Source organism: Moschus berezovskii, chromosome 6, assembly GCF_049115385.1.
Source record: "Moschus berezovskii isolate FMDL1 chromosome 6, NW_MosBer_1.0, whole genome shotgun sequence".
Taxonomy (NCBI): domain Eukaryota; kingdom Metazoa; phylum Chordata; class Mammalia; order Artiodactyla; family Moschidae; genus Moschus; species Moschus berezovskii.
In genome coordinates this window covers 75919849-76496564 of record NC_142465.1, presented here as the reverse complement: position 1 = coordinate 76496564, position 576716 = coordinate 75919849, and the positions used below count along the sequence as shown (strand labels likewise).

Sequence of the window (576716 nt, the reverse complement as noted above, 5' to 3'; positions counted from 1 at the left end):
TTGCTGACCAGGAATCGACCCCAGGCCCCCCGCATTGGGAGCGTGGAGTCTTAGCCATTGGGCCACCAAGGAAGTTCCACAAGCTTGGTTTCAGGTAAAGATTTGGTAGGAAGGTGAGAATGAGAAAGGGAGTTGCGAGGAATAAGGAAAAAAGATTTTGAGAAGCTCTGCTTTGAGCTGTAAATTGCATCCTCTGGAACACTCTTCAAGGGAAGCCAGTACAAACATAAATTTGCTTTTACTAATGTTAGTTATTGGACTGTCTTTCCTTGGATACGACTCTGTGCAGACTCGGTGACATAGCTTTCTGTTGCACATGAAAGGACCTTATATCTAGTTAAGTAGTAAGCAGGGTTGCCCTAAAATGTCAGCAGAAATATTGAGCAGCAAGGTAAAGAAGAAGCATATGTTTTCATATAAATGTACCATCTAACATCATGAGACATATTTTTTTAATCAAACTAAATAACACCTCAAACCCAAAGACCTGTACCAATGCCAGACATCTCCAGTGCTACCTAGGAGCCCTTCAAAGTCAGGGACTGTCTTGATCATATCATATTTTCTGGTGCCTAGTACACAGTAGTATATGAGAAAATAGACTTGGCAATTAAACCTATTTGATTAATAAATATATTAGCTAACATTTCGGGGCTTCCCAGGTGACTCAGTGGTAAAGAATCTGCCTGCCAAATACAGGGAACGCAAGAGACACAGGTTCTGTTCTTGGGTTGGAAGATCCCTTGGAGTAGGAAGTGGCAACCACTCCAGTATTCTTGCCTGGAAAATTCCACGGACAGAGGAGCCTGGTGGATTACAGTCCATGAGGCTGCAAAGAGTCAGACACGACTGAGGGACCAAGCATACACATAGCTAACATTTATAAAACACAAAATTTCAAAGGTAAGATATTGTTTTCTTTCCTGTTTTGATGATAGAAACTGAGGCACAGAGAGGTTAAGTGACTTGTTCAAGTTTACACAGCTATTATAGTAACTTCTGAAGTCAGGAATTTAACATAGGCATTCTGAGTCTCTAGCCCATGGACTTGTCCATAAACTATGAACCTTCAGTAAAGGACATGGGATTGATACATGTCTTCTTCCTTGAAGAAAGAAGTAAGACTCAGGATGGGTGTGGAAGGAGTTATATAGAAAGCTCCCTGGGCACCATCTATTTTCTACAAGCACTGGAGAACATGCCCTGAGCTCTGAGTCCTTGTTATTGAACACTGGTTCATGAACCAACAGCCTTGACACCACCAGGGAGCTTGTTAGGAATACAGAATCTGAGTCACCACTTCCAGACCTAATGAATCAGAATCTGCTTGCAACAAGATCCCCAAGTGATTCATATGCACAATTGGAATTTGGGTGCCCTGAGTCATATTATCTAGGCCAGCATAGTCCAATGAAGCTTTCTGCGATGATAGAAATGTTTTATATCTGCACTGTTCAATAGAGTAGCCACTTGAGGCTATTAAGCACATGTGGTTAGTATGACTGAAGAAGAGAATTTTTTATTTTACTTAATTTTGATCTATTTAGACTTAAATAGCTACATTTGGCTAGTGGTTATTTTATTGAACAGCACAGATTCTAACTTACTGTTCCCCTGTGTTTATTTCCCCATGATCCAAGACAAGAGAGTCTTGTCTTGAAACAGCCATATCAGGGAACTCAGGGGAGGGCTTTGTGTCTCTTCTCTGCTTTGGTTAGAACATTAGAGAAGACAAGGAATCGTAGCACCAAAGGCATCCTGTGGTCTGGCTGATCTTGCTGCCTGCCTGATGTGCCTATGCACTTCTTCAACAGCCTGTGAATTCTTGAACTGTCATAGGTGTAGTAGTATCTTCTGTTTACTCAACTGTTCAGTTCAGTTCAGTTCAGTTCAGTCGCTCAGTCGTGTCCGACTCTCCGCGACCCCATGAATCACAGCACGCCAGGCCTCCCTGTCCATCACCAACTCCCGGAGTACACTCAAACTCATATCCACAGAGTCGGTGATGCCATCCAGCCATCTCATTCTCTGTCGTCCCCTTCTCCTCCCGCCCCCAACCTTTCCCAATGCAAGCTCTCTAAAGACAACAACCAAGCCTAAACATTGGGCAATTTCTATAGCCATCAGCATGCCTTCAGTAATCAGTAACAAAAAAATAGTTATCAGTTACTATTCACTGAAACACCCATTGCCAACCTTATTTTAAATCACCTCTCTCCTGCTCCATGCCTCTTATTTTTCTCCACACTATTTATTCTCATTCAACACACATAGGGAAGGGAAAAAAACCTTTTTCTGTACACACCTAGGTTCTCTAAGAGGCCAGTGCTGAGACCTTGCAGATGAAACTGACAAGAGACAGATTAACAAGAGAAAAAGAAACATTTTATTAACACATGCAGCATGCATGCATGTGGGAGAAATCCACTGATGAGTAACTCAAAGGAGTGGCTAGAACTTGGGCTTAAATAGCATCTTAGCAAAGAACAGTAAATGTGCAGAGAAGTGATAAAGCAAAGAAAAAGGTTGAGGTTTCCAAGGGCAGCACAACTTGTGAAGAGAAGTACTGGGGGGAACTAATGGAGGAGGTTTTCTTTGTGCAGATGTATCTCATTGCTGGCTTCCTGTCTTCCTCATGACTATGAACCTTTCCTGGGAGAGGGGATTTATGGTGGTCCTCATTTCTCAGACATCTGCTTTTAGTCAGATAAGGCGAGCTCCTGGAAGGAGTCTTTTTGCAGCTGTTGATTCTTATTTGCCTCCAGCACAAAATAATATGTATGTCAAAGTGACATTTTTTTGAGCGGGATACTTTGATCTTCTATACATGCTATATATTTAACTTACTTGTGTATGGTCTGTCTTCAATCAAAGCTTTAGGAAGGCAAATGTTAAGTACGAGGAATAGAAGAATGAAAAATACATTCCAAGTGTTTCATAAATCCAGCTATCTAATAATAGCTACCATATATACCATATAATTAAGTTTGTCACTATGCCAGGACTATTTGAAGCACTTGACAGACATCATGTCATTTAATTTTTACAGTAACCCCAAGAGAGCATAGTATCATACTTGCTATTTTAAAATGATGAAGAAAATGACCGTCAGAATAACTGCACTCACCTTCCTCTTACTTGACCTAAACTCTTAATTCTTGAGTTAGCTAGAGTCATATTAGAAATAATTGGGATAACAAAAGATGTCCTTGTAGGAGGCACTGCAGTGCCTAGTGCTAAGATCCAGAGAAAATGAGCTAATTCTCTTGGATAGAGGTGCCCCAAGAGGCTATTTAGCTAGAGCACTCCTTACTGACTTATGCTTTTCTTGGGAAAAAAAAAATCACATTAAGCTTGATTATCTCTTCTGCTGCTCCTTCCTCCATATTAATAGTTTAATCTGCATGATAGGTGTTGGATGTGCACCTTGGGGCTGTTTACAGCAACTTGTGAAGTACTTAACATTCTGAAGAAATTAGTTGTCTGGTGTAGAGGACTCCAGAGAACAGAAAAGCAAGAGATAGGATGTCTGACAATTCTGGTGTTCTTCCAGAGGGGGATAAATGAGGTTGCTTTCTCCTGGTTCTCCTCCAAACTTGCTGACCTCTTTCATTTTCTTACTCTTATTTATTTCTTTGCTGACCCCTTAAAGGTAGATGTTCCCCAGGTTTATCTTTAGCTGTTCCTTCCTCTGATGTTATATTCCCTCAGTGGACCATCCCATCCGTCCAGTGTCCCAGAAGGCAAAGTAAGGGGGCCCATGTGAGGGGTCTAAAGAACCCAGGACACTCAGGACTAGTATTAAAAAATATACTCACAATTTGTTCTATTTTTGTTGGCAATCCTGGAATTCTAGTACCATTAGCTTCAGGAGAGTTTTGAGGATCCTATAACCTTGTTTGGGCTTTCCAGATGGCACAGTGGTAAAGAATCTGCTTGCCAGTGCAGGAGACTCAAGACACAGGTTCAATTCTTGGGTCAGGAAGATCCCTGGAGAAGGAAATATCCACCCCACTCCAGTATTCTTGCTTGGAGAATCCCATGGACCGAGGAGCCTGGTGGGCTACAGTCCATAGGGTCACAGAGTCAGACACAACTGAAGTGACTTCGCATGCATGCACGCAGTATCATAGACCCTGTGCTCGCTTCAGCAGCACATATACTAAAATATCATAGACCAGATGCTTTCAAAACTCAGCACAGGTCCTGAAATGATGTCCTCTGAGCCTGAGTGGACTGATAAACTATCACAAGTAAGTGACTGATTGAGAACAAGCTGCTACCATCTGGGGGGAGGGGGTGGTGGGGAAACTTGCCTTGAACACAGAGGGAAGTAGAGCAAAGATAAAAATGAGCTAAAGACTTGATCACATCACTGGGACCCTTGAATCTAGCCATGCTTGAAGCGAGACTTTATTCTAGGACTTCCCAATGATATTGTTAATAGAATTTTTTAAAACCCCGCTTTTACTATTGTGTTTTAAGTTAGCTTGAATTAGACTTTCCATCAATTACCATCAGATGAATTCTACCAATTCGCCACCTAAACGTAGATGCCTTGCAGCTTGACATCTACCCAGATGTCTTTCCTGAGCTTCTGAGCTATTTCTCTGGAGATCCTCACAGGTCCTTCAACTGAATACGGCACCAGTTAAGAACTAAAGAGCCTCTTGATGAAAGTGAAAGAGGAGAGTGAAAAAGTTGACTTAAAGCTCAACATTCAGAAAATGAAGATTGTGGCATCTGGTCCCATCACTTCATGGCAAATAGACGGGGAAACAGTGAAAACAGTGGCTGACTTTATTTTGGGGGCTCCAAAATCACTGTAGATGGTGACTTGCAGCCATAAAATTAAAAGATGCTTACTCCTTGGAAGGAAAGTTATGACCAACCTAGACAGCATATTAAAAAGCAGAGACACACTTTGCCAACCAAGGTCCGTCTAGTCAAGGCTATGGTTTTTCCAGTGGTCATGTATGGATGTGAGAGTTGGACTATAAAGAAAGCTGAGTGCTGAAGAATTGATGCTTTTGAACTGTGGTATTGGAGAAGACTCTTCAGGGTCCCTTGGACTGTAAGGAGATCCAACAAGTCCATCCTAAAGGAGATCAGTTCTAAGTGTTCATTGGAAGGACTGATGTTGAAGCTGAAACTCCAATACTTTGGCCACCTGATGCGAAGAGCTGACTCATTTGAAAAGACCCTGATGCTGGGAAAGATTGAAGGTGGGAGGAGAAGGGGACGACAGAGGATGAGATGGTTGGATGGCATCACTGACTCAATGGACATGAGTTTGGGTAGACTCTGGGAGTTGGTGATAGACAGGGAGGCCTGGCATGCCATGGTCCATGGGGTCGCAAAGAGTTGGACACAACTGAGTGACTGAACTGAACTGAATCTGCCTTCCATCCTCCCCTATCATTTACCCTGTTCTATCATTACTCCCCATGAACAACTTGTCAATCTTCATTGTCCCAACTTGTGCAGACTTAGTTGTCCTAACCAGGAAACATGGGGTCTCTGTCCCTCTTTATCATCTGTCAGACCCAATGATTGATTAAACCCTCCTCCCAAATAATTTCAGAATTCATTCTCTCCTCTCCAAGGAGAGGATTTGTAATTCTTTGACTCAGTCCACTATCACCTTTTACTTGGTGATAGCCTTCTAATTTTGGAGAAGGCAATGGCAACCCACTCCAGTATTCTTGCCTGGAAAATCCCATGGACGGAAGATCCTGGTAGGCTGCAGTCCATGGGGTCGTGAAGAGTCGGACACAACTGAGCGACTTCACTTTCACTTTTCACTTTCATGCATTGGAGAAGGAAATGGCAACCCACTCCAGTGTTCTTGCCTGGAGAATCCCAGGGATGGGGGAGCCTGGTGGGCTGCTGTCTATGGGGTCACACAGAGTCGGACACGACTGAAGAGACAGCAGCAGCAGCAGCCTTCTAATTTAGTCTCCCACTCTAATTTTTCCTTACCAAATGTAATCTGCAATCATCCTGCATTACAGTTATAAAGTTGTATCTCTCTATCCCACTCTGCCACTTTAAAAGTTTCTGTGTCACCCCATGACTCTCAAGATGCATTTCAAATCTTTTATTGTGGCACTCAAAACCATATAACTTTTCTAGTCCCCATCTTTGGCCACTGCTCCCCACCCCAACCCTCTGTGCTACTATATACATACATACATACATATATAGATAGATAGATAGATATAGGCTTTCCCAATGGGTCAGGGGGTAAAGAATTTGCCTATAATGCACCAGACACAGGAGACATGGGTTCAATCCCTAGGTCAGGAAGATCCCCTGGAGGAGGAAATGGCAATCCACTCCAGTATTCTTGCTTGGAAGACTCCATGGAGCCTGGTGGGCCAGAGTCCAAAGGGTCACAAAGAACTGGACCCAACTGAGCTCAACAGGAGTGTGTGTATATATATATATACACAAACACATATAGCTGTAGTAGACTGTAAACACAGACAAGAATCTTGCTATCCCTATATTCTTGCCCCTTTCAGGGTGACCTTGCAGCTCCTCTCATCAAAAGGGGGTGACAATTCCCATCCTTGAATCTAACCTTGATCATGTGATTTGCATAGACAAAGAAGAGCAGTAAAAACAGTGCAGAAGGTGCAGATTGAAAAGTACTTGAACATTAGTATTTGACTCTGTGGCTCTTGGAAAGTCTGTGACAACTTTCATATGAATAAGCCTAGGTCAGTCTACTGGCAAATACACGGGGAAAATGTGGAAACAGTGTTAGATTTCATTTTCTTGGGCTCCAAAATCAATGCGGACTGTGACTGCAGCCATGAAATTAAAAGACGTTTGCTCCTTAGAAGAAAAGCTGTATCAAACCTAGACAATGTTTTAAAAAGCAAAGACATCACTTTGCTGACAAAGGTCTGTATAGTCAAACCTATGGTTTTTCCAGTAGTCACGTACAGATGTGAGAGCTGAACCATGAAGTAGGCTGAGTGCCCAAGAATTGAAGCTTTTAAACTGTGGTGCTGGAGAAGACTCTTGAGAGTCCCTTGGACAGCAAGGAGATCAAACCAGTCAATCCTAAAGGACATCAACCCTGAATATTCATTGGAAGTACTGATGTTGATGCTGAAGCTTTAATACTTTGGCCACCTGATGCAACCCTGATGCTAGGAAACACTGAAGGCAAGAGGGGAAAGGGGCAACAGAGGATGAGATGGTTGGATGGCATCACTGACTCAATGGACATGAGTTTGAGGAAACTCAGGAAGATAGTGATGGATGGACAGAGAAGCCTGGCATGCTGCAGTTCATAGGGCTGCAAAGAGTCAGACATGACTCAGTGACTGAACAACAATAACAACAGTCTACTGGAGACATATGGCCCCCAAACTCCATCACCCCAGCTAACAGCTAGCATCAACTATGGGGCATGTGAGTAATGATGAGCTGACGGGTCAGCTGATTGCAGCTGCATGAATAAGCCCAAGCAAGACCAGGAGAAGAACTGCCCAAGGGATCTCAAGTCACACTGCCAAACCACATGAGCCAATAAATGATTTTTTTTTAATCACTAAATACTGAATGGTTGTTATGCAGCAAACATTAACCGATCAGTTGTGTGACCTTGAGGAAGTCATGTTACCTCTCTAGGCATCAGATTCCTTGTAACTAGAAGTGGATAGCATCTCTATCCTGGATTAAAGGACTGCCACAAAGGTCGTTGAAATATGGTTTTAAAATCCCTTTCTAAATTGGCAAGAATAATATAAACATGACACTTATTCTGATATATGTATAATTAATGTACATATTGTAAGGTCGAAACGGCCCAAATGATGTTAAATAAAAGAACCCAAACGCCAAATAGATAATGTAACAGGCTTTAATGGCTGCACACCCCCGGGCGGAACTCCAAGACCTAACAGAGCGAGGTCAGGAAGTCCGCGCGGAACAAAGGCAAGAGGCAACTTATATAACTTTAGGCAAGATTTGAAGTGGTGGTCTCTCATAGGTCAGTTAGCCAGGGGCCAAGACTGGGTTGGTTGCCCGATCTGCTCAAGGTTGTGCTGACACAGCGGAATAGTTCTTGCTGTTTCTGGGCAGAATGTTGTTTCTGGACAGGAGGTTAGGAGGGGGAGGTTAGGAGAGGGTTGATCTCTACCAGGAACCGACACCTCAAGGACACTCCAGCAGTGGGGGAGGGAATGAGGGAACAGAGCACAATAGTCAGCCTTTTTCTGCCAGCGGGAAGAAGAGAAGGGGGGAAGGGAAGAGGCCAAAATGGCCACTGAGGTCCGACCTTACACATATTCAGCACTGTTTCAGGCTGTCTTTGGACACTACCTAGGTCGTGTCCCTGGTCTAAGACTGCATGTTCCCAGAAGCTGTGGTCAGGTTTTTATTTATCACACAGTCTGAAAAATTAAGACTAAGACCCATTATTAAATGAATATGACACTAATGATGAGGTTCAGAGTATCTGAGGTTACAGGACTCCAAGAGCATGTCTCAACTCTGGAGATTATGTGGAAAGGAAGTGGGTTTCAGCACTTTTCAGAGGCCCAAAGAATTTTTTAAAAAGACTACCAAGAGCCAGAGAGCAAGTGCCAACATCCAGATGCTTTTCAACCTGCAGCTGCATTGTATTTACAACTCTCTCATTGGTCAGTGTGAATCACATGGTCAAGGTTATAGCCAAGGAGTAAGAGAACTGCCTCCACATTTTGGTGGGGGAGCTGCAAGGTTGTGTTGCAAAGGGGTGAAAATATAGGGATAGGAAGAATGTGTGTTTAACTACATTTTGAATACTTTATAACTAATTAATAGTGTCCTAACTTACTTCAACTTGGGCAAACTCCAGGCGATGGTGACGGACAGGAAAGCCCGGCATGCTGCAATCCATGGGGTCATAAGCAGTCGGACATAACTCAGTGACTGAACAACAACAAACTTACTTCTATGTCCATTGTGTCAATAACCTTGAGAAATTGGGTACTATCCCCATTTTACAAGGGAGGAAATAAGACTCAGAGCAGAATGGGAGTGGAGAAGTGGGGACTCAATCCTAAAGAGGCTACAGATTTATTTTGTATCTCCTTGCAGAGAGTAAAACTCCCACAGCTGCTGAGAGGCAACAGGCCCCAGTGATCTTCAGGGGTGGGGGGGTCCCAGCTGGACTCCCACGCCCCTGAACTCCCTGCCAGATAGGTCCTGAATTAGTCATGAACACTCTGGCATCAGACACATCGGTAGGTCTATTTAAAGATAAAGAATGCAGGGTGAGCTGAGGACTGCAAAAGAACACGGCTGGGAAGTCAGGCACTTCGTGGGAGAGCCAATGATGGTTGAAGCCACATTTTGCTTTCCTCTGTAATCTCGACACCTCACGAAGGGCAGAGCATAAATGGAGGCACACGGTGAATGAGTGTGAACTGGGATAAGAGATTCTTCCTTCAACTCACTGTTAATGCTTTCATCACTGAACGAGCATTTTTATGTATCACTTAGATGCTGGGCAGCAAAATGGCTGTCTGAGGAGGCCTTACAAATAGCTGTGAAAAGAAGAGAAGCAAAAAGCAAAGGAGAAAAGGAAAGATATAAGCATCTGAATGCAGAGTTCCAAAGAATAGCAAGCAGAGATAAGAAAGCCTTCCTCAGGGATCAATGCAAAGAAATAGAGGAAAACAACAGAATAGGAAAAACAAGAGATCACTTCAAGAAAATTAGAGATTCCAAGGGAACTTTTCATGCAAAGATGGGCTCGATAAAGGACAGAAATGGTATGGACCTAACAGAAGCAGAAGATGTTAAGAAGAGGTGGCAAGAATACACAGAAGAACTGTACAAAAAAGATCTTCACGACCAAGATAGTCACGATAACGTGATCACTGACCTAGAGCCAGACATCTTGGAATGTGAAGTCAAGTGGGCCTTAGAGAGCATCACTACGAAGAAAGCTAGTGGAAGTGATGGAATTCTAGTTGAGCTATTTCAAATCTTGAAAGATGATGCTGTGAAAGTGCTTCACTCAATATGCCAGCAAATTTGGAAAACTCAGCAGTGGCCACAGGACTGGAAAAGGTCAGTCTTCATTCCAATCCCAAAGAAAGGCAATGCCAAAGAATGCTCAAACTACCGCACAATTGCACTCATCTCACATGCTAGTAAAGTCATGCTCAAAATTCTCCAAGCCAGGCTCAGCAATATGTGAACCGTGAACTCCCAGATGTTCAAGCAGGTTTTAGGAAAGGCAGAGGCACCAGAGATCAAATTGCCAACATCCGCTGGATCATGGAGAAAGCAAGAGAGTTCCAGAAAAACATCTATTTCTGCTTCATTGACTATGCCAAAGCCTTTGACTGTGTGGATCACAATAAACTGTGGAACATTCTGAAAGAGATGGGAATCCCAGACCACCTGACCTGCCTCTTGAGAAACCTGTATGCAGGTCAGGAAGCAACAGTCAGAACTGGACATGGAACAACAGACTGGTTCCAAATAGGAAAAGGAGTACGTCAAGGTTGTATATTGTCACCCTGCTTATTTAACTTCTATGCAGAGTACCTCATGAGGAACACTGGGCTGGAAGGAGCACAAGCTGGAATCAAGTTTGCCGGGAGAAATATCAATAACCTCAGATATGCAGATGACACCACCCTTATGGCAGAAAGTGAAGAGGAACTCAAAAGCTTCTTGATGAAAGTGAAAGAGGAGAGTGAAAAGGCTGACTCGAAGCTCAACATTCAGAAAACAAAGATCATGGCATCTGGTCCCATCTCTTCATGGGAAATAAATGGGAAAACAGTGGAAACAGTATCAGACTTTATTTTTGGGGGCTCCAAAATCACTGCAGATGCTGACTGCAGCCATGAAATTAAAAGACACTTACTCCTTGGGAGGAAAGTTATGACCAACCTAGATAGCATATTAAAAAGCAGAGACATTACTTTGCCAACCAAGGGCCGTCTAGTCAAGGCTATGGTTTTTCCCGTGGTCATGTATGGATGCGAGAGTTGGACTGTGAAGAAAGCTGATCGCCGAAGAATTGATGCTTTTGAACTGTGGTGCTGGAGAAGACTCTTGAGAGTCCCTTGGACTGCAAAGAGATCCAACCAGTCCATTCTAAAGGAGATCAATCCTCGGTGTTCGTTGGAAGGACTGATGCTGAAGCTGAAACTCCAATACTTTGGCCACCTCATGCGACGAGTTGACTCACTGGAAAAGAGTCTGATGCTGGGAAGGATTGGGGGTAGGAGGAGACGGGGATGACAGAGAATGAGATGGCTGGATGGCATCACCGACTCGATGGACACGAGTTTGAATGTACTCCGGGAGTTGGTGATGGACAGGGAAGCCTGGTGTGCTGTGATTCATGGGGTCGTGAAGAGTCGGACACGACTGAGAGACTGAACTGAACTAGATGCCTGACTGGAGAAGAAAATGGCAACTCACTCCAGTATTCTTGCCTGGAGAATTCCATGACTAGAGGAGGCTGGCAGGCTATAGTCCACGGGGTCACAGAGTCCGACACGGATGAGCCACTATCATTAGATGCCAGGCAATGACACTATACAAATATATAAAACCTAGTGTTGTAGGTTGTATTGTGTCCCCCAATATGACATGTTGAAGTCTTAACCCTCCCTCTGGCTTCCCTGGTGGCTCAGATGGAAATGTTGCAGAAACCAGTACACGAGAAACCAAGCACCACACTCAGAGAGTTGGAGAACTCAGGTTTATTACACCAGTGGGCCAAGAGGAGTTAACACTCCAACTCTGAGCCCTGAACAGAGGGATTACAGAGTTTTTATAGACAGACTGTAGTGGGCAACACCAGCTGCTAATAGGCTGGCTTAAACTAAAGTGAGATCCAACCAGTCCATTCTAAGGGAGATCGATCCTGGGTGTTCATTGGAAGGACTGATGCTAAAGCTGAAACTGCAATACTTTGGCCACCTCATGCAAAGAGTTGACTCACTGGAAAAGACTCTGATGCTGGGAAAGGTTGGGGGTGGGAGGAGAAAGGGACGACCAAGAATGAGATGGCTGGATGGCATCACCGACTCTGTGGACATGAGTTTGAGTGAACTCTGGGAGTTGGTGATGGACAGGGTGGCCTGGCGTGCTGTGTGATTCATGGGGTCGCGGAGAGTCGGACACGACTGAGCGACTGAACTGAACTGAACTGAACTGAAACTAAAGTGTTTTGCATGCGCGGTAACAGTGTTCAAGATGGGGAGGGGGATGCCTGACCTGGACAGGCATGATTAAGTAGGTTTGCAGGGGCTGGGTGACTGCAAAGAGTAGGACAAGGGTGAGTGAGATAAACTCCAGTTCCTAGTATTGAAAGTCCCCACTTCCTGAGACTATGTGACCTACGTGATCCAGACTTTACAAGGGACAAGGTGAGTTACAGAGGCAGAAGGAGGTAAAATTTTTACTTTTCCTCTTCAGTAAGAAATCTGTCTGTAATGAGGGAAACCAGGGTTCAATCCCTTGGTCGGGAAGATCCCCTGGTGAAGAGAATGGCCACCCACTCCAGTATTCTTGCTTGGAGAATCCCATGTACAGAGGAGCCTGGCAGGCTACATACAACCCATGGGATTGCAAAGAGTCAGACAAGACGGAGCAGCTAACACTTTCTTTAACCGTTTCCCAACATGTGACCTAATGTGACCTAATTTGGAAATAAGGTCTTTGTGGATGTAATCAAGCTTAAATGAGGTCATACCATAGTTAGGTGGGCCCTAATCTCGGGACTGGTGTCTTTATGAGAAAAGAGAGGTTGGGACACAGAGATACAGAGGAGAAGGCCATGTGATGACAGAGAAAGAGATCACAGCGATGCACTTGCCAGCAGTCACCAGGAGCTGGGAAGAGCCAGGAAGTATTCTTCTCCAGAACCCTCAGAGGGAGCATGGCCCTGCAGATACCTTAATTGCAGACTTTTAGCCTCCAGGAGTGTTAGAGAATAAAGTCTGTTGTTTTAAGCCAGCTTGTGGTACTTTGTTATGGCAGCCCTAGTAATTCACTGAGTCTTTCTACTCAGTTGAAGGAGACAGACGCATTAAAAGATCATTGTAATACAAAACACCTCCATTACAATACAATGGAGGTATGTGCAAAGTGCTGCCCAGCACAGGGGAAGGAGTGATAAACTCTCTGAAAAAAACAGGGATGTCCTCATAAATAAAGTGATATCTGAGTGGAATGGATGAGAGTTCATTAATCAAAAATTGTGGACAAAAGCATTTCAGGCAGAGTCGACAGCACATGCAAAGGACTGGAGGCTAGGACCCAAATGGTGTTTGGCTGTTGTTGTTCAGTCGCTCATTCATGTCTGACTCTTTTGGGATCCCAAGGACTGTAGCCCGCTAGGCTTCTCTGTCAGGCAAGATACTGGAGTGGGTTGCCATTTCCTTCTCCAAGGGATCTTCCTGACCCAGGATTGAACCTGCATCTCCTGCATTGCAGGCAGATTCTTTACCACTGAGCCACCAGGGAAGCCTCATGGATGTTTGGAGGAAATGGCAAATAATTTGGAAAGACTCAAGCTAAGTGTGGGATAGATGTGAGGTGGGGAATTTCACTGAGATTGGAGTGTGAAGCCTGTTGGAGCCCAGCTCCCCACCAGGAGAGTCTCTGAGAGGAATAGCATCATCAGACAGAACTGGAGTGGAGACTGGAGGCAGGACCCTGGTTAGGAGAAACTGCTGAGTGCCAGGGTCCAAACAATACAGGAGAAGCCTCTCCACTGATAGAGACAGAATAAAGGCACAAAATAGGTCATTAGCTAGTTAATCCCATTAGGAGATTGTAAGTAGAGAAGTATGGGAGGTCCCTGTTAGTTAATGATTACTTGGGAAAGCAAGTTTCAGTTCAGTTCAGTTCAGTTCAGTCGCTCAGTCGTGTCCGACTCTCCGCGACCCCATGAATCACAGCACGCCAGGTCTCCCTGTCCATCAACAACTCCCGGAGTTCACTCAAACTCATGTCCACAGAGTCGGTGATGCCATCCAGCCATCTCATTCTCTGTTGTCCCCTTCTCCTCCCGCCCCCAACCTAACCACAAAACCAAGCAGGCTTGCTTAGCAATAAAGCCGTGCAACAGAAGCAGGCTCCAAAACAATAAAACAACTGTGGCATGAGACTCACATCCTGCCCAATTAGCTCAATAAGTTAATAATCCCTAGGAATTTGTGGACCTAACTTGACCACACAGGGACAAGAAAATTGTCCTGCTCAACCTGGAGGAGGGGCTGATGATGAAAACAGGACACTTACTCAAGAAAGACAAAGAAGGTCTTCTCCCCCTCTCCGCTTTTCCTTTGATTATAAAACTGTAGCCCACTGAGTTCTCAGGGGATGGCATTTCTAGGCCACCCACTGGTAAATCTCACAAGCATCCTATTCTAATAAGTCACTTCTTATCTACCACTTTGCGCTCACTGAATTCTCTGCGCTGACATAAAGGACTACAGTATTGGAGCTCTTCAGAGCCCCCTTGAAATGACACCAATCAGTTTCATCACCAGGATGGTGGAGAGAAAGGCTCAATTTGACCAAAGAGCCAGTCCGATAATGATTTTGACAATCCACAGCCTTCTCCCTAGTTCTCCATCTCCCACGTCATAATAGCTACAGCTATTCAGGGACAGCATCTTTTCTGATCCCTCAGCTTCAGATGAGCTATGAGAGTCACTTTTATTGAAGAGCTATATTGAAGATGCTCTGAGATGGAAAGTTCAGTTAGGACTTCTCTAGTGATCCAGTGATTAAGAATCTGCCTGCCAACGTCAGGGACACGGGTTTGATCCCTGGTCCAGGAAGATCCCACAGGCCACACGGAGAAACTAAGCCCAGGCACCACAACTACTGAAGCCAGCACACTCTAGAGCCCATGCTCTGCAACATAGGAAGCCACCACAATGAGAAGCCCACACGCCACAATGAACAGTAGCTCCTGCTTGCTGCAACTAGAGAAAGCCTGCACACAGCAACGAAGACCCAGCACAGCCAAAAACAAATAAATAGTGTATGCTGCTGCTAAGTCACTTCAGTCGTGTCCGACTCTGTGTGACCCCATAGCCGGAAGCCCACCAGGCTCCCCCGTCCCTGGGATTCTCCAGGCAAGAACACTGGAGTGGGTTGCCATTTCCTTCTCCAAAATAGTGTATAATTCGCTTTAAAAAAAAGTTCTACTTATCTCTTTATGCCATATTACAATGCAAGAGCCAAATCTCCTGGATTTAGAATAAACACTCACTTTATTTTTTACAGAGATAGGCAGCCAGAATGTCTGTAGATCCCTCCATCCACTCTTCCCCACAGTTCTTGCTCAGGACACACTGGAATGATTCCCAAAACTACTTCGACAGCCCCGGAGGAGCTGGATCTTGGGCCAGTGAAACTTCTCTGTTGTATTTACTTATTTATTGAAGAAAAGAGAAAAGATAAAACTCTGCTTACTCTAAAACTCTCTTCTTAAAGAATTAGAAGGAGAGCATAAAAAGTATTTCTGCTGGGGATTCAGGAGACTGGATTTTCTGAGATCTGGCTCTCGGAATAAAATGCTGAAATGGATAGTAAAGGGATGGCAGGGGGGAAAACATCAAAGGAATATCAGAGATTAAAACATCAACCCTGGGGGTAATATCCTGATGGTCTAATGGCTAAGACTCTGTGCTCCCAGTGTAGGGGGCCCAGGTTTGATCCCTGCTCGAGGAACTAGATACCACATGTTGCAACTAAGAGTTCACATGCTGCAACTAAAATTTCCTACATGCTGAAACCAAGGTAGACTCTCCTTTGTGCCACAACTGAGACCCAGTTCAGCCAAATAAATAACTATTTTTTCAAAAAATCAACTTTGAACCTTTAGGTGGTCCCAGGCAACTAAAAACTCATCAAACCACTAAACTCTTAAAACATATCTCCAAGGTTAATACTACTATCTTCACTTCAGGGACACAGAAACAAAGGTTCAGAGATATTAAACCACTCTCCAGAGTCACACAGCACCTGAAGGGGCAGAGTTGGAATTTGAATCCAGGCCAATCAGTTGCAAAGTCTTTCTTTTCCCCCATTCTAGCTTAGCACCAAGTCCAGGCCAAGGATGGGATGGCTCTGGCCTGGTCTACTAAATCCAGGCACATCTGGGCTCCCTTCTGGGTGTCTAAGAAGAAGACCTGGAGCAGAGTCAGAGAAGAGGAAGTAGATGCTGGAGGTATTTGTCATATGAGGAATGATAGCAGGAATGGGGAAGAGAGCACTCTGGGGATGTGGCAGCCGTCTTCAAATATTTGAAGGGCTGTCACGAGGAAGAAAGATTAGACTTGTTCTGAAAGGCCTCCAGGGTGTAGAAATAAAGATGATAAATGGTGATGACAGGCAGTCAGATGTCAGCTCAATGAATGAGACTTCCACCAGGCAGAGCTAGGAAGATGGGAGATGAGAGCTCCCTGTCACCAGGGTGTCCAAGAATAGGCAGGAAGAAACCCAAGGACCGATGAGTAAAAGGACTCAATTCTCTTAGAGGCCTCTGATGGCTCTGAGAATCCAATGTTGTGGTCTGTTTATACTCTTGGTGATCAAACACGACTAGAAATAACTATTCTAGTTATTAACTCAAGCAGTTAGTAACTCAAGCCCCATGGTTATATTCAGTGCACCTTAATAACTTCAGTTGTTCAGTTCAGTTCAGTTGCTCAGTCGTGTCTGACTCTTTGTGACCCCATGGACTGCAGCATACCAGGCCTACCTGTCTATCACTAACTCCTGGAGTTTACTCAAACTCAAGTCCATTGAGTCAGTGATACCATCCAACCATCTCATCCTCTGTCATCCCCTTCTCCTCCTGCCTTCAATCTTTCCCAGCATCAGGGTCTTTTCCAATGAGTCAGTTCTTAGCATCAGGTGGCCAAAGTATTGGAGTTTCAGCTTCAGCATCAGACCTTCCAATGAATATTCAGGTCTGACTTACTTTAGGATGGACTGGTTAGATCTCCTTGCAGTCCATGGGACTCTCAAGAGTCTGCTCCAACACCACAGATCAAAAGCATCAATTCTTCAGTGCTCAGCTTTCTTTAGAGTCCAACTCTCTCATCTATACATGACTACTGGAAAAACCATAGTGTTGACTACACAGACCTTTGTTGGCAAAGTAATGTCTCTGCTTTTAAATGTGCTGCCTAGGTTGGTCATAACTTTCCTTCCAAGGAGTAAGCGTCTTTTAATTTCATGGCTGCAATCACCATCTGCAGTGATTTTGGAGCCTCCAAAAATAATCTGTCACTCTTTCCACTGTTTTCCCATTTATTTCCCATGAAGTGATGGGACCAGATGCCATGATCTCAATTTTCTGGATGTTGAGGTTTAAGCCAACTTTTCACTCTCCTCTTTCACTTTCATCAAGAGGCTCTTTAGTTCCTCTTCGTTTTCTGCCATAAGGGTGGTGTCATCTGCATATCTGAGGTTATTAATATTTCTCCCAGCAATCTTGATTCCAGCTTGTGCTTCTCCAGCCCAAGGTTTCTCATGATGTACTTTGCATATAAGTTAAATAAGCAGTGTGACAATATATAGCCTTGATGGACTCCTTCACCTATTTGGAACCAGTCTGTTGTTCCATGTTCTGTTCTAGCTGTTGCTTCCTGACCTGCATACAGATTTCTGAAGAGTTATTAACTTCACTGGAAGTAAAGCTATAGTCTTTACAGGGTCCCAGTTCAGTTCAGTTCAGTGCAGTCGCTCAGTCGTGTCCAACTCCTTGCAACCCAGCACCCCAGGCCTCCCTGTCCATCACCGACTCCCGGAGTTCACTCAAACTCATGTCCATAGAGCTGGTGATGCCATCCAGCCATCTCATTCTCTGTCGTCCCCGTCTCCTCCCACCCCCAATCCCTCCCAGCATCAGAGTCTTTTCCAGTGAGTCAACTCGTCACATGAGGTGGCCAAAGTATTGGAGTTTCAGTTTTAACATCAGTCCTTCCAATGAACACCCCGGACTGATCTCGTCTAGAATGGACTGGTTGAATCTTCTTGCAGTCCAAGGGACTCTCAAGAGTCTTCTCCAACACCACAGTTCAAAAGAATCAATTCTTCAGCGATCAGCTTTCTTCACAGTCCAACACTCATCCATACATGACCAAGGGAAAAACCATAGCCTTGACTAGACAGACCTTGGTTGGCAAAGTAATGTCTCTGCTTTTTAATATGCTATCTAGGTTGGTCATGACTTACCTTCCAAGGAGTAAGCGTCTTTTAATTTCATGGCTGCAATCAGCATCCGTAGTGATTTTGGAGCCCAAAAAATAGTCTGACACTGTTTCCACTGTTTTGGCATCTATTTCCCATGAAGTGATGGGACCAGATGCCATGATCTTTGTTTTCTGAATGTTGAGCTTCAAGCCAACCTTTTCACTCTCCTCTTTCACTTTCATCAAGAAGCTTTTGAGTTCCTCTTCACTTTCTGCCATAAGGGTGGCGTCATCTGCATATCTGAGGTTATTAATATTTCTCCCGACAATCTTGATTCCAGCTTGTGCTTCTTCCAGCCCAGCGTTCCTCATGAGGTACTCTGCATAGAAGTTAAATAAGCAGGGTGACAATATACAGCCTTGACACAGTCCTTTTCCTATTTGGAACCAGTCTGTTGTTCCATGTCCAGTTCTGACTGTTGCTTCCTGACCTGCATACAGGTTTCTCAAGAGGCAGGTCAGGTGGTCTGGGATTCCCATCTCTTTCAGAATGTTCCACAGTTTATTGTGATCCACACAGTCAAAGGCTTTGGCATAGTCAATGAAGCAGAAATAGATGTTTTTCTGGAACTCTCTTGCTTTCTCCATGATCCAGCGGATGTTGGCAATTTGATCTCTGGTGCCTCTGCCTTTTCTAAAACCTGCTTGAACATCTGGGAGTTCACGGTTCACATATTGCTGAAGCCTGGCTTGGAGAACTTTGAGCATGACTTTACTAGCATGTGAGATGAGTGCAATTGTGCGGTAGTTTTGAGCATTCTTTGGCATTGCCTTTCTTTGGGATTGGAATGAAGACTGACCTTTTCCAGTCCTGTGGCCACTGCTGAGTTTTCCAAATTTGCTGGCATACTGAGTGCAGCACTTTCACAGCATCATCTTTTAGGATTTGAAATAGCTCAGTTGGAATTCCATCACCTCCACTAGCTTTCTTCGTAGTGATGCTCTCTAAGGCCCACTGGACTTCACATTCCAAGATGTCTGGCTCTAGGTCAGTGATCACGCCATCGTGATTATCTTGGTCATGAAGATCTTTTTTGTACAGTTCTTCTGTGTATTTTTTGCCACCTCTTCTTAATATCTTTTGCTTCTGTTAGGTTCATACCATTTCTGTCCTTTATCGAGCCTATCTTTGCATGAAATATTCCCTTGATATCCCTAAGTTTCTTGAAGAGATCTCTTGTTTTTCCTATTCTGTTGTTTTCCTCTATTTCTTGCATTGATCGCTGAGGAAGGCTTTCTTGTCTCTCCTTGCTATTCTTTGGAACTCTGCATTCAGATGCTTATATCTTTCCTTTCCTCCTTTGCTTTTCGCTTCTCTTCTTTTCACAGCTATTTGTAAGGCCTCCTCAGACAGCCATTTTGTTATTTTGCATTTCTTTTCCATGGGGATGGTCTTGGTCCCTGTCTCCTGTACAATGTCACGAACCTCCGTCCAGAGTTCATCAGGCACTCTATCTATCAGATCTAGTCCCTTAAATCTATTTCTCACTTCCACTGTATAATCATAAGGGATTTAATTTAGGTCATATCTGAATGGTCTAGTGGTTTTCCCTACTTTCTTCCATTTAAGTCTGAATTTGGCAATAAGGAGTTCATGATCTGAGCCACAGTCAGCTCCTGGTCTTGTTTTTGCTAACTGTATAGAGCTTCTCCATCTTTGGCTGCAAAGAATATAATCAATCTGATTTTGGTGTTGACCATCTGGTTATGTCCATGTGTAGAGTCTTCTCTTGTGTTGTTGGAAGAGGGTGTTTGCTATGACCAATGCTTTCTCTTGGCAAAAGTCTACTAGCCTTTGCCCTGCTTCATTTCGTGCTCCAAGGCCAAACTTGCCTGTTACTCCAGGTGTTTCTTGACTTCCTACTTTTGCATTCCAGTCCCTTATAATGAAAAGGACATCTTTTTTGGGTGTTAGTTCTAAAAGGTCTTGTAGGTCTTCATAGAACCGTTCAACTTCGGCTTCTTCAGCATTACTGGTTGGGGCATAGACTTGGATTACTGTAATATTGAATGGTTTGCTTTGGAAAATCTACTCCAGACACAGCAGTCTCTCCTTGCTGTGCTCTGAACAGGCCAGATGCATGCCTCCTATAGGACTTTTTGAGTGGCTGCTCCCTCTAAGCACACTCTTCACCCAAATAACCCTGTGATTATTTCCCTGGCTCTTCTTTTACAGTTTCCCAAATGCTGTATTCCTAAGCCTTCCTAAGAATTGTTTAAATATTTCCCACCCCTACATCCCATCCTTCCAATTCCCCTTCAGTGTGCTCAGATTTCTTCATAGTGTTTATTATTTTCTAGCACATTGAATAACTTGCTCATTTAATATGCTATTATTTAACACCCATGTCTGCCCTGCTTCTCCTTTAAGATGCAAGGTCCACCAGGGCATGATTTTGTTTTGGTTTTTTTTTGACCATTTTATTCACAGTTAACTCCCAAGCACACAAACAGTGTCTGAAACAAGGTGTGTGAGCTTAATCACTCAGTTGTGTCTGACTCTTCACGATCCCATGGACTGTAGCCTGCCAGGCACCTCTGTCCATGGGGATTCTCCCGGCAAGAATACTGGAGTGGGTTGCCATGCCCTCCTCCAGGGGCTCTTCCCAACCCAGGGATAGAACCCAGGTCTCCAGCATTGCAGGAAGATTCTTTACTCTCTGACCCACCAGGGAAGCCCAAGAATACTGGAGTGGGTAGCCTATCCCTTCTCCAGGGGATCTTCCCGACCCAGGAATCAAACCGGGGTCTCCTGCTTTGCAGGTGGGTTCTTTACCAACTGAGCTACCAGGGAAGCAAGATAAGTACTCAATAAATAGTTCTGGAAATAGTGAATAAATGAATGAGATTTCATTTTCATTCTTCTGCCTCGGGGGAGTACCTTTGGTAAACCTGAGTGAAGAGGCAGAAACTGCTCAGCACGATAGCACATCTACATTCAACTGTGAAACAGGGTCAAAGTCAGTGGGAAGAGTTGTTTTAACAGATACTCCATTCTGCAGAAAATGGAAGACTTATTGTCTTTTCCAAGGATGACCTGAGTCTTAAGGACTTGTGATTTCTTAAATTGGAACTAGGGTACTATATGGAGGACTGAGGGTTAGTGAGGAAGTAGATGGAAACAAATAAGAAAAGGAGGAAATTCCTAGATGCTCATCCATGATGCACTCAGCATGGATGATAAAAGACATTGCCCATTTACTGAGAACTTCAAATACGGCAGGCACCCCTTGAAACACTTTACTGTATAATGGCTATCTCTCTCTTAATGAACCCTATGAGATAGGCTCTATTATTATCCCCATTTTTAGATGAGAAAATGAGGCATGGTAAATTAATTGCTATGCCCATATTCAAACAGTTGCTAAATCCCAAATCTTAAATCCCCTAGCAGCTGAGGATTCAGAGCCTGGCAGTCTGGTTCAGGAACCTATACCCCTTAACTATACTAAGATTCACTCCCTGGAAAAATAAACAATTAAGCTCCGATCTCTGAATTTGTGTGTTACTGTGATTGGCTGAGAGTAAGATATCTTTCTGCTGTCGACTCTACATATACACAGACTACCAGCAACATGGGCTTCCCCGGCTACTTAACAAAATCGTCCTGCTTTCTATGACACGGGTACTTTCTGAATGGAGTCACGTTCAGCCTGAGACAGATTTCTCACTGGCACAGATGAGACAAAAACACGAACATTTGGACAGTGTTTTAAAACTTATAAATAGAAATATTTTAATTTGATCCACACAGCAAATATGTGAAGTGTTATAAGCAATCTCTTTTAAAGAAGAGACATTTAACACACACAGCTAATGAGCAACGGAGTAGAGACACCAAACCCAGTCATTTGGTTTAATGTCCCATGCTTTTCCCATTATAACCATGCTGCCTTCACCACACATGGTTGTCTACACCATTCCAACCTCTAGAATCCCCACTAGACTATGAAACATTAGATACTGTCTGTGTATCACCAATCTTAGGTTAGAGAGGAGCTAAGTATGATGCCAACAAAGGTCCATCTAGTCAAGGCCATGGTTTTTCCAGTGGTCATGTATGGATGTGAGAGTTGGACTGTGAAGAAAGCTGATTGCCGAAGAATTGATGCTTTTGAACTGTGGTGTTGGAAAAGACTCTTGAGAGTCCCTTGGACTGCAAGGAGATCCAACCAGTCCATTCAAAAGGAGATCAGTCCTGGGTGTTCATTGGAAGGACTGATGCTAAAGCTGAAATTCCAATACTTTGGCCACCTCATGCGATGAGTTGACTCACTGGAAAAGACTCTGATGCTGGGAGGGATTGGGGGCGGGAGGAGAAGGGGACGACAGAGGATGAGATGGCTGGATGGCATCACCGACTCGATGGACATGCGTTTGAATGAACTCCGGGAGTTGGTGATGGACAGGGAGGCCTGGCGTGCTGTGATTCACGGGGTCGCAAAGAGTCGGACACGACTGAGCGACTGAACTGAACTGAACTGAAAGTATGATGCAACTAAGCTTAGGTCTTAACTCCCAGGGCTCAAGTGTAAAGTTGGTGAAAGACTTTTATCTGGGTCTATTTATTCAAAGAATATTTGATGACAGCATACAGCGTGTTACACCTGTGCTGTCCAATGCAGTAGCCACTAGTCACATGTGGGTTTTTCTTTCAAGGTTAATTTATTTAAGTTGAAGGATAATTGCTTTACAATACTGTGTTGGTTTCTGCCACGCATCAACATGAATCAGCCATAGGTATACATAGGTCCCCTCCTCCCTTGAACCTCTTTTCCATCTCCCATCCCATCCAACCCCCACATGTGGTTTTTGAGCAGTGGATTTCAAACTAGTGTCACTGAGGGACTGAATTTTTTATATTACTTTTTATTGTTTTATATTTAAAGTTAAAAATGGAAACCATGTAAAATATTTTTTAATATTTTTAATTTTATATTTTAATTTAATATTTTTAATTAATTAATTTTAATTGGAGGCTAGTTACTTTACAATATTGTGATGGTTTTTGCCATACACTGACATGAATCAGCCATGGGTGTACATGTGTCCCCCATCCTGAACCCCCTCCCACCTCCCTCCCCATCCCATCCCTCAGGGTTGTCCCAGTGCTCTGGCTTTGAGTGCCCTGTTTCATGCATCGAACTTGGACTGGTGATTTGTTTCACATATGGTAACATGTTTCAAGGCTATTCTCTCAAACCATCCCACCCTCTCCTTCTCCCACAGAGTCCAAAAGTCTGTTCTTTATATCTGTGTCTCTTTTGCTGTCTCGCATATAGGGTCATTTCGGAGAAGGCAATGGCAACCCACTCTGGTCCTCTTGCCTGGAAAATCCCATGGACGGAGGAGCCTGGTAGACTTCAGTCCATGGGGTTGCTAAGAGTTGGATATGACTGAGCAACTTCACTTTCACTTTTCACTTTCATGCATCAGAGAAGGAAATGGCAACCCACTCCAGTGTTCTTGCCTGGAGAATCCCAGGGATGGGGGAGCCTGGCGGGCTCCCATCTACGGGGTTGCACAGAGTCGGACACAACTGAAGCGACTTAGCAGCAGTAGCAGCAGCATATAGGGTCATTTAACAGAGCTTTTACTGTTTTGGTAGAAGTACGTTTCACCTGAGCTTTTGTGTTGTATAAGACAGTACGACTGTACAGTAATGCACGTATGTGCATGCTGTTGTTTCCACTAATACACATAAACCCATCACTGATCTAGTTGGAGTTGATGGATTGATTCAGTTTGAACGATTTTTTTCTACACATGACACATTGTAGTGGGTTTTCTTGGAATACTTTATTCTGACAGCTCCAATTACTGCGACAACTATGTAAATCTTCATTGATAATTAAATTGAAATACTTGCTAATATTTTAATTATAATACAGTGAAAAATTTTAGTATAAAAATAAGTATGAACAAATTTTTTAAAATGTAAAACAAAAGCATACTACTGATGCAGAATTGAGTGGTGAAGGCAAAGCTACTACTGTGATCAGAATAGAAAAGAAAAGAAGAGACTGGAAGAAAAATATTTTAAACTTTAAAATGAATGGCAATTGCAGTTTACTGCAGAATAAGACAAAGAAGATTTCTGTCTCACAGAAAAAGATAATAGACAAATATTAGAGACATTTATAGCAAATATGATGAATTTGATAAACAGTTCCTTCTCAACGGTCAAAAAATAATTTACTAAATTGGTTAATAAATTTTAAAGATTTTTAAGAGACTCTGAGCTTGTAATTTTGGCCAGCTATGAAATGAACCAGATTCTTATACATATATACATACACAGAATCATTTTTTGATACATAATAAAATGAATTACTATTTCACTTATGAAAATTATTTTTGAATTATTAAGAAAATTATGAGGAAAGTAATAAAAGTGATATTTTACAAAAGTAGAAGATTTTCAACTAAGGCAGTAAGCAGTTGCTCATAGATTATAAGACCTTTTTAACATCAAAGATAAATTAACACAAAATTTAAAAAACTGTGAGGATTGTTTTCAGCTTCTAATGAGTTAGGGAATCTAAGAGATGCTCCTCAATTAATATTTGAGTACATGTTTCTCAAATTTCAAAAATATTGTCAACCCCTGGCCTAAAGTATACTACTTGTGGCATAGATCATTTTTAATCTTTTGCACTTATAAAAGAGGAATTTCCTTATATGTAGAAAAAAACAAGTTTCAGTAATAACACATGATGCTCTAGCCATGTTAAAATTTTTTAACTGATTTTTAAAAAATTTTAAACAACAGGCATTTACTGTTTCATTTCACTGTATGATATATATTGAAAATATTTGGATTAAGTATCCAAAGCAATCTTTATGAAAAGTGTCATGTATGCAGTTGTTAAAATTCTTTAGTAGGTACACATAAACCTTGTGAATCATTGTCAGTTTACAGATCTATTAAACAAAACCAAAGGCAATGAAGTCAATGATCTTTGGGTTTGTTTTTTTCACCAGGACTTATCAATTGAGCTGTTTTGTAAAAATTTACTGTATTGCTAACTCCAAGATTTTCTTGAAACAAAATTCCCTAAGTCAAAGATGAAACATGTCACTGTAATTTACTTTTCTAGCCGTGTGAATGAGCCACTATATATGAATGAGCCACTACATATGAACGAGCCAAACTTGAGGGTTAATGGAAAGGAAACTTACTTGTGACCCAACAAAACTGGTATGAGAATTTGCTGAAATTAAGAAGTTCCATTACATATGTTGATAATAATGCTTACTTTTCTAGTGGGAATCAATATGCAGAACATTGTTACTGAAATTGAAAGAAGTAGGTACTCAGGCTGCAAAACTGACAAGAAAAATTTGAAAAACTTTTTTTGGAGTAAATTTAGAGCTGCTTTTCAATTTATCCAACACCGTTTTGCACCCAGTGCTAATACTGAGTTCATGCATGCATGCTAAGTTGTGTCCAACTCTTTGGGACTCTTTGGGACCCCACCAGGCTCCTCTGTTCATGGGATTCTCCAGGCAAGAATACTGGAGTGGGTAGCCATTCCTCCTCCAGGGGTTCTTGCCGACCCAGGGATCAAACCTATGTCTCCTGAGTCTCCTGAATTGGCAGGTGAGTTCTTTACCACTGGGCCACCTGGGAAGCCCAATACTGAGTTCACACAAGAGTCAATGAATCTATACAGATAAACTTAGTTTTGCAATGGATATGCTTTAGTTTCAAAGCCAAATTAATTGTTCTAAACATGATGGACCAGTTTTGTCTATATGAATTTAAATAGTAAAGGAAAATGATATTTTTGGTATTGAATTCCAATTTCAGAAACCTTTTAGGTATGTTTAGAACAGTATGAGCATCAACTATACTTTTTTTGAGAAGAAATTTCGTAAACTCTAAATGTAGATCAAGCATTTCTGATGAAGCTTTGGTTTCTGAGTTGAGATGTGCTGTAAGTATAAAATACCTATCAAATTTTGAAAACTTGGTGTGATAAAAATAATGTAAACTCACTTCACTGATTATTTTCCACACCAATTAAGTGCTGAAATGACAATGTTATATATTCAGTTCAGTCGCTCAGTCGTGTCCAACTCTTTGCGACCCCATGAATTGCAGCACGCCAGGCCTCCCTGTCCATCACCAACTCCCAGAGTTCACCCAAACTCATGTGCATCGAGTCGGTGACGCCATCCAGCCATCTCATCCTCTGTCGTCCCCTTCTCCTCCTGCCCCCAATCTCTCCCAGCATCAGGGTCTTTTCCATTGAGTCAACTCTTCGTATCAGGTGGCCAAAGTATTAGAGTTTCAGCTTTAGCATCGGTCCTTCCAGTGAACACCCAGGACTGACCTCCTTTAGGATGGACTGGTTGGATCTCCTTGCAGTCCAAGGGACTCTCAAGAGTCTTCTCCAGCACCACAGTTCAAAAGCATCAATTCTTCAGTGATCAGCTTTCTTCACAGTCCAACTCTTACATCCATACAAGACCGTTGGAAAAACCATAACCTTGACTAGACGGACCTTGGTTGGCAAAGTAATGTCTCTGATTTTTAATATGCTATCTAGGTTGGTCATAACTTTCCTTTGAAGGAGTAAGCGTCTTTTAACAGAAGCAGAAGATATTAAGAAGAGGTGGCAAGAATACACAGAAGAACTATACAAAAAAGATCTTCACTACCTAGATAATCATGATGGTGTGATCACTCACCTAGAGCCAGACATCCTGGAATGGGAAGTCAAGTGGGCCTTAGGAAGCTAGTGGAGGTTATGGAATTCCAGTTGAGCTAATTCAAATCCTGAAAGATGATGCTGTGAAAGTGCTGCACTCAATATGTCAGCAAATTTGGAAAACTCAGCAGTGGCCACAGAACTGGAAAAGGTCAGTCTTCATTCCAATCCCAAAGAAAGGCAATGCCCCAAAATGCTCAAACTACCACACAATTGCACTCATCTCACAGGCTAGTAAAGTAATACTCAAAATTCTCCAAGCCAGGCTTTAGCAATACGTGAACTGTGAACTTCCAGATGTTCAAGCTGGTTTTAGAAAAGGCAGAGGAACTAGAGATCAAATTGCCAACATCCGCTAGATCATGGAAAAGCAAGAGAGTTCTAGAAAAACATCTATTTCTGCTTTATTGACTATGCCAAAGCCTTTGACTGTGTGGATCACAATAAACTGTGGAACATTCTGAAAGACATGGGAATACCAGACCACCTGACCTGCCTCTTGAGAAACCTGTATGCAGGTCAGGAAGCAAGAGTTAGAACTGGACATGGAACAACAGACTGGTTCCAAATAAGAAAAGGAGTACGTCAAGGCTGTATATTGTCACCCTGCTTATTTAACTTGTATGCAGAGAACATCATGAGAAACGCTGGGCTGGAAGAAGCACAAGCTGGAATCAAGATTGCCGGGAGAAATATCAATAACCTCAGATATGCAGATGACACCACCCTTATGGCAGAAAGTGAAGAGGAACTAAAGAACCTCTTGATGAAAGTGAAAGAGGAGAGTGAAAAGGTTGGCTTAAAGCTCAACATTCAGAAAACTAAGATCATGGCATCTGGTTCCATCCCTTCAAGGGAAATAGGTGGGGAAACAGTGGAAGCAGTGTCAGACTTTATTTTTTGGGGCTCCAAAATCACTGCAGATACTGATTGCAGCCATGAAATTAAAAGACACTTACTCCTTGGAAGGAAAGTTATGACCAACCTAGACAGCATATTAAAAAGCAGAGACATTAGTTTTAAGTAAAACACATAAAGAAAATGAATTTTCTTTTTTCATATTCTTTAAATAGGCTACTAGAAATTTAAAAATTATACATTTGTTTGCATTATATTTATACTATACAATGCTGAGTTAGGCAAAGAGGATAGAGAGGTGAATAAATCCTAATTCCTCCCTCAGGAGGAAAACTAAGCATAGACATCCGACTGTAACACGGTGTGGAAGTCAAGTGGTAGAATACAAAAGATGTGGCAAAGAGAGCACCTAACTCAGACTAGAGAAAACAAGGAAGACTTCTTGGAGGAGGTGACAATAGAATATGGCCTTAAAAGAGGAGTAGGGATTAATAAATGAGAAAAAATAAAAATGGCTTTCCAATGCAGTATTATTATCAGCAAAGGTCTGAAGAGGTAAAATTGAATCCTCATGTAGGGAATGAAAGCAGATCTGGTTTACCAGGGTATAAAGTGTGAGAAGAGTGTGGTCAGAGATCAGCTGGAGAGATAGTTGGATCACATAGGCCTAGTAGACTATGCTAGCACTGGGACTTATTTTGAAGCTGATGGTAAATAGATTAAGTTGGACACTCAGGCAGTAAACTCTAGTTCCAAGAAGTTTTTCTTTCCTAATCTGTTTCAATGGGGGAATGGGATCACTGATTATTTTCACTGTTTAATATTTATTCTGTTGTATAAACAGAATTAGTTACAGGTACCTTTCTTGAGAGATGAAGAGATGTTGTATGGCAGCTGGATTCATGTCACTAGTTTCAAGTCTTCCCCACACAGTATGTTTCAAACACAGATGATTTGTAAGCCTGAAGTCTTAAATTTCAGTATTTATTGATTGCACTGATTATTGTCTTATATAATGTTATATATTCATTTGTGGCTCAGATTTTTCCCACTGGAATATAATTTTCATGAAGCAGGATTCTGCCTTGTTCACGACTGTATCCCTAGCATTTATAATAAAGCCCTAACATAAAAGTACATGCTCAGTAAATACTTTTTAATAACACATTAGATAAGATGGTGACACCTACTGGTAACATGCAGTATTGCTACCTAGCTCTACTGCAGTCTGTAGATACCTGGCTAAGTCACCTATGGAAGACAAATTCCACCAACATGGCATCATTCTCTCTGAATCACGCTGAGTTAGCTGGTTCAAAAAAGTTAAAGCAAGTGTAAAGTCAAGGGAGGAAAATGCATATATATTAAAATTAGGCAGCCTAATGTAGTGGAAGAATAAAGAATTCATAATCTCTCAAGCTAGGCTTGATTGTGAGCCGAGAACTTTCAGACTTACCAGCTAGATTTAGAAAAGGCAGAGGAATCAGAGATCAAATTGCCAACATCCATTAGATTATAGAAAAAGCAAGAGAATTTCAGAAAAACATCTTCTGCTTCATTGACTACACTAAAGCCTTTGATTGTGTGGATCACTACAAAGTATGGAAAAATTCTTCTAAAGATGGGAATACAAGACCATCTTACCTGCCTCCTAAGAAACCTGTATGCAGGTCAAAAAAGCAACAGTTACAACTGGACATGGAACAACAATTTCAAAATTGCGAAAGGATTGCATCAAGGATGTATATTGTCACCCTGCCTATTTAACTTACATGCAGAGTGTATCATGCGAAATGCCGGGTTGGATGAAGCACAAGCTGCAATCAAGATTGCCAGGAGAAATATCAACAACCTCAAGTATGCAGATGACAGCACCCTTATGGCAGAAAGTGAAGAGGAACTAAAGAGCCTCTTGATGAAGGTGAAAGAGGACAGTGGAAAAAGTTGACTTAAAACTCAACATCCAAAAAACTAAGATCATGGCATCACTTCATCACAAATAGATGGGGAAACAATGGAAACAGTGAGAGACTTTATTTTCTTGGGCTCTAAAATCACTGTGGATGGTGACTGCAGTCATGAGATTAAAAGATACTTGAAAGTAGAAGAAGGGGATGACAGAGGACGAGATGGTTGGATGGCATTACTGACTCAAAGGACATGAGCTTGAGCAAACACCAGGAAATGGTGAAGAATGGGGAATCCTATTGTGCTGCAGTCCATGGGGTCGCAGAGTCGGACATGGCTGAGCCACTCAACAACAGCAACTTAGACCAAAATAGAATTCAATTCTCCACTCAGGTTTTTACTTGCTCTGTGACTCTGTGCAAAGTAACTCACATCTCTGAACCTCAATTTCTTCATCCTTGAAATGGGGCAATAAAACCTTTGGAAATAACAGAATTAGAATTTGTGCTATGTAGGATTCGTTTCTGCATAAGGTTAGAAGTTAGGAAATGGGGTTTGCTAGTCTGTTTCCAACTTTTCCTCCTCATTTTGATCTAGGAGGAGCCTTACAATTATTCTCAAGCATGTGTTTTTTCGGAGAAGGTAGTTTCTTTGCTCATTGCATTATAATCCATTTTCTGGCCTTGTATGGTGAGCAAATAAGGTAACACATGGATTGCCCAGACTGCTGAGATCAGAAACCTCTCTCCAGAGGTTTTCCAGGCATGAGGAAATCAATATCCATTGTCAAGCAGCTTCAAAGCTGATTACCTTGAAATGAATGGTCACGCCTCCTTTTTAGGTCTCCATCCTCCCCTTGTTCAAAGGACTGACTGCAATACATTAGGTCCCTAATTAAGAAGGATGATGCTCAGCAAATGACTCCTTTGAGCAGAATACTAAACCACTGGAAAAGTCTTGGAGCAGGTCTTCTGGCATTCACAAAGCAGGAGCAAATGTGAATAGAGTTGATGCTGCCTTAATTGGCATTGGTGTAGGGATTATATTTCACCATTCTGCTGGGAGTAATAAAGGCTGACATTATAATCACTGTGGCAGTAAAGAAATGGAAACTTAAAATCTGAGCTGCTCTGCTATTCAGCTAGAGCCAGTGAAAAGGAAATGGATACTGCTTCAGCTGTTTGAAAATACAGACCCTTCACCTAATAATAAAAATACCATTGGCAGGATGAAATCAGACTCTACATCAAATAAAAATAATATTTCTGGAGAGATGCCAACTTTTATTCAAATTCTTTATCATTTATTACCCACTGAACCTAAAGTATATTGCTCAGCCTTTCTGATATCCAGTTTCAACATTTATCAAATGGGATTATAAAAAACATGTTAAATAAATAATTTATTGTAACTGGCAAAGCCTCTGGCACAGAGAAAGCTTGCAAACAATGTCATTTTCTCTCTTCTCTTTCCCTACTATTCGAAATGTCTTTACATTTTTCAGAGGTTACCAACCTGAGATCTGTATGGACATGAGGGTCTTTACTGATAAGCACGTCTATGGTTTTCTGCAGATTCCCAAAGGGGTTTTTAAATCTCAAAACAAGGCTACTGCTGCAAAATCTTGTAAAAACCACTGATCTGTATCTTTCTTTTATGGTCTGGTTCCTGCCTCCCTCTATACTTTCATTAACTGCCAGTTTCCTTCTCATTCATTGCACTACAGCTAATCTAATCCTCTCTGTTCCCAAACACGCCACAGCTTCTTCCTGCCTCTGAGGCTTTTTGCTTGTCATTCTGCTCTCTAGCTCTTCACATGATAAACTTAGATCAAATGTCACTTCTTGATATGGTCATTCACTGATCTCCCAGGCTAAAGAGCCTTCCCTAGTCACTTTCTATCATATGTGCAATTAGTCTACTCAGATTGAATTACAGATTTCTGCATAGATGGGGTGGCTAAAACAATAGACATGGAGTTCTCAGTTTTGGAGGTTGGGTAGTCCAAGATCATGGTGCCAGCCAATTCAGTTTCTGGTGAGAAATCTTGGTTTGCTAATGACTGCCTTTTTAACTGTGTCCTTACTTGGTAGAGGAATAGTGATCTCTTGCTCTTCCTCCTCTTATAAAACCACTAATCCCATCATGAAGCCCCCACCCTCATGACCTCATCTAACCCTATTGTCTCTAAAAGGGCCAATCTCCAAATACCATCACATTGTGGGTTAGGCTTTCAATAGATGAATTAAAGGGGGACACAATCCAGACCATAGTAGTACCACACATTTTACTGACCTCAGAGCATTTATCCTTATCTGGCTTATTGATTTATTCCTTTATTTATTTTATTAATATCCAGGGTCTCATCAGTTCAGTTCAGTCGCTCACTTCCATTGAACTCTTTGTGACCCCATGGACTGAAGCACGCCAGGCCTCCCTGTCCATCACCAACTCCCAGAGTCTACCCAAACTCATGTCCATCGAGTCGGTGATGCCATCCAACCATCTCATCCTCTGTCATCCCCTTCTCCCTCTACCTTCGATCTTTCCCAGCATCAGGGTCTTTTCAAATGAGTCAGTTCTTTGAATCAGGTGGCCAAAGTATTGGAGTTTCTGCTTCAGCATCAGTCCCTTCAATGAATATTCAGGATTGATCTCCTTTAGGATTGACTGGTTGAATCTCCTTGCAGTTCAAGGAACTCTCAAGAGTCTTCTCCAACACCACAGTTCAAAAGCATCAATTCTTTGGCACTCAGCTTTTTTAATAGTCCAGCTCTCACATCCATACATGACAAGTGAAAACACCATAGTTTTGACTAGACGGACTCTTGTTGGCAAAGTAATGTCTCTGCTTTTTAATATGCTGTCTAGGTTGGTCATAGTTTTTCTTACAAGGAGCACGTGTCTTTTAATTTCATGGCTGCAGTCACCATCTGCAGTGATTTTGGAGCTCCCCAGAATAAAGTCTCTCACTGTTTCCATTGTTTCCCATCTATTTGCCATGAAGTGATGGGACCAGATGCCACAATCTTAGTTTTTGGAATGTTGAGTTTAAAGCCAACTTTTTCACTCTCCTCTTTCACTTTCATCAAGAGGCTCTTTAGTTCTTCTTTGCTTTCTGTCATAAGGATGGTGTCATCTGCATATCTGAGGTTACTAGACCAGGGTCTCCTAGGACATGGAAGAATATACCCCTCACAAGAACAGAGATTTAGGCTTCAGTTCAGTTTAGTTCAGTCGCTCAGTCGTGTCCGACTCTCCGCGATCCCATGAATCACAGCATGCCAGGCCTCCCTGTCCATCACCAAATCCCGGAGTTCACTCAAACTCATGTCCATTGAGTCGGTGATGCCATCCAGCCATCTCATTCTCTGTCGTCCCCTTCTCCTCCCGCTCCCAACCTGCTTATTCACTACTAATTCAAAACAATTAGAACAATAATTGTACACAATAGGTATGCCAGTTACTACCTAATCATCCGCTACCAAGAGTGGATGAATGGTTGGATGGATGGATGGATGGATGGATAATGTCTATGTTTACCTTCGTGAGGGACAGAAGAAAGAGATTTTCCCCTAATTTTGCACATGGGGAAACTGAAACTTGGACAAGTTCAGTGCCTTGAAAAAGGTTTATGCACAGTAATTAAGAGGAGTCTCTGCCGCTGACCATTTGAGTTTAAATCCTAGCTTTTCCACTTTCCGAACTATGTAACTTTGAACAACTTACTTAACCTCTCTGTTTTCAGCTTCCTCCTCTATAAAATGCTGATAATAACAGTATATTATGGTAGCTGTTCACCAATATTCTGGTTCTCCTACTTCAGGTAGATAATAAGATATCTTTTCCATGCCCACTAGAAGCTAAGTAAGCCATTAAATGGGAGCCCTGTGACTCCGTCACTTCCATGTGGAAGCACTGAAGAGACCATGTGTGATTTGCTTCCTCCTTTTCCCTGACACGGAATCTAAAACATTTCAGATGGAGGCTTCTTGAACAGCCTGGATCCTGGGGTAAAGACAGTGTGGAATGGGGTACCCAGAGACTTACCATGAGCACAGAGCATGAGTGAGAAACAAACCACTGAGATTTGGTAGCGATTTGCTATTACAGTATGACCTAGCTTTAGCCTGACTAATATATCAAATCCTTGTTGGAAGAGGGTGTTTGCTATGACCAGTGCGTTCTCTTGGCAAAACTCTATTAGCCTTTGCCCTGCTTCATTTCGTGCTCCAAGGCCAAATTTGCCTGTTACTCCAGGTGTTTCTTGACTTCCTACTTTTGCATTCCAGTCCCCTACAATGAAAAGGACATCTTATTCGGGTGTTAGTTCTAAAAGGTCTTGTAGGTCTTCATAGAAATGTTCAACTTCAGCTTCTTCAGCATTACTGGTTGGGTCATAGACTTGGATTAGAAGACTCTACACATGGACATCACCAGATGGTCAACACCGAAATCAGATTGATTATATTCTTTGCAACCAAAGATGGAGAAGCTCTATACAGTTAGCAAAAACAAGACCAGGAGCTGACTGTGGCTCAGATCATGAACTCCTCATTGCCAAATTCAGACTTAAATTGAAGAAAGTAGGGAAAACCACTAGACCATTCAGATATGACCTAAATTAAATCCCTTATTATTATACAGTGGGAGTAAGAAATAGATTTAAGGGTCTAGATCCGATAGATAGAGTGCCTGATGAACTCTGGACGGAGGTTCGTGACATTGTACAGGAGACAGGGACCAAGACCATCCCCATGGAAAAGAAATGCAAAAAAGCAAAATGGCTGTCTGAGGAGGCCTTACAAATAGCTGTGAAAAGAAGAGAAGCGAAAAGCAAAGGAGGAAAGGAAAGATATAAGCATCTGAATGCAGAGTTCCAAAGAATAGCAAGGAGAGATAAGAAAGCCTTCCCCAGCAATCAATGCAAAGAAATAGAGGAAAACAACAGAAAAGGAAAAACAAGAGATCTTTTCAAGAAAATTAGAGATATCAGGGAACATTTCATGCAAAGATGGGCTCGATAAAGGACAGAAATGGTATGGACCTAACAGAAGCAGAAGATATTAAGAAGAGGTGGCAAGAATACACAGAAGAACTGTACAAAAAAGGTCTTCAGGATGAAGATAATCACGATGGCGTGATCACTCACCTGGAACCAGACATCTTGGAATGTGAAGTCAAGTGGGCCTTAGAGAGCATCATGACGAACAAAGCTAGTGGAGGTGATGGAATTCCAACTGAGCTATTTCAAATCCTGAAAGATGATGCTGTGAAAGTGCTGCACTCAGTATGCCAGCAAATTTGGAAAACTCAGCAGTGGCCACAGGACTGGAAAAGGTCAGTCTTCATTCCAATCCCAAAGAAAGGCAATGCCAAAGAATGCTCAAACTACCGCACAATTGCACTCATCTCACACGCTAGTAAAATCATGCTCAAAATTTTCCAAGCTAGGCTTCAGTAATATGTGAATTGTGAACTCCCAGATGTTCAAGCAGGTTTTAGAAAAGGCAGAGGCACCAGAGATCAAATTGCCAACATCCGCTGGATTATGGAGAAAGCAAGAGAGTTCCAGAAAAACATCTATTTCTGCTTCATTGAGTATGCCAAGGCCTTTGACTGTGTGGATCACAATAAACTGTGGAACATTCTGAAAGAGATGGGAATCCCAGACCACCTGACCTGCCTCTTGAGAAACCTGTATGCAGATCAGGAAGCAACAGTTAGAACTGGACATGGAACTACAGACTGGTTCCAAATAGGAAAAGGAGCATGTCAAGGTTGTATATTGTCACCCTGCTTATTTAACTTATATGCAGAGTACATCATGAGGAACGCTGGGCTGGAAGAAGCACAAGCTGGAATCAAGATTGCCGGGAGAAATATCAATAACCTCAGATATGCAGATGACACCATCCTTATGGCAGAAAGTGAAGAGGAACTCAAAGGCCTCTTGATGAAAGTGAAAGAGGAGAGTGAAAAGGTTGGCTTGAAGCTCAACATTCAGAAAACGAAGATCATGGCATCTGGTCCCATCACTTCTTGGGAAATAGATGGAAAAACAGTGGAAACAGTGTCAGACTTTATTTTTTTGGGCTCCAAAATCACTGCAGATGCTGACTTCAGCCATGAAATTAAAAGACGCTTACTCCTTGGAAGGAAAGTTATGACCAGCCTAGATAGCATATTAAAAAGCAGAGACATTACTTTGCCAACCAAGGTCCGTCTAGTCAAGGCTATGGTTTTTCCCGTGGTCATGTATGGATGTGAGAGTTGGACTGTGGAGAAAGCTGATCGCGAAGAATTGATGCTTTTGAACTGTGGTGTTGGAGAAGACTCTCGAGAGTCCCTTGGACTGCAAGGAGATCCAACCAGTCCATTCTAAAGGAGATCAATCCTGGGTGTTCATTGGAAGGACTGAGGCTAAAGCTGAAACTGCAATACTTTGGCCACCTCATGCAACGAGTTGACTCACTGGAAAAGAGTCTGATGCTGGGAAGGATTGGGGGTAGGAGGAGACGGGGACGACAGAGAATGAGATGGCTGGATGGCATCACCGACTCGATGGACATGAGTTTGAGTGAACACCGGGAGTTGGTGATGGACAGGGAGGCCTGGCGTGCTGTGGTTCATGGGGTCGCTAAGAGTCGGACACGACTGAGCGACTGAACTGAACTGAACTGAATATACCAAATCCTTGAACATTTGTGATGACTAAATCAGTTAATGTATCACATAAACAACAGGGTCTGGCACACAGCAGGCATTATATAAATGGCAGCAATTATCATTACCCAGTTAATGTCAAAGCTGGGACAAGAACCCAGGTTTTCTGGCTATCATTATGATGTAATTTCCACCGTGTATTTTTATTTCAAAATCTGCAAAAGAACACCTGAAAGAGGGGAGAGGATAAACAGAAGCCTCACCCTCACAAGCCTGCTGCCTCTAGCTCTAAGAAGCCCAGCACTGGGAGGGATGACAGCTCCTGAAACAAGTTCCTGAACACAGGCAAGAACAGTGTCACTTTGGCCAATGATTTCATTTTCTGGGGAGAAAGACTGTGATCCACTTTCATGGGTTTCTTCTTCAGCAGAGCATCCTTGCTTTGCTTTTCTTCCTTCTTTCCTTGGGGTCTGGAGTAAAACTGTGCTTTGAGGGGAAATTTCCAAGCAGCCCTAAATTGCTGGGCTCTTCTCAACAGAATGGACCGACTGTTCAAGTTTTAAAGGGAAGAGAAGGCCATATTTTTGCTAGTTCATTCCGTGACGAAGCTGGGTTTGTTAACTCTGCTGATGTCTCTGGAAAGCATGGTAAAGCTTGAAAGAAAATTACAGTGTATGATCCAGTCTAGTCCGTATTATCTCTAATAGAACAATGAGATAGTAATAAACATAAAAATAATAAAGATAGTGGGTAATAAGAGCAATAGCTGGCTGCTATGGAGTGCTTTTAATAAATATGCCCTGCTCTGAGTGATTTGCATATCTTAGCTCTCACATTTAATCCTTACTGAACAGTCAAGGAGTTAACAGTATTACCATCCTTACTGTACAGCTGTTGTTGTTGTCCATTGTTCAGTTGCTCAGTCATGTCCAACTCTTTGTGACCCCATGGACTGCAACATGCCAGGCTTCCCTGTCCTTAACTATCTCCCACAGTTTGCTCAAACTCATATCCATTGAGTCTATGATGCCATCCAACCATCTCATCTTCTGTCACCGGCTTTTCCTCCTGCCCTCAGTCCTTCCCAGCATCAGGGTCTTTTCCAATGAGTCAGCTCTTCAAATCAGGTGGTGAAAGTACTGGAGCTTCAGCATCAGCAATGAACATTCAGGATTGGTTTCCTTTAGGATTGACTGGTTTGATCTCCTTGTTGTTCAAGGGACTCTCTCGAGTCTTCTCCAGCACCACAGTTCAAAAGCATCATTGTCGAGATGAGAAACTACAGCACAAAGAAGGCAAGGAACTTGCCACTGGCCACTAGGTAGAACTAGGATTCAAATCCAAGAAGCCAGACTTCAAATCTCTGTGCTGGAGTGTCTCCCATCTGTTTTGTGCCATTCAGTTTCACATTTCCAAGCCTTGGCACATGCTGTTTCCTCTGAATTTTCACTTTTTTTTTTTATTACTTATGTATGTATTTGGCTGCACCAGTTCTGTTGTAACCATGTGGGATCTAGTTCCCTGACCAGGGATTGAACTCAGACCCCCCTGCATTGGGAGCATGGAGTCTTAACTACTGGATCACCAGGGAAGTCCCCTGAATTTGAAAAACTTAGATCCAGTGTCATATCTTGTGGAGAGCCCCCTGACCACTCCTCTTTTACTCCTCTTTGTCATCTTCTTTCTCTTCTGTAACCCTCTCCGCCTTTATTACAATGAATTTCATACTAAGCCACGAGGACCTCAGGGGAAGAAACTACATCTGAATAATCTTAGCATCCTTTGTGTCTCACACAGTCCCAGGCACAAATAAAAGCTAATTTAATGTTACTGAGTTGATATCTAAGGATTTGAAAACCTTGAGTAGATAGAAAGCAGCAGAACATAGAAACAGAGAGCCTGGGCTCTGAAGTCAGACTGTTTGGCTTAAAATACCAGCCACCAATTTTTATAACTAACAGGTATGACCATGGTATGTTGATTTATTTTTCTGTGCCTCAGTTTGTTAATCTATACAATGGGGAGACAGCACATATCTCAGTGAGTCATTGCAAGGATTAAATGAAATGATGTAGCAAAGAACTTAGCCAGGGTCCTGACACATAGTAAATAATAAATGTTAGCTCCTCCTGCCTGACCATCCTGGTACATTTCACAATGAAGATGCATTATAGCTATGCCTATCACTGACTAATGAGAAAAGAGCTTATAAGACCTTGGCCAAATAATGACAACATGGCAGACTGAGAGGTATAAACCAATTTACCTGTAAAGCTGCTGTACTTAAGTAATTTAGTCCATGCCCAACAGCAATCAACACATGCTTAACATTTTTTTCCATTCAGATGGATGGAGGTTGAGCAGTCAATAGGGGAAAAAGAAATAGCCCTGAGAAAATTGATTACACCATTACCGGTTATTTTCTGGGAACATAATAATGCAGCTTTCATTATTTCTTTTATATGCCAGTCTCCTACTGCAAATTGAAAATAGTACATACACTTCAGATATCTCTGAAAAGAAGCCTAGTTTTGAAAAGAACTGAAAACAAAACAGTGGTGTATAAGCACATCCATCCAGATTGGACATGAATTACAGTTTATTATACTCAGGCTGCCAGTGGGATTTCAAGTGAAGGATATTCACTATTCAAGTTTAGACTATTGACACAATAAACAAAATGGATTATTGAAATTATTTTAATCATTGGATCAGAGGTGAAGGCAGTAAACCAAAAAGCACAACATATTCTAATCTCTGCATTAATATTAATGATAAAATATACATAGCACATGTTTAGGATCTACATGCTAACTGTGCTAATTGGAAAAGGAAAGGGAAAAATCCCTTATCTTCCCATCTCCTCAAGGAAAAAGATTAAAATTTTGTAAATTTATCTTGCTCTATGTGAGGCTGTTACATTACAATACTGAATTTTTTTTTTTTTAGTTCTACCAGTTTATTGCTACCAACCCATTTCCCTCCACCTTCATGCACACATGCTCAGTCATGTAACCCCATGGACTGCAGCCCACCAGGCTCCTCTGTCCATGGACTTTTCCAAGCAAGAATACTGGAGTGGGTTGCCATTTCCTTCTCCGTTAAAGAAAATTTTTAACCAAAAATTCTCTTTGAGCCACCACTGTCTCACCTACAGAAAATACTACTTCCATATCCAGCCTGCCTTCTGCATTACCAATTGTGGAAAACCAAAAGTATTGAGAAGCAGCAGTGTTGTGCTTAAGGGTCCAGATTTTGGATATAGATGACCTAGTTTCAAATCTTAGTTATAAAACTGCTATGTGGCCCTGGGAAAGTTATTTAAGCTCTCTGTCTATAAAGTTCCTCACTTACAATAGAAATACTGCAAAGGACATAGTGAACTAGTACATCTCATACAGATAAGCTCTCAATACATTTTAATTATTATTCCGTGTCTTGAATATGTTATTCATAAATATCCTTAGCAAAATGGAAAGAGTAACAATAACTTCTTATTAGTACATCAGTTCAGTTCAGTTCAGTTCAGTCGCTCAGTCGTGTCCGACTCTCCGCGACCCCATGAATCACAGCACGCCAGGCCTCCCTGTCCATCACCAACTCCCGGAGTTCACTCAAACTCATGTCCACAGAGTCCGTGATGCCATCCAGCCATCTCATTCTCCGCCGTCCCCTTCTCCTCCCGCCCCCAACCTTTCCCAGCATCAGAGTCTTTTCCAGTGAGTCAACTCGTCGCATGAGGTGGCCAAAGTATTGCAGTTTCAGCTTTAGCATCAGTCCCTCCAATGAACACCCAGGATTGATCTCCTCCAGAATGGACTGGTTGGATCTCCTTGCAGTATAAGGGACTCTCAAGAGTCTTCTCCAACACCACAGTTCAAAAGCATCGATTCTTCGGCGGTCAGCCTTCTTCACAGTCCAACTCTCACATCCATACATGACCACGGGAAAAACCATTGCCTTGACTAGACGGACCTTGGTTGGCAAAGTAATGTCTCTGCTTTTTAATATACTATCAAGGTTGGTCATAACTTTCCTTCCAAGGAGCAAGCGTCTTTTAATTTCATGGCTGCAATCAGCATCTGCAGTGATTTTGGAGCCCAAAAAAATAAAGTCTGACACTGTTTCCACTGTTTTTCCATCTATTTCCCATGAAGTGATGGGACCAGATGCCATGATCTTTGTTTTCTGAATGTTGAGCTTCAAGCCAACCTTTTCACTCTCCTCTTTCACTTTCATCAAGAGGCTTTTGAGTTCCTCTTCACTTTCTGCCATAAGGGTAGTGTCATCTGCATATCTGAGGTTATTGATATTTCTCCCGGCAATCTTGATTCCAGCTTGTGCTTCTTCCAGCCCAGCGTTCCTCATGATGTACTCTGCATATAAGTTAAATAAGCAAGGTGACAATATACAACCTTGACGTACACCTTTTCCTATTTGGAACCAGTCTGTTGTTCCATGTCCAGTTCTAACAGTTGCTTCCTGACCTGCATACAGGTTTCTCAAGAGGCAGGTCAGGTGGTCTGGGATTCCCATCTCTTTCAGAATGTTCCACAGTTTATTGTGATCCACACAGTCAAAGGCTTTGGCATAGTCAATAAAGCAGAAATAGATGTTTTTCTGGAACTCTCTTGCTTTCTCCATGATCCAGCGGATGTTGGCAATTTGATCTCTGGTGCCTCTGCCTTTTCTAAAACCTGCTTGAACATCTGGGAGTTCACGGTTTATATACTGCTGAAGCCTGGCTTGGAGAATTTTGAGCATGACTTTACTAGCGTGTGAGATGAGTGCAATTGTGCGGTAGTTTGAGCATTCTTTGGCATTGCCTTTCTTTGGGATTGGAATGAAGACTGACCTCTTCCAGTCCTGTGGCCACTGCTGAGTTTTCCAAATCTGCTGGCATATTGAGTGCAGCACTTTCACAGCATCATCTTTCAAGACTTGAAATAGCTCAACTGGAATTCCATCACCTCCACTAGCTTTGTTCCTAGTGATGCTTTCTAAGGCCCACTTGACTTCACATTCCAAGATGTCTGGCTCTAGGTCAGTGATCACGTTATCGTGACTATCTTGGTCGTGAAGATCTTTTTTGTACAGTTCTTCTGTGTATTCCTGCCACCTCTTTTTAATATCTTCTGCTTCTGTTAGGTCCATACCATTTCTGTCCTTTATCGAGCCCATCTTTGCATGAAATGTTCCCTTGGAATCTCTAATTTTCTTGAAGAGCTCTCTTGTTTTTCCTATTCTGTTGTTTTCCTCTATTTCTTTGCATTGATCACTGAGGAAGGCTTTCTTATCTCTCCTTGCTATTCTTTGGAACTCTGCATTCAGATGCTTATATCTTTCCTTTTCTCCTTTGCTTTTCGCCTCTCTTCTTTTCACAGCTATTTGTAAGGCCTCCTCAGACAGCCATTTCGCTCTTTTGCATTTCTTTTCCATGGGGATGGTCTTGGTCCCTGTCTCCTGTACAATGTCACGAACCTCCATCCAGAGTTCATCAGGCACTCTATCAATCAGATCTAGTCCCTTAAATCTATTTCTCACTTCCACTGTATAATCATAAGGAATTTGATTGAGGTCATATCTGAATGGTCTAGTGGTTTTCCCTACTTTCTTCAATTTAAGTCTGAACTTCGCAATAAGGAGTTCATGATCTGAGCCACAGTCAGCTCCTGGTCTTGTTTTCGCTAACTGTATACAGCTTCTCCATCTTTGGTTGCAAAGAATATAATCAATCTGATTTCGGTGTTGACCATCTGGTGATGTCCATGTGTAGAGTCTTCTCTTGTGTTGTTGGAAGAGGGTGTTTGCTATGACCAGTGCATTCTCTTGACAAAACTCTATTAGCCTTTGCCCTGCTTCATTCCGTGCTCCAAGGCCAAATTTGCCAGTTACTCCAGGTGTTTCTTGACTTCCTACTTTTGCATTCCAGTCCCCTATAATGAAAAGGACATCTTTTTTGGGTGTTAGTTCTCCACTTTCAATATTAAAGATTCAGCTTTTAGCATTTTTTGTACACTAACTCCTTTGATTCTTATAAAAACCCTTTGTGATAGTTCTACAGGGTAGAGGAGAAATAATTTGTCCAGGGTCACACAGCTAATGAGTAGTGAGTAGCACATTAGAGTCCTTTTAAGTTTGTCCACGTTTATTTCTGCTGAGCCAACTCATTGGAAAAGAACTTGATGCTAGGAAAGATTGAAGGCAAAAGGAGAGGGGGCAGCAGAAGGTGAGATGATTAGATAGCATCACTGACTCAGTGGACATGAATTTGAGGAAATTCTGGGAGATAGTGAAGAGGATCCTGGTGTGCTGCGGTCCATGGGGTTGCAAAGGGTTGGACACGACTTAGCGACTGAACAACAACAAATATTCATTTCACTCAATATTGATGAACACTATTTTCCATGTATATAGGTTTTTATGAGGTCTAAACATTTGGTTTTGTTTCTTTTACCTTTTCCTTGCCATCTAAAAGTAACCACATTTGGAACCCTAATGACTTGTACAATTCAGCACCAGGGACAGAAGACAAACTTGATTGGCACTGGGACTATATCTGAAGCTTTTCTTTCAAATTCCTGAAGTTCTGGTACTTTAGCATACATACACGCATACACACACAGGTATTTAAAAAGATGAAGAATCCTAAAAATTACTAAACACAAGTCTCTCAGAGAGGGAAATTTGCATGCACAAGGCCATAGCTGAAGCCAAGAACTAATTAAATTCCTGGAACTAGTCTATTTATAATTTATCCCATCTCAAGTACATTGTCACCATCAAGAAGGGTTGCGTATATGTCCAGTGGGATGGTGTGGTATAAGGTGACAATTGCCTAAATAAGAATCAAGGAAGAAGTCAGGTACTCTGATTTAAGTTCCACAGGTATCTTTATTTAGTCAGTTAGGAAGGTTTTTTCCAAATATTAGTATTTATTATTTCCTATCCCCATATATTTCCTTATATATTTGAAAGCATGGGTGAAAACAAGTTGCAGGGTTGACCAGAGGAGAAACAGATACTGAATTTCTTTGACCTCATGGAGTACATTAGAATTCTTTCTGGCCTATCAATGTTTATTAGATTTGACGCTGCCTAATTCTGACAACCCAGAGGAAGGTGACTCACTCACAGGAAGTGTGTTATCAGTCTCTAAAGACATGTCTAATCTGAATGACATCACCTTGTCTGGAAGATACATTTTAGGTGGATGGTGCCCAGAGCTCATGAAAGGAAAACTTTCCATTTACTGTGCTTCTCTAATCTCATCCAATTAAAGCAGCTACAAGATGCTGAAAGGGAAAAAGAATGTGATTCTGTGAAGGAACAGAATTACAGATTTAATCACTAGACTATATAATGCAAACTTCTTCAAGGAAGTCTCCATAGATATAAATAAAGATCATCATAAATCTTTTTCCTCTAAGACCTTTTCAACAATTATTCAACTTTTACTACCTCTGAGCTATGTAATCATGGAAAGTTACTAAAGTTCTCTAAGCCTCAGTCACCTCTTCTGAATAATGAGGACTGTTTTACTTATTGGGGCATTATGAGGAATAATGAGAAAATCTGCCACCACTGGTGTATAAGAGTTGCAAGCAAAACAGCAGAAATGAGGCCCAGTTGACAAACGCACCTAAGGGAACTGAAATACTTTTTTTTTTCCCCCAGAAAAATAATGAACAAAATCTCCTAAAGATTGGTGTAAGGATTTTCCTTGTCACTGTCAATGAAATTCTTCAACTACCAAAATGTTAAAAACCCACGAGATTTGGAGTAACAACTGACCTCAAATGCCATCCTTATCACATATTAGCTGTCCTACCTACTACCTTCCCAAACTTTTACTTCTCCAGGCTAAAAAAATACAATTTTTTTACTGGAATATGATTATTGCTATATTTTTAGTAAAGAATCTAACCAGCTACTTGGATTAAAAGGTAGAGAAGCAGAGTTGCACAGTGGTTAACAGTGAAGGCTCTAGCAAGGATTTGAGTTTAAATTCTGATTCTACCACTCACAAGTGGAGTGTGTTTGGACCAGTTTCTTAATCTCTCTGAACCTTAACCGTTAAAATGGGAACAATATCAATAACCATATTATGAGGATGTTATGCTGATTAGAAATGTTAATAGCTGTCAAGCACTTAGAGCAGTATCTGGCACCTAATTAAAGAAACTCAGTGAATGTCAGATATATGGAAAACATGCCAGACCAGATATAAAGCAGTTCAGGCCTTTGGAACAGGTATCCCCTGTCCTTTGTATACTTTCTGGACAGAGGACTAAAGACAGAGAATTCTGTCTCCTCTGTATATCTGCTTATTATGAGACCATACCTTGTTTTTCATTTATTTATTTTTCTTAGGCCATTTCTTGCTCAGATGATGACTCATACTGTAATCATGATCATAGGAGGAAACACACGTCAAAGATAATTTACTCCACATTACAATGATGCATAAGGGAATTCTATGGAAGGAAAGGAGAGATGAAAGGGTGTCCTGGCAAACAAGCAAGAGACCAGGCTTTAAGAGTGAGGAAGAAGACATGAAACAAGGCTATGCTCTTTACTCCTAACACTTACAAATGCTGGCTCTCTGCTGATTCAGACAGTTCACCCCCTTTCCTGTTGACATCAGAGCACAGAAAGACAATATGAATCACCAGAATGAGCAGATAATGGACCTGAAGGAATTTAAGATGAGAAAGAGAGTGAGACCCAGGAAGGAAGCTCCTAGTTGGAAGAGACAGGAGATCTGAATGCCCTCCTGTGCAGTAGGAGGGTTACAGGAATACTGTCATGGTGGCTGTTCACAGGACTGTGATCTGCAGGACAGGTGATAACCCCACCTTTGTTATTAGTGTGCCTGTGTTCCCAGCCTCCAAACTCTCTACTCACCTTTGAAAAATGTTTTTCAAAAGTTGTCTGATTCCACCACTCACAAACTGAGTGTCTTTGGACCAGTTTCTTAATCTCTCTGAGACTGGATTTAGTCATCATTAAAATGGGAATAATATCAATAACCATCTTATGAGGATGTTATGGTGATTAAAAATGTTAGTAAGTGCTAATAAATGTTCATAATAAACAGCAATTAGTAGAGTTTTGGCATGTTAGTCCAGTTATCAGGGTTCTGTGATAAAATTCAGAATATGAAGAATATGAATGAAGAGACAGGCCTGGAGATCCAAAAAAAAAAAAAGGAGAGAGAGAGAAAGGAAGTTAAAACAAAGGCTGCAAGGGTTGGGTGTTGAGAGTCTGAAGGATTTCATGAGGATGAGTTGAGGAGCACAAAAGGGATGAGAAAGAGGAGAAAGAAGGACTAAAAGGGATTTTTAAAAGTTGTTCTAGGGGATTCCCCTGGTGGTCCAGTGAATAAGAATATGCCTTGCAATGCAGGGGATGGGGGTTCGATCCCTATAAGATCCCACAAGTCACAGGGCTATTGAGCCCATGTGCCACAACTAAAGGAGCTGTGTGCTGCAGCTAAGATCTGATGTAGACAAAAATAAACTCTCTTTTTAAAAGTAAAATTTAATTTTTTAAAAAGTTGTTCTAGGTTACAAGATAGGCTCCTTTTATTCGTCTTCGAGAGAGTCAGGCATAGTTTAAAATTCCTTTTGATCGTTAGTTTGCACTTTTTAAAATATGACTTTATTTAGAGACTGATTTAAGGTTCAGCAATCAAGGTTATGTATGTATACTCTGAACTCTGAACTTCAGCCCCACTCACTAAAGACATGGGTTGGCACATGCAAGCCTCTTGACTCAATTAAAGGCAAATTCCTTTGCTATCCTAAGGAACTGTTGTGAAGTCCAATAAGAAAATGTCAGCAAAGTTTATTTAAACTTTGGGAATAAAGTTTAAAGGGAATAAAACTAACCCCTCAGTCTTCTCTTGAGCAGAAATAGGAGGCACTTCCATCCTCCCACTATTCCCTATGGGGAAGACGATCCAGTCAGCAGACGACCTGTTTAAATTGGATGAGTGCTGACATGATGTTCCCATCATCAGGGAAATTACCAACTCTAATGATAGGAAACATATATCCCTTGAGACAGCTACAGGAAAAACTGATTTTCTCCCTTGCCCAGAAATGTCTCTGCTGACGACTCACCGGGGGCAGGGTGCAGCTGCAATGGGGGCCAGCCCTGGGGGTTCATAGACCAGCATCTGACAGCCAGGACTGAACAACCTTAGCTGGTAGGAGCTTGGTCCAAGAATTGATGAGAAAGGATCTTGGGGCTATGCACTGTGGCCTGAGGAGGGTGATGCTAGGTTGTGACTTAGAGTTAGGACAGAAAGAGTCAGAGCTGGCTTAATGAGAGGATGAGACTGTGCCAGGCTGAGAAATGGTCCATCACCCACTATACCTACCAATCTGAACTGTGAGATTGAGAATGAGATTGAGATACGAGAATCTCCAGGGAATATTTTTGGAAATAAGTGTTCCTGTACCTTACCTGTGGAGACCCTGATTCACAAGATCTCATGTGAGGCCTGGGCATAACTCTTTCATAAGATTCTTAGATGATTCTGGTGAAACTTAGCCACAGCTGGAATTTGAGAACGACCTGTTAAGGCAGTCACTACTGTTCTCTTTCCAACCAACCAATTAAGAAAATGATTCCAATTGCCACAAACTCCCGCTTCCAAGGTAGTTCAGTGGGTAAAGAATCCACCTGCAATGCAGGAGATGAGGGTTCTATCCCTGGGTTGGGAAGATCCCCTGGAAGAGGGCATGGCAACCCACTTGAATATTCTTGCCTGAAGGATCCCATGGACAGAGGAGCCTGGTGGCCTACAGTCCATGAGGTTGCATAGAGTTGGACATGACAAGTAACTGAGCATGCAGACATGCCACAAACAAGTCAATCAGAGACTTTTTCCCTTTCATTTCCACAGGAAACTCTCTCCAGGACGAAATGAAGGAAAGTCTCACAGCCTCTCCTAAAAGACCACATAATCCTCTTTCTCTCTTTTTTTAAATTTAACATCAAACACCAAACAACTTTAGTATATACACAGCTTACATGAAAACATAAATGTACTTTATCTCATAGGTGTCTTCAAGCAGATCATGCAGACTCAGGAATGCAGTGCTACAGCCAGGAGGGAGCCAAGAGTGTTGGGGGGAGTGTAGAGAGGTGGATATCAGAAACAAACTCTCCCTCAATGTCAAGTAGAGATGCTCCCCTTAGGGTTTATTGGCTATGAAGGACCTGTATTGCCCCAGGGTCGATCAGAGGATCCAAGCAGGATCAAGAATCGGGTCACTCACTGCTCAGGGGCAGTGAGTTCAGGGACTTAGAGACCCCAAGGGATAGGGATCAAGAATAGCCAGTGTAAGAAGGTTGAGACCTTGATCTCAGTAAGATAATCAAACTGGGGGTCATCTCTGATTGGCAAGCAAGGTTTTCCAAATGCCGGCCCCTGGACATCAGAAGTAGTCAAGGAACTAGTTTAAAATACAGATTCCCAGGCCCCACACCATTTTTGATCCTTGCTACCTTCCATCTTATTTATGTGAACCAGCCTATCAGTCCATAATGTCTAAAATGTGCCTGCCAGTCTGTTCACTGCAGGAGAATAGGGTTTGCCTCTCTCTTCTTCAGCCTCAGGATCTAATGTAACAATGGAAATAACATCCTTTCATTCAAAAATGGTGTGAGTGCTGACTGCACACCAGGCTGAAGTAGGGACAAAATGGTTAATAAACACACTCCCTATCCCAGAGGTCAAGTGTTTGAACAATATGTATAAACATTTCTTACCTTCTGAATACACTGCACACCAAACCCAGCCATTGTATTTCTTCAAGACAGTCAATACTTTCCTCTGGTTCCTCTTTCCAGAGGTCTGCAGACTCCATGCAGACAGGTGTCTGGGAAAGAAGTTTTCATGCTCAAGTAACTTTGGAAAACTCTGATAAATTCAATAAAATAATTCAAGTTTCTTTAATGGAGGAATTCTCAGATAACATATGATACAAATGAGCCTGGCAAACCTCCAAAAGGGGAGGGAGTGATATTAAGCACTTTCTCATTCTTCTTTCCCTGCAGCGCTTTCTGGGTACATCTTAAAGGATTACTTCTCAGGGAACCGATTTTGGGAAATTCTGGCTGACTGCATCATGCCCAAGCCCCATAGTATGCCTCCCCTGGGGCCCCCAGGATCGCCTGCCACAACCTCTGCTCCCCACTTTCATTCTTGCACTTTAACAAAAACTGTACCCCTTCCCACTTTCAAGCCTTTGCTCGTGCTGTTGGCCCTCCGCTCGCATTCCCCAAGCTCTACAGATTCTCCCAGGACACACAGGATTTGCCCGAAGACCGTATGTGTCTTTGAAGAACCAGCTCAGCCATTAGCCGCACCAGGAGCCTCTTCTGTCCAGGACTTAGTGGCTTTGTCCTTACAGTGCTCTCCCTGTCTCACACACAGCATTCCACGTGCCTTGGTAGCATGGCCCCCCTGGACCAAGAGCTTTTGCGGGGAAGGAGTCTTTATAAGCCTTTGTTCCTCTCTGAGCTCTGACACCAGAATTTCTCAACCTCAGCACTATTAACATTTGGGACTCGGTAAGTTTTGCTGTGGGAAACTGTCCCAAGTGCTGTAAGATGTTTAGCAGCATTCTTCGCCTCTATCCACTATAGCATCACCTCTCCAGCTCCTCCAAGGCGTGAAAGCCAAAGATGTCTCCTCTCATTGTTTGACAGTCCTTGGGGAACAAATTCATCCCCCATTGAGAAACAGTGTCCTGTATCTTGCATAATGCCAGGTATTTATCAAACAAATATTTACTGAACATGTACTACTTCAGACTCTGTGCCAGGCATAAGGAATACAACTATGAGCAATCACATGACCCTGCCTTCAAGATGTTTATCTAGTTGCAGGGACTGAGAAGTAAAGAGATATTAAGAACGTAACAATAGTCATAATTCCATGAAAACTGAGACAGACTTGCCTATTTTGCTTATTTTTATATCCCCAGCTCACAGGACAGTGCCTGTTACATATTAAGTGCTCAATAATTTGTTGATATATTATGTTAATGAAAATGTATAGAGTACTTACCATGCATCAGAAACTGTTCTACACACTTTACATTAAATAACTTTAGCTCCTTGGAAGCTCTATTATCATGCTCATTCTACAGGTAAGCAAACTAAGTCACAGAAATTGTAGGGAACTTCACAGTGATCATGCAGTGAATACAAGGTGGAGCCAAGAACTGAACCCAAGCCCACCAGTCCAAGCTCTGGTGCCCCATGTGTGACCATCTCGCTTTGTGCTAGGCATGGCTTCCCTAGTGGCTCAGATGGTAAAGAATCTGTCTGCAATGGAGGAGACCCAGGTTTGATCCTTGGGTCAGGAAGATCCCCTGGAGAAGGGAATGGCAACCCACTCCAGTATTCTTGCCTGGAAAATCCCATGGACAGAGGAACCTGGCGGGCTACAGTCGATAGGGTCACAAAGAGTCAGACACGACTGAGCAACTGACGTTTTCACTTTATTGTGCTTATTTTACTCTCATCCTTATCAGTATTTTACATATGGGAAATGTATAAATTTGTAAACTGAAGCACAGAAAGGTTAAGTAATCTGCATTCTCCCATAAGAGGTAAATGTTTGAGCTGATATTGTGCCCTTAACTACCATGCTATACTGCCTCGAATACGGAGGAGTAATAAAGGGACTCTAAGATGATTGAGGAACAGTGTCTAAATGCTTTCTGCACCTCTCACCACGCAGAGGGCCTGATACAAGGACTGTGCCCCACTCATGAGTTTGGAAATGATGGCAATGAAGTATAAGGATGGAACATTCGCCTGGTTTTCACATCTGACTTGTTCTTCTGACTCTGCCTCAGAGTTATTGTGTGACCTTTAAGACTTCACTCCCACCCAGCCAGGCCTCTCCAAATGAGAGATTTCAAATTTCCCTAGTTCCCTCCAGCTCTGATGCTGATTCCAGCAGCCACAGTCCTGAGTCAACCCAGAGAGTCCTCTTTCTATCTTGGAGGCCAACCAGGTAAAGCTCCTCCTCTGACTGCCCTGATTGGTTTGTTCATCTTCTGATGCAGGTGCTGTTTTGGTTGCCTGGCAACACAGTGATGGAGACTGCCAGTTCCCAGAGGAGCAATAAATGAATGAGCAGAGATATTCATGCTGGGAGCAGTGGCCATAGCCAGAGCAGAGCACTGTAGAATTTGTAATTCCACCTGTCCTGAATGTGCTTTTCCCATCATGCTTTGAGAGAAGTCTAATGGGGAATATTTGGTTGGGAAGGAGAGAGAAAAAGAATTTTCGTTCCGGAAGTGACAAACTTCCCTATGCACAGTCTCTTACTCACAATCTTACCTACCTACAAGGAGGTGACCCTATCACAAAAGTCACAAGTACAAGTGTGCATTTTAGTATCACTAATAAAAGATCTCCTACTCTCTTTCATATACAAAACTATACTGTTTCCTGCTTTTAAACATACATCCCAGGTTATGAATAAAAGGACAGGTCGTATAAACTGGCTCAATCAATCCCCATGCTGTGCTGTGCTGTGATTTTGTCACTATGATCACCCTGAAAAATAGGCAGAAGTGAAGTCAGCAGACAGGGAAAACTTTAGAAAGGTTAAGAACAATGATTCTCAAATAATGTAGATGTGGGTTCAATTCCTGACTCTGCTACTTATAAAGTGTGCAACTTTGAATAACTTTCTTAGCTTCTTTGAGTCTCAGTTTCTCCATCTGTAAAATGGGGATATTAACACTAATCTCATGGTGTCACTGAAAAAAGTAAGATAAGGGAGGTTAAAGAAAGCAGAGGCTGGTGCATAAATGCACAATTATTATTATTATTGCTTTGGGTCATGCACATCATGTTAGTATACAGATGAGATTTGAACCCAGACCTTATTAATATCAAGGCAAATTTTTGCCATTACTTCATACTTCCTCTGAAAGGAAAAGCTATTAAGAAGGTATTCCTTGAACAAATATTTATGTGCCACTATGGGATGGTGATGAAAATTAAACCTAACTTCCATACAGCATTTCATAGACCAAGTAGTGCTCTCACATGCTCTCTCTCTCTCTTAATATGATGGTGGCTTCTCTGATGTCTGAATGGTGGTAGTTTTGGGAAAAGCAATTGTCTGCCTCTGAAAGTTAAACTCTGTTGTTCTCCCAGGGACTAGAAAGCCAGGAGAGGGAGCCCAATGCCCCAGAGTACTGAGATAACCAGAGGGGCTGGAACTCTGCACCCAGGTCGCTCAGCTCACCCTTCTCTCTTCTGTTTGCTCTGACCAACATAAAGGACTCCAAGTCCAGCATGAAGGGACCGCTGTATGGCCAGTTGTCTGGAGTCTGGGCTGAATCTGTTCTTCCTGATGACAAGGTAGAAATATCCAGCTGGGAGCCTCTTTCCTGCCTCCCCCAACACACACACTAAGATTTAAATCCAGTCATCTAACTTCTGCTGTTGCTTGCTTCTGCTTAGAACAGCTGAGCTGATGGAGTCACAGAAACCCTCCCTCCCTCGCTCTCTCGCCCTCTGTCTCCCCCTGCCCCGCTGTCTCCAGGTCTCTTTCTCCAAGCCCTGTCACACCCTCCTCCTCACATACTCAGTATGCAGTGGCCCCTGAGCCACCTCTGGAAATACTAGGGCACTGAGAAGCACAGTTAGGAAACCACGAATCAGATCCAAACTTCTCCTCAAGCAACAAAGGAAAAACAGAGACTCAGGGAAAGTAACTCTCCCAAAGTCACAAAGATGGACAACCTGACTCCCAGTATAGGGCTCTTTCTTCTGTGCATGCTAAGCTGCTTCAGTCATGTCAGACTCAGCGACACTACGGACTGCACCCCACAGGCTCCTCTGCCCATGGGATTCTCCAGGCAAGAATACTGGAGTGGGTTTCCATGCCCTCCTCCAGGCGATCTTCTTGACCCAGGAATCAAACCTGCATCTCTTACATCTCCTGCTCTGGCAGGCAGATTCTTTACCACTAGCCGTACCTGGGAAGTCCGTGGTTCCTTCTGCATAGCACTAAATATGAACACTTTTCCCAGGTCTCTGTTCCAAAACCTCCCATTTAAAAATATCTTACTGCATTGATCGAATTTAAAAAAAAAATGAAGGATTTGGGTCTTTAAATTATGTTTTGATTACATCAATAATAATGCAAACATATTGTTGTGCTGTTTAGTTGCTAAGCCGTGTCTAATGCTTTGCAACACTATGGACTGTAGCCCTCCAGGCTCCTCTGTTCATTGGATTTCCCAAGCAAGAATATTGGAGTCGGTTGTCATTTCCTTCTCCAGGGCATATTTCCAACCCAGGGATCAAACCTGTATCTCCCGCTTGGCAGGTGGATTCTTTACCATGGAGCCACCTGCCCTTGTGTAATGCAAATATCGTATTATACAAATTTGAATATTATGGACAAGGCTAAAGACTCCTTTGAAACCTACCCACACAATATATAATGAGGTGGTCTTCTTGCGAGTCTTATTAAGACAACCATTGGTAGCAACTTTTTCGCGCTCTTATAGTACGCGAAAAAGTGTGTGTGTGTGTACACATAAATGTTTGTATGTAGTGTGTGTAGATACACAGCTTGTGTGTATATTTACAAATAAAACATGTAATTATAGATATATTATCTATATATATAGACACTCACATACTGTAACATTTTATTTATTTACTAAGCACTTTCCCTTGATAATGATTAGCACATATTAGCTAATACAGATCTACCTCATTTTTCTTAGTACTCTATAACATTACAGATATATGGACAAGCTATTTTATGCTTAACATTACCCTGCTGATAGTTAGGGGGTTCATCACGCCTTGATGGACAACTTTGCACTGTACACCACTCCTGCGCATGAGTGAGCCTGTCATTAGAAAAGTGTCCTAGAGGTGAAATAGCTAGATTGTGGAATATATGCATTTTTAATTTTGATGTGGCCCCAAATCCTTCCTATTGATGCACATGGGTCCCCTGAGGGGTATTCCTGCCAAATTACTCCTTCCACACCAAACAGGAAGTGAGACGAAATATTCTGACTAAATAATACCACATGCACAGAACAGATGGGTCTGGAAAATAGAGAATGCACAGAAGGGATAAGCTGATGTGTAAGGAAAAGGTGCCCTAATGGAAAGGTGCCCAAAGTCCCAGACTGAAGCATAGCCTGCCACAGAGTTCCCTCAAGAATGGACTTCCTTTGGGCAAAAGCATTAAGTCTTCAGAAAGCTCTTGTGACAATTTAAGTGTCTTAAATTAGAAGGCTGACTGCTGCTGCTGCTGCTGCTAAGTCACTTCAGTCGTGTCCGACTCTGTGTGACCCCATGAAGCCATTAACAGGGGTTAACTGACCAGTTTGGGGGCTTCCCAGGTGGTGCTAGTAGTAAAGAACCTGCATGCCAATGAAGGAGACATAAGAGATGTGGGTTCAACCCCTGGGTCGGGAAGATCCCTGGAGAAGGAAATGGCAACCCACTCCAGTATTCTTGCCTGGAAAATCCCACGGACAGAGGAGCCCAGCAGGCTACAGTCCATGGGGTCACAAAGTCAGACATGACTGAAGCAACTTAGAACAGCATTAGCAACTGATCAGTTTACCCAACAAAGAGATGTAACAACTTGAGCAAACAAGTTCACTTCTCTGAACAATAATAACTTCACCTTCAGAGGGTTTTGTAAAGTCAAACAGAATAAAATATGTAAATACCTTTGAAAGGACAAATATTTTTCTATAGTTATGCAACTTAAAATGTATCTATTCTGTTCCTTTTCTCTCTGAGCCAATATTTAAACCACGTTATATCAAAAATGCACATTTGTTTCTGGGTTTCCCAATTACAGACTTGTTCTAACTCAAATGAAGCTTTCATATTTAAATTTTATTTATTGATTTTTCTTTTTTTTTTTTTTTTTGGCTGTGCTGCACAGCTTGTAGTATCTTAGTTCCCATGTGAGATCTTAGTTCCCTGACCAGGGGCTGAACACTCCCCAACCCCTGCACTGGAAGCACAGAGTCTTAACCCCTGGACTGCCAGAAAAACCCCAGCACTTTCGTGTTTAAGCTTCACAACAGCTCTGTAAAGCTATTTATATTACCCTATTTTATAGGTGAAGAAATCCGCAAACTGGAGAAGTGAAGAGGCTGAGCCAAGACCACACAGCCATACGGGAAGATGTGGATCTGGGATTCAGACTCCAGTTCAGTGGTTCTCAACCTTGATGACACAATGATGTCACTCAAAAGACTGGCAAAAATGCCAGCTGATACCCAGGCCCCATTCCTTGTCACCTGACATATTTGGGGAATCAGAGGCCCAAACACTAGAATATCCAGAGGTGATTCTAACATGCAACCAGTGGTGAGAACCATGGCTTATTCATTTTCATTGCCTATCTCATTGGACTGAGGCTGGTCTTTCTGCCTTGCTGCAGCTGCTCCTTAGTAAGTTGTGGAGGCAGATGTATTAGAACATTACCTTGAAAGTGACTTGATCAGCTAAAACCTTCAAGCGCCCTTAATTACAAAGGAACGCCCACTGACATCTGCCTCCCCTGAAGGGGGATTCCAAAGACTTGGAAACTTAGCTTCCTGGTTGCCATGACAATCTTCTGCACTGTCAGCAAAAAATGCTTTGCACTACAAACAAGCAAGCATGAAATCCTTATCTCAAAATCTGCTCAAAGGCTTTAGCTCACAATCTGCTTCAGCTTCAGACCAGGCTATGTTACTTTTGAGCCTTTGCTTTGGGGTTGAAAACAAGAATTATAGACGTTAGGACATTTTAAACACTCCCCTCATTTTACTAAGGCTCATGGCTTCCCTGATGGCTCAGCGGGCAAAGAATCCACCTACCAAGCAGGAGAAGCAGGAGATGTGGGTTAGGTTGCTGAGTAGAGAAGATCCCCTGCAGGAGGGAATGGCGACCCACTCTCAGTATTCTTGCCTGGAAAGTCCCATGGACAGAGGAGCCTGGTGGGCTACAGCCCAAAGGGTCACCAAGAGTCGGACACAACTGAGCAACTAAGCACAAGTGCAGCACAGAGATGAATTGCTTCGTGTGGAGGAGAAAATTAATATTTTCAGATTTTCTTTTATTCTATGCCCCACCTCCCTGTCTTTCTAAAACAATTTTTAAATAGAAAGAGGAGGGAATTCTGTGGTGGTTCAGTTTAAGACTCCATGCTCCCCACACAGGGGGCCTGGGTTCAATGCCTCATCAGGAAACTAGAGCCTGCATACTGCAACTAGGAGATTCCACATGCCCACAAGTAAAAGATCCTGTGTGCTGCAACTTAGACCTGGGCGGCCAGATAAATAAAATAAATAAATATCTTTTAAAGAATCTAAAGAGGAAACAAATAAAATAACTATTGTTTTTTAAAAATCCAAAGTGGAAACAGGTGAAATTGAAGTTTTTCCACTTTTACTTCTTTTTCTGAAGTCAAATTTTTTGTGTGCTTTTTAGTTGTTTTTAACACCTGAAGAATACTTAATAAACACCAGGCATGCTCTAAGAACTTTCTCTGTTTTAATAGCTTTTGTCCTTACCAGAACTCCAGAAGGTACTATTATTGTTTATGTTGTTGTTACTGTCCCCATTTCATATATTTTATAGATAAGAACCTGAGGCTGTTACCACATGAGTATTTGATAAGCAAATATACTGTGAAATGATGACTACTTTAACCCTTTCTGGATAGGCTCCAGAGCCGTTTTACTCCCACCCCCCACCCCACCCCCAGCTGATAAAACAGCATCTTACTCCTTACAGGCACATGTGCATTTGTGTCCCTTGATCAGTCTTCAAACAGAGCAATTCATCCTTGACTGTAAGGATTTTAGGCATCATGACAGGTAGAGAGTGGGATGGGCTACTGAATCAACTCGGCCCTTGTTGACAAGTTTGAACAAGCCATAGCCAAATAGAATGGAAACGTTCCTGATTCAGGACCTGGATTCCAGTGATAGCAATCTCTCACTGGCTGTATTACATGACACCAAACTATGTGTATGTTACAAGCACATGGCCTTTGCCATCAAGACAGAACTCTTGAGTTTGGAACAGAACTCTCAGTTCAGGACCTCCCTGGTGGTTCAGTGGTTATCAGTCTGTACACTCCCAATACAGGGGGGCATGGGTTCGATCCCTGGTCAAAGAACCATATGCCCTAAGGCACAACCAGAGACATTAAAAAAGACAGAACAGGGTTTGAGTTCTCATATCATCTATATGACCTTGCACAAGCCTCAATTTCATCACCTGTGATATGGGGGTAATATCTCCTTATCAGGGTTGATTTATGGATATGTAAAGCCTTTAGCACTGTGCCTGGCACACAAAAAATGTTCAATAAATGATAGCTATTATTAATTTAATCTACGAGCCATGAATACTATCTAATCTGCCTACCATATGGGAGCACATATAAAATGAGGGAATTTATGTGAAAGGACTTTGCAAACCAACATTTATATATGGGAAGATATATTTCTGCAGTTGTTTTTGTTATTATAAGGGCTTGGTCATTTTTAAAGATCTATTAAGGACAGCAGATCTGTGTTCTTAACAAATATCCTTTTTAACAACCAAAGCAGAGACATTACTTTGCCAACCAAGGTCCGTCTAGTCAAGGCTATGGTTTTTCCCGTGGTCATGTATGGATGTGAGAGTTGGACTGTGAAGAAAGCTGATTGCCGAAGAATTGATTCTTTTGAACTGTGGTGTTGGAGAAGACTCCTGAGAGTCCCTTGTACCGCAAGGAGATCCAACCAGTCCATTCTAAGGGAGATCGATTCTGGGTGTTCATTGGAAGGACTGATGCTAAAGCTGAAACTGCAATACTTTGGCCACCTCATGCGACGAGTTGACTCACTGGAAAAGACTCTGATGCTGGGAAAGGTTGGGGGCGGGAGGAGAAGGGGACGACCGAGAATGAGATGGCTGGATGGCATCACTGACTCTGTGGACATGAGTTTGAGTGAACTCCGGGAGTTGGTGATGGACAGGGAGGCCTGGCGTGCTGTGATTCATGGGGTCACAAAGAGTCGGACACGACTGAGCGACTGAACTGAACTGAACTGAATCAGTGTGTGAGCGTTCAGTTCAGTTCAGTTCAGTTCAGTCGCTCAGTCGTGTCCGACTCTCCACGACCCCATGAATCACAGCACGCCAGGCCTCCCTGTCCATCACCAACTCCCGGAGTACACTCAAACTCATGCCCACAGAGTCGGTGATGCCATCCAGCCATCTCATTCTCGGTCTTCCCCTCTCCTCCCGCCCCCAACCTTTCCCAGCATCAGAGTCTTTTCCAGTGAGTCAACTTGTCGCATGAGGTGGCCAAAGTATTGCAGTTTCAGCTTTAGCATCAGTCCCTCCAATGAACATCCAGGACTGATCACATGTCCAAATCGTGTCTTATGATACAGTGTTTCTTTCCTCCCTGGTTCCATCAGGATTCTTGGTTAATAACAAGAGAAACAATTTGAACTGCTAACACAAGAAGCTGATGCTAAAACTGAAACTCCAATACTTTGGCCACCTCATGTGAAGAGCTGACTCACTGGAAAAGACTCTGATGCTGGGAAGGATTGGAGGCGGGAGGAGAAGGGGATGACAGAGAATGAGATGGCTGGATGGCATCACCGACTCGATGGACATGGGTTTGAGTGAACTCCGAGAGTTGGTGATGGACAGGGAGGCCTGGTGTGCTGTGATTCATGGGGTTGCAAAGAGTCGGTCACGACTGAGTGACTGAACTGAACTGAACTGAACACAAGAAGGGAATTTAGCAGATAGGAGATTGACAAAATAAATCTGGATGGAGGACAGGGCTGGCATGAAGGAACAGGCTTGAAACACTGGCAGAAACCAAGGGAATTCTGGAGATTGGCCAACAAGGTTCATCACCGAGGAGCAAGCACTAGTCCAGCCTCTTCAGGGTGTGGCTGCTGCCTCTACCATCACTCTATTCAGTCTCATGGTCAATCTCTAGCTCTCCATCTTTGTCACTTTCTGCAGAGACAAAGTCCCAGGAGTGAGCACCTATTTGGTCCAGTTGAGATGACACCTCTGCCTGAAGAGTTTTGGGAGACTGAGAAGTGGAGAATTGTGGAAAGATCTGGCCCTGGGAATTACCAGGTCCCCACACAATGAAAAAGTCCCTCCAAAGAAATGTGGAGACCTGAATACAAATATCTTCTAGGAAAGCCACCTTTGTGCAGCAGTCATTTTACTGATGGAGAAGGTTCAGGGAGGTTATTCAATGACTGTGTGTCAGGTCTCCCAGCTCTCAACCCCATGTTCACTCTGCTGCACACGATCCAGTGATTTATAAAATCATAAGCTGTTTCCTCAGCTTTAAACCATATTTCAGGTGGGGACAGAAGGGACTAATGCTATGGAGAGCAATTATCTGCTTTCAGGCTCTTTTCATTACATAAGCTCAGCACATAAGAATAAATAATGCTGCAGTGTAGCTGACCTCCAATACATGACAGGGGAATCTCATTACTGCAAAACCCTTGGTGATATAGAGAGAATTGGCTACAATACATTGAATTTTTAGTAGAAACCATTAAGCACTCCTGATCTAATTGCCTTTTTTTCTTATTCATAGCTCAATAAAAAATAATTTTCTATGCCACAATTTGCCTGGCTTCTCATCTAATCCTGTATCTCACTCCCAGTTTCCTCTTTTCTTTTTTGTTTAAAACTGATACTTAGTGAGACTTTTTGAATTTACAGACCCAGACAAGAACACCTTTTCTATTATTGCTATGATATAACTCTAAATGTTAGAGTTGGGAGGGGTCTTGGAGGAGCACTGTTCTGAGCTCCTCATTTTACAGGTGGGGAAACTGAGGCTTAGAAATGATATGTCAGGTGGGTCAAGGCAGAGATTGGCCAAATGTCATCAAAGACTATGCTGTGCTTCCGAGTTGAGATTTCCTTGGTCCTCTGATGTCCAACTATTATCAACATCTGTGTCTGGTGTCTAGACAGAAACTATTCAGGAAGTTTCTTGAAAGGACCTGAGATATTATCTAATCCAGAAGTGGAAGGTAGTAGCCAAAGAAGCAAATCTTATCCATACATAAGTTTGATTTTGCCCGACAGTAGCGACTAAGTTAATTGCCAAATTAATACATCTGGAGATTTAACATAATCTGAATTCCTAGTCCTTTAATAAAAATCAGATCATTTGACAACTCAGGGTCCATGTTCCATATGGCAACAATCAGCTGGTGTGGAATAATGATTGCTCCCTTAGACAGGTGGGCACACCTGAGTGTGACACACCAACAACCCTTCTCTGTTCCATCCCCCCTGCCAACTTCACTTGCTACGTTACTGCCTGTCCATGTTCATATTACAGTGTGCAATCCCGGAGCAAATCTTATTTCCTCTTAGTTACTAAAGTTGGGTCACTCCTTCCTATTGACTAAGGTCACTTAGCAGAGGTCACGCAATGAGTGGAAGATGTTGGAAGAGAACCCTGCAAGGGCTCAGCCCCTGGCTCTCCTCTCTTCTCATACTGCACGCTCTCTCTTGGCGGTCCCATACAGCCCATGTCAGGGCACCCTCCAATGCACATTTCCAGTCTCAGACCCTTACCTGTGCTCTAGACTTATGTATCCAGTCACCCACCTTGGGCAGTGCCTTCATTTCCTCATCTGGAATATGGGGACAGTGAGAGTACTTTTCTACCGTATGGTTATCATGGGAATTATACAGACAATTGTTAACACATATGGAATCATTTGAAGAGAGCCTGGCACTGTTGTAGGCTTCTAACAGGTTGCTCAAATGCCAACAATGGAGCCTTCCTTCATTTCCTTCTGCTTCCAACCTGTTCCTCCGTACTCTTCCTCACGTTGGCAATGGCACCATTACCCCGTGGGTAGTTCAAGATAAACACCCAGAAGTCATTCTTCATTCATTCGTTTTCCTCATGGATCCAATCCATCATTAAGCCTTTCCATGATATTCTCAAAATATACTTCAGTCAGTTCACTCTCCCCATTTCTGTTGTAACCACCGAGGTCTAAGCCCCCATCATCTCTTGCCTTGATTTCTGTAACAACCTTCTGCTATTATGTATTGAATTATGTACCCCCACCCCCATCCCGTCAGTCATATGTGGTGTCCCTGACCCACAGTGTGATGGTATTGGCAATGGGGTGTTTGGGAGTTTCAGATTTTAGGTTTAGATGAGATGACGGGAGATTAGTGCCCTCAGAAGCAGAGACATCAGCATGCTTGGTCTTTCCATGCTTCCATGTGAGGACACAGGTAGAAGGCAACAGTCTACAAGCCAGGAAGAGAACTCTCACCAGAAACCCATCCTGGGAGCACCTTGATCTTGGACCTCTAGCTTTCAGAACTGAGAAAATAAATTTCTTTGTTTAAGCCACCCAGTCTACAGTATTCTGTTACAGCAGCACAAGCAGAGTAAGACCAAGACATCTCCTTCGTCTCCTGCTTCCATTCTTTCTCTTCAAAAATCCATTCTCCACACAAAAAAGCCAGAGTGGTCTTTTTAAAAGGGTCACTGCTGCTGCTGCTGCTAAGCTGCTTCAGTCGTGTCTGACTCTGTGCGACCCCATGGACTGCAGCCTACCAGGCTCCTCCGTCCATGGGATTCTCCAGGCAAGAGTACTGGAGTGGGTTGCCAAATGCATAGTCCCACTGAAAACCCTTCTCTGGTTTATTTCCATGCTTACAGCAAAGCTAGAGCCCCTAACCCTGCCTCACACTTCTGTGAGCTCTGGGTGACTTAACCCTCTCTCCCCTTGCTCACTGCACTGGGCCACCCTAGACTACAGCTCCAGCCTCAGAACCAAGACACATCTGCTGCTCCCTGTCAGCAATGCTCCCCCTCCAGCCCTGAAACCGCTTTTATTCTCCATCTCCTCGTTCAAAGTGGCCTTCAAGACCATCACATTTATAGCGTGCTCGGCCCCCTTACTTATTTAAGTCACCCCACCAATAATGCTCACAACAATCTGGCATTACCTTTTTATTTGTTTATCTGCATGCAGCCTGCCCGGCCCGACCCCCACCTCGTGCAAAATCCGTGAGGGCGACAAACTTTGTGTGGTTCCCCCGATGCACGCCTGGCTCTAAGTGCCTAGCACAGGGCCTGAAACATCTGCTGTGGGATTTCTGGAGTCTCCCGAAGGCCAGGGAGGGTCAGGTGAGTTTCTCAAAGCTAGTTTCCAGGGACTCTGCACTCTTCACACTCCCCGAGGGGCGTCTAGACGCTCTAGGGATGGAGAATTATTACCTTTCTCGGTTGCCTGAGCTTGGTGAGAGCTGAGTCTAGAAGCACTTTACCAGCTTGAATGGGCCGAGAGCTGGGTAGCGGGGAGGACAGAGGGGCGTGAGGGGCGTGCGGGGCGGGGCCTTCCGTGGGCGGGGCCTGGCTGCCCGAGCCAATGGGGGCCCGCGGCGCAGGGAGGCTGGGCGGCCGAGGGGAGACGCTCGCGCGCCACGGGGTGCGGAGGCTGAGCTCGGGGAACCGCGCGGATCCGCAGGCGGGCGCCGCGGCCAAGGCACACCCCCGGCTCCGGGTTCCTGGCGGCTCGCAAGGTAAGCAGAGCTCGCGGCGAAGTAAGACTTTGTGAGGTTTCTGGTAAAGGGGGAGTCCCCGCCACCTCCCTCCGAGGGTGCTGGTGGCGTCCCGGCGCCAGGCTGCGTTCCCGGGCGCTCCGACTCTGCCTGCGGGATGCGGGCGCGCGGAGGGGCCCGACAGGGGGCCGAGGAGCCGACGCGCCGAGCTGCCTCCCCGAGTGCTGCTGCCAGCTCTCCGGGCCGACCCTGGGACGGACAGGTGCGCGTGCGGGGGACGCCTGAGGGGCCGGGGAGCCACAGGGGCTTCGGATAGTGGCTTCCAAAAGAATCTCCACCCAGCGCCTGGTGCCTGGGAAGAGCTTGCGGAGAGCTGGCGACCGCAGAGGCCGGACGTCTGCTCTACCTAGATCTGCAGACAGCTCCTGACCTGTTGCCCCCGGAGCCAGGGGTCAGATTCGTCAAGCCATTTCTTATTTCTAGGTCTCTTGGAGCTCAGGGGAAAAAAAACAACAACTCAGAGTGGTTCCCTGGCCAAGCTACGACACAGAAATTAGTGCTTTATGGAGCACCTCGTGTTTCTGCGTTTATTGTGTTCCTATTGTGTGCCAGACAATGTGCTAAGCCCTAGAGTCAGGAAGAAGGGTGTTGGAGGAGTCCCTGGGACTAAGAAGAACAGGAGAAACAGTTATAATGCAGCGTTGTTCAGGGGATGCTACGTGGAGAGGAGGACCATGAGCAAGCTAGAAAGGCTTCCAAGAGGAGGTGACTATTGAATGGGGACTAGAGGAGTAGGAGGGTTTGCCAGGCTGAAAGCTATGTGGGGTGTGTGTGTGTGTGATGGGATACCAAGACTGGGGTAGGGGGTGTGTATGCATGTGTGTGTGTGTGAGATAGGATAGCAGGAATTCCAGAGATTTTCCTGTGCAAAGATGAAAAAGTCCAGGATCCTGACTTAAGCTATCAGTTAATTCTATGTCAGCTAATCAAACAGGACTAGGGCTTTTGTGGGGAGGAAATGAGCTGTCAGCATGGCAGGAGCTAAAGCATGCACAGATCTTAAAATGAAACCTTAGACTCTGTAGATTTTTGTCCTGTGATCAAGGAGGGCAGTGTAAGAATTCTGGCAGCTCTGTGGAAATGGATGAAGATTGGAGCAATAGACAGCTGGTAAGTTGCAGTTAATATTTTGGATGTGGTTGTAAATATTCTGGCCCCTAAAGGCAGCAGTGTCTGCCCAGGAGCCCTGCTCCCTGGCTTCCGGGCATGGATCATTCAGGTATAGAGAACGTTCCTCATGTGATGCTTGCCTCTGCAACCTACAGGTCGTTTTCATATTGTTTCTGGAGGTTTTGACCTGGACCTTGTTGTCAGGGGTGGCCCCTGGAGGATGGTGAAGGGAACCTCTGCCTGTCGTTTCTGATCTTCTGGTTTTCCCGCTATGGGCTCCTCTTTCTGTCTCATGGAGACACAGCCTCAGCTGTTAGAGGCTGTGGTGAAGAGAAAAGTCTTGACAGGGAGTCACACCAGAAAGCCACCTTAGCCGTGTGCCTTGGGGACATTATTAACCTTTCTGAATCTCAGTTTTCTGATTTAAAGGAAGTCATCATCCCCACCTGTCATAGGTTGGATTCTAAGGGAAAAGACTCAGAGGCTCTGAGAATTGGGTGTAAGTGGATTCTTGGGGAATGGTCTCACTCTCCAGGGGATGGATGATGAGGGAAGCAGGATGGGGGCAGAGGGAGAAGTTGGTCAATGATGGAAAGCAAGAGAGGCCTCAGGTGATCTGAGGCTGGGGGCCAGGCCTTTGAAACCCCATGTTGATCAGTTAGTGGGGGCAGACTGCCTCCGGGGAAGGGGGCATAACTTTGCGTGTCCCTTCAGCAGGATGTTTCCTGAAGAGAAACTCAACTGTGAGCTGTGTGTAGCCAGCACTCCCAGAAACCAGCATGGGGGGTGAGAGGTGCCCTATTCTTGGAGGGGGTTGCTGAGAGCTGTGCCTAGGCAGCTGCCTCCCAGGGTGGGCTTGGGAAGTGGCCGAGATAGCAGAGAGAAGGTGCTTTGCACTGTGCCCGGTGAAGAACAGAAGCATTCTTTTCTCTCACCTTTAAACTTCTTGACTGCACGTGAAAATGGATTTTGGAGTTTGAATTGAGTCGATCAGCTTCCGCAAGGAAAGAATCTTTCATGATAATGACTGCAGTGCCTACTATCCAGTGTCTCTTATGCATGTGCATTCTCATTTTACAGTCACCCCATTGTTTTCTTAAAACCCAGCAGAGTAGGTGTCCTTCTGCTGTAAAGTAATGACCACAGCAAAAAACACTACAACTTATTTCAGTCTGTGGAATGATTTCATTGGTGAATTGATTAACTAATTGATCAGTAATTAATTCATCAATGTGCGTTGAATGCCTCCTAAGTGGTCGGCACTGTCCTTGGTGCTGGGAATGCAGTTTAGTCTATTAGGGGAGGCAGAGACTGACATTAAATGCTTTGCTTCCTTCGAAGCAAATACTGAATAATGGACTGTTGCATTACATAGCCAGGGTGTGATGGAGAGTAATAGGCTGTCTTCCCACTGGACTCTTTCTCACCATTCAGTTTCAATATAACCTCCTCTGAGAGGCCTTTTGGATCATCCAGTATAAAGCAGATATCCTCCCTTTTATGCCCCCTTCACCACACGTGCTGATTCATTTTATTTACTTCCCTGTAATTGGTCCTCCTTGCTAGACTGAGGTCTCCAGGAGGTCATACCTCACTTTATCCCAGTACAGTGTTCAGCACATATTTCTTGAATGAGTGAAGTTAATGAAGTGTAGATCCACTTAGAGGAGTGGTATCACCAAGAAGTGATATTTACACTGAGATCTGAGGGATGGGGAAGGTCCAGCAATGCCAAGGTCAAGAGGCAGAGAGAACAACTTGTTCAAGGACCATGAGGTGGAGGAATGGAACCCAGCATGACTGGAGAGCAGCCTGAGATGAGTTTGGAGAAATAGATGGGGCCATGGAAGGCCAGCTTGGATTTTACTTAAGGTGCAATGAAAACTCAGTGAAGGATCTTAATGACCTAGTAACAACCTGATGTTATATAATTGTTGTCTGTCATGCCTCTTGGAGGCAAGCTCCATGAAGAAAAGTGCCCAGTAAATATTGCTGAAGTGAATGGATGATGTGGTTTATGCAGCTCCCAGGTTAAAAAAAAAAAGGACTAGAAAGAAGAATGGGATCTTGCCACAAATGAGGAGTTTGGTGAGAGAGGTGTTAGTGTCCTGGCTGCAGGGAACAATGGTACTGGAAAAGTAGAAGGAGCTGTATTGGGGGTGTTAAATGGGACAAGACTTGCTGATACATTCGATGTCAGGATTATGGGAAAGGGAAGGATCAAAGGTGAACCCCCCCCCGGGTTTATGGCTCAAGATTGGATGCCAGCTGTCCATAAACAAGGGAATGGATAAACAAAAATGTGGTAAGTACTTACAATGGAATCTTACTCAGCCACTGAAAGGTTGTTGCTGGAAGAGAAGACGCCGGCCTTCTTGGCCTCCGGAGGAGAAGTATTCAATCTGGAGCCAGAGACGAGATTTGATCACTCAGAGCTTTTGTGTAATAAAGTTTTATTAAAGTATAAAGGAGATAGAGAAAGCTTCTGACATAGACATCAGAAGGGGGCAGAAAGAGTACCCCCCTGCTAGTCTTCAGCTGGATGTATCACTCAGTTCAGTTCAGTTCAGTCGCTCAGTTGTGTCTGACTCTTTGCGACCCCATGAATCACAGCACGCCAGGCCTCCCTGTCTATCACCAACTCCCGGAGTTCACTCAAACCCATGTCCATCGAGTCGGTGATGCCATCCAGCCATCTCATTCTCTGTCATCCCCTTCTCCTCCTGTCCCCGATCCCTCCCAACATCAGAGTCTTTTCCAGTGAGTCAACTCGTCGCATGAGGTGGCCAAAGTATTGCAGTTTCAGCTTTAGCATCAGTCCTTCCAATGAACACCCAGGACTGATCTCCTTTAGAATGGACTGGTTGGATCTCCTTGCAGTCCAAGGGACTCTCAAGAGTCTTCTCCAGCACCACAGTTCAAAAGCATCTATTCTTCAGCGATCAGCCTTCTTCACAGTCCAACTCTCACATCCATACATGACCACGGGAAAAACCATAGCCTTGACTAGACGGACCTTTGTTGGCAAAGTAATGTCTCTGCTTTTTAATATACTATCAAGGTTGGTCATAACTTTCCTTCCAAAGAGTAAGCGTCTTTTAATTTCATGGCTGCAATCAGCATCTGCAGTGATTTTGGAGCCCCAAAATACAAAGTCTGACATTGTTTCCACTGTTTCCCCATCTATTTCCCATGAAGTGATGGGACCAGATGCCATGATCTTTGTTTTCTAAATGTTGAGCTTCAAGTCAACCTTTTCACTCTCCTGTTTCACTTTCATCAAGAGGCTTTTGAGTTCCTCTTCACTTTCTGCCATTAGGGTGATGTCATCTGCATATCTGAGGTTATTGATATTTCTCCCGGCAATCTTGATTCCAGCTTGTGCTTCTTCCAGCCCAGCGTTCCTCATGATGTACTCTGCATATAAGTTAAATAAGCAGGGTGACAATATACAACCTTGACGTACTCCTTTTCCTATTTGGAACCAGTCTGTTGTTCCATGTCCAGTTCTAACTGTTGCTTCCTTACCTGCATACAGGTTTCACAAGAGGCAGGTCAAGTGGTCTGGTATTCCCATCTCTTTCAGAATGTTCCACAGTTTATTGTGATCCACACAGTCAGAGGCTTTGGCATAGTCAATGAAGCACATAAACATAGCTTAAGACCATAAGAAAAATGCATTGGTTAACTCAAGGTTTGAGAATAATTAACTTCAGGTGAAACCAGGTGTCATTATGGCAACACAGTATTTTAAGAGAAACTTCCTTTTAAATTTTATAGAGAAGGAAAAAGTATCGCTAGTTTGTTTCCTCCTGCTGTAGGCTGCAGTCTGTGGGGTCGCTAAGGGTGGGACACACTGAGCGACTTCACTTTCACTTTTCACTTTCACACATTGGAGAAGGAAATGGCAACCCACTCCAGTGTTCTTGCCTGGAGAATCCCAGCGACGGGGGAGCCTGGTGGGCTGCCGTGTATGGGGTCACACAGAGTCGGACACGACTGAAGTGACTTAGCAGCAGCAGCAGCAGCCGCTTAAGAGAGATAAAAGTGTATGACCCTTGCAGGCTATTTCCTCCCTTTGGAGACCCGTGGCCTTCTTGCCTATTACCCTCTCACCATAAAAAGGAAGGATGTACTGATACATACTGGGCTTCCCAGATGGCACAGTGGTAAAGAATCCGCTGGACAATGCGGGAGATCCAAGAGATTCTGGTTCCATCCCTGAGTCAGGAAGATCCCCTGGAGGAGGAAATGGCAACCCACTCTAGTATTCTTGCCTGAAGAAGTCCATGGACAGAGGAGCCTGGCGGGCTACAGTCCATGGGGTTGTGAAGAGTCAGACACGACTTAGTGATTGAGTATGCATTGATACTTGCTACCATGTGAATGAACCTTGGAAACATGTTAAGTGAGAGAAACCAAACACAAAAAGTCATGTATGAAGTAGTCCAAATAGACTAACCCATAGAGGCAGAAGGCAGATTGGTGTTTGCCGGAGTTTTGTGTGGAGAGTGAAAGAAAGGTAGACAGGGCATGACTGCTAAGTGGTTTCCTTTTTGGGTGGTGAAAATATTTTGGAACTGGAGGGAAGTTGTGTTTGAACTATATTATGACTATACTAAATGCTACTGAATTGTATACTTTAAAATGGTTAGTTTTATGATATATAAATTTCATCTCAATTACCAAAAAAAAATAAAAGGTCAATAGATAGGAGCACCAGTCAAAGAGTGGTGGAGAAGAGCAGGGGGAGAAAATGTAAATGCTCTCTTGGTGGTGTCCAGGACACCCACACAGAGACGGGGGGACCTCCGGCTATTAAGAGGGCCGTCAGCACTTTGATGTCAGCCAATAATATGGATGAGATCTAGGGAGACAGTGCAGAGGAACACATCCGAGCTTGTGTCATTCTTTGATTTGATCCTCATAACTACCTACAAGGAAGGTGCTTCTGTTCTTATTTTCAGATGAGGAAACCAAGGCCCCCTGAGAATGGGCTTTCCTAAGGTCAGACGGTTTTGTGCATGTGTTTCCCCTGGCTTCCAGTCCTTTGCCTATCCAACGTCAGGGTGATGCTGTTTAGAATTTGAGTAAAGACCTCCCCTCCCTCCCTTCTTCCCTCTCTCTTTCCTTCTCTACCCCTCCCTCCCTGCCCTCTTTCCACAGTCAAGACTGAGCACTCACATGTGGCAGGTACTGTGCTGGGCCTATGTTGGTGAAGGTACAAATGGCTGTAATTAATCTTGTGGAATGTACCTGGTAAGCAAGCAGTGAGGCCGCTGATACAGAGGACATAGGAGCCTGGACCAGGGGCATCTCTCCCAGATTTGGGGGTAGGAGGAGGCTTCCCAAAGAAAGTGACAGCTAGGCTGAGATTTGTAGCAGAAGCAGAAGAACTGAGCCTAAGAAAGAGAAGGGTTCTCTGGAAGGTTCATGATCCCTGAACACCTAGTGTGGGAATTCCCTTTCTCTTCACTCCCTAGTTCTTCATGCGTTACTGGCATTTTTCAGCTCATCCAGGAAGTCTATTGTTTTTATAACCCTGGAGGCAATAAGTAGGCAAATAACTTGATTTGATTTTGGAAGCTTCAAAAGAGGAGCACGATAGGGTACAAACAGTCTGACTTTCAAAGCCGGGCTGTCTCTGAACAAATGACTTAGTCTCTCTTTTTATACCTATGAAATGGAGCCAGTCACATCACTGCTCAGTGCAGGAAATAAGCGAGATGATGTAGTAATGCATTGGGCACGTAATAAATGATCAGAAAAATCTCATCTCGTTCCTTCAGAGAGGAAGCCTTTCTGAATAGGCCAGTGGTTTCCATACTCTGAACACTTTAAGATACAGAAATCCATGCGGGCTTCCCTGGTAGCTCAGATGGTAAAGAATCTGCCTGCAATGTAGGAGGCCAGAGTTTGGTCCCTGGGTCAGGAAGATCCCCTGGAGAAGGAAATGGCAACCCACTCCAGTATTTTTGTCTGAGAAATCCCATGGACTATAACCCTCTAGAGAGAGGAGACAGGTGGGCTTCAGTCCATGAGGTCACAAGAGTCAGACCCAAATTAGCGACTAAACCATCATATACTTACTCTCAAGAATCTGATTTGGAACATAGCAATCTGTATGTTTAGAAAGCACCCCAGATCATCTTGGTAAAAACATGGTCCAGGACCCATAGGCTTAGACCAAATGCTTGAGTCTTTTCTGTGATGTTCACGAAAGGGTTAAGCACCTAGAAGCAGATAATGCCTTCTAGGAATTATTAGCCAATGGCGGTGCTGACCGGTGATGTAATGTCTTTGGCTGGCACTCCATTGGTTAAGTGTATTGTTTCTCTTGCTTCAGCTGTGTGAGGAGCAAAGCTGGAGCCCAAGGGTTAATAATTCTGTGGCAGCACACAGAGCTATTTTTCTCCCAGTCTGCTTCTGCTGGTTGTGAGTGTGGAGCATGGCTCAGCTGGCTGTTGCCCTTCTTCCAGTAAATAGCTGCACCTTCCTCCCTACCTCCTCCCAAGCAGAGCACATGTCTCCATAGTACTACGGAGGGGGAGGAGGGTGATCAGAAGTGTTTAGGGAAGAGAGAGCCCTTTCAAAGTTACAGGCGGCAGTCTCTCCTTGCCACTGGGGACGGGCACAGCTCCAACTGCTCTGGCCTGCAGAGGTCCCACTGGATGAATTGCTAAATGGTCACCTGCTTCTGAGCATTGTTCAACCTGGCAGGATCCTCAGAACCAGGAGGTGAGCCCCCGGTTTTGTAAGGAAGAATGGGCCTGGAGGAGAAGAGCCTTGGGGGCAGCGGGAGGGAACAGCTCTAGAGGGCAGGTCAGCACAGGCTCCATGCAGAGCTGCCCCCACGTGCGGTGTGAGCTGGGCCAGGACGGTCTCCCTCTCTGTGTCTATTTGCTCAAGAACATTATGTGAAGCTTGGATTAGGGGGCCGCTTGGTGGGGAGTGTGCTGACAAGACACTGTTCACAAGCTTGCTCTTGGTGTAGCTTTCTGCCCATTGCTTCTGGAAGAGAAATGCTTCTCTCTGTTAATCTGAGGCAGGAGGGGGCGCATCAGGTTAGCTGTGTCTCCCCAGAGCCAGCTGTCACCCACGCCCCTCCTTGTCGTACTGGGGCTCCCTCTTCAGTGCTCGTCTGAGTGCCCTTGGTGGACTCTGGGCTGAGGTTTCCAGGAGTAACTAATGGTCTCAGGGATTTTTGATCGTGTCTTTCAGGGGGACCTTTGGATCGCTGGCCCTTGAGTTACGGGTGTGCCTTTGTGGATTGGGTCATGTTCTTAATGTCCCATGCTGGAGCTCTCCGGGGGCAGGGGGATTCTCTTTGTATTATAACAGCACAGTCAGGGGATTGTGCCGTCTTTGTTTCAGAGGGTGTGGGTTATTGCCTGGCCTTGAGACTTCTCACCTTGCTCAGAGGGGAGCCTAATGCAGCATGTCTGCCTCAAGGTGTACAAACTGAAAAAAGTCATAACGGGGAGGGGAAAGGGGACTGGAGTAACTGGGAAGGGCTGCTAGCAAGAAACTCTGCCCTTCATCTCACAGGGAATTCAGGGAAACTTTGCATTTCATAGACAAATTGTGACTCTACATCTCTTCTGCAGCCCTCGCCAAAGTTTGTAAATAAAAAATACCATTGCTTTTATTCTTCAGAATTTGGTTTTATGTGGAGTGTCCCCATTTTCTTTAAGGAGAGCAGAGCCTGCAGACGTTTCTATATGTGTCTTGTGTGACCCTTAACATCTACCACCCCGTGTTCTGGGCCAGGCTTTACTGCTGAAGAACACGTAGGTCCTTGGGCAAGTCCTTTCTCCTCTCTGAGTCACAGTTTCTTCATGTGTCAGTCACAGAGGTGGGAGGGAGTTGAACTAATTGACTGTTAGAGCCCTTCCTCTCTGGCTGTCTGTGCTCTGGATCATGAAAAGCCTCAGGATCCGAGTCTGTTGATTAAGTGGATGACTGGTGGGGTGAAGGATGTTTGCACAAAGGGAGACGTAGCATGTGTCCTCTGGGTGCAGGGGGCTTTACACACATTTTAACACATCACCCTCCCAGCAGGCCTGGGAGGAGATAGAATAGCAGTCTGAAGATGTGAAAATCAAGGCTGAAGGAGTTCAGTGACTTACCCAGGATCATCACTCAGTAAATGTTGGCACTGGTATTTGAACCTCTACCGGGGTGGTGGTTCATGGTAGAGTAACAAAAGGACTGGAGCTGTAATCCTTGCCTACCTTTGGCTCTTTGCATGCTCTCCATTCTTCTGGAAATTACACAGTGCTTTTCAGATCGACTAGTTCAGTGAGATTATTGTGGATTATCCACTTTACTGTCTGGGACAGCAGATGGTCCCTGGATCTGGAAAGGACCCTACAGTCCATTGGATCAGGCCCCTCAGTTTATATCTAGGAAAATGAAGATCGAGAGAAGTTAGGTTACCTGTTTTATATCACTCAGTGAGTTGATAGATGATAGAGATGGAGACCAAGACTCCTTACCTTAGGTGTGTGAAGTGACATTATTATTAAAGAGTTTTTTTAAACCTTCAGTGAGAACTTTGGGATCATTTCAGTTGAATTATCCTTACCTCCAGGCCCCTTTGAAGTGCCAGAGAGTAGAGCAAGGCTCAGTGAGAACCTATTCTCTGCGTGTGGCCGGCACCTAATTTATACACTGTAAGAACACTGGCCACATGACATGTGATCTCTATTCTTTGTCTTCCCAACTAAGCTGCATGTTTCCAGGGCACAGCTCCCAAAATGTAGAACCTGATCAGTGGAGCCGCCTCGTGGGGAAGTGGGTGTCGATATCTTGGATGTGCAGAGATGAACACCCAGAAGTAAAAACCATCACTTAGTTATTTAAAAGAGCGATGCAGATACGTGACTCTTTTGTTGATCACTATAACATTAAGAAAGAATCATCCTAATACTAGGCTTCGAATATGCTAGTGATTATCATAGGAAAGAGGGGTTATAAATATTCTGCAGGGGTGGATGTGGAAGGGAGTGGGTAGCAGGTAAATGGAGGAAGAGTGGGCTGAGGATGGCAGTGGTCCAGTGGGTAGGAGACTCCTCCCCTTGCCAGTGTCATCAGAAATGGCTGGTAACCATCAGGCATTGCTGCCCCGGCAAAGAGTAGCACTTAGTAGTCTCTCACTTCCTTTCTCGAGCTATGATTTCTTGATTATTTACCAAGCAGGAATAAATGAGAGGAGGCCAGGAGGTAGAGCAGAGTTTCGTCTTACTGCTATTTAGATTCCAGAGTCATAGTATGGGGGTAGAAATCATTCATAGCCAAAATACCCTTGAAGATATTTCCATTGCCCCCCAAATTGCATTTTGCCTGGTTTCTGTGGATGCACCCCTGAACAATAGTTCTTTTGCTAACTAGTGTGTAAAACCCTGACCGAGACTAAAAGAACTAGCATATAAAAAAAATTTATATGCAGTTGTTTGAGTTTCATACTGCTGTTTTTAAGGTAAGTTCAACATTTCTAACTGGCATGAAGTGGGGGTTAGAGAATTCTCAGGTGTTCTTGTTTGCTTGTGCGGTTGGTACCATCGTTTTAGGATAAACAGTCCTTAATACTTTATACATGTAACCCACTTTAAATGATGATGAAAATTAAGTGTGAGGCCAGTGACAGAGCAGATGCTCAGTACACTTTTATTGGAAGTGCTCAGCATCTTGCTTTAGCAGATTTGCTGATGCCGACCTTTGAGAAGTTTTAGTCTGGGCTGGCATTTCCTATTTGAGGTTGGCATGTCTGCTTGGTTCCTCTGGACAGTGCCCACCCTCATGACTCTGAATATTGCTTCTGAAATTCGAAGTGGGAAAAGAATCAGGTTGGATGTTCCACAGGCCTGAGTTCAAAGCACCAGTCATTGCCTATAGATGTGTGACTCTGGGCATGTTACTTAACCTCTCTGTGCCTGGTTCTTTTCACGTATGAAAATGGGGTCCATAGAGTCCACCTTGAAGGGTGGATGGAGGATTAAATAGAACGTTTAGAGAGTGCCTGGAACATATAGAGTAGGCGTCCTTTAAGTGCTAATTTATTCCTTCTCCTTGGAATGGTGTTGAGGAGAGGTGGTATATTTTTTCTTTCTTCAATCTCACCTCCAACTTCTTTGCACGTATTAGTAGCACTTCTAGATAGCTTTTTACAAGCCCTGAGGAAACCCCATGTGGCATTACTCTAAGAATGAGGGTGGCTGCAGCCTTGCCCCATCCTAGCTCATCCCAAGCCAGTTACCTGACCAAGTACTGGAAGGCTGCACTTAGTAGGGAGTTGTTGAGTTAATTCATTTTTAAAACACTGATAGTTTAACTAAATAGTCTGGACTGAGGCTGCTTTACTTAGGGGCCAAGTAGACAGGTAATTTGAAGGATACTGCAAAGAAGTCAAAGTATGCATCCAAGTTCAATGCATTAGGAATCTCATCACTAAATGTTCATCTCTTGGGTTTAATCACTGATCATTTAACAATTATTTGTGGAGCTCTCATCTTGTGGTAGGCAGGGCCCTAGGTGCTGAGGATGTATTGATGTATTGAGGTACAGACAAGATCCCTAGCCTCGTGGATCTTATATTCTGATGGGGAATGTAAAGTGCATACAGATGTAAGTTGGTGATGCGTGCTATGAATTAAAATGAAAACAGTATAAGGGCAGGGGAAAATGCCATTATAGCAAATTCGGTTTAAGAAGGTCTCTCTGAGAAGTTGACAGTCTGAGCAGAGGCATGGAGGAAGTTTGGAAGTGGGTTTTGGAAATATCTATGGGAAGGAATTTCAGGCAGAGGGAACAGCAGGGGAGCCTCAAGGTAGACAGAGAGTCACAAAAGGACACGTTTGAGAAGATATGGCCTGACAGGTATCTGAAACCAGCACTGGTGGAACTCATGGGTTGTGGAGAGAAGTTTGGATTCTGTTCTAAGTTGGAGAGTTTTTTTCTTTTAATTTTTACTGTTTATTTGTATTTTCAGCTGTGCTGGGTCTTGTTGCTGCGTGCGGGCTTTCTCCAGTTGCGGCAAGTGGGGGTTACTCTCTAGTTTGCGGTGCACAGACTTCTCATTGCTTGACTTCTCCTGTTGTGGAGCATGGGCTCTAGAGCACAGGCTCAGTAGCTCTGGCTCACGGGCTTAGTTGCTCCACAGCATGTGGGATCTTCCTGGAGCAGGGAGTGAACCCATGTCCCCTGCATTGGCAGGCAGATTCTTAACCACTGGATCACCAGGGAAGTCCCTAGATTTTGGACCAGGAGGTTACATGATTTGACTTCTGTCATTTTATTCTTTTATTTTTTTTAATTGCCATACGGTAAAGTAGGCTTTGTGCTGGTGTAGTTCTATGACTTTTAACAGAAGTATAGCTTCATGGAACTACCAGCGCCTCAGTGAAGATACAGAACTGTTTTTTTATCAGAAACATCCTTCCTGTTCTCCTTTTATAACCACGAATACCCCACTTCTGACATTTGCCAACTACAGCTGTACTTTCCATCACTGCCATTTTGTCCTTTTGAGAATGTCATACAGTATGTAACCTTCTGAGGCTGGCTTCTTTCCCTCAGCGTAAGGTCTTCATGGTTCATTCCTGTTGTTGGGTATATCCAGAGTTTGTTCGTTCTCATTGCCGACTAGTGTTCCATTGAATAGACATGTCACAGTTTGTCCATCCGTTCACCCCTTGAAGGACACTTGTTTCTTTTCCAGCTTTTGGCAATTAGGAATAGAGCTAGCTATCAACATTTGTATTCATGTTTTTGTGTGAACATACATTTTTGCTTCTCTGGGATAAATAAATACCCGGGAGTTGGATTGCTGGGGCAGATGGTAAATTTACATTCAGTTTTATAAGAAACCGCCAAACTATTTTCCAGCGTGGTTGTAGCATTTCAGCATTTCCGTAAGCAGTGTATGAACGTTCCAGTTGCTCTGTGTTCTTGTCCGCACTTGGCATTTTCAGTATTTATTTTAGCCATTCTGATCATTCAGTGGTATCTCACCATGGAGAAGGCAATGGCAACCCACTCCAGTACTCTTGCTTGGAAAATCCCATGACGGTGGAGCCTGGTAAGCTGTAGTCTATGGGGTCGCTAAGAATCAGACATGACTGAGCAACTTCACTTTCACTTTTCACTTTCACACATTGGAGAAGGAAATGGCAACCCACTCCAGTGTTCTTGCCTGGAGAATCCTGGGGACAGGAGAGCCTGGTGGGCTGCCGTCTATGGGGTTGCACAGAGTCGGACACGACTGATGCGACTTAGCAGCAGCAGCAGCAGCAGCAATGGCAAATGATGTTGAGCATCTTTTCATTCCTGTATGTTTTTTCCCTCTTTGTGTCCTTTTCAGTCAAGTATCTACTCAAGTCTCTTACCCATTTTTAAGTTGCTTTTGTGTTTTTTACTCTAAAGTTTTGAGTTTAATTCTTTGTATCTTCTTGAGTCAGTGCTTTCTTTATTTGGCTGGGTCAGGTCTTAGTGGGGTCTTTGTTATGTCATGCAGGATCTTTCCTTGTGATCTACAGACTCTAGCTGTGGTACATGGGCTTCGGTAGTTGCAGTGTGTGGAACCCGCGTCCCTTGCATTGCAAGGTGGATTGTTAACCCCTGGACCACCAGGGAAGTCCTTCAGGGCTTTCTTGAATATGTGCTTTGTAAATGCTTGATTTGTTTTTAAGGAATTATTCTGAATGCTGTGTGGAAAGGAAGTTTTAGGTGACAAGGGTCAAAATGGAAGGATCAGAGAGTGGACCGCTGCAGTAGTCCATGGGCGGAGATGATGGTAGTTTGGACTGGGGTTATTGGTGTAGAAGAGGTGAAAAGTGGCAAAAAAAAATATTTTAAAAGTAGAACTATCTGAACCCAGTGATGCATGGAATGTGAGGTAAAAGAGGAGTCCAGCATGGTAAGGTTTCTGGAGGCGCTGAGAGTTTAAATATAATTCAGGCACCTTCCCTGCCCTCAAGAAGCTCACAGTCTGGTGACAGGAGATGTACTGTAAGCAGTTCGACTGGAATATGAGCAGGTATGCTCCTAGAGTCACCTGAAAAGGACTGGGGGAGCCCACATGACAGGGAAGTTGCTAAGAGACAGTGGTGCAAGGCTAGCTCTCTGGGCTGTAAACTTTAGTGTGTGTTGGGAGTCAGCTGGGGAGGTTGGTAACAATGCAGCTGGCTGGACTCCTACCCCCAAAGTGGAGGCTTGTGGTCAGCAAGCACCACAAATCATTCTGTGTTGGTGATTGGCCAACTACACTGTAAGAAACCGTTGGGGGAGCTCACTGGGGTGACTTCACAGAAGTGAGTGTGTTTGAGGTGGGGTGTCAGTGTTGAGTAGGAATTCTGACTTGGAGAAAGGGGGAGAAGGGGCAGACAGGCAGAAGGAAAAGCAGAAGCTTGGAGGTGGTAGAAGTTAACTGGAGCCAAGAGGAAGTGTAGATTGGGTGATGATGATGCTGGTTGGCCAAGAATACATGTCAGTATAGTGGTGGGTGGGAGTCATGTGACTTCCTGTGCTCAGTGAATCTGAGGGGATTGCAGCAACTCATCAGCTCCCCATGTACTAACAAGGGGCCCACCACAGTGAAAGGTACCAAGCAATCCAAGAGTTAGGTGCACAGAGGGGCAGCTGTGCTTTCCAAGGCTCCTGTGACGCAGTCTTTGAGGAAAACTATGGCTCCAGTGGGGCTTCCCAGGTGGCGCTAGTGGTAAAGAACCTGCCTGCCAGTGCAGGAGACATTGGAGATGAGGGTCAGGAAGATCCTCTGGAGGAGGAAATGGCAACTCACTCCAGTATTCTTGCCTGAAGAATCCCGTAGACAGAGGAACCTGGTGGGCTACAGTCCATAGGGTCACAAAGAGTTGGACACAATTGAAGCGACTTAGCATGCATGCACATGGCTCCAGTGAATGAGTTGGTGGACCGTTCAGAGGTTTGCTACAGGATGCCCTGTACCCAGTCCTACCATGGGCCTTCCTCAAAGCTCACAGACTCTGCATCTCCTTCTTGCACATCACCTTGCCTGCTTTCCAAGGAAGCCAGAGCCACGTCTTCCTGCAGCCTAACTACCAATTTATTGCACATTCGCTGTGTGCCAAGCTGCGTTCAAAGCACTTTACGTAAATTAACCCATTTCATCCTCACAGCAGACCTCTAGATGAGACAGAATTATTATCTCTGTTTTCGGATGAGCAGAGTGAGACATAGGAAAATGAATGACAGGCCCAAGGTCACAGTGCTGGGAAAGAGAAGAGCTGGCTGGGGTATTAACCCAGGTCGTTTTGACTTCAGAACCCATGCTTTTAACTATTATGCTGCATAAACCCTCCAGGGCGTTTGCAGAGTGTGAGGAGAAGCAGCAGTAGCAGTAATACCATGCATATCAATAGAATAGCTACGGTGTCATGGTGTTAAGGCTGTCGTCTTAGGGTTATTCCACATAGGGACTGTTTCAGTGATAAAGCTTCATGTTATGAAGGTTTTTCTTTTCTGATTTTGGCCTCTGGCTTAAAGCTTACTATTTTTATTCTTTCTTATCTAGTTAATAAGCAGCAGTATGGGATATCTTTTCTGAGGTTTGAAGAGCACCACCTGAAGCATTGTAATACATGGTACCCCTAGAAGTTGTTTTGTGTGGGAATGTTATCCTAGATGACCCTCGATTATTATGTCTTTAGAGTTCTTCTAAATCTGTCTTTCTGCTCAACTTTTCCTGCTTCCAGTAGATACTGTATTTTCCTCCCACAAAATTCTGATTTACCATGTGTTTTTGACTGAAATCAGGGAAGGCAAATGACACTGACATTATACATGCGTTGTTTCCTAAGGAAGGTTCAATGGAATCTGACTACCCCTCCCCCCCAACTTGAATGTAGCCCCTATGAGGTCAGAGATTCGGAGTTGTTTCCACTGTTACATCTCCAGCACCAACTGGAAAGGGTTGGCCCATGGTAGGCATTCAAAAGATATTTGTGAGTCAAAGAAACTGAGTGAATCCATCCCGTATTGTTTCTTCCGTGTCCCTAATGTTATAAACTGTTTGAAGACGGGGATTGTATCAGATTCACCTCCACACAACCCCATAACAGAGCGAAGGGGTTTGTTTTGGGTGTGGGAGTGAATGAAAGGGATTCTTTGCTACTCTCTTCATCTGTCTCCTTTATAGACAGACATGCACAGTCTCCCTCATAGACCACTGCGAAACCCTCCTTCCTGGTCTCCCTGTGTCCATTAGGTTTCCTCCTAATCCGTTTCCATAGCATATAGTGTCAGAGTTGTTTTTTTTAAAGACAAATGTGGCCACGTCACTGCCCTGCTTTAACACAGCAGCTGCTCCTTGCTGTTTGTCCAAGCTCTTCCACACGGTTCTGAGACCCTTCACGCCCAGGAGACTGAAGCTCCAGCTTCCTCTCCCACCATGGTGCCCTTTCACATTATCTTCACTAACTCCTATCTGCTTGCCTCCCACACGGTCTCATGCCTTTGCCTCCAGCAGCTCAGGGGTCCTTCTCCATCTCAGCCACTTGAGGTAGTATCCAGAGAGGGAGAAAGGCTGAGTTCTAGCCTGACTCCTAGCCAAGATTCCTCACTTGACTCTTCTGTAAAATGGGATGTCTCCTGCCTGGGTCTGGGGGGCTGTGGGATCACCTGATTCCTTCCTCCACCCCTAACCCCCTTCTGCAAGGAAGAAGATGCTGAAGCACTGGGGGTCAGGGGAGCCGTGGGAGCTATTGCCATGCCACGTTCTGAGGCCCATGAAGGTCTTCTTTCCTGAGAGGGACTGTCTCCAGTTTCAAACCCCCCAGGAAAGGGTTTGAGAAAACCTTTCTGTGATTAAAAAAAAAAGTAAGTGGAGGGGGGAGAGAGCACTGGTGGGTATGAAGGCGAGTCCAGCTTTCCTTCAGCAGTTGGACCAGTGAGTGCAGCAGAAATGACTGTTCTATGTGGGGGCTGGAGGCCGCCACCGAGAACATCTCCATCCATGCTGTGCAGAAACCTCCCCTGGCCTGCCGGTGACAGCAGGAGAGAACCAGAGGACTGAGCTCTGGAAGGAGTCACGGTGTCTGCCCGGGCATGTCTCGGTGGAAATCTGATGCCAGGATAGGAAGGCCGTGCTTCCCGTGGGCGCTTCCCCCTGCCTGTCACATGTCATCAGTCCTGGGGTATCATAGCACCTGGCCTGCGGGGGCATTACTGCTGCTTGGCTAAGGCCAGCCACTTCGCCAGCTCAGTTGCTCCTGAAGAGGGAGGAGTAGGGAGGAGAAACAAACAGACACAGCTCGTGGTTAAAGGCCTAGACTCTGGGATCAGACCAACCTTGTTGGACTTCTGCAGCTTCTCTTCTGTGTGACCTCAGACAAGTGACTGAAACTTTCTGAGTCTTGAGTGCTTCAGCTCTAAAATAAGGATACTAGAACCTTCCTTGTAGGATTACTAGGAGTATGGGACACAGTGAAGGTGCAGGTAAAGTGCTTAGTGGAGTGTCTAACGTGTAGCAAGAATTCGCCCCATATTACTAATATCAGTGGAGGCTGACAAGCATCGTTGGAAATCAGGATAAGGGAAGGCAGAGAAAGAAATCACTTTCTGTGTCTGGCTCTTTATCTTGAAAGTGAGAATCAGAAAACGTGCATCTGAGTTCTGCAGCTCTGAGCTCCTCCTCTCAGAAATGAGAGAAACTCCTGGGTGGAGGAGTGACGGAATGACGTGTGGGGCTGCATCCTGATCCCACACTGAATCACGCTGACTACTGGGCAATTTCTTGTGCCCTTCTGGCCCTCAATTTCTTCTGTGTGAAAAATGGATAATAACAAGATTCACGTTAGGACTAATATATAAATAGGGCTTAAAACAGTACCCGACACACAGAAAGCATTGTATAAATACTATATATTTATAATATTGTTGTCGTTATATTTTATTTTTACTGTGATTCCTGTGAATTGCTATTATTCTTGTTATTACCGTCACCATCGTCGTCATTATTATTGTTCAGGTCACACAGGGAGCCCGTCGTGGTAGCTCCCACCTCTTTTAGTGAAAATCTGTGTGCTAGCGTTGCCCTCACCTGCTCCTTTATGCGAGCTTGAGGCTGCCGGGTTCTCTAGCCTGCAAGAGCAGGGACGGTGTCACCATAATTGCAGCTGAGCCCGCTGTTCCTGGAACTTTCTGAGCCAGTGCCAGAACTCAGGCTCCCCAAGGTGAAGGACACTGCAGAGGCTGCCAGAACGCTGCCTGGTCGGTGCCAGGCTCTCAAGGAGCACTCCAGTGATACTGATGTCAGGATTATTGGGAGGAGGGGGGCCGGCAAACCAGGGTATCACGGGTTGAAGGGCTGCATCTGGAGATAGATTCGACTGATCTAGTACATGATATCCTGCCAAGTCCTGAAATCCCTGAGCCTCAGTTTCCTCATCTGTAAAATGGGGCTAAGAGTTGTATTTGCTTCACAGGGTTATGTGAGGATTAATGAAGTAAAGCTTGTAATTAAATTAGCTCAGGGCTTGAGTAAGCGATCAGCCCCATACTGGTTATTAGTATTTTTAATTTAGGAGAAAAGTACTCCCTAGAGAGGGTGAAATGAGTGGTTGGCAAGTAGGCACTGAAAGCCTGAGAATCTTGTATTTTAATGGTGATGATGGTCGAGTCGGGAAAAAAGCAGAAAACACCAGCTGAAGACTTGGTGACCTGGACTTGCCTGGCCGCTACCTTGGTGCATGAACACAGGTAAGTCACTTCCTTGTCCATACCTGCTTTCCACGTCAGGCAGCAGAGTCGTGAGAGCAGGGGCCCCGGGGTGCACGGTTCTGTGTGATTTCACAGGCACCCCCGCCTTCCCAGGTCCAGCCCCTCCAGGTAGTTGTTTCTGTCAAGATATCGCCCACACCCTCCCTGGGGGCCGGGGATCCTGGAGTCCTTCGACAGAGGATTACCGAGTTCTCAGGGTGCCAGGCTTGCATCTGGGTCCTATGTGAGGTGCCAGGATAGAGGGCTGAGGGGGTCATGTCTGACAGGAAGTAAAACCATTCCCAAGATAAAGAAGATGCCGGAGGATGGAAGGAGATTGGGGGTCCAGGGTGAACGTGAAATGATCAGAGAAGAGCTCTGGGACAGTGGCATTGGACTTGAGAGCTGGATGACATGGCTGAGCTGGGAAGAACATTCTGGGCAGAGGGAACGGGCAAAGGGAACAGCATGGGCAAAGGGAACAGCATGTGCAAAGGCCCAAGGGCAGGGCCTGGTGCTGGGAAGGAGGCCGGCTTGTTTGGGAGACGGGAAGGTGGGCGGTTTGATGCAGGGACCGAGTGTGAGGGAAGGTCCCAGACGACGTTGGCCCGCAGGCTTTGAAAGAAGCTGGAATGCCATCCACAAGGAGCGCAGGAGTCAGAGCTGGGGAGCAGGTGGGGAGACAGGGAGGCCGGAGCAGAGCTTCTGGTTTGGCAGGTGAGGGATGAGGGCAGCTCACACACTGATGGTGGTGGTGATGGTGGAGTTGAAAGAAGTAGATGGATTCAGAGGCTTCCTTGGGGATAAGAGCTGGTGGTGGCCTGGATGTGGGAGGCTCCGCACGGAGGAATCCTAGCATCTCCCCACATTTCTAGCTTAAACCACTGGATGGGGGTATCTGCTGAGATGAGGAAGATGGAAAAGGACAGTTTGAGTAGGGGTGAAGAGTGAAAGTGTTTGTCGCCCAATCGTGTCTGACTTTGTGATCCCACGGACTGTAGCCTGCTAGGCTCCTCTGTCCCTGGGATTCTCCAGGCAAAAATATGGGAGTGCGTTGCCATTTTCTTCTCCAGGGGCTCTTCCCAGGGATTGAACCCAGGTCTACCTGCATGGCAGGCAGATTCTTTATTGGGTGGGGTAGATGGCAGGAAATCAGGAGTTTGGGTTTGGACCTTGTAAGTTGAAGATGCCTCATAGCACGCCTTTGCTCTGCAGAGTGAACTTGCTAAATTCCTCATTAGAGCCGCACCCGGCCACCAGAAGCCCCGCCAGGCTGGCCGTCTGCCCTGAGGAAGCTCAGGCGAGGCCGCGGGAACTGAACGAAGGTGCTGAGTGCCGCAGTGGCTGCGGGCTGTGCCCTCTCCGTCTGACTGCTTCTGTCTTAATCTGTCTTTCCCTGTCTCTGCCACTCTCTGTATCTCTGTCTATTTCTGTGTGTGTGTGTCTCCATTTTTAATATCTGTTATTGCAGTGATTGCCTTGCAGTGTTGTGCTGGTCTCTGCTGTACGACAGTGTGAACCAGCTGTAGGTGCGCGTGTATCCCTGTCTTCCTGCCTCTGTTTCTGTCTCCCCCTCACCTGTGAATGCCTTCATCCACGTGTTCCAAGTGATTGGCGTTTCCCTTCGTGTCAGTCTTTCTTTTGTATCCTCAGGTGTGTTGTAGACCTGAGCAAGCCTCCAAAGGTTTCCTTTGTCTCTCAGAAGGTTACTTTCTTAGCTCCATGTGTTTTCTGACCCAGTGGACTGGAATGCAGCGGCTGGTTCCCGGACCTTGGCCATGCTGGCATCTCTCCTTGACTCTGGGTACCCGGCTCTGCCTGCCACCATCTCTAACTCAGTGAGTCTGCAGCCAGGCTTGGTCCCTACCCCACACCCACAGTGACGGGCGTATGCCAGCCTCTGCAGGGTCACGGAGCCTTAGTCCTCATCAGTTGGTGAGAATAGTCAGGAAAGCCTCCTCAGAGAAGAGGATAAGCTGAGTCAGAAGTAACCAACTGGAGGATATAGGAAAGCAAAGGGAAGGTCGTGCCAAACAGAGGAAACGGGTGTAACACCTCTGTGTGGGAGGCAGGGCAGAGAGGAGGGGAGCCCCAAGGGCATCTGTGTAACTGAGCTAAGTTGAAGGTGGCCAGGGAGACAGATTCCAGGCTCACAGAACCCCAAGGAGCCACGGTGTGATGAAAAATCAGTAGATCCCAGACAGACCTGCGTTTGGATCCTGATACCGTGAAGGGGCAGTGCGGCCTAGTGGTTACCGCGGCGCCCACCAGAACTGCATAGCCTGGGTTTGAGTCACAGCCTGGCCCCTTGTCAGCAGTGTAACTCTGAGCTTCAGTGTCCACATCTGCACAGTACAGATGAGAATAGCACACCTACCTCCTAAGGCTGAAGGAAGGATGGCGTGAGTTCATAGGGACAGGAGCTTAGAGCAGTGCCTGACAGTCTGTAATGATCATTTACAAACTGAATAAATTTCTTGTCGTCACTGGACCTCAGTTTCTTCTTCTGTGAAATGGGGATGATTGCACTCCTGGGCAGGGTGCTTGTGAGGCTTAAGCGCCATCTGCAGGCCATCTGCCTGCAGTCCCTGGCTCCCCACAGGGACTCAAGTCAGTGGTAGCCACCACCGCCAGCACTGCCCTTATCATGGTTGTTATGTTTCCCTGGTGGCTCAGACATAAAGCATCTGTCTCCTATGCTGGAGACCCGGGTTCAATCCCTGGGTCGGGAAGATCCTCTGGAGAGGGAAATGGCAACCCACTCCAGTACTCTTGCCTGGAAAATCCCATAGACAGGGGAGCCTGGTAGGCTACAGCCCATGGGGTTGCAAAGAATCGGACAGGACTGAACGACTTCACTTTCACTTTCATGCTTCCACGTCGGCTGTTTTGGCACAGAGTTCTGGCTCACTTACTCCCTTGCTCTGCCCTGCAAACATCATGGATCACCCAGCCTGAAGGCTGGAAATGAAGTGCTGTCTGTCAGGGCCACAGCAGTCCTGGAAGACTGCCTGCCTTTTGCTGGGCAGCAGTGATTCAAATGCTCTTCTGGCCATGCTGGCAGCTGTGTTGTCTGCTTTTTCCCAAGTGATGCAAGAGGCCAACACAGGGTACTCCCTGAAGCTGGTGCAAATTAGCATCACACAGCTGACTCTGGGCCCGACACTGACAGGGATACAGCTGTGATCAGCACAAGGAGACTCCGATACCATTCCACTCTCCGTTTTCTCCATTCGCTTGGAGTTGAGACTGGAGAGGACAGGGCAGGTTCCTGGGTGTCACGGTTGGGTTCCCTGTGTGCCTGTCTGTTTGTTATCTAGTCTTCATCTTAGGAAGGCAGCATGGGGTATTTAAAACTGGACCCAGTTAAAATGCAAAAGACTAGAAATGATATTGTGCAATATGTCTTCCAAACCACTTGTGGCTTTTACTTTATTTTACGATAAGTTAACATCACTAGAAATTTCCTTAATTTACTTTGAAGGGCACACCATGGGCAGCAATTAGAGGGGCCAAATTTAGCTCCAGATTTCAGGTTGTTTGTATTTTTGACAATGACCTTCAGAGGAAGGTCTTGATAAATCAGAGACAAGCCCATGTGACTGTCGGATAACACCAAGCCTGTGTCCCAGTCTCGTTTGCTAAATGTCAATATTTATGTACATGAACATTTTTTGTGACTCTCCTTCAGCATTTCTCTGTTTGGATGTATGTCAAGGTGGGGTGGGTGATTTCTTTTTTTATTATTAAATGATTTTTATTGGAGTATAGTTGTTTTACAATGTTAGTTTTTTCCATACAGTGAAGTGAATCAGCTGTACATATACATATATCCCCTCCTTGTTTGAGTTCCTTCTCATTCAGGTCAATGCAGTGCTACAAGCAGAGTTAAGTAGAGTTCTCTGTGCTGTACAGTATGTTCCCGATAGTCATCTGTTTTATACATAGTATCAGAAGTGTTTATGTGTCAATCTCAGTCTCTCAATTCCTCCCATTCCCCGAGGGCTTGTGCTCAGTCACTTCAGTGCTCAGCCCCTTAAGTCTCTATCTGACTTGAAGCAGTGTCTGACTCTTTGCGACCTTATGGGCTGTAGCCTACCAGGCTCCTCTGCCATGGGATTCTCCAGGCAGAACAGTGGAGTGGGTTGCCACGCCCTCCTCCAGGGGATCTTCCTGACCCAGGGATCGAACCCACATTGCAGGCGGATTCTTTATCTCTGAGCCCCAGGGGGAAGCCCGCCGCCCAGGTGGTTTCTAATAACCTACAAATCCTGTCTCCAAAGCCCCAATTCTTGGCTGGGGATCCACAGTGTCACACCTGTGGGAACCAGAGTGTTGCCGCTCACAGGAGATCTGGGCCCCTGTGAGTGGATGTGAACTCATCAAAGACAGTGCACACTTTCATGTAGCTGTGGCTGGAACAGAGCTCGGAGGATGAAAGGCCCGGCGGATCTGTTATGTGGAAATGGAGCTGTTCCCTCGGCAGATGCGTGTTTGACCTTTTTTTCAGGAAGTTAAGCATCTCTTAGCTCTGCAACTTGAGTGGCACACTCTTTGAGTTCGAAGGCTCACCCACACTGCCTGTGCTCATCAATATATGGATGAAGCTCAGCCCATGTTGTCTCCATGAATTTTTAAACTTTCTGCTCAGGCAGAACGAGTTTTAAACAGTTGTTAATTACCCAAACGCTGGTTCCAAGTGGGGGAGGAAAAAAAATTTTCAGCACTCATTGAGCCAAAGATGGTGAGAGAGAATTTATGAGTCTTGGTAATTCTTTATAGAGAAGGAGTTAACTAAAAAAATGAAATTGGTTATGCCCTCCCGTTATTCCAACTGTGGTCCAACTTAGGCTTATATGCATCCACTGGGATGGGGGCTTCCTCTTACACCATTACACATTTAGTCTTCACAAACAAAAGATAAGGAGGTTTAATTTTGTTCCTGTTAATTTAAGCAGGTTTACTCAACAAATATGTACCAAGCCCCTATTATGTGCTAGGCAATTTTCTTAGTGCTGGAGATACATCAGTGAACAAATCAGAAAAGAGTCTCTGTTCTTTGGGATCTTACATTCTATCAGGGAGCAGAGAACCAACAATAAGGAAAGCAAATAAGTAGAGGATGTAGTTTATAGAAGGTGATGCATGCTTGGGAGAAAGGAACAAGTGGAGTAGAGTAATAGAGATCCAAAGAAACAGATGGTTTAGCCTCAGGTGGTCGGGGGAGGCCTCACTGAGAAGGTGACATTTGACCAAAGATCTGAAGGAGATGAGGGAGGAGCCATGCAGGTATCTGTAGAAAGGATGCTGCAGGTGAAAGAACAACCAGTGCAAAGGCAACTGATGATCAGGAGGTTCAACTACTGGAATTTGTCCTTTTCTCCTAACGTTCTAAGAGATGTACCAGGCCTTGAGTATTCCTTATCTGATACCCCATTGTCGGAGAGCCAGGTATTAGCCCATGAAACATCACGCCAATAACATTTGCAGAGCACTTTAAAGGTTAAAAAGCAGTTTCCTGTGGATCTATGGAACTGTTCTCCACCCTGTTTGTGGTGGGTGGCTTCATGACTGTGTTGAAATTCACAGAGCTGCACTCCCCAAAGTCAGTTTTACCCAATGTTAACTTAAAAACATGAACATGTTGCAAACCAGTTTAGTGCGTTTTATTTCAGTCATTCAGTTGAGTCCGACTCTTTGCGACCCCATGGACTGTATAGTCCATGGAATTCTCCAGGCCAGAATACTGGACTGGGTAGCCTTTCCCTTCTCCAGGGGATCTTCCCAACCCAGGGATTGAACCCAGGTCTCCTGCATTGCAGGCGGATTCTTTATCAGCTGAGCCACAAGGGAAGCCCAGGAATACTGGAGTGGGTAGCCTATCCCCTCTCTAGTGGATCTTCCCAACCCAGGAATCAAACTGGGGTCTCCTGCATTGCAGGCAGATTCTTTACCAACTGAGCTATCAAACACAGCCCCAAAAGCAGTTAGTATGGTAACAACAGCTAATGCAGGCTGCTCATCATGTGCCAGGGCTGTTCTAGATTCTTTTCATATATTAAACCACTTCATTTTCACAAAATCCTTTTGAGATACGTACTATCTCCATTTTAGAGATGAGGAAACTGAGGTACAGTGAAGCTGTGTAGGTAGTACATAGCAGAGCTGGGATTAGAGACAGGCAATGGAGTTCCAGAGTCCACAAGTTTAAGCTTCAGGCTCATTGTCTCTGTCCAGCTGTGTCCAGCACCAGAGTGCTAAGGCTAGAGTCATCCCTATCTTGGGTTTGGTGGGGGTCTTACACTTGAAGAATCCTTTTTTTGTTTTCAGTAAGGCATTATTTCTTTAAGGGTAAGGTTCACAACAGCTTGCCAGCAAGGTAGAAAGATTTCCTTATACTCCCTGCCCCATTGCATGCACAGCCTCCCCCATTATCAACATCCCCACCAGAGTGGTACATCTGTTACAATTGATGAATCAAAATTGACACATCGTAATCACCCAAGGTCCATAGTTTAGAGTTCACTCTTGGGCATTCTATGGGCTTGGACAAATTCATAAGGACATGTATCGATCATTATGGCATCATGGAGTATTTTCACTGCTGTATTATACTGTGAGTATTTTCACAGATCTTCTGTGCTCTGTCTCTTCATCCTCTCACCAGTGTCAGATCTCACCCCCACACCTTCCCAGCCCCTGCCATAATCCCTGCAGCCACTGACCATTTTGCTAACTCCATAATTTTGTTATTTCTAGAATGTCATATAGTTGGAATCACACACAGTACATAGCCTTTGCAGACTGATTTCTTTTGCTTAGTGCATGGTGCTCAGTGGTGTCTGATTTTTTGCAACCCCATGGACTGTAGCCCGCCAGACTCCTCTGCCCATGGAATTTTCCAGACAAGAATATTGGAGTGGGTTGCCATTTCCTGCTGCAGGGGATCATTCCAACCCAGGGATCCAACCTGCATCTCTTGTGTCTCCAGCATTGGCAGGTGGATTCTTTACCACTGTGCCACCTGGGAAGCCCCTTCTTTTGCTTAGTCACATGCATTTAAGGTGCCTCCATGTCTTTTCATGGTTTTTATAGGTCATTTTGTTCTGACTTTCTGGAGCTGGTTCTCAACAAGGGTCCTGCTCAGTATTGTTCGAGCAGCCAGAATGAGATCAAGTTTGGTTTGGAGGCAAAGGAAAGGTTAATTCTTAAATCAAAGGCTGGAGAGGTGCAAGCTTGTCCACTAGAATACATGCCTCTCAAACACGCCATGGGCAGGGCAGCTTTGTAGGGTTTTTGTCCACACGGAGGGTGGCGGAGTTCTTGCCCAGTGGCTGTAGCTGTGCTGCTCCCCACTGTTCAGATCAAAATATGGAGCTCAGTGCTTCTGCACCTGGCCCAGTGTCACCATCTAGAAGTGAGGTGCAGAGTGCAGTGCTTCTGCACATGGCCCTCTGCTACTATCTTGAAATGAGGTGCCGTGTGCATTATCTCTGCACACAGCCCGCCAAGCTCTGAAGTATAGGGTGTCGCCATTTTGCACTGGGAACCCTGGTCTGAAGTGCCGGTTAGGGGCTTCTGCAGGCAGTTTCCTGTGAGCAAGTGAAACTCAACTAAACATGAAGAAGAAAAAAAGGTTAGACTTTCCTTCATTAGGCAGATTCTGTTTTGATTTTTCAGAAATTGTTAATGGACTTTGCCAGTGAGTTTCTTCTTAGTACTAAATAATATTCACTTGCCTGGATGTACCACATTCTATTTATCTTGATTTCTTGACATCTTGATTTCTTCTGAAGTTTTTGCAATTATGAATAAGCATCCTGCTGTAAACATCCTTATGCAGGTTATTTTTGTGTGTGGACATACATTTGTTAGCTCCTTTGGCTAAATACCGAGGAGCATGATTGCTGGATAGTGTGGTAGGAGTTTAAGTTCTATAAGAAATCATCAGACTTGATTCTAAAGTCAGTGTTACCACACCTTCTCACCGGCCGCAAGTGAAGGTTTTTGATGCTTCACATTGTCGTCAGCCTGAGGTGTTGCTGGAGTTCCAGATTTGGGCTCTTCTCATAGGTGTGTAGTGGTATCTCATTGTTATTTTAGTTTGCATTTCCCTGCCAACAGTTGATTTGGGGCATCCTTTTGTGAGCTGATTTGCCACCTGTGTATCTTTGGTGAGGTCTCTGTTAAGGTCATTGGTCCATTTTTCACCTTAGTAGTCTGTGAAACAGACAGTGATAGGATTGATGGAGGGGAGGAGATGGTATTAAAGATGTTTCGGGGGACATAATTGACAGGACCCAGTGACTGAGTGGCTGAAACTGCTGAGGTGTAAGGAGGAGCAAAAGGTGAGAGTCAAGTTTCTGGCCAAAGTGAGTGGATGGATAGTGGTGCTTCTGGGAGGAAGGGGAGGCCGGGTACAAAAAGTCATCTGAGGATGAGCACAGAAATGAGTGTGGGTGTCTGTGTCATTGAGACACCTGTGCAGGTGTCCACTCTCCTGTCCAGTTCATGATCAGTTGCTTATCTTCGTGATCAGTAGCTGATGCTGCTATGGGGCAGTGCTATGGAGTTGTTTATGCTTTGATGCAAAACCTGCAGCTGTATGATTTATACCTTATTTCTGTCATGTGGCTCCATTAACAAGTGAGAAGTCTCCAAGCTTTTAAAACCTTCACAGAAAAGTCTCCCCACCTGCTACAGTCTCCAAGAAGTAAGCCTACAAAATTGCTTGATGTTGTTGTTGTTCAGTCACTCAGTCATGTCTGACTCTTTGTGACTCCATAAGCTGCAGCACTGGAGAAGGCAATGGCAGCCCACTCCAGTACTCTTGCCTGGAAACTCCCCTGGGTGGAGAAGCCTGGTGGGCTGCAGTCCATGGGGTCGTGAAGAGTCGGACACGACTGAGCGACTTCACTTTCACTTTTCACTTTCATGCATTGGAGAAGGAAATGGCAACCCACTCCAGTGTTATTGCCTGGAGAATCCCAGGGACGGGGGAGCCTGGTGGGCTGCTGTCTGTGGGGGTCGCACAGAGTCGGACACTACTGAAGCGACTCAGCAGCAGCAGCAGCAGCAGCAAGCCACAGCATGCCAGGCTTCCCTGTCCATCACCAACTCCTGAAGCTTGTTGAAACTCATGTCCACTGAATTGGTAATGCCAATCAACCATCTCATCCTCTGTCCTTCCCTTCTCCTCCCGCCTTCATCTTTCCCAGCATCAGGATCTTTTCTAATGAGTCAGCTCTTCGCATCAGGTGCCACAGTATTGGAGTTTCAGCTTCAACATCAGTCCTTCCATTGAACACCCAGGACTGATCTCCTCTAGGATGGACTGGTTGGATCTCCTTGCAGTCCAAGGGACTCTCAAGAGTCTTCTCCAACACCACAGTTCAAAAGCATCAGTTCTTTGGTGCTCAACCTTCTTTATGGTCCGACTCTCATATCCATACATGACTACTGGTAAAGCCATAGCTTTGACTCTACAGACCTTTGCCAGCAAAGTGATGTCTCTGCTTTTTAATATGCTATCTAGGTTGGTCATAGCTTTTTTCCCAAGGAGCAAGCCTCTTTTAATTTCATGACTGCAGTCACTGTCCACAGTGATTTTGGAGCCCAAGAAAATAAAAGTCTGTCACTGTTTCCATTTTTCCCTCCATCTATTTGCCAAGAAGTGATGGGACCAGATGCCATGATCTTCATTCTTTGAATGTTGAGTTTTAAGCCAGCTTTTTCACTCTCCTCTTTCACCTTCATCAAGAGGCTTTTTAGTTCCTCTTCACTTTCTGCCATAAGAATGGTGTCATCTGCATATCTGAGGTCATTGATGTTTCTCCCGTCAGTCTTGATTCCAGCTTGAGTTTCATCCAGCCCAGTGTTTTCACATGATATACTCTGCAGATAAGTTAAATAAGCAGGGTGACAATATAAAGCCTTGACGTACTCCTTTCCCAGTTTTGAATATGTTGCTTTATGACATGTTTTATTTTTCTGTCTGGTGTGCTTCCCTAGTGGTTCAGACAGTACAGAATCCACCTGCAATGTGGGAGACCTGGGTTCGATCCCTAGGTTGGGAAGATCCCCTGGAGGATGGCATGGCAACCCAGTCTAGTATTCTTGCCTGAAGAATCCCCATGGACAGAAGCCTGGAGGACTACAGTCCATGGGGTCACAAAGAGCCGGACAGGGCTGAACAGCTAAGCACATGTGGTCACTCTTGCCCTCTAGTGGCCAGTGTTGGTATAGCGTGGGGCTGAGCTCTCTCTTGGCCTCTCCTGAATTCTATCCCAGAAAGATTTTATCCCAGGGTCTTCTGACCTTCTGTTACAATTTCTTTCCTTCCAGAATCTCCCTCACTCCCACCTGGTCCCACCATCAAATTAAGTTTGTCACTGAACTTTGTCTACTGGCACAGGAAATCAGTGACTCACAAAACAGGAAGACACCTTGCAAATCGCATAATCCAACTCCCTTCTTTTATACCTAAGGACCTAAGTGTTTTTAGCAGCCTCCTAACTTGACTGGCTGCATCCATGTACGTGCTCTGCAGTCTATTTTCCACACAGTGGCCAGGCAGATGAGATTATGTCTGTCTCTTGCTTATAATCATCCAATGGTTTACTTTTCACCCTTGGAATAAAATCAGAATTATTTTTAAGATGGCCCTTCATGATCTGGCTCCTTTCTACTTCTCTAAACATTTTCTTATAAAAATCTTCTCCTTATTTTCTGATTGAGCTGGCCTGCCTTCTCTTCATCAGATGTGCCTAATACTTTCCTACCTCAGGGCCTTTGCATATGTACTTTCCTTTCCCCTCATCCTTACCTCTCAGCTTAAAGGTCACCTCTCAGAGAGGCCTTCTCTGTTAATCTCTATAACAGCACTCTGTGTATTGCCCCAGTCCGTGAATTTTTGTCCATTATCTGCCTCCCTTTACCAGACTATAAGCTCCCCCAGGGCTTGCAGTGGAAGAAATTACAGAAGGAGTCTTTGATGAACATTCAGTTCAGTTCAGTTCAGTTGCTCAGTCGAGTCCGACTCTTTGCGACCCCATGAATCACAGCACGCCAGGCCTCCCTGTCCATCACCAACTCCCGGAGTTCACTCCATCAAGTCGGTGACGCCATCCAGCCATCTCATTCTCTGTCGTCCCCTTCTCCTCCTGCCCCCAATCCCTCCCAGCATCAGTCTTTTCCAGTGAGTCAACTCTTCGCATGAGGTGGCCAAAGTATTGGAGTTTCAGCTTTAGCATCAGTCCTTCCAGTGAACATTGGAGTTGGGAAAAAAACATAATGTTTCTAAAGGTGGTGAATTCCCACCAGTGTAAGGTTGACCAGAGTTCCTAAAGAAGAGATTGTTAAGTAATCTCTAAGGTCGCTTCATCTCTGTTTGTAAACTTTTCTATCCAGCATTTGAAAGATGGAAGATGTTCAGATCCAATAATTGCTCAGTAGCTTGTGTTGGACTAACCCTGTCACAGATGACAATTATAAATTTTGGATAAAGTATTTGAAAGAATCTAATTGAGATTTTTGGAGAGAAATAAAAAGTAGGTGGGATCTGGAGGAGATTTAACCCTTGAAAAAAGGCACTTGTCCCCACTAGATGAGATTCACATTGATGTTGCTCTTCTCTGTAAAGCACTCCCCAGTATAAATGGCAGGGAAAAGCTAGAACAGGAGCAGGAAGCTGCAGTTTTATTGATTTGACAGGAAGCAGGCAGAGTCTGGGGCTTCCCAGGTGGTGCTAGTGGTAAAGAACCTGCTTGTCAATGCAGGAGATGTAGGAGATATCCGTCGATCCCTGGGTCAGAAAGATCCCCTGGACTCAGGCCTGGTAACCCCTCCAGTATTCTTGCGTGGGAAAACCCATGGACGGAGGAGCCTGGCGGGCTATAGTCCACAGGGTCTCAAAGATTTGGACGGGCCTGAGGCAGCTTAGCAAGCACATATGCAGAATACAGGCTATCAGAGTGGCTAGAAATTGAGGAAATCTAAGGAGATGTCCCCCAATCCGTGCTCCCAATAAGATCAGCTGAGGCCTCTGTGAAATTTGTATTCCAGTTCAACCCCTCCTTCTGCCCATTTGTGCTTTTCATGCTTGCAGTTGTTAATCATGGAAACACTCTCCAATAAAGTTCCTGCTTCCAAATCATCCTGGCAGAGTCCGTTTCCTGGGGAACTTGACTTAACAACAGTCTAATTGATGTTTATAGAATGTTGTACCCAGTGGCTGCATGTTCTTTTCAAGTGAAAATGAAGCATTCATCAAGACAGAGCATGGTGAGCCATAAAATTAATCTGAGTGGATGTCAAAGATGTTGAAGGATTAAACCCCTATAGACCATGTTCATTAATCATAAAGGAATCATATTAAAAGCAATAACATTACAATATCTGAAAAAGCACTGGAGTTTGAAAATTAAAGATATCTTTAAATAACACATAGGTCAAAGAGAATTAGAAATAAGAATTTTAATTGAATAATAATGTAAATATAACACGTCAGATTTCTGGATTCAGCTAAAGTGGTGCATGGAGGGAAATACATTGCTTTAACTGCTTGTATTAAAAAGAAGAAAGGTTTAAAATTAATGGTATATTTCCATCTTAAGAATGTAGAAAAAAGAGGAAATTAAAACCTTAAACCCAAAGTAAGAAGAGAGGAAGTAATAAAAAGCAGATATAGGTGAAATAGAAAACAATAGAGAAAATATAAAAAGCTGCAAGTTGTTTCTTTAAAAGATTAATGAAATTTATAAGTTCTTAACACAGATTAATCAAAAACAGAAAAAGCAAATGACTAGTATCAGGAATATCAGGGGAAATTACTACAGATCTTGCAGAAAATGAAATGTTAATAAATACTATGAACAACTTTCTGCCAATAAATTATACAATTAAAATGAAATGGACAAATTGTTTGAAATCATATATTGCCAATATTGAAATAATAAGAAACAGAGAATATGAATAGATTTATAAAAGCATTTGAGGTAATTGTTAAAAACTTTCCAACAAAGAAAAAAATCAGCCCCAGATGGCTTCACTGTTGAATTCTGTCAATAAATTAAGGGGGAAAAGAACCCCAATATTACACAAACTTTCAGAAAATTGAAAAGGTAGGGACACTTCAGAATATATTTTGTAAGGTCAACATTATACTGGTACCAAAACCTGGCAAAGAAAGTCACAAAAAAGAAAATCACAGACCAGATTTCTCATGAATACGTACGTAAAAAATCTTCAACAAAATATTCTTGGCTTGAATCCAGCATTATATAAAAAGGGTAATTCACTATGACTAAGGGGGATTTATCCTAGGAATGCAAGATTGGTTTAACACTTGAAAATCAATTAATGTTACTCATCGCATTAAGCAAATACATGATTTTTAAAAACCTTGTTGTTCAGTTGCTAAGTCGTGTCTGACTTTTTGTGACCCCATGGACAGCAGCACGCCAGGCTCCCTTGTTCTTCACTATCTCCCAGAGTTTGCTCAAATTCACGTCCATTGAGTCAGTAATGCTATCTAACTGTTATCTATCAAACTGACGCTTTCTTCTCCTTTCGCCTTCAGTCTTTCCCAGCATCAAGGCTTTTTCTAATGAGTCAGCTCTTCCCATCAGGTGGCCAAAGTATTGGAGCTTCAGCTTCAGCATCAGTCCTTTCTGTGAATATTCAGGATTGATTTTTCTTTAGGGTTGAATGGTTCGATCTCCTTGCTGTCCAAGGGACTCTCAAGAGTCTTCTTCAGCACCATGGTTTGAAAGTATCAATTCTTCGGCATTCAGCCTTCTTTATGGTCCAACTCTCACATCCATACATGACTACTGGAAAAAACCACAGCTTTGACTATCCAGACTTTTGTTGGCAAAGTGAAGTCTCTGCTTTTTAATATTCTAACTTTCTTTCCAAGGAGCAAGTGTCTTTTAATTTCATGGCTGCAGTCACCATCAGCAGTGATTTTGGAGTCAGGAAAATAAAATCCACTTTTTCTCCTTCTATTTGCCATGAAGTGATGGGATCGGATGCCATGATCTTTGTTTTGTGAATGTTGAGTTTTAAGCCAACTTTTTCACTCTCCTCTTTCACCTTCATCCAGAGGCTCTTTAGTTCCTCTTCACTTTCTGCCATAAGAGTGGTATCATCTGCATGTTCGAGGTTGTTGATGTTCTCCCAGCAGTCTTGATTCCAGCTTGTGATTCATTCAGCCCAGCATTCCGCATGATGTACTCTGCATATAAGTTAAACAGGGTGACAATTTACAGTCTTGTATTACTCCTTTCCTAATTTTGAACCAATCCATTGTTCCATGTTCTGTTATAACTGTTGCTTCTTAACCTGCATACAGGTTTCTCAGGAGAAAGGTAAAGTGGTCTGGTTTAATAATTTTCCACAGTTTGTTGTGATCCACACAGTCAAAGGCTTTAGCATAGTCAGTGAATTTTTTTCTGGAATTTCCTTGCTTTCTCTATGATCCAACAAATGTTGGCTATTTGATCTCTGGTTTCTCTGCCTTTTCTAAATCCAGCTTGTATATCTGGAAGTCCTGAGTTTACATACTGTTGAAGCCTAGCTTGAAGGACTTTGAGCATAACTTTACTAGCATGAGAAATGAGCACAATTTTACAGTATTTGAACATTTTTTGGCACTGCCCTTCTTTGGTATTGGAACTTTTCCAGTTCTGTGGCCACTGCTGAGTTCTCCAAATTTGCTCGCATATTGAGTAGAGCATTTTAACATCATTTTTTAGGGTTTGAAATAACTCAGCTGGAATTCCATCACTTCCTCTAGCTTTATTTGTAGTGATGCTTCCTAAGGCCCACTTGACCTTACACTCCAGGATATCTAGCTCTAGATATGACCACACCATCATGGTTATCCAGGTCATTAAGACTTTTTTGTACAGTTCTTCTGTGTATTCTTGCCAACTCTCCTTAATCTCTTCTGCTTCTGTTAGGTCCCTACCATTTCTGTCCTTTATTGAGCCCATCTTTGCATAAAATGTTCCCTTGGTTTCTCCAATTTTCTTGAAGAGATCTCTAGGCTTTCCCATTCTATTGTCTTCCTCTACTTCTTTGTGTTGTTCATTGAAGAATGCCTTCTTATCTCTTCTTGCTATTCGCTGAAACTCTGCATTAGTTGTGTATATCTTTCCTTTTCTTCCTTGCTTTTGGCTTCTCTTCTTTCCTCAGCTATTTGTAAGGACTCCTCAGACAACTTTGCCTTTTTGCATTTCTTTCTCTTTGGGATGGTTTTGGTCACTGCCTCCTGTACAGTGTTAGGAACCTCCATCCATAGTTCTTCAGGCACCCTGTCTACCAGATCTGATCCTTGAATCTATTTGTCACCTCCACTGTGCAATCATAAGGGATTTGATTTTAGGTCATACCTGAATGGCCTAGTGGTTTTCCCTACTTTCTTCAATTTAAAACTGAATTTGCCATAAGGAGCCACAGTCAATCATCTTAATTAATTTAGAGAATCACTTCGCAACTTCAACATCCATGCGTGATAAAAACTCTAAGCCAACTAAGACTACAAGGGAACTGTCCCAACCACTATGGGAAGGTTTTGGACAGTTTCTTAAAAAGTGAAACATATGCCTCCCCATGACCTAACAAATTAACTTCTAGATATTTTCCCAAAGAAAAAGTCAATCTCTCAATCAGTCTTTCTCTGTCTCTTCACCCCACCCTTTCCCCTTTCTTTGTTTCTCTCTCCACAAAATTACTTAAATAAAACATCCTTCAGTTCCATTCAGTTCAGTCGCTCAGTCGTGACCGACTCTTTGCGACCCCATGAATCACATCTCGCCAGGCCTCCCTGTCCATCACCAACTCCCGGAGTTCACTCAAACTCATGTCCATCGAGTCGGTGATGCCATCCAGCCATCTCATTCTCTGTCATCCCCTTCTCCTCCTGCCCCCAATCCCTCCCAGCATCAGAGTCTTTTCCAGTGAGTCAACTCATCGCATGAGGTGGCCAAAGTATTGGAGTTTCAGTTTTAGCATCAGTCCTTCATATAGAATACCCACCCCAAACTGAAAACATTTCAAACATCTCTCAAAAGGAGAATGTAGTAACAATTTGTAGTTACTCTAGCAGAACACTACTCAGTGGTAAAAAAAAGAGTGACTTGTTACATACAATATAGCTGAGTCTTGAAACCATTATGGTGAGGAAAAGAAGCCAGCATAAAGGAATAATACACAATCACATTTATATAAAGTTCAGGAATAGGTAAAATTAACATACGATGATGGATATCATCAGAGCCTTTGTTCATGAGGACACGTGGATTGCTAGAAAGGGACACAGGAGAACTTCCTGAGGTGACTGGAGTGTAATAAAGCTTATGCCAGCATATACATATATCACAACTCCAAGAACTGTTCACTTTTGGTCTGTGCATCTTTATCTTTAAGTAAATTTTACCTCAGCAAAAACATACAGTAATTTCTGCTTCATTGACTATGCCAAAGCCTTTGACTGTGTGGATCACAATAAACTGTGGAACATTCTGAAAGAGATGGGAATCCCAGACCACCTGACCTGCCTCTTGAGAAACCTGTATGCAGGTCAGGAAGCAACAGTCAGAACTGGACATGGAACAACAGACTGGTTCCAAATAGGAAAAGGAGTACGTCAAGGCTGTATATTGTCACCTTGCTTATTTAACTTATATGCAGAGTACATCATGAGGAATGCTGGGCTGGAAGAAGCACAAGCTGGAATCAAGATTGCCGGGAGAAATATCAATAACTCAGATATGCAGATGACGCTACCCTTATGGCAGAAAGTGAAGAGGAACTCAAAAACCTCTTGATGAAAGTGAAAGAGGAGAGTGAAAAGGTTGGCTTGAAGCTCAACATTCAGAAAACGAAGATCATGGCATCTGGTCCCATCACTTCATGGGAAATAGATGGAAAAACAGTGGAAACCGTGTCAGACTTTATTTTTTTGGGCTCCAAAATCACTGCAGATGCTGATTGCAGCCATGAAATTAAAAGGCGCTTACTCCTTGGAAGGAAAGTTATGACCAACCTTGATAGTATATTAAAAAGCAGAGACATTACTTTGCCAACAAAGGTCCATCTAGTCAAGGCTATGGTTTTTCCCGTGGTCATGTATGGATGTGAGAGTTGGACTGTGAAGAAAGCTGATCGCCAAAGAATTGATGCTTTTGAACTGTGGTGCTGGAGAAGACTCTTGAGAGTCCCTTGGAATGCAAGGAAATCCAACCAGTCCATTCTAAAGGAGATCAATCCTGGGTGTTCATTGGAGGAACTGATGCTGAAGCTGAAACTCCAATACTTTGGTCACCTCATGCGAGGAGCTGACTCACTGGAAAAGAGTCTGATGCTGGGAGGGATTGAGGGTGGGAGGAGACGGGGACGACAGAGAATGGGATGGCTGGATGGCATCACCGACTCTGTGGACATGAGTTTGAGTGAACTCCGGGAGTTGGTGATGGACAGGGAGGCCTGGGGTGCTGTGATTCATGCGGTCGCGGAGAGTCGGACACGACTGAGCGACTGAACTGAACTGAACTGAACTGACTGAATCTTAACAAAATAAAATATAGGTGGGGTCGAATTGCATGATTGAAACCATCATTTTTCTCAGTGAGAAATTTTGATCTTGGTTTATTAAAACTTATTTCGCTCTGTTTGGAAAAGGACTTCATTTGTTTATTAACCTGCTGGGCTGTCCTGACAAAATTTCACAGACTGGCTCAAACAACAGAAATTTGTTTTCTCACAGTTCCAGAGGCTGGCAGTCTGAGGTCAGGGTGCCAGAATGGATGGTTTCTGGTGAGAGCTGTCTCCCTGGCTTGCAGATGGCTGCCTCCCCGTGTGTCCTCACATGGCCGAGGAACAGCAAACTCCCTCTTGTCTTTTTTTATGAGAACGTTAATGCTCTCACGAGAGCACCACCCTCATGGCCTCATCTAACCCCATTACCTCCAAAAGAACCCATCTCCAGATACCAGCATGTTACTGTTGAGGGCTTCAACATACTAATTTGAAGGACACAATTCAGTTCACAGTTGTATATGTTCTAGAAAATCTGGAAAATACAGGTAACTGGAAAAAACAAAAACCCATGTAGTCCGGTTATGCAAATATAGTCACTGTTAACATCTTGATGTCTTTTTCTTTCCAAAGTTTTGTTATTTCAACTTTTATGTGGTTGTAGTCATTCTGTACCTATAATCTTATATCACGATCTTTTAAATTAAAACATGAAATTTTTTCTGCGTGACTAAAATCCCTTTTTAAGTACCTCTTTTTAATAGCCACAAAAGGTTCCGCTGAATGTGCTGTAGTTTACATATTCATTATCCCGTGGTCGAACGTTGAAAGACTTTGCAGTATTCTGCTAGTGTAAATAATGCTGTGATAAATACATTTGTCCAAAAGACTTTTTCTGTAACTCGGATTGCTTTCTTGGGGTCGAATTCCAGAAAATGGAAATTGTAGGTTAAAAGGGTGTGCTCTAATTAGATATTGCCAAATTCCTTGCCAGAAAGATGTCCTACTTTGCACTGCCCCCAGGAGCAGGGCGAGAAGGGTCTTTATCGGTTTGCTCTTAAGGGGCTGAGGTCATTTGCACTAATGTGTTTCTTGGCCTGTTTCCACAGGTGAAAAAAAAGACAGCTGTAGCTGACTTGTGTGGGACTCCTTTGGCTCTTCTGGCCCAAGACCCTACCACTTCCTCTCCCTGGCAGCCTGTGTTCTGGGCCTCACCTAGACAGCCCGAGTAGGAACAAGCCATCTCATCCATCACAGCCATGAATTTCCTCCGGCGGCGCCTCTCTGACAGCAGCTTTGTGGCCAACCTGCCTAACGGCTACATGACGGACCTGCAGCGCCCAGACAGCTCCACCAGCTCCCCTGCATCCCCTGCCATGGAGAGGAGGCACCCTCAGCCCCTGGCAGCCTCCTTCTCCTCTCCAGGATCCAGCCTTTTTAGCTCCTTCTCCAGTGCCATGAAGCAGACCTCACAGGCCCCCTCGGGGCTGATGGAGCCTCCGGGTCCCTCCACACCTGTTGTTCAGAGGCCCAGGATCCTGCTGGTGATCGATGATGCCCACACAGACTGGTAAGCAGCAATCTGCAGGTGTCCCCACCTAGAGGCAGGAGAGGAGACAGGGCTTATCTCACTCTTGGGGAAGAGAGAGGGGAAGAGCTGTGAGAGACTCTGTTGTATCAGAGTCTGGCAGGAGGGAAGGACATTAATGCCAGGCACCACAGCAGCCACTTTGTGCCACACTTTGTCCAAAGGGCTTTATATTTAAGGTCTGCAGTCTCTCACCTGCAAATCCAAAACCCAAAAAGATCACTAGATAATATTTTATAGCCCATTTGCTAGCAAAGCCTGAAAGGAAGGAAAGTTAGACTGTAATAGTCTTCACTGTACCACTCACTGTGCTTGTTCATGTGATTTGCTGTAAACTTCTTAATACATTTGATATAGGGTACTGCCCAGGGCCCATAGGAAGTATTATGTAATATATGGTATATATCCTAGATTACTTTCCTAATAATAGAAAGCTTTAAAAAATCTGAAATAACTGTGGTAAGTTGCTTAACCTCTTTGAGCTTCAGCCATGCTCCCTCATTGAGTGAGGTTGCTATGAGGGTAAAAGAAACCGGCAAAAGTCCACAGTCCTTAATCTCAAGGGACCAGAGTGCCTGAGTTTGCATTCCTACTCTTCCATTGACTGGCAGTCTGGTTCCAGAACCTGTCTTAACAGGACAGCAAAGGTGGGCAGAAATGATATCCCTTCCAGTCTCTTCCCGGGTATGCCCCATCCTGATGGATGGTAAGCGTCCTGGCTGGGGGAAAGAGACTGGACACATGTGTCAAGGTCATTGTAGCAGTAGCTCCACAGGTAGTTACTGAGCACTGATTGAGTGCAAATAACAGCCTTCGCTCAGTCGTGCAAACCCATGGACTGCAGCCCGCCAGGCCTCCCTGTCCATCACCAATTCCCGGACTCTACCCAAACCCATGTCCATTGAGTCGGTGATGCCATCCAACCATCTTATCCTCTGTCATCCCCATCTCCTCCCGCCCTCAATCCCTCGCAGCATCAGGGTCTTTTCCAATGAGTTAGCTCTCATAACGGCCTTAGGTACTCAGATAAGTAATGAACAGGCCCTGCACACAGGAAGCTGCATGCAGGTCTCTATTTGAAATTTTTGGTAGAGAAGATACGTATTATCAGTCCAGTTGGAGACATAGAATTTGCAGTCCAGGAAGTAAAGCTAAATATGGAGACACGGAGGCACCCCATTTAGGGTAGTTCTGGCAGTGGACCCATGGATGGCCATGGAGTCTGGAGGGCAAGGTTTCCTGTGTGTGTCTCCAAAAGCTACCACAGAGTGGGCACAGAGTCAGCATCCAGTAAGCATGTATTACATGAACCAATTGATATATTCAGTTCACTGAGCATGCCAGTGCTCTCTTATTCTAACATGGATGTGTGTGCTCACATTCATTCCTTGAAAAGTGAACTCAGGTTGGGAATGATTGAGCCTGTACTTTGGAGTGGGAGGTAATTATAGTTTATAACATATTCAATGCAGTCAACATTAAAGCATGTTCAGTAGGTTCAGACTTTAGCCTTTATTTTCCTGCTATGGAATCACTTCGTCTTAACCAGAGTGGTTGGGTACCTGGCCTCTGTTCTGATCCATTCTGAGTTGTTTTCAGTGATGCTTGAGGGTCTTACATGAAGCGTTGTTCATCTCTGCCTGTGAGGTTATGCAGAGCATCATATTTAGGTTCTGAGCCAAGGGGTTAATTTCTGCAGAGGTGTTGATTTCATGCACCCTTGCCTGTGCAGTCATGCTGCCTATCTGCCTGGTAGTCAGAATACCTACATGGCCTTTGCAGTCCTCTGTTTCTCTTTAACCCAACTTGACCTTGATTTTGAGTGTTCTCTGTTGATTGCACCATCTCTGGTTCAGTCAGGGTTTGCCATAATATGGTCTTGGGAAGGGGTATTCGTCAAAAACGTTACTTTTTATATGGATCCTGAGCTAATAAATGGCAGCAAGTGAAGTGGTTAAGGATTCAGACTTCAGAGCTATCTGGATTCAAATCTCTACCCCATAATAGCTATATGACCTTTGAACGTTACTGCACCTAAATGGTAAAATAGTACCTACCTGTAGAGTTAATATAGGTAAGTATGGTTGAAATCTGAATTACTATAAAAGTGATTAGTATGTGTCTAGTAAACAGTAAGTGCTATTTAAGTGCATATTATTATTGCAGACTATTGTGACCTTTTGTGCAGTATTAATCATCTTGACTTGCACCCCCTGTAGGCATACTCATTTAATTTCCTTATGCCAAATATTAGGCAGAATAGATTAGGATTTATCCCCTACTGTGCTATGGTTTTCTAGTGGTCAATCTTCCCTACTAGCTCTCAGGTGATAAAGTTGAGTCTTACTAATTAATCTCTGTCTGCCCCCCAACCCAGTGCCCATATGGTGTCTAGTTTAGTCTAGGCGCACAACTAATGAGACTGAAATGTCTTAAATTACCTTAGCCAAGTAACATTTGAATTTTGACTTTGGTCTTCAATCTCTCTAATCCACAGGAGTGACCAGTGTGTGAATTTTAGTCTGTGCACCCTGGTGGGGACACAGTTTTTGGCTAGAGGAATTTCTCCCCGTCTGTTTCAATCATGCTTCATGTGCCCACAGGTTAATTAGGGATTGAGAACAGCCGTTCCCTTTTCTTGCCTCTCAGAGGGTTAAGAGTGGAAAGGTGAGAAACTGAGACTCATTATAATGTCACCTAAAAGTTAGCTGTGCATTCGTTGGATGTTTGTGACAGAGACTTTCAACCCACACATCGCAGCTTCTCATACAGAACTCATCCTAGATTCTTTAGAACTTGAGAACCTTTGCGGGCTGCCTTAGAACCCCGATTTCTTCCCTGCCAAGTTCCGGAAGGATACCTGTCGTTCTCCCATACCAGGAGCGGCCAGCAGGTGGCGGGCTAGCCCCACCGTCCCTGGGTAGTTTTGGCAGAGTCTGGCTTCCTCTGGGGTCAGCCCCCTGCCCAGAGCCTCCTTCATTGTGCAGACTGTCTCCTGAGAGGAAGAAGCTGTTGAAGAGGGAGAAGCCTGCTCACACAGCCCCTTTCTTTCTCCTTTGAGATGGTAATGAGAGGGGGAGATGATCCACGTCTGGACTGAGCGTGAACCCACCAGGAACAATGTGGCTCCCTTTTCTCCCTTGTCAGCCTTAGTTCCTTCTCTCTGTCGCCCCTTTCCTGGTCCAGGACTCTGCTGCAGAATCAGGTTTCCTAGAGGGTGAGAGAGTTACGGGAACCTCCCCCTCTTGCTTCCTGACAGAGGCCAGCTTGCAGACTCTCGGAACCAGCCTGGGCCTCCCAAGGATGAATGATACCTGGCCAGTGGCCAGGGGGAAACGAGAGAGAGAGGACTGCCCATCTTCTGAGGAGACACAGAGGATCCCAAAGCCGCCTTTACTGGAAAGAGGGATTAATGGCAGAGCATTTTGAGATCCCACGACCTTTTGGGGTTGCCCCAGAGGTCAGCCTGGCTACATCAGGGAGGTTGGGGAGCTTTGGACCAGACTCACTCCCCAATGAGATCTGGGTCAGGAGTCCCTCTGAACTAAAGCTGGTACTGTCCTCTGGGACGATGGGCGGTCAGTCAGGTTTGAGAACCACAAGGGAACGGAGAGATACAACAAACGGATTTCAAGCTCATTTTTCTTCAGCCCTCTCCACTCATTCTCTTGCCTGTTTTCCAGCGCTTTCACTGGTGTCAGTCCTCTAGTCTTGACCTTGCCTCCTGTATACCTGTCATGTTACCATCAAAGTGCCCTCTTTCCAAAATCAAATCTTGTGAGTTTACTCTCATGCCTCACCATGTACCACCTTTTATAACCATTAGGCGGCACATCATTGCCCTCAAGTCCAACGTCAGAGTTGTAAGAGTGTCTGCCCTCCCTCTGGTTCTGCCTCCAGCTCAACTTCCTGCTTTGCTGCTTATTCCACAGGAATAGCAAAGGTTTGTAGTATTCAAACACACCTCTGCCTTAGCCCATACTGTTCCCTACTACCTGGAATGCCTTTCCCTATGTTGTTGTTCACTAGGCCAATCTCCATTCATCCTCAAAAGCCTGCTCAAGTTTCACTTAGTCTCTGAAGTCTTCCCTGACACACCTACCCTGCCAACAGTGCTAATAACTTCCTCCTTTGATAACTTAAAATACACTTCATCATGCCACCACAGCACACATCACGCTGTGTTGTAATTGGCTTCAGGCAACTGTCTCTTCTGCAGGAACAAGGCCTGTGTCTTTCTCTTTTTGTATCCCTGGAGCAAACCATATAATCTACTTTCAGTTAGCATATGTCATTGTCGCAAACCATTCCAACCAGAACAGCCTGTATTGGGCATCATGGGGCCTGAAATTCACCTTACTTCAAGAGTCAGCAATATAGTGCATACAGTTGAGGGCTTTCCAGTTTAACTCGCCTGTGTATAAAGTCTTTGCTGTTTATTTTTCAGTATGTATGCCCCCTTGACCCGAACATCCTCCTCCCCAAGCCCATCCAGACTCCAGAGACCTTGAAGGTAAAACTGAGATTAAGGAAGTACAGCCAACCTTGTTATGAAGAATCTTTCTGGGGGTCATTATCAATGTTCTTATTTTAAAGAAATCAAAGCAAGGGTTCCAGTACTTTCTGTAGCAATAATTTTAAAAATTCATCTACTTATTTGTTTTAACAGTCTCATACAGCTGCCTTACACTGTAAGGCAGTAATCTACAGTGAAAATTATTGCCACAGAATGTACTGGAACCCTAGGTTTGATTTTTTTCAAAATGAGAACATTGATCATGACCCCCAGAAAGATTCTTCATAACAAGGTTGGGTGTACTTCCTTGATCTCAGTTTTACCTTCAAGGTCTCTGGAGACTGGATGGGCTTGGGGAGGGGGATGTGGGGGTGAAGGGGGCATAAAGCAGCTGAGGCTTGGCCCCAACCCCTCCCTCCAGGGGTCTCTGAAACCCTCCCTCCTCTTGCCTCCCATGGTCCTTGTTCCCAGAATGTCTGCTCTTCTCTTTCAGCAGTGATCTACTGTTGTTTAGTCGTTCAGCGGTGTCTGACTCTTTGTGACTCCATGGACTGCAGTACACCAGGCTTCCCTGTCCACTGAGTCGGTGGTGCCATCCAAGCATCTCATCCTCTGCCACCCCTTTCTTCTTTTGCCTTCAATCTTTTCTCGCATCAGGATCTTTTCCAGTGAGTCAGTTCTTTGCGTCAGGTGGCCAAGTATTGGAGCTTCAGCTTCAGCATCAGTCCTTCCAGTGAATGTCCAGGGCTGATCCCCTCCCTCTTACTGTTACCCTCCCTCTTATTCTCCACCCTTCCCTGGGATTTCCTTTTTCTTTTACTCATTGAGGAGGAAATGAAAAGGGGATTCTTAGTTTTAAACACCCCTTAGCTACTATCCTTTCAGCCTGGAGTTTGTGAGGCTGCCCCATCCTACTGTATGATGGTTAATGATACTCATTAAAGCACCTTGTGCATGTCTAGATTCACCGAGAGTTGCTACGTTGTGTGATAATTTGTGTCCCCACCGCCACCACCCACCCGTGCCTACTTGCTGTCTTTGTGTCCAAGAGCCTAGAACCGGGCAGGTAGATAATGGGTGCTGGGAAACATCTGTCGATTGAACGAGTGATTTGGAGGTGACATTACAGGTAATGGCAAGGGTGAAGGTGTGACGGTGATACTGAGTGTGACCTTGGTGGCATTCTTTCATCCCCTTTTCCCCCCTCACACCTATCAGTCTAACCAGAAGTCACACTGGCCACCATGAGAGCATTTCAGTTCAGTTCAGTTGCTCAGTCATGTCCGACTCTCCGCGACCCCATGAATCACAGCACGCCAGGCCTCCGTGTCACCACGGAAATGGGCAAATGCTGCAAACCAGGATTTTTAGGTCTCCCTAGAGAGCCAGCCAGTATACCACTGCCAGTCACACTTTCTGATTTTCCTAGGAAGGATTTTACAGACAAGAAAGCAAGGCACAGACATACCATGCACTGCTTGAGAAACCAAAACAGGAGAGTGGTAGGCTGGGACTTTAACAGGACTGACTTTTTTGAAGGCATATCTGATGGTGACCCACCTCCTGCTGGCTGTTTCCCAGGGCTTCAGTGTTTGGCATGATGTAGGTGCTAAGAAGTCTTGGCTGAAAATGAGTGAACACACAAATGAAGAAACCATGAGCTCTTTGGGAATGCAGTCGGGTCCTCATCATTGTCATATGGCAAGCACCTGTGCACTTTGCATGCCCAGACATTGTGCTAAATGGTTTTCATAGATTCTCTGATTTAATCCTCTCAACAACTGTATGGAGTACCATTACTGCTCTCCTTGTGTGAAGAAGGGAACTGAGGCTCCGAGCCAAGGATGAGAGCAGGCACAGTGGCGTGTGCAGTCAGCTCAGGCCATCCAGCTGACAAGTCTGGCATCCCTGTTCTCCTGTCATCCTTCCTTCTCCCACCTGAGCACAGGCCTCGTGTGCTGTGCCCGAGGGCTCTGGAGCCTCGTGTGAGCTCACACACCCACACACACTCGTGTCCAAGGGCAGGACTCCCTGTTACAGCATGGTGGCCAAGCACAGTGACCTCCTCCTCAGAGGAAAGTGCCCACCTTGAGCACCCTCTCCACTAGTGCCTTTGGGCAGCCAGAGTGCTGAGGTGCCAGGGGAAGTGGGGTTTCCTGTAGCCATCCAGACACTCGTGAGCTCAGGGTGTCTTGGTAGGCCCTTGAAGCCTCACTGTGGCCTGATTGGCCCCAGGGCAACCAGGTCTCTCTGCTTCCCACTGTGCCACCTTGTCGAGGGAGGGTTACAGTGGGTGGGAAGAGGGTATTAGATTGAGAGCTGGCATCACCAGCAGAGGCTTTTGGGTAGAGTTGCTTGTTACTTTAGCCAGTAAAAATAAAGGATGTCCAATTAATAACTAGCCAAACAATGAGTCAGTATAAGCATATCCCATGCAATATATAGATTTGTACCACAAAATTATTTGTTGTTTATCTGGAATTCATATTTAAGTAGAGGTCTGCTAGTTTATCTTTCCACTCTACTTACGGAGGGTGGCAACAAGAGGCAGTGCCCAGCCCTGCTAACATGGGCCCAGTGAGAAGCTGGCCTTTGTGCGTCCTTGCCTTCTGGTTGGGGAGCCAAACAAGCCCTCCCGCCCCTTCCATTGACCTCATTCTCAGGAAGCTGCTTTCCCTGCCTGTGATGAGGACCGAACAGTCTCAGTCACCAGCAGGGCATGAACAAAATCAAGTGGACAGTCTCGAGGCGGACTGCCTGGACCCCCGTCCTCTCTCTCACTCCTGTGACCTTGGGGGAGTCTGACCTTCGGGCCTCACATTCCTCCGTTGTAAGGCAGGGTCGTGGCACCTCTCACGAAGGGTCAGTAAAGAGGTGGAGACGATGGCATCAGAGGGGCTGGTGCTGGGCTAGCTGTCCTAACAGGCACGGAAATGGTGAGGTGTTAACAGCTGATGGCAGGGCTTCCCTGGTCCAGTGGCTAAGACTTCGTACTCCCAGTGCAACGGGCCCAGGTTCAATCCCTGGTCAGGGAACTAGACCCCACACGCCACAGCTGAAGATCCCATATGCCTCAACGAGAGCCCTGCATGCCACAGTGAAGGCAAGACCCTGTGTGCTGCAGCTAAGACCCTGCACAGCCAAATAAATAAATATTAAAATAAAACACCCAGCTAATTATGATACTGACTACTAGTGAATATAGTGGCACTGGCAGTCGTGGAGAGGACTCCACTTGGCACGTTCCTCAGTTCAGCTGGACGTGCTTGAGGGCTGCGTTCTGGAAGCCCTGGAGGAGGGGTGCCTGGGTGCTGGTGGGCTGGCAGTCTCTACTCAAGACGGGAAGACAGGGACCGCGCTGGTTCCCCTCCTCCTAGAGTTGGTTAGGGGGCTCAAGGCAGGATACACACTTGTCTGTTGGAGACACTAGGCTCTGGGAAACAAAATCCTTATGTCTCCCCTCACCCACCTCTTCCCCCACCCCTGAGACTCCTTGAAATAAGGGCAAGCCCTGCCTGTGCCCTGTGGGGAAACCCAGAGGTGGGGGCAGGGAGCTAGGAAAGGCCTGGCGAGAGGGGTCTTGCCATCCTCTTACTCCCTCCATGCACGGATTCACACAAGCCACCCCCTGCAGCCTGGGGTGATGCTGGACTTCTGGGCTCGTCCTCCCACTACCCCTCCCTCCTCCCTGGTGCCCGGGGCGGGAGGGGCCTTGGGCATTCCCCAGCCGCCTGGCCTGTCGCCTGGACACCAGCGCCGCTTTCCCAGGCCCGGCCCCTTTTATCAGGGGGACAATGTCCGCACACAGTGAGGGCCTTGTGTGGCACCCAGGCCCCTAGCCCTTTGACTTGAGGAATTTTTCAAGTGCTGACCTCTCTCCGTGAGGTCTCCCCGCCATCCAATCCAAAGGCTCTGTGCCCCGGCTGCTTCCTCCCCTGCTCTTGCATGGTGAGAGGGAGGGAGGGGAAAACAGTGAAGAGTTGTCTCCTGCCCTGGTAGAGTCTTCACCCTGTGAGAGTGTGGCTAGGAAATCTGAGGGAAGTGTCTTAGAGCAGAAGGTAGCGTGGGGAGGAGTCTGATGGATGCTGTGTCTTCCCCAGCTCTCCCTTCCCTGCTGATGCGTGAGATCTCAGGGGAGCCACTGTCCTCTCCAGGCTTCAATGCCTTCATAGATCAAACAGTGACAGTAACCTGAGATCACGGTCTCCAAAGCACTGTTTCTGTCAGAATGACATTCAGATTATCAGGTACCACTCTTCACCTCCTGTATAGATAGAGTTCTTTGTTTTGCAAGAAAAAGAAATGACTTTGGCTGACTTAGGCAAAATGGAGGGTTTATGGAAAATATGCCGGAGGCTCACTGAATGAAAAGAAAACAAGAAGACCCGAGTTTGAGAGAGGTCAGGACCCAGGGCTCTGTCTGGACCTAAGAGGCAGGAGCTTATGAACACTCTCTGGAGAAGTCAGCTCCTAGTGTCTTCCAAGCTTTGTGCCTCTCTGCTTAAAAATAAAATTCCTGGGCAAGAACAAACCTGGCTGGTTCCATAACATGTCCCGGGCACACTTGGGTACAGCCCCATCAAGACTGTAAAGAGAGAGGTTTGGTTCATGAATACAAGTGCAGATGGAGGTGCTGATAATAGAAGTCAGAATGGGTCTGGGACAGGCCACACGGAGAGGTTCTTCCAGAACTACTGAGTCAGAATATCCAGAGGAGAGCTCAGGAGAAATTTTTTAAATGATGAAGAGCCGAGTTAAGAAACCGTCGTGGCTAGAGGACTGGTTTCATGTGGCTCCCACCTGGTAGAACTGAGGCCGATAAAGCAGACAAAGAGGGAGGTGTGTCAGCTCAGTGTATATAACGGGAACATCATCCGAAGACCACGTGGGCTGCCCAGTGAGGGAGTGAGCGCCCATCACTTGCAGGTTCCAGTACAACTAGGCTGGCAACTTGGGAGGAATAATGCAGAAGAGGCTCAGACGCTGAAGGGGCCAGCCTGCAAGCCCTTAAAAGCGTCTCAGACCTGAAACTTTTCATTTCCCTCTGCTTTTATGTCTCAGTCATTTTTCCTGCCATTGCCCTGCCTTTTTCTGGATAATTCCACTGTCCAACTTCTGAGTTTTCCCTCCTTCTTCAAAATGTGATTTTCTTGCCTACGTCCTCCTCTTTCAGAGAAGTCCCTCAGATGCCATGGGCTCTCCTAGAGATAGCTGTTCCTGTTCCTCCAGACTTCACCGGCCTGGCTACCGCCTTGCCCTGGGGAGGAAGGTCACTGGGCAGACATCAGTCTCATTGCAGAATGTCTTTCCTCCTGGGGCCTGTGGAAGCCTGCGTGGGATGTGTTCCCTCAGCAGGAGGGAGGCTGTCTGTGATGGCAAGAGAGGGGACGGTGCTTTGTATCCATTTTTCTGACCTCCAAACCTGAGTTTGGAGAAAGGGCAGTGGTGTGGGCTTCCTGAAGATTTTCACTGAGCTAATTGCCATCTTCATAACGGAATTAGTTAAATTAGGGGTTGCTTGTGCAGCTGCTCACAGGAGGCAAGGTGGTCGGTGAGTGAAGGGGCAGGTGCTAGGAAAAGGCAAAGGCACAGAGAAATATTTCCCTGCTGTAAGGAAGACAACCGCCCAAGCTCTATGACAAATGCATCTGCCACTTGACACTGGCTGCAGAGAGACAACAGGGAGCCATGGGGACTGTTGAGCGTGAGAACTGATGCCCCAGCTGCAGGCAGCAGCTGCTGTCCTCTCAGCCAGCTTTTGCCATATGGAAATACAGGTCTCGTGATGCTCAGTTATTGATTTTCAGGGGAAGCCAAAAGTCCGAATTCTTGATAAATGAATTATCTGTTTTAAAATCAAAAGTATATAATGTAAGTCCAACAAAATAAGACTGTGGACTCCATGAGGTTTGCCAGTTAGTTAGTAATTTCTGATGAAGAGAGGAGTCAGAGTCATTTGGGCCTGTCTCCTGGCTAGACCAGGAGCACCAGGATGGCAGGGGGCTGTTTTGTTCAGTATGATTCCTAGGGACTAGCACAGTGCTAAGCACATAGTAGAGCCTGGATAGAGAGATGGAATACTTCCCTGGTGGCTCAGACAATGAAGCGTCTGCCTGCAATGCAGAAGACCCAGGTTCAATCCCTCGGTCGGGAAGATCCCCTGGAGAAGGAAATGGCAACCCACTCCAATACTCTTGCCTGGAAAATCCCATGGACAGAGGAGTCTGGTACATTACAGTCCATGGGGTCGCAAAGAGTCAGACAGGACTAGGCGACTTCGCTTAGAGAGATGGAGGGATGGGTGGGTAAGCAGATGGGTGGGTAAGTGGTTGAATACATGGAAGGAGGGAGGTGGAGGGAAAGTAACTTCTCTTAGGCGTCTCCTTCTGTGCCTTGCCCTTCTCACCCTGACAGGCCTCACACAAACATCACTTAATATTCTCATGGGTCCCTTCTTCTCATCCTCCTCATACCATCTAAACCCCTTTTACGGTTAATCAGGTATAAGTCACTTACACCTTGGTGTGAATTACCTTTCAGTGTATCATCTTTTTCATGGGCATTTTGCCAGGTTGAGCTCTTCATGTTGTTGTTTAGTCACTAAGTTGTTTCTGACTCTTTGTGACCCTGTGGACTGCAAAACACCAGGCTCCTCTGTCCTTCCCTGTTTCCCATGAGTTTGCTCAAATTCATGTCCATTGATTCAGTGATGCTATCTAACCATCTCATCCTCTGCCAACCCCTTCTCCTTTTGCCTTCAATCTTTCCCGGCATCAGGGTCTTTTCCAATGAGTCAGCTCTCCCCATCAGGAGGCCAAAATATTGGAGCTTCAGCTCTAGCATCAGTCCTTCTAATGAATATTCAGAGTTGATTTCCTTTAGAATTGACTGCTTTGATTTCCTTCCAGTCCAAGGGACTCTCAAGAGTCTTCTTGAGCACCACAATTCGAAAGCATCTTAATAGATAAGCATCTGTTAATGAGTTCTTGATAGATGCTCTTTAAATGTTTGCTGAGGGAACAGCTTAGCCTTCTAAATGTGAACTGTTCTTGTGAAATGAAGGCTGTGGACTTTCAGAATTCTGTGGGAGTGAGGATGACACAGTGTTGTGTCTCTGGAGAGAAGAGGGCTAGGGATTGGGAGATAACATTCTAGCATAATCTCTGCCGTCAGAGTGAGTGGGTGGCTGACAATTTTATTTGCCTTAAAGGCTGGTGCTGGGGAGAAAGAGGAGCTCCCGGAGGGTAGCCAAGGCAGGTTTCCATCATGCTTGACATGAAGCTGGAGATCCTTTTAGAATAATGAAGATACTGCCACCTTCCCCTGAATGATTTGTCACTTCCCCAGGTACATGCCCACCTGTTGAACGACAGGAGGGAAAGAGATGAACATAAACATCTGCCATGTGTCAGGGATAGCATTCATGAGGCCTTATGGCAGACATAGCAAATGAGACTGGTGCTTGAAAAGGTTGATGTTTTTCTGAAGCAGCACTAGGAAGTAAATAGCAGAGCTGGAGAGGACCAGCTAGTTCTAATGCTAGCAGTGCCCACCTACCTCTTTACCTGGAGGGTGAAATCCACACCAGCAGCTCACCAGAGAGCAACCACTTGCTGGCACATTTTTGGCAGGTTCCCAGAGGCCTTCAAATCTGCATCGTCATTTTATCCTCATGACCCTGTGGGTAGATCTTCCCATCCTCACCCTTCAGATAAGGGAGCAGAGGCTTATTCAAAATCATGTAGCAGGTGCCAGAGCTGCCATTTCAAATCTAGGTCTTCTGCTCCGTGCCTGTCGCTCATTTTTCCTGCACATTGAGGGCCAAGCCCCAGGAGGATTCATTGGCCCCCCGAGCGCCACAGTACCTGCCTAACTCTGTCCTTGAATGCCTTTCACACATATACACACTCATCAGACCTTCTCAGAGTCATCTTTGCAGCCCTTGATACTGGCAAAGGATAGGTACCAAACATTGGACGGATGGATAAATGGGTAGGTGGACAGATGAATGGATGAATGGGGATAGATGGATAGATTGATGAACTGGGTCACTTTACCAGGGAAGCAGTCTTAGGCTCTTAAACTGGGCTGGGTCTCTTTCAGTGGGCTGACCTGGTCTTAGAGCTAATGTCCTGTGTGGTCATTGTACTTTATGAGTCATTCCCTCCCATTAGATAGTAAACCCCCTGAGGCCAAGCACTGAGTTATCTTCACTGCTGTTTCTTTAGAGCCTGCAGGCTCTGGCACACAGTAGATGGTTAGTACAGCTGTGTTGAGTATCTTCCAAAGAAGCCTTCCCTGACTTTCCTGGATCAGATCTCCCTGCTCTCCACATCCTACCCTGTACCTCCTTGTTCATCATATTCATCACTTCCTCTTCAGCTGGTTAGTTTCCTGACTTTTCCAAGAGAATGTTAGCTCCACAAGCTCAGGGGCTCCATCAGCCTTTCACCCCATGCCTGTAAGGTGCCCAGTCCTTACGAGGCTCAGTGAATAGTGAATAAATGATGTGAATTGTGAGCAGACCTCCACAGAGATCTCCTTCCCTATTTGTTGTCAGAAGGCATCGAGGGAACATTCATCACATCCTTGAGGCCCCAGCGGGTCTCCTTTCCTTACCTTCACAGATCCTTGTACAGATACAGGAAGTGAAGTGAAGTGAAGTCGCTCAGTCGTGTCCGACTCTTTGCGACCCCATGGACTGTAGCCTACCAGGCTTCTCTGTCCATGGGATTCTCCAGGCAAGAATACTGGAGTGGGTTACCATTTCCTTCTCCAGGGGATCTTCCCGACCCAGGGATCGAAGCCGGGTCTCCCGCATTGGAGGCAGACGCTTTAACCTCTGAGCCACCAGGGGCCCTTGTCAATCTCAGAGAGCCCCGCCCCTTTCCAGTTCCCTGGAGCCCTTCCACTTGCAAAGAGGTACAGTGAGGTTGCCCCATCACTGGAGGGTCTCCTCTGACAGTGCGAGGGGAGCAGGAGGGTTAGCTGTTCCTGGGAGTAAATAATGGAACTAGAATTGGCCACCTGATGCAAAGAGCCAACTCATTGGAAAAGACCCTGATGCTGGGAAAGATTGAAGGCAGGAGGAGAGGAGGGCGACAGAGGATGAGATGGTTGGATGGCATCACCAACTCAATGGACATGAGTTTGAGCAAGCTCCAGGAGATAGTGAAGAACAGGGAAACGTGGCGTGCTGTTGTCCATGGGGTCACAAAGAATCAGACATGACTGAGCAACTGAGCAACAACAACGGAATTGGATCTCTGAGTTAGAACTCCGCGTTGAAAGGCCCTGCTTTTACCACACCTCCATCCATCCAACCTATCATGTTAGCCTCTTTATCTTGCTAACTGGAAAACCCTGAGTGTGTCCACCTTCAGGGTTCTCCTATGTGATCCATCATCCATCTCCTCCAGTTTCTGTCCAGGCCACAAATCAGCAACTGACATATTTCATCAGAAATGTGAAAATCAGTTTCTAGGGCCAGATCCCTGCCTTCGTTCTCCCCCCACTACTCCCCCATAGGCTCCACTGTGCCTGAGAACTTTCCTGACCCCTCCTCCCTGGGAAGGGCACCGCCAGGGCCGAGCCACACTGACTTTACATCCCAGACGGTTTTATTAGAAGGGTGCTGCTTGTGCACAGGTGGATCCTGTTTGTGCTAATTCTCCTCTTCCTTCTGCTCCTGCTGCAGCCATGAAAGAACTCAGTATCGCTCCTCATAAATCTCTCTCACACACACCACATCCCGCCTCCCCAAACTAGGGATTTCCCACCCCAGGCGGCACTGGTTTTATAATATTCTCCTTCCTGGTGCCTCTGATGTGGCAGTAAAATATGAGACCACCCACAGAGGTGGAAGCTTTGTAGAATCAAGAGCTTCCCCCACCTCCTTCCCAAGGCCAAGGCCTTGACTGATTGGCCTGTGGACTCAGAAAACTCATTATGAGAATAAACATATTAGGGCCTTAGGAAGAGGTCTGCGTTAAGGGAGAAAGAGCCCTCAGGCACAGTGGGGTCATCCAGTCTACCTGAGGTCAGACAGCCAGGCAATTACACAGGCAACAACCCCAGCCCCCAAGGCATCTAGAATTCCAGACCAGCCCTACCCTTTCCTCTGCCAGACGGAACTGTTCAGAGGCAGCTCAAGCCTGAATGAGCCCCAGGCAAGGAGGCAGCAGTCTGTGTGGCCTGTCAGGAGACAGACTTCTGACTCCCGGCCAGGCAGGGGGATGGACCGCCTGACCCTCAGCTTCAGCCTGAGTCTGTCTGGCAGGCCCTGCGGTAAACATTCCAGAGATGGGCAAAACAAGTGTTTCTCCTGAGAAGGTGAGGCCGGTGGAGGCCAGAGCTGTTTGGGTGGTAGTGGTGTAGTGCTGCGTGCTCTGGGTTCCGAGTTTAGAGTTAGAATCCTGTGCGTGTGGGACACTGAAAGGGGACTCCACGTGGTAATGGGTGGGGATTTGTAAGTGTTGTGTGACACCATTGTACCAGTAGATGGCAGCAGAGTATCTGGAGCGCGAGCTGCCCCTTGGGCTATCCCAGGAAACATTATTCATTTACCCAGTCAGCAAACATTCCTTAAACATGTGCCTGTGCCCTGGCACGTTGTGCTGGATACGAGAGATGCAGCGAGCTTTGAGACACGGTTTCGGGTTTCCAGGAGCTCCTGGACTAGGTGTGTGGGGACAGGGGATGTGTAATTCCAGCCAGAATGATATGTGTCGTATGGTGGTTAAGTACAGCACCCCTGGGGACCCAGAGGAGACCTAACCCAGTCTCGTTAGAGGGGTGCTTTCAAGGAAACAGTGTTCAGGGGTCTTGGAACATGAGAAAGAGGTAACCAAGCAGAGAAGGAGAGAACCGCACAGGCTCAGACTCATAAAAGCACAGGAATTGCAGAAAGTTGAGTGTGTCCAGGAGGCGGGCAGAAAACCAGAGAAGAAATGGGTCATAGGTCAACAGGGTCTATCTAGATAATGAAAGAGCTAGAGGGTCTAGACGGAATCCTGAAACTCTTAAAGCACAAGATCTAACTCACCACTGCTGCTTGCTTAGAGGCTCTCCCACTTGATCCCTCGGGTCAGGACAACAGGAGGAGGGACGTGAAGGGCCTGCAGGCCTTCTGTATCAACATTTATTATCATCACCAGTTGATCATTCTGTATCAACTATTTATTATCATCACCAGTCTCTTATCTCACTAAGGGGGCAGGTCAAAGTGAGGCGGACTGTAATTCTGTTCTGTAACCCCCAAGAGGGTGAGATTCTGTTTGTGGGTCCCCGCACACAGCACCCACAGCTGCAGTGTAAACACTTGGCAGTTCTTTGTTGTCATTGTTGATTCTGCCTTAGGCCCTGGGCTGTATACTCTGGAGCCTACTCTGTGCCAGGAACCGTTCTAAGTGCTTTGTACGTCATCTCACATTTAATCCTCACAGCACCCCCGTGGGGTAGTTACTGTGATTATCCCCATTTCCCAGATGTGGAAACTGAGGCACACGGAGGTTGAGTGAGTTTTGCGGGGTTTCAGAAAAAAAAAGAGTGAGGGGTGGCGCTGGGATTGCAGCCAGGTGGTCTGGCCCTGAGTCCACAACACACTCTCTACTTACTGTCCTTTGAGTACAGGATCAAGTGAATTTCTCACGCTGGCAGATGTTATCACTCCACCCCTTAACAAGTGACCTGGAGGAAACTATGACCTGGAGGGATTAAGTACCTTGTCTTAGAACATGCAGTGAGTGAGTCGTAGAACTAAGATTTTGCCCAAGCCTCTGTGATTTGAGATCCATGCTTTTTCTAGTATACCAGTAATTTCATTCATTACCATTCAGTTTACCATTCTAGTATACCAGTGATTTCATTCATTACCCTTCAGTTACCATCCTGAGGTCCCAGGATCATCCAGTACTTCTTGTAAACCCAAGCAGCAGGGACCCTTGCCCTCAGTCCTACTTAGTCCTTTACTAGCTATACTCCTTACAACAAAAGAGGACCCTGAAAATTATACCCTTTGATCATGCAGTGGTTATCCAACCTATATAATTCCCTGCCCATGAGGACCCAGGCCTAATTCCAGGGCCTGTGTAGGTCAGTTCCCTGATCTATCCTCCCTAGACATGGTGGGGGTCTGTTGATGGGTGTATGGGCGAGGAGATAAAGTTTGGCCACATGAGCTGAGTCATCCACAAGTATGCATAGGAAGCCCCAGTGATGCAGGACAGAGAGAAGGGTGGGAGGAGAATTAGGAAGGACGATGGGAACCAGGAGCTGTCAACCTCCGTGCCACTGTGTTCTGGGTGGATCTCTAAGAGTCCTGAGAAGTTCAAATTCTGACCCTTCCAGATCATTATGAAATTGTATTGCTCAAGGAAGGAAGAGATGGGCATGTTTTATTTAAATGTTTGCCAGCTTTATCAATTTTAAATGTTAGGCATATGATACATTGACTTCCATTTGTTCTTTGGCCCCATGCTCTACAAATATTAGAGGTGGGCTTATCCCAGTGTCTGGAGTTTGCCAACATTACCTTTATTCATGAGAAAATTCACAAATTATGTGAAAAAGTTCCCTTTGCATGAGGCTGGTCGAACACACATTTTTTGGAAGACCATCCTGGGAGAAAAAAACAAAATCTTGCTTTTTAAAGTCACACTGACAACTCCTGTTCCCATAAAGTTCTATCCACTTGACATCTAAGCCTGTCAACGCTGTAAGAAAAAGTGGCATTAATATTAGAGCTGTCAATCTGTGATTCAGGCAGTCTTGAAGAGAGGTGAATTCCACTGGAGTTGGCTAAGTGTAGATAGAGAGATCTCAGGAGCAGACAGACTGAAGCTTGGTCAGAGAATTTGTAGAAGGATTCTTTAATAAGTGGAAGGTTGAAAAAAGAGATGGGAACATCAATGTTCCAGGGGAAACAATAGAAAAGAAACTGAGAAAAAGATTCTTGGATATAACACTACTGATTAGAGCTCAAGCATGTGGTCATACCATAAAGAAGGCTGAGCACCAAAGAATTGATGCTTACGAGGTGTGGTGTTGGAGAAGACTCTTGAGAGTCCCTTGGACTGCAAGGAGAGCAAATCTGTCAATCCTAAAGGAAATCAACCCTGAATATTCATTGGAAGGACTGATGCTGAAGCTGAAGCTCCAATACTTTGGCCTCCTGACACGAATACTTACTCATTTAAAAAGACCCTGATGCTGGGAAAGATTGAAGGTGAGAAGAGAAGGGGATGGCAGAGGATGAGATGGTTGGATGGCATCACTGACTCAATGAACATGAGTCTGAGCAAGTTCTGGGGGATGGTGAAGGACAGGGAAGCCAGTCTGCTGCAGTCCATGGGGTCACAAGGAGTCAGACACGACTGAGCGACTGAACAACTTGTGGTCGTACCTAGCTGAATGGAAAGCTGGGATATGTTGATATGTTTCTTGGTGCCAGTCTATAAAAGTTGTCTCTGTGGGCAAAGAGGAGGATTGGGATTGGGATCAATTAGCTGTCTGTGCCCCAGAGAAGGTCTATGGAAATGTTCAACATGGTGCTCAGGTTATAGCAAGTCACTAAGAGCTCTTGGTTTCATCAGACCAACAACCAAAAAGAGCCAATGGAAACTTGTATTACTTTTGCTTTGTGGGAGGTCATCTAAACCCAGGAGCACCCCAACATTTGCTGCTGTTTTTCAGGGCTGAGAAAAAGCACTGGTCTGGCAGTGAAAGTCCAGGATTCAGCCGCTTCAGTTCAGTTCAGTCGCTCAGTCGTGTCCGACTCTTTGCGACCCCATGAATCACAGCACGCCAGGCCTCCCTGTCCATCACCAACTCGCGGAGTTCACTCAAACTCATGTCCATCGAGTCGGTGATGCCATCCTGCCATCTCATTCTCTGTCGTCCCCTTCTCCTCCCGCCCCCAATCCTTCCCAGCATCAGAGTCTTTTCCAGTGAGTCAACTCGTCGCATGAGGTGGCCAAAGTATTGCAGGTTCAGCTTTAGCATCAGTCCTTCCAATGAACACCCAGGATTGATATCCTTTAGAATGGACTGGTTGGATCTCCTTGCAGTCCAAGGGACTCTCAAGAGTCTTCTCCAGCACCACAGTTCCAAAGCATCAATTCTTCGACGATCAGCTTTCTTCACAGTCCAACTCTCACATCCATACATGACCACTGGAAAAACCATAGCCTTGACTAGATGGACCTTTGTTGGCAAAGTAACATCTCTGCTTTTTAATATACTATCTAGGTTGGTCATAACTTTCCTTCCAAGGAGTAAGCGTCTTTTAATTTCATGGCTGCATCAGCATATATTAATTGAGCTTGTACTGTGTATCAAGTACTCTGGTACATGTTGGAAATAGAATGATGAGTAAGACCGATTGTCCCTAGCCTGGAGGAATCGTGTTATAGTTCAATGGGAAGCAGGCGTGAACCCAGTTACTAACTATAAGGGATTATAGTAAGCACTGTGGTACAAAAGTAGATCATGAAGAGAGAATTTATGTGAGAAAAGAGATGACTGAGGTCAAGATTAGGGCGCTTATAGAGAAAATGGGCAAGTGGATGGATTTGAGAAATAATTAATATGTAGAACCCATGGCGATAGGGAGAGAGAAGGAGGTAGTAAGAATGAAGTCTGTGTTTTTCCTTTGCGTGATGGGCAGATGGGATGCCATTTACTGCTGATGGGAAGACAGAAGCAGGGGTGTATAGGAAAGATGATGGAAGGGTGGTTGGATGGACGAAGGGGCAGATGAGGTCAGCTTCATTGGAGAGATGGACAAATAAAGGACTGGATGGATAGAGCAATGTAGTAAGTCATTTACAGGTCATATAGGGTCTACCTAATAAAATAACTGCATTATTTATTTGTGTAGGATTCTTTATTTCTTTTGAGCCTTAAAATGATGTTTAGAAATATATTATGCTGACGTTAATATTTCCCATTTACAGAGGATAAAGCGGAGACACAGAGATGTAAAGTGACTTGGCAGAACCGAAACCTGAGTCTCCAATCCTCCCATCCTGTACTCTTTCCCTTTCCCATGTGATACACAGAATTAGTGAGAAAATCATCCATCTAGGTGGGAGAGAGCAGGAAGCTGGGGAATGTGTCTGGACATGCATCTGGGGGTAAGTCCTTCAGAAGAAGGGAGGAAAGAGTGAAGCAATTGGTATCCTTACTCACTAGATTTCTTCCTCTCCTTCACAGGGCCAAGTATTTCCATGGAAAGAAGGTGAATGGAGAGATTGAGATCCGAGTGGAACAGGTAGGTTGGAGCTAGTCTTCAGTGCTGTCACCATGATCTTTTCTATGGGCAGAGCCATTCCCAGGAGCGTACTTGACCCCCATCTTCTGAAACTATAATGAGTAAGGATTACCAGAAAAATCCTGGCTGATACCTGGAAGATGTCTTAAATTCCAGAATTACTTAGTCCAGTAGTTTTCAACCTTTCTGCTTTAGCAGCAGAACCTTTATTCAAGAGGAATCGCAAGTAGGGCCCATTCTAACAAATAGAGACACACAGAGCTTCTCTGATGGAAATGGGCATAGGGAGCCCAAAAGTCTGCTCCGTTCTGTTCCACCTCCCTCTATTCCCCACCATGGTCCCTGAGGTGTCTCTCTGGAAGCGCAGTGGAGGCGCACAATGGGTTCGAATCCTGACTCCCTCATTTTCTAAGTATTGGGCAAGTGAGTGTTTCTGTGTCTCATTTTCCTTGGGATTAAATTATTTAAAGCCTCAAAAGAGATTAGAATCTCGGCTACTGGCTCTTGTTATTACTACTAGTGTCAACATCCACACACTTCATTTTATAGAGAAAAAAAGCACAGACTTGCCCAGGGTTATAGTGGAAGTCAGTGGTAGAATTAGGACCAGAACTTGTGGCCTCCAAATCTAGGACTCCTCCCCTTCATTCACTGAACACTTGCTGGGGACCAACTCGATGCCAAGCACTGTGCTTGGCCTTAGGAGAGCACATCAGAGTGTGGACTCTGGAGCTCAACTCTTGGTTCCAGTCCCAACTAACTTTGTGACATTAGTTCAACAATACTTAAGCTCCCTGAAATTCAGTTTCTTCATCTGTACTCATCAACTTGATAGGGTAGCCAAGAGGATCAAATGAGTTAGTCCGAGAAAAGTACTTAGAACAGCACATGGCATATAATAACACTTAGTAGATGTTACCCATTTATCATCATCCTCATCATCAAAGGCAAACAATAAGAGAGAAAAGGTTCTCCCTGTGAGATGAACTCAGAAAAGCACCATAGAAAAATCGAAGGATGTGACTTTTCCAGCACTCTTTGAGTTTGATGTGTTGGAGGAACAGAAAGCTTTTTGAGCATCAAATGAGTTGGCTTAATATTAAAACACCTACAGCTTGAATTTCAATTTGATCCTGTGGCTTTTAAGTCAGTCCAGTGTCTACTGGTTTTCCTTCCATGGCAAAGAGCGGGTTATTTTTGTTCATTTGACAAATATTTGTCAAACATCTACTATGCTAGCTAGCTCACATGTGCAGAACAAGGATAGAGAAGCAGAGGCACTGTCCCAAATAACTTGTGGTCTAGGAAGGGAGGCGGGATAAGTCTTCACAGAACCCAACACAGGTGGAATCCAGAAAAGCGAGATCCAAACTTAGTGCTGTGGGCACCAGAGGCCACAGCTATTTGGAGGAGTCAGAGTGACTTCAAGGAGGGGGTGGTATTTGAAATGGATTGTAAAGAATGGCTAGGATTTCAACAAGTGGAGATGGCAACAGGAAGAGTGGTGAGACTGAATCAGCATGAGCAGAGGGAAGGAGAGAGGAAGCTCAGGGTGTGGAGCGATTGAGGACACTGTCTTCCCCTGGCCCTAAGTTATTCATCCTCCCAAGTTCTCTCTCTGCCTGGCTTCTTAGCGAGAAACCTGCACAGTCTCCTGGCTGCCTCCTTTGCCCTCCACCATTACACCTGTTCACCACATGCTGCAGACTCCACGCCCCGCATCCCTCTGGTCCATCCATTCTTCTCCGTTCCCATTGCCAATTCCTTGGCTGAACCATCATCAGCTCTCATCCTATCTTCATAATCAACAGCCTCCTAACTTCATATTTTCATCCACTTCCAATTTATTTTTTCTACTAGAACCAGGCTGATCTTTCTGAAAAAACAAAGTTTTAAAAGTGTTAGCTTTAAAATTCCTTTCTCGGACATTCTTTATTTGAGCCCTCCCACCGCAGTCTAAATCAGGAAACCTGGTTATTCCTTAACCTAGCACCCAGTTTTTCCTTTCTAGCCCTTATCTGAGTTTTTAACCACATATTTAGATGTGGTATTATTTGCATGAGGGTAGGGACCATGACTATTTGGATCTCACCCTGTTAAATAACACAGGGCCTGGCACATACTAGAGCAGAAGCAAATATTTGCAGAATGACTAACTGATGGATGCCACAGATTCCAGTCTGCTTGTCAGTTTCCAACAGAGATAAATTGTTGTTTTTTAGTCTTCCCTCAAAAATCTGAGTTTTCCATAAATCATCTGGTAATTGCTCAGTTGCTAGCTAGCAACTGAGCATGTTTTAAGTTTGCCCTTTATCTCAGTGCTGCTTCTGGCCCAACTTATGGGTGTAAATCTGTAAGCAGGAGCATCAGAGAGAGTTGTCCTAAGAATAGCTCACCCAGGACCCTGGGGACACTCAGCCAACCTCTGAAGGCTACAGCCACACTGCAAAAGTTTCTAATTTAGAGTCATCTTGATTTCTCCTCATCTCCCTCTGTGGCAATCAGAAGGAAAATTAGCCAAGAGGCCAATTAGCAGTCATTTGGGCATTTTTCCCTGGAAGATATGCCTTTCTTAACTCATTCTAGAGTCTGAATTGTTTGTCTTTTCCCATCTGGATCAATGGGTGGGTCACATAAGCAACCCCCTAGGAATCTCACATGCATCCTTTAGCACTTAGGAGAAGTCTTAGGATGGAAGCCACTGTTTAGTCTGAGCTGGCCTCACATTTTGGAATCCTGTCTCCCAACTAAGGGCCAAATTAACCAGATAATTGCACTGTCTGGGTTTTGCTGGACAGAGCAAATGAGTTAGTTGTGGTTGGCCTAGAGGAAGCCTCCGCCCCTTCTCTCCACACTCTTCCCCCCTGTTCAAAAACTGTTTGCCTCAGCTTTTGCAGAGCCAGGAATCAAGAAACCCTGGGGAGGCCAGTGGGGGAAACTGCCTCATGTTGCATCCCATTACCCAGAATGCCCTGCTGGCTCTGCAGGGCCTCTCAGCAGTGTCCTCGCAGGGCCTGAGAGGTTCCGGCCAGGGTGGCTGGCATGTCAAGCTCTCTTCTGTTTATATTTGAGGCAAAGGATCTGTTTCTCCACAGGTACAAGTCACCCCTCTGTGGGACTCAGCAGTGAGGTTGATGAATGGATTAATATCAAGTAGACTCAAAGTTCTGAGACTAGCGGGCTAGTACTTGGTGGGGCAGAGCCTTGGACTTCATTCTTCTTTAATAAAAAGACCAAAATTATAATAGTCTTTCCTCGGTGTTAACAGAGGTACCAAAGCCTAAGTGGCAGTGCATTGCTCCAGCAGATGGAAATAAAGGCAGGAGAAGGTGAAGATCCTTCTTCTCTGATTTATGTAGGAATGCCCATGGCTCCTTTGGAGTCCTGTCCTTGTATGATATTGGAGTTGAGATGGGCTTTGGTAGATGCATATGGATCCTAGGGAAGGCTGTTGGTTGAAGTCCTGTTCATCTTCTCTTTATATATTTCCTCAACTTTGTCTGCTGGGAGCAAAGATGGAATTTCTCCCTTAAGGAATTTAAGCACTCAAGGCCATCATGTATTTATTTTTCATACCTGCTTCAGTCTACCATCCACAATTCTTTGGGGGGTAGTCCTTCCTAGGGTGGACCCTAACTGTAGATATTGTCATAAAGGCTGTGTTATATTTCAAGACATAATTGTCAGTGAGATAAAGAAGTGGAGGTTGGATGTTAGTTAATTCAGTTTGGTGGATTGGTAACAGGTTGGACATGACCCCCATTAGGAAATGACTACTTGATAGTAATTCACCTTGAGGGAAATACTTCTAACACTTTACCAAAGAACTCTGCCCTTGGCCGTGTTCTACATCTCCTTCTCAACTGTGATTTATCGAATTACATTTGCTGATGACTTGAAGTTAATGGGAGAAAGAGTATGCTGGATTAAATTTGATATGATCCAACTGCGTAAGGATACAAGATAAGATCCTATTCAAAAGCTCAACAGAAGAGGAGCAGGACTAGGGAGACTTAACTTATTAACATCTAATGAGGAGAAAACAAGACCTAAAATTTGAGTTAAAGACATTCTTAATATTTGTGAGAAGTATGGTGTAGAAGTTAGGACTGTGACTCTAGTGTAAGATATACTGGGGATGGAGTCTCAGCTCCATCATATTTTAGCTGGGTTGACCTTCCACTTATAGCATCACTAATTATTAGCTTTTTCATATGAAAAATGAGGATAATAATTTCTACCTGCTAGAGTTAATGTGTGGAGTGAATTAGTCAGTGTAAGTCATATGCTTGGCATAGTTTCTGACATGTATATTAAGAGCTCAGTAACTGGTGGCTCAGAGGTTAAAGCGTCTGCCTCCAATGCGGGAGACCCAGGTTTGATCCCTGGGTCGGGAAGATCCCTTGGAGAAGGAAACAGTAACCCTCTCCAGTATTCTTGCCTGGAGAATCCCATGGATGGAGAAGCCTGGTAGGCTACAGTCCACGGGGTCGCATAGAGTCGGACACGACTGAGCGATGGAACGGAACTATAGTTATGGGCTTCCCTGGTGGCTCAGTGGTAAAGCATCTGCCAGCGAATGCAAAAGATGTGGGTTTTATCCCTGGGTTGGGAAGATCCTCTGGAGAAGGAAATGACAACCACTCCAATATGCCTGCCTGGGAAATCCCCTGGACAGAGGAACCTGGTGGGCTACATATAGTCCATGGGGTGGCAAAAGAGTTGGACAAAACTTAGTGACTGAAACAACAACCTTGGTTATGGTTGTTACTCTCTCAAAACCTGATGCATTATCAGGCTGCATTATCAAAGTACAGCATCTAGGATTCGGGAGAGTGATGGCGCACAGACACTGCACACACACTCTCATTGTTTTAGCCAGACTCCAGTGAGAGATCCAGTTGTACCATCGCACCCGGAGGGGATAGTAGCAGCCTGGAATGCCTCACGAAGAGAGGGGCTGCAGTGAGAGAAGCAAAGGAGATCAGTGTAAGGAACTGGAGATGCTTAGTCCAGAGAAGAGAACTCATTGGTAGAACTCATTGTAGTCCCTGCAAATATTCACCACCTGAATGAGTGGTTGAATAGTTGGAGCTACCATATGTTTGTACCAGTACTTGTAAGGATAAATGCTTTTTGCTGTTGAGGTGGGCACTATCATTGTCTCTATCTTACAGAAACGGGCTCAGGCGGAAGAAGAGGGCTTTCTCAAGGTTGCCTGATTTGTAATTGGCAGGAACTTTTCTTGAACCTAGACAGTCTAAATTCAGAGTCCTCTTATCCACCGCATTTTTCTGCCATTTGTTGCAGATACCAAGAACAATACACAGATGTATTGGTTAAATTATTTTGTATGCATAACCTTATTTCCAGCCTTACCACAACACTTTGAGATGAGTATCAGTGCTCTCCCTATTTGGCAGATGAAGAAACTAAGGCTCAGGAAGGTTAAACATCCTGCTTAAAATGAGTGATGGAGGAATTCGAACCCAGGTTTCACCTGCACGTGTGCTGAACCACCAGCCTGTATTGTTTCACTGGGATTAGAATTCAGGCTAATGGTACAATCATACAAAAAGATGGACTTCAACTTGGTATAAACAGACATTGTTCAGCAATGCCGAGTAATGATGAATGGACCACATCCCTTTGGTGGGTAGGGAGTCCCTGTGTTGGACATGCTCCGGCAGAAACTAGATGGTTAATTTGGGAAATATTTCACAGGAAATGTATGTACCTAATCAGATACAACTTTCATTATTTTTTCTTTTTTTTTTTGCATAAAAGTAATATGTTTAAATAGTCAAAAATTAAAAAGGTAAAAAATGGTATCTGGTGAAAGGTCTACCTCGAACCCTACTGCCCTTACCAATCTATTTCTCTTTTGACTAATCATTTAACTGCTTATTGGCCAGTTCATTTAACCATTATAACTTGTTCACTGGCAACTTTCCAGAGAAATTTTAAATGCAGTAATAAAACACACATTTGTGTTTGTTTTCCTTTGCTTTTCATAGATGGTTCAGTTCAGTTCAGTTGTTCAGTAATGTCCAGCTCTTCGTGACCCCAGAACTGCAGCACACCAGGCTTCCCTGTCCATCACCAACTCCCGGAGCTTGCTCAAACTCATGTCCATCAAGTCAGTGATGCCATCCAACCATCTCATCTTCTGTCGTCCCCTTCCCTTCCTGCCTTCAATCTTTCCCAGCATCAGAGTCTTTTCCAGTGAGTCAGTTCTTTGTATCAGGTGGCCGAAGCACTGGAGTTTCAGCTTCAGCATCAGTCCCTCCAATGAATATTCAGGACTGATTTCCTTGAGGATTGACTGGTTTGATCTCCTTGCAGTCCAAGGGACTCTCAAGAGTCTTCTCCAACACCACAGTTCAAAAGCATCAGTTCTTCAGTGCTCAGCTTTCTTTATAGTCCAACTCTCACATCCATACATGACTACTGAAAACACCATAGCTTTGACTAGATGAACTTTTGTTGGCAAAGTAAAGTCTCTTCTTTTTAATATGCTGTCTAGGTTGCCATAGATGTCATAGTTTGTCATAGATGTAGTTGATCAGAAAAAAACATAAAGAACTGTATTCAGAGGAGTATTGAATATGGAAGTTTGATTCCAAATGGGTCAAAGGGGGAACTCTTATTGCCCAGAGTTGCAGCAGTCCTACATTCACTGTTGTCACTGCCACTGCTAGGACTGCCACTATTGCCAGGGGTAACATGAGCCTGCATCCCCCCGATGCTGGAGGAATTGCCACCAGCCTGCTTTAACCGCTACTACTGTTGGAGAAGCTTTGTTGCCACCATCTTCCTAACCTCAACTCTTAACTGAATGGTAAGAAATTGGTAGAAATTGGCTGGAATTATGTGTCAAAAGGGCTTCCCTGGTGGCTCAGATGGTGAAGAATCTGCCTGCAATGTGGGAGACCTGGGTTCGATCCCTGGATTGGGAAGATACCCTGGAGAAGGGCATGGCAACCTACTCCAGTGTTCTTGCCTGGAGAATCCCCATGGGCAGAGGAGCCTGGCAGGCTACAGTCCATGGGGTTTCGAAGAGTCGGACACAACTGAGTGACTAAGCACAGCACAGTGTGTCAAAAGAACCTGGGAAGTGCAGAGATAGGCTTTCAGCCCCCGTCGTGCGGGAGAGGATAGGATGGGTGTGGGGCTGAGTGGCAGTTGACAAGTGAGCAGTGCAGTCCATCCACACGTCCCCTGTGGTTCAGTGTATCTTAGAGTTTATTCCTTGAAAGTATGTGCAGAGCTGGCTCATTCTCATTGATGGTTGCCGAGGGGCTGTTCTTTGAATATACCATCATTTATTTTCCGTAACTTGACTATTATAAACAATGCTAAACCTCTGTCATTTGAAGCATCTGTTTGTATCCCCACAGGATTCCTATCTCGAATAGAAAAAGTGATTATGGATGTATTGCATGTAATGCTTGCTATAGTGCACCTTGAAGAAAGAAGGACTTTCCCCCGGCTGCTGGAATTGATCCCAGAAGACAGCCCTCAGGTGTCAGCCGTCATTCTGTGCCTCGCGCAGATGAAAAGTGCTGCCTTGCCCAAGGGCACATCTCCTGTGACCTAGCTCCTTTATCCCTCCTTTATCCCAATTTGAGACAACTCTGAAGGGCCAGCCCAGCTTCAGAGTTCCCTGTGGAGCTGGTGGAAGTGTCTGCTGGGACAGCAGTGCAGCCCAGCTTCTCTCTCCGCCCAGTCCTGCTTCCTTCCCTTGTCTTCCCTTCCAGCGGTGGTCATCCCCGAAGTTCTCCCTAATGAACTTCTTGTGGGCTAATGTTCGTCTCAGAGCCTGCCTCCCAGGACTTTTATAATTCTGATAGATATTGACAAATTGCCCTCCACGGTGATTATACGAATGATCCATAAGGCCCTTTGGATCTAAATTTCTAGGACTTTACATGCCTCGTGGGTTCTGGAGACCACCATGCACAGGATGCTCTCCTGGTTCCAGCCCAAGCATCAGTGCTGAACTCTGAAGTGCTTCATCATTTGATCGTCATATTTGACCTCCTTGTGTTTGAAATTCACCAGAGCTTGGTGTTTCTCTGCAGGGCTGAATCCGGCAGAATTCTACCCGCTCTGATCCACTAAGCCTTGTTTTGTTAACACAATCCTGCAAGATTTATTTGTTTGGCTTGGCTTACCCTGACCTCAGACGTTCTGTTTTGTATTATTTTTAAAAGCGTGCAGGTCTCCATGGAGGTTTTTTGTTTTTTTTTTCCTTTTCAAATTTAAGAAACAGCTGGAGGAATAAAGAAAAAAAGCAGGTGGGACACTAGGGCTATTAACTGAAACATAACTCATTAGAGGAGCAAGTGTTTCTCTACTTAACCATAACATGGATTGATGTGGATTTATTACCACCCTTGGTCTACCTTTAGGCTCACCGACTTAGGAAGACAATAGAGAAATGGAGAAACAATAATCGTGGTGATGGCAGCAAACGTATTGAGCAGGGACTGTATGCTAGAGGCCACGTTGCGTCCTTCCTCTGTGTTAATTCATGTAACCTGCACAGCATGCCTGTCGCTGAAGAAACTGAGACAGGATTTAAATCAAGTGCCCAAGCAGAGTCACACAGCTAGTAAGAATGGGGGGTCCAGGGATTCGAAACCAGTTTCAGCCAAGTCCAGGGTCCTCATTCTTAACCGAAGGAGAGTGTGTTTGTCGCTCAGTCATGTCCAACTCTTTGTGACCCCATGGACTGTAGCCCACCAGGCTCCTCTGTCCGTGGAATTCACCAGGCAAGAATACTGGAATAGGTAGCCATTCCCTTCTCCAGGAGACCTTCCCGAACCAGGAATCAAACCCAGGTCTTCTGCATTGCAAGCAGATTCTTTATCAAAGTATATCTATCAGCTTAAATATGTTGGATCTTGAATTTGCCTTCTTCAGGTTCTTTGCCTTTCCTCTCTTTGCTCAGGTTCTTTGAGCACATAACTCCACCATCGCTTCTTATCTCACCCTACTCGTTGGATCTACTGAATAAATTACAAGCTCTTATGAGATGTTCTTCCAGCAAAAGACTCCTCCTTTCCCAACCCTGATGGCTCTGACTCATCATTTGATGTTTCTGGCTTATTGCTGCATTGTTCCCCTGTTAACAATTCTGTTTGTTCTTTGTTTTCCCCCAAGGGTTACTGTTCGTCTTTAAGTGTAGCTGTATATTTTTAGATTACGTTAATAATATTAACAGCTCAGACTCTGGAACCAGACCACCTGGGTTGGAATCTCAGCCTAAGTGACCTTAAGCAAGTAATTTGACTTCTGTGTGCCTCATTTTCCTCATGTGTAACATGAAAATAATAATAACAATAACAACAGCAATATGTACCTATAGAGTTGTTATGAGAATGAAATAAATTATCACATGTGAAAAACGCAAAGCATATCCTGGCATCCAGAAAGTGCTGCTTAAGTGTTAGTAGTTGTTTTTACAGCCACCTTCACATCATTGATCACATGTTGCCTGAGTAGTTTCTAGGTGTCAGTATGTGGGATTATTCAGAAATAGAAAGAATATAATCCATTCTGTAGAGAACTTAGCTGTGTAGATGAGGAATGAGATGTACATGTATGTCACGTTTATATCTGTGTTTTTATTATCTACACACACGCACACGCACGCACACGCTTCCCAGGTGATGCTAGGCGTAAAAGAACCCTCCTGCCAATGCAGGAGATGTAAGAGACGCAGGCGCAGGTTCAGTCCCTGGTTCAGGAAGATCCTCTGGAGGAGAGCATGGCAACCCACTCCAGAATCCCATGGACAGAGGAGCCTGGTGGGCTACAGTCCATTGGGTTTTCCCAGTGTTGGACGTAAATTAAGTGACTTAGCATGCTTGCACATGTGCATATATATATATATATATCCAATATTATTTCCCATGGATACATGGCATTCAGTTGACACCTAGCTTTTTCTTGATAGCAGGTAGCACAGGTTCTGGTCAGGGGGTTCAGTGAATGTTGAGTGTATGGGTGAGCGAACGGATGACACGATACAGTCATAGAAGGGTGGAGTCAAAAAGGGACTTCAAGGTCATCTAATCCAGAGGCTCACAGAGGGCAAGTGACTATTCCCAGCAGGCACATGGGATTATTGTTGGAGTTCAAAATAGGGAGACCTGGGCTTCCGTGTCCCGTGTCATTGTTTTCCTTCTGCATTTTCTCCAGTGTTATCTTTTGTCTTACCCTTTGAAGAAACTCTCTGTCGCTTCTGATGGATGTGAGAGTTGGACGACAAAGAAAGCTGAGCGCCAAAGAATGGATGCTTCTGGACTGTGGTGTTGGAGAAGACTCTTGAGAGTCCCCTGGACTGCAAGGTGATCAGCCAGTCAATCCTAAAGGAAATTAGTCCTGAATGTTCATTGGAAGGAGTGATGCTGAAGCTGAAACTCCAATACTTTGGCCACCTGATATAAAGAACTGACTTATTAGAAAAGACCCTGATGCTGGGAAAGATTGAAGGCAGGAGGAGAGGGGGACGACAGAAGACGAGATGGATGGATGGCATCACTGACTCAATGGACATGAGTTTGAGCAAGCTCCGGGAGTTGGTGATGGACAGAGAAGCCTGGTGTGCTGCAGTCCATGAGGTTGCAAAGAGTCGGACACAACTGAGCAACTGAACTGAACTGATGGTTTTAATAGCAGACAAATTATTCTAATTTTCTATCTCTGAAGTTCATATTTTTTCACATTTACCTGTAAGAGGCTTTCTTCTTCAAGAATGGGGGGTGGAGTGAGCAACAGCTGATAACAGCTGATGGTCAATGAAGGAGCTGCAGTAGGGGGAGTGTTGAGACCATGGTTGGAGAGCCCTGCTGATTCTAAGTGCAGCCAGGACTGCTTTGCCAGTTGGATGATTCTTCTGGTGTGACTATACCCTAACCAGTGATGAGAAGAAAGGAGCCATGGGCATGAAAGCAGGTCCATCTTTTGCACTGGGAATTGCTGCTCATAACTCCTTAGCCTCTGCCTGCCAAGTTCTGTAATTTACCCTTCCTAACTGCCACCCACTCCATCAACATCTGTCCTGTCCCCTCTAAATATCATATGGAAAGTGAAAGTGTTAGTCACTCAGTCATGTCTGACTCTCCGTGACCCTATGGACTGTAGCCCTCCAGGCTCCACTGTCCATGAAATTTTCCAGGTAAGAATACTGGAGTGGGTTGCTATGCTTTCTTCCAGGGGATCTTTCCAACCCAGGGATAGAACCTGTGTCTCCTGCACCTCAGGCAGATTCTTTACCATCTGAGCCACCAGGGAAGCCCAATATTATATTAATAGATAGATGAGACTCCAGTGGAGATCAAGTTGAGGTTCTGAAAAAGTACAAAGTATAAAGTGAAGTCACTCAGTTGAGTCCGACTCTGCAATCCCATGGACTGTAGCCTACCAAGCTCCTCTGTCCATGGAATTTTCCAGGCAAGAGTACTGGAGTGGGTTGTCTTTCCTTTTCCAGGGGATCTTCCCAACCCAGGGATTGAATGGGGTCTCCCGCATTGCAAGAAGACATTTTACTGTCTGAGAAGGAGAAAGCAATAATCCCTTTAATTTCTTGAGGAATATGTAATAAGAAAGTAAATAAAACACCGTATCTTAACCTGCCCCTTCGTTCAAGAAACACCGAGCACATGCTTTGTATGTGGCCTTAATGATAGAGCTCTCCACTCTCAAAGGGTTCTCCTTCTGGTGGAAAATAAACAATGGGGGCGGTGGTTATTGTACACTGGGATGCATGCTGACAAAGAGATCATACAAAGCATAGTGGAGCACAGAAGAGGGAGGGATCGTCAACCTTGCCTGGGAACACTCTTAGGAGAGGCTTCCCAGAGGCTTGGGGGCAAGAATTAGCCAAGTGTCAGGACAGGAAGGGTACAGTTGTGCACATAGGGTGGTGAGGTAGTCAGGTATTCAAGCCTTCCCACTAAAGAGTATGTTTGAAATTTCAATTTGTTACAAGTCAGGGAAATGACCAGAGTAGAGGTTGCACTCAAAAGCGTGGTGGGAGATGAAGCTGAAAAAGAAAACAATCTCTATTCAGGGTGGGCTTTGTATGGCAATGCATGCGGTTAGAAATTGAATTGTGTCACGGGGAGTGGGGACATATTTATTGGACTTTTTCAGCCATGGAGTAATATGATCATGTTTTCATTTTAGGATGCACATGCTGATAGTGGTTTTAGAAGATAGACTGGGTGGCATGAGACTGGAGGCAGGGAAATTCTGCTCTGGACTGGGTGAAAAAAACATTGTGGAATATTATGCTTGGGGAGGAGGTTCATGGAAAGAACTTCATAAAATGCGTGTGTATCCCTGACTTGGTGTTCTTTAGCCCATTGAGCTTCATTCTCATACCTGTAACTTGTATTTGAGAATAGAAGGAATAATCTATTTTCCTCAAAACCGAGAGGATGGAACCAAACCCACAGGATGTGTTTGAGCCAGCATCGCATGAAAGCGACCACCATCAACCTCATCTTATTCACCAGCTTAGTCCTAGCCACTTTCACACCCACATTCCAGCTTAGTCCCAACCTGCTGAATCTCTGGCCTCCTGATTTCTTCAACTGCTTCTGCTCTCCCTCCCCACACCACTTCTCCAGCTTTGACCTGCAGCTTTTGCTCAGCCACTCTTTACGTTTGCTGCCAGCTCTGCTGTCATCTCTACTGTTAGGGGTCTGGCTCACTCCCTGATGAGAGGAGCCCTGCTGGGTTCACCCCAGCCCTGCCAGCAGCCCCTGCCCGGATGTGCTTGCACACAGGATTTCAGTCTTTGCATTTCAGTAGGAATCAAGGGTTATTAATTAACCCAGGGTGGAACCTATTATGAAACATCCCAGAAAGCTGGAACAAACCAAAGGGACTTCTGAACTCACAGCAGGGAAAAATGCCTTTTAATTGACTTGGATGACTTCACTGCAAAAATCTGTCTAGCTGTTATGCTAAACTGGAAACTAATCTATTAGAATGTCTGAGGAATCTCCCAGCCCACCCTGACCAGAATATCCTGAGGTGGGGAGTGTGGCTGACACATAAACAGGACACCTGCTTTGAAATGGCTTCTTTTGGATCATATCCAGTGTGGCCCTGGGAAAGAGAGGAGAGGCTGGTATCTGAGAATGAGCTTATATGTCATACAATATATATATTTAACATCACACAGGGAGCTTTCATAAGGCACTGCTTCCTTTAGAGTAGAAGTCAACCTAAGCTGAACCTAAGAGAAGTCTTGGATCACTTCTCTCAGGGAGTTTAGAGGGTAACATGAGATAATTTCCACAGATGGTGTTGTCATGTACATGACAGCTGTGTAGTCTGGACTCAGAAGGGATTAGTGAAAATAACCAGTGTCTAATCACATGCTCACTAAGTGCTGGGCACACGCTGAGTACATCATACAGATTCGTTTATTTATCTTCATCACTACTCCATGAAGAGCAGATGCTGTAAGTTCCCCCATTCTCCAGATGAGGAAACTAGGGCTAAGAGAGGTTGGGTGGCCTACTGAAGGCCACAGAGCTTACACACGGCAGAGCTGGGATTCCCTGTTTGACTCCAGACACTGTTTTACCTGCGAAGCTGTATCTGGAGAAGTAAAAATCTGAAAAAGACTTGGTGAGTTTCTTCTGTGTAAGGACTGACTTGTGCGTGAGACTTGTTCTGTGGGCTGCAAACTTGCTTACAGGATCCTCTGCAAGTGAGCCCTGCCTCCCTTTCCTCAAGGTTTAGCTCAGGCATTATTTCTATTCTGCTTCCCCTGAGCTGCTTCTGTCCAAGGAGGGTCAGGTGCCTCTTGACTGTGCTGTCACATACCTCATGCATATTTCTGTCATTCCATTTACCAGATTACTTTGAAATTAGTTGTTCACCTGCCTGTCACTCCCTCTAGTCTCTGGGCTTATAGAGAAAATGGACAGTATCTTTATTCAACCTGTAAATATTAACTGAGTGCCTACTGTGTGGTGAGTGCTAAGACTGAAAAGGTGATTTAAAATAGATGTAGTGTCTACCTGATGGAGCTTAAAGTCTAATGGGAGAGACAGATGTTAATCACATCATTGATCCCTAGCTCTCTCTCACACGCACACTGACACTTGCACACACTCGCATACCTACATGCATATACAATTGCAAACTGATTCAGTTCAGTCAGTTCAGTCGCTCAGTCGTGTCCGACTCTCCGCGACCCCATGAATCACAGCACGCCAGGCCTCCCTGTCCATCACCAACTCCCGGAGTACACTCAAACTCATGTCCACAGAGTCGGTGATGCCATCCAGCCATCTCATTCTCCGTCGTCCCCTTCTCCTCCCGCCCCCAACCTTTCCCAGCATCAGAGTCTTTTCCAGTGAGTCAACTCGTCTCATGAGGTGGACTGATTAGGAGCCATGAAAAGAAGATACACAGTGTTACAGTAGCATGACACCACTGGCTACTTATTCAGGTATTTAGTAGGTGTTTCCAGTAACCAGATACCTAATCTGTGCTCAATAAATATTTGTCTAATAATCTGAAGTAGGGAAAAATGCAAAAGCTACAGAGAAAATATCGGATCTACTGTAAGAACTTCCCAGGAAGCAGATTCACCCAAATATTCTTTTGCATGGTGAATGACATGGGTACAGCACTAATCTGACACCAGTGAACCACGTGAACATTAGATGAACACAACAGACCAGCTACTGTCTGAGTTTATCTGTATATGTTTAACCTTCACCATGACCTCACCAAGGAAGTGCTGATGGAACTGAGACTCGAGAGGTTGTGTCTTACGCAAGGCCACCCAGCGGTCGGTCAGTGAAAGAGCTGAGATGTGAATACTCCAGAAGCCCTGGTGCCCACACCACTGACCCTGCATCTTACTGCCTGTTTTAATCTCTTCTCTAGAGCCAAGGCTAGTCACCAGGTATTCCTTGCCCAAGGTCATAGTGCTGGTTACAGTAGAGCCAGGCTTGTCTCCTCCTTGCCAGGTCAGGCTGTGGGAGTTCTCAAGGGAGAAACCTGGCTATGATAAGAGGGCAGTGCCAGACAGGAAGTAGAAATGAGTCTGCTTAACGGGCATGGAGTTGCATCTAGGGGGTTCTGTGTGCATGTTAAAACCAAGAAGAAAAATTATTATTGAAGGTCAGTTATGTGCCCTTCATGGCTCTAACGCTTCTCTCACAATGCTATATTTAGTCCTGTTATTGTTCAGATGACAAAACCAAGGCTGGGAGAGGTGAAGTAGGTTCTTGTGGGATTAGCGACAGAATTGTGATTGGAACTTGTGCCTGCCTGCTTTCTTTGGCTCACCTGTTGCCCTGCTGGACCTGGAAAAACCACTTGCTTCCTCCTGCCTACAGCACTTTTTCAGATTGATTTTCTCAGAGACCTGTTAACCTGTGTTTCTGAAACTTTCTTTCCTCCCCGAAGTTCCCTTCATGAGCTTCTGGGTGGGTTCTCAGACTGTTTGAGGTGGAACTGAACCAAGTGACCTCTTCACCCACCCCATCTCGGGGCCTACATTCTGTCCAGACAGAGAGGAGACAGTCAGCCCTCCCCTCTGGCTGCCAGGAAAAGCAGGGGAAACGAAGGGGCTGAACCTCCTGTGGCTGAGCCAGCCAAGTGCCAGGAGCCCCAAATTTGCATTCATTGGACAGAACCAGGTTTTGATCATGCGTCTCACTTTGCTTACTCTCATACAACCACTTTGGTCTCTCTCACTCCCTTTGCTCTCCATGGCCCAGACTCCTTAATGTCTGTGGGAGGGAGGCCAAAGTCTCTCGGCAGCACCAAGGCCCCCCTAACCAGGCACCACTGTGGCTTTCTCACTGCCTGTCTTCCTCATTCTACTCACTGGTGCCTCTGAGGGTCTTTGGAGAGCTAATACTTAATTCAGATGGTCTCTCATTTATAGTGACTTTCCCTTAGGTTCTGCATATTGTTTCCCCCAAATGTTGTTTCTATAAACATCTATCTGTCCATTCTTCCATCTATCTATATACCTGTTTGTTCAGTTACCTATCTGTCTAAAACCTAACTCTTTCCTCACTGCTTTTTTTGGGGAGGGGTTTTAAAATCAGTTTAGAACTAGGTTCCTTTCTCCTCAAATACCTTCATGAAATTTAGTATTTCATAATACCAATAATAGTGATAAAATAATAAAGTCCTAAATATTAAGCACATGCTATACATACACACACACCCCTGATGCTGAGAGTAGGACCATAAAGAAAGCTGAACACAAAATAATTGATGCTTTTGAACTGTGGTGTTGGAGAAGACTCTTGAGAGTCCCTTGAACTGCACGGAGATCAAACCAGTCAATCCTAAAGGAAATCAATCATGAATATTCATTGGAAGGAGTGATGCTGAAGCTGAAGCTCAGTGCTTTGGCCACCTGATGAGAAGAGCTGACTCTGGAAAAGACCCTGATGCTGGGAAAGATTGAAGGCAGGAGAAGGACAGGACAGAGGATGAGATGATTGGATGGCATCACTGATTCAATTGACATGAGTTTGAGCAAGCTATGGGAGATGGTGAAGGATGGGGAAGCCTGGTGTGCTTCAGTTCATGGGGTCTCAAAGAGTCAGACATGACTGAGCAGCTGAACAACAATCTCGCTTTATCCTCACAGTGGCCTTTGGAGTTACCTGTTACTATTACAGAAGAAACTCGAGTTCAGAGAGGTCCAGCGATGCAGGTTACAGGATTTGAACTCCTGGCTCCCAAGCAGTCCATACTTTATAAAACAGATTCTCCTGACTTTCATGGCTAATTCACCCCTCATTTCTGAGATACACAGCTGCTACCCCCACCACCCTTCTGTGTGGCTTCTGGTTTCTTCTAATCCTTACTTTAACTGTTCCTCACTTATATTTATTGGGAAATGACATTAAGAATCTGAAAGTAAACAGGCTCATTTCACTAATTCTTACTGCTGCTCCGTAGTATTTTATTTGTTTGGAAGAAACTTTTTGTTGCCTCGGAAAATGAGACATCTCAAGAAGGTTTGGTATGATGGACAGAGCTGTGTCTTGGATCAGAAGAGATCAGGGTCAAATCCTGGCACCACCTCTTATTACCTATGGAACTCTGAGCATATGACTCAGTGTCCTTAGCTACAGTTTGTTTATTTGCAAAATGGAGGCAGTAACAACAATACTACTATGTTCATCACATTGTAAGATTTGGTTCATTTAGTTAAATCCAGGAGGACCTTGGATCTGGGTTGACTGATTTGTAAAGGAGGAACTGGCAGATGCATGGAGTGTTTTCTACCTGCCAGCTCTCCCCCAGCCACAACAGACACCACCGCTCGATGAAGGCAGGCTTTCCTGTTGAGCTTAGGGCAGCTTCATCATTCTCCATGCAGCAACCAGAGCTGGCAGCAAGGTGAAACTCACTGGGTAACCCCAAAGGAACTTTCAGTTCTCACATTCTGTGGGTTTGATACGAGCCTACTTAAAGAGGATGGTAAATTATGGATGAGGTGGTTGGATCGCGCCAGATGAGCTGAGTTGGTAAATATATGATGGGAATGGAACCAAGCCCCACCACCAAGAGAGTGCTGAATTCTATTCTGGCAGTCTCTGGAGTTGTTCACTGGAGCACCTGTTTTCCAGTTGTCCCCTAGAGCCCTGCTGTTCCACAGGGGTACCTGGGGTTGCAAACGTCGAGCGTTTTGGAAGAAGAGAGATGGGGAGAGAAAGGAGGAAGAGAAAGAAGAGGAAGAGGGAGAGGTGGAGAGGAGAAATGAGAAGGGAGGGAGCTTAACTCATTCCTTCTCTGTACCAGTAGTTCTCAACCAGGGGTGATTTTGCCCCTGGGGGCCATTTAGCAATGCCTGGAAATGCTTCTGGTTGTCACAACAGGGGGATGCTGCTGACCTCTATGAGTAGAGGACAGGGATGCGTCTAAACATCTTATAGTACACAGGACAGCCTTCCATAACAATGAATGAATTATCCAACTCAAAAAAGTCAATGTGCCAAGTTTGGGGAACCCGGTGCTAGATTGAAGCAACTCCAAGATGATTCCTTTTGTGCAAGGAGCCTTGTGGGCCCCTAGAGACAGGAGGTGGTACTTCAGTTTATGATGATGTGGGTGTCCCAGATGGCTCTGAAGAAACTTCACCTTCCCTCTTCCTTTTGCTCATCACTAAAGGCTTCAGGGTAGAGATGGGGCAGGGACCTTCTCCTTCATTCTTACAAAAATGCCACGGCAGAGGTTTCTGTGATTTCCCCAAGATCCCACAGTGAGGAAGTTCCAGAATGGAATAGACACCTCATGCTCTTGGATCTTTGTAACACAGTGCCCCTCAGTCAGCGTGACCCCTGGTTGTGCACCCAGCAGCCCACAACAGAGTCCCGAAGCCAGGTGAAACCCCGAAGGGCTGGACCAATTCTGGTGTTGTGTAGGGGCCTGGGATTTGTTATAGTCAAGTATGGTAAGACACGGAAATGACTGTCATGAAGGAAGAAGTGTCTCGTACTCATAGTCCCCTAAAGCAGGAGGCACAGAATACCACGATGTGGGGATCCCATGGGGAAGCATCATGGCCAGTCTAGAGGCAGAGGGAGCAAGGGGAAAATGTGGGCAAGAGCCTTCATTATTGCGGTTCCACTGAAAGGAAAAGGCACAGCATGGTGAGCACATTCTGGATTGACTAATCTGAATAATATCAGCAGGCTCTGGGGTGTAGGGGCTCTCCCTGGTTGTCTGGCACCTGGCCCTGGGTTGTTGGGGGTCAGGGGGAGATAGTGGCCCAGAGTGAGAGCCTACTTGTTGATGTTCAGTCTCTAAGTCATGTCGGACTCTTTTACACCCTGTGAACTGCAGCACACCAGGCTTCCCTGCCCTTCACCATCTCCTGGAGTTTGCTCAAACGCCTGTCCATTGAATCAGTGATGTTATCTAACCATCTCATCCTCTGCTGCCCATTTCTCTTCTTGCCCTCAATGTTCTCTAGCATCATGGTCTTTTCCAATGGGTCATCTCTTCGCATCAGAGCCTGATAGAGAAGGTCATTGCGGTGTGGGCTCTGGAACATGGTTGTCTCACATTTGACAGGTGCTCTCTATGGCAGGTCTTTACTATCTCCAGGTTCTGGCTAACTCTGTGAGAGGCGGTCCATCCAGGTTCACTGAGCCTGAAAGGTATGAGAGCATCAGAATACAGAAAATAAGACCTGGTTAGGACACCCATCTAATCCCAAAGTCTCACCACACTGCTGCTTTTTAACAATCTTTTGAAATAGAACTCAAGGCAAATTGGAAGTGGTCAAACAGGAGATGGCAAGAGTGAACATAGACATTCTAGGAATCAGTGAATTAAAATGGACTGGAATGGGTGAATTTAACTCAGATGACCATTATATCTACTACTGTGGGCAGGAATCCCTTAGAAGAAATGGAGTAGCCATCATGGTCAACAAAAGAGTCCGAAATGCAGTACTTGGATGCAATCTTAAAAATGACAGAATGATTTCTGTTCATTTCCAAGGCAAACCATTCAATATTACAGTAATCCAGGCCTATGCCCCAACCAGTAACATTGAAGAAGCTGAAATTGAACGGTTCTATGAAGACCTGCAAGACCTTTTAGAACTAACACCCCAAAAAAGATGTCCTTTTCATTATAGGGGACTGGAATGCAGAAGTAGGAAGTCAAGAAACACTGGAGTAACAGGCAAATTTGGCCTTGGAGCATGGAATGAAGCAGGGCAAGCAAAGGCTAATAGAGTTTTGCCAAGAGAATGCACTGGTCATAGCAAACACCCTCTTCCAACAACACAAGAGAAGACTCTACACATGGACATCACCAGATGGTCAACACCGAAATCAGATTGACTATATTCTTTGCAGCCAAAGATGGAGAAGCTGTATACAGTTAGCAAAAACAAGACCAGGAGCTGACTGTGGCTCAGATCATGAACTCCTTATTGCCAAATTCAGACTTAAATTGAAGAAAGTAGGGAAAACCACTAGACCATTCAGATATGACCTAAATCAAATCCCTTATGATTATACAGTAGAAGTGAGAAATAGATTTAAGGGACTAGATCTGGTAGATAGAGTGCCTGATGAACTCTGGACGGAGGTTCGTGACATTGTACAGGAGACAGGGACCAAGACCATCCCTATGGAAAAGAAATGCAAAAAAGCAAAATGGCTGTCTGAGGAAGTCTTACAAATAGCTGTGAAAAGAAGAGAAGCGAAAAGCAAAGGAGAAAAGGAAAGATATAAGCATCTGAATGCAGAGTTCCAAAGAATAGCAAGGAGAGATAAGAAAGCCTTCCTCAGTGATCAATGCAAAGAAATAGAGGAAAACAACAGAATAGGAAAAACAAGAGATCTCTTCAAGAAAATTAGAGATTCCAAGGGAACATTTCATGCAAAGATGGGCTCGATAAAGGACAGAAATGGTATGGACCTAACAGAAGCAGAAGATATTAAGAAGAGGTGGCAAGAATACACAGAAGAGCTGTACAAAAAAGATCTTCACAACCAAGATAGTCACGATAATGTGATCACTGACCTAGAGCCAGACATCTTGGAATGTGAAGTCAAGTGGGCCTTAGAAAGCATCACTACGAACAAAGCTAGTGGAGGTGATGGAAGTCCAACTGAGCTATTTCAAATCTTGAAAGACGATGCTGTGAAAGTGCTGCACTCAATATGCCAGCAAATTTGGAAAACTCAGCAGTGGCCACAGGACTGGAAAAGGTCAGTCTTCATTCCAATCCCAAAGAAAGGCAATGCCAAAGAATGCTCAAACTACCGCACAATTGCACTCATCTCCCACGCTAGTAAAGTCATGCTCAAAATTCTCCAAGCCAGGCTTCAGCAATATGTGACCCGTGAACTCCCAGATGTTCAAGCAGGTTTTAGAAAAGGCAGAGGCACCAGAGATCAAATTGCCAACATCCGCTGGATCATGGAGAAAGCAAGAGAGTTCCAGAAAGACATCTATTTCTGCTTCATTGACTATGCCAAACCCTTTGACTGTGTGGATCATAATAAACTGTGGAACATTCTGAAAGAGATGGGAATCCCAGACCACCTGACCTGCCTCTTGAGAAACCTGTATGTAGGTCAGGAAGCAACAGTTAGAACTGGACATGGAACAACAGACTGGTTCCAAATAGGAAAAGGAGTACGTCAAGGCTGTATATTGTCACCTTGCTTATTTAACTTATATGCAGAGTACATCATGAGGAACGCTGGGCTGGAAGAAGCACAAGCTGGAATCAAGATTGCTGGGAGAAATATCAATAACTTCAGATATGCAGATGACACCACCCTTATGGCAGAAAGTGAAGAGGAACTGAAAAGCCTATTGATGAAAGTGAAAGAGAAGAGTGAAAAGGTTGGCTTGAAGCTCAACATTCAGAAAACAAAGATCATGGCATCTGGTCCCATCACTTCATGGGAAATAGATGGAAAAACAGTGTCAGACTTTATTTTTTTGGGCTCCAAAATTACTGCAGATGCTGATTGCAGCCATGAAATTAAAAAACGCTTACTCCTTGGAAGGAAAGTTATGACCAAACTTGATAGTATATTAAAAAGCAGAGACATTACTTTGCCAACCAAGGTCCGTCTAGTCAAGGCTATGGTTTTTCCCGTGGTCATGTATGGATGTGAGAGTTGGACTGTGAAGAAAGCTGAGCGCCAAAGAATTGATGCTTTTGAACTGTGGTGTTGGAGAAGACTCTTGAGAGTCCCTTGGACTGCAAGGAGATCCAACTAGTTTATTCTAAAGGAGATCAATCCTGGGTGTTCATTGGAAGGACTGATGCTAAAGCTGAAACTGCAATACTTTGGCCACCTCATGCGACGAGTTGAATCACTGGAAAAGAGTCTGATGCTAGGAAAGGTTGGGAGCGGGAGGAGACGGGGACGACAGAGAATGAGATGGCTGGATGGCATCACCGACTCTGTGGACATGAGTTTGAGTGAACTCCAGGAGTTGGCGATGGTCAGGGAGGCCTGGCGTGCTGTGATTCATGGGGTCGCGGAGAGTCAGACATGACTGAGCGATTGAACTGAACTGAACTGAAGTCTTATATAAAACTCAGTATTTAAGCAAATTAAAAAGTAAAAATTACTCTTCTGTTTGATGCAGAGCTTGGATGACTCTGAACCTTGAACCTCCAGGAAGTATCCCACTCCATAGACATTCTCGTTAGAAGTGATTCTCTCCCTCCCTCCATCCTGCTGCTCTCCTAGCCTTGGGTTCTGCCATGGGTTGGAAGAAGCCTACGGGAGTATTTGAGAGCAGGTGTCCTGTAGCCAGATCACTTGTGTTTGTATTCTTGATCTATCACCTCCCAGCTGTGTGACCTTGGGGAATTACATTTACACTCATGCCTTAGTGCTGCCAACTATAAAGTAGACATAATGATAATATCCAGGAGATGGTGAAGGACAGGGAAGCCAGGAGTGCTCCAGTTCTTGGGGTTGCAAAGAGTAAGACACAACTTAGTGACTGAACAACAACAACACAACGATAAAAGGACCTACTGTCAGAATTAACACACGCAGAGCCACTAGAACAGCGCCTGGCACATAGTAAGTGCTTAACCATTATACACTGTAATCCTAATGTAAATATAATTAGTGATATTAGATTACAAATATGCTATAATTATTATGTTATTGCCAGAACTACCAAGGTTACACATAAAATTTTCAGTCCTGTTGCTACTAGCCATGCTTAGTACTATCACTCCTTTTGTCTCTTCCTCTCCAAAGACTAACACCACTGCTTCTCCTGCTTTTCTTCTATTGCTGCTACTTCTACCATTGTTCCCACTGGGATAACCATTCCCCCTCTGCTACTGGGCATTGCTGCCATCAAGTGAAAACAATGTCAACTAGATTCTGAGAGTCAAAGAAGGTGTGAAGGAGAAGAAAATGATAGGAGCCACTGATGGGCCACCATGAACATGTTCACCCTGGTGCTCTTGTACCCTCTTTGAACTCTTGCCCAGGTTTAGGGGAGGTTAGTAATAAAGTCCCAGGCCTGTGGGGCCATTATTGATGAAGTTGTACAGTGGTTCTACATTTGTGTTGTGTTTTTCCTGAGCCTGCAGGGTCAGAAATGGCCCCTTACAGCTCTTGGTGGCCCTGGATGTGTAGATATCCTCATGACTCAGGAATGTCATTGTTTCAGCAGCTCATAGGGGCTGCCTGCCCCCGGAATGTGGACAGAGAAGCCCCCTCGCCTTTGCTTCCCTGCATGGGAGTGCATAGACTGCAGGGGGTTCCTCTCCCCTGACTCTGACCCTGGCAATCCCCATTTGGGGATTAGATTCACGCTGACTCTGGGCTCTATCTGGGTCACACTGTCTTGGAACTGCTATGGCCCCTTGGGAAGAAAAGGAATATCTGAGAAAGGAGAACTAGGCCTTTAAAAATGTAAGTCTCGGCGGGAGGAGCGGCAGCGGTCAGGCTACTCAGCTTCGCGAAGGCTCTCCCCGGCCCCGCCGCCGCGATGCCCAAGAGGAAGGTCAGCTCCGCCGAGGGGGCGGTGAAGGAGGAGCCCAAGAGGAGATCGGCGAGGTTGTCAGCTAAACCGGCTCCTGCAAAAGTGGAAACGAAGCCAAAAACGGCGGCGGGAAAGGATAAATCTTCAGACAGAAAAGTGCAAACTAAAGGGAAAAGAGGAGCAAAGGGAGAACAGGCGGAAGTGGCCAACCGAGAGACTAAAGAAGACTTACCTGCAGAAAATGGAGAGACTGAAAACGAGGAGAGCCCAGCCTCTGATGAAGCAGAAGAGAAAGAAGTCAAGTCTGATTATAACCACACACCCAGCCCTGTCAGTGGTCCCTGTTTCCCTTCTTGTACAATCCAGAGGAATATTTTTATCAACTATTTTGTAAATGCAAGTTTTTTAGTAGCTCTAGAAACATTTTTAAAAAGGAGGGAATCCCACCTCATCCCAGTTTTTAATTGTAAATGTATTTTTTTTAAGAGGTGAAATCATTTGCTGGTTGTTTATTTTTTGGTACAACCAGAAAATAGTGGGATATTGGATACGGGAGGCTTTGATTGTCTTGGGTGTCAGCTTAACATTCCATAGATGGGGGGTAGCTTTTATATCCTATAATACAAAAGCATACTAAATGGCAGTTTGGAGTCAGTTGTGCATTTAATGTCTTGAACACTTTAAATTACTTCTCTTCCCTTATTGTTTTGGTAGAATTATTTCCTACAGCAAACCACTTTTTGATCTTGGCTCTCCTGGTCAGAATTTTGTGCACTATACTATAACATCTTTGGTCGTGGTAGTCCAGTTTTCCTAGTAACTTGGTTAATGTGCTGTGAACGATTGACAGTTTGGGTATGTAGTGTATATGATATTGTGAATCAGTGGGACTTATGATGTAACAACATATAAATATTTGAAGATATTGGTACTTGATATCCTGTTAAGGAAAGTTTGCTCCAAATTTTAAGCTGGAAAGTCACTGGAATAAGTGTTAAGAATCAAAACTACATAATATTTTAGATTTCTGGTACGTATATGAAGAATTGCGTACAAATTGAAATGTCTGTGTAGTGATCCTCAAAACAACCAATAAAATCTCAGTTATAAAAGAAAAAAAAATTTAAGTCTCTATTGAGGAAAGGAATTGGGAAAACAGCCCTTTTGCAAGGAGGAAAATGGCTTTGGGTTCCCCTTTCCCAAGCCCAGCCTTAATATGGAGATATTTCACAGTGGCCTTTTGAAGGGGTGACCAGTTCATACCAAGCTGCCTTAAATGCTTGGAGCAAAAGCCTGTGGGGACTTGCAAATCAACTCTGGGAAGAGAAATTAGCTGTGTCTTGTCTCAGAACTCCCAAAACCAGCTCCAAAGTAAACACATAAGCTGTGCCGGCAGGGAAAGCATGGCCCCTTTCTCTTCTTCATTTTAGAAACTCCATGTGTGCATTATTTTAAATAGGCTCCAGCACACGAGGCTGTTTTAACAAGATTGAAAACAGATGGGGCCTTAGGCTGTTCAGTAGCTCTCAGAAACTGACATGGGAAGTGCTAAGCCATCTTGTGTCCAGGCTACGTTCATTTTCTTCTTGAAGCACAAATCTGGCCAGGCCTCTCATTCCCAGGGAGCAGGAGTCTGCTTCCTGCATCAGGTGTGTCAGCAGGGGAAGGAAATATCTCCTTTCACTGCATTTACCCGTGTTTGCGTTTACTTAACCCTCTGGCAGCCTAGGAGAAGAGAGGCTTGTGCTAGCCTTGAGACCCCATGCTTCTGGAGCTGGAAGCATTGGGTTTTAACCTATTATACATGGGATTATTACTCTGCACAACCCCTGGCTCTCCAGAGGCTCCCAATCTCACTATTAAGTGATGGCCAGAGTCCTTCGCATGGCTCTACACCCTTCATGGTTACACTTCCCTGGCCTTCTTCCTGCTCTTGTCTTTCTTGCTTATCTGATCCAGTCACACTGGCCTTCTCACACTGTTCCTTAAAATCAAACAGCAGGAAACAAGTGTTGATGAGGATGTGGAGAGATTGGAACCCTTGTACGTTGCTGGTAGGAATGTAAAATGGTATAGCTGCTATAGAATACAGTATGGTGGTTCCTGAAGAAGTCAGACAGAATCACCACATGACCCAGCAATTCCACTCAGACAGAATCACCACATGACCCAGCAATTCCACTCCTGGCTATATAGCCAAAAGAATTGAAAGCAGGGACTCAAACATGTCTGTTAACCCATGTTTATAGCAGCATTATTCACAGTAGCCAAAAGGTAGACGTAAAACCTAAGTGTTCATTGACAAATGGGTAAACAAATGTGGTATATCCATACAACAGAATATGATTCAACCTTTAAAAGGAGGGAAATTCTGACATATGCTACAACATGGACAAACTTTAAGTCAAATAAGTCAGACGTAAAAGGACAAATGTTGTATGATCCCACTTATATCAGGTACCTAGAGTAGTCAAATTCATAGAGACAGAAAGTACAGTAGTTATGGAGAATGAGGAGTTACTGTTTCTTGGACACGAGGGTTTTGTTGGGGATGATGAAAAAGTTCTGTGGTTGGATGGTGGTGATGGTTGCACAACAGTGTGAATGTATTTCATGCCACTGATTTATACACTTAAAAAACAGTTAAAATGGTAAATTTTACATTGCAGTTATTTTACCACAAAGAAACAAACTTTGAAAAACTCAGGCAAGCACACCCTGCCTTGAGCTTTTGCCTTTCTGTTCTCTTTGCCTTGTTCCCGAGGTATCCACATGGCTTGTTCAGATTCTTTGCACCAGTGTCACCTTCTCAGAGGTACTTGACTGCCCTCTCTGAAATGGCACTCTCCACGCACACTTCTCAGTCACTGTGTGTCATGTCACTTGCTGCATTTTTCTTTGCAGCATTTAGCACCCAGAGTGCTCACAGTGGTCTTTCTGAAGTGTCCAGCACAAGCTCAGGCTGTAGGCGGGCAGCAGGGACTCCATGTCTGGGGTTTAAACCTGGCCATGTTTTCTGAGGCCCAAGCAGAGGGAGCAGCAGGCCCTCATCTTGGTGCAGGGCTTTACCCTGGCCCGTGGATGTGTGGACTGGATCAAGGGAAGGAAGGTGAGAGGAAAGACACCTGGGAAGCAGCTCCAGGGAGAGAAGGTGAGGCTCAAGCTGTGGGTAGCAGCGGGTAGAAAAGGAAGGTTGAATGCTTTTTTCATTTCTACCACCCTGAAATAGTGTTGGACGTGTAAAATGAAAACCAAATAAAGGAAAGCATGTTACGTTAGGATAGAACATTTTAATTTCTCAGAGCTTTGATGGATGAGATGTTCTTGTCATCACATTACAAGTTTCCGTTTGGGAAAAAAATCTACAGAAATAAATTACATCAGCCCTACTTAAGCTCCTTCAGTATCTCTGCTCACCATACTCGACAGGGTCATGCCTGCTTCATCTCTAGGCTCATCATCCCACCCCAGGCAGCTCTCCCAGAGCTCCAGCCTCACCACCTCACCGTCAGTGTCACACCCACCTGTGATACAACTGCCAAACCTGGACTCTGCTTCTGCACCTCGATCTCCAAGCCCCTGAACCCATCCTTCAACCATCTGGAAAGATATGGGGAGACGTTCACACGTGCTTTGTTTAATCCTATAAACACACGTTTCTGAGAATTCAGCCGGATGGTTCTTACACCTGTGGAACCCAGTGCAACAAAGAAGAGAAGCAGATGTCAAGGGCACATGATTCATCGTTCTTTTCTATGTAGCTAAGCTGTGGGCTTAAACTCTCTGCACATTTGCCCGATCTGTCACAGGCAGCAAAAGTTTGTTGCAGATGGCAAAATTCATTCCTAGGTCTCTCAACCTTATGAAATCTCTGGCAATGGGGAGAGATGAGGCTCCGGCGGTCCCACCATTCTGGTCCCATTCCCACCCCTTAAAGCTGCTTTCTCCCCCTCCCTGCCTCCTCCCCGCTTCTTTCCCCCTTTCTCCCGCACCTCCTCAGTCCTCCACCCCATCCTTCCTCTCCCCTCCTCCCCCATCTCCACCCTCTTCTTCCTCCCCCTCCTCCCTCTCTCCTTCAGGGAACACTTTCTATCCTTCAGACATTATCAAAAGCTCTCCCTACCCTTCAAGTTTTCCCTGGCAGAGGGAAAATGACAGTGGATATTTTACTTTGATTCTCAGATGCTGTTGTTTCAGTCTCTATTCTTGGAACGATAGTTGCTCAAAAAAAGAAATAGTTGTTAAGTTAATGAATTAATGGATGACTCGAGTTCAGGTGGCTTTGTGATCTTGGCCAAGTCATTTTCTCTCTCTGTTTCTCATCCACTAATGAGAATGCTAACACCTACTCTGGAATCAAGAGGTCATTGTAATGATCAAATTAAAGAACATAAATGTGATATCTAACATTGATTATTCATTTTTCACTTAGGCACCTTGATAAGGACTCTTAAGTGGATATTAATTCCATTTAATGGAATCAATGGATTCCATTAAATTAATCCATCTAATGCTCACACATGCCCTAGGAAGGTACCATTCTTAACCTCACTTACAGATGAGGGACTGAGGCCTAGAAAGGCTAACTTGTCTAACAGTGCACAACAAGTAAGGGGCAAAACTCTGATTCATACTCATGGGGTTCAATTCTAAAAACCTTCACATGCCAACACTTTATAAACTGCAAGTCACTGCTACTGATTTTTTAAAAAATAGTATGGTGAACTCCAGCTAACTTTGGATATTTTATTATTTGAACATTTAGGAATGTCATTTTATTTGTCTCTATTTTATGTGTCAGTTCAGTTCAGTTCAGTCACTCAGTCGTATCCGACTCTTTGCGACCCCATGAATCACAGCACGCCAGGCCTCCCTGTCCATCACCAACTCCCGACATTCAATCAAACTCGTGTCCATTGAGTCGGTGATGCCATCCAGCTATCTCATTCTCTGTCGTCCCCTTCTCCTCCCGCCCCCAATCCCTCCCAGCATCAGTCTTTTCCAGTGAGTCAACTCGTCGCATGAGGTGGCCAAAGTATTGCAGTTTCAGTTTTAGCATCAGTCCTTCCAATGAACACCCAGGATTGATCTCCTTTAGAATGGACTGGTTGGATCTCCTTGCAGTCCAAGGGACTCTCAAGAGTCTTCTCCAGCACCACAGTTCAATTCGTCAGCGCTCAGCTTTCTTCACAGTCCAACTCTCACATCCATACATGACCATGGGAAAAACCATAGCCTTCACTAGACGGACCTTGGTTGGCAAAATGTCTCTGCTTTTTAATGTGCTATCTAGGTTGGTCATAACTTTCCTACCAAGGAGTTCAGTTCAGTTCAGTTCAGTTCAGTCGCTCAGTCGTGTCCGACTCTCCGCGACCCCATGAATCACAGCACGCCAGGCCTCCCTGTCCATCACCAACTCCCGGAGTACACTCAAACTCATGTCCACAGAGTCGGTGATGCCATCCAGCCATCTCATTCTCCGTCGTCCCCTTCTCCTCCCGCCCCCAACCTTTCCCAGCATCAGAGTCTTTTCCAGTGAGTCAACTCGTCTCATGAGGTGGCCAAAGTATTGGAGTTTCAGCTTTAGCATCAGTCCCTCCAATGAACATCCAGGATTGATCTCCTTTAGAATGGACTGGTTGGATCTCCTTGCAGTATAAGGGATTCTCAAGAGTCTTCTCCAACACCACAGTTCAAAAGCATCGATTCTTCGGCGATCAGCTTTCTTCACAGTCCAACTCTCACATCCATACATGACCACGGGAAAAACCATTGCCTTGACTAGACGGACCTTGGTCGGCAAAGTAATGTCTCTGCTTTTTAATATACTATCAAGGTTGGTCATAACTTTCCTTCCAAGGAGCAAGCGTCTTTTAATTTCATGGCTGCAATCAGCATCTGCAGTGATTTTGGAGCCCAAAAAAACAAAGTCTGACACTGTTTCCACTGTTTTTCCATCTATTTCCCATGAAGTGATGGGACTAGATGCCATGATCTTTGTTTTCTGAATGTTGAGCTTCAAGCCAACCTTTTCACTCTCCTCTTTCACTTTCATCAAGAGGCTTTTGAGTTCCTCTTCACTTTCTGCCATAAGGGTAGTGTCATCTGCATATCTGAGGTTATTGATATTTCTCCCAGCAATCTTGATTCCAGCTTGTGCTTCTTCCAGCCCAGCGTTCCTCATGATGTACTCTGCATATAAGTTAAATAAGCAAGGTGACAATATACAACCTTGACGCACTCCTTTTCCTATTTGGAACCAGTCTGTTGTTCCATGACCGGTTCTAACTGTTGCTTCCTGACCTGCATACAGGTTTCTCAAGAGGCAGGTCAGGTGGTCTGGGATTCCCATCTCTTTCAGAATGTTCCACAGTTTATTGTGATCCACACAGTCAAAGGCTTTGGCATAGTCAATGAAGCAGAAATAGATGTTTTTCTGAAACTCTCTTGCTTTCTCCATGATCCAGCAGATGTTGGCAAGCGTCTTTTAATTTCCTGGCTGCAATCAGCATCTGCAGTGATTCTGGAGCTCAAAAAAATAAAGTCTGACACTGTTTCCACTGTTTCCCCATCTATTTCCCAAGAAGTGATGGGACCAGATGCCATGATCTTTGTTTTCTGAATGTTGAGCTTCAAGCCACCCTTTTCACTCTCCTCTTTCACCTTCATCAAGAGGCTTTTCAGTTCCTCTTCACTTTCTGCCATAAGGGTGGTGTCATCTGCATATCTGAGGTTATTGATATTTCTCCCGGCAATCTTGATTCCAGCTTGTGCTTCTTCCAGCCCAGCGTTCCTCATGATGTGCTCTGCATAGAAGTTAAATAAGCAGGGTGACAATATACAGCCTTGACGTACTCCTTTTCCTATTTGGAACCAGTCTGTTGTTCCATGTCCAGTTCTGACTGTTGCTTCCTGACCTGCATACAGGTTTCTCAAGAGGCAGGTCAGGTGGTCTGGTATGCCCATCTCTTTCAGAATGTTCCACAGTTTATTGTGATCCACACAGTCAAAGGCTTTGGCATAGTCAATGAAGCAGAAATGGATGTCTTTCTGGAACTCTCTTGCTTTCTCCATGATCCAGCGGATGTTGGCAATTTGATCTCTGGTTCCTCTGCCTTTTCTAAAACCTGCTTGAACATCTGGAAGTTCACGGTTCACATCTTGCTGAAGCCTGGCTTGGAGAATTTTGAGCATGACTTTACTAGCGTGGGAGAAGAGTGCAATTGTGCGGTAGTTTGAGCATTCTTTGGCATTGCCTTTCTTTGGGATTGGAATGAAAATTGACCTTTTCCAGTCCTGTGGCCACTGCTGAGTTTTCCAAATTTGCTGGCATATTGAGTGCAGCACTTTCACAGCATCATCTTTCAGGATTTGAAATAGCTCAGTTGGAATTCCATCACCTCCACTAGCTTTGTTCGTAGTGATGCTTTCTAAGGCCCTCTTGACTTCACATTCCAAGATGTCTGGCTCCAGGTGAGTGATCACGCCATCGTGATTATCTTGGTCATGAAGATCTTTTTTGTACAGTTCTTCTGTGTATTCTTGCCACCTCTTCTTAATATCTTCTGCTTCTGTTAGGTCTGTACCATTTCTGTCCTTTATTGAGCCCATCTTTATGTGTATTTTGACATATTTTTATCTCTCCCTTACCTCCCTTCTACATGCACACACACACGCACACACAGAGGAATAAAGATTTTTGATGAGCAGAAGTGCCTTTGCACCTGCCTGCAATGCTGGGTGTTTGGCATGGGAGCTGGGCAGTACTGCCAGGCAGCTCTGACTGACCCAGTGGCCCAGACCTTTCCTGAGATGCCTGATACTGCTTCTGCACAATATTTCCTCCTATGGAAAGGTCCACTGAATGAGTCTTCAGACATCCAGAGCCTCTTTTGTCTGCGAGGTGAGTCTGTACTGGTGGAAAAGAGCTCAGCCCCGAGATGCCAGCCAAGGAAGTCACTGAGCCCACTAGGCCTCAGAGCCGAAAACATGGCCTATGTGGGAAACTGACAGGAAGCAGTTCTTGCTGAGAGCAGGCTTTGGGCCGCCTGCCAAGTACTTGCTATCAGCAGGGCAGTTAGAAGGAGCAGAGCGGTGAAAGAGGGACCTGTGGGCTTCCCCAGTAGACGCTGCACACTGACGTGGGAAAGACACAGGAAGGTGTAAGAATTAGAGCTCTGCGAGTTAAGACTTGAGTCACCCCAGATAAGCCACTTGGTCCAGTGTGAAGGGTGTCAGCCTGGCTTTGGACCCCAGGATGTAACTTCGGACAGTCACCCTGCTTCCCTGGGCCTCACCTTTGACATCTGCAAAATGGGCATGTGTTCATTCAGTGATATTCACAGAGCACCTGTGTTGTTTCCCCAGACACTGGTTTAGGTTCTGGGCTAGAGCTCTGAGCAAAACAGACAAAATCCCTGCCCCCTGGAGCTTCCATTATAGTGAAAGAAATGGATGATTAAACACTCACTTGGGATGGATGTAAATATTTACGTCAGAGGGCAGTGAGTGCTGTGAGGGAAGATTAAGCAAGGAAATAGCCTGGAGCACAGCAGGTGCTTTGTAGGAAGGTGCCACTAGGGGCGGCAGGGAGCAGAGGTGTGCTTCCATCTCTCAGAAACTAGGTTTAGAGGCTGAGGGATTGGAGGTTGGAGTCTGCTTCCTGTGCTTGATAATGGAAGAGAGGCCAGCATGGCATGGCGATGACAGAGGGAGTTGAAGCAGGGGCAGACGAGATGGTGGAAGGAGGTGTCAAAGAACCTAAATCCTGTAGGAGCTCACAGCCTGCGTAGAGCTTGGGTTTTCTGTGTTTAATATTTTATTATTGTTGCTGCTGTTGTTTATGCTTTTAACGAGTCTCTATAAGACCCTGTGAAAGAACTTAAGTGAAGAAGAGACTCCCCTTGGTGATCCAGTGGTTAAAATTCCATGCTCCCAATGCAGGGGGCCCGAGTTCAATCCCTGGTCAGGGAACTAGATCCCTCATGCCACAATTAAGAGATCCTCCATACTGCAGTGAAGATCCCAAGTGCTGCAACTGAGACCCAGTACAGCCAAGTAAATTAAAAAAAAAAAGAAGTGAAGAAGATCACAGTGCATGCAGAATGCTGATTTATTTTGAAAGGAATTTGTTAATAACACAGTTTCCTTCCCAAGAGTAAACATAACAATCTGTTAGGGATTAGGGTGGAATTTTGATGAAAACTTGCTAGAGGACTCAAGAATGCCCTAATCCTACCTTGACGATTACTACCACCACCCCTTTTGCAGGTTCCTAAAGTAGATAAAAACACAAGGAGGAAGAGCAAATAAGTTTTAGAGGGCCTAGGCCCACCACCCCTGTGCAGGGTTGCCTGAATCAGCTCCAGACCAAAGCAGTGCCACATCTTACCTGTCTTTAAAACCAAATGTCCCATTTATTAGTGTTACTTACTAAATGTGCTAGGGCTTCCCTGGTGGCTCAGAGGTTAAAGCGTCTGCCTCCAATGCGGGAGACCCGGCTTCGATCCCTGGGTTGGGAAGATCCCCTGGAGAAGGAAATGGTAACCCACTCCAGTATTCTTGCCTGGAGAATCCCATGGACGGAGAAGCCTGGTAGGCTACAGTCCACGGGGTCGCAGAGAGTCGGACACGACTGAGCGACGGAACGGAATGACTAAATGTGCTAAGTTTCTTTGGTCGTGTCGGACTCTCTGTGACCCTATGGACTGTAGCCTGCCAGGGTCTTCTGTCCATAGGATTCTCCAGACAAGAATACTGGACTGGGCTGTCATGCCCTCTTCCAGAGGATCTTCCCAACCCAAGGATCGAACCTGTACTCTTATGTGTCTCCTGCATTGACAGGTGGGTTCTTGACCACTAGTGCCACCTGGGAAGCCCTCCTTACTAAATACTTATTGCTAAACAATTTTGAGTTACCACAAACACAGCTATGAAAAGAGAGAGCAGGACGTCCAGGTCTCTCTGGAATCAGAGTTCAGTGCTGCAAACTCATGGGAGAGAGAGTGGCTGAGAGCAAAATGGCTGCTGAGGGTGGCTTCTCTGAGGAGCTACAAGGCAGGAGAGAGGAAGTTAACATGAGGACTACCCAGTTCAGCAGGCACTCAGCTGGAGAGAAGCAGAATGTGGACTCCAGAATCACACATGGTTGCCTGGCTTTTCAACCCAGCAGTGACCTTGCCCTCTGTTTAAGGCAGCATTATGATGTCCTGAGCACTAAATTAACAGTTCCTCCTTATGAGGTGGGAAAGGGTGGAGAAAAAGGCGGAGGATGAGAAGTTGTTCTAGCATTAGGAAAGGTCCTGGAGGCTGCCCACCTCAGCTCAGTATCTATGTGTCTCTCATCTCTCTCTTTTACCCTCCCGCAAATTACAAAGGGTGTCTAAGGCCTTGGAGAGGGGCAGACTGTAAGGGTTTCAGGGTACAGTCTGGACCAGATAGGTCTTCACTAACTAACAGGAATTTCCAGTATTTTATCAGCCTCCCTTGGATTCCAGAACAATCTGTCTGCCAGCATCTTGTCTTTCTCAGGAACTCTGGACAACAGCTCTTTGTGTCGAAATCCTCCCTCCTTCAGTCAGGCTTCACGGTCAAGGCTGATAGCTGCTACCTCCACATTCCCACACATTTTTGGTTTCTTGTGTACATTCCAGTCACTCATCCAATTCCAAGTCCCAATTTCAGTTTCTTTCCCATTGATCTGTTGGCCTAAAAGCATCCTTCAACTTATTATAATAATGATGATTGCAATCACCATTTTGTACTCTGTCATCAACATCATTATCATTGCAAATGCAGTTATCGGTAACTAAACATGAATACCCCATGCTTTCAGTGATATTATCTGCTTGGCATCACATACTTTCTAGGTTCCAGTGAGAACCCATGAAAGACTCTTCAGGAAACTGAATGCATTCCATCTTGTTTGTGTGTGTTGTGCGCACTCATGAGTGTCATGAGTTTTCATGGAGCTGGACATGTGTTTAATTATAAACAGGTGCTTGTATTTCCTTGTGATCGAGGGTGCTATAGAAGAGATCTTGTTAATGGATATGATTCCAACCATAACTAGCATTGATAATAGAGCCTGGAACTTAGAAAGTGCTATGTAAATACTTGTGGTTCAGTATTTATCACTCACTTATAACACAGCCCTTCGTGTTTCCCAGTGGTCTCCCAAAGATCCCTGGAATCTGTGAAAATGATACTTAGAAGGGAGATGATGATGTGATTACAATTATGGACTTTAAGATAAGAAGAGTATCTCTGATTACCCAAGTGGGCCAGTCTGACCACAGGAGCCCTTAAAAACAGAACTTTCTCTGGCTAGAGAGGAAGATGCGACAAAAGGGAAGTCAGAAAACTTTGGAGAATAAGAAGGACTTGACATGCCATGACAAGTTTGAAGATGGGGAGTACAATGTGACAAGGAGCTGGGACAGTCTCCCAGCTGAGAAGCAAGGAAGTAGAACCTCAGTCCTATAGCTGCAGAGAGCTCAATTCAGCAAACTCGGAAGCAGATTCTTCCCAAAACCTCCCAGAAAGAGTCCAGATGGCTGATACCTTGATTTTGGCTTTGTGAAACCTAGAACAGAAACCAGCTGAGCTAACATGGACTTCTGATGTATATAGAGCAGTGAGTCAGTACATTTGTGTTTTCTGCAATTGTTACATTTGTGGTAATTTGTTGTGGCAGCAATAGAATACTACCCTATAGAGTGCAGTTCCTTCACAGGAAATTCAAAATCCTCAGAATTGGCCTCCCAGCCACTTTTCTAGCTCTGTCCAATTGTGTTCCTCCACATACTCCATGCTCCAACAACAGAAGACATCTCACTGCTTCATTGACCTGAAAGCCCTGTGTTCTCAACTGTGCTTTTGTTCTTGAAAACTTAGATTGGGCCTTTCTCCTCCTTTCTCCCTGGAACCACCCTCCTCCTTGCTATGGTCTTGTGGATCTGGCAGTGGGGCAGTTTCAGAAGGTGAATTATTTAGCATGTGTAGGTATTGTAGTTGTCCATTCATCTCCAAAGTGTAAAAATAACACTTCATTCCACAAGTATGTTTTCAATACCTCCTGTGTACCAGGAGCTGGATATAAAGTGGTAAACAGCTTTCTAATGAAAGTATGATTGCTTGGCATTTCTTTTTCATAAGGTATACAGTTTTTCCCGTGGTCATGTGTGGATGTGAGAGTTGGACTGTGAAGAAAGCTGATCGCCGAAGAATTGATGCTTTTGAATTGGACTGCAAGGAGATCCAACCAGTCCATTCTAGAGGAGATCAAAAGCTTAAACTCCAATACTTTGGCCACCTCATGTGACGAGTTGACTCACTGGAAAAGATTCTGATGCTGGGAGGGATTGGGGGCGGGAGGAGAAGGGGACAACAGAGAATGAGATGGCTGGATGACATCACCGACTCGATGGACATGGGTTTGAATGAACTCAGGGAGTTGGTGATGGACAGGGAGGCCTGGTGTGCTGGGATTCATGGGGTCGCGGAGAGTCGGACACGACTGAGCAACTGAACTGAACGGAACTGAACTGATGCTGTGGTAACAGTATTTTCCTTCCGTGATCATTGGGAGACACTGATTAAGAAAGAAAGAGAGGTAAAAATGAAACAGACCATGGACATAATTGATTCAGTTGATGATAACTCATTTTGAAGATGAAGAGGATTAAAGTGGAGAGAGAAAGAGGGGTTTGCCTAAGGCCATACACTTGGTCAGTGTAAATCTGAAATTTAGATCCCTTGACCCCAGACTTCAAACCAGTTTCTTTTCCACTATTCTTTGATTCCTCCGTGTAGATGCTTAATAAAAGTCATAAACAGAAAAACTCAGATAGTCTAGCATTTTCAGGTATCATTGAGGTCAGTATTGAAAACCTCCCACACCTGGTTTTAACAAGTGTAACAACATACAAAGACCTTACATACGCTGCTGTGAAAACCTACCTGTCTTTAATGGTGTCCATGACCCAACAATTTCACTCCTAGGAATATACCCAAAAGAAATGAGAGTATATGTTCACCAAAAGACATGTACAAGAATGTGCATAACAGCTTTTTTCTTAATAGCCAATGACTAGAAATACTCCAGGTGTCCATTATCAGCAGAACAGATAAATGTATTATTGTACAGGAGGGCAAGGCAACCCTCTCCAGTATTCTTGCCTGGAGAATTCCATGGACAGAGGAGCCTGGCAGGGTACAGCCCATAGGGTCACAAAGAGTCATACACGACTGAAGAGACTTAGCACACACACCTGTGCAGGCATTGAAGCACTACACAGAAATAAAATGATTTGTTCTAAGCCCAACAGCATGAATGAATCACACAGATATAATGATGAGTGAAAAAAGGCAAATACCAAAGAATATATACTCTGAGATTCATATGAAGTTCAAGAACATACAGAACTAAGCTACAGAAATAGAAGATATCAAAGTGGTAGCATCAGGGTGTGAAAGTTGATGTCAGTTATATCGAAGTTGACAGTATTCAGAGAGGCTGGAATTGTTACCAGTTTTCATCTTGATATTGATTGCTCATGCTAAGTTGCTTCAGTTGTGTCCAGCTCTTTGCAACTATGTGGACTGTCGACCACCAGGCTCCTCTGCCCATGGGCTTCTCCAGGCAAGAATAATGGAGTGGGTTGGCTTTTCCTTCTCCAGGGGATCTTCCCAATTAAGGGATCAAACCCACATCTCTTATGTCTCCTGCATTGACAGGTGGGTTTTTTACGGCTAGCACCATCTGGGAAGTTGGTATTGATTATGCAACCACAGATCAATTAAGATCCATCAATCCATAAAATTAAAATTTGTGAAATTTAATTTAGCTATCCCTGTTTTTTTGAGGCATTCGTCTAAGGTTTACCATAGCTTTAATTTATCAAGATCTATGAGTTTGAGTAAACTCTGGGAGCTGGCGATGGACAGGAAAGCCTGACGTGCTGCAGTCCATGGAGTCACAAAGAGTTGGACATGACTAGCATCTGAACTGAACTGATCTTTAAATAATGTTGTACCACTTTATATACAGTGTAAGAACCTTTTAACAGTACATTTCCGTTTCCATCTTTGTGTTCTTGTTACACATTCTACTTTTGCATGTGTGATGAGCTCCCATAATTCATACTGTTGTCTTGCAGTCAATGATTCACCTTGAGAAGCAGAGAAGTACACTGACACAAAAGAAACAGACTTCCTTCCAAGTCCGAGAATATTTACAAATGCACTTTTTATGGAAAAATGTGAAGTGAAAGTGAGTTGCCTACAGGCATGGCAGACTATAACAACTTCACCCTAATTCAAATTAAGAAGTCTTTGAAGAAAAAAAGTCATCAGAGCACAGGCTCAGTATTTGTGACACATGGGCTTTGTTGCTTCGTATCATGTGGGATCTCTCCAGATCAGGGATTGAACCTGTGTCTTCTGCATTGACAGGTGGATTCTTCACCATTGAGTCACCAGGGAAGCCCTACTGTCATTCTTTGCCTCTCTTTATGTAAAGTATATTTTTCCCCTCTGATCGCTTTGAGGGTTTTGTGTTCATTGCTGGTTTGTTAGTAAGCTGATTACTATGTATTTAGGTATGATTTTCTTTATGTTTCTTCTGCTTGAGAGTCATTGAATTTCTTAGTCCTGTAGGTTTATAGTTTTCATCAAATTTGAAAACCTGAGACTGAGGGGAGCTTCTGCAAAGTTGAGAAAGCTCTAGGTAACTAGGACAAATTGGTCATCCTAGATCCAGAGCACACTGATCCAGGGCTCATTTAGTCCCACTACTAAATTTTTGAGAACTCTACTCTTATTACAAAGTCTTTACACTTTACCTGCTGAGAACACGAACTATCCCCAGCCCTGTGTGTGTTCTGGAGTATTGAGTCTACTGTTTTCTGATAGTCTGTCACTGGCCCTGAGAAGTTTCCTTTCATGCATTTCATATCAGTACACAGCCAAAGACTTACAGATCAGCCTGGAGGCCTTTTTCTGTGCAGTTGTATCTTTCCTTTATTCTGCCCTGCAAATTCTAGCCACCTCTGCTGCTGCTGCTGCTAAGTCGCATCAGTCATGTCCAACTCTGTGTGACCCCATAGACTGCTGCCCACCAGGCTCCTCTGTCCCTGGGATTCTCCAGGCAAGAACACTGGAGTGGGTTGCCATTTCCTTCTCCAATGCGTGAAAGTGAAAAGTGAAAATGAAGTTGCTCAGTCGCTCCGACTCTTTGCGACCCCATGGACTGTAGCTTACCAGGTTCCTCCGTCCATGGGATATTGCAGGCAAGAGTACTGGAGTGGGTTGTCATTGCCTTCTCCAGCCTCCCTGATTTCTAACGTTTGACTCTTCAGCTTAGTGAGACTGCTAGGCACTGATTGCATTCTCCCACGCCTGAAAACTGCCTCCAGGCAGTCAGCTAGGGCAGTCACAGAGGTAATTTCATGTGTTTCCTTTCTGCAAGGTCATAGTCCTGCAATGCCTGTTGTTCAGTGTCTGAAAACTATTCATGTATTTTGTCTGGCTTTCGAAGTTTAAGATGAGAGTGTCAATATAGTCCCTATTACTCCACTGTGGACTTAATTAAGCAGAAATCTTTACTCTTTATATTGTATGCCTTAATATTTTAAAAATTGTTTATGTTATAAATATTTAAAAGGGTTGCTCTTTTTCTGGTTATACCATTTTTTATGCATTTCAATTTACTCTAGCTAAGACAGTTAACTATTTGAATATAATAATGATAGCTGTTTACAGAGATCTTCCTCCTATGTATGTCTCAGCTCTGTGCTAGGCGTCTCATACACACCATCTTGAATCTTTACTAACAGTTTTAAAGCTAGATACCACTGAGATTATTGCTTCCATTTTAGAGATGTCAAAACTGAGATTCTAAGCAGTCAGTAACTTGACCAAAATCATCAGATATTGAGAAAATGTAGTTTCTTTGAATATTTATATATCTATACCACCCTGCCTAGTATAAAGAGACATCACATTAAAAATAATTGGGACCAAAATGTTTTTGAGGTCAAAAGGTTAACTTATGCAGAAAATGCAGAAACATGACTCTCATAGTGGTGCTTTATTTTGTGCATGTATGCGTATATGTATTTGAGGATGTGTTTGCTGAAGTGGATAAAGGAGCCTTACCTAAACCAATTGACATTCTTTGAACCCTGATGCCTTTGCATGCAATACTAAAATGGATCAAATTTCCAAAATTATTTTATTACTTTTCTAGGATTGTTGTAACAAATTACTACAACTTGGTGGCTTAAAATAAAAGAAATTATCCCCTCAGAGGCCAGAAATTGGAATCAAGGTGTCAACAGATCTGTACTCCCTCTGAAGACTGTCCTTCCTTGCTTCTTCCACCTTCTAATAACTCCTGTTGTTCCTTGGTTTTGGGGCAGTGTAACTCCAGTCTCTGCCTCCATCTTCATGCAGCCTTCTTTCCTGGGTCCCTCTGTCTCCCCTTCTCTTCTTTTATAAATACATCTGATTATATTTAGGGTCCACTCTCATCCAGGATCTGAGAGCCTTAATTATATTTGCAAAGACTCTGTTTCCATACACCGTCACATTCACAGGTATCAAGGGTTGGGACTTGGACATATCTTTTAGGGGAATCAATTTAACCCACTACAGTCTATGAGAGCTCTCCAGGCCCTGATATTTAGGATTCTACCAGCAGGGTCATCCTGCTGTCTTGAAGGAGAGATGGTTGGATACTTCTATGTTCATTTCCATGGTTGTTGAAATTTTTAGAGAGATAAATATAGGAAAGTTCCCTTTCTTTGCTACTCCAGCTCTCTGTGCTTGATCTAGCAGAGGCTTGCTGCCCTATAACCCAGGAATCTACCTCCTATAATTACTCATAAACTATGACTAGGAGACAACTGCAGACACTCAGATCTAACCAGATGAACTTCTGACTTGTGTATCCAAGCCCGAGGGTGCTTCTGTCCAGGTATTTCTCTTTCCATTTGATCAACAAGATAGCCCCTGGGTCTTTGCCATCTAGTTAGAGATTTTACCATCCAAGATTCTGACTCACTCCTTTTCTTCATATATCTTGTGCCCAGCAATTCTGTGTTGCAACTTTCTTTTAACTTCTTTTTCTCCACACAAGCAGCAACTTTTCTTGCTAATTCTTCTTTGTAATCTTACCAATGAAATATCTTGAACATGATGGGCTGAATTTTTAAGGCATTAGATTTAATAACTGGGTCATTACCACTGTTTACCAACCTGGCCTCATTACAGAGCTCTTTGCTTTTCACCTTTCCATAGCATAATGAGGTTATTAATTAAAACAAGAGACACAAGCACTCTGGGTTTGCTTTAATGCCATCCAGGAAGATAGCTAGGTCTTTGGTCATAATTTCTGGTAAATGATTCCAAGGGGATACATTTAAGTCACCATGAAATGATATCGCCCTTTACTGTAAACTTGTTTTTATCTTTGAGTGGTTTATTTTTAGGTCCCTAAAATTCCCAGTTGCAATCCACCTAATGCCTTATTTAGCTAAACAGTGGGGACAGTGGGGTGCTGCAGTTAAAAGACAGGCTGGAGCCAGACTGCCTGGGGTTAAATCCTGGCTCTGCTACCTACTGTGTGACAGTGTGCAAGTTATTTGATCTCTCTCTGCCTTGGTTTTTCATGTAGACAAGTATGAGGATTAAATCAATTCATACGTGTAAAATGCTTAGGACAGTACCTGGCACATAGTGAGTGTTGCATGTATGTGAGCAGTTATTTTTATTCATTAAATCCAAAGAAATAGCTTTTGGTTTCTGTATAAGTCAGTCTAGTATTATGCATTTTCTAGAGTGGGGTTACAGGTTGAATTACGTCTCCTAAAATTCATGTGTTAAAGTCCTAAGGCCCAGTGCCTCAGAATGTGACCTTATTTGGACACAGGTATGTGGAGATAGGATCTTTACAGAGATAATCAAGTTAAAGTGAAGTCAGTAGGGTGGGTCCTAATCCAGTATGACTGGTAGAATGGCTACAGAGACTTGCATAGAGGGAAAACATACTGATAAGCGACAGAGAGAAGGTGGCCACGTACAAGCCAATGAGAAAAACTTTCAACAGAGCTTCCTTGCATGGCCCTCAGAAAGAACCAGTGCCACCCACACCTTGATTTTGAACTTCTAGCCTCCACAGCTGTGAGAAAGCACAGTTTTCTGTGTTTAAGCCACCTAGTGGGGTACTTTGTTATGGCAAACCTAGGAAATGGTTATAACATCAAGTCACTATCCCCAGGAAGCATCTAATCTGGTAAGAGGGATGTATTCCATAGGAAAGGTAGCGCTAGTGGTAAAGAACCCACCTGCCAATGCAGGGGACATAAGAAATGCAGGTTCGATCCCTGGGTTGGGAAGATCCCTTGGAGGAGTGCATGGCAACCCCCTCCAGTATTCTTGCTTGAAGAATCCTGTGGACAGAGGAGCCTGGCAGGCTACAGTCCGTAGAGTTGCACAGAGTCAACTGAAGCTACTTAGTACACACACATTCCATAGGAATAGCAACAGAAATTTTTAAAGCTTGCTCAACCAAATAAGCCAACAAAAAGATGAATTTAGAAGGATACAGAAATATCTAGTAAAACACAAATGCGGCACTGTAGTTGGCACATAAACATGAAGAATAATCCTTAGTGGGAACCAAAAAAATGAATACTGCTTATATCTCTTGTCTCTGTCCCTCTCTTGGTAGCTATGGAGTTTCTCTATACCACTACCACCTATCTCTCTCTCCCCCTGCCTGTCCACTCCCCTAGAGTTAGAGAACCTTCTTCCACCTTCCAGGAGGTAGAAATTAGTAGTGATGTAACCTTGGACATGTCACCATGCCTCTCTGCATTTCAGTGTCTTCAACTTCAAAAAAGGAGATAAATAATATTACTAATTTCACATGAGATTTAAATGTATATTTGGCACATATAAATGTTATAAGTCATTGGCATCCCTAGTATTTTGTGAATCCTTATTGTTTTGCTTTCTCTTTTAGGCCGAATTCTCAGAGTTGAATCTAGCTGCCTATGTTACTGGGGGCTGTATGGTGGACATGCAAGTCATGAGAAATGGAACCAAGGTTGTGAGGTAAGGAAGACCAAGGTGCAGAAAGCCTTCATCCCAGAGGTGTGTAGGACGTATCTGCCAGAGCCAGCCCTCTGTTTGTGGCCTGCAACCTAACTCCTGTACTGCACAAGCGTTCGTGTATAGATTGTATGCTTCCAGAGAGTTTAGATATTATTGCACATTAATGACTAATGGCACAAATAATATGGGGAAGCAGCTGAGTCCCCTGGAATGATCCCTGGGCTTAGAGAAAGAAGACTTGGGTTTCATTTCTGACTTTGTGATTCTGTTCAGTTATATTATTTAGTCTCTCTTGCCCTCTGATTCTCATCTGCCGCACGATGATAGTGAATATGAAAGTAGACGGCAAGTATGTGAGAACACCCTATTGTTAATATTATAACAATTATAAATTAAATAATTAATTTAATTAATAAAAATATTATAACAAAAATATAATAATAATAACCATATTAATATAATATTGTTAATAATTATAAAGTGCTGTAAAAGTGTAAGAGATTTTTTAAAATAGGCTGCATTCTGCTTCCAGCAGTAGGGAAGAATAAATGTTCAGAGACTCCCTTCTCAGGACACCACACCTAAAAGTACTGGATATAGTATTCCCACCCACCCACCCAAATCTGTTTGTAATATATGCTGAACTAGACTGGACATGAGGGAATTCTTCAGAAGCCCAGGAATGTCAAGAAAGTATAAATCTGGAGGAGCGATAAAGAGCATATTAAAACATTTCTATCTAGTTAAGTACCCAGAGAATGATACAGACCAGATCTTGTGAGGATTCAGATGAAGAATAAATAGGATTCATGTTTGGGAAAGTAGAGACCACAGGAATAACTTTGAGGAAAAGGTGATATTTGTTCTAATGAGCATCCTATGTGTTTTAAGAATAGGAAACAGTTCTTGTACAAACATAAAAAAGGGAGTATGTTTAGGAAATTATGGTAATTCAACTAATTCAGCCATCATTTACTGAGTACCTGCCGTGTGCCAAGGAAGATATCACATGGCTTCCTATTTCCAATAATGGTAGACCAATTCTAGATTATCTGGAAACAGCTTCAAAGCTAGTTGTAAATAATGATAGCTTCAAAGCCATCAAAGAGCTGACATGGTAGTAAGGACTTGCCAGGAAGTGAATGATGGGAAAGTGGAAATCCAGAGAGAGAAATGAGTACAGAAGCTTCATTTTTCCTGTGAGTATTGCTAAGTTCAACAAACGTGAAAATTGGTTTTGATAGTCTAGCAGGGGCAAGGGAGAAAGAAATCAATAACCAGGGTTACTTAGGATGTAATTGTAAGGCCTCCCCAAAATAAGCTGAGACTTCAAAGGACTACATCTCAAGGTAAATGTGAACCATACGTATGTGAGTCCTCACAAGTAACTGAAGCTTGAATTGCACTTTGATTGACCTTCCAGGGAACCTCGAACATGAATCTTAATTTATGGTAATCCCAGACATGCAAGAAGTAAAAGCAAATCCTGTGTAGTGGAAGGCAGTTTCAGCCTAGGCTTCAAATAATTATTCAGATAATTTTTTGTATAATGGCTAGCACATAGGAAAGAATAATAAGGCACAGACACCATGAATGAGAAGAAACAGGAAATATAGACAGCAGAAAGGTACCCTCAAAGACACCATATATTGGAATGATCAGACACACATTCTTAAAAGAAAAAAATCCTACATATTAAGTTGAAAAAAATCAGATTGGAAGATGTTTGCAAGGAACAGGAAACTATAAAAAAAATGACAGAACAAGTTTTATTAAAATCAAAAAGAACTTCTAGAAAGGAAAACTACAGTAACCAACATTATTAGAAGTGTTGTGTTTAATGACATATTAAACAGCATTGAAAAGGTGTTAATGAAGTGAAAGTATTTTATGAAATAAGGGAAAACAAAAATATTCACAAAGACCTCACTGAGGGAAATTGTAAAGTATGTACTTCAAGTAAAAAGAAAATGACCTCATTATAACATAAAACAGCAAGAAGACGTGAAGAGCAAAGAAGGTGGAAATGCTAATAAGTGTTATCTTCAAAAAACAGCAGTAATAATAATATCTTATGGATTTGAAAAATATATGAAGGATTAAAATATACCACAGTAAGTAGATTCTGGGGTTAAATAGAATTAAGATATATTGAGGCCCTTGTATTATCAGAGAGGAAAGTCAATATATTGATTATTAATAGGCTTCAAGAAGTTAAAAATGAAAATTAAAGAATGAAAGAATAACTAAAGCTTATCTCTGTGGTAATTACTGAAAATAAAAATGGAATATAGTACTTAAAGATGATAAGAGAAAAATAGAAATAATAAGAGAAGACAAAAGGAGAAAAGCCAATGCAGAACAGGTATTATAGATAACACAACTAATGTGATAAGTATTGGAGTTTCAGCTTTAGCATCAGTCCTTCCAATGAACACGGGGACGACAGAGAATGAGATGGCTGGATGGCATCACCGACTCAATGGACATGAGTTTGAGTGAACTCCGGGAGGTGGTGATGGACAGGGAGGCCTGGCGTGCTGTGATTCATGGGGTCGCAAAGAGTCGGACACGACTGAGCGACTGAACTGAACTGAACTGAATGTGATAAATTTAAATAAATATATATCAACAGGCTGATAATCTGAATGGTGTGTATGGCAGTACTGAAATTTTTCTATAGAAATTGGTAAATAGTCCCTCACCTGAGCCCACTGAATGTCTTCAGCCACCCTTACCCATAGACGGGCAGGAACATTGGACTACTCTTTGTCCCTCAGTTCACAACACCCCTGTCCCCCATCTCATATCCTTGTTTCTCCCATGGTCAGAGGACACCCAGACATTGTAGGGGAGATTCACCCTTGGAAGCAGTAGTGGATTCAAGTTGTTGTTGTTCAGTTGCTAAGTCATGTCTGACTCTTTGTGACCCCATGGACTGCAGCACACGAGGCTTCCTTGTACTTGACTGTGTCCCAGAGTTTGCTCAGATTCATGCCTGTTGAGTTGGTGATGCTGTCTACCTGCTGTCCCCTTCTTTTGCCTTCAATCTTTCCCAGTGTCAAGGTCTTTTCCAATAAGTCAGTTCTTCATATCAGGTAGCCAGAGTGGAGCTTCAGCTTCAGCATCAGTGCTTCTAGTGAATGTTCAGGGTTGATTTCCTTTAGGATTGACTGGTTTGAGCTCCTTGCTGTCCAAGGACTCTCAAGGGTCTTCTGCTGCTGCTGCTAAGTCGCTTCAGTCGTGTCTGACTCTGTGCAACCCCATAGACGGCAACCCACCAGGCTCCGCCGTCCCTGGGATTCTCCAGGCAAGAACACTGGAGTGGGTTGCCATTTCCTTCTCCAATGTGTGAAAGTGAAAAGTGAAAGTGAGGTCGCTCAGTCGTGTTGGACTCTTTGTGATCCCATGGACTGTAACCTACCAGGCTCCTCTGTCCATGGGATTTTCCAGGCAAGAGTACTACAGCACCACAATTTAAAAACATCAATTCTTGGGTTCTCAGCCTTACTTATGGTTCAACTCTCACATCTGTATATGACTACTGGAAAAGCCATAGCTTTGACTATATGGACCTTTGTCTGCGAAGTGATGTCTTTGCTTTTTAATATGCTGTCTGGGTTTGTCATAGCTTTCCTTCCAAGGAGCAAACAACTTTTAATTTTGTGGCTTTAGACCATCTGCAGTGATTTTGGAGCCCCAGAAAATAAAATCTGTCACTGTTTCCACTTTTTCCCCATCTATTTGCTGTGAAGTGATGGGACTGGATGCCAAGATCTTAGATTTTTGAATGTTGAGTTTTAAGCCAACTTTTTCACTCCTCTTTCACCCTCATCATGGGCCTCACCAGGGCTTCCCTGGTGGCTCAGTTGGTAAAGCGTCTGCCTGCAACTCAGAAGACCTGGGTTCGATCCCTGGGTCGGGAAGATCGCCTGGAGAAGTAAATGGCAACCCACTCCAGTACTCTTGGCTGGAAAATCCTATGGACGGAGGAGCGTGGAAGGCTCCAGTCCATGAGGTCACAGAGTCGGACACGACTGAGCAACTTCACTTATTCACTTCACTGTCATCAAGAACCTCTTTAGTTCCTCTTAACTTTCTGCTATTAGAGTGCTATCATCTGCATATCTGAGATTGTTGCTATTTCTCCTGGAAACCTTAATTCCAGCTTGTGATTCATCCAGCCTGGAGTTTCACATGATATACTCTGTGTATAAGTTAAATAAGCAGGGTGACGATATACAGCCTTATTTTACTCCTTTCCCAATTTTGAACTAGTCCATTGTTCCATGTCCAGTTCTAATTGTTGCTTCTTGACCTGTATACAGGTTTCTCAGGAGACAGGTAAGGTGGTCTGGTATTCCCAGCTCTTTAAGAATTTTCCACAGCATGTTGTGATCCACACAGTCAGAGGCTTTAATGTAGTCAATGAAGCAGAAGTAGATGTTTCTCTGGAATTCCCTTGCTTTCTCCCTTGCCTAGAATCAGAATATCACACTGTTTAGGAGGGAGAGCCTGGGATCCAAGCCAGTCAATGAGAATTCATGTGAGACCTTTGTTGGAATTCTTGGGTAAGAGACATATTTGTTCTGCTGGGGCTGCTGAGCCAGTGGAATGGTCTCCTGGAGCTGCTGGTGGCCATGGCTGTTTGTCCTGGAGGGAAGGATCTGCTAAGAATGAAACAAAAGCAAAGGAAAACACAGCAAAGATAGAAAATAAGAGTCAGTGACCTGATGATGTTATTCAAGGCCCTGACTCCAGGCTCATCTCCAAACTAGAGCCAAAAAAAAAAAAAAATCCTTTTTGATGAAGCCAGCTTGACTTGCACATACAGAATTCATGAATTTTTATCTGCGTAACCCAACACTTTATAGCATTTCTTATGTGCTAGGCACTGTCCCAAGCACTTAACATGTATTGACTCATTTCATCCTTTCAACAGCCCTGTAAAGTGTGTACTATTACCATCCACATTTTCCAGGTGAGAAGACTGAAGTTGGGCAATGGAATCAAGGTCTCCAGCCAGTAAGGGGCAAAACTAGGATTCAGGCCTAGGTACTTGGTCCCATAGTGTTTGCGTCAGCACTTACTGGACTGCCTCTTTAACAAGGGAAGACTATTTCACAGTTAGAGCTGCTTAGAGAGGCAGTAAGAGCTTCCCAGGTAGTGCTAGTGGTAAAGAACCTGCCTGGAGGAGACATAAGAAAGGATTTGATCCCTGGGTTGGGAAAATCCCATGGAGGAGGGCCTGGCAACCCACTCCGGTATTCTTGCCCAGGGAATCTTATGGACAGAGGAGCCTGGCAGGCTGTAGTCCATAGGGTTGCAAAAGTTGGACACAACTGAAACAGCATCCCTGCACATGGAGAGGCATTAAAGTAGTATGCCTTATGAGCAGTACACAAAAATACCATCAGACAAACACTGAGATCCAAGAATCTGAATTTTAGACAGTGGGAACTTAGAAAAACAAGAAGATACTCATTAGTAAAACGAAAACAAAACTGATGAAAGAAGTGAAAGTGTTAGTCACTCAATCATGTCTGATTCTTTGTGATCCCATGTACTGTAGCCCTCCATGCTCTTCTGTCCATGGAATTCTCCAGGCAAGAATACTGGAGTGGGCAACTGTTCCCTTCTGTAGGGGATCTTCCCTACCCAGGGATTGAACCAGGGTCTCCTGCAATGCAGGCATATTTTTTCTACCATCTGAGCCATCATAGAAGCCCCTATAAAACTGATAAAGGTAAGTATTTGGTCAGATTAAGAATGCTTTCCTGGTGGCTCAGATGGTAAGAAATCTGTCTGAAAGATGGGAGACCTGGGTTCAATCCCTGGGTTGGGAAAATCCCCTAGAGAAGGGAACGGCTACCCACTCCAGTATTCTTGCCTGGAGAATTCCATGGACTGTATAATCCAGGGGGTTGCAAAGAGTCAGACATGACTGAGCAACTTTCACTTTCACTTTTCAAGAATACTCTAAGGATACTCTAATACTATAATGGTGGTGTGTAAATAACTTTTAAGTCTAGTAAAAAAGTTAAAAAGCAAAAGTGTTAAAAATAACAATAGCCACAATGATTCATTAATGAATATGCAAAATAAAAAGATATAAATTGTGGCATCAAAAACATAGACTGTAGGGAGGGGCAAGTAAAAGAGTAGTTTTTATATGGAAATAAAGTTAGGTTGTTATCAACTTAAGATAAGACTGTTGTAACTATAAAATGCTTTATGTAAGCCTCATGGTACCCATAAAGCAAAACCCTATAGGAGATACACAAAACAGTAAAACAAAGAATTCAAAGCAAGCTACTACTGAAAAGTGGACTTCCCAGGTGTTGCTAGTAGTAAAGAACCTGCTTACCAGTGCAGGTAGATATAAGAGATCCAGGGTTCAATCCCTGGGTTGGAGAGATCCCCTGGAGGAAGGCACGGCAACCCACTCCAGTATTCTTACCTGGAGAATCCCATGGACAGAGGAGCCTGGAGAGCTACAGTCCATAGGGTCACAAAGAGTTGGACATGACTGAAGCAACTTAGCATGCCTGCACAGAAAAGTATCAAATCATAAAGGAAACCAGCAAGGGAGGAGTAAAGGAACAAAGAAACAGCAGACCAGCCAAGAAGCAATTAGGAAAATGGCAGGGATTTCCCTGGCAGTCTGTGCTTAAGACTTCATGCTCCCAATGCAAGGTGTGAAGGTTTAATCCCTGCTCAGATTACTAAAATCCCATGTGCCATAGAGGATGGCCTAAGAAAATAAAACAATAAATAAACAAAATGGCAATGATACTTTAAATAATTACCTTAAATGTAAATAGATTAAAATTTTCAATGAAAAGACATAGGATGACTGAATGAATTAAAAGAAAAAGGATGCTGCTTAAAAGAGACTCACTTTAGCTATAAAGACATACTTAGACTGAAAGTGAAGGGATGGAAAAAGATATCCCATGCAAATAAGAGCCAAAACAGAGCAGGGGTAGCTATGCTGATTTCAGACAAAATAGCCTTTAAGTTAAAAACTGTAATAAGAGACAAAAGTGACATTATATGATGAAAAAGCAATCTATTCAAGAGGATCCAACAATTGTAAATATATATGTGCCCAACATTAGAGCACATAAAATTGTAAAGCAAATATTGACAAATATGAAGGGAAAAGTAGATAGCAATACCATAATAATAGAGAACTTCAAGACTCCACTTTCATCACTGGATCATTCAGACAAGAAATCAGTAAGAACATTAGTCTTGAACTATATGTTAGACCAAATGGACCCAACAGACATACACAGAACATTCTGTCCAAGAACAGCAGAATATACATTCTCAAGTGCATATGGAACATTCTCCAGGATAAATTATATGTTAGGCACAAAACAAGTCTTAACAAAATTAAGAAGATTGAAGTTATATCAGATATCTGTTCAGACCACAGTTATATGAAACCAGAAATAAATCACAGGAAGAAAACTAATCTAAAACTAAAAATAAGTCTACACAACAAAGGAAACATCAACAAAATGAAAAGGCGAGCCATTTTTCTAAGGGGTTAATATCTAAAATATATAAAGAACTCATAACAACTTAATAGCAAAACCAAATAACCTAATTTAAAAAATTGGTAAAGGGTCTGAACAGACATTTTTTTCAAAATGAGATATATAAATGGACACTGGTCTTTGAAAAGCTGCTAATCATCAGGGAAATGCATATCAAAACCACAATGAGATACTGCCTCACACCTGTTAGGATGACTGATATCAAAAATGAAAAGATAAGTGTGGGTGAGGATGTGGAAAAAAGAGAATCCTTGTGGATTGTTGGTGGGAGTGTAAATTAGTATAGCCATTACGGAAAACAATATGAAATTTCCTTGAAAAATTAAAAATAAAGCTTTTGTATGACCCAGAAATCTCACTTCTGGGTCATATCCAAAGGAAACAAAATCACTATGTTGAAAATATATCTCTACTCCTATGTTTATTGCAACATTATTCATAGTATCCAAGGTGTGGAGACAATCCACATGTACATCAGTGGATTAATGGATTAAAAAAATTATATATATGTGTGTTTGTGTGTGTGTATAAATGTTATCCAGCCTTAAAAAGAATGAAGTCTTGCCATTTGCAATAACATGGATAGACCTATAGGACATTATGCTAAGTGAATTAAGTCAGAGACAGATAAATATTGCATGATCTCATTTATATGTGAAATCTAAAAAATTTGCAATTGTAGTAACAAAGAATAGAATGGTGGTGACTGGTGAGTGGGAGGAATGGGGAGATGTTTGTCAAGGGGTTTACACTTTCAGTTATAAAATGAATAAGTTCTGGAGACCTAATGTACAGTATACTGACTGTAGTATATGTTTCAGTTCAGTTCAGTCGCTCAGTCGTGTCCGTTTCTTTGCGACCCCATGAATCACAGCACGCCAGGCCTCCCTGTCCATCACCAACTCCCGGAGTTCACTCAAACTCATGTCCACAGAGTCGGTGATGCCATCCAGCCATCTCATTCTCTGTCGTCCCCTTCTCTTCCCACCCTCAATCTCTCCCAGCATCAGAGTCTTTTCTAGTGAGTCAACTCGTCGCATGAGGTGGCCAAAGTATTGCAGTTTCAGCTTTAGCATCAGTCCTTCCAATGAACACCCAGGACTGATCTCCTTTAGAATGGACTGGTTGGATCTCCTTGCAGTCCAAGGGACTCTCAAGAGTCTTCTCCAACACCACAGTTCAAAAGCATCAATTCTTTGGCGATCAGCTTTCTTCACAGTCCAACTCTCACATCCATACATGACCACGGGAAAAACCATAGCCTTGACTAGACGGACCTTTGTTGGCAAAGTAATGTCTCTGCTAGTATATGTATAGTATACTTGAAATCTGCTGATTATATCTCAAGTGTTTTTTTAGCATACAAAAAAGGGTTCAGTATGTGAGGTGATAGATATGTTAATTAACTTGATCATGGTTTTCATTTCATAATGTATGCATATATCAAACCATGTTGTACATCTTAAACACATGACAAAATACGCTGTACACCTTAAATATATACACGTTTTAGAAGAAAGGGGTAGCCCTTGGATATGAATCCAGGTCTCTGATTTTATGCCAGGTGAGTTCCCAAATGTCTTTAAATCCACAAATTTTGTCCACTCTACAGCACCGGTCCTGTGAGCCCACCCCAGGCTGACTTGACTGGACTCTGGGTCTGTGCAGGAAACAGCAGGAAGTAGGGATTTCTCTTGGGTGCTGAGTATGGCTTAGGCTCATCTAGGGTACAGGATGTGTGTTGCTCTCCTTCAGAAATCTGTTGCTCAGATATGAAGTTCTACCTCTCTCTGCCTTTTCATCTATTAAAATTGATTGTATTATTTTACATAGTTTCAAAAGAATTAAATGAGATATTATATGTGAAAGTTTGTTCATTCATTTATCCCACAGCTGTTTATTAAGGGCCTATTCTATATTCCAGGCTCCATTTCAGATATTAAGAATTGTATCAGACAGGCGCTAGGCAGAAAACAATACACCCCCAAATAATTTAAATAGCGATTTTAATGAAGCAATCACTTATAGTAGACTATTGGGACTCAGGGAACATGGGGCATCCAATAACAACAGCAAGAAATCATTATCGTCATTAGGGATGAAGGGACAAGGAGAGGAAGTAGAATTAATAGACTCAGTCAGGAAGGTTTCATCTACACTTGGGCAGGAGAGCCATGTAATTGAAGCAGTAGTTGTCAAGGAACTTAACTACCTGCAAGGTCTTGGCACTGAAGCAGGGTGGGCACTAGAAAGAAGCACCACTGCCCTCCAGTCTCCTGGGGCTCAGAGCAGAGCAGTAAAGAATGGGGTGGGGACAGGCAGGTGCCAGAAGAGAATAACTCTCTTAGGAATCTCTGGTAAAGAAAACAGCCCACATTTCTTCTCAAGGCCAGGTTCTACTAGTGCTTTGTAAATGGCAAAGTATTACACATGAATTGGCTAAATCACGGGTAATTGTAGTAATTAAATTGATAGCACCCCTTACTCTGGTTTCTGTCAAACACCCAAACTAAGAGTGGACTGCCAGCCAGCTCGAGGTGCTCAAGAGCAACTCAGACAGCCCAGGTTCTCAGTAAAGTTGCGTAATTGTATTTAGAGAGCAGAGCAGGGGCCACTCCAGGGCATGTTAAGATTCATGCTTTGTGGATGGTTGTGGCCATTCTGGGCCCAGATTCAATCCTAGCTTCCCAATGGAGCAATAAAAAAAAGGGCAGCCGTGTCCATACAGCCAGATGGGATTCAAAATACAGGATAGGAGAAACCAAGAATGAAAAACACCCAAGGAGGCAGACGTTAATGAGGCCCCAGCCTAATTATGCAAGCCCAGCTCTCAGTGTCCAGCATTAGGCAACACTAAATTACAGGCACCCGTTCAAACCTCAGCGGCTGATAATGTGTCTCTGCTCATTAGAAGGTCAGACCTCAGAGAGGGTTGAAGAGAGGGAGCCAGCAAGCATAAGTAACACAAGAACTTGCGGAGAGGCACTGAAGACTCTCAGAAACTACCCCCAGTACCCGCTCTAGGTTTAGTGTTTCCAGGGAGAATGTTTGGGGCAAGATGGAGAAGTTACTTTACAGAATCTTAGAGGTCCCGAGTTAGAAGAGTCCCTTAGAGTTTTCTGTGTGTCCTCATTTTACAGTCGGGCAAGTTATGCCCCAGGGTTCAGGGAGGAGGATGTCTTGTTCAAATCATTCTTTTGTGTCAGGATCAGCTCTCCATCCTGAACCTCTGTCCTGAGAATTCTCAGACATCTCATCAAAGAATTTTATAAAATCGTGTTTATTTCACACATAATTGCTCAAAGTCTTCTGAGCTTCCTGAACTTGGAGTTTCAAATTCCGGATATTCATTCATGCAACAAATATTTACTGAGCAAATTTAGAGTGTCAGGTACCCTCCAGCAAATTACAAAGAGCTCAGTTTCTGCTCTCCCTTCTTGGTGCCTGTGTCTGTTTGGAAAAGTGTTTCCTTTAATTCTCTTACGTGGCTACACACTCACTGAGCTTTCCTACTTTCCTTTCTTTCCCTCATTGAAGATGTGCCAGGCACAGAGGATACAATAGTGGACAAAACAGACAGTAGTTTTTGTGGAGCTGAGATTTAAGCTATGGAAACTGACAACAAATTAGAAAACAAATATGCAGTCTAATGGCAGGTTGTGAGAAAAGGCTGAAGCCAAAGAAGAGTTCAAAGGTGACTGGTATTTGAAGTGAGTGATCAGGAGAGGCTTCTTGCAGGAGATCTGCGTGGAAACCTAAATAATGTGAGCAGAGTGAGCCATGTGGACTTGGGAGAGGCACTGCCCTCTCTCTCTCTCAACTCTGAATGGGTGTGCACACAGGTGAGGGGCAGCTTTGGGGCCAGAAGAGGCCAAGGAGGAAGGCAGAAACCCCCCTCAACCTGGTTTACTCATGTGCCTTTCACTGCCTTCTTCTGCAAAGTTGAATTTGGCACCCCTCCTCTTTGCAAAAAAGCATCTGGGACTTGCCCAGGTAGGTGGCTTCACAGCTGAAGGTGCCCTTACATGGGCAAAGCAGACCACCTGGGGTGGGTCTCAGCTCTCCCTACTGTAAGCTGGGAGGCCGTGAATTAGTGTCTCTACCTCCCCAGCTCTTGGTTTCCCCATCTGTAAAGTGAGAAGTACCCTTAGTTCCGAGAGGGAAACACATGACGTGGGTAGGACCGTGTCTGTGCCTTTCAGGGACAGTCTTTGTACCTGCTTTTCCTTTCTCCTAAAGCACTCCACAGATGTCACCATGTCGCACACTGTTACTTCCATTGAAATATCTGATCAGATGCCACCTCTTCAGAGAGACCTTGCCAGACCATACCATTCCCACAGTTGAAGCTCAGCTATGTAGTTTTTCCCTTCAAGCAGTTGTCACTGCCTGAAACTGTGGATAGGTAAATAGATGGATGATACATGGATGATTGATAGCTAATAGATTAGATACATTACTACAACATATTAATGTAATATTATTATATAATATAAACTATCATATACCAATTGTATGCTTTATGTGATTAGTTTGTGCGTGTATGTGTGTGTGCTAAATCGCTTCAGTTGTATGCAAGTTTTTGCAACCCCATGGACCGTAGACCTCCAGGCTCCTCTGTCCATGGGATTCCCCAGGCAAGAATACTGGAGTGAGTTGCCATGCCTTCTTCCAGGGGATCTTCCTGACCCAGGGATCAAACCCACATGTCTTATGTCTCCTGCATTGGCAGGCGGGTACTTTACCACTAGTGCCACCTGGGAAGCACATTAATAATGTTAATGTTATAATTATTATAATGTATATTATATAAATACCGTCTATCAATATTATATATATTGATTATATAATGTATCGATTATATTACAGAGGTATATAAGGTATGCTATTATGTAATTTATTTTATTGTATTGTTTTCTGGAAGAGAAGATCCCGTAGGCGGGGACTTTGTTTTGCTTCCGCTGTATTCCCAGCCCCTAGAACGGTGCCTGTCGCATATCAGCTTCTCAGTAACTATTTGTTCAGTGAATGAAGGATGAAACAGCCCTTAACTGACGGCTGTGTTCTTGTCTTTACTGCTCATCCCTTACTGTGATGGCTTTAGGAGATTAGTAATTGCTATTTATTTCTCATGCCTCCCACTGACTAGACCTTCCTTGAGGATCAGGTTAAGGACTGTTTTTTTAAGTGGTACCCCCAGCGCCTGGCACAGCGCCGAAATCTTTGCTGAAGGCATTCAAGACTGACCGACTCTTCGAATGAATAAGAATCCCACAACTTTGCAAAATAAAAAGCTCACAAGTGAGAGGACTCCAGCCAGCTTGCACCAGGCATGGACTTGCTGACCGGCACACCGCCCACCGCGTTCTCTCCCCGGGAGGGGATGGGGTCTGTGAGGCCAGATACAATGAGGCATTGAGGGTCCCGGCAGAGCAGCCTTGGAGGGGGAAGGCCTGGTCTATCTCATCGTCCAGGGCCTTTGCCCTCAGCACTGCAGGAGAAAGCAGAATCCCTGGGGACTTGCAGAGGTGGGGCGTGGGAACGGGAAGAAAGCAGCACAAGAGCGAGACAGTGAGGGCCTGTAAAGAAATGCCAGGCTCCGCTGCCCACGCGTCCCCAGCCAACAGGCCAGCTGCGGATCTGCCAGCTCCCCCAGGAGGGGGAGCGGCGCACTGATGGGGAAAAACAGTGTGGCTCCTGCTTCCCAGGATCATAGAACTGGGGACGAGAGACCTGGGAGGCCCTCGGAGAGCCCCTGCCCTCCCCACACGCACCTTCCGTCCCACTTGCTGCTGCCACTCCCAGGAATGGCTCCAGTGCTGAGTCCCGCTCTGCCCTGCCGGGCACCTGCCCCCAGCCTGACACTGTCTACGGGGGAGAAATTACCCAATGTTCACGTCACCCTTTTGATTTTGGCATTCTGTTTCTCATTCGGAAGCAATCACCTTTTACTAACAAGCTGCTGGGTACCTAGGAACTTCTTGGTGGCAGGTAATTTGACCCCCTTTCTGAATGAAATGAAGGAATACTTTCTGAGAAGGGTATCTAAGGTCACCCAGCGAATGAGCAGACATCACACTACCCTTCCATCTGCGTGGCAGAACTTGATACCAGAAGCAACACTAGCATTGGTGCCAGGTGGTCCTGGGTTTGAATCTGGACTCCCCACTCACTGTTCGTATGACTGCCCAAGTAACCTCACTTCCTGACTCCCACATTCTGCAATTGTAAAATGGAAATATTGCCTACTTTGAGGGCCAAATGGGAAAGTCTGCTAATGCCTGAAACAGCGGGTGCTCTGCTGCTATTCAGCCTGCCCCTTCCTCGCCCTCCCACCCAACGACTCATCCTGCACACTCTTTCTTTCCTGACTCCCAGGGTGAGTCTGGTGGAGGGGAAGGAGGAGACTGTCTAGGATCCCTTCCTCACCCACATAGCATGCAGGAGCAATCCATTTACAGTTTGCTAAATGTCAGACTCTGTCTCTTCATTTAAGCATGTCTGTCTGCTTCCTGAGGGATGATTGACCCAGCCGTTCAGTAACTTTCAGCCTTTCCCATGAAGGCAAATAATTTAAGACTCCTCTCCCCACTCCGGCTTATTTATTAAAACACAGATGTTTGTGCTCCGTTACCAGAAAGTCTGTTTCTTCAGTGTGGCCGAGAATCTGTATGTTGTCAAGCTCTACCTACAAGGTTTCAAGACCAGGAGTCCAAGGATTCTGCTTTAAAATCCATTGTACAGCTAGCCTGTGAAGAAGAGCTGCAAGCAGACAACTAACACGGAAATATCCTTTGATTTTAATATGTATGGTTTTAAAATAAATGTGGAAATTTTAGCAACAGTCATATAAAACAATTGAACTTGCATAAAGAAGTTACAGGTTCACAGTCTAGCTCTGCTGGTTACTGACTGTGGGGCTATAGAATAGTAATTGCTTCCTTTCTGAGTGTGTTTCCTCATTTGTGTTTGAGGGTGGCATTTCTGACTTCATAGGGCAGTTCAGTTCAGTTCAGTCGCTCAGTCGTGTCCGACTCTTTGTGACCCCATGAATCACAGCATGCCAGGCCTCCCTGTCCATCACCAACTCCCGGAGTTCACTCAAACTCATGTCCATGAGTCGGTGATGCCATCCAGCATCTCATTCTCTGTCGTCCCCTTCTCCTCCCGCCCCCAACCTTTCCCAGCATCAAAGTCTTTTCCAGTGAGTCAACTCATCGCATGAGGTGGCCAAAGTATTGCAGTTTCAGCTTTAGCATCAGTCCTTCCAATGAACACCCAGGATTGATCTCCTTTAGAATGGACTGGTTGGATCTCCTTGCAGTCCAAGGGACTCTCAAGAGTCTTCTCCAGCACCACAGTTCAAAAGCATCAATTCGTCGGCGCTCAGCTTTCTTCACAGTCCAACTCTCACATCCATACATGACCATGGGAAAAACCATAGCCTTGACTAGACGGACCTTTGTTGGCAAAGTAATGTTTCTGCTTTTTAATATATTATCTAGGTTGGTCATAACTTTCCTTCCAAGGAGTAAGCGTCTTTTAATTTCATAGGACAGTAGATAGAATCAAAAGAGGAAATGGGTATGAGCATGCTTGCTAAATTATGAAGTAGAGCGTACACATTAGATGTTATGCTAAGATGAACAGTTTTTCTGGGACATGTCTTCATCTTGCTAATAAAGAGCTTTTCTGTGCTGTTAAGCCTGTTTGGGGGCATTCTGGACTATATCTCTTTACTTTCTGTAGTGTTTGTCTTGATAGCAGTGACGTTTCTAACAAGGAAGTCAGTCCTTGGACAATCAACCCTTCATTAAACGAGGGAGCGGCAGAGAGAAAGCGGGCAGCACCATGCCCGGTGGGTATGGGGTCTCCAGACCCCTGAGTTGCTCCTGATGGTGATGATGGGTGTGTAACTTTTTCTCATGTCAGCACTTTTTATTCCCCACCACCATTCCTGCTTCCCTGGTGGCTCAGACAGTAAAGAATCTGTCTGCAATGCAGGAGACCAGGTTCCATCCCTAGGTCAGGAAAATCCCCTGGAGAAGGGATAGGCTACCCACTCCAGGATTCTTGCCTGGAGAATTCCGTAGACAGAGGAGTCTGGTGGGCTAGAGTCCACGTGGTCACAAAGAGTTGGACACCACACACACACACCATTCTTACCTTAGACCAAATTGCCTCGCTCCCTCACCTGGATTTCTGCAGTACCCTTCTCACTAGCCTCCTTGCCTCTGTCTCAATTATCAGTGGCCGTGTAACAAACTGCCCCAAAACCTGATGGCTTAAAACCTCAGTCGTTTTATTTGCTTGCGGCCTGTGGGTCAGGAATCTGGGTGGGGCAGGGACAGTTTTGTGCCTGCCCTGTGGCTTGGCTGGGTTGGACAGTCCCCTCACCTTCATAGGTCTCTGGTGCCTCGATGCTCCTCCACATGCTCTCTCTTTCTCCCCGTGGCTATTGCACTTCCTCAAAGCAGTGTGGTCTCAGATGTCAGACGTCTCATATAGCAGCTGCTTTACAAAAGGACAAGTTACAAGAGGGATAGAAATTGTAAATATTAATATCTGAAAAGGTCAGAGTTAGAAGTTCCATAGCCTCACTTCTGCCACATGCTAGTGGTCAGAGACAGGGCCAGGGGAAATTAATGAGACCCCACCAGTTGATGAAAGGAGCAGCAAAGAATTTGAGGTAATTCACCATGGCCCCATTCAATCCATTCTCCACACAGCAGCCAGAGTGATTCTTCTGAAATTAAATCAAATGCCAAGCCCATGAGTTCTTCTCATCTCTCTTAGAGTGGAGTTCAGTCGTGATTATGCTCTGTAGGCCCCTGCACTCTAGACTTCCTCTGTCTCCCCCTTCCTTCCCATCAACCACATCAGTCCTCCTCTTTTGTGCCATTCTCTAAACAGGGCCTTTGCACTTGCTATTCTCAGCCTGGGAAGGGCTTCTCAGGTGGCGCTAGTGGTAAAGAACCCACCTGCCAATGCAGGAGATATAAGAGATGCAGGTTCAATCCCTGGGTCAGGAAAATCACCTGGAGGAGAACACGGCAACCCACTCCAGTATTCTTGGCCTGGAGAATCCCATGGACAGAGGACCCTGGTGGCCCTGAAGAATCCTATGGACAGAGGAGCCTGATATGCTGCAGTCTATGGGGTCGCAAAGAGTCAGACACAACTGAAGTAGCTTTTCTCCCAGATATAAACATGGCTCACTCCTCGTGACTTTTGGCTTTGCTCAGATGCCACCACTTCCTTCTCTGACCATCCTATCTGAAATAACCTCCCCTGTGGATCTCTGAGCTGGTCCCTGCTTTATATTTTAATGAACAGCAGTCAGCACTGCTGCTGTGTCTGTTTGTGGTCCCTGCCTATAAGCTCTTTGAGGGGAGGTATCTTGTCTGTTTTGCCAGTCACTGCATCCCTACTGGCTAGCGTGGTGACTAGCACCATTTTGTTTGAATAACTGATTCTTACATCTTCCCATTTGTTTTATTTTCTGCATTTGTACCTATCCTCCCACGCAGACTGGGAGGTCCTTGAGGGCAGAGGTCATATTTTCGTTGTTGCCACAAACTGTTCTCTAGCATGGTCTTTGATAACTGTGGGTTGGCTGCTAGGTTTGAGCCCCACCCCCATTTGAAACCCCAGCCTTGCTCTTTTAGAAGTTTCTATTGTCCTTTGTTCTGAAACATACATTGATTAAAAACTGTATGGCCTGTTACTATTCCTATATTACAGATAAAGAAATTGAGTCACAGAGTGACTAAACAATTTGCCTGAGGTCACATGGAAAGTGGAGGGCCAGGATTTAAATCCAGGAAGGCTAATTCAAAACTCATGACTGTAAGGGCTCTACCATACTGCTTCCCCGTGATTGGGTCCTTGATCACAGCTAATCTGTTTTATGCCATTTCATAATGGTTCTATGCTTACACAACCTACTTCCGCAGTTAACTTGGGTTTGTATCTTTTGATTTTAATTTTTTTAAGCTGATTACTTTTTTTTGTTTGTGACACGCAGCATGCAGGATCTTAGTTCCTCAACCAAGGATTGAACTTGTGCCCCCTGAAATGGAAGCACAGAGGCCTATCCACTGGACCGCCAGGGAATTCCCCTTCATTTTATTTTAAACCAGCTCTGTCACTTACATTGGGCAAGTTGATGGGTCTTTCTGGCCTCAGTTTGCCCAGATACAACAGAGATAATAGTAAGTCCTAGTGAAAGGCACTCGGAGAAGGCAATGGCAAGCCACTCCAGTACTATTGCCTAGAAAATCCCATGGATGGAGGAGCCTGGTTGGCTGTAGTCTGTGGGGTCGTTAAGGGTCGGACACGACTGAGCGACTTCACTTTCACTTTTCACTTTCACAAATTGGAGAAGGAAATGGCAACCCACTCCAGTGTTCTTGCCTGGAGAATCCCAGGGATGGGGGAGCCTGGTGGGCTTCCGTCTATGGGGTCACACAGAGTTGGACACGACTGAAGTGACTTAGCAGCAGTGAAAGGCACTAATTCATAAAAGGCCTTATAATACGACCTGCAATGTAGTTAGTTTGGTAAACTATGAGTTTGGGTAAACTCCAGGAGTTGGTGATGGGCCGGGAGGCCTGGCGTGCTGCGGCCCATGGGGTCTTGAAGAATTGGACACGACTGAGCAACTGAACTGAACTCAACTCAACTGATGGAGTTAGTAGTCAATAAATCTTAGCTGTTACTATGATTTATTTCCCCCAAAGCATGAAACACAGCTTTAGCCCTGGGACGTACATTCTTATAAACACATTTGCCCTGGCAGTAGACACTGAGACTTTTTACCTGCTACGGAACACCATCAGAGGATACCCACTGTCCCCCAGCAAAGAGCTTTGGATCCTGACACTGTCTTCCCAGCATTGAGCTCATTGTTTAACGTTTTGCCAGAGTGAACCCAACACATGCCTTGTGCCAGGCTTTCTTGGAGGCATGTCCTATACCTTGTGTCACTTTATGTTCTTGTCCCTGTACCACAGACGGAGAAACTGGAGCTCTCAGAGCTTATATAACTTGTCCCCAGGGACCCCAGCATACAACAGAAAAACCTAATTCTGCGGTCTCCCCTGCTGGCTTCCAATCTATGCTCTATACCACAGCCAGACTGAGTTTCTCTCTCTTTTTTTTTTAATTAATAGACTTTATATTTTTAGAGAGATTTTAGCTTCACAGCAGAATTAAGAGGAAAGTACACGGAGTTCCCATATGCCCCCTGTCTTCCCCACCACAAGTCTCCCCCATTATCCACGTCTGCCTCCAGAGTGGGACGTTTATTATAACTGACAAAGCTACATTGAAATATCATAATCACCCAAAGTCCATAGTTTACGCTAGTGTTAATTCTTGGTGTCATATATTCTGTGGGTTTTGATGAATATATAACATATCCACCATTATAGCATCATACCGGACAGTTTCACTGCCCTAATAATCCCCAGTGCTCTGCTTATTTATCCTCCCTCCTCCCTAACCCCTGGCAACTACTAATCTTTTTTTTCTGTCTCTATGGTTTTGCCTTTTCTAGAGTGTCATAAAGTTGGAATCATAGAGCGTATACTCTTTTTAGAGTGAGCTTCTTAAAACACTGATTTGACTGTGTCACTTCATCAGTTAAAACCCTTCAATATGTTCCTTGTACTCTTAGACCAAAATCTTTACTGTAGCTTGTGTGCTCTGTCCCTGCCCACCCTGCCAGCCTCCTCCTACTCTCTCTTCATCAGCCTTGTCAATTCTTGCTCAATTCTTCAACCCTCACCTATTCTTTCCCATCACAGGTTTTCACATATTCTGTTCCCTCTGCTTGGAAAGTTCTTTCCTCCCCATTTCACCTAGAAAACTCCTGCTCGCCCTTCAGATCTCAGTTTAAGTGGCACTCAGGGAAACAACTTCACCCTCCCCCATCATATTTACTGTGGCTGGTTCTTAGCAGGCTTGGAGTTAGTCTTCATTGAATAAGTGAAGGCACTATGCATATAGCTATTTAAAGCACTTACTGTGTCTCAGGTACCATACTGGGCACTTTGCATTTATTACGGATAATTCTTACATCCTCCTTGCATGGTCACTACATAAGTTATATTTTATGGATGGGAAATTGGGGCTCAGAGAGGTTCAGTATCTTACCCAAAGTCTCACTGAGGGGTGGAGTTGCCATTTGTACCAGCTCTGAATTTAGAAACCAGATTCTTACAACCATGCCACACCCTCTGATTTCTTTTAATGCTGTAGCCCGTTTTTGGGCCTCTGCTGGTGCCAGCATACTGGGGCTTTCTGGGTGGGTGGGTGGCTATTCATTTCCAGGGATCCGGGGTCAGGGGAGAGGTTGGTGCCATTTAATAATGTACAGCGGCAGCTCTGCAGTTGGGCGATCAGAGCATTTGTTCACCATATGATGCTTTGGCTCCCATTCAGCTACCCGGAGAGAGCCATACAGCCATCTTTTATTGCCACCCTCTGTGCTGAGGAGGAAGGAAGCACAAAGAGATAAAGTGAGTGTGTGGCTTGCATTTGCTTTGGGTGATCAGACAGAGCTTCCTGACTGCGCGGCCCCCTTGCTTCTTCCACTCACCCAGAGCTGTATCAGGGCAGGGCTGAGAGTAGTCTTTGTCTTTCTCATCCAGCCAAATTCAGTCTCTCCCTAAGCTTCTCTCCACCAAATGCTGAGGCAAGGGAAGAGTAAGGGTCATTGTGTAAGGCTGTTCAGCTTGTGCATTGCTCAAAGGCCTATCTGGTGCCCTCCATGTGGGGGCTAAAAGTCAGCCAGTTCTCGGCTCTTCTGTGCTCTAGCTTGGGGCCTATGTCCCTTCTCTAATAAAGACTATCAGTTAGCCCTGGGCTCTGGCAACCAAACGCCTTTTTTCTGCTTGGAATTTGCATTCAGCAGGGTGTTCAGACTCTAACCCTACTGACACCAGAACTCCTGCAAGCATAAATTACTGTAGCCATCTTTAAATATCCTTCCTTCTAGGCTCGGAAGTCCTTAAGCAAATTACTATGACCAGGACCCCGACTTGTAGGATGAAGAACCCTAGAGTTTTGGCTGAGTGTAAAGATCACAGGCTGCACAGCTGAGCAGACCTGGATTCAGGTCTTCCTTCCATCACCTATTAATTGTGTGACCTAGGGGCACTCTCTTCACCTCTCTGAGCCTCAATTCCTTTCATCTGTGAAACACAGTGGTGCTTATAAAAATTAGATATAACAATTTATGTAGTTGTGAAAAAAGTGGCTAACATAGTTTGCTTACTGTGTACCTGGCACTGTTCTAAGCATTTTGTGGAGATTAATTGCTTTAATACTCAGAACAATCTATTTCCCATATGAAGAATCTGAGGCACAGAAAGATTAATGGACTTGCCCAAGGTCACACAGCTGCTAAATTGGTGAAGCTGGGATTTGAATCAGGGCTCTGAATCAGGAGTCTCTGCTGCTGCTTCTGCTGCATCACTTCAGTCGTGTCTGACTCTGTGTGACCCCATAGACGGAAGCCCACCAGGCTCCCCTGTCCCTGGGATTCTCCAGGCAAGAACACTGGAGTGGGTTGCCATTTCCTTCTCCAATGTGTGAAAGTGAAAGTGAAGTCGCTCAGTCGTGTCCGACCCTTAGCGACCCCGTGGACTGCAGCCTACCAGGCTCCTCCATCCATGGGATTTTCTAGGCAAGAGTACTGGAGTGGCTTGCCATACTGACTCTCAAAGTAAATAAGATAGAAGTCAAGTCCAGCCCTGGCACAAAGGAAGTGCTCAATAAATAAAAGCCATTACCATTAAGACCCTGACCCCAGGGAAGATTGAGAGCAGGAGGAGACGGGGACTACAGAGAATGAGGTGATTGGATGGCATCACCGACTTGATGGACATGAGTCTGAGCAAGCTCCAAGGGATGGTGACGGACAGGGAAGCCTAGCGTGCTTCAGTCCATGGAGTTGTAAAGAGTTGGACACGATTTAGCGACTTAACAACAATAACAATTACCGTTATTAGCAGTAGCAGCTGAAGCTGCCAGAATCAGAAGCTGCCAGTGCTTGAAGTTTTTATAGATCATCTATCATAGCATATGGTTCTCAAACCCTTTCCACAGAGGTACCTCCTGGTCTTTTTCAGATTATTAGCAAGGCTTATTAGCAGGCAGGATTCCAGCTCCCCCTTTTTCCACTCCTGCCATCTTTATACAGAGAATCAATCCCACTTTCATCTATTTCTATATTAAAATTCCAAGTAAAATTTTGTTTGAAAAAGAATTCTGCTGCCAAGCAAGAGTTTTAAAATGTGGCCGAGTATAATCCATTTATCTTTAAATAAAAGTGCCACAGAAAGGGCAAGTACCTTGCTCAAAGACACACAGCGAGTGAGCTGGAGAGCATGCCAGGGCAGAGCTCTTTCCTGCTTGCCAGAGTAGTGGCTTTTTGCTAAGCCTCGTTCAAGGTCTTGTTTTTTCCCCTCAAGTGCCAACTGGGAGAATATATTTTGTTCACATTTCCCAGACCCCCCTCATTCCACTGCGCTTTCTCCCGGTCTCCGAGCACAGTGCTTGTGTCTACATCTGACCTGCGTGCACCCCCTCATGCAAAATGCTGACAGGTGCCCCCAGTCCCAGGCAGACCAACCCCAGCACCACCCTGCTTCACAGAGGCGAGCCGGGCAGACTGGCTTTGGACTGCTGGCTCCACCTCTCACTGTGCCGGTCAGACCTGAGCTCAGAGAGGAGGGAGAGCTGACCGGTTCCTAGTGTTAATGGGGTACATTTGAGAAATGCTAAACCAACAGTGTTTGGAAATTCAGGCCAGCAGCCAGGCATAGAGCCGGCCAAGTTTCAGCTGGAATGGGAGGGGATGGTTACTCTGAGGCGGAATTAGTGTCTTTTAAAAGCTAGATGAAGACATTGTTTATTCAAGACCCTGGGAGCACAAAGATAAAACATGCATAATGGATTTGGGGTCTTTCGGCAGACAGCTCTTCTAAACTGTCTCTATCATCATAATAAAAGAATCAGGCCCATCCTCTGAGGCCTATTATGTGGTGGGGAAGCTCTGCGGGAGTCCTCTCCCTGAAGTAAACTGTATGGCACTGATTAGGAAGCTTGCGGTTGGTTCAGAGAGGTGAAGAAACTTGCTCAGGGTCACACAGCTGGTGGAGAAGCAGCCAGAATTTAACCAGCGTTCTCCAACTTACAAATCATCATTCTTTTGATTAAGACTAGGTTGTAAGGCTTTAGGACCCTGATCTCTCAGGTCAAGGGCAAAGCAGTTTAGCCTGGATTTAAGAGTAACCCTTAGATGGAGGGTTTAGATGGAGACCATTGAGATACTCTAAGTTTGGATGAACAGCATACAGACAATTAAGACATCCTCAAAATACTCTAAACCTTCAAATTCATTTAGGCTGTTAGGACAGGTTATCATGGCAAGGAGACCCCTAAATTCTTGTAATAAGTGCAACAGAAAGACTGGACATGCCCAGGTAGGGTCGACCTAATTGTTTCTCTAGACTTGACTGGCCTTGTCACAGTATGATACGCTCATACTATTCACTCAGTAAATATTAATGGAGCACCTTCCCTGGGCCAGGCGGGAGGCATTGGCACCTGTGGCAATACAGGGTGTATACAGCCATGCAGAGCTGGAAAGTTTTGGTTTATCAGAGACACATAGGAACAGAACTTCAGGTAGCTAGGTGTTTTCAGGAACTGATTTTGTGATCCCAGTCCTTGCATCTCTATCTAGAAAAGCACTAAATCCCTCTAGAGTGCCTCACTCCCCAGCCTGAATTCCCCTCAGGGGGTGTTGAAGGTCGGCAGCTGCAGCAGCACAGGGTTCAGTCTGTGCAGAGGCAGATGGCAAATGCCCTTGCTGTTGTTGTTCAGGCGCCGGCAGATCCTCTTGGCAAGTGCCAATTTGTGGTTGACAGTTCCCTTCTAACTGTGGGCATACCTTCACACTGCATGCTCATGCTGATGTCGGGGTATTCCACCGTGGTTAAGGGCAGGGAACAGCACGCTTTTTCTGTAAAGGGCCAGGTATCAAATTTTTTCAGCTTTGCAGTCCATTTGGTCTCAATCCCCACTAATCAGCTCTGGTTGTGGCATGAAAGCGGACATTTGCGATACATAAATGAATGAGTGTAAGTGTGTACTGATAAAATCTTAGGTGGTAGGCCGGATTTAGCCAGATTTGGCCTGTGGGTTGTAGTTTGCTAACCTGATTTTAGCAAAAAAGAAAAAAAAAAAAAACCCACCTCCAATCACAGAGGATGAGATGGTCGGAGGGCATCACCAACTTGATGGACATGAGTTTGAGCAAGCTCCGGGAGTTTGTGATGGATAGGGAAGCCTGGCATGCTGCAGTCCATGGGGTCGCAAAGAATCAGACACGACTGAGCGACTGAACTGACTGAAGTGAACCTCTTTTTAAGGGTGTGGCCTCTGGAATGTGGCTGCCTGGGTTCAAACCCTGGCTCTGCCCTTTGCTGGCTATGTTGACCTTGGACAAATTGTGAAACTTCCCTGCGCTTTAGGTTCGCCATTACAAAATTGGGATGATAATGATCCTTCCCTTATAAGGAGATTATGAGGAATAGAATAATATTTGTAAGGCACTTAGAGAACAGTGTCTGGCATGTTGACAGCATGCATCATCAGCTACCCATGGGGAGTGCAGCAGCAGGTGTGGAAGAGCAATGATATCAGTGCCTGCCCTGTGGGACCTTAGGGGCCTCCCTGGTGGCTCAGACGGTTGGCAGGATCCCTGAAGAAGGGAATGGCAACCCACTCCAGTATTCTTGCCTGGAGAATTCCATGGACAGAGGAGCCTGGAGGGCTTCAGTCCATGGGATTGCAAAGAGTCGGACACGACTGAGCAGCTAACATTTATTTACTTATGGGCCCTTAAGGGCTTCCCTGGTAGCTCAGCTGGTAAAGAATCCACCTGCAATACAGTAGACTCCAGTTTTATTCCTGAGTTGAGAAGATCCCCTGGAGAAGGGATAGGCTACCTACTCCAGGATTCATGGACTTCCCTGGTGGCTCAGCTGGTCAAGAATCTGCCTTCAAGGCGGGAAACCTGGGTTTGATCCCTGGATTGGGATGATCCCCTGGAGGAGGGCATGGCAACCCACTCCAGTATTCTTGCCTGGAGAATTCTTTGGACCGAGGAGCCTGGCAGGCTCTAGTCCATGGGGTCACAAAGAGTCGAATACAACTGAGGGACTAACAAACATTGGACCTTGGATGGTAAGGGTCAGATGATGTCATTTATGTGAATTCCATTAGGGCTTAGGTTTTTTAGTGTTTCGTTCTTTCTTTATCCCTCCTGATAGAACTTATTTACAAAAACAAATGTCCTGCTTTGGGCTTCCCCTTGCCAATTTGATTTTTTTTTTAAATATTGCCTTAAGATATTATTTATCTTGATTACTGAATTTTAGGGCACCTCTCCTTCAAATTTTCTGCCCAAGGTGAGGGCTTCACTCACCTCATCCTAATCCCTGGCTGGCCAGAGCTTAGAGCACTACTGGCACATAGTAGACATTCAGTTCACGTTTGCTGAATGCATGAAGTGCCTGGACACAGGGTCTGGCACAAGTGGATCTTCAAACGAACAGAAACTCCCATAGTGTTTGAGTGTCACATGGGTTCAGAGCTCAAGTTTGGGAGTCAGACCACTGGGGTTCATATCTGAGCCCAGTCACTTACTGTGTGACTTTTCAGAGTTTCTTAGCCTCTCAGGAATCCTAAGTTCTCTTATATGTAGTGTGAAACTAATGATAGTACCTTCCTTATAAGGATGCTGTGAAAATTTTAAATGAACTGATCCAGCTAAAGTTTTTAGATACCTACAGTGCGAGGACTTGGGTTCAATCCCTGGGTCCAGAAGATCCCCTGGAGAAGGGAATGGCAACCCACTCCAGTATTCTTGCCTGGAGAATCCCATGGACAGAAGAGTCTGGTGGGCTGCAATCCATGGGGCTGCAGAGTCCGATACAACTGAGTGACTAACACACACATGCAAAGTGTTTCGAAGAGTATGATATACTTCTTGAACACTCAATAGTTAGTAACCTCTTTATTATTTTTCACCTGGGATTATGAGTCACTGATGGGCAAAATGGCAGAAATGAGTAGGGCATCTAAGGAAGAACTAGTTAGAACTGTTTCAGTAAAGTAGCATTTTCTCTTCTTAAATCTAACTGAGCCTCAGAACTCTCTGGTGAGCTTGTCTAACATGTGGATTCCTGTTTCCCAGGATTTGGATTCATTACATTTGTGGCTCCCAAATCCTCTTTTCCAGCTTGCCAGGTGAGTGTGATGCAGGGGTCCCAGGAGCACGTGATGAGAAACAGCAGATCTTTGGTTTCCAGGGAACAGCGTCTCTCAGGCCTTGCGGCTTCCTGAGAACAAGCAGATCAGCCACTTCCTGTTTCCTTTCCTCCCTCCGTGTCCCTTGAGGAGGCTCTGCTTCCAGATGGGGTCAGTTAGTTTCAGCTGCCGCCAGACCTTTCCCGGAGGCCTCCAGCTGTGCAAACCTTCAGCCCTCTTGTCTCAGGGACTTCCTCACTTGTGTATCGAGGGCTCTGCTACACCCTTCAGCTGAATGTGGGACTCTTCTGCAGAGGAGGCCTTGAAAACCGAGGTGTTCCCAGAAGATCTGTGGTTCTTGATTGTCGAAGGCCAGGATGCACTTAGAGGGATAACCAGCACCACTCCTTCAAGGGCAGCTGGAAGCTGGGGAGAGAGATGTGCCTGAAAGGAGGGCAGAGGCAAAAGGGAAGGATTGCAGGTTCTGTAGTATACAGATCACAGGGCCTTAGAGATTCAATGTCCATGGACCGCTTGGAACCCGGCAGAGCTCTTGTGAGAACTAAACGGAGTAAGGAGGCAGAGCACCCAGCCGGTATTGGCACGCTGTCAGAGTGTAACTGTGTTTACAGACAAGCAAGGATGTGAGGGGGGTTGGGGGAGACCAGGCGATCTCCCCTGCCTGCTCACCCCTCTTCTACCACTTGGACTATATATGCCCCACTTTCTAGGATGTTTCTTGGTTTTGTAGGTGTGATTCTCATCCTTCCAGCTAGATTGTAGGCTCAATGAAGTCTCAAGCTAGAATAATACTGTGTATGGGTGCCACTCACCTAAAGTTTATTGACTACCACCTTTGTGGAAACAACTCATCTGAAAGCTTCCTACAAAACATGAGAGGCAACGCCCAGTGGTTAGCGACGTGGAACAAAGAAACTACCCATTGTTCATCCAAGTGCTTGGTAAAATCCAAAGACCCTACAGCCATAAGGAGGTTTGTTTGCTTGTTTGGAACGGGGTAGAAAAAACTACCAGCTGTAGAGGAGACTGCCTTTAAAACCCAAGTTCTGGCTTTTCTTCGTGTATGTAAGGTAGACTGACAGAGAATGAGATGGCTGGATGGCATCACCGACTGTGGACATGAGTTTGAGTGAACTCCGGGAGTTGGTGATGGACAGGGAGGCCTGGCGTGCTGTGATTCATGGGGTCACGGAGAGTCGGACACGACTGAGCGACTGAACTGAACTGAACTGACTGTGGTGGGGAAACAAACTAGATGGCCTAATGCAAAAGAAGCCCATTTCTCACTTTTAGCGAGTTACTTAGGAGGCCATCCAGGCCCCTTCTATCTTGTGGTTCCATCATCCCTGTGTCCTCAGGGTCCTCTGCAGGCAGTTTGCATCTGCTAACTGACAAGAAGGAAAAAAAAAGTGGAGGACTGCTGAGAGGATTTTTGTGGGCCAGGCCTAGCAAAGCCATACATCATTACCAGTGTTTCGTTTATTCCATTGGCCAGAACGCAGTCACATGGCTGCGCCCAGACACAAGGCCTGCAGGGAAATCTAGCCCAGCTGGGTACCCAAATGAGCAAGCTTGGGAACAAGTTTGGCCAAGTATCTTGCCTCTGCTACACTTTGTAATTTTGAACAGGTCTCTTCTGTTACCCATCTTCAAATGCAGGAAATGAAGCCTGCTTGTGTCATAGGATTGTGCTAAAGATCAAGAGATCTTAGCTGTTAGAGGACTCAGAAGGAGGGGATACAGGTAAGCTGCTACTGTTACTAACTTCGCCACCTCCTGAACGCCTGGTCCAAGGCCAAGTCCTTAGTAGGTGCAGAACAAACCATTGTACAGGTGATGGTCTTCCGCCAGCCTCCTGAATGCACTCTGCCTGATCTAGCTGGCGTTTGGTTCACACACACATCTTTTCAACAGCTCATCCTTTGCAATCAGTCATTGCCGATGGCCCTGCCAGCTGTGAACTGGAACACAGGAAGGGTTTTATCTGAAGCCAGGGACATCCTGAAAGGATGAGGCCTCCCTTCTTGGGTCCCTGGAAGGCTGCCCATTGCACCTCACATTCTTTTCCGCCTAGAGGCCAATGGTAACCATGCTCACTGATGGGTTGCTGTGGCCAGCCCTGGAGGCTGCTGCTAATGCATGGAGCTTGTGGCATGTGTCCTGAAGATCTTGTTTATTCCTAACCCTTCCAGGAGCCCCTGTGTTGCTCAGAAGGAGGAGGAAATGGCCTCAGATACTGTCAGAAATTGATCCCTAGTGATGTGCCCAGCTTACCATACCATATGTAAATGGACATTGTGAATGTTTAAGATAAGAGTCACTCCTCAGACAGTAACAATACTAACAGCTTATACTTAGGTAATGTTTGCTGTGTGCTAGGCACATTAACTCATTTAGTCTTCACATTAACCCTAAGAGACAGGAAGAATTATTATCCCAGTTTTATAGAGAAGAACACTAAGATACAAACATTCACTGGCCTTCCCCACAATCCATCGCAGAAGCATTCCTTAGTTAAAGCACAGACCCTGTAGTTCACGATAGTCCCTGCCACTCCTTAATGCCTCCCAGATGTAGAGGCTGAGTGTCAGTTGCCACTTCTCTGCACTTGAAGAACGGTAGAGACTTGTGTTGCTTAAGACTGGATGCTGGATCCAGATTGCCAAAGTCCTAGCTCTGTCACGTTTTAGCTGTGCAAGCTTGGGCAAGTTCTTAACCACTCTAAACCTCATCTGTAACATTCATCTAAAATCATTGGCTCTTTTTGCCTCCAAAGGCTATATTTAGTCCAGGCTACTGGTTTGCAGCCTCTGATTGGAGCATATTCAGATGGGTTGTATTTGCCAGTAGAAGTGAACATGATCCTACAGCAGATGCCAATAGATGTGGCAATTGGAGCTCAGAGAGAGCAAGTAACTTCTCCATAGTGGATGAAGGTACCAGATCTTCCATTCAAAGCTGGGCCTGTAAATCTGCCGACCAGCTGTGTCATCCTCTTATTTGCATGTCTTGTAAAAGCTTCTATTCCCAGAACCTGGTGTGAATGCTTTGGAATGAACAGCTCTAATGCTTATTAGCAGAGTGAGCTATATCAGGTACTTCCTGAGCCTTAATCTTTTCATCCAAAAAATGGGCTAATAACTACTTTCCATAAGGTTGCGATTTGCAGATATTGACCAATCTTGCACGAAAAACCTGTTTTACCACCTCAACCCCAGAAAATATCACTGGCATGGCCAACTCCCAATGTTAATACAACACTCATTTCGGTTTAGAAGCCCTCACTGGCTACGTTCCCCCCTCAACTTGGCCCAGCCTGGGATTTGGGGACTGCAGGGAGTACACTCATCATATTGTTTTTCAAATGCCCTCTTTCCTTGCTTATCTCCCAGAACCGCCCTGTCCTCAAGGGTTGCCTATGTCTTGCTCAAGAGCTTATCTCAAGCACTAAGCCCTATGCCCCATGCAAACTAAATGTGTGTTGGGAATAGCAACAACCAGGGCAGGGCGGGGTGGGCCAATGGAATGTGCTGTCATTCCCTTAGCGTTGGCGGGGAATTTAGAGCAGAGTTGGAGAGCTCCCAGCTCCTTTGTCATCTGTCCCAACTAAGCTGTGCAGATTCCCAGTTCTTACAGGGATCTCTAGATACCTCTTGAGAGGCAGGCTATACTATTCTCTGGTTCTGGCCATTGCTCTAGTAGAGCTTACTGTCTAATAGGGAGGTCAACATGTAATTTAAAATGTAACGGTATGATTATTCAAAGAGCTGACTCATTAGAAAAGACCCTGATGCTAGGAAAGATAGAAGGCAGGAGGAGAAGGGGATGACAGAGGACAAGATGGTTGGATGGCATCACCAACTCAATGGACGTGAGTTTGAGCAAGCACCGGGAGATGGTGAAGGACAGGGAAGCCTGGCGTTCTGTAGTCCATGGGGTCGCAAAGAGTCGGACACAGCTGAGCAACTGAACAGCCACAACATGGAAAGGACTGGTTGCTTAACAAATGCCGTACCCATTCAAATGTGTAAGGCAGGCATTTTGTTTAGTTCACTGTATATGCCTTAAAAGAGTGCCTGGCACATAATAGGTATTCAATAACTAGTCGTTGAATGAACAAATGACCATGACGTTGACCCTGGTTTTTAAAGAATGAATGGAATGTTATGAGGAAATATGCCTAGAGATTTGGCAGTGACCAGGATGAAAGAGAGTCCATCAGGGCTGACTGAAAGATGAAAGAAGATTTGCTCAGAACAAGGCTGAATGGCAGCTTAAGATTCTTTTTATTCCATTTCCACCCTCTCTTGACTCAAGTTCATCTTTATGTGTTGGTCTCTCAGTTTTCATTGGAAAGTTCTATTGGAGAAAGTGTCAAAAGGGCACACTCTCAGAATGTTTTAGCTGGAAAAGGCCTCAGAAGTTGTTCTATTCTCCCCTCCTCATTTTACCCATAAAGGGACCAAAGCTTAATAGGGGAATTAACTTGTCCAAGGTCTCAGACTGGTTAGTGTCAGGGCCAGGACAGGAAGCCAGGTTTTTCAACTCCAGGCCTGTGTTCTTTCCATTATATGAGGACTTTCCGAGCCATTTCAGTTTACTTATTTTTGTTTTAAGCAGCAGAATCCTGTTTTTTCCAAATAAAAGCTTATGTGGATAAACTCAGAGCTGCCCTGGATAAAGCCACATGAAGGGCCAGTGGTGGGTCCATAATCTCCATCATGGACTAGCTTCTCCCTTCTTATATATACGCTCTTTCTTTGATGGAGACGGTTAACATTTTCTCAATCTTGTGAAAGTGCATATAAATGCCTCAATTCCCTAACTCCACACTTGCTTACAAAAAGATTTTTTCTCCTAAGTCTGGTTTCAAAACCATTGCACTGTGTATGATGCTCTTAGCACAATGCCTGGCACACAGTAAGTGCTCAATAAATGTTCATTTATATCATTTTATCATGTATTTGGCTCAGTCAATAGAAAGCAGAGAAGTAGGGAAGGAAGCTGCTGCTTGTGGGCCACCTATTGTGTGCTGCACACAGAACTAAATGCTTAACCATAATTTACCTCATTGATCTTCCTAACTAGGTCAATATCGCTGCCTCTATTTTGTAGTTGAGGACACTCAGAGAGGTCAGCTACTTGCCTGTGGGCACACAGATAGTAAGGACTAAGCTGGGATACCAGTCCAGGTTGCTTGACAGCCCACATCCCTCCCTCTCAGAAACACACATACAGAAAGCAAATTCAGTACTCTTTCATTTCATCCAGTCCTGACAACAGTACCATTCCTCCATTCGATGACTCTTTTGAGCACCTACTATGTGCTAGGTACTGTACTAAACCCTGCTGCAAGCATATGCTGTGTAGACAGGTGGACAAACGCTGGGTGCATAGTTACAAGAGGGGTGAGTATTACCAAAGGGAGAGAAGAGAGCGACTCTGCACAGGCAATTATCCCCACCCTATGAGTGAGGATTTGATTTAGGTCATGTCTGAATGGTCTAGTGGTTTTCCCTACTTTCTTCAATTTAAGTCTGAATTTGGCAATAAGGTGTATATTGTCACCTTGCTTATTTAACTTATATGCAGAGTACATCATGAGGAACGCTGGGCTGGAAGAAGCACAAGCTGGAGTCAAGATTGCTGGGAGAAATATCAATAGCCTCAGATATGCAGATGACACCACCCTTATGGCAGAAAGTGAAGAGGAACTCAAAGGCTTCTTGATGAAAGTGAAAGAGGAGAGTGAAAAGGTTGGCTTGAAGCTCAACATTCAGAAAACAAAGATCGTGGCATCTGGTCCCATCACTTCATGGGAAATAGATGGAAAAACAGTGGAAACAGTGTCAGACTTTGTTTTTTTGGGCTCCAAAATCACTGCAGATGCTGATTGCAGCCACGAAATTAAAAGACGCTTACTCTTTGGAAGGAAAGTTATGACCAACCTAGATAGTATATTGAAAAACAGAGACATTACTTTGCCAACAAAGGTCCGTCTAGTCAAGGCAATGGTTTTTCCCGTGGTCATGTATGGATGTGAGAGTTGGACTGTGAAGAAGGCTGATCGCTGAAGAATCGATGCTTTTGAACTGTGGTGTTGGAGAAGACTCTTGAGAGTCCCTTGGACTGCAAGGAGATCCAACCAGTCCATTCTAAAGGAGATCAATCCTGGGTGTTCATTGGAAGGACTGATGCTAAAGCTGAAACTGCAATACTTTGGCCACCTCATGCGACGAGTTGACTCACTGGAAAAGACTCTGATGCTGGGAAAGGTTGAGGGCGGGAGGAGACGGGGACGACAGAGAATGAGATGGCTGGATGGCATCACGGACTCTGTGGACATGAGTTTGAGTGAACTCCGGGAGTTGGTAAAGGACAGAGAGGCCTGGCATGCTGATTCATGGGGTCGCGGAGAGTCGGACACGACTGAGCGACTGAACTGAACTGATGAATGAGGAAATAGGCCCTCACAGCTTCCCGACTTACTCAAAAATCACAGGGTAAATAATAAAAATAGCTGAAATTCATTGTGCGCTCACTACACACCAGGAATTTTTTCATGAACTCAAATTCTCTTAATTCTATGAAGTAAGTACTGTAATTCTCTTGATTTCCCAAAAGGAACCAGAGTCATAGAGCATGAAAGTAACTTGCTTGAGTTTGCAGGGCTAGAAAGTGGCTGGTTTGGGATTTGAGCCCAGAGAGGCTGGCTCCAGACCCTGTGTTCTCAACCCATTTGAATCTGCATGTGACTGGCTTCCCTGCTGCTGTTTCTGCAGGAGGGGAGAGGTGGAAGCATGTTCCCCATCCCTGCCCTTCAAGGCATCTTGCGAACCCCCTCGATGTGTAAACTGGATTTGTCATGACTGAGAGCTCTGTTTAGGAAGGCCAGGATCCCTGACCTGGGCAGAAATGACCCTAAAGCAGCATCCTGCAGCTCAGCCTGGCTCAGGAAGAAGCTCCGCCCTGAATCAGTGGTGCTTCCCAAGCCTCAGATCTTAGACAATTAGAGGGAGTGTCATGCTTCAGCAATCTAGGGCCTCTGAGGAGAGGAAGGCAAGGTTCTGACTTCGGTCTCACAGAGGCTGGAGCCGGGTCCCAGGGCTCACATTCCTGAAGGACCCGGGTGTTCTGTGGGTGGGCAGGTGGCTTGTCGGGGTAGGGTCAGGAGTAGGTCCTTCACAACCTCCCCAGCTTCAGAGATGGAGTCTTTAGAGAACCCAGAGAGGCAGAAAGAGTTCTCCGAGGGGCAGTTCCCACAGCCCAAGCAGCTGGAGAGAAGTGTGTTAAAGAGGACCCTTTGGAGGAATATGGGGCTGTTTCCAGGGACCTGGGGTGCAGGTAGGACACCACTGGAGATTATATGATCTCTGAGTCTTCACATGGGGATAATCTCATGCACTTTTTAAAAAAACCTGTTTTAGAAAAGTTAGAGAGTGAGCATGTTCCCTTGCATCATCTCATGTGATCCTCATAATATGCCTGTGGCCTATCATCTGTAAAATGAGAATTATGCTCATTATTTAATGAGGTGAGGAGCAAAACAGGGTCAGGTTCAGAGCGAATTTTACGTGGTATTTGCCTCTTTCTCACAAAGTTGTGTGACTTCATAAAAATGATTTAGAAACTAAAAAAAAAAAGCTATGTACTATTCAGTTCAGTTCAGTCGCTCAGTCGTGTCCGACTCTCCGCGACCCCATGAATCACAGCACGCCAGGCCTCCCTGTCCATCACCAACTCCCGGAGTACACTCAAACTCATGTCCACAGAGTCGGTGATGCCATCCAGCCATCTCATTCTCCGTCGTCCCCTTCTCCTCCCGCCCCCAACTGTTCCCAGCATCAGAGTCTTTTCCAGTGAGTCAACTCGTCGCATTACTTTTGCTATATTAGTGGGCCTCCTTGATGGCTCAGACAGTTAAGAATCTGCCTGTAATATGGGAGACCCAGGTTCAATCCCTGGGTCAGGAAGATCCCCTTGAGAAGGGCATGGCTACCCATTCCAGTATTCTTGCCTGGAGAACCCCATGGACAGTGGAGCCTGGTGGGCTACAGCCGTGAGGTTGCAAAGAGTCGGACACGACTGAGTGACTGACACTTTCACTTTCATGTTAGTACAATTAATTCAAATCCTGGACTGATCCCAAAATGCTTTGCTTCTTTCTTTGACATATTATGGTTTCATCATCCACTTATTTATTTAAATCTTCCCTGAAGGCTGCTCTTAACCTCCTATCTCTTGTGACAAGAAGGTACTCAGTTTACTTAAGAAAAATTTTTACTTAAGAAAAATTTTTCCTTTTTTCAATCATGAATGTTCATCTTTAAAGTTTGAGTCATATTCAAATGTGTATATTTCTTAATATTCAAGCTAGACTCTAAACTCCCAAGAGCTGACCCATGTCTAATTTTTAGCTATGAATAATGTTCATTGAGCATTTTTCTACATGCCAGATAATGTTCTAAGTGCCTTACATAGATTAATTCATTTAATCTTTCTAGCAACTCTTATCAAACATATCGTTAGGATCTCTACTTTACAAACAAGGAAGCTGACACATGGAGTGGCTAAGAAATGTTCCTATGTGTGTATGTGAGTGGTGAAACTGGGCTTCTTAGCCAGGTGATCTGGCCCTAGAGTCCTCGCTCTCAGGCACTAACTCTGCTGCTTGTCCTGGAGCCCCAAGCTCAGAGCCCTACAGCTCGGAGGCACTGGGACATGCCTGTGAGTTTCATTTAATGTCATTCCCTTCTCTGTTCTTGTTCTCATTGTATAACCTGGAGAAATGAGGCTTAGAGATGTGAGATAATTGGGTGGGTCAGGAATGCTTTCACTGCTGGTAACTGAAAATTTGACATGTAGCAGCGCAGGCAGTAAAGACCCTTCTTTTTCTCACATAATAAGGGTCTAGACGTAGGTGTTCCAGATGGGGACAGTAAGAGAAGTGGCTGTCAAGGATTCAGGCTCTTCTTGTCTTTCTGTCACTTGTCCTTAAAATGTTGGCATTTTGTTCTCAGGTTCAATACCCCAGTATCTGGGTTCTCCAGAGAAATAGAACCGATAGGAGGAATCCATAAGTATATTGTATATTGAGATCCCCTGTAGAAGGGATTGACTATCCACTCCAGTATTCTTGCCTGGAGAATTCTGTGGACAGAGGTGGGCTACAGTCCATGGGGTTGCAAAGAGTCAGACTCGACTGAGTGGCTAACACTTTCAAATATATTTCATTTTATAATACATACAACATATTATTAATATTTTATGTATAAATATATATTGTATATACATACATATATATACACTTACATATAAAACAAGGAATTGGCTTACATGATTATGAAATCTGGGAAGTCCAAGATCTGCAGTCATCAAGCTGGAGACCCAGGAAAGCTGATAGTATAGTTCCACTTTGATTCAAAGACTGGAAAAGTAGAAGAACTTATGGTGTAAATTGCAGCCTAAATTTGGGTCCAAAAGCAGGCAAAGATTGATGTCCCAGCTCAAAAAGAGTCAGGCTGAGGGAGAGCAGCTCACTTCTGATCTTCAAAGTTGAACAAGGGCTTCATTTAGTCAAATCTGCTTTATATTCAAAATCTTAGCTGCAAGGAAGTCAGGGAAAGAAGTTCCCAGCATTCCACCCTCCACAGGACAGGAAGACACACACACTTAGAAGAGGCTGGATTTCAAGTGGTGTTAGCTTCCTTTCACCCCAGGAAGTACAAAGAAGCTTTAGTACGTCTTACTCCAGTGGGAGTAAGAGCCAGGAAAGTTAGAACACCTCCTGGCTACCACCACAGTTCCCTTGGTGGGGAGAAGCCTTCTCAGAGACATAAAAACTTTGGAGAAAACACTGCAGCTATGGCAAAGGATTACTACCTCATATGTAAGTAGTTCTTATAAATCAACAAATATGAATATCCCAATATAAGTAAACATATACATCTTCTTCACTAAAAAGAAGAAATGACCTGTGAACACTAGGTGAAAAGATGCTAAATTTCAGTAATTACCAAAGAAAACATGGAAGAAACCAGGAGACATTTTTTTTTTTTAGAATCAGAAAGATTTAAAAGATTGACTTCATGTTGTGAAGGGTAGAGGAGACTGGCCTTCCAATACACTATTGATAAAAGCGAAAATTAATGTAAGTTTTTTAGCGTGCATGCTAAGTCACTTCAGTGATGTGCGACTCTTTGTGATCCTATGGACTGTAGCCCACCAGGCTCCTCTGTCCATGGGATTCTCCAGGCAAGAATACTGGAGTGGGTTGCCATGCCCTCCTCCACAGGCTCTTCCCAACCCAAGGATTGAACCCGCATTCTCCTGTGGCTCCTGCATTGCGGGCAAATTCTTAACCACTGAGTCACCAGGGAAACAAGTTTTCTAGAGGACAGTATAATTTTTAATGTTTATAGTCTTTGACCCTCTAAGTTCCCTACTAAAAGCTTTAGATAAGGAAAAATTTTAAAAATTCAGAATGATATAGAGACATTCTTCCTAGGACGGAATGTAATAATTTTTAAAAATCTAAATAGTCACCAAGATAATATGTAATCAGTGAAAAGGTCTACATATTTACATTTTAGCAAAAAAGATCCCTGTGGAATAGTATTTGTAAAAAGATTATAGGATGGCATGGATGTATAATTTCCATTTTATTTAGAAATATATGTATTTACATATTGAAAATATGGAAGGAAACTATTGGAATATAAATATTATCTCTGAACCTTGGGACTACTGCATACTTTTACCCTGTTTTTTATATGTTGCTGTGATGTATGATATCTTCTTTATTTAAGAAAGCACATGTCATATTGATTAACAGAAAAATCCGTATAAAGCTTCTTTCTCCTTTGATGGGGGTAGAGATTTAGACCTTAGAAACTTGCTGGACACAGTCACTGCCCTTACCCTTCTTCAGAAGCTTTAGAAAATCAAACTTTCAAGGCCCCTTATAGCAAGGGTATTTACTGCTGAGGAATGGATCTTGGGGTAAAGGTGAGAAAGTCGAGGTGATGCTGGAGGAGCGGTGAGGAGGGAGATATGCTAATTTTAGCATTGCTGATAGAGAGTTGTTCCAGGTCTCCTATAACGTCCCCTCACACATGCTTAGCTCTCTTCTCTAGCTCCCCACCCCCCTGTGACTGCAGGGCTAATGAAATGCTTCAGATCTCTACTGCTTTAAATAGAGGCATTGGCACCCTTTTAGTTGGCAGGTCTGGCAGGGCTAGGCCCTCAGCACTCTCCCTAGTTTAACGCTCTGCAATGAAGCTACTTGGATGCCAGCTTTCCCTTCAACCTCAGTATCTCTAAGGCAAAACTCCTGATCATCCCTAAACCAAGCAGTACCTCCTGCCCCTGAAGTCTCCCAGCTCAGATCCTGAGGGCTCTTGCATTCTTGCTCCATCTTCTCTGTTCTGTTACCTCTCTATCTTTCTCCTCCTCCCCTTTCTTCAGGACAGGGATCTAAGATATATTATTTAAAGTATATTCTGTGGACTTTTTATAGAATTCTAGAACTCTGCCTCTTAAAAACTATATAAATAATAACTCTCTTTTATTTGGTGTCCGTTAAATATCAACCACATTCTATATGTATTATTTTCTTGAAACAACCTCATGGCATGGCAGTACTCCTTAAGATTTAAACAGACATTTGACAAAAGAAAATATATAGAAAATAGCCAATAAGCACATGAAATGGTGCCAGACATCATTAATCATCAGGAAAATGCAGATAAAAACTATAATGAGATATCAAATTAAAAAGCCTGACAATACAAGCTGTTGGCAAGGATATGCAGCAACAAGAACTCTCAAAAACTACCAGTGGGTGTATAAAATGGTACTACCTTCTTGAAAAATAGTTTGGCTCTTTCTTACAAAGTTAAATACATATGTACCATATAATCCAACTATTCTACTACATTTTTTCTCAAGAGGAATAAAACATGTCTACTAAATGACTTGTACAAGAATTTTCATAGCAATTGCGTTCATAATAGCTCCAAACTAGCTCCCAAATCAACTGTTGAGTAGATAAACAAAATGTTCAGTTCAGTTCAGTTCAGTTCAGTCGCTCAGTCGTGTCCGACTCTCCGCGACCCCATGAATCACAGCACGCCAGGCCTCCCTGTCCATCACCAACTCCCGGAGTACACTCAAACTCATGTCCACAGAGTCGATGATGCCATCCAGCCATCTCATTCTCCGTCGTCCCCTTCTCCTCCCGCCCCCAACCTTTCCCAGCATCAGAGTCTTTTCCAGTGAGTCAACTCGTCGCATGAGGTGGCCAAAGTATTGCAGTTTCAGCTTTAGCATCAGTCCCTCCAATGAACATCCAGTATTGATCTCCTTTAGAATGGACTGGTTGGATCTCCTTGCAGTATAAGGGACTCTCAAGAGTCTTCTCCAACACCACAGTTCAAAAGCATCGATTCTTCGGCGATCAGCCTTCTTCACAGTCCAACTCTCACAACCATACATGACCACGGGAAAAACCATTGCCTTGACTAGACGGACCTTGGTTGGCAAAGTAATGTCTCTGCTTTTTAATATACTATCAAGGTTGGTCATAACTTTCCTTCCAAGGAGCAAGCGTCTTTTAATTTCATGGCTGCAATCAGCATCTGCAGTGATTTTGGAGCCCAAAAAAACAAAGTCTGACACTGTTTCCACTGTTTTTCCATCTATTTCCCATGAAGTGATGGGACCAGATGCCATGATCTTTGTTTTCTGAATGTTGAGCTTCAAACCAACCTTTTCACTCTCCTCTTTCACTTTCATCAAGAGGCTTTTGAGTTCCTCTTCACTTTCTGCCATAAGGGTAGTGTCATCTGCATATCTGAGGTTATTGATATTTCTCCCAGCAATCTTGACTCCAGCTTGTGCTTCTTCCAGCCCAGCGTTCCTCATGATGTACTCTGCATATAAGTTAAATAAGCAAGGTGACAATATACAACCTTGACGTACACCTTTTCCTATTTGGAACCAGTCTGTTGTTCCATGTCCAGTTCTAACTGTTGCTTCCTGACCTGCATACAGGTTTCTCAAGAGGCAGGTCAGGTGGTCTGGGATTCCCATCTCTTTCAGAATGTTCCACAGTTTATTGTGATCCACACAGTCAAAGGCTTTGGCATAGTCAATGAAGCAGAAATAGATGTTTTTCTGAAACTCTCTTGCTTTCTCCATGATCCAGCGGATGTTGGCAATTTGATCTCTGGTGCCTCTGCCTTTTCTAAAACCTGCTTGAACATCTGGGAGTTCACGGTTTACATATTGCTGAAGCCTGGCTTGGAGAATTTTGAGCATGACTTTGCTAGCGTGTGAGATGAGGGCAATTGTCCGGTAGTTTGAGCATTCTTTGGCATTCCCTTTCTTTGGGATTGGAATGAAGACTGACCTCTTCCAGTCCTGTGGCCACTGCTGAGTTTTCCAAATCTGCTGGCATATTGAGTGCAGCACTTTCACAGCATCATCTTTCAAGACTTGTAATAGCTCAACTGGAATTCCATCACCTCCACTAGCTTTGTTAGTAGTGATGCTTTCTAAGGCCCACTTGACTTCACATTCCAAGATGTCTGGCTCTAGGTCAGTGATCACGTTATCGTGACTATCTTGGTCGGGAAGATCTTTTTTGTACAGTTCTTCTGTGTATTCTTGCCACCTCTTCTTAATATCTTCTGCTTCTGTTAGGTCCATACCATTTCTGTCCTTTATCGAGTATACCCCAAAAATGGAATGCTTTTCAGTGATGAAAAGGAATAAACTACTGAGAGATATGTATTAGTTTTCTATTCTTGGTAACAAACCACCACAAACTTATTGATGTAACATAATAGGTATTTGTTATCTTACAGTTTCTGTGGGTCAGAAGTGGCAGAGTGTCGATCTTGTGTTTTCTCATTCCAAGTCTAGAGTTCTTTGTACCACTAGGTCTGCCAGACTTTGTTAAAAGCCTTGTAACAGATTTTAAGAGTTATCATTGCATTTTAAAATTTATCCATATGCGTCAGAGTAAATGTACTTAACAATGTTGTTCTCTTAAAACACATAATCCTATGAGCCAGCTTTTTAAAAGAACAATGTATGGTCATCCATGAAGATGAAGGCTTCAGAAGGTGTGTGCATACTGTTTGTTGCTTGCCTTCTTTCTTGCCTCGTAAATCCTGAGTTTATCCAGATCTTGGCCATGTACTTCAGGGAAGCATAGGCCCCCTCTAGTGCCAGCAGATGAATCTTGATTTGTTTCAGGCAGTCGTGATCATTCTGTTCCCACTGAGAGAGATGTGTTTAGGAGAGAGTCTGAGATGCAGCTTTGACCACTGAAGTCGGAGAGGCATCTGCCACGGGGATGCTGGAAACTCTGCCAAGCTTCTTAAAAGCAACAGAGGGAAAGGGCTTTTCCTCAAAGGTATGAGAGTGGGAACCTGGGAGCTACAGTGACTCACTGATGATATGAAGGGATAGTATGACGACAAAAGTCCCTGAGAATACGAAGTAGAAGGACATGAAACATGTCAGTCCTTAAGGATGACAGTGAACCTCTGATTCCCTTGCCCCAGACTGCCCATCTCAGTAATGTGAGCAATATGTTTTCTTTATTGCTTTAGTCATCGCTGTGATTTTCAGCCAAATATCTGCTTATATGTTCTTGCATACATAAGTTCAGTTCAGTTCAGTCGCTCAGTCATGTCCGACTCTTTGCGACCCCATGAATCACAGCACGCCAGGCCTCCCTGTCCATCACATAATGTCAAATACTTTTCTTGCACCCAATTCCAGATGCATAAAGTTCTTAAAAGCCCTTGTATGCACTACAGTACATTCAAAATTAATGGTAGGCAGTTGATGTTATACATTATGGGAATGCTAAGATTAGTTTCATTCTTAGAAATGTTTGTTAACCACTGAAAATTAGGAAGAAACCTAACTGTTGATCTGTAGGGAATTGGTTAAGTAAATTAGGGTAGAGCCTTATAGTGAGATACTGATCAATACCATTTGTCCTGATACAAAGTGATTTCCAAGATATGCTGAGTAGAAATACAAGAGTCATAACAGTATACAGAAGACTTTGAAGTATGCAGTCATGGAAAAACATCTGAAGTTCATTGCTGGGTACAGGAAAGGACTAAACAGAACTTCCACCATAGATGGGCCTGCTGAGGACAGTAAGCGACCGTGGGATAAAAGAGTATGCAGAAAAACAAAAAAAAAGTATACAGAGTGGTGCACAACATGGAAATGGCTGCAAAGCCAGTGTCTTGGGGCAAAAGCATCAGGGATTGTGTGGGTTTGCAGCAGGGCTGCTGTATGTGGTCTCATATACATGAGATGGTCTATTTTCAAGATACTAAAGCAATTACAAAAAAATTATTTGTGGAAACTTTGGCCTATCTCATAAATAAAATGCTACCTACCTGTCAGCCCCAGTGATTAGCTAATATGACTACCATTTGTCAGGGCTCACCATGTGCTAGACCCTGGCACCCCTGTGTTGGTAGATTCAGTCCTCCAGGATATGAGGCACATATAATCATCACTGTCATCCTCTTTTTACAGATGGGTAAACAGAGGCACAGAAATTTTAACTAGTATTCCAGGATCATACAGCTGTTAAATGTTGGAACCAGGACTTCAAACAAAGTCCATGTCCTAAACAGTTTACTAATTGACTTCTGGGGCTATTGAAAGGATTAAATAAGTTCACGTGTGCTTAACTGGTATTGGCTTTAACCAGTGGTCCCCAAAGAGTAGTCCACACTCAGCAATGCTAGACATTTGTTAGAAGTGGTACTTAAATTCTTAGAAATGTTTCCCAGGTTTAGATAGACCTGGTTTTACACGTTGATATGTTCCTTAGCTGACATGAATATAAACATTTATGCTGGTGGGACTTCACTTATATCAGCTGAGAATAAGTCCATACCAGCTGAACCTTGAGGAAAGATATCTGAGTATTGTAGATGTAGTTCCCTCCTTGCTTTCTTGTCCAACAGGTATTATGAACTCATCAGGAAATTATTCTGTGATCTATCAGTGATGTCCTACATGGGCCTAATGGGTACCAAGACCCTACCATTCCCAGGCTCGCTGTGTGATCTGTGTATGCAAACACTGGCTAAGTAATTTCTCCTCCCAGCATAGCTGCTTCTTGGGAAAGAGATCTCAAACTCCTTCCTTCCTTCCTAGATCATAGATGCTCAGTAATGCCCTTTCCCATAGTAGATGCTCAGTGATGTCTCTTGTTGATGAGGTCATTGCAGTTCACCTGCTGAGAGCTGTCTTTTTAGCAAAAAGCACCTAACAGGAGCTCTAACTGTTACAATCACCTGGAAAGCTTCTAAAAATGCCAACCTGGGGCCAATCATATCAAATATCCAGGGGTAGGAGAAGAAGGGGAAGGATTAGGTGTGAGTAGTTTTGACAGCTCCCCAGGTGATTTCAAGATGCAGCCACAATGGAGAACCCTTGAGCCAGAGTGAAAAAGCCACGTTGCAGAGTGTTCACCTGATGAACACCAGACCAGCAGAGGGTCACAGTTGGAGACCCAGTGGGTAAAACCCAGATAGTCTTCCTCAAAAGCTGTCCTCCACTTCTTAGATTAGGCCTGTGAGCCAAGCTGGAAGTAGCCAGAATCCTGTCTTAAGAAGTTCCTGTGCACAATGGAAGGTGCAGCTGGAAGCACTTATGCTGGAAACCCTGACTGGGTGATAGTCCTGAAATTGTTGCCATATGTCTCCAGCAGGGAGGGCAGGGCCCACGGTTGTCCCTCCACCCCCTGCAGCTTCCCTTCCACCAGCAGCTCAGTCATCACCCATGGGAGCCCCCAGTGTAGCTTCATCAAATGATTTTATTGAGCATCTAGATTTTCCTTGCAGGAAGCCAGGCCCTGGAAATGCAGATAAAAATCCAACATCCCTGCAGTGGAGTTCACAGCCTAGAAGGAGAAATGAGCAATGAGTCAACAACTAGAATGGGACGTGATAAGAGTCAGGATGGAGAAAAGCACAGAAAGATAATAATAATGTGATTGATTGTGTGAGAGCTTTGGGGAGGAGGTTTGAGGGGGCTCCAGCAGTCTTCTGAGGAGATGTAGCAACATTGAGGCTTTTTTTTTTCCTTTTGAAATATTCATATATATATTTTTAAGTTTGCAATAATTTTAAGCATAAAAGTGAACACACAAATTTAACAAATATTAATATTTTGCCATATTTACTTCAGATCCTTTAAGAAAACAATTCTAAACTATTTCAAGCATAGTAGAAGTTCAGAGAATAATATAACAAACACCCATGTATTGAGGTGGTGTAGTGAGGAGCCAGGCTACAGGGTTCTGCAGTGGGACATTGGAGAGGTAACTTAACCCTTTTGTTTCTCTGTCTTATTAAAAAAAAACAACAACAAACTACCTTTACAGGTAATTGTCAGGATCAATTAAGGTAAAGCTCTTTAAAAGACAAAAAAGTTCCTCACACACACTGTGCTCATGACTCTGCTTGTCAAATCAACATTCTGCTGCATTTGTTTTATAAAGTGGGCTTCCCATGTAGTGCTAGTGGTAAAGAACCTGCCTGCCAATGCAGGAGATAAAAGAGATGCAGGTTCCATCCCTGGGTCAGGAAGATCCCCTGGAGGGAGGGCGTGGCAACTCACTCCAGTATTCTTGCCTGGAGAATCCCATGGACAGAGGAGCCTGAAGAGCTACAGTCCATGGGGTCACAAAGAGTTGGACATCATAACATAGCTGCTTTTAAAGACCCCTCTGTGCACACTTCCCTGTTCTGACTGCTAGGGAAGAATAAAGGTTAGCTAGGAAGTCAATGTGTGAACGTCCACCGCAGGATATGGGGCAAGGGAGAGCCTGACTTCTGAGAAAACCCTCCAGTATGGTCAGAAAGGAAGGTAACGGAAGGAGGCAGGAGAGGTGCTGGGTGTGTCAGCGGGGGCCCTGACGAGCCCATTTCCCTCCAGAGAGGACCCACCCAACCCTTTTCTCTCTCTCTCAGGAAGCCCCTGGAGTCCCTTTTCATGGCTCCTTTCAAAAAAAACATAAAGTAACCTCACCCATGCTTGCTCCTCAGCCTGGAAAATTCCACCCTGTACAGGCTAGCTTTAAGAGAAGAAGAGAGTCCCAGGGGAGCTGCAGGAAGTGGGCTTAGGCGCCCTAAGTGCCCCGGAGGCAGGAAATGAGTGATTGAGGGCTGTAGCCTGGCCTGAAGCACTCAGCCCCCCTTGGCCCCAAGTCTGTTTCAGTGAACAGTTAGCTTGGGGTAGAACTCTGTGGGAACTATGCACCCTACCCCCACCAGTTGGACACTTTTGCTGCCTGATGTGATAGAACCCCCTGACCTGTTGAGTAGTTATCCTGATGAGAGGCACACGTGGGGTTCATCAGGCACAGACAATTGTGGGAGGGGCTTGGGGACAAGTGTGTACTAGCACCCAGTCTCGGCTGGAAATGTGCTCTCCTGTCACCCCTCAGCAGCGCCATCATTTTTTATCTCACAATGGGCTTTCCTTCCTACCCCCCTCCCCTGTGCATCTCCGGCATCCGCTCCAACCCTGCTGAGGAACAGCTGCTTGGAGGCCCGTCTCTCATCAGCTGCCTTATCTCCCTGATGAATAATGTTCCCCTTCCCGCAGCAGCAGCCTGGCAGGAGGCCCACCCCCAGGGAGAAACAGGCTGCTGACAGGGCCTGGAGCCCAGGCAGCTGTCAGAGAGTGGGGTGCTCCCCTGGGCCCTCAGAGGGTAAGGACTGAATCCCTGCCTCACAGAGACATGCCACCTGAGGCTCCACGGCCATGGAGAGCTGCACCTCACCAACCCAGCCATCCTAAGCACACCTCACACCCTTTGGATGCAGTAACCACTCTGTGTGCCGAGGAGACAGAGGTCCATGGGTCCTGCTCCACAGAGGTGGGGACTGCTTATGGGAGATGTGATTTTTACTTAATGGTACAGAGTTCTGTATTTTGTAGTTCTGTGACCAAGAGAGCACATCGAACCTCTCCAGGTCTCGGTTTTTCCCATCTGCAAAATGGGCTAGTAATAGTGCTGTGTAGATGCTGTGGTTCTCTGCTCAGACCCCCTTTCCAGCTAGTGCACCCATCCCAACGCTGTGAGTGCCATGGTAACAGCTATGCCTGTGGTCTTCTCCAGAGCCTTTGGCTTAAGGTATTAGCATCCCTGAGACATCCGAAAGGCTATCTCCTTCTGCATGCCTCTCCCATCAGCTGAGCTGGTAACTGATTAGTGCTGGGGACACAGAAACTGAGCCTCTTTCCTCAAGATGGGATAACTCCATGGGACTCTGCTCCAGAAATCTCTAGAAATCAAGCCAAGGCTTGACCTTAGCCATGACTACATTCATCCTCAGCCCCTTCCCCTTCCTGTCCTGCTTCTCTCACCCGCTTACCCACTCAAGAGCACAGCCTTCCTCCTCCATGGATCATAAGTTTTGGAAGACTGTTTCAGGCACCACTTTTAGGGGACCCAACCCAAGACAAGTACCCACTTCACAGGAGCTCTGTGTGAGGATTCGATAAGATAAAGCTTAAAAATCCCCGTGTGGGTGCCTGGCACTCAGCAAGTACCAAATAGTTGATGATTCTGATTCTTATAAACTACTGCTATGTGACAGGATGTCACAAGGGAACTCGGGCAGATACGACAGAGAGGTGGGTGTTGAAAGCCTCAGTTCCAAGTCTGGAGTTGGAAGCAGGGCCCTTGGAGGTCATTTAGCCAAACTGTCCTTTACAGTGAGGAAACTGAGGCCCAGAGAGGAGAAGCTGAGGTGTCAGAGACCCACAGCAAGTCAGGAGCAGAGCTGGTACTAGACTGTGCCATGCTTTCCACCCCCTCACCCTCCCACTCACCCCTCTTGCTCTTTTGGTGTCTTGAGATGCTTTGTCCCTGCTAGTTGTTGAAGTGCTGCTGACTTTAGATGGGCCAGGACCCTGGGAAGGGAAGTTGGAGCATGCTCCAATTCCACACGCTTGGCCCTGAGCACCTACCAGCACTGGACCCCTGCCGGGCGCTCAGAGGCTTGATATTACAGAAGGACATACCATCTCCTTGTCATTCGGAGACCTCGCTGTTTTTAAAGTGTGCGTGTGTGTGTGTGTGTTGGTTAACTTTTATCCCAGGAAGTAAATAATACCAGCCTATTCTACAAGGAACATTTTATTGACCGAGCTTTGAAAGAACAGTAAGAGCAGATAGATAGGAAAGAACCTTCCTGGACTCACTTTTTATCATATTAAATAAGGATATTCTTAATTTTCATAATAGTCTCTCTGAATAGCCTGCTGTCCTTGTTTTCCCCAAGTATGTATTGAATTACAAAGGTGAGACAGATCGTGGCTTCTGGATATAGCTGGAGTCCTGTGGGGTTGATGTATAGAGTGCATATTATTATCCATGTGACCAACCCAGGCTTCCCTGGTGGCTCAGCAGTAAAGAATCTGCTGCAATAGAACCAAATATTGACTATTAATTCATTTAACAAAAATTGCTGAGGAACTTTTAATTGTCAACTTGTGCTTAGATATAAGAAGCAAATGTAAATATGAATATAAAAATCTGTAAAACTTAGAGGAAATTATGTACTGCAATAATAGTAATGGTTCTTAAATAAAAACTGTGATATACTTAAAAAAAAAAGAATCTGCCTGCAATGCAGGAGACCTGGGTTCTATCCCTGGGTTGGGAAGATTTCCTGGAGGAGGGCACAGCAACCCACTCCAGTATTCTTGCCTGGAGAATTCCATGGACAGAGGAGCCTGGTGGGCTGCAGTCCACGTGGTCGTAAAGAGTTGTACACAACTGAAAGACTGAGCATGCGCATCCATGTGACCAGAGATGACCACAGTGGAATTGAAGAAGTAGACCGTTTAAAATCAGACCAGACTCAGGAATCTGTGTGTGGTGATAAGGCAATTGGACTTGAATCTGCACACAGTAGACAGCCTCTACAACCAGGAGAGCAACATACTCAGATGTGTGCCTCGGAAAAAAATGTCTCTGATCAATGTGGAAAAGAGACTTGAAAGGCGGGGCAAGAACCCTGCCCCCAGAAAGAGGCTGTCTTGGACAGGTGAAGAGTTAACTAGGAGACCACAGCCTGTGAGCTGTCAGGAGATGCTGTGTGAGGGGTTTCCATGTGAGCCAGACACCCTGAAGGTATGGGAATGGAGGATGGGGAGGAGTCATGAGGAGGTAGGATTTGAATTGGAATTTTTGAGGGGCAGATTCCTAAGCATGGGGTTCCCTTGTGGCTCAGCTGGTAAAGAATCTGCCTGCAGTGCGGGAGACCTGGGTCGGTCCCTGGGTTGGGAAGATCCCCTGGAGCAGGAAAAGGCTACCCACTCCAGTATTCTGGCCTGGAGAATTCCATGGACCATATAGTCCATGGGGTCACAAAGAGTCGGACACGACTGAGCAACTTTCACTTTCCTAAGCATGGGCTTCCCTAGTGGTTCAGATGGTAAAGAATCTGCCTACAATGCAGGAGACACAGGTTTGATCTCTGCATTGGGAGGATCCCCCTGAAGAAGGAAATGGCAACCCACTCCAGTATTTTTGCCTGGGAAATTCCATAAACAGTAGAGCCTGGTGGGCTCCAGTCCACGGGGTTGCAAAGAGTCAGACATTACTGAGCAACTGACACACTCCTAGGCATAGGGAGTCGCATGAACAGAGCACAGTATGAATGGATGGAAGATGAGCGTGGGGGCAGCAGGCCCATGGACCCTGGTGTAAGGACATTCTAGGAGCAAGGTGGAGACAGCTAAAAGGAAGCCCAGGCCGCTTTCTGGAGAGCACTGAGCCGCAGGGGAAGAAGTAGGAACTTCTGCCTGTGGGTAGTGAGGCTGCCAGGGGTTTGAACAGCAGAGTGGCAGGAGGGAAGCATTATTTCAAGATTAGCACAGGAGTGGAATGTAGATGAGGGTGGTGGTGGGAGAGAGGACCCCTCCTCCCCAAGTTGGAGACCATACACTACTAGCTTTCAGGTCACATGTCTTATCTAGACAACTTTGGTCTGCACATACAACGTGGCCCCATGTTTTTTTAAATGAAAGCTTTTACACAAAAAGACTTCACATAAAAGGCAGGTTTCTGGCTTCATTTGAAAACCAGAGGATTTGGTAAGACTGACCCAGTATTTCCATGTGGCCACCACATGCTGGAGTTGGGTCACAGTAGGTGGAGACTAGAGTCCCATTGGAGTTTTTCCCATAGCAGTTCTGCTTTATTTATTTTTGGTGCATGATTTAAAAAAAAAAAAATATTTTTGATGAGCCATTAGCCTTTAAGTTACTGAGAATTTCTTATAAATATCCAGAATTGGACTTCTTTAGAAAGTTATTAGGGCCACCTGGGACCTTGTTCCTAGGAGGGCTTAGCAGCTAGAGCAAAGCCTGTTTTCTATTTTCACCAGTGCCCACTTCCCCCAGCTCTTCATAGAGGCTTGCGTTAGCTGCCGTGTGTCGTAGAGGTTGTGTTCTACAGGAAGATGAAACGTTTCTTGTGTTCAAGTCGTTATTGAAAATGGGAAAATGAAAGAGAGAGTAAGGGGCATGCATGCTTCTAAAAAGAAGGAAGAAAAGTTATGATCAACCCAGACAGCATATTAAAAAGCAGAGACATTACTTTGCCAACATAGGTCCGTCTACTCAAAGCTATGGTTTTTACAGTAGTCATGTATGGATGTGAGTTGGACTATAAAAAAGCTGAGTGTACAAGAATTGATGCTTTTGAACTGTGGTATTGGAGGAGACTCTTGAGAGTCCCTTGGTCTGCAAGGAGATCCAACCAGTATATTCTAAAGGAGATCAGTCCTTAATATTCGTTGGAAGGACTGATGCTGAAGTTGAAACTCCAATACTTTGGCCACCTGATGAGAAGAGATGACTCTTTGGAAAAGACCCTGATGCTGGGAGAGATTGAATGTGGGAGGAGAAGGGAATGACAGAGATTGAGATGGTTGGATGGCATCACTGATGCAATGGACATGAGTTTGAGTAAACTCTGGGTGTTGGTGATGGACAGGGAGGCCTGGTGTGCTGCAGTCCATGGGATGACAAAGAGTCGGACACGACTGAGCAACTGAACTGAGCTGGACTGAACTTATGCTTCTAAAAAAGGTTGGAGAGAGCGTTGTAGAAATGAAGAGTGTTGCTGCGTTTAATTTCAAAGAGAGTATCTGTTGGAAGAAGACCACTGAGGACACTGCTAGCAAAGACGGCTCACTCTCCCTGCCTGATGTTACCTGCTTGGGCTCTGCTGGCATTTAGCTTCAGAATCCCTGGGACAGAGACCATGAGGTCACATCACACTTGGCATTCAACAGTCTGGATTCTGAGCTTCAAAGAGGAGTGAGAGGAGGGATTTGCGATTGGGATTAGGAGATAAGGGTGTGTTGAGATGTCCTGAGCCTAAGGAAATGGGAGGGAAAACCAGAGTGAGAGAGGGGAGCTGGGTACAGGAGAACATCCTAGACACTTCTGGAGTGGGGAGCGGCTCCTTATGTGGCAGATCAGAGAGAAGAATCACAGATGACTTCAGGGTGATAGATCCTGGGTTCCTGAGAGCCTGGGGGTGCTTTGACAGAAGTCAGGAGATCCACAATGGGGGAGCCTGATGACTTGGGGTCCAGGCAGGCTGGATTTGAGGTAATAAGGATGATGCTGGTGACACACTGGTTATGCACATCAACTTTGAAGCACTCCGGTCCATGTGGAACTTGTTCTTATCATGCTTAATCTCTCAGTGCCTTAGTTTCTTTTTAAAAATTATTCCTTCTTTATTTTTATCTGTATTTATTTATTTCTAATTGAAGTATAGTTGACTTACAATATTATATTCATTTTAGATATACAACTCATAGTGATTTGATATTTTAATGAATTAGTGATGATTTCTTGAAAAATAAGGTTACTGATAGTCTCCTTCTTATAGGGTCATTGTGAGGATTAAAGAGAACATAATTAAAACTTACAAATGACTCCTGGGGCAGAGGAGGTGCTCTGTAAATCTGAGTCATTTCCACTATTGCCTGTGCGGACAAGGTACGTGAACCCACTGAATAGAGGTGATTTTCCAGGTCAGGGAACCAACCTTGAGCCTTGGAGAAGAGCCAATCAGGGGAGAAGACACAGTGAGGAGCCGGGAGGGAACAGCTGGGAAGCGAGGGGAGACTGTCTTCAGTGCAGGGCGGATGGTAATCACGCTGCATAGGACCAGGGTGAATTTGCCCCCAGAGAACTCTTGGCATTGTCTAGAGACATTTCTAGTTGTCACAGCTGGGCCTGGGGGTGCTATTGCATCTATTAGGTAGAGGCCAGGGATGGTCCCAACACCCTACAATGCATACGACAGTCTTCCACAACGAAGAATCATCCAGGTCCAAGGTCAATAGTGCAGAGAGTGGGAAACCCTTCTCCAGAGCCAACAGCTTCCAGGTTTGACTCATGATTCCACCAACAACAGCTGTGGAACCTCGGCAAGTTCCTTTACCATTCTGTGCCTCAGTTTTCTTATCTGGAAAATGGAGATGAAAATAACAGCTCCTTAAATGAGTCAGGCTTGAATGAGTGAAGATATACGGAGGGCTTAGAATAGAGGCTCACTGAACATTAGCTGTTATCAGAAATCAGGGACATGGAGGGCATAGCAGAATGCATTTGCTCTTGGAGTTTGGCTTTTAGGAATGACCTCAGTGCGAGTTCACTAAGGTAGAAAGGGGACTGGCAGCCGGATGCAGAGGGTGGTGGAGATGGGTCTGTGGGAACTGGGGCTGTAGGCACATATTGGAGCAATGGGAGAGAGTGGAGGAGGAGCTAGTCATGGCCGCCAGCCTGAGAGCAGGGGATCGTTTTTACCTTCAGTTACTTGTTTATACCAACCAAAATTTTGGTTAATGCCCAAACCACAGTATAACAAAAATGGAAATTATCAAAACAAAATTACCTGTAGCCTCACCACATTAACGGATGAGCAGTGTTCCATCTGCCCTTCCTGTCTTATCATGTTTATGGTGCTGAACTCATAACACATATTCTCTTTTCTATTGTTTTATGTCACATGAAATGGTCCCATAAGCATTTTCCATGATGTTACAGCATTGTTACATTTGTCATTTTTTTCCAAAATGAAGATAAACCTCATTGTTTTTCCGTAGTTGTAAAAATGCTTTGTACTCTTTTTTTTTTTTTTAATACAGATAGTACAAAAATGTCTGAAGAGAATGTAAACTGCCCCATTTCCCACTCCACCCTTCAGAGATAGCCAGCTTAGCGCTTTTGGTGAACATCCTTCCAAGCAAATCTCCATACACTTATCTTTGTGTTGATTTGTTAACTCTTTTACATAAAGTTACGTAAACATTACTTCACTGTCATTCATTTTCAACCTTGAAGCAAAGGTTTTCTTATTGTTGGAGTCAGAGTTGTTGTTTTGGGAAGTGAAGAGGGGGCTGTGGATGGATATGCACAAGAAGAAAGCCAGGAAGCTGCTAGAAAGAGGAAATATTGCGGGTGTGCAGAGTATTTGTTTCCTGAGGCTGCTATAACTAAGTGCCAGAGGCTGGGCAGCTTACACAACAGAAGTTTATTCTCTCATGGTTCTGGAGGCAGGAAGTCTGCGATCAAGTTGTCAGCAGGGCCATGCTCCCTCTCAAGGATCTAGCTGAGGATCCATTCCTGTCTCCCTCATTTTTTGTGGTTGCCAGCAATCCTTGACATTCCTTGATGTGTCGACTCATCGCGCTAATCTTTGGTTCCATCGTCACATGGAACACACTCTTTCTCTCTCTGTCTGCATCCAGATTGACCTTCTCTTATAAAGATCCAGGCACTGGGTTAGGCACTCTACGCCAGTATGACCGCACCTTAACTTGATTAAATCTGTTAAGACCTGTTTCCAAATCAGGTCACACAGCCAGGAACAGGGCTCAGGACTTCGATGTATCTTTTGGGGGCCCACAATTCAACCCATAACATGTGGGATCCCCAGGGTGATGGAGAAAAAGGATGGAGCATGGGCTTCCCTGGTGGCTCAAAGGTTAAAGCGTCTGCCTCCAATGCGGGAGACCCGGGTTCGATCCCTGGGTCGGGAAGATCCCCTGGAGAAGGAAACGGTAACCCACTCCAGTATTCTTGCCTGGAGAATCCCATGGACGGAGAAGCCTGGTAGGCTGCAGTCCACGGGGTCGCATAGAGTCGGACACGACTGAGTGATGGAACGGAACGGAACGGAAGGGTGGAGTCACAAGAGCTTCTCTGAAATGAAAGGGAGAAGAGACTGAGATAAAGAGACCGAGATTCTGAGGCTTAGAAGGGAGATGAGGAAGCCTCCTTCCTCCAGCAACTCGTGTCTGTGGAGAAGGCAATGGCACCCCACTCCAGTACTCTTGCCTGGAAAATCCCATGGACAGAGAAGCCTGGTGGGCTGCAGTCCATGGGGTCGCTACGAGTCGGACACGACTGAGCAACTTCACTTTTACTTTTCACTTTCATGCATTGGAGCAGGAAATGGCAGCCCACTCCAGTGTTCTTGCCTGGAGAATCCCAGGGACGGGGGAGCCTGGTGGGCTTCTGTCTATGAGGTCGCACAGAGTCGGACACGGCTGAAGCGACTTAGCAGCAGCAGCATCAGTAGTTTACAAAGAGAGCCCTGAGACTCACCAGAGAGCCTGGCTGTGTGTAAACCCTGCCAGGCCCCTCCCCCACTGCCATCACGCCGTGTGGCTGGCAGCTGCTGTGTGGGCCCCACCGACCCCACTGCGGCCTCCTGTTGTCCGCTTCTCGCCAGATTCCTGGTCAGCCACCACCTAGTTTCTTTTCAGCCTGGACTAATTTCTTGCAGTCCTCGGGCTGGCAGGAAGCATCGCTAATTCCTGAAGTCCTTCCATATGGCCCATTCAAGGCTCTACATCTGCCTAGCATGCACAGCCCCTCTCTTCTGTCCTTGCTGCACAATAGTGGTCCATAGCCTTCAGGAGGGTGGATGCCACTCTGCTTTTCCTCAGGACACCTGTTACGGTTGGTGTGCTCAGTTCTCTTGGTTTCCTTCCCACAGATTTGGTACCTGAGGTGGTATTTTCAGAGGTGGGGAAGGAGTGTTAGAAGTGGGAGAAGTTCTAAGGACAGCTGAAGTCTCTGCTGGTGGGCACAGATATCAAAAGTCCAGAGCCTTCCCAGGCATGGCTAGGGTCACATCTGGCTTTGATGGATCAACGTGTGACCAAAGTTAGCAACACTGTCCCTTAGTCAGCCTGGCTGTTTCAGCAAAGGGACTGTGACAAAATAGCAGTCAGGTGGCTGAGAATAACAAGGCTTCTCCATATTAACTTAGGCCCCAGGCAAAGCCCAGTCAAAATTTTTTATGGCCACTGCAGGCTTCTGCATATTGAGGGAATTACTATGCTTCTCCAGTGATGAAAAGTGACTCAGCCTTTGGCTCCCACTTCTTGACACTGCCTGGAGCACCTGGTAATCTCCCAGCAATGCATCACCTGTCCCGTCTCTACCATTTAATTGTATGTTTCCTTGATTTCCTCTCCAGTGTCGAATGCCACTTCCGAGAAAGACCTGGGATCAGAAACTCATATAACATAACTCACTTTAAGTCTGAAGAGTAAGAAAACCCAGGTACAGCCTCTAGCCAGGATGTGCCAGCTTGTGTGGGACTGAAGGAGGCCTTCTTGCTCAGGCATGAAAGACACAGCGCATGTGCCCAGAGGGCCTGTGGAGGCAGAAGAGTAGGAAGGGGTTCATGAGAGTTGTTGGGAATGTTTACCCAACCATATCTCTTGCCACCACCTCATCAGACTTTATACTTCTGCCATGTAACCAGTTGCAGACTTCGCCACTTCCTCCCAGTACTAGTCAGAGCAATAGTGAGGGCGAGCACCAGACCCAATTTAAACCAGTGTAGGCAAAATAGAATACTTAATAGCTCAAGTGGGAAGATCCCCTCTTAGCTCAGTAAAGAATCTGCTTGCAATGCAGGAGACTGGGGTTCGATCCCTGGGTCGGGAAGATACCCTGGAGAAGGAAATGGCAACCCACTCCAGTATTCTTGCCTAGACAATCCTATGGACAGAGGAGCCTGGCAGGCTACATGAGGTCGCAAGAGTCGGAGACAACTTAGTGACTAAACCACCACCAATAGTGCAAGTAACTTAGAAGATAAGGATGGCTCCAGTGTCAGGCTCAGGAGGATTCAGGGGCTCAGTGAGGCAGACAGGCTTGGTCTCCCTGTTACAGGTGGGGTCCTTTCACGGAGCAGGAAGATGCTGTCTGTCAGCCCAGGAGGTATCGCTTGAGCTTAGCTGGCCACTTAAGGAGGACTGTGACGACCCTTTTGACATCAGCAATGCAATCCTTAGACCAGTTACTGCCCAGAGGAATGCAGTTCTCTAATTGGAGAGAATTTTATCATGGAGTCTGCTGCTGCTGCTGCTAAGTCGCTTCAGTCGTGTCCGACTCTCTGCAACCCCATAGACGGCAGCCCACCAGACTGCCCCGTCCCTCGCATTCTCCGGGCAAGAACACTGGAGTGGGTTGCCATTTCCTTCTCCAATGCATGAAAGTGAAAAGTGAAAGTGAAGTCAGATATGACTGAGCGACTGATCATGGAGTCTATTTCCCCCCAAAAGAGAAGTATACTGAGCAGATAAAACCGCACAGACCACTATCTTCTCACTTGGGGATCCCTGCATTCAGTTGCAGGCGCTGTTCCCTCCACATGGGAACCCTTAAAACCCTATCCACATGACAAACCCCTACCTTTCTTTCTTGACCTGAGCCCTCCGGCACACACTCAGCACACACTCGTCCACACCCTCCCCAGGGAGAGTTGGACCACCTTAGTGTTTTGTATTTGCCTCTGTTGTTTCACTCACTCACTTTTTCATTTGTTCTTTTAGCAAATCCTTATCCTTTAGCATTGCACCCACCTCCTCTAGGACTGTGAGTCTTGTGAAAGCAGGAATGATGTCCCAATCTTCTTAGGATTTCTAGCCTCTCCAGGGGTGCTTGGCCCAGTGTCAGGCCTGAAACTACTGACTACATCCTTGGAAGGTGGGGTGACATGCAGGACGTGGCTATTCCCTGACTAGACAGAGAACCTTGGGTGCTGGGTGTGGAGGGAGGAACTGAATGCTGGTGTCTCTAATTTTTCACCTTCCATGCAAATCCCAGGCTGTGTGGAAGACACTGTGCATTCTGTGCAGCAGCCAATGGCAGAATTTGAACTGTGACACATGCCTGGTTTGCTCTGATACAGTACTCGTGCAGAGTGTTTATTTGTCACATATTGTATCTGAGGATCTTAAGCAGTCATGGGGTCCAACTTGCATTTCTTACGGTTAAAACTTTCTTGGTGATGCTAACGTACCTCCAGGAACACAGGACTCATTGTAAGGCAGCCTGCTGGTTATTAGGGGCCACGTGTTAATTTCCTGGCTACTTTGGCCATCAATCCTACTTATCTTCTCTAGGATCACAAGGAAAGAGATCGTTACTTTTTCTACTTCGCATTCATGCATTCTTTCATAATACTAGTGTTAGTCACTCAGTTGTGTCCGATTCTTTGCGACCCTGTTGACTGTATTTGCCATGCTCCTCTGTCCATTGAATTCTCCAGGCAAGAACACTGGAGTGGGTGCCTTGCCCTCCTCCAGGGGATCATCACAACCCAGGGATCCAAGCCAGGTGTTCTTTCCATGTGTTCGTGCATTCATTAACTTAATTCATTTAAAAATACTGATAAGGACCTGAGCTGGTCCCCTGTTCTCATTGAGCTGACATCTTTAGGGGGGAGACAGACAATAAACAACTAAATATATAAACTGGAGAAATACAGTTGTCATAAGAGCTGTGAAGAAAATAGGGCAATATGAGGGTTGAGGAAAATTTCAATAGAGCTAACGGGACAGGTGTCCTTCAGAAAATGAATTTAAGTCAATAAGTGACAAGAATGAGGCAGCCACACACCATTTGGGAAAAGGGCCTCCAGGAAAAGAAATTAAAGGGAGGAGCAGTTGTCGGTGTGGATTCGGTGGAGGTACTGCCGCTGCTAAGTCACGTCAGTCACGTCCGACTCTTTATGACCCTATGGACTGTAGGCCTCCAGGCTACTCTGTCCATGGGCTTCTCCAGGCAAGAATACTGGAGTGGGTTGCCATGCCCTCCTCCAGGGGATCTTCCTGACCCAGGGATCGAACCCACAACTCTTACATCTCCTGCATTGGCTGGCAGGTTCTTTACCACTAGTGCCACTTGGGAAGCCCTTGGTGGAGGTGAGGGAGGACGAAAGTAGAAATGATAATGGAGAGACAGGTAGGGCCTTTGTAGCCACCTAAAGGAGGTGAGGATTTGTCATCAGGAAGACGGAAGCCTTCTGAGGGTTTTGAGCATGGAGCTAATGTGTAATTTTAAAAGAGCACTTGGAATATGGAAGCTTGAGGTAGATTCTCAAATCCTGGAAGACAAAGCGGAGGTTGCTACTACTTATTTCAAAGAATGAGAGAGATCTGGTTTAGAGGTGAGTTCTAGGTGCTCTAGAGAGACAGCACCATAATATCCAGGACTAGAGTTGGAGCATCCCGAGACAAGCCATCGGATTCTGGCCAGCGCAAGACTTTTACTTCCTCCCAGAGCAGAGTGGGGTCCCCCGAGCGAGGCACCAAGTGCGCTAGCACTGTTGTCTGCGAGGGAGACTACACTGCAGGGAAGAGGGTGTGTCATGCTGTCAGAACCGGGGCCCCAGAGGACCCTCGGAGCTTCAAAGCCGAGAGCAAAATCAAAAGGGAAAGACTCGGGGGAATGGAGAATGTGTTCACATGTTTTGTTAAGATTCACAGTCATAAATATAAAGACCATCAACTAGTAAAAAACATTACCACACATGACAGATGAAGGCACCATCCCAGCTCAGAGCTCATGTCAATGAGGAAACAGGGAGACTCCATTTTTTTTTCCCCAGTGAGGAAAAATGTGAGCAGACTTCTATGGTTATTAAAAGTATTTAGTCTTACTAAAATCATAAAAATGCAAGCTGAAACAGAAATGGGATGCAGGGTATCTTTAGAGGGAAATGGTTTGTCAAACTGAAAGACGTATTTTGTAAAAACTGCTGTACTGGCGAGGCTGCAGTCAGACAGACACATTCACGTGCCCTGATGATGTGCACATTTAAAAAGGGTTAGTTTTCTGAGTAGCTTTTCAAAAGTTCATACCCTTTAACCCAACGATTCCACTTCTGGACAATGTCTTAAAGAAATAATTTTAAATGAGGTTAATTTGTATGCCAAGATGTGCATGTGTGAAATATTGGAAAGAGGCTACTTGATAATAATAGAGGATTGGTTGGCTTAATATAGTATATCCATTCCATGCACTATCAGGATGCCATTAGAAATGATACTCCTGAAGATATTTTGATAGGGAAAATGCACTATCAAATGTTCATTGGAAGGACTGATGCTAAAGCTGAAACTCCAATACTTTGGCCACCTCATGCAAAGAGTTGACTCACTGGAAAAGACTCTGATGTTGGGAAGGATTGGGGGCGGGAGGAAACGGGGATGACAGAGAATGAGATGGCTGGATGGCATTACCGACTCGATGGACATGAGTTTGGGTGAACTCCGGGAGTTGGTGATGGACAGGGAGGCCTGGTGTGCTGTGATTCATGGGGTCGCAAAGAGTTGGAAACAGCAAAATCATAATTAATAGAAAACAAAATCAATTATGAGTATGAATGCATATTAAATGCATAAAATAGATTATTGAGTCATAATGTACACATAAGAAAACACAAATAATATGTGCTTATTATTCTAAAGGTTATTAGAATTTTCTCTGTGTTGAGAATTGCAGGTAATTTTGTTTCTTTCTGTTTCCCATGGATGGTTTGGGGATTTTCATTTTTTTATTTGCACGATGAGCATATATTATTTTTTAAATCCAATAAAAGTAGAAAGTGCTTCAGAGTCAGTGCTCCCTTTCGTCATCGGATCCCTGTTAGAGGCAGACACACCCCTTCACCCCTCCTTCCATGTCTGTTGCCGTGAGACACTGCAGAGTGCAGGGCAAAGGGTGGGGAGGCAGGAGGAAAGAAGGGACGTGGCACAACCTCCTCCTGTGCCGTGGTGTTGCTGGGTGACCTGGGACACATCACTGCCCGGCTATAGGGCTCAGTTTCCCCATCTGTAATATGCACTGGTGGGACTAGTTCATCTCTAAGAATCCAGCAGGAGTGTAGGCATAGTGGCTCCAAGGTTCTAGCCAACCCCAGCCCTAACCGCAGTGACATCGCTGACTGCTTCCGTGCACCCACACTCATATATCACCATCCACATGGCCACCTTCAGGATCAGTTACGGCTTAGCCAGGGACACCCTTGCCCTTTTCTTTGGGAATGGGATGTGATATTTATGTACATCATTCATTCCTTCAACATGTTCTTGTAACGACCCTGATCCTGGGGGCAGGCACCATAAGGCCCAAGCTCAGAGCAATTCAAAAAGTGTCTTCCCTGGGGCAAGTCTTTTCCCTTTGAGAGGTATTTTAATTTACATTAGAATTATTTTAAAGAACTACAGTTTATTTGACGCCAAGTGTCTGTGTCTGGATGAGTCAGATAGATCACACCCACCTACTGGGAGTCTTGATTTTTAAGTGTAAACCACCTGCCTACTAGGAGTCTTGATTTTCTCTGGACTTACAAGTGAGGAATCCAGAAACAGGTGGATCCTTGGCAGTGTGAATGAAACACTGTGTGAATCTACCTGGAGCCATGTGACGGAGGGTAGAGCATGTGGACTTGGAGTCAGATGACCCGTGTTCAAACGTGGCTCTCCTGCTTCCCAGCTTTGTGATTTGGGGAAGTTCACAACATCTCTGACTTGCAGTGTGTTCCCCTCCATAAAATGGAGAAATAGTCCTGACCTTAACCCCGGTCTGCTTGTGAGCTTCAGTCAGGATCTTATCTCCAGAGGGACCTGGCAGAGCCTGGCATGTTCTCAAGCCATGGCATCACTACTCTTGCTGCTTTCCAGAGGTTGCCACTTGAAAGGGACGAGAAGCATTGAAGACGCACTGGAGGGAAACTGCGCTGCACCATCATTGTGATCCAGGCCCTTGAGGCTGTACAGCCCTGGCCCTGCCATTTACCTGCAGTGTGTCTTTGTGAGCAAGTGACCTGGTCTTCTGAGCCTCTGGGTGCTCGTCTGTGAGATGGAATTGATGGCAGCAGCACCCACATCCCAGGGCAATAGTGAGGATTCAGTAACTTGTGTATCCACCATCAGTTCAGTTCAGTTCAGTTGCTCAGTCGTGTCTGACTCTTTGCGACCCCATGAATCACAGCACGCCAGGCCTCCCTGTCCATCACCAACTCCTGGAGTTCACTCAAACTCATGTCCATCGAGTCGGTGATGCCATCCAGCCATCTCATTCTCTGTCATCCCCGTCTCCTCTCGCCCCCAATCCTTCCCAGCATCAGAGTCTTTTCCAGTGAGTCAACTCTTTGCATGAGGTGGCCAAAGTATTGGAGTTTCAGCTTTAGCATCAGTCCTTCCAGTGAACACCCAGGATTGATATCCTTTAGAATGGACTGGTTGGATCTCCTTGCAGTCCAAGTGCCTAGTAAAACCACAGTATGTTCACTGAATTGTTTGATGTGGTTTTTTTTTTCCATTTGCAAATTAAATACTTGTTCAGTATAAAAAATTTAGAAAACAGCCTTAAAAAGAAATAAAAGAAAGTGTGAATTGTTTTCCATCCTTTTACTTTGCAGTTGCTGTGTGTTTGCATCTGGTCTTTCTCATCCCCATTCCCCGACCCTGCCCCCATTCTGAACTGAGGTGCTATCCCCAGCAGGCTTTGGCTTGGTGTCCTGATTGTCCCGTCAGCCCATCAAGTGTGTAACACTGCTGTTGGTCCCTCTCTTGGCAGATCCTTCAAGCCGGACTTCATTCTTGTCCGCCAGCACGCCTACAGCATGGCCCTGGGTGAAGACTACCGCAGCCTGGTCATCGGCCTCCAGTATGGAGGGCTGCCTGCCGTCAACTCCCTCTACTCTGTCTACAATTTCTGCAGCAAGCCCTGGGTGGTAGGTGCTGGGCCAGCCTGACTCAGAAGGAAGGGGGAAGCGGTGACTGGCCTCCTGGCCCTGAAATGGACCCATTCCCCAGCAGGGAGGCTCAGTAATGAAGGGAGTCTTTTATTTAAAGCAACTGAATAAACAACTTGGATCCCAAACCCCTTCTTGTAGTTATTACCTAACAGATATTTTATAGCATGTTATGGTACAGTGTTCTGTTATAATAATGTCAGTGGTAAGAGGGGTACCCTACTGCTTTCACTGAGCATGGTGACAACAAGGTCTCTACAGAGCAGCACTCAAGATTTGTTGAATGCACGTATGCATTCATTTAGTAGATATGGATAGTCTTTCACCGTTTTTACTATGGCCTTGTCTCCTCATCCTTTCCTGACTAAGCTTTTAGGCCTGCAGCATCCCAGGAAGGGTGCTCAGCAGTATGAGTTCACCATCCTTGTTTTCCCACATAGACTAGGTGATGGTAGCAAGTACAGTTTATTAGTACTAACTGCACTGTGTTGAGCCCTTCACATGCATATTGTATTTAATCTTCAAACCACCCTAATGAGTAGGTATTTCTAATATCTCCACTGGACAGCAGAGGAAATTGAGACTTATGTTGCTAGTAGTAAGTCGTGAAGCTGGACATTCTCCAAAACTCTTACTTGATTATGGAATTGCTCTCCTTCTCTGGACTTCAATTTCCTTATCTGTAGAATGAGGGACCCTCCCATCATTTCTCATATTTCTGAGGTCCCTCAAGCCTATTAAACTGACAGCATGTTGCACCACAGCAGCAGGCTACAGCCCAAGAATCTTCCAATGCTGGCATGATACAGAGAGTTCTTAAGTTATCTGTTCTTTCTGTGTGAGCTCTCAGTATTGAGTTTGCCCCAAAGTCAATTTGGCACAAGACTTAGCTCCTCTTCCAGCCATTAGGCATCCACATTAGGCCTTAAACTACACCTGATTCCTTTTTTCTGCTCAGAGTCTACCTTGCTCTTCCCTGCTTTTGTTCACTGACAGCTCCCTTTGCCTGATGGGTGAATTCCCAGCTCTTTGTCCACTGAGCATCTCTAGCTGTCTCACTGCACACTGGAATGCCCTTCCTCCTTCTCTTATATCATCTGCTCCTGAAGTCATGCTCACCCCCTGTCTGTCCCTCTTCCAGGTCCCACAAGCCCCTCACTTCCCTCCAGCAAGATGTTATTATCTCAGCCATCTGCCCACAGGCTGTCTTTCCTCCAGACCTGGTCTCACGTGTTCAGTGTGTTGCCCCTGAACACATAGAGCTGTGTGTGCTGTCGAGCACAGTGCTGGGCACAGAATGAGTTCCCGGGGCTGCTGAGTAAGATGGCTGATGGAGGAGACTGGAGAGGACGAATGTCCAGCCAAGGACTCTGGCCTTTATCCTGTGGACAGGGAGCAGCTACTGGGGCAGATAGGTGTTTGAGGCCTAGAATCAAGTGGGATATTTTGCTATACCAGGTAGCAGTGGTTGACCAGTGCTCTGTCATATTCTGTCCTAGTTCTCTCAGCTCATTAAGATCTTCCATTCCCTGGGTCCTGAGAAGTTCCCGCTTGTGGAGCAAACATTTTTCCCCAATCACAAGCCAATGGTGAGTACCTTTTTTCACTCTTGATTTTTGTGGTATGGAATAAATACAGATGTCCATGTACTCAGTCCATTTGAATGGAGGAGGTGGGCATGGGGGCTGCTCCCTGACCACCTAGGCTGTAAGGAAGAGCTGTGACATCCTGTGGGAACACCTGGCTTTCCAGGGAAAGAGTCAGGTCTCCAGGTGAAATTTTAGGTGGTGGAGTAAATGACAAAGATAAACAGCATTCCGTGGGACACTGAGGATTTTCAGCAAATCAGGGGACAACTTGAGCTGGCAATTGGAAACAAAGGTAAACGATGTTTCTAAGGTAGAATGTTATTTCATGTGAGCCCTGTGCAGGACTTGGTTTCAACTCTTATTTTAATAAAAGCAGTCATATTTTGTTTCCATTAATCATCAAAGGGCAGTTTCCTTGTGCATCTTCTTTGCACTCAAACTTTTGAATATGCTCAAGGTTGTCACTGGGAAGTGGTTGGAGTTTAGCTTGGAATATGTGGGATAGCCTCCCATTTGGAGGGTGGGAAAGGTGAATGTCTTTTAGGGTATGATGTGGGGAGCTCTCCATCCTGTGGCCAGAAGAAGTTGGATGGAAGAGTTCTGGGCTGCTGGAAAGGGCCCATGACATGCCTGCTGTCATGGTCAGTGGTCTTGTTAAACTGGTCAAAGGAATGCAGGGCCATGGCCCCATGCATGCCTTGCAAAGAACACAAGTCTTGGGTCACAAGATGGTTAATAGGGTTCCAACAGTCTGCTTTTAGTCCCAAGCTTAGGCAACTGAGCTTCCAAGTCCTATTTGGAGACACTGATAGGTGTCTCCAGGTGGGGGGACAGTCTAAGCAGGCAAAAATGTTTCTCATTTTTCCCTTGTATCTGATCTAGTGAGGTGTCATACCAGCCAGGGTATGCTGGTTGGAACAAGAAGGGGGCCTGTGGAACCCGGCATATTCCAACAAAGTGAGAAACAGTGAAGAAAATTCAGGATTTATCCTCAAACCAGCCTGAGTTTGAATCCCAGTTCTGCCCACCTATTAGGCTTTGGATCTCTGTGAGCCTCAGCTTCCTTGGTTGAAAACCATGTATGACAGTGGAACCACTTCATTGGGTTGTTGAGATTTAACACGATCATGTGTACAGGGTACTGTGCATGGCGTCCAATGCTGCTGCTGCTGCTGCTAGGTCGCTTCAGCCGTGTCTGACTCTGTGACCCCATGGACTGCAGCCCACCAGGCTCCCCCATCCTTGGGATTCTCCAGGCAAGAGTACTGGAGTGGGTTGCCATTTCCTTCTCCAATGCACGAAAGTGAAAAGTGAAAGTGAAATTGCCCAGTCATGTCCGACTCTCAGTGACCCCATGGACTGCAGCCTACCAGGCTCCTCCATCCATGGGATTTTCCAGGCAAGAGTACTGGAGTGTGGTGCCATTGCCTTCTCAGTGGCGTACAACAGGTGCTCAAAATAGAGTAGTTTTAAAATTGGGGCAAAGCTATACCTTGAAACATTGTCAACAGTGGGATAATATTTGAGTGGGGGGTTTGCTGCCAACCCAGCCCATTGAAGGTGACAGGCCCAGCTGTAAGTTCTGAGTGGGTCCAGAGGGGGGTGGGTGTGCGGGGTGTTGCACGGCTGTAGTGAGTTCCTGGCATTCCCAATTAGGCCAAGTCATACTTGAAGTTCCAGGCAGGCATTTGGCATCAAGGACTGCTGTTTGAGCCTCCCCCTCCCACTTCCACTAGGTTGAGATTCTAAGAAAGAAAATAGGGAAGGCTAAGTCAGGGCTCCAGTCTGGGAATACCTGAACCACTAACAGGTAATTAGATGTTGATCCAGATTCCATAGAACTGGGGCGAACCCTGGTCATAGAATCAGGGAGGAAGGTCAGGGCTGGATTAGCTGCCACAGGAAGTCTAGGATGCCTTTCCTGAAAATGCTCCCACCTGGGGAAAGGGCTGGGGCAGGGTGGGTCCATACTGTGGAAGTGAATGGAGGGAAAGGACTAGGCACAGGCCAGGGGCCAAAGCAGGCAGGACCTGACTTCTGGACCCTCTGTGGTCGCCATAACCCCCAACAGCGGTCAGGACACAAAGAAGCATGAGACAGCAGGTATGTGATAGAAATAAAACCACTTTACTGTTTAGAATAAAGGACACACTATAAAAAGTGAACATTATGCAATATTACAAGACAATATACATTCACGGAATATAAAATTCATAAATAACATGGAGGAAAACTGTAAACAGTGCTACAAAATTTAGCAACAAATACATTCCTTCCAGACAGGGTTTTCTCTAGTTGGTTTCTCTCCATCACTTCTGGGTCTCAGGACAGCAGACCGGCTAAGGAGGAAGGAGGGTGGTGCCTGGGAGAGTTTATGAAGCCCCTCCCCTCGGGCCGTGAGCCCTTCTCATGCCTCCCAGGAGCCCGTTTGGAAGCTGTTGATATCCGTCTCCCCAACACGCGCCCATTGTGTTTTGTTTTTGCTGTCAGAATTTTTAAAGTGTTTTTCTTGGGTAAAACTATTTTAGTGATATTTTTACTTTCACAGCCAGGAGCCAAACACCAGGGTGTCATTTTTGGTTAGTCCATGTTGCTGGTCAGCGAGCACATGATGAAGGACAGAGGCAGGGGAGGGCGTTGTCTCCTGGGGACCACAGTTTCTCTGAAGCAGCTGTTCCAATAAGTCATTTTTTTTTAATTGCTCAAGAACCACAGTGAAAAATGGTGCTCATGGGCTATAGCCTGATTGCCATTATGTGTCTGGGGCTGTGCAAGGGTGAAAAGCACAGGAGTCTCCCAGTGCTGGCCAGATGGAGCACTGGCCTGAGAGGTCAGAGCCTAGGTGTGGTGCCTACTGCATAGGGAGGCAGAAGAGACGGCCAGAGGAGCCCAAGACATCTCAGAATCACAGGTCCCATGGCCCTGGAGTTTTAGGTGAAATCATGGCTTCTCAATGGGGTGCACTAGAGGGAAAAAGGAATGGGAATGCCAGCAGAGTGCCCAGGGCCAGTTGATAACAGAGCAAGGATGTGAATGTACTTGCTGTTTTTTCTCTCCTCCTTCGTAGTCCAGAAAGCACTAGGATGCCAACAGGGAGGAGTCTAGAGGACTCTCCAGTGCTCGTTCCTTCTAGTTCCCCCATTTACCAATCTAGCTGCCTGCACAGTAGAAGTCTTTACCCTCCATTCCACTGTAGAATTTGATTCAGAAAAATGGCGGCATGTGGGTTTTGTTTTTTCTTTTCTCTTAAACACAGTGTACACATATTACAGCCTACACATGACATAAGATTTAGCAAAATAAAACGTTCATGAAATGAATGAAATATGGAAGTGTCTCAACTACATAAATGACTTTAAATTATACAGTAAGTGAACAGGTGAAATAAACAAAGCTATAGCTTATAGAAAGCTCAAAAACCGCCCTCTGACATCACTCTGCAAAGGACCCTTCTTTGCTCAGGACCTGCTGTTCTCCTTTTCAGGGCCTGGCAGATGGGACTGTGGTTCCACCAACTTTTCAGAGGGAAACTTCAGGTGATTCGTGCTCAGGCCTCATCTCAAGTCCCTCTTTGTGTGAGTGGAGGTGACCCCACCAGGGATCAAGAATAGCCAGATGCCTCATGGAGTCACACTGATGTCCAGTTGTGGGAGGGCACCTGTGCAGATCAGGTTAGGGGTTCCACCTTGTAGGACTTTGAGGTTCAAATTAAGAAAATCTTAAAACACCAAGTCTGGGGCTTACCCCTTAAAAACCACTGGCCTGCTGAACTCAGCTCCTTCTGCTTATGCTGCCCCACTGAGAGCAAAGTCTCCTGTTTCCTGCATGCCAAGTGTCAGAACCACAAGGTGAAAGGTACTAGGTAATGAGACCAGTCTGGAGGAAACCAGATGCCTTGACTGCCTTCTCGCTCTGAGGTTCTGCCAAACACCTTGCCTGGGCATTTGTGTTTGTGAGCGAGACATTACATTGTGTTGTCTGCTTCTTTTTTTTTCTCCCGTTTAAATTGGCAGCTCTGTTTCCTAAAGTGGAATGAACTGAAGATACAAATACTAATAGAGGACAAATACCCATAATCTGAAAAAAGAGACAGAGCCATCGTATTGAATGTAACCATCCTACCATCCTCAATTCTGTAAAATATACATTATCACCTACTCTTGGCATCTCACTTTCAACATTAAAACTTAAAATAATTTTATTTAATCAGAGAATTTATATTATAGTTTTATTTCAAAAAACACAACAAAAACCCTACAGCTGTTTGCAGAGTCAGGTTTTCCCAGTGACCATCACTTTTAATTCTATGAGGTGAGGGCCTTAGGATATTCACCTGCCAGTAAGCTACAGGAAAAGGAGCAAGTTGTCCCCAAACCCAGAAAAGGTGGCCATCTAGCCAAGGCAGGACACTGCAGCTTTCCTTCTTGTGCCCAGGCCCTGACCCACACTAACTCGCATCTCCCATCTGAGCCAGCCAGTAAAGGCAGTTAAATGAAGGCCCCAAACATGAAGCAGGAGAAAAGGAGGACAGAGGTCAGATGACCCCAATTAGAGGGATGCTGAGGGTGCTCAGAATTTCAAATTTTAATTAAAATGAAAAAAAAATAATAAAAGATCAACTTGGAATGTCATTTTCTTGAAACAAGCAACAACAACAAAATAGAAGAGATTAAGCTATTGGCATATTTAACAGCATTGAACAGAATTCTGTGTCCTGTAAAAAAAAAAAAAAATTAGCTTATGTCCCCACGTGGGTATATGTAAATGTGTATGCAAACACACCCCCCTAGGTGAACTAAAATGCTACTTTGGAAATAATATCCTCTACCCAAATCTACTTGTTCTATATCCATGGATAGTGTACGGTGTTCATATTTCTCCAATTTACATAAAGGCAAGCTCCTGGCCAAATCTACCAAAGATATTTCCAGGAGGAAATCTTGTGGGAAGTGAGGAGAGGAAAGACATTCATCTAAGTCTCCACCTGAGCTTTTGTCTAAGGCACATTGCCTCCTGACCTCAGGCAGATGTTTAAGTCTTCATCAACTAAGAAAATTCTGTTATTCTGGCCTGGCTGCTTGCTCCAGACTCAGAAACGTCTGGTCAACCCAAGCATCCGTGGGCTGGGGGAACTGTGTGTGTGTGCTGCATCATCCAGACCCTCTTGCATTTCTTCCTTCCCTCCCTCACTCGCATGTGCAGACACAGACAGACAGAGTCTGGTTAGGACATGCAGTAGCATCTCCTCGGTGTGTAAGATCTTCTGCGTACCTTGAGTCTATCTGCTGGCTGCCCTTGACTGATTTGCAACAGTTGGCTTTTCAGCAGCTTCCTTGTCTGTGTCCTTTATGTACTGAGGAAGAGGGTAGAGAAGGGCAAAGGGAGGAGAGTCTGGGAGATGGTGAGATGGGGAAGAAGAAAGAAGGGTAGATATTACAATGCCCTAATCGGGTAGTTTTTCAATTTTTGTTTTCCTAAAAAAATATAGATTATATCATCACGAAGAAGAGGAGTACCCATTCCTCATTCTTTCTGGCATGACAACAGAAATTTCCAGGTGGAAATGGGTGATGTCAAAAACCAAAAAGAAAGGGAGGGATGGGGCCAGGAGGATGGTTCCAAATAAACTCCATATGACAGCATAGATTTTCCTCTAAGTGTTCCAAGTGCTAAATTTGCAAGAAAACAGGCACTAATTTCATTGTCATCATCTGAGAAGAGTTAGTGTCCAAGGGAAGCTCAGTGGGAAGGGAGGGAAGTGAGGTGGGGCCGGGTCTGGTGCTCAGGGGTCTGTGGCATTGATGATGCTTTTGTCCGGGGGTGCCCATCCTCGGTACCAGCTACAGTAGCCACCCTTCTGCCGGATGCAAGCGTAGTGTTTGGACTGGTAGCCAGGGTAGCCAAAATTGGAGAGCATGTCGGTCCAGAGACACTCGTTCTTGGAGGTTACAAAGCACGGCAGGTAGTAGCAGGATTTGATCTGCAGTGAGATAACAACCAAAGGTTGGTGGACTCTGCCAGGATGGACTGAGGCCTGATGCGAGATCTCTACGGTGGAGCCCAGCCACATCCCTCCCTTAGTAAGGACCGTATAAATAACACTCACCAATATTTATTGAGCACCTACTATGTACCAGACATTCTGCTAAGTGCTTCTATCTTACTCTTTAATTCTCATAACTGATTTATCTCCCTTTTACAAACAACAGAGCCTCAGAGAGGTTAAGTAACTTGCCCCAAGTCACACAGCCAGAAAGTGGTAGAATTAGATACTTGGGAGAGCTTTTCCTCTCAAGTGGTAACAGGCAAGCATGGGAGTTCTAAGCAGTTGTAGGGAATTGAGAAATCAGAAAGATTAAAGCATAAAAATGTAGAGTCCAGCTGCCATAGGCTGGAAATCAGACTTAGTGAGCTGTGTGATTTAGGCCTCTGTTTCCTCATCTGCAAAATGGGGATAATTAAAACTATAATAGTAGCAATCACTGTTACCCCAATTTTGCAGAGTTGCCACGAGAATTAACTGAGAGACTGGCCCAACTGCCTCCCACAGCAGCAAGGCTGTGGGCCCTAACTCTGTGCTTGGGTCAAGAAGTTGGGCCAGGCTGAAGAGTGGCCTTCTGAAGCAAGTGGTATCAGCAGTCCTGTACCAGTTAAGCCACCTGGGGTGGAGGCCACCAGTGAGTCAGCTGCCTAGGCAAGCCCACTTGGGACTGCTTGGCAGTTCCTGCCATTAAGGATCCTGTACCTTCTACAACCTTGAGTCACAGTGGGGGGCGGGGGGTCAAGAATGCTGAAGAGCCCTCATGCCCCAGCAGCTGCCAAGTGGGCAGCACAGATTATAGCAGAAAGGCATCCTTTCCTCTTCTTCTTTGCTGCTCAGCATAGGTGCAACATTCCTCGCCACCCCTGCTCAGACCTGCCCCTCTGCCCAGGCCTGACATGCACGCCCTTCCCAGCCCAAGGGCCCAGTGCCCAGTACTGGAGGAGCTGACGTTTCTAGGGCTGCAAGCCAGCACCTCCCCTGCCTGCTCTCCCTGGGGCTTACCTTGCAGTTACAACCCAGGTGATATCGATAGTTCAACCCCTTGCGCTGGGAGAGGGTGAGCTGGTCCCACCTCTCCACGAAATTACACAGTCCTGTGTACATCTTGCCATCATAGACACGGCCTAGAGGACGAAAGGCAGAAGGGGAGAGTTATTTTGTCCAGAACCCAGCCAGAAGAGAAGGAATTCACGCCTACTGAGTAACCTCCTTAGGCCAGGAAATGTATGTACTATGTACTTTTCAGTCCCGTGATTTTATTTCATCCTCTCCAACACCTTTTAGGATGGATTATATTCCCATTTTCCAAATGCAGAAAAGTAAGCTTGGAGAGGTTAAGCGATTTGTGGAAGGTCCACAAACCCATTGAGCACTGGAGCTGGGGTCAGAGACCAACTGTTCTCTTCTCACATCAATGGCTTTTTGGTCTTGCTTTTGTTTTTTTTTCTTTTCTCCACTGATTGCCTAAAGGTGGATAACTTTAAAAGACAGACCTAATAGGTTGACTGAGATTTGGAGAGCAATAGGTACTAGCAATTTCTTTTTACTTATAGTAAAGCTGAGAAATTGCAAAACTAGGAGATTTCCTCCCCAGTCAGTGGTAGAATGGAGACTAAATCCCAGCCTTGTAAAGCAACTGTACTCCAATAAAAATTAATTTAAAAAAATAAGTAAAACCCAGCCTTACATAGAAACTTCAAGCTCCCACCACTGGCCGAGTAAGACAGACTCAACTCTAGATAACTCCTTACACTTCAGCGGGCACATCTACAACTCCTTCATCCTCTGAATTGAAGAGCAGTGGCCTTTGGCCAAACCGTGACCTAGATGCTGGAGTTGGCCGTTACCTGTCAGCAGGTACTGGTACTTGTTGACCTCGAGCTTAAGGCCACAGAGACTTTCGGAAGCTTCTGTGTGGATGTACTGCACATGGGGCATCTTGGTGAACCCTCGGTACATCTGTGGGCAGAAGGAATGTCATGAGAGGAGGACGAGACCTCAGAACGCATGCTGTCATCTGGGCTGTGGGATCGGATTTCCTTCATAGGCCAGTGTGGCCAGTCACTGACTACCTACCCAAGGGTCTTCACTCCAGAGCAAAGCCACCTGCTCCTCTCTCCTCTGAGCCAAGGTTGGCGCCTTCCCCAAGAAACCTTCCCATCCAGCCAGTCACACCTCCCATTCCATGTTATAGGTGAGGAGCCCAAGGCCCAGGCAGGTTAAATGGCTTGTCTAAGGCCACACGGTTGGTGAATGGCAGAGACAGGAATGGAAGCAGGAGAACTTGTTCTTAACCATTATCCTATGCTGTCTCCCTGGCAGCCTCACAAGCTCATGGCTGAGGGCCTCTGATGCAGGCAGGTGCCATTTATAGCTATGTGCCTCCTTCATCAGCCTGTGCTTAGAGCCGCCGGTGTGAACATAATGGAGGCTGAACCCACTTGGTGATTCCAGGTCAAGTCCACGAGCGTTCTGCGGGCCCTGATCTGTTGAGACAACTGTTAACCGTGTGAGCTGGCAGCGGTGGGAGGGGGCACCGAGGTGTTGCCGAATCCCATTATCCCCCAGTTCTCAGCACTGCATGGCTGGTGGTCTCTGGGGTTATCCCAAGGGTTTCCAATATGACAATGTTTCTGCTTTAGTTCTGGTATGTGTTATTAATTTACTTATAGTAATTAATAAAAAGCCAGACATCACCTCACTGGTGTCTCTTCTGTCTCCCATTCAATCTAATGGGCTGTGTTTTTCTCCCTGCTTTCTTTCAAGTGGTGATTGCCTGGTGGGGGTAGGTGGTCCATGAGCGCCCCCCTCCACCCCCGCCCCGCCATCATAATGGGTTTGTTGGACTGACAGGGTTTGGGAGCTCCTTCCTTTTAAGGGGAGTACTGTTCTAATTGTGTGCAACCATCAGTGCAGGTGCTTTTAATTTACCTGGTCTCCCTTCTCAACCCTCTTCTCCCTCGAGGCTCTCCAGCTAAGCCAGGAAATGCAGCCAAGAGCAGGGGGTGGGGGCGACTGCTGTCTTCACTCAGTTTTCAGTTATGCCGCGGGGGGCAGGGGCATGTCACATCCTACCCCCCAGTTCCTCGGTGGTGGATGGTGCCTCTCTGGCTCTAATAGGAACCGTACCTAAGAGGGCTGCTGTGTGCATGCCATCACATGTGGCCTTGGGAGAATGTCCCTTGCATTTACTCCCAGGCCCAGCAACTTCTCATTTTGGTATGGATTACCCTTGACTTTTTGGCGAGTGTTCCAACTCAGTACTCGCTCTAGGTTTTTCAGGACAGCCTATTGGAGCCTCAGTTTATTCCATGTTGGTCTGTTCCCTTTATCTCCTCTCTGCTTTATGAGTGAGAATCAAGCCCCTGCCCAGTAAGAACTCCACTTGTTGAAATCAGCTTAGCATTCCTGCTGCTTTTGAACTGAAGAACACATTATTTAACATGGTTTCTAGCACTTACACACAAAGTCAGAATCTTAATACATTATAAATGACTGCTGCTGCTGCTGTGTCACTTCAGTCATGTCCGACTCTGTGTGCGTAGACGGCAGCCAACCAGGCTCCCCCGTCCCTGGGATTCTCCAGGCAAGAACACTGGAGTGGGTTGCCATTTCCTTCTCCAATGCATGAAAGTGAAAAGTGAAAGTGAAGTTGCTCAGCATGTCTGACTCTTAGCGACCCCATGGACTGCAGCCCACCAGGATCCTCCGTCCATGGGATTTTCCAGGCAAGAGTACTGAAGTGGGGTGCCATTGACTGAGTCTGACAAATACAGAGCTGCCTTTTAAGGTCAATTCTGAAAATAACAATACGTTTGTAGTAAATGTACGGTAAAGTTAGGCAGATTTTTACTCATTTTGTTGTCTTTTCTTTATATTAATCTAGCTTAATCTAAATATTGATCCTAAAGTATTATTATGTCTGTAGCCATAGAGACCTAGAATTGGTTTGAAAAATTTAGAAGGGTTATAATGGGTTTATAATGTCCTAAAATCAGAGAATCTCAGAATTGGAAAGGTGGTTAATCTAATCCAGCCAGTGCAATGGAAGATTAATGGTAAACTCGACGGGGGAGCCTGGTGGGCTGCCGTCTATGGGGTCGCACAGAGTCAGACATGACTGAAGTGACTTAGCAGCAGAAGCAGCAGGTTCTATAGACAGACAGCTAGAGTCTATATCTTGTCTCTGCTACTTATTAGCTTCTTGGAAAGCTGTTTACTATCTTTGGACCTCAGTTTCTTCATCTCTAAAATGCAGCAAAGCACCTGATGCAAAGAACTGACTCACTGGAAAAAACTCTGATGCTAGAAAAAATTGAGGGCAAGAGGAGAAGGGGGTGACAGAGGATGAGATGGTTGGATGGCATCACTGACTCAGCAGACATGAGTTTGAACAAACTCCAGGAGATAGTGAAGGACAGGGAAGCCTAGCAAGCTGCAATCCAGGGGGTTGCAAAGAGTTGAACGTGACTTAGTGACTAAACAACAACTAACTGACTTTATAAGGTGTTTTTGAGAATTAAATGCCTTAGAATAGCACCTGGCACACATTTAGTTACAGTTAGTTTAAAACAAGTTATACTGAAGCTTGTCATGAGCAGACAGAAGAATTTGGTCCCCTTCTTCCTACATGTCTTGCCCAGCCTTGTCTCTTGGTACAAATAGTTAAAGCTGGTTTCAGAAGTGGGCAGGTTGCTCCTTCCCCACTCCACTGGCTTTATTGAGGTATGACTGACAGATAAAAGATGTATCAGTGTAAGGTATGCAGGGGTTATTTTGATATATGTATACGGTGTGATTACCACAAGGAAGCTGGCGAACACATCCATCACCTCACATAGTTCCTTTTATGTATAAGAACACTTAACATCTCCTCTCTCAGCACCTTTCTGGTGTGTCGTACAGTGTTGTCGACTGTAGTCCCCATGCTGGCCCTTAGATCTCCAGAGCTCAGACATGCTTCAGCACCGAAAGGCTGCAACCTTTCACCAATATCTCCCATTTTCTGCATCTCCTAGATCCCGATAACCACCGTTCCACTTGCTGTTTCTAAGAATTCTACTTTTTTTAGATTTCACAAATAAATGAGGCTATGTAATGTTTTTCTTTCCGTGTCTGGCTTATTATACTTAGCATAATGTCCTCCAGGCTCACCTGTGTTGTCACAAATGACAAGTTTTCCTTTTTAGGGCTGAATAATATTCCATTATATTTACGTATATGTATATATACACACATATATACTACCCACACACCACGCTGGACTTTACAAGCCTCTCGGCCTCACCTCATGACAGTAAGTAAATACATGAATTTCCAAGAATTTAACTTCCCTTGGAGTGAAGGAACAAGTAATGTGAGAAAGACATTTCTGAGTTTGGGGAGTTTTACCTATTTCTTACGGAATGTCATCTGGTCTTTATCAATATTCGCAGCATGAACTGTCACCACTGTGTCAGATATTTCTGGCTTGCCTGTGGAAGATCAGCACTGTGCTGGATGCTGCTTTATAGCCTGAACTCATTTAAACTCACTCTGGTTCTTATAAGCAGTTGAGTTTCAGAGGCAGTAGAAACCTGCCTGAAGTACCAAGTACATGGATTTTCTCTCACAGATCGGGCTGTCTAGCTGGGGAGGCAGAGCACACGAGAACAGAGTCACAGGCATTGGGCTGTGGAGGGGCTCCCCCTCCCTGTTGGCCGGCCGGAGAGAGCGGGAGAGCTGGGAGGGGGTGGCCAGAAAGGCTTCCAGCTGGAGCTTCAAAGGCGAGATGCTGCCATTGCTCATTTTGATTAGACAAAGCCCTGAAGGAAGGAAGTCCTGGGGGCCAGGCAATCCGATTGTCCAGCAGATATGTCCTCCCCCGGGTCAGGACATGCACAGCACATGACCAGCGGGCCTTCCCATGGGACTTTCCCCGAGACCAGCTGGGACATCATGTCCCCCACATGCTGGCCCCTGTAGCCAGTCTGAGAGCAGGTTTCCTTGGCATAAATTATAGCCACAGCAAAGCAGATGCTTTCTCATAATCCTGATGAGAGATAAGGTCCCCGAAGATTAGAACATCCAATTCTGGAAACTTCCACCTTTGCTCCACAGCCCAGCACCCTAGCCCCAGCTAATCTCCAAGACTGAGTTTGCAATAAGCTGCCTCAACATTCTAACACCCTCCCTGTCTCACCTCTGCACACTCAAGATATACCTGAGAGGATGACCGGAGGATCCAGAACTAGCATATGGGAGGGTGTCTATCCTGCCTTTCATCTGGTGAGAAATTTGGGGGCGAGAGGTTGGGAACTCAGGAAAGAGAGAGGACAGATAGCGCAGCTCAAATTCTCACATCTTTTGAGCTCCTTTAGCCGTGCTTTAAGGGAGTCCTTGCTTTCCCCAGCTGACTCTCTGGGTAGACTCTAATCCTCTAGAACAAAGCGCCCAGGGACCAGTGCCAAAACTCCTGCAGGCTCCCCTCTCAGGCCTCTTCCCCTTTCTTCCTACAAAGATTTTTTCCATACACCCTTTGCAAGTCAAGAGCTACACTGCTGGATGACAAACCCACAAACCCAAGCTAACCTCCTTTTGTTTCCTAGGGGAATTAGATACAAATGGTGTGTTGTGGGGGGAGCTCCCAAAGTGGGCGGGAAGGGTGAATAAAGCCTGCTGCTCTGTAATCTCCTTGTAGGCAAAAACTCTAATTTCACTCTAGTCACCAATTTCTAACTAAATGATCTTGACTGTTGTATAACCTTTCGAGTCTCACCTGTAAAATAGAGGATAATGTTTATCTGTTTCATCGAGTTGTTGTGAGGACTGACCCATGCAAAGGCTTATCAGGATGCATGGTACATAGTAAATGTTCATTCACTGTTACTTGTATGGAGCCTTGTGTTCATTATAACAATTATCTTTGTATCCTCAGCTCAGAAAAGCACAGTGCAAAGCACAGAGAGGGTACAGACAGAAAGGAAGTGAGAGAGGGGAGGAAGGCCTACTCCTGCTCCTCTGTCCCGCACCTTCTCAGACTAGCCAGCCAGTACCTGGAGATCAGCAGAACCCAGTGGCCTCTCTGGCTAGAAGGGCAATGACCAGTTCTATGGTTTATCTAATAGTGGGCTGGTAGCAGGGGCAGAGTTAATAAAGGTACTAGATGGTGGTTGATGATCGAAGTAGGATTTCAGGGAGATTCGGGGAGTCATGTAAAGAACACCCAGGGTTGGGAAGGAGTCCTGGCACCTCAGCTTGGGAACTAGATTTGCCTGTAATGAAATGTGTGATTCTGGGCAATTCATTTCTCTTTGAGCCTCTGTCACAAGTAAGACAGGGAATTTTATTTTCTAATGCCCAGCTCTCTGATCCATGGACCTGGGTGAAAGATGGTGAATGAACAGAATAAGACCAGCATCTTGGGAATGGGTGTGTTTTCTCTGAAGCACATAGGTGAGCAAGTGTCATTTGGCCTCTAAACGATGCCCAGGGGCTGTTCTTACCCCAGTGAGGCAGAAGCGGGACATTGTGCCCATAGCAAGGCCTCTGGTGACCCTGGCATCCAGGCCCTGAAGGAAGGAGAGGAGCTGGGCAAGCTTAGGAACTGCTGCCCCCAGCTCTTCCCCTCCCAGCGCTCTGCTAGGTGCAAAGCGTCTCTCACAATGTGAAGGGCTGTTTCAGAGAAGACAGGGAACGCATCTCCTGAACCTCTGCCTTTGTCTAATCTGCTTTTGCATCTGCTTGCCAGCTGCCAGGGGTTACACAGTGGGTTTTGGGGCTGTTACTGCTCTTGTTGGTCCCCCCTCCACCCACTCTTCTTTCCCCATAGTCGTCTGAAGACATAAGCTGGTCCCATGACCAGGCTTGGGCAGCCAAGGGCAGCTGGCCAGGGCTGACTCTGGACATTACATAACCAGAAGGCTGTGGATGTTTCCAAAATTGAATCCAAAGCAACAGGTTCTGCAAACTCAGTACATCTAACCTCGGGCTTCAGGACGCAGGAATTATGAGGCCTGGAGGTCTGCCTCCGAGATGGCTGGGTACCACCCATGACTGTGTCTCTCCCTACTTCTCAATCCTACCCACGAATTGTTTCCTCTGCAGGGTTTCAGGCCAGCGGTCTCACCCTCATTCCCTCATTATATGGACAAACATTTACTGAGTCCCTGTTGGTCCCACGCTGATTGCTGGGAATGCAAATGTGAGCACTGAGTTGTACTCAGGCTGGCAGTCTGCTGGGACCCGGCACACCCCATCTCAAACTTCTGATCTGCCATGCACATGTCTGCTCTCGCCTAACTGCAGTTCCTAGACATAGGGACTGCATCTCCCTTGTGGCCTCCACAGTTCCTGGCACAGAGTGCTGCATGCAAGGAGGTGCTTACAAAGTGGGGGGAGGGTGACGGAACAGCTGCCAAGCTGTTCAGGGTAGAGCCCCAGTCCTCTGTGCCAAGGCACCCAAACTAGCTCCTGCTTAGAAGCAACATAGTCCATGTCCCAGGGCACTTAGAATCCTGAAATGCCTGAGCCAGCAGGGCTCTTAGGAGTGCTCAGTCCAACCCCACACTGTTAACAGATGGCAAAACTGAGCCCAGGAAAGGGGACAGTTCTAAAGCAAATGAGCTAAGTGGAGGATAGAGCTGAGACTAGGAGGTGGGCTCCCTAGGTTTCAAATCTGATGTGCTTTTTCTGAAGGCATGCTTCCTGAATGTGTTTCCTAATGTTAATGTGCTCACAAATATGCTCAATTATATGAATATGCTTAGTAGATGATGCTAACTTCTGGGATGTGAGAAGATAATTAAACCCAGGAAAATAGGGAAAGAGGGTGAATTTCCTACTTTGGCTTGAGGTTTCTATGATGTAAGTTCAATGTAAAGTTTTGAGAGGTCAAACCTAAGTTGTAACCTTAGTGACTGCATAAAAGTAGGCACTGTTTAATCCTAAAAAGTCAAACCTCAGAAGAGCCCGTAGAGACCATCTAGTAAATATTCCTACTTGCCCCCATTTTGTAGATAGAAAGACTGAGGCCAAAAAAAAAAAAGAAAGAAAGCCTGAGGCCAAGGGAAGGGCAGTGTCTTAGGCAGTAGCTCATAGTAACTAGATAACAGGACTGTCTGCTGTCTGGTTTCAGAGCCCAGCTTCTTAACAGCTGCCTCTGAGGGATTCCACCTGCCCTGGCTCTGGGATGAAACAGCCACCCTTCCCTTTGTGCTGCCTCATCTACGCCCTCTCCTGCCAGGTAGAGGGGCTATGACTGGGGCTCAGACACCAAACAAACACACACTCTAAGTCCAATTCCACCTGCCTCCACTGGCCAAGACTCTGACAGAAACCTTGCCCCCCACCAGCCCCCAAACCTTCCTGGAGCCTGGGATCAGGCTATCGCTCACCTTCATCTGCTTGATGGTGTAGACCAGCGTGCCAAAGGGCCCCTCCTTCACCAGCTTCTTCCCTACCACCTTGGCCCGGATCACTAGAGAAAAAGGCAAGACAAACAGGGAGGTTAGGGAGGCCTGAACCATATGAGGGACCACATCTCAGGACAGACATCCACCTGCCCGTGTGCCTGGAACTGCTTTCTTAGTAACAGTGAGGCGACTGGAATAGATGATTGTGTTTACAAGAGCAAGAATTCAGATAAGAAACCCTGGGATGGGGGGAGTAGGGGGCAGGGAGAAGTGGAAGAGAAAAGGAAAGCAGACATCTTTGGAGCTAATTTCCCTAAATGTTCATAATTGCTGTCCAGAAATTTCTAGGCTGCAGTCATCCCTGGAGGAGTGACTCTATGGTTTCACCATAATCCAAAATGTTCTCCTGTCAGTGCGTTCTGCCCTCTCTTCATTGCACCTCTGATAATCCTGTGGTCTCTCAGACTCCTTTCCGAGCTCTTCCTCATTTGGGACTCTTCCTTTGCATGCCTACGTTTTGCCACATCCTGGTACATCCACAGCGCTGTGATGCACCCCAGTTTCCCTCCATGCCCCAGTTGGCACTGTGATAGGGCCCTTGGTACCCAGCAGTTAGATGGCATGGGATGCTTTAGAGAGCAGCTCAGTGAGGGTGTAGTAGAGGAAGAAGCAGTTGGGACCTTAGGAGCCAACTGAACTTTCCCAATCCCAGCCCTGTATTTATGGTTATTATGATTGTGGACAAGTAACTTTGTTTCTGGCCTCCGGCTTCTTCTAGAAAACAGGATAATAATGTTACCAGTTACCTGAACTGATTAGGCAAGTAATGCATGTGAAACTCTTGGCACTATATCTTGGACAGAGTGTATATTAGGTAAATGTTATTACTGTCATCATTATGATCATCATCATTGGCAAAATGAAATAGCTGACCTTGGAAGGATTGTTACTAGAAAAAAACAGCTCCCATTTATCACACATCTACTATGTGCAAAAGTACATTTTACTTATTTACTCTTCACAACTGCCTTACAAGGTCAGTATTAACATCCACGTTCCACAGATATAGAAACAGAGAAATGTGACCACGCCCTCTTTCTGAGTCTCATTTTTATCTGTAAAGAGAATGTGCCACCTATGTCAGGGAATGAGGATTGGGAATTGGAGTGAGGATTAAACAAAACATCTTATGAAATTTCTTATTGCAACATCTGGGTTAAGGGATTTGCAGAGTAAATATTTAGTTGATTATGAATATAAAAAGAATTAGATCCAGTATGACAAAGACTTTAAGAGAGGCATTTCCTATATGCCGTAAGAACACAAAGAAGAGAAGGATTGTCTTGGAGATTATAAGAGGCTTCTTTTTCTATAGTATGTGAAGAAGCACCCAAGAGTTATCTCCAAATAGATCTTAAAGATGGAACTTGGAAACTGCAAAGAAGTTGCATTCATTGACTCAGCCAAAGAAAAAATTGTCTAATAACAAGAACTAGCAACAAAGTCAGGGAGATCGAGGTGATGCCATCACAGGGTCAGAGAGTGTCTCCATCAAAGGGAGCTGGGTGTTCTCCTTGAGTTCGCTGGTCAGTCTCGTTTGACTTTGTGCAACCCCACGCACTGTAGCCTGTCAGGCTCCTCCGTCCATGGGATTTTCCAGGCAAGAATACTGGAGTGGGTTGCCATTTCCTGCTCCAGGGGATCTTCCTGACCCAGGGATCGAACCTGGGTCTCCTGCACTGCAGGCAGGACCTTAACCAGAATGGAATGGGTTTTGCATTTATAGTAGTCATGTTTGAATTACAGATTGAACTCTTTCAGTTCTAGGATCTTATCACTCTTTTTTATCTCAGGTTGCACTTAGCCCAAAAAAGAGTAGGTGCTCAATAAATGTTTGTCAAATAGGTTACCCTTTACACACACCCACCCACCCACCCACACACACACACACACACACACACACACACATACACACACACCCACCCCTGCCTATTCTGGTAAATCTGTTACCCTTCCCTATTTTGGATGTCCCACTGTGTTTCTCAATTCATTGTCTATTCCCCTACTCCAGCTGAATCCTATCCTGTTTCTCCCCAGATGAGCTTAGAGTCTACTCTCGTAGTCAGACATGAAGTCAGGCCCCAGATGAATCAAGGGCCCCTCCAAACCTTAGCTGCCAGGGATGGCAAAACATGAAACCGATTGGCAAGTTTAGCAATTTAGGCAAGGCAGCTTGGTGTGAAAGAGGCAAGTGATTGTTTCCAAGTCTGCTGTTAAAAAAAAAGAGCTTGGCGAGATCCCAGGCCAAGCTCCCTAAAGATTCTGCCTCCACCTTTGTGTCCAACTTTGAAACAGCATCCTTGGCAGGAAGCCATCCTCCCAGAGGCCCCAGGGACTATTTCCTCTACATTAACTCCCACAGGCAGGTTGTAACAGCTTAACTGTTGGGCAGAAGGCATCTTTGCCAGGACTTTGCTATTGATTCTTCCTGAATTGATTTGGCTCCATCTTCTGATGCTTCATTAATACAGAAGGTAAACGAAGGAGTGAGTCCTTGGCTTGGGAGGGAAAAAAGCAGAAGGGATTCCTTTAGATAGTAACGTCTACGCTTTCCTGGCTCAAAAATGGCTTGCCTTCGTTTAGACATAACATGTCACAAGCAGACCCGTTCTATAAAGCTTGATACTTCTGGAAGCTTCTGCATGCACAGGGAGCCAGTTCCTTCCTTACCTTGACATGGTTCGAGCTTAGAACCTTTCATCTGAGAATAGTTCAGGGGAAAGTAAGTTTCTGTAATCGGGAAGCCACATTTGAGTTTGAGCTCCATTATGTTACAGCCTTAGGAAAATTCTTGTGTCCCCAGAGCTCCTTCTTCCTAAATCTCTCTGACTGTCTTGACCCAGTGCCCCTCAGAGGCTTATAAGTGATGTACTTATTACTAGTGAAGAGCAGCATGACATAGTATTGAAGAGCCTGGTCTCTGGAACCTGACTGCCTGGGTCTGAATCCCAGCCCTGATGCTGTGTGACCTTAGGAAAGTTACTAAGCCTCTCTGTGCCTTTGTTTCCAATCTGTGACAATATCTCATAAAGTTTGTGTGAAGGTTAAGTATACAAACACCAAGGACAGTGTGTGGCTCATCCCAAACCCTATGTGTTTGCCATCACTATTATTAGTATTTTTGCCACTACCATGACTTCTGTTATGTGTCCATCCTGAGCATCTTTAGGCTTCTAACATGCATTGTAAGCTAAGGCCTGGAGCTTCTCCTTAGGACGAGGAGAAAGGGAAGCTCATCAAAATACTCTAGTCTTGTAAAATTTCATTGAGAGGTGGGGGAACAGACATTAACCGGTCAGAACAAACTTACAAGGTGTTTTTAAGTCTGGGGCACCCACTCTATCACAGGTGCCTGTCTCATCTCATCATCCATATGTAACCCAAGAGGGACCTGCCAGGACCAAACAAGATCCCATGGTCCTGGTCCAGAAAGACTGAGGCAGGGATGACCCAGCACAGAGGCCACACCAAGTGTTTTCCATACAAAAACAAAATTGCATTAAACTGAACTGAAATAACATTCTGCTCTCACAAATAGATCTGCAAAATCCATCCAAAGTAAAATCACTGGCCAACCCCAAATCCGCCTATTTGGTCAGAGAATTAATATGTCTTTATTTGCTTCAGTTTTTCCTCTGCAAATTCAAATAGTGTGCTATTTTGTCCTTTCCTGTTTGGCAATCAGGATGCCCCCAAGACATGTGCTGGCCGGGGGACCAGAGTGGACAGGGGAGGTGCAGGGAGGTCATGGTTCAGCAACAACAGGAAACAAGTTTCCAAACTTGAAGTTGGCAGCACGTGTGACCATTCCCGCCACCTTGCTGTGGCGGCTGAAAGCCAGCTGCACGGATGGGCTTGGCTGGACGCAGGTTTTCTTCGCTCTCTTCCAAGCTGGACAGCAGCCCCCACAGTGTCTTCCCAGAGTCCTCCACCAACTGAACCTGCGTGCGCGTGGACTGGATAGGCGTGCGGGAAAATGGGTTGCGTACTGTTGGAGGTGACAACAAGAAATAGAAACCCTATTTCCCACCTCCAGCAAGTACCTTCTAGCATGAAGACTGAGTTTAAAATTTCATGGCTAGCACCAGTCAGAGAAGTGGGAGTGAGGTATAGCCTGAAATCTCAGTTTTGGGGGCCTTTTATACTCCTGGGTTTCTGAAGGTATGGAGTTCAAAAGACATATTTTAATTTAAAAGCAGATAAGAAATTGACCAGGCTATATGTACTTATATAGTTGGCGTATAGATATTTAAATGTATGTGCTTGTGAGTGCTTAGTCTCTTTGCAATCCCATGGACTATAGCCCACCAGCTCCTCTGTCCATGGGATTTTCAGGCAAGAATACTACTAGAATGGGTTGCCGCCATTTCCTGCTCCAGAGGATCTTCCTGACCAAGGAATCAAACTCGTATCTCTTGGGTCTCCTGCATTATAGGTGGATTCTTTTACCCACTGAGCCATCGGGAAGCCCAAATGTATGTGGGGCCCTCATGAATATATCATACATCTTAGGATCCAGGTACAAACATGTATCTCTATAGAATTATCTTTATTTCCTTTAAATAATTTTTTTATTTATTGGGGGAGGAATAATAAGCGCTTACAAAAACAAGCAAAACAAGGCACATCCCTTCCAGAAATAATTGTATGCTGCCTGCCCCCACCCATCCATGGTAATGTAGACCACAAGCAGCATAAGCATAAATTTTAAACGAAAACCAATTTTGATGCCAACAGGGTTCTGCTTCCAATGCAGCTTACTGGTGTGTCCCGAAAGTGTACATCTGCTGTTAATCAGCAAAATCAGAGATTCAGAAAGGGGCCACGAGCTGGCCCTACGTCCTGTCCTCTCCTTCCACCTCCTATCCAGCCATCTTCAATCAAATCCAGACCTTTCTGCTCCAAACTGTTTGGAATTTGGCTAAGTTTGAGAGCAAGGATCCCTTACCTGAATTAATATATACCAAGGGAAGACCTTAGATTCTGCATATCTTTTAGTATCCTGTCAAGAGCAGTACAGAGTCTCTCCGTGATGTAGGAGTTGATTCAGCCATCTCGTGGTCTAGTGGGGGAGATACTACCTCTGACACACACACACATATATACACACACTGCCCCATACTTGTCTCTCAAAGGCCCTTTTGCTGGCTTAATGTACAGTCTTTAGGACAACCGCGAGAATAACTAAGGCACACCTGGCCAGAAGACAGAATGAACTTCTGCAAAAGCAGAAGTCACTATTAATGTCAACCCTAGAGAAGGGTTTTCCTGACAGCAGCAGGCAGGATCTAGGTAAGTACAAAAGCCTGGACCCTGGGATCACCTGTCTCTTGGGTCTGGACTTAAAGGAAGAGAGGGGTCTGGGAGTTTTAAAATGACACCCACTCCCATGGAAGCACTCTAGAAATCAGGAAGGGGGGATGTCTGCAATCCAGCTTGTCTAATGGTCACCTGATGTTTATTTGCCAGTTGTCATTCTCTACAGGGTGACAAAGGAAAGGTCCTTTCTGAGGTCAGAGTACTCACAATAAAGGCAATAAGCAAGAGATTCTATAGCCCACCTGGCTCAGCCAGCAACCCATTCTCACTTCCTATGCATCATGGACAGCCTGCATTTCAGCCTCTGCAAGTAGGGCAGTATCAGGCTCTCTCACTTCTCCAGCTGCCTTTCCGCTAATTAACCATCAGTTCCTTGCCTTTCTTTGCATCACATCAGTAAGTCTAGGGAAGAGAGAAGGAACTAGAATGCATTGGTGACAACTACCACACATGGAACCCCTCTGATGTGCCAAGCAGTGTGTATATGTTATCTCACTCTGTCCTCATGGCAACCCTATGAGGTGACTATTATGGTCCCCATCTTCCAACTGTGGAAAAGAAAATCGGATACCCTGAGAACAGTTTTGCATCCCAGTGGGGAAAAAATTGGTAGGCCCCCCAAAAAGCAGACTGGCTCCAAACTTTTCCATGAGATTTGTACTGACTGCAAAAGAGTTCGTACTTTTCTGCACCTCCTCCCCGCCGCCACCCCCCCGCCCCCGTCAGTGCTGCTAAGAGTCAGAGAAGACTGTCTCTAGGAGGAAGAACCCCTTTATAATTCCCTCTGACCCCCACGTCCTCTTGACTACCCACTTCCCTTTCCAATCACTGACACACATGTCCTCTGATGAGTAACAGGAATCCACCAGTAATCACCATCAGCAATATAACAGAGGGCCATCTGTTTAGCACCCTGTGCTCCCCAGCAAGGCTTTCAGGGAAAAAGAAAAAGAAACTTAAAAACCACAAAACCTAATGATCCATGAGGTTTCTCACAACACTATGTGCCTGAGGTTAATCAGAGTGATTAATTAGGTGAGGCAATGCACATGTAAAGAGGCACTTTGTAACCCTGAAGCTAAACAGATGATATATGGCCGTGTTGCTGGTGGTGAGTGCTTGTAGATTCTCAGATGTACTAACCAGAGGGAGACAACCAGGGACTCAAAAGATTCCTATAATTCAGCCTTTCCTCATCTACTGAGGGTCTTTAGCATCCACCTCCCGTGGCCTTTCCAAGCACCTCTTCAATTATCTGCTGCCTCTTTGGGGACACTTTGATGACACTTTGATGATGTCTGTGTTTGAGCAAAGGGCCTAGGAATTAAGGGTGGGAGGCAGAGGCCTATGGGGTCCACCCAAACTGAATCCTTCTGGCTCCCAGTCTGTTTGTCACGACCACCCCAAATCCCAAAAGCCCCTCTGGAAAAACTCAGAAGCTGAAAGGTCAGATCAGGAAAACCCTATGGAATTGACCATGATACACTGGAATGGACATGCACGGAGCACACGGCACCTGGACGATGTCGTTGCCCTATCTCTGTGTGACCTTGGGCAGGACACTTCCTATCCAAGCTTATAAATTGGTGTGATGATTACGAAGCTCAAAAGGTTCTTACGATGACCTCATGCCCCTCCCCAACTCTCCCAAAACTGTTCTCACCCATGGCCTCCCTGGCACTCGGTCCAGTCAGCAGAGGGCTCTTCGTCTTCCTCTTGCTCACATGCAGCCTGTGCTACTCATACCAGCTGAACAGCTGACCGCTCCCACATTTTTGCATCCTCCAACCCAGAACTCCCATGACCTTTGACTTATATATCCAAGAGTCTACATTTATATACCTGGAAGTGTAAGACAACATCTCAAATCATCCCATGCAAAGCCGAGCTCCTGTTAACAGCCCTCACCCACACCTCGGCCTCCCATCGCCTTCCCCATCTCAGGAAATGGCAACTGGCTCCACACCAGCACACCACCTCCTTCCTACTTCCCTTCACGCCAAACAAGCCACCCTTTCCAGGCCTTTGCCTTTGCAGCCCCACTGCTGGAGCACTTTTCCTTCAGTAGCCACGTGACGCCCTCCTTCACCTGGTCAGGAGGCCACCCCTGACCCCCTACATCCCTCCCCCAGGCATTCGCTATATCTGCTGGCCAGCCTTACTGTGCTCAGCACACCAGCCAGCATCTGCCGTTGTTCATTGATTGTCTCTCCCCACTAGAATGTTAGCCTCATGAGCAAGCAGGGTCTTTGTTCTATAACTACTGTAGCCCAAGCCACCAGAAGAGAGCCTGGCAGATAGCAGGCCCCCAATATGTATTTGCTGAGCACATGAAGCAAAACGTGCCACCCACATGGAGGACAATTTAGAAAAAAAAAAAAAGCTCCTCTGAGCAAGTCCTGGCAAATGACCAAGTCTTTCTGAGACTTACTCTATCAGAAGGGGCTAATGGCAGGTCCCAGTTCACAGGGTCAGATAAACATCTGTCCAGTGATAGTTTATTGTACTAAGTTCACAGGGATCTGGAGATAAATGAAGCCCTGGAGGAACTGGGAACAGAGTTACTGTGAAATACGAAAGACAGGAAAGGAAACAAGTGAATGGTATTCAAACCTGGCAAACACAGCCAGTATGCCACAAAGAGGGGCAAAGCCTGTCCCAGGGAAGGGTGTCAGGAGCTCCGTAGAGGTGGCATCTGATTTGGGTCTTAGCTCATTTCCTGGTGAAGAGACTCAGTTTGCTTTATCTGAATCCAGAGGAAGTATAATAGAAACCTGGACCAGACTTGGTGGGGAGAGCCTAAGGAAAACAGCTGGGAGTGAGCAGAGTCCCACCTTTCCGGGAAGAAGGCCCTGGAGGACTTGAGGGGTGCGGGCAGGCAGGGCAGGCTATGTGGAAAAGAATGCTCCTCAGAGAAGTCTCACAAATAGGCTTTTCCTGCATCCTGTCCCGGCCCCCCGAGGGCACTTCTTTCTGTCTGTTTCAAAGGCCCTTTTTGTTGATGTCAAAGCCAAGGCCAGACTGTTAAGATGCACTCCCAATCAAGATGGGGAGTCTCCAGTTCAAAGCCTGTCCTGAGTCTTTCCTTTAAGTAAAAATATTAATCTTGGTTTTATTTAAGCAGGTTTTTTTTTGGCAAGAAATAAATCCCTGCAGCTAAAAATAAACCCAAATACACACACACACACACTCAGAAAAATCTGGAGGGCTGCAAATCATTTCAACCCAAGTTTCCATCTCAGGGAAAGCTATTAAAACCCAGAGGATATTAAAACCTCTTTCTGCACAGACTCTTGTTTCTCAGTGCCTGCCTGTGTTCTGAGCTCTGCCCCCACCCCCACCCCCCCACCCCTTGTCCAAGGCAAGGCTGTCCTGGGGATGCCCTGTCCTGGGACTCTTGGCAAGGGGCGGAGGGGGCTTGGCAGGGTCCTAGCTCTCCTCACCTTGTAAGCACTGGATTTCTGCATGAGCAGGCCAGGAAGCACAAAGGGGCCCCTGCTGACGTCTGTTGTATGTGAGATGAAGGGGCCAGAGGAGGGAGGAAAGGAACACAGTCCCAGAAAGGTCAAGTTGCCTGGAATTTAGAAGTTATTGAAAAGGGAACACAAACAAAATTTGCATCTCACTCCTGCTTTCATGTTTCAAATGGTGACCTCAATTTTAAACTTCTAAAAGGCAAAATTTAAGAGTCACTACCTGGGCACATGCCTAGACGTGGTATTAATACATGTCATTTCTAATCCAACTACCTGTAAAGTCAGCTACTCTCAATTTCTTCTAGTGGCCACGGCCACCTTGGGGGAAAGATAAGGATAATTTGGCCCAGGAAGAGCAAAGTCCCAGGACTGGCTGGTCCTTGAATTCAGGGCTGACTCACCTGGGGCTTGATGACCAACTCTGAAGGGAAATGTTGTTTGTGTGATCTGGGTTTTCTAGGAGGCCAGTAAGGCAGCTGCTCTAAAGTCCTCACCAAGCACAATTAGAGTCACAGAGGCTTTTGCTCTGAGAGTGCAATCAGGAAAGGAGTATCAATATCCCAAAGCACAGAAAGTGGAAAAGGTTGATCCTTCACCCACAGCCCCTCCTCATTCCCCCAAGAACAAATAGCAGCAACAATCCCATCCTAAGGCTCCCTGGTTTCCCAGCATTGACAGGATTATTTTGAGGAGCTCAACAATGTATATACTGCTTCCAGAGCTGGGACCCTACCTCAAGACCTGCCCTCCACAGCCTCCATCACCCCCTATTGCATTTGCCCCACTACACTGGCCTGGCCTGTAATGCCCCTGTCTCTGTGAGGGTGACTTTCTCCCTGGGCATCTGTCCACACAATCTTTCTTCCTGCATGACCCACCCAGCTGAAATGCCACCTCCTCCTGGAAGCCTTCTGTCCATCCCAGGCCACAGTAGTCTCTCTTGTCTTCTGCTCAGCTTCTTTTCTTCCCACACAGATTTCTTAATAATCAGTTTCTAGGTGCTCACTGGCCTGTGTTATTAAACAGTGGGGGCTGCATCTGGGGCTCCAGCACCGAGTACAGTGCCTAGAATGTGGCAGGGGTCCCCCAAGAATGTTTGTTGAATGAAGGAATGGATTCACCTCACTGCAGGAGGGAATCAAAAGTAATACAATAAAGGAGACGGGGATGGTTTCATGTTTAGGCTGTTGGAATGGGGGTTCCAGAGTCCCAACTCCTAAGGGTCACCCAGACATGAAGAGGGGTGCAGGGAAAAGTGTGATCCGAGAAGCCAGAAAGGGACTCTGATCCCAAACTACTGAAGATTCATAGCTGAAGAGTTGAGTCACAGGGTCCCGATACAGGCGACAGTGGTTAACACGTCTGTGGAGAGGGTCAGCACCCAAACTCCACCCACAGATGACAAACCCAAGGCCTGGCACCCTAACGGAGGTCAGTGGTACCCACCCCTCCTCCTTTGTCCCCCTTCTCCCTCCTCTTCCTCCTCTTCCTTTATCACGAGTGACTGGAATTAATTCATTCACTCATGCTATTTATTCAGATGTGTTTGAGGGACTACATGCTTCAGGTCCTGTGCTGTGCCTTGGGGTTCTGCAGTCAGCAGGTAGAGGAAGCCCCTGTGTCACAGAAGCTTACTTCTATCTTGTAAGATGAGAAGCTAGGTGGTCCTAGCCAGAGAGCCATGGGGGTGTGCAGCAGACACACCCGGCCAAGCGAGGCATACTTTCCATGCTTGGGGTGCTGACAGTTCCCTCCTGACCATGCTTTGCAGAGCAAGAGCCTCAGTGATTTTAATCATGCTTGGTGAACACCTTGAGGTAGTTGACTCACTGGCCTCCTAGAAACCCGGATCATACTAGCACCATCTCCCTTTGAAGATGGTCCTCACTCCCCAAGTGAGTCAGCCCTGAATCCAGCCCTGGTGGTGCTATGAATATTTCTGGGGAAGGCATCCTGCCTGAGCTGGGATCTAAGAAATCACCACAAGTCAGCCAAGAGAAAGAAAAGGAAAAGGTCTTCAGGTAGAGGTGGAACCAGAGGCAAAGGCCTGGAGGCAGGAGAGCCCAGCCCATTAGAGTGACAGAAAGCAGGGTGTGCTACAAGGGGCAGGGGACAGTGAAATCCAAGAGGTAGGCAGGGATGCTTGGCTTGTGGGGGAGGGGAGCCTTGCTCAATACATGGCAATGTCATTTCTCAGATGGGTTTTCACTCTTTGAAGGCATTGATGAAGACTTACCACTTTGTCCTGCCAGCAGACCTCCTGATAACATGGGCCTAAATGAGTAGGTACCAGAGCCTCAAGAAAGACCTAGAAACAAGACCAAGCCTTGCTTGCCCCACTAAGCATCAAATTCACCAGCGAGCCCATTCCAGTTCACATCCTATCTGTGATCTTTGAAGTTAAGATTTAATGAATCTGTCTGCCCCACACCCTCCTCTCCAGCCCATTAACATCTTCCGGGAGTCTTCCAGGGTGTTTTGTCAGGCTCAGCTCCAGTGTGTCCCAGAGTCCAGAGTGCACACCAGCCTCTGGAAGGTTCTATCCCACTCAGTTCAGAGGTGCTAACCTGCTCACTGTCATGCAGGCACATGGGTGAGGGGTGCTCAGAACACCCCCCACCCACCAAGTACTCCAGCCCTCCCCAGGGGCCCACGGGAAACTTTATCCCACACAAGAGGCTACCAGAATAGCAGCCTGGTCTTCAGCTATGGCCCCTTTGAAGCAGTGCCCAGAAAAATACCGTGCCGACGAATGGTTCTCAGAACTTGGAGCTCTCAGGTCAGGTCACTTTGTGAGACCAGAACAGTTGGCAACATCTCAGGAGCTGTCTACAGTATTTATCTTACTTTTCTGCTAATTGGGATGTGTTTGCTAGGAGAGCTGGGTGACTCCAGGATAGGTCCTGGAGCAAAAAAGCCAAGGGACCGCCCTTGTTTGCACACCAGACCTGCAGATGGCTCTCTGTAGACAGCGAATCTGCCCCCAAAATGCATCAGCGGTGGGTAGAAGACTTTGTTGTGGTTTCAACAAACAGCACTGTCTGCTCTCTGCTCTATCTCTGGGGACTATACAGCACAGATGCCGAGAAGACCCTGGTGCTTTTATACCTTACTCATTGAGTAGCTTGTAAAACAATCAAGGCTTCTCCCTCCTCTCTTCAGCTTCCCTAACTTCAGCCAGAAAGATTGTGGACACCAAATGGACACAGCTTGGAGGGAGTGAAAGCAGGTGTTCCCTTGCCCCAGTTCACTCAGAATCTTTCCCCCTCACCCTCAGCTCACCACAGAACCCAGGTGGTAGACCCTCAGACCAGAACAGGTATGAGAAGGACTATACCTCTTCACGCTCCAAGAGAGCGATCAGGGGCAGCTAACGCTGAGGGCATGGAAAAATGGCTAGAGATAAGATCCAAGTGCCTTTTAAGGAGGCCAATCTCAGTTTTAAGAAAAGTAGAGAATGCTAACTGCTGCCCTCTTTGGTCAAAGTGGATAACAGCAGAATTACACAGTCCATCCTTGGTATTTTTGAACAAGCTGCCCTGGCCTAACAGTGTGATTGGGAAGGGTGTCAGTGGTAAAGAATAAGCCCACCTACCCTTTGAACAGTGCTTGAGCCTCTTGTTCATTCAACAAGTATTTCTTGAGTAACTACAACTTGCCAGGCATTGTGTCCCGGGTGGAAACACATAGGAAATAAAACCTTACAAACGTTATATCTAATCCTTAAAACTAACTTGCAAGATATACAGTATGATTTCTACTGGATCAATAAAGAAAACGTGACTCAGGAGAGATAAGAAATTTTTCAGAGGTCATATGGCTATGAATTCAATCCACATACACCTGACAGAAAAGCTCAGTCACCTTCCTACAACCTGACATTGTACAAATCTGGACATTCACCCAGGAAGCCAAATGCATCAGAAATACAGAGAAAATGAAAATCCTTAAGCCTGAATTATCAGAGAAGGACTTATATATAAAACAAGCTCCTGAGAACTTTGAGGTGGGGTTAACTTCCCCAAACAGAGTTAACTTCTTAAAGCCTTATGGTTTGGGGGACAGGAGCAGTGGTTTGAGGACTAGGAAAAGTGGGAAGGAGAAACAAGCAAACTTTTCTAGATACCTTATCGATAGCCCCGGTCTAACCCTGCTCAGCTGCAAGGCCTCAGGTAGTGTCATTCCCTTTGCATAACACCTCCTGCTTCCCTTTATCTAGAATTCCTATCCATCTTTTATATTTCAACTGTATTTCAACTCAAAGGACACTTTCTTGGAGAAAGCTTTCCCTGACTCCTCCCTCAGCATCAGACCAAAACAGAACTCCTGTTAGACTTATCATAGCCCCTGGTTTCTGAGTATATGTTTGTACATTTGTTTGAATAATGTGTCTTTCCGCTCCTTCCTCCCCCACCTCACTAAATTGTGCTGGGACTGTGCCCTGTTTGACTCGCCATTCTATCCCCAACGTCTCTCACCATGCCCGGAGCATACTAGGTGCTCAGTGGATAGTTGCTAGGTGAATAGGTGCTTGCATCTAGTCCTAGCTCCCACTAACTTTCCTCTGCTGTACAGCCATTCCACCCCTATAACTTTCCAAAGTCAGTTCCTCTGCCAGGAGCTGACCAAGAAGAATGTTTGGTTTTGATAATGGAAAGAGAAGAAGGAGGGTGTTCCAGGCAGGGGGGACTGTATGAGCAAAGGCACAGAGGGCAAACTGAGCCTGAAGTGTCAGAGGGACCATGAAGACCTGGCCGGAAAGAAGCAGAGGAGTCCCCATTAGCTCATTCCAACCCTGGCAAATGTCAGATTCTCTGGGTGTCAGAAGCTTGAATGCAGGACTTCTCAGGACTGTCCACAAACTGGGTCTATAGACAGTGATGCTGCTTCTCTGCGCACAGGTCCTTGGTCCCCTGACCACTCTGCCCCAGTCCTGTCTTGGCAATCTGACACTTACTGTATTTAAGCATATGGGTGTCCTGGAGAAAGGATTTCTGAACCCAGCCCAACTCTTCCAAGCTGGGCCAGTACATAACTCTCCAAACCTCAGTTTTCTCATTCAGAAGAAAGGTGAATAGCACATTTGTGAGGGTAAAAAATAATAAGGATAGAAGCCACCCGGCATAAATTTTCCAAATAAACCCAAGTCCCCCTCTTCCCCCACACCCATCACTTCCTGACATGCAGGCTCATTCCCTCCCAGGAGAGTTGCCTGTGGACCAAGTGGGACTGATGAGTGTTAGAAACACAGAGAAGCCCACAGGCACTTTCCAGATCCTCTGCAGGTCCCTGTCCAGCTGCCAGAATGGCTCCCTACACCAGACTAGACCAGCCATGTTTTCTGATTCTGTGGACCACCCAGAACGCACCTCTCCTGATGGAGCATCTGTGTTCTCCAAAAGAGGGCTGGCCCAGTAAACAGCGCATGTGCTGGATCACAGCCAGCCCTGCTGCTGGATGCGGGGTGACCACCCCCCACTCCCTCTGCTGTACATCTGAGGGTGGCCAGAGCTTTGCAGTCATGACACGACCCCCAGAACTTCCTACTCAATCTGTACATGGGCAACTTATACTAAAATGTTGTCTGAGATAGTCTCTGGAGCACATCCCGAACCAGTTGTTGCCTTGGAATGACACAGAGCAAATAGGGACATGTTTTCCTTGATATGCCAGTGCTTTTGGAGAATAAGTAATAGGAGTCTCAGAGATGAACATGTTTGCCAGACACTGCCATAAAAAAACAGCAGAGTGGTCATTGGAGGCAGTGCCCAGCTTTCCCTATTGATAAGAATACTGTTGTCATCAATTATAACACTAATTATAATACTGTCATTAATTATAATAAATGCCACCATCCATCAAACACTTGCTATGCACATTTCATGCTCAGTATTTGGGTTATTCCATTTGAGCTTCATTAAGATTCAGTAAAGTAAGTGCTATCATTAGTCCCATCTTGTAGAAACTAAGGCTTGTAGAGAATGAGTAGGATGTGATGGACAAAGCATGCCGGTCCAGGGAGCCTGACTCTGGATCTGCAGTTTTCCACCAGTTCATAACTCCCTTCCAGAAGCACGTGAGTGACTGTGGTGTAGGGGGACAGACATATTTCTTAGGCCACAGACTCTAGATTGCTGGGACCTTCACAGTCACTCATCCTATCATCCCAGGGTTAGTCTGGCAACTATGTAACATCGCTGACCTAGGTTCCTTGTTGAGCCATTTCTTGCCTGTTCTAAAATTCTCTTACACTGCCTCTCTGTGGCTTCCTCCAACTAGCTGACATTTTGGGTTTACACAAAACAAGGTATCTGAAGAGCATGGTCATGTGCCTACATAATCTCCAAGATAAGGATTTTCCTAGATTTTGATGGTTTTTCTCCAACTATGACATGATTCCAAGTCTCCTTGTCTGCCTCACCTGGGGCCTTGAGCTCCCCAATCGAGTTAGTGAAGGATGAATGCAGATTTCCCAGGGGCTGCTGATCAGTGTACAAAGTCAAGAGAGACCTCACTCTCCCCACTCTGTATGCTCTTCCTGATAGATCTACTTTGGTAAAAAATCTGCCTGCCAATGCAGGAGATGCAGGTTCCATCCCTAGGTCAGGAAGATCCCCTGGAGAAGGAAATGGCAACCCACTGCAACATGGACAGAGGAGCCTGGTGGGCTACAATCCATAGGGTCACCAAAAGTCAGACATGACTTGGTGACTGAGCACACACAAATAAAGAGCTCTACTTATTCTACTAACTGAGCTTTTTTGGTATGGAAGTAAAGAAATTGGGGGTGGGGAGTCTTATTCCATAGAAAGTATCAAGTAGTAGAAAGAGCCCTAGGCCAGAAGTTGGGAGATGGATTCTCTTTCTGGTTCTTCCACACATGTGCTCTGTGAGTTTGATGAATCACTTTCTTCTCTGACAGTACTAGTTTTTTATTCTGAAAAATAAAGGGCTTGGATTATTATAATAAAGGGCCCTGCATGTATTATAGGGCCCCTCACAACTTAAAGGGCTAAGGTTATTTTTCCATCACCTTGTATCTCTAATTCATTCATTTCCCCTGGGTTCTACTCTATCCATTGGTAATGGGCCAGGACGTCATGCTCTCCCTGTTTACTGGGTCTATAATCATACTTCTAAAGAGTTGATCAAACCTGAGTAAGTAAGTAGGATGCTTTAGGCGTTGTCGTAGAAGTCCTTCTCAACCTGTTATCTGTCTGGATGATTTGCAGTTGTCAAAACTGGGGACTGCAGCTTGGATGGAACTGGCTCCTAAATCACCCACCCGGTCCATCAAGTGCACAATCTGAGTCACCCTCACCAATCTGTTTTCTTTATGAGCCATTATCTTATTTTTTGTAGTAACATACTATTTTCCAGGCTGACAGTCCAGTAAAGAGTTTATTTCCAAGAATGTCAACAAACCTGGGATAATCTCAGTGGTTAAAGTCATTATAGGAGCACTGTATGTTAATGCCAGGCCAGGCCTCCTGCTCTGAGTGGCCCCATATCTACCTTCAGAAGGATTCTAAAAATGCTGAGGAGACGGCTTCTGCCTTTAACCCCCCCAATTGTATATTAATCCAATGTAAAGAAAAATGATTCCAGGATGGCATCTCCATGGGGATTATGTTCTAATGACCTCACATGTACTAACTGGGGATATGCCACATCCATGAAGATAAAACTCAGTCACCCTTGCCCTGCTGATCTAGTTTCACCGCAGCTAAGACAGTGATCTAATAGACGTGTGGGTTCTCCAGCCCACTCCAGTGTTCTGAGTAACCTTAAACAACTCACCTCTCCTCTGGGTCCCTCTAGTTCTCCTCTAAAGTGTGATGGGGCACCATCTGCCCCCATCTTCCCTGGATGGCTTATTTCAGATGCTCCTTGAGCTGCTCAGAAAAGCTGTTCTTAAAATAAGAAGGAGTCTCTTTTCTACCCAATCTGAACCCTAACCTCTTCCTAGAGGGTGTACTGTGAGGCATAGAAGCCTGCCACCTTGATCTCAACTTCAACCTCAATCCAACCTGAACCCAGCCAAGCTCCATCCTAACCCCAGAGGTTTCTATTTTTGAAACAGAAGGAATATTCTGTATTTTTCACTCTGTCAGTATTTTTACCTTCATCTCTGTCCTCCTCCCTCCCGCTCCCGTGCCCCTGGTTGTGGGGTGGGTGGGTTTTGTGTTTTTTTAAAGACCAAACAAAAACAAAACCCAGTCCAGGCAAAGGCCAACAGATCATGATGTTCTGGGCGGATTTTGCTACGTGCCAGCAAAGACCGTCAGCAAGATCTACAGGAAACACCTTGCAGAATCCACTGGGAGAAGCAGAGGCCACCGAGAAGTGAAAGGCAGATACACTGTGGTCCGTGTGACTGGCTCTTGAAGCTGGGGTACAGGAAATGGCTGTGGGACTCCAGTTCCTCATGGGGGCAAACACATAACTGTGGCAGGGGTGCTGGCAGATCCCTCTGATATTTTCAGTTGGGATTTTAATTTGCGTGTCTCGTCCCAACTGCCTGTGCATGATCTGTGCAGAGGGGACCCAATAAAAAAGGTGAAAGGCAATTTCACAAGGGTCTGTTCCAGGGTTTAGCAGAAGCTACATTTTCTGTGAAAGAGACACACGTCATGCAGCGGTCAAGAACATGAGGACTCGAGCAACAAAGAACCTAAGGTTGACTCTCAGTTCCAGCTTCTACAAGCTGCAGACTCTCAGACAAATCATTTGCTTCTGCGGGTTGTCAGGATGAAGTGAGACCCTGAACATAAGGAACTCTGCATAGTGCCTGGCAAGCCACAACCTTGATAAACAGTGGTGGTAATGGTTGTTTCATGAGAGGCCCCCTTTCCCAAGGCAGTGAAGAGGCTGGAGGACAGCAGGAGAGAGAACAAAGCAGTTCCAAGAAGAGAGAAAAGCAAATGTAGAATACTAGCCAAGCCCCACATGGGGCATGGCGAGCTCACAGCCTAGCTCCCAGCCTTCCCTTCATGAGACGTCGGCTGCCCCACTTACTCTTGTTCAGGGCGTTGTGATTTCAGGTCAGGTTGAAGCAAGGGGCAGTGACTGGTATCAGTCCAAGTGGAATGAACGCCCCACAGCCGTGCAGAGGCCCAGCAGGAGGCAGCGGGAGGAAGCATAGCTAGAAATGCTGATGAGTAATTAAGTCCTTCAGGGTCACATCTTGGTCCCTCTCTACCCAGAAGTGGGAGGAGTTTGGACAGGCCTGAAGTGGTCAATCAGAGTGTGGGGGTAGCCCCCAAACCTTCCTTGCAGAGAAGCTGTGTGTATGGAAAGCCAGTCTTGCTGTGCAGAGTGAGGACTGGGAGCCATGGAGTTGGCAGGCCTGCTTGGGCCGGGGTCAGCGACCAGAGCCCGGCATTGTTCTGGCCGGAGCGGGGAACGGCCCTCAGCCAGTGTTCTGTGGGGAGGCTGCGGTAGAGCAAAAGGCCAGATGCAGTCCAATTAGGGTCTGAAGGAAACCAGGGCCGTTTTTCATGAAACAGGAGGTGGGTGGCCCTGCCATGGTGGGGATACTGGACGCTGGCTAGTCGGAGCACCTAGCATTCATCAGTCATCAGGTCAAGCGGCCGGCCTGAGTGTGGGTGTACAGGAAATGCCAACGCTGACCCTGCCCCCCCGTCTGTGCTGTAATGAAGTGCCAATTGGGAGCCCGCTGGGCAAAGGGAACATGTCTCCACACTCCATCCGCTGTTTGGTAACAATTACTGGTATTCTTTCAGCACCACCAGGACACAGTACGCTGGGGGCAATTCTTTGAAGCACTAGGCATGATCAAGAAAGGAAGGATCAGATCAAAGAGGGCACCAGTTTTAATGTTCAACACAACTCCTGAGTCTCTGGCTTGGGACTGGAGTCAGCAGTGGTAGGGGCGGGGGCCCACTAAGAAGTGCTGCCCAGCTGAACTGCGCAGTTCCTGTTTTATCCCTGCCCCCTATCCAGCAGTGCACTCTGGTGTATGGAACTGGTGCCAATTTCAGCTGGCCCCTTGTGCCAAGTGCAAGTCCACTACAGAGAGCAAACCAGTAGTCTCGTCTTACCCCCCAAGGCAACTTCTGGGGTGGTGGGGAAGTAAGGAGTGATTGGTCCCCCAAGATCCTTGTTTTTGTCCTGCCCTTTCCCTCCCTGAGAAGAAGAGTGCATTTCCTCATGTGACTCTCTCCCACAGCTTGGCCTGAACACCCCCCACCTCTGCTGGCCCCAGCACTGAATCTGGAAAGGGCCAGTGTAATGTGCTAAGGGAGCCAAACACATGGAAGCAATGCATGTGGGAGGGTGATGCACTCTGTCTCCCAGGGCCAGTCTGGCCAATCTGCGGTGGGTAGACAATAAATCCCAGCTGGGTTGCAAAACCATGGGTGCCAGCCACCTGGACCACTAACCACAGGGCAGCCACGGGCAAGTCAACCCCATCCCTGGGCCTGTTTCCCCAACTGGGAAGCAAAGATTTTGCATAGTGGCCCTTAAAAAAATCTATGAGTCCATATGGCCCTGCCTGTGGTCTGAGAAATACATCTAGATGGGCAGGAGAGGCTTGTTTAAATTCTGGTCCTTCCTTCCCAGATACTCACCAGTCGGCGAGTGGCTGGATTGCTGACCTCTAGAGCAGAGGCTCTAACGTGACAGCCAACAGATGGCAGAATCTCCCAGAGGCCTGTGTCTCTGAAAGATCTGTTGCTTCACATCAACATAAAAGAATGTTGTCCAAGAGGCTGTCTGCCTCCTCAGTGGCCCCGTGAGAACCCTCTTTCTTGAGTTTTGCCCACTCTAGGCTGGAGCACAGGCATTAAGTTGGAGTCCATCATTGGCCCGTGCTAGCTGTGTAAACTGGGGCAAGACTCTTCACTTGTCTGAGCCTCAGTTTCGTCACCTATCAAAAGAGCATTCACTCCTACATTTAACAAACAGCAGGGTTGTAAGTATGTTGTAAGCACTGAACCAGACAAATGAGGTCTCTACTGTCTGGGTACTTAAATAATGGTAGAGGAGACAAAACGATAAACAACGATCCAACAAGATGTTAGGTACTAGGACAAAAGGAGGTAGAGAATGGGAGTGGTGGGTGGCATTATAAGACAGGGCGGTCAGACATAGCCTCCCTGGGAAAGGGACACTCAAGCTGACACCTTCAGGAAGTGCAGAAGCCAGCTTGTGAGAATCTGACAGGGGGCAACAAGTTCAAGGGCCTTGAGACAGGGACAAATGTGGAGCCCAGAGCATTCATGGAACAGCCAGAAGGCCAATGTAGCCACAGCAAGGCAAGGGGAGACAAAGGCCAGATCCCGTAGAGCATTCTAGAACTCATTGAGTTGGGAGGCCACTGGAAGGCTTTAAGCAGTGCATTACCAAGATCAGATGACATATTTAAAAGGTCAGTCTGGCGGCTTTTTGGAGAATAGAGGGGAGGTAGGACTGGAGTGAAAGCAAGGGAATTATAGTCATCACCACCCCTTCCCTGCCCGCTTCCCAGGGTCACTTCAGGCTCCCATGAGATTCATGCTGACACCTAGAAAAGTCCAGAGGCACAAGAAGCAACATATATCCTCACATGTTTTAAAATCCATTTTTACAAGTAGGAGCTTGCAGGGCCTGGCACCAACTACTTGGAACCATGTCCCTGTATGGATTTCAAGGAAACAGGGTAGGGCGGCAGATTCTGCCCTGCCTGAGCTAGGCAGCTGTCTGGTCCAGATGAACTCACATGTTTAAGCCAGGAGCTTTGCTCTCAGCCCCGCCTGACTCTGTTTTCCCTGCTGGTGCCGGACAGGGGTAAGCTAACACCCAGCAATGGAGAGAAGCTGACACTCCGTGCACACTCACTCGCTGAACTCCTGGCAGAAGCTCCTCTCTCCTGGCCTCACTTTCAGAACTGGGAAGGAAAGAGCAGGAAAGCTCAAGGTTTGTTCACTTAGGGATTTTTAATTTCAGAGTGGACCGCTCATAAGGATCCTTGCAAGGATCATGATCGGCAGAGCCCCTCCCCCGAGAGAATGTCCCTGTGCTCAGAGGAAGCGAAGAGGAGGAGAGCTTGGAGGCATCTTGGGTTCCAGCCCTCTTCCTTCTGCTGGGGTTGAGAGCGCTGCCTTGGAAGCTGGAGCTCTGGATTCAGGTCCCACCTCCGCCTCTAGATTTCCTCAAGTGAAGTAAGAGAGGGAGAGTGGCAGCACCTTCTCAGAGCTGTTGGGGGGCCCAGTAGGACAGCAGATGTGCCTGCCTTCATTCACTCATAGGCTGGGCCTTCTGGGCTGAATGGTGGACATTCTGGCGCTTAGTAAATGTTTGGGGAATCTGAAGATGCACAGTAAACTGTATTACAGCTAAAATGTAATAACTGTATTACAGCTAAAATGCCAGGGAGTTCAGAGAGAATAATCAATAAGATGACTTGTACTGAGTATACAGTTTAAAAGAAATTATGTGTTAATATCTTGGGACCTCAGTTGCCTGTCATCTGTAGACTGGGGACAGTGGAATTTCCCAAGACCTTACAGTTGGATGGCAAAATGAGATCAAGGTATCTATTTTTCTGCTGTAACTCCTGGTCGACACATTGCCTGCAAGTTTTCTGGGGTTTTTCCCATGCTTTTTATTTTCTTATATTAGTTCTTTCTTACAGAAGTAATACAGCTTTACTGAATTAAATTTGGGGAAAAAAGAAGGAAACAATAAGATAATTTTTAAAACCTCCACTGCTCAGTTGCAGCTATGCTTCATATTTATATGTTACCTTCAGTCTTTTTCCTCAAATAAGCCTATGGATATAGGTTTCCTCCCTACCCCAGTCATAGAATCATACAGAACAAACTTGCTGGTGATCTGAGTATTTTTTCAGCCCTAATGTATCAGTCCATATGGGTCTGCCTCATTCCTTTGAAGAATTGTTGCAGTCGTGTAGATACTGCACTTTTATAAGCAATTCTGTGATAAACATCCTTGTGTGTTTATGCTTGTGTATACATACACATATATACATATAAATGTTTATACACATATATAAACACATATGCACATACACATCTTAGCGTATTTACCTGATTATTTCCTCTGGATCTAGAAGTTCTCACCACTTTTTAAACCATTTTGATTCTAATTCAGTCTAAGTCAGTACATCTTTCCTACTCATGAGCTAGCTATTCTGCAGGCATCTAAGCCTCACACTGAGCATAACTAGGAGCATCAGGCACAGTTTCTCAGGGCCTACGACTCAGTCCTACCTCCTCCCATCCTCTCTCCCATAGCCCCTGTCTTCCCTAAGCCAGCCAGTAATCAAGTCGGAAGGACATCCTAAACTTCCTGAGTCCCATCCCTCTTCTGCCTCATTGGGGCAGGCCTGCTATTTCAAAGCTTTTACAAGGTTTGAGTAAACATCCCAGGACAGGCAGGGCCAGGAGAAGCCCAGCTGTTTATGTCACAAAGTCAGTGGTTAAGGCCACCACCCCAAACAAGTTTCCTTCCTGCCCCTGCCTGCCCTTGTCTACTTATGAAAGCTCTCTACTTGCAGTGGGCAGTTTTAGTATGCTGTACGGGTGGGCAGCATCGCTTTTGGTCAGAGTGAATGCACATTGCCTTCCCTGTCTCCTTGCTCAGTGTCAAAAGCAAAAGAATAATGTTGAAAGTAGAGGAAACAGACCAGAAAGTTTCTTGTGAAGAAACCCATAGTAATAATCTGTTTAACTAATAAAAGTAACTTCCTTCTATATGTGTACAGGAAATTTGTACCATACACAAACACACACCTCTAACCAATCTGAACTTGGTGATTCTGTTTGGCATAAACTTATGCATACATGATGTGCCAATATGGTTCAGTTGCGTTTGACTCTTTGTGGCTCCATGGACTGTAGCCCGCCAGGCTCCTCTATCCTTGGGATTCTCCAGGCAAGAATACTGGGGTGGGTTGCCGTGCCCTCTGCCAGGGGATCTTCCCAACCCGGGGATCAAACCCCCGTCTCTTGTGTCTCCTGCGTTGGCAGGTGGGTTCTTTACCACTAGTGTCACCTAGGAAGCCCAACCTATGTATATTTTACTATAGTATGTATTTTCTCTCCATTTTAAAAGGTCTGGCCAGTTTCTCCTGCCTCTGGTTCACACGTGAGCTTCAGCCAGGGTGTTGCTGTCTCAGTCCCTGTATGAACATGCGATTGTCTTAGGCTGCGCTCTGCCTTTCCTCCTTTCTATAAACAACTGAGCTGCTGCCCCTGGGGCTGCCCAATGAAGAAATGATGATCTGTCCCAGTGCTAAAGGAAGACCTGGCTCAGTTACTGAGAGATGGCCCTGCATTTCAGAAGAATTTAAGGGCTCTCTGACTTTCTATGTATGACTTTTCATCTTTCTAGGTACTGCCTTCCTAAGATACCACTCCATTACCTTGACATCCATGATATCAAGGGATCTTACTCTACAGTCACCACATGACAAGGGATTGTAGGTACACCTTGTTCCCTAGGTTTGAACATGGAGGCTCTGAGGTCAACTGACTTGCCCAAGACAACATGGGTGACCAAGGATTCCACTCAGGTCTTTTCACTCTGAGAGCAGTTTCCTCCCCACCCCCGTGAGAGGCCATCAAATCTCTTGACCTCAGCCAGTCACAGGGCTGTGTCCACAGCCCAGCATTCAGGGCCCAAGTTCCTCATGGCAACACTTTTCCTTCCCTCTAGTTGCGATTCCCACCAGTGTTGGCTCACCCAGTCCCAGGGCCCGCCAGGCGTGAAGGGATGCCTGGCGGGCCCTGTGCCAATCCACAGCACCCTGGTCACTTCTGGGACAGGGAGGGCCCACTGCATCCTGGTTTCTCAGAGGTTACTCTTTTTGGCAACCCCCCAGGTACAAATCTGTCTGATCTATTTAGAAGAGAAGCAGAGGAAACCCACCCTCCCCACAGCCCCTAACAAGAACATCCCCTCCTATATCCCCTGTGGCAAGTGCCAGCAGGTCCCACCCACTGCAGTTCCCTCAGAGACAGAGGAAACCCAGCTTAGGTCCTCAGGAGCAGGACAGATGGGCAACAGGGGTTCCCAGGGAACCCACCACAAGACACAGGAGTTCACCCCACCTTGACCAGGAGCCAAAGGTGAGTGCCAGGAAAGCAGGGGAGTCACTGCTGCCTTCCCACAACCATGCTGTACACCCAAATCCAGGGGATCTGCTGAGTCCTTATTTTCCCACCATTGTTCTGTTATCTGATTATGAAAATAATGTGTCACCATTGTGAAATTTCATTTTTGAGAATGTAACAGTCAAAATTAAAATCACCTAAAGTCTCACAAAGCAGAGATGACTACTGCTGATGTTTTGGTATATAGACATTAAAACTTTCCTCTAAGCATCTATATAAATATTCATATCATTTTTTTAAACAAAATGCTTTCTTTTACTCAAAAGTAAATCTCTTAGGGGAATCTCTCCACATCATGGGAATTATGATGGGATTCTCTCCACATCATTAAAGAGACTACCTCAAGTCACTATATGGCTACCTAGTAGTCCACTGTATGGATACACCTCAATAAAAGCAATCTATTTGTGATAGACATTTAGATTAACCCTCTTTGTGTGTGTAATTATAACAAAGCAGCCATGGACTCAGTTGCTTAAGTACTTTTTTGGACTAGATTTCTAGAAGTGAGATTGCTGGTTTAAGTGTCTGCACAGCTTTAAGGCTCATGGTTCTTTGTGCCAGCCTATCCTCCAAAGAGGCCACACCAGCCTCTTTTCCCATCAGCAGTCAATGAAGGTGACAGAGCAAACTCCATGAGGATGGGAATGCAAATGCCAGGATTCTCTGCATGGCTCTGGGCAGACCAGGGACATTATCTGGAAATCCCCAAAGGCATCAGCACAGAAAACAAACTAGTTGTTGGCAATGGGGAAAGGACAGAGGGGACGGTTCCCGCTTCTCTCAAGAGTGATCAAAAGTGGCAGCATGGGTCCGCGAGTGTCGGGGCACCTCACAGAGGTCCCTCAGTCTTTCCAAAGTGTCTGTCACTGAGAGGGCACAGGGTGACAAGACAGCTACACAGGGCAGTGATAACTACCTGGCCCAGGAATGCAGTCCGTGGGAGCTGCCTCTCCTACTCCCCACCAGCTGTGTGACCCTCTCCCCTCTCTGGGTCTCTGTTTTTCCATCTGAGCTGACATTCTTAATTCTTTGATCCCAGAACTAGCCTTAAAACTAGAGCAGAGATCTCCAGCCAATCTTCCTCTCACAAAGTCATAAAAGACAGAGCTGAGATTCAACTTCAAGTCTGCTTAACTTAAGCTCCATCTCTTTCTAACACCCTTCTCTGTGTCTCCAGTCAGATCTATGGAAGGATTCTTCATGTCCAGAAATCTTCTCTAGTGCAGGGCTGAACAATGGAAAAGCATGAAGTCACCTGGATTTCTCAGAGTGGTCATGTTTGGCTCAGGGGCCGTGAAGCCAATTAACTTGTCTCTCCCTAACTTTTATCGTCTATAGAATAAGCAACAAGAGAATTAATTAGCAATGTCTGGCAAAACCTGATGAGCTTCTTTATCATTCACACAGTACTTCTTGTCCAGTAAATCTTCTTTCCTCCTTCCAAGAACCAACATCTGTAGGCTTAGATTACAAATAGATGTGAGTGAGCTTCTGTGATCCTCTACCCCAGAATATATCCCAGACTCCCAATCCCTCCCCACCTCTCACCAGCGCTTCCTGGCATCTGGAAGTTACCAGGTCCTGGTGATGCCAGGACTGGGTTCTCCAGAGTCTGTGCCCATCACTGTAAGCATGTTGCAGAATCAAGATGTTCCAGTGAAACATGAATGAGGAAAAATCTCAGACTGAAGACTGCCCCTCATCCTAAAATTAGATGAGGTTTTTAAAAAAATATACCAATGAGTTGGATGCCTGTTGGTTCCTGATTCCAGGCCTTGTCCCTAGGCGTAGCTTTTCCAGGTCTCCAGGTGGTGCCAGGAGCTGCAGCAGGATGGTTAGAAGGCAAAGCAAGGACCACACACACCCCACAGTGGGAAAGAAGGATATCCTGGGAGTGACCTATAGTCATGCCCAGAAGGAGTGAGATGGTCTTAGGCACAGAGCCAGTCTCAGAGAGGGCCTGACTCGACAGGGGGTCTGACTCACCTCGCTTGCTGAGTCAGGAATGACTCCTGGCGTCACCTGCGTGTGGATCAAAGACACCCTTTCTAGGTGCTGGCAGCCTGAGCCATGCCACGCAGAAAGGCCCCAATTGCTCTTGGGCTCCAGAAAAAAACGAGTTTCCGAGGAAGCCCTTGCAGTAGGATGGGTACCCCAAGAAACCATCACATCATGATTGTAAGAGCTTCTATGGGCCCATGGGCAGAAAGGAGTCAGGCAGTGAATGGGTTATAAGGAACCTGGCCACTTCAAAATCCCCCTTTTCTGTTTTCTGAACCTTGGGAAACAAAAGATGAGGTGGGAAAGGGGGCCCTTTCATGTGCTTCCCTTAAGTATGCATCTGTCCAAGTTGGAATTGTGGGGAAGGGAGCCACAGCCAAAAGAGGGACAGGCTGAGCCGTGGCCTTGACGGCGGGGCTATGGCCAGTTCTTCTCTGTGGCCTCAGTACCTTGTCCGGTGCCTGGAACATAGTAGATGCTCAATAAATCTTTGTTTGAGGAGTGAGTGCGTCCATACTGAATGTATTTGTGGACTTCTACACAGTCCTTGAAACCTGGGCAGAGGCAGCCAGACTGGGAGATGATGGTGACAGGCCCAGGCCTGGGGGTCTCAGTGAATGACAAGGTTGGCAGCTGAAGAAGAAGGAAAGTGACATATAGCCTCTTGCCTGTCCATCTTCCCACATGGAACCAGACAAGGCTTCAGAAGGACAGCACTAGTCCTGCTGACATGGTTCTGGGCCCTCTGAGTATCCTGAGATGCCTTGTCTCTAAGCCTCTCAGGCTTGTGGCCCTGGGGGTCTGCAGCCATCAGAGCAGCAGCTCCTGGCATGCATAACCCAGCACTGGCCCAAGGGAGGCCAAGCCTCCTCAAGCTAACACAGATTATTTCCTCTTTGACTACCTCACTCCCTAGTGGAAAAAATAAGGAAACCAAATTCCCTTGAGCAACCTGAAACCCTGTGACCCCCTGGCAAGTGCAGATGCAGCTCCACCTTTGTGCCCTCCACTTTCCTCACCTATGTTTAAGCCCACAGGGCAGCCTCGGAGGTTATTTATAACCATGTCAGAGGAGAAGGAGGCAGGAAATAGGAAATTATGAAGGAGGGGGTAAGAAGGAGTGACAGAGGCCACGTGACCCTGCTGGCTGGGAATCCACCGCCTGCCTGGCCAGTGGCCTCAGAGGCCCAGGACAGGGAATCCCTCCCCAGCCCACATTCCTCACCGCCTCAGAGTCCTACCTTCTGCTCTTCACCAGCACTGTCCCCTTCCCCTAGCCAAGGTAAAAGCCAAGCCATCCTCAGGCTTTTCCTCAGTCTGGCCACAGTCACTGTGGGCTTTCTGATGGGAGTTAATGATGCAGGGGCAAGGGGCCTAACCCTGGGGGCAGAGTGAGGAAACCCCCAGCCTTTTGCCTATGCCAGCCCCACACTGCTCGTTTCTTCCCCTCTCCCTTTTAAATACCTTGAAAGCTGGGGTCAGAATGGTCAATGCTTAGGGTCCCAGACTTCTCATTAACTGTATCAAGGGTGGCCAAAGGGGAAATGAGTTACCTGGAATCACACAGCGAGAGTGAGCAGAGCCAGGTCTCGGGCCCTATCCTTTGGGGGCACTGGCCCCCTTTTTCTATACTCCATACTGGCCCCCAGGACCTTGGCTAGTCAAGACTTCTTTGGTAGCAGTATGAACATACTGGGGACTTGCCTGGTGGCTCAGATGGTAAAAAATCTGCCTGCTATGCGGGAGACCTGGGTTTGATCTCTGGGTTGGGAAGATCCCCTGGAGGAGGGCATGGCAACCCACTCTGGTATTCTTGCCTGGAGAATCCCCATGGACAGAAGAGCCTGGCTGGCTACAGTCCATGTGTTTGCAAAGAGCTGAACACGACTGAGGGACTCAGCACAGCACAGCAGCATAAAGGTACTGGATCCACTGCAAAGGCTGGGAGTGTCTATCCTTGTTTTGCCGAGAGCCACAAACTATGAAATGGAATCCCTAGTTGATCATCTCCAATCCTGTGTGGACTAAGGCAAAATATCCACTCGAGTCATTCACCAAAACATTACAAGCAACCACTGAATATGAAAAGCCACTAACTTTGAGACAATTTCACATTGTTAAGTTGTTCTTTTTGTTGTTTTGTCTTAACACAGCATCACCAACTCAGGGATTCTCTAGACAAGTGCTCTGAATTGGGTGGATGGAGGGTTGTTTATATAGATGGCCTTCGAGAAAGTCTCTTCTGCACCTCTAGAAATGTGTAGTTTTAACCAGAATCTCAAAGAGGCTGCTGTCTGTAAAATGCATCTAAGAGAATGGCAGATCAGAGAGGTGACGGCTCAGGCTAAGACCACGTGGGGACTAGGGCTGGGAACACAGGTATGCCTCCCTGGCTCTCATGACCTTCTCTCCACAGCACTTGTGCCCCACACCTTCAAGTCATAAATGCTTCATGTGGCCACATTTTCCTTCCATCAAGCCCCTAAGGGTATAAGCAAGATACTAGGGTTTACAAGTCTGATGTGTGCCTAGGACCAGGCCAACTAAGGTTATAAAACAAGTCAAGGGCAGAGAATGGAAACTTGAATCTGGCCAGTGTTTGGCCTTGAGGGTCACTGCTCCTTTCCTCCTTTGTCTTGCAGCCCCTAGAATGGTGCCCACTAACACTGATGCAGCCATTTCTGTTCGGCAAGTCCAGACGAGCAACTTCCCTCAGCAATGATATAGGTCCTTCTTGGGAAACATTAATTCCTGGATTAGATACTTTTAGGAAACACTGGGTTCAACAGAGCTCAACAGGTTACCATGCAGCAGGACTTGTCAGAGCCTTTACTCTGCTGATGGTCACTGGGCATCTCCAAAGGAGAATACAGGAAATAGCTTTCCTAAATGTGTTGGCTGAAACAGCATTTCTTACCACTGGTATTCGGAGAATCATGCCCTGGGAAACACTGCTTTAGGCTTTCCCACAGTACAAGGAAATCCTCCCTGCCCCCATTCTCACAGCTCACCTGATAAACTATAAGAGGTGGTAGTGCTAGGAGTTTCTGCCAGGAAGGCAACCTCAATTCTTTGGAACCAGACAATGAGGTAACCCTCAGTAAGGATCCAGGAGTTCTGTGTTAGAAGACATATCCAGGCCTGATGGCAAATTTGGAGGTTCCCCCCTTCAGGCTCCAGGGGGACTGGCATCTGCAAAGTGCTCTGCTGCTAAGTCACTTCAGTTGTGTCCGACTCTGTGTGACCCCATAGACGGAAGCCCACCAGGCTCCCCCGTCCCTGGGATTCTCCAGGCAAGAACACTGGAGTGGGTTGCCATTTCCTTCTCCAATGTGTGAAAGTGAAAAGTGAAAGTGAAGTCGCTCAGTCATGTCTGAATTGTAGCGACCCCATGGACTGCAGCCTACCAGGCTTCTCCGTCCATGGGATTTTCTAGGCAACAGTACTGGAGTGGCTTGCCATTAGGGAACATGAAATCTTGATGATAAGTCAAAAGGAAGTAATACTCAGCTTTCCAGGCTGGTGGGACAGCAGGCAACAAGCCAGAAACTAACTCCACTAGTCTTTCCCTGGCATTCTAACTGCTTGCTGTTCTTCTGGCCAAAAATAAAGACTCTGGCCTTGAGACTAAAAAAGTAGACAAATAAAGGTAACAGAGGTCTCCAACCTGAAGGAAGACTCAAATAACCTCAGTATAAATTTCTTTTTATACAGAGAGTAGAGTCTTACTGGCTAAGGGCTCTCCCAATGACCCATTTTCAGTATTTGTTTATTTCTGTAGTTCACTGCATCGCATTTATTGAGCACCTACTAAATGGGATAGCCTGTGGTCAGGAATACCCATCAATTTCCAGGCAGCAAAGCTATTCTTAGTTTCCTGATGTCTATTTAGAGAGTGTTAATCCTCCCAGCCTCCCGGCACCCCTGCAATTAGGCGCATACCTCTTTCCAACCTGGTACACTGACCTCGCCCAACTGGGAAGGCAGAAAAGACAAGTGTTCTTCCCACCCTCCTCCACTGGGCCAAGCAGTTGGGGTTCATGGGCTGGAGCAGCCTGGGATCAGCCAAACCAGAGGAGATGTGCCAGTTTTTCCTGGACCCTTCAACCACTGCTGGAGTCCAGAGCCTTCCTGTTCTGATCCTTACTGGCAACACAGCAAGGCAGAATGTGCTAGGAATCAAGAGGGCTGTGATGCAGGCAGTAGAGTGGGATGGTAAAGAAAGACCATGTACAGGAAACAGACATCCCAACTCAAATACCAGCTGTGCCTTTGTGTATGGCTGGGTGACCTTGGGCATAAGTTGTGATTAAAAGCTCTGGAATCAGGCAGCTTGGGCTCAAATCTTGACTCCACCGTATACTAGCTGCCTTTTAGGTCAGTTACTTGGCCTCTCTCAGCCTCAGTTTTCCCATCCGTTAAGTGGAATGATGGTGATAATAATTCCTAATATGAAAGTCTATATTAAATAGTAGAATTACTATAATATGTATATAAAATTCTTAGAACAGCTGTGAATACATATTAGCCACTTTAATATTTCCTCTAAACTGAGATCACTTCATCTTCAAAATATAAATAAGACTGCTTTCTCATTGGGCGGTGACGAGAATGTATGGAGATAATGCATGAAAAGTTCTTGGAATAAATGTTTGTTGCTGTCAAATAGTACTATTATTATCCTATTTCCAGCTTTTATATATTAGGCCAAACTCCTCCACATTTCTGGATCTCAGTTCCCCATTTGTCAATTGACAGCAGGAGTCAGGTGGCTTCCACAGTATCACAACGCAGGGACCAGTGGCCGGAAAAGTCACTTGTGGCAAAACTGAGTCAGTAACCCCGATGCACCTCCAGTTTCCCCACCACATCTCTGTGCACAGCTCATAAAATAACTAGGAGAGAAAAAGGATGGTTTCCATTCACAAATACTGTCTTGACTTGTGCTGTCCTATAATTGAAGTGGCCATGGTCGCTGCTAAGCACTTGAAATGGGACTAGTTCAAAGTGAGATGTACTATGAGTGTAAAATACATACTGGGTTTCAAAAACTTAAAAAATTCAAACCCCATTGATAATGTTTTAAATTGATGACATATTGGAAAGATAATATTTTGGAATATTGAGTTAAGAAGAGTATTAAAATTAATGTGGGTGTTTTTTGTTTTTTTCTTTTTTTCAAGTGTGGCTACAAGAAAACTTAAAATTACATACATGGCCTGTGTTTGTGGCTTGCAGTATTATTTCTCCTAGAAGGTGCTGGTCTAGCCTTACTCTTTCTGCCTCCCTGCTTGTGTTTGCCCAGTAAGAAACTCTTCTCCCAAGGATACTACCAAAGGAATTTGAACTATTTGGGGTTAACTTTTTTAAACAAAATAAAACACAGATGTTAACTATCCAGGTGGGGCATTAAATTTTAAGAGCCTCTAGGAATCTCCTCTGGCTTAAAGGGGCCCTGAATAAATAAAATCCGTCAAGCTGCCAAAGCGCCCATGATGTAAGCACCCAAGGTTCAACGTATGAATTCTGGGTTCCATGCCATCTCGTCTTGGAAAATAATGGGCAATAGCTTGGCTGTATTCCCCCAAGACAACCACCACTAGTTAGCATTCTATCTCCTATCTTCGCAGATTAGAACAGCTTTTTTTTCATTGAGTTGGTTATACCCAACATGTCAAACCTGATTTTCCTTTTTCTCTCTCTCTTTGACACACACACACAAGCTAAGTGTACCATTGCTTGAAAAGGCTAAGTGTACCATTGCTTGAAAAGGCTAGAAGGCTGTCTTCCTCCAATGTCTTCATTCATTCAGCACCCTCTTACTACATGCCTACGATGCACTGGGCAGTGGACAGGAGGGTGTGACTCCCTGTACTCCAGCTGCCTCACTGTCCAGGAGGAGACACCAAATGGGAATAAGATAATGGCTGATGTGCATCCAGTCCTCTCACTACACGCTGGGCAGTGGGCCAAGCCGGCGATGCCCATCACCTCAATGTATTCTCCCACCACCTTAGCAGGTAAAGAGTCCTTTACGGCATCTTTCATTTTACAGATAAGAAAAAGGAGTCTGAGAGAACTGACTTGTCCAGGACTGTACAGCTATCAGTTAATGGAGCCAAGGTTTGAGCCAGGCAGTAAGACCTTTGTTCTTAACCACATCAGAAAGTGCAAGAAGTGTGATAACAAGCATATGAACAGTATTCTCTGTGGACACAGAGGATAGGCATATCATTTTGCCTGAGAAAGCAGTCAGTCTTATTCACTCAGAGATCCTACAACCTAAAGGAGATGCAGGAAATCATCTGGATCACAAAGGTCACAAAGCTGGTGATCCATAGGGCTGAAACTAGCCCAGTGATATTTTGTTTGACTCACACATGTGTGTATGTGTGTGTGTGTCTTTTTAATTGTGGCAGCATTTAAAAATAAGATTTCATGTTAAAATCTTGGATTTCTAGGTTATCTTCAGAGACTGGAAATCTGACAGCACTGGACTCATCATACTCTGATAGATTGGAGCTAATAGCAAATGTCCCCTTCCAAAGGGATGTGAACTATTCAGCTGTCCATGGTCACCACCATTTTCTATCACTTCCCCACTCCCAAGCCAAAGATAAATCACTAGTTTTATCATATTTGCCCACTGTTTTGTTGTTTGTCTTACAATAAAGAAATAATTTTAGTACCCACTCATTCCTCCAAAGGGGGAAAACAGGAGACTAGGGAGACACATGTATATCTTTTGGTAGATGTGAATGATAATCCAATATGTTTAATATGCAAACATCCAGCTTCCAGTGACTGGCCTCTGTGGGCATTTGGGTTTGTGATCTAAAGCAGATGAGAGCTGAGGAAACCCAGGCAAAGAGACAATCCATCAAGAAGGAACTGGAAGCCACACCTGCACCCATTTGCTCAGAACTGCATTCCAGAGAACACCCTGGATATTTGGATTCTCTCACATCTCTCAGTCTTTCTGCTGGACATTTGTACCAGGAAGCCATGGTTGCGAGATGTTTGGGGGTCCCTGTCCTGTTGTTGGAGAAGGGAGCTGCAGTTAACCAATAGGGCACAAGTTTGATCCGGGTCTTCCAAACCCCTTCCTCATCCATTTAAACAAAAGTATTCTCAGATGACACACTTCTTAATTGAAGCTAGTCTTCTATGAGGGGAGTTTTCTTAGTTTTCTCAGATATAAATGTTGAAGCCAAGCCATGAATCAAATCTTCTGGAGCAAGGGGCTGCTTAGGGAGACGGTAGGTCAGGAAGGCCTTGTTCCCATGAGCACTGTCTCAGTCTCACCATCTCCTGGTCAGCTTCAGTAGTGGTACTAATGAGGTTCAAAAGCATTTTTACCAAGCCCTGCAGCGATCAATGACAGACACTGAAGTAACCTTGATTTCTGATTCTAGCCATCAACTAGTTCTGCAAGTTTGCTATCTTGTTTGGCACATCAGCTCTGCTTCAACAGGAAGTCTGGTGGTCAAATGTGTCATCTGATAAAATATGTCAACTCATTAGCGGCTTTGTTCAGTCCAAGCTCTCATCTACTTTCATAACCACAGAGATCCTGGCTCTTGTCTTAATAGACCTTGTTTCTAAAGAAATTACCTCCTAAAAGGTGCTGTTGATGGATTTAAGTGTTCAATTATTCAGCTAGAATGGAGCGCCCCTTCCAAAGGAACTTAGAGCCAGAAATACTTGACACATAGTAGGCACATTCAGAAAAATATCAGCTACCATAAATACATGCAGGGAAAAAGTGTAGACATGCCACATAGAGCCAATCCTGCTATTTCACAGATAACAGCCTGAAGTCCAGGAGGGTTGACATCACCCAGGTGATCCTAGGATCTGGAGGAAACCTAGAAGTAGACCCCAGGTGTCCTAAACTGCAGCCAATGCTCACTCCTGGACACTGCACATCTCCCAGTCCTGACACAGACAGGGTGAATGGAATAGATGGGGGCAGGGCAATGGACTTGATATCCAAGTTCAGTATCACCATTTCCCAGGCCCTCCCATTGACTACCCCAGCATCTACCACCTGAGACTACCAGGGGTAAACATACAGGAGCAGCCTGAAGAGAGATGTGAGTCATCTGACCCTTGAAAAGAGTGTAGACTTGGCCTTGAAAGACATTATTTCCAATCCCGATTTCCCTGATCCACACCAGTTCTTACTGTCCAGTGGAAACAATGACCCCTCACCGTCCTGCTTTCTGAAGGGGGATGTTGTGATCATCAAATAAGATCAGGTAGACTTAAGACTCTAAAATGTGGAGAGTCATGAAAATATAGAGTGGGAACTTTATTTTTCTATGCTGTAGAAGGCAGTGTAACAAAGTGGAAAATCATTAGACTTGGGTGGGAGGGGGCACCAAATCATGATTTTGAAATGCAGCTCTCCGTATGTGACCCTGGAAAACAGCCCATCTCCTCTCCGAGCCCCATTTTCCTCACCAAAAATAAAGTGAGAATACCCACTCTGCCATACAACAACATGCATGTGTGTGCATGCTCAGTTGCTCAGTCCAGCTGTAGCCCACCAGGCTCCTCTGTTCATGGGATTATCCCTTCAAGAATATTGGAGTGGCCTGCCATTTTCTTCTCCAGGGGATCTTCCCAACCCAGGGATAAAACCCAAGCCTTTTGCATCTCCTGCATTGGCAGGGGGGTCTTTACCACTGTGACACCTGGGAAGCCAATATAACAACACTACTACTAAAAGCTGGCATCTGTTGAGCTTTTGGTATGTGGCAGATTCTGTACTAAACATTCTCCCAGAATTTTTTCACTTTTAATCACCAACCCAATGTGGTACATACTATTATTCCCCCTATTTTGCAGATGAGGAAACTGAGATCAGAAAACTTACCCACACTAGGTGAGCAGCAGAGCTCACAAGAGGTACTGTGTTTCCAAATTTCAAAGACTATGAGTCTATTCATGATGATCAAGTATAAGTCAAAGGAGGTCCATTGTGATTCATGACCTGCAAGCACCTTAACCAAACAACGCGAACCCTCATGTCACGAAACCACATCCTCATGAAGTGTGCCCCAGGTTGCAAGGCTCATCTTCCCCATGCCCTACCCTGGGGATAGCAGGAGCCCTGAGATTTCTGAATGAACAGTGCTTCTCTACAGGCAACTGGGCTACCTGGTGCCCAGCGCCCTCATTCTGAGAGGGATCAAAGAGATCCCTCTTTGAGGCAGAGAGGGAGGAATAATTGTCGGGCAATATTTAAGGTCTGATTCTGGAATGATTCTAGTCTGCTCTGGATTTCCCCTCCTCTGTCATCCAAGGACTCTATTTTTCCACCTGCTAAGCCTTCCCTTGAGCTCTCTGAAGCCAAATCTTTCAGATTTCCTTCCCTTCCCTACCCCTACAAAAAGCAGGTGGCCACAGACCTGGGAAAACTTAAGATCTCTACTCTCTGCATTGTGAATGCCACTGTTAAGTGATAGGCTTTACGTGAACATAAATCAGAAGTGGGTGTTGGGCAGCACTTCTATGGCATCCAACCCATCCCAGCCACAGATGGCTTCTGCAGGCATCAGGAAAAGTTGTCCTGGCCCCCATATCCCTCCCCTGAACACTAGTTTTTTAGCAACTAAGTAAAAAAGCCTCTTAGTTCCACCACAGCTGGGATAGACACCTTGTGACCTCCTGTCAAATGCTATTTAGTGAGTTCCTTTAGCCAGAGTCAGTACTCATCTGCTCCAGCCCATAAGAGATTAACACAGGAAAACGGACAAAGAGGAGGAACCCATGTCACCTCCGCTGAAAGGCTAGGCAACTCAACCAGGACATGTCGGTTACCCACTGCCTCTGCCAGCCCTGTTCTCAGCACTGGGGGGAACCTAGAAAATGGCAAGGGTGTGAGGTGTGTGGACTAGTGCACAGGAGGAGAGGTGGAAAACTGGTGTGAAAGAAAAGAACCATTCCTGGAGGGTGAACAGCAGTGCTCTGCAAGGGGTCCATGAGCTCCTTCTGCACTTCTGTGAACCAGCCCAAATCATACCTTGCCGTCATCCAAAAGCCCATGGGAGTGCTCCCCAGGCTTAAGCAAATACCAGGTTTCTTTGCTTTGGGCAGCAATTAATTGTATTATCTGATTATATCAGAATAATGACTGGCTAGTGTCAGCAGTAACAGATACCATTTAACTAGACTTTGTGATGGAAAAATAATCAACACCCAAGACATGAAGTTGTGATGGATAATTTTTTCCAAACATGAAATCCTTTGAAGGAAAATTAATAAAAATAGTCCATAGCGTTGAAAAGGCTGGAAACTGCTGATTAAGTGGAAAGAGTACTGAGTTAGGAATTAGAAATAGGGTGCAAGACTTGGTTTTGTGAGGACTATGGTGTAATAAAACTGGGGATTGGGTGGGGGGAAGCAGGGGGTGCAGAGGCTGGCTGTGGAAGAAAATCAAAGAGAAGCATACAGAGGAGACACCCAAAGTAGGGAGTCAAAGTAAAAAAAAACAATGTGGGGGAAATTACAACAGGAGTAGCATCTTCTCAAATCCAAAAAGTCCTTGCCATTAGATTATGACAATTTGGAACATGGATTTTGAAAGTGACTCAGCAAATGTCAGAGGTTCGTGATGCTGTACAGGAAGCGGTAATCAAGACCATCCCCAAGAAAAAGAAATGGAAAAAAGCAAAACAGTTCTGAGGAGGCCTTATAAATAGCTGAGAAAAGAAGAGAAACTAAAGGCAAAGGAAGAAAGGAAAGATATATCCAACTGAATGCAGAGTTCCAAAGAATAACAAGGAGAGATAAGTAAGCCTTCCTCAGTGATCAATGCAGAGAAATAGAAGAAAACAATAGAATGGGAAAGACTAGAGATCTCTTCAAGAAAATTAGAGATACCAAGGGAACATTTCATGCAATGATGGGCACAATAAAGGACAGAAACGGTATGGACCTAACAGAAGCAGAAGATATTAAGAAAAGGTGGCAAGAATACACAGAATAACTATAAAAAAAAGATCTTCATGACCCAGATAACCATGATGGTGTGATCACTCACCTAGAGCCAGACATCCTGGAGTCCCAAGTCAAGCGGGCCTTAGGAAGCATTACTACAAACAAAGCTAGTGGTGGTGATGGAAGTCCAGCTGAGCTATTTCAAGTCCTAAAGGATGATGCTGTTAAAGTGCTGCACTCAATATGCCAGCAAATTTGGAAAACTCAGCAGCGGCCACAGGGCTGGAAAAGGTCAGTTTTCATTCCAATCCCAAAGAAAAGCAATGCCAAAGAATGTTCCAACTACTGCACAACTGTACTTTGCCCACACACTAGCAAAGTAATGCTCAAAATTCTCCAAGCCAGGCTTCAACAGTACGTGAACCAAGAACTTCCAGGTGTTCAAGCTGGATTTAGAAAAGGTAGAGGAATCAAACTGCCAGCATCTGTTGGATCATCAAAAATGCAAGAGAGTTCCAGAAAAACATCTACCTCTGCTTTACTGACTATGCCAAAGCCTTTGACTGTGTGGATCACAACAAACTGCGGAAAATTCTTCAAGAGATGGGAATTCAAGACCACTTTATCTGCCTCCTGAGAAATCTGTATGCAGGTCAAGAAGCAACAGTTATAACTGGACATGGAACAATGGACTTGTTCCAAGTTGGGAAAGGAGTATGTCAAGGCTGTATATCGTCACCCTGCTTATTTAACTTACATGCAGGGTACATCATGTGAAATACTGGACTGGATGAAGCACAAGCTGGAATCAAGGTTGCTGGGAGAAATATCAATAACCTCAGATACGCAGATGACACCACCCTTATGGCAGAAAGTGAAGAGGAACTGAAGAGCCTCTTGAGATGAAAGTGAAAGGAGAGTGAAAAGTTGGCTTAAAACTCAACATTCAAAAAACTAAGATCATGGCATCCGGTACCATCACTTCATGGCAAATAGATAGGGAAACAACAGAAACAAAATAAAAGACAGACTTTCTTTTCTGGGCTCCAAAATCACTGAAGATGGTGACTGCAGCCATGAAATTAAGAGACACTTGCTCTTGGAAGAAAAGCTATGACCAGCCTAGACAGCATATTAAAAAGCAGAGACATTACTTTGCCGACAAAGATCTGTCTAGTAAAGGCTATGGTTTTTCCAGTAGTCATGTATAGATGTGAGAGTTGGACTATAAAGAAAGCTGAGCACTGAAGAACTGATGCTTTTGAACTGTGGTGTTGGAGAAGACTCTTGAGAGTTCTTTGGACTGCACAGAGATCCAACCAGTCCATCCTAAAGGAAATCAGTCCTGATTATTCATTGGAGGACTGATGCTGAAGCTCCAACGCTTTGGCCACCTGATGTGAATAACTGACTCATTGGATAAAACCCTGATGGTGGGAAAGATTGAAGGCAGGAGGAGAAGGGGACGACAGGGGATGAGATGGTTGGATGGCAATACCAACTCGATGGAGTTTGAGCAAGCTCCAGGAGTTGGTGATGAACAGGGAGGCCTGGTATGCTGCAGTCCATGGGGATCACAAAGAGTCAGACATGACTGAATGACTGAACTGAACTGAAGCAAATGTAGCTTCCGGTTCATCATGGTGTGATGTCAGGTGAGTTGATTTCACCCCTCTGGCTTCAGATCACTCACCAGGTAGCTGGGATGGGCAGTCTCCAGCTAGTAGGGTGACTGATCTGCAAAAAAGGAATTTTTTCTTTGGGATGGTGATGGAATACCATGTCCAGAAGGTGGGATTGGACTTAATAAGTAATACAATAGCTGGTGCCTCCCCTCTTTGGAGATGCATCTCTCTGGATAGTATACACTTAGGTCTGCCCGAGAATGAGCCCCTCTAGGAATTTCCCAAGCAGCTCCAAAGAATTTTTTTTTTTCCTAAAGATGATGTTTTTTTGACATGTTTAAAATTTGGGCAAGGTTTGATAATCCTGCAATAATGCCAAGAAGTGGGCAGGGAAAAGGTACCAAGTGAGATCCAGACAATGAGACATCAACAAGGGGCACTCAAAATCAAGGCGAGGACAATGGGCAGAGAGAGGATGGGAACACCGGCACCTGGAAAAGCCAGTGATGTTGACAAGGTAGGGAGAGGCCAGGTTGGCTATTGTTGAAGCCATTTTATGACACTTTATCCCAAGAATCCTGAAAGGTTATAATCAGAGCAGGTGAAATTCTTTTAAACCAGCCATTCCAGTTGCCATTAAAGTGAGACTCTGGCCTAATCTTTCCTGGCCAGGACCCACTCTGCCCCCTCTTCACTGTCCATCTCCCTCCTATGGCCATCCCACCACTTGCATCCAAGCACCGTCCGAATTCAATGAGGAGAAGGGAGACACAGGGCTGAGTCCTCTTACTGCCACCCGGAGCCTGGCCACGCCCAGCCAAAAAGGGGACATCTTTGGGTCAGCAATAAGACCCTGTCTTTAAAACACAAGTCTCTAAAACATGAACCTGGGTTCATGTCAAACCCTGGAGTCAAGCGTCTTAATGTACCGAAAGGCCCATTGCTTCTTATTAAAGCAAAAAAGAAAACCATCTGCAGTTGAGTTAATTTAAAATGGCAACAAGTCAAAGGCCATTTGGCATGTAGCACCATTGGCTCGTAGCGCCATTCTCCCTACAAAAATGCTCCTATCAACTTGGTCTAAGTAACCTTAATTTTGCCCCCTTCCAAAAGGATAAAAGAATAAGCAAAAAAGGAAAAAAACTCAGGAAGTCAATAAAAGTCATAAATTGTTTTCCCGTTTGAGAGAAGTGTAGAAATGTCTCCAGCACAGGGCTAATGGTCTCTCCATCTCTGCACGTTGCATATATGAAAACAGCCTCTCTGGAGGCTGAATTGTCAGGAACTGTTCAAATATAAAGTACACATACTTTATGTCTGAGAATTCCAAACTGTATATTTGCCATAGGGAAATATCCGTGCATATGAACAATGAATGATCGTACAATGAATACTTGTCATAGTGCTCTTTGTAACCATGAAAAGCTGTTAGAAACGTAAAATACCTAATAGAGGAATGGATAAATAGATATATACCTATACCTATATCTATACCTATACCTATAAGACGCAGGTTCCATCCCTGGGTGAGGAAGATCCCCTGGAAGAGGGCATGGCAACCCTTTTCAGTATTCTTGCCTAGAGAATCCCGTGGACAGAGGAGCCTGGTGGGCTACAATCCACAGGGTCACAAAGAGTCGGACACGACTGAAGCAACGTGGCACTGGTACTGGCATAAGGCGATAGCTTTATTAGAGTAATTAAAATAGTATATAATAATATGCATCATATAATATTGCATATACTGTAATATATGGATGGTAGTTGACTATATTTTAGACCTAGGCTGTAAGGGTTTAATATGGGCTCTGTTGAGGAGAAGGCAATGGCAAGCCACTCCAGTACTCTTGCCTAGAAAATCCCATGGATGGAGGAGCCTGATGGGCTGCAGTCCGTGGGGTCGCTAAAGGTCGGACACGACTGAGCGACTTCACTTTCACTTTTCACTTTCACACATTGGAGAAGGAAATGGCAACCCACTCCAGTGTTCTTGCCTGGAGAATCCCAGGGACGGGGGAGCCTGGTGGGCTTCCGTCTATGGGGTCACACAGAGTCGGACACGACTGAAGTGACTTAGCAGCAGCAGCAGCAGCAGCAACAATCTTGAACTAGTTACCTAATTTTTCTAAGCCTCACTTTCCTCATCTGTAAATCGGAGACAGAAGTAACACACCTGCCTCATAGAACTTTTGAGAGAATTAAGTTAAACTGAGTTCATGAATGTTAATTATTTAGAATGGTATCTGGCACACAGTAATCATTCCATAATTAGTTTTTATAATTTATAACCCTATGGAATTCTGCACATTAAAGAAAATGAATATATGTGTGTGCATATTAACTGAGAACAACCTCTAACACGTTGCTCATTGAAAAGAAGTTGAATGCTGTATTGGTGTTCCACTATTTATAGTATTTTGCCATTCATGTTTCCAAGGGGAAAGGCTACTGTAAATTTTCTATGAGTATTATGTATGTAAATGCATAGGGAAGGGATCAGAATTAGAGGAAGTGATCAAAAAGGACTTCCCCCTTATCTGACTTTAGATAGATGGACAGACGTGGATGGATAGATGGATGGATACAGTTGAGCACACAGGTACATACACACATGGACATAATAGAATGTATGCAGCTACTCTTGTAATTTTAGAAATGTGGACAAAAATTAAAAGGCCAAGGATGTGCAGATTATTCTTCCCCTTTTATAAGTGAGGAAACTAAATCTTAAAGATGGCCCATAGCATGCTTAAGTGCATACAGCCAACAAGCCCCACAGGAAGGCTTTAAGCCCAGCCCTGCCTTGCCCATGCCATGGCCTTCCTACCACCCCACACTGCCCCTCCAGGCCACCCAGGAGTTGACTGTGACAAACGCTAGAAGAAGGGGCCTCCTTGTCCATACTGACCAGAATGATAAAAGCTAAATGAAATGGAGAATTGTGTTGTTGTTTTTGTTTTTAATTAATGAACCTGTTGGAATGTGCCATTCAGCAGTGGAGCTGAATGGTTCCTGCTGTTCCTGCAAAACAAACAAAAGTCCCTCCACCCAAGCCACTTCTGTGGCCACTTTTCTAGTCTTATCTATCCAGGGATTGTGAAAGGGACGCAGAACTGTGGGAGGGGCACCTTCTCCAGCCAGCCCGGGACCCAGCCTCCTGACTTTCTCTGGTTTTCCTCCCATCATACTGGCAGGCTGCATAGTCAGGGCACATCACCCTGGGAAGCCCTCACTCATCAGCCCACCCTTAGAAGGGTAAGAGTATTTGAGGCCAAGCTTTAGTGAGACAAACCGAGTCTTTTTTTTAACTTTGACCTGGTAGTTTTGAGGGTCTCTTCTAGTTCTAACGGCCAAAGAATATTAGAATTTTTTCTCTATTTTTCTCTGTTGATAACCTGATATAATGAGGATGACAGTAATTAGTTCTTACTTTCCTGTGATGATGTTTAATTATAACCTCTGGCCATTTCAGCTGTCTTCATATTTCTAAGGAAAACTCCCCAAATTGATAAGTAAGGCATTCTTCAAATGTTAACTGTCCATTCCATCTTGATCCTAGGAAGGTTTTTCTGCCTTACAATAGCAAGGATAAATGGAAGTTGAAAAGTTTTGGAAGAATGGCATAATTCAGAATGGCTTTACCCTTACCATATAGTAACTGGGTGAGCTGGAGCAAGCACAATTTATCTCAAACCCAGTGTTTTCCATCTGAAGGAAAATAGGTGTAATACCCACTCTTAAGGATACCGAGTGGATAAAAGACACGAAGAGCCTGCACCCAGTGGAAGTCTGAGAGCTGTCCCCTCCTCCCTAAGATAAGCAGCTTTCCTTTTTCCTGACTTGCTAAGATGTCCACAGCCTGGGTCTGCTCCCCAAGTGACTGGTTCCTTTCCGAAGCTGGATCCTTTTTATTTTCCTTAAGTCACCAAGCCCAGTGTAAAATGTAATTTTGTGTTTGTAAGTGAGAGAGGATTGATCGGGCTTCCTTAAAAATGGCTTCTTCACTAAAACCACAACCTCAGATCTGATACCGAAAGAATCTGCTGGCACTGGTCCCTGTCAAAACAATCTGGAGACGTCCAGAGACCGTCCTCCAGAGCTGGCAGCAGGCCCCCCAGCTGAGCCTCCCTCTTGAATTCCCCACAGGCTCAAGGAGCAGGCCCCCAGCACTCCATCGCACAGCCCCATTCTTCTGTGCAAAGGAGGAGTTGGCATTCTGAAGTCAAATTCTCTCCCGACTGCTCCCACCCCTGCAGAAACCACACACATGCATGCGGGCACCAGCACACATACCCCACTGCCCACCCCTTCCTGAGCCGGACAGAGCTGTGGAGCAGAAAGCAGGCCAAGGCTGCCTCCTTCATTCCTAGTCCTCCCCTCTCCCGTCCTCCAGAGTCAAGGTTTTTTCAAGAGTTTCAGGGGCAGTGACTGGTGGGGAGGGGGCCACAGACATCGTGGATACTTTCAAGTTCTTTTCTCTCCGCCACAGTATGTCTTATAAGCCGGGATGTAGTTTATTCTTCTAAACACTTCACTGGGGTGTAGGGCCTGGAGTTGCCATAGAAACACCTTTTAACTCCTCATCATCCAGAAGGCAGCACCAATCCCCAGGGCTTTGGGGGTGGGGTGGGGGGAAGGCAAGAAGAGACACTTGTGGATGAGGAGGAAGGAGATGGAAGGCTGTGGGGGGATTCCTTAGAGAGGGGCTTTGCCCAGCAATGTGGCACCCAGCCATGAAAAGAGCCAGGAAGGTTCTGGAAGAGGAAGCTAGTGGGCTGGCGTGAGCATCTTTTAAGGACTGCAGTATTGACTGGTAGGGTCATAGGGGTCAAGGGGAATGGGAGCGTCTACACATTTCCTTCAGAGAGAGAACAGGCAGGCACCAGTCCAGACTGGGAACCAGACGAGGAGCTGTGAGCTAGGAGTACTGGGAGCCATCTACTGGACGCCGGCAGGGTGCTGTAAGGCAGTGGAGGTCAACAAGCCAGCAGCCCGCATCTACACCTCCCATTTTTAAAAGCATTATCTCATTCCTGCCTCTCGTGCAGTGCACCAACCAAGGCAGCACAGCTTTGGATCAGGGCCAGCAGTGCCGAGGTCTTTTTGTTTCTTTTTCATTTTTGCTACCACAATGTTCTTGCCTTTCGGTATTTCCTGGTAACTTTGCTTTTCTCTGGGCAGTCAATTGAGGAGGGAGTCATGGGAAGATTTCTTACTAAAATCCAGAGAAATTACAAGAAATTTTCTGAATCAGCCCCAAACACATAGCAGGAAACCTAAGCAGTGGTCAGGTGGGGCCACCCATCGGAAGCCGTCTCCTTGCTCCTGTTTCCACTGTCCCCTGGCGAACTTCCAGGGCAGAAACCTAAAAGCCAAGAGCAAGGGGAAGGCAGGAGGTCTCCCTCTCCACATGCATCAGAAATCCAAGTGAACACGCCCGAACCACTGTCAGGTGGAGGATGACGCCCTGACGCCTGGACTCAAGTATGTGCTCTTCACTGAGAGGACCAGAGTCGCCGCCACCAGCAGTAGCTCCCAGCATCACTTAGGTGGGAATGACTCCCACAGGGTGAGGAAGAACAGGCCAAGTGGCATTTGGGTGGGGGCAGCCAAAGGAGGAGAAAGAAAACCTCGCAGGCCTCTGGCAGCCCCGAAGAACCCTTCCCAGCAATCCACAAACCCAGGGGCCAGTCAGGTTCCCCAAGGAGAAGGAAAGGGGCATAGCAAGGACCCCAGAAACCACTAATGTGGGTGACCCTAGGTCACACAAATACTCATGCCTGCCAGCCAGACTGACCCAGTCACCACAGCCACCTCCCTCACGTCTCCTAGGCTTGCCAGGCCCACCAGCAGCACCCCTCCCAACCTCAGCTGCCTCCCCTGCCAGGTTCCTGCCTCCTGCCCCTCCTCCCCTGCAGCACACTTGTGGAGGCCCTCACCCAGGACCCAGTGGAAAATTTCTTTTCCTCTTTATGACTGTGCTTAAAACACACACGCTCCATTCTTCACTTCTGAATTGACACAGGCAGAGGGTGACTAGTCTGTGTTGTACCCCACCCCCAGCCCGCGTTTACACACACACGCGCGCACACACACACACACACACAGAGCAAGGACCACTAGACTTGCATGCTTTATGAGCTGGAAAGGAGAGGAGAGATGTTTTCCAGCTGCTACTCCCCCTCTGGCCATCCAAGCACAAGTGTCCCGAACACTCTGAAACAAGTTCTCCCAGGACTCTCAAGGACCTTGTCTCTAATCAAGACACTAAGTCGGATTTGGAATAGTCACCATGATGTGACCCTTGGCATCTTTGTTCTTTTGATGACAAATCTGTTTTCCACTGCCCTGTCTCCCCCACCCCACACACATTCAAGGAAAAAAAAAAGCCTTCCTGTGAATTCTCACAGCTATGTGATAAGTGATCCCTCACACACGCCACCTCCTGCTTGCTATCAACACTCTCAAATACAGTTCCTTCGGGGAGGGTCAACCCCACAGATTCCTTCTCATTTCCCCCCTTAAATCCACCCAAACTTGGCAGTACAAGAAGCTCAGTTCGCACTTTCCTTGGGAGTGTGAGGCTGAGTTTGGTCTCAGTGAAAAGAATGAACATCGTGGGGTTATGGTGAAAACTCAGAAAACTTCAAGTTTTTCCTGTACTTTTCCCTGCACATGACTGGCAACTTTCTTTCTTTTTCTTTTTTAACTATTCATCATCCCAACACTTTAGTTAGCATTGCAAGTTTTAGAAATGCTCTCTCCACCTTTCTTCCCCAGACAGTTCTCCGGCCATAGTGAAAAGGGTAATTTTCCAGATGTCAAAAAGACCTCACGTCCTAAAAGAGCATGGCTGCAAAGAGTTCACTCGGTCTCGGTGGGTTTCTTTGCTTCTACCCACCTCGGTCATACTGAAACACACCTCAGTATCTACCTCCACGACCTCCCCCCAAGCCCAGGCAATGGAAAGGAGCGGGGGTTGGCATAGCAGCGCCGGACGGAGTCCCGGTTGCAGCGCGCGAGCGAACGGTCATCGCGGGGGCTCCGGCAGGGGCACCGGGAGCGCTTACCGATGTCAGAGTTGCAGAACGCGTCCTGGGGGTGGCTGGGCGAGCATGTGCACGCCTCAGCGCCCCAGTCCCCAAGGCTCCAGCTACCCAGGAGCACGACGAGCCCGAGCCAGGGAGTCATCGCCGCTGCCGTTGCTGGGGCTGCTGCTCGCGTCTCCAAAGTTGCCTTGCGCGCCACGGGCCGGGTCGCTGCAGCCTGCGCTCGCCCGCCCGCCTGTGGGGGGCAACTTTGGCTTGGAGCGCGCCGCCCTCCGAGTGCCCGGCGGGACGGGATGGGGTGCGACGGAGCTGCCTCGGCGCTGGCGCAGGACTGGGCGGGTGGATAGTCTCTCCGGGCGGAGGAGCAGGAGCTGGAGGGAGCAGAAGGAGGAGAAGCTGTCCGAGCGCCCGCCCGCTGCCCGCTCTGCGCTGCAGCCCCGCGGCCGAGTGATATAGCGCGGGTCCCCCCGGGCACCCCCTCTCGAGCTCGCGGGGCCCGCCGACTCCGACCAATAGCAAAGCGGCATTACCTCATCGGCCCTCCAAAAAGGGGGCGGGGCCGGGGGCGCGGGGCGACGGGGCGGGGCCGCCCGTCCCGTTCAGGTCCTTTTAGGGAATAATGCAGCTGTGGGCACGCGAGTGGGTGGGCTGGACGCGCCCCTGGTACGCGCTGGCGCAGGGGCCCTCGGAGCGGCGCCCCCTTGCCCTTCTCGCCTGCAACCCCGCCATACGCCCACCCCGCCCTCTGGGCGCCTCTGACCCAAACCAAAATCAACTACCGCCCACCCCAGCACCAACCCCTTTGGCAGGTCAGAGGTGGCCTTGCCTAGGGGACCTTGACTGCGCCTGGTGGAAAGGATTAGTAAAGGCTAACTGTGCCTTCTCTGGAGAGAGCAGGGTCAGAGGGGAAAGAACCAGGTTGCTGACATATCCCCTATCCCTCCGCGTATCGCTGCTCCTGACTTTCCTGCTCAGTGGGAAGTCGTTTGCCTTTTGGAACTGGCTGTAATGAAAGGTTTTTTCCCCCGGGCTCAGCCGGAGTAAATTGTGAGGCCGTTCAACAGACATCGTTCTGGATTCTGCGATGAGCAAAACGAACTCTTTGCTCCCATGGAACTAGTAGGCAATACATGCGAAGATACATGAGTACATAGGGTGATTATCTAAGGTAACAGTGCCCTGAATGATGAATGATGGGTTAGAAATACTGCGGAGGGCGCTGCTGTCTACGGGATAATAAGCAAAATGGCTGAGAAGGTGACAGCCTGGCTGTGAACAAGAAGCCTCAGCCCTTTGGCAGCTGGGAGGAGATAACAGCAAGTGCAAAGTCCCTAGGCTTGCTTGAAAAACAGTAAGTTAAGGCACGAGGAAGTGGTAACCCCACCTAGGGCAAACAGGTCTCCATCCTTCAGTGAGGAATTAGGGGTGAACTAATCCCAACCTGGAATGAAACTAGATCCTGGAGAACTATCCAGGATTCAAGAATATGAGCAATAGTGGATAACTGCTAAAAACTAATACTATGACTATTTTTCTTATTCAGTAACCTATTGAGTCTGCCTTATATTAATATTTTCCATACCTCACCTCATTACATCTCACAATGATCCTTTTAGATAGGAAAAACACAAAGTGTTATTCACACTTTCCAGATGAGGAAACTGTTGCAGAAAGGTGCCATTACTTGGCAACCAGCCAGGAACTGAATTCTCTGATTCCTGCCTTAAGAGAGGTGTTTATTTTCTTGGACTTTTTAGTGGCAGTTAGCTTTAACTGTGCAAGTGTCCTTTTTGCAGCTGGAATCTTCTTTCTATTCTTGCATCTTTCTCACTTTCTCTCCCAACTCATCCCATTTGGAAAGAGACTAAAATGATTTGGCAATAAAAATGGTAAAAGTTTGGAACAAAAGAAGGATGAGAAGTACTGCTCTGAAGTGCAAGTTCATCCTGTTTCTCAGAAATTCCTCTGTTTACACCTCAGAGAAGTGACACCAAAATGGCAGGAGCAGAAAGCTTCATTGGAAATGATATTTCCAAGAACATTTTTAAAGCTCCCCTTTCCACCTTAAAAATTTAGCTGTAAGGAGAGGAATCTAGTTTCCACATTTTTCTGTCTTGTTTCCTTCCCAACTTGTAAGACCCTTCCCATCCTAACTTTGACTGTAGCCCCATCCAGAGCGAGCTTTCCTTCTCTCAGTGTTTACTTGGAATTTTGCTCTTTGTTCCATGAACTGTAGTTGTACTACTTCCCCAACCACACTGGAAGAAACAGTTTGAAGCCTAAGATATTTGAGCAGGCTACTTTTTACTCCTCAAGGTGCAAATTAGGATCTCAGGGGACACGGGTATGGGTGTGGCCAGCGACCCATTGAGCGTTGAGCTGTGGACACTTTGGAGGCCACTCCAAGGATCCAGGTTGAATGAGGGCATATTTTATAGGATTTGAGAGTTTCACTTATCCCTGCACTGTGCCAGTCACATGGAAAGTTTTATAGGCCTTTCCAGGCCAAATCCACTTTGGAGAAGCATCTCACGTGTCAAAGCGTTCTCTTTGCACTCTCTCTTCTTTCTCACCTTAAGGTTTTGTCCAAATTACCGGCAGTTTCTCCAAGGGAAGGCTTGCCTAGACAGTGAGTGTCAGAGAAATAACTTTTGCTGAACTTCAGGCAGCAGGTTCCTTACAGAAAACATCTGAAGCGTATGATTTTGTGGCAGTTACTTAGTTATATCAGTGTAAGAGTAATCTGATTGTTTGTCTAGCTGAAAGGTAGCAAAATTGCCCTTTGGTTTATTTCCTCTCACTCTCTATCCTAAACTGGGTCAGTGTGTTTGGAGTTCAGCTTCTGTTTCCGTTGGAAAGTTCTCCCTAAGGTCTAACCCAAGGGGACGATCTTCTTTCCATCCCTCCTCAGTCCTCACCTTGAACAAGAGAAAAAGCAAGCTTCATGAATCCTTATAGAGAGGAACACTACTTCCTCTGGGTCGAGGGCAGCAAGCAGACCTCATAGCCATCAATCCAGATGTCCTTGTGTCCATGGACCTAATAATATGTAAGAATTGCTTTCTCAAGTCCACTTTAGAAGCTCGATGGAGGGAGCCTGGGGCTAATGGTAAATAAGAATGAAAATACCGGCTCCCCACTTTGTCTTGACAGCTAAGGACACTGATAGATTCGTAAACCCCAGAAGAACTGAAGAAGTTTCTGAATCTGAGTGGTCCACCCCCTCTTCATATCCAGTTCCAAGATGCTAGGGTCTCTGGGAAATCTCTCATAGACATTTAGAGGACCTGAGAAGTGGCCTGAGAGTCTGCCCATCCTCATTTTACAGGTGGGGAAAATAATGTTCAGATAGGTGAAGAAATTTGCCCAAAAGTCTCATGGTTAGCTCGTGGCAGAGCCGAGATTGTGCTGTGTCTGCCCGATTGCTTACCTGGGCTCTTCCACACACTCGTGGCCCCAGTCCCCCCAACTGCAGTGCATGGTCTAACATTTATACTCTTATGCAGCCACTCACAGTCCTGAATCTGCACTTCAAGTCTATAGATGAGTTTCAGAGTCCCTTTGTACAGTACCCAACAGGTAGAGAACTACATTGCACTGACTAAATAGTTCTCTGTTATGTTAATAATCACCTCTGAGCCAATCATAATAAATGCAGCTCTGTACTCCTCAGAGATTTATCTCTTGTGTGTTTATTTTTCCCTTTCAAATTATCTAATATCTTTTGAAAGCATTTCAAGTATATTGCTGCAAAGTGACACATGAAAATTTTCTTTCTGGGGGATAAAAAGAGGCTGGGATGAAAAACAAAAGCAAAAGATGTGAGATTTGTTCCAAAGGTTGCTGCAGAAACAGTTGTTGAGGCAAGTCACCTCACCTGTCTAGACTCAGTTTTCTTGTTCATTGGATGAAGGCTGTAACTCAGCGATCTCCAAGATCGCCCCCTGGCTGAAAATTCTCAGGAACCATGGAAAAGTCTCAAGGACAAGGTGAATGTCTCTGAAGGGAAGATAGATCTTGCCATTAAACAAGTTTGAAAAAAATTAAATGTGACTAAGACTAAAGCATGTCCATCAATTTCTCAGTCAACACTGAGTTCCTATTCTGCTTTCTGCTCTCTCCTCCAAGACTCAGGCTGAAACCAAAGATTTTGATGGTGAAGGCATAGACGAGATTGAGGGGCTTATTCCTGATAGAGCCCCATTGTAATTACTTGTTTCTCTGTCTTTTTGCATCTTGCATCATAAGCACTAAAAGATCAAGAAATAAGCCTTTTGTTATCGCCATACCTTATTTCTAAAATTCACTGAACTCCTGTACTGCCTTCAGATCACAGTTTAAATGTCACCTCCTCTAGAAAGCCTTCTCTGATTCCAATCTCCAGTCTTTGTCAACCCCTTCCCATGTTATCCTGTGCTTCTTTCTTTCACGCTACTTGTCTGACTGTAATGTGATTGTTTACCTTCCTGGATTGTAAGTTCCTTGAGGACAGTGTTCGTAATAAAGATAGAGTGTTGGTAACAAAGACGTCAATAAGGATTAGCTGAATGGATGGAATTAATTGGCCCCACCAGCCAGTACTGAGATAGGCAGAGGCTCTATCCCTTTGACTAGTGCTAGGGGGCGCTGTAAGCCAGAGAACACCCATTCCCTCAGCCTGAAGCCTCAGCTGGTCTCACTGAGAAGGGGGGAAAGGCACAGTTCCACACTAGTCAGTGGGGTGTGGGTGCCTTTGAGTGGGTGAAGCTAAACCCTCCTGTCTGCAGTGGCCACAAAGCTCTCAGTCAGCATCCCGTCTGGGTCCGCAGCTGCCCAGCTTCTCCACCCCCAGGCTGGCCACATGTCAACCCAAGGGGAACTGTGCTCTCAGGAAGCTACATACGTGTGAATCATGGGTTTGAGGGGTATTGGGGAGACCTGGGAATACAACAGAGGATTCCATGGTCCTTCTCTTCCAGGGCAGAGCTGGCCTCTGAAAACTGAAACTGGAGAAGGTCCTAAGACGTGTGTCATCTCTGCGGCCGTATAGGGAAACACCTCTCCTTTTTCCTGCCCCTTCTCCTCCAGACCCCAGCCGCCACGCCTTCCCCCAAACCCACAGTCCATCTGAAAGTCATTGCATTCAAAATAGTCTCTTCTGAGCAACAGACAGCTCCGGTCCACCCTGCACCGTGAGCCCTGACCAGACCCTCAGCAGGGCCACCACCCGGCACTGGGGGATTTTGGACCTAAGGTGGCAGGCACTTCAGGTTCTCTCTGTGTCTGGTACCAGCAGGGAGTGAACACCTTGCCTTGCTTCCATCTGGAGCCAATTTCATGGCAATAAAATTGCAGGGCGTCTCTTTCCCCGGCTCTCCCCCATCCTGCCAGGGAGTGAAGACCTCTTAGTGTGAGTTTCTGGCTGAATTCACCTGAATCCTGGGGTGTCGGCATTTCTTTTTGCAGCGAGCTACTCCCAGAGATTTTAAACCAGAAAACACATGTGCATAGTGGTGATATTTTGTGCTCCTTCTTACTGGGGTGGTGGGAGATGGGAAACCGAGCTAAGATTCCATCACTTGCTCTTTTTTAAGTGACTGTGTACTCAGTTGGTTGACTGTTTCTATGGAGGGTAATATGAAGTGGAAGCAGAACGTCTCCTCCTCGACCGTCTTAATGTCTTCCTTATGCCCATGGAGTCCATGTGTTTTCCTTTAAAAATGAGCAGCTCCTTTGTGGTTTCTTTGAAGGTTGCATGCTCTGCTTTGCACAGAAGACACACATGAGTGTCTCTGCCTGCTTGCTCTGTGGAATGGGATGGTCAGATAGATATAGGATTGTTCTGCTGTCAGACTGGGGTAGAGATCCCATTTCTGCCAAGGTGCTTGAGCCCTTTTTGGAGGAACCTGCTGGAATTGAAATTGACTTGTCCTATGCAATGGGGACACCATTAAACACATCCTTCCTTAAACTCGACTGCTGAGACTCCACTCTCTCTGGGTTTTTTGCTTTCTGCCTCTCCAACTGTACCTTCTCAGTCTTCTTTGCAGACTCTTCAGGCTTTTCCTGCCACTAAAATATAGGTGTTGCCCAATTTGTCCCAAGGATCCCTTTTCATCCCTTCCCTTCCCTCCTAGCTTCCACACTCCCCCTGGCTAATCCCACTGTCCCCCCTGGACCCACCTCCCACTCTGGTCTGTCCGCTGCTGTAAGCAGCAGTATCTGTCTGAGGTCTTGTCTAGACCCAGTTTCCCCTGGACAGTTGAACTTGGAGGTTCCATGGGCTCCTCAGACCCCTAAGAGTCCAAACTCACTGTCTTCCTCTCAGTCCTCTCTGGTGTGACCCATCCTTGCCCGTGGCACCCTCATTCACCAAGTCCTGTAGATTCTCACTCCATGCATCTCTTCTAACCTTCACTTCCTCCCTCTTTCCACCATGTCTGCCTTGGATCAGGCCCCTGTAGTCTTTCCTGACAATTTCAATCGTTGCATTAATTGTTCACTCAGTTCAGGGCCTTTCTCTGTCAAATTCAACTTTTGCACTGCTGCTCATGTTAAGTTTTTAAAATATAAATCTGAAGTCATGCTGTCTTTGGCTTAAAATGATTCACTTGTTATCCATGACTTTCTGAACAAAGTCTTAAGCTCCCAAGAAAGGCGTACAAGGCTTCATGTGCTCTGGCTCATCTTGGGGCCCCCAGAGGAGCACCATTCGAGCAGAATACATCGTGACTGCTATCCCTGCAGTTACACAATGGCATGTCCTGTCCTATGTCCCCATTCAACCTATGTTTCCAACCTATGTCTCCATTCAACCTATGCTTCCAACCTATGTCCCCATTCTCATCTTCAAGCCTTTTGTGTTCCAGCTCTCAGTTACACAACAGCATGTCCTGTCCTATGTCCCCATTCAACCTATGCTTCCAACCTATGACCCCATTCAACCTATGCTTCCAACCTATGTCCCCATTCTCATCTTCAAGCCTTTTGTGTTCCAGCTCTCAGTTTCCTGCATCTGAGGCTTGTTTGCACTGCACTCTTTGCCTGGAATCCACCTTCCACCACTATATTCCTGACCCTCCTCTGTCTCATCTGTCAGGATCTTTATCGTTCCAGATTCAACTTGAATTACCTCAAGGATATTTTTCCTGACCCTGTCTCTGCCTCAGCAGATCTGAATGCTCTTCCAAGGCCTCTCCTTCTTCAGTCCCCTCCCACTCACACAGTATCCCCCAGATTCCCACCAGGTTCCTCCCATACTCTGTTGTCCCTAGTGGCTGATATGGCTTTCTCTCCCTTAGACAGCAAGCAAATCCAGGCCCTTCCCCAGTCTCTAGCATGGCATCTGCACTTCATACTCATAGGCACTTTCCAAATATTGAAAAAATAAACTAACCAATGAATAGCAGAGAAAATGAGGGGAGGGACGGTCAATGTATCAGCTTCACAAGTTCATCGTAACAGAGGTTCTGGAATCCAGCTTCTCGAGTCCAGAAAGTCAACTAGATACAGCTCCGAGCTGATCAGTCCCGGGAACACTAGGACTCGAAGAAGACCAGCATCCCGAGCAAACTACATTATCTTTGTTTCCCATGAGAGATATAATTGTCATGTGGGATAGGATACGTGTGTCAACAGGACCCTCATGTTTTTTCCTGATAACCATAGCGAGCTTCACATGAAGCTAGTCTCTCATCAGAAAGAGTTGGAACACAGGGAATGAGGTCAGAAGGGTATTTCAGCTGAGATAGTGTAGAATTATCCTTCTCACTGAGAGGAGTCCTTGGCCACAAGGGTGACAGTGCCCACAACTGCTGGCTAGAGTCCCTCTGTCTGTACAGTGACAAGGTCATACACATATTGCCAACTTTGGCTCCCTTGGTCTTTCCATTTTTCTGCTCCAAACCTGACACTCCTGGCTTCTTTTGCCTAGACTGTTTCTGTACTAGGAATATTATGATCCATTTGGTTTCTATATTTTTGACTGTAAGTCACCATCCTATAATGATCCTCAAATTAACAAGTTTGAGTTTTGGGTTTTGAATTCTCCCCTTACCATGTTTTGATTTACTGTGAAGCATTTGCATAGCATGTGGAGTTATAGCTTCAGTGCTCAGAAGACAGACAGCCTTCTTTCCACTTGCTCTACTGTGAAGCAGTCACTGGCAGCCTCTGTTTGCCTCACAGCTTGTGTGTCACAGTGTGATCGTCAGCTCTTTGAAGGAAAATATGTGGTTCTCACCTTCCTGCCCTCCTTCCTTCCAGTTTCCTTAAACCCTGACTGGGTATCCACTAGTATGCAACCAGCACACTAGGGATCCAAGTGAACAAGGCACAAAGCACCCTCAAGGAGTTCCCAGTCTCGCAGGAGAGAACGACGTGAAAACAATAGTGGGTGGCATGATCTACAACAGGAGGGTCAGGTGTGCCAGGAGATGGGCCACCCAACCAGGGAATGGGGAGATGTTTAGAAACCCACATAAGAGTAAGACAGAGAACCGGAGGTCGGAGAGAATCGTGGGTCATCAAATCCAACCCCTATGGAAAAAAGCCCCAGAGATGTGAACTTCTATATGGTCACACAGGATTATTGACAAAGACAAGGCAAGGAATCAGACCCCTTAGTATCTCATCATCTTTCCATCACTCCAGATTTCTCTAATTCGTGGCTGGGCACATAATAAATATGCAGTAAATAATTATTTTCCTGTCCTGTAACGTTCATCAACCTAGGGATGATAAACTGGAAAGGTTTCTAAGATGAGAGAAAGGAAAGGGAACTTGCATTAATGGAGTACCTGCTACATACAAGGCATTTTCAATAGTGTTTCCTCCAATAGTCACAACCCTAAAAAATAGGTATTATTTTATGTCCATTTGATAGCCAAGAAAACTGAGGTTCAAAAATTAAACTGCATGTCCAGTTCCTTACAAGGAAGGGAGTGGCAGAACTGTGATTCAGACCTAGAGGCCTCTTTCCAAATGAGCACTCTTTCTGGAGACTGAAAAGTCACTGTATCCATAGGTTCATGGCCTGCGGGTGACTTCTTCTTCGTCTTTTGGGTTCCCATTGAGTACTCAGAGCTCTTGATCATTGTGTGATACAGCCAAGCAGGGGACATTGTACCTTTCGAAAGAGGGCCAGTGAGGGCGCGTTTATGCATCATCTCTTCTTTGACCTGGTTTGCAGGGGAGATGAGACAGGAGAAATCATAGAGCAGGCAGTATCTGGTGTAAGATCATGGCCTTCATGACTGAGTGAATGCTACTGGAAAATTACATTTGTATTACCAAAGAAGAGCCCAGAATCCAGAGGCAAGCTGATAAAATATTGGTCAGTATTTTCTAACAGCTGATGAATATGACTTCATTTCCTTCTGAAATTTTAAGCATGAGATTGAGACAGTATACCAGGTTTATATCTCAGTTCTTCCATACACAATGTTGAGTGACCATGAGTAAATCAACAGACCCACTTTCTTTAAATGTAAAACCAGGGGTTTAGATTTTATGACCGCTCATTACTTGCCAATGGAATATTCTAGAAGGCAGACTGATGAGCGGGTTAGGCACCAAGGTTTGTAATGTCCATAAACCTGGGTTTTGATCTCTCTTGACTTTTTCACACTGTGACCTTGGAAAAGTTCCTTAACTTCTCTGAGCCTCAGATCAGTTTAGTTCAGTCACTCAGTCATGTCTGACTCTTTGCGACCCCAGGGACTGCAGCACGCCAGGCTTCCCTGTCCATCACCAACTCCTAGAGTTTACTCAAACTCATGTCCTCAGATATCTAATGGTAAAACAGAGGAGCAACTCATAGGATCTGCACGAGGATCAGACAAAATGCAGAGAATAAGGCTCTGGCACAGTGAGAACCTGTGTGGACCAGGGTGTGGCCCTCCAGGTACCGAGATGAATGAGATCCCTGCAGTTAAGTAGCCTGCTGTCTGATGAGCTTTATTTATTAATGAAGACCATGTTCCCATGTCATATCCCCTTTGACCATGTCCATAATACCCAGAGAAGGGATGGGGGAAAGGAGGAAGCAAAGAAAACAATCCTTGATAATAATAGCTAATTCCTATAGTGTGCCTATGAAATGCAGGGCATTCTTCTAGGCAGTTTTCGTATATTAATTCATACTAATCTTACAGTGAAAGCTTTGAGGTAGATGAGCTTATCCTCACCATCCCTTTTTTCTTCAGGTATAGAAACAAAGCTACAGAGAGATTATGTAATTTGCTCAAGGTCACATGGGCAGGATGCTGCAGTGCTTGGATTTGAATCCAGAGCAGCCTGGCCCAAGAGTGTGTACTCTTAACCACCCTGCCAGCCTTCCTCTTCAGGGTGAAGGTGAACATGCAGAAAATAGCAAGGAGACAAGGAGACAATGCCCAGGGTCTGTCACTGGGTGGGTCTTCCTTCCCAGAATGCCTTGCACCCATCAATCCGGGTGTTTAGGAATCAGCTATGGTCCCTAACAGTAGGACACTTAGTTGGCCAGAGAGTGCATCAGCAGACCTTACTGAAGAGTGATACTCATGGGGTCAGTGTGATTTCTGCCTTGGGTTGAGCATAGAAGCTAGAATCAGAACAGTTACTGAAATTCTATCTCTTCTATCTACTGAGTTTATCTCTAAACTTATATTTATACCCTAGAAAATGGGGACAAACATTCAATTCACAGAGGAAGTTTTAAGGATCAAAGTAATAAATAACTAACACTGGCTGAGGATTTATTATGTAGCAGGTCCTGTATTATATATACTTTACAAGTATAAATGTATATAATTCTCAAAACCCTAAGATGTAGCAACAGTTACTATCATGCCCATTTTACAGAAAAGAAAGTTGAGGCATAAAGATGTTCAGAAACGTGGTCAAGATCACACAGTTAATAAGTGGCAGAACCAGAATTGGAAATTCACTGCCAAGCTCTGTGCTACTTACCACCGCCCTGCACTCCAGTGATGGGCTGAAAACATTTTGCAAACACTAAATGTCACTATTGTCTATTCTCTCATTTCCATGTCTTAAGTCTTTGTTCACGCTATTCCCTTGACCTGCAGTGTCTTTTGGAGAAGGCAGTGGCACCCCACTCCAGTACTCTCCCCTGGAAAATCCCATGGACAGAGGAGCCTGGTAGGCTGCAATCCACGGGGTCGCTAAGAGTCGGACACGACTGAGCGACTTCACTTTCACTTTTCACTTGCATGCATTGGAGAAGGAAATGGCAACCCACTCCAGTGTTCTTGCCTGGAGAATCTCAGGGACGGGGGAGCCTGGTGGGCTGCCGTCTATGGGGTTGCACAGAGTCGGACACAACTGAAGTGACTTAGCAGCAGCAGCAGCAGCAGTGTCTTTACTCCTCTTCCGGCTACCTCTTACTTGTCTTGTGGGATGAAAAGTGAGGTTACAGAGCCCCTCATGATGTGTTGGAGCTGTCTCACTCTGGCTTGTGAGTGAGAGCTGATAGTTATATTTTCTGGAATTTTGCCAGTCAGTTGTTAGACATAGGCATTATTAAAAATGCAGTTGTATAAACTTACAATCAAACAAATTATATTAAAAATACAGTAATGAATATTTAAAACCCATCACTTCCGCATTATTTTATTCTGTTACATACTCTCATCTATGCTCTTGAGGTTATTTCCAGCTATTGTACCTGTATGACAAAAACGGTCTTCCCAGCTCTGCGTTCAGTGACATCACACTGGTAATTTAAAATTGGCCATGATTGAAGAAGGTCCATTAGAGTAATTGCCAGATGCTACAAACCAGGCGTTTGGTCTGGAAGAGCTAGTTGTGAAGTATTTACCAGAGCATCACTGCCGTTAATTAACCGTGCTCTTAGACAAGTAACCTTTCTGTTAATTTTCTCATCAATAAGATGGAGACAGCATTAGTGCCTACTTCAGAGAGTTGTGAAGAATAAAAACGATACATGGGAAGGGTTTAGCAGAATTCCTAGTACAGAGTCAGCCATGAATGGGTGGACATGGTCAATATTATTATTAAAGCAAACTCATTAAGTCATCATCTTGTGCAGGTAGCCTTTCCTTCCATCCAAGCGGGGTCCCACCATCAGAGATTATCTGTAACTTGATTTTCATCACAGTACACTGGGATTATCAGTTTCTATGTCATTTCCCCTCTTTAAGAAGTAAGCTAGCCAACAAAGGCTGAGTTTTCTCTTCTGAACACTTAGCCCAATGCCTGACGCACAGTAGGGCCTCAACAAACTGTTCAGATTATTAGTGAGCAAAGTGTTTAGAAGCTTCTGAAAAACCAGAATTAGGGAACTTGAGGTTTCTCTAATCACATTACAAACTTTAAGAAATTCTTCTCCACATCCAGGCACTGCTGGAATATTATGTTTGGGGTTCATGCCTTGGGAGTACCTTATCATGTGGTCATTTTGGAATTTCAGGAACCAAAAGTCCCCTGTTTTGGTGCCCAGACAGACCTACCACACACTGAACTCTTTTATAACAAAGTTCTCAGTGTGTGTGATATGGAGCCCCTGTGATAGTTTTAGTGTGTCTAGGAAGAATATGACCGGTAACTTTCCAAACCACTTGAAGGTAGTTGGAACTGCCTCTCCCTCAAATATTTAGAGAAAAAAAGATCTTGATGTCACATCAACAAACTCTTAAAGAGATTGCACATACCTGGAGTGCTTTTCAAGGCCTAGGAGCCAGTGATTGCAGGCTGATTTCAGGCAGAAAGGAGGGGAGAGGCCAAAGGCATGTTGAAAAATCATTTTTTGTCTGTTGTTCCTTTGTATGAACTGGTTGCTGGCTTATGCAACACCCAGTAATTAAAATGGCTAGAATGCTTTGCATTTTTACAGCAACGTGAAGGCGGCTTAGAGGCCTGGAGCTGGAGCCAGCTGGAGGCCCAGTGATCCTACCCTGGCTGCCCCTTGGCCTGGCAGAGGTGGTTGGCATCTGCCTTAGGGTGGGGGTGGTAAGGAGTAGGGAGGAAGTCAGAGGGGTGTAGAGTAGTCCCCTTCCCCAGTCAGGTGCATCCAGGTGCATTCACCTCTAGCAGGAAGATACACGTGGGCCACCCACCTTCTGGAAGTCTGTAATGATTAGTGGTGCTGCAGAGAAATGGTAAACAATGAGATAGCTACCCTGTACCAGGTCCTGTACTAATAACGTTATGTATATTATCTGATTTCAAGAAAAAAACTCAGACCATATAACCCTCCTGGTCAAAACTCTCTGGATCCTTCATGCATTTAGAATGAATTCTGAATGCTTCCTGCTTCCATCCCCAGCAAGATGTAGTCCCTGCCATCACTGCCTTTGCCTCCCCTGCTGTCCCTCATGCTCACCATGTTCCCAGCATGCTGGCCTCCTTTCCATCCTCTCACTAAGCTCAGCTTGGTTCCAGCTCCAGGACTGCCTTCATCTCCTCCCTTGGCCTTCCTCAGTCCTGCGATGGCTGGTTCCTTCTTGTTATTCAGCATCCAGCTCAGGTGTCACCTTCTCAGAGACATATGCCCTGATTGAAGTAGGACAACCATCCCCAGTCACTTATGCCTCCCACTGCCCTGTGTTTCAAATTTATTTCCTTTTTTCACGTATTGCTATCTGAAAAAAAAAAAATCTTATTCACTTATTTTTTATTCATTGTCTTTTCCAAATAGAATCTAAATTCCTTAAGGTCAAGGCCCTTGTCTGTCCTTTCCTGGTGTATCCGCAGCACCTAGATCAGGTCAGTTCAGTTCAGTTCAGTTGCTCAGTCGTGTCCGACTCTTTGTGATCCCATGAACCACAGCACACCAGGCCTCCCTGTCCATCACCAATTCCCGGAGTTTACCCAAACTCATATCCATTGAGTCGGTGATGACATCCAACCATCTCATCCTCTGTCGTCCCCTTCTCCTCCTGCCCCTAATCCCTCCCAGCATGAGAGTCTTTTCAAATGAGTCAGCTCTTTGCATCTGGTGGCCAAAGTATTGGAGTTTCAGCTTCAACATCAGTCCTTCCAATGAACACCCAGGACTGATCTCCTTTAGGATGGACTGTTTGGATCTCCTTGCAGTCCAAGGGACTCTCAAGAGCCTTCTCCAAGACCACAGTTCAAAAGGATCAATTTTTCAGCACTCAGCTTTCTTTATAGTCCAACTCTCACATCCATACATGACCACTGGAAAAACCATAACCTTGACTACATGGATGTTTGTAATGTCTCGTTGGTCATAGCTTTCCTTCCAAGAAGTAAGCGTCTTTTAATTTCATGGCTGCTATCACCATCTGCAGTGATCTTGGAGCCCCAAAAAATAAAGTCAGCCACTGACTTTCACGTTTCCACATCTATTTGCCATGAAGTGGTGGGACTGGATGCCATGATCTTAGTTTTCTGAATGATGACCTTTAAGCCAACTTCTTCACTCTCCTCTTTCACTTTCATCAAGAGGCTCTTTAGTTCTTCTTTACTTTCTGCCATAAGGGTGGTGTCACCTGCATATTTGAGGTTATTGATATTTTTCCTGGCAGTCTTGATTCCAGCTTGTGCTTCTTCCAGCTCAGCATTTCTCATGATGTACTCTGCATATAAGTTAAATAAGCAGGGTGACAATATACAGCCTTGACGCACTCCTTTTCCTATTTGGAACCAGTCTGTTATTCCATGTCCAGTTCTAACTGTTGCTTCCTGACCTGCATACAGGTTTCTCAAGAGGCAGGTCAGGTGGTCTGGTATTCCCATCTCTTTCAGAATTTTCCACAGTTTATTGTGATCCACACAGTCAAAGGCTTTGGCATAGTCAATAAACCAGAAATAGATGTTTTTCTGGAATTGTCTTGCTTTTTCGATGATCCAGCAGATATTGGCAGTTTGATCTGTGGGCAGGAATCCCTTAGAAGAAATGGAGTAACCATCATAGTCAACAAGAGTCCAAAATGCAGTATTTGGATGCATTCTCTCTTCCCCTTCCAGGTGAGAAAGCTGAAGATCAGGGAGGTTAAATAACTTGCCCAAGGTCATCCCATAGGAGGGGATGTCCCCAAGGTCTGTCTGATTCCTAAGCCCATGCTTTAGGATGGATATGCATTTACCTTCCCCCATGCACAGCTACTTTAGAAAATAATACTTAGGAAAGAAGGTGACTGCATTTCAAGGGAAGGAATCAGGACTGACTATCAGTGCTTTTGTAATGTAATGACGGTAGGATTGAGAAATAAGAATGAAAACACATGATGGATCCCACACCACTAGTGTTCTATCCATGTTCTGCCACCTTGCTACCTTGGATGAGTTAACTGCCCTCTCTGAGCATTTTTTTTTTTTTTAATGTGCTGCAATGGGTATCTACTTCCACCTCCCCAAGGACAATTATATAACAGTGTGTGAAGTCCCAGCATTCTAATGCCCCTCTCCTGACCTGAGATGGAGAGACTGGTATATTGCTTGGATTACTAGGGTGGGAGCCACACCCCAGGGGACCAGTGCTCTCCTCACTCTGTGGGTAACCTCGGCACTGAGTAGCTGGATTTAGAAGCTGGCCTTTAAAACCCTTTGGGCTGTTCGAGGAAGTGCTGACTTGGTTAAGTAAGGAACATTGTCACTACATTGCCTCCATGATAGAAACTTCTTACTCCAGAGTCTGTCCCAGCCTCACCCCCATCTCCAGGCTTCCTCTTAGCCAGGGAGGATCTGTGTTCTTCCTCACCATGACAAAGCTGTATCTTTCCCCCACTATTGGCTTTTTAAAAAGTGTTTTATTTTGATGTAATTTCTATCTATGGAAAAGTTGAAAGAATAGTTCAAAGAAATACCAGGTACTTCTTACCCTTAGAGCTTAATATATTAGTACATTTTCTCTTTCCTCCCTCTCTCTCCCTCTCTCTCATACACACACACACACACACACACACACACACACACAAACTCACTGACACACAACTGTTCAGGAGTTAGCTACAGACATGATGCCTCCTTATCCCTAAGTATTTCACTTGATCTTAGCCAAAAGGCCAAGAAGCGATATCCCTAAGTATTTCAGTATTCATTTCCCAAACACAGGCCTCCATCAGCTCCTGCAGTGTGGAGCAGCATAGGCAATGTGATTTGCATTCCAAACCCCAACTCTGCCTCTTACCAACCGTCAGCTTTTATGCAGGTTTCACTCCTCTGGACCTCAGTTTCCTCATCTGTACAGTGGGGTAACTAAGCACACGTACATCATAGGGTCAATGTGAGAATTAAATGAGATATCCCATGTTAAGGGCGTGGCACTGTGCTTGGGATGTGAAAAGTATGTAATAAATAGGAGTGTTTTGCCAGAATGCTATGGTTTTTTCTTCTTTGAAATGGTTTGACTTCTTGAATTTCTTCTCATCCTTCTTCAGGCCAATTCTCATAGGAGAAAGCAAGACAGGTTCTTTCCTTCATTCCCCTGTCCTTGCTTACTGAACACTGATGCCAGGTCTGACTCTGTTTTGAATACTGAGCTAGAGCAACTAACAAGGCAGACTCTGTTCCTGTCCTTAGAGTTTGTGTTTGTGGGGTGGGAACAGACAGTAGACATGAAAGCAAATAGATGGACCATTTCAGCAGGTTGTAAGTGCAATGAAGAAGAGAAGACCAAGTGACTCTAGGGCCAGGAAGCATGTAGGGGATTCCTTGATTAGGGTAACCAGAGAAGACTTCTCAGATGAGATCAAAGTTCTACTAGATCCTTTTAATCTGAGAAAAAATGCCTTCTGGGAACATGTCAGGCACAATTTGGCAGCTCAATAAATGTTTTTCTCATGATTGTGTGCAAAGTGGGATGCATGAGAGTTTGAAAATCCTCCGCAAAGAATGTAATCATGGAAACAACGCTTCTCTACCACTTGCTTGGAGCTGTGCACTTCACATTGGTTGTCCTGTCAGCCTTCCTGCCCTCCCTCTCAAGTAGGTGTCATTGGCCTCATTTTATAGATGAGGAGACTGAGGTTTTCAGAAGCAAGTTCATTTGCCCAAGAACGAAGAGTCAAATGTTCTCTGACTACATCTTGCACCAAAAATGAGTGTCAGCTTCTTACTGCTGACAGGGACAAAGCAGCAGGTTTTCATTTGAGGAAAGAGGGTTGTGCTAGATGTCAGAGGCACTTTTCTAACCCCAGCTCTGTTGCTTGTGAGCCTTGAGTTTCAGTATAACCCTCCTTGACACTGGATGGTTCCTCGCAATGTCTCCAGCTGCATCAGGTGAGTTCACCTCGTTTGTTACTTTCTCTGCCTCCTCTGTGATGGAGAAACGTGATGTAAAGTGGGAAGAGAATTAGGAAAACAAATGAGCTTGCAGGTACCACCTGTGCCAAGGGACAATACCGCAAGAGAGTGGGTCTGCCGGGGAGGGGCACGAATGGGAGAGATGAGTGCCCTGCCTCGCAGCATCCAGCCTAGTGCCCTGTGCACAGTAGGAGCTGAAGCTTGCGCTCATATGGACAAGTGTTCTCTTATGCCAGTTAGAAAAGCAGTGCCAGTGCAGCTGGGTGCCCCTCATACAATGTGACAATGTTGCCAGCTATGATTTGCTGCTGTATTCCAGGATTCCTGTTTTAAGCAGGCCAGTGACATATTAGGGAGTTTACAAAGTAGAGTAGATAGGGGCAAGCTACCATTGTGGTTAATTGACTATATTAGTTATCTGTTCCTGCATGACAATGTTACCACACCCTTACTGGCTTAAAACAACATTCATTTGTTATCTCATGGTTTCTATGGGTCAGGAGTCCAGGCTTGGCTTAACTGGGTGCTCTGAAAGGCCATGATCAAGACGTTGACCAGGGCTATGGCTTTATCTTCCTTGCTCCATGTTTGTGGCCACGTTGCATTTCCTGTGGACTCAGTTTCTCACTGGCTGCAGGCAGAAGTTCACCCTCAACTCCTGGCCTTGTGACTCTCGGTAGGAGCTCACTTTATGGCACTGGCTTCTTCAGTGCTAGCAGAGAAGAGTACCTCCTCCCCAGATGGACACTGAAGTCCTAGGTAATGTGATCATGTACATGTGTACTTGTATACTCATATCCATCCCATCTCTTTTGCTGTATTATTTTGGTGGAAAGCATGTCATGGTCCCACTCACACTCAGGAAGGGAACTATGCAAAGATGTAAATACCAAGAGGAGGGGATAACAGGGACCACTTTGGCTTTCCTTCCAAAAAAGAGTGATAAGAATGTGGAAAACTCCAGAAAGCATGGTGTGTGGAAAACAGTCAAAAGTACTTGAAAAATTTTACCTGGGAAAGAGGAAAATAATAATAGTAATCAACCCTTATATTGCTTTAACTGAGGACTTTTCATATATTAGCTCACTTAACTGTCATAGAACCCTGCGTGGTAGTTACCATTATTGTCCCCATTTTACAGATAAGGAAACTAGGTCAAGATCGTTCAAGTAGTGTGCCCGGGTGACACAGCTTTTGAGCAGTTCTGCTGGGAGCTGGACCCAGGCAGTCTGCCTCCAGGGTTCATGCCTGGCAAAGACTGTCAGTCATTAGAAGACAAAGTTGAGTTTCCCCTAAAAGATACTAGGACCAAAGGAGAAAAGCTACCAGGTGGTAGGTTTGGGACTTTACCAGAAGCTCTGAGTCCACATTGCCAGGGCAGAATTAGCGGACACTGAGAAGCAGCTGTCCAGGTTAGACTAGGAAGTGTGCTTCTGCCTACCGCAGTCTCCACCATGCCCTATTGTCTCTTTAACTGAAGCCATAGGTCGGTTACTTCTCATACTGCTGTTTCAAGGCCCCTTGGCCAGGCATTCAAGTAGTCTAAAACTTTTCTTGGGAGGAGGCAAAGGAGGAACTGATCCTCAGTGACCATGTGCGAGGCTCATCAATTGTAGGAAGAGAGCCTTAAGACAAGGATACAAGTATAAAGCAGGTCAGCCTGCACCAGGAACTGAGACAAATGCCCTCACCTCCCTGGGTCTTAACTCCTTTACCTGTTTAATGGCAGTGGTAGCTCTGGTCCTTGGGAGGATCCAGTGAGATCCTGAAGAACAAACTAACTCCTACTCATCCTTCAAGGCCCAGATCTATAGTCTAAAAGAAGCCAGATTCCTGGTATTAGATCTACAAGACTTGAAAACCCATGTGTTTTCCTTCTTACTGTGGAGTTCTTGTTCAGAGATAGTTTTGAAGGGGAAGGAGCCCCACCTTTTGAGAAAATAGAAAGGGGAGGACTCATGGAGGGAAAGTGCCACTGTTAGGTCAGGAGTTCTTTGTGGATACCTTTTTGTTCTATTTTTAAAAGAAAGCTATTCTTCAAGAGGGTGAAAAGAAAGAGTCAGGAGAGAAGCATATTCTGCTGTGGATCTGCTCTGCCCAAGAATCCCAAAGCAGCCCCTGGAGAAAGGAAAATGCATCCAAAAAAATGATCATGGAAACCCTTGAACAGCAATTGTGCTTTGGCCCTACCTCAGTCAGTTATCATCAACAATAATAATAGTTGACACTTAAGTAGTATATTTATTTATATTTACACTTTAGCACATATATATTATGTGCGAGGCACTGATATAAGTACTTTATTATTGATTCCTTTAAGCCTCAGCTACGGAGAAGGCAATGGCAAGCCACTCCAGTACTCTTGCCTAGAAAATCCCATGGATGGAGGAGCCTGGTGGGCTGCAGTCCGTGGGGTCGCTAAGGGTCGGACACGACTGAGCGACTTCACTTTCACTTTTCACTTTCACACATTGGAGAAGGAAATGGCAACCCACTCCAGTGTTCTTGCCTGGAGAAGCCCAGGGACGGGGGACCCTGGTGGGCTTCCGTCTGTGGGGTCACACAGAGTCAGACATGACTGAAGTGACGCAGCAGCAGCAGCAGCAAGCCTCAGCTAAAGACTCTGATGCTGGGAAAGGTTGGGGGCGGGAGGAGAAGGGGACGACTGAGAATGAGATGACTGGATGGCATCACCGACTCTGTGGACATGAGTTTGAGTGAACTCTGGGAGTTGGTGATGGACAGGGAGGCCTGGTGTGCTGTGATTCATGGGGTCGCAGAGAGTCGGACATGACTGAGCGACTGAACTGAACTGAACTGAAGCCCTGTTGGGCAAACATATTATCATAATTCCATTGGCCAGGTGGGAACTGAAACCCAGAAAGGTTAGGTAACTCAGCCAAGGCCACACAGCTCCTCAGAGGCAGAGCCAGGATTTATGCCCTTACAGTCTTGCTCTCAGACTTGAACCTATAACTGCTGTCTATTCAGACCCTCCAGGATTGATTGAGCATGGATAAGGCACCATGCTGAATGCCAGGGAATGAGAGGAAGGAGGAACGAGGCATGGGGAAAGAGCAAGACCCTAAAAGCTGAGTCTCCCAAGCTGAGTCCACTTTCTCGCTGTGGGATCTCAGGCAGGACTCTAAGCAACGGGGTGCTTCAGGTCCCGGTAGTTCCAGTGCCTTATACAGTTAAAAAACAATCAACGGAAGAAGGGAGAAAAGGAGAGACAGAGGGACTGATAGAGGGAGACAGTGAGGAAGGAAGGGAGAAAAGAAACAGAAGCAACAATATTTATAATAGTAGCCTGCTCTTAGTAAGTGTTTATTTTGCCAGGTACTGCTCAGTGCAGTTGCATCTATGGGGTCACACAGAGTCGGACACGACTGAAGTGACTTAGCAGCAGCTCAGTGCTTTACCCACATTGTATTATTTAATCTCACAGTGACAACCCTATGACATGGTTAATACTACTATCTCCTTCTGAAGGATAAAAAAAACCAAGGCATGAGAAGTTCATTAGCTTGTTCAAGGTCACACGGCTGGTGAGTTAGGGGAGCAAAGATTCTGACCAGGCAGTGTCATTTTAGTGCCCAGACTCTTAGTCGGTAGCAAAAACAGTAAATATTTGAGGTCAAGGTGTAATCCCACCCATATGCAGGGTATTTGGCGGATTATAAAACTCTTTGTGGTGAGGTTTCCAAGGGTGGAGATGGGGACAGAAATTTCCGGGGTTCTCAGCCAGTGATTCTCAGCTAACACTTAGGTGGAAAATGCCAAGGTGATCGGAGACGTGAAACAGAAACCCAGGGCAGCCGACGACAGTGCATGGCTCAGAGGCCCCTTGGTCGCCTGGTCCACTCAGGGGTGGCTCAGTCTCATGCAGCTCTGCTCTGGTCACCTGTAATCTTACTCCCCAGGACACACTCCTGAGATACCTTTCTCATTTACCTCCGCGTGCCCCCAGGGCCACCTGCAGCCATGAAACCCCAACCCAGTTCAGCAAAACACAAACCAGATGCACTGTCCCACACCCGTGAGCTGACAGCTGTTTAACTGGTGTCCAGGCAGGTAGGCAAAAGAGAGAAATCAAGGGAACACACATCAAGGGGCTCATTCAGAGCACATAGGGTTCCAGGTAGATTTGGTGATGCCAGGGGCAGAACACAGAGGTTTGCTCAGCCTTGACGAGAGAGGAAGCTCTTTATTCTGGCTTCCTCTGCCATGTTTTGCTTTTCTGCTCCCGTTATCTCTTTGCAGAATGGGGCTACCAGTACCTGCTCAACCTTTGTCGCAGCTGGTGGGTGTGGGTGTGGATGTGTGTTGGTCGCTCAGTCGTATCCAACTCTTTGCAATCCCATGGACTGTAGCCCTCCAGGCTTCTCTGTCCATGGAATACTCTAGGCAAGTATACTGGCGTGGGTAGCCATTCCCTTCTCCAGGGAATTTTCCCAACTCAGGGACTGAACCCAGGTCTCCCACATTGCAGGAAGATTCTTTACCATCTGAGCCACCAGGGAAGCTCATCATAGCTGGTACTGAGGATTGAAGGATATGGATAGCATCACCGGTGTAATTGCAAAATGTGTGCAGCTGATAGCCACATTCTTCCTATTAATGCATTTCTGGGAGAGGCTGTGTGTTGTGAGGGAAAGCACATCATTAGAATCACGCAGACCTGGGTTTGATTCCCAGCTCTGTCACTAACCAGCTATGTGCACTTGAGTCAGTCACTGCACTTCCCTGTGTTAAGATTTCCTCTCCTGTGAAGTAGGGGTAGTAATGTGCACTTCAGAGGGTCTCAGAGGAGATGAAATGAGACGCACTTGATTCACAGAAGGAACTTGATGAAGAGGGACGAGTAGTTTGATGTCTTACATCCACAGTTCTGTACCATTGTCATTCCCTCAGGGCAGCCTTCCCTGACCTCTGGGACCAGATAAGAATCCGCTGTTGCAAGCTGGCACTTGTAGCAATTCTTTGCGGCATTCATCACACTTATATTTATTTGGATGATTATTTGATTCCTATCATCCTTCCTTACCAGCAATATATGGAGGCAGGAACAATGTCTGTCTTGGACCATCACTGTCACCCCAGTGCCTCAGACAAACTTGGCACACAATAGGTGCTCAATAAATGCATGTGGGGTAAATTAATGAAGGAAGTGTGTAGGAACCTAATATGCTGGTGTATTCCAATTATTTGGAAAACAGAGTTACAAATAGGTTTTTGTTATTGGTAGTGAAAGTTCTGGAGTTCATTTTGTTCTAAAGAAATAATTAAGGCATCTTCAAGATTATCTTTAAAATAGTGTCATTCTCGTTAACAGAAGGTTTAACAGGAGCAGTGGTGCAGGAGATCAGGGTCTTGTTGGATTGGCCAGGTTCACTTGACAAATGGAATCGGGCACCAGACACCTGCTTTGAGCCCCACAACTGACACGAACCTTGGGAAAAGATAAGGAGAAGGAGGCATTGCATCAGCTGGGGCCGAGGCTGCCCAGAACGGAACCTCCAGGCATGTGGAGCTGCCCTGGCCTCGTCAGGTGGCTCAGGTGGCCTTCCTGGTGTTCCTTCGCAGCCAACACACACTCCAAAGCCCAACTCTTTGCTCTGGGCCCCTCCTGCTGTCTGCTCTTTTGCCGCAAAGCCCAGCCTCAAGAGCTGCCCCTGGAAAGAGGGTTGGAGCCTCATCTTCCCGGGTGAGCAGAAGGGCCTAGAATTCCACCTGAGTAGGCTAGGCAGGACCAAACGGTCCACAGTAAGGTACACCTGCCTGAAGCTAGAGTTCACCCCAGCCAAAACTGAACATTACTCACTGTCAGAAACATCCCCTAAACCTTTCACAAATCATCTGGGCCCTGATAAGTGCCAAGGTCAACATTTAGCCTTTCTTGTTTTCTCTGCCTCTTGGCTGCGATCTCTTTCCTGAGAGAGTGGAGACAGAAGTAGTTTGCAAGGGCAAGGCACAGCCGAACAAACAAAAGGATTTCATTCCCTTTCTGCATTTGATTTTGGTGGAGGAGGGCAGAGAGGGGCCCAACTGCACTCTGGCAATAGTGGACTCTCCTACTGGAAGCACAGGTCCTGAACAAGGGAAAACAAAATGCTCTCAGGTCAAACATTGTATGCATAATAATTCTTAAAAACTGTAGGAAACTTTAACATTATTAAAAAAAAAAACCTGAAAAAATAAAAGTGAAATTAAAATAATGTCCTCCTCTTTTGCTTGCTTTGTAATATGCTTTCTTGGTTGGAGCTACAGTTCAATGCAAACCTTGGGGATTGCACTGCACACATTGGAATCCCATGAGAATGTCTCCCATTCAAATATCCTCCAGTCTTTGGGTCTTGCTGGAAACAGAAGGTTGAAAAATGTGGTCTTAAATGGCAGATCCCCTTTGCCTGTAGCCTCTGGCCTAGAAAACTGGAAATGATAATGTCCTTGTCTTTAAATGACGTGAATGTTGAAAAGTTAATGCTTCTAAGGTCCAAGGGTAAAAGCACAGAATTAACTGCTTCCTGCCATATAAATAACTTCCTGCCTTGAGATGCTGTTTATCAGTTCTTTAACCCTTCTTGACCAGCCAGGACCTGATAGGAGAAAAGCATTTTCCTCTTGGTGTGGAGCCTTCACACCTCGCTATTCCAGCAATAATTTAGTGTTGTTTACAGGTTTTAGGTGGTATCCCCGTCAACTTTTTATCTTGATGGTTAACTTTCTAGTGCAATAAAAAAATTTATTTGATAAAAATTATAAAAAATATAACTAGCAAATCAGATCCACAAATTCATGGATACTATTGCTTAGATAAACCCAAAACTGACACATCAATAAGAGGGGAGAAAAAAGTCAATCCAAGGAAAATCCTACGTATTAAAAGTAAACTGTTAGGAGAAAATGGCAAAAATGACTGTGGAAAACTAATGCGTGAGCTTTACGAATGCTGCAGTTATTTATTTTCTTCTCTCCCCATTAATTTGTGAGTTCTGTTAGGATAGAGATTACCTTTTATTCTCTATATTTCAAGCACTAGCACAGTACCTGACACAAAGGAGCCTGGTATTCAGTGAAGTTGGGATGTACGGATACAAAAATGGTGACTGGAGAGATGGGCTTGACATCTTGGGCTGTGACAAACCCACCAAGGGTGAGGTCTTCCCAGAAGTGCCTTGGGAACAATGTACCTGTGGAGGAGGACTTTCCTTCTAAGCATGCTTCTGTGAGGTAACAGTTGGTAAACTGAGGGTCAGGGAGGCTGCAGGCTGTGAAATCTAACGTGCCCAAATGCTAGCTTCCCCCATCTCAGATTCTTCCCACAGACAGAATGTCCAGCTGCCTGGAGTAAAGCAGGAGCTGAGAATATTGGAATCCACAGTGAGGGCATTTCAGATGGGACACACTCGCTGTGTGGCCTTGGAAAGGTCACTTCATGTCTCCTTTCCTGCAGAGTGAAGTCATTACAGTGAAAGAAATTCTATGATTCTGGGAGGGGTTGGTTCTGAGTTTGAAACCTACAGGGAAGGAAGAGGGGAGGAGGTACTGATAAGCTGGTGCAAGACCAGATTCAGGCTTGAAGAACTGACACCTTGGTGTTCAGCGATCATCTGTGGAGTGAGCATCGTGGGTTGCCCTGGGTGGTGACATCTGTGGTCACTCCTAGCTTCAGGAGTTTTCCTATATGTACCTGTGTGGGGGAAGGGGGTGGCTTCTGCTGCTGGGTCCCCCCACCCCCACTACCTCAGAGCAGTGAGGGCAGCTTCTCCATGCCTTCTAGGCAAGCAAGTTTGCTTCCACTTGGAATTCTTATGCCTCCCTTAGGACCACACTTTACAGTTTACTGAACACTATTCATGTCTTCTGTTACATCTGATCCCCATTGGATCCCAGAGGAGGCCATTCAGGGTAGTACAGAGGGAGTTGGTAACTAGGTTCTCTGAGCCGTGTGTTATGTAGAAAGAACATCTACAGTGGGTCAGAGAGCTCAGCTCAAAGTGGCCCAGGGTCTCCTGTGTCCAACATCCAGCTCTACCATGTACCAGCTGTGCAACCTCAGGAAAGCCAGATCTCTTCTCTGGGCCGCAGTTTCCTCATTTGTAAAATGGACAATAAGAATATCTATCTACCTCATATAGGGTTGTTGTGAATATTGAATGAACGTTATCTGGCACATAGTAAATGATCTATTTCATTATTAATATCTCAGGTTACTTTGGTGATTTAGTGAGATAATGGGTGTATTTATTTCCCAGAGCTGTCTTAACAAAGTACCAAAATCTGGGTGGCTTTAAACAACATAAATTTATTCCCTCACACTTCTGGAGGCCAGAAGTCAGCTTCATTGGGCTGCAGTCAAGGCGTCAGAAGGACTGTGCATTCTTTGCAGGCTCTGGTAGAGAATCCCTTCCTTGCCTCTTCCAGTTTCTGGTGGCAGCCAGCATTCCTTTGCTTGTGGCTGCATCTTTCTGACCTCTTCTTCCTCCATCTTCACATGGCCTTCTCCTCTGTGAGTGTGTGTGTGTGTGTGTGTGTGTGTGAGAGAGAGAGAGAAATCTCTCTCTGCCTACAAGGATACTTATAATGGCATTTAGTATGTATTGTTAGTAACTCAGTTGTATCCGATTCTTTGTGAGCTCATGAACTGTAGCCCACCAGCCTCCTCTGTCCATGGAGTTCTCCAGTCAAGAATACTGGAGTGGGTAGCCATTCCTTTATCTACTAAATGATGGCATTTAGGGCCCACCCAACACCACAGTTCAAAAAGCATCAATTCTTCAGTGCTCAGCTTTCTTTATAGTCCAATTCTTACATCCATACATGACTATTGGGAAAACCATAGCTTTGACTAGACAGACCTTTGTTGGTAAAGTAATATCTTTGCTTTTTAATATACTGTCTAGGTTGGTCATAGCTTTTCTTCCAAGGAGCAAGCGTCTTTTAAGTTTATGGCTGAAGTCACCATCTGTAGTGATTTTGGAGCCCAAAGAAGTAAAGTCTTCCCCATCTATTTGCCATGAAGTGATAGGACTGGATGCCATGATCATAGTTTTCTGAATGTTGAGTTTTAAGCCAACTTTTTCACTGTCTCCTCTAACTTTCATCAGGAGGCTCTTTAGTTCTTCTTTACTTTCTGCCATAAGGGTGGTATCATCTGCATATCTGAGGTTATTGATATTTCTCCCAACAATCTTGATTCCAGCTTGTGCTTCATCCAGTCCAGCATTTCACATGATGTACTCTGCATATAAGTTAAATAAGCAGGTGACAATATACAGCCTTGACATACTCCTTTCCCATTTGGAACCAGTCTGTTGTTCCATGTGCAGTTCTAACTGTTGCTTCTTGACCTGCATACAGATTTCTCAGGAGACAGGTCAAGAACTGTGGTATTGAAGAAGACTGTTGAGAGTCCCTTGTACTGCAAGGAGATCCAACCAGTCAACCCTAAAGGAAATCAGTCCTGAATATTCATTGGAAGGACTGATGTTCAAGCTGAAACTCCAATACTTTGGCCACCTGATGCAAAGAATCAACTCTTGGTAAAGACCCTGATTCTGGGAAAGATTGAAGGCAGGATGAGAAGGGGATGACAGAGGATGGTGGTTGGATGGCATCACCAACACGATGGACATGAATTTGAGTAGGCTCCAGGAGTTGATGATGGACAGGGAAGCCTGAGGGCTGCAATCCATGGGGTCACAAAGAGTTACACTACTGAATGAACTGAACTGAACTGACAGCCCATCCAAATAATCCAGGTTAATTTCCCCATCTCAGAATCCTTAATCACATTTACAAATAATCTTTTTCCATTTCAGATGACATTTATAGGTTTCAGGAATTAGGATGTGGATATCTTTGGGGAGCCATTTTTCAGCCTAGCACATGCATGGCCTTTTACAAAGTTTGCTGACCGCTGTTCTAGAAGGACAGGGAAGCCACCCCCAGACTGGTTAGCTCCCACCCTCTGAGGCTGCCTTCCAGTGGCCCCTTGACTCACTTTACATCTGGCCACACCAGGGGTCTCCATTTTGTCAAACACTTCCTAGGACTACGTATGGTTTTCCTCACCTCTGCCCTGAAAAAGAAAAAAAAAAGTCAAATTACAGTAACATCTGCAACATTTCTGACTTTCTGGTCCCACTTTTGTCTCCCCCACGGCCTAGCACTGTCCTCAGGTACAAAAAGGATAAGAAATTTTTAACAGACAAGTTCTGTTTTTCAGAGCAGGACTCTTTCTTAACCTTATTTTACAAGCTTGATGGCTTTTTCTGATGGCTTCGGAGGGTTTTACCTCATCCCCTCTGGCTAAAACTGGTCTCCTGATAACCTATTCCAGTCTTATGCAAGCAACCATCCTTCCCACGGTGAGCTCTTCTGCTCCCCCAGCCTTGTACAAACCTGGCACCAAGCAGCAGCTCACTAAGAAATATAGTTTCCCTCCCCTTTTCAAGTTTGATCATGCAAATAGAGCTATGTTAGTTTCCAGGTTAGTAAAACCTAGCACAAACATAGTGATAAATGAATGTTTGCTGTGGGAATGAATGTACACCACACAAACGCACAGGTGGTTCACTCCATGCAGAGTGTGCATCTTTTTGCACAAGCCACAGCTTGAAAATAAACACAGGACAGTGTTCATATTTTGGTGGGGTATTTGAAATGGCCAGTTGTGTATACTGAGTATGGACATCAGAGTTCTGGGCACCATTATGTCATGTGATCCTCCCCTGTGCAGAAGGCAGACAGGTGTTACTATCTCCATTTTAAAGAAAGGAAACTGGAATTCCATGGCAGTCCAGTGGTTAAGACTCTGTGCTCTCACTGTCAAAGATCTGGGCCCAATCTCTGGCAGGGAACTAAGATTCCACAGGACGTGAGGTGGCCAAATAATAAAATAAGACGGAAAACTGGGGTTCAGAATTGTCAGGTAGGTAACCGGCCTATTATTAGAAAGATAGTGGGTAGCAGACTTGGTCCTGGAGCCCATCCCCCACCTAGTGTTTCCGCTGGCCTGGGCGAAGGCCACTGTGTAACAGAAGCTATGTGGAGGGTGCCAAGAACCTGTCCTGGGAATTAGGAAATTGCTCTGGTGTCTTCTCTGCTGTGTCTGTCAGTGAACGTTTTCCTCTCTGGTTATTCGATTTTCAGAATTTTATCATCCATGTCATGGACAACTTCAGGAGGCCAGGATGATTACATAAAATAGTTTTTTAAAATAATAGTAATGGCTGCCATTTCACTGGGCGCTTGCTATGAGCCAGGCACTATTCTGTGTGCTTTACGTGGATAAATTCAATTAATCCTCGTAGCATCCTTGTGAGTGCTCTTACTGTAGCCACTTTATAGAGGAGAAAACTGAGACAGAACAGTTAACCTTGATTCGGGCCACACACCTATTGGTTGGAGAATATGGTGTGACAGGAATAAGGATGTTGCTATAGTATGCAGGCAGATAAGGAGAGGTTTCTCCAATGGAGTGGACACAGGAATAAAGACAAGAGAGCAAAGCCTGCAGCTATGTGGGAGAAGAGTTTCTAGACCAAGGGCATATCGAGTGGAAAGGACTGAGATGGGGGCATCCTTGGTGTGTCCAAGGAGCAGCCAGTGAGCAGTGAGGGTGGGAGCAGATGAGGTCAGAGATGGGCTAGGTGGGGGAGGGGCGGACTGTGTAGGGCCTTAGAGCTCATGGGATTTGGCTTTTGTTCAGAGTGACTTGGAAGTCACTGCTGGGCTCTGAGCAGAAGAGACCACTTGACTCGCATTTGAAAGAATTATTTTGTCTGCCATGAGGAAAAGAAGAAGGGAGGCTGATGGGGGCAAGAACAGGAGACTGCAATAATCCAGAAGGGAAATGATGATAACTTGGCATGGTAGACATGATAAAATGTGGTCAGCTCTCATTTTGTTATGAAGGTGTGGGTGGCAGAATTTGTCGATAGATTGGATGTGGAGTATAAGAGAAAGAGGAAAGTCAAGGGTAACACCAAGACTTTGGGGCTGATCAAATAACAGGAGTTGCCATTAACTAACATGGTAAGGTCTGCAGATGAATCAGTGAGAGTTTGGCTGTCAGCATATTTAACAGCAGTGCCTGTTAGGCATCCAAGTGGAGATGTTGAAGAGGCCACTGGATCTGGGGTAGACAGTGAGGGCGAGATCTGGGGGTATAAATTTTGGGAATCATCAGTGCAAAGATGATGTTTAAAGTCATGAGACTAAGATCACCATGGAAGGGAGTGTGGATAGAGAAAAGCAGAGACCAGAGTGCTTCAAAATAATCCACCTGCAATGCAGGAGACGCCTGTTCGATTCCTGGGTTGGGAAGATCTTCTGGAGAAGGGAGGCTACCCACTCCAGTATTCTTGGGTTTCCCTTGTGGCTCAGGTTGTAAAGAATCCACCTGCAACATGGGAGACCTGGGTTCGATCCCTGAGTTGGGAAGATCCCCTGGAAAAGGGAAAGGCTACCCACTCCAGTATTCTGGTCTGGAGAATTCCATGGACTGTATAGTCCATGGGGTTGCAAAGAGTTGGACACAACTGAGTGACTTTCACTTTTCAGAGTGTTTCAAAGTTTAGAGGTCAGGACAATGAGGAGGAATCAGTGAAGGTGACTGCGATCAAGCAGTTGGTGAAAATCAAGAATAGTGTCCCAGACACCAGATGAGGGGGAAGTTTTTCAAGGAGGTGGCATGAACAATTATGTCAAGTACAGCTGTTTGATAAAGTAAAATGAGAGCTGAAATTTGATCATTGTGTTTAGCAATATGGAGCTCATACAACACCTTGACAAGTGGAGATGTGAAAGTGAGTTCAAGAAAGATTGGAAGAGAAGTTAAGCTCAGAAGGGTAGACTTTTTGCTGTAAAGATGATTAGAGCAATTGAGTGGTAAGTGGAGGATAATATGGAGTCAAGAAAGGTTTTCTTAATGGAGGTATTGCAATAATGTTTGAATGATAAGGGGAATGATCCAATAGTTAAGTAAAAGTTGATGCAGGAGAGAAAGGAAAACTTGGTAAGGCAGTATCCTAAAATTGGTGGGGAAAAGGTGATAGCTACACAAAATGGAAGGATTCCCATGGGTAATAGCAGAGTCCATTCAAAGGAACAAGAGGGAAGGCACAGTTTATGTGCTAGAAGGTGCTGGAAGGTGGTAAATGTGGTGGTGGGAGCTTGGGCATATCTCTTTTGATTGCTTCTGATATTTTTGATAAAATATGAAGCAAGGTTATTATCACTGAGAATCTAGAGGGGCAGGAAATATTAACAGTGTTAGAATGAAGGATAAAATATTAAATATTTGCCTAGAAGAATGAGAGTGAATGGATCAGGGAAGTGTAGTATGATGACAGGGCTTCAGATGCGTCCTGAGGTTAACAGTCCTATTTTTCTCCAGTCACGTTCAGATGTGGGATGTTCTGACCACCTTTGCAGCTGAGAGGTGAGACAGGGTGACATTTGTAGTGGGAAGGCAAGATCAATTTTGAACATGTGTTAGCAGTGAAGAAATTAGTTTTCTACAGACACCCAACCATCAAACAGAATCACATACCTAAATCATGTGTTTTAGTGTAAGTATATTTACTTCTGTGATCTGGAAACATAGCCCAGTCAGCACATCATTTGGCTGGAAGCTGCCTATTGTTACCCATTGTCAACTAGAGCAGACCTCTGAAGGAAGGGGTCTGATAAGACTAATGAGTTTTTTTGAGGAAGAATAAATTAAAGCGTATCTGGGAGTCTTAATCTGGGCAACTAGAAGAAAGCATCATGACAAAAGTGGAAAAGCCCCACGGAAGCAGGGATATAAACCCAGGACAAAATCAGGTAACTTTACAGAACAATATTGCATAAGGGTGGGACCAGCTGCACTTCACACTGGGCATGGCCTTCTGAGCTCCAGAGACCTTGGCTCAAATCTTGCTCCGACCTTGGCTCTCATTCACTGTGAGACCTGAGAAAATGATTCCACTTCTCAAAGCATCAGCTTCCTCATCTGTCAATGAGAATGATAACACAGCCCTTGCAGAGCTTCTATGAATATCACGTGCATTCAGCAGGTTGTTGCAGAGGGTCCACTGGGTACCCAGCTTTGTTCCCAGGGATGGGGGTTCCTTGGTAAAGAAAACATTGGTGTTTCTCCCTCCTGGAGCTTCCCCTCTAGATGATGGTGAGCAAGGATATTGTAAGCCCATACCCTGGGGCATGAGAAGCACAACAAGTGCTCAGTAGATGTCACTTCCACCCTGTCCCTTCCTCAAGTGGCTTCCACAAAGCTCCTCACCCACTCCACTTTCCCAGCCTCCCTCCCCATGGTCTACGGAACTGGGTGGCTCTCAGTAGCTCCCTTCACCCCAGTCTCCACACCACAAAAGTACAACCTTCCTCAATTTTCAGCAAAAATCCTTGAAAATCAAGTTCTCCCATCTGCATACAAAGCTGGAGGAAGAAACCTAGTGCTTGGACCCCCGGGTTCCGGGACAGGAGTCCAGCCCAGCTCATAGTGGATCATCACTAGATGTCCTCTGCCCCTCAGGACATTCCTCTCAGGCTTGTGTTGGATGCCTGAGCTCAAACTTGGAAATACAAGATCACACACTCAGTAGTGTGTGAGCCACCCAATCTTTGTATCTGTGCAGAGGGGTGCAGAACCCTCCAGGTTCCCCTACACCCCTTCCCCAAGCCCTTTTCCAGGTACGTCCCGTCATCAGCAAACCCGTGCTCCCTCTCACATGTCAGTGCTCCCAGGGGGCCTTTCCCGCCTGTGGGGCTCCCTCCTCCCCATGTGACCCTCCTCCGCTGTCACCCTTTTGCCTGGATAGGGCTGTCATTTTCTCATTATCATCATCACCCCAGACCCACATTTGTCCTCTGCTTTCCTGTTTCCAGTTAAACCACGTACTATCAGGCATCCCAGGTCACACTGTTCTGCGGTTGCCAGGGAGGAAAATGACAGCACTAGGGGGAGGGGGGATTCCCACTGACCAGCCTCGTGGACTTGGCCAGAGATATTCTGGGGGTCGGTTGAAAGCTGTGGAGACCCTGGGGGCAGATGGCGTGGGCGGGCGAAGTTTGTGGCATTTTCCTTCCTTGCCTTGTGCTTTCCTTTCACAGCTGCAGTTCCTTGGAGCCCTAACATTCCAGAGCTAATTTTAGGTTCTTGGGACTGGCTTGTTCTAAGTGACCCTGGCCCCCGCCTTTCCCCTCCGCCCAGCATATTCGTTCCGGCCTCTGGCTCACACAATCCACACTCACTCGGGGGCTCTCTGGCTTTCACTCAAATCAGAGAGGAGTAATTGTGACCCAGGTCCCCCCACCAGCTTAAAGACCCTCAGGAAGCAGGAAACTGAATAGAGGGGGCGTGGGATGGGAATCCTGCGAAGACAAAAGAGGGTGGGAGGGGGGAGCCACTTCCTGCCTCCCGAATAAGGAGGTAGCGTTTATGGCATCAGTCGTGAGCTCACAACCTTCTCAGAGACTGAGAGAAGGACTGGAAGGAAGGATGAAGGAGCGGGAATGTGAATGAAGACAGATTTGTGGACGCCTGCAGTCTCTCCACTACCCCCACCACCTGACTCAGTATTTGTGCAGCACTCGAACCTGATACCAGAGTGGCCAAGGTCAGAGTCCCACTGGCTTCTCCAATCACAAAGTAGATCTTTAAGTTGCAAGAGACAGATGACATCTTCTCCGGGTGTCTAACTCCACAGCGGGGAGAACCAAGGCCCGAGACAGAAGTGACTTCCTCAAGACTGGATCTGAATTCGAGGTTCTGTGCAGCCAGAGCTGGACTGAGACTAGACTAGAATTGGGCCTTCTGGCCTCCAACTCAGAGTTCCTTCAGCTAGGCTCCTGGTGCGTTTCTTGTCATTTGAGAACAGGTTGCCACATCCTTCATCACCATCAGCACCATCAGGTGCCTCCCTCCCAAACGTGCTTCCTCAGCACAGCCTTTGCCTGCTCTTTACAGAGGTGAAGTGGAAACTCAAAGAGGAAGTGAGCTCCATGGGGAATGATCCGGCCACCCGCCATGGGCCGGGACAGGGAGCTGTGAGCGACTTACAGAGAAAAGGGAAATTGTTTCTGTGCTCACTGCTGGTCTCTGCCAGTTTATCAGGAAAGCTGATTAAGAACCGAGTCTTCTAAAAGATTCCCACTGGGGAAGAACCTTCCAGTGGCTTCATGAGGACCTCCCAGTCTCCCAGCCACTGGTGACCCCAGTCACTTCTCCTGATGTCCTGGATCTCCAGGCAGTACCACATGGCTAAGAGCCTGCAGACAGACTGCCTGGATTTGAGTCCCTGCTCTTCATCAGTTTCCACACCTGAAAAATAGGAGTAAAGCAAGGGCACCCCACTCCAGTACTCTTGCCTGGAAAATCCCATGGATGGAGGAGCCCGGTAGGCTGCAGTCCATGGGGTTGCGAAGAGTCAGACACGACTGAGCGACACTTTCACTTTTAACTTTCATGCGTTGGAGAAGGAAATGGCAACCCACTCCAGTGTTTTTGCCTGGAGAATCCCAGGGACAGGGGAGCCTGGTGGGCTGCCGTCTGTGGGGTCTCACAGAGTTGGACACGACTGAAGCGACTTAGCAGCAAAGAGTATAGGGCTCTCATGAAAATTAAATGAGTTCACATGATGTATGTAATGTAAAAATTCATCAAACAGTACTCATAATGTTAGAGCACTTTATTAATTTACTGTATGTATGTTATATATAAAAATATTAAATAAGTTCATACATTTAAATTAGTACATAATTTAAAACTCTTAGTGTCTAGCACATGATACTTCCTGTTATTGTAACTATTATTATTTAACTCTGGTCCCTCTAAGGACCAACCTTGCTCAGGTTCTGTTCCAGACTGTGGCAATAAAGTGACTATTGGAATAAAGCAAGTCACACGAATTTTTTAGTTTAAACTAAACTAGTTTAGTGCATATAAAAGTTATATTTATAGTATACTATAGTCTACTATGTGCAATAATGGCATTATATCTAAAAAAAAACTCTGTACTTACCTTAATTAAAAAAATATTTTATTGTTTAAAAATGCTAACTGTTATCTCAACCTCCATCAAGTCATAATCTTTTTGCTAGTGGAGGGTCTTGCCTCAGTGGTGGCTGCAGATGATCAGGTTGGTGGTTGCTGAAGTGACAGCAACTTCTTAAAATCAGACTACAAAGAAATTTGCCCCATCAGTTGACTCTTCCTTTACTTGAACACTTAAGAGGCCATTGCAGGGTTATTAACCAACCTAATTTCAGTAGTATTGTGTCTCAGAATAGGGAGGCTCAGCGGGGAAGGACAGAGATGACGGAATGGCTGGTCAGTGGAGCAGTCAGAACACCAACAGCATTTATTAAGTTCATCATCTTATATGGTTAAGTATTTGTGTGTGCATGTGTGCTTGGGTGCTTCAGTGTACCTGACTCTTTGTGGACTGTAGCCTGCCAAGTTCCTCTGTCCATGGGATTCTCCAGACAAAAATACTGGAGTGGGTTGCCATGCCTTCCTCCAGGGGACCTTCCTGACCCAGGGATTAAACCCATGTCTCCTGCATTGCAGGAGAATTCTTTACCCACTTAGCCTCCTGGGAAGCCCATGGTTGCAATATGCAGTGTCCCAAAACAATTATAATAATAACATCAAAGATCACCAATCACAGATCACCATAACAAATATAATAATTGTGGAAAAGTACGAACATTGTAAGGATTACCAAATGTGACACAGAAACATAAAATGATCAAATGGGGAAAATGGGGCTGATAGAACTGCTGAACCCAGAGTTGTCACTAACCTTCAGTTTGTAAAAGACACTCTATCTGGAAGTGCAGTAAGCAAGGTGAGCCTGTAATGATACTCTATCCTGTTTAACTCATGCTTTCGGGTTTACCAGGCACTTTCCCACCCTTTCTCTCCATTTCAGTTATCACAGCAATGCTTTAAGATGGCTGTTGTTCTCTCCCACTTTATGGATGGGGAAGCTGAGGCTCCAGAGACAGAGTTGACCTACCCTAGGTCAGGCAGTACGTGCAGAACTGGGACATGCCCCATGTGACTCTCAGGCAAGGGCTTTTACCCTACCTTGATCTGCCCGTCACCAACTGTGTTCTCATATCCTACCCGACTTCCTAGTTAGACAGCAGGTCCCTGACCCTGGTGCTGTCTCTGTCCTTAGGGAAGTGACCTACGCAAGGTCCCACGGCTTAACACGCCAAAGCTGAAACAGAATCCACATCTCCTGAATTTCCAGTCTGATACTGTTTCCTCCACAACCTTTTATCTTATTGGCCTGTTTCCAATTTAGATGCATTATTACAAAGAGAAAGAGTTTAGTGTTTGCTTTCCCCACTGAATTAAAAGAACCAAACCCATTGCATCAGGAATTGTAATATATCACAGCCTGAGGACACAGGGCATGAAGGTTCAATCCATATTCCACAGCTACCACCAGAGAGCCAAGTCATCTGTCTTCCACTATAGAGTGCAAACCCCTGCTCACTTCTTCCTCAGGAAGATGACTCGCCACAATGAGACCGGGGAAGCCGATGCTGAGAGATCCATTCGGGCCCTCGCCATGGAGAACAGGCGTGGGGGCAGCTGCTGACTCCATACTGCAGCTGTGTGCATCATTCAGAAGCCCGCAGGACTCTGCCTCCTGGTCCTCAGCTCCCCTCACTCCTGCTCTGAGAGTCTCCTAATACAGTTATTTTAAGGAAAGTTCCACAAGGCAAAAACCTCACAGGGACTCTGATGTTTGAGGGTTTGGTTCTTCCTGCCTCCCACTGGAGACGGGTTTTGAGGTTGTTTCGCTGAATCACTTGGCAAAAAGTAAATAAATAAATGGAGGAAGGAAACCTTGCTTAAAAGGAATTCTGTTGCCTCCCAAGAAACAAAGCAGCTGTCATCACCAAAGGAATCCGCAGGACTTGACCTCCCTGGGACTCTGCTTCAGTTCATTCTGGGGCGACCCCCCCAGCCCCTGCCCAGAGAGGAGCCCATCCAACTCTGCAACGTGCTCAAAACTGGGCTGCCCACCCTCCCAGGCAAATTAGCTGTGTACTGCAGACGCTGGTGGCCCAACCTGGCTGCTGTTCTCTGCCCTTCTCCCCTCAAGGTAGAAGAAGAACCCAGGAGTGACCTCTCCCTGGTGCTTGACATCCTGTGAATGTCCTGGCTTCCTTTGGGGTCCCTGCCACCTTCGATTACTTGTGAACATGACTGCCACCAGCCACCCCTTGCCTCTCATTGACATCCCATTACTCTCCTGGGCTTCTGCCCTCCTTAAAAATAAAAAGACACAGCACTGTAGACCATCAGCTAGTCTAATCCTCTCATCTTACCCTCATGGAGACCGAGGCCAGGAGAGCATCAGCAACTGATCCTGGGTCACATGGCACCTTTGTAACAAGTCAAGACTAGCACTGAGTACCGAGATTCTGTGACCCCAACTGCCGAGGCTGGCAGAAGCCACCGTCCTGTGGATGGTAGAGCCTCCTTGTGCCCTGGGAGCTCCCTCATGTAGAGTGAAAGGGCATGGAAATAGGAAATTGGGAGAAACATTTAAGGAGACCCCTGGCAGCCGCCTGACCAGTTTGAAGTCTGGCCCATCACTGTGGGTTAGAGTCTTTGTAAAGCATCTCATGCTGTCCTGCCTCAAATCCTTCCGTCACCCCAGGCCTTGTCCACTCCCAGTGTCCCTGGCATTCGAGGCCTCTGACATTTTTCCCATCTTCTCTCCTCGTCTGTGTTAACCCTGCCTTCTGAATCATGGTGGGGAGTAGAGAAACCACACCCTGTGCCTGATGAATGCCCAGAGCTTAAGGGGTGGGAGGTTGGGGTAGACATACCCATGGGTGCCCAATTCATGCCTTTGTCGGCCTCCCCATCTGTGGTAGAAGGAAGGCCCAGCTGGAGAGGCGCTGCCCCACACTTCCTCTGAGACCCTGGACAAAGTGCTCGCTGTCTCTGAAACCCCATTCCCTCCCCTCACCTGGCATAGTTCAGGGAAGAGTAAAGTTCTGGCACATAGGAGGTGTTCAGTAGATGTTCACTTTTCTCCCTCACCTGGAGCAGGCAGAAGAGCAGGATGCAGGTAGAGAGAGCTCTCTCCTGGAATACTTAGACTCTAATGCAAGACTCAGGGCTGTGTGAGGTGCTGGCAGGTGGCGGGCATAGAAGCAGGCCAGCACAGGCAGGAGCATCCCTCCACCAGCTGTCTAGACAAGGGCCTGAGAATTGCCAAGTCTCCAGGTTGGGAGGAACCACCTGTCTGAAAGGTCAAGTAGTCTCATCAGAGGCTGATTTGAAAACACTCTTCTGTTAGCTTTTCCATGAAACAGAGTTTCATCCCAGCCACATCGCCCAGGATGGCCGCTTCCAATGTCAGCTTTTTTGGTGAGTTCACTCTGTGTGTCCCCGGCTCTTCCATATTTAGTCACATTGACTCCTCCCAAGAGCCCTATGAAGTGACCACCACTTTGCTGTGAGGGAATAGAGGATTGAGAAGGTTAAGTCATTTCCCCAAGGCCACCCTGTGATAATTTCATCTCACAGCTATTTGTTGAGTACCTGCTCTATACCAGGTAGGCTTGGAAATACAGCAGTAAGCAAAGTAACCTGGATTCCCAGCTGACTCTGGACCTCTCCTGCCTCCTCTTCCATCTAGAAGCCACGACTAAATACAGGGCTTGAATAATTTAGAAAGACATTGAGAAGTTAGGATATAATCTTTTTGAGTAAAGCTTAAAATTTCTTTGGGCTTCCCTGGTGACTCAGTCAGTAAAGAATCCGCCTGCAATTCAGGAGACCTGGGTTTGATCCCTGATGGGAAGATCTCCTGGAGAAAGCTACCCACTCCAGTATTCTGGCCTGGAGAATTCCATGGACAGAGGAGACTGCTGGGCTATGTCCCTCAGGTCACAAAGAGTCAGACACGACTGAGTGACTTTTGCTTTTTTTAGAATTTCTACCAGTGGTTCTTCATGGGAGCAGGCAGTACTGCCCTTCGGGGTGCAGGTTGGAAACTGATAGGAAGACTTCTGGTTGTCATCATAAGCACTGGTCGCTGTGAGTACTTAGTGGGAGGCTCAGGGATGTGCACAGGAAGATTCTGCATGGCTGAGCGCTGTCCCCACCACCAGGCACTATAGACGTGAAAGCCCAGTTATAATTAGCCAAAGCAAGAACCTAACTGCACATTCAGTTCACACGCAAAGCATTGAAATGAGAAGCAGTTTTAACAAATACCTCCCCTCCCCTCTTGCTCACTCACCAACTCCCATCTCTTTACAGCTTCCCTGGTGGCTCAGATGGTAAAGAATACACCTGCAATGTGGGAGACCTGGGTTCAGTCCCTGGGTTGGAAAGATCCCCGGGAGAAGGGAAAAGCTACCCACTCCAGTATTCTGGCATGGAGAATTCCATGGACTATGTGTATGTTCCATGGGGCCGCAAAGAGTCAGACTCGACTGAGCGACTTTCACTTACTCACTTACTCCCCTCCAAAAGGCACTCACCATATAAATTAAGGGAAGACTGCACTTTGTTTTTGGAGAAGGCAATGGCAAGCCACTCCAGTACTCTTGCCTAGGAAATCCCATGGATGGAGGAGCCTGGTAGGCTGCAGTCCTTGGGGTCGCTAAGGGTCGGACACGACTGAGCGACTTCACTTTCACTTTCACACATTGGAGAAGGAAATGGCAACCCACTCCAGTGTTCTTGCTTGAAGAATCCCAGGGATGGGGGACCCTGGTGGGCTTCTGTCTGTGGGGTCACACAGAGTCGGACACGACTGAAGTCACTTAGCAGCAGCAGCACTTTTGTTTGTTTGAACCTTACCAAGAATAGTTTCAGGAAATCATGTCGGCTTCCCTGGTGGCTCAGTGGTAAAGAATCTGCCTGCCAGTGCAGGAAACATGGGTTCAATCCCTTGTCCATGAAGATCCCACATGCCACGGGACAACTAAGCCCATGTGCCACACCTATTGAGCCTGTGCTCTAGAGCAGGGAGCCACAACTATTGATCTCATACTCTGCAACTGCTGAAGACCACACATCCTGGAGCCTGTGCTCTGCAACAAGAGAAGCCATTGCAATGAGAAACCTGCACACTGCAACTAGAGGGTAGCCCCACTCGCCGTAACTAGAGAAAAACCCACACAGTAGCAAAGACCCAGAACAGCCAAAAATAAAATACATAAATAATAATTGAAGTTATTAAAAAAACGAAATCATGTCACCCATAACAACATTACTCCTGACCTTTGAGTTGCTAATGAAACATCTGAACAATCCACATTTGTAACTTCAGTTCATGGTGATTCCGTGCAAGCATCAGACTGTTTCATTATTTCTCTTGGTGTAGTCATGAGTGAATACTTACAAATGAAAATATATTATTTTATTATAAATTATTTTTATTTACTTTTATTATAAGTTATTTGATTTCTTCTTTACATTTCACTTAGGGCACCATGTTAATTTTTTGGAATTGTGCATGTAGGTTAACTGTGAATTTTATTTCAACATGGTACAGAGGGCACTCTAGGATATGTGTTATGGAAAGGGGCATTGGGTATGAGAAGGTGGGAGTGCGGTGGGCTCACTGCCATAGGTGAAAGGTCACCAGCAGCAGAAGGGCAGTGAGCTCTTCCTTGTTGCTGTGCTCAAACAGAGGAAGCTATGCTTTTAGGACTTGGAGAAGAGGTGGGGCATGATTTCCTGGCCCAAAGAGCAGTTTGTCACTAGACTAGATAGTTGATTGGAAAAAGCACTGAGGTTGGCATCAAAAACTGTGAATATGAATCTTGATCCTGCCACTTCCTGACACTGAAGCCAGGCAAAACCTCCCTGGCCTTTGCTCCCTCATGGTAAACAGAGCACCTTGACTCAGAATGAGGTGATCTTGTGGTATAACGTCCCACGGTGCTAGTGTCAGTCTCCAGGGTTCTCAAGATTCCTTGCAATGAGTCTGGAGGCGGGAGGGCAGAAGTGGTAAGACTATCCACCTTGTTTGAACCTGGGTGTGCCACCTAGGAAAGGTCATTTTCCTTCTCTGAGCCTTAGTTTTAGCCTCAGCAGAGTGGTAATTAGCACAGTTCTACCTTGATAAGGTTATGGTATCATTGCGGATTTAACAAGATAGCATCTGCAAAACGTACTGGAACTCAGTAAGTTTCCATAAATGTTAAAGGTTAGTTCTCTTCCTCCAAAACTCTACCTCCCCGCAACTCCCCAGACCAGTTCTTGACCTCTGTCCCTTGATTCCAGAGCCAGGCTGGGGAAGGAAGGAAGTGGAGTCGTGCTCCAACTTGTCCTGGAACAGCGAGCAGAGGTTACAAGTCCCCCTACACTGGGGAGTTTCCACCTCCTTCTCTGGCCAGCTGTAGGGTCTCTGGGGAGCAAAGTGACTAAGATGGGGAGAATTTCTGGAGTCCTCCCTAACCCTGGCCTTAGGCCTCACCACTGGGAAAAGCAGAGAAAAGTGGTGTCTCAGCCTGAAGATTCTATACAAGGGTTTGGCTCATGGTCAGTGGAGACTCTCACCTTCCCTTTCAGCATCAGGGTGTGAAACTGTATGGTATGTTCAGGAGCATTTGAGAACTCGCAGCAATTCATAATGAGGATCCCAGTGAAGGGCGGGGGGGAGCCAATGGAAAAGCCTGTTTGCCTTGCTTGGCCTGGATCTTCAGGTAGCAGGTAGTCCACAGCAGCAGAGGATGGCCTGAGTGGCCTTAGGAACGTTCAGTAGCGAGGACCAGGTGGACGACCCCAGTATGGGGAACTGAAAGGAAGCACAAGCCCCTGCAACAGGACAGCTTCTCCCACAGCGCCCCCTACAGGGGGCCGTTGGCAGCAAGACCATGGGACCCAAGCTCCTCCATATCCAAACATTTCTAGAAGTCTTGTTCCCACCAAAATGTGAGTGATTCAGGCTCTTCCAGAAGCCATTTCCAACAGGCATCAGATCTTTCTTGCAGGGGAGTGGTTTGCCAACGATGCCCACTGAGGTTGGCATCATGGGCATCTCAGGGCAAGGGGAGGTTGAGCAGACAGGCTGTGGACCACCCGGAGCAGCACTGTGCTGGACAGCAGTGACTCGGACCTGCAGACACACAGGCTTACAGGGACCCCTCTCCCAGTGAAGACCAATAGTCAGAGAGTGGCTTGAGCCACTCCATCCATGGACATGGACCAAGGTGTCTTGTGGGGGAAGAGGGTGGGGAGCAGGAAAGGCTTTCCAGAGGAGGGGAGGCTTGAGAAGAGTCTTAGCATGGAAAGGGGATCAGCTGGAGAAGAGGGTAGAGGGCCTTCCAGGCTGAGCGAACAACTCATGCAAAGCCTCAGAGGTATGATCTGCGACCACAGCTCACGGGCTTCAGCGGGTTGTGGGAAAGTAGAAGGATGAAAAGAACTGCTTTGGAGCCAGACTCGCCTGTGTTCAAATCACCGTTGTGCCCCCTGCCGCCCATCACCCCATCTGAGCTTCAGTTTTTCATCTGTAAACTGGGAGAAATTCCTCACTAGAACATCAGCTTAGTGAGAGCAGGCACTTTGTGTCTCTTGTTATTTTCCTACAAGCCGAAGTCTGCAATAGTGCCAACCCCAGGTCATCCCCAGGTCTGGATTTGCTGAATGGATGATTGGATGAAGAACAGTGTGTGTGAAGTGTCTGGCACAAAGCAGATACTCCTGAATCAAGATTCTTTAGAAGCACAGGGTTCATCGTTCAGGGGGTTCTATAGATGAGAACGGGATGGTGAGGACTTTGGATGTCAGAAATTAAGGCTTTTTCTGTAAACAGTGGGGAGCCATGGAGGTCTCTGGTGAGTCCATGGGTCTCTACATATAAACCCCTGCTGGCAAGTCAGTTTGTGCTGCCCCCCCACCCCCGTGCTGGAGCCAGCCCTCCCGAGACCCCTCCCTGGGAAACTCCCTACGTGATGTTGTCATAGGGCAGTCAGGGTCTTCCCAAGAGCCCCCTGGAGACAATGTGAGTCAGAAACTGGGAATTTCTGGAGATGACTAGATGTCAACCCTTGAGGCTGGTCCCGGGGCTGGGAAATGGCACCTGCCTGACTTGAAATCATGGGGTCAGCATGCACAGAACCGCAAGACTCATGACCATTGACCTTCCTTGCACCCTGGCCTCTTCATCCGGCCAGGCCCTAGTAGCTGCTTTGCTCTGAGGAGAGGAGGGCTCAGGCTGACCCGGGGCAGGGCATTGCTCTGTCAGTGGGGCTTACTCAGGGACCCCGAGGCTCCTCTTGGCCTCATTGGTGCTCGTTAGTAGTAATTGTACTGACGGTAACAGTGACAATATTAGTGGTAGAGTTTTCTGTGATTTACTGAGGTAGATGGTTGGATGGCAATACCAACTCGGTCGACATGAGTTTGAGCAAGCTCCAGGAGCTGGTGCTGGACAGGGAAGCCTGGCGTGCTGCAGTCCATGGGGTCACAAAGAGTCGTCTGACTGAGCGACTGAACTGAACTGAACCGAGAGATTCTAGAGAAAGAAAAATGTAGTGACATAAAAAACCTAAGAAACTGCAATCAGGCAGTTCAGACCTGCACCCTTGTCCTGAGGGGACCAGAGGGAGGCTGGGGCCAGGCTAGTCTTCTCCAAGTAAGGCTTTCGTGGTGAGGAGGACAGCTGTGTGTGAACAGGAGAAAAAAGGATGATCAAAGCTGAGTCAGTGGCCCAGAAAGAGCAGCCACCGGGTGGTTGGGACATGAACCCATATTTAGAGAGCATAGGTCTGGTACTTAGTATACAGTCAGTGCATAATAAAGGCTGTTGATGCTCCTGGAGTTCCCCTCAGGAATCATCAAGTCCAATACCTAGGGTCCTGCATTCATGTACTCTTTCAACAAGTATTTATTGAGTACCTACTAATCTTTTTAAGGCTTCCCTGGTGGCTCAGATGGTAAAGCGTCTGCCTGCAATGCAGAAGACCTGTGTTTGATCCCTGGGGTGGGAAGATCTTTTTAAAGACTATTATCTTTTTAGAGCCACTTTAGGTCCACATCAGAGTTGGGAGAAAGGTATAGAGATTGTTGCATATAACTCTCGTCTCCCGCACAGGCACAGCCTCCCCCATCGTCAGCATCCGCCACCAGAGAGGTACATGTACCAACAGCACCACGGATGAACCTACATTGACACATCACAGTCACCCACGCAAAGCCCATGCTCTAGATTAGAGGTCACTCTTGGTGATATACATGCTGTAAGTTTGGACAAATGTGTAGTGGTGTATATCCATCATTATAATATCATGCAGAGCATTTTCATTGCCTTACAAATCCTCTATATTTTGCCTATTCCTCTCCCCTGATCCACATCGCACCCCACCCCTACAACCACCGATCTTTATATTGTCTCCATACTTTTGCTTTTTCCAGAATGTCACATAGTTGAAATCATACAGTATGTAGCCTCTTTAGACTGACTTCTTTCACTGACTGACATACACTTAGAGTTCCTCCACATCTTTTCATGAGCTGCTAGCTTATTTCCTTCTAGCACTGAATAATATTCCATTGTCTGGATATACCACAATTTGCTTATCCATTCACCCACTGACAGACATCTTAGTTGCTTCCAACTTTTGGCAATTATAACTAAAACTGCTGTAAACATTGGTGTGCAGATTTTTAGGTATGCATGAGTTTTCAACCTTGGGTAGAAACCAAGGAGCACGGTTCCTGGATTGTACGGTAAGAGTCTTTTTAGTTTTGTAAAATACTGCCAAACTGTCTTCCAGAGTAGCTGTACCATTTTGCATTCCCAACAGTGATGAATGAGAACTCTTGTTGCTCCACATCCTTGCCAGCATTTGGTGTCATCAGTGTTCCAGATTGTGACCCTTCTAATGGGGTAGAGTGGTATCTCACTGTCATTTTAATTTGCATTTTCCTGATGACAGTTGGAAAGTTATGACCAACCTTTTGGTTTGGAAGGAAAGTTATGAGCAACCTAGAAAGAATATTAAAAAGCAGAGACATTACTTTGTCAACAAAGGTCCGTCTAGTCAAGGCTATGGTTTTTCCAGTAGTCATGTATGGATGTGAGAGTTGGACTATAAAGAAAGCTGACCGCCGAAGAATTGATGCTTTTGAACTGTGGTGTTGGAGAAGACTCTTGAGAGTCCCTTGGACTGCAAGGAGATCCAACCAGTCCATGCTAAGGGAGATCAGTCCTGGGTGTTCATTGGAAGGACTGATGTTGAAGCTGAAGCTCCAACACTTTGGCCACCTGATGGGAAGAGCTGACTCATTGGAAAAGACCCTGATGCTGGGAAAGATTGAGGGCATGAAGAGAAGGGGATGACAGAGGATGAGATGATTCAGTGGCATCACCAACTCAGTGGACGTGGGTTGGGGTGGACTCTGGGAATTGGTGATGGACAGGGAGGCCTGGGGTGCTTCAGTTCATGGGGTCGCAAAGAGTTGGACACAACTGAGTGACTGAACTGAACTGATGACAGTTGATGTGGAACACCTTTTCTTATATTTACTTGCCACCTGTTTATCTTTTATGATGAGGTGTCTATAAAGGTGTTTGGCCCATTTTTTAATCAGGTTGTTTTCTTATTGGTGAGTTTTTAGAGTTCTTTATATATATTGGAGAGTCCTTTATCAGATGTTTCTTTTGCAAATATTTTCTCCCAGTCTGTGACTTGTCTTATTCTTTTGACTAGTCTTTTACAGAGGAGGAGTTTTTAATTTTAATGAAGATCAGCTTATCAATTATTTCTTTTATGGATTGTGCCTTTAGTGGTATATCTTGAAGGCCATCATTATACTCAAGGTCATCCACGTTTTCTCCTATGGTATCTTCTAGGACTTTATACATTTGCATTTTACATCTAGGTCTGTGATCATCTTGTGCTCATTATTGAGAAGGGTGTAAGATCTGTGTCTAAATTCATTTTTTCCCTTGTGAGTGCCCAGTTGTTGTAGCACCGTTTGTTGAAGAGACTAACTTTGCTCCACTGTATTGCCTTTGCTCCATTGTCAAATGTTGATTGACTCTGCCTACTGGGAAGAAGCTATTTCTGAGCTCTCTATTCTGTTTCACTGATCTTTTATCTATTCTTTCACCATTGTCATACTGCTTTGATTACTGTAGCTTTGTAATAAGTCTTCCAGCATTGTTCTTCTTCAGTCCTGTGTTGGCTATTTTGGGTCTTTTTTCTCTCCATATAAACTTTAGAATCAGTTTGTCAATATAATAAAAAATAGCTGTGAGCTGGGATTTTTATTTGGGATTGTATTGAATCTACAAGTCAAGTTAAGAAGAACTGGCATCTTGACAATATTCAGTCTTCCTATCCATGAATGGACTAACTCTACATTTACACATCTTTATATGTGTGTGTGTGTATTAAGTCGCTTCATTCATATCCGACTCTTTGCAACCCTATGGACCATAACCCACCAGGCTCCTCTGTCCATGAGCTTCTCCAGGCATGAATACTAAAGAGGGTTGTCATGCCCTCCTCCAGTGGATCTTCACAACCCAGAGATCAAACCAGGGTCTCTTATGTCTCCTGCATTGGCAGGCAGGTTCTTTACCACTAGTGCCAGCTGAGAAGCGCAACCTACTAAGTTTCAAACACTTTGCTAGGGGTAGGATATACAACCATAAACACATCTGGTCCTCAAGGAGCTTTCTATCTGTTGGAGAAGAGAGGTGATAAAGAAACAATCTAAAAATATATAGAATACCTTGTTTTTCCTTCAATTCAGTTCAGTTCAGTCACTCAGTCATGTCAGACTCTTTGCAGCCCCATGAATCACAGCACACGAGGCCTCCCTGTCCATCATCAACTCCCGGAGTTCATGCAAACTCAAGTCCATCAAGTCAGCGATGCCATCCAGCCATCTCATTCTCTGTCGTCCCCTTCTCCTCCTGCCCCAAATCCTTCCCAGCATCAGAGTCTTTTCCAGTGAGTCAACTCTTCACATGAGGTAGCCAAAGTATTGGAGTTTCAGCTTTAGCATCAGTCCTTCCAATGAACACCCAGGGTTGATCTCCTTTAGAATGGACTGGTTGGATCTCCTTGCACCAAGGGACTCTCAAGAGTCTTCTCCAGCACCACAGTTCAAAAGCATCAATTCTTCGGTGCTCAGCTTTCTTCACAGTCCAACTCTCACATCCATACATGACCACTTAGGGAAGGATTATTTATACTTTAAAAAGATCAGAACATTCGTAAAGTACTTAGGCAGTACCTGTTTCATGGTAAATGCTCAATAAATGTTTCCTGTTATTTTAGCTAGCTCTAGCCATACCAATCTTGGACTCAGCAATCGCTGTGAAAAACCTAGAGCAGGGTTTCATTGTTGAAGCGTTTTAGCCCCCGTCTAGGAGGACTTGTCATGTCGGCTCCCAGAATTTGTCCTCTTGGCAAACAACTTCAACTCTGATTCAAGATGATGATATCCCACTGCTCTTAATACCCTCTTTCAAGGTAGCCACCAGAAACTGCCCAGTTCTGCCTGGCACCCACTGAGGTTCGTGTGCTGCCTGACAAGGGCAAGTCAAAGGGGCAGACCCTGAGAAAGTGCTATCCCTCCTCCCCATCTGCCATCATCTGGACTCCCCCAATCCCAGGGAACATTGGATGTGCACATCTTATTTTTATTTCTTTTTCCCGTCTTTTTATTTTTAAAATGGGGGTACCCTGGTGGCTTGCTTGGATCATAAAGAATCTGCCTGCAGTGTAGAAGACCTGGGTTTGATCCCTGGGCCTGGAAGATCCCCTGGAGAAGGGAATGGCAACCCACTCCAGTATTATACCTTCTCCCTGGAACACTGAGTTAAACTCTCAGGGCCAGGAAGGGGGGGATTCTGAGTGGGCCTGACCAAGTTCTGGTCATTCGCTACTCCACTGCAGCTGCTCTTCTCAAGATCACAGTGAGTTCCAGTGGTTGCTCCTCAGCCTTATCTCATTTGACCGACGGTTGATCCGTTCTCCTCCTTGAAACACTTCCTTCACTGGGTTTCTGGGATGCCTTACTCTCCACATTCTCCCCTTGCCTCCTTGGCTGTTCCTTCTCCATCTCTCTTCTTGTCCCTGATCATCTCTCCACCTCTTTGCACTGGTTGGGGTCTGGGGTCAGGCTCAGCGATGAACTTTTCTCTTCTCTACCTACACCCACAGTTTTGCTCCTGCGTTGATCTCACCCAGTGTCATGGTTTTTTTGAAAGTCAGAACTCCAGACGCAGCTATGTTGTGTCTCCTGAGGACATCTAATAGATATTCCAGTTCATGTGTCCAAAGTGGAAGTCCCAGTCTTTTCCTCCAGACTTGCTTCTCTCCCAGCCTTCCCACCCAAGTTAACACAGGCAACTCTGTCTTCCATCCCTAACCGTAGAGTCTCCCTAGAACAGCTCCTTCTCGCTCTGGCCCTCCTCACCCTCAATTTAACCCACCAGCAATCCTATAATCCTCACTGTCAAAATCTATCCAGAATCCAGCTAGCTGTTTGCTGGCTGTGCTAGTCACCTTCTAATGATTTTCTGGCATCTCCCCTGCCCCCTGTCAGTATATTCTCACAGAGCGGAATGAGACTGAAAAACGTGGGTCCGCCCTTCCACTGCTCCAGACTGTCCCATGGCTCCCATCTCAAGAATCGGAGTCACTGCTAGGTTCTTCCACCACATGAAAGGAATTTAGAGCAAAGAAGTCCAGGTCCCGGCTGTGGTTGAACATGACAGAGGTGCTGAAACTTGAGGGCCATTGCCCCCACTCCCCCCTGCCTGAGAGGAGCCCCTCCCAGGTATCCACATGGCTCTGTCCCTCACCTAGGACAGATTTGTACTCAAATGTCACTTTCTCCAGGGCTTCCTGGTGGCACTGTTTAAACTTGAACCCATTCCAATCCATAGCTTTCTTTATCCCCTTCTCCCGCTTTTCCCCCTGTAGTTCATATCCCAGCTAAGTCACTCAATTATGACATATTTGCATGTCTGTTGTCTGTTCCTGTTCCTCATCTACCTTATTCATCACTGTATCTCCACCACCTGGAACAGGGCCAGCACACAGAGGTATGTAAGTAATTTGTGAAAGACACCACACCCATCCCTTCCAATCCTGACTGATTGCCTTGAACGTCATGTGTGAGAGTTGATTCTCATTGCAGTGGGGAAAGTTCTCACACTCTTTTCCAAATTCTCATGGCCCGCCTGAGTTGACCCATGCCATCTGGGGGGCTGCCTTCTTACCGGTGGAGGAGAAGGCAAATATGTGCTTGCACATAACTCCTGTTCCCAGCTTGGCAAGGACACATAACTCAGTCTAAGCACCTTCCAAGTTGAGTCATGATTATCTGCATGGCAATCAGTCTTGTCCCTAAAGATAGTGCGCCCCAGGCACTCACCTTGGTTGTTGTTCAGTTGCTAAGTCATGTCCGACTCTTTGCACTCCTGGGACTGCAGCATGCCAGGCTTCCATGTCCTTCACTATCTCCCATAGTTTGCTCAGATCCATATCCACTGAGTCAGTGATGCTGTCTAACCACATCATTCTCTCTGTCATCCCTTCTCCTCTTGCCCTCACTCTTTCCTAGTATCAGGGTCTTTTCCAGCGAGTTGACTTTTCACATCAGGTGGCCAAAATATTGGAGCTTCAGCATCAGTCCTTCCAGTGAATATTCAGGGTTGATTTCCTTTAGGATTTACTGATTTCATAATCTTGCTGTCCAAGAGATTCTAAAGAGTCTTCTCCAGCACCACAATTCAAAGGCATCAGTTCTTCAGCGCTCAGCCTTCTTTATGGTCCAATTCTCAGATCTCTACATAAGAACTGGAAAAACCACAGCTTTGACCATATACACCTTTGTTGGCAAAGTGATGCTTATAAGGTCATCAGTCAGTTCAGTTCAGTTCAGTCTCTCAGTCGTGTCCGACTCTCCGCGACCCCATGAATCACAGCACGCCAGGCCTCCCTGTCCATCACCAACTCCCGGAGTACACTCAAACCCATGTCCACAGAGTCGGTGATGCCATCCAGCCATCTCATTCTCTGTCGTCCCCTTCTCCTCCCGCCCTCAACCTTTCCCAGCATCAGAGTCTTTTCCAGTGAGTCAACTCATCGCATGAGGTGGCCAAAGTATTGCAGTTTCAGCTTTAGCATCAGTCCTTCCAATGAACATCCAGGATTGATCTCCTTTAAAAGGTCATAGATCAGATTAAATGAGATAATGTTGATCATGTGTTTGGAACAACACACTCACTAGGGTTCAATCATTGGCAGCCCTAATTACAATCAATTTATAATACACATGGGTTATAAAGATTGAGCAATTCATTAAGCCACCAGTAAATGGGGAAAATAATCCAGACCTCGTGGACACCACCTCCCGCTTCTTTTCTTGTTCTTGGAAGAAGAGCATAGGACGTGGAGTCCAAAAATCAAACTTTGTCATGGCTATGTCCAGCTGGTCTAAAAAAGAGAAGCACTGATACTGGAACCTGTCCTACTTAGCCCCCAGGATTCCCACGAAGCTTGACAAAATAGTAGATGTAGAAATGTTATATAAAGCATAAAGTGCTGGAGAAATATTAGCTAATGTGTTAATATAGTTCCCCTTTCTTCTCCCCCACCCTACCCAGGCTCTCCCTAGCCAACTAATCTATCTCCCACCCTTTCCGGCTCTCAGCTGCCCTGGAATCAGCTCCCAGAAAGGGTTCAGAGCACAGCACAAAGTGTCCAAAGGTTGCTTCCAAAGCCTGGCTCCAGCCCTTCCTCCTTGAAAATGTCTGGCCTAATGGGAAAGAATGTGGGCTGGCAGTCCAGTCCTGTTCGAGTCCACTGGCATCCATTGAACACCTCCTCTGTGCCAGGCCCTGGGCACTGAGAATCTGGGGATGAGCTCGATGGTGTCTGCCCTCAGAAGCTCGAAGTCTAGTGAGGAAATAGTCACATCATAGGCAAAGACAATATGATACAATACAGTTGGGTAGTACTGTGAGCGAGAGCCCAGAGGAAGTCACTGTACACAGCATGGGGGAATCAGAGAAGGCTTCCTGGAGGAGGGGATGTCTGAGAGGAGCCAACCCTTACCTAGTCACGTCCAAACATGAAAGCTTTCACCCCTTGGTGAAGCCTTCATCACACTAGCACCTCCTTATCCCAGTGGTCATAGGTTTGTCCACATTCCAGGCTAGAATTTTAACTATTATTTCATCCAACTGTCATTTCAATAAGACCGAGAGAACTGACGTGACTTTCTAGCATCATCTATCTAGGTCTCCTGGAAACACCAGGCATCTTTTATGTGAAGATCGGTGTTTCTTCCTGGGTATCCATTTCCAATCAGAAGTGGAAAGAACCCCAACTGGTCCTAAAAGTAATCCAGAGGGAGATTCTTAAAGCTCTCTCTTCTTATACCCAGTGTCCTTGCACAACCCTTTACAGTTTACACAAGCTATTATATCCCTCCCAGCAAACTGTGAAGTCACCATCATTTAACATATTTTACCGATAAGGAAACTGAGCCTGGACAGAATCTTTAAGATGTGATTTTGAAATTGAGAAATTGGTTTCAGAAGTCAAGGAGCCCTGAGTCAAGATCATGATTTGACTTCAAACTGGAACATCCATTTTATTACTTAATTTTTTGAGAGTTGCTTGAAGTGTTAATTGCTCAGTCACGTCCTGCTCTTTGCAACCCCATGGATTGTAGCCTGCCAGGCTTCTCTGTCCGTAGACTTTTCCAGGCAAGAATACTGTTGTGGGAAGCCATTCCCTTCTCCAAGGGATCTTCCCGACCCAGGGATCGAACCCGGGTCTGCCACAGTGCAGGCAGATTCTTTACCATCTGAGCCACCAGGGAAGCCCCTTTTTATTACTTAGGAGTGTGTAACTGTAACTATTTCCTAGCCCTTGCCTCCCTTCTCCTTCTTTCTTATTCTTTGATAAAATTAGCTTCTAAGAAGCAGGCGTTACCGGTTGGCACCTGGCTGAGTGCAGTGTCTGGATTGGCTCTAGCTTTTCTGCCTTTTGGTTCTGCCTGTCGTCACTCTTCACAGCTCACTCCCGCTCTCTCTCTGTTTTTTCCTGCCCGGTGTACCTTTCTGTCTTGGTCTTCTGTCTGCTCTTTCTCCCTCCCCTTCCCGGGAAGGCTGTGCAGGTGCTCAGAGGTGCTACATCGCTCTGCTCTCCCCAGCCCAGGGTCGCGCTGTGACTGCTTTCTCAGACTCTCCGGGTTCCCAGCCTCCAGTTCCTCAGACAGTGGTGGGGGGCGGGGAACTGCCAAGAAATCTGACCAGGCCCCTGCCCTTGGCAAGAAAGGAAAGAGGAGTTGAAAAGACAAACAGGAGGCATTGGTCAGTGACAGTCCCCTCCCAGCCCTCCACCCCCGAACATCTGGTCTGAAGAAGGGTGGAGTCTCACCCTCCAGATGTGTGGCCTGAGGCTGGAGCACTTGTGGGCGAGATGGGCGGTGACTTCACAGCCGGCGTAAGCAAGGCGGGCAGAGGGCATGGATGGGGAATCAGATGTCAGTTTAAGTTAAAAACAAAGTCCTCCCTCTCTGTCTGCTATGGATGGCGAGCTGGTTGCTATGAGCTCATGGTTTAGAGGGAGAGGAATAGAAATCCAACATGCCCCTTGTCCCCATTGGCTGGGTTCCAGCCCTGGCTCCTCCTGCTTGTCACAGCATGCCTCTGGACCACTGGTTTTACTTTCCTGGCCCCTAATTCCTTACCTGTCAGGTGAGAACCGTGATTCTTCCCTCCTAGAGTGACTGTAATAGTCACTTTTCGAAGGTGCCTGGCCCAGAGGTTAGCAATGCACGTCAATCCCTTCCTTCCGTCTTCCAGAAAGTCTTACCGGACAAGCCCAGATCCCTCTGCTTCCTACAGGTGTTTGTTGGTCTTCATCCACCTGCAGGTCCTGCCTCCAGGCTGCCTACGGCTTGGGCCGGAGCTGCGCCGTTACTGTTACTGCTCTTGCTGTTGTTGTGGCTGTTGTTACTTCTCAGACCAACTTCTGCTGACACCTGTCTCCTTGCTGACATAGCAAGCCTGCTTCTTGCCGACAGCATCTCAAACTAAAGGGGAGGTGTTCACGTTGAATTTTGGGTGAAAGGGCAGACTTTAGGGTCTGCTAGGCCCAGATTGAGGGATTTGACCTTTTCTGTTTATTAGTTTTGTTCCTGGGCAATGACTTAACCTTTAAGATGGGGATAATATGTGACCGTGAACTTCCAGATGTTCAAGCAGGTTTTAGAAAAGGCAGAGGAACCAGAGATCAAATTGCCAACATCCACTGGATCATGGAGAAAGCAAGAGAGTTCCAGAAAAACATCTATTTCTGCTTCATTGACTATGCCAAAGCCTTTGACTGTGTGGATCACAATAAACTGTGGAATATTCTGAAAGAGATGGGAATACCAGACCACCTGACTTGCCTCTTGAGAAACCTGTATGCAGGTCAGGAAGCAACAGTTAGAACTGGACATGGAACAACAGACTGGTTCCAAATAGGAAAAGGAGTACGTCAAAGTTGTGTATTGTCACCCTGCTTATTTAACTTATATGCAGAGTACATCATGAGGAACGCTGGGCTGGAAGAAGCACAAGCTGGAATCAAGATTGCCGGGAGAAATATCAATAACCTCAGATATGCAGATGACACCACCCTTATGGCAGAAAGTGAAGAGGAACTCAAAGGCCTCTTGATGAAAGTGAAAGAGGAGAGTGAAAAGTTTGGCTTGAAGCTCAACATTCAGAAAACGAAGATCATGGCATCTGGTCCCATCACTTCATGGGAAATAGATGAGGAAACAGTGAAAACAGTGTCAGACTTTATTTTTTGGGGCTCCAAAATCACTGCAGATGCTGACTACAGCCATGAAATTAAAAGACGCTTACTCCTTGGAAGGAAAGTTATGACCAACCTAGATAGCATGTTAAAAAGCAGAGACATTACTTTGCCAACCAAGGTCCGTCTAGTCAAGGCTATGGTTTTTCCCGTGGTCATGTATGGATGTGAGAGTTGGACTGTGAAGAAGGCTGATCGCCGATGAATTGATGCTTTTGAACTGTGGTGTTGGAGAAGACTCTTGAGAGTCCCTTGGACTGCAAGGATATCCAACCAGTCCATTCTAAAGGAGATAGATCCTGGGTGTTCATAGGAACGACTGATGCTAAAGCTGAAACTGCAATACTTTGGCCACCTCATGTGACGAGTTGACTCACTGGAAAAGAGTCTGATGCTGGGCGGGATTGGGGGTGGGAGGAGACGGGGACGACGGAGAATGAGATGGCTGGATGGCATCACCAACTTGATGGACATGAGTTTGGGTAAACTCCAGGAGTTGGTGATGGACAGGGAGGCCTGGCGTGCTATGATTCATGGGGTCGCAAAGAGTCGGACATGACTGAGCAACTGAACTGAACTGAACTGAACTGAATATGGGCAAGGCTGGATTCTGAAGATTAAATGTGATGGAGAGCTTTGCACATTGTGAAGCCCTCCTTGAATCAGGGGTCTAACTTCTAGCTGTTCTGATGGAATCTTATCACCTAGTGCAGGGCTGGGGGTAATGTGCTGGACATTCAGTGTCAAGATGGGATAGAATGAAACAGTTGTCATAGATCAGTTGTTTCCCTTGGTGACTTTCCGTTACATTCAGCTTGGGCAGGGACTCCTGGGGATGTCAAGCCTCCCAGACTCAGAAGGACTTCAGGAACCATAGGTCTGCCACCCAATTCCACATTTAGAAGGAAACAATGAGTCCCCAAAGAAGGAAAGAAATTTGCTTAAACTTCTGATAAACGTGTTATGATTTGTTTATTCTCTAGTAATCCAAGGAAGATATAGCATATAGATTTTATTGATTCCTAACTCCTGAGAATAAGGCGGTGATATACAAATCACTCTGTGATAGCAGGTTTGCATAGTGGAGAGAGAGAGCAAGGAGTGGCCTGGGATGGCATGGAGTGGGTCACTCCATTCATGATCCCTTCAAGAAACTGGGAAGTTCATCCTGTCCTCACCAAGAAGTTCACATGTTCAAGATTACACAACTAGAGGTGCTTGGAGTTGGGATTCCAGCATAGGTCTGTCTGACCCCAGAGCTGGGCTGCCTCTGAATGACACCAAGAAAAAAGTACCCCAAAGAGCAGGCTGGGACCCAAGAAGACCAGCTCACTGCCTCCCTAGGGTGCCTCAGGTTGCCCAAGAGGAAAGGGAAGGTGCCATGGGGCAGGAGTGGTTGATAGCCCAAGTGGACCTTCAAGCTCACCTGTGCTAATTGGACCCCATGGTGAGTAACAGCTGGACTCCTATCACCTTACCCCATGGATACCAATAGCAGATTCTGTCTGCCTCGGATGGGAAAGTGGCTGATCTCTGCTGCTTTCATTTTCAAACAGGTAGCCACTTTGGTGAAATTCATGGAAACCACGAGACTTATATCTTCCCAAGCAAGTTGGCACAGCCAGCCGTGAAAGCTGGTTCAGCCATCAGCCTCCCTCTTCTGTCCCCCTCTTCCCTTGATGCTCCCCCCGTCTCTTCTGCCTTCAGTCTTCCTCTGTGCACTCCAGCCCTGGAGTGAAGGAAGAGGAGGAGGCAGCCTGGAGGAGATCCAGGTTACCGGCTGGCTCAGGGCAGCAGGATGGCTCAAAGTCATCTGCAGAGGCCAACCAAGGATTTTTCTTTAAGTCCTGTTCAGCTAGTGAGGCATTGTGTGTTCAGAATCAGAGCTGGAGTGTTTGGCCTTAGACCACTGTGACTTCCAACAGGGGCCCTCCCCCTCCACCAGCCCTTAGGAAACCATTCGTAATTTCCTATGTTTCCCAAAGCCACTTGTGAATCATATTCTCATACTCATGCAAAGGGTTACTGAAAGAATCAGCATGAGAAATTCTGGTCCTCTCAGATTGATCAGCTGATTGATACCTGTAGAGGTCTTCGGTTAATCCAAAGGGCTTGACTTAATATAATTATTCATTATTATTTAGCAGACAAAAGGTTATCGTAATTTGTATGGTTTCTTAGCATCCCTGTTGCCTTCTCTATAAATGGAAGTTCTCACAATTCACAGGGTCCTAGTGAGGATTACATGAGCTAGTATGTGTAGAACGATTGCAGAGACCTGGTGACTTATGACTGTTAGCTGTTTCTGCTGTTACTATTTCTGTTAATCTCATGAGTAGATGTACTATCTGAAAGGACATGGTGCATTGTAAGAGAGCTGGCAATATATAACTTTCATTTTGCAGATAAGAAAATCAGCACAAGGAGGAGAAATAGGCTTTGCACTCACACGGGGCGGCATTCAAATCACAGCTCACCTGCTTCCGTGCTGGGTGGCTTTGGGTAACTTGCTTTTCTTCTCTGAGTCTCTGTTTCCTTACCTCTAAACTGACTTAACACATGTCTCTCTTGTCCAGAGTAGGCATTCAGACAACGGCTTCCACAGTGGTGATTATCATGTCACTTCCTGTCCCTCTAGACCTTTCTCTTCTTCCCTCAGCTGCCGAGCCAGCAAGAATCAAACCTTTGATTTGAGCCAGGTCTTCTGTCCTTCTGTGCTCCACTTTTCCAGAAGTTTCTGCAAAACCTCATGATAGCCCAGCCAAGGCCAGAAGCCATCTGGCCTGTGTAGCCATGTGCCTGGTGCTTTAACTTCCTGTCTGGCAAAATGGAAAGTTTTGAACTAGAAGGGTAAATATCTGGGTTTTAAAAACTAGTTTCTTACGTGCTTTATCTCATTTATCAGTACAAGTCTGGAGCGCTTTGGCTTAGGACACTTGCTAAATCTGGTCAATAACAGACCTCTGGGAGACCTTGTGAGAAATCCACCCATAAAGTGAATTCTGTCTCCACTAATTTATCTGTTGGCAAATAAAGGTTTGTACTAGTGTTCAGAGTTCTGTTGAATAATTTTTTTAAAAGCCTGTTCCACAAGAGAAAGGCAAACACTTACACAATGTAATATTCAAGTACTGGGCTCAGTGGACTTCCCTGGTGGTCCAGTGATTAGAACTCTACACTTCCACTGCAGGAGATACGAGTTCGATCCATGTTCAGGGAACGTAAGATCATGCATGCTGTATGGCACAGCCAGAGTCGGGATGGAGGGGAGTAACTGGGCTTAAGAATTGGAATCCTCAGGTTTGAATCCCAGCTCTGGCACTTCCAGCAAATTGTCCAACCCCTCTGTGCCTCAGTTTTCTCACCTATAAAATGAAATGAAAATGAATGAAAGTCACTCAGTCGTGTCCGACTGTTTGTGACCCCATGGACTAGACAGTCCATGGAATTCTCCAGGCCAGAATACTGGAGTGGGTAGCCATTCCCTTCTCCAGGGGATCTTCCCGACCCAGGGATCGAACCCAGGTCTCCCACATTGCAGGCAGCTTCTTAACCAGCTGAGCCACCAGGGAAGCCCTATGAAATAGGGACAATAATAGAATTACATGTGGTTGTGTGAGGACCAAATGAGGAGCCAATGCAAAGTGCTCAGAGCAGTTTCTGTGTAAGTACCAGCCCATGAGTATCAACTCTGCATCACTCCCTTCCATCCTTTTGCTTCAGTGGAAAACATCTAGAACCTATTCTTGGTGCGCAGCAACTAAACCACCTAGAAATAAAACTAGCTGAAGCTTTGGGAATTCCATGGTGGTCCAGTGGCTAAGACTCCCCACTCCCAATGCAGGGGGCCTGGGTTCAATCCCTGGTTCAGTTCAGTTCAGTCACTCAGTCATGTCCGACTCTCCGCGACCCCATGAATCACAGCACGCCAGGCCTCCCTGTCCATCACCAACGGAGTTCACTCAAACTCATGTCCACAGAGTCGGTGATGCCATCCAGCCATCTCATTCTCTGTCGTCCCCTTCTCCTTCCGCCCCCAACCTTTCCCAGCATCAGAGTCTTTTCCAGTGAGTCAACTCGTCGCATGAGGTGGCCAAAGTATTGCAGCTTCAGCTTTAGCATCAGTCCTTCCAGTGAACACCCAGGATTGATCTCCCTTAGAATGGACTGATTGGATCTCCTTGCGGTCCAAGGGACTCTCAAGAGTCTTCTCCAACACCACAGTTCAAAAGCATCAATTCTTTGGCGATCAGCTTTCTTCACAGTCCAACTCTCACATCCATACATGACCACGGGAAAAACCATAGCCTTGACTAGACGGACCTTGGTTGGCAAAGTAATGTCTCTACTTTTCAATATATTATCAAGGTTGGTCATAACTTTCCTTCCAAGGAGTAAGCGTCTTTTAATTTCCTGGCTCCAGTCAGCGTCTGCAGTGATTTTGGAGCCCCAAAAAATAAAGTCTGACACTGTTTCCACTGTTTTTCCATCTATTTCCCATGAAGTGATGGGACCAGATGCCATGATCTTTGTTTTCTGAATGTTGAGCTTCAAGCCAACCTTTTCACTCTCCTCCTTCACTTTCATCAAGAGGCTTTTGAGTTCCTCTTCACTTTCTGCCATAAGGGTAGTGTCATCTGCATATCTGAGATTATTGATATTTCTCCCAGCAATCTTGATTCCAGCTTGTGCTTCTTCCAGCCCAGCGTTCCTCATGATGTACTCTGCATATAAGTCCATTCCAATCCTGGTTAGGAAAAGTGTATTAGTCGCTCAGTTTGCAACTCCATAGATGGTAGCCTGCCAGGCTCCTCTATCCATGGAATTCTCCAGGCAAGAATATTGGAATGGGTTGCCATTCCCTTCTCCAGGGATCTTCCTGACTCAGGGACCGAACCTAGGTCTCCTGCATTGGCAGGCAGATTCTTTACCACTGAGCCACCAAGGAAGCCCCAGATTAAGGAACTAGACCCCATAGGCTGCAGCTAAGAGTTCACATGCTGCAACTAAAGATCCTGCATACCACAACAAGGTTTGAAGATCCCACATGCTGCACTGAGACCTGCTGCAGCCAAATAAATGAGAAAAAACTAGCTGAAGCCCAAATGGGAAAGCTTTAATGGGTCCCAAATCTTTTCCTTCCATCCGTTTGCCTGCCACCTTCCCTGCATCTCTATCACAGGGCTGTTATCTTTAGCTCTCAGAAAAGCCCAAGTTTGCAATGGACCATTATGGTCATCTCATCTGACCACACTTTGGATATTGGAGTCCGTTTGCTAATTTCCCTTCAAACTGCCCTCCCACCTGCCCTCTAGTGCTTCCAGAGATCAGCACTCATCACACCCTGTTCTTTCCTCACTGGCTCCACTGTCCAAACTCTTAAGACCCTTTCACATGCAAGAACCCTCATGTCTTCTCCAGCTTCACCTCCACCCCACAGGCCTTCTCCAGCCACACTCCAGGTCTCACCTGTTTGTAGGTGGCGTTGCTCCATTATTTTGCATATGCTGTTCCCACCCTCTTCCCTTCTCTGACTGACAGTTTCCTACCCATTCTCCAAGACTCTGAGCAAAACCCGCCTCTGCCAGGAACCTTGACAGCTCCCCAGAGGGTTTGAGGGTTTCCGTGTCCCATTCTCCAAACTTCTCCAGCAGTTCTCATTTTGCTCCACAGTCATCTGTCTATGTGTCTGTCTCCCCCACTGGTGGCAGCACTTAATGTGCACATTGTGCCCCCTGGGCCTAGTTTTACACCTGCAAATAGTTGTTGTTGTTGCTGCTATTGTTGTTCAGTTGCTCAGGTGTGTCCGACTCCTTGTGACCCCATGGACTGTGGTGCGCCAGGCTTCCCTGTCCTTCACCATTTCCCAGAGTTTGCTCAAACTCATGTCCATTGAGTCGGTGATGCCATCCAACCATCTCATCCTCTGTCTCCCCCTTCTCCTCCTGACCTCAGTCTTTCCCAGTATCAGGGTCTTTTTCAGTGAGTCAGCTGTTCGCATCACATGGCCAAAGGCCTGGAGATTCAGCTTCAGCATCAGTCCTTCCAATGAATATTCAGAGTTGATTTCCTTTAGGATTGACTAGTTTGACCTCCTTGCTGTCCAAGGAACTCACAAAATCTCCAGCACTGCAGTTTAAGAGTTTTAGTTCTTTGGGGTTTAGCCTTCTTTATGGTCTAACTCACATGTGTGTACGTGACTACTGGGAAAATGAAGAAAAACCTGCCAAGTGTGTTTCCAGAAATTATTTACCCAGTGAACACTTAAGGACTAAATTGGCTAGTAGTTCCACCCACTGATACAAGTTCTATCCCTCTTCACACAGCTGCCCCTCAGATATGTGAAGACCATCTTTATGCTTCCTGGAAACCTCTCTTCTCCAAGTTATCATCTCCAGCTCTGCCAGCTTTTCCTATATGATGTGGTTTCAAGTCCCCCTTCAGCCCCATAACTCTCCTCTGGACAAATTACAGGTCTTTTGTCCATCTCAGTGTATGTTTCCCAAAGCTACAGCCTGAGCTCCCAAAGTGGCCTGCCAGGTACAGGGGCAAGATCGTGCTCACTCGTTCAGAACAGGAAGCGGCTCATAGCATGGAAAGAACACTGGTCATACAACCAGCTGGACATGGGTTCAAACTCGGTATCCATCAGCTATATAACCGGGGGTGATACTCAAAATATTTAACAACTGGCCTGGCCCAGGAGTTAGCTGGTCAACTATAGCTTTATGGCAGGGTCAGAAAGCCCCTGCTATGCCTCGTGTTTTTCCTTTAGTTTTCAGGGTCACCCAATGAGACTGGTGAGGAAGTAGTCAGGACAGTTGCTAATTAGCAAACAGTACAGAAATATCTGGATATTTTAACAGCTGGCACAGCCATACTTACATGTACCAGGTAGATAGGAGCCCTGGATATAAGCACATTCAAGTGTCTTCAGTGCTCTGAGCTTCCATTTCCTCATCTATGATATGGAGTTGAAAGTAGTACCTACTGTTGGGGTCTTTGAAGGGACACCAAAAGTAATGCCCCTCTTCTCTGACAAAATTCAGAACTAATTAAGGAATAAGGGAAAAGAAAGGGCAGATTAGAATGAAAATATCACCTGGATTCAGGTTTGACTTGTATCTGCAGGTGGGTGGGCTCCTACCTGAACCCAGGATTAGACCTACTCACCTTTGAAGTCAAGGCTGCACTGGGCCAGGATTGGCCTCCCCTATAGTGAGGTGACCATCTAAGTGTCCAGCCTCACCTCTGTCACACCTTGTGTTCTAGCCACACTGAGCTTCCTAGCAGTTTTTAAGCACACCAAGTCCTCAGATAACTGCCCCCTCCCTCGCCTGCTGTTCTCTTTCCCTGGAATGCTTCGTGTTTCCTTCTCTGGCTGACAAACTCTTTCCCATTCACTGAGGCTGGCTTACATGTCCCTCCTCCAAAGCCTAACCCTATCTATGAACTTAACTGGGAACTCTGGGGGTCACGCTTAATCCTGAGGGCAAGAGGGAGTCAACTACCCAGAATAACCTGATGGGATTCATTTTTACAAGAAATCAGACTTCAGGAAGGGCTTTATTTTATGCATCATCACGCACACAGAGCTTCATTTTGGCACTCTGCGTCTACCAGAGCATGGGGGAGAGGGAGTCCACCTATGAAGTGATTTTCTTTCCCATCCCATGTATTCAAAAGCCATTCAATTCCCATTTCCGTTTTGAGCCCTGTGTTTCTTCTCCTTGATGAAATACATGTGGGTTCTACTTAGTGACACAGTGTCCACACTTGTGGCAGCAGGCATTTTTCAGACTTGTGCAATTGTCAGTACTATTGCTGGTAAGGGCATTGTTAAGGCCCCAGAATTCTGCCTCCCAGGGAACGTCTTTCCATCACAGATCACTGACAAATTTAGAGCCCACCGGAGACCACCTGTCTCTTATACCTGTAGGTAAGCTTGGAAGGTTAAGAAGAAATTCAGGGAATTGACAGATGTAGAATATTTAGCACACAATCCCTGTTACAGGGTTAACCTTAGATGAGAGGTAGTAATTGTGGTTATTATCAGTGTGTTAGTCAGGATAATTAATGCTCAGCTGCTGCAACACACAAACCCCTGAAATCCTGGTGGCTTACCACAATAAAGACTAATTTCTTGCTTATGTAACATCCGAGATGGGTCAGGCAGTCCTCTCCCTTCTGGTAACTATACCATCTAGATCACGTAGCCTCCTGGGTCACAAACAGCCAGAAAGAAGGGAAAGATAAAGGAGGAAGATCAGCACTTAACTGCCCCCTCCTGGAAGTGATGCCCCAACCCCTTCACTCAGTCTGTTGGCTAGGACTGGACCATAAGCCCAAACCTGCCTCCAGGGCAGGATGGGGAAGATGGGAAGGCAGGGGAGATTGGGGTATTTGGTGATTACTACCATCTCTACCACAACTATTAGGTGTTTAGGAGTCGGTTTGCTCCCTCACCTCATTTCAGGAAAGATTTGGGAGCAATGAGACTGTGTATAGAGAAGATTCATAAGAATGGTTCAGTGACATTACTTAGCCCCACCAATCCTGTTTCCTCTTTGGCTAAAAGGAGATACTTAGAATACCTACCTCAAAAGGTTGTTTTGAGGTTTGGGTGATGAATATGATAGTACATAGGGCCAGGCTGACCTCTTTTGACCATTCTATAAAAATACTGGGTTGGTCAAAATTCATTTGGGTTTTTTCAGTAATGCTGTGTGCTCAGTTGCTTCAGTTTTGTCCAACTCTGCCACCCGATGGACTTGTAGCTCACCAGGCTCCTCTGTCCATGGGCTTCTCCAGGTAAGAATACTGGAGAGGGTTGTCATGCCCTCCTTCGGGGGAACTCCCCAACCCAAGGTTGAAATTTTCATCTCTTGTGTCTCCTGCATTGACAGGAAGGTTCTTCACCACTAGCGCCACCTACAACTATCTTACCAAAAAACAATCCAAGCTAACTTTTTGGTCAGTCCAATATTATTTGGATCAGAAGCTCAAATCAAACTGGCTCATTGGGCCTGTAACATCATTGAACGTACTGAATTTCACAAACTCAAACCCTGACCTGTTGTTTGTAGGTCTCCCTCTTTCTATGCTTCTGCAGCTCATTTTTTGAACTTTTTTTCTCCCCAGGCAGCTGTGTTTGCTTGTTTACTGGTGCGACTAGCACATTGCCTGGCCCTGTCATATCAGTACATGTTTGGTGAATAACCGATAGGGTAGTATTTGAGTTTGATATGGAAGGATATGCAGGCTTCAGACAAGAGAAGAAGGGGCCAGCAAGGGGTTTGAGCCCCCTCCAAAGGAGGCTGTGCGATACTCTGGGAATCTGGGCTCTTGGATTCTCAGCATACTAAAAGTTCTGCCTCTGACTTAAAATGTAATGTTGATCAGATTTCTTTAATCCCTGCCTCTGTTTCTCCATCTGTAAATTGGGAGACAGTAGAGCATTATTCTTAAGGATATAGATTCTGGAGTCATACAGGCTTTGTTCAAATACTGGTTTCAACTTTCATCTATCATGTCAGTTCAGTTCTGTTGCTCAGTTGTGTCTGACTCTTTGCAACCCCATGGACTGCAGCACACCAGACCTCCCTGTCCATCACCAATTCCCAGAGTTTACTCAAACTCATGTCTGTTGAGTTGGTGATGCCATCCAACCTTTTGATCCTCTGTCGTCCCCTTCTCCTCCCACCTTCCATCTTTCCCAGCATCAGAATCTTTTCAAATGAGTCAGTTCTTCGCATCAAATGGCCAAAGTATCGGAATTTCAGCTTCAGCATCAGTCCTTCCAATGAATATTCAAGACTAATTTCCTTTAGGATGGAGTGGTTGGATCTCCTTGCAGTCCAGGGGACTCTCAAGAGTCTTCTCCAACACCACCGTTCAGTCGTGTATTTTGGGACAATTACTTTATCTCTCTCTTGAGCCTTTTCCTGTTCATGAAAAGGGCATATTCATAGTACCTACCTAATGAAATTGTAAAAACTCAGGGAGAAAGTCTATACAGAACATTAATGCTATGCTTGTCTGACATGAATCCAGTAATTTGGGGTAATAGTATTTAAATAAAAGTACGTATTCTATACAATGGAATACTATTCAGTAACCAAAGAGAATGAACTGTTGATACAAGCAACAGTAGAAATGAATCTCAAAAACTATGCCAAGCAAAATTTTCCATATGTAGAAGTACATTCTATATAATTTTATTTTTATGAAACAGTAGGAAAAGCTAAAATAATCTATAGTGATCAACAGATAAATGGTTGCCTGTAGCATAGTATGAAAGTGTCTGTGATATATTTTTTTTTAATATAGTTGATTTGCAGTATTTCAAGTATATGTGATGGTTAGTTGTATGTGTCAACTTGGCTGGACTAGAGATGTCCAAATAGCTGGTATAACATTCTTTCTGCATGTGTCTGTGAGGGTGTTTTCCAGAAGAGATTTGCATTTGAATCTGTAGACTGAGGAGAGAAGGCAGCCTTCACTGATACAGGTGATAACGTCATCCAGCCCATTCAGGGCCTGGAGAGCACAGAAAGGCAGAGGAAGGTCAAATTTGCTCTGTTCTCCTGCCCTGGAAGCAACCTCAGTGCTCCTAGTTCTTGGCCTTTTGAACTCAGACTGGGGAATCACCGCAGCAGCTCCCCTGCTTCTCAGGCCTTTGGACTCAGACTGAATTACACCACTGGCTGTCCTAAGTCTCTGGCTTACAGTTGGAAGAATGTGGGCGTTCTTGCCTCCCTAAGTATGTGAGTCAATTCCTATAATAATAATTCCTAATTGTGTGTGTGCTAAGTTGTGTCTGACTCTTTGTGACCCTATGGACTGTAGCCCACCAGACTCCTCTGTCCATGGGATTCTCCAGGCAAGAATACTGGAGTGGGTTGCCATTTCCTTCTCCAGGGGATCTTCGTGGCCCAGACAGGGATCAAACCCGCTCTCTTATGCCTCCTGCATTGGCAGGCAAGTCACTGTCTGTAATGTATCTCCTTATATACTGGGGTGTCCATAAAGTTTGTTCAGTATTTTCCATACGATCTTATGGGAAAACCCAAACAAACTTTTTGACCAACCCAATATATCCTATTGGCTCTGTTTCTCTAGAGAACTAAAACAGGGTCTCACTGTCAAAGGGCACCATGGATTTGGGGAGTGATGGAAATACTCTGTATCTTGATTGTGAGAATGGTCACATGAGTGTATCCATTTATCAACACTCAGGGGCTTAAACATTACATTCAAGGCTTTTTATCACATGTAAATTATACTATAGTAAAATAGATTTTAAAATTAATGAAACAATGAAAAGATTAGAGAGTTAGTCTAGATAAGTTCTAACCCTGATTCTAGGAGACCCTACCAGATCTGGCCACCTGCTCTGCCCACCACACAAGGCTTCCTAGCCAGACGCTCTTATTCTGCAGCCTTCCCTCTGGGCTCACCCTGGTTCCATTCTCTGCCCTCAGGCCAGCCAACCACAGTGCTCTTCTTTGTCTGTAAACCAAGATAAGGATGTGGGCTGGAGCAGTATGAGGTCCTAGACATGAGTGGGAGCCCAGTTAACAGCTCATGATGGGATGGAAATGTTGGCAGCCCCACCCCCACCCCCTCTGGGTTGGGGGATACCATGACCCCTGGGCCCTTTGAGTCTGCTGACCATGATTCACGAGCCAGCGTGGGAGGCAGCAGAGGAGTCAGCTGATGGTGACGCTTCAAGGTCTGGCCATCTTTTTTCTAGTTATGAGCAACTATGTTAGGGATAACTCAGACACCCCCTGTACCATTTTAGGTAATCAGAGCTCCCAGGGTTAGATATGGAGGGAACCTGCAAAGGGGACAGAATGATATTTTAGTCTATGCTAGGTGACTGATCGGAGAAGGCAATGGCAAGCCACTCCAGTACTCTTGCTTAGAAAATCCCATGGATGGAGGAGCCTGGTAGGCTGCAGTCCATGGGGTTGCTGAGGGTCAGACACGACTGAGCGACTTCACTTTCACTTTTCACTTTCACACATTGGAGAAGGAAATGGCAACCCACTCCAGTGTTCTTGCCTGGAGAATCCCAGGGACGGGGGAGCCTGGTGGGCTTCCGTCTATGGGGTCACACAGAGTCGGACACGACTGAAGTGACTTAGCAGCAGCAGCAGCAGGTGACTGATACAGATTCATTTGTTTCCCACTGCAAAATTATGGGTTTGAACTGCTAATAGTAGTAATAGTGATAATAACAGCTAGCATTAATTGAGAATTTACCATGGGTGGGCACTTCCCCAAATACTTTACATTCATTACCTCCACTAACACTTTTAAGGACTCTGTGACACAGATACCATCATTATACTTATTTGGTTGATGAGGAAATTAAGGTAAAGTGAGGTTAAGTAACTTGCCCAAGGTCTCACAGCTGGCAGTGGCAGAGCTGGGACTAGATCCCAGTGAGTCTGATGCCAGAGCCTGCAGAGATCAGTAGCCTCACGTCCTGCCCCCTAGCCCACACAGAGCTAATGGCCAGAAGCAGGGGCCTCTGGAAACCCTTCTGTGGAGGAGCTCACTGGCATAGCAGAGGCAGCAGGAGTGCCCTTTCCCTGCTCTTCTCCCAGATCCTGTACCTGATCAGGGAAACCTATTCCCCACCCAGAGCACTAGTTCCAGAGACATCTGGAAATGAAGTCTTTTTAGCTTTTCCTGATTCTTTCAGAGCCAGGTAGGCACATTAGAAGGAAAGTGGAATATATACTAACGGCCATGTCTATCCTGAGAAGCAACTGTGAGCTGGAGGAATCAAGGCCTCGGAGCAGGTGCGTGGGGCATTAGGTGAGACGCTTGGATAAGAAGTAGCAGCAGTTAATGCAAGTAACAGGCTTCGTCAGGGATTTAGCCTAGACATATGAGAAATGACTCGTGGACTCCAAAGACAACAGTAAGTTAGGAACAGTCTGGAGTCAGGAGATACTGTCAAACTTTCTCTTCATCACTGGTCTCAGCCTCACGCTGTGCATTCGCTTTTATCCCTGTTCTCCCTGGAAGTGAGGGTTCTTCTGCTTCTCAGATTCACAAAGCAGGAAGCATAGCTGCCCTTCCAGGGCCAGCCTCATAGAGTCATGATCTGTCTGCCTGCCTGTCAATCTCTTTCTCTTTTCCTCCACTACTTCTAAATGCCCGGATAGAGACCTGGATGAAGTTGGTCTGGTTCCCACCCCTGGTCACATGCGTGGAGGCCTAGACAGCCTGGGATGTGTCATACAGAAGAGCAGCTGCCCCTCGTTTCCCCCTACCCATCCCTACCCCTGGAGGTAAAGGCAGGCAGTTAAGACGGTGTGGAGGGAGGAGTTGTCAGTCCACAGACTAAGAACACTTCCCAAGATATGTCCTACAGGTGTCTGTCTGCGACATACCGTCACCAATGACCTAATCAAGGTTCGGGGACTTTTCCGATTTCTCCCATGTGCAGAGGTGCTGCCAAGCTGTCAACACTTAAACCTCAAATGAGGAATTGCATCTCTTCACCCAACCCAGCCCTCTAAGGCAGCAAATTCTCTCCATACACCCACGAACGATGGCAGCATCAGCCCCAGACAGCCTTCTTTCATTTCTGGATATTTTCTCACTCAGATGCCATCTCCTCTAGAGTCTTGGCTCTTGGTTTGGTGTAATCCTGTCTGCTGGACCTTTAGATTAATTGTCAGTTCTTGGTTTCTATGTTGTGAATCTCTGTTCTCTCAACCAGGCTTTGGCTAAGAGTGGCCCCATGGTCCTATACTGTTCCTCCACGTGCCTAGTGTCATTGGGAAGGCCCCTTTCCACTGCCTTAAAGCTCAGCCTCCATCTCTTGTTGGCCAGCAGCCTTGCTGGGCCAATCTGAGATGCTCATGTTGAAGACTTCAAGAACATCACATGAGCTTTAGTCATTTGTCCTTGGCCAAACTCTTGGGCTTTGGTTCAACATTCTGTGAGTTTGGACTCTACACCAAGTCCTATGCCAGGCAATGGGAAAAAGAAATCAAGAACATAAGGCTATTGCCTTTGAGCAGACCATAGATAAGGCCATAGTAGAACTCAAGCAGACACTGGCCATAGTAAATGTTGGATAGCAAGCAAGAGCGAGCTACAGGCAAAGGCACTCCTGGGCACAGACAACCAGAGGGGAATTCACAACAGCCCAGAATGTCAGAGATAATTCTGATCCTGGCATAGGAAGCTGGAAGATAAGAAGTCTTTGTTAGTCCCTCCTCCATGGGTACAATGAGGTATTCATTGCTGTTCCCCTTGGGACTTGGGAAGCATTTTAAGCCCAAGAAAGGTCTGTGCGTCATCATAATTGTGTAATATGGCTACCCTCATGCCGCCCCACCCCTCGAAACATCCTGGTCAGGCAAGATAAAGTTCTGTTGATGCTTTAACTACTGTGGTCACCATCAATCAAGCATCCTTCAGTGGCCTTGATTGGCCTTTGAAGGAGTTAGGAATCTGGAGGCCACTTCTTTACATTGATCTCAACTATTTTCTGCTGCCATGTAAAGGGATTAATCAGTTTACCAAGTGAATTGGTACAGATATCAAAAGGCATTGTGGTGTGAAGAGAAGGCATAGCCTCTGAAGTTTGACTTCCCTGAGTGTGAATCATTTACCAGCTCTGAAGACTTGGATGGTTTTCATGATCATGAACTCTCTGAACCTTTTTTTTTTTTGGTCTACTGTGTAAATAGAGACTTATGGAAAGTTGTAGAGTTGGTGTCAGGATTAAATGAAACCGGCGTATATAAAGTCCCTAACGCTTTGCCTGACACATCTCTATAGATAGATGCTCAGTAAATATGATTCCCACCTGTTCAATTCAGTTCAGTCACTGAATTGTCTCCGACTGTTTGTGGCCCCATGGACTGCAGCACACCAGGCCTCCCTGTGCATCACCAACTCCTGGAGTTTATTCAAACTCATGTCCATTGAGTCAGTGATGCCATCCAACTTCCTCCTTCTCTGTTGTCCCCTTCTCCTCCCACCTTCAATCTTTCCCAACATCAGGATCTTTTCAAATGAGTCAGTTCTTCACATCAGATGGCCAAAGTATTGGAGTTTCAGCTTCAACATCAGTCCTTCCAATGAGTATTCAGGACTGATTTCCTTTAGGATGGACTGGTTGGATCTCCTTGCTATCCAAGGGACTCCCAAGAGTCTGATCCAACACCACAGTTCAAAAGCATCAATTCTTCAGCGCTCAGCTTTCTTTATAGTCCAACTCTCACATCTATACATGACTACTGGAAAAACCATAGCCTTTACTAGACAGACCTTTGTCGGCAAAGTAATGTCTCTGCTTCTTAATATGCTGTCTAGGTTGATCATAACTTTTCTTTCAAGGAGTAAGTATCTTTTAATTACATGGCTGCAATCACCATCTGTAGTGATTTTTGAGCCCCCAAAAATGAAGTCTACCACTGTTTCCACTGTTTCCCCATCTATTTGCTAAGAAGTGATGGGACCTGATGCCACAATCTTAGTTTTCTGAATGTTGAGCTCTAAGCCAACTTTTTCACTCTCCTCTTTCACTTTCATCAAGAGACTCTGTAGTTCTTCACTTTCTGCCATAAGGTGGTGTCATCTGCATATCTGAGGTTATTGATATTTCTCCCGGCAATCTTGATTCCAGCTTGTGCTTCATCCATTCCAGCGTTTCTCATGATGTACTCTGCATATAAGTTAAATAAGCAGGGTGACAATATACAGCCTTGACGTACTCCTTTTCCTATTTGGAACCAGTCTGTTGATCCCATCTGTGCAGTCCTATATATAGGTTCTAAGCAAATTTGGTGAAGTACATGGACATGGTCCCCACCTGCAATAAATGTATTAACTTTATCATAAAGATAGGGGCCTTCTTTATTATAAAGCTGAGTGATTAGAGCCACATGTGCAAAACAGCCTCATTTGTAAATGGAGCAATAAGATCTACCCCATAGGATGTGTAGGCACAGTTAATCCCCACTTCACTGATTTAAGAAAACACAGAAACACTGAGTGACTCATGCATGGCCACAGAGCTGGGGAGTAGTATAGTTCAGATTTGAACCTCCCCTTTTAGCTCCAGAGCCTGTGCTCTTGCCACCTCACTCTGCTGCCTGCAGCATCTTTACAGGCTAAGTGAGTATAAGGAGACACCAGGAAGCAGAAGGTGATGGGAAGAGGGTCAGATTTGGAGTCAGGTAGGTTGGAATCTGACTTCACAATCATGGTGACTATCAGCACATCACTCTGTTTCCTCATTTGCAAAATGACGCTGATAATAACCTCTGCCTCAGGACTTCTTTTTAGAGCTGTTTAGATACATTGGTTCAGCAAATGGTTGCTGGAAGCCTGCAGTGTGCCAGGCACTGTCCTAGGTACTGGGGATCGAGCCATGAGCAAGAGACATGAGCTGGTCTTGGCATGGGTCCCTGCCTAGTGAGAGAATACGATCATGTACTTCGAAGTACTTCTCAAAGGCTTGTCATTAGTATTAAGCAAGTGAAAGTGCTCGCTGTTCTACAGGAACTTAATAAAACAACAACAACAATAATAATAACAATAACAGTTAGCATGTGTTAAGCGTTTTCACTGTGCCAGGCACTACGCTAAACTCTTCATACTGATTTTCTTGTAATCCCCTCAGAACATTGAAGATAGGCATCATAATGCTATTCCATTTTACACATAAAGAGAACTGAAGCCTGGAAAGGCAGTTAATTAACAGCCAGTTGAACGGTGGAGCTGGTTTTCAAACCTAGGCGGTCTGCCTTCAGAACCTCTCTCTATTCCTAAATATCACACCATATGGTTTTTTCTGCATCTTACTACTGCCTCTGGTTACTCGTGTGCCAGGAACTTGTATCTCAGGAACATATTGAGAAACATCTGGAAGGCTTGTAAAGGCTTTATTGTTATGTGTGAGGAATGTAGCCCATAAGCCTCCGTCATCTGGTCAAGCCTGGTCTTAATCCTGCACCTCTTTAGACATAAAGACAGATGCTTACTGCAGGCCTGGAGAGCAGAGCACCAGGACACTGACTGGTGAGGCTGCCCAGCCTTGGCAGTTACCTCACCACTGGCCTTTACATCACTGCCGGCCAAGCCAAGAGCCTGGGTTGTGTCCTGAATCTAAAAGCCTGATCATAGGCTTTTATGAAGCCATATCTTTCTGAGAACTTCCTGGGCATTAGCTCACTTGTCCTCTATCAACTTCCCCAGAAACTGTGGCTGGCATCCTCATCCCAGATTTATAGATTGTCAAGCTGGAGGCTCCAGAAGGAAGTGCTCTTCCCAAGGTCACCTAGGAGAGTTGGGTACAGAGATGCCTCCAACCCTTGGGTTTCCTGAATCCCAGTTCCAAGATGTTATCTGAAGTACATTGACTAGCAACTTCAAGTCACACAGCTAGAAGGTTGCCAAGGTCAGAGAGAAAGTCTGTGTCCTTGATTTTTTAAAAAATATTTATTTACTTATTTGGCTGTGTTGGGCCTTAGTTGTGGCACATGGGCTCTGCGTTGCATCATGCAGAATCTTTCATTGCAGTGCACAGGGTCTCTAGGCTAAGTAGTTACAGCACACAGGCTTAGTTGCCCCATGGCACGTGGGATCTTAGTTCCCTGACCAGGAATTGAACCCAGATCTCCTGCATTGGAAGGAGCATTCTTAACCACTGGACCACCAGGGAAGTCCCTGTGTTTTTGATTCTTAATCTGAGACCCTTTCCTCTGCACAGCACTGTGTTCATTCTTCCACCTAACAGGTATTATTGATTGCTCACCTACCGTGTGCTGCTGCAGGCACTGGGGATACCAAAGTGGATGTGGTTCCTGCCATGGCAGAGCTCCTAGCTCAACAGGGAAGATGACAGGTTAATAAGGCATCACAACTGTGATGAATGTTACAAAGGGGAAAAAAACAGAGGTGCCGAGACATACCTTGTCCAGGAGACCAGAAAAAGGCCATCCTGGAAAGCAGTGGTTATAGTGACATAAAGATGAGGGAGAGTTTTTCAGGTGAAAGGGAGAAAGGGGTGCTCCAGGCAGAGGTACTACAAGTGCAACCAGGGAGAGGCTTGTTGAAGGGTGAAAGGAGAGTGGAAGAGATGTTGCTCATGGGTACGCAAAAGCAAGATGAGGGAGGCTTTGAGCTCTGTATTCATTTTCTGTGCTATGTAACAAGTTACCACAACTTTATCAACTTAAGACAACACCCACTTATTGCATCAGATTTCCTGCAGATCAGGAGGCGCCAAACCCAAATTTATCAGTAAATTCTGAGCAAATACCTCATTTGGTGGTATATACATTTAATCAGACTCATAAGATTATTGTATAAAAGTGAAATGAAAACTACCAGAACACCCTTGAAGACTCTGCCAGTTCATCTTCTTCCATCAAGATCTGTAGGAAATCGAACTGAGATCAGAATGCCCAAGTATTAATTCATGATGAGAAAATAAGCTCAAATGAGAAAACCCTGGAATCTGCATGTCCATCCCATTCTCTCTCTGAAAGCAGAAACACACAGGAAGCACAGCATACCCTTACATGTATGTCTTGCAAGTATCAGGATGAGGGAAATCCATCGAACGGAATGTTTTACAGTAGTACCAGACTAAGACATTCCAATGCAACCACCTTGCAGTAGGTTCATTTGGGCCATTGAGATGGAAAAGAACTGATGTATGCACTCAGTCAATGGCAGCCACTTTTACAATGAGTTCTTTTTTCACTCTCTAAGGGCACTAAGTTCACTCTCTAAGGGCACTAAGTTCACTCTCTAAGGGCACTAAGTTCACTCTCTAAGGGCACTAGACTGGGTAACATTCAAGTTCTCTTATGATGCTGATATGCAGTGATTCCAAGGGCAACTTTTGCTCATCCTGGAGTATCATCTGGAGCCTGAGCACACTGCCCACATCATCAACATCATCATCATCAGTAGCAGTATTGTGGAAAGCAGTCATTTTCTATGGACTCCTACCTATGTTTCGGACACACTGTTAGACGCTGGGGCTTCCCTGATGGCTGAGTGGTAAAGAATCCACCTGAGATGCAGGAGACCCCAGTTCGATGCCTGGGTTGGGAAGAACCCCGGAGAAGGGATAAGCTACCCACTCCAGTATTCTTGGGCTTTCCTGCTTGCTGACGTGGTAAAGAATCCACCTGAAATGTGCGAGACCTAAGTTTGATCCCTGGGTTGAGAAGATCCGCTGGAGGAGAGCATGGCAACGCACTCCAGTGCTCTTGCCTGGAGAATCCCCATGGAGGAGCCTGGCAGGCTACAGTCCATGGGGCCACAAAGAGTGACACACCTGAGTGAAGAAGCATAGCACAGCGGTAGGCACTACTGACGTTGTCTTATTAAATCTTAACGATAACTTACCGGATAGTTGTTCTCACGCTCAACTTGCAGATGATAAAGGCAGAAACTGAGGTTCAAAGAGGTAGTGTGGCTTGCCCAGGGTCACTCCCTAAGGCAAAGGAGAGAAAAAGAAGGGACCTGATTACATTCAACACGCTGGCCCTCTGCAGCATGGTAGGATGGATCGTGCTTTGCATGCCTACTGAGGAAGTGCATGCTATAAATTCAGCCCCTTCTCTCCCACTCAGGAAAGTGGCTTGGATTGTGAGTCAGTGAGAATGATGTCATCATCGGGGTAACCTTGAACCCACTTTAATTTATTGAAAGAGGAAGTATTTGTATTCGTACTAATAGGGTTGACTGCTGGCTTTAAAGTTTCCAAACACGTGGTCTTAGGACTTCAGTCCCCATCCATGTAGCCCCCTACTTTGGAGTGTCCCCCACAAGGTGCCTCGTGACTGTGCATAAGGCAGCCTGTCAACTGCAGTCATCTTTTTTCTCTGTGTCACCTTTTTCTCTCTCCCTGTCTGTCTTCTACTTGATTATATGTATCATGCACATGCTGCCTGGAATCCATGGCTCACAAAATCGGGGCCGTGCTTTTGTACCTGGGTCATGAAGCAGAACATTCCTTCATTCATTCAACTAATATTTACTGATGATTTACTTTGTACCTGACACTGTTCTCAGGTCTGGGGAGAAAATGGTGAACAAGACTGATAGGTCCTTGCTCTTATGGCTGATGTTCTAGTGGGATGTGAAGAATAGAAATTTAGCCCTGGGTATCTGAGTAAATAAATAAGAAAATTTCAGATAGAGATGAGAAATATAAAGAGAAGAAATATGCTTGCCTGGGCAAAGAAGCACTAACTAGGATGGTACAGTAGACGCTGTTCGGGCCCTGTCCCATGTCTCCTTGGCCTACCTTTGAATTCTCTGGTACCTGCAATGGTCAGTTCCCAGGCACAGAGACTTCACCCCACCTGCATCTCTCCACCTTTCCTTCTGAGGGCTTTCTCTGGTGCCACAGGAGTGTGCTCTGGCTATACTCAGAGACAGACCACACTCAGGTCAGCCTTCCACCAAGAAGGGCAAGAGCCAGTGGATAAAAATGCCAGCTTCTTCATATCTGGTGGGACAATTCTGAGGCATGTTCTCCATGTTACCTTAGAGGTCCCCAGCAGCACCAAAACAGTTTCCTGCCGGTGTAACCAATTCAATAACACACCCTGTTAGCATACCCATCTTTCTTAACACTTTCCTTACTCCCTCACTTGTGCTTCCTGGGATCACCTTGCAAATAAACTACCTATTACTTTGCCAACCAAGGTCCATCTAGTCAAGGCAATGGTTTTTCCCGTGGTCATGTATGGATGTGAGAGTTGGACTGTGAAGAAAGCTGATCGCCAAAGAATTGATGCTTTTGAACTGTGGTGTTGGAGAAGACTCTTGAGAGTCCCTTATACTGCAAGGAGATCCAACCAGTCCATTCTAAAGGAGATCAATCCTGGATGTTCATTGGAAGGACTGATGCTAAAGCTGAAACTGCAATACTTTGGCCACCTCATGCGACGAGTTGACTCACTGGAAAAGACTCTGATGCTGGGAAAGGTTGGAGGCGGGAGGAGAAGGGGACGACGGAGAATGAGATGGCTGGATGGCATCACCGACTCTGTGGACATGAGTTTGAGTGTACTTCGGGAGTTGGTGATGGACAGGGAGGCCTGGCGTGCTGTGATTCATGGGGTCGCGGAGAGTCGGACACTACTGAGCGACTGAACTGAACTGAACTGAACTGACACCAAGTATCTTCTAGTATCTGGTTTGGGGGAACCCAGTCAGATACATAGTCAAAGACAGTCTCACTGAGAAAGTTATACTTGAGCTGTGACCCAAATTACGTAAAGCAACCAAGATGCAAAGGTATGGAGGAGGATGTTCTAGGTAAAAGGAAGAGCAGGAGCCTAAGCCCTAAAGCCCAAAGGAACTGGTATGCTCAGAGAACAGAGAGCTGGTGTGGCCAGAGAAGGAGGACAGAGAGGAGCTGGTGGAGTGAAGTCGGAGAGGTGGGTAAATGCAGGCCAGGAGAGGGAGTTTGGATTTCATTCAAGTTTAATGGAAGCTTTAATTGAAGGGTGGTAAGCAGGGGAGGGACCTCATCTGATTTACATTTTTAGAAGATCACTCTGTGTGCTTTCAGAGAAGGCAGTGGCAACCCACTTCAGTACTCTTGCCTGGGACATCGCATGGACGGAGGAGCCTCGTGGGCTACAGTCCACGGGGTCGCGAGGAGTCAGACTCAACTGAGCGACTTCACTCACTGGAGAAGGAAATGGCAACCCACTCCAGTATTCTTGCCTGGAGAATCCCGGGGTCGGAGGAGCCTGGTGGGCTGCCGTCTATGGGGTCACACAGAGTCGGACACGAATGACGCGACTTAACAGCAGCAGCTGAGTGCTTTGTTGAGAAGAGGCTGTGGGATGATAAGAGTAGAAGCTGGGGCACCACTTAAGACACTAATTCTGCTCTGCCCTGAGTCTCAATGGTTGCCCTTAAACAGTTCTATCAAGTTTTGCTTCTAATGCCCCCTCTCCTTTGAGGATCTAATCCAGACAAGCCCAGATGCCATTCTGTAGTCTTTCTATCTCCTGTTCTCCTAACCATGCCCTCCCCTGAACATCCTCTACCTTGTAAAACATCAGCTCCCATATGTGAAAATGCAGACTGATACAGGCATATATGATGGGGGAGAGAAATGGAAGCTGTATTAACAACAGTCAAACCACAGTGCCATATTGTCAACCTGGGGGTCACCTACCTTTCTTCCAAGTCCTGTGTCACACTCTCTGCTTTCACTGCTGCCCAAACATGACCACTCGACAGCAAAGGCCACATCTCCTGGGCATGACATAGATACAGAATGCAGAACCCCTCCAGGTACCCCCAAAGAATCCACACTGGAGTTTTTGTGGGAAATCTAGACTTCATCTCATATTTCACCAAGATCCTGTCCTAGGATGAGAGAGATGTGGAAAGGAGACTCATGCCAGGAAGGAACCAGGTCAAGCAGAGCTTTTTATGTCATGCTTAGGGACACCTGTTCCTATTTTGGGGTTGTGCTAATAATAATAAGACCCAAACTGCCCATATCCAAGGATAGGGCTGAGGCTGCCAAGGTCAGATTAAAGCAGTGTCAGGCCAAACATTGACTGCATGTATGGTTTCTATAACCAATAACAGCAAACTTGATGGTGTGACACAGTTTAAACCACTCTTGTGGTTTTGGAGGTGAGACGTCTCAAATGGGTCAGCAGGGTGGTTCTCTCTGAAGGCTCCAGGTGAGAATCCCTCTCGTTGTCTTTTCCAGCCTCTGGAGGCCGCCTTCATTCCTTGACTTCTCCCAATTACTCTGACCTCTGCTTCCATCAGCACATTATCTGTCCCCGAATCCCTCTTCTGAGGACCCGTCTTACATTTGTCCCACCCACATAATCTGAGATAATCTCCCCATCTCAAGATTCTTAACCATATCTGCACAGTCCCTGTTGGCATGCAAGAACATACCAGGGGTTAGGGTGGACGTCTCTGGAGGGAGCCATTGTTCTATCACATTCAGTAAGCACATTTTCAGATACAGGAATTCGAAGCTAAATTTTATGTTGAGCTTTATAGTAAATAGTTAGATTCTCTTTTATGGCCTCAGATGGCATCCTAGTACTAGCCAGGCAGTCCAGGTGGCAGGAAAAGAGTGTGGAGATGGCTCTGTGCAGTGTGTCCCCCTCCTAGAAAATCAGACCATGTTCTACCGGCATCAGTCCTCAAAAGCAACAAAACTTGATGCCGTGGAAGATACCCCTTGCACCTGAGTTCTAATCTCCACACGAAACAGGTGTTCAAGGAATGTTTGGCCCACCCGGTCTTCTCAGCGTCTGTCTCCTCACCAGGTCAAACCCTTTGCCTGGGTTAGGACATCCTTGCTTCCCACTGTCCTGGCATTTTTAGCAATAAATCAGTTTTCACTTTTTGTCTCTCCCACTTGACTGCGCTCTTTAGAGGGCAAAGTAGCTGGCATTTACTGGCCATTTAATACATTAAAAAGTAAAAACTTTACTGAGCTCTTAACTATCTGTCTGGCACCGTATGTAGAACTGCATGTGTATTATCACTTTGACTTCTAATAGCAATCCTATTAGGCAGTAGTCATATTATTCCCCATTTTATTAAAAACAAAACAAACAAACAAAAAAAACCACTGAGGCACAGAGAGGTTAAGTAACTTGCTTAAGATCATCCAGCTAGGAAAGGCAGAGCCTAGGATAAACTCTGATCTTCTGACCCAGAGCATATGCTCTGGAACAGAAGGGGTGAGTATGTTAAAGAGCTTTGTATTAGGTACAAAAGGATGTAGGCTTTTTCCCAGCTTCACCAATTCTGCACTGGGAAACTTAGGAAAGTTGCTTCCCTCTCTGGGCATCTGTTTCAACAAATCACAACATGAGGGCCTCACACAAAAAAGAGCAAGTCTGCTCTGACACTAGCCTTCTGTGCTTCTAACACTGGTAACCTGTCTGGCCACCTCACCTTGCTTTGACCTGAAAAGATCATGCCCTTGAGACATGGTGTTTTCTGTCACATGGCCATGGATGGTCAACAGCACCAGGGCCAGGCTCCTGAGGCCCCTTCACGTGGCTCGGCCAACAGCTCCCGGATCCCCGGGGCCTCCGGTGGGATACAGCAGCAGCCAGCAGCCGCAGGCATATGCTGTTTCTGTGGTTTCTACTTAGAATAGTTTCCTATTTCAACCTGCCAGTTCCTTAAAAGCATTAGGTTGAGGTTTTGCTGAATGACTCTGCTCTATTTTCATAAAGGGGTGGAGGGGCTTCTCCTGGGAGCTGAGCCCAGTTCAGAAATTCCACATGAATTAGGAGTATAGAGAGCTTGGAAGTCTGTCTCCTGGAGAAATAATAGTCTGGCGGGTGGTGACTTTCAGGGAGCAGAGTTCCTCCATCAGCCAGATTCAGGGGCCCAACTTACTTAAGAAGCTGCCCCACTGCCCTTCTTGGGGCCTCAGTTTTGCCAGCTGTTACAGGAGGGCATTGGATCCTCCCTCTAGGTTCCAGACACCCCTGGGTCCCTGGATGAGACTGTTCAGTGCATATTAAGACAATTTCAACAGTCGTAGCAGAGAAGGCAATGGCAAACCACTCCAGTACTCTTGCCTGGAAAATCCCATGGATGGAGGAGCCTGGTAGGCTGCAGTCCGTGGGGTCGCTAAGGGTCGGACACAACTGAGCAACTTCACTTTCACACATTGGAGAAGGAAATGGCAACCCACTCCAGTGTTCTTGCCTGGAGAATCCCAGGGACGGGGGAACCTGGTGGGCTTCCATCTATGGGGTCACACAGAGTCGGACACGACTGAAGTGACTTAGCAGCAGCAGCTAACACATGTATAGCACTTTCTGTGCTCTTCCAAGCTCTGCATAAAAGTTAATATCAATTCTTTTAACACTGGAAATATCCCCATTTTATAGATGGGAAACAGAAGTGAGACTGACTCATTTGCTTTGCCCATGATCATATGACCTGGAAGTGTCCCAGTCACCATCTGAACCCCCGGCAGTTTGCCTCCAGAACTTACCCTGCTAGCTCTCTCAAAATAAGACCTTCTGGGGAGCAGACAGCTGAATATTGGGCAGAGTGCAGTCAAATTGGTCTTAGAGACCAATATAAACTGGGAATGTTGGAACCAGGCTGCTAATCTCTCAGAGCCTGTGAGGAATTCAAGATGATGATGGTCCATGAAGAAGCTCAGAAGCAAGATTATCAGTCTCCCAACAGAGGTGCGTTTTTGTTGTTATTATTATTGTCATTATCCTCACAGAAGTCTGATCTCAATACTTTCTCCCCTCCTTGCCTCTACTCCCACTGTTACCTAGGTCTGCTTCTATGAGAGAGGAACTCCCGGAGAAAGGCCTCGTGAATCCTGACAGTTTCAAAGCCCCCTCCCTGGCCTGGAGTGGGGAGGGGAGTCAGTGCCTTCTTGGTAGCCTTGAGTCAGAGCAGGTGGCCTTCTGAGGGCTGGTTGCCTCCCCCACAACTCTGAGTTTGTGTGCAGGCCTGTGTGCATGGGTCCCTGTATGATCAGCCTTGGCTGCTGCCTCCAGACTTGTATCCATCTGCTTTGTTGGCACTGTCTTGAGTTTCTCCAAGGCATCTCCAATTTAATCTACCCAAACAGAACTCTTGATTTCCCTCCAGAAACCTGCTCCTCCCGGGCTTCCCCGTCTTATTAAGTGCCATGACCATCTACCAGACTATTCAGGCTAAAACCTTCCATCTCTTCTTTTCTTCCCGGTCCCTATCGAATCCATGAGCAAATTATGTGGGCTCATTGAGTCTGTGCCCCAAATGCTCCCCGATTCTGCCCTTTTCTGTCCCCTTCCTACCACCATTATGGGCCAGTGGGGCTGGGGGTCCACCATTGTGTTATACTCGGTTTCCCTCAGGTAGCCTCCAACCAGCCTATCCGTGTGAGCCTTGCTCCCTGCCTCCCTTCAGTCTGTTCTTGACACAGCTGAGGACTCCTTTAGAGAACACAAAATCCTTCATGTCAGCCCCTTGCTTGGAACCCCCCCCATGGCTTCCATGTGGACAAAAATTAAACTCCTTCCATGATTTCTTGAAGAAGGAAATGGCAACCCACTCCAGTATTCTTGCCTGGAGAATCCCCTGGCAGAAGAGCCTAGTGGGCTACAGTCCATGGGATCGCAAGAGTCAGACACAACTTAGTGATTGAAGCACCACCACCATGATTTCTAGGCCCTTTGAGAGACGATTATCTGGCGTCATTGTATAGCGGTCTCCCCCTTCTTGCTCATTTGCTTCTGCCACCCTGGCCTTCTTTCTGCTCCTCACACAAGCCTGACTCATTCTCACCTGCCTGTACGTGTTCTACCTTCACATGTTCCTTTGTCTGGCCCTTTGTCATCACTCAGGCTTTAGTGCAGATTATTACCTTCTCAGAGAGACCTCCCCAACCACCTTTTAAAAATGTATTCCCTGCTCCCCAGCCACTCCTCTTAAAGAGTTGCCTCTCTTGGTTTTGTTAGAGCACTTACCATCATTTGACATTATCATGTTTATTTATTTGTTCACTTGTTTACCATCTGCCCCCATTGCTAGAATGATCTTGAAGGCTGAAACATGTGCATGCTTTTGCACCTATATCCACAGTGTGGAGAGTGGGAGTGGATATCTGGCTCATGAAAAACATTCAAGCAATATTTTCCCAGTGAATCCAGGAAGTTAACGCTCTCATTTCAGTTTCTCCATCAGTAAAATGAAGGAGAAGAAGAAATGTCATAGGACTCTCTTGGTTCTGACTTTGGATTTTCAAGTTCTCGTTGGGATGAATGGATGGTAGATGGGTGGATGGATGAGCAAATGGGCAGACAGATGAATGATTTCTGAAGGTTTCATTGAAGTCATTCAGGATAAAGGAATATCAGGAGGAATACGGGGACAGAGAAAGAGGGCAGGTAACTCTAGTTTTCTTCTCCTACCTCAACTGAGAGATAGGCATGTTCCCCTCCTGTGTCTTCTGCTCACCCCACAGACCACCTTTGCTCATGGCCCCACCAGGGAGATGGCAGCAGTAGCTGCCTGCCAAGAGCTCCACCCAGGAGATGAAAGGAACCAAAGGAATGTGCTGGCAAGACTGGCATCCCTGTCCTCTCAGGAGTGTGAATGGCTTCCCTGCTCCCACAGGTTCAAAGAGCACTTCATTTCACAGCAAAAGTACAGCTAATGAGGAACAGATTCTCTGGCTCCAGCCACAGCTCCGAGAGCCCAGGAGGCAAAGGAAAACCCCCAAAAGCCTGGATGTGAATGTCTGCACTGTAGGACTTTCTCCACCCCACTCCCTACCTCTCTGGGTCCCCAGCTGCCTCAGCCACATAGAAAAGGGGTTGTTGAGAGGTAGGAATGGGGGCAAGAGCAGAGTCCACATAGCAGTTGAGAGGAACCTTGGGTAGGGGGACTGCTGAGCTGTGGGCCTTCTAACCACACTGAATCTTTGCTTTTTAGGCCTGAAAACTAAGGAAGGCAACAGATAATAATAATAACAATCTCCTCCTTGTTCTGGGGTCTGGGAAGTACCACCTGTGGGGTGGCACAGTGGGAAGCCACTGGCTTTGAGGCCATGAGACCTAGTGTGTGCACTCTGGGCCTCAGTCTTCTCCTTGTCCATTGAGCACACTGACGGTGATCACTGAGAGCCCCGACACTGCTGTCTATCATCCAGTGAAACTAACAGCAAGTTGAGGCCCAGAGGACCTGGGCTCTAGCCTTGGTTCTCCTGGGTGTGTGACCTTGGGCAGTGAAGGCTGGGGCAGTGAGCCCTGGATAGCAAAAAGACTGAAGTCCTAGCTCTTCTTCTCACTTTGCCGGTACTGCTTGGGTTAGTCACTTGGCATCTTAGAAGCTCTGTTTGCTCGTCTGTAACCAGCACCCATACAATTAGCCTCATGGACACAGGGAGAGGGTTAAACGAGAAGAGACACACGAACTACTAGCACTTCGCAGGTACTTGAAGACAATAACGGAGCCTGATTGGCCCAGATGTTTGTAACCAAACCAGAAGACAAATCCGGGCTAGATCCGTGACCAAACAATACAAGAAAGGTAACAATAGTGAAGTGATCGCGGTGTCCCATGTTCTATGCTCACAATCTCAGTCTATCCTCACCAGAAACATGTGGGACAAGTACTCCTGTTTTCCTTAAATAGTTAGAACCAAGAGCTAGGCAGAGAAAGTTGGACTGCAGAAGATGTGCTATCACTCATCCCGTCTTCAGAACATCTCCCTGTAGCCTTCTCCCCTCTTCTCTAATTGCCTGCCTGCCTGCCTGCTGGAACCCAGCCTGTGTTCAGTCTTCAGTGGTCTCAAAGTGTCAGAGCAGATGTGTAGAGAAGATTTCCTGGAAATAATACGCAAAATTATGCACAGCATATTTGAGAACACAGAGTACTCATTCCTGTGTAAGGGAAGAAAAGGGTGAATATAAGGGAGAGGTGAGACTGGAGAGTGTAATAGGCACTCTGGTGCTCTCGGGTAAGTGATGAAGGGTTAAAGGAGATCTCTTGAGTAAGAGTGTGACACAGTCACATGTGTATTTTACCTACCTATCTTCCTCTTCACTGATCCTTTCTTCACCTGTGTCTAAAGCTATATTAGACCTATCTTTTGGGTACTTAAAATGAGTTAGTTCATCTTGTGGTTCTGGAATTTCCAGTTGATTTTTGTCAGTTCTATTTTTCCGTACAACTTTTCAAGCTATTTTTCTATTAGTATTTTATTGAACATGTTAATCAGGTCTTTCAGCCTGTGGTTCACCTGTTTACACTGTCTACCTTTTCTTTTGTGTTTTCAGTACTTTGGTCTTGTCTCCTAGTATGCTTGGATGCCTTTGGGTAAAGTGTCCACCAGTGACCACTCTTGCCCAAAAAATAGCCTAGAGTCTTTTCTGTAGCAGAGCATTGAGGGCAGGGCAGTGTTTCTCCAAAGAGCATGGGACATGCAGCAGATACCATCATTGGCTTATTGGGTGGGGCAAAATCTAGAGAGATTCTGATGGAGAGTGCAGGATAGCAAGGAGGGTTTCGGAAAGGGGATGTGAAAGAAGTGGATGACAGGGGTGTAGGCTCTTCAGTCTGGGCCCCCTCTGCAGTAATTACCTACTAGCCAGAGTGAGAGCAGTACAGAACCAATCACTTTCCACTCCACCCTGCTCCAGCTGGGAAAGACATCCTGGCTGTGTAAACAGACCTTATGAGTCTAATTCCAAGAAGGCCAATGAATTTGACAGGAAACAACACAAGCTAGTCGCCTTAGATCTTTGTCTGGGCTTGACATGATTGGGCCTGAAATAGCTACAGAGAGCCTCATTATTAGACTTTTAAACCCACAAAAATATACACACACATTTGCATGTATAAACAGGAAAGTTTAAGATGAGGCCACCAAAAGGGTGAGACCATGCAGGCCCCCACACAGGAACTGAGACCAAGGGTTCAATTTCAACTCAGATCCCCAGGTCTGAAGAGTATTTGACAGGCCTTGTCACTCATATTCCAGAAATCTGTCTCTACAGCCAAGAATCCTTCATATCTGTTCCCCACTCTCCATCTTGACTATTCTTGTGTGCTTTGGGAGGCTCTGAGGTGGCTGTTTCAAATGCTGAGTGAGCCATCTCTGCCAAGACCTTGTCTTACCAATCACTTCCTTGGCCCCAGCCCTCAGCTTGCCCAAGTCTGACATCACCCTTAGACCCCCATCGACACCTCCAGAATAAAGAGCCGCCTGAGAGGCTGTGACTGCCAGACCTGGTCACACTCTGTCTCCATGTTTCTAGCTGACAACTCTCAGGGAAGCAGAATACCCTTCCCAGCCACAAACACAGCTTTCGCTGCTTGGTGGTCTGGCGACTCCGGATCTCCTCTGGGGTCTGATCATCTGGTATGGGAGGGACAGGTGATGTCAAGTCCTGGTCCCCCAAAGGCCAAGGGGGTTCCATCCCTCATGCACCTGGGAGCCTCAAGCAGCCTCACAGGGAATTCTTTCACCTTTCTGAGTCTAGGGTGGATCCAGCTTTGGCCCTGAAGAAGAGAGCAGATATGGAATCATGGGTTCAGGGATCCGATCCGACTGAGTTCGCATACCAGCTCTGCTGCTCTTAGCTCTGTGTCCTTGGGCAAGTTGTTTAACTTACATTTCTTCATCTTTCCATTCATTATGTGAAGTGGAGATAGTTATATCGTAGGGTTATATTAGGATTAAATGAATTTATACTTGCAGATTTCTTAAAACAGGGTCTAAGACCTGAGGAGTAGTCAGTGGGTAGTAGCAGGAGGGGTGAATGGGGAGTTAATGAACCCAGAGCTGCAGTCTGAGGAGATGGAAATCTCTGAAGATGGATGGTGGTGAGGATTTCACAACTTAATGCTATTGAACTGTATACTTAAAATGGTAACAAATGATAAGTTTAATGTATATATTACCATAATTTTTTTAAAAGTAGCAGTAATGTTACTCCACAGGACCATCTCTAGGTCCTTATGGAGCTCTAGGGTCAATGCGGCATTGTGGCCATCTGGAAGGAGAACAGGCCTCCTTCTTCAGTATGGAGTTAAGGTTCCATGCTGGGCTCCAGCACCTTCTCCCTCTGAAGAGAGTTTGGTTCTCAATTCCTCCAGGAGTGTTACCAAGGAACCTGGTTACCTGGGGAGCCCTCCAAATCATAGACAGACACACAGATGTATCAAAGAGATGGACACACAGAAACACGCCCAAGGAGGCAGACAGGAAGAGCCACTGAATGGCTGATCTAGGAGAGAACCTTCGTCTCTGGAGATAGGTGCTCCAGCTGCTCAGATATGACCTTGACGAAAACTGGGTGGGGTGGGGCTGGACTGACCTACCACAGGCTCATTATCTTGTCCAGGTCTTGGCTCAGGCCCTGCTCACTTCCAGTAGCCTCTCTCTCCAAAACCTCATGAGCCCTCCCATGCTCTCAGGCTTGGCTCACGACCACCTCCTGCAGAGGGCTCTCCCTGCTTCTCCAGCCCTCTCTCTGGACTCTACCCCGAGCATCACGACCTCAATGTATTAGTTCTAACTCAGCTGTGATTCACCAATCACTTTGTGTCTCCTTCTTAAAGATGGGAGTTGTGGCTTTTCTTCCTTGCAGTTTCAGCTTGTACATTACTTCTAATTGTGCAGACCACACTTCCGTTTTTTAAATGATTGCATATTGATGAATGTTCAGAAAAAATAGATATATATGAGCTATTTCTCATCAGTAATTCCTAAAGTATGTTTCCTGGAGTACCAGTTCCATAGAATATCAAGAGGGTTTATGAGAATAGAGGGTTCCATAGTCTCAGATATTTGAGAAATACTGAAGTAAATAAGGTCTTCCCTAGTGGTTCAGCAGTAAAGAATCTCTCTGCGATGCAGGAGACACAGTTTTGGTCCCTGAGTCAGGAAGAACCCCTGGGAGAAGGGCATGACAACCCACTCCAGTATTCTTTCTGGGAAAATCCCATGGAAAGAGGAGCCTGGTGGGCTACAGTCCATGTGGTCACAAAGAGTTGGACGTGACTGAAGTGACTGAGTATGCATGCATGCACGAGCTAAGTAAAACTAAACAGGCTTATTTATTAATATCACAGGACATATCAGAGGTTATGATGTGCTAACAATTACTTTGGTGGTGTACTGGCACCATCTCTGACCAGCTCAGGAATGCCTATTCTGCACATCTCTCCCCAAATCACACTCATTCACGCAACATTGGTAACTTGAAATTGACCACAGAGGGAGAATTTATACCACGGAAATCAGCAAATACTAAAAATCTGGGGTATATTTTTTTTAAGGAACTGATTTACCTACACATACTAAATATCACTTCACGAAGAGACTGTGGCATGCAGGCTTTCCTAATGTATTTGGCCAAAACATTCCTTTCTTACCTTGTGGGAAGTGTTTTGAAGGAAGTAGAATTCTACAAAACATCCTATGGGGGGAGTTGTTCTATGTGAACATACTTCAGCTAAATACCAAAGAGAAGGAGTGATGGACAGGGAAGCCTGTTGTGCCGCAGTCTATGGGGTTTCAAAGAGTTGGACATGCCTCAGCGACTGAACTGAACTGAAAGAGGAGTGAGAACTTAAGAGTAATTGAGAGTCTGCTGTGTGCCCTGCAAGATATTGGTACTGCATGTACATTATTTCATTTTAATTTTCACAATGACATAGGAAAGAGATATAAATAGTACCCACATTTTACAAATGAAGAAAATAAAGAGCAAAGAATTTTCCCAACTTCATATATCTACGAAGTGGCAACACAAAGTTTTTTTCAATTAGGGCTTATAATGTCTAATGGGGCAATATTTGCAACAAGGTTTAGGTAATAGTTTTAGACAAGTTTGTTAAATGATGAGTAGACAGGTCATGAGCTATATTTAGAATCTAGTCATCTAGACTTGGGGCTTCCCAGGTGACTCAGTGGGTAAAAAATCCACCTGCAATGCAGGGGACACAGGGGACTCGGGTTCAATCCCTGGATCAGGAAGATCCTGTGGAGGAGGGCATGGCAACCCACTCCAGCTTTCTTGCCTGGAGAATCCCATGCTAAGGACTATAGTACATGGGGTCACAAAGAGTCAGACATGACTGAAGCGACAACACGCATGCACGCACACCTGCTCTAGAGTTGCCAGAAATACTTCTAGAAAGTAACGAAAAAAGTGGCCTGAAATCTCAACTGGCCCACATCTTGTCTACCTTCTACTTATTATCTCCCATGGGCAGAATATCCATGATTTCAGAATCTCCTGGGTACCTTTAAAAAAGTGCTGGTATCTGAACTTGACCTGTTCCCTAGGGCAATTCTAACCTGCATCCAAGATTGAGAACCACTGAAACTGATAGAGAAGGACCCTTACAGAGCAGGCAGACTGACTCTTATTATTCTACAGATGGGGAAATTGAAGCCTGAACAGGGGAAATGGCCTGTCCAGAGTCACACAGAAGTCAGTTGCAGAACATCAGACTAGAGCTTGGGCCTCTTGGTATTTTGATGATCTTTCCTTGTAGCGTAAAGATTTTTCAGAATTCATTGCCTGAAAGAGAGTATTTTGCCTGAAATACAAACTCATTTTGGATAAGGAAGGGTTGGTTACTTTTCTGCTGAGTAAAAGCTAACCATATCAGCTAAGGGTGTTCAGGGAGACATGCTCTTCCATGCATGTGCTGTCACACAATGCATACAGAATCAGGCCACGTGGTCTTCCAGTGCTCCCTGAGCTCATCTTGGAGGAAGCCTCCTTCCCAGCCTCAAATGACTGGGTTACTGGGAAAGTTGGCTCAAGAGGAATTGTCCAGCAGGATCTGACTTCTGTGATCGCGTCTCCTTTGATATTAACGAAGATTTTGGTTGCTTCTGGGGTTCCCTGATAGCACAGTTGGTAAAGAATCCACCTGCAATGCAGGAGACCCCGGTTCAATCCCTGGGTTGGAAAGATCCCCTGGAGAAGGAAAAGGCTACCCACTCCAGTGTTCTGGCCTGGAGAATTCCATGGACTGTATAGTCCATGGGGTCACAAAGAGTCAGACACGACTGAGCGAGTTTCACTTTCACTCACTTGGTTACTTCCGTGGAACATTTGTTTGCTGAGACATGCTGTTAAGTCTGAATGGAAGCAAACTTCCTCCCTACCTGGGCAAGAAGGGTCAAGCATTTTAAAGACAAGGCCTAGGTGATCTCTAAAGATAAGCTGGAGCCTGCTGAAGGCAGGAAAAGCAAAACAGGGTTCTGAAAGTGCTCCCTGCAGAACATGGAAACTGGGGAGTGGGGAGATATTTTTTGAATTTGGACAAAGTTTTAAGCACCTAAAACATTTTTTGTAAAGTATGCCATATTTAATCTTGAACATGTAACTTTCCAGTCATACTTTTGAAGATGATTTGAGAGTAGAAATTATCTGGGGACTGCATGAGTTACGGAGAAGGCAATGGCAAGCCACTCCAGTACTCTTGCCTAGAAAATCGCATGGACAGAAGAGCCTGGTGGGCTGCAGTCCATGGGGTCGCTACTAGTCGGACACGACTGAGCGACTTCACTTTCACTTTTCACTTTCACACATTGGAGAAGGAAATGGCAACCCACTCCAGTGTTCTTGCCTGGAGAATCCCAGGGACGGCAGAGCCTGGTCAGCTGCCGTCTATGGGGTTGCACAGAGTCGGACACGACTGAGGCGACTTGGTGGCGGCAGCGGCGGCATGAGTTAACCCAGTATCCAGAAGTATTGCGCCTAAGTCAGTTAAATGTTGGAGATGATCTGTTACAATGTCTGGTTTTGACTTTAAAATCACTCATTCAGCCACTCAATAAATATTTACCAAGCATCAGTCTGGGTTTGTGGATATAGTGATAGATAAAAAGAAAGATAGTCTCTAAACTCAAGAAGTTTAAAACCCATGGGGATGAGGGCAGGGTGTACTCACATAATACAGGAGCAAGTGAGCAAATGAATAAGAAATAAACTAGTGGACACGTGGTGTAGAAGATGTGAGCAGGCAGAAGTGATGGAGGCCAGGCTAGGGTGGGGATATCTTGATGAGAGGGTCATAGGAAGCTTCTCTGGACTACAAAGAAGATAAAATAAGGGGAAGGAGGGACTTCCCTGGTAGGCCCGGGGTTAAAGAATCTGGCTTCCAATGCAGGGGACATAAGTTCAATCTCTGGTCAGGGAACTAAGATCCCACATACTATGGGGCAGATAGGCCTGTGTGCCCCAACTACTGAGCCCCCGTGCCACAAGTAGAGAGAAGCCCACTTGCTGCAATGAAGAGCCCGCATACAGCAACAAAGATCCAGCATGCTACAGCTGGGACCCAACACAGCCGAACAGATACATACAAACAAGGGGAAGGCAGAGGAAATGGTGTATAAAGGCCCAGAGGCAGGACACAGTTTGACTCGAGGAACATAAAGAAGGCTAGCAGGGCTGAGCAGAATGAGAATGGGGCAAAGGGAGGGGGATGATGTTGGGTTGATGAGCGGAGGTCTGGCCCTGAAGGCCTCCTTGTTCCAAGTATGGTGTGAAGCTGCTGGAGGCTTTCAAGCTGACAAACACACCAGATATCCTGGGAAATTATATTGGGATCCCAAAATCACACAGCCTTATAAGCTCATCAGCCATCCCCCACTCCCAGACTGAGCATGATAAGGGATCCAATGCACCTTCCCTGCAACACATTTTCTTCCTCTGCCATTAATTAATTAACTCAGTCCATCAGTACGTGCTTATATGCAAGGCATTCTGTTCTCAAACTCTGCGAATAGTAAGCCATATGTATTAGATAAACCCCAAGGAACTTATATTTAGTGGAGGAAGCAAGCAATAAAATTAATCATTTAATATGAAATTGTGATAAGTTCTAGATGGAAGATAAAGGCTATGAAGATTACACCTGGAAATGGGGAGAGGAGGAAACCACAACAGATGAGCTAGTCCAGGTAGGCTTCTCTGAGGAGCTAATACTTGAGCTGAAGCCTATATGAAAAGAAGCCCCTGGCCATGGGATAACTAGAGAGCACTACTGGCCAAGGAGAGAGCAAGTACAAAGACAGCCTTGACTGGAAGTTCAGGGTGAAGTTCTTTCTACTCGTCTACAGAGATGGGCTTAATCTGGGCAAGGTTCTCAGACTAGGGTTAAAAAGCCAGAAGGACCATGAATTAAAGCAGGAGGCCAAGTGACTGCAGTCAGGTTACCAGGCCAGAGTCAGTGCTGGAAAGGTTGCCATGCTGAAGGGCAGGTGTCAGACAGCTCATCATAGGACCCCACACATCTTGTCCTGTACCTCACTCTTCTGCCCTGTCCATGAATTAAGTCCCGGAAGCATGGATTTCCAGAAAGATTCATATTTATTCAAGATACACAGGTTTTAACTAAATTACATAAGGAGTCCATTTTGGCTGTTCAGATTTATTGGCAAGAGGAAAATTATGGGTAATATCCAGGAGTGTTGAATAGGCTTCTTGGCTTAAAAGGAACTGAGATTCAGTCGTGCGATAGCAAGTTGATGAGAAGGTGAGGGCATAAGCATTTATTTTGAGGACACTTGCACAGGAATCCTGAGGAGAGCAAGAAAGCCCTTAGGAAGTGCAGGGATGCTGAAGAATCTTGCTTCTTTGTTAAGACAATTACTCTGCTCCTCTCTCCGTCTCTTACATCCAGCCCCTCTTCCTTACTCCTACTTTTTTCTCCCATACTACATTGGCTGGTGCTTAGCTAACTGACCCCTTTGTCCACTCTTCAGCTAATGAACTTTAGACCTATTTGCCATTGCTTGCTGATAAATTCTTTCCTTGTTCCCCAGAGAAGAAATGTGATTGGCTCAGACCATCTCTTCATGCCACGTGATTAGCTGTCCTTGACCAGGTGTTCATTGCTGGGCCAATCAGCTGCCACAACACTCGGTGCTGGAGCATGTGTAGTCCTCCTAACAATCCTGGCCACGTGACTGTCACTGGTTGTGTAGGATGACCTACTCGTCCTATGTGCCTGGGGCTTCCCAGCTTTCAAAACTGAAAATCTCATGTTCCAGGACCCTCCTCAGTTCTGGACGAATGGGACAGTTAGTCACCCTGTGGCTGTGGGTGGGGTAGTTCCCTGTGGAGTCCTGGAAGAACACACAGAGTGACGGACACATTTGGCATCTCAATGGTAGCCAGGGTTTGGGAAAATCAGCATTTTTATCCACTGATGGTGGGAGTGAAAATTGTTATGACCTTTCTGGGGGAGAAACCTGAAATATGTGTGAAAAGTTTTTAAAAATATATGTGTATCTTTGCCTTAGAAACACTTGGGTAACTTATGCAAAATAATTAGCCCAGGGTGCAAAGATTCATGTGCAAAGTTGTTCCCTGAGCATTATTTGTAAAGCTGATACAATGAAAGTAACCTAAATAACTGCCAGTAGAGAATTAGTGAAATGAACCAGAATGTATCCAGTGAGTAGTTTGCAACCATTAAAAATAATGATGTAGCTTTCTAAATATCGATATGGAACTTTGCCATGAGATATTCTTAACAAGACAAGGAGGCGATTAATATTTATTATTACATGAATAATCACATTTATGTAAAATGGTGAGGGAGAGCACATCAAAAAAAGTTATTGAAATATCCCAGGATGAGATTGTAAATGACATTCATTTTTAAACTATTTCAATTTTTCTGAATATTTTACAATGAGTAATTAGTCTTTCCAAATTTGGATTTTTTCCCATTTTTTTTTTTAAAGACATAAAAGATTCCTGGTCCAACAAACCCAGTGAAATAGTGTTTTCATTGAAAAGATGTTTTCATTTTCCAGTTTTGTTCTGGTCCATTAATTTTAGAACACATAGGGGTTTGACTCAGGTTCCAACTGATCCACATGGGTTTGGTCTTGTTTGAAAACAAAAACAACGTTGACTCCATCTGAATTGCATTTATAGAAAATTAATATTGGGGTTTGGTTTAGGATTAGGCCAGTTAAGCAGTTGGTTCCTATTCTTGGTTCATGGTTTAATGCAGTTCAAGTCATTCCTCAGAATTCCCACAATAACCCTAAATAGTTGGAATGAAAGCCAAAGGTTTGGAGCCTGAATTATCCCGAAAATTGCTGTGTCTCTCAGCCTGGAAGGGCCTGCAAACAGCCATTCCCCTAGGGCATGGAGCAAAGCCACAACTGGGACATTTCCAGAAGGCCTGTTGACCCTGACCATGATGTGACCAGAACAGCGCTGCCCTGAGACCTTGGCTCCACTGCAGCTCTTTAACCTCTGCTTGCTCCCACGAGACTGGAGCGAGCCCCACATACAGCCAGCAGGGCTTAGAGGCTTCCCTCGTCCATGCCAGGCCTGGGCATGGTCCCCTAGAGAGGCTTGATCAGGTCTGTACAACCCTTGGTAGAATTCCTGCAGCCTGTAATGGTTCAGCTAAAGCTGCCATGCCAGAAAATGGCTTGCTTGAGGATGGTGTGAGTGGTGACCAGAGCTCATTACCAACAAAACATGCATTTTGCTCCTTTTTAATGTCTTTAAAGGCATGTCCTGTGGCTGGATGGAGTACTTGGTATCCTTCTCTTAGAAGGAAGTGTAAAGATAAAAGGGAGGCAAGTGTGATGAAGTTTAGTTCCTGCCTTAGACAAGTGCTTCTGAGCAACCCAGTTGGCGCTAGTGATAAAGAATGCAGGAGACATAAGAGTCTCGGGTTCGATCCCTTGGTCAGGAAGACCCCCTGGAGGAGGGCGTGGCAACCCACTCCAGTATCCTTGCCTGGAGAATCCCATGGAGAGAGGAGCCTGGCAGGTTACAGTCCATGGGATTGCAAAGAATCAGACACGACTGAAGCGAATTAGCACACACTTGTGCCCTGTGAAGTGAGCTGGGGGAGGACACTCACCGAGCCATCAGACATGGTCCCCAAAGAGCGCTGGAGGACTACTCCCTGATACTTTCCCAGAGACCATCTAAGCTTCAGCCACGGTGGTTTTATAGCTTGTGTTCTGAAATCACTAGATGGGTACCTCAGTTTCCCCATTTGTGAACCAGAGGAAAAGCACACCTCCCTCCCAGGATTGGCATGAATATTAAATGAAATGATCTCTCTGAAATTGTCTACTGTACCGCCTACCACCATTGGCATCTTCAGGGCAGTAAGAATGATATGCCTGGGATGCAGGCAAAAGAGGGATGCATTACCTGTAGATAATTTTAAGGCTGTATAAAGCTCACTAAATCCATTGTTTATGGTCCCCACATATCAGCATTTCTAAATGAGTCAGTAATAAATACCCTTCATCTTTTATGTTGACCCCTCCAACCATCCCTGACCTGGACATGCCATTGCCTGCCATTGACTTCACATCATCAGTGAGAGATTCTGCTCTTGTATTATTAGATGTTATGTGATGATAACACATAATCTGATGCCCTGCACACAGATGAGAAGCACTGTGGTTTCTCATCTGTGCGCAGGCACTGGCAATTTACAGAATGTTTTCACAGGCATGTTCCCTCCTAGTTCCTATACTGCACCTACAGTATAGATACACTTGTGCCCATTTTACAGGTGAGGAGATGGAGGCTCTGACAGGTAAAGTACCCTGGGGGCATTTATGAAAATTAGATACAGTGCCTCCAAGCCCCTTTCCCACCAGTCCAGGGCTTAAAGCATTATCTCTGGAGATTATCAGGAGGGAGGAAACAGACCAAACAATTAGTGCTTGGAGCTCATTGGTAGAGAAAGGAGATGGGAAATTCTCCTAATTCATACCAGGCACTCACTTCTTATTGTGTTTGGGCTTCCTATTTAATAGAAACCTCCAGAGGCAGGTACTAGCTTTGCCTCAGTTCACAGGAAAGGACACCATGGCTCAGGAAGATAGTTTCCTTACCTGGAGGCACACTGACAAATAAGAGGCAGAGCCTAAAAGTGAACGCTGGTCACTTTGATACTCATGCCCCTCACCTCCGTTTTGTCCCAGTGGCCTGAGCAGTGGGATGGCTTGACAGCATGGCTGACTGGGAAGGAGGTGAAGATTCTGAGCTTCTGAGCAAGGGGTGTTTGGGAAAAGGAATGCTGAATCCCATGCTTCTCAGAATCACTAGTGGTTCCGAGTTGAGGTCTCGGGGTCAACGAGATGACTCAAGTATTGTCCACATGGCCTGGGTTTTTCCTGGCTTACGCTAACATGAGTCCCTCATCAGTCGTGTGGCAAGTGCCCACAGCTCCTGGGGTGGCGATGGAACGTGTCTGCATCCGCTCACGGATTCTGAGCTTGCATCATTGAAGAGGGTCTGGGACTGGGAATCCTTATTCATCCATTCTTTCATTTGTTACCCATTATGAGTTTTTATCAATATTATCATTTTTATTATTATAGTAATATATGCTCATGTTACCAATTCAAAAGATACTAAAGGGAGAACAGAAAGAAAAATCAGAGATCACAGAAAAAGACCATCTTAAAAGGAGAGTGACATTCAAATGTGGGTGGGATGACATAGGAGGCAACAGGATGAAGTTAGTCTCTTTCAAAAGTGAGTCAGGGAGGCCAGGTGTCCAGCCCTCTGGAGACTGACAAGAACCAGGGAGGAAGAGGAAGGGCCATTGGAGTTGAGATAAGTGATTTGGGAGCAAAGAGGAGAAGAGGGAACAGGTCCTGGAAAAGATGCAGGACTCTCCGGAAGAAAGGGCATGAACAGAACACAGGGTGCTGATGGGAATGACACTGGTCAGAGGCCGAAGGGGGCCTCAGCGCCAGCGGGCTGTAAGTCAATGAAGTGAACATCAATTTGCTGTAAAGGAATTCTTTCTCTGCCTCCCCTCTCAGATCCTCCATCTGCCCCTCAGTTGTCCCCTCCCTTCCCCTTCATCTCTCCTTTCTGCCCCTCAGCCTCCTCCTTCTGCCAGAATTCCCCTTGACATTTATTTTTGTGAATATCTTCTGGTGCCGAATTATCTCAACTTTTCTTGATGTGTACAAGTCTTCCTTTTGCCTTAATTTTTTAAAGATACTTTGCAGAGTACAGAATCCTTATTGTGAATCTTCTCTGTTTCAGCACTTTAAATACTTTATTCCAGTTTTCTTCTGGCCTGTTTGGTTTCTGTGGAGAAGTCTGCTGTCATTCTTGTCTTTGTTCCTCTGTACTTAAGGTGTCTTTAATTTCTCTGGCTGCTTTTATTTATTCATTTAAAATTTGTTTTTATTGAAGTGTAGTTGATTTACAGAAGGGCTTGTGTCATGTCAACTTAGGTCTCATGCCCTATCTTAAGCAGGGGGTACATCCCTTCCAGGGTGGATGCTGTTCAAGGCTCGGACTGCTTGGGGGAAACCTGCAGAATTCTCAAGGGACACCCACGCTTTGGATTTCACAGATTTTACATAAGCATAAGACTCTCCTTGAGAAACCTGTATGCAGGTCAGGAAGCAACAGTTAGAACTGGACATGCAACAACAGACTGGTTCCAAATAGGAAAAGGAGTACGTCAAGGCTGTATATTGTCACCTTGCTTATTTAACTTATATGCAGAGTACATCATGAGGAACGCTGGGCTGGAAGAAGCACAAGCTGGAATCAAGATTGCTGGGAGAAATATCAATAACCTCAGATATGCAGATGACACCACCTTATGGCAGAAAGTGAAGAAGAACTACAGAGCCTCTTGATGAAACTGAAAGAGGAGAGTGAAAAGGTTGGCTTAAAGCTCAACATTCAGAAAACTAAGATCATGGCATCTGGTCCCATCACTTCATGGCAAATAGATGGGAAAACAGTGGAAACAGTGTCAGACTTTACTTTTTTGGGCTCCAAAATCACTGCAGATGGTGATAGCAGCCATGAAATTAAAAGACGCTTACTCCTTGGAAGGAAAGTTATGACCAACCTAGACAGCATATTAAAAAGCAGAGACATTACTTTGCCAGCAAAGGTCCGTGTAGTCAAGGTTTTGGTTTTTCCCGTGGTCATGTATGGATGCGAGAGTTGGACTGTGAAGAAAGCTGAATGCTGAAGAATTGATGCTTTTGAACTGTGGTGTTGGAGAAGACTCTTGAGAGTCCCTTGGACTGCAAGGAGATCCAACCAGTCCATCCTAAAGAAAATCAGTCCTGGGTGTTCATTGGAAGGACTGATGCTAAAGCTGAAACTCCAATACTTTGGCCACTTCATGTGAAGAGTTGACTCATTGGAAAAGACCCTGATGCTGGGAGGGATTGGGGGCAGGAGGAGAAGGGGACGACACAGGATGCGATGGCTGGATGGCATCACTGACTCGATGGACATGAGTTTGGGTAAACTCTGGAAGTTGGTGATGGACAGGGAGGCCTGCTGCTGCTGCTAAGTCACTTCAGTCTTGTCCGACTCTGTGCAACCCCATAGACAGCCGCCCACCAGGCTGCCCCATCCCTGGGATTCTCCAGGCAAGAACACTGGAGTGGGTTGCCATTTCCTTCTCCAATGCATGAAAGTGAAAAGTGAAAGTGAAGTCGCTCAGTCGTGTTCGACTCTTAGCGACCCCATGGACTGAAGCCTACCAGGCTCCTCAGTCCATGGTATTTTCCAGGCAAGAGTACTGGAGTGGGTTGCCATTGCCTTCTGCGGGACAGGGAGGCCTGGCAGGCTGCAATTCATGGGGTCGCAAAGAGTCAGCCATGACTGAACGACTGAACTGAACTGACTGAAGACTCTACTCGTCTCTATGGTAAATCCCTAAGCTAACCCTGAAAGTTGCCCAAAGAAAGGAAGAGCCAAGCCTGTTTTAAAAGGTGAAGCATCTGAAAGCCCTGGAACTCCGAGGCCTTATATGAAATTTCAGGCATAAATTTTTAATTATGAGAAGGATCTTTTATTCTAAAGATCAGAGAACTTAAGTTCTGGGCCTGAGGTTCATTGCAGAGTGTCAGAAAATATCTTCCCATCTGTGGTCTCCACTTTCTCTATCTAAAACTGAGATTGGACTATATAAACTGTAAGTACCCTTGCACTTATGGCATTTATGACATCCCAAAGAATTCTATATGCTGGGCCCTGTCTCAAGGTGCTTAAAATCCTAGAATTGAAGTAAAGGGTGGACTGTCCTTCTGATATCCCACTAAGATATTTTGTTTCTTGCAAATATGCTTATACAGAAATCTGAAGAGGACTTTTAGATTAAAAACAAAAAATCCCACCTTGGACTTCACAATGGAAATAGCTCTTAGAATCTTAGAACTTTATCCTGAGATGAATCTTGTATTATCAATCTTTCCTCATCTTTTGAAAATGGAAGAAATGGGGTCCCAGAGGGAAGGTGTCTTGTCCAAGGTGACACAGAGTGTTCATGGTTGAACCTAACCCCAGTTTCCCCTCAACACACCACTCTGGCTCCCACAAATCTGTTTCTTTACCACCTCCTCCTCTTTGGCACCACCGCCTGTCTCTGCAAGCTCTACTGTCTCTGCAGTGGAACATTCCTTCTCAGAGGGGATTAAAAGAGCAGGGGTGGAATGCTAAATCTCCCTGCCCATTGGCAATGGCCTCTCTCCTGAACTAAGCCCAGCAGTCCTTGGCTCAGAAGCCAGCAGCCATGGGTTGTCAGAACCAACGTCAATCCACATGCCATGGGCTGTCCTCACACTGTTTTCTGTCAGGTAAAGTCCCCAAAAGAAGCGCTCAGAGATGAGGGCACTGCTGAGTTTGGGTGTTATCCTGGAGTCTTTCTGGGCCAATTCTATCAATGTTCCTTGCCAAGCTCAGTGGAGCCTTTGGAGACCCTGGGCCAAGCTTTGTGTAAGGCCAGGCCAAGTTTCAGTGTCCAGAGCCAAGGCTCAATGTCTGATTCAGTGGAGAAAGTAAGAGGTCCAGATGCTTGTCTCCAGTCAACTTCTTATTGGCTTTCTGAGCCTGGATCTAGATGGCCTGTTGGAGCCTCGTGATCTTGTGTGGGTAAAATGGAGACAATGTCACCTCCCCATTTGGAGCACATTATCTAATTTCTCCATCTCATGCAATGAGGGGGTGGTGAAGAAACAGATTTGTGGGTTCCAGAGTTGTGTGTTGAGGGGAAACTGATATCCCATCTCTTCCTTGTGTACAGAAAGGTTCCATAATATTTACTCTCTTATTGGCTCTCAGTTACCCATTAAAGAGTGATACTAAGAGTATGGATGTTCTAAAATTCTTCCAATAGCAATGGGTATTTCCAAACCCATTCACTAACAACCTAAAATTCACTAGCCAACATAAATGGCTTTTTTGGGTTGGGAAGATCCTCTGGAGAAGGAAATGGCAACCCGCTCCAGTGTTTTCACCTAGAGAATCGCATGGACAGAGGAGCCTGATGGGCTACAGTCCATGGGGTTGCAAAGAGTTGGATAGGACTGAATGACTAACACTTTCACTTTCAAAGATAACAGAATTAACAATGCACCATCTTTGCCCTCCAGGGACTTTTTAATGATGAAGGAAAACAAACGAGGTTTACTATTATTTATAAACCACTGGCTTCCACAGAAAGTAGGTCCTACAGATAGAAGGACTTTATGAGTACTTGGGTCTGTAATATCTGGAAGAAGGTTGATTTGCTCTGTGGAAGAAAGACTGAGACATATTATGGAAGGGATGAAGAAATAGGGACTAGAGTAGATATACACTGGCAAAATAGTGTCCTGTGTACTAACAGTAAATGAGAATTCCTCATTAGCATCTGAGCCAAAGAAATAGGGGAGAAAAGTCATGTTAAGTGGAAATTTATAAAGTTACATGATGTCAAACTCCTTTTTGACTCCCCCCCGCCGCCAGAAGTCTTCAATAAAATTATCCATATCTTTTTATTTTTCTGAGTAATATAAAGAGATGCCAAGTCCTATGTTCCAGAGAGCATGAAGCCAGGACAGGGTATATCCATTGCCACAATAATGGTGTGTAACAAACAACCCTCAAACTTCAATATACAATAGTAATTATTTATTTTTTCTGAATCTGGGGTCCTCTGGGGTTAGCTAAGAGGCTCTTCTGATCTTGACTACTCTTGCTCACATGTCTGGGGTCAGCTTGGTGTGGGCTGATTAAGGATAGTCTTGACTGAGTGACTGGGGCATGTTGGCTCTGCTCCATATATCTCTTTTGCGCCAACGCACTAGCTCAGGCATGTTCTCATGTTGATGGCAGAGTTACAAGAACTCAAGTGCAAGTGCTTCTTCAAGTCTCTACTTGCTTCAACTCTCTTAACATCCCACTGGCCAGAGTTAAGTCAGATGAGATAACCAAACTCAAAATCAAGGAGTGGAAAATATACTTTGCCTGTTAATGGACAGTGATTGATAGCATTCCAGGTGGTGGCTGTTCTTGTAGCCTGAGGATTACTTAGGGCAGAGTCCCCACCTGACCCTCCATGCACATGTAGCATGAGCAAGAAATAAGCTCTCTTTGTTTTAAGATATGAGGTTTGGGGATTTTTGTTGCTGCAGTAAACCTAGCAAACCTAACCTAACATTACTGTTATAACCATCTTATACTGACTGCTTATAACATGCCAGGTACCATGGTAAGAACTTTATGTACATTTGTATTTATTAATGTACGATTACATGTTAATTGTCTCTTTCATGTCCTAGATTAAATTTAATTCATCCTCATAACAACCCATCAGGGTACATACTATTATCTGAGTGTTATAGGTGAAGAAGCTGAAGCTCAAGTTGCTTAAATAATAAAGGGCAGTAAAGGGCAGAGCAGGACTTAAACTCAGATCTGTTGGATTCCATAGATTTAGCGACTTTATCCTACTATTTTCTATCAATTCCCCTTCCTGGGGTCTGTCATGGAAAGTAACTTGCCATCAGAAGTGGATTTGAATATAGTGGACCACTTAGTTCAGGGTGTTTAAAGCATGAAAGAGTTTTCTACTTGGTCAGGCTCCCTCACACATGTTTTATCCACATTCTAGTCCCACTTAATGTCCATGACTTTTAACACCAGCTTGAGTGGCAGCATACCTGGCATCCCACCATTGAGTTATGTTTCCCCAGACAGAGATTTTCTTTCTCCAGTGTCAAATCTTACAGCCAAGCTACAAGGAGACACATCATTAAATGTTGGCGTGGCAGCAAGAAGGCTGCTGAGCCATGGGCCAGATTCTAACCAGATCTCATCCAGGGGAGGGTTGAATCAGTGCAGAGAAACAAGACACAAGTCTTAAGCCGGACCATGATGGGCAGGAAAGTAGAGAGGAGACAATGCAACAGCCCTGACAATCCCTCTCCTCACCTTTCTCCTAAAGAGAGAGGACATAGATTCAGTTGAGAATGAAGACAATGGGAAGAGGAGGTTTCACCCACTCAGGACAGTAACTCACTCATCTTTTCATCCAAGAAACATTTATTCAGTATCTACTATGTCAACCATGACGCTGGGGCCTGGAAAATATCAGACAGTTAAATCATGGATCCCTTTTGAAGAAGATCACAAATTGGTAGGAGGGACAGATTTGTAAACAAGTTAAAAGACGTTTATTGTACTCCCTTCTCTGAAACCCACTGAAAACATCGCAAGGAATAAAAATAGTAAAGAAAATTTCATCTTCAATAAAACTAGGAAATTGCTATGAGACTGAGATGATTAACTCCCTACCAGAGTTCATTCTTGTCTTTTTTATAACAGAGGAATAGGTAGGGAACAACAGCCCAGGCAGGGGCCACGTTTTCTAGCCTCCCCATTGTTTTGTTGTGTGACTAGTTCTCATAGTAGGAATGTGAGCAGGAGTGAGCAGGGCCACTTCTGAGCCAAGGTGGTTAAGAGCTGGATGTGCCTTTCCCCTCCTCCGCCTCTTCCTCCCCTTCTGCTTCCCCTTCTTCTTCCTACTCCTCAGTTCTCTTCTTCTTCTCCTTCTCCGTCCTCTTCTTCTCTCTTCCCCCATCTCTTTCCTGTTGTACTTAGTTGCCCAGTCATGTCCAACTCTTTGTGACCCCATGGACTGTTGCCTCCCTGGCTCCTCTGTCAATGGGGAGTCTCCAGGCAAGAATCCTGGAGTGGGTTGCCATGCCCTCCTCCAGGGGATATTCCCGACCCGAGGATTGAACCCAGGTCTCCCTATCTCTCTCCTGTTCCTCATGCAAAATACAGAGGTCTCTAAGACTCTACAGATTTTTAGAAAGAGCTCAGGCCCCTGAATTACCATGTGCCTGACCCCTGACCAGGAACATTGGCCTTGCACTCTTATGCAAATGAGAAATGAACTTGCATGATGCTAAACCACTGAAAGTTAGAAGTGGGGTTGCATCTTACAGAGCTAATGTTATTCTAAATAAAATGAGTTAAAACCTGTATCTGCCACATTCAGTGAAGCTTGGACTTTATCAAAGAAAGACAAGAAATTGCCAGGTTTCCCTAAAATTAAGAAAGGATTCTTAAAGGCCAAATAAATGGCTACTTGCTGTGAGAGTAGGTATGAATGGGCCATGGAAAAGTGAGGTTTTTTGTAGTAACTCAGTTCCACAAGGTGGTTAGGCAAGAGAAAGAGGGCCAAAGGAGGCACTATGTGGGGAACTGGCATTATTTTTTCAACATCAACTCCTATTCCTTAAATGTTTTTGAGGTAAGGTAGAAGAGAGAGGGAAACAACCATCAGACTTGCAGCTCTCACCAGGAGAGAGAGATACACATAAATGCTAAATGACCAATCAGAGGAACATTGATCTGTGGATCCTCCTTGTGACCCACACTGATGTCTTCCCTGGGGAAGTGCTTGGAAACCCAGACAGAGCATATTTGATAACAGATTCTGAGACTAGAAACTCAAGGGAAAATCTGCTGGCAGTCCTAGCTCACTGCCTCATCCCATCCCATTACATCCCTGAGAAAATAACAGACCAGAGTAAACCATTTCTAAAGTAAAACTACATTTAATGCAGACAGGATCTAACATGGAATAACAAAAATTGAAGACAGTAGTAAAACTCTTACAGAGGGAAAACTTAGCTTCAGCAAGATATAAAATTTATTCAGTTGAGAGGAGAGCCAGTAATACAGAGATTTTTTTTTAATGGAACAAGAGGGGAAATATAATAAAGACAATGGACTAAGATAGAAGGCAATACTTATGAAATACAAAGGATATGCATACTGGGCATTCCTGAAGAAAAGAACAGAACAATGGGACACAAATATATTCAATGATATTATAGAAGAAAACTTTTTCTGAACTAATGAAATGCCCAAATCTACAGAATTAAAAAAATAATAACCTTAATATATCATGGCACTTTGATGGGCAATATTCAGGTAGTAAAATCAAGAAATATTCTAAGGAAAAAATCAGGCTGGCCTGTGACTTTATCCTTTAATGCTAAAAGACATGGTAGCAATGGGTACAAAATTCTAAAGATAGTAAGTGTGTTCTCAAATGTGATAGCCAGTCTGATTATCTCTCATGTATTAAAGTAGCAGAAAGACATTTACCAGCACACAGACTCAGAGAAAATAGCACACAACCCTCATAAAATCATGGTAGGTATGGGAGGAATCAGTTCAGTTCAGTTCAGTCGCTCAGTCGTGTCCGACTCTCCGCGACCCCATGAATCACAGCACGCCAGGCCTCCCTGTCCATCACCAACTCCCGGAGTTCACTCAAACTCATGTCCACAGAGTCAGTGATGCCATCCAGCCATCTCATTCTCTGTCGTCCCCGTCTCCTCCCACTCCCAATCCCGCCCAGCATCAGACTCTTTTCCAGTGAGTCAACTCGTCACATGAGGTGGCCAAAGTACTGGAGCTTCAGCTTTAGCATCAGTCCTTCCAATGAACACCCAGGATCGATCTCCTTTAGAATGGACTGGTTGGATCTCCTTGCAGTCCAAGGGACTCTCAGGAGTCTTCTCCAGGACCACAGTTCAAAAGCATCAATTCTTCGGTGATCAGCTTTCTTCAGAGTCCAACTCTCACATCCATACATGACCACGGGAAAACCATAGCTTTGACTAGTCGGACCTTTGTTGGAAAAGTAATGTCTCTGCTTTTTAATATACTATCAAGGTTGGTCATAACTTTCCTTCCAAGGAGTAAGCGTCTTTTAATTTCATGGCTGCAATCAGCATCTGCAGTGATCTTGGAGCCCAAAAAAATAAAGTCCGACACGGTTTCCACTGTTTTTCCATCTATTTCCCATGAAGTGATGGGACCAGATGCCATGATCTTTGTTTTCTGAATGTTGAGCTTTTCACTCTCCTCTTTCACTTTCATCAAGAGGCTTTTGAGTTCCTCTTCACTTTCTGCCATAAGGGTAGTGTCATCAGCATATCTGAGATTATTGATATTTCTCCCAGCAATCTTGATTCCAGCTTGTGCTTCTTCCAGCCCAGAGTTCCTCATGATGTACTCTGCATATAAGTTAAATAAGCAGGGTGACAATATACAACCTTGACGCACTCCTTTTCCTATTTGGAGCCAGTCTGTTGTTCCTTGTACAGTTCTGACTGTTGCTTCCTGACCTGCATACAGGTTTCTCAAGAGGCAGGTCAGGTGGTCTGGTATTCCCATCTCTTTCAGAATTTTCCACAGTTTATTGTGATCCACACAGTCAAAGGCTTTGGCATAGTCAATGAAGCAGAAATAGATGCTCTTCTGGAACTCTGTTGCTTTCTCCAGCGTCTTTTAATTTCATGGCTGCAGTCAGCATCTACAGTGATTTTGGAGCCCAAAAAAATAAAGTCTGGCACTGTTTCCACTGTTTCTCCATCTATTTCCCATGAAGTGATGGGACCAGATGCCATGATCTTTGTTTTCTGAATATTGAGCTTCAAGCCAACCTTTTCACTCTCCTCTTATAGGGGACTCAATAATGAAATTTAGTCTCCCAAAGTATATATCAAAATTACTAATTTAGGAATGGAAAAGCTAGGAAATGTATGAGTTGCTGGTAAACATTATACTCATTTAAATTTAGAACTAAGGCTAAGCAGCTCTGGGGATTATGGTTACAGAATAGAATGTAAATGTTCTAAACCACAGCTGTGTATAAAAAGAAATTGCTTAACCAACAACAATGGCAGAGGAAAGGATGTGGGGAGACTTATACATGCCTTGATTTTTACATCTTATGTGGTGGAGAATTTGTGAATTGTATCTGGAATAAATGATGTTTGGTATCAACCTGCATGTGCGTGCATGCTCAGTCACTTCAGTCGTGTCCAACTTTTTGCGATCCTGTGGACTGTAGTCTTCTGGACTCCTCTGTCCTTGGGATTCTCCAGGCAAGAATGCTGGAGTGGGTTGCCATGCCCTTCTTCAGGGGATCTTCCCAACCAAGGGATCAAACCTGGGTCTCCTGCATTGCGGGCAAATTCTTTACCTGCTGAGCTGGGAAGCTCATCAACCTGTACACTCTGCTATATTTAAAATGGATAACCAACAAAGTCCTACTGTAGAGCACAGGGAACTCTGCTTAATGTTTTGCGGCAGCCTGGATGGGAGGGGAGTTTGGAGGAGAATGGATACATGTATATGTATGGCTGAGTCCCTTTGCTGTCCACCTGAAATTATCACAACATTTTTAAAGTTTTTAGAAGAAAGAAATAGATCTGTTTAAAGCTCTAAGAGTGACCATTTCAAGGACTAAAACAGAGTATAAACCTTCCAAACCATTAGAAGATAGTGGGGGAAAAGAAACCTCATAAATGAGAGAGAGAAGGAGATAGGGCAGAAAAGGGAGAGGTGGGAGGAAGGAAGCAAGGAAAGGAGGGAGGGAAGAAGGGAGAGAAGGAGGGAGAAACCACATAAAACATAGAAGACAAAGGAAGCATTTTATTTTTTAATAAAATGACAGTTTCTAGGCCACAGTCAAGGCTATGGTTCTTTCAGTAGTCATGTATAGATGTGAGAGTTGGACTATAAAGAAAGCTGAGTGCCAAAGAATTGATGCTTTTGAACTGTGGTGTTGGAGAAGACTCTGGAGAGTCCCTTGGACTGCATGGAGATCCAACAAGTCCATCCTAAAGGAGATCAGTCCTGGGTGTTCATTGGAAGGACTGATGTTGAAGCTGAAACTCCAATACTTTGGCCACCTGATGCGAAGAACTGACTCATTGGAAAAGACCCTGATGCTGGGAAAGATTGAGGGCAGGAGGAAAAGGGGATGACAGAGGATGAGATGGCTGGATGGCATCACTGACTCAATGAACATGAGTTTGAGTGAACTCCGGGAGTTGGTGATGGACAGGGAGGGCTGGTATGCTGCGGTTCATGGGGTCGCAAAGAGTCGGACACGATTGAGCGACTGAATTGAACTGAACTGAGGCCAAATTTATTGACAGAGAATTAACACAGAGTATAGTTTTTTACAGATATATAAAGATGTCCAACAAGGGAAAAGCGCAGGTTGCATAGCAATAGCTTTATGTGACCCATTTTGGATCAGACAACTAACTCTACCTACCCACATCCTCATATATGCTTACTTAAACATAGAAATTTCTGGAAGTTCTCTAAAGAAATTGCTAGTAATGATTAGCTCTGGGGATGGTGCTGGAAGGATTCTGGGGGGAGAGAGAGAGAGAGGATTTGATTCTTTATACAGAAAACCTGTGGTTACATCTGTAATTTAAAATGTAACTTAAATATCAAGGCAGTATAGTACAGAACGCGAAATGCCGCAGTGGCAGAACGCACAAAGGGTTTTGGAAGGTGACAGGAGGAAGAGCTAATTATGCTGAAGGAGTTAGAAAAGGCTTCAGAAAGTAGATGACATGTGAGCTGGGCCTTAAAGAATCACTGTCATTTTTTGAGGTACAGATCAAGCAGACAAGACAGAGGCAACAGAGGCAGAAAAGAGCATGTGTTTTTCACAAATGATGAGCACTCCTGGGGTGATGGGAGCACGCGGCATGTGTGTGTGCTGGGAGCTTGGGTCTGCTCCTCCCTGGGACTGAATGCAGGCTAATTGGCAAGCCATGCAGAAGGATGCAACAGATAGAAGAGGATGTTTTGAGGGGGAGGACCAAGGCTGTCCATCCTCTGAGCCCCAGCAGGAAGACAGGCCGGCAGAGGTGGATTCTCAGGACTTCCGGCACTCCCACTAAGCTCAGCTGTTTCCCATGCTCCCCCATGGTTGCACTGACCCCCACCGTGCCCCCATCCCCACCCTTAGGAGCAGGCAAGGGGTATTTGGCAGCAGTTTCTGAATGCAGGGATCTTCCAGCTTGTGTGTTTGGCAGAGGCTGTTTTGATTGTATGTCTGTTTCATTCTTTTATCTCTCTGAAGACCACCTTTTTATTATTTTTATTTATTTATTTGTTTTTCTGTACCAATGGTAAAAAAAAAAAAATGACTTCTCCAGCTCTAGGGTAACATCACGTCCCTGATGCAGGGCTGCCAGTCATCCCACTGGTTTTACTGTTTTTGTTCCAAATTCTTAAAGGAGATTGTCTGATTGGCTCAAGGATGAGTATAAGTCAAGGATCCAACGTGGTCCAGGTGGCACCAGTCAAGGGTCTGAAGTCCAAGGAATAGAAATATGGCCCCGGGAGCTTCCTTTATGCATGTAGGTGAGGGGCAGTTTTTGGAGAATCTCAGTCAGTTCAGTCACTCAGTCATGTCTGAATCTTTGCGACCCCATGGACTGCAGCAGTGCGCCAGGCTTCCCTGTCCATCACCAACTACCAGAGCTTACTCAAACTCATGGCCGTAGAGTTGGTGATGCCATCCAACCATCTCATCCTCTGTTGTCCCCTTCTCCTCTTGCCTTCAGTCTTTCCCAGCAACAGGGTCTTTTCCAATGAGTCAGTTCTTCACAACAGATGGCCAAAGTAGTGGGGGCCTAAAGATGTCTTGTGGAGAAGGAAATGCCAACCAACTGCAGTATTCTTGCTTGGAAAATCCCATGGACAGAGGAGCCTGGTAGGGTACAGTCCATAGGGTTGCAAAGAGTCAGACATGAGTGAAGTCAGACATGAGCAAAGGTATCTTGTAGCCTCTGTCCCCATTGGTGGGCATGGTAACAGGTGGCTGTGTCCCTTCTATTTGTCCCTCTCTTTCTGACCGAGGCTCCACGTGTACTTTGCATTCCCTTTCCCCTCTCAAACCTGAGCCTGGCTCACAGCATTCTAAGAGCAGCTTAAGCTAAGGATTCTTCCCCATAACTACCTTCCTCCCTCTTTTCCCTCAAGTCTAAAGTGCTGTTTCTACCCGCATCTCCATCATCACTGGTTTCACTGAGATGGTGTCAGGGAGATGTAGAAATGCCCACACTTTCCCAGAATGCAAAAGTCTATTTCTTTTCTGTTAAGTATGACCTTTCCTAAACCTTGGCAGACACATCAGTTCAGTTCAGTTCAGTTCAGTCGCTCAGTCATGTCCGACTCTTTGTGACCCCATGAATCACAGCACGCCAGGCCTCCCTGTCCATCACCAACTCCCGGAGTTCACTCAAACTCATGTCCATCAAGTCGGTGATGCCATCCAGCCATCTCATTCTCTGTCATCCCCGTCTCCTCCCACCCCCAATCCTTCCTATCATCAGACTCTTTTCCAGTGAGTCAAATCTTCACATGAGGTGGCCAAAGTATTGGAGTTTCAGCTTTAGCATCAGTCCTTCCAATGAACACCCAGGATTGATCTCCTTTAGAATGGACTGGTTGGATCTCCTTGCAGTCCAAGGGACTCTCAAGAGTCTTCTCCAGCACCACAGTTCAAAAGCATCAATTCTTTGGCGATCAGCTTTCTTCACAGTCCAACTCTCACATCCATACATGACCATGGGAAAAACCATAGCCTTGACTAAATGGACCTTGGTTGGCAAAGTAATGTCTCTGCTTTTTAATATGCTGTCTAGGTTGGTCATAACTTTCCTTCCAAGGAGTAAGCGTCTTTTAATTTCATGGCTGCAGTCAGCATCTGCAGTGATTTTGGAGCCCAAAAATATAAAGTCTGACACTGTTTCCACTGTTTTTCCATCTATTTCCCATGAAGTGATGGGAACAGATGCCATGATCTTCGTTATCTGAATGTTAAGCTTCAAGCCAACCTCTTTCACTTTCATCAAGAGGCTTTTGAGTTCCTCTTCACTTTCTGCCATAACGGTGGTGTCATCTGCATATCTGAGGTTACTGATATTTCTCCCGGCAATCTTGATTCCAGTTTGTGCTTCTTCCAGCCCAGCGTTCCTCATGATGTACTCTGCATATAAGTTAAATAAGCAGGGTGACAGTATACAACCTTGACGTACTCCTTTTCCTATTTGGAACCAGTCTGTTGTTCCATGTCCAGTTCTGACTGTTGCTTCCTGACCTGCATACAGGTTTCTCAAGAGGCAGGTCAGGTGGTCTGGTATTCCCATCTCTTTCAGAATGTTCCACAGTTTATTGTGATCCACACAGTCAAAGGCTTTGGCATAGTCAATGAAGCATAGTCAATGAAAATAGATGTTTTTCTGGAACTCTCTTGCTTTCTCCATGATCCAGCGGATGTTGGCATTTTGATCTCTGGTTCCTCTGCCTTTTCTAAAACCTGCTTGAACATCTGGAATTTCATGGTTCACATATTGCTGAAGCATCAGCACCATACTATTAGGTGGCAGAACTGGGATTTGAACCAGGTCTGCCTGGCTCCATGGCCCAAAGGCCATTCACTTTCCATCCTCACTAACACTTGTACTATCACCCAACAAGTGTGCTTTGACAACTTCCTTAGACCGGACTTTTCGGCTATCATTCTATGCAGAGACCTTCCCTTCCCTAAGCCATCTCTGCCTATGATCTTGTAATCCATCCCTACCCCTACCACTCCTAACCCTACCAAAAGCCAGAAGAGGAAAGAATTTTCTTAGTGCTCATTATTTGCTGGGTATTCCCACAATTAACCCTAAAAGTTGTGTTATTATTATGTTTTACAATTAAGAAGATGGAGGCATAGGGGCTTAAGTCTGCTTCCCAAGACCCCAGTGCTAACACTTGGAAGAGCAAGGATTCAAACCTGGCTTTGCTCACTCCTGGCTCTTGTCCAAGGCTGCCTTTCACAGAACAACAGCCCAGGTGTTTTACCTGCCAAGGGCTGCCTCAGGACAGCCCCAGGACTGAAAACACAGCCCAGCACTGGAGGCAAAGAGGTGCTTCCATCCAGGGAGCAAATTGGAAAACAAACACGGCTAGACAACCCCCAGGTGGGCAGTTTGGGAGGAATGGGAGCCATGGCAGATGGGACTTTGCCTGAGGGTGAAGTATAAAAAGTCTTTCTGAAAATCTGGGTTCAGAGACTTGGAGATGAAACATGGGCTGCCATCCAAGCCTCAGGATTTAGGAGCTGTTTTCCAAATTCCTATCAGAAATCCCATAATTAAAAAGGATTGAAAGCAGGTCATTACGTCCCAGGCAGCAGACAGTGGGGATAAATAGTTTTCAGGCTGCCCAGCACCAGCTAACAAAGAGGGAAATATTTTTCTTTCCCCAGATGCTAACCAAGTAGCATTCCCTTGGGCAAGACTTCCTACCACTGAAAAAAATATATGAATACCAGTTCTGAGTCAGAAAACAGCAGAAGTCAGATGTCCACCCAGCCATCAGAGCCAGAAGCAAAGACAGGACCCCAAGCTAAGGGCTCAAGGATAGGGGCTTATGCTTTCACATGCCACAAACCTATAGAGTTACTTAATGCCCCACGTAACTCTGCTTCCTTATCTGTAAAAGGGCCAACATGGAAGTGTTTTTGAAGGCTTCATTGGATGTTCTGATAGAGGTATACAGATATTAGCAGGCATTTACTCAGCATCAGTCAGATACTCGTAGAGTGCTGTAATACGCACACTGCCAGTCATTGGGGATATAAAGAATTGACACAGTCTTTATTCTGAAACTGTCCTGAAGTCTCATAGAGGCAGTAGATATGAAAGAAATAAAAGCAGTTTGTGGTTGAACCATGATTATTCTAGGTATTATGAAGGTGAATCACAGAATGACCTGCCCTAAGAAGGATTCCTCAAAAAGGTGACATTCAAGCTGAGATGACAGGAATAAAAAAATCACAATATCTAACACTGATATAACACTTAGGATGGACCAGCACTGTTCTGAGACCTCTAAGACTGGTTGAGATTAACACTAAGGAGAGACGTGGAGAAAGAATTCCAAACAAGTGGGATGGTGTAGAAAAGGTCCTTTAGACAGGAGGGCAATGACAGGTTGGAGGAGTTGCAAGCTAGACTAAGGAGGAGAGAGCTACCAAATGGGGTCCAAAAGGGAGGTGGGGCTGTGCGGGGTCTTAGAGATTCTGGAAACTGGGCAATGTCTTAAGCAGAGGAGTGATGAGATCAGAGAGTAATTAGGAAGCCACTGCAGTGGAATTTAGGTGGTAGCAGTGAAAAGAAGGAGAAACAGGATGAGGGCAGAATATATATAGGAGATAGGCTGCATGGGTCCTCATGCTTGATCAGTGCCAAGGATGACACCCAGCCTTCTGGTCTGGGCACCTCATGGGAAGCTAGTGCCAGTTCTCTGAGACAGGGAATGTTGGAGGAGGGGGATGCTGGAGTAAGGCGGGGATGGTAGGGAAAGTCCCATTTCAATCGTGGCATGGCAGAAAACTGCTCTGATTTGAGAGTCGGAATCCCTTTGCTATAGTCTGGCCCTACTGATATTCAGTTGCATGACCCCAGATGAGTCATTTCACCACATTAAAGGCAAATGCAGCAATTTGACTAGATTACCTGCAACTCCTCTTCCAGCTCTAAAGTCACATTGGTCTAGAGCAGGCATTTCTAAACAGGTGACGTGGGGGCTGGGTTCAAGACACATGAGTGTTCTAGTTGACTCACGCAGAATTTGAAAGTGAAAATGTTAGTCATTCAGTCATCTCCAACTCTGTGTGACACCCTGGACGGTAGCCCACCAGGGTAATCTGTCCTTGTAATTGTCCAGGCAAGAATATTGGAGTGGGTAGCCATTCCCTTCTTCAGGGGGTCTTCCCCAACCCAGGGATTGAACCTGGGTCTCCTGCATTGCAGGGAGATTCTTTACCCTCTGAGCCGAAGTTTAATCACTGGTAAATTCCCAGCACAATCCCAGTTTCTGACTTTTCTTGGCCAAAAAAAAAAAAAATCCACAACACGGAATCTGAATCACATCCCCACATGCTGATGGCTAGAGGCGCTGAGTAAACACTGCTGCTTGGAAAGGAGCTCTGCCTCTCACCCTAGTGCCTGATTCCTCTCAGCCCCCACCCAAGCATATGCCCTGTCCCGGGAATCACCCTTTTTCTAGGGAATGGTAAGGTAATAGATCTAGTCATCAGCTATCTCTCAAGTTTATCCAACCTTAATTGTGTCATTGTTCAGGCATTCAATGGTGTCCGACTCTTTGCAACCCCATGGCCTGCAGCACACCAGGCTTCCCTGTCCGTTACCAACTCCCAGAGCTTGCTCAAACTCATGTCCACTGAGTCGGTGATGCCATCCAACCATCTCATCCTCTATCACCCCCTTCTCCTCCTGCCCTCACTCTTTCCCAGCATCAGGGTCTTTTCCAATGAGTCAGCTCTTCACGTCAGGTGGCCCAAGTAAATATTCAGGGTTGATTTCCTTTAGGATTGACTGGTTTCATCTCCTTGCAGTCCAAGGAACTCACTCTCAAATCTTCTCCAGTACCACAGTTCGAAAGCATCAATTCTTTGGCCCTCAGCCTTCTTTATGGTCCAACTCTTACATCCGTACATGAAATAACCAATAACCATCCACGAAATTATTTTTTTCTGATTAAGAAAATAATTCTTGAAACAAAAAAGGAAAATTAAGCTAGCAATATAAAAGGCTCTTGTGACTTCACTACCCAGAAAAAAATTAATTTTAAGTATTTTTCCTGCTAGCCTTGTTTTGTAAAATTGGTATCATACTATAGATAACATTTCTTTATGATGCTATTTTTTACTATATCAAAACAGGACCATTTTGCTACAGTATTAAAAATTCTTTGAAAACAAGATTTTGAATGTATAATATGATAGATAATTTAGGAAATTATTCCACCAGCATTTCTTTGTAAATTTATCTCAACTCAATATTTCTTAAGACAACTTCTTAAAAAGGTCAAGAGTAATGGTAGTCCCATGCTATCCATGGAGGATACATTCCAGGACCACTATTAGATGCCTGAAATTGCAGATAGTACTGAACCATATATATATATATATATATATACACACACATATATATGTGTGTATATATATATACACACATATATATGTGTATATATATATACACACATATATATGTATACATATTTATGTCTGTATATATATATATTATGTTTTTTCCTATGCATATACTCTTATGGTAAAGTTTAATTTATAAAGTAGGCACAGTGAGAGATTAACAACAATAACTAATAATAAAATGGAACCGTTGTAACAATATATTATAGTAAAACTTGTCTGCATGTGGTCTCTCTCACTCCAAAATATTTTATTGTAAAAATTTAATGCCTTTTCCATATTCACTAAGCACTTATCACACACTATGGCTATAACTTTTGCAGTTTGGGATGCAAAAGAAAAACTAGCATGAATTTCTTCTTCCCTCTTCACAATTTATGAATAGAAGATTCTTTCTTACCAAAGATCTTAGCAACCACAGCATATAATTTTTTTTCTTTCCATATTACATCAAAAACTTGCACCTTCTCACTAAAAGGAAGCACTTTACAGATGCTCTTTGGCATATCCGAATTGCCAGCATCGCTACTCTTGTGCTCTGGGACCATTGTTAGGTAAAATAAAGGTTACTTGAACATGAGGACTGTAAACCTGTGGATCAAAGGAGACTCAGTTCAGTTCAGTTCAGTCGTTCAGTCGCGTCCGACTCTCCGCGACCCCATGAATCACAGCACGCCAGGCCTCCCTGTCCATCACCAACTCCCGGAGTACACTCAAACTCATGTCCACAGAGTCGGTGTTGCCATCCAGCTATCTCATTCTCTGTCGTCCCCTTCTCCTCCCGCCCCCAACCTTTCCCAGCATCAGAGTCTTTTCCAGTGAGTCAACTCGTCGCATGAGGTGGCCAAAGGGGACTACTATATCCTTAAAGCTTTAAAAGAGTTGTGAAGATGCCCTCCAGAAACTTTTGTTTCCATTTTCATCATCCATCACATCTTTCCAATACTGGATGTTACCGCTTTAGAAACATTCCCTCAAGTTTTCCAGGTGGAAAATAGGAGACCCATGAGAAAACCCTTCTGTCAATACAAACTATGCCTTGTGTAGAACAGAGATTGGCAGATTTCTTCTAGAAAGCCCCGGGTAGAATAGGAAAATGCCCCTGAAAATGTTACTTTTCTGCTTTCGAGACATGAAGTCTTTGTGGAAACTACTCAACTCTGGTGAGAAAGCAGTTGTAGACAGTATGTAAATGAAGGGCGTGGCTGTGTCCCCTTGCAACTGTATTTACAGAAACCATCAGCCCTGCCATAGTCTGGAGTTACCCTCAGCCATAGTCTGCCAGCCTCCGCTTTATCTATTCCGTTTTCTTTATCATCTTGATTAGCAGGTAGGACAGCAATGAGTGTGCCTTTTACACAGAGAGTAAAGCTCAGAAAAACCAAGTAACTTGTTCATAGCCAAGCAGCTGCTGCTGCTGCTGCTAAGTCACTTCAGTCGTGTCCAAGTCTGTGTGACCCCATAGACGGCAGCCCACCAGGCTGCCCCGTCCCTGGGATTCTCCAGGCAAGAACACTGGAGTGGGTTGCCATTTCCTTCTCCAATGCATGAAAGTGAAAAGTGAAAGTGAAGTCACTCAGTTATGTCCAACTCCCAGCGACCCCATGGACCGCAGCCCACCAGGCTCCTCCGTCCATGGGATTTTCTAGGCAAGAGTACTGGAGTGGGTTGCCAGTGCCTTCTCCAAGCCAAGCAGCTAGTAATTAGAAAAGCTGGAACTTTGCATCCAGATTTCCTGACTCCTAATCTAGAGCTCTCTCTACTGCATAATGAACCCCTTTTTGTGAATGCATAGCAATGTGAGTTAAATAAATAACCATAATGCCAAAAAAATAAGATGTCAAAGATAGATATTAGTTATTCTTAACAGTGATGTTTGATGATGTAGTTGCTCTTTCTGAAAAGAGCTTGACATTGGTGCAAGGCAGCTGAAGTTAATAAACTTTTTCCATTGAAAGTGACAGAAGTGGTTAAGAGAAAAATGAAATTCTTTGGGTTCTGTGTCTCAGAGGAAGCTTCCTTGATGGCTCAGCTGTAAAGAATTCTTCTACAATGTAGGAGGCATGGGCTCAATTGCTGGGTTGGGAAGACCCTCTAGAGAAGGAAATGGCATCCCACTCCAGTATTCTTGCTTGGAAAATCCCATAGAGAGAGGAGCCTGGTGAGCTACAGTCCATGGGGTTGCAAAGAGTCAGACACAACTGAGGGACTAAGTAACTGACAGCATCTCACCCAAGGGTGATGGCTTCAGGCACAGCTGGATCCAGGATCTGAAATGATGTCATCAGGATACTGTCACTCTCTCCTCTCCTCTGCTTGTCCTTTCACCAGTCTTTATATAGAAGACAATAAGTCCTCCACCAGCTCTAACTGTGATCAAAAGAAAGGGCTGCTCATCCCCTTGACACCATATTTCAAAATCTCACAGAAGGAAGCTGATCGTCTCTTCTTGGGTCATGTGCCCATCACTGGATCAATTATTATGCCCAGAGACATGTAGCACTCTTACCCCTGTTGTCAGGGAACCTACCATCATATGCTTGGTGCTGCGTTAGGATCATATGGGGTAGGGGAGGGGTTGTTCCCCTTAGGAGTTAATAATAGCTTCCAAGACCACTAGTGCATCAAAATAATAATTTTAAGAGATCTTCATCCACCTGTTCTGTGAAGATGTATCTCTTCAGAGAGCCTAATACTTTCCTCAGTCTGCAGTGGTATCTAGGCGTGCTCCAGCTGAGAGGAAAAAGTGGAAAGGGGCACTTTGTTCTCCCTATAAAAGATATGTTGAAGTCCTATCTCCCCGTACTTCAGAGTGTGAAATTAAACTTGGAAATAGTGTTGTTGCAGATTAATTACTTAAGTTAGGATGAGGTCCTACTGAAGTAGGGTAGACTCCACGTCCAATATGACTGAAATCATTATAAGAATAAGGCCATGTGAAAACAGAGACACAGGAATATTGCCTTATGATGATGAAAGCAGAGATTGGAGTGATACAGCTGCAAGCCAAGGAACTCCCAGGATGGCTGACAAACCACCAGAAACTAGGAAGAAGCCAAGAAAGATTCTCCTGCAAGTTTCAGAGAAAGTATGACCCTGACGATCTTCAATTTCAAGATTCTAGCTTCCAGAACTGCGAGACAATAAATTTCTGCTCTTTTAAGTCACCCAGTCTATCACAGTGGCCCTAGGAAATTAATGTAGGCATTAATAGGCAAAATAAGTGGTATAGTAAGGGTTAAGGGGAATAAAAGGAGAAGCGGGCAGCAGAGGATGAGATGTTTAGATACCATCACCAACTCAATGAATCCAAGTCTGAGCAAACTTCAGGAGATAGTAAAGGACAGGGAAGCCTGGCATGCTGCAGTCCGTGGGGTCATAAAGAGTTGGACACTTGGCCACTGAAGAACAACAACAAGAAGAAGATAGAAAGTATGGCAGCGGGAGCCTCAAGAAGAGAGGTTTCCAAAAAGGAAGGGCTTGCTGAGCCTGGTCACCTACCTGGGAATGTGGGTGGCAGTAGAGGTGGAGGAAAGTACAGCAGTGGCGTGTGCTTCACTTGTCCTCTCCCTGACAGAGGCAGAGCGGGGCCGTCGCATTGATGTGGCCATCAGTTACTGCACTAGCGTGATCGAGACAAGTTCACTTCTCATCACCACTTGCCGAGAGTCACCATTCTGGATTTTACTGGTTGAGCTTTTGCTCTCCTGCAGCCATTTTCCCCCACATCTAGTTGTTGGTTCTTGAATAAATGACCTTCCAGCCTTTGGAGGAAAGGCCCTAATATAGATGTTTTCAAGGGCTTGTCTCCATCAGTAAAAATGACAACTCCCTGGCTTCAGGTGCCCAGTGCAGGAGTCTGTTCTTAGCAGAATGTGTAACAGACAACCTCCTCAAGGTACTTCCCAAAGGCATATTTACTGGATGATGGCATAGGGAACTATAGGAGACCTCTACCTGGACACCTCTTAGAGGTTTCTTCATGTGCCTCTAGAAGGACATGTGCCATATTCGTGTAAAAATAGCACCATCCAGAAAAACACAGAATGACCAGAAAGTATGAAAGAAAAACACTCTTCTTTCTACTCAAAGCCTTGTTTTCAGTCAGGGATATGGATACTACTTAAGTAACCAAACTCCAGTCTAAGTGTTGAGGCTAATAAAGATTTCAGTTCATTTCAGTCTCTCAGTTGTGTCCGACTCTTTGCGACCCCATGAGTCACAGCACGCCAGGCCTCCCTGTCCATCACCAACTCCTGGAGTTCACTCAAACTCATGTCCATCGAGTCGGTGATGCCATCCAGCCATTTCATTCTCTGTCGTCCCCTTCTCCTCCTGCCCCCAGTCCCTCACAGCATCAGAGTCTTTTCCAGTGAGTCAACTCTTCGCATGAGGCGGCCAAAGTATTGGGAGTAGGTACAGTCTAAAAGAAAGCGAATGTGAAAGCCTGGCTCCCTCTAGATGCTCAGCAATGCTACTTTCCTTCCTACCTGACTTCCCAGGCTTTCGATCCTAGAGATGAATGAGTCACCCTGTATCTCATGCCCAGGTTCTAGCAGTTACTTCCAGGCTGGTCTCCCTGCTTCCTCCCTTGCCCCTTCCCTACATTCTATTTATTCTCAAAACAATAGCCAGGGGCTCCTTTCAAAATATAAATCAGAGCCTGTCACTCCTCTATTCAGGATCCCCAAAGGTGTTTCATATTACTCACAGCAAAAGTCAAAGTCCTGTAAATTTCTGGAGCAGAATTTCTCACTCTCAACTTTATTGATATTTGGAGCTGGATAATTCTCTTTTTTCCAGAGGGCTGTCCTATACATTGTCGGATATTTAGCAGCATCTTTGTTGATAGCTCAGTTGGTAAAGAATCCACCTGCAGTGCAGGAGACCGCAGTTTGATTCCTGGGTTGGGAAGTTCCACTGAAGAAGGAATAGGCTACCCACTCCAGTATTCTTGGGCTTCCCTTATGGCCCAGCTGGTAAAGAATCCACATGCAATGTGGGAGACCTGGGTTCATTCCCTGGTTGGAAAGATCCCCTGGAGAAAGGAAAAGACTACCCACTCCAATATTCTGAGAATGCCACGGACTGTATAGTCCTTGGGGTGCAAAGAGTTGGACACGACTGAGCGACTTTCACTTTGTCCTTTATTCACCAGGTGCCCACAGCATCCCCTCCTAAGGCTGTGACAAAAAAACAATATCTCCAGATATTGACAGATATCCCCTGGAGTAAAAACCACCCCTTGTTGAGAACCCCTTCCACACACCATCCCAACCCCTGTTACCTCTGTGATCTCGTCTCCTACACCCTCTCACCCCTCACTCCACCTTGCTACATGAGCCTTTTGGGCATTCTTCGATCCTGCCAAAGTAACTTCTGCTTCAGAGCCTTTCTATCAGCTGCCTGCTTGGGAAGTTCTTTCCCTAAACTGAACTCCCCAGACTCTTTCCCCAGTGCTATGTGACTCTCTCATCTCTTTCACATCTCTGCTCAAACATCACCATCTGAATGTGACTCGCAACAACTGCATTAGAAACTGCATTTATCACCCAGGCCCTCAGGACACTCCATCCCCATCACTCAGCTGTCTTTTTCCATGTCACTTATTACTTTCTAGCACTTCATAACTTTTTAAAAATTCTTTTTATTGTTTTCATGTAACTCCCTCCACTGGAATGTAACCTCTACAAAGGCAGGGACTTTAGTTTGCTATATCCACCATATGTATCGTACTGCTTAGAACAGTTCCTGGCATGTACGAGGTATTTGATAAATATTTATTGAATAAAGTGATGTGCCACTGAGAATGATGGATTGAGTCAGCAACTGTGACACCTCAATACAATGGAGAAAGCACAGACTTTCCAGTCAGACAGAGTTGGATTCCAGTCTTACCCTGGTCACACACTAGCTGGGTATCTGTAGTCAAGCACCTCTACTTCTCTGAATCTTGGTTTTCTCATATGGTCAATGGGATAATATGTATGCCCATGGTTGTTGAGAAGATTAAAGGTTGTGTGTGTAAAATCATTTAGGACACATCCAGCCACATAGTAGTTGCTCAATAAATCCTAAGATTATTATGTGAAAAGTGAACCATGGAGAGGATCCTCATTAAGGAATGAGTTCAGTTTAACAAGTAAAGATGTGTGGAGATAAGAACAAACCATGTTTTGCTGAACTTCACAACTTTCTTCTGGAAATAGAATAATTTTGTCCAGCCTACATTTCCAGGGCTGGGATACTTGATGTCAGCAATAGCCTAGACATATGGAAGCAACCTCAAAAGATAGGGAAAAAATAAGTTTGGGAATCCTTTGATCCTTGACTTTAGGTGTTAATTTTGAAATATGCTGTGAGCATAAGACACAGAACAATGAAGAGAATTGGACTTGTAGTTTGGCCATTGAAATTCATGCCTCTGAACATACAGGAAAATCTGAATCCAAAAGGACGAAACCCATTTGGCAAGTTGAGTAGAGAGGATTGCCTTCTGGAACAGGGAGTCAACCTAGACCTAAGACGGCTTTGTTGGGTAAAGCAGGTAAACCAGTTGGCCAGTCTATGCAAGCAATCCTATGAGAGTATTGTCAGCCAGATTCCATCCCATTCAACAAGGTACACTGAAGTGTAGAACATGCTGAGCTAGGTGCTGGGGGCAAACAGAAAAGTAGAACATGACCTCCGTTCTCAAGGAGATTGCACTCTGATGGGAGAGACAAAGAAGCAGCAAACTCTACTATCATGTAGAGTTAAGTAATTGTAAGAATTCATGTAGAGGTAAAGTGATCAGAGGGTAGTAATTTTGCCATTAAGAATTAAAGAAGAATGCATACAGAAGATTTCTTTTGAGCTCACACAACAGAAAATCAGGAGAAATACATAAGGACTTGACTAAGATGAGAGATTTGTTCAAGGAACCACAGGGAAATGTAGTTTAAAAGTAAATAATCTTAACAACTTCTTGGGCAACAAAGGACCCTTTACATACAGGGATCAAGAATCATGTGTTCATTAATTCAGTTACAACATAGTGTAGGTATTGAGGTGCTGAGGATATAATGAGAAACTGCAATACTTTGGCCACCTCATGCGACGAGTTGACTCACTAGAAAAGACTCTGATGCTGGGAAAGGTTGGGGGCGGGAGGAGAAGGGGACAACAGAGAATGAGATGGCTGGATGGCATCAGCGACTCTGTGGACATGAGTTTTAGTGAACTGAGGGAGTTGGTGATGGACAGGGAGGCCTGGCGTACTGTGATTCATGGGGTGGCGGAGAGTCGGACGCGACTGAGTGACTGAACTGAACTGAACTGATACCTGCTTTTGTGTAGCTTATATTATGGTGGGGAAAACAGAAATGAAAGATGTAGACAAATAGACAAGATAATTTTGGAGAGCAGTAAGCACCTATAAAACTACAGTGAAGGCTTGGTTTTCCTCCCAAACTCACCAAGTATCATATTCCATCTGGGTAGGACAGAGAGAGTAAGGAGTATGACAAAAGACTTCTGGAAATTTTTCTCCTCGTTGCAACAGTGGAATAAAGAAGGAATACCATTAGGTCCTCCTCCCAAAAAGCTAAGTGGAATCCCCTAGGGAGAGGACTCAGGATCACATCTAGACAAGCAGCTTTAAGATTTCAGCTAAAGAAAAGGAAGTCAGCAAAGAAGATCAAACAAGAGTGGCCTGAAAGTGAGATGAAGCACCAGGATCATGGGTCCTGTCACACAAGTCAGGAGTGAAGAACATTTCTATAAAGGAAGGCATGCCCTGAAGCAAGCACTTTTGAGAGAAGAAGTAAGAAAAGGTCTCTTGGTGACATTGATGCTTCGTTGTTGTTTAGTCACTAAGTTGTGTCCGACTCTTTACAACCCCATGAACTGCAGCACACCTCCATTGTATCCCGGAGTTTGCTCAGATTCATGTCCGTTGAGTTGGTGATGCTGTCTAACCATCTCATCTTCTGCTTCCCCCTTCTCCTTTTGCCTTCGATCTTTGCCAGCATCAGGGTCTTTTCCAGTGAGTCAGCTCTTTGCATTACATGGCCAAAGTATTGATGCTTCAGCATCAGTCCTTCCAATGAATATTCAGGGTTGATTTCCTTTAGGATTAATTGGTTTGATCTCCTTGCAGTCCAGGGGAGTCTGAAGAGTCTTCTCCAACACCACAGTTCAAAAGGATTAATTCTTTGGCACTCAGCCTTTCTTGTGGTCCAGTTCTCACATCTGTACATGTACTAGAAAAACCACAGCTTTAACTATTTGGACCTTTGTCAGCAAAGTGAAGTCTCTGCTTTTTAATACACTAGCAGGACACTTATGCTAGTAGGGCATCTTCAGTGGAGTGGTGGGGAAGAAGAGACAGTTGGAGCTCGTCTTGCCTGGACTGATTTTTTTTTTTTTATGTCTCCATCTGGCCTTATTTGTGGCATGTAGGAGCTTTAGTTGCAGCATGTGGGCTCTCAGTTGGCAGCATATGGGATCTAGTTCCCTGACCAGGGATTGAACCCAGGCCCCCTGCATTGGAAGTGCAAGGTCTTAACCACTGGACTACAGGGAAGTCCGTGGGCAGATTATTAAAGGATCTTGCCTGTGTGTGGCTAGGATGTCATGTGGGATCTGACACCCCACACTTTAAAAGAGCTGGAGTAGATGAGAAAGGTCTAGAGAGGGGAAGGGGCTCTAAGAGGCCCCGGTGAGTTTATGGTGGACTGGCCTGGGCCACGGATGTCTGGACTGACCCAGCACTCCTCTTCCTTCACTTCCTCTGTCTCCCAGTCTCAATTCAAAGTCAGTTCTGACACCATCTTTGTGGTTGTGACCATTGCAACACCAAATCCCTGTTGGAAACCAGACTTGCGTCTCCCCATCCGAGGCCCGCACCCAAGATGCTTATCCAATTGCCAAGTCAAAGCCTCTCTCCAAAATCCAACCACACCTGCTTTTCAACCCCTGGGAATCTCCTGCTTCCCTCTGAGGGTTTGCATTCCTTGTGACACTGCATCAGAACTGAGCTCCCCAGACAGTGGTGTACATCTCCTTGACTTTGTCTACACTGTGTCTTTCACAAGGAAACTCTTTCTCTGAGTTCACATCAGCATTATAGATGTGTGTGTGTGCATATATGTACATATGAAAAACACTTTTCTGCAACTTGCTTTTCAGTCAACAAAGCTTACATGCTTTTGATATGACTCTAATCCATTCCTTTTAATTATTTCAGGATATTTCTTGGTGTGGGTGAACCACAGTTTTTTTCAGCCATTCTTCTATCAATGATCTCCCAATTCTCCTGTGAACCATCGTGCAGGAAACATCCTGTAACGTAGTTTTACTTAGCAGTGCATGGAAGGTTCTTCTTCCCCTGGCACATTCTACTTAAGAGCTTTAGAGTCAGTTTAAGGATCTCTGCTTCTTAAAAAAAAAAAAAGCATCTCTTATTACCCCAAAGGAGTGAATCCCACCAAATGCCCCTTAGTCCTATGTGCTTGCATCTCTGCTATAGCATTTTCAGGGATGTGTTGAAATTTCTAGACATTTCTATTAGACAGTAAGCTCTTTGAGGGCTGGGACTGTGCTACTCCTGTCTGAGTCCTCCCAGTACAGCATAAAGCTTGCTGCAAGGTATATGTCCAGTGGGTATTTGTTTACCTGAACTGCAGAAAATTTGAGCTTTGAAACCAGACAGGCTGGAGTTCGAATCATCGTGGTTCTGTCACATACCGTGTCACTTAGTCTCTGAACTTAGTCTTCTCATCTGTGTAAAGGGGGAGAAAAATCCCCAACTGTATGTTGTTGGAATAATGGGATGAGACCCTGTAGTGCTAGGCCTGGCACGAGGCTGGTGTTTGAGGATGGACACTATTGTGGTTGGCATGTGCTTGAAGAAGGAGACTAGACTGAGACTTTGTGTTGGCACTGGGCCCCTTCTGTGCACCTCCAGGTTTCACAGATAGGGAAACACCCTGGAACCAGCAGGCAATTCCCTAACAAATGCCCAGGTAAATCTGGCTGGTGCCAAGATGTCTGGGACCTATTGCCTCTACCTGGATCTTCCTAAATACCCAAGCCCTTCCCAGGTGGAAATGACTGGCTTCCATTACCTGTGACATACCTTGATGTGTAAACCTTGTAGACATCACCCAAAACTTCTCTCCAAGCTGATTCGCTGTGTTATGAAGGTGCAAGCCTTGATGAAGGGCATTCAGTATTGCTGTTGATATGGGTGCAACTGGGGCAGCGGTTGGGAAGGATATTTGGGGGAGATGTTGGGCTGGAATCATCTGAGATATCTGCTACGTATTGATCCCGGTGGGGCTGTCCCTTTGCCTTTTTACTCCACCATTCCTTCCTCAGAGTATATTGTGGGAGCTTAGGAGTGTCTTGGACCACTGGCTAAGAACTGATGATACAATAGCAACCTGAATAAGAGCTGAACAATGCCTTAGGGACAAATATTAGTTCCTCTTGGACAGGCCACCTATGGTCCTCCTGGAGTACCGACACCTGAGCACTAGTAGCAATGATTCAGCTTCTAACCACTGATGGGGCTTCCAGGGCCGAGGTGACAGTCTCATCTGCTCAGCTCATCCCTGTCTTTGGTCTCACCTCCCCCGTCACCACCAGCTCAGGGAGGTTTTCATCAGGTCTGCAGTAAGAGCAAGCAAAACACAAGCAGGCAATTAATCTGTCAGCCTTCACTTAGCTCAGCTGACTTTTAGCTTAATGCTCATAAATGTGGTGCCTTCGATTTTGGGTTCCATAGTAACCTCCTTCTCCCAAAGCAATGACTCATCTCTGTAGAGATTGCCCTTGGGTGCAAGAGAAGAAATCCAATGCTCTGGGACTGGGATGGGGGTGCAGAATTGCATGAAACACGCTGTTTATAGCATCTCCAGTGTCAGCCCAGTTCCCAGACACCAGCCATCGCCTGGTCCCCAAATCACCACAGCCTAAGCTGCCATATCTGAGACAACTGGACAACAGTCCCAAGTGTCCACCTTGTGATCACTGCCTGACATCACGACCTCCTGATCCCAGCTCTTCCCAGCCAAGCCCTGAGTTGGGCATGCTTTCCAAAAGAGATTCTGTAGGAGACAGTGTTCTGTTAGGTGTTGTGTCAGGTCTCAAAACTGTACAACTAGGCTTGGGGGTGGGTGACAAAGAAACAAACCAACAAGACGCTACTTCCTTCTGAGTGCCCAGCCAGAGCAGGGCGAGAAGAGTTCTGCAGCCCATTCAGACTCTGACAAACCCAGAGGCCTCCTGAGACATCACAGAGTTTTCTCTCAAGCCCGTAGTCTCTGTTTCGATCACGTTTTTGTTCCTTACCTGAGATAAGATTCTGGAATAGGGGGAAGGTGGCCTTAGAGTCAGAGAGACCTCTGTTGACAACAGGATCTACTCTGTAAGGTGTGGTGACAATTAAGTGAGATAATGTATATAGAGCACTTTGAGTTTGATTCCTGGTGCGTGTGAAGGTCTTAGACTTGTGATGATAATGATACTGATGATGACAATGAAACCACTGCAGTAAGATTATGACTGTGTGTGTGTGTGTGTGCGTGTGTGCACATGTGGGCCTGCACACGCATGCTTATCTGTTATGTAGATGTGTACTTCATACAGTCTCGTGTGCCTAGATATGCTATCAGCCTCCTCCCCATCCTGGTCACCCTGTGATAAAGGGGAATGATAAAACCAGAGACACTTGTGTAACATCTCAAAAAGGTCCAGTCATTCCATCCCACTGATTGGAATGGCAAATCCCCTGATCCTGTGTTTGTGGCGTCCTTTGTTTTTTCACTCAACAAATATTTTTTTGTGAGTCTCTGGTGTTCAGGCATTACTCAAATAACTGGGGCATAAATAGAAAATAACATCAAAAGTTTCTACCCTCATAGCATGAACATTCTAGTGAGGAAGACAATAAATATGCAAACCATGGTCTAGTCTTTCTGTCCAGGCCATTCTCTGTATTGGAACATCCCTTCCCCTGTCCCTCCACCTCTGACCATGACTCAGGGACAGATAAGGGCTGCAGAACTGGCTGCAGAATTGGCTGCATCTGAACCCCAAGAGTTCTCAACTTGGAAAACCTCAGTCTCTGCTAAGCTAGAAACTTGGTACCATGCAGCAGCCTTCCATCTTTCAGGCTTCAGTCAGTTCAGTTCAGTCGCTCAGTCGTGTCCGACTCTCCGCGACCCCATGAATCACAGCACGCCAGGCCTCCCTGTCCATCACCAACTCCCGGAGTTCACTCAAACTCATGTCCATCGAGTCGGTGATGTCATCCAGCCATCTCATTCTCTGTCGTCCCCTTCTCCTCCCGCCCCCAATCCTTCCCAGCATCAGTCTTTTCCAGTGAGTCAACTCATCCGTCACATGAGGTGGCCAAAGTATTGCAGTTTCAGCTTTAGCATCAGTCCTTCCAGTGAACACCCAGGACTGATCTCCCTTAGAATGGACTGGTTGGATTTCCTTGCAGTCCAAGGGACTCTCAAGAGTCTTCTCCAGCACCACAGGTCAAAAGCATCAGTTCTTCAGCGATCAGCTTTCTTCACAGTCCAACTCTCACATCCATACATGACCACGGGAAAAACCATCGCCTTGACTAGAAGGACCTTTGTTGGCAAAGTAATGTCTCAGCTTTTTAATATGCCATCCAGGTTGGTCATAACTTTCCTTCCAAGGAGTAAGTGTCTTTTAATTTCATGGCTGCAGTCAGTATCTGCAGTGATTTTGCTTAGCTACTGCAAATCCAATGTCCATTGGGGAGCCACAGCGAGGCTTCCAGAACTCACTTACACTCATGCTGCTCTTGAGCTCAGTACTCATCAGGGGGCCTCGTTGAGCTCAGGACAAAGTTTAGCTGCTCAGCCACATCCTGAGTGATCAGGCTGGCTCACTTCTCTGGTATCATCTCATCTCTCCTCAACCTATGTGCAGTGAGATCTTCAGTCACATTCAACTCCAGGAGCTCACCATCTTTCTCTCTTGCCTATAGATAGGCTTTTGCATGTATGATTCCTTCTGTCTTAGAGAAGGAACTAGCAACCCACTCCAGTACTCTTGCCTGGAAAATTCCATGGACTGAGGAGCCTGGTAGGCTACAGTCCATGGGGTCGCAAAGAGTTGGACACAACTGAGTGACTTCACTTTCTTTCTTTCTTTTTCCTTCTGTCTAGAATACTGCTCCACACACACACCCTTTCTAATCCCAACTCATCCTTGAACTCTCAGCTTGAACATCACTTCCTCCAGGAAGCCTCCCTGGCTCTACAGGTCCTGTTGAAGCTTCCCTGCTGGGCACTCCATAGCACCCAGTACTCCTCTGTCATGGAGATGGATCCTATTCACTTGTTGGCCTTCCAACTCATTTGCCTTCCCTAATACAAACAAAATTCCTTGAGGTCAGGGGAACTCTCTTGTGTGTTGTATCTGGAACATGGAAGACAGGTTCAGTCATTTTACCCATGTGAAGCCAGTGCTTTGCATCCAGGCCCATGGTGGTGAGTATCCTGTGTGGCCATGATGGGTGGGCAACTCTTGATTCTGCTGCTGGCTCCCATTCAAGAGGAAGGGACAGTTTTGGAGGAGAAGCAACCTGGCTCCCTCCTCCCTGTCCATTTCTGATATAGCATCCTATGTATGGCTCTCTCCCCCACCAACTACCCACTGAGGAACCCCCTTTCCAAAGCATGACCCCCTCTTTGCCAGAGAACATCCCACCCACCCTCAATCCCATGACACTGAGTTTGTTTTGCCAAACCTACTCTACAAACAAAAGCTAAGGGTTTTGTTTTATTACATTACGTAGAAGGGGACCTACATCAGAATCCTCATGGAGGTCCCATCTCCAACACTTACACACCATCTGGGCCCCTTGAAAGGGGGCTGGGCCCCAGTTTAGCCAAGGGCAAGCCCTGATAAACAGCCAGTCACATTTCTCAGCCCACATCCATGTCAGTGGCCAACCCAGCCATGGCCGGATGGGAGGGGACTATCTCTACAAAGCTCTCTTTCTTTGGCCATCTCTGCATTATATAAAATTCCCAGGGAGGGACCCAGGTCTGGATGCCTGACCAAGGCCAAAGGGTTCCCCAGGCCCCACCCAGTTTCTCAATGTGAGAACCACCCAACTGGCTGCCTCCCCAGTTCTCGGTCTGTAGAGAGAAAGGGCTGTTGAGAGTGGCTTTGAGTTCCCACAAAGAAGGTGCCAGCTCCAGACAGCATGGCTTTGTGCTTGGGAGAATCTGTCTTCTCACCAGGCAGAGGGGAATCTGTGCTGTAGAGAATCAGAGGGAGCTGCAAGCCTGGCAAGGCCATCCCTGCCCCAAGCAACAGCCAGGAGACACACACCTGCCCTTGGAGAGAGGACTTCTGACCAAGAACTTAACCTCAGGAACAGCCATTCTCAGCCTTCTCCGGAATAATCAGAATTCTTCTCCAACTCACACATCAGAATTTCTCTACTTTAGTAATTCTTAATTCAGAAAATGGTCCCAAACCAAAAGATGTCATACATCTTAATCTACATATGTTTAAAGATAGAGATGTATATGCCCATAGATAGGCAAGATGTGTATAAACAGGGCTTGTACACATCTTTTTTCGTAAGTACAGCTCCTCAGGGGGCTACAGTGTATCATGTTGACCAGAAAGTTCTTTCAGGTGTTTCTATACCATCTTATGGAAAAACCTGAACCAACTTTTTGGCCAACCCAATATTTTGTCTTCTACCACGATGAAAGAAAAAACCCTATCACTGGCTACAGCAGAAGGACGAGTAAGGGCAAATGAGAGTAGAAATTCCTAGTCATTTGTCTGGACCTTCATAATCATTACCTTTCTCTATGTCCGCTGCTGTTCTCTAGAATTTAAGGCTCAAAGAGCCCAACAGTTCCCAGTTTGTATAGACCCATGGTCATTAGGAATTTGTAAGGAACACTTGAAGTCATCCAATCCAGAGAACTCTGAAGGACATACCCATGTGTTTTTGTAGGGAATGAAAGATTTAGTGGGGATCCCTAACACCCTAACCAATACACCAAGAAACCAAAAATCTTCCCTAACTAAAAAAACTTGGAAAACAACTGAGCAAATTCAGGTTAATTTAACCTCTTTGCTTTACAGCTGCGGAAAATGTGAGTCACTGGAGGAGATGTACCGAATAGTTTTATGCTGCCAGGGCTAGAAATCAGGTCTCCTGACTGCCACTTGCTCCATCACACTTTGCTCTGTTGCTGACAGAATTGTCCTCAACATTCCTGAACATCTGCAGGGGTCACCTAAGAAGCGTGCTGTCTTTCAGGTGTCTAAAAGTGTGCACCTTTTCAGAAAGTGCATCCACACACTTATGCCTTCCCGTTACCTGCTCCCTATACTTATCTCATTTATCCATCTATCATTATTCATTATGATAGTAACACATACTCATTGTATAAAATTCAATCTCCACGTGGTATGAGATCCACATATACATGTTCTCTTCCACAGCATGCTTCCTGGCATGACTGACTGGTTTCCAGAGAAAGCAGCTGAACAAAGATGGGCCAATCAGAGTTCTTCCCTGAGAATGTGACTACAGAATGGAGAAAGAGAGTCATCTCTTTACAATGGCTAACGCTGTTAAGATGAGAAACTTGCCTTGTGTTGGAAAAAAGTCTACAGCAATAAAATCCAGACAACAGTATGACAGTATGAAATCCAGGCAGTAGTGGTAAGAGATGTAGAGAATTCCTGTTTCTAACTTCTTTAGGACCCAGCTTCGTCTCTGGACTTACTGTAGTTTGAATGTTTAATTCTCCCTTGAATTTTGTACACTCTCCTCTGCTCTTAAATTATTTGATTAAAGTGGAGTCTCTTCCCCTTGGTAACTCGAAGCCAAAGAACAACAGTGTAACCATATCCTTTCAACTTTTTCGCCATGTACTTCCCAAATCTCTGTTCTTTTTTTTTTAATTAAATATAGTTTACTATATTTAGTTCTAACTTCTAGATTCGGAAGAATAGAATTTAGAATCATATAATAAGTTAGAGGCAAAAGCAGAAATGAAACAAGTCTTCTTACTACGAATTCTAGACTCCTTCAAAGAAACCATAATGATGTATACTAATTGTTATAACAGAGACTCAAACTAATATGAGTCTCAACAGAGACTCAAACTAATATGCCATGAATATGATGGAAGTTTAATATTTTTGTGCATCGAGGCCCAGAAAGCATTTCGGGATGAGTATGATGGCTTTGTTCCATGAAGGTCTCAAGGACTCAAGCTCCTTGTAACTTGTCCTTATTCCTTTCTTGGTTTCCTTATCTGCAGAATATAGATATAGATAAACATGCCTCATGGCCCAAGATGGCTGCAGAACCAAATGGTTTGCAGAACCAAAGAGAGTAGAATGAAACTCACTTGGAGTGGAGATTGAGGCCAAGTGGCTCTGATCGAGAATTCTGGAATAGACTCATGATTCAGTTGTGTGTTCCCCAGAGATTTTTGTCCCTAACCTTAGCCAGCCTACCAATTAATAAGGGATGACAAGCCCGAAAGTGTGAATGACTCAGTTCTTACACACACTACTCCCACCTCCATTTTATTACAGAAATATCCTCTGGTGGGACCTTCATAAGGGCAAGTCTGATGCACTCATCATTCATTTATTTATTTGACACGTAGTTTTCAGAGGCAGGCTAAAAGGCCTAGCCCTAGATTCTAAGAACCTCATTGAAAAACCCCAGACCTACAAGTCTAGGAAATCATTTCACCTGTTTATGGCTCTGTTTCCTTATCTGTAAAATATAGATTTATCTATCTGCCTCATCGGAGAAGGTGATGGCACCCCACTCCAGTACTCTTGCCTAGAAAATTCCATGGATGGAGGAGCCTGGTAGGCTGCAGTCCTTTGGGTCACGAAGAGTCGGACACGACTGAGTGACTTCACTTTCACTTTTCACTTTCATGCATTTGAAAAGGAAATGGCAACCCTCTCCAGTGTTCTTGCCTGGAGAATCCCAGGGACGGGGGAGCCTGGTGGGCTGCCGTCTATGGGGTTGCACAGAGCCGGACACGACTGAAGCGACTTAGCAGCAGCAGCAGCAGCATCTGCCTGGTAGGATTATTGAAAGTTTATGCCAGGTAATCCAGGTCTGATATATAATAGTACAAATCTATAAATGCTAGCTCTAGCTAGACCTGCTGTGTTCCAAGAGTGCAGAAAGTACAAGGGTGAATCCTTGCAATTATGTGATTTCTAGAAACATAGGGTACCCTAAGCTGGATCCCATGGGGTGATCCACAGCAGCCTCTGAACGCTGAGGCCTTTCTTGGAGCAGACAGGGAGATCCTGGAGGGCAGAGGGGCATGGGAGTGGAAAACCATGCTTCTCTGTCTCTTCCTTTCCCTCATCTGCACAGAGGCGCACCTAAAGCATTTTGTGTACTGGGCTTTGTGTTTGGATGGCCCCAATCCCATGCTCCCAGTCAGGACCTTTCTATCAGTTGCCTCGTTGAAACTAGCAGCTTCCAAAAACAACAGCAACCACAACAACAAACCACACAGCAATGGAAGGAAGGAAGGAGGGAGAAGAGAAAACAACAAACAAAAATTGTCATTTTTGTTGAAAAGACGGTAACAATTTAACTTCCACAGTCTCATTGTTTGTTATTGAGGTATGGTGGTGGTTTAGTCGCTAAGTCGTGTCCAACTCTTGCGACCCCATGGACTGTAGCCTTCCCAGCTTGTCTGTCCATGGGATTCTCCAGGCAAAAATACTGGAGTGGGTTGCCATTTCCTTGTCCAGGGGATCTTCCTGACCCAGGAATCTAGCCCAGGCAGATTCTTTACCAACTCAGCTACAAGGGAAGCACTATTGAGTTATAGTTGATTTACAACATTATATTAGTTTCAGGTGTGCAGTGTAGATTCAAAAATTTTATAGATTATGCTCCATTTACATTTATTGTAAAACATTGGCTATATTTCCTGTATAGTATATCTTTGGAGCTTATTTATTTTATACCTAGTGGTTTGTACCCCTTAATCCCCTCCACAGTCTCTTTTTAACACTTCTAAACAACTGGTGACTTTAAAAAATTAACGTAAGAATCTTGATGTATACTTTATATTTCTACATCTTTGCGGTGACTTTTTTTCAGACATTTATCTCATTACTCATTATAAAAGTAATACACGCTTGTATAAAATTCAAGCACTGGAAAGGAGTATCAGTTAAAAAGCAAGTGGCAGATGCATGAAAACAGTAGAGCCACATATTTAATATGCTCAGAGGAAAAGACAGACAGAATGGAAAGACAGAGATAAGCAATTTGAACAGCACAAGAAGTTCCTCCTTCCTTTCTCCTCAATGAACATATTCTCAAGGAGGCTTCATCTGATAGCCCCCTGAGGGGCAGGCTAGTGTTTTACAATGCGGAGGGTATCTTTCATGCAGCAGGACCCCAAAGTACAGTGCAGTAATTACTTTGTCTAGTGCTAAATGAAAAGACTCGAAATCTGTTCCAATTTGGAAGGAAAACATTGAGAAATGGTGGAATTTTTTTAATTTATTTTTTAATTGGAAGACAGTTGCTTTACAGTGTTGCATTGGTTTCTGCCATATAGCAACATGAATCGGCAGTAAGCATATATATGGTCCCCATTCCAACCCTCTGGGTCATGAGAGCGCCAGGCTGGGCTCCCTGTGCTCTACAGCAGCTTCCCACTAGCTATCTGTTTTACACATGGTAGTGTATATATGTCAGTGCTACTTTCTCAATTCATCCCACCCTCTCCTTCCTCTGCTGTGTTCACAAGTCCCTTCTCTAGTCTGCATCTCCATCCCTTCTCTGCAGGTTCTCCAGGCAAGAATACTGGAATGTGCCATTTCCTCCTTTAGGAGATATTCCCTACCCAGGGATTAAACCTGGGCCTCTTGCATTGCAGGTGGTTTCTTTACTGTCTGAGCCACCTGAACGCCCGCTTCCTGCAAGGGCTGCATTAATAATATATGATATTTGTTTTTCTCTTTCTGACTTGCTTCACTTTATATAACAGGCTCCAGGGTCAGGTCTGAGAGAAAACCCAACAGGGTACCTATACAAAAGAATGTAAACAAAATCCAGGAATTGACAAAAACCTAAGAATCCATCAGAGTTTCTAGAAAGGATTTATGAAGTTTGTAGACACTATATGGATACAGATCCTGAAGTCCCTGAGAACGTAAGGATGATAAATATGACATTTTTCAGGCAAAGCGCCCCAGAGACTAAAAAGTTACAGAAGTTGGACGATGTATTTGAAATGAACCCTTCTCATTTAGTAGATGTTGTTTTTAACGTATTCAATAACAGGGAACAATGACAGAAGCCAAGAGACGTGAAAAAAAAAAAAAACACGCAGTTTTTCTGATATCAGTATTGAAAGCAAGTAAACTAAAGGAGGGCTTCCCAGGTGGCTCAGTGGTAAAGAATCCACTGCCAATGCAGGCGGTACAGGTCTGATCCCTGGATGGGGAGGATCCCCTGGAGGAGAAAAGGGCTACCCACTCCAGTATTTTTGCCGGGTAAATCCCATGGTCAGAGGAGCCTGGCGGCCTACAGTCCATGGGGTCACAAAAGAGTCAGACACGACTGAGCACACATGAGCATGCATAAGGTTCATCCAAGAGATGGTGGAATTTTGTACCATCTTTTTGGGTGGTATTAGAGGTTTTCAAGTGTAATTTTTGCCATATACATTCTTTTCTTTGTGTTATTCTCACACTTTAGAACCAAAATGCCAGGATAACATACAATCCCTTCCTTCCCTCCTCCTTTCCTTTCTCCTTTCTATCCTTCCTTTCTTCTTACCTTCCATCTGTTTTTTTTTTTAAATAGAGTAATACTTTACAAACTATTTGGCAGTTAGTTTTTACTTAACATCTTGACACATTTTTCCATCATGGAATAGTCTGTAGAATTAAAATTTTATTAAACCAGCTCCTGCTGACAGTACAAAAGTACTGCGAAGTCTTGGCACACATACTTTTGTACACTTTCATGGGTTGTTTTTTTTTTTTTTTTGTCAGATAAGTTCCTTGAAGTAGATTGCTGAGTCAAGGATATGCACATTTTAATTTGCTAAATTGCCTTCCAAATATATACCATTGTGTACTTTGGTGTGTATTCATTTTCATTTCCATGAGCAGTCACAGAGAGGGTCTTACCTGTCTTGAATTTAGCTTAGTTTTCTGATAGAGTGAAGGTCAATCAAGGTCATGGAAGGTGAGAGTCAGGGAAGGCTTCCAAGAGGAAGCCACTGTTAAACTAGATCTTGAAGGATGGCATAATTTTCAACCCAGTTTAACAGGCAAAGGACATGCCAAGTTTAAGCTGGAATGTGAAGTCAAAGAAGCTCCTGGGGCATGGCTAAGTGGGGAGGGTGGTCTAGCCTTGACAATTTGTTGGCAGTAGGATGGTCTAGGGCCCAACCCTCAGCATGACAGGTTCAGACACTTAAACAAAATGCACAAAAAGACAAAGGAGCAATTACATTCTAATAGGGAAAAAACAATCAAGAGAACGTAAAATCAACTATATGGCATGTTAGATGGTGCTAAGTGATATAGGGAATAAAAATCAGAGATAGGGGACAAAAAAAAGTGCACGGGAAGGGGAGCAGGTGGAAGTCTTCAATAAGGTGATTGGGGATGGCTTCATGAGACACTGACATGTAATATGGCCTGTAGGGAATGAGCCTTGCAGATATCTGTGAAGAGTCTTCCAGCAAAGGGACAACAAGGCCCTAAGGTGGGAAAGAGACTGTCTGGAGTGTTGAAGGAGGAGCAGGGAGGCCACGTGGCTGGAGCAGAGCAGACAAGAGCAGGGCATACATGAGTCCTGAGGTCCCAGAGGCCTGGGACTGGACACTGTAAGGCTCTCTGGTCCTTGTAAGGTTTGAGCTGCTTTGCAGAGGAAGATGAGAAACGTTTGAGAGGATTTGAGCAGAGGGGTGACACAGTTCTGGCTTAAAAATGCAGGCCTAAGTGAGGAGACTGGTTTAGAGGTTATGAGAATGCTCCAGGTGAGTGATGACAGGGACATGGACCAAGGCAAGGCAGTGATGCTGGTCGGAAATGGCCAGATTATGATATATTTTGAAGGTAGAGCCTTTAAGACTTACCCATGGATTTGATCTGAGTTGTGAAAGAGGAGAAAGAATCAGGACGACACTAAGATTTTGTCTGAGAAACTAGAGGGATGTGCTGCCATGAACCAAGGCAGCGAGCAGTTTGAGGTTAGGGGATATTCAAGGGCTCAGATCCGGATTTTAAACATGTGATTTCTATCAGACATCAGGATGGAGATGTCAGATATGCAATTGGATATGTTAGAAGGAATTCAGGGAGAGGCCGGGGCTAGAAATATAAATAGGTGAGTCATCAGCATGTAGATGGTTGTCAGAGTCATTAAGCTAGATGAGATCACGCAGGAATGAGCATAGACCGAAAAAGAGATCAGAGAACTGACTCCTGGGGCCCCTGAATGTTACAAAGTCAGGACGGTGGCAGTGGGGGTAGGGGAGAAACCTACAGTGGAGACAGAGGCGGGTAAAACAGAACAAGGTCAAGCAAAACAAGTGTTCACAGGAAGAGGGAGAGGTTAGGTACTGTGCCAAATCAAAGAACATAAGGACTAAAATACCAACTACATGGTTTTCCCCTAAAGACAATGTATTACTTTTAATCTAGCGCTGGTCATGCCTCCCTGGCCTTGGGTAGAAACTGTATCACTTTGCATATCATTCCCCCATATATTGTTTGGATGGTTTAACTTGCAAAGGAATATTTTATTTCCAAGTCCTGAAATGGAATTCTTAACAGGAGGGAGAACAGTATTATGTATGAAACTCTGGACAAAGAAGCAATGGTGTCAGGCAACCTGGGTTGCAGTGGTGGCTTTTCCACTTGTGTCTTGGGTGACCTTGAGACCCCCCTCTAGTTCTCAGTTTCTTCACAGGCAGTATGAAGGGTGATGAACAGGGAAGCCTTGGCCAAAGAACCACTGAGATACTTTTCATCTCTGCTGCTCAAGTCTAAAATTCAGACACTTCCCTCTCTTACACTGAGAACCAGCTACATAATTTGCACGATCTGTTTGTTCAAAATGCAAGGAAAAAGTGAGTGGTTTTATAGGTACTAAGATAGAAAGCATTTTAATTTCTTCTACCATCTCTTTCTCAACTTGTCATGGTGTTTTTTATTTGCTACTTAATGTCATTATAAGTACAAAACTTAAAGAAATAAAATTTTAAATTTGTAAGAATGAATCTTACCATTTACTTTTTTTTTTCTTTTTGGCCCACAGCTTGTGGGATCTTAGTTTCCCAACCAGAGATGGAACCCAGACCTCCATCTGTAGAAGTGTGGAGTTCTAACTACTGGACTGCCAGGGAATTCCCCCCATTTATTTTTTTTTAAACTTTTAATTTCATATTGGAGTATAACTGATTAACAATGTTGTGATAGTTTCAAGTGAACAGCAAAATGACTCAGCCATACATGTACATGTATCCATTCTTCCCCAAACTCCACTCCCATCCAGGCTACCAGGTAACACTGAGCAGAGTTCCCTGTACTATACAGTAGATTACCCATTTTAAATACAGCAGAGTGTATATGCCCATGCCAAAGGAGCCTCATTTTAAATAGTGGAAAAGCAATACAAACCTTAAATTTACCATCTTAACCATTTTAAGTATACAATTCGGTTGTGTTAATTATATTCATATTATTGTGCAACCAAACTGCACAACTTTTTCATTTTCCAAAAGGAAACTCTATATCCATTAAACAGCTACCTATTTTCCCCTCCCCAGTCCCTGGCAACCACCATTCTACCTTCTTTATCTACATTTAACTACTCTAAAAATCTCATGTAACTGGAATCCTACAGTATTTGCCTTTTGTGGCTGCTTCACCATTTACTTTTATATCATATAATGCCAACTTTAGATTTAATAAGCATTTAAATCATATGCAGAGTCAATGAAATTGCACAATCATATTTCATAGCTAACACATGCATATGTGTTTCCTTCTTACAAGAGTAGTGGAAATAGAGCTCAAAACTAACTCAGCTGTTTTATTTCACTTCTTGATATGCATGCATTCTCTACTTTTGGCTTATCGATGAGTAAGAAAGGACTGGAAGAATGAACTACAGGTTGCCTTATCTTTCGCTTTCCTACTATGTCATCATTTTCATCATAAGTTGTTGACTAGTGAGGAAGAATATGAGAGGGTTTCTTGGTTGTTTGTTTCTCTTAGAACATCTTTGCCTTCCTTCTGCATTTGAAGCAAATCAAGTTCTGGTTCAAACGGAAAGCATGGCGTATCAAGGCTGTCAGCACTCACTGCTTACTTGGCTCTAGATGTAACACATTTACCTGTGCTCACTTTGAGTTTCAGCGAATCCCCCTGCATCACAGATCTTTGCAGATCCTGTGCTCATAGGGCATCAGTGAGGCTGTTTGCCTTTGGGACAAGAAGGAACGGCAGCGGATGTGCATGTTTTGACGTCTCCTTTGCTCACACACTACTCCACTGTCCCATCAGTCAACACGTACAAACCACAAGTTTAAAGTTTCAAATTATTAAGAATTTCAAGATGGCAACACTCGGAGAATTAGATCAAGTAAGGCCCTTCTGAGTATGAGGCCCTGTGCCACTGACCAGGTCCAGTGCTCAGGAAGCTGGCTGTGTTGCCAGTCTCCCCTGCAGACACCGTCCTGGCACTGAGCGCTGCTCCGTGAGGCTTGATGTTCTTTGTCTGTCTTCCGCGCCAGCCTGTGAGGAATCTCACTCAGTTGTAGCACCAGCAGCTAGCATGGTGCATGGCATATATTTGTTGTGGTTTAGTCGCTCGGTCATGTCCAACTTTTTGTGACCCCATCCATGGACTGTAGCCCGCCAGGCTCCTCTGTCCATGGGATTTCTCAGGCAAGAATACTGGAGTGGGTTGCCATTTTCTTCTCCAGAGGATCTTCCAAACCCAGGGGTTGAACCTGTATCTCCTGCTTGGCAGGTGGACTCTTTACAACTGAGCCACCTGGGAAGCCCATGCATGGTATAGTAGGGACTTACTAAATGTTGAGGGGATGATCTTACTGTAAGAGCAGATCATTCTGTAATGCTAGCCCGTGCCCATTGGTGGATACTTTCCTTGACAGGCCCCATCTCCTCCTATTTTATTCATTCATTCCTCATCTTCAGTGTACCCTCAAGAAGCTCACAGTCTAGGGGGAGAATGAAATAGACACTGAAACAGTAAATTCATTCATCCGCTCATGCAATTCAGTACCAAGCACAGTGGCTAGTACAATCACATGTAATCTGTGAATATTTGTTATGGGTAAGACACAGTAAAGTATAATGGAGAAGACAGATAAGTTGGCATTGAAAATGGATTACAGTGACTTGTATCATGGAAATTCATTGATGATACTATGGAGGCATAAAGAAAGCACAGCTCACCCAGCCTCAGGCTTCTAGGCAAGTTTTTCAGAGGAAGTATCTTCTTGGAGGATGATGTATCCTGGAAAAAAAGGCTTTCCAAGCATAGTGAGCAGCATATGGAAAGGCATCAAGATATGTAAGAACAGGACTACGCGGGGCAGTTGTTTGCCCCTGGACCCGAGTGTTATGGGAGAAGCAGTGAGAGATAGGGCAAGATGTAGGTATTATAATTAGGACTCTGTGACAAATGCAGTGGGCAGTGGTATAAGCAAAGAATAAGAACAAAGGAAGGAGCTTTTAACTTCTCGTGAGGGCAGTGACAGCTAGACTCGGTCTGAAGGGTGAGTCACAGTTAGCCTGAGAGAGGAGTATGAAGAGCATCCTCAACCAACACAATGGCCCTTAAATGTAAAAGGCCCTGTTGTTGTTAAGAAATGATAAGAATTCAGCGTGGTTCAATGGGGAGGATACTGAGACGCATTATAAAAATAACAGCTCAGTGCTTCCAGCATGTACTACGCGCCAGGCATTGTGCTAACGCTATTGTTTTAACTCATTTTCCTCTTAATGACAGCCTCATGAAGTAGGTATTTTTATCATGCCCATTTTACAGATGAGGAAATTGGAAGGTTAAGCAATTGACCAGGGCCCCATAGCTAGTTAAATGGCATATCTGCAAGTCAAGCCCAGGCCTTTGAGCTTCCAAAGTTCATGCTTCAGAATACTAACTGTACTGGTCCCATAGTTGCTTGACCATAAAATCAAATAGAGGGACTTCTCCGGTGGTCCCAGTGCAAGGGGCCCAGGTTGGATCCCTGGTGAGGGAACTAGATCCCACATGCTACAACTAAGACCCAGCACAACCAAATAAATATTTTTTAAGAAAATAGTCAAGGAGCTTTGGAGGAAAATGATGAATTCCGTTTGGGGCATCCAAAGAAGGTGCTGAGAATACAGCTGCATATATATCTGTAGCTAAGAAAATATGAATGGGCTATAGATGAGATCTGGGAGCCATCAGCTAGGTCATCGCTAGTACCATGAACATGGATGTGAATGAAAAGAGGAGGCCTCGGAGAGAGCCATAGACCACTTAGACGTTTGAGAGCCAGGGGTGGGTAGGTGGGCAGAGGGGCAAAGGATGCGGAAAAGAAGCAGCCGCAGAGCTAGCAAAGAAAAACAGAGGGGTGGCACCAATGGGCACCAGTGTCACATGCTACAGAGTTGCATGAGGACTGCAAAATGGCCTGTAGAATTTGCAGATGACCCAAGTGACCTTGTGCTGACCAATTTCCTAAGACTGATAGACAGGGGGAAAGGGACCGTGATAGATTTATAACAAAACTTAGTATGACTTCTCATTTTTCACTTTTTGTTGTTCAGTTGCTAAGTTGTGTCCAACTCTGCAAAGCCATGGACTGTAGCACGCCAGGCCTCTCTGTCCCTCTCTATCTCCTGGACTTTGCCCAAGTTCATGAACATCTCCCTTTATCGAACTACATTTCCTGACCTGGGATACAGAATAATGCAGTTGTTGCAGCAAAATATAAGATGTAGTGAGGCTGTAGGGTATGTATCCAGGAGTTGGTGATGGACAGGGAAGCCTGGCGTGCTGCAGTCCATAGGGTCGCAAAGAGTCGGACACGACTGAGCGACTGAACTGAACTGAACTGAGGATATTTAGCAAGCCAATTCTCTTCTCAGGGCCTCAGTTCCCCCATCTAGAAAAAGATAGGAGAGACAGACTAGTTTTCTCCCAGACCCAAAATTCTATTTTCTGCCATCCCAGATGTTCTTTGGGCATGCTGGTGTTGATGAGGATGGTGAAACAGGACTCGGGGGTGGTGAAAGAGAAGCCCCCACCCCGCTTTAACTGCTGCAGTTCCCCTTGTGGTCTCTTCACTCTCAGTCTTGTTTTCTCCCCAGTCCTCCAAGGCGGCTATTGGAGCCAGTGATGAGAAACACATGTTTCTGGTGTTGCGCAATGCCGCCAAGGGGAGGGGAAAAAAAGAAAGAGAAAAAAAAAAGAAAAGAAAGGAAGGAAAGAAAAGAGCTTTGGTATTCTCAGCCTCCACAGACAATTCCTCCATTGATGTGTTGTGAGTCACAGCGGGCCGCCAGGCCATCGTGGTTTCTGAATCACTTCCTCCAAGAGAGGCTCTCCACTTGTTCCTGGGCTGGCTTCAGCCAGGGCTGGAATGCGAAGAGGTTGAGCCCTTCAGAATGCCTCTGACTGCTTTCTTCTTTGCTGGAGCTCCAACCACAGAGGTGGAAAGACCTGCCTGGAAGGAGATGGGAAGCAGGTTGAACCTGCTTGTTCCCAGGAGTGGACCACCTCCCCCCTGCCCCCAGCCACAGAACTGAAACTCATGCCAGCTCCCTGGTCAGAGATGGAAGTCAAGTGAAAACCCAGATTAAGGGCCATAGTTTTCTCCAGTGGGTGCCAGACTCAGATCTGAATTTTCCATCTCCTCTACCTTTATTCTCTGGCTGATTTGGACAAGGCTGACACCTTTTGGGCAGAGGTGGATGTAAAGTGGATCCTGGTCATTCCTCCAGTGACTAACATCAGGGTATCTTGGACTGCATCTCTCGGTCTCCCATCTCGCAGTTTCCATCTTTGAAGACAAGGATATTAATGGCCTTGTCTCAAGGGCGAGAGGCCCTTGCCAGGATGATGGTACTCAAGTGAGACTCTGTTTTAAGTTCTTGCTTAGAATAAACTTCATTCATTCAACAAAGAGCTTTAACCCTCACTCTGAGTCACATTTTGTGTAGGCACCAGGCATTCTAAGAGGAAAGGGATGTGGTCCTAGCCATATAAAAGAAAAATGGTAAAGCAGTGATGCAAATTCAGTGTGGCAAGTGCGTGGTTGGAGGGACCCAGAGGAGATCCTACACATCCTTGGGGTCAGGGGAACTTAGGGAGGGCATCCAGGAAGGTTTGCTGGATTGGATAAGGCATCATTAGCACCATTTTCCTTTGTTCAGCACCATCGTCCTCTCCCCTCAGCCCCTGGCTGCAGAACTTTCCAGGTTTGTACTTTGAACACTGGAGATGAAATCCACTCTCAGCCCCTGTAAGAGAGGAAGTGGTTTCTCCCCTCCGTGCCAACAGAAGGCGCTATTTCCCAGTAACCCCAGCAGTTGGGAATGTGCTGGAATGCCGCCACCTTGTGGGCACACTGAGTCTTGCCCACTTCTCTGAGATGGATTGACCTGGAAGCCATCCTCCAAAGAAACACGGTCTCTGGCTTGGTTACTTACCTGATTGCAGTTACAGGCGAAGGGTGAAAGGAGCACACTTTAGCAACTCCCCTGACCACGTTGGCCAGCTGAAGTCTCCCTTAAGGAAACAGATCTGGATTAATAAGCTTTCTTAGAGCAGGCACCATAGCTTAACCTTCTCTGTGTCTTTCATAGATCTACCAGGAGGTCAGGCAGGTAACAGGTGTTCAGCACATGGATGTCAGATGGAATCAATTTCTGTCAATAATCAGCCAAAATTATAGCCAGGGCTAGACATTCTTTACCATTTCATTCAACACACTAGCTGGGAGTCCTAGTTTCCCTAGGAGAACCAGTATGTATTGCACCAATATGTCCCCCAGTACCTGGCTATACAAATATATGTTGACCAAGTGAATGAAATCAGACAGTTAAATGTAAAGTTCTAGAAACAGCAAATACTGTTTGCTGAAGAGGAGTATGTGTGTGTGTGTATTTTTTATTCTGTATTCTCCAGTAGAGCCTCCTTTTTCTTGGGTACATCCCAGAAAAATACAGTGACTGTCTGTGGTCACACAGCTGGGAACCTGAAGGCATGTCAACTGATTTACCACTGTGCTTGCCTGGCAGGGTCAGCCCACACTTACAGGAGAGACAAAGCAAGACAGGAGTTATCTAGAGTTGTCTAGAATTATACCTGGTGGAAGAGTTTTCCATCAAGGATTTCTGAAACACCTTTTCAAGAACTCAAAGACTGGCCTGTTATGTGTTAGTTGCTCAGTCATGTCCAACTCTTTGTGACCCCATGGACTTTAGCCCACCAAACTCCTGTGTCCGTGAAATTCTCCAGGCAAGAATACTGGAGTGGGTATCCGTGCCCTCCTCCAGGGGCTCTTCTCAACCAAGAGATCAAACCCAGGTCTCCTACATCACAGGCAGATTCTTTACCGTCTGAGCCACCAGGGAAAGGACAAAACTGGCCTATGCCCCTAGGGAAATAAGGGGTCCTAGCTAGGGTGGAAATGGCAACCCACTCCAGTGTTCTTGCCTGGAGAATCCCAAGGATGGGGGAGCCTGGTGGGCTGCCGTCTATGGGGTCACATAGGGTTGGACACGACTGAAGTGACTTAGCAGCAGTAGCAGCAGCAGCTAGGGTGTTGAGTAAAAGGATAAAGAATGTCTCGCAATCCAAGGACGATAGGAAGAGCGGAAACACAGGCCCTGGGCACACAGAAAGTGCTGCAGCCGTGCTCTGGGGTCATGTGGGGCTTCTGTCTCCCAGGAAAAGCTTGTGAAATAGTGCGACCCATATCCTGATGGTGTGTGGACTTGAGCTCCAGGATGGGTGGTGATGATGCCAAGGGAAAGCAATCTGACCCACATATAAGAACAAAGTGTCTGGCCATCTCCCCAGCGTACCCCCTAAAAACCCCATTCTCTCTGGTTCAGCCTCTGCCCTGTGCCACACTCCTCGGCTTAGACCATCGGGGCCTCACTGTGCCTGCAGAATAGAATCCAAATACCTTTATCCTCTTTACCGACTGGCCACCCTTCACCTCTCTAGCCACATGGTCCATACCTTAATACCTTGATCACACTGTCTGCCAGTCTGAAGTGGCTTCCAGCTCTGGCCACACAACTTGTAATCATTGTGACCTTAAGAAAATCGTTTAAACTTTCAGTGCCTCTGTTTCTTCATCTGTGAAGTGGAGATCCCAATAGCATTTCCCAGAATGGGTCATGGTGAGAATCTATTGAGCTCAGCCTGCGAGGCCTTCTGAACCGTGCCTGGCATGTGTACGCTCTCAGCATGTGGAGCCATAGCCACTGTGACTATCACTGAATCCCCCATGCTTCCTCATGCTCCCTCCCCTTCGGATACTCTGTTCCCTGCGCCTGAAATATCCATCTTTACCTTCTCCAGCAGACAGACATCTTTCTTCAAGATGCAACTCAATGTCCCCTGTAGTCACAGGGAAAGTTAATTGTGATATCATCTTCGTCCACACCCCTACTGCATGTCCATCAGAAGTCCCTGAACCTCCTTGCATGGGGGTAATGGCATCTGTTGATCATTATGCTTCCTGGATCAGATGGGCAACTCCATAGTCATCCCCCAGGCTGTGCAAGTTACACAGGCCTTGACAAGCATGAGACGTGTTATTTTTTTAGTTACAGAAGGGATGTCAGCTGCCTGGCTTCTGACCTGCCAGGGCAGGGTCAGTCTGTCCCCCAAGCCCCAGCCTCCAGTAGGGCAGACCCCTTCGCATACACACAAGCTTTCTCTGCAACCCTGCTTGCCCACACTTGCTTCCCAGGTGCTGATAGCTCAGCCCTGGGCCCACCCACCAGGGCCCAGGGAAGTCGTGAGCTGACTCTTAGCACACAGAACCCAGGCTTCACTGCCAGCACAGCCAGCCCAGGAGCCCCCACCCTCTCCTCACCCAACTCCTTCCTCCAGTTTCTCCTGGACCCTGGGGGCCTCCCAGACTGCCTTCCCTTCCACCCCCTCTGCCTGGCTTGGATTCTGTTTACAGTAAGAGTGGAAAGGTCCCCTCCTGTCTCCCCGCCCACTTTCCCTTGTTCCTCTGCCCCCCACAGGTCTCTTTAATGTCCTCAATCCATCCTAGGGGGTTTAACAAGCTTTTCTTCGAGCACTCATCAAGCACTGTGTGAAACACTCTGCAGGGCATTGTGGGAGATTTAGCAATGAATAAGATACATACACTGAGCTCGTGAGGGGAGGGGAGGACATACATTTTTGAGAGTCTGCTCTGTGCCTGCACAATGGCAAATACTTAGGTTTATTCCTTTGAATTTGTACCTCTTGGGTAGGTTCTATTATGTAACCCCCACTTCACTGCAGACAGAGCTCTGATTAGGAAACTCGCCTGAAGTTACTCTCCTACTCTGTGGCAAAGATAAAATTTTAAACTTCATCATTTACCTAAACCATACCCTCACACAGCACATGGCACAGTAAGACAGATGCATGTAATACAGAGATAAGCGGGATCCAGAACCTAGTAATGAGCATTCTAAAGGCAATTTCAAGTCAGATATCTGTGTTGACTGTCATCACACATGCCCAAGATTGCTGAATTCCTTCTAATATATTCTTGATCCTGAAACTTGTTGGGCTGAACTACAGAGCTATTATTTTAGTTAGACCCAGGGGACTGGGTAGTGGCAAGAATGCCAACAAAAACTTAAAAAATGACTTACATGCGAGAGTTTCACCTAAATGCTTTGTGTGTACTCAGTTAATACAGCGAGACAATGAACTGGGTTCTATTATCACCATTTTAGTGATAAAGAAACTGGGACACACCAAGGTGAAGAAACTTGCCCAAGATCACAGAGCTGGAAGTGGCTAAGCTGAGGTTTGAGCCTGGAGAAGGTGGCTCTGGAGTTTGGGCTCCTGGTAACTTTACTATATTGTCTTTAAAGCAACTACTTTATGGATTGGGCTCTTAGGTGGTACTAGTGGTAAAGAATCTGCCTGCCAATGCAGGAGATGTAGGTTCAGTCCCTGGGTCAGGAATATCCCCTGGAGTAGGAAATGGCAGCCCACTCTAGTATCCTTGCCTGAAAAATCCCATGGACAGAGGAGTCTGGTGGGCTACAGTCCATGGGGTTGCAAAGAGCCAGACATAACTTAGAGACTGAATACGCAGGCACTCTATGGATGGGATGCTTACTGTGTGCTGGTCACTAAGCTGATGCCGGAGATTCAGTGGTTAAACAATTATGCATGAAGTTGCCCAAGACGTAAAGGGGAAATCAGCTATAAATGAGTGATTTCAATACCATACCATCAGTGCCCCAGAGGCTGCAGGGTACAGGGTTAGGAGTGGACTGTGGAATCTGCCTGTATTAGAATCTCTGTTCCTCCACTTCCAAGCTGTGTGATCTTCAGCATGTTTACTGACCTTTCTGTGCCTCTGTGATACCAGTACCTACACTTGAGAGCATCAGGATAAGGATTAGATAAGGGAATATGGAGTGGTGGTTACCATAGTATGATATACTGCTTAGGTTTAGTTTCATCACATCCTAGCTTTGGGGCCTTGAAGAGATTACTTTCCGCCCCAGTTTCCTCATTCATAGACTGGAAATTATAGTATCTACCTTGCAGAGTCATCATCAAAAATGGGTTAATACATGTAAAGGGCTTCCCAAGTGGCTCAGGGCGTAAAGAACGTGCCTGTCAACCTAAAAGACATAGGTAGACACAGGTTCATTCTTTGGATCAGGAAGATCTCCTGGATGAGGAAATAGCAACCCACTCCAGTATTCTTGCCTGGAGAATCCCATGAACCTGGTGGGCTACAGTCCATAGGGCTGCAAAGAGACACGACTGAAGTGACTGAGCTTGCACGCATGCAGTGGATGTGAAGCCCTTGATTTATGAATATTCGTCGTGTTCCGTTACGTTCCGTTCCGTTCCGTCGCTCAGTCGTGTCCGACTCTATGCGACCCCGTGGACTGTAGCCTACCAGGCTTCTCTGTCCATGGGATTTTCCAGGCAAGAATACTGGAGTGGGTTACCGTTTCCTTCTCCAGGGGATCTTCCCGACCCAGGGATCGAACCCGGGTCTCCCGCATTGGAGGCAGACGCTTTAACCTCTAATAACCAGAAATATTAGTTGGGTCTGTCCTCCTGGAGATCACCACGTGTCACTGAATACACTGTGCTCCCTGTGCTCCCTTTGCACGTGCTGTCCTCTGTACCTGAAATGCCCTTCCCCACCTTCTCCCTCAGATGGATGAGCTCATTCTTCAGGGTCCAACTCAGTGTCCCCTATGCAGCCTCTTCTGTCTTCTGCAGGGGAAGTTATGCCCTCCTCTTTGCACACAGCTCTAGCTTCTAACACCCACCCTTGTCCCTGACACCGATTTCGGGGCTAAGCTCTAAGGAGACCATGACACTTTTTTCCTGTTTCTTCATTGCACTGTGTTGCTTGGGATCACAGAGGACTGTGAGTTGCCTCTGAAATTAGTAATTTAAATATTAGATGTCATATAAGGGAGTTGTCAGAAACTGCCACAAAACATAATACCTGTCTATTACTGAGTATGCACGTAATCCATATTTAATATCACTATTAGTTTGGTAGCTCATGCTACATATTGGCTGATGCTCTGGTGCATGCTGTTTTCACATACAAGTCATCTGTATTCTGATTGAGTGTGTTTTGTTTGTTTGCTTCTGAGACCCTGAGGAAAGTATAATACAGGTGTTTAGCAGGCGTTAAGAAACCATCTTACAGTCAATCGTACTTTCTCTCACGTTTGCATGCTTGTTATCCATTTGTTCACAGGGACTTATTACGCACCTATTATAACAGTTATGTAACAGAGAGTCAGTCTTAAGCCTACAGTCAGATGTGCAAAGGAAAAGTCGTTGCTTTATTTTCTAGAATTCCATAAGCATCCTTACCCCACAGATGGTGGAGAAAGTTGGACATATCAATAATGATATCTTGGCCTTTTGTGGTTTGAACAGCCTCTTGTTGGTTTAGAAATTCAGTCTATCCCAGTTTTAACTCCCCAGCAGAGCTGGGTGAAGTTGTCTCTTTGGGATGACTTGATCCCTTTAGAGAAATACTCAGTTCTTCCAGTTTTCACTCTCCCCAGCCTCTCCTCCCCATGGTGGTATCTGGGTTTATAGAGGCCAACTCTGTCTTTGGGGCACGGAGGGTAGCAAAGAGAGCTAGGGTGCAGGCCCCCTGACCTCATAGTGGTCTTTGGCTGGTCTCCACCAGGGGGCTGCAGGTCTGACCTTGGCTGGGACTGGCTACCAAGCTTTGAGAAGTGGTCCGCCTGATCGTGTCCTGGGCATTCAGCTGATGGGCGACATTGGAGCATTACTCTGGCCGTCTGTCCTCTCAGCACAGTCAAGGCCCCCAGGAGCTTGGCTGGCCACCCTTGCTGACCAAGTGCCACCTCACTCTTGCTGGTGTTTCCAAACCCCTGAGGTCTGCCTGGGTTCTTGAGTTGTTTCCAGTCTGGGCAGCCTGAATGTGAGTGGCCCCTGGCTGAAGTGTCGCTTTTCTGGATGGCTGCAAGAGCCCTGCATCTGGTTCCTTTCCTTGTCACTCTAGAATTGAGAATGTTTCTGGAGAGAAAACTCAGGCTCTCTCTGGCTGAGGCTGACAGAGTATGGGGGATGGCTCCTGCAAAGAGGTCTATGCCCAGAATTCCAAATGAGGATGCGACAAAAGCCACCACCCTCTTCATCAGCTTTCTCCTCAACCCAGCAAGGGCCCCTGCCCTGACACTGCAGCTTAGAGGTGATGTCGGGCAAACCCCACTTCTCACTGGCCCCTCCCCCTGCATTTCTCTCTCTCCCTGACTTCCTCTCATGGTTGCCCTGAGGTAGAGAAGGTGACTTCGTTCTCCATCCTCTCCGGCATGGATATCCCTATATCATGTCTTCCTCCATGGACAGTCACCTCATGGTTCAGCCTTAAAAGCAAAAGAGATAACCCACCCTGTCCTTTCAAAGAAACCCAACAGCCCACTCCACATCTGTCAATGACCTCAAAAATAATTTAGAAAAGTCTGTTTTTACTTGACACTGTGACCCTACATCAAACTCAGAAGTTGCTCCAAATGTTAAAAGCTGAATGAGATCCCCTGTCACTCTCATGTGCCTGCTTTTTAACTCTAGACTAAGAAAGTCTGATTTGCTCATCTGGAAAATGGGGAAATAATATAACCCATCTCATAGGCTCTGGAGAGGGTTAAATTAGATGATGTAGATTTCATGCTCAGCCTGTGGTCGATGCTTGGTAAGTGTTCCCTGCTGTTACACTCCTCATCCCTCCCCAGGAGGTATCCACATGCCAGGCAGGTCACAGGGAGGTGCCAGCCAAGGAAATGCAAACAAGAGAACATTCTTCACTGTGCTTAGTCGCTCAGTCACATCCAACTCTTTGCAGTGCCATGGGCTGTAGCCTGCCAGATTCCTCTGTCCATGGGGATTCTCTAGGCAAGAAAACTGGAGTGGGTTGCCATGCCCTTTTCCAGGGGATCTTCCTGACCCAGGGTTCGAACCCCGGCCTCCCACATTGCAGGCAGGTTCTTTACCATCTGAGTCGCCAGGGAAGCCCAAGAATATTGGAATGGGTAGCCTATCCCTTCTCCAGGGGACCTTCCCTACCGAAGAATCGAACCAGGGTCTCCTGCATTGGAGACAGATTTTTTATCAGTTGAGCTACCAAAAAACATACTGATGGTTCAGTGTCCTTTTTCATGGAATAGGTATATCACTTGTTACATTCCATGGACCAGAGATCAAGGCGGGTGGAAAGGGAAACAGGGAGTACTCACTCTACTCCTCAGTAACCCAATGAGCACAGGATTTGAAGATTTAAAAATCAAGGCTCAGAGATGTTGAGCAATTTTCTCAAAGTTACAAAGCTAGTAAAAGATAGAGTCAGAGTTTTTACCCAAGGCTCTCTCACCACATTCACACAACTCACTGCCTTCTGCAACCACACTTCCCACCTCCCCACCCCCAAGCTTTCACCTCCTGTGTCTCCTGATCGATTAGAAGCTGTCTTTCATCTATGGGCAAACTAAAACTGTTCCTATTGGAAGCCTCCCCATAAAATATAGTACCAGCCTGGGCCCAGCAGACCTTCCAGGGAAACTTACTGAGTCTGGTTGGAAGGAGGGTCCCAATATATTTTTCCTAACTGGTTTTCTTATCTTTTTCTTACTTTTTCCTTACCTTGTTTTTTTTGTTTTTTTAAAGGAAGGAGGGGGAAATATATCCAGGATGGGAAAATCAGTGGCGGGAAGGCAACTTGATAACTGATGATTTTCTTAGTGCTTCAGCCTGAAGGAAGCCAACAGCTGCAACATATTGGTTACATGGAAATCATTAAGTCATTCTGGGAAGGAATGACAAATGTGTGTGCCTGTGTGTGTATGGTAGACATGTGTTTACGTATGGAGCGAGGTGCCCACAGAGGGAATTGCTTCAATATTGCCTCCAGGCCAAGTGGAGAAGAAAAAAAAAAAACATTGCAGAAGATTCTGAAAATTAAATTCTTGGTTAAGAGTGAAGCTTGAACTTAAAATTTAAGGGGAAATCATCCATTCCTTGGCATCTAATCTGAGAGGGACTACCCTTTAAGAGGCAGCACAGTGGGGTGGAGCCATCCTGGACAGGGTGTCAGGAACCCCTGACTCTAATTCTTCTCTGTCAGTAACCAGGGTGTGACCCCAAGGAAGTGTCTCCTCCCTTTCAGGCTCAGTTTCTTGAATGTAAAATGCGGGATTTGAGAAGGTGTTCTCTGACATCACTTCCTGTTCTGACATTCTGTCAGTGTACAATAAATCTTTGCAGCATAAATTCTGAGACCGAACTTCTTGCTTCTTAGAAGAGAGCTGCCTGTTCCCTTAACCCCTACCAAAATGTGTTTCCTTTAGTAAATCAAAAATTTTATATAAATATCAATTTGCCTAGTTGCATATAATCATTCACATTCATGTTTTTCTTATGGCCCCAAACTAACTCCGCAGAGTATAAAACAATTAAAGAAAAAATAATTTTAAGTTAAAGTCACTTCCAGTAAAGGTGCTCACATCACAGACTTGAGTGCACAGAAGGGCTGAAGTATGTCATGGCTCATGGGACAGAGAACTAACTTCTCTAGGCTTGGCCTCTGAACTAATAACGCATGGACCTAGAGGTACCACATACTGTCCCTAGGCCATGGAGGCTCTGGCTGTCTGTTCTACACTGAGGGTATGTGTTGGGTTGGGGAGTGAGGGGGGAGGAGGCAGGAGCCAGTTGTTGGTCAGACCCAATTTGATCCTCCTGATGACCTTAAAGGTAGATAGAATTTTCATCTCTGTCTAGAAGTAAGTGGCACAGTCAGGACCCAAACCAGTTATTTTACATTCCAGTGTGCTTTTAACCAGATACTATAATGCAGAACCTCTGAACCACAGCACATTAATCTTCAGACTGGTTAGCTCTTTGTTTGGGGTGTGTTATGTGCTGAGTGTTTGTGTCTCCTCAAAACTCACATGTTGAAGCCCTAACCTCCAATATGATGGTATTCGAAAATGGGGACTTTGGGAGTTAAATAGGTTAGGTGAGATCAAGTGGGTGGGACCCTCATGATGGGATTAGTGCCCTTTTAAGAAGAGGAACAGAGTGAGAGATTTCTCTCTGAGCACTGACACACCTAGGAATGGCCACGAGTCCACAGTAAGAAAGCAACTGTCTACACACCAGGAAAAAGAGTCTCACAAGGGACCAAATCTGCCAGCACCTTGATCTTGGACTTCCCACCCTTCAGAACTACGAGAAATAACTGTCTGCTGCTTAAGCCACCCAGTCTGTGGAGCTGGTTATATAGCAGCTCAAGAAGACCAGGAAGGGGGGCTGTCATATGCACTGTAGGATATCTACCCACTAGATTCCAGTAGCACTCTTCCCCAGTTATGACAAATATGTCTGGATATTGCCAAGTGCTTACTGAAGGGGAAATTGTTCCTGGATGGGATTCACTGCTCTAATGTCACTTCAAGGAAGGAAGAGAAGATGGCAATAACAAGGTCTGTACAACATGATGCTCAAAATCAAGTCTAAAAAAATGAGCCCAGGGATGGAGTTGGGTTGACATCAGTGGCAGTTAGGGAAGCATGGAGCAGGTCGGGAAGGTGGCAAGCAGTTCCATGACTTGAGATGTAAACAACCTACGGAGTCTAAAGCACTTTCTTGGGATGAGATTCCAAGAATGACCGAGTTGGCGTTCATGCAAGCAGGCACCAGTGATCCTTAGTTCTGAGACTTTCCTTCATTCACTCAAGAACCATGTGTCCACGGGGATGACCTGGAGGGAGGATATGGGGAAGAAGGAGGTGGGAGGGGGGTTCAAGAAAGGGAACACATGTACACCTGGGGCGGATTCATGTCAATGTATGGCAAAACCAACCAATATATTAATGTAAGGTAATTTGCCTCCAATAAAATAAATTTTAAAAAAATAAAAATAATTAAAAAAAAAACCATGTGTCCAAGGCCTGCTGAGTTTCAAGGACAGAGCTGGCCCTGGGGAGCCAAGATGAATGAGCAAGCATCCTAAGGAGAGAGATAGGCATGTTGACCATGGTACACATATCAACAACTTTACCCAGATGTCAGCTGGAGACCTCCTGACCCTTTAGGATTCAAGGCAGATTCCTTGGCCTCCTTTACATGTTGCTAATCCTTTAGGTGGACTCATCTTCTTCAGAACCCACGGCTCCCCCATGACTGTTGTATTCCAGCACATCAACTGCAGCGTAAGCTCAACTGCTTCTCCTTCTCCCATCACAGGCAATAATCTGCCACCAAGGATGGTATCTTTAGTGGACTCGCTGACCTCCTTAGTGAGGTCCCGAGGGGGAGTCTCATCTCACAAGGCATAGCCTTCATCTTGTTGGCCTTCTCTGCTCTCTCCTCTCCACTCCTTAGCCCTGTCCCAGTTCACCAGCATCTCCAGTTTCTTCTCCTTTTCTATTCAGGGCATTCCCTACTACCTATAAGGCCCTGGTCCAGCTGACCCAGGACCTTAGGAAGATCTCTTTCTATCCTAATCAGTTACTAAAGCATTTTCACCACAAAAAAATTCCCTCCCTAAGTAAAACTATGGAAGCAGTCATTATAAAGTAATAAAATAAATTTGTATCAGTGTAGTAATTCTTGGTATTATAACATTTTTGTTCCCTCTAATATTAAGCATTGAGCTAAATGCTTAACATGCATTTATGCACTTTAGTGATAGGATCAGATCATTACAATGCTGTGCAAAAAACACACAGCAAAGTGCTTCCGACTACACTCTCAAAGCAGCCCCCAACCTTTTGTCACCAGGGACCAGTATCGTGGATGACAGTTTTTTCAAGGATCGGAAATGGGAGGATGGTTTGGGGATAATTCAAGAGTATTACATTTATTGTGAACTTTATTTCTATTATTATTATATCAGCTCCACTTCATATCATCAGGTATTAGATCCAAGAGGCTGGGAACCCCTGCCTAGAGTTCCAGACCCAGAACTCTTTTTTGTTTGTTTAATTTTATTTATTTGTCTGTGTCAGGTCTTAGTGTGACACACTGGATCCTTAGTTGCAGCATCTGGGATCTAGTTCCCTGACCAGGGGTTGAACCCAGGTCCCCTGCATTGGGAGTACAGAGTCCTAGCCACTGGATCACCAGGGAAGTCCCAAGATTGTCTCTTAATAGCTGTGTTAGTTTGGGTTTTTCACTTCATTCCTCTGAGCCTCTGTTTTCTCCTTCATTTATAAAAGAGGGATAATTAAATATCGTCCACTTTAGGTTGTCATGAGGATTGAGAGGGTAAATTAAAGTGGAAAGTGCTCCAAACAGTGCCTAGCACTGCCTATGAGCTCAGTAAACATTGGTTGTTATTGTAGTCACTAAAGAATAGAGAGATTTGGGATTGAATCTGCACCAGCTCACAGGGCAGGGGAATTAGAGGAAGAGATCTACAGCCAGAGTGTGCCCCCAGGAATATCGATGCCCTGACTTTTATGCAATCAGGTCTGCTGACCATGCCTTCCCAACTCTGTCAGCCTTCCCTCTTGGCTTTCCCCATTGATTTTTTTTCATTCCCACAAGGCTCAGTGAGACACTTGGGAAAATATTTTCCAAAATAAATTTCAAGTCATTATTTGACCCAAACCACCCAATTCTGTGGCCCAACCCTGTCTACTAATGTTACCGCCCTGTTCCTATTTAGACTGAGGTTTATACTGACCAGCCCTTCACCAGGGCTTCCCTGTCCTGCCACCTCCTGCCTGAGTCATCCCGTGATGTCACAATCCTAGATTTATGATATTGGCCAGCGTGGTCTCAGGGATGACTATAGACGGGCCCAGACTGAAGCACAGCTGTGAAGCCAGTCACATGGCGTTCCACCACCTCCCACCCCTTTCTTTCATGATGTAATGGAAAGAGATGTTCTGGGAGTCAGACAGAACAGGGTTGCTTCCAAGCTTGCTCTTTCCTTTCTGTGTGATCTTGGACCAGAAGGGCTTATGAAGTCTCAGTTTCCTCATTAGTAAATGGGGATGGTGGAAGATCAAATTAAAAAGCCTAAGTAAAAGCACTTGAGCTGGTACATAACAGGGGTCATCAGCATCTTAGTGCCACAGCTATGATGCCTAACAAAACAGCCCAAAACTCAGTGGCTTTAAAGATAACCATTAATCTTGCTCTTGCTGCTGGGTGGGAATTGGCTGGTCTAGATGGGGCCTTGGAGAAGGAAATGGCAATCCACTCCAGGAAACTTGTCCAGAAAAATCCCATGGACCAAGGAGCCTGGCAGGCTACAGTCCATGGGTTTGCAAAAGATTCGGACACTCCTGAGCAATTAAACAAGACTGGGCCTAGCTAGACTTGGCTCCACGTGGACCAGTAAGCTAATCAGGGCACACTGTCAGCATGGCAAGTGCAGAGGTACAAGAGGCCATGCCCAAGCACACAAGCTCATGTTCAGCCTCTACCAGGAATCTACTGGTATCCTGTTGGCCAAAGCAAGTCAAATGACCAAGCCCAGAATTAAGGACAGGGGACATATACTTCTCCTTTAGTGGGAGAAATTACAAAGTTACCTGCCAAAAGGTATTCGTTCAGAGAAGCATGGAAAATAAGGAACAGTGATGCAAAATAGTACAGGAGATGGTCAGGCCTCTTGGTTTCACTTCATGCTCTTAAAACTCACCATGAAAAAGGAATGTAAAATTCACGCACATTGTATACACGGCCATTGACCGTCAGATAGAACCTCAGCATTGAAAGAGTGCTTTTCTAACAACAAAAGCGTAATTGCTCACTTCGGTGTTTACTGTGTGGCAGGCTCTGTGCTCAGCCTCTACTTTGTGTACATTATATCATTTAATCCATGAAGCAACCCCACAAGGCAGGTGGTAGGACATTCTCATTTTATTGCTAAAGAAACCAAGGCTTTGAAATCAGCTCAAGGTCATTTAGCTGATAAGTCCCAAAGAGGGCCTTACAAAGTCAGGTTTCCAATGCAGATATATCACACCACTCCATTAAAACCCTGAGGGCAGGGACCAAAATTTTAAGTCTGAGTTTCCTCAAACTTCAATCATCAGTCACCAACTTTACAATTTTTACCATATTTATGTATTATCTATACTACGTATATATATGGAGTAGGAAATGGCAACCCACTCCAGTATTCCTGCCTGGAAAATTCCACGGATAGAGGAGCCTGGCAGGCTACACTCCATGGGATTGCAAAGAATCAGATACGACTGAGCACATGCACACATACTTTATATAATTCATATAATTGCTGATTATTCTTTAAATATGATACATTTCAACTTAAATCTGTTCTAAAATAAACTCAGTATGACCACTGTAAGTGAAAAATCAGTGTCTCCTGCCATAAACAAAGGACGGTAATCACTAAAAGATTTGAAAAAACAAAGCAACATTATGAAATTCATGCCAGAAACTCTTGTCTGCTGTGAGCACCAAGAGAAAGTTACAGGTTTGCAGGTATGGAGAACACTTAAGAGCGCCAAACTAAGACTCTCCTTGATGGAGTCTGAAGGCTCAAAAATTGCTTGAAATGGAAATGTCCTTCTCACCATGCACTTCAGTCTATTTGATACATAGTTTAGTTGGTAAAGAATCCCCCTGAGATGTGGGAGACCCTGGTTCGATTCCTGAGTCGGGAAGATCCCCTGGAGAAGGAATAAGCTATCCACTCCAGTATTCTTGGGCTTCCCTTGTGGCTCAGCTGGTTAAGAATCCGCCTGCAATGTGGGAGACCTGGGTTCGATCCCTGGGTTGGGAAGATACCCTGGAGAAGGGATAGGCTACCCACTCTAGTAGTCTGACCTGGAAAATTCCATGAACTAAGTCCGTGGGGTCGCAAAGAGTTGGACACAACTGAACGACTTTCACTCACTTCACTCACTAATCCAAGCATCACCAAAAGTCATTACGGGAACTCCAGCCCAGCTTCATGTGTCTACAGCCTTAGAGGAAGAATCCTCAGTAGGTGCTGAGAAAATACCTTCAAGGGACCTTCCTGGAGGTCCTTCAGTCCCTCCCCTGCTGACCACTTGGATTTGGTCTTCATAGACCTGAAGGAGAGTTTTCTTGATGGCATCTTCCAAGGGCAAAGGCCAGTTTTCTAGTGACATAGAGAATAAATGGAAGAGAGAAAACCCAGACATGCCAAACAGCTGACCAGACCAGTCCCAAGCCTTTGGCAGTGACAGGAGTATACAGATCTGGGCTGATTCCAGTCCAAGGAAGGTTCATTAATTCCCCAGCCAGGCAGGACAGGGGACTTCAGGAGAGTCAGCCCTCATCTTTCATCCTGATGACTTCTTATTGTCCATGCAGAATTGCTCACCAAAAATCTTTCCCACAAGCACACTAGGTCTCCACACACACTGGCTGTTCTGCCTGAAATATCCACCATTGTTATGTCTCCTCCAACACAGAACCAGAGAGGGGACATTGTTACAAGACGTCGCTGTTTTCCTACAATATCTGCCTCCATCCTTTCCACCATTTCTTTGTTTCTCAGACTCTGCTCACAAAGGCAGTCCTACCAGAAGTGCCTCAATGCTTCACTCATAACTCAGAAAACCTTGCCTAGAGTCTGCAAGGACTGGGAGGCCTTCTCAAGGCCTTCCTGCTTCTGTTACACTGCCTTTGCCTCTTCCTGGAGCACCTCTTATAGTACATTCTGTTCTGTCATTATTCAACTGTTATCCCTGAAAGATCTAGTGGAGAGAGGTCCTCAAGAAATGTTGAAACCTCAAATATAAATCTCTATTAAAATTGCCAGCACTAAACCAACATGTGAACAGGAATCTCAGTCCACCACCATCTCAGGAAGACTCAGATGCAAGAAATGGAACTGGATTTTTCTAAGGTTCAACTTACTTCCTATTTCAAACATCAGGATGGCTATAAGTCAGCAATCTAGGGATCTCTCCCCTTCTCCCAAAATTTTGCCAAAGATTTAGAGCTTACGTCAGTTCTGAAGGTTTAGGAGGGAAGAGTCAATGTCAGTGTCATTGAACCAAGAGATGTGCATTGCCCGTGGTCCTCAGTTGATGGTCCACACAGGTCGAATCTAGTCCATGTCACCCCTGGGTTCCTTTCAGGTCTCTCTGTTGCATGTGTGCCCTCCTGGATGCACAAGAATCTTTCTGCCCTTCTCAGACCTCATTAAACACAGGAAATTCTGTTGGAGGCTCTATCCACCTTGGTGTTTCATGTAGCAGTCTCTTCTTAGAGTCTTGCTCCCTCCCCAGTGATATAGTTCTGCCAGAAAATAGTGCATTTGTCCTCTGTGCCCCTGAATGTCATAAAACCTACCTGGGGATTGCCACCTACCCCAGGGCTCATGCTCCGGAAGTAGGTACACCGCCGCCCATCTCCTTCCCCTGAAAATGTCCACCTTTACAGTTTTACCTCCTCATCTCCCCTCTCCCCAAGGAATCCTTTTCCTTATCTGAGGTGAGAGGCCTTGCTCTCAGCGTTTTTCTCCTGAATCTCTCCCGAATCTGTGCTCCAGGGTCGTTTCAGTTTTCCTAAGGACTTGGGTTTTTGAACTCAGAAGCCAGGAGGTGCTTCCTCTCCTCTCTGTATTCTATGGTCACATCCCTTTCCTGAGGCAGTGACCGCAGCTGCTCCTCAGTGGAGGAGGGTCTCAAGAGACAAAAGGACAAACCAGAGTAAAATAAAGTTACTACGTAACTTTTCAGAAATATCATCCAGCCTCACAAACATTAAAGAAACATGAAAGCACATGTTACTTTTAGAGAAATTAGTTAATACAGACAGGTTTAAGATACAAGGGTGTATTTTTCTACCATTCCTAGACCCTTAGTGAATGAATAATGTTAGTCTCTCAGTCATGTCTGACTCTGTATGACCCTATGGACTGTAGCCCTGCAGGCTCCTCTGTCCATGGGATTCTCCAGGCAAGAATACTGGAGTGGCTTTCCATGCCCTCCACCAGGGGATCTTCCCGACCCAGGGATCGAACCCATGTCTCCTGTATTGCAGGCAGATTCTTTACCATCTGAACCACCAGGGTTAGCTCTCTATTAACTATTCTTTGATTTTAGGAAGGATACTGGTGCCTTCTTAACTTTTAAGAAAAGTATTCTGAAGGAAGGAATGAAAGTGAAAGAAAGAAAGTGAAGTTGTTCAGTTGTGTCTGACTCTTTGCTACCCCGTGGACAGTAGCCCACCAGGCTCCTCTGTCCAAGGGATTTTCCAGGCAAGAATACTGGAGTGGATTGCCATCTCCTTCTCCAGGGGATCTTCCCAACCCAGGGATTGAACCCAGGTCTCCCGCATTGCAGGCAGATGCTTTAACCTCTGAGTGGAATGTCACTGTCAAAACTCCCATTTTTACCCTGAGCCCTCTCCTGATCTTGCTCCTTCTGTATTTTCTCAAACTTGGAAACTGCTCCTCTCCTCACACTGTCTCTGTCGCCATCCTCTTCCTCCCTAACTGCTCCACACCGTGAGGTTTAAAATCATTCTCAAGAACTGAGCTGGGGACGGAGGTGAGAGGGGCCTGGGAGGTACAGAGGCTCGGTGATTCCAAAAAGAGACCTGTCCCAAGTTTCCCTCCCACTCCCTCCCCTTTCCGGGAACAGCCAGAGAAAGAGGAGAAAGTCATCCAGGCTTCGACACCGGGAGGCCCCCACGCAGCCTCCCCAGGAGTGGAAGGAGGGAGCTGGCAGGAGGTGGAGAGAGGCTGCTTGTGCTATTCCAGCGGGGATTTCTTCACTTCCTGGCAGGCTCCAGTACACAAGCCTGTTTGTTTAGGAGGGAGAGGAATGTCATTGATTGCCTCGGTGGTGGCGGTGAGGAAAAAACAAAAATAATCTGCCCAGCGGTTCACTCTGTTTCCTGTGCATGTGTCTGTCTGTGTGAGTGTCCGTCTACACAACTAGCGAAGCTCCCTGCTTGTTTGGGCCGTTAAAGATACCTTTGGAAGAGGTAGATGGAGCCAGAGCTGCTGAAAAGGCACCCCAAGGGCCCCCAACACTCACCTGGCAGAACAGCTGCCACCTGGCACCCAGAAGAAGGACCTTTATCCTCAGTTGTAGCTTCTGGGAGTGACGGGGAGCACCTCCCCCTGCTCCTCTGCTCTCTCTGCCAAGCTCTCTCCACGGCCACTGTCTAGTCTTTTGGATGTGTGGCTTGCAGGACCTTCCCTTTCTGTCTCTTGTCTCCCCAGTAAACTGGGGGCCTCCCTGAAGGGTAGTAACTCAATCCTGTTACTCTCTTATTTGCTCTGCCTAGCACAGTCTGGGCACACAGGAGGTATTTGCTGTGTTTGTGGAGTGAACTCTGCCTTCTATCTTTCTCCTTTGATATTTCTTTCCTCCCACCATCTGTCTTATCTCTTCTTTGAGCACATTCTCTCCGTTAATGCTCTGAACAAATAAGCACTGTTATCCCCATTTCACAAATGAGAAGGCTCAGCTCCAGGTCAGTTCATCCCGCTAGTGAAATACTGGAGCTTTGAAATATTAGGATTTGAACATGGGCCCTTCTGATCTCTTCCCACTACAGCTCTCTCCCCCCAGCCCTTCCTCTAGTCTTCGTCTTCCCTTTCCGAGCCTGCTCTTGCCGACCCATACACACCGACAAGTTCCTAGAGACTTTGCTCAATGATTTCAAGGAATCTCTGGGTCTCCAGTAGAGGACGTAAGAAGACCCTTGCGGAATAAGACTTGGTGGCAAGAAGAAAGAGTGAGAATATACTTCATGCAAATCTCAACCCTTCAAAATCTCAATCCTTTTTTTGAAACTCTTTTAAAATGCAAATTGTGTGCATATTTTATCATGTTCATAGTGAATCCACATAATCACACTAGTATAATTTTTAAATAGATAGAAAAACCACAAATAACTAATCATATATTGAGATGCATCTTCAAATGTTTTGATAGGACCCATCACAGTTTTGTGCCTCGGATTACACCTCTGGAGTATGGAGTGAGTCCTTACCATGTGAGGTTGTCCACAGGAAGTGCTCTGGGAGTGGGGATTCCCACCTCTGGGGGCCTGGGAGGGGCCATCTGCAGCCCTGTGAATCCTGCAGAGTTTAACTTGGAAAACCCAGAAACAGATCCCTCAAAAGTGGGGTCCCCCACCTCCATCAGAGGGACTTGTTTGTGCCTGCGTGCTAAGTTGCTCCAGTCATGTCCGATTCTTTGTAACCCTATGGACTGTAGCTCACCAGGCTCCTCTGTCATGGGATTCTCCAGGCAAGAATACTGGAGTGGGTTGCCTCGACCTCCTCCAGGGGATCTTCCCTACCCAGGGATTGAACCCACAGGTCATTTGTCTCCTGCATTGGCAGGTGGGTTCTTTACCACTAGCGCCACCTGGGAAGCCCCAGGGACTTATTAAGTGTATCTTAATAACAGCCTTATTAATTTTATTCACATGCCATAAAATTCACCCATTGAAAAATTATAATTGACTGGTGTGAGGGGGTCCCTTGTTGTAGTTTTGGTTTGCATTTCTCAAATAATTAATGATGTTGAGCATCTTCTCATGTGTTTGTTGGCCATCTGTATGTCTTCTTTGGAGAAATGTCTATTTAGATGTTCCCCCCATTTTTTGATTGAGAAACCCCATATCTTTTAAGAAGTCACTCCTCATTCCCTTCTCTTCCTCCTCCTCCCACAGCCCTAAGCAGTCACCAATTTGCTTTCTGCCCCTGTAGATTTGCCTTTTCTGGACAGTTCGTAAGAATGGAATCATACAATATGTGTCTGGATTTTTTTTTTCATTTAGCATAATTTTTCAAGGTTCATGTATCAGTACTTCATTCCTTTTCATGGTTGAATAATATTCTTTTGTCTGGATATGCCATATTTTGCTTATCCATTTATTCATTAATGAACATTTAGGTTATTTCTGCCTTTTGGCTAATATGAATAAGGCTGCTATGAACACCCTTTCACAGCTTTGGGGGTGGATGTAGATATCTAGGGGTGGAATTGCTGGGTCAAGGGCATTTGTTTAAAATGAAAATTTCTGGACCTACAGACCTTCTAAATCTGACCTGCTGGCAAGAGGCTGAAATAGGCATGTTAGCACACTCCCAAGGGATTCTGAAGTAGACTTGAGCATTAGAACCTCTGGGATCAAGGAGGCCCATGTTCATTTTAATCACATACCAGATGACCAGTTAGAGGGAGGCCAGATGGCTAGATAGCATCACCAACTCAGTGGACATGAATTTGAGCCAACTCCGGAAGATAGTGAAGGACACGAGAGCCTGGCGTGCTGCAGTCCATGGGGATCGCAAAGAGTCGTACACGACTTTGTGACTGAACAGCAACAACAACAAGCCCCCGCTGACTGCCTGAAATTTAATCACCATCAGTTGATATTTGTGCATAATTTAGTTAGGCTTTTCTCCTATGTGATATGATGCCGTGGAACCACATTTAGTCTGCACAACCAGTCTGAGAGGCTAGTATGATTGCCCCCATAAAATTGCAAAGAGGCAGAGGTGAGCTAACACCTAGGCGTACCCAGCTTCAGGGCAAAACAGGGCCTCCTGCCTTGATGGAGGTTCCCCAGTGCTTCCCCGTAATATCTCTTCTGACTCTGTTTTCTGAATCAAAGATCAGTCCCTGTATGTATAAGAACTGGTCACAGTCTCACAGCATCTGTGTGAAAATGGAGCTATTGCTATCCTTATTTCACAGATGAGGAACCTGAGGCACAAGAGAGGCTAGGAGACTTGTGCCAGGTCACACAGCAAGCAAGCAGGAGTGTCAGGATATAAACCAAGCTGTCTGGCTCTAGAGATCTTGCTTTAACCCAGCACTCCATTTTACCTCTGATATGATTTAGAACCTCAAACTCCCCAGGCAGAACAAACCAGTGTTCAACAAATGTTAATTAATTGTTGCTTTTAGTTCAGTGTTCTCAGACTGCACACTTCAACCTCTGCACAGGTTGACTCAGGCTCATGGTGGGGGCTAGGCAGGGAAGAATAGCTCCATTTTTATCTATTTTATAAACTGGGATACTGGGTAAAGTTCAATTCTTTCTCAAAAAGGGAACCTCTGCTTTAAAAAAAAAAAATGTAAAATTGCCTGTCTGATCCAATCATCTCATCTTTTAGCTAAAGTTGAGTCCCAGAAATAATGAGCAACTAGTCCAGAGTCACACAGCAAATCAGGGATAGAAGTGAGCCATGGCTGGGTTTCCTAACACCCATTGAAAGAGCCCGTTCCTCTTTTTAGGGATTCCAGATATCCAAGGGAAAAAAAGATGGAAGAAATCAAAGATCCGAAGCGAAGTTTTTTGTCCAGTCCCAAATATATTGAGTATTTGGCCATGGTTGCCCACCCAAGGTCAAATTCACCATTACTGAACCTCACCACAAAAGAAGGGAGGTTAAGGTGTCAAGCCCATTTATCAATGGCCTGTCACAGGGGCACCCACTTTTAAGTTGGATCTTCTCTCTCACCAGTGACTGGAGACGGTGGTAATACCAGACCCAGCAAATAGCGTTGACTTTCTAACAGGTCTTTTCAGGTTCTCAGCAGGCTCCCTCAGAATGAAAAGATGACTCATTTTTCATTAGGACGATATTCAGAATTCCAGATTCCTCCTATATCAGTACTTTTTATGGAAAAAAAATTATGTATGTAGAGTTTCAAGTTCAAAAACACTTATATTTCTGGAGGCATTGAGGAGCTCCTAAAACTCTAAAGCAGGGGACTATTCAGTCGGGCTTTTTCTTTTTTTCTCATTTCTTAAATTTAAAAAAAAGAGTAACTCAATTATAACAAAAGTATTAATAAACTTTGGGTTCGGTTCAGGTGATTCAGGAAATTCCTGGACTTGTTTGGGCATCTGCTGAAGTCCATCATGTCCCCTGGTTCTAGAGAGCAGATTCCTAGAGGACAACCCCCAGCAGTGGGTTTCCGCATAAGGTGACTCAGTCCTCCGTTCAGCGTGTACCTGCTGAGCACCTGCTGTGAGCCAGGCACCGCGCCAGGTGCCAGGACATTCACCCTCAGCCAAAACCCAGGATATACCAGGAACCTTTAAAGTTTCTGCAAACATTTGCTCTGCTTTCCCTAGACATTCTTCCTTCAAATCTTTGGCCCCACTGTCTACGGATATGCCCTGATTTGGGTTGAAAGGATAAAGGCAGTGGGTTGATGCCATAAATGCCCCGCTCTGTCAAATTCTCTTGAGGTTAGGAGTCGTTTATTTTAACTAATACCTCCTGAGCCCTCCAAATATATGCCAAATACAGTATTGGATTTTGAAGATGAAAATTAAAGATGTGGAAGAGAGTGAACAGAGATATAGATAGATAGATAGATAATTGATAAATAAGGAGCGCAGAGTGAGTGCTCCTGATAGACATCATTTCTGTCAAGAGGTGGGAAGAGGGTTCAGTGTCAGTACAGAGGCAGCCATGGAACCTAGCCAGGGGAAACCAAGGAGTGCTTCCTGGAGAGGAGGCAATACCTGGGGGCAATCCTAAAGGATGAATAGGGGTTAGATGAGGAAGAGGGTACAAGTGAGCAAAAGGAGAACAGGTGAGCAAAAGCCTGGGAAGCCGTGAAATCCCTCGAGGTAGAGAGGTAACCACAAACACTTGTGTTGGTGAAGACTGGCCGAGTGACTTAACGAGGCAGCGGAGTGGTCAGACATGCACTTCAGCTTGTAGCTGAAAGTCCTTTTCCCGGACTGCGATGCCTTTCCATTTCCTTCCACCACAGATGTCCAAACCTATTGTCCACACGGTCCTGCCCAAGGCTAAAGGCTGTCCCCAGCCACCATGATGCCCCCCTTTTTTCCTAATGTCTAAGCAATTGGGACCTGCCTTGCTTTGAGGGCCTTTCTTCATACTGCCTTAGGATTCTCCAGAGAAGTCAAGTGGAAGATGGCCTCACTTTGGTTTCAGAAATCCTGGGGTAGAAACCAGGGACACTGCCATATACTAATTGTGGACCCTGCCCTCTGAGCCTGTTTCCTCAGCTAAACCTTAGGGGCAACAAAATCATTCCAGTCTGACAGAATCGATAGATATGTCAAATCAGAAAATTAATACAAAGCGCTCCATAAAAATAATAGCTAATGCATTATTACTCTGGGCCTGATACTAAGTGCTTCATATGATGTCAAATCTATTAATCCTTGCAACAGCCCTATAGGGCAAACTGCCATTATTTCTCCATTTGATATATGAGGAAACCAAGGTACAGCGTGGAAGAAGTTATTTGCCTAAAGTCTATGTGAATGAGCTGGGATAGAACCTGAGGGTTAGAGCTCTTCAGCCAACACTGTGGACACCAGATAAACTCTCAAGTGCTAGCCAATGGCCATGTATTATATTAATCTCCACCACTGTCCAGTGAACAAATGGAAGTGAGTGCCAAAGACATCCACAGCAGTCCTGGGTCTTACAAAACCTGAGTGCATTACATGAACAGAAAGTGAGGCTAAGGAAACACAGCGAAGCAAAGATAGCCCTGGCGTTTGGGTTTATTTCTCTGCCAGCAAAATATCATTCCTCGAGTCACGCTGAAAATAAACAGAAGGTTAAGGACGACTAGCCAAACCTATGCCTGAAGGGCTTCTGCCCCAGCACCGAGTCAGTCACTCAGTCGTGTCCGACTCTGTGACCCCATGGACTACAGCACGCCAGGCTTCCCTGTCCGTCACCAACTCCCAGAGCTTGCTCAAACTCATGTCCATCGAGTCGGTGATGCCATCCAACCATCTCATCCTCTGTCGTCCCCTTCTCCTCCTGCCTTCAATCTTTCCCAACATCAGAGTCTTTTCCAATGAGTCAGTTTTTCACATCAGGCGGTCAAAGTATTGGAGTTTCAGCTTCAGCATCAGTCCTTCCAATGAATATTCAGGAGTGATTTCCTTTAGAATGGACTGGTTTGATGGGTGTCCTGCCCCAAATCCTTGAGCACAAGCTACAGATGTGCAGTCACAGAATCTGAGGGCAGGAAGGAACTGCGGAGATCATCTGGCCCATTCCTGATAGCTGACACACAAAAAGCTAAGGCTCCAAAGGGAAGGTGTCTTGCCCAAGGCCATACTGCTATTTCCCATTAATTTAGGACTTACCAAATACTTCATACTTACAAACACAGTCTCATTTATGGCTGAAAGAGTAACTTTCCTGAGGTCACAGAGCTATCAGATGCCAGCTCTGGCATTCTAAATGTCCAGGTAAAGGCTCCAACAGCCATAGCATGCTGCCCAAAGGGGAGAATATCCCCATGTCCAAGTTGCCAGCTCAAGTCTCTTTTCTTAACACCCAGCTGCCACCTCCTGTGTCCTGGGAGATTCACCATCCATTCCTCCTTCCACATCCTCCCTGCCAGTGCTGGAACACCCAAGGCTCTGTGATGTGCCTGGTGACATGGGAGCATAGCCATTCACATATTCCAACACTCCTGCATTGTTCAACAAAGCCACTGGTCCAAGAGTTGCTGTAACACCTTTATCTGCAAAGGCAGCCCCCATCTGCCAATCTACAGCGACAGTCTGGCGCCTGGTAAACCAACAGAAGGGGCAGTGAGATCCTGGCCCTTCACTATCTGATTTGTTTTTGTAAGAGGTAAAATTAAGAGCCAAAAGCAAATTCCTCACCTCATAGGGTAATCATTTCCTGCCTTCAGTGGCATAAAAAGGGCTCTGACTTGAGCAAAGCAGACTAAGATAAAGGATCTAAAGTCTGATTACTCTAGGTTCAGATATTACGTTGCCACTTATGGTTGTGTGATCTTGGGCAAGTGACTTACCCTTTCTGGGCCTCTTTATCTTCATCTATTAAGCAAAAGTCTTAGTACCCACTTCATACAGTGGTAGGAAGAATAAAGAGGTAATCAGCCTAGCACATGGTCGCTATTCAATAAAAAACTGTAATTGCTGCTGAGACGTTAGGAAAGACTCAACACTTCTACTGCCCATCTTTGAAAACCCAAAGTTGTATCAGGTAGTTTCCAAAGGTCCTTCGTGCTCTGAGGATCTGTCAATTACTTGACTCTGGGTGAATTTTGATTCCGTTTTCCTTGTCCCTGAAGGAGCTTCAGGCTCCACAGTCATAAGCTTTAAACAGAGCTGTGCAGATATACTCAGATGACTTAAGGGCCTATCAGTCAGTCAGTCAGTTCAGTCACTCAGTCATGTCTGACTCTTTGCAACCACAAGAACCGCAGCATGCCAGGCCTCCCTGTCCATCACCAACTCCCGGAGTTTACTCAAACTCATGTCCATCGAGTTGGTGATGCCATACAGCCATCTTGTCCTCTGTCGTCCCCTTCTCCTCCTGCCACCAATGCCTCCCAGCATCAGGGTCTTTTCCAACGAGTCAGCTCTTCGCATGAGGTGGCCAAAGTATTGGAGTTTCAGCTTCAGCATCAGTCCTTTCAATGAACACCCAGGACTTATCTCCTTTAGAATGGACTGATTGGATCTCCTTGCAGTCCAAGGGACTCTCAAGAGTCTTCTCCAACATCACAGTTCAAAAGCATCAGTTCTCTGGTGATCAACTTTCTTCACAGTCCAACTCTCACATCCATACATGACCAATGGAAAAACCATAGCCTTGACTAGACGGACCTTTGCTGGCAAAGTAATGTCTCTGCTTTTTAATATGCTATCTAGGTTGGTCATAACTTTCCTTCCAAGGAGTGAGCGTCTTTTAATTTCATGGCTGAAATCCCCATCTGCAGTGATTTTGGAGCCCAAAAAAATAAAGTCATCCACTGTTTCCACTGTTTCCCCATCTATTTCCCATGAAGTGATGGGACCAGTTGCCATAATCTTAAGTTTTCTGAATGTTGAGCTTTAAGCCAGCTTTTTCACTCTCTTTCACTTTCATCAAGAGGCTCTTTAGTTCCTCTTCACTTTCTGCCATAAGGGTGGTGTCATCTGCATATCTGAGGCTATTGATGTTTCTCCCGGCAATCTTGATTCCAACTTGTGCTTCTTCCAGCCCAGCGTTTTTCATGATGTACTCTGCATATAAGTTAAATAATATACAGCCTTGACGTACTGTAGAGCTGAAGGTTTCAACAAGTGTAAAAAATGACACTTCAAGCATCATCTGACCTTCGAAGGCATCTCAAAATGCCTCTTGTTCCAGAGTTAGCATTAGTGTTGGTGTCAGGATTGCTGTTGAACTCAGGGTCAAGTTTGGCCTCCAGAAGCTCTGCAGTGTGATATACTAGATATACAAGTTTTCAGGTGAAACATACCTGTATCTGGCTTCCCATAGAAAATTAGGAGGTGCACTGCAGCCCAAGAAGGAGCCAGCACAAAGGGGTCTGATCTTTCTTCTGCCAGCTGGAAAAACTCATTGAAAGATTTTAAGCAAGAAAAGGTGCCTAAGAGGGAATTTTCTGGAGTGATGGAAATGTGTTCTATTTGATCAAGTGGTGGTATTACAGCTGTGCATGTTTACAAACAGTTATGGTCAGGAATATCCTCTGGAGGAAGGCATGGCAATCTACTCCAGTATTCTTGCCTGGAGAAGCCCATGGACAGAGGAGCCTGGTGGGCTACAATCCATAGGGTCACGAAGAGTTAGATATGAGTGAAGCAACTTAATCATGAATGCATGGAACCATACTCTTTAGAGGTATTCATTTTACTGTATATAAACTATACCTCAGTTTTTTAAAAGAGAAAAATGTGCCCTGCCTAATAATAAGAGGCAGAGTGGAGACTCAGATCCACAAAAGGCCAGGATTAAGGTGTAGCAAGTGAGGCAAGAACATGCAAGCACACAGTCAGATCCTGCCTTTATTTTACATGTTGGTATGTTGTCTATCATGAACTTAATTGCATTGATTTTTATTTTAAAAAACTTTGCACTCCAATATGTATTTTGTTTACTGAGTTTGAGACACCCCCTTAAATTTTCTATCTGAGGCAAGTGCCTGCCTCTCCTCACCCTAGTCCCAGCCCAGGTGACCCAGCCCTAGTCCTCTCCAGGGCACATGCTCTTAACCACTGCATATGTGGCTTCCCTCTCCCATTCAGCAGCCCCATTATGGTTTCAGGAGGTTTGAAGAAGAAGGAACATGCAGAGAGATACTTAAACAAGGAGCTAGACAAGATTGTAACAGAGACTCCCAGGGTTCGGCTCTGGCAAAATATAAAGAAAAACGTTTAGAAAGTGTTTAAATAAATCTGTGCATGACACTAAAAATAGTGAGAGAAGCAGGAGCTGGCGGGGCCTAGACGTTAGAGGGAGGTTAGCTACTCTTGGAAAAAGGAACTCCCACTAGCCAACATCCCCCCACCTGGGGCTGCCTGCTGGACACAGCCTGAATTGGCTGTCCCAGGGCTCTGATCCAGGGAGTCAGCCTCTTTCTTAGCTACATTTGTAATTTTCAGCCACTCAACACAAACATTTTGATGATGGTTTGTATATATTGATATTATAACAAGGACAGCAAATGACTCTATGCATTGCACAGTGCTTCAGAGTTTGTAAATGCTTTTACATATGTTGCCCAGATGTTAGCTGGGCCTCTCTCCTTGCCTTTCAGAGATCTAGATGTAGTTTTCTTGGCTCCTTACCCATTTCTCGATCCCCTGGGAGATCTATGCAATGCCGGGAAACCTCCACTTGTACTTCCAGGGGTGCTATTCTGCCATCACTGACCCGGGCCCCAACTCTAACCTAAATGATTCCTGACTATACTGGGTTTCACCAGGATTTGGGGAACACACAAGAAGGGTAGCACCTGGGGACTTCCTGTCCCATCTTGCAGGCTCTGAGCTCCTCAACCTCCCCAGATTTCTTGGAGAGCTATAGCTTGTCCAGCAGGCAAAGCAACGCCACAGTCCCCAAGTACCAGGTTCAGCTGGGTCTAAGTCCCTCCCTAGAGAGCCCCAAAGCCCACCTGAGCCTCTCCTGGGGGAGAAAGGCGCTTCTTCCTCCAAGAAAGGCCCCCTCTCGTTTCCATTTCAATTAGAGAAATTAAATGCACACCAAAGAAAACATTCCCAGTAACAGCACAGGTTACAGGAGGGAGAAGCAGGTCTCTCTCAGCTTTACCTAAAGATTCCAGTGACTTTTTATCTTCCTTTCTTGTTTTGTTGTCAGAGAAATTGTGGAGCCCCCTCTCTCAGATCTTCTGTTCTCACTGCTTTTATTCGGCCCCTTTGGGGCACCAACTTGGAAACGTACAGAAATCTCCAGGCTGGGCAGATGAGGCGGCTGCTCCAACCAGCCCCAGACGCTTCCTCCTCGGCCTGTTTCCCTGCCTGTCTCTCCTCACTTCTCCTTAGTTGTGAAGGGCTTACTTTGCAAAAGAAGAATTCAAACTTGTGCAGTAAATGAGAACACTAAGTGGAGCATTTTAGAAACACCAACACCCCAGGGAAAAGGGGAAAGGCAAAAGGACTGCCCTCGGCACCATGGAGCCTTTTGAACCTTTGTCTTGCCCGCCCACTCTCCAGAGAGCTAAGGGCCTGAGCCTAGTGGGCAGCAGGCCGAAGGGTGTGTGCGGACCAGAGCTGCAGGTCTCCTTTAAAGATGGAGAGTTCCCAGGGGCCAGCGGGCTCCTCGGCCTCTTGGAGAAATACTCCCTTGTGTTTGTACAGGTGAATTCGGGGATAAGAAAAAGAGATGAGAGTTATGTACACGCATGAGTGTTTTCAGTATGTGAATCCTTCTATGAAAATGGCTGTCTCAGAGTTTCCCCGTGTCTCTGTATGTGTCTGTGTGTCTAGATATGTTTGGTGTGGTGATGTGCCCCTGGGTCCTCATATGTGTGTCTGCATAAGGATCTCCATGTTTCTGTTTTCATTTGCCATCTACAAATGTGGCTGTCCCTCTGTTAGCAGGGTGTGTCTGTATGCACAGAAGCCTCAGCTTTCTCGTCTCTGGGTGCCTGAGAAAGGTGTAGGTAAAGGCTGTGTGTGTATCTGGATGTGTAGGTGTGCATGTGTGGACAGCGTCAGGGGTATATTAGGACTCACAGAGCAGCAGCAAATGTACACACTGTCTTTGCAAAGGCAAGTCATCTGTTTTCCTGGTTTTGTTTTTCTCCTCCCTGTGGGCTCTGGACCCTCCTTGCAAACAAAGGGAGCTTAAAAAACGCAGCCCTTCCTGTGTTCCCAAATGTTCAGAATGCTGCGGTGAACTTGAGTGGTGCCAGCTCGGATGTCCCGCCCTGCCGCTGTTGCAGGAAGCCACCAGCCAGCCCGGCTACCAACGCCCACATACACAACATGACAGGGGGAGGGTGGGCAGGAAGGGGAGCCACCCAACTCACTGTACCCCAACTCCTGAGCTAGCAGAGGGCCCTACGTGGGAACTGAGAGCCCATGTTGGGGTATAAGTGTAGTATCTGGAGGCTTCCCCCAGAGGAGGGCTCCCTGGGAGTGGTGGGGGGGAAGGCAAGAGAGGAAACCTTCCCATGGAAGTTTTGCCAACCAGTCAACCTCACTTTCCATTTTATCAGGCCGTTTCTAAGCAGAAGTCAACATTTTAACCATTTCAACACAATTTTCTGAATACCGTATGTTAGACACTGTGAAAGATAAAACAACTAGGCACGCTACCACCCCCAGAATCCATGTCCCCAGCCCCACTCATGGTCTTCAGTGGTCTCCAAAGCAACACAAGGAGGTTGGGCTGGATATCTCCAAAACCTCATCTAGACTGGAAATTCCATGATTCTTAGTCTGGCAACGTCATGACTCCAGACCGCCACCATACTTCTCGCTTCTCCACCAGCCCTGGTTGGAGCAGATCAACAGTGTTCCCTTCCCTCCTGCCTCTGCCCAAATGCTCATCTGCTTTCTTCCCTGTCTTCCCTCCCTCTGCAAAACAAGCTGTCAGTCCTCCTTCACTTGAAGATAAATATTACTGATAAGTCTGCTCCCTTGTCTGCACATCACTGGGGCTCTCACCTCCTACCCAGGCAATCAAAGCTCTCCTAGGCATGGCTCCACCCATCTTTCCAACCTGGGGGCCTACATCATCCCCCACCTGCCTCTGCATGCCAGTCACACTTGCTACACACACTCGTCCTCCCCACCCTTGTGCTCGTGCTCAGTCGTGTCTGACTCTTTGCAACCCCATGGACTGTAACCTGCCAGGCTAATCTGTCCACGGGATTTTCCAGGAAAGAATACTGGAGTGGGTTGCCATTTCCTCCCCCAGGGGATCTTCCTGACCCAGGAATTGAACTTGTGTCTCCTGCATCTCCTACACTGGCAGGTAGATTCTTTACCAGAGCTACCTAGCCTCTTCTTCAGCCCTTCCCTCTGCCTGCCTGGATCCTTCTTTCTTTCTCTCACCCCAACCAATGCCCATCCCTTGACCTCCTAGTCATCCTTCAGAGCCCATCTCAAACACTTCCTCCTTCATCAAGTCTTTCCTGATTGCTCTCATCCCTTTCCCCAATGGATATGAACTGTCTCTTTTGAAACTTTTCATATGAGGCAGTGTATTTGGCCTTTGCTTTCAGTCATTCCTATCTTTGTTCCCTACATAAGATCCTTAAAACAAAGTCAGAAATGTGTCTCTTGTGCTTGAATCCCCATGCTTGACCTGTTGTCGTGGGTGTTCTGCAGGTGTCTGTACGATGTCTGTACGGGTGCAGCTGTCAGCTGTGGCTCAGCAGTAAAGAATCTGCCTGCTGATGCAGGAGACATAGGAGGCTCGGGTTCAGTCCCTGGGTCTGGAAGATCCCCTGGAGGAGGAAATGGCAACCCACTCCAGTATTCTTGCCTGGGAAATATCATGGACAGAGGAGCCTGGCGGGGGGTCACAAAGGGTCGAACATGACTGAGCACGCACACACACACACACACACACACACACACAGGATTTGGGTAGCTTGGATGGAATGAATGACCCTGCTGGGGAGGGAGGTGGGCACAGAGGAAGGGAGGAACCTCAGAAGCCACAGCATTGGTCAGCGAGGACAACCAACCCTGAGACCCTGATATCCTCCCTACCCAAAAGGGCCTGAACCTGGGGAGAAAGATCATGAATGCTGAAGTCATCTCCTTATTCTATCCAGAGCATAGCTTTTCCCAGAAACAGAAAGCAAGACAGTGCAATGCAGCAAGAAGTCTCTGGGCCAGGGATGACAAACTCAAGGCCCCCTAGACTAGCAAATGACTGAAGCATCAGGGAGATAAGGGGGTGGGGGTGGGCAGGAATACACACTGCATCTAAAAGGAGCTGGTTCTGCCTGCAGAAACACGGGCACACAAGTGACCAGATCCCTAAGAATTATTCAAGAAAAGCCTCATGTCCAGGTTTTTGTATGTCATCTCCCATTGGTGACTTACTCAGTTTTAGAAAGATGAGCAGCGCTGGGTAGTCCCAATGAAACAGATCTGCAGTCCACACTCAGCCCCTGCCCTGCCAGACTGAGATCTCTGCTTAAGTACCTGCCAGGTGACTGGGTCGGAGAAGGCAATGGCAAGCCACTCCAGTACTCTTGCCTAGAAAATCCCATGGATGGAGGAGCCTGGTAGGCTGCAGTCCGTGGGGTCGCTAAGGGTCGGATGCGACTGAGTGACTTCACTTTCACTTTTCACTTTCACACATTGGAGAAGGAAATGGCAACCCACTCCAGTGGTCTTGCCTGGAGAATCCCAGGGACGGGGGAGCCTGGTGGGCTTCCGTCTTTGGGGTCACACAGAGTCGGACACGACTGAAGTGACTTAGCAGCAGCAGCAGCAGGTGACTGGGTAATGTGATTATAACTGATGAGGGCTACATTTAAAATTCATTCAAACTAGAGAAAATGACAGTTGTTCTTCTAAATTGACTTGGTGCAGAAAGGGAGCCAATAAGAGTAAGAGAAACATGTCAAATGACTTCATGGTCTTTGCTTACCTCCTCCCCTATCTCCTTGGCATCAGTCATTCATTGGTCACTCTGAGCACTCAAGGTTGCCACCCTGGTCCAGAGTTTCCTTACTGCAACCTGACATTGCTTTATTCTCCTCTAGGGGGAAGTTTGTGCTCTCGATGAACTAGACAGATTCCTTCATACTCTTGATCTTTCTCCCCCAGGTTCAAGCCCTTTTGGGTATGGGAAATGTTCCCTGGTATATCATGACCTAAAGAGAGTCAGAAGGCTTGGGTGGATCATCAACTTGCTATGACTTGAACCAGTGACTTCCCTTCTGAGCTGCATGTTCTCCTCTATGCGAAGAGTGTGCTGGACTAGAGCACCTCTGAGGTGCCTTCCAACCCCTGGCATAGGAAGTGTTAACCCTTGATTAGGCAAGGACTATGCCTCACAGTGACTGGAGAGAATTCCTGTTGGCATGTCCCAGGCCTAGGAGCCCAAGAAGCAGACTTTGACCCTAACCTACATGGCAGTGGTTTCCTACAGGCATCTGGCCAACAAGCCAAGCCAAATTTCTCATATCCCTCTGTGAGGAGCAGTAACCATGCTTTAGCCACAGTACAGCACAAGCATCAACTATCAGAAGACTACCAGATGGGTCCTGGAGGTGCTGGATGGTAGGAATTATGGGATGTTGGCCCAGGAAGAGGCCAGGGCACCCCAGGTGTCCGGAAGGCACCCCACCCCAGCAAATGATTATCAATGAGGATGAAAGTATTTCAATATTTTAACAACTGAGGGTAGGCAGGCAGGTGTGTATCCACTGAATGTCAGGTCAGCCCTCTTCAGAATGCTGTCCTTCCTGTGTACAGCAAGGCAGACCAAGATGCCAGCAACAGAGTAGAAAATGAATCCCCCCACCCCCACAGCCCCTGGGGACCTCATGGCGCCCACCCCTCCCTCACAAGTTTACTTCACTCCCGGGCCCCCACCCCAGGCCTCCCGGGGCATTGGCAAAGAGCAGGCACCATTCCAAACCCTGACTTCATGCTGACCATCAAATCCCCAAGCCAGGGAGGGAGCAATGATGTCATTGTCCCTGTGTTTCAGAAAAGCAATAATCAGACCCAGAAGAGGATCAACTTTCAAGGCAGAAGGCCAAACAGTTTATCTTGGCAAAGGCCTCTGAGGATTGCCTCATAGAAAGAAAGGGCTGGCATGCCCGTGAACATCATTTGTTATGAGCTGGGAATCTGCAGTGTCCTTGGACTCAGGAAAACCTCAGGGATCCTGTTGAGATGGAGGATGTCAAATCCAAAACAAATGAGTGTGAGTGTCATCTCTTCCTGTCAGAACCCCCTCTTCTTGGCAGAGAGCAGGAGGAGCCTCTTCCAACAAAGTTGTGCCACTCCACCCTGGACCCAAGTCTCCTCTTCTTATTATAGAAGTGTCACCAGTTTCCTCAATTTGAATAAGTTCCATGAAGGCAGGGACTTTTTTTACTACCTTGTCCAATCATCTGGTATGGACTTGTGATGGTTTAGTCACTAAGTCGTGTCCAATTCTTACAACCCCATAGACTGTAGCCCACCAGGCTTCTCTGTCCATGGAATTTCCCAGGCAAGAATACTGGAGTGGGTTGCCATTTCCTCCTCCAGGGGATCTTCCCAACCGAGGGATTGAACCCAGGTCTACTGCATTACTGGTGGATTCTTTACCAACTGAGCTACCAGGGAAGCCCTGGTATGGACTTGAGAAATCAATAAATACTGGCTGACTGAATGACTAGGAGGAAAGAGCATGGATTGAGAAGTACCCTCCTGGATTCCAGGGATCCCCTGGCATATCTGGTTCTGCCAGCTGGGCTTAGGTAGGCAGGTTGGGATGGTGGGCAACTGTCATTGGTCAGTGCAGGTGTGTGTTATATATTTAAAACCTTAAACTACCTTCTCCCTATGGTTCACAGTCTTGCCTTCATGCTTCTGCCAAAGCCTTTAATCTTACTCTTAATAAGGTTACTCATAATGGCTATCTGGTCAACCTTTGGTGGTAAATGCTGTTGAAAAAGTCCTACTTTTTGGAAATGTGTTCAGGAGGAACAGGTCTCCCCTGCTACCAGCTCTGCTGTACTCTAACCTAAGCTGGATCACATCAATGACCTTGAGGGTGACACTTCCCCTCTATGGCCTCCATTTCCCCTTCTACATAAAAAGCAAGACAAGCTAGAAGTATCCAGTGTGCTTAGCTTTTGGGGGGAAGTGTTTGAGCTCTCTTTCAAAAACAAGAAGCTCAGAGAACCTCCCCTAAAAAATTACAATTCCTCGCACGCACAGAGGAACATTTTTGCATCCGGTGTCTGGAAGTCCACAGTCCCCTTGCAGCTCGGCAAGGGAACCCCAGGTCAGAGCCTTTTAGACTTGCTGATCTGTAAGTTCCCTCCAGCTCTGACTTTCTGGAATGTTAACCCAAGTGTTACTGCGAGAAAACACGTTCCAGCTGCCCTCCTATGAGTCTGCACCCTCCTGCATCCTCTCTCAACTGCCCCTCAGGAACGAAGGAGCTTGGACTTCACTAATGGCCCCAAATACAGCCCCCAGTTTCCTCCAAACCCAACCTCAAGTCAATAAAGGTAGCCCTCACGGAAATGAGGTGGGAAGCAAAAGGAAATCCAGGCAACTCAGCCTAAAAGGAATTTCCTCCTCTGTGGTTCTCCTTCCAATTTGGTCTTTCAAGAGTTTGACAAAGGTGGGGATGGGGGTTGGAAAAATGCTAGGAGATTTTTTTTACTGAGGCCCAGAGAGGGAGGTGGAGATGGACCACAAAATAGAGAAGTCAGGCACAGGAGGCCAAGGAGGGGACACTGAGAAGTGTGGGCGGGGCCTCCATGCATTCTCTGGGACAAATTGGGCTTTTCCAGCCTGCTGGTTTTCAGAAAGCTATTTACGAAGCTAGGCTAATCCAGCCCAGCTGTGAGACGATAAGTAAACAGAGCCTTTAGTGGAGGTTCAGAAGCACCAGTTTGCTCCCTGCTGCCTGTACTTACAGAGCTCACTTCATCTTTTCTGTACAGGTAACACTGAGATGTCAAGATCAGGCAGGTGAAGCTGAATATGAGTCCAGGACTCATTCCTATCTGTTGTCACACTCAACCCTGTCACACTCAACTCTGACAAGTCTCACCTGGGCATCAGATGGTCAATCAGAGCCAAGTCAGGATGTTTGTTCCCATACTTCTGAGCTGGGTAATCTTGGGTATGCTTCTTCATCTCCCTGAGCCTCAGTTTTCCCCATCTGCAAAATGGCCATGATAGTGCTTAACTTGAAGACTTACTGGGCAGAATCAATGAGGAAATGAATGTAAAAGTGCTGCAGACTGTGCTCATCACAGTTGATCCCCAAGACATGCTGCAAGCAAGCCCCTTTTAGCCACTCTTTGCCCCTTTGTCCTTCTCCCTGCAGTAGAGATTAACATATGAATTAGGAAAGAGGGACCCACAACAAGGAGTGTGACTTGGAAAAGACAGCACTACCTTTAAGCTAAAAGCAGTCCCCACCCTAGAAGGATGGCTCAGCAAATGAAGCATGGACTGGACTGAGTCCCCATTCTCACCCCCTCAGTGGGACACTCTTGTAGAGACCACCACCCACACAGATATATGCAAACAGTGACCACAAAACCCAAACTGTACTGCCTATCCTTGGGCTGACTTTCTTCTTTTTTTCTATTAAAACTCCAATCTTTTATCAAAGTCATTGATCTCCTTTAAAAATGTTTCAATTTATTTCAGTTCAGTCGCTTAGTCATGTCCAACTCTTTGCGACCCCATGAACCGCAGCACGCCAGGCCTCCCTGTCCATCACCAACTCCTGGAGGTTACCCAAACTCATGTCCATTGAGTCGGTGATGCCATCCAACCATCTCATCCTCTGTCATCCCCTTCTCCTTCTGCCCTCAATCTTTCCCAGCATCAGGGTCTTTTCAAATGAGTCAGCTCTTCACGTCAGGTGACCAAAGTATTGGAGTTTCAGCTTCAACATCAGTCCTTCCAATGAATACCCAGGACTGATCTCCTTTAGGATGGACTGATTGGATCTCCATGCAGTCCAAGGGACTCTCAAGAGTCTTCTCCAACACCACAGTTCAAAAGCATCAATTCTTCGGTGCTCAACTTTCTTTATAGTCCAACTCTCACATCCATACATGACTACTGGAAAAACCATAAGGGTTAAAACTGGAGAAAGTCATTTTCACCTTAGTATAAATGACTTTCTGGTTCATTCCTACCCAAGAAAGAGACACAAAAAGACAAAAGTAACCAAAACCCCACCTTCCCTGGCCCTCAGAACAGTTGTGTGCTGCCTCTTCCTCCTAAAGCAGCAGCTCCCATCCTTTAACACAGATGGCCCAGCAAACAGAGCCATCCCTGTACTTTCCTGCTGTGCCCATGGGCACTAGAGAACTTGGTCATCACTTCTGCTGCACTGTTTTGACCAAAGAAAGGCCCATGGCCATCCCAGATTCAAGGAGTAGGAAATGAACTTCATCCCTTCTTGTTGCTGCTGCTGCTGCTAAGTCACTTCAGTCGTGTCCGACTCTGTGTGACCCCATAGACGGAAGCCCACCAGGCTCCCCCATCCCTGGGATTCTCCAGGCAAGAACACTGGAGTGGGTTGCCATTTCCTTCTCCAATGTGTGAAAGTGAAAAGTGAAAGTGAAGTCGCTCAGTCGTGTCTGACCCTTAGCGACCCCACGGACTGCAGCCTACCAGGCTCCTCCATCCATGGGATTTTCTAGGCAAGAGTACTGGAGTGGCTTGCCATTGCCTTCTCCGTCCCTTCTTGTTGGGACCTATGAAATCACATTATAAAGGATCTGGCTGCAAGGGAGCCATTCATTGGGACCATCAATGAAATCTGCCTACCAGGAATTGGGACTGTGTCTAATGCTACTGGAGCCTATATTTTCCAAAACTAAATTGAAGACTAAAGGGTTGTTTATCTAACATTTTATGTAAAGATCAAACAAATCTCACAATTATTTAATATCTGAAAAGCCTCCATATACTAGGTTAATATTACCTTGGGAACCAGACAAGAATTTCAGTCATGCCATTTTGTTTCAGAACATTAACAGAGAAATATATTTAATACTATTTGGAAAAATCCTTAATTTTTATAAAACAGTTTTAATTGAATTTAATATTTATTTTTTGAAAGGAGGTTTGACATTTGGGAATTGTGAAAATATTTATAGATATAACTGCAAGATCATTTTTAAACAAAAATGAATTCTATTTTTAAATGTAGTAAAAAGTTCATTTTGATCCAGGCATCGTCTTAGGTTACATGATTTCCCCAAATGTTAATAAAATGTGTTTTATGCTACCTGAGAATTTATATTCTATTGAGGAGCAGATATGTAATAAATAAATGCTATACAAAAAAAAGGACTAAAGGGTTGATAATGTGACACAAGTTTTTCAAATGAGGCTGTGTTAGAAACTCTGGGATGCATGGTCATAATTCTACCTCCACATCACCCTGGTGCAATGGCACTAGTGGTGAAGAACCCGCCTGCCAGTGCAGGAGACATGGGTTCAATCCTTGGATTGGGAAGATCCTCTGGAGATGGGCATGACAATCTACTCCGGTATTCTTGCCTGGACAGAGGAGCCTGATGGGCTACAGACCATAGCGTCGCAAAGAGTAGGACATGACTGAAGTGACTTAACACACACGCTCGCATCACCCTAATGCAGCCCAGCCCAGTGTCCTCCCCTGAACACATACTCAGTGATTATCTGACCAATTCAAAACCTGGTATTTCAGAACACGGATGGAACTCCCATGTACGTTTTGGGATCAAAGGCTGGTATGTGTTAGCAGGCCTTGAATTTTATAGGACTTCAGACCTAGAAGCCATTTAAAGTAATATAAAGGAATAAATTAAAATTGAGAGATAAAATGACTCAGCCAAGATGATATGGTTAGGGAGACTGGTATTTCTCAAACTAATAGACACGTGAATCCCCTGAGCACCTTCTTCAAATGCAGAGTCTGAGCAGCAGGTCTGGAGTGGGGCTCGAGATTTAGCCTTTCTAGGTCCATCTAGTCAAGGCTATGGTTTTTCCAGTGGTCATGTATGGATGTGAGAGTTGGACTGTGAAGAAAGCTGATCGCTGAAGAATTGATGCTTTTGAACTGTGGTGTTGGAGAAGACTCTTGAGAGTCCCTTGTACCGCAAGGAGATCCAACCAGTCCATTCTAAAGGAGATCAATCCTGGGTGTTCATTGGAACGACTGATGCTAAAGCTGAAGCTCCAATACTTTAACCACCTCATACGAAGAGTTAACTCACTGGAAAAGACCCTGATGCTGGGAGGGATTGAGGGCAGGAGGAGAAGGGGACGACAGAGAATGAGATGGCTGATGGCATCACCAACTCAATGGAAGTGAGTTTGAGTGAACTCCAGGAGTTGGTGATGGACAGGGAGGCCTGGCGTGCTGTGATTCATGGGGTCGCAGAGAGTCGGACACGACTGAGCGACTGAAATGAACTGAACTGAACAAGAGCCCAGGTGACACTGATGCAGCTGAGTCTAGAACCACAGTTGTGAACATCACAACTCTAGACCTTGCAGATTCTAGAGAGGAGATGGTAGGCAGACACCTGCATTTAAATCTTCTTTTTTTTCAGTCCTTCACCAACACCAATTTTTTTGTTGTTCAGTCTCTCAGTTGTGTCCAACTCTTCACAAACCCATGGACTGCAGCACACCAGGCTGCCCTGTCCTTCACCATCTCCCGGAGCCAGATCAAACTCATGTCCATTGAGTCGGTGATGCTGCCCAACCATCTCATCCTCTGTCGTTCCTTTCTCCTCCTGCCTTTGATCTTTCCACACTCATTTTACCAATGAGTAAACCGAAATTCAGAAAGGAGGTATTGGCATTGTATCAACTCCCTGAAATTTTACAGAAGGGACCCACTTTCCTCCACCTCGAGGCAACTCACCAAGAGGTGAGCTCAAGGAGCTGTGGGCCTCTGTAAATTTCTGGTTCCTTGAGCTGGGCGTGGCCCTTCCTTGTGGGACCGCACAGGACTCATGGTGCTGGCCTGAGGGTCTCTTAAGTCCCCAGGGCTGAGACTGTCCTGTCTAGTTAGTGATTTAGGAGCTTGGCAGCCTCTCTTGTTCTATTATGTGGCCTCTGAACATTCTGTCCAAACGCATTTTGGCATGCCACGCGTTTTCAAAATGAAAGGGGAGGGGAAAAAATGAATATCACCCTTGCTCATTTGCCTAATTTAAAAGCATCTAGAAGCTTTTTTCAGAAGCGGGGGGGAGGGGGACGGGAATCACCATCATCTGAAATGGAGGAAGTACCTCATCAAGGGTCCAAGAGAGAAATGGAGATGTAAGTTTCAAGGGCTGACATTTTAATGGACAGACCTTGGGTCTGGTTTGTTTTTCCCATCCCCTTTCGGCTTAGAAACCACTGCCTTTTTGGAAGCTCCTGTGCTGAGAGGAAATTGTTTTTTCCTAAAGGAAGATCTGAACCTTCCTCGCCCTCCTAGTATCCTGCACTTTCACATCTTCAGTTCCACCCACAGACATTTATTGAGGGTCTACGATGTGTTGGGTGCTCTGCAACAGAGATTTAGTGAGCAGGGAAATCCCTGCGCTATACATTCATCCACTCATTAGCAGCTGACTATTGCTGGGCATCAGGCCAGCTCAGGGAATAAGGAGGGAGGAAGATAGTCACGGTTTGGCTACATGGAGAAGGTGATGGCACCCTACTCCAGTACTCTTGCCTGGAAAATCCCATGGATGGAGGAGCCTGGTGGGCTGCAGTCCATGGTGTCGTGAAGAGTCAGACACGACTGAGCGACTTCACTTTCACTTTTCACTTTCATGCATTGGAGAAGGAAATGGCAACCCACTCCAGTGTTCTTGCCTGGAGAATCCCGGGGACCGGGGAGCCTGGTTGGCTGCAGTATATGGGGTCATACAGAGTCGGACACAACTGGAGCGACTTAGCAGCAGCAGCGGTCTAACCAGAGACACAGTCAGTAAGTAATCCCTTTTGACAGATTGCACTAAGTAATTACTTGTTGTGACAAGGAACCACAAGAGAGCGTAATGCTGGGAAGACAAAAATTAAAGAGGTCCTGCTCAGATGCATCTTTCCATTCTGCTCCCTGGTCCCTCTCTTAGGTTGGGTCCTCCCTGGAGGCACTGTCGTGGGGAAGGCAGATGCTCCCAGTCCTTGGGCTGGGCCCTCCACCTGACCCCAACCCTCACTCCCCAAACACTTACACACACCCCTACTGTCTTCCAGACACCAGCTACAAATGTTCCTTCCCAAATGCAAACCTAATGGTGTCATTCCCCTACAAAAATTCTTTCCTGGCCTTCCCATCATTTGCAGGATTAAGTCCAAACCTCTCAGAAGAGTTTACAAGGGTTTTTACGGTTTGGCCCCAACTCACTTTTCAGCTGGTGACCCCTCCTTCTTCATCATTCATCCTTCTTTCTTACCAGAAGGAACATCCTGGGACTCCCCAGGACCACTCAGAGTGAAGGGGGCCCTTTCTAAAAACTTACTTTATTATGGAAATGTTCAAACATACACTGAGGCAGAGAGAGTAAAATGATGAACCTTCGTGTACCATCACCCACGTCAATACATTCTCAGTCTTGTCCTCTACATGCCCACCCCACATTGGATTATTTTAAAGCAAATCTAAGACCATATGTTTTTTTAATTTGAAAATACTTCAGCATGTATTTCTAAAAGATGAGGACAGGGGTTTTTTTCTTTGAGATTCCAGGTTTGTTTTTTTAATTGCAAAATAGGACAACCAAATTTGTAGTACAGTTTTAATTTGTACATTTAACAAACCAAACCTTTTAACACGTACACACACACACACAGGAAAATGACTGTATTATATCCTTATTTTTTAGAGAGCTTTAAAGAGCCCAAATTTGAGGTCCTTGAATGTGAAACCCTGCTCTCCCAGGATCACTGTCTACTGACCTTCTACCCCTGTGGCTGGCCCTGATATTTTCTGAGTCCTCCAGGAACTTTCACTCCTTTGTGCATTTTCCCTTATGGATATTTGTGCATGTAAAGTCCTTTCCTCTGCTTGCTCAGTTGCTTCAGTGATGTCTGACTCTTTGCAACCCTATGGACCATAGCCCACTAGGCTCCTCTGTCCATGGGATTCTCCAGGCAAGAATACTGGAGTAGGTTGCTGTGCCCCATTCCAGGAGATCTTCCCAGTCGAGGGATTGAACCCATATCTCTTACATCTATCTGTATTCGCAGGTGGGTTCTTTACCACTAGAGCCACCTGGGAAGACCAACAGTAACAGCACCAGCATTTATACAGCTCCCAGCGCTCTGCTTTTCTCCATTCATTCAGTAAATTCAGTCAACAGAGCCTGAACACTTGCTATGTGCTGGGTAAACCGTGAACAAAATAAGTACTGGCTTTGCCCTCATGGAGCTCAAATGAATAAATGTGGAAGTCAATGTATATGAGCAATCACAGCCTTAGCTTTGCTGGTAGGATTGTGAAACTCACACCTCAAAGCTTCCTCTCTGAATGGCTTCAAAGTTGGCCATGAGGGCTTGGAAAGTTAAGGTAGTTTTCGGAAGGAAAGAGGCAGTGGTCTTATAAAGGGGAGGGATCACCAGAGGTCACTTTCTCTCTTGCTCTGCTCATGGGTCCCCAGTACCAGTATTTCTTGATACTTCCTTGTTTGTGCTAGACTTGTTTCCCTCTTAGCCCTTCTCTTTATCAACTTGTTGCTGGGATGACAAATTCAGTAAGAATGTGCCAGAAGCAGAGATCCTGCTTGCTCCAATAATTGGACTAACAATCTGGCTTGGACCCTCTGCTTGCAAGGACTGAAGAAACAGTGGGGAATGAGACAGATAAGGTCTGACACACACAGGAAGCAAGAACCTGCAAGCCAGTGTCAGTTTGTCAATAAAAAGCCTTCCTCCTTCCCAAGTATTATAAATTCATAAGATGCCCAACCATATATTATAATTTTTTAAGATCAATACTTTTGGCATTGCCAAAATATTATCCTTGTTTATTGAAACTTGCTAAGACTTTCACTTGCCTTCATGGTTTGCAGTCACTGGATATACACATCTAGCCTCATCCAAGGTGTGCTTAAAATCTGCTTAAAATTTTAAAACTTCATACAATGGAATATTATTGTTGTTCAGTCACTAAGTCATGTCCAGCTCTTTGTGACCCCATGGATTGCATCACGCCAGGCTTCCCTGTCCTTCCCTATCTCCTGGAGTTTACTCAAACTCGTGTCCATTGAGTCGGTGATGCCATCCAACCATCTCATCCTCTGTTGCCCTCCTTCTCCTCCTGCCTCCAATCTTTCCCAGCATCAGGGTCTTTTCCAATGAGTCGGCTCTTCGAATTAGGTAGCCAGGTTTTGGAGTTGCAGCTTCAGGATCACTTTCCAGTGATTTATTCAGGGTCAGGTTCCTTTAGGATTGACTGATTTGATCTTGCAGTCCAAGGGACTCTGAAGAGTCTCCTCCAACACCACATTTCAAAAGCATCAATTCTTTGGCACTTTCCCTGAAAGTGATGGATGTGGTCCAACTCTCACATCCATACATGACTACTGGAAAAACCATGGTTCAGATTATCCCCAGAGAATTTCTGGCCAAGATCCAGCTATATGTAGTGTGTGATTTACATACAAACTCAAATCTTCACAATAATCTTCATTGCTGGTGTATCTATTCCCTTTTACAGAAAACGAACCTGGGAACTGAGTTGCCCAAGAGTGCTCCGATAGGAAGTGACCCAACAGTATTTAATCTGCTGTGTCTGGCTTCAAAGCCTATGCTCACTCTTCCTCCTCATTCTACAGCATTCCATGAATAGCGCTTCCCTGAACCAGACAGAGGAAATGACATGTCCCTTTGCTTATAGCCCCAAGTGAGCAAGTTCTACTCAACACCAATGAGTGCCTTTAACCAAAATATCATATTTATCTTGAATCTTAAGACACTACACTGTGAACATAAACTGAAGCAAAGAAATACAGATGCTGAAAGAGTGGTTATTATTTAGCTATTTTCTGAAGTGACTAAAAAAAAACACAATACTTTCCCATGTTAGGGATCCTCTGATTATAAAGAAGGCTTTTTCCCACTGAGAGATGGAGCTGCAACAAAATTGTGAATAGAAATTAATGACAATGGAAAACGTAGGGAACTTAAAATAACATGGCTGTGTCTATCCATTCAGGGTGGTCTTCATCACCTTGGTCATTCAGACCCTTCCCAGAGCCACAGTTTTGCTGGGATGCTGTCCGAATTGTGAATAAACCTGAAATCCTCCCAGGAGGAGAGCTGGCAGCCCAAGCCTGTTCAGTGCCATTAACATCACTGGGGTGAAAACAAGAAAAGTGTATTCGCAGGCAAATATTGCCATCCTATCGGTGTGTTTATTTTTGACTATTCCGTTTCTCAGGGAAACAGGAAATGTAAGAAAAAGGAATGTTTGTGTTTTTGTAGGGCAGGTTTAATTTAATTTTTCTAAAAATGCTACCAGTATTTTTCCAAGACACTCTAAAAGTAGGAGGAGGTGATGCAGAGAGTTCAGAGGTGGGGTTCTAAGGGCAGAGAGCGTTAAGCTGGGCCATGAGGCCACAGACCTCATTTAGCCAACGTTTTCTGGGCCCCTCCTATATGCCAGACCTGGTTGAGGGCAGATACAAAAGGAGGGAAGGCAGGTGGGACCTCTGACACCTGGGTGAGTAGTGGGACCTTTGACTGAGATCAGGATACAGGAAAAGGAGAGAGCATTTCTGATGGGACATTTTTGAGGTTGCTTGGAAACCTCATGGGTTTCCTTGGTTGGGCTGGATGTACCTGTGAGACCATCTGGGGCTGGGTTTTTGAGGCAGGTCGGTAACTCAGGAGAGGCCTGAGGGTTCAGTGATGAGCAGTAGCAGTCACAGACCTGAAACTTCTTACAGAGGTAACAGACTAGTGAGGGAATCAGATGATTGTTCAGCAGTCTCACAGGTAAATTTAAAATGGCCAAGTGCTAAGGAAGAGAAAGAGTTAAGTGGGCTGTTAGCTAGGCAAGAAGGTGAGTGCCAGCTTCTTGATGAAGTAGCAGTGGAGCCATGATCTGATGTGTGGATAGGAGGAGCAGGGAGAGTGTTCCAGGCAAAGAGAACAGCACGTGTAAAGGCCCTGTGGCTAGAAGGAACAAAGCCAGTATCAGGTCGAAAGAAAGCCAGAAAGACTGGGGTAGAGAAATTGTTGGGGGTTCATGGGTAAGACGGGGTGGGGGTCGGGGAAACGCTGGAGCCAGATCACAGAGTCCTGTAGGCTGTGGTCAGTTTTGTCATGACATGTTTTGTCTTGTCTTTCAGTCACCTTGGTTATTTGTAGATTTGTCACAGCATTAAAAGATTGGAAAGGATTGCCATAGGTCATCTTGTCCATTCTCCTCCCTCAAGATAGGACTTTCTTAGCATGCAGTACTTAAACTCCAAGACGATTCTGTCAGATATTACACACAAAGGTTAAGGTTTATCAAGCAGCTGTCAGGATGTGTCTGTTTTCTCTTTTGAATGAATCTTTTTAAATGTCTGTAACAAGCCCTGTTTCTGCGCCTCCCCATATCTGTCAAACCTTCATTGAGTTCCCTGCGGACCATGTGGCATCAGGCTTCCTTGCCTTCTTCTCTCTCTTTCCTGTGTCCCAGGAATGACTGAATTCTGTCCATCAGGCCTTGAATCCCCTTCCCCACTCCATGCCCCTCAGATCACAGATGTGAAATAAATGAGAACTAGTATGGATTGCTGTCCTACTGGCTTCCCAGGTGGCACTAATGGTAAAGAACCATCCTGTCAATGCAGGAGACCTAAAAGACATGGGTTCAATCCATGAGTCAGGAAGAGTCCCTGGAGGCGGGCATGGCATCTCACTGCAGTATTCTTGCCTGGAGAATCCCATGGACAGAGGAGCCTGGTAGGCTACAATCCATGGGGGTCTGAAAGAGTCAGACATGACTGAGCAACTTAGCACATAGCATGCATGCTGTCTGACTACATGCCAGGCCTTGGACATCCTCTAACTCTATTTAAGCCTCTTCACCAGCAGTGACTGTTTAGTGACAGATGCCTATTATAATGTCAGTTCATCAAGTGATCTTACTAGGGGTACGAGAAAACTGAGTCACAAGAGTGGCCAATGAGTTGCCCGCAGGCTCATAACCATAGGTGTCAGCTGGATGTGAACCCTAGGGGCCTTCTGGCTCCATAGTTCATGCTGCCCGGGCCCCAAGCTGCTTGGTCATTACAGTAGCCAGTCTTGTCCTAATGAGTCTGCTGGCCTCCACCCACCCTTTTCAACCAAATCAACAAGTAGACACAGTTCTGAACACATGGAAGCCCTTGATGATGAATAGCATGATTATCCAGAAGCAGCAGCAGGACGGCTCCGGCCAAATCCTAGTTCCTCCACTTCCTTGATGAGTAATAATAAGCAGGCATCTTCACCTCTCTCAACCTTCACTTCCTTCATATGTAGTAGCATAGCATGCATGCTCAGTCATGTCTGACTCTTTGTGACCGCATGGACTGTAGCTCACCAGGCTCCTCTGTCCATGAAATTTCCCAGGTAAGAATACTGGAGTGGGTTGCCATTTCCCACTCCAGGGGATCTTTCTGACTCAGGGATTGAACCTGCATCCCCAGCATCTTCTGCACTGCAAGCGGATTCTTTACCACTGAGCCATAGGAGATGGGGCTAAAAATAGGAGTCATCTCATAGATGTGTCAAGAGATTTAAATGAGACGAAACAGGTAAAGTGTTTAGCGCCATTCCTGGTACACTATAAGTGCTCCAAAATGGGAGCTCATGTTAACACAGCCACCAGAAGTCTGCCTGAACTTGCTTTGTCTACACTCTGCACCCAAACCCTCAGTGGCTGCCCAGTGTTCACAGAAACCATCCTAAATCCCTTCCTCATGTGTAAGCACCACCCCCCCCCCAAGCTTGCCCATGCCCACATTTTCACCCTAGTTCCCACTGCTTCCCCAGCAAGCCTCTACTCACACCAACCTTTACTAACAAGTTTTCCCCAAACTCTGTGCAGCTCTACCTGTATACATGTGACGTCATTCCCTGTGCTGGAAGCCTTTGTCTAACACCCATCCAATATATACCCTTCATGCACAATCTACTGTATGCCGGCCCCTAGACAGAGCCGGGGGTGCAGCTGTAAATGAAACACGCAGGGCACCTTGTTCTCTCAGAGCACCTACCTTGGATTTGAGAGAATGACAACAAAGAAAATAAATGTGCAATTACAAACAGTGGCTAACTCTATGAAGGGAAAGTTCATGGTGTGATAAAGAAGATTCAAGAAGCACTTATTTTTCAGACCAGTATCCAGGGAAGTGCACTCTGGGGACAGAGCATATCAACTGAGCTGTGAAGTCTGAAAAGGGGTGTCCTAGAAAACGGTGTTAGGTAGCATCTTTCAGAAAAAAGGAGCAGCATATGCAGAAGCCCTGTGGCCGGAGGGAATGAGGCTCATTCAGTAAAGATCTGAAAGGCCCATGTGTTGGAACATAACTTGCAGACAGAAGCTCGGGTGGGAAGGAGGGGAAAACACAATATGAAACAAGAGGTAGGAAGAACTAGATCAGGCAGAGCCTCAGTGGTGTGGATGGAGCCCACCTTCTCCTTGAAACCTTCCAAGGAGTTTTTGGTCCTTGTTTTCCTCCCCCAGATTCTTCCAAGCCTTGCTTTCTCCATCATTTAGCCAGGACCAAACAGTGTGTATTTAAATCTCCAGAGACTCGTGAATATACAGAGAGCTGCCTCCTTCAATGGGGAGCTGCCCCAGACCACTCAGGTCCCAGCTCTCCAATTCATTGGCTTGAAGGTGAGGTTGGTACAACCCTGATCTGGGCTCATACTGCTCTGACTCCAACCCCCCAAGAGAAGGCCTAGCAGGAGCCCTGGGCAACCCCCACTTACTTGGTTTTCTTGGGAGACTTCTGAATAGAGCCCTTATCAGGCTGGGGATCTCTGGTTTCAAAAATTGATTCGCCCCTTCTAACAGGATGTCAGGCCTCTCACGCCATTGGGCAGTGCTGAACTCTGGAGCCCCCGGGGGCATGTGAGCGGGAACAGGGAGTCTGAGAGACTGATGTAGGCCTGCTATCCCCAGGGAACTAAATAAAGCTATTGTTGGGAAGGGAAGAGAGAAAATAGCCGACAAGATGTTTTTTGTCCTCCATGACCTGTCTTGTGTTTGGGGAGGGGCTGGCATGTTACAAATGAGTGGAAATAAGAGTGGCCTTTGAAACCCAATTGAATGGCTTGGGAAGGGAAAGGGGAAGCATGGGGAGAAGACCTGGGTGGCAGTGGAGGAGCTCCACCGTTTCCTCACTGGCTGACCTTGACAGATGGCTTGACCCTGATTTTTTATCTGTCACTTCAGGAAAGGGGAGAATGCTAACAAATCTGAGTGCCTGGAACCATCCCTGGCCCTTATGAGACACTCAATAAGTATGGCTGTCATTAAACTGGAAGAGCATATAGTGGGGGGATCCATCCAGGGTGCAGTATGATAGCATCCTTGTTCTTTCTCAAGCTTTTACATGTGACTCTAGAAACCTAGCAGGATATCTCCAAATACTGCTGATTCTCCCCTTGAGAAGCTCTTAACTAGGTATTATGACACGAGCATAGAAGCTCACGTGTACAAAGATATTTAGTGGTATTGCTCATAGCAGCAGAAAGAGAGAGGGAAAATGGCACCAATGGACATTATAGGAAAATGGCCAAGAAATTGCAATCCACGTGCCCTGTGGGATATCGTGAAGCTATTAAAACTATGGGATTAGGAGTGTACTACTGTCATGGTGAAGGAAGTACACATGATGAGTTGTGAGGTAAAAAGAGCCATTTTGGAAAAAATTGGTATCATTCATACATGTGTATAAATATTTGCAAAGATGGAGCATAACAGGTATTGGGCAGAAATCACCCGGACAATGAGATCAGTCACCTGGGCTGGAGCGTGGGTTGTTGTTGTTGTTGAGTCACTAAGTCATGTCCAACTCTTTGCAACTGCATGGACTACAGCACACCAGGTTCCCCTGTCCCTCACTATCTCCTGGAGTTCAGATTGATGTCCATTGAGTCAGTAATGCTATCTAACCATCTCATCCTCACCTGGCAGAGGATGAGGTGGGAAGTAGGGGAGGGATATAAAGAAAAGAAAAAAAAAAAAACTGTGGCAAAAATAGGGAAAAAATTAATGATGTAAGGGTAAGTGAATAAATATAAAATTCTTTCTCTAATATTGCACAATATCCCTTTTTTAATTGGACATATAACTGAGGACTATAAAGTAGGATGGACCAAAGCAAACACTGATTTGATTAGAGGATAAAGTTGTAGACAATCCTAGTCTTGAGTTCCTATGGTCATTTGGAGATGATAGTTCCATTTTTTTTTAATGTAACTTAAAAAACTTTTTGGGAGTGTCCCCACTCTCTCCATCACCCCCACCCTAGTTTAAGCACAACCAGTAGCGCTTCAAGTCGGTCGTAACCAATTCCAAATTGCTCTCTGGTCCTTCAGTTCAATTCAGTCACTCAGTCCTGTCCGACTTTTTGCAACCCTATGGATTGCGGAATGCACCAGGCTTCCCTGTTCATCACCAACTCCCGGAGCTTACTCAGACTCATATCCATCAAGTCAGTGATGCCATCCAACCATCTCATCCTCTTGTATCTCCTTCTTCTTCTGCCTTCAGTCTTTCCCAGCATCAGGATCTTTTCTGTTGAGTCAGTTCTTCACATCAGGTGGCCAAATATTGGAGTTTTCAGCTTCAGCATCAGTCCTTCCAATGAACACCCAGCACTGATCTCCTTTAGGATGGACTGGTTAGATCTCCTTGCAGTCCAAGGGATTCTCAAGAGTCTTCTCCAACACCACAGCTCAAAAGCATCAATTCTTCGGTGCTCAGATTTCTTTATAGTCCAACTCTCATATCCGTACATGACCACTGGAAAAACCATAGCTTTGACTAGACAGACCTTTGTCTGCAAAGTAATGTCTCTGCTTTTTAATAAGCTGTCTAGGTTGGTCATAGCTTTTCTTCCAAGGAGCAAGGATCTTTTCAGTTTGTGACTGCAATCCCCATCTGCAGTGATTTTGGAGCTCCAAAAAGTAAAATCTTTCACTGTTTCCATTGTTTTCCCATCTATTTGCCATGAAGTGATGGGACTGGATGCCATGATCTTCGTTTTCTGATTGTTGAGTTTTAAGCCAGCATTTTCACTCTCCTCTTTCACTTTCATCAAGAGGCTCTTTAGTTCTTCTTCGTTTTCTGCCATAAGGGTGGTGTCATCTGTATATCTGAGGTTATTGCTATTTCTCCCGGCAATCTTGATTCCAGCCTGTGCTTCTTCCAGCCCAGCATTCCTCATGATGTACTCTGCATATAAATTAAATAAGCAGGGTGACAATATACAGCCTTGACATACTCCATTCCCGATTTGGAACCAGTCTGTTGTTCCATGTTCAGTTCTAACTGTTTCCTCTTGACCCGCATACAGATTTCTCAGGAGGCAGGCTAGGTGGTCTGGTATTCCCATTCCTTGAAGAATTTTCCACAGTTTATTGTGATCTCCACAGTCAAAGGCTTTGGCATAAGCAGTAAAGCAGAAGTAGATGTTTTTCTGGTATTCTCTTGCTTTTTCGATGATCCAGCAGATATTGGCAATTTGATCTTTGGTTTCTCTGCCTTTTCTAAATCTAGCTTGAACATCTGGAAGTTCACAGTTCACATACTGTTGAAGCCTGGCCCTTCAGCCTCTTCCAGTACAATTAAACCTGCCCTCAGCTGACAGGTCATGCTCCTGTCCCAGAGCTGAGCTATTTCTCCAGCCCATCCAAGCAACCTAAATTCTTCCCTTCAGATTTGAAGGCCTCTAGCAATCTGGCCCCAAATTGCCTCTTCCTTCTCAGAACACCAGCTCAGAGACTCGCAAGCTGGTTCTGAAAATAATTCTTTTCTCAACCAAAGTAAAAAATGGCAAAGGAAACTTTCTCAAAGTATCAGGAAAATTCATTGTTTTAAACACATTTTCAAAATACTTTCTTTGAAATATCCTACTGTAAATTCTCAGATTTCCCTTGATTGACTTTCTGTGTCAATTTCTACTCCCACTATTTTTGACCATTAATATGTTCCTCTAGTCTCATTTAAGAGTGTTGGAGAAGGGCACTCAGTTCAAATATTTAATTCCACTTAGAAATTATGTCCAAAATCACTTTAATGGTGATAAACTCATATTAAGTATCATAAGATAAATCCTCCCTTCCTTTGAGTCTTCATTCATTAGAGCTCATGAAGAATCTAAACACCCTTCATGGGAAGACTATAGTACTCTGCACCATTCACCTCTTGAGGGATGCCAAGCCTTCCCTCCACCCACCCACAAAGCTACTCATCCTTCGGAATCCTTCTCTGAGTCTTCCTTTTCTATGGAGACTTGCTCATGACACCACCCACTCAGACTCACCCCCTGTACTTCTGGTTCTGCTCTTTCATTGCATAGTTCATCTCTCTAGGAAACCCTGTCTCAATCTTCTGTGTGTCCTACACAACATAAAACAGAGAGTCAGCCACATAATAGTTCTGATTTCAATTAGTGCCTACTGAATTGATTTGATCTTATACTATTTTATTGATCCTTATGATTAGGAAAAAGTATTTATTGCACCTCAGAGATGCATATGGTCCCCAGGAAAGTGTGCCTTGGTAGACAGAGGACTTGATTAAGACTCAAAACATATGAGCTTGACTAGTTCTGTTATTATATGTTGTGAAAACAACCACTTCACTCTTTGGTCTTCAGTATCTAGGAGGACATATGTATTAGTTTCCTATTACTTCTCTAACAAATTTAGCAGCTTAAAAGAATACCTCTTTATTAGTTCACAGTTGACGTATATCGGATGGGATGGCATGACAAGGTTCTCTGCTTAGGGTCTCATCCAACTGAAATCAAGATGCTGGCATGCCACATTCTCCAGAGCTCAAGTTTCTCCCCAAGCTCATTCTTCTTACCTACATAATTCAGTTCTTTGCAGCTATGGATCTGAGGTCCCCAGTTCCCTGCTCGCTTTCAGCCAGGGGCTGCCTTCAGCTCTTGGCATAGGAATGATATATTAAGTCTTTCTCATGCTTCGAATCTCTCTGCCTTCCTCTCCTGAAGAAAGTTCTCTGCTTTTAAGAGCTCATGTGAATCGATTAAGATAATCTCCCTGTTTTAAGGTCAGCTGTGCATTTAACAGACCAATCATTGTATGACAATCTCATCACATTCTCAGACTCCAGAGATTAGAGTGGGACATCTTAGGGAGCATTCCCAGAAATTCTACCTGCCTTAACATGTTAATACAGGGGATAGGTAAGATGACTGCTAAGGTTCTTACATATTAAAACTGCCAAACTTTAATCACCTCTGATGACTCCCTGTGGTGTAGCCCCCTGATTTTCCTTCGTTGGTCTTCATTTCACTCCCTCGCCTGCTCTTAACCAGACACTGCTACGTTGGAGCCTCTTCTCTCTTTCTTCCATCATCCAGCCTCCCCCTTTGTCTCTCTCTTTGCCCTACAAAACCAGAGTTCTCTCCTTCCTCCCTGCAACTCTACTTCACGCTTTGATTTGGAACCTCTATGTGGTGCCAGTTTTACATTCTTTATGTCATTTCTTCTTCTCCCAACTAACCTGTGAGTTGGGCATTATTGTCCCCATTTTGCAGATTCAGTTCAGTCAGTTCAGTTCAGCCCCTCAGTCATGTCCGACTCAGGCTGTATATTGTCACCCTGCTTATATAACTTATATGCCGAGTACATCATGAGGAACATTGGGCTGGAAGAAGCACAAGCTGGAATCAAGATTGCCGGGAGAAATATCAATAACCTCAGATATGCAGATGACACCACCCTTATGGCAGAAAGTGAAGAGGAACTAAAAAGCCTCTTGATGAAAGTGAAAGAGGAGAGTGAAAAGGTTGGCTTAAAGCTCAATATTCAGAAAACTAAGATCATGGCATCTAGTCCCATCACTTCATGGGAAATAGATGGGGAAACAGTGGAAACAGTGTCAGACTTTATTTTTGGGGGCTCCAAAATCACTGTAGATGCTGATTGCAGCCATGAAATAAAAGACGCTTACTCCTTGGAAGGAAAGTTATGACCAACCTAGATAGCATATTAAAAAGCAGAGACGTTACTTTGCCAACAAAGGTCAAGGCTATGGTTTTTCCAGTGGTCATGTATGGATGTGACAGTTGAACTGTGAAGAAAGCTGATCGCCAAAGAATTGATGCTTTTGAACTGTGGTATTGGAGAAGATTCTTGAGAGTCCCTTGGACTGCAAGGAGATCCAAACAGTCCATACTAAAGGAGATCAGTCCTAGGTGTTCATTGGAAGGGCTGATGCTAAAGCTGAAGCTCCAATACTTTGGCCACCTCATGCAAAGGGTTGACTCATTGGAAAAGACTCTGATGCTGGGAGGGATTGGGGGCGGGAGGAGAAGGGGATGACAGAGGATGAGATGGCTGGATGGCATCACCAGCTCGATGGACATGAGGTTGAGTGAACTCCAGGAGTTGGTGATGGACAGGGAGGCCTGGCGTGCTGTGATTCATGGAGTCGTGGAGAGTCGGACACTACTGAGCAACTGAACTGAACTGAACTGATGTAGTAGTTAAATATGAATAAACACAAGGGAATAATAAACACGTAATTTATATGATGGTTATGTCTGAGATAGGAGGGAAGGAAATGTGATGAGAAAGAAGGACATCAGGGGCTTCAACTGTTTGGACAATGGTTGATTGCTAAAGCTAATTGATATTCACAATATTGCTTTTTAAGTCTTTTCTCATGTGAAATATTCCATAATAACTTTTAAACTGACAAATATTACCACCGGGAACATGCTTACCACTTATAACATGAAGTGGAAAGAGCAAGAAGCAGAATTGGGTATGCATTATACTCCCAACTTTGTAAGAACAGAACAAATCAAAAGAAAAAATTTAGATTAAAAAAAAAGGAAACAGATAATACACCAAAACCATTAAAGGTCAAGGGTGATTTTTATTGTTTTCTTTATACATAAAGACATAGTACTTTATTATAGTTTCCAAAATTTTATAGTGATGATGCTGGGAAAGGTTGGGGGCGGGAGGAGAAGGGGATGACAGAGAATGAGATGGCTGGATGGCATCACCGACTCTGTGGACATGAGTTTGAGTGAACTCCGGGAGTTGGTGATGGACAGGGAGGCCTGGCATGCTGTGATTCATGGGGTCGCGGAGAGTCGGACTCGACTGAGCGACTGAACTGAACATGTTGCTTTTGGAATCAAAAACAAATATTGCCTTTTGTAAAATCTGCATTTGTTAACGCTAGACACTAGGATATTATACATTTTAGCCTGAAATCAGGGAAGAAATTTCTTATTCAGCCTCTATTGCAGGAAGCCCTTCCTTAGGTCTTAGAGGAAACAAGTCACATTGAGCTTGGAGTGTAACAGACCCCAGTTCATGTTCCAGTTCCACCCCTTCCCAGCAGCTGCCTGAATCTCGACTTTTTGTGAAGTGTTACAAGAATTTCTTTACTGCTTGCCTCATGGGACCTTGGTGGGGGAGAATGAGATGAGGTCCAGACCATGGCTTTGGGACCCACAGCAGACCATCTGTTGCAGCTACAGTCGCTCCTATGTGTCAGACCAGGTGCTGGGCACCAGGAGGGAAGACCTGGTTCCTCCTCTCAGAACGTCCAGGGTGTCAGGGGACAGTCCAGGATGGAGGGACAGGCACCAGAACAGAAACCTGTACGGCATAGAGGGTGGGACATGATTACCTCTTCTGGAGCTGACCAAGTCTTGGAATTATTACTAAATAATGATGAGGGGTAACCTCTGCCCTTAAAAACTCCAAGTATACTTCTAGACGCCACACAAACCTTTTTCAAACAACATACAAACAGCCTGAGAAGGAAATGCGTAGCCTAGCTTCAGTCCTGCTCCCCTCACTTCCTAGCTGAGTAAGCATGGCCAAGACAAGCATCTGACCATTTGAGCCCCTCTTCCTGTGTATCACAGGGGGAGGCATGCATGCCTTACAGGTCTCACCCAGACATAGACTGTGGCACAGATTCTGTGTCAGCCCCTTCCCTGGGTCAGGCTGCGTTCTGTTGCTGCGGGTGTGACAGGGAACCAACCAGGCCAGCCTGCTGCCCCATCATTCTTTAAAGGTGGGAGTCCAGGACAGTAGGTCAACACAGCGCCCACACAGTGCAGCCCATAAATGCTTGTTCTCATCTTGGTGTGACCACTATTATTTTTCTTCATTGGAAGATGATTGCTTTACAATGGTGTATTGGTTTCTGTCGTACAACATCATGAAATCAGTCAGAACTGTATATATGCATCTATGTGGGCCTCACAGGTTGCACTAGTGACCAGAGTGTTGGCGGCGATGCTCTGGGATGCTAATGAGTGGTTTTCTCTTGTCTCTTTCAGCTCATAGCCCCTCACTTCCCCGTGGTGGTGAAGCTGGGACATGCCCACGCTGGAATGGGAAAGGTATGAGAAGCAGCTCTTCCTTCCACTTATGTTAATACTCTTGCGGCTCCCCCGGACCACCTGCTCCCCTCCCTCTGTATCCCCCAACACCCCCACCTTAGCCCAGCCTCCCAGAACAGAGTGTTAGAGGAACCCTACATTCACTCTCTCCCCGCCATAACGCACCTTCCTCTGAGCTCTCATGGGTCACCTCTCCAGCTCAGTCCATACTTGCCAAACCCTCCCTGGCTAATCAGTTCCCATGGCTGTAGATTCAGAGAAGTGGATGTATGGCGCTTTGTAGATGGTTCTTACCATCTCCACAGCTGTGTATAAGCACATGTCTTACTCATCTCTTTATCACCTGCGGAGTTAGCACCTAGAAGGTGGTGAATGCCCATGGCTCCATGGAGGAAGCCCCTGGAGTCAGTTTCCACAAAAGTCAAAAACATATCTTACACAGTCACAGCTGACACTGTTACAGAACCAAACTTGGGTCCACTCGCCCACATGCTCTGAAGCCAGTCTACTGACACCAGGTTGTGATGAAAGTGAGTGCAGCATTGATTGTCAAGGAGGACTGGGGGCTCCTGCTTAAAACCTTGAACTTCCCAAAGGGTTTCAGCTGAGCATTCTTAAAGGCCAGGTGAGGGAGGGGGTCTCAGGGTATGTGATCAGTTTACACAATTCTCTGATTGGTTGATGGTTAGGTCATAGAGGGGTTAATACGATCAGTCCTTAGGCATCAGTAGGTCTGGAGACTCATGATCTTCAAGTAGTTTTAATTTCTTCCATTCAGTGATGGTTTTAGCATCTGCAAAAACAACTCAGGAAGTGTGCTTCAGATACTATTATCTAAATACTTCAGAGAGGAACCTCAGCAGAAGCTGTGGGGGAGGGGTCTGTCCCAGGAAGGCCCAAGAGGGTCCTGCTCGGTTCCAACATATTGTGACAAACTGTACTGGTCATATTTTTGCAGTTGCAAGTATAGAAATACAACTCAAGTTAGAGCACAAAAGATAATTCATTGGTTCAAGCATCAGAAAGTCTCGGATAGTTTTTTTTTTTTTAAGTAATTTATTTTTTATTGGAGGCAAATTATTTTACAATATTATATTGGTTGGTTTTGCCATATATTGACATGAATTTGCCCCGGGTTTACATAAGTTCCCCCTCCTGAACCCCCCTCCCACCTCCCTCCTCCCTTTATCCTCCCTCTGGGTCATCCCCGAACGCCAGCCCCGAGCATCCTATAACATGCATCGACCCTGAACTAGTGATTTGTTTCACATATGACAACATACGTGTTTCAATGCCATTCTCCCAAATCATCCCACCCTCACCCTCTCCCACAGAGTCTCAAAGACTGTTCTATACATCTGTGTCTCTTTTGCTGTCTCGTATACAGGGTTATCATTTGCATCTTTCTAAATTCCATATATATGCGTTAGTATACTGTATTGGTGTTTTTCTTTCTGGCTTACTTCACTCTGTATAATAGGCTCCAGTTTCATCCACCTCATTAGAACTGATTCAAATGTATTCTTTTTAATGGCTGAATAATACTCCATTGTGTATATGTACCAAAGCTTTCTTATCCATTCATCTGCAAATGGACATCTAGGTTGCTTCCATGTCCTGGCTATTATAAACAGTGCTGCAATGAACATTGGAGTACATGTGTCTCTTTCAATTCTGGTTTCCTCGGTGTGTATGCCCAGGAGTGCGATTGCTGGATCATATGGCAGTTCTATTTCCAGTTTTTTGAGGAATCTCCACACTGTTCTCCATAGTGGCTGTACTAGTTTGCATTCCCACCAACAGTGTAAGAGGGTTCCTTTCTCTCCACATCCTCTCCAGCATTTATTGCATGTGGACTTTTGGATAGCAGCCATTCTGACTGGTGTGAAATGGTATCTCATTGTGGTTTTGATTTGCATCTCTCTGATTATGAGGGATGTTGAACATTTTTTCATGTGTTTGTTAGCCATCTTGATGTCTTCTTTGGAGAAATGTCTGTTAGTTCTTTGGCCCATTTTTTGATTGGGTCATTTATTTTTCTGGAATTGAGCTGCAGGAGCTGCTTGTATATTTTGGAGATTAATCCTTTATCAGTTGCTTCATTTGCTATTATTTTCTCCCATTCTGAAGGCTGTCTTTTCACCTTACTTATAGTTTCCTTTGCTGTGCCAAAGCTTTTGATTTTAATTAGGTCCCATTTGTTTATTTTTGCTTTTATTTCCAATATTCTGGGAGGTGGGTCATGGAGGATGCTGCTGTGATTTATGTCGGAGAGTGTTTTGCCTACGTTCTCCTCTAGGAGTTTTATAGTTTCTGGTCTTACATTTAGCTCTTTAATCCATTTTGAGTTTATTTTGGTGTATGTCGGATAATTCTTGATAGATTCAGGCAAAGCTGGATCCAGGAGCTCAAACAATATCGGAGCTCTTGGTCCTATTTATCTCTACCTGGTGTTTTCTTCAGATGGTTGAGTTAGACAGACGTGGGTGGCCTGCTCTCGTCCCTAAGCTCACCGTCCCAGAGGAAGAAAGACCCTGTCTCTTTCTGGTACCTCTCTATAAATCTCGTGGAGGGATATTGATCAGTGCCTGTGCTTCTAGAGATTTACTCCTAAATAAGGTGGATGGGGATGGGGAAGTTGGGGGTGGGGCCACAACAGGCTACCTCTCAAGCTTCTGGCTCAAACAGGACCATTTGAGAACAGGTAGATTTCAGTGCCTGCGGTCCCCATTGGAGGAACCTGAGCCCACATACGAGGCCCAGCACAGTTGTGTGCCAGCAGGGGCCAATAGAAACCTTGCTTTGTGTAGGCACAGTCCAACCATGAATAACCCTGCACCCTGCACCTCCATTCTTCCCTTGCCATATGCCTTCTGTGTAACCTCTTTTCACCTAACCTCCATCCCCTTCAAGCAGCAAAGGATGGAAAGGGTCAGACAGGTCAGGGCGTGACCTCAGCTCTGACTTTTATGTTAACTGGAGCAAGTTGCCATCTAACTTCTTTTGGCCTCCTCATCTGGCAAATGATGATACTTCTTATAAACATCTTTAAAATGAATCTTTTTATCAATTATGTTGCAGTAAAACTGGAAGAAAAAAGTAACTTTTTTTTTTAAAGCCCTATTTCCGCTCCCTAAAAAGTACACATTGTGAGGGCACTGTTTGCTCCCTACTGTTCCCACTGCTCACAGTGGCCCCGGGTGCACCCTAGCCCCTCAGTTTGTTGCTTGGTTGACTGACTCCTTCTTCACCCTAAGCCTGTTCCCCACTGCCTGTTCTCCCTACCTCTCCTCCATCCCCTGTCATCTGACTACAGCTCCCTGCCCTCATAAGGCTGCCCTCCCCGTGGTCCTCAGTGACCCTCTGCTGCTAATTCAGTGATCTTATCTCTGTCCCTACATCATTTGAAGCTGCTGGCCCTCCTTTCTGTCCTGAGATTCATGCCCCTCTCCTGGATCTCTGGCTCTCTCTCTGACCGCTCCTTCACCGTCTCCTTCAAGGGCTTCCCTTCCTGCTCCATCTTTAGCCTCGTCTGTTCCATCAGCACACACTATCTGAGCTCTCGGCTCCTCTCTCCACTGCAGCTCCCGTCTACACACGAGCAGCCCTCCAGTCGCACTTGCTGTGCAGCGCATCGGGCTCTTCTATCCAGTTACCTCCCTGCATCGCCACTGGTCCCCCCAGGAAACCTCAGACTGTTAAAGTCCCAGACCACACCCATTTTCTTTTCAGAGAGCCCACTCTCCTTCCTTGTCTTCATCCTCCTCCTCTTCCTGGGACCCTCTTTACAGCAGGAATCACCAGTCCCTCCACTGTCTTCAAACAGAAATCTGGGAATCATCTCCCCTCCTCTGTCCACATGGTCGTCATGTCCTGTCACTTGCCCTTTACTATTTTTTCTCAAAAATGTCCTTTTCTTCTTGCCCCCTGCTGCCATTTTGGACAGCTTTTGTAAAGCTAGAAGGTTCCCAAGAATTAAATTCCGTTTCTAAAGCTTAAAATAATCCCAGACAGGAAATAAAAGAAGGAAACACTTAAAGAGACTGACGCAATGTCAGAGGAGGGGATGCCTCCCAGAGATGCAGGCCCAAGAGGAACTCCCAGAACATGGAAAGGAGGACTCATCTCTAAGGAAGAGAAGTGTCACTGGCTGGAATAAACTGAGGTTTGCAGAAAATGCTGAGATCAAGGGAAAAGGGCTTTTTTCTTTCTGTTTCGAATGAGAAAAGTATCAGGAACGGTCTGGGCATGCTAAATGAGCAGATGATGTCATATTCATGGCTGAGGAGGAGAAAAACAGGACGGTACCTTTTACAGGACTTTCACCTTCTCTCCAGAAGAAAGATTGTCTGCCTGAAGAGAAGCAGGGAGAACATTTCCAGGAAGAAACTGGTAAAGAGGCTGTGAGTTAACTCAGTTTTTCTGGAAATTCACCCAGGATCCTATGCTTGAAATTCCTGATCCTCCTCAAGTCTGTTTTTCTCCTTTGTTTGTATTGATTGGCGCCTACTCTGTGCTGACAATAAGAGGATGAAGAGGACCCAGTCCTTGCTCTCAAAAAACTGGGACAGTTGCGTAGATAAATAAGTATAACACATGGTGGGGGTCTGATGGAAGGCTGTGCAGGGAGTGTAGAGATGATTGAAGGAAGGAGCTTAATTCCACCTGCAGGGTGGAAGGATGAAAAGAGGTTCCACATCAAGGAAACCACAGGGTTTGGTGTGCCTGGAGATCTAAGGAATTCTAACAAACAAGAGAGATTCCAAGTCAAGAGATGGACCTTCTTATACTAAAACAAAGAATAGTGGATGCCACAGGGCAGAGAGATCAGAATAGAGTGAAGTGCTGTGCAGCTTGGGGAGCACTTACATAGTTAGGAGGTAATCAGGAGGCACCACAGGAGTTCTCGAGAAACCAGAAAGGCCAGACCAATGGTTCTTAAGGGGGTGGGGCAGGGTAGTCTTCCCCCAGGGAGCATTTGGTTACATCTGGAGGCAGTTTTGGTTGTCACAACTCGGGGTGGGGGGATGCTAGTGACACCTAGCATCTACCCTGCAGAAACCAAGGATGCTGCTGAACACCCTGAAATGCCTAAGACTGCCCCCCTTCGACAACAGAGAATTATCCAGTCCAAGATGTCAATAGCATCAAAGTTGAGAAACCTGAGACAAAACTAATTTTGTTTCCTTTGTTGAAAGTTTTACTAGATTAGAAATCAAAGGAAGTAGTGGTTGTTTTTGGCTTCCCTGGTGGCTCAGACAGTAAAGAATCCACCTGTAATGTGGGAGACCTGGGTTCAACCCCTGGGTTGGGAAGATCCCTGGAGGAGGGCATGGCAACCCACTCCAGTATTCTCGCCTGGAGAAGCCCCATGGACAGAGGAGCCTGGCAGGCAGCAGTCCATAGGGTTGCAAAGAGTTGGACATGACTGAGAGACTAAGCACAGCACAGTGGTTACTATAGAGTTCACCAGTCTGTTCCGAAGGATTTAATTCGTCAGGATGCTAAAGGCTATGTTTGTCAATTATGAAAATTCCATGTTAAAGTAGATTTCTAGTGCAAAACTTCTCAGATTCATTAAGTTTGCTCATATACCTCCTGGGGGTAGAAGAACATAAAAACTTGTGCAGAATTTTCCAGATTTACAGGACCCATGAAACATTTGACCAGTTTTTGAAGTGCATGTCCTTTCATTAACTTGTAAAGACTCTTTGCACGTTATAAACATTCATCCTGTGTCATACTTTGCAATGATTTTTCTCCATTTGACAGCTACATGTCCATTTTATTATTCAGCTTTTAATCATTTTAAAGGTTTTTTTAAAAATTGTAGTCATGTGTTTCCATCTTTGGGAGTCAATTTGTTATAGTAACTAAAGTTGGTGATTTGAATCTACTTGTTAGTTATGATAGCTTAGGTTAAGTTACTACCCTAGTATTATCTCCTGTAAAAAGAGGATAATAACAGTATCAATCTAGGTTGTGAGGATTAAGAGACACTATGTATGTCAAACATAGCTCAGTGCTTGGAATGCAGTAGACACTCGGTTAAGTATTAGCTGTCATTATCACTAAGAATATTTGGTCCTGCTTTCAGAACCCAAAATCCAGCTGAAGTCAATAAGGGAATTATGACTAAACAGCATCCTCTGTCAGAAACCATTTCATTTGGCTACAGATTCAATATGAATCAGATTGTTAAGGAGTTGCCAAAAGCTCTAATCCATAAACACCTAATAAATAGGTGAAAATGGGCTCAACGTTGTTCATCACTAGGGAAATGCAAATGAAAACCACAATGAGATGCCACTATAAAACCACTAGACTAGCTCAAGTTAAAAAGATTAGTAATTCTAAGTGTTGGCAAGAGCAAGGAACATTTGGAACATACCCACAGAGCTCGTGAAATTGTCAGTTTGTTTGGTTTTATTTTTCATTAGAGGTTAATTACTTTACAATATTGTGATGGTTTCTGCCATACTTAAACATGAATCAGCCACAGATATATATATGTCCTCTCCCTCTTGGACCTCCCTCCCACACCCCTCCTCATCCCATCGCTCTAGGTTGTCACTGAGCACGACTTTGGATTCCCTGCATCATACAGCAAATTCCCACTGGCTCTCTATTGAAAGTGTCACTTGATACAACTAGTTTGGAATATGTGTTGCTATTATCTGCTAAACTGAAATTAGAAAGCCTTTCTTTTTTTAGGTAAAGTGAAGTCGCTCAGTCATATCCGATTCTTTGCTATCCCATGGACTGTAGCCCACCAGGCTCCTATGTCTATGGGATTTTCCAGGCAAGAATACTGGAGTGGATTGCCATTTCCTTCTCCAGGGGATCTACCCAACCCAGGGATCAAACCCAGGTCTCCCACATTGCAGGCAGATGCTTTAACCTCTGAGCCACCAGGGAAGCCCATTTTTTAGGTATACCCAACCTAAATGCATGTGTGTGAGTGCTCCAATGTTTATGGCAGCTTGTTCATAGTTACCAAAATCTGGACACAGTCCATGTGTCCATTAGGAATAAAATATTAGTAGATAAATAAATTGCAGCAAATTCAGGCAAATGGGAATTTTCCAGAAATGAAAATGAATAAATTACAACTAAATGTACAACAACATGCCTGAATCTCACAAACACACCAATGAATGAACTGTCAGATTCCAAAGGATGCCAATGTATATGATTCCATGTATATAAAATTCAAAGCCAGGGAAACTAATCTATAGTGCTATGTGGCATACATATAAGATGATAAAACTTTTAAGAAAAGCAAGAAGATTACTACCTTAAAGGAATGAAGTGAAGTAAAGTGAAAATCACTCAGTCGTGTCCAACTCTTGCAACCCCATGTAGCCTGCCAGGCTCCTCTGTCCATGGGATTTGCCAGGCAAAAATACTGGAGTGAATTGCCACTTCCTTCTCCAGGGGATCTATCTTCCCAACGCAGGAATCGAACCCAAGTTTCCTGCATTACAGGCAGATTCTCTATCAATTGACATATGAGGGAAGCCCATTAAATAATAGAAGTTACCTTTGTGGAGGAGGAAGGCATGGTCATGGGGGTACAGCAGGAGTGGTCCAAGCGTAGTTCTTGACTTGGGTGATGCGTATGTGGATGTTTGCTCTGTGATCGTTAGCTCACTGAACTGTCACTTTATACCAGGCAAGTCTCTGTGTGTATGTTATATTTCAAAATAAAATAAGGTGATTTTAAACTTTATTCAGTTCAGTTCAGTCGCTCAGTCGTGTCCGACTCTTTGCGACCCCATGAATCACAGCACGCCAGGCCTCCCTGTCCATCACCAACTCCCGAAGTTCACTCAAACTCATGTCCATCAAGTCGGTGATGCCATCCAGCCATCTCATTCTCTGTCGTCCCCGTCTCCTCCTACCCCCAATCTCTCCAAGCATCAGACTCTTTTCCAGTGAGTCAACTCGTCGCATGAGGTGGCCAAAGTATTGGAGTTTCAGCTTTAGCATTAGGGCATATCAATGAAGATCCGATTTCCAAAATAAAGTGAGAATCCTGGACTGCACTGGTCCCTCCATGGCTAGAACATTGTATTACATTCTGGACTGTAAACAGGCTCTGGATGTTTGAGAGAATCATTGATAAATGAATGTGTTCAGGAGAAAATGAGTTGAGTAGTGGAGGGCAGAGCCTTCTAGCCTGGGAGGGCTAGAGACAGTGTGGCTGGCATCCTCAGAGACATGGAGAATTGTCCTGGGAAGGTAGGCTGGATGTTTCTAAGTATTAGTAACATGTAGGAGCCCAGTCCATTCTAAAGGAGATCAGTCCTGGGTGTTCATTGGAAGGACTGATGCTAAAGCTGAAACTCCAATACTTTGGCCACCTCATGCGACGAGTTGACTCACTGGAAAATACTCTGATGCTGGGAGGGATTGGGGGCGGGAGGAGAAGGGGACGACAGAGAATGAGATGGCTAGATGGCATCACCGACTCGATGGATATGAGTTTGAGTGAACTCCAGGAGTTGGTGATGGACAGGGAGGCCTGGCATGCTGTGATTCATGGGGTCGCAAAGAGTCGGACAGGACTGAGCGACTGAACTGAACTGAGGAGCCAAAAATGTGACCAAAGTCTGGGGGAAACATGTGTCAGTTGTGTTGAAAGAGCAACTTTCTAACAATCAGAGGTGAACATTAATGGAATGAACAGCTGCTTTGTGTAGGAAGTTCTCATCGATGCAGAATTGGAGCAAAAATAAAAAATACTAGAGTTTCAAGAGAATTTAAGCATTATTTGAGATTTTTAGCCTGAGATGTTTGAACTTGGTGAAATCGAGACACTTCTGTTTATGTTTTTATGTGGATATGTGAAAGTTTTTTGCGGCGGAAAGGGTCCATAGCTTCTTTCACCTTTTCACAGGTGCCATGATCCTTCCAAAGTTTAACACACCCTGAAGATAACTGCTACAGTGTCTTCCAATTACGAGAATCTGTGGTTTTGATCAATACTATGAGCAGCCTATTGAAAGGGACGGTGTATCTGTTATCATCATAGAAGTTGAGTTCATGGCCAGCTGCCTATGGGGGTAGCATTTGTAGAAAGCAGGGATTCTGATTTTAATCTGGATTTACCATGTACTAGTTTATGTCATTGACCAAGTTGCATAATCTCTCTGTGCCTCCATTTCCTCGTGTCTAATATGGGGACAATAATTTCCCTCCCAGAGTTGTAATGATGATAGACTCAATCAGCCCAGGCTAGGGAAGGTGCTGGGTCAACACTCAGGGGATGGGAGCTTTAAAAACCCACTGCTAATATAAACTGTTAATCTGATGACTTAACTGCTTATCTCAACTAAGATGAGATAAGCAGTTGCTCATAATAGACCAAAAGGGGAGAAAAATTAAATTCTGGGTAAATTCTTAAAGTAAGCAAAATGGGCTTCTAGCATCCCTAAGAGAGGGCAAGATAACAAACAATTCCCAGACTGGGAGTCGCCTTCTCCTTAGTTTGTAAATTCAGACTTTCAGGGCTTGAGTCCCAGCACCTCACTTAGAAGATAAGAACCTGGGGCCCCAGAGAGGAGAAGGGTCTTGCCCAAGGCCACCCAGTAAGGAAACACCCCACTCCCCGGATCAGAACAGGAAGGGAAAGAAAGTCTTCTGAGATGATTCCACCCCATTCCATACTTGAGAGATTAAGAACAGTAGTAATAATAATAGCCAGAGTGATAGTAAAAGCTAATTCTCTACAGAGTTTACTCTGTGCAGGCATCGTTTTAAGTGCTTTATAAATTACTCATTACTATCTATAAATTACTATCCTCATAACCACCCTATGAGGAAGATATTAATCCTATGGGTATCCCCACTTGACAGATGAGGAAACTGAGACACTGGGAGTAGGAGGCAGCGTTGGGGTTCAACCCCGGGCAGTCTGGTTCTGCCTTTTAAGTTCTGAGAGATAAAGGGCGTTGCCATGGTCACAGTTTAGTAAGCTCAGACCCGGGTATCCTAACACTCCCCCTTGCCCAGGGTGTGTTGTTCTACTAAGACTAGCCTGGAATGGTTGAGGTGCAGGGTTGAGGTGACTCAGCAGATGGCCTGTGTATTCTGGAGGGTCAAAGTGAGAGCTCCCAATGCACTGTCTCCAGCAGCGTCTTGCACACCCTGGTGTCTTGCACACCCCCGCGTCTTGCACATCCCGCCTGACCAGGGCTGCTGCCGTCCTCAGCTCCCAGCGACCTGGACTCCATCTCTTCTCTCGAGCTGACCCTCTCAGTGAGATTCCCAGCACTGTCTGCTTTTTTCAGTGGGAGCAGGTAGTCAGCTGACACTAATGGAGAGGAAGGACTGGAAAATGAGCACCTGGGGAGACGGAACCCAGGGGAGCCCTTCAGACATCAAGTGCCCCCCAGCACCTGTGTCACGACCAGGGAGGAAAGTCGCTCTGTGTCTCATGCTCAGCAGAAACCAAGTCAGGCAAGAGCAGGAGAGCGGCTTCTCCCTGTGCGGTGTTCAGGGAAGGAGTGGTCAAGGCCCTACCAAGCTGTGAGGGGAAGAAGGGAGAGGGACCCACGCTCTGTGCCCCTGCCCACCCTCCCTCTCAACTCCACCACCCACCAAATGCCCCTCCCCCTGGATGACCACTGCCTCACTCTCTGCTTCTCTCCGATGAAATGGGCCCTGAAGGCAGTTCCATCCATTCTTTCCCCCTTAGTGAAAATTGTAAACACCATACTCTGCTTCTCAGAGCCTCTGGCATGAGGTTACTCTCTGTATAAACACGATAAACACTGCAGGTCCTCATTATTCACAGATTCTGCATTTATGAGTTTACCTACTCACTAAAAATGTATTCATCACCCGAAAATCAATTCTCACAGCCTTTTCAGTGGTCATGCACAGACACGTGCAGAGCAGCGAATAATCTGTGTGTTCCTTCCCAGTTGAGGTCAGCTCTGCCTTCTTGTTTCAGCCTGTAAACAAGTATCCTCTTCTTGATGTGTTTAGTGCCACACTTTTGCATTTTTCTACTTTTTGTTGGTGATTTCATTGTTTAAAATGGCTCCCCAGCATAGGGCTGGAAGGCTGTGTTCCTAATCCCAAGCAGGCTGTGATGTTTCTTAAAGAATAAAAAAAGCATGTATTAGATAATGCTTTGTTCAGGTATGAGTCATGGTGCTTGCCGTTGCTGTTGGCTATGAATTCAATGTTAATGAATCAACCATGTATATTAAATAAGTTGTCTTTAAAAGGAAGCATACATAACAAGGTTATATATTGATGAGTTGATGAAAATGTAGCCATAAACTTGCAGGAACCGAATCCTGTGTTCCTTTAGGAGCAGTAGTTCAGGATTCACTCATTCAGCACTTGTTGCAATGTTACAGAGTGTAACTACTGTGCATAATGAGCATGGACTCGTGTGTGCATGTGTGTGTGCGTGTGTGTGTGTGTGTACATATGCGTATATACCATACACACAAGCACATATTCTGTAAAGAGTTCTAAGGGTCTCTTTCCTCCTTTGGATGCCAAAATGCCAAACTGAAGCAAACTAAAACAGTCATTTCAGTCTGATACTTGCCATGTTGAAGGTGACATCACCTGAATCATCAACTTGTTTTCCTTACAAGGGTTTAAGGCTGAGATGTCTACTGCTGAAACTCACTCCTCTAATCCCCACATCTTTCCACCATCCTTGATTGGCCTGGGCTCAGGAAACCTGGGTCCTCCTGCCAGCCTCATACTCCCTAGGGCCCACCGCATCCACCTGTGTAAGTCATTTAAACACATAAGTGCAGGGTGTCAGATGTGTCAAATATACATGATGTTCCTCACCAAGCACTTGGAAGAGCTAGTGAATAGAAGTACGTGAAAAGTATGAAGCGGCTCATGACTATGAGATGGGGAGGTAAGCAAAGGAGGATGTGGACTTTTGACTTAGACCTCATTGGATTCTGATCTGGACTCTGCCATCTGCTAACACTGTGACCTGGAGCAAATCCCTTGCCTTCTCTGGGGTAATTCAGAGCAGATGAGATGGGATGAGCAAAGGCACACCAGCTGTTGCAGAATCATCAGTGCCTTCAGCATCTCCTCTAACCCTCAGAGACGCTCTGAGAGCTCTTCCTGATCTCAGCTTTGCAGAGGTTCCAAGAGTTGTTTTGCTTAAAGTCACACGTAAGTGACAGAAGCAGAATTCAAACTGAAGTTGTCAGGTCCTTCAGCCTGTTTCTTTCTGCTGCCTGGGACCCTCAGGAACACCCTGGTGGAATCATCGCTTCCAGTTTTAAGGCCACCAGCCAACTTAATAGGAGAGTTGATTTATAAAGAATTTTACAGGGTTCCACCCAAGAAACATGTGAGTACCTTGGAGTCCAGCACTGACCTTTGCCTATGAAACACTCTTGTTGTCTGCTGAACTGACCTCATCCCAGGCCTAAAGCCAAGAATAAGCACACTCATGCAAGAGAATGGGAAGAAGAGAAAGAAGATTATCAGCCCCTGGCACTGTGCTTTACAATCAGGGTACACCCCAGCCGCCTGAAAGGCCCCATTTTGTCAAGAGGGACAGAGACACAGAAACAGTCTCATCTGGAAATAATAAGTTACCTGCTCAGTGCACGCTGACCACACCGCTCCTCCATGGAAAACAGAATATTTTTGAGCTGACAAACACTAAAAAACAGTAGGATTTCCTTTTTCTTTTTTCTGCTTTCCTGGCAGTGTCTGTTGACCCATCCTGGCTTTGTATGCAAGAAAGGTCAGAGAAGTCATGCCTTAAGAGGCTCCCAGAAGGAGGAGAGGGCACACACTGCCTGTTAGAGTGGGACACTGTAATTTCCCACAATCTGATGACCAACTCCGTACTTCTATCCCAGCTTGACAGTCAATTTGCAAAGTACTTCCACACTGGGAGCCTGCTTAGGCTCAAGCCATCTTTTGATGAGGATATGAAGGACTGATGCTAAAGCTGAAACTCCAATACTTTGGCCACCTCATGCGAAGAGCTGACTCACTGGAAAAGAGTCTGATGCTGGGAGGGATTGGGGGCGGGAGGAGACGGGGAGGACAGAGAATGAGATGGCTGGTTGGCATCACCGACTCGATGGACATGAGTTTGAGTGAACTCCGGGAGTTGGTGATGGACAGGGAGGCCTGGCGTGCTGTGATTCATGGGGTCGCAAAGAGTCGGACACGACTGAGCGACTGAAAAGAAGAAGAAGATTGTTATCATGATACCCATTTAACAGATGAGACCAGCAGAGATCAAGGAGGCAAAATGATTGGGCCTATGGTCACACACTGCATTCTGTAAAGGCTGTTCATTCTTTCCTCTGGTCCCGGAACCCATGCCAGAGGAGGGAAGCCTCCAGAGAGCTCGCCAGCCCATCCAGAACAGAACCTGTGTGTCCACTGAGGTCTTCCTCAGCCAGAATGTGCACGTGCAGCCCACTGTTGCTGTCAGTGGGCTAGAGAAGTGGTGGCCTGAAACAAGCAGGTGCCTCATGCTCACCGCAGCCTTGGCCCAGGGCAGCCTCCCACCACACTTCCTGCAACTGAGAACAGCCACTCCTCTGGCTGCTTGGAAGTAAGTCGACTTAGAGGCAGCTGGCACTCTGGCTGACAGGTGGCAGCGGCAAGGTTGTTTGTGAGAGGAAGCCAGAGAAGGATGTAAACAGTGGGCTTACTATGTTTTGGAGTATGTGTGGTGGGGGGGGGTGTGGTGTGTGGGGTGGGCTGGGTGAGCAGATGTCTTGTGCACAGTTATCAGCACCTCTACTAAAGCCTCTGGACAAATAAACTGTTGGCACAGTCTGTACTCTTACCTCAACTCCTCACCCCCAGCCCCAAGAAACCTTCATACACCAACACCCCATCCTCCAGTAGTGAGATCAGAAGACCCTAGGAGGGACCACGTGGGACAGCGGATGCTGTCATGACACATCATGAGACTCTTGGAAAATGGTTGAAACGAGGATTGAGTGGATCAGTGGAGAAGGCTGCCTGCAGTTGACGAGAAGAGCCTGGGGCTCCCAGCCACCCTGAGGGATCAGAGAGCAGCAGCAAGAGCACCTTATTGGGATGCTCTGGCTGATGAGTGAGGTGAGTGTAGCCCCTGAATCAGACAGGCCTGAGATCCTTGACAACCTTGCTCTTCGACATGGGGACTTTGTAGAAAGATGGGTTTGAAGGATCTAGTTAGAGTTAGAAAAGGCAGAGGAACCAGAGATCAAATTGCCAACATATGCTTGATCATAGATAAAGCAAGGGAATTCCCAGAAAGTCATCTACTTCTGCTTCATTGAGTATGCTAAAGCCTTTGTGTGGATCACAACAAACTGTGGAATATTCTTAATAAGGTGGGAACACCAGACCACATTACCTGCCTCCTGATAAACCTTTATGCAGGACAAGAAGCAACAGCTAGAACTGGAATCTTGAATATTCATTGGAAGAACTGATGCTGAAGCTGAAACTCCAATACTTTGGCCACCTGAGGCGAAGAGCTGACTCATTGGAACAACCCTGATGCTGGGAAAGATTGAGGGCAGGAGGAGAAGGGGACTACAGAGGATGAAATGGTTGGATGGCATCACCAACTTGATGGCATCAGTTTGAGAAAGCTCTGGGAGTTGGTGACGGACAGGGAAGCCTGGCATGCTGCAGTTCATGGGGTCACGAAGAGTCGGACATGACTGAGTGACTGAAGAGCACCAACAACGATAATGGGTGTGAGTTACTCTCCTGACTGACTGACATAAAGTACTTTAAAACTTTGTGGATCGTTAAAGAGATGCAGTGAAAGTAGTGACAGATTTTCTCTTCTTGGGCTCCAAAATCACTGCAGATGGTGACTGCAGCCATAAAATCGGAAGACGCTGGCTTCTTTGAAGGAAAACTCTGACAAACCTAGACAGCATATTGAAAAGCAAAGACATCACTTTGCTGACAAAGGTCCATATAGTCAAAGCCATGGTCTTTCCAGTAGTCATGTATGGATATGAGAGCTGGACCATAAAGAAGGCTGAGCACCAAAGAACTGATGCTTTTGAACTGTGGTGCTGGAGAAGACTCTTAAAAGTCCCTTGGACTGAAAGGAGATCAAAGCAATCAATACTAAAGGAAATCAGTCCTGAATATTCATTGGAAGAACTGATGCTGAAGTTGAAGCTCCAGTGTTTGGTCACGTGATGTGAAGAGCCAACTCATTGGAAAAGACCCTGATGCTGGGAAAGATTGAAGGCAAAAGGAGAAGAGTGCAGCAGAGGATGAGGTGGTTGGATGACATCACTGACTCAATGGACATGAGACTGAGCAAACTGCAGGAGATAGTGAAGGACAGAGAAGCCTGGTGTGCTGCAGTCCATGGGGTTGGAAAATGTCAGACATGACTTAGTGAATGAACAAAGATATACTGATTCACTTCCTCAGGGCCTAAGTGCTCCCTATATTTTTAAGTCTTTACAGATCACTGGGGAATCTCCTTAAGGTGCAGATTCTGATTCACTAGGCCTGATTGAGGCCTGCCTGGGAATCTGCATTTCTAACAAGCTGCCAGGTGATGTCAGTGGTGCTAGTCATGCTAGTCGGGGGTCAGCAGACTTTTTCATTACAGAGCCAGATGGTAAACATCTTAACCTCTCAGGCTAAATGGTCTGTTGCAACTACTGTACTCCACAGTGCAGTACAGAACTAGCCCTAGACAAGAGGTAAAGGAATGTGCATGGCCATGTTCCGTTATAAGTTTGTGAACACTGAAATCTCAGTTCCATATGATTTTTACATGTTGTGAGATATCGTTCTTCTTTTGATTTTTTTCCCTAGCCATTGAAAAAGTATTCTTAACACATGGGCCTCACAAAAACCCTCAGTCACCCTTCCCACACTGGGTTGTAAACCCCTGCGTACACTCGCTGCACCCACTGACTCCATCTCCCCTCTCAGCCTGGCCAGGGCCCTGAACACTGGGAAGCCCTTCCTTCACCCTGCACAATGGAGGGGCCCTGGGAAGTTGAGGTGTTGCCTTTCAGAGCTGACACTTGTCAGGTGCCTCCCTTCCCTTCCATTCAATCCCACGGTCACACCGTAACTCTATAAACAACCGGGCAAAAGAATCAGTGACCCAGAGCTCAATAACAACAGAAGGAGTTCTGATTTATTAAAGGGAAGAGCAAAGGAAAGGAACCAGAAAACTGATAAGCAGGATAATTAGGCAGTTCCCTAAACAGTCCATCAAGCCCTCTGTTGTTCCCATAACTTCCCACCACCCCTTCCGACCCCTGGCAGCTCGTGACCTAGGCCGCTGGGGCGCGGACATCCTTTGGACTCTGGGTCTCAGTCTTCAGAAGGATTGGAGGAGGGGCAAAGGCTTTTGAGAACTTGAGGCCAGGACTCTTCTGTTCATTCAACCAACGTTAATGGAGTTGGTGCCTAGCTGTTCTGAGTTAAGGACTCAGTAAATGTTTATTGAATATTTTGGCAAAAATTTATGAACGTTTGTTATATGCAAAGTATGGGCTAGACCCTGAGGTGAAGGACTCTTGGTTAAGATCGAGACATGAAAAAGACACGGCTCCTGAATGCAGGAAATTTACACATGAAAGACACAGGCTCTCACTAGACTACAGTCTAATGCAAGACTTGGCAGATTACCCCCCACAGGTCAAATTTAGTCCTGGACCTGGTTTTGTTAATAAAGTTTTTTTGTAACACAGCCCTACATGTTTGTGTACATATTGTCTATGGCTGCTTCTATACTACAGCATCAGAATTGAATCATTTTCATGGCCTGCAACGCCTAAAATATTTACCACTGTACTCTTCACAGAAAAAGTTTGCCAATCCATAGTCTAGAGCAGTGGTTTTCCAAAAATTTGTATAGCAAATCACGATAAGCAATACATCTTACAGGAGGAGGCAGAGATAAAAGAATAAATAAATTGAAACTGCAGTACTTTGGCCACCTCATGCGACGAGTTGACTCACTGGAAAAGACTCTGATGCTGGGAAAGGTTGGGGGCGGGAGGAGAAGGGGACGAAGGAGAATGAGATGGCTGGATGGCATCACCGACTCTGTGGACATGAGTTTGAGTGAACTCCGGGAGTTGGTGATGGACAGGGAGGCCTGGCGTGCTGTGATTCATGGGGTCGCGGAAAGTCGGACACGACTGAGCGACTGAACTGAACTGAACTGAACTGAAGTCAGGTGAGGAGAAGGATTCTGAAGGCAGAAACAGGATGAGAGGAACAGATCATGAGGGGGGCAGTGGAGTGATCAGGGAAGCCTTTCTGTGACGTGACATATGAAGGAAGGAGAGAGTGAGCTGTGTGGACACCTGAGGAAGAGCATGACAGTAGAGGGAAGAGCGTGCACAAAGGTCCTGGGGTAGGAGCAAGTGCTTGAGGTGAACAGGGATGGAAGTAAGACTGGTGAGTTGGGGCGAAGTGGCAGAAGAAGATCTTGTAGACAACTGACTACCATCAGAGCATAATGAAGTCAACCCTGCAGCAGAAATGCAAGCCAAGGACTGAGAAGAGCGTCTAGGTAAAACCGAACCACAAGGGCTTTCCTGGTGGTCCAGTGGTTAAGACTTCATCTGCCAGTGCAGGGGATGTAGGTTCGATCCCTGGTCCATGAAGATTCCACATACTGCAGAGCGACTCAGCCTGTGCACCACAACTCCTGAGCCCAAGTGCTGCAACTACTGAAGCCCACGTGCCTAGAGCCTATGCTCCACAAGAGAAGCTACCACAGTGAGATCAAGCCTGCTCACTGCAAAGAGAGAAAAGCCCTTGCAGCAACAAAGACCCAGCACAGCCAAAATAATAAGTAACTATTTTTTAAAAAAATCTGAACCATGAATAGATACACGTATTTGTATAATTGAATCACTTTGCTGTACACCTAAAAATATCCCAACATTGTCAATCAACTGTACTCCAATATAAAATTAAAAATTGAAAAAAAAAGAACTGAACCACGATGGAGGGTGTATTCATTTGTCCAGAAATCTTGTCCTGTAAGTGTGTGCAGGGACTGTGATGAGACAAATAAACACGAACCCTCCTTCAAGGAGTTCCCTCCCCTATAGTGACAGAGGTGGTGCAGCCAAATACATTGTAACAGGGACATGTCAGACCAGCAGGAGCACCTCTGGGGACCAGAGATTTCCACATGACAGGAAGACTCAGCTACATCTCAAAAGATAAGGAGACATACTGCAGGTTGATAAAGCTGGGGGAAACATTCCAAGTGGTGGGATCTGCACACATAAACATGTAAAGGCCCAAGAGAGCATTGCAAGCTGCCAGGTGCAGTGGGAGCAGGGCTTCTCAAGTCCAACAATGTGTTGGAAGCACCCAGAATGCTTTGAAATTATACTGCTCCCTGGGGCCTACCCCCAGACTTTGCCGTGATTGGCTGGAGGAGGGCCCAGGCATTGGCGGTTTTTTCTCCCCAGGCGATGCTAATGTGATGTCAGTATTCAGAGCCATGAGCTGCAGGGAGACCTGCATGAGTAGGTGAGACTAGGCAGGGGTCAGGGGCAGATTGTAGGTGCATTTTATTCTGTCCTGTACAATGTGGGCTTCATCTTCTAGCTAAGAGACAGCCCCAGTGGCAGGGTTTGAGCAATGATGGGCGTGGTTGGATTTATAAGGTAGAGAAAGCACTCTGGCAGCAATGTGAGAGCAGAGGGGACCAATGGGGGGTGGGGAGGGGGAAGATTAGAGTCCCTGGGAGTTATTAGGGAAACACTGAGGCAGTTCAGAGAAGAAACAAGGGTTTGCACCCAGGCAGGAGCCCAGGCGGTGGGAAGGAGATAAGGATGCAGTCAAGAGATAAGGGAAAAGCCAAACTGTAAGAACGTAGTGACTGCCTGAATGAGAAGAAAACTGAGACCGCAATGATACCATTCACTGAAATATGAGATAGAAGAGAATAGGCCTGAGGGGGAAGAGAATGAGTTCAGTTTTAAGCATTTTTATCTGGAGGCACCAGTGGAAAATTACAATAATAATAATCACACCATTTACTGAGCACTTATGAGGTGCTGGGCCCTGTACTCAGTTCATTGTCTTACTTGATTGTCAAAACAGCTCGATGAAGTAGATAATCCCATTGTCCCCCTTTTACAGACAGGAAAGCTAAAGCTTAGAGAAGCTCGGTTAGCATGAAGAATGATAACTGGAATTGTGTGCACATGCCACTTTGCAGAGTGGGGCACATGGTGAGTGCTCAGAAAATGGCAGTAATATTAATTATTACTATCTTCTCTCCACCACAGGAAGGAAACACAGGTCAAGTCTGCAGGGAGAGGAACCAGTCATACTTGGAAACCCCATGTCTATGTAGATGTATATATACTTAGTATATGTGTCTGTATAAAGTATATAGAGATGTATATTAAAATGCCTTAGTGTGTATTTATGTCGTCAAACTCATACTCCATCTGTTGCTGCTTTTTCTTTTTGGCTTTTTTTTTTTTCAAATTTTTTATTTTATTTCTGGCTCTGCTGGGTCTTCATTGCTGCACACGGGCTTTCTCTAGTTGCAGCGAATGGACTTCTCATTGAGGAGGTTTTTCTTGTTGGAGAGCACAGGCTCTAGGGCACAGGGTTTTGGTAATTGCGCGCTCGGGCTCAGCAGTTGGGGCACACAGGCCTAGTTGCCTCACGGCCTGTGGGATCTTCCTAAACCAGGGATCGAACTCCTGTCCCCTGCATTGGCAGGCAGATTCTTAACCACTGGATTACCAGGGAAACACCTCTTTTTGGCTTTTTAATTAAGCATCTTAAATACCTCTTGATCTTACCTGATCTCCAGTCCTACCCACTCCCGCTCCATAATTATTTTATTTCTTTAATTTTATTTCCCAAAGTTAATCTCAGTCTACTCGCATTTTTTCTGTTCTGTGAGGAAACCTGTGTTGCTGGCTGTGCAGCCAGATTAGGTCTTTTTCTTGTGGAAAGAAAGAAAACTTCATTTTTAAAAATATAGCTCCTCTTGCCTGCTACCAAACAAACAAAGCTCCTATTCATTTAAGCATCTCCCCATCTCTATCATGCCCAGAGTCATTTTATCAGCAGAGTCTTGCAGGCCATCTCTCCAAGAGCCTGGAACAGCAAATAAGACTGTTCTAAAAGTGAGTGCTATGAAAATATAATCCCATTAATGAGGCCACCAAGAGGAAGGCTGTTGCTCTCTTGGTGAGTGCAGAAGCAAGCGTTCTGTTTAAAGTCGTGATCAGAAAATGCCAGCTTCTCAGTGAAAAAGCATCCACTGGCCCATCACTAGTTAGTGACTCGGGGTGGGGAGCTGGAAGGAAACCTTAGAAGCCAGTCACCAGTCTCCCAAAGACCCTCTCCTCATACCTGGGGAACCCCACTGCACCATGGTATGTCTGCCCTGACCCTGCCCTTCTTGCCCCGCCCCTCAGTGTCAGCGCTTACTCCACTGCCGTCCCACTCATGGACTCCTCAGTATCCAGCTGGAGGTGTGCAGCCCAAATTCCTATCCAGCACTTCCTTAGCAATGACCTGGCCTGGCTCTTTGGTCTCTTGAGTTCTCTGTCCAATGAACAATAAAACTAAAACTCTCCATATATATAGGCAGATCCATGTGGACTCAACTGTGCTCTCCTATGAGTCCGTGCCCACAGAGAAGGAACCCCCAAGCTTCTCCAGGGTACCTCAAGACTCCATGGTGTCCAGGTTGAAAACCATTCCCTTAGGTCAAAAGAGTGCCCAGAGGTCATGTTCAGCATCTGTTGTTCATTTATTTGTTCAAAAAAATAGATCCCACTAAGATCCCACTATCCATCCTACTATATGGATACATATATGTATGTATACATGTATATATATGGCTGAGTCCCTTTGCTGTCCACCTGAAACCATCACAACATTGTTAAATGGATGTACTTCAATATAAAATAAAAGGTTGAAAATAGATCCCAAACACCTGCTACGTACAAGGAGCAAAGTATAGTGAATCTAGCAGACAAGTCCTGGCTCTCACAGAACTTATATTCCTGTGGGGGGTATAGACAAGTATAAGACAAGGTGAGACCATGGTAGTGCGAGATGAACACGCAACAGGTGATGTCACGGAATGCCATAGGGAAGTGAAAGAGCCGCTTTACCTTAGATTAGGAGAGGCCTCTCCAAGGAGGACAGAGAACGGGACAAAGGCAGTGAGGAGCCAGCTGTGAGACTGTCTGCAGCAGGAGCCTCTCTGCAAGAAGGAAAGGAACACAGAGGCCCCGAGGCAGCACTGAGCTTGGCAGATTCTAGGAAATGAAGGAGTGAAGGGGTGGATGGACAGGAATGAGGTCAGAGAGATCAGCCAGGCCCAGACACGCTGGTGCTTGTGGGCGCACGCTTACGAAACCCTAGTGCGCATGGGCCGGGTTCAGACATTTTGGGCACGTATTACTATGGTGATTTTATTCCCCGCTCAAAATACAACCTCTGACTTAGGATGGTTCGACTTATAATTTTTTGACGTCACAATTGTGTGAAAGTGATATGCCTTCAGCAGGAACCATACTTGGAATTTGGGATTTTGATCTTTTCACGGCTAGTGATATGCAGTTTGATACCCTTTTATGATGCTGGGGAGCAGCTCCAAGTCAGCACACAACCACAAAGGAAAACAACAGACACAGTTACAACCGTCCTGTACCCAGACACCCATCTGTCTATCACTTTCAGTACAGTGTTCGGCAAGTCACATGAGATATTCAGCGCTTGATGACAGGCTTTGTGTTAGGTGATCCTGCCCAGCTGTAGTTAGTGTAGGTGCTGAGCACATGGAAGGTGGGCTAGGCTCGGCAATGATGTTCACTAGGTGAGGTGCACTGAATGCATTTTCAACCTAACGATATTTGCAACTTAGGGTGGGTTTATCAGGACGTCACTCCATTGAACGTCAAGGAAGGTTTGCGAAGAAATCTGGACATGTTCCTCCTTCATACGGGAAAGGGCACTAGATGAGGAGCCAGGAATTCTGACTTTCAGAAAGTCCTCTTCCTTCCTTCCAGGTTTCCTCCCTTCCCTTCCCTTCCCTTCCCTTCCCTTTCCGGAAGCTGCACCATCAGAAGCAAAGTAACCTTGTCCCTCTCAGATTCATCTTCTGCAAAATAAGTTGACTGGGCAAAAAAAATTTCCTTTTTCCATTGAAATACTACAGAACTTGAAATTGTAATGAGTATAAAAGTAGTATTATATTAGCTGTCATTTCACTCTATAACTTTTACAACTCCGCCAGAAGAGCAATGAGGCTACTCTGATGAACTTGGTCAGCCTCAGCATCCAGTCTCCCTTTATATTTTGTGTCCTTGCGGAGCATGGTTTTGAGAAAATCACTAGTGATTTCTTGCTCTTCAGTATCAGGTTATTCTCTAAATAAACCAAGTTGGAAGGAGAAGCCTTATTCTGAAGACTGCACAAAAAAGGATTGCCCAGGAATCCCAAGTTAATGCCTATATTTGAGTGTGCTCTTTGGGTGCTTGAAAAATCAAGCTCTTAAACATTTTGTTTTAACAAAACAATAATCCAATTATTATTGTAACACTGCAGATCCTTCCATGGAACACTGAAAGAGAGTCAGCAAAAGTGATCTTCCAACCAGTAGTGTTCTGGCAAACTGAGTCTCTGGGGGAAAAAAAGTGCCCAAATTTGTAGTGTTGGCCAATTTCTAGGGTGTAAGTCCTTCCATTGGGGACAGTTTGAAGCTAACAATGGTTAATAACTGGCTCACAAATTTTCTAAATATTTAACAATTGCATCCTTGGGAGTTTCTTGATCAGCAAGAAGATCAAACCAGTCAATCCTAAAGGAAATCAACCCTGAATATTCACTGGAAGAACTGATGCTGAAGCTCCAATACTTTGGCCACCTGATGCAAACCACCGACTCATTGGAAAAGACCCTGATGTTGGGAAAGATTGAAAGCAGGATGAGATTGTTGGATGACATCACCAACTCAATAAATATGAGTTTGTGCAAACTTCAGGAGATGGTGAAGGACAGGGAAGCCTGGCATGCTGCAGTCCATGGGGTCGCAAAGAGTCAGACACAACTTAGTGACTGAATAACAACTTATAATTCAGTATGAGCCAGTTCTAGGATGCTGTCACTTCCAGCCCGCATGCATAGTTGGTGCTTCTGGATAGAGCCCCCTTGAAGATCATCATCCAAAAACTGACACCTGCAGTGGCATACAAGGCCCCGAGACCTTGGGCTGGATCCGGGGGGTGGGGGCAGTTAGAATGGGGTATAGGGAAGGGGAGTTGGTATCCTTAAGTTCAGGACCTGGTTTGTTGTCAGAAATGGCCAGAGTGTGACCCCAGGAACAGGCAAGGGGACCCACCTTAAGCTAAGTCCTCCCAAACCTACCTGTACTTCACACACCTCAAATCATACTTCTGGATGTCACCCCCTCAGAACTCCTCCTTCTGGACCCAACTGAAGCAGCCTCTCCCCTTTAAAGCCTTCTATCCCCTCTGCCTTCCTTTCAGCCACCTCCGGACCTAGCCCAGCTCCCTCTTACTGTACTGTCTTACTGTTCTGTCATTCTGCATCAGCTTGTCAGTGTTTCAGACCCCTAGAGCAGAAATATGATTGGAGCCCCAGTACCTAGCAGAGATCCTGATATTTTTGTTAATTTCTCAACAAATTTTAATAATGGGATTTCCTTGGCATTCCAGTTAAGCACAGTTAAGACACTGTGCTTCCACCGCAGAGGACACAGTTTTGATTCCCGGGTAGGGAACTAAGGTCCTGCATACCACAGGACGCAGCCAAAAAATAGGAAGAAAAAAAAAAGACATTAACTGAGCCCTTACTAAGTGCCAGGCAATGTTCTGGTCACTGAGAATACAGTGGAGATCAAATCAGAATCCCTACTTTCATGAGAATTTTGATGCTAGAAGGCACTCAATCCATGGTAAATTATTATCTCATAGACACTTCTCTATGATCACTACTCTTAAGAAGACTAGGAGATGAGAACTTTTATTTTATCTTAACCCTAGCATAGAACCCACCCGTGGGTTCACAAACATGGCCACCCTTCATAGTCCTTTTTTTCTAAATAGAATTTATTTTTTAGAGCATTTTTAGATTCTCAGCCAAATTGAACAGAAGGTAAAGAGATTCCCATAGTCCCACTCCCCCCTTATCTGCATGCTGCTAAGTCACTTCAGTCGTGTCCGACTCTGTGTGACCCCATAGATGGAAACCCACCAGGCTCCCCCGTCCCTGGGATTCTCCAGGCAAGAACACTGGAGTGGGTTGCCATTTCCTTCTCCAATGTGTGAAAGTGAAGTCTCTCAGTCGTGTCCAACCCTTAGCGACCCCGTGGACTGCAGCCTACCAGGCTCCTCCATCCATGGGATTTTCTAGGCAATAGTACTGGAGTGGCTTGCCATTGCCTTACCTGCATCAGTTCAGTTCAGTTCAGTTCAGTCGCTCAGTCGTGTCCGACTCTCCACGACCCCATGAATCACAGCACGCCAGGCCTCCCTGTCCATCACCAACTCCCGGAGTACACTCAAACTCATGTCCACAGAGTCGGTGATGCCATCCAGCCATCTCATTCTCCGTCGTCCCCTTCTCCTACTGCCCCCAACCTTTCCCCGCATCAGAGTCTTTTCCAGTGCTTACCTGCATAGCCTCCCCCATTTCAACATCCCTCATTGGTGTGGTACCTTTTTTACAATTGGTGAACTTTATTCAGTGCTGAAAAGAAATGAACTATGAAGCCATGAAAAGAAATATAAATGCATATTACTAAGAGAAAGAATCCTATCCAAAAAGGCTACACATTGTATGATTTCAAATATATGTAAAAGGGAAAATTGTGGAGAAAATACAAAGATCAATGATTACCAAAGGCTAAAGGGGAGGGCAGAGCAGGCAGAGAACAGTTTTATGGCAGTGAAAGTATCCTGTTTGATTCTGTGATGGTGGATGTGTGTCATTATACGTTTGTTAAAACCTATAGAGTGATGCTAATTTAACTGTAGGCTTTGGGTGATAATGATGTCTCATCGTAGCTTCACAGTCTTTTGATTTTGTATTTTAGTTATGATTTAGGCATATCCCAAGGCCTATAATGTACCATTGTCATAGACCAGGGGTTGTAGGAGGGGGCTGCTGGTGATGTGTTTATCCACTGTTAATTACTTTGCCAACAAAGGTCCATCTAGTCAAGGCTATGGTTTTTCCCGTGGTCATGTATGGATGTGAGAGTTGGACTGTGAAGAAAGCTGAGCACCGAAGAATTGATGCTTTTGAACTGTGGTGTTGGAGAAGACTCTTGAGAGTCCCTTGGACTGCAAGGAGATCCAACCCATCCATCCTAAAGAAAATCAGTCCTGGGTGTTCATTGGAAGGACTGATGCTAAAGCTGAAACTCCAATTCTTTGGCCACCTCATGCAAAGAGTTGACTCATTGGAAAAGATTCTGATGCTGGGAGGGATTGGTGGCAGGAGGAGAAGGGGATGACAGAGAATGAGATGGCTGGATGGCATCACCGACTCGATGGACATGCTTTTGAGTGAACTCCAGGAGTTGGTGATGGACAGGGAGGCCTGGCGTGCTGATTCATGGGGTCGCAAAGAGTCGGACACGACTGAGTGACTGAACTGAACTGAACTGAACCATTAATATTTTAAGCTGAGGTTTTTTTTTACAGGTAGGCAGCTCTGGTAAGAAGGCAAATAGATACAGTTAGCTTGAAATTTCCTGGAGACAGGATGAGAAAAAAAACCCAGACTCTGGCCCCCAGCAGCAAGGGTCCTGTATGAATCCCAGCTCCTGGGGTGGGGAGAGCTCACAGATCAGCATGGGAAAGCCATTCCCACTGCCTAATGGCTATTCTGGGTGTGGGGAGCAGAAGGACACAAAGGGAAGGGAGAGACTGCAAAGAAAGAGAATCAAAAGATGAGGTGAAGGAAAGGGAACCCTGGGGATTAAAGGGGCGACTGCTTCTCAGGCTGAAAATGCCCAATTCTAGGAGAGCCTAGAAAGGCCTCCTCAGGCTTCACCCTGCAGCACCATAAGCCCGAAAGGTGGTGTGGACTGTAGTCATGATTTATAACAAGCCTACAGGTCACCTATTTGGTTATTTTCCAACATTTTAAAAAACAATACACACACATACATACATACATGCTACCTTTCTGTTTGCTTAAGTAAATGTACTTTTAAATGACATTCTATATCCCGTCATAGATTATGAGTTTCATGGACCAGTTTTTCCTAACACACTTTGAAATAAATAACTAAGTGTTAAAAGTTAAATGTTAGCATTGCTGACTCAATGAACATGAACTTGAGCAAACTCTGGGAGATAGTGGAGGATAAGGATTGCATGCTGACATGCTGCAGTCCATGAAGTCGCAAAGTCAAACACAAGTTAGCGACTGAACAACATAGGTCATCCCTTGGACAACCAATGCCATGCACCCTTCACTGTGGTGCACTGGTAGAGGAGTTGGCAGTCTAAGTCCTCGATTTGTGAGCATCTGTGGGCAAGTCATCTGCCCCTCCCTGTATGTCAGCTGCCTCATCTGCAAAATGAGAGGGTTAACCAGATGCCCAGCTGCTTGCTGAATGAATGTAGGATTATTGAAGGCAGTATACCCAGGACAGAACTTCTCAGCACCCTGCCCTATCTTCTTCCACCAAGGCTTTCCCCCACCACCCTGTTACACCCACTTCCCTACTTCAAGGCACATCCTTTTGGGAGAGAAGCCTGCACACATCCAACCCCAACAGGAAAACTAAGTGTTTGAATTAGAAGAAAAAGACCTCAGCTTTTCCAAACCTCAGCACAGCCCTCTTACTTCTTTAACTTTGGTGAAGTGAGTAATACCCCTTGCCAGGGAGTCACCTCCCAACCCACACAAAAGAAATCTCTCTTTTGTTTTTTGAAAAATGTTTACAGTGGCCTTTAATATCTCAATGTGTCCCAAGGGAGTCAGGCAGACAAGGAATCTAACCATCCCCTGGCAGGATCCCTGCACTCAGAGTCCTCCTCCACTGTCTGGCCGGAGACAGACAACACCCAAGTCCTTTAGGAAAGTCAGCAGATTTGCAAACCCTCCCTAAAAGGGCAGAGTGTGGAGAGAGGGGTTAAATACCATGTTTAATGGTCTGCAGAATTGCCCATGAGCAAGATTAGATATGGCATTGATATACCTAACCCTTCTTCAGCATTGCCCCTATTAAAACCACTCTACAGACAACTGGGAGAGAGGCCTCTACACCCAGAAAGTATAAGCCACCAGGGCCACAAAAGTAAAGGAAATATCTTGAATTCTATTTTTATATGTCGACTTTACAAAATGTCTAGATACCTTCTCCATAAAGGTCCTTATAGTTAAGCACAAGCATTCATAATTTTTATAATGAGGTTACACATGGAAATGATAAATATTTTTAGACACTGAGTTAAACAAAATATGTCCTTAATTTTTTTCTTTTTTACTTTTACCTTTTCTAATGTGGCTACTAGAATATTTAGAATTTACACATGTGGCTCTCAGGACAGCAATGCCTTCAACAATCGCATCCACTTGAATCCACTCCTGTGGTCTCACCTGAATCAGAGTGACACCCGAGATAAATCAGTATAGTGATAAGACATCTAAGTTCGAATCACAACTCTGCTACTTAGTAGCTGGATGACCTTGGGCAGGTGACTTAGGGCAAGGCCTGGCGCATAGGAAAGTGAAAGTGTTAGTCGCTCACTCGTGTCTGACTGTTTGCAACCCCATGGTCTGTAGCCCTCCATGCTCCCTCCTCTGTCCATGGGATTCTCCAGGCAAGAATACTGGAGTAAGCTGCCATGCCCTTCTCCAGGGGATCTTCCCAACCCAGCGATAGAACCCAGATCTCCTGCATTGCAGGCTCATGGAAGGAGCTGGATAAAAGTCATTCCCATAGAGAGACAGCCATGTGCAGTAGTCACAGCCAGGAGCACTGAATCCAGACTATGGATAGGCATCCTTCTCCCCTGCTCACCAGCTGTGTGACCTTGAAGCTATTCCACCCTACCCGGGCCTCACTGCAGTACGGCCAGCATCCTGGTGTAGAAGCTCCCAGCAATGGCCACCATGTGGTCAGCACTCGGCACACAGAGCCATGGTGGTTCTCTTGCTTGGCTCCCGTGACTCCCACACCCACCGCACACATTCCCTGCCTTTCTCTTCCTTCTATCTCAGGTCAGTTCTGTACCACTTCGGGCCTCAGCTGCAGCAATCACTGCTTAAAGTTCACCAGGCCCCCTGGAGGTCCCTCCTATCCATTTTCCAGCGTCTGCTGACCTTGGGTATTAAAACCCAGAACTGTTACATCCCTCTTCTGCTTAAAACCCAGCAGTGGCTCCATGTTATCCATGAATAAAGGCTCCAAGATCCCCCAGAACCTACTAAACCCTCTAGGGTTCTCTCTCCCCTCACACCCAGGGCTCTTCACACCCACTCCCTCTCCAGTCCCCAAACATGCAGCCAGTTTTACTCTCTTCTGCCATCACCCACACCATGTCAGCCTCATCAACGCTAGATTCAGCTCAAGAGTTCCCTAAACTTCTCCCGGAGCCCTCAGTGGGCGTGACCCTGACAACGTGCCTGTACTGTGCCTGTGCAGAATTCTGCTGCTCCATTGGCAACTCTAGTGCACTTTCAGCTGCATACCTGACTCCCCTTACAGACTGTGAGCATCTTAGAAGTGAGGAGAGTGATGATGAATTGTTGAGGGCATGGTACGGGCCAGCACTGCCTGAGGACTGGACACAGATTAGCTTCTTCTTCTTACCTAGAGGGCATCTGAGTCAGGTACTGATAACCACTTTACCGCTGAGGGAGCTGGAAGAGAGAGGGTTTTGATATTTGATATTTGGTGAGCCAGAGTTCAAAGCCAGGAGGTCTGGCTTCAGAGATCTCACTCTTAACCTCAATTTTCATTTTTTAAATTAGCATATAATTGACACATAACATTGTGTAAGTTTAAGGTATACATGTTGACTTGATACATTCATGTATTGCAATATGCTTACCATCATAGCATAGCTAAAACCTTCCTTTTTCCCGTCACATAGTTATCATTTCTTTTTTTGTGGTAAGAAAAGATTTACTACCTGCTGTCTTAGTGACTTTGAAATATATAATACAGTAAAAAATAAATAAATAAATACACTAATGTTGACTATAGTCACTTTACCATGCACCGGATCTCCAGAGTTCGTTCATCTTCTAGTTGTCTACTTATACCCTTCAACAATATTTCCCCAATTTCCCCTACCCCCAGCCCCTGTAACGACCATTCTATAGTCTGTTTCTCTGAGATTGGTTTTCTCAGATCCACATATAAATGAGATCATATAGTATTTGTCTTTTTCTACCTGATTTGTCTCATTAACATAATGCCCTCAATGTCCATCCATGTTGTCAGAAATGGCAGGGTATCCTTCTTTCTTGTGGCTCAATTATGTATATGTATATACATATATACATGTATAGACATATATATGTATGTTATGTGTATAATATACACACACGTATATCCCCAAATTTTCTTTATCCATTCATGCACTGACAGACAACACTTAGGTTGTTTCCATATCTTGGCTATTGTGGAGAATGCTGCCCTCAAGTGACTTTTATCTCCTAAGCTAGCATGCTTAATTTTGAAGCCAGGAGTTCAGAGAAGGAAGGCAACTTGCTGGAACTGGAGCCCAGGCCTCTTGGCTCTCTGTGGTCTTTTCTTTGGTTTGGTTGGTCATGTGCCTCTGCCATGAAAGCCCAGGCTGATGGCCTGGAGGGGGAGGCGGGACCCTAGGCGACTGGCAGGCAGACATGGCCCGAAGCAGTGAAACGTCCACAGAGAGGTTGAAATAATAAGCCTGGCTGAGGGAGCATCTGCTTTGTTTGCTTGGCATGGTGTGTTTTCATTACACAGATCTGGAATCTGATCCTGCCTGGGAGGCTCTGAGGCTCCCTTTATTCTCCTGTTGGGCAGAAAAGAGACTGGGGTGGAGCAGCTTAGCCAAGAAGTGCTGACAGGGAGGCGAAGCCGGTCAAGTCCAGGGTCGAGACACTCCCTATGAAAGCCCAGACAAAGGGGAGTGCTAGACAGAGATCTGGGGGAGACGGGCTCACTGTCAGGCCCTGTCGCACAGAGGGGTGATCATGTCACGGTGAGTCATACCTCTCCAAGCCAACCAACATGGTGCCTTACTACGGATGGCTTCAGGCAAGAAAAAGGCAGATGTTAATGAGCCCTGCAAGGAGCCTGCTGCCCTCTCTTCAGCCCACAAAGGTCACACAGGGAAGGGGGGAAAAGGCAGGAGAGAGGTTCCAGTTGGGTCAAGGGAAGATTCTGGCAACTTTGATAAAACCACTAGTAATGGTGCTATTTTGCTATTCATTGTGGAAGGTCTCTTATGAGGAACCACTGAATGAATGCCTTTTCAAATTAAGTGTTAAGGGACAAAAAAGTTGACTCTTCAACACAACTGGGGCACTTTGTCAGATAATTGCACCCTGGGTCTGGATTGGAAGAAGCATGAAAGGTCCTCAACCAGCCTCAAGCCTAACTGTACTGCTAGAATACCCTTTTCCAACCAGTCAGCTATGTTGCAGGCACTGTGGGAGGTGTTGGTATAGTAAGAGTAAGGAGTTTGAAAAATCGAATGCATTTGTACGAATAAAGATATTAAAGAACATGCTTAGTTGTGCAGGCAAATGGGTTTCCAGAATTAGACAGACCTGTCCATCAAATGCACACTTTGCTGGGCTGCCTCAGGCTCCCCTGTGTTGGGCTTGACTCAGAAAACTTAGGATCTGAGAAGTGGAGCAGACTAGTGCTGTTGTGGGAAGACAGCTCCCAAAGACAAAGGAGAGAAGAATGGGTGAGTCTTCTTCGTTTGCCCCATTTCTCTTTCAGACCCTCTGATTTGAATCTGTCACTTCTGAGGAGGAGGAGTGAGCAGTGGGGGCAGACGGGCCAGCAATGTCGCTCCCTCCATGTAGAAAGAAACTGCAGGAGTTTGGAAATAAGAGACTCCCCTAATAGCTTTCCTCCAACCGAAAGGTACCCTGCTGCTGACGACAAGGACTGAGAGCCCCCAGGGCCCAGGGAAAAAGTCTGTCTCCAACGAGAGCCTCAGCGAGAACACCTTGATACAGACAGCCTCATGGGCAGCAGAGCTGGCTTAGACAGCCAGTAGCCAGTAAATGCGTCGACCCTGCAAGAAATGGAAAATTCCACCTCAAACTGGCTTAAACACTCTGAAAGACCAAGGATTAATGTCTCAGTGTCACTGAGATCCTGGGCGCATTCTGTCTCTGCCGGCTGGCCCCAGTCCCAGCTTCACTCTTGGGCAGCTTCCTCGGTCTTACCCCTGCTGCTAGCGGCATTCTGGGATGTTCTCTTCCGTCTCATTGAGCTGATCTATTCACGAGTCCAGCCCTGGGCCATTGAGACAAGAGTGCCGTGTTCTGGTTGACTGAATATAGTCTGGATTCACCTCTTGTGTGGGGAATAACCAATTCCCCCTGAAGCCCATGGTCAGGTGAAGGTGGGTAGATGCCTAGACAAAACTGGAGTTCTGTTAGGTTGGAGGAAGTGGGGAATAAGTTTTGAGCAGACCCTGAGATGGGGACTTGCTTCAAGATGCACACTGGGGTCTGAGCTTGGAAGCACTGCCTTGGGAAGTGAGGGAAACAGGATTAGGTGGGGGAGAAGTTGAATTCAGTTACATTAAGGACCTCAGCTGACTCCGTAAGGAGTTCCAGGGCTGAGGTGGCCCTTCAGAATTATCCCAAATCATGGCAAGGGGTTGTGCCATTAAACTCCTGCCCCAATCAGTCATCAGGTGTGGGCTGCCCTAGGAGTGTGGTGTAGGCTTGGGCAAGGCATCTCCCCTACCTAATATGTCACATATGTATTTGTTTACTAACTGCTCACCCAACCCCATCAGTGTATTCCCTGGTGCCCACAAGAGTGCCTGGCTTACAGTAGGGGCTCAATATTTATCAAATGAATGGGTGGATTTGGGAGCCAGACAGACTTTAGCTGGAATCTCAGCACTTCCATATGCCAGCTCTAGGTCCTGCAGCCAATTACATAACCTTGCTGGGCCACAGTCTTTTCATGTGTGAAATGGGGAAGTCACAGTACTTACTATATAGGATTGTCACAAAGGCTATGTGAGTTAATATGCAGCTGTTAAAGTAGCGCATTAAGAGTAGCCGTCGTGGTCCATCGTTATAGTCATTGTTTATTCACCAGATAGGTCAATCAGTCCCTGCCCAGTGCCCCCCTCAGCCCCCAGCCTCTTCTTTCCACCCAGAGGTGGAGGGGTGATTCAGGTGGTGGCAGCCTGCCCAGTGAGTCAACTCTGAGCCTCAGCCATGCCAGGGTCCCTGGCACAGGCAACCCTGTCCAAGAGGCCCTGGGGTTGAGTCATCTGGGCCACAATTCCAGCTGGGGGGACACCTCGGCTGTGGAGTTTGGCTGGCAGAGTTTGTCCTCCCCAAGACCTTCCAGGAAGAGACTGGGCACCTGCCCCATTGTACTCCCAGGCCTGGCCTACCCTTTGCCAGCTCAAGTCTATCTGTCAGGAGAGTTTGCAAAAGATCCAAGTGAAGATACAGGGTGGGGGTTGGAAGGAAAAAGATAGAAGGAAAAGAGTTGCCTCCATCCTTTGCTTTCAAAGCAGGGCAGTGTCATGAACAGATCATGGGGTTCTGATCTCAGCAGACCAGTTTCGAGTCTCCGTCCCTCCACTTACTAGCTGGGGCACCTTGGACAAGTCCTTTGCTTCTCTGAGTCTCACTGGTGAAGTGGGAGGTTACAGGGAGGCTGGAGTGAGTGGTCGTGTTGTCTGCAAGTCCCACATCTTCCATGAAGAGGTCTCAGATCTGCTCTCCGTGGTCTCTGAGCTTCAGTGACTCTTATAAAAGGGGAGGAGGAATTCTCTGCACATTTCCCCCACCTCCCACGGGAGGAGGTGGGGCCAATCTGATCTACCCTTCCTTCCTTCCTTCATTCATCAGCTCTCTATTGAGCACCAACAGCAGGCCAGGTGCTGTGCTAGCATGGGGTATGGGAATCACGGACTAGTGGGAGAGGCAGATGGTGTATAAATGAGCAAATAAATACACTTGCAAACTTTACTCAGTATAGGCAGAAGAACAACAGGTTGTTACGAGAGAAAAACATGGTAGAGCTGTTGGAGAAACTTCTGAGGTGGTGGCCCGTGAGCACAGACTTGAGGAAAGAGAATGAGCCCGCCTTGTAAAAGCAAGAGTGAAGACCCTTCGGAGAGAAGCGCATATGCAAAAGCCCAAAGGCAGGAAAGAGCTGGGGTGGTTGAAAAAGTGCCAGGGGCCAGTGTGTGGGAGCATTGCGGACACATGCAGAGAGTCTGAGAGCAGGCGAGGAAAAGGTCTGGGTGCACAGGGGGCCCACCTCCTGATGCCCCTCATCTCAGGGATCAGCCTTGCAAGGCCTGTTCCCACTGCCTTAACACAGTTGCCTTGTTATTTTTTTCCAGATTTATAGTTGTTTACAGAGACACGGCTCATGAGGGTACACCATGGCTGGATTCCCCTAGGGTTGTTTGTGAAGAGTAAATGAGATGCTGTAGATAAACTGTGTAGTACAGTCCCTGGCATAGTTAGTGCTCAAGGAGAAATAGGTATCTTGAAAAAAAATACGTGTAAAAATAATGAGAATATTTACAGTCCCATCCCAACACCCACTTCGAACTGTTACTCTGAGATTTAAAAGAGAAGAAAAGCCTTGGGTTTCAAGTCATCCTCTTCTCCATAATCACAACGAAGAAAGTCAGAGTAGAATCCATCACCCCGTCTGGGAAACCTGCCCTGGCTCCCACCGCAGGGTGCAGCAGGGTCCCTGTGTGGCAGCATCTGTCACCCTCTATTGAATTGTCTGCTTACCGGTCTTACCCATGGACTGTGAACTCCTCAATGACAGGGACTGTTCCTTGATTCTCCATTTAATATAGTAGTTAAACAACATTTTATTTCAGATAGGTTTAAGGACTAGTCCAAATTGCTTACTCTCATTAACTAGCCCAAGTCCCTAAGAGACTGGTCTTGATGAATCAATCTGGAATAGAATTTATGTCATTTAAAAACACAGTATCCTTCTAACTTTCCTAAGGTGGGGACTGATTTAAAGTACAGACTGGTTTATTGGCTATCCCACCCCCGTGGGTTTCTCAAACCCACATTTCACAGGAGGAGCAGACAGGCTCTTCTCCAGGGACGTTGCATTAGAGGCTTTCATTATTCACTGCTAGGGGAGGGTGCCAGAAGTAATAACATTAGGCCCACAGTTCCCAAACTCTGCACCCAAGGCCCTAGGGCAGCAGTGTATCTTAAATTTTCAGGGGGAAACACAGCAGTTCTCGGCATCAGTCAATCATCATGCAAATTACTAGCCGAGGTGGTTCACAGTTTCAACATTAGATCACAGCGTATTCCTTTCAGTGACATCACATTTTTGCAAAACTGGGGTTTTGGTGGTGGTTTGCTAAAAGGCAAGTACTATATGAGAATCAGTATGGAACAGGAAATGGGGGTGAAGTATCTGTTCTGATTCTAAGGTTGGGGAATGTATGCAGTGCCCAGCAAGCACACACAGCTCGTTTGTAAGTGATTTTAGTTATTTATGAATGAAATAAAAATATTATGTACATTGTTTATTTCAGTGACTAAGCTGGTAGGACATAAATAGTTGGCACTTCTTTTGGCCTTGGAATGCCGTGAAATCATCCCTTAGATGGACATCGTACATCCAGAAAGTGGGGACTTGTGCATTAGGTTCTTTGTAACTCCCATTTAACTCTTTTAAGATTTTGATGCTGAACTCAGGAATGATTTTGAGCTAAACTCTGTGAGCGTGGCTTAATGATGTATGCATGGAACCCACCCTTGAGAGTCAAGGAGCTACAAGGCTGGGAAATATTTACTGGGCAGGAAAATATTATTTAGCTCATCTCTCTCACTCCATCTAACTAGCTTCTTAATGAGCGTAGACCACTTTGGAATGAGCTGGAAGCACGCCTTCCTGTTATAAAAACAGAAAAACAAGCATGCATTTGTGTGCCAGGGTTATGGTTTTATTATCTCGAACTAGGAGTGGCCTGAATATCCAGCTGGCTCAACCAGCTAATTATTGCCGGAAAGAGAGACGACAGAGCAAGTGTTCTGAAGCTACAGTTATTATTTTTGGTAGATCCCCCCGCTTAGCTTTTAGCTTATTCATAAATAAATCAGCCAGTTCAGTAAATTGCCTCATATAGTTAGTTATCTTTGAAAAAAACAAGCTTGCCCCGGTCATCACAGCAGATGGAGCCTGCTCCAAACTGGGCCTTCGACAGAAACCTGATGGAGATGGATTTGGCTGGGGTGAGCTTCTGGTCATACTCGCCTGAAACATTTTCTAGGGTATTGGAATAGGGCGATGGGCTTCAATGGCTCATGTGTATTTCTATCAATGTTGATTCTGAACCATCTTCTAAGAAGGATCTTGGTCCCATTCCCCATGTTCACCACTGAGGGAAAGTGGGATTGCCCTTCCTCCAAGCATGAATCCTTCTTAGCCCTCAGCTTCCACAAAAAAAAACTTCAAGGCTCCGTTTTCTGCTGATACTTGTGAGTCTCTTTTCAACAGGCAGCGTCAGCCCTAGGGCCACTGTACCACCTTTTCCCTTTGCCTGAATTCCCTTCACCCAGCTGTTCCCATGACTGGCCTCTTCATTCATTCTTTCAGCAAATATTGAGCCATCTGCTGTGTGCCATACACTATGCTGGGTTTCAAGGTATAAAAAGGAATGATAATAATAGTCAACATTTGTTGAAGACCTGTAATGAATGAAGAGTTCTTCTAAACCATTTACATGTATCTCTTTTGATGCTCAACAGCAATCAAGTCATCCACACTGGATATTAACAAGTTACCCACATTTTGCTAATAAGGAAAGTAAAACACAGAGAAGCTAAGTACCTTCCCCAAGGTCATACAGCTAGCAAGTGAGGGAGCTGGGCTTTGAGCTTGCCTTCTTCAACATTTTGTCGTATTGTCTCCCTAGAAAGACACAGGAGGCTCTGGTTTTATTCAGTATTTGGCTTACATTTTAATGGAGGAGAGAGACAATAATCACATTAGCAAATAAGTCATTTCAGTTAGTCAAAGATGATAAGAAAAAATAGTAATAATTCAGTGGAGACTTCTCAGAGTGGCAGGAAGGAGTAGCTGCTTGATATCAAGTAGCTGGAAAAGCCTCTGAAAAAAAACAGCCATGGGAAGGTGCCCAGGAAAATGATTTCAAGCAGAGAGAATAGCAAGTGCAAAAGCAGTGAGGCAGGGACAAGTTGGGCCGAGTGCAAGAGAAAGAGATGACCAGGAACCAGATCGTAGAAGCTTTTTTACCTGGGCTGCACACATTTTCCTGGGGAGCTTCCAAAAATACTGATGCCTTGGCCCATGCCCAGAGATTGAGGAAATCAGTCTGAGGTTTTGGCTCAGGCAAGAGGAATTCTAAATGAGATGACTGCAGCAGTCCAGTGCGAGATGGTGATGGCATGGACCAGGGCAGTGGTGGTGGAAAGGCAGCATCTCTCCTTCAGCCCTGCTCCCTCCACACTGCCCACCTGTGGTTCATGGGAAGCATGCACATCCTCAGCCTGGAGAAACCAAAAGCAGGATGCTCCCTGTGGATAGCCTGGGAAGGATTCAGCACCAGAGACATATCAGTCTTGGTGGGTGTCCCACTGAAGCCCCTCCTGGACATAGCACAAGGGAGAGTGGTAGGCTGACATAACCTTTTCCTAAGAAATCACCGTCTCACAGTCTCTAATCGCTGACAGCCCAACCTTATTATATCAACGTGGGTGAAACTACCAGTTCTTGGCCATAGTGGTGTCTGTCACAGCTCACTCTGGGAGGCGGCGTCTTTGCCTTCTTGCTACAGCACTAGCTGAGAGAGTGTTTATCGGGGTTCCAAAGAAATGGAAACCATAAGGAGGGTATGCTGCTGCTGCTGCTGCTAAGTCGCTCCAGTCGTGTCCGACTCTGTGCGACCCCATAGACGGCAGCCCACCAGGTTCCTCCATCCATGGGATTTTCCAGGCAAGAGTACTGGAGTGGGTTGCCATTGCCTTCTCCGATAAGAAGGGTACACATAGACTTATTTTAAGGCATTGGTTTATGCGATTAATTTAGTGGTGCTGGTGGTAAAGAATCCACCTGCCAATGCAGGCGACATAAGACAGGCGGGTTCAGTCCCTGGGTTGAGAAGATTCCCTGGAGGTGGGCAGGGCAACCCACTCTGGAATTCTTGCCTGGAGAATCCCCTGGACAGAGGAGCCTGGCGGGCTACAGTCCGTGGGGTCACAAAGAGTTGGACATGACTGAGAGATTTTGCTCGCATGTTGGGATGGGTTAAGAAGAGACTGACTTGGGCATACCTGGGTGGCTCGCATCCAGTGGATGAAAACCAGACTCAAGGCAAAGAGCCGAGACTTACCCTGTATGATCAGTCATTGGAACCATACGAGCACTCTTGGTCTAATATACAGTAGGACAAGTTCCCTGAGATGCTATGAGCTGCCTTGCCCAGTCGTGAGCTCCCTGTTATTGCTTGAGGTGTTCAAGCAAATAGCACACAGTCTGCTGAGGCTGTAAGGATGAGTTTCCCATCCTAGGCCTGCATGAAGCCACTGAGAAGATCCGGAATTGTCCCTTGACTCCTCTCTCGTTTCTCTCCCTCTGCACATATGTGCGCACGTGCAAGCACACGCACACTCACACTCACACGAGGGAGGTGAAGCCGTTCACAAAGCTGGAGAGGAGGAGAGTGTGAGAAACCACACAGGGGTGCAGCGAGGAAAGTGAGGAGGAGAGCTGGGAGGGCAGGGGGAGGGAGACAGCACTGAGAGGGGCGGGAACGTGGGGAAGGGGAGACGAGGGAAAGGAAGAGATGGAGAAAGATGGGAGACGTGAGCGGTGACCGAGGAAGGTGCAGCGGGCAGGGGGACAGAGAGGAGACGGGTGATGCTAAACGTAGGAGGTAAAGTGTGGGGGAAGGCAGTGGACTCGGGAGAGGGGAAGGATGGGCCGGGAGGAGGGGAGCGGGGAGAGGCGGGGGAAGGAGGACGCCAGAGGCAGGGCTGGGCCGAAGAGCGGGCAGGGCGGCGGGCGAGGATGTGAGTCCTCAGAGTCAAGGAATTCACTGGGCACAGGTCCCCAGAGCAGCAAATGGGTAATCTTGAGTCACAGCTCATTTAGAGCTTCCTGTTTTCAGCTTGTCTCTGTGAACAGTTGGAGGGGTTTCCAGCTAGTAAATACATCGGAGTGCCAAGACTCCCTCCCCTGGCTGTGGCCGTCCCATGGCCGCCCTTCCCCAACACCTTCTCACGCCACCTCCCTTAATGCCCTGAGCACCAGCCCAGCGGCTCCTCCAGCGCCACCCAGCAGGCCACCTGCTCCCCTCCGCAAGGCCCCTGACTTCGCCAGGTTCTCACAGCTCATGAAGGGAGCCGGGAGCCTCTTCCAAGCACTGCACTCACGCTCACCGATTGCACCACTGGCGCTCCACTAGGAAGCTGTAAACCTTTTAAGTGTGGAGTCCAGCCTAAGCATTTACAGGAAAATTTACTTTATAAACAAGTTTCCCTGAAACACAGTTTCTTTGCCTTTTTCCAAGACCCCGTATTTTTCCTTCCATCCCTTTGCACTCTTCCCAGTTATAAGCACATCTTTATCCATCCTTCTTCAACTCAACCCAGCAGACGTGTCTGGGCCATCCACAGCATTCCAGACAGCAGGGTTACATCTGGGAACAAGACGCCTTGTCTGCCCTCAGGAAGCTCGTGTCTAATGGGGAGACAGACATGGGTGGAGTAAGGTTTAATGGGGCCCAGACAGCACACAACTTGAGAATAAAATTACCAGCCCATGTATAAGAAACCTGGGTTACGTGTTCGGTCCTGGAGAGGACAGGATGAGTGCCCCACCCAAACACCCGACTCTAGGAGAGAAGGGTTCACAAAGGAAGGTTGAGATGACCATTAATTAATTAAACCATTGCATCTGTCCTTTCTCTCTTTGCTCTCTTTTGTCTATCCTGTGACTAAATGAATGCATACATGATGCATTCTACAAATATTTACTTAAGGATGAAGTTTAGCTTCTGTAACAAAAACCTAAGATGGCTTAAACAAGCTAGGACCTTCCCTCTCACATAACCAGCTCCCTCCATCCTTCCTTCCGGGGGTGTTGCCTTTCAGATACAAAGTATATGATGGTGCCCCTCCAGCCAGCTAGATGAGGAAAGAAAGAATGGCAAAGCATTCCGCCTTCCCGCCTCACACACACACACACACACACACACTTCCCTTTTAAGGCAGACCTGGAAATTCAAACCCAACTTCTGCTCAAGTCCCGTTGACCAAAACATGATCACCCAGCCTTAAGTACCTGAGCACACACAGGTGCCAGGGAGATGAGGAAGTGTCATGTTTATTCTGGATGGTCATGCACCCCCAGATTAAGGCATTTCACAGCTATAGAAAAAGAGAATGGATGCTGTGGGCAACTAGAAATCTCTGAGACAGGCTGTGATGGATGTTGTGCTTACTAGGAAACTGAGGTGCGGAAGTAGCTCTGGTCCTTTCTAGGTCCATCCACTGACAAAACTGAATTAAACAAGCTGTCCCTGCAAGCTCCCAGCCCCATTCGTTAATTTCAGTAACTCTGACGCTCCTTAGCAGATCCCAAATGTTGGCCGAGGGTGAAATACTATGACCACCCAAGGAGTAGTTGAAGTAAGAGGAAGCATTATAGACTGTGAAGAAGTTGCCAGGGGGAAAAAGGAAGAGAACCAGAAGAGAATAGTGAAACCAAATTTCAAGAAGTTTAGCGATTTCATACACCATGGTATGTCAAAGCAGCAAGAGGACCGAAAGAAACTCGATTGGATTCACCAATGAGGAGGTCAGAAATGACCTCTGCCAAATCAGTTTGGGTGGAATGGTGGGGAATGGCATCCAAAGAGAGTTGGTTTGGGAGTGAGTGGGAAATGAGGATGCTGAGATGGAGAGAGTGGTGGTAACTGAGGTACTGAAAAGCAGGAACAACTCAAGGTTAGTGGATCTGTGATCATGTTGATTCAAAAGATAAAGAATCAATGAAGAGCAAGAGCTGGAAAATGCATGGCAGAAATACAGTTTGGCTGCTTTAACAAAGACCAAAATAACAGTGGCTTAAAGAAGATTAGGTTTACTTCGCTCTCATATAGGAGTCTGAGCATACACAGTCAAAGGCAGACTAGGGACTCCATGGTGTGAGAAATCCAGGTTCCTTCCACCTTATTAGTCAGTCATGCTCAACATGCAGCTTCCATCTTGAGGCCCGTGAAGGCTGCACCAGCTCCCACCATCATGTAAACATCCCAGCCAGGTAGAAGGGAGAGGGAAAGGGAAGCGTTCTTTCATCTTAAAAGCACCACCCAGAGGTTGCTCACATCACATCTCCTCACATTTTCACTAGCTGGACTTGGACACTTGGCTACACCTACCGAGATAAGGGAGACTGAGGCCAAATCCCTAGAGAAAACTTAAGGGTCCTATTACTGAGGAAGGAGGGAACAGCAAGCAGTTTGTCCGACTCTGTGCAACCCCATAGACGGCAGCCCACCAGGCTCAGTCAGAGCCTTAGGGGACCTAGAACAAAGGGTGCTTTCGGCCTTCGGTGGGGGGAGGCTCGCTGTCTCAGAGGCGGGGACACGTAGAGAGCTGAGAGGAGTGGAGGTCTACCGAGCTGAGCTCTTTGCGATCTGTTGGACGGGAGAGCAGGCGTGCACTCGTGGACACACTGAGATGGTTCGGAGAACACTGTGCTTTTGGAGGCCTGGGTTTCATGCTCAGCTCCATGCTTAGCTGCTCTCTGGCCCTGGGCAAGGAGAGAAATCTCCGTTTCCACATCTGTTAAGTGGTCAAAATAATGCCCATCCTGCCTGCCCCACAATCCTGTTTCGAGTCCCAGAGGAGAACTGAGGAGATGTTCTGTAAGTGTGAGGTCGGGGCAGATGTGGGCGGCATCGATATGGGGGGATGGAGTGGTCTAGGCACTGCTGAGCCTGAAGGGCAGGTGGGAAAGGGCTGCAAGAGGCTGTAAGGACAGCACCACCCCACACACAAGCTCCACACACCCATCCCTGAGGATCTGGCCTCTGCCCACTGCTGGCCAAGGAACCCCTCTGTTGTCCAAGTGAGAATGACAGGGGAGGGGACACGCAGCCATGCACAGGGGCTGGAGTCAGCCTCTGGTGTGTCTTGAGATCGCCCTCCCAGAGCCTTGGCCTTGTCCCCTGCCCTTGGCCTTGGAAGCTCTCCTGAGACTTCTCACTGACCCCAGGGCACGCCCCATGTCCCTGGCCTCAGCCCAGTAAACAGCATGAGTGAGTTTCTCCCCCAGGCCTCTGGCCTAACAGAGCTAGCTGTGTCACTCCCTCCAGACACATACATGCCCACACTGCCTGCACACTCAGAAGCACCACACCACGTGTATCACACATGCAAACACCGCACACATATGCCACAAACTTCACATTCCACACACACTCTACACGTTCCCCGCAAACTTCACACATACAGCCTGTGTGCACACACCTGCCCATGCACACACACGCACACACACACACACACACACTGGTCTCTCTCTCCCATATCACACCCCCTGCCTGGCTCCCCACAGTGGTGCAGGAGTGCTTTTTCTAAAACACAAATGTGGCTACTTTCTTGTTTAAACGCCTCTCCTTCAAGTGGCTGTCCAGAGCCTTCAAGCTAGCATTCTAGCCCCTGCCAAAGCTGTTGAGGCCCACCATGGTCTATTCTCTGAAGACCCTCTTCAGATATCTCCACCCTCCTGCCCCCTCGGCCTGTCTGTACCACTGACCCATCCCCCTCCCCCCAACTCCTCCTGCCCCTGGCGTTTCCATCCTCCATCCTCTCCAGAGAACGTACCTGCTTCATAGTCCATGTGAGAATCACTTTCCCTCTCCTGACCCCTATTCAGAGCCCAGCCCTCCTATATAGACTCCCTTGACTTCCCCAGGTGGAATGCTGCCTTTGGGAAGCAACTTGCATCCTGTGTCTGCCTCACCTGCCAGACAGATGACCTTCTCACGGTCACTATATATGCAGCCCTGGGTCCCAGCACAGGGTATGTGCTCAATGAACACCAGATATGTGCTACTTATCCCCTCATCCTCCCAACAGATCAAAGTAGAAAACCAGCACGACTACCAGGACATCACCAGCATGGTGGCTATGGCCAAAACCTATGCCACCACCGAGGCCTTCATTGACTCCAAGTATGACATCCGCATCCAGAAAATTGGATCCAACTACAAAGCTTACATGTGAGTTCCTGGGCGGGGGCATGGGCTGGGAGGCTGGGAGGGAGGGTTGGAGCAGAGTGTGAGAAGAACCGAGACTAAAGATTCGTGGCATGCCCCGTCCTCTCCGTCCCACGGCAGAGACCCCGGAGGGACATCTTAACTTCCCTTTCTGTCTCCTCTACTTCCCTTCATCTCTAGTTAGCACAGAGGAAGTCTGCTGTTCCATCAAGGCTTATTCCAGGGCAAAAATCTGTCCACCTAAATGAGGGCCATTTCCCCCAGAGAAATGCAGACTGTTGGCCTCTTTCCAAGTATATAGGGGATGTATGTCACAGGAGACATACATGGAAGGGACACTTGGGGACACATCAAGGATGGCCTTGAGTGCCTTGCTGAGGATTTTGGATTTTCTTCTCTTCCCTTCTGAGCAGAGAAGTGTCATGACCTGACCTGTAACCATGAAAGGAAGGCTCTGGGGGCTATGGGCTGCAAAAGGGTTTCTCTGGGACTAATAAGATCAGGTAGGAGATTACACCCGATTTCTTCACCTGCAAGCAGTAAAAACCACATCTGACTAATATGGTGGAATGTTTTTAAAGGGAATTTATTAGAAACCCATGGATGATCAGAAACTTAAAAAAACTAACTAACCCCAAATTACCAATTTCAGAAATATTGGGATTCAGGGCAGCCCCAGGAATCTGGGTAGCCAGAAGTAATAGACAATCTTCGTGGCACCCCATTAGGAAGGGAGTCTACCATAATCATTTTCAGGGCTTAACTCAAGATTACGATTCTATGGAAACAGTGCTGATTAGTCCAATGGTGGTCACATGATTATCAGAAGGCAGACAATCAGTATAGAGAGTCCCACCAAGACAGCACGCAACACAGGCAGGGTCATTATCCAGTGGAGATAGAGGTTATGTGACTAAAAGAAAAGGGATGAATGCCAGATAATTCATCACACATTCATTCCAGGGGTGGTTCAGGCAAATGATGACTCATGCTGGAGCTGTGGTTACAAGGATGAGTGGGAACTCTTAACTGCATGGAGGGCTCGGTCTTTTCTGCTCCAAGGCCTCTCTGTCTTACTTTGGAATAGTGCTGGTTCCACTTGAAATGATGAGACTCCAGAGAGGCAATAAGTGCCTGGTCTCCAAGCCTGGATGGAGTGCTGACTGCATGGTTCCACTTTGAGGACTGCAACAGATGGTTCTGGACAGTTGGGAAATCTCTCTATGTGCTTCTGTGTGGTGGAGCTGTGCTGTAGGTCAGGGTCAGCAAACCACAGCCCACAGGCCAAATCTAGCTTCCACCTGTCTCAGTAAGTAAGGTTGTATTGATCACAGCCATACATCTCCATTCCTGTATTATCTAGGGTTACTTTTGCTCTACCTGGATTGCTTAGCCTGGAGGTTGGCAATTTTTTTCTGTAAGTGGCCAGATGGTCATTTTAGGCTCTGCAGGCCTCATAGTTTCAGTTGCAACCACTCCAGTCTGCCACTGCCTGGAAAACTGGAGAAAATGCAGTCCGTTGACCTACAAGGAAATATGCCCAGGAAAGGGATGGAGCCAAGGAATACTTCTGGCCTGTCTTGCCAACCGTTCTCCCACCCAGAGCCAGGCCAGACCTGTCACTGCTCTCAGATGCCTTCAGGGCGATAAAGTCACCTCCCTACACCCATAACCCCTCTGAGTCGGAGAACATTCTAGTGCATGGTCTACATTCCTGAGGCCTCCACCATCCTTCATGATATCATTTCCCTCCTCTCCTCATTGTTAGCGTTTCCACTTGACACTGACGACACCTTGTCCCAGTTTCTCTTCTTGAGGATTACCTCATTGCCGCATTCTTTATGCTGAGCCTTTCTGTCCCGACAGCTCCAATTTGTCATTAGTTATGGCGTTTCCTGGACCCTGCATTGGCCCACGTCCGAGGGAAGGGGTTCGTGTCAGACCCGTGTAGAATGCCCTCTCCGCCCATGACCGTTCAACGTCCTTTCTGGGCAACTTCCTGCCCTGCACTCAGGCCTTTGTGCTTGTTCCTACTGAGTGTGATTGTGTCTAAGTCCTCTCAGCAGACCGAGCTGGGAAGTAAATGTGTGTATCTCAATCCGTGCATACACACACGTCTGTAATTATTTCTGTCTGTATATATCCATCTATAGCTAAAGCTAAACAGTTCATATTGATGTGTCAGACTTCCAGCTAGTACTCAGTTTTCAACACGATTCACTTTAACCTTCCCAAGTTGCTTATGTGTAACTTTCCACTCCCAACAGGGAAAAAACCTGACATCCCCCATCCTCCATCTACATACTTCTTTGTTCAATCCCAGCACATGTGTATAGTTGCAGAAGTGTCAAGCTGTAGCCCCATGAGAAAAAACTTTACCAACAACTATGGTATAGGACTTACATATGGTTTCTTCTGCACTTAGGCACCCAATCTCCACTAATTTCCAAAGTGAGTTAGGTCAGCACCTTTCCACTCACCCCTTCCCTCTTCAAGAAGGGGGTCAGCATCAAACCTGTGTCATGAACATGGATTCCATTGTCACAGCCTACATTCCATCCTACATTCAAGCAGCTGCATCATGTTTGGGCCAATCAACTTTTTTCCCCAAACCTGTGATCAGCTCTGCCATGGAGAGCCATGGTTAAGAGCACAGAGCTTCTCAGATATGGTTTGGTGGCTTCTGTCACTCAGTGGAACCGACGATAACAATAATGTCCATCTCGCTAGGTTTTGTGAGACTGAAGCCTGTGTCTATAAAGCTTTTAGACCCGTGTCTCAGACATAGAAAGCGCTCACCGAATATCAGCTCTCTCCACCATTATCTTCCTGGAAGGAGGCCAGTCCAGCTTGTGCTCCTGCTGTTTCTGGCATTAGAATGCCTTCTTTTCTCTTCTGCACTTACTGAAAAATAACAGGAGCACCCACTGTACTAAGAGATTTATGAGAATCTTTCCTTTAATCCACATGATGCCCTATAAGCATGGTTCTAAAAGGGTTCCTATTTACTAATGAGAAAATACTCAGAAATGTTGTCCGTGGTTACACTAGGAAACACTACAACCAAGATCCACACTCGCACCTGTCTGACTCGTCAGTTCTTGCCTTCCCTTCCCACCATGCAGACCCCACTCTACCATAGCCTGCTCATCCTTCCAGGGACACCTCAGTCACTGCCTTCTGGGGTCACATAAAGTATCGGAAAAGTTGTTTCCCCAGAATGCCTCACACCTCATGTGTGCTGCTAACCCTACCATGCCTATGTTCTGGTTTTAGGCTAGTCTACCCTTTAAGGTGGTGAACAGTTGGAGGAGGGGGGTCATCTCTGCACACTCAGATTAGTCCTGTAGTCAGGACATAGGGTGGCCTGATGATTGTTTGCCAAGTTGAATTTAATTGCATTGAGTTGAACTTAACTGAACTGAACTGAACCAACTGAAGCTTATCAGTGTCACTGCAACACTTCAAGCATTATGGCTCCTGTTGGCCACCTGTTCTCAGCATCTGCTATCCTCAGATACATTGTATTTTCTCTTTTAGAAAGACACTTGATAGCACTGGTTCACCCTTGAAGCTCAATCACATGCCTTTCCTTGGTCATGAAACAGATCACTTTATCACTTCCATTTTGCTTAAAGCCATTCAGTCTTTGCTGAATCCGGATATGCCACTGGATATACTTTTTATTTCTCTTTAGCATACACAGCCCCTTAACCTAGTAAGTTGTTACCTGGAACCTACTACCTGCCAGGAACCTTGGATGCTAGAGGTACAAAGGGGTGAGTCAAACATGCTTCCTGCCCTCAGGGAAGTCAGCACACTAAAGCAATCATTGCAACAGAGACAAGCATTTCTAAACATTGGTAGAATGTAGTATAGGGGGCTCTTATTGGGGCAGTGTCATGTCAGAAAGTCACATTTTCAGATGAAACTTGAAAGATGAGTAGGACTTAGGGAGACAAGGATGGAGATGAAGACTGTATCAGGCAAAGGGGAAAAGTGTATGGAGGCCTATACACAGGAAAAAATCCATAGGCTTTGGAGCACCCAAAGGGAGGTCAGTTGTTGCTGGAGCAGAAAAGGCAAGGGTGAGAGGGTGATGAGGCAGAAGGCCTTCCTGCTCTGCACCATGAAAAGGCAGTCACTTCTCCCCATTGGTTATTTTTCCTACATTTTAGTGCTCAAGAAAGATTCCAGAGTCACCAGGGGCTATACTACCCTAGTTCTTTTAAAAAAACAGGAGGCCATTTGAAAGATTTAATCTGATAGTGTAGGGATTCATTAAATTCAATTTTACATTTCAAAGGTGGCTTAGGAAAAGATACATAAGACCCAAGAAATAAGACAATCAACATAAGGGAAATAAAAACACAAAAAATAAATCTGAAGACAGGATGTGTATCTAAGAATGAACATCATAGTGGGCTTCCCAGGTGACGCTCATGGTAAGGAGCCCACCTGCCAATGCAGGAGGCATAAGAGACATGGGTCAGGAAGATCTCTGGTTCAGGAAGATCCCCTGGAGAAGGACATTGCAACCCACTCTAGTATTCTTGCCTGAAGAGTCCCATAGACATAGGAGCCTGGCAGGCTACAGTCCATAGGACAGCAAAGAGTCCAACATGACTGAAGCGACTTAGAACAATGTAAGCTAGATATTTGAATCAGAGCCACCAAACAGCCAAAGCAAAAAAGGAAAGCAGATCAATGACAAGCATCCCTACTGCCCTCACTGTGTTGTTTGTTCTGGTACAGGAGAACCTCCATCTCTGGAAACTGGAAGGCCAACACAGGCTCTGCCATGCTGGAGCAGGTGGCCATGACAGAGAGGTAAGAGGTGACGGAGGTGCTTAGGGAGGGGTACTAGCCACAGGGGGAGGTAGACAGGGATACAGCAAGGATCCTGTAATGAATTCCGTCTCACACTTTGGCCAGCGTCTCACCACCCACAGAGCACTTTCCTAGGCATGATCTGCTTTAATGCCCATAATAGCCTTCACGGCATGTTTTACAGTAACTCCATTTTACCGATGGGGAAGATGGTTCAGAGAGGGAGCATGGCTTGTCCAAGTCACAGAACTGATCAATGGCAGAGATAAAACTAAAACCTTGACATCTTGACTCCAAGTCCAGGGGTCTTTGTGGCCCTGCCAGTTGCTGCAGGAAGAGAGCAGGAAGTCCTCACCAGTCTCTTCTGCTCTTGACAGCTGTATGGAAGTATCCCGTTAGGGTACCAGGGCTCCCACCCGGAGTGTCCACTCCTCTCTCGGATGTATTCGTCTCAGCATGAGGAGGGAGAGGTCAATTTCCTGTGAATCATGAATGCGGCAGAGAGGCACACTGGCTGAAAGCCCCTCCCTTTAAACAACATCTGTGAGCCGTCTTCACCTGGAGAAGGGCCGGCCACTTGCTTTTGAGGCCAGCAGCACACGCGCACCCCCTGCTGAGGGCCCAGTGGCCTCTGCTTGAAGCCTTCAGTGCTTCAGTGACAGTGGGCAAGGCATGGGCTATGGGGTCAGAAAGGTCTGTTCCGTGAACATGTATTGAGCACCTACTGCATGCCATGTATGCTGAGCACTAAAGAGGTCCAGACGAGAAGACCCAACCCTTCCCTTTAAGAACTCTGTATCAGTTGCAAGTTTCAGAAAATGGATTAGTTGGAGCCAAAGGGGATTTACTGGCTTGTGGCAATGAAAACTTCAGAGATGCAGCTCCAGGTAGGACTTTAGAACTTGTTCTACCCACCCACTCCAGTATTCTTGCCTAGAGAATTCCATGGGCAGAGGAGCCTGGAGGGCTACAGTCCATGGGGTCACAAACAGTCGGACACTGAGCGACTTTCACTTTCACTGCCAACTTTAGTTCAGCTTTCTTCCATGTTGGCTTCATTCTGGTCAGCTCACTCGTATAGTGATCCAAAGTGGCTCCAGGCTTACATCTTAACTGTGTCAAGTCCAGCAGAAAGAAGATGTCTTTCCCAACCATTTCAATCAACGCCTGGAATTGAGCCTTATTCACTGATAGGCCTGACTTAAGTCCCATGAGTATCATGGAACCCATCACTATGACCCAGAAAGCAGCAGCACTGTAATTAGATACTCCCGTGTCTCGTCTCTGCCCCGAGAGAGTGAAGTGGGACCACCGTGCTTCAGTAACACGGACTGAGACTCAGGGGAGGGACGTAACACGGTTCCCGCCCTCCTGGGACTCCTCGTTGAGGGCTCTCAGCTGAGGAGGCGGCATGAACTAACGTGAGTGGTCCTGCCCCCTTCCAAGCTGTGTTACACAGGTTAACTACCCTGTCTGAGCTTCTTCAGCTGTAGATTGGAGGTAATGCGCCAAGCCAGAGGCTGATGAGAAAGGGATCTTCAGTGGCAGGGAGTGCACTGGAAATATTGGTCTCCTTCCCTTCCCGCCAGTCCCAGGTGCTGCCCCCAAGGTGGGTGCCCACCTGTGCTCTCCAGTCTCAAGGGTTGTGCTCGTTCCCTGGCTCAGCTGCACCACCTGGTCTGGGGGAGGGACGGCCTTCCCACAGCGGGCATTCAAGGGACAGTCGTGGCCCTTTTCTCCACCACCTTTCCAGAACGTAAGCCCAGCCTTTCCCCGGGCCTCGCAGGCTGCTCGCAGATGTCTCCAGCAGGTCATTATCTCCCAGGCTCTGCTCAGTCCCAGGCCTCATGGGCCATTCCTGGAGGAGCCTGCCATGGGAGTGGGGCTGCTCAGGCCTGGAATCTACTTTCCCTTCTGTAAATTCATGGTCAGTAGCCTCAGTGCCTCAAGGGGACTTAGCAAGGAGATGAGAGAGCCAGCTCTGAGAGCACTTCAGCTCATTCCAGGCCTTATGGCTCAGAGACACAAATAGATCCCCGAGCAGGCGTGCCCCATGTAACCCTGGAGAGTGGGGAGAAAAGCAAGAACATTGACACAAAGTCCCCTGTGACTCCAAATCCAGCCACCACGAGGGAAGCCAAGCACAAGGCTGGGAAGATACAACCATCCCCTTGTTGCAGGGTCAGAGTCCAGCACTGAGATCTTCTCCTGCAAAGCAAACGGGCCCTGCAGCCATCAAGTGGCTGGAAAGAGAACAAAAGCAGCAGGTCCAGAGGGCCAGGCCCCTGGGCCAGGCTGGAGAAGCCTGCCAGGCTCCTCTGCCTGCGTGCCCCAGGCCAGGGGGAGAATACATCCTTTGTCCCCGCAGGCTGGGCCTGGGAGGGATTTCTGGGGCCCTTCAAGCAGTTTTCCCAAGGGAAAAGGACTTCAGGGGCAGCTGGGGTCCAGGACAGCTCCAGCTCAGGGCAGGACAAGCTCCCCAGTACTGGGGGGCTGGCAAAGTCCTGGGGAGGGGAAGGAGGTCAGGTCTCTGAAATCCCCCCAACTCCCCTCACCCCTCCCCCTCATCCTGCTTGTCGCCTGCCTGCCTGGCTCCCTCTCTAGTATCTCTCCCTCTGTCCATCTGTACCTCTGCCTTTCTTTTTACCCATTCGGTCTCTCCCCCTGCCTGTTGCTCTGTGTCTCTGTTCCCCTGCCTTTCTGTCTCTCTCGCTGCATCTCTGTCTCTTATGTCTTCCTGTCTCTCTCCATCTCTGACTGGATGTGTCTGTGTGTTTGTCACTGTCTGTCCCTTAGCCTGTTTTTCCTGGGGGTGTCTCTCTGTGTCTCTCCTTCCCCCGTCTCAGCATCTCTCGCCATCTGCTTCCCGCCCCTGCCCCCTGTCCCACACACTCACTGTCTGTCCATCCCTGCAGGTACAGGCTGTGGGTGGACAGCTGTTCGGAGATGTTTGGTGGCCTGGACATCTGTGCTGTCAAGGCTGTCCACAGCAAAGATGGCAGAGATTACATCATAGAGGTGAGCAAAGGAGCAGGAGTTCCTCCTGGCCTGAACCAGGCCCCTGGGCAGGCATTCCAGAGGAAAGGAGTCTAAGTGTGACCTCCAGTGTGGTCAGCTGTGTCCTAGGTCATGGCTGGGGCACAAGAAGCCTAGGCCTCAGTGAGCGGCTCCCAGAGGCTTCTCACCCACTGCCCTCACATACCCCTATCCACCCCCTCGGCTGCATCTAAAGACTTTGTGCCCGGGGGTCCTGCCCTGGACTTTGATGACTTTGGGCATGAGGTTTGACAGCCTTCCAACACCTGTGGCCCTAACGGTAGGGAAAGGGCACTGGGCCAAGAGCTGGCAAGATTCTGTCCCCTCTGGGCTCTTAAATTTTCTCAGTTTCCAAGCGGGTAAAGAGGACCCACTTCCACAGTCACCGTGCAGAGAGTCCATCATCTGTTCAATCAACAAACATGCATTAGGGGCTCCCACGGGCCTGGTGTGGGGCAGTTCTGGAGACAGAGCCCTGAACAAGACATGTGGGGTATGCCGGCCGGCAGGGAGGATGGTACACTGGTAACTGCAGGGCACTGATGGTTAGGGGCGGGGTGAGAGTGGAGAGACATGTAATCGTATGAAAGAGGCTCAGAGCGGCTCAGAGCCCCAGAATCTCTCCCTCAAGCTTCCTGCATCTCACAGGCCAGCGACCCCCTGCTGCCCTCCAGAGCTGTCGCCTGTGGGTCCCTGTGGGCCTCCCATTCCCCTGCCCACCCCCTGACTTCCTCCCCAGGCTTCCCCTAATCCCGCAGTCCTCCTCCCACGCCATGGCTCCCTAGTGTCTCTCCTGACCTCACAGCCCCCTCTCCCCTCCTGGCCCCCACCAGAGCCCGTGGCTCTCCATGGCTTCCCCTGAAAAGGCTGTGCTGGCTCCGAGTTCTCTCCCCAGCGTCACGTTTCTGTGCTCACACTCCACCCCCACCCCCACCAGTCCCTCCAGTGCTTCCCTTCTGTGGCCTTCTCCGCACACCACAGCAGAGGGGGTGGTGCTGACACACGGCCAGGACACGTGAGGGAGCGCCCTGCGGCTGCCCCCTCCCCTGGGTGTGGGCAGTTAATGGGAAGCACATGGCTCGGGTGACCGCAAGAGCCGGCTAGTGCTCCAGCCCCGCGTCTGCACCACTCCCAGGACCCACAGCGAGCCAGGACCAGTGACCGGAGCGGGTGGGAGCCCTGCTGGTCTCCTCCTGCCATGCCAGGAAGGCATTCCTCCCACCCCGAGCCCCTAGACTGGCCAGCTCGGAGGTGGAGGGAAGGGAGTCCAGGGTGGGCCCAGCCCCTCTGCCCACTCTCACCCCAAGGAAGGCCCAGTAACTTCCAAGGATGAGTTACCGTCTATATTAGCAAGTTCAGTACTTCTCTAGAAAACAACTCTCAGGAGTTCCCGCAGTCCAGTGGTTAAGACTCCATGCTTCCAATGCAGGGGATGTGGGTTTGAGCCCTGGTCAGGGAACTAAGATCCCACATGCCATGTGGCACAGTCAAAACAAAACTCTCCCCTCAAGTCCAGTGGCCACCATACCTGAAATCCCCCCAGCAGCCCCTTCTCAGGGGACACTGCAGGGGCCAGGAGCGGAACCACCATCCTGCACACTTTCTTCCGAGTTAGACCCAGGCTGCTCCCTGGAGGAATGAGGTGCCCACCCTCCTGAGGACGCCTAGGCGCTTCAGATCCATGCCCAGGGCATTGCATCTTCTGAATCCCTCCTTGGCCCTCCTGCCTCTACATCTTCTCATGGGACCGCCAGACATGCACTCAGCTTTGACACACACGCAGTCACTGATTCATCCACACATTCGTTTGTTCACTGTTGAGCTCCTCCTCTGGGCACCAGGCGATGGGGATACGACCGTGAGCAGGGTAGCAGGGACTCTGCTCTGGAGCTTCCATTCAGAGAGCCTGCAGTCAGCAGATGAAGGACTCCTGGGCTGCTTCCCACTCCCTTCTGTGAGTTTAGTTCCTTCTCTCTCACTTTAGCATTATCTCTGCCCCTGAGAGCCCCTGCCTCTCTGAGTTTCCTCAACTTTCACTCTTAGGAAACAAAAGTTTGTACCCGTGGGCCCAGGCTCCCTGCCTCCAGACATTCAGAGGGTCAGGGATGAAAGACCTTCCACATTTGAAAGAAAAATCGTGGGATTGGACTTTTAAAAAACAAGAAAACAACTTCTCAAAAATGTTTCGGGGTGGGGGGGAAGAATGGCTTCTCAGATTTTTTTTTTTCTCTAAGAAACATTACAGAGTTGTTTCCCTTGCTTTTTGGTTTAGAGTGGGGTCAAGGGAGATAGGGAGCTTTTTACCAGGAAGATAAAAGGTATTTAAAAAACAAAGGATCCAAAAATACTGATTTCTTTAGCCACCTCGGTGGTGAGAACATAAAATTTGTGGGACGTGTTTTGTGGAGATCCTTACAGTGAAATACTCAGGGGAAAGGCCCTTGAACTTGGCCTCCATGACTTGTCCAGGGAATGGCATTGCTCGCTGGAAGAATGCTTCCCTGGGGAGACCAGAGTGTCCGCTTCCTTCAGCTGTGTCCACCGTGGGGACTCCAGAATGCTCTGACCTCAGGTTCATCGTGGCGGCTGTTTTCCACTGGAGGGAATGTAGGAAAGAGAAACCAGAACAAAAAAAGTGTGGACAGGCAGGGTCAGGAAGAGAAAGGACAGAGCTGTGTACACTTAGACACCATAGTCATCACTCAACTCAGCCCACATTGACTGAGAGACTATCCATGTGCCGGGCAATGGGATCCAGGATGCCAAGGACCCAGGCCCAACCCACAGGGAGCTCAATTTGCTAATAGAATCTGCATTCACATCCTTGAGTTTGCTTTTCAGCTTCCCAACCATAATAGGGCTTCCCTGGTGGCTCAGTGGTAAAGAATCCACCTGCAGTGCAGGAGACACAGGTACGATCCCTGGATTGGGAAGATCTCCTGGAGAAGGAAATGGCTACCCACTCCAATATTCTTGTTTGGCAAATCCCACAGACAGAGGAGCCCGGCAGGCTACAGTCCATGGGGTCGCAAAGAATTGGACACGACTTAGCGACTAAACAGCAACAACTATAGTAGGTGCTTTAGATTAATGGGCTCCTAAAAGTCCCAGATGCAAAGATCTTCACAGCTGCCCAACCCCCTCAGGTTATAGTTGAGGAAAACAGCAGGCCCACAGATGGGAAGTGAGCTGCCAAGATCACACTGCAAGTCTCTAGGAGAACCAGAGCGTGGAAGCCAGGTCTCCAGTTCCCAGTTCTCACCTCAGAAAGCTGTTCGGTGATTATTGAGATGTAGGAATGCTCTCAGTTCTGTCCTGGAACTTGCTACTTCTTTGACCCTCAGCTTTCCCATCATGATAAGAACAGTAATGGTGCCTATCTCAAAGAGATACTCTGAGATTTATGTGAGATCTCCACCCAGTGCTTTGAACAGCACCTGGCACCTAGCAAAGCCATACAGCACTTACTCGTATCCTTATCAATACGAGCAGGACTTGTCCTTCCATTCAGCAGGTACTAATCGAGGGCACACCTGTCTGGACACAGGGCCCATCCCCAAGCCAGGGGCTCACAGTCTGGTTGGGGAGACACACATAAACAGGAGATGGTGAGACAACCAAAGCAAGGATGGCAGGAGTGCCAAGAAGGCTTCGCAGAGGAAGGACCAGCTAGATGTTCCTGACGGATGAGAAGTGCTAGCCAGGTAGAGAGTGGGCAGAGTCAATGACCTGCCCAAGGACCTGGATGGGAGACAGAACCTGGTGAGTCCAGAGTGTGTGAAAAGGGGAAACCAGATGGAGAATTAGATGGCAGTGAGCTGGGGGAACAGGCTGCGTTCCTATAGCTAGGGAGAGCCCACCAAGGCCCCACCCTCCACCCACCCACCCAAGACCTTCTACCTCTGTCCATGCCTAGGGAACCACCTGGATCATTGGCCTATATGACTTTGGGCAAGCCCCTTCCCATCTCTGGGCCTTAGTTTCTCCATCTGCCAAAAGAGTGGATGCACAAATATGATCGCTCAGCATGCATGCATGCCAAGTCACTTCAGTTGTGTGACTCCTTGCGACCCCATGAACTGTAACCCACTAGGCTCTTCTGTCCACAGGATTATCCAGGCAAGAATACTGGAGTGGGTTGCCATGCCCTCCTCCAGAGGATCTTCCCCACCCAGGGATCGAACTCGCATCTCTTACATCCCTGCATTGGCAGAAAGGTTCTTTACCACCAGCACCACCTGGGAAGCCCCTGATCTCTCAGGGCCCCTCCCATTACAAGTGTGCCTCCTTTGAGAAGCAGCCTTCTCCCTGTGGAAGAAATTTCTCTGCAGTTTATTCTGTTAGAGTCCCGGAGAACAGGCCTCGCCTCTTCCCTCCGAACCTTGAGTTGACTCCAACCCGTGTCATTTTTTGATCATAATTGAGCCCCTTCCTTCACTGCTTCCGACTTTGTGGAAAACCTTGACCTTGGGCCAAAGTTCAGGAAGCTGGTCCCAATCCTGGGTAGGGGCCAAGGTAGGAAAGGAGGAGGCGGAGACCAGCTCCCCAAAGAAAAGTCCAGAAAAGGTCAGCAAAGGCTCCCCGCCCTTGGTCGCATGTCTGAGGCCCAGCAAATGCAGACTGAATTGAACCAAGTCCAGGGAGTTGATTTAGACTGAACTGCGGGAAGTCGGCTGTCCCCATGGGGGTCATTTCCAGCCGAGGCGCTGGGCTGGGGATTTGCATGGAGAACACTGCCATCTAGTGTTCACTTCTGTCCTGAGGTCTAAGCCACCCTCCTGGGATGCGCTGCTCAGCTGCCAGGCTCCCCTGGCATGAGGCTCCTTCAGGAATCCTTTCTCGCCCGCAGGTGATGGACAGCTCAATGCCCCTGATTGGCGAGCACGTGGAAGAGGACAAGCAGCTGATGGCCGACCTTGTCATCTCCAAGATGAGCCAACTCCTGATGCCAGGGGGCACGGTACCCTCGCCCCTGAGGCCTTGGGTAAGACAGTGTAGTCATGAGAGATGCTTGGCCATCTGGGAGTGGGTGCCCTGATCCAGAGGAGATGCACCCGGGAAGGAACTGACTTGGGGAGAAAGAAATGGGGTGTGGGTGGGACTGGGCTTGGGGGAGAGTTTGTACCCCTGCTCCTGACAGGGACATTTGGGAGGCTCTGAGGGGCCCTTCCTCTCTCTGCCACCCTGGAGACAAAAACGTGGCCTCAACTGGGCTTTGAGTGTCTGCAGGCAGAGATTATTAACATAGGAAATCATTTGTCCCCTCTGTGCCCTCCATCCTGGGCCTGAGTGGTGAGTAGGGTGTGGGTGTGTATATGTGTGTGCGTGCACACTTATGCCCACATGTACACACATGCCCTTTGTGTGTTCCCAGGGCACTGGTCAATAGGGACTTCTGCGTTTTCCATTTCTTCATCTTCCAACCTCGTCACGCTCACACAGAGCTCCTGTCCTCCCCAATCCTCACCATGGGCTACCAGATGATTCTCCAAAGAATTTGCTAGATCTCCAGCTTTTTGGAAAAGCAAGTCTCAAAACCTGATCCCCCTTTTCCCCCTCAAAACAAATCTGTGATAACAGATGTCAGAAAGATGCTTGTTCTCAAGAAGGCCACTGGCTTGGAGAGGGCACAGGGCAGCCTTCTCCACCGGAAATGTTCTGTCTTGACCTGCTTGGTGATTACACAGGTGTCTCCACATGTAGAAACTATTTGTGCTCTACACATTATGTAAGTTTTACCTCAGTAACGATGGAGAAGGAAATGGCAACCCATTCCAGTATTCTTGCCTGGAGAATCCCATAGACAGAGGAGCATGGTGGGCTACAGTCCATTACACAACTGAGCACCTCAATAACAAACAGATGTTTACAAATCCTGCCCTCCCACCCAGGAAGTGAATGGCTGTAGTGGCCACAACTGTCTTCTTTTCTCTTCTGCTTTAGGCTCCTCAGACTAAACCAGCAAAATCCCCTGGGCAAGCCCAACTGGGTCCTCCATTTGGACAACCCCAGCCACGGCCACCCACACAAGGTAGGACCTGCAACTAGCCACCCGCCAAGAGAAGTCATCCAGCAAGGATGCTGAAGTGCACTGAGGGATCCACACGTGACTTCCAAAAAGGCACTCTGAAAAACCCCATGTTAATACTTAATCACCAGACATATTCCCTTGCTCTATGTGCAGAATGAGTGAGACCATGAGGTTGTCACTCCCTTAAAGTTGGGAAAGAGGGAAGAAAGACAGAAAGTAAATGTATTAAGTACCTAATATGTGCCAGGCCCTGTGCTAGGGACTTTCCTATTTATGGTCTCATTTTCAGCTTCCTAACGTGTCAGCAATGAAAACAGGGGTATTTCCTTTTTACAGAGGTAGGTATTGAGGCTTTGTGCAAGGAAGCACAAGAAAATGGCATATGTTTACAAGTCTGGTCTTTCAGATCTTCCAGAAAGTGCCTGTTTCCTAGCCGCTAGCAGTGCCTGATTATAGATTTATGAGCCAAGCAGCAAGAGTGAGAACGAAAAATGGAATATTATATAGAACCTTGTCAATTCGAATCATTCCTCAAAAATATCCCAGTATTACTAAGTAAATGCCACCATTTATCAGAGAATGGATGAACTGTTGATGACAAGATGAAAGGAGATTGTGGCAGTAACTAACCCCTTCTCTTGGGCTGCCAGCTGCTCGTGTGTTCTCATGCTCAGGCCTGGGGCGAAAGTCACCCGTGTCCTCTCTCGATGTCAGAAACTTCCAGGCACCCTCGTGGCTCTAGTGCCAGCTTAGGGCCTCAGGACAGCTTCACCCCAAGATGCCAGGCCAGGTATTTTCATGGTGATCTTTTAAGAATCTGCTTTAAGACCCAAAGTACTACTATCACACTGTGACCTTCCCAGGCACTTTTATCAAAGTAATAGATTCATTATGTCTTGGGAAAATCAGCCTTGGGCAGCAAATGGCTTCGTCTTCCACAGGTCTTATATAAAACACCCATTCATCTTTCTCATCTGTGCTTCTCTTCCTGGAAAAGCAGAAAGCGTTTAAGAAAAGGGAAATTGCAGGACTTACACAACTGTGTACCAGTGAGCACCGGGTTCTTCTTCAGGCAGATGAACACGTTTGAATCTCCTTACAGTGTCTCAGCCCTCTGGCAGACTTAGGCAAGTTACCTCACTTCTCATAGCCTCAATTTCCACAGTGATGAAGGTGGAAATGACATCTGCCTCTTTAGTAATGGGGAGCTGCCTGTGAGATAATGTAAGAGAAGCAGTTATAAATAGCAGGGTGTCCCAGTGTGGAGGCAGTGCTTAGTAGGTGCTAGTAATTTACTGCTAATAACCATCACTCAGTCGTGTCTGATTCTTTGGGACTCTATGGACTATAACCCACCAGGCTCCTCTGTCCATGGAATTCTCCAGGCAAGAATACTGGAAGGGGTTCCCATTCCCTCCTTCAGGGGATCTTCCCTAACTCAAGGGTCAAACCCAGGTCTCTTGCATTGCAGGCAGATTCTTTACTGTCCCACCAGGGACTTTAACTGTTAAAAACTCACTATTAGAGACTTCCTTGGCAATCCAGAGGTTAAGACTCTGCACTTCCACCTCAGGGAGTGCAGTGGAACTAAGATCCCACATGCCACACAGTGTACCAAAAAAAAGAAAATCTGGGTCCAAAGAGATGTCAAGTAGATGGAGAAACAGGATAGGGACCTCAGAAGGAGACAAAAGGGATTATCAAAACCTTTGAGGCCAGCAAGGATGCCAAGAACTTATTCTTACTGGATTTTTCTGTAAGGAAAGCAGTTATGCTGATATAAAGAGACACTGCCAGAATAAACTCTTATATTTTTTAAAACTCACTATTAATAATTTGTGTCTTACTAAGCTTCCCTGCTGACTCGGTGGTAAAGAATCCAACTGTCAATACAGGAAACACGAGTTCGATCCCTGAGTCGGGAAGATCCCACGGAGAAGGAAATGGCAGCCCACTCCAGTACTCTTGCCTGGGAAAGTCGCATGGACAGAGGAGCCTGGTGGGCTGCAGTCCAAGAGGATCACAAAGAGTTGACCACAACTAAGCAAATAACACAACAATGATAATATACATGTTGTTCCTAATGATTGTCATCATTAAGAATACTTATAACTACTGCAGCCCCACTGCTCTCCTGCCAGGTGATAATTCTTTGATTATAGAATGTTCAAAAACAACTTATTCAACACCCTGCCAGGCTCTGGCTGTGTCTCTGCCCTACCCTCTCCTTTCCCACTCTGCCCCAGGACTTACTTTTTCAACCACATTTCCACAGAGCACTTCTAAAACAGAGAGCTACTGTATTCTTGTTTCCCCTCCGACTCAGAGCAGAGACAGGCTCGATAAATAAAGAGATATTATTTTAAGGGACAGGAGGCTAAACATACTTTTAGTGAGTTGAAAAACAATCAATTAAAAACCAATTAGGATAATTAAAGAAAATGCTCATTGAATTAACATTTAGAGTAAAAATAACAAGGCTAATTAAAACACAATGCTTTTATTGAATTCCCAAATTAACAAGATCACATTATTAACTTGTTTTTTGAACTCACTACTCATTTTCAACTCAGTGAAAGTAAAGTTCTCTTTTAAGGAACCTCATCATCTTTTAGCACTGATCCTGTGCTAAAGCAAATACTAAGCAAATACTATCTATAAGTTAATTTTTTTCTATGTGCTCAAACAAAAAGTATTATTTTTTTTTTTTTGCTTTGCCAAGAAGCTGAAAGAATATTATTAGTCTCTTGATGAATCCCATCTGTATAATAGGGACTAAAAGAATAGTTAATAAATGAATGAATAAGAGTCCAGATTTTCTAAGATATTAATCAGCCTTGAGGGTCAGAGTGTTGGGGAAAGAGGGGAGATTTGAGATAAAAGTAGAAAACATGTTTTTTTTGACCTATGTTGAGTTTAACAAAACAAAAAAGCAAACCAACATTTAAAAATGAGAAGCTTTTACATAAAATCCAGATTTCCAGCTCCTGTGACAGAGTAGGAGCTCTAGAAACAGTGGGCAACAATGTGCAAATGCCACTGACACTTAGTAATAGCTGCTGCTGCTGCTGCTGCGTCACTTCAGTCGTGTCCGACTCTGCGTGACCCCATAGACAGAAGCCCACCAGGGTCCCCCGTCCCCGGGATTCTCCAGGCAAGAACACTGGAGTGGGTTGCCATTTCCTTCTCCAATGTGTGAAAGTGAAAAGTGAAAGTGAAGTCACTCAGTCGTGTCCGACCCTTAGTGACCCCACGGACTGCAGCCTACCAGGCTCCTCCATCCATGGGATTTTCTAGGCAAGAGTACTGGAGTGGCTCACCATTGCCTTCTCCGTAGTAATAGCTACTCCCTTAGTAACAGCGGCTTCCAGATGGCGCTGGTGGTAACAAGCCCACCTTCCAATATAGGAGAAGTAAGAGATGTGGCTTCCATCCCTGAGTCAAGCCCACCTTCCAATGAAGGAGAAGTAAGAGAAGTGGCTTCCATCTGTGAGTCAGGAAGATCACCTGGGGGAGGGCATGACAACCAACTCCAGTATTCTTGCCTGGAGAATCCCATGGACAGAGGAGCCTGGTGGGCTATAGTCCATGGGATCGCAGAGTCAGACACAACTGAAGTGACTTAGCATGCATAGCCTGTTCCCTTGGACAGGACAAGGACTCCTTCCTTTGCCTCAGGCATGTATTTTTATACATGCCAAAATGTAATTAACCCACAAATACTGTTTTATAAGCTGCTTTCTGTCTAGCAGTATAAATTAATATTTAGCATATATTATCAACACATCCCATGTCATTTAATATTGTTCTGCCACATCATACATGATGACCATAGCACATTGCATTACATGAATGTATCTTAATGTTCCAGTCAGTTTCCCTACGGTTGCACATTTGTATTGTTTTCAGTTTTTCACTGGTAGGAAAAAAACCCTGTAATGAATATCCTCCAAGTGACACTTGTGCACAGCCCTATTTATCCTAAAAGAATTTGAATGGAATCATTTTTTTCTCCCTGTAGGGGGCCCTCGCCCATCTCAGTCTCCTCAGCCCCCAAGATCTGGGAGCCCCTCCCAGCAGAGGCTCTCCCCACAAGGCCAGCAACCCCTGAGCCCTCAGTCTGGATCACCACAGCAGAGATCACCAGGGTCTCCCCAGCTCTCCCGTGCATCTGGAGGCAGCTCTCCAAACCAGGCCCCCAAGTCGAGCGCACCCCTTACCTCGCAGCCCCGGCCCCCTGTGCAAGGCCGCAGCACCTCCCAACAGGGCGAGGAGGCCAAGAAGACAGCATCACCCCATCCCCATCTCAAGTAAGTGCTTTGGGACCCGGGAAGGGCTGAGAGTGGACTTGGGGTGTGGGCAGGGCTGGGCTGGCTCAGGGTCAGGGACTCAGACAAGACCCACCAAGGCCTCACCCCAGCTTTAAATGGGTAAAAGGAGGCCTAGAGGATGGAACCTGGGTGGCAGGTAGGACCTGCAAGGCCAGAGCATAGGTTCGGCCCCACTGTGATCCTCCACGTATACCTGCATCAGTTACTCCTTGCTGCATAACAGACCACCCTGAAACTTAGTGGCTTAAGAAAGCAACCATTTTCTTTGTTCATAGTTTTTTTCATTTAGTCACTTGTACTGAGTTTGGTTTAGCTGGGAGGATCTCCCGATGGTCTCTCCTGGAGAGTTACCAGATAAAATGCAGGATGCCCAGTTAGATTTGAATTTCAGACAATGAATAATTTGGAGTGTATGCCCTCAAATATTGCATGTGCTTAGTTGCTCAGTCATGTCTGACTCTTTGCTACCCCATGGACTATAGCCCACCAGGCGCCTCTCTTCATGGGATTCTCTAGGCAAGAAAACTGGAGTGGGTTGCCATGCCCTCCTCCAGGGGATCTTCCCAACCCAGGGATCAAACCCAGATCTCCTGCACTGCAGGCAGATTCTTTACTGTCTGAGCCACCAGGGAAGCCAAATATTGCACGGGTTAGACTTATACTCAAAAAGTTTTTTTTTTTCATCTGAATTTCAGACTTAACTGGGGGTCATGTATGCTTGCTTACTAAATATAGCAACCCTGCTCTCCTTGGATTGCTCATAGGGCTGTAGTTATCCGGCAACTTACCTGCAGCTGGACAGTCCAAGAGGGCTTCCGGCACACATCTGGATGTTGGTGTCGCCTGTCAGCCGAGCCTCTCTCTCTCCTGGGGCCTCATCCTCCAGCAGGCTGGACCCGGCTTCCTTATGTGGTAGAATTACATTCCAAAAGGGCAAAAGTAGAAGCTTCAAGGCCTCTCAAGGTCCAGCCTTAGAAGCTGCACGATGTCATTTCATCCCATCATAGGCTTTTGATAAAAGCAAATCACATGGTCAAGCCCAGATTAAAAAGGTGGGAAAATAGACTCCTTTTTAAAACCTTATTTATCTATCAGGCTATGTCGGGTCTTAGTCGCAGCATGTGGGATGTTTGTTGTATCATGCAGGGTCAGTAATGATGACTCCTAGGCTTAAGTTGCTCCTTGGTATGTGGGATCTTAGTTCCCTGACCAGGGATCAAACCCCTGTCTCCTGCATTGCAGGATGGATTCTTAACCACTGGACACCAGAGAAGTCCTAGAAATAGACTCTTGATACAAGGACCTGCAAAGTCACCCTGTGCAAGGCTTGATGACTGGGATGGGAGGGAAGCTTCCATCCCAGGGCACACATCTGTTCTCTTTGTTTCCTCTCAAGCCCATCTCTTGGTTTGAGGTCAGAGAGAGAGATCCCAAATGTATTTTCTTTGGAAAGTTTTTCCTTTCCTTCAACTCCAAACAAGCTAACCATAAGTTTTCAGAAGAAGTAATATATTCTCCTGGTTCAAAGATCTAAAAAATATTGATGTTTTTATTGAAAACCCTTACCCCACCTCATTCTCATCCAATGCTTTCCTGCCCCCTGCTCCCCAGAGGTAACCACTTTTGTTAGTTCTAGTGTGTTCCTCCAGGATTCCCTTATGCATGTACGGAAATAGATGTTCTGGTTTCCTCCTCCCACTTATTTACACAATCAGCAGTGTTCACTATCCACACCATTCGCTCCTTGCTTTTACATTTAGCAATACATTTTGGAGCTCTTCCATGCAGTTCATTGACATTTTCTCCTTTTCACAGCTGTATAATTATTCCCCTGTGTAATTATACTACAATTTATCTAACTAATCCACTGTAAATGGAAATTTGGTTTGCTCTTACAAAGAAGGTAGCAGTGAATCACCTTAAAAACAAGCTTTTTCTTATATGTGCGGATCAACTGTATAGAAAATACCTGAAATGGTATTGTTGGATCAAAGGATAAATGCATTTTTAATTTAGTAATATTAGCAAGTGGTCCTCCAGCAGTAGGCAGAGAGGTTGACAGCACAGACTCTTAGAGTCAGATCACCCTTGGGTTCAGTTTGAGGTCTGCCACTTAAAAGCTGCCTGACCTCAGAAAACAGTTACTTAACCTCTCTGTGCCTAAACTTCTTCACATGGAAAATGGGGACAATAGTATTTACCCCACAGGGTTATTAAGAAGCAAAATGAGTGTTTGCACAGTTGGTGCTCAGAATGCTGCTGGCTCCATACATGTATATCTTTGGCTGCCTCTCACATGTGAAAAGATGTAACCCAGCTAATCATAGGACAGACAAGGGCTCTGGAACTTAAGCCAGGTTTGAGCACTAATCTTGTAGTAACCTAGCTGTGTGTGTGTGTGTGTGTTAGTCACTCAGTCATGTCTGACTCTTTGAGACCCCATGAACTATAGCCCCCCAGGCTCCTCTGTCCATGGAATTCTCCAGGCAAGAATACTGGAGTGGGTTGCCATGCCTTCCTCCAATGGATCTTCCTGACGAGGGAGCAAACTCGAGTCTGCTGCATTGCAGGCAGATTCTTTACCGTCTGAGCCATCAGGGAAGCCCAGCAATCTAGCTAATAACACTTGAATCTCCTTGTTGATGCAGTAAAGTATTATTTGGTTCAATTCAGGTCAGCAGGTACTTACCAAACGCCTACTCTGAACTAGTCTTGAATAACACCCTGGGTGGAAAAAGCAAGGGGTAAAAACATAGCCCTGCTATGAAGAAGATTACAGTTATTTAATGTGATGACAAGAGCCTGCATGGATCTCTTCCTGTGTATTTCACCCCCACTAGACTGTGAGCCCCTTGAGGACAGGGCCTGAATCTTATTCATGTTTGGAGCCCTGTCACCTGGCATTAGGCTGGCACAAAGAGTCAAACACTGCCTTTCAGATAGTAGGCACTGTGAGAATTCCAAAGCGCATTGGAATTGGCCATAAGAGCTTCAGGTAGAATTGGAGTTGAAGTCCACGGTGCCAGAGCTGCAAGAGGCCTGAGGGTGGGCTGGACCAACCCTCCGTCTCACAGATGAGGGAAAAGAGGCCCCGCAGTCACTTTCTTGCCCACGGCTAGAGGAACAGATGGCAGAAGGGGTCTGGAACACAGACCCTCTGATCCCCACACTGGTGCTGGAAAGTATAGGAGGAACAAGCCAACCTGTTGATACTGCGCCTTACAGTTTGCCAGGCGGGTTTGTGCACTGAGGCAGGAGAGTGGCCAGGCTGCTCTCCAGTTGTGCCTGCCGTCCGGGCGACCTGTTTTTGCGGGAAGAATTTGAGCCTTGGATGCTCCCTTGTTCCTTGCTAGGAGCCCCAATTTCTGCACCTTGAAAGGAGGGTCCCAGTGGCCACCTGGTGGGTTAATTGTGTGTGTGGTACAAGTGTGGGGATGCCTGGCTGCTGGGCTCAGTATCCTCGCGGTGATGGGGTTCATCCAGCCGGATCCCAGGCAAGCCCCAGGGCTCATTTCCTGGGGAATCCAGCCATGTCACCCCCAACGTCCTTTTCCTTTCTGTTTCAGCAAATCCCAGTCCCTGACTAACAGCCTCGGCACGTCTGACACCTCCCAGCGCGGGGCCCCCAGTGAGGACGAGGCCAGGGCCGAGACCATCCGCAGCCTGAGGAAGTCTTTCGCCAGCCTGTTCTCTGACTAACCGTGGTCAGGCCTCTCCTGCCCCACCCTCCATCTCAGCCTTGGTTCCTGCTGGGAACAGAACGGAGGGCCTGAGAATATCCTTCCCAAATGCCTTTCATCCAGGAACTGAGTTCATGTGTTCCCATTTCCCTTTGCCGTGGCGTTCCAGCATCGTCCAGCCAAGCGGTGGGCGCTTGAGAGCCTCCAGATTCCTCAAAATGGGCCTTAAAGATGGGTGTCACATCCACCTTCCTGCCCAGACGCTTGCTCCCCTGCCTCAGATAGCCAAGTGAGACGTCAGTGTGACTAGTTCGACATTGCTTGTGTTTTGCTTGCCTTTGGGAAGGGCCCCCTCTGAGCCTGGCCCCCATTCCCGTCAAATGCAGATGCTGAAGTCAGACCTCAGCAATGTGGGAGACAATAACCTTTTGACAGTGCTCTGCAAACAAAAGGAGAACAGTCCAGCCAAGGGAACTTAGCACCTACCCATGTCAGTTCCATTCAAGCTCAAGAGACAGGCCTGCAGACCAGGCAGGCCCAGACCCCATCACACCCGCCACCGGTGGATCTTGAGGACCACAGAATGAATGCAGACCATGTGACACGCGGAGCCTTTCAGAACACAACAGAAGCAGGGGGACGCTTTGCAAGGTCACTCGCACCCCGCATGCCATCCTAAATTGGACAGCCAAGAGCGGACCCCAGGTTCTTTTAGGAATCACTACTAGTTCCCAGAGGGAGAAGAGGTCCTCGGCTAGTCAAGGCCCCTCCACCCGTTCTGTGTTACACCACCGTTCAGTCTCTCTGAATTCCCACCGGGAATGCTGTCTCTCCCTCAGGGACACACAAGGAACCAGAGACAATGAGCAGACAGATGACACAGGATCAGAAAGTGCGATGACAGTAACTTCTAGCTCAGTGCTTCAGACTGAGCAGCAAGGCATTGGGAGGTTACTCAGTTACAAAAGGGTTCACTGGTCAAATGTGCTTTAGGAGATACTGTTTGGGGTTTGTTTTCTGAGCTCAATAGTACCTATATCAAAGGCTCTTGGAATTCCTGTAGTAAAGAAATTAGCTTTAACTTTGTTTAAGCCACACTTATTTGACTAAAAAAGTTAACTGCAGAGCTGGAAAATGTAGCCCTGACTCTCTTCCCAATGCTCTTTCTCTTGCATCAGACTCCTCTGGGGAGGGGTGGGGGCGTATCCTGACCACCAAGCACCTGGTGCTAGAAACATTGTTGGTGCCAGAACCAGCCTCCTGGTTCTAGAAAGCACTGAGGGTATTAGAACATAGCCACACTGTCCCCTTACATCCCACTTAGCAACTTGAGGGGCTTCCCTGATAGCTCAGTTGGTAAAGAATCCACCTGCAATGCGGGAGACCTGGGTTCAATCCCTGGGTTGGGAAGATCCCCTGGAGAAGGGAAAGGCCACCCACTCCAGTATTCTGGCCTGGAGAATTCCATGGACTGTAGTCCATGGGGTTGCAAAGAGCTGGACACCGCTGAGCGACTTTCACTTTCACTTGCAACTTGAGACACGTCTTCCCCTTACTGCTCACAGGGAAGGGAGAGAGGGAGGTGAAAATGAAAGCGTCCTTGGCCTGGAGCTGCAATCTGAATAAAAGAATGCAGAGAACGTCGGGCAGGTGTAACACCACAGAGCCATGTGTTTTAGGAGCTTAAGAAGACAGGAGATACACAAGGCAGTCATCACTCTCCCACTCTGGAAATAAGACCAGAAGAAGAAATCAAACTATCTCACCCAATTCTCACTTAGCAATAAAACACAGCCCAAAATATACAATGAAGTGGTGACAGGCTAGACAAGGTTCCTCAAAGCATAGGACATGGCCATGGGCATAAGTCACTTCATTTCAGGCCATGGGCATAAGTCACTTCATTTAAGGCCAGAGGGGTCAGAACTTCTGCTCATCAGGCCTTGAACCTGTGTCTCTGTCAACCTCCCTAAGTGTTTGGAATGCCCCTTGAAGTCAGACCTGCCCTGAGCTGTGTGGGAACTCTGCTGCTTGAATGGTGCTGGGGTGGAAGCTTCACACCCAGGGTGGCCCCGTAAATGGTGGTGACATGGTTTTTACATTGTCCCACTTTTCTGTATTCTGTCCCCTCTCCCTGAAAACATCGGACCATTCAAACTCCAGGTATTCCAGTACAGTGGCACATTCATTTCTCAGGCTACTACCTTGTTTTTACAGCCATGCACGGACAACTCCAGGACATGAGACAAAGGTTATAACCAACACATCGAAACAAATTCTCCCATTGGTCTGTGTGTGAATGCAGAGACCATGTATGGTCCTTTGTGACAGTTAGTCTCCAAAATGGACTGGTTTCTCATATAAACTAGCACATGTTCCCTCCAAACGTTTTACCTTTAATAATTGTGATATTTTTAAATGAGAAAAAACAAAACGAAAGGGGCAGAAAAGTCACCTGGAGAGATTCTGAAAGGTCATATTTGTTTGTTTTTGCTTGGTTTCACAACTCTGATCCAAAGAAAAGCTAGCATTTCCTGTCCACACTGACCTAGTGAGGCCAAACCAGGACAAAGATCCATTTGGTTTGTGCTGACATGTAGCACAGTGAATAGTTTAAAATGCAGCCCCACTGGACACCTCCACCAGCTGCAGAAAATACCTTCTTCCAGACCTTCCTCCTAACAGCCTGATTAAAGGGCACTGTCACTTAACTGTCACATCAGCTTTCGAGGGATACTGGAATCTACGTGTCCTCTCTCTTCCATTCATCCTCTGTCCCCTTCATCACGCCCCCTCTGTCCCCTGGTTCAGTCCCTGCTGATGGGGCAGTTAGTTCTACCTTTCCAGAATTTCAGGTGATTCCAGAATTTTCAGGCCTTCACGCCCATGGTAACAAACACAGTAGTAAATCCCATGAGCCTGAACATCAGTGACCTTCTGGAAGTTCTCATCTGAATTTGCAATGAAAGGCGCTTGAGGGGAAAGCACGCTGGTGCCGGCAGCTCGTGAACAAGCTGCGTGGGCACAGCGCAGCATCTGCCATCGGCACACAGTCGGCAGGACGTGTGTTAGATTGGCCCTTCTAGAAAACTGAAATCAACAAAATGCAAACAAAGTGTTAAAAGTAAAGAAAAAGTTTGTTTTCTCTGAGAGTATCAATGTGAGGAAGTCACTTGCCCAGGAAAAGAATTAAACCAATAAAGAGATTAATGAGATAAGAAGCTGAAGAAAACCTGTGGTCCATGGGAACAAGCAGAAGCAGGGGCTGTGGTGAGCGGGGACCCCACAGGTGAATTGACCGCAGGGCCACCGCAGCTGGGAGCAGAAGGGACGCGGTGCCACTGTCAGCTTCAGTCAGGAGGCGTGGGGAGCAGACCAGGACAATACCAAAGCTTGTCCAACTTTTCCAGACCCAGGACCCAGGGGTCCCTCCAGATCACCCCATACACAGCAGAGCCCAACTCTGGCCATCCCACCTCTCCCAGCTCTGTGCTTCACGTTCAGCTTCGTAGAACAGGTTGGTGGCTCATTTGCTTTTGTGTGTTCAGAACGGCTGAAAAGATGCAGGTTAGGGTACAGTGTGAGCATGTGAAGTCAGCCTCGCAGATACAAGCTGTAACTCAATTATGCTGGAGGATTAAATAGCTCTGAGAGCACTTGCATATGTGTGGTTTTCTTTATCCAAGCGAGCACGGGGACTGGTTACTAATTATCCCCACTAAGTGTCAAAAGTTGTCCTGGACTCCAGGGCAGTCACAGATTAAATCCTGTTTCAGTCTACTATGTAGACTTTGATAGAAGGTGGCACTTTGGGTTTGCTTGCAGACAAACTGGAAGGTTGCGTGATAAGCAAGTCAAGCCAGCTCATTAACCAAACACAATGCATAAAGGGCACAGAGGCTCCCTTGTGTTTCCACAAATGAAACATGCAGCCTCAAGAGAAGAGACTCGTAGATTCTGTTCAGAACCCTCTCAACTGGCAGGCCAGAAGGAAAAGAAGAAAAAATTTTTGAAATTTTAGTGTGTCATAAAACCAATCTAAACATTCCTTCTACAGTTGTATGAGAGAAGAAAGAGAAAATTCTTTAAAGTCCTAAGTATCTTTCATTATTTCTATTCTGATTGGTTCTGCTGCTAAGTTGCTTCAGTCGTGTCCTACTCTGTGCGACCCCATAGATGGCAGCCCACCAGGCTCCTCTGTCCCTAGGATTCTCCAGGCAGGAACACTGGAGTGGGTTGCCATTTCCTTCTCCAATGCATGAAAGTGAAAAGTGAAAGTGAAGTCGCTCAGTTGTGTCTGACTCTTTGTGACCCCATGGACTGTAGCCTACCAGGCTCCTCCATCCGTGGGATTTTCCAGGCAAGAGTACTGGAATGGGTTACCATTTCCTACTCCACTGATTGGTCCTACTACTTGTAATTTCAATTCCCAACCTAGCATATTTAAGTATCTGCTCTCTCTGGTCTTTTGTTGAGTCTAGACCAGAAGCAAATTAACATCTCCTTCCCTCTTAATTAATATTTCACCTGGTTTGCTCTGGGATAGCAGAAACTTCCAGTGCTATAACCTGTTCTAGAATCCCAAAGAGGGTCATTTAATTAAGATGAAACCTTGTCATGTGACCTAACTAATACTTCCATGTTTTATCCACTCCACATTTTCTGCAGTCAACTGGAGGCTGTCCAAAGGAGTGTTAACCCTGCCTGGCTCCTCCCGGGGCTCTGTAATTTGGCAGGGTAGGAGAAAGACAAACCTTGGTTCAGGGTCCCAAGTATAGAGAGCAAAGGGGAGTGTCAGAATCACAGAGATATTAAGCTAAACAGCGATCTCAGGAATTGGAGAGGCAAGCTAGAGTGAGAGAAGACAAAATTCAATTTTTTGTACCTAGGGAATCACAAAGTTTACATTGTTGAGAGGCTACCTGCCATGATTTGATTCCATCCATGCCAAACCAGAGCTTTCTTTTAATAAATGGGGGGGCAGAGGTGGTGGTTGGCAAGCTTCTGTTAATAAAAATAACTAAAGGGGAAAATGAGGGGCCAGAGAAAGTCCTTAAGGCTACAAGCCCGCAATGTGGAGCTGCATCTACCACGGCGCTCATCCATCACAACACATCACAGTGATGTCAGAAAGTCATGCAGCAAACAGGCTACAGCCACACCATGACTTCATTCCCATCATTCACCAGCAACACATACAGCTTAACAGTCTCAGTCTAATGAGAGGAATGTGGATTTTATAAGCTTCTAACTATGAGCTAGTTAAGAGGAAAAGCTCTGATGGTGGTTTTAAGAACCCAGAATAAACTATTGACAGGACTGCAAATTTAGCTGTGTGACACACCGCTGGTATCCTTAACTGAGAGGGAGCTGTCCCATGGGCTACTAACTCTGAGATAAGGTTGGGAAGTAGCATCTGTTTCCTTGGGACACCAGCATCGCTCACGAACCTCTCTGGGACCACTCAAAAAGGACCGCATTTTGGAAACTCCTGTTTTATAGTACATGGTGCTTCCGGTTATCACTACGTCCTTCCATCCCCACTACACACACACACACCCCACACACAGCGCATCCTAACATTATAGGGCCACAAAGAGGTGTGCTGGAGAACCAGTTTTGGACTCTGATATCAAAGTTTCAGGGTGACTCTTTCAACCTAGACCCAATTAAAGCCATATGGCCTCTGATGGACACTTTGTTAAAAGCTAATCTACAGCTCAGATATTACAAAATACCACAGGAAAAAGAAAATGTCAACAGCCCTAATCCTTTACCTGTACATTAAGCTACTAAAGGTGACATGGCCTCTGGAAAATAATATTATTGGCTGAACTTTCTTCACTGTGATGGGAAAAAAAAGACAATGCACATGTGTAGCCAAAAAAAAAAAATTCACATGTATGTAGGACTCTAACATTCTTGCAGCACACAGCATTCCAAGCCATTTCCTTATATGCAAAACCGATTTTTTAAAAAGCAGGAAGACGTTGGCAATATTCCTATTTTCTGCAGATACTGTTTTATTCCTGTTTTGTGATTCAGACTTTAATCTGTCCCTGAAGCATGTTTCTATAGTTGTATGCTATTTGTGTTTGAACTTTTTCTTGTTGTAGGCAAAATAAAACTTGAATTTTGTGTATTTTAAGTCTTAAAAGCAAAATATTCTACAAATGATGAGGCTTTCTTTGCAGAACAAGTACCTGAGCAGCACTCAAAGCACTGTACTTTGTTGTTAGAAGATGTCGTCTACTTACAGGTTAGGCTCCAAGTGTTCAAAACACAAGGAAAAAGAACCCAAGCTCCACTCCAGAAGCCAGAAACAGGAGTCCCTAACAACCCAATGGTGGCCAAAAGCACCGTTTTGGAGCCCAGAAGTTTCAGCACAGAGCCTGAGCAGCAGCTGCAGAGAGAGGGGGAGGGGGACTGAGCTGGCGGGGGTCCATTCACCTCACATCCAGTTCAACCAAACTGGCTCTGCTTGTGTTCATTCCACAAATCAGGCTTTTGCAAATGATCTCACGTGAAGAAAGGGTGCCACTACAAAATAAAAATAATCCCCTGCAGCAATCTGATGACAATAAATAGCTTCTCTGATCATTTTCAAATATCCAAGTAATATTGTAATATTACATATCTTTCTGTAATAAAAGTCAAGACTGCCATGTAATTTACACTTAATATTTTATTCTGGTGTGGAACATTATCAATGTATAACCTGCATTCTAGACAGTAACTGAGAGAGGGGAATGTCAGGAACCATATTCCCAAGGCCAACCCTGTCGAGCAAGTAACCTGTGAGTCATACCACTGCTGGAGCTTTAACAATTAGGTTGGTGCAAAAGTAATTACAGTTTTGCATTGTTAAACACTGCTGTTTGATATTGGAACATTCTTAAATAAATGTGGTTATGTTGTACATCATTTTAATGTGCATTTCTCACTTTATGTTTTTTGCTAATGACTTGCTTATATTTTAGATTAGGGAAATGATGTTAGACGAAAAGCTAATTTGAGTGATTTTCTTATTCAAGATGGGTAGAAAATGGGTCATCAGGCAGCAAGAGCAACTTGCAACATCAACAACACATTTGGCCTAGGAACTGCTAACACAGTGCAGTGGTGGTTCAGCAAGTTTTGCAAAGGAGAGGAGAGCCTGAAGAGGAAGAGCACAGTGGCCAGCCATGGGAAGTAGACAATGACCAATTGAGATGGTCATCGAAGCTCATCCTCTTACAACTACAGGAGAAGTTGCTGAAGAACTCAACGTCAACCATTCTGTGGTCATTCAGCATTTGAAGCAAACTGGAAAGGTGAAAAGGCTCCCTAAGTGCATGCCTCATGAGCTGACCAAAATCAAAAACATTGTCATTCTGAAGTGTCATCTTCTCTTATTGTAGCAACAACAAACCATTTATTGATCAGATTGTGATGTGATGAATAGTGGGTTTTATACAATAACTGGTGACAACTAGCTCAGTAGTTGGACTGAGAAGAAGCTCTAAAACACTTCTCAAAGCCAAACTTGCACCAAAACAACGATCATGGTCACTGTCAGGTGGTCTGCTGCCCTTTTGATCCACCACCAAATTTCTGAATCCTGACGAAACCATTACATCTTAGATGTATGCTCAGCAAGCCGATAAGATGCAATGAAAACAGCAACGCCTGCAGTTGGTACTGGTCAACAGCATGGGCCCAATTCTCTATGACAACACCTGACCACATGTAGCACAACCAACACTTCAAAAGTTGAAGGAACTGGGTTATGAAGTTTTGCCTCATCTGCCACATTCACCTGACCTCTTGCCAACCACCACTTCTTCAAGCATCTGAACAACCTTCTGCAGGGGAAATGCTTCCACAACCAGCAGGAGGCAGAAAAGGGTTTCCAAGAGTTCATCAAATCCCAAAGCATGGATCTTTATGCTACAGGACTTCTCATTTGCAAAAATCTGTTGGTTGTAATGGTCCAATTTTGATTAATGAAGATGTGTTTAAGCCGAGTTATAATGATTCAAAATTCATGGTCCGAAACCGCAATTATGTTTGCACCAACCTTAATAAGTCTATAAAAGGTTTCTGTGAATCCATGTCCCACCATCATAATCAGAAAACAACAGAGGTAGCACCCCAGCAAAATGACATCTGCAGTTTTAAAGAAACAAAACCTAAACAAGCTCCAGAGTGAGGTAACAAATCAGTCACATGAATGGTAGCCGGCTGTCAGCTGGCCAACCCCTGCTGGGTCTTAGGGGAAATCTGTCATTGGGGCCACCTCGCCCTGGCAAGATGGGGTTAGGACCTGGAAGTGGGCCCATTGGGTCAAAACGTGGTCTGAGTGGAGGGAACTGGCTGGGTGTCTCCCCAGGCCCAGGGATGAGTGAATTGATTGGGTCCCCAACATAGGGAAGGGTTAGTCTTTGATCATATTCACCACCAATAATTCCTGGAGGGAGCAGAGAACTGGGAGGGAAAGGTCTGGGGTGCAAGGGGTTGGGGTAGAATGGAATGGGGTGGGGTGATGATGGCAGGAACATAACATGCCGCCCTCTCTGGGCTTCTTTCCTTTGTTTGTACCTCTTCTTGTACAGCTGCAGACAGATAAGAACAAGACATAATGAGTGTGTTGGACACTTTCCCAGAGTTCCAGTTGGCTTTCACTGTACAGCTGTATATATACTTTTCTTTTCCCACGGTACGGAGGCAGACAAAGAAGCTAGTGCACTGAAGGGAACTTTTACCAGTTTCTACCTGCATGAATAAGGCAGTAGCTGTGAACACAGTGCCAAAGGAACTCCAGTCTTTAACCACACTGCAAACCAGCAACTGTGCCAATCTGGAGTAACAACACATCCAGAGAAGGGATAAGTGAGTGACATGGACTCTCGAGACTGTAATCTAGCACTCTCAAGCTGATATGAATGTCACATCAGCCTTTTCTGAAAATGGAAAATTTAAATATTTGTTGAAAATATCACGCCATAGAATATAAAGGTTACAGTACTGCCAGGGAAGGGCGGGGGCGGTCAGTACTTAAGTTCACTTTCTCACCTAAATTATGTACCTAATAGACCTCAATTTAAATAACAAAATAGATGACTATTTCAGAGGGTGGAACATATTCCTATCCGCAAATAAAACAATATAACTTATTTTTTTCATAACTCATTATTCTAACTAGCCGAACAGCTGAAGACTACTCCAGCACAAAAACAATTCAGTTTTGTTTTGTTTTTACTACAAATAGGGAGCCTATATTAAGTAAAGGTGAAAACAAGCATCATGCGAAGATTTTTATCCTGTGTAATTACAAGATACTAAGGAAAACAGTGGAAACAGTGGCTGACTTTTTCTGGGCTCCAAATTCACTGCCGATGCTAACTGCAGCCATGAAATTAAAAAACTCTTACTCCTTGGAAGGAAAGTTATGACCAACCTAGACAGCATATTAAAAAGCAGTCATTACTTTGTCAAAAAAGGTCCGTCTAGTCAAGGCTATGGTTTTCCCAGTGGTCATGTATGGATGTGAGAGTTGGACTATAAAGAAAGCTGAGCACCAAGGAATTGATGCTTTTGAACTGTGGTGTTGGAGAGGATTCTTGAGAGTCCCTCAGACTGCAAGGAGATCCAACCAGTCATCCTAAAGGAGATCAGTCCTGGGTGTTCACTGGAAGGACTGATGTTGAAGCTGAAACTCCAATACTTTGGCCACCTGATGCGAAGAGCTGACTCATTTGAAAAGACCCTGATACTGGGAAAGATTGAGGACAGGAGTAGAAGGGGATGGCAGAGGATGAGATGGTCAGATGGCATCACCGACTCAATGGACATGGGTTTGGGTGGACTCCAGGAGCTGGTGATGGACAGGGAGGTCTGGCGTGCTGCGGTTCATGGGGTCGTGAAGAGTCGGATATGACTAAACAACTGAACTGAACTGAAGGACAAAGTCTAAGGTACACGTTGGAAACATTTTCATTTACTACGAATTAGCAATAGACTCAAAACAGATTGTATTATAATAAAAGTGGAAAATACGCCCTTAACATATTAATTCACTAGTTATTTCCATGCTACAGACATCAGCCTTGGTATTTACAAATACCTACTTCTTTCCAATCTGTGTCTCGACCTCTGATACTACCATCTACGAAGAAAAAAGAAAACATAAGGATTTTAAAACATTTCATTCATCCAGCATTAAACCTGTTTTACCTCAATTTTCTATACTAAAAGAATCTACTTGGTCTAAAGGACTGTTTGTACTTGCAGGGAACACAAACGTGAATGGTGAGAGCTTTGGCAGCACAGGCAGAGGTACACGAGGCTTAGAATCTCTTTATAACATGGCTAGGCTATGACTATTTCCTACTCTTTTAAAAAAAGCCCATAACTTAAAACTTCTGGCCAGCTGAGTAATTAAGACCTCAGTCACAACACTTTTCTTGTCAGCATGCCATCATGGAAATCACCTCGAAAATCCCGCAGATACAAACACCTCCACAGAAGTTGATCATTTGAAGTAATACAGAGATCACGACAAACTGCAGACAGAGACAGGACAGAACGGACATCCAGAAGTCGGAAGATCCGCAGTTTCAGCTCCAGTGGGAGGACTACCAACCCAAATACATCTGGTAGGTTCAGGGCTAAAAGGAAAAAGAGAATAGATCTCACTGAGTAAAGAACATCCAGTTTTCCTCACATCAACTGAAGTGGCCAACTTTGTAGAGAGATGATAAACAGATGGTACTCTCCAGTTATCCAGGCATAAGTCATCTGTAACAAGCTTTGATCCCCCGGTTGACTGTATGACTGCTGCTGACTCTAAGCCCCTCATTCTCTTGTTTTACTAGTGAGACAGATTACTTTGTAATACAGATCAAATGAATAACTACAATTTTTAAATCCTAGTCAATGGCCTCCTTTGTTTCAAGATATATTCAGTACAACAAAAAATTCTCTACTCAACTACAGAAAATGGATAATTCATTGGCTTTTACAATTGGTTCCCAATGCTGCCACTTACTGTGTGTCTTTGGACAAGTTATTTAAGCTCCAACTCAATTGCTCATCTGTGAAAAGGGTTAATACTACCTCCTTCACTGAGAATTAAATGTATAAATACATAGAGTGCTCAGAATAGTATCTGGCAAGCAATAAGCACTTGAGTGTTAGATTACTATTATTTGATATCTAGCAGGCTGAATAACATATTCCAAAGTCAAGTGACAATTATTTTTTGATTATTAGCTACCTTGCATATAGGGATACTATTCTCCACTAGCAAAGATAACCAAAATCCAATACAAGGTTTTAAAATTCACATTATTCTTTTCCCTCACCATCAACCAAAGAAGAAAACTATGGTTTTAACAGCCTTGGCACCATGCCACTTGAGACCTAAAATACTATTTTTATACATACAGACAGCAGATAAAAGTCACATATCTATCTCTAAAAACCTGCAATTATTTATCAGCCAAAGACTGGTAGATTCTGACTCCACCATATCATTTCCTACCCTACCCTATACTTCCCCATCCCACTATCACCAGGTGTGGCCATTTTCACTTGTTTTGTCCACTGCAATGAGAATACAAGCAGCATACTATTTCCGATGAAGCTCTAAGAACCAACACATGGTCACTGGTCCTCTTTCCCCTGTGCTACAGAAGAGCAAGTCCTAGATAAGGACCTCTCACCACTTTTTCAGCTAAACCTAACCCACACACAACACGTACCTGAGTGAGAAATAAATGTTCAATTTAAGTCACTAAGATTTTAAAATATTTTTTTACTACTGATAAAACTCAGAAAGCTTATTAATACAAGGATTTTGAGTGAATTATAAACCTTGCTGAGTTACAGTTTCATCACCTATAAAATGAGAATAAAATCCACTTCAAAGTTGTTAGCATTAAGTAAGAATGTATGTCAAATATCCAAAGTACTTAGGCACAGAGACCCAATAAAAAGCTTTTTAAAACGTAGACCTAATTGACGGGCTATAGATTATTTATATATGTATTTATTGAACACCAATTACGGGCCAGACCCTGTGCTAGGCCATGAGAATACAAAAGTGAGCAAGACATATTTCCCTGCTTTCAGGGTAATTCATAACCTTAGGTGAAAAGAAATCATGTGAAAAATTATGATACAGTGGAAAAAGGGCTATAATAAAGATATGTATAAAATGCAGTGAAGATACAAAGAGGACGTGAATAGCAATTAAGGAATTAGCATTTAAGCTTAAAAGAGCAGAATTTCACTAGGAGCAGAAAACAGGGAGGAGTCACATGTCATCCTTAAACATATGTGAACTTCCGATTCTTTCCAGCCCTTCAGCCTGTGATGATTTATCATTTCTCACCTTGCCGGGTAAAAGCCAGAAGAGGATACACCAGCTGGTCTTTGAAGAGGCGAGAGAGTTTCTGAAGATCTTTGTATATCATGGCTACATTTTCCCCTAGAATATTTTTTAAATGAAAAGTCAAAACACAATAGCAAATGGAAAAACTTGAAATGGTGTCCTCTACTTCTGCCAAACGAAATCAAAGTGGAAAGTAAGTTTTCACAAATAATTCCTACGTAAAGAGAAATGAACTAAGGAGGAAAATGGCAACCCAATCCAGTATTCTTGCCTGAAAAATGCCATGGACAAAGGAGCCTGGTGGGCTACAGTTCAAAGGGTCACAAAGAGTCGGACACAACTGAAGTGACTTAACACTCATTCACATAAACTTGTAATCTAACGGTATTACCTTTCTTGCTCCTTTTTCACTTCTTTATTCCTTACTTAACATAAATCAAATAAGCGACATTCCTATAAACACTGTTCTTAAAAAATAGGCTCAGGAGTCAAATCTACTCCAATCTTAAATTCTACTATTTATTAACTCTGTGTCCTTGAAGTAATTTAACCTCCTCTAGACCTGTTTCCTGATCTAGAAAATGGGCATAAAAACCTCTACTGCTGTAATGTAGAGTATTTCTACTCCCACAGTAAGGACCTCCATAGTACAGAAATGAATATACAGTGTTGTAGCCAAGGAATCTCAAGTTTTTCTGGTCTTAATAGTAAGACCATCTGTACGGATTCATTAGTCTAATTCATGCATTCTCAAAAGAAACAATACTGCCTCCAACCAAGCAAAAATCCTAGATATTACATTGGTTTGTGACCCTCAAAAGGGCTATAGTATACAAACAAATATATATCTATGAAATTAAAATTTCATCAGGGAGAATGATTTGGGAGTTGGGGTGGGGGGTTGTGTACAAAATCTCCTTAGGGGATTGAAAATGAAAAAATGGTTGAGAAACACTGGCCTGGTATGACATTAATTGTTCACAGACCATTAAAAATACATATTCTGAGGTCTACCTTTCCTATCAACTTCAGTTCATATAAGTTAGTCTCTCAGAGTCTGATCTCCCCTGGGAACTGACAAAAATAAGTCTCAAGGCCTTCAAAGCAAAGACCTAGATCCAGGTAGCTTACCCTAAAAGACACTGCTGTAAATGCCATCTCCCTGCTATAATATATCACACCAGTCCCCACCCCCACCCCCGATTTTAAAACCCACCTGATTTTACTATGCAGACAAAATGAAAAACACATCCATAAAGGCACATGTCCAGCAAAAAACAAGTACTCCAAAAGATGTTAATTCCCTTCCCACCTCATCTCTTCTCTTTCAACTGCCTACCTGTCTGTTACACTTTGGGTTTAACTTAAAAAAGAAAAACTATCTTCTTTGCATCTATTAGTATTACAGAATACAAACAAAATCACACCTAGAATGAACACTTTTGAAGTTCCACTCTGTATAAAATAGTAACCAAATTTATGTAAGTTTAAGCAAATTTTGAGTACAGTTTTTCTTTTAATGATCTTCCATAATGAAGTTGTATGGTTTCCACAAAACACAGTTCCTCTCCATACTGGTTAAATGCAATGCTAGAAAAATCCAAAGATTTAATTCAAAAATTATGAAGCATTAATCCTATGTAATGCATTATATAACAGCATGATTCCATACTGATTCTAAATATAATTTGGTGGTATACTTATATATTTATATGGCATAATGGCAGTATAACTATAATTTAGCATCCAAGACCCTAAGAGAAACAGGAAAGAAACTGAAACTCTTTAACATTGTCCTGAATTTGCTTTAGGCTCATCCAGCAATTTTAAGTCTTTGAACATTATCTTTCTGTTGTTTTTTTTCTTTTTCTTTTTGCGTGAACCTCTTAAACCTTTATCCCAAAAGCTAAATCATGGTTACAATACCTGATTCCACTTTGCAAATAAAAGATTCTGGCATCAGCTGCAGTCTTTTCACACTTCTAACCTCATTGTTGATTTTTAGGGTAGCTGAAATAGCAAAAGATGATGAAAAAGTTTTGTCATTTCATCAACTGCTTCACTTTTTCATATGGACTTACATTCATTCCCTTGCCCCCAACATACAGACACATTATACAAACTGCTCTCTGCTTATTTCCTTCCCTCACAGCAAAGTCCAAAGTGCAAACCTACAATCACATTAAGTAAAGCACCATTTTTAAAAACTACAGTAGACACCTTCATATGAAACCCAGTAAGTACTACCAACAGCAGTTTATTAATAATTGAAAGATATGCAACAAGAATAATACTTAAATACAATACAATCATTATTTGTAACGAGGTCACTAAAAACTCCATTTATTTTTTATTTAACCCTTGGCAATGAGTCTTCCCTTGTTTATTAAAAGAATCCTGCTAGCTTTCACAGTATCATCTCTCTCTAGACCCAGAGGACCAATATTCTTGACATCACCAGAAGGTTCATTTTTTAATCCTATACACAAAGGCACACTTCATTTCATTCTATGAAAGAACCAGTGATGTGCTCGGGCACATGTGCACTGAGCAGGATGTCTTGGGTAAAGGAAAGATTTAAGGACACACTGCTCCTTTTCAAAGAACTAGGCCTGGAATGCTTCTGGAATGGCTGTCTGCCACTAAGTCCACAAGCAGCTGATTTGTCAAGAATTAGTAAAGGAACAAAATGTCAGAAACTAAAACATTTAGCAGCTATTCTCTATATTAAGTATCTTAAGACTAGTAAATAAAGGTTAATATATTGTTGGAAGTGTTTCTGAGCTGTTTTTATAAGAAACTGAAGCAAAAATTACAACCTCACATTCATTATTTGATAGCTATGACCTTGCAAGTTAGGCTGTGACGGAGCAGCATGATTAGCCCTGTATCCTGTAACCTTTTGGCCCCTGTGTGATCAGTGGTCTGGGGATCAAACACATTTGAGAAAGATCCCTAGCTGTATTGTGACAGCCAATCACTGAAGTGGCTATAAAGCATTTGGAGAGAAACATGTAAAGATCCATAAACTAACAAGCATGACTCCTCCAGCTAGTTACCATTTATGACGATGAGGTTTCCCAAAGGCACACAAGTGAGCGCAGCAGAGCCACCCTCGCAGAGAGGGTGCGTGTACTGCAGCTTATACACGCCCCCCAACCTCCAGTTCTCCGGCATGGACACAGCTTTGGCTTCAGTCCCCTGGGCAATGACATGAAATAGAGGGAAACAGATAATGAAGGACAGTGCGCTACTCTCAAAAAGATGAAAAAGCACAAGAGCCCCTTAACCTGTCTGCAAATAAGCATTCCATACAGTCCCTTTAATAAAGTTTATCAAATCATTAATAAAAATGATAGAAAAAAAGTGTTACATTATCCACCATCAAAAGTTTGGTCCAAATAGATAAATTATCACTTCAAAATTTCACTTCTCTGCCTAGCAGAGCCATACCATTATTCAAGAGCCCAGCTCAAATGCCACTTCTTTTGTGAAGCCTGTTTCAAAACAAATCGTTGCTATCATTCCTACCCTCTCACCCGCTAACATTCTGTTCATATTTCCATTGCAATGCTTCTATTATTTACCATAATACATAATTTGCTTTTTACTTGTTTCTCTCTTCCCACTTACAGACTCCTTGAGGATCAAGATTGTCCCAGTATCTACATATTCTAACTCCTGACTCAGCACATGGCATGGTCCCCGTGTTCGCTGATCACTGAATTGCTCTACATTCTTGTTACTCATAACATGGCCCACAGATCAGCAGCATTGTTACTATGTGGAGAATGCTCACTACTATCTCAGGCTCCACCCTAGACTTATTCAATAAGAATCAGCATTTAATAAGATCCCTTAGGTATTCTTATGCACATTAAAGTTTGAAAAACTTCTAAATGTTCTCTTTTGTGAATCTCTGGCATGGCATCCTCTATATATATACGTTTCTTCTACAAGTTAGCCAATACAACGTACCAGTCTGTTCCTTGTCTTTCTCCTCCACTTGGACAGTAAGCAACCTGAGAGCAGAGACAAAGCACTGCACCTGACACCGGCAGATACTTGTTGAATAGGTAAGGATGAATGAATAGAAACAACAACAATGTAAGAACAATGTCCCTTTTCCTAACTGAACCATATTAAGGTTAGTGGCAATTCACAGAACCACTAACATTAAAAAAATAACCTGGTGAGCCATCTATCTAGTCATACACGATCCACATGCCCTGACCACATTTTATACATATTATCATATATGATCTTTTGGGTTTTTTTTAAACCATCAGTTCAAGTTCAGTTCAGTCGCTCAGTCGTGTCTGACTCTTTGTGACCCCATGAATCACAGCATGCCAGGCCTCCCTGTCCATCACCAACTGCCGAAGTTCACTCAAACTCATGTCCATCAAGTCGGTGATGCCATCCAGCCATATAATTCTCTGTCGTCCCCGTCTCCCTCCTACCCCCAATCCCTCCTAGCATCAGAGTCTTTTTCAGTGAGTCAATTCATCGCATGAGGTGGCCAAAGTATTGCAGTTTCAGCTTTAGCATCAGTCCTTCCAATGAACACCCAGGATTGATCTCCTCTAGAATGGACTGGTTGGATCTCCTTGCAGTCCAAGGGACTCTCAAGAGTCTTCTCCAGCATCACAGTTCAAAAGCATCAATTCTTTGGCGATCAGCTTTCTTCACAGTCCAACTCTCACATCCATTCATGACCACTGGAAAAACCATAACCTTGACTAGGTGGACCTTGGTTGGCAAAGTAATATCTCTGCTTTTTAGTATACTATCTACGTTGGTCATAACTTTCCTTCCAAGGAGTAAGTGTCTTTTAATTTCCTGGCTGCAATCAGCATTTTCAGTGATTTTGGAGCCAAGAAAAATAAAGTCTGACACTTTTTCCACTGTTTCCCCATCTATTCCCATGAAGTGATGGGACCAGATGCCATGATCTTCGTTTTCTGAATGCTGAGCTTCAAGCCAACCTTTTCACTCTCCTCTTTCACTTTCATCAAGAGGCTCTTTAGTTCCTCTTCACTTTCTGCCATAAGGACAGTGTCATCTGCATATCTGAGGTTATTGATATTTCTCCCGGCAATCTTGATTCCAGCTTGTGCTTCTTCCAGCCCAGCGTTCCTCGTGATGTACTCTGCATATAAATTAAATAAGCAGGGTGACAATATACAACCTTGACGTACTCCTTCTCCTATTTGGAACCAGTCTGTTGTTCCATGTTCAGTTCTAACTGTTGCTTCCTGACCTGCATACAGGTTTCTCAAGAGGCAGGTCAGGTGGTCTGGTATTCCCATCTCTTTCAGTATTTTCCACAGTTTATTGTGATCCACACAGTCAAAGGCTTTGGCATAGTCAATGAAGCAGAAATAGATGTTTTTCTGGAACTCTCTTGCTTTCTCCATGATCCAGCGGATGTTGGCAATTTGATCTCTGGTGCCTCTGCCTTTTCTAAAACCTGCTTGAACATATGGAAGTTCACGGTTCACATATTGCTGAAGCCTGGCTTGGAGAATTTTGAGCATGACTTTACTAGCGTGTGAGATGAGTACAACTGTGTGGTAGTTTGAGCATTCTTTGGCATTCCCTCTCTTTGGGATTGGAATGAAGACTGACCTTTTCCAGTCCTGTGGCCACTGCTGAGTTTTCCAAATTTGCTGGCATATTGAGTGCAGCACTTTCACAGCATCATCTTTCAGGATTTGAAATAGCTCAACTGTAATTCCATCACCTCCACTAGGCTTTGTTCGTAGTGATGCTCTCTAAGGCCCACTTGACTTCACATTCCAAGATGTCTGGCTCCAGGTGAGTGATCACACCATCGTGATTATCTTCATCCTGAAGACCTTTTTTGTACAGTTCTTCTGTGTATTCTTGCCACCTCTTCTTAATATCTTCTGCTTCTGTTAGGTCCATACCATTTCTGTCCTTTATCGAGCCCATCTTTGCATGAAATGTTCCCTTGATATCTCTAATTTTCCTGAAAAGATCTCTTGTTTTTCCTATTCTGTTGTTTTCCTCTATTTCTTTGCATTGATCGCTGAGGAAGGCTTTCTTATCTCTCCTTGCTTTTCTTTGGAACTCTGCATTCAGATGCTTATATCTTTCCTTTTCTCCTTTGATTTTCGCCTCTCTTCTTTTCACAGCTATTTGTAAGGCCTCCTCAGACAGCCATTTTGCTTTTTTGCATTTCTTTTCCATGGGGATGGTCTTGGTCCCTGTCTCCTGTACAATGTCATGAACCTCCGTCCAGAGTTCATCAGGCACTCTATCTATCAGATCTAGTCCCTTAAATCTATTTCTTACTTCCACTGTATAATCATAGATGTCATCAATTCTGTAATACTAACTAAATGCTGACAAGGAAATAAAGGAGGAAAAAAGGAAAGAGGGAAGGGAACATTTACCGACTGCCTACTGGTATGCTCAGCATTGTCTTTGACAGTTTACATTAATACCCAGACACATTTAAGAAAGAAATCTAGAACACGACCCCTTTTCTAACAGGAAACTTTTGTTCTCGGCCGTAATCTCACCTGAGGTATGTAACCCGACTCCAACATGAGAAGATGTATGGATACTATCAGGGCATCGCAGGGGTTCGAACAGTCAGCTGACTGATACAGGATCTCCAATGAATGTGGCACTTGCCCTTCCACTGATTCGCAGCAGAGCATTGGCTCTGTGGGATAGAAACCTGCGCCCTCCTCCACATCCACAACATCTGGAACTGACTCAGCTTCAAAATGCTGACCAGGCCCTGACTGAAAAGGATAACAAAAACAATGAATTCATTAAACAGACTTTCATTTTTTTCACAGTATATTTTGTATCCTAAGTGAACTGAGATTAGAGCTGAGAGCTAAACACATTACTGAGCTCAGAAATGGTACACATTTTCTGTGAGGGCTCCTAAACCATGAATAAGCCTGCAATCTGCTCCACCCTCCTGAGTATCTTGTGTGCATGCTCAGTCAGTCGTGTCCAACTCTTTGTGACCTCAGGGACTGTAGCCCACCAGGTTCCTCTGTCCATGGGATTTTCTTTTGATCTCCATTAATTTTGGAGGGAAAGTTATGACCAACCTAGACAGCATATTAAAAAGCAGAGACATTACTTTGCCAACAAAGGTCTGTCTAGTCAAGGCTATGGTTTTTCCAGTAGTCATATGGATGTGAGAGTTGGACTATAAAGAAAGCTGAGTGCCGAAGAATTGATGCTTTTGAACTGTGGTGTTGGAGAAGACTCTTGAGTGTCCCTTGGACTGCAAGGAGATCCAACCAGTCCATCCTGAAGGAGTTCAGTCCTGGGTGTTCACTGGAAGGACTGATGTTGAAGCTGAAACTCCAATATTTTGGCCACCTGATGCGAAGAGCTGACTCATTGGAAGAGACCCTGATGCTGGGAAAGATTGAGGGCAGGAGGAGAAGGGGACAACAGAGGATGAGATGGTTGGATGGCATCACTGACTCAATGGACATGAGTTTGGGTAGGCTCCGGGAGTTGGTAATAGACAGGGAGGCCTGGTGTGCTGCAGTTCACAGGGTCATAAAGAGTCGGACACAACTGAGCGACTGAACTGAACTGAATTTTGGCTGATATACCAAAAACCTGAAAATCATCCTAGACTTCCCCTTCAACCTTATAAGCCCCACCTCAACATAAGTAGTCATCCAAGTTCCACTGAATCTATCTCCTAAATCTCTCTAAAATCCTCCCCTTTCTACCCCAGTGGTACTTCAGACTCATTTACCTCCTAACCTCCAGCAACAGCCTCCCCAGGTATCCCTGGACTCCACTTTCTTGTCTCCCAAGACACTCCACCCACTGCTGCCAGAGTTTTCTGACAACCGAGAATCCAGTTATGTCCTATGTCCCAGCTTAAACTTGCCAGTACTTCCCCTATGCAGACAGCACCACTGGGCCTATATTGTGCCTTGGAACAGGACCCTAAATATTCTTAGGAAAAAAGAGGTCCACAATCAAATGAGTATAGAAAATGCTACATGTCACAGCCACCTAACCTCACCCTCCATATCCACAAAATACATTCCGGCATTATAAAGCTCTGGTAAATCCAGGAATAATAGAAAGCATGCCCAACATCTAACCAAGAAACACTATCCTCCTTCCTCAGCATTCAGCATCCCCATAACACTTACTTTTAATCTCATGAGACAAGTTTTCCATAGAGGACATGCTGAGAAATGCAGGTCTACAAAATAAATCCAAACTCCTAAACCCCTTAGCGTACAAGGCCCTTCATCACCTGACCCCTGACTCTGTATCAAGTTCACGTTCTGCAGTCCCTCCCTCTCCATTCTGGTATTCCCCTTCAAGTTTACAACAGATTATCTTTCTACCTTGCAAAGGCCTTGATTATTGCACTTCACCACACTGTACTGCACTTTTCTGATTTCAAGTCTATATCCTTCCATGACAACAAGCTTAGAAAGGAATAGGCATGTCATCCACTTTTGTAGCACAAGAACAGTACTTGGCACACGGTAGCTACAATAAATGCTTGCTGAACAAATGATGGATACCTTACAATTTCATGTTTTTCAGTGTTTTCTACAAAACAAAAATAGGCAAGATAGATGAGGAGCCTTTTAATACATGCTATAATTTTGCTTCAGATTAAATAATATAAGGTTACCAGCTAATAAAAATTTGAAATGATCTAAGATCTCCAGACTCATAGTCCAGAGCTTTTTGACATAATACACTGCTTCAGTAAGACTGAGTTACCTACATTAATTTTACTCAGAAAGACTACTTCCTAGGTATGTGCTCAACTCAACGCAAAGCACATGTTTCTTCTTTTTAAGTTTATTTCCATTAGAAAAGGAGCAGAAGAAAGTAAAGTTACATTTTATGAGTAAAATGGTGGAAAAATGTAAGGGAGCAAAAGGCTGTTCTTTCAAAATCCTTGAGGATCTGAGCCCTGATGGCTTGTAGAGAAGATCCACGTTCACCTGTTAAAACCCAAGGGACAATGACAATCCACACTACCTAAAAATTAGGCTCCTAAAAGGCTCCTTCCTTTAAAGGAGAAAATACTCATTAAAACCACTTACCTGACAAAATGATGAATTACAGGCATACCTGGAAATGTTGCAGGCTGGGTTCCAGACCATTGCAAGAAAGCAAATATTGCAATAAAGTAGGTCACAAAACTTTTTTGGTTCCCCAGTGCATATAAGAGCTATGTTTACACTATATGGCACTTATCAAGTATGCAGTAGTATTATGTCTAAACAATGTAGACACCCTTAATTAAAAAACACTTTATTGCTAAAAAATGCTAACCATCATGTGAGTCTTCAGTGAGTCATAACCTTTTTGCAATAGTAACATCAAATATCACAGATCACAAATCATAAAAAAAAAGTCAAAATATTTTTTAAATGACAAAAATATAATTATAAAGATATAAAAATAAAATGACAAAAATGTTTAAACTATTGTGAGAATTACCAAATGTGACACAGAGATAGAAGCGAGCAAATGCTGTTGGAAAAATGACACCAACAGATTGCCTGACACAGTTTCCACAGACCTTCAGTTTGTAAAAGACACTGTCTGCAAAGCACAACAAGACTGAGGTATGTCTGTAGACGCTTTTGCTACTTATGCCTAACTTTTGGCCATTTATTACTTACTGACAGATGTGTGAGAGAGAATATATGTGAGAAGAATGTTTTTAAAGGTTACCCTAGGCTAATAATGACATGGGAGGAAGATATCAAAACCCTCTGGTGAGCTTATCAGACTTCACGCCCACTCCATGAGAACCACAGGCACTCTCTGAGCCATCCTGATATAAATACTTATCATATTCTTCATGCATGTGCAAACAAGAAAAAACGTTTAGCACCACCTCTCTAAACAGATCATCTGTCACATGTCATTGACAAGTGACTGTAACGCAATTTAGAGCTAATATTAGCATCTGATACCATACTCTCCCTGTTTCTCTTTAAAGATTCAATCAGTACTAGATGAATTCCCAAATACAATGAAATAAGGAATGTGTAAATCAACCATGCTTAATAAATAAAATAATTAACATTTTTAAAAAATTTCTGTAAGAATATAATCTTGGTACCCAAGAAACTTAAAAAAAAAAAAAAATTTCTGTAAGAATATAATCTTCAGTCTACTGATGGTAATCATCCTGACTGGTACAGAATTCAGTTGAGCTATTCAGTATGATTTATCAACCTCTCTGTTTCTTGTTTTGATATCAATACCCACCATACTGTCATCATTCCAGACTTCAGAGTGGGCTGCCTGTCCTTGGAGTGAGTCACGCAGTTGTGCATCCTGTGTGCTGGACTGACTGGAGCTGGCGGCCAAAGAGGGTTGGTCATTATTCTGGAGTGAGGAATGCTCTGAAACTGTGGATGAAGGTAAGTTAGGTGCTGCAATGGCATCTTCAATAATCAAACATATCAAGTCCCCAGAAACAATCCCATATGAAGCCAAGGTCTCTTCATCTCCAGTGAGGGCATCCTTGTTGTTCAATGTAATTGCAAACCGGGTATCGGAACTGCCAAAAAAGATGAATAAGGACAGTAAGAGCTACCTATTGCCATCAGCCCCGGTATTATACATTTGAGACATATACAGAGTACACCGTATGACCGCAGCAACACTAATGAAAACAAAACAAAACAGAGATAAAAAGAAAGCCAAAGTCTAGGAAAACTATCAAAATTATTTGTTCTCACTAAATGCCTACGTTACAGATTCAAGCCTGAGGGATAGGATCAATAATTCTCTATCATTAATCCATGTTTTTCATCAATTCTAAGATACATACTTTTTTATACTTTGTCACCTTTGGAAAAGGGATGCGTCTTAAAACTGATAACATATCACAGCTTAATGGACAGCATTTTTTCATTTAGTGTGACTTTGCATCTGAGGGCTGATGGCAACTGAGAGTCAATGAAATATATTATTTTCAAAATACAAATTATATCACATCATTCCTCTGCTGAGAACCCTCCAATGGCTTCTATTTGACCTTGGAATTGGCCTTAACATGGCCTCCAAAGCCCATCATCTAACCTACCCCACTCATCCTCTCACTCACTGTTCTCCATCTATATGAGCTTTCCACTCCTTCCTCTAAAACAGATCTACCCAACCTCCATCACTCTATTCCATTCTTGTGCTTTACTTTTACTGTAACATCACTAATTGAAACTATCATTTATTTGCTTATCATCTCTCTTCCACACCCATACTACTAGAATTTAAGTTGTATGAGACTGAGGACTTAGTCTATCTAGTTGAAATTGTCATCTCCAGCACTTGGCAAATAAAAAGTATTTATGGAACAGATGTAACCAACAAACATGACATGAAAAGATCAAGATGAGGCTGAAAGCAGGGCTAACTATCCAATATCCTTCCACGATAGCTAGCTTATGAAGGTTCCCAAACACTAGACCCATGTCCTAATGAATAATCACAAAAAAGCTAGATGAGTGCACACAGATGACTGAGTATAAATTCTTCCCTCTTAACTCAGTAAGAGGTTCATCTTCTCACTGAGGTCTTACTTAAACTCTTTTACGTGGAAAAAGTGAACTCGCTCAGTCATGTCCGACTCTTTGCGACCACATGGACTGTAGCCTACCAGGGTCCTCTGACCATGGGATTTTCCAGGTAAGAATACTGGAGTGGTTTGCCATTTCCTTCTTTCTCCAGGGGATCTTCCCAACCCAGGGATCAAACCCAGGTCTCCCATATTGCAGGCAGACGCTTTACCGTCTGAGCCACCAGGGAAGTCCCTATTATGTGGAAGACTACACAAATCCAAAAACCCAGTCCTAAGCAAGCTAAGAGTTCTAGCTCTAGGATGGCATTTCCTGATGAAGTTAATTTTTAAAGTAATGAACTCCCATCCTTTCTGCATCACAGATTATCTGATCTTCAGAGAATAATCATTTCATTACACACTGGTGAGGAATAATTAACAAACCATTGTAGAACATTTTATAGACTTTTATACTCAGCAATGCTAACTTCATTAACTTTTTGAGAGGTTAACAAAGGATGAAGTCCTTTGAAAACTGTGTTCTGTTTATTCATTTTTACAATGCTTCATTTTCAAAAAAGTGCTCCCAGTAATTCATTTATGTTTTTATTTCACGTGTAAATACATACTTTCTTACCAATTAAAGTGTCTTTGGTACAGAAATTACTGAAGCTTTAGAAACAACTCCTGCTTATGAAAAAATAAGTAGCTATGCCTTTGCTTTCAAATGTTTTGATAAATGTTGAAATCAGCCAACTGCCCAGAAAAAAGATAAACACCTCAAATGAATTGTATTTATGGATGATTTGTCACAGCATAAGGTTGGTTTTTTAAAATGATTAGCACAATGTTCGTTCAAACATTGATTTGTAAAAAAGGTAAAGAATTGTCTACTTAATAAAATGTCGGCCTCCCCTCCCCTTTAGTAAAAGACCTACTTCTAAAGTAACATATAGTTTTCCAGGAGAATGGTTAAAAAACAATCCTGTTTTCTGACACTGTGGGGGCGGAAATTAACTTCATCAGGAAATGCCATCCTAGAAACTCCAGGCCTCTGAGAATTATTTTATGGCAATCTCAGATCCACTTGCTCAGCAAGGACACTTTAAAAGTAATAAGGTTTTATGGACACATTTTCAAACCGCCATTTATTATAAAATGAACATACTGCCAGAAGAATGAATTCACTTTCACAAGCTGAAGCTTACACTCCTTCCCGTTAACCAGCCTCAACTATAAAAACAAACTTGATAGAGAAACTAACTTGGGCTCTTGAGTAAACAAAGCTAGTCATATTGGGTTTCACATTCTTTCCAGATTGTCCCACCTAATTAAAAAGTAATATGTATACATATACACAAGCTATTTTTAAGAGAAGTTAATTTTGATAATTTCTGGTGGGGTAATGATACCAGCCGGAGAAGGCAATAGCAAGCCACTCCAGTACTATTGCCTAGAAAATGGAGGAGCCTGGTTGGCTGTAGTCCTTTGGGTCGCTAAGGGTCAAACACGACTGAGCGACTTCACTTTCACTTTTCACTTTCACACATTGGAGAAGGAAATGGCAACCCACTCCAGTGTTCTTGCCTGGAGAATCCCAGGGACGGGGGAGCCTGGTGGGCTTCCGTCTATGGGGTCGCACAGAGTCGGACACGACTGAAGTGACTTAGCAGCAATGATACCAGCATGCAAAACACTTAGGCTTAACATCTAAAAAAAACAATAGTGTCAATTACTGTAACACTTAAAAGGAATTTTGTCAGTATCTCGTTTTCTGTATTTATGTTTTTAATTTGGAGGGGAAAAAGGCTTACTTTGAATGTAATGTCCTAAACTGAAAAATGAAAGGGTGAGAAGTTCATAATAAAACCTCATTTTACTGAATTTCCTAAAAATAAAATGTAAGTTTATAAAAGTCTTACGAAAGGAGTCAATTAACAGGTTTTCTTTTGAAGAATTCACCTAAAAAGCCCCAGTGAACACCTTTTGTATTTTTTCCCAACACACTCAAAATTCCAAATTCGCTAGCTCAGTATTTGAAGAGGACCACCCTCACTTTTGTCCCTCTACTCTACTCCCAGGTTATGGTCTCCAGGATATCCAGGATAGCCTCATCTGCAACCCCATAAATAAGAGAATTTGATCCATTATTTCTCTCAACGTCACTGTCCCCAAACTGCAAGCTCTCCAGGGTCATCATAATGGTTTACCATAGTTTGCATTAAAAAAAAAAGCAACATCTTGCCCAGGAAAATAATATTATTTGAAACAGACCGACATGCTGCACTTTGCAAAACTTTCCAGCGGGGAAGTCAAAGTGCCCACAGCGGCGCCTGGCAGGTAAACACTTAACGGAATTTTAAGCGGACTGAAGGCTGGTAGTCTGAAAGCAGCGGTACAGGTTACAGGTGGCCTCGTATCTCCATACGAGATACGAAGCAGGTTTTTAACTCCTAACACTTTACAAACTTTTTCATTGAAATATTCCGACAGATGGAGATGGTGAATTTAAATCCCTGGGGGCCTGAAGAGGTTTAACCTAAGCCAAACCCGTAATTTCCCAGCTCAGATCTCACAAGACTCGTTTGCATCTTAGCCTCTCCCTGGGTTCGCCTTACTGCAAACACGGAAGCGAAGGCTCACCCTGGATGAGCTCGGAGCCCTCGGGACGCCGGGCCATGACCTCCGGGAGCCGGGACCCCGCGCGCTGCAGCCCTGGTTCCCGCTCCCCGCCCGGCCCGCGCGCGTCACAGTCCCGGGGTGCGGGCGCCGCCAGGCCCGCTAGCCGCCCCGCCTCACGTGACCGCCGGCGCTACCCGCGCCGCTGGGCGCCCGTCCCCGCCCCGCCGCGTCCCCACCCCCACCCCGCCTCTCCGCGGCGCCTACCTGTACCCCAAGGTGGGCAGCAGGGCCTGGCTCAGGTGCGCGCGCAGCTGCCCCAGAGTCGGCTCCGCTTCTGGCAGCTCCAGCGGCCAGGTCCGCTTCTGAAGCCGGACCCGCAGCTTCATGGCGGGCGCGGGACGACTCAGCGGCCCGGACCCCCGAGGCGGCGACGGTAACTACGGAGCGGTCGGGGAGCTCCCGCTTACAGCGGCCACTACCGTAGCTATGGAGATACTAAGGTGTAACCAACCGAAGACCCCGCCGAGCTGGTCTCTGGAACAGGAGCTCTCCGCCCCTTCTCTTGAGGGCGCCCCCTGGAGCCCACCGGCGAGCAGACCGCTGGCTGCCAACACGGGTCCAGGCCGCTCGGGAACTCACGATCGATGACTCGGCGCGCAACGGCGCCACCTGAGAGCGCGCGGTGAGTTCTGCGCAGGCGTGGAGGCTGCCGCGGAGCGCCAGGATCGCGGCACTGGTGCAGCGGTGTCACTTGTCTCCGCCTTTCCTAGAGAACGTTAACGCTGAAAGGGATGCTACAGATCAAACTACTCGCCACTCCGCAAGGCCAGGTGCCCTGGTTCTTACTCCATTTTCTCCATGGCTCCAGCACCATTCGCACCCATCCGCACCTTAGGTTGAACCCAGATTCTGGTAGTTTCCTACGTTACAGCAAACTTAATCTGTAGGGACTTCCTGGTGAGCCAGAGGCTGACTCCGCGTTCCCAAAACGGGGGGCCCGGTTCAATCCAGGATAAGGGAACTAGATTCCACATGCGGCCCAGACCCAGGGCGGCCAAATAAATATTTATTTTAAAAAGTTGTAGCCGGTGATCTATGTCGGAGAGTGCATCACACAGGTTCTGTAGATTGAAAATTTGGTCATGACTTGGCTGTTTGATTGTCTTGGTCTCTCGTGAGATTACAGTCAAGATGTAGGTCAAGCAGCCTTGACCTGCAGGTATCTGAAATCTTGACTCGGGCTGGAGGATCTCAATCGCATGACTGTTGACCTTGGTTTTTTCTGTTGAGGCCTTAGTTTTTCACGCCATGGGCCTTCCCATTGGGCCGCTTGAGTGTCCCTCACTTCCCTCAGAGCCAGTGATCCCAGAGAGACCAAGGCAGAAGCCACGGTGTCTTTTATGATCTCATCTCAGAAATCACATACCATCACTTCACTCGTTCAACCAAGACTTCACTGTGGGAGAATCAACCCGAAGGCATGAATACCAATAGACAGGGATCACTGGGGTCCATCTGGGAGTCTAGCTACCACAGAGGGCCTGGCAATAATGACGATGATCACTTAGATGAGGAAAAGAGTGTTGTCACTTTTCATCCTTGTAAAGATAGCCATTTTCCAAATCATAAAAAAGAGCTGAATAACGTTTCTTCCAATAGGTGGCAGCACTTGTCCACATTCTGACCTTCATTCACTGGATAAATATATACTGATCACCTCCTTTGTGCCAGAGTATCCTAGATGCTGCAGAGAAGGCAATGGCAAGCCACTCCAGTACTATTGCCTAGAAAATCCCATGGATGGAGGAGCCTGGTAGGCTGCAGTCCGTGGGGTCGCTAAGGGTCGGACACGACTGAGCGACTTCACTTTCACACATTGGAGAAGGAAATGGCAACCCACTCCAGTGTTCTTCTTGCCTGGAGAATTCCAGGGACGGGGGAGCCTGGTGGGCTTCCGTCTATGGGTTCACACAGAGTCGGACACGACTGAAGTGACTTAGCAGCAGCAGCAGCAGCATCCTAGATGCTGAGAAGACAAGTTCCTACCCATGCAGAGCTTACAGAGAAGTGAATCAATTTTTGTGATAGAGCGTAAAAAGTGTCTTGTTTATGATGGAGATAAGAACAATCCTGGGGACTGGGGTACATAGGGAAGGGTGGTTGGTCAGAAAGCTTCTTGAGTGGCAAGCGATATGAAACTGAGAAAGGAAGGATGACAGGACCAGGGTGGCTTGTTGTGGCCAGAATGGACATAGTGGCTCAATGTGGACAGAGTGGATATATCCCAGATAAAGAAGAACCTCAAGCTAAGCAGAGGATTTGGGACACATCCTAGAATGCATAGGAAGCCATTGAAGAGTTTTAAGCAAGGGAGGCTTCATCTATCAGAGTTCTTAGCTCTGAGCAATAGAGACTGACTCTGACCAAACAGAAAAGCAGCAAATGAAAAGGATAATGGATAGTTTTGGGATTCTGGGATGGCCTGAAGAAGTGACTCCAGGTTAAGCTTCTAGGAGGATACTCAGAACCACACTGAAAAACTGGCCTGATGAGGAAACTATCTTGATTGGTAGTCGCCCCACCCCATCCTGCATGGAAGCTGCTGTCACCGTTGCCAGGAACCACTGGGGAATGACTGCCACCTCCAAATACCACATGATTTTACACCAACGAAATGCCAAGCTTCCAGAAGAACTTACATCCTCACCTCACTCACTTCGAAATTGAAACTTCAATGCAACTGAGATGCATCTTCTTGAGGGAAACTAAGCCCTGGAACCAGTCTGTTGTTCCATGTACAGTTCTAACTGTTGCTTCCTGACCTGCATACAGGTTTCTCAAGAGGCAGGTCAGGTGGTCTGGGATTCCCATCTCTTTCAGAATGTTCCACAGTTTATTGTGATCGACACAGTCAAAGGTTTGGCATAGTCAATGAAGCAGAAATAGATGTTTTTCTGAAACTCTCTTGCTTTCTCCATGATCCAGCGGATGTTGGCAATTTGATCTCTGGTGCCTCTGCTTTTCTAAAACCTGCTTGAATATCTGGGAGTTCACGGTTTACATACTGCTGAAGCCTGGCTTGGAGAATTTTGAGCATGACTTTACTAGCGTGTGAGATGAGTGCAATTGTGCGGTAGTTTGAGCATTCTTTGGCATTGCCTTTCTTTGGGATTGGAATGAAGACTGACCTCTTCCAGTCCTGTGGCCACTGCTGAGTTTTCCAAATCTGCTGGCATATTGAGTGCAGCACTTTCACAGCATCATCTTTCAAGACTTGAAATAGCTCAACTGGAATTCCATCACCTCCACTAGCTTTGTTCGTAGTGATGCTTTCTAAGGCCCACTTGACTTCACATTCCAAGATGTCTGGCTCTAGGTCAGTGATCACGTTATCGTGACTATCTTGGTCGTGAAGATCTTTTTTGTACAGTTCTTCTGTGTATTCTTGCCACCTCTTCTTAATATCTTCTGCTTCTGTTAGGTCCATACCATTTCTGTCCTTTATCAAGCCCATCTTTGCATGAAATGTTCTCTTGGAATCTCTGATTTTCTTGAAGAGGTCTGTTGTTTTTCCTATTCTGTTGTTTTCCTCTATTTCTTTGCATTGATCACTGAGGAAGGCTTTCTTATCTCTCCTTGCTATTCTTTGGAACTCTGCATTCAGATGCTTATATCTTTCCTTTTCTCCTTTGCTTTTCGCCTCTCTTCTTTTCACAGCTATTTGTAAGGCCTCCTCAGACAGCCATTTCGCTCTTTTGCATTTCTTTTCCGTGGGGATGGTCTTGGTCCCTGTCTCCTGTACAATGTCACGAACCTCCGTCCAGAGTTCATCAGGCACTCCATCAATCAGATCTAGTCCCTTAAATCTATTTCTCACTTCCACTGTATAATCATAAGGGATTTGATTTAGGTCATATCTGAATGGTCTAGTGGTTTTCCCTACTTTCTTCAATTAAAGTCTGAATTTAGCAATAAGGAGTTCATGATCTGAGCCACAGTCAGCTCCTGGTCTTGTTTTCGCTAACTGTATACAGCTTCTCCATCTTTGGCTGCAAAGAATATAATCATTTTGATTTCGGTGTTGACCATCTGGTGATGTCCATGTGTAGAGTCTTCTCTTGTGTTGTTGGAAAAGGGTGTTTGCTATGACCAGTGCATTCTCTTGACAAAACTCTATTAGCCTTTGCCCTGCGTCATTCCAGAGTACATCATGAGGAACGCTGGGCTGGAAGAAGCACAAGCTGGAATCAAGATTGCCGGGAGAAATATCAATAACCTCAGATATGCAGATGACACTACCCTTATGGCAGAAAGTGAAGAGGAACTCAAAAGCCTCTTGATGAAAGTGAAAGAGGAGAGTGAAAAGGTTGGCTTGAAGCTCAATATTCAGAAAACAAAGATCATGGCATCTGTTCCCATCACTTCATGGGAAATAGATGGAAAAACAGTGGAAACAGTGTCAGACTTTATTTTTTGGGGCTCCAAAATCACTGCAGATGCTGATTGCAGCCATGAAATTAAAAGACGCTTGCTCCTTGGAAGGAAAGTTATGACCAGCCTAGATAGTATATTAAAAAGCAGAGACATTACTTTGCCAACCAAGGTCCGTCTAGTAAAGGCTATGGTTTTTCCTGTGGTCGTGTATGGATGTGAGAGTTGGACTGTGAAGAAAGCTGATCGCTGAAGAATCGATGCTTTTAAACTGTGGTGTTGGAGAAGACTCTTGAGAGTCCCTTATACTGCAAGGAGATCCAACCAGTCCATTCTAGAGGAGATCAATCCTGGGTGTTCATTGAAGGGACTGATGCTAAAGCTGAAACTGCAATACTTTGGCCACCTCATGCGACGAGTTGACTCACTGGAAAAGACTCTGATGCTGGGAAAGGTTGGGGGCGGGAGGAGAAGGGGACGACGGAGAATGAGATGGCTGGATGGCATCACTGACTCTGTGGACATGAGTTTGAGTGTACTCCGGGAGTTGGTGATGGACAGGGAGGCCTGGCGTGCTGTGATTCATGGGGTCACGGAGAGTCGGACACGACTGAGCGACTGAACTGAACTGAAGCCCTGGAAACTAAGGGAAACTCCTGGCCAGAGGAGATTGGAATTTAGAGTCTGATCTCTTTCCTTGGGGAAATAAGAATATTTTAATGTCCCCAAATGGGAGGAAGGCAGTTCAAAAGATGACAGGAGGCCCTGAGTCTGACAGATGGGTCAGATCTTGAGATATAAATCTGTCCCTAGTAGAATATGGGCAAGATCAGGGTTTCTCAAGTTCTACACTGCTGACACTTGGGCCTCACAAGTCTTTGTTGTGCAGAACTATAATATCTTGTACCTTTTGGATACTGCTATTTAGCAGTATCCCTTATCCCTATCTGCAAAATGCCAAGAGAACCCCCATCCCTCAGTTGTGAGAACCAAAGACGTCTGCAAACTCTGCCAAATATCCCCTAGGAGGAAAATTGCCTTGGAAACCACTGGTTTAGAGATCAGCCCATTCCAATGGGCTGGAATGACAGTGGGAATGGAAACAGTGGGGTGGTCTGGGAAGATGTGTTAGAGGTAGAAATTATAGAACCTGAGAAATAACTATGTTTAGAGACTGTGGATATGAATTTGAGCAAACTCCAGGAGATAGCGAAGGACAGGAAAGCCTGGAGTGCTGCAGTCCATGGGGTCGCCAAGAGTCAAACACAACTTAGCGACTGGACAACGACAAATCAGGGTATAGCTTCAGCTACTCAAACAGAGGTCTGAAATTGTAGTCACCTAAACAGGATATAAGTTTATTTCCCTCTGAAATAATGTTCTTGAAGAAAGAAGTGTGAGGCTAATATGGTTTCCTTCTTTGGAGACTACATACCACAGTCTACCTCTTACTATTGCATAAACCTAGTAAGTTACTGTCTGTAAAAATGAGAATAGTAACAAAAATATATCAAATGAGTATGTTGTAAAGATTCAGTAAGATGATACCTTTTGATTTTTGTTCTAATCTATGAAGCTCATGGTATTTTCTTAAGATAACAACAGAAAACTAATCCACGTGAGATCTTTGCCTCAATCCTTTGCACAATAAAGTGTAACCACTGGGGTGGAGGAAGTAATCCAACCACAGAAGGGTAGGAGGGGCCTGAAACAGAACCAGAGCATCTCCAAGGCACAACCAAGATGTAAGGTACTCTAGAGGACAGTCCTCCAAAACCTCAAAGGTCCATGAGAATATTATATACCCCTTCTCTCAACTATCTTCCTCATTGAGAATCTGTTTTTCTCTTTTGCAGGACGTCACCTTAACGTCTGCAAGCAACAGTCACTGCAGTTTTCAAAGAGTTCTGAAATTTACATTTTTTTAATGGGCCATTTTATAGAATATTACAAAAGGATGATGTCACTATTCCATGGGAATTCATTCACTGGCTCCCTGTAAGCTTTTTTTTTTTTTTGGAGTATAGTTGATTTACAATACTGTGTCACCTCTGCTGTACAGCAAAGTGACTTAGTTATACACATACAGACATTTTTTTTTCTTACATTCTAGGCTTTTTTTAAATAAATTTTTTATTTCAGAAGTTTTATAGAATTATTGTGAAGACTTATCCAATTTTCCTTTTATTAACATCTTAGATTAGTATAATAGGTTTGTCACAATTAATGGACCAATATAGATAGTTCTATTAACTAAAATTCATACTTTATTCAGAGTTCTCATTTTTTTCCTATTCTATTTTTTCTCATTCTTTCTGTTCCAGGATCCTGTCCAGGGTGATAGCTTACATTTAGTGGTCATGTCTCCTAAGCTTCTCTCATTTGTGATGGTTTCTTAGACTTTCCTCGTATTTTATGACCTTGACAGTTTTGAGGATTACTAATCAGGTATCTGGCAGAGTGTCCACCAATGACAGTTTGTCTGGTATCTTCTTATGAAAATACCATGACTGAGGTAGTGTGTTTCTAGGAAGACCATTGAGGTGATTATATCATATCAAGATGACTTTTGGTGTTAAATTCTGACCACATGACTTCTCCACCATAGAGTCATTTCTTTTTTCTCCTAGGTTTAGTTTTGTAAGTGCCAAACTTTTCCAAAGTGGAAAACATTTTTCATTCCCATCGACAATGAATGAGACTTCCTGTTGCTTTGTATTCTCACCATCAGTTTATATTGTCAGTTGTTTGTTTTTTTCATCTTAGCCATCCTAAAAGGTACATAGTTGTATCTCACTGTTTTAATCTGCAGTTTTCAATGACAATGCTGAGCATCTTTTTATATGCTTATATGCCATCTATATATCTTCTCTAATGAGGGTATCTGTTCAGATCTTCTGCCCACTTCTAATTAGGCTGTTTGTTTTCTTGAGTTTCCTTTAGTTTTCTGGACATAACTCAAATTTCTGTGCATGACAAAAACCCTTTGTGATCTAGGTAGAAACGCTTTTCTTCAATCTGCCCAGTGACCCCCTAAAGAATACCCACACTGCCCTATTCCAGAAAGTCTCCCCCACTTCCCTTGACCCCATCTCCCACGAAGTCAGTTTGCCTCTGAGCTTTTACACATGCTGATTCTGGTAGCTAGAATACCTTTCCTATCCTCCTTTAAGAAGTGTTATCCCTTCCTTTTGCTCCAAAAGCACTCAGAACGTCCTTTTTAATGTTTTCCATCCCATTGTGGTGCAATTATTTGTGTACCAGGCTTTCTGTAGTCCGAGGCTGTGAGTTTCTCAGGGGGAAAAGGCAGGTCTTTTCCATCTTCAACAACACTCAGCCCCCACCTCCAGTGTGAGGGCTGGTTAAGCAGGATTCAAAATATGACATAAGGATATCTATGCTTATCTCAGAGGTCTTGATATATTTATTGGACAAGTAAGATCTGCATTCTGTTGCTACAAGAAAAAATCAGGTTGGCCTTCGATAGTTTCGATAGTTTCGATATTTCCTTACAAATGTAATCCATTTTCCTGAATCTTGAGCTTTAATCTACATATTGATAGTTCTCACCCTTTAGAGTGTCTCATAAAACTTATATGAATTACAGGACTTTCCTGGCAGACCAGTTGTTAAGACTCTGCACTTGCAATGCAGGATGTGCAGATTCAATCCCTGGTCAGGGAGCTAAGATCTCACATGCTGTGCAGTGTGACCAAAAAATAATAAATATTTTAAAGAGTTATATGAATGTACATTTAAAATTTAGCATGAAGTTAAATTCATTTTGGACTGCAAAAATAAAAAGTAACTCCCTTTCAAATAAACAATAAGTAAGGGTTACTGGGTGAGTGGGTTTGTTTATTTTTCAAAACCAGCAGGAAGTCACTGCCATAAATCATTACAAAGTGTGACTGATGGGAGAGACTGTGGTCTAGTCAGTCATCAGTGTCCACCCAGAAATATTATCACTTGGACAACGGGGGAATGTGGCCTGGGCCTGAGCTGGGAAAGGAGGGAGATGTGCTGTCAGGCAATTGGGTGATTCTGCTAGATGTCTCCCTAGCC

General features: G+C 45.5%; 3 protein-coding genes and 1 pseudogene across 5 annotated transcripts; 2 read left to right on the top strand and 2 right to left on the bottom strand.

Moving 5' to 3' along the window:
- Positions 1-99574: 99574 nt before the first annotated feature.
- On the top strand, positions 99575-545632 carry SYN3 (synapsin III). Its single transcript, XM_055394942.2, has 13 exons — positions 99575-100040; positions 119788-119845; positions 162387-162478; positions 222379-222535; positions 224056-224145; positions 477225-477287; positions 519606-519748; positions 524501-524575; positions 527491-527593; positions 532461-532595; positions 533555-533642; positions 537664-537952; positions 541540-545632. The coding sequence occupies exons 1-13, from the start codon at positions 99730-99732 to the stop codon at positions 541670-541672; spliced, it is 1737 nt and encodes a 578-aa protein (XP_055250917.1). The 5' UTR covers positions 99575-99729; the 3' UTR covers positions 541673-545632.
- Positions 143267-144356, top strand: LOC148777652 (non-histone chromosomal protein HMG-14 pseudogene; annotated as a pseudogene).
- TIMP3 (TIMP metallopeptidase inhibitor 3) lies at positions 226250-285654 on the bottom strand. Its single transcript, XM_055394946.2, has 5 exons — positions 285225-285654; positions 239563-239645; positions 232036-232147; positions 231191-231312; positions 226250-230125 (listed from the first exon to the last, which is right to left on the bottom strand). Exons 1-5 carry the CDS (start codon positions 285343-285345, stop codon positions 229928-229930), a joined length of 636 nt encoding a protein of 211 aa, XP_055250921.2. The 5' UTR covers positions 285346-285654; the 3' UTR covers positions 226250-229927.
- Positions 545633-548320: 2688 nt separating the features above from the next.
- FBXO7 (F-box protein 7) lies at positions 548321-568810 on the bottom strand. Of its 3 annotated transcripts, none has more exons than XM_055394943.2 (9): positions 568485-568810; positions 564305-564599; positions 560581-560808; positions 557089-557230; positions 555956-556039; positions 554030-554125; positions 552126-552302; positions 551763-551800; positions 548321-550247 (listed from the first exon to the last, which is right to left on the bottom strand). In XM_055394943.2, exons 1-9 carry the CDS (start codon positions 568604-568606, stop codon positions 549858-549860), a joined length of 1572 nt encoding a protein of 523 aa, XP_055250918.1. In that variant the 5' UTR covers positions 568607-568810; the 3' UTR covers positions 548321-549857. The 3 variants fall into 3 exon arrangements, with proteins under 3 accessions (XP_055250918.1, XP_055250919.1, XP_055250920.1); XM_055394944.2 differs by lacking the exon at positions 568485-568810 and adding an exon at positions 568242-568397 and having other exon boundaries at positions 564305-564447; XM_055394945.2 differs by lacking the exons at positions 564305-564599; positions 568485-568810 and adding an exon at positions 562408-562573.
- Between the last annotated feature and the right edge of the window lie 7906 nt (positions 568811-576716).

Bases quoted from the DNA above. Each gene is read 5' to 3' on its own strand.
- TIMP3 (XM_055394946.2), bottom strand. From the start codon at position 285,345: ATGACTCCCTGGCTCGGGCTCGTCGTGCTCCTGGGTAGCTGGAGCCTT. The intron at 231,313-232,035 runs GTAACGGCCAAC...TTCGTCCTCTAG, and splicing joins GTACCAGTACCTGCTGACAG to GCCGTGTCTATGATGGCAAG. The intron at 230,126-231,190 runs GTAAGCCCCAGG...ATCTCACTGCAG, and splicing joins ACCTGGGTTGTAACTGCAAG to ATCAAATCCTGCTACTACCT.
- SYN3 (XM_055394942.2), top strand. From the start codon at position 99,730: ATGAATTTCCTCCGGCGGCGCCTCTCTGACAGCAGCTTTGTGGCCAAC. The intron at 519,749-524,500 runs GTGAGTTCCTGG...GTTCTGGTACAG, and splicing joins TCCAACTACAAAGCTTACAT to GAGAACCTCCATCTCTGGAA. The intron at 533,643-537,663 runs GTAGGACCTGCA...TTCTCCCTGTAG, and splicing joins GCCACGGCCACCCACACAAG to GGGGCCCTCGCCCATCTCAG.
- FBXO7 (XM_055394943.2), bottom strand. From the start codon at position 568,606: ATGAAGCTGCGGGTCCGGCTTCAGAAGCGGACCTGGCCGCTGGAGCTG. The intron at 557,231-560,580 runs GTGAGATTACGG...GTCATTGCCCAG, and splicing joins AGTCGGGTTACATACCTCAG to GGGACTGAAGCCAAAGCTGT. The intron at 550,248-551,762 runs GTAGGTATTTGT...ATCTGTCTGCAG, and splicing joins GAGACACAGATTGGAAAGAA to CTGTACAAGAAGAGGTACAA.